The sequence below is a fragment of the Pleurodeles waltl genome, chromosome 3_1 (genome assembly GCF_031143425.1).
Source record: "Pleurodeles waltl isolate 20211129_DDA chromosome 3_1, aPleWal1.hap1.20221129, whole genome shotgun sequence".
NCBI lineage: Eukaryota > Metazoa > Chordata > Amphibia > Caudata > Salamandridae > Pleurodeles > Pleurodeles waltl.
In genome coordinates, this window is record NC_090440.1 from 1,403,805,020 (window position 1) to 1,404,381,735 (window position 576,716).

Here is a 576,716-nt window from a genome sequence, read left to right on the forward strand (position 1 = left end):
ACCGCTCCGCTGTGCCCTTCATCTCAAGCACCGCTCCGTTGGGCCCTTCATCTCAAGCACCGCTCCGCTGGGCCCTTCATCTCAAGCACCGCTCCACTGGGCCCTTCATCTCAAGCACCGCTCCACTGGGCCCTTCATCTCAAGCACTGCTCCGCTGGGCCCTTCCTGTCAAGCACTGCTCCGCTGGGCCCTTCATCTCAAGCACCGCTCCGCTGGGCCCCGCCGTCTCAAGCACCGCTCCGCTGGGCCCTTCCTCTCAAGCACCGCTCCGCTGGGCCCTTCCTGTCAAGCACTGCTCCGCTGGGCCCTTCATCTCAAGCACCGCTCCGCTGGGCCCCGCCGTCTCAAGCACCGCTGGCTCAATGACAGTACCGGTTATGTATACGAAGACTAATGAAAGTTATTAATGATGCATAAATCATGTACTAACGTTCTGAATTTGTATTAGCATATCTTAATTAGAATCATGTATTAGGGGTTTGTTAACTTAAATCACTGGGCCTTAGTTAGCGAGGGTCTGGGCCTAGCTGCCTGGTCTCATATTAAACTGTGTTTTTCTAACGTGCAATGTGCTACTTTGCTGAAGGACACAAAGCTGTACTTTTCCAGAAGCTAGAGATATGTGTGTAGCCATAGTTAAAATCTTTCTCATGGGACCCAACTTGCTAAAGGAGACATTCTTGCCGAATGCAACAGTGTAATTGGTAACATGTACAAGGCTGTCTAGGCTAGGAGAAGACAATGGGACTACTGACTGGAGCGTAAAGTGTAACTTTTCTTACCTGACATTCCTACCGATGAAGACGTCAACAACATGGGCCAATCAACTGCATGAGAACTGTGATTTGTGGAAAATTCTAGTGAGGTGCGTGGAGAATTATTGGACAGAGATAATGATGCACCAAATTTGATCCAATAGGGAATTAAGGGCTAGTTCGACTGTTTTGATATAACCGGTTGACCAGAAGAGAAATCGGCTATTACTGGACATTCCACAGAGCCATATCCTGCCATTATTCTTTGAGACTTTACTGTTTGTTCTGCTGATACTTTAACCATCCTCAATCGAACTCTTACCTGATACTTACTTCTCCTCCTTATGAAGGAAGAGTCTTATTCTTTGCTATGCCATACTGAGACTTTGCCCCGTCCTGTCTTTGCTGATGCCGAATCGACTGATGTCCTGAGGACGAAGACTGACTCTGTTTGCTGATTCGTTGGAGGGGTAACTATCTGATGAAGATTGTAATTGTCTGTTTGCCCTTTCTTTCTAGGTACCAACTGCTCTTTTGATAGGGCCATAGTTAGATGTTTTCCAAATTTGTATTTGAGCAATTGTTTTGCATGAAGCCCAACATGATGATGCTAATTCGAGGTTAGTTAAGGTGTTCACTAAAATCTGACGCAAATAGACAAATGGCTGGGGTTCTTGCTTTGTTGAATCTTGCACAACTGAGACTTTGCTAAACTGCTTCTTATTAATGATGTGATAATGCTGAATAAGTGTTCTCTATGAATTGATTAAGTGTGTTCTAATTACAAGTTTGAAGAGTTACTAATGAGATTGATTGCTAATTAGATTATTGGAAATTACTATTAGGTTGTAACAAATAGGGAAATAAATATCCTAACACTTGGTTAGATCTGTGTGGTTATTCATCGGCCGAAAGGTCATGGTGTGTTCACTTCTACTTGTTGATTCGGTATTGTGAATATTGATTGACTTATTGTCATATTGATTGTGATGTCAAAAAGATATCTTGTTCTGGGAAGTCTCCGAACGTGGTCAAAAGGTTCATCGGCCTAGGCGTGTCTCCTTGTAAGTTTACTTATTAAGGTTCTGACGCGCTAACACTGGCAGCTATTGAAACCTAGCTTACCTGCACATTTATTAAAATTACACACCTAGGGGTATCCAGAGTGGACTGACTTGTGTGGCTCACACCACGTTTTCTTTACCCAGAATCCCCTGCAAACCTCAAACTTTCACTACAGAACACACTTTCCTCATATTTCTGTGATGGATAGTCCTGGAATCTGCAGGGAGCCACAACCTTCATTCCACTAGGCATTCCCACATTCTTCTGATAACAATGCTACCTTACTTGTGTGGGTAGGCCAAGTCCCTGCGACAGGAAATTGCCTAAACCGCAACATGGACATACCTAATTTTTCCACTGAAAACTCACCTTTTTTTCCCAAAGTCAGTAGCTCGAGATTTTGGACCCTAGCCCAGCCGGCACCTAGGAAACCTAGCCAACCTGTTATTCTTTTAAAAACTAGACACCTAGGGGTATCCATGGTGGGCTGACTTGCATGGCTCACACCACGTTTCATTACCCAGAATCCCTTGCATACCTCACAATTTCACTACAAAAACAACTTTTACTTACATTTCTTTGATGGAAAGTCCTGGAATCTGCAAGGAGCCGCAAACTTCCTTCCACCCTGAATTCCCCCAGGACTCTCAATAAAAATGGTACCTCACTTCTGTGGGCAGGCCAAGTGCCTGAGATAGGAAATGGCCCAAAATGCAACATGGTCACAGTGTATTTTTCCACCAAAAACAGACCCTTTTTTTCCATTGCGGGTAGCTTGAGATTTTGGACCCTAGCTCAGCCGGCACCTAGGGAAAACTAGCCACCGATAGATTTTTAAAAACTAGATACCTAAGTGTATCCAGAGTGGACTGACTTACATGGCTCACTTCCCGATTTTTTTTTTTAACCCAGAATCCCTTGCCAATCTTAAACTTTGATTAAAAAAACACTTTTTTCTCACATTTCTGTGATGGAAAGTTCTGGAATCTGTGGGAAGCCGAAAACTTCTTTCCACGCTGCATTCCCCCAAGTTTCCCAATAAAAATTACACCTCACTTGTGTGGGTAGACCTAGTGCCTGTGACAGGAAATGACCCTGTTTTTCCAGTGTGAGTAGCTCGAGATTTTGGACCCTAGCTCAGCTGGCTCCTATGGAAACCTAGCCAACTTGAACATTTTTGAAAACTAGACACCTACGAGTATCGAGGGTGGGCTGTCTTGCATGGCTCACACCACATTTTTTACCCAGAATCCCTTGCAAACCTCAAACATTCATTAAAAAAAACACGCTTTCCTAAAATTTCTGTGATGGAAAGTCCTGGAAACTGTGGGGAGCCACAAACTTCCTTCTACCTGGCACTCCCCCAGTTCTCCTCATAAAAATGGTACCTCACTTGTGTGGGTAGGGCAAGTGTCTGCAACAGAAAATGGCCCAAAACGCAACGTGGACACAGTGTATTTTTCCACCAAAAACTGACCCTTTTTCCCCAATGTGGGTAGCTCAAGGTTTTGGGCCCTAGCTTAGCCGGCACCTCGAAAACTTAGCCAGCCTATACATTTTCAAAAGCTAGACACCTAACGGCATCCGGGGTGGGCTGACTTGCGTGACTCACACCATACTGTTTACCCAGAATCCCTTGCAAACCTCAAATGTGGATTTAAAAAAAACACATTGTCCTTACATTTCTGTGATGGAAAGTTCTGGAATCTGAAGGGAGCAACTTCCTTCCACCCTGCATTTCCCCAGGTCTCCCGATAAAAGTGGTACCTCACTTGTGTGGGTAGACCTGTCTCAAAATGCAACATGGATGCATTGCTTTTTTCTACTTAAAACGTTTTTACCACAGTGAGTAGCTTGAGATTTTGGACTCTAGCTCAGCCTGCACCTAGGGAAACCTAGCCACCCTGCACATTTTTGAAAACTAGACACCTGTGGATATTCAGGGTAGGTTGATGTGCGTGACTCACACCACTTTTGTTTTTACCCAGAATCCTTGGCAAACTTCAAACTTTGATTAAAAAACACATTTTCCTTATAGTTCTGTGATGGAAAGTTCTGGAATCTATGGGGAGCCACAAACTTCCTGCCACCCTGTATTTCCCCAAGTCTCTGGATAAAAATGGCATTTGACTTGTGTGAGTAGACCTGGTGCCTGCAACAGGAAACGTCCCATAACTCAACACAAATGCATCACATATTTCTAACGAAAACTGGCTGTATTTTCCCAAAGTGGGTAGCTCGAGATTTCGGACCGTAGCTCAGCCAGCACCTTTGGAAACCTAGCCAACCGGCACATTATTTAAAAATAGACACCTAGAGGTATCCATGGTGGGCTGACTTGTGTGGTTCACTCCACTTTTTTACCCCAAATTCCTTGCAAACCTCAAACTTTGGCTAAAAAACACGTTCTTCTCACAGTTCTGTGATGGAAAGTTCTGGATTCTGCAGGCAGTCACAAATTTCCTACCACCCAGCATTCCCCCAAGTCTCCCCAAGAAAAAGGTGCCTCACTTGTGTGGGTGGGTCAAGTGCCCACATCGGGGAAAGGCCCAAAACATATTAGAGTGATAATGATAACAATGGTGGTGTACTGATAAGTCCTGGGATCGGCATCCATATAGGGAAACCTATCAAACCTAGATATTTTGGAAAAGAAGACATCAAGGGGAGTCCAGGGAAATATCATTTGTGTGGCTCTCCAACGTTTTCTTACCCAGAATACCCTGCAAAGGTGAACCATTAAATAAAAACACTATCTTTCATTTCTGTGATATAAACCACAGGAATGTACAGAGATATACAAACTTCCTACCACCCAGCGTTCCCACACTTCTCCTCATAAAAATGCTACCCCACAGGTGTGCCTGGGCCTAGTGCTCACAACAGGAATGGATCACACAGGGGTCAAGAGTAACCCTTGCATGAGGACTACTACTGACCCTCGGGTGATCCAGTCCTGGGTTTGGTGGGCTTCTCTGGATGGCTGTTGAGCCTGGGAATAAAAACACAAGTGCCACCCTTGCAAAACGAGGTTGTTCTGTGATAGATAATTTTGATGTGCCATAATGTGTTTTGGACCCTTCCTCATCATGGGCACTTGTCCTACCCACACAAGTGAGGCACCGTTTTTTTTGGGAGTCTTGGGTGAACGCAAGTTTGGTTTCTGCACTGACCCCATTTTGGGTGTAAGGCCCTAAAATATCTTCAGCTCCTCTAGCAAAAGGAGAGCCCACTGAAATGCCCTAAATCAGGGCCCTAGAGTGCCTCCTTGCTCCCTCAGAAAGTGTTTGGCATTCAAATTTGTTTGCTGCACAAGTTGTTCAAGGACGTCAACATCCAAAAAGAGCTGAACGTAGTCAATTGACAAAACGTTAACCCTATTGGCTTTACATCCAGCGTCACCAGTGAAAGACTGATTTTGAGGTTGAACTAAGGGGCATATTTACAAGAAAGATGTGCATTAGTTCTAATGCGCCACCTTTCTTGCATGGCCCTGCACCCCCCTAACGTCACCATGGTAGCATTGTATTTACTATACAGAACATCATGGCGCACATTAGCACAATAGCACAGGTATGATGTGGTGCAAGGGGTTATAAAGTGGCACAATGCATGCATTGCACCACTTTGTAAATATGGTGCACAGTGGGGGCCTCCTTAACGTCTCCTTAGCATAAAAAGAATGATGCCAGAGTGGCAGAAAGAGGTGCAAGAGGCTTGTAAATATGGCCCATAATTGGGGTACTGCCAAGAGAGCACACCGTCTCTGTTTGCTGCCGCACATGACTGCTCTCTGAGTTGGTCTAACCTGCTACTGTTGTCCTGCTACAAAGACTGTGCTTGCAAATGGCACAGCGTGACTTTCATCAACGTCTCCCTCAGAATTGCTGGAAAAGGAGTCGTCGGATGGGGCTGAGTCAACTGAAAAATCAATTCCAGATTCTGCTCTATTGTCCTCTCCCTCCGATGCTGTCTCAGTATCTGCTATCTCAGTCTCTGATCCTGTCTCAGAACTGTCCTCTATAAACCAAGCAGTCATTCAATGAGACGCCATCTCTGCTACTTACTAAAACCATCCTTCTAAAATGCTATCCTACATTGAAGGCAGCTATGTTGCTCGCAAACTGTTTGGGTGTGTGTATGTGAGTGATGTGTACTACAGTAAATAATATAGCTCATCTTATCTTGTCTTCTTCCCTCAATCAACAGGTTCTCCAATAACACCAAAAAGGCACAGTATTACTTCCCCTTGCAACATGAACATCATCACAGCCTTTAGTACTGGTGGAACCCACTGTGACAATCAATGTGGGCACCACCCCTCCCATAACCTCCTCCTTGGATTCCCACACTAGCCAGCAAAAGTGTTCTTAATCTCTCCATAGCCCTATAACTCATTGAACAAAGTTACCTTCTGGCACCAGTTGTAGTTTCTTCAGATAAGTATAACTATAAGTGCTGAATTTCTATGGTTTTGTATGGTCAAACGTCAACCTAACTATAATGTCCCTGTAACCTTTGTTTTTTTTCAGTGATGTTCTATGTTTTTTTGTAACACACATGTTAATATTTCTGTTAGGTTGCGAGTAGACAATCAGGACCTTGCTTTTCCCCTGGATTCGCGGAGGATTAAAGGAGGATTTGAAGATCCACGCATCGGTCAAAAAAAACAAAAAAGGCCAATTTTTTGCCCATGACGAGTCCCCAAGGGACCCTTCCATGTGTCCTCCGAGGTCCGGATACCTGTATCCTAACCCCTCATATGTTTTTGCACTGTTTTTCCCACTTCCCAGGCAATGCGAGAAACAAAATGGTGGCTGCAACTTTTCTGTCAGGTTGTGGCCAGCCAATCAGGGCCTTGCTTTTTCCCCCAGATCCATGGAGGATCCAAGGAGGATCCGTGCCTCTAGAGATACAAATTTGGTTTTCCTTTAATGTCTACCAAAGTACTGAAGGGATTTACAGCAAACAACAAAACGCGTAATCTATGTAACAAAAGCTATCTTTCTGCCAGATTTGGTGTCAATCTTTTCAGCAGTTTGGGCTGTAGTACTGTTCAAAGCTCCTATTGAAATTAACATGGAAAATGCACATTTTACCTCCCCTTTTTCTCAGCCCCCGCTTGATGGATGACCCCGAAGCTTCCCATACACAACACGATTCTACGGTACACTTTTTGTTTGGTAAATTTCATGAAGATTCGTCAAACAGCGCCAAATTCAAAAACACTTTTTTTCTGTGGACACTAGAGCCCTCATTACGGCTTTGGTGGTCTTTTGTCAAGACCGCTGCGCTCGTGACTGTCAAAAGACTGCCAGTGATGGCGGTACAGCGACCGCCATGTTAGATATTACCAACAGATTTCCACCCATAAACAAGTGGAAATCTGACACTGTCGGTCTGACTGATGGCAGGTGAGAGACGGTTCCAACTCCAGCACCGCCACACCAGAAGTACTCCATCCTCCATATTACACGCAGTAATATGGCAAGACGGTCCTTGCATAGCGGTGCGGTATTGGTGGTGGAACCTCCGACGACCACCCCCTCCTGGATTACCACCTCGACGTGGGCTGTTGTGCAGCCCAGGCAGGTAGGTGGACTGACCACAAGGGGAGGTGTGTGTGTGTGGTAGGTGCATGTGTGTGCGTGTATGTGTGTGAGGATGTGTGTGTTGGAAAGGGTGTGCATGTGTGACTGTATGCGTGCATGGTGGTGTGTGTGTGAATGTATGCGGAGTGGGTGTGTGTGTGTGAATTATATGGAGGGGGTTTGTGTGTGAATGTATGCAAAGGGGGTGTGTGAGTGAATGTATGCAGAAAGTGTGTGTGTGAATGTATGTGGAGGTGGTGTGTGTGAATGTATGGGAAGCGGGGCGTGATTGAATGTATGTGAAAGGGGTGTGTGTGTAAAAGTATGCTGAGGGGGATGTGTGTGAATGTATGAGGAGGGGGTGTGTGTGAATATATGCGGAAGGGCTGTTTGTGCGTGAGAGAGTGTATGTGGAGTGTGGGTGTGTGTGAATGTATGCGGAGGGGGGTGTATATGCATGCAAGTGAGTGGGGGTGCATGTCTGTTGGTGTTCCATTGGGTGGGGGTATCTTGTCTGTATGTATGCATGTGGTTGAGTGGGGGTGTCTATATGTATGCGTTTGGAGGTGTGTGTCTGCAAGTGTGTGGACGTATTGGAGGTGTGTGCCTGCAAGTGGGTTGATGTGTGGGGAAACGTGTGCCGGCCGCAGGAATGGGGATTTGTGCTGCCGGGTACGTTACCACCAGGATTGTCGTGGTGGGGGACTGCCACGAAAAGCCTGGCAATTTGATGCCTCGTAATATGGCTGGTGGTTTTAGGCATGCCACCAGCCTGGAGGAGCTCGCTGCCAGCCAATGTGGTCTGACCGCACCGGCAGGACCAGTGGCACTGTGGCGGTTTGGCTTTGGCCAAACCGCCGAACTCGTAATGCGGCCGCCACACACGTAATGAGGGCCTAGGTGCTAACTATAACTCCCTACTGCCAGTCTGTCTCTCTTGATGTATATATATATATATATATATATATATGTATATATATATATGTAAAAAGATCATTGTTATATATATGTGTGCGATCAGATCATGTTTTTTATAGATGTGTCGTTTCCCTGGGGGCGTGATCAGAGCCCGCAGGGAAACCACACATCTATAAGAAAAAAAATGTTGCCCCCACAGGGGGTCAGCCCTGCTCACGAGCGAACCCCAATCAATTTTGCTATTGACTTATTCTTTTTTTTCTTTACTTGTAACCCTTGCGGGGGCGATCACGCTCCCCAGGGAAAAATAACAGATTTATTTAAAAAAATAATGCCCCTGGGAGGGCGGCCCACTTCCACGAGGGCCAACCCCCCCAGATGAAATACCTAGCATCTAGTGGGGTTTCCTGCCCATGGATCGATCCACAGCCAGGAAACTCTTTCAGGAAGGACTTGTTTGAAAGGGGAGACTCTCCCCTTTCACTTTCAAACAAGGCCTCCCTGAAAGCTGGGAAGGCCGTTATGGCCTTTTTTTCCCCTCTGGAGTAGAGAGCGTCCTTACCTACAGTATCAGCTCTGCTGGGGAAAACAAATGGGATGTCAGCATGCCTCGCGGTGTGCTGACGCCACAGTTGGGTGGGGGGGTGGTGAAAAAGGAATTTCCTATGGAAACATGATTCTAGCTATAACTACCCAGTGGTGATGGTCACTGGGTAATTAAAACTGGGTTATTTGAGATGCCATCAGTGAGAACATAAAATATGTCATAGAACATGTCATGAGTGATGTAATATGTGAGGTCATAAGCAGTGCCTGGTGGGAGCGCAAGTTATAGTTAGTTACCTAGTGAAGTTCTAGTAAGGACCGAGATTCCACAGAAAAAAGTATTTTTTTACTTGCATATATCTTGGGCGTCGGTTGAGGAATCTTCACACAATTTTCCCAAAAAGTTCACCAGTCACTTCAGGTGCTGTCTGGAAAGTTTTGGGTGATCCGTCAAGTGGGGGCTGAGAAAAGAGGGGTGTTTCTGCAACTTGTTTTCCCCATTTATTTTTCCACAGGGATTTTGAACAGTGATAGCGCCAAAATCACTGGAAGGAATTACACCAAATTTGGCAGAAAGGTAGCTCTTGTTCCAGAGGATTTGGTGTAAATCCACCCAGTAGTTTTGGAGAAATTAAACAAATTCCAAATTTGTATATATCAGGCGAGAAGGATTTGCAACCCCTCCCGATCTCCTGCTGAGATCTGATTGGCTGCCAACACTTCACCAACTACGTTTTGGCAACCATCTTGGAACTCTGCTTCAGCCGAGTCGCACAAAAAAGGTTACAAATAAAGAAAAGGGGCCAGAGTAGAGTCACCCTGACCATTTAGCTCTGGTGGGGGCGTCCCACTAGGGCTAAAAAGTATTTTGTTTTTATATTTGCCACAAATTCCCAACCCTGGCAAAAAAAAATGAAAAAAACAAAGGACGGGCTCCCGCGCTTCGTTATTGAGAAGCCCCTGGGTAGGCCAAAGACCACCACCTCCCCAGGGCATTGAAGAAAAACAATGCAGCGGCTGCACAGCCCACCCACAGCTCTGGGGACCACCACCTCCCAAGGGCTTTGCACAAATATTATGCAGGAGGGAGCGTGCTGATCCCACAGCAGCCCTGAGGACCACTGCTTTCCTGAGACATACAATTGATATTATGTGGGTGGCATGCATCCCCCTGCTGTCCCAGGGACCACCACCTTCCTGTGCTATTGAAGAAAAACAATGCGGGGCAACGGCCGCACTGCAGCCCAGGGGACCACCACCTCCCCAGGGCTTTACACAAATATTATGTGAGGGGCTGAACTGTCCCCCTCCCCCACAACCCTGGGGACAGCCACCTCCCTAGGGCTATAAAAAAGGAATGAAGGGGGACCACTACCTCCCCAGGGCTATGCACCCTTAAGAGGGGCCGCATGGACCCCCTCGTGGAACCACAGAACGTTAGCATTTACCTAACATTCCCATTTTAGTTGTTTTTCTTTTCCTCTTATCCTGTTATAGTGTTTTCACATTATTATCTAGATGGACTTGCTGCTATTTCGTCTACAGTCTAGGTAGGTTTTTAACGTTGGGTGCTTGTTTTGGTTCACAAATTATGTTTATTTCACATTTCATAGACTATACACCTGTTACCATCCGATTTCACTCTTGCGGTGCCTTTTTCAAGCAGTTTGGTGATATTTGATATAACTTCTAGACCTGTCTGAGATTGTCCTTTGTCTTTTTAATACATTTTTCGATATATTTTTTTTTTAATTTCAAAAATATCTTTCCGTGGATACCTTTCCATTACTATTTGCTTAAACACTATTGTCATGTCTGAGTTCCTTTTCACTATGAATAATGTATCTATGTTTATATTTATGCTCTTCATCTGATGTTCACTACTGTGTACTAGTAGATATTATCTTTAAATATCACTTATGTGTACCATGTCTCGTACAGCCTTGAAAAAGTCACTGTGTGACGAAACACGTGTTGGCTGTACATGAACACATTTATATTTTAAGTATTTGCTGATCCAATTAAATTACTTTCTGGAATACCAAGAAGACTACTGCATTATACACTTTGGACTTTCTGCATCAGAGTTGACTTTCATATTTACAAATTATTTGTGATGTGAGTGCTGTGGTCTTAGCTATCTTTATGATAATTAGGAATGTGATGAGTACATGATGGATGGTGAGGGAACTGAAAGTGTGCTAGAAGACCAAGAGGAAAGCAGGCAGTGTAGTGAAGGTGTATCCAGAGGTAGGACCGGTGAGAACCGTGAAAGGAGAGAAATGCCTGGCTGTAGGAATGAATTGCAGCACAGTGAAAGAGAAAACAAAGTTCCATCTTATCTGGAAAGTTATGTAATTGGCTGAGAATCCAAAGAATTATTTCATTTCAGTGGAATCATTTAATTTCAGTAGTCTAAGACGTACGTAGCATTATACTCGCCAGATGAATTATAAAGATGTTATTGTCACATTAGTGTTGAAGGAATTAGAATAAATCTTCTGAGGGATTCTAATAGGTATGTTACAAGACATTATTGTATGTATATGTAGTGTTGGGGAAATTAAGGGGGGAAGATGTGTGGTAAGTGTCTTGTAAAATGTAGAATGAGGTAAGGGTAAGAATGTAGAATGTAGTAGGAGGAGGCTTCTAGGAGGACTGTAAGTGACTGAGTTTCCTAGCATTGAAGCGTTGCTCTTTGTGCTTTACAATTATTGAATAAAAAACTCGGTATTTCACCCACATGGTCAAAGTCCTCGTTTATTTCAACAGTATCATATTTTAATTCTGTTTACATTAAACTGATTCCAATATCCTTTTTGAAGAAATTACTAAGCGCTTTTTTGTGTGCCTAATATTGCAGTACTTATTCTGCTTTTATTTTTAATGTCTGCAATGAACAAGAAAAAGCAAGACCCCATCAATGTAAGCAGATTGTGGAATGGGTGATATTGTAAGGATAAAATACCGCCTGACATACATTAAAGAATATTGCAATTCACACAAGAGTTTCATGATCTTATAAAGGAATACATCATGCTACCTTTTTCATCTATATAATCATGGAACTCTTTGGTGGCTTGCAATATCTTTGCAATGTACAGCAGAGGGATGTTTATTCCATAAAGAATGCCTCTCTAACTCACAAGCCGTCATTTCATCATGGATGCCTGCCCAGTGATTTGTGACAATAAACCCACACCATGTTTGACCAAAAGTAGTTGTTGTGGTGCTTGTAGTTCTATATTCCCCTCCTCGGGAAAGCCCACTTCCTGCTCATGCTGGTTGTGCCTGAAACAATGTGCCTGCCTGCTCACTCCATCTTGGTCACTTGGGTTCACAAGAGTTTGAATTTACATCTCAAAGTTTATCCAATTAGGAATCAAAATCTGAAACCAAGAGCAAGTCTCACAACAGGCAACAGTTGCCCTAGTTCTGTGACTCTCGGGCAGTTCTAATGTTGCACTGGTCGATGCAGGCGGTCGGCACCAACACTCCTTCTAGGGACCGGATTTCATTTTCATCATCAGGCTGTGTCACAGAGCAAGACAGACAACGGAAAGAACAAAATGGTAAAAAGAGGAAGACAGCAAATCAGTTACAGATGGAGAAAGTAAGGATGAAGTTTGAGGCGGAATCAAGACTAGGAAGCCTTCTACTTGGCAAGGCTGACATTCGACAGTGCCAACGCTAAGCACCGAAGAGAAGTTCGCCTCTCTCCCCTGCAATTATTCTTTTTTTTAACAAAATAAGCAGTCTTTTACTTCTGCGTCGCTGCTTTGGGCCACTCTTGTCCCACTACCCTCCTCTGCTTCATGCTGCTGTGTCAGACGGTGGTGAGAGATGTTGCCTTCTTAACTCAACTCCACCTGGGACCCTTTACAATAGGAAGCTCCAATTACTTGAAAGCGTGACTGTCTGAGCTCGGGCCTAACTGCAGCCCTAGACAGGCGGCGATTGATTCCCTTGGAGTCTGGTAGCGTCAGACCTCTTTAAATATGAATAATGCCTGATTGCTGTTTGTTAAGCCTGCAGAATCGAAGCACAGTTCCATAAAGACTTTATGTCAAACGTTCAGTCGGACCTGTGCATTGTTATTTAAAGAGTTCAAACACAGGTTTATAAAATAGGCTTGACCGTTCGCAATTAACAAGTTATATCATTCTGCAAACTTATTCTGTTGACTGTGTAGGACTCAGGCTACCTCGAGGCAAATATGGCTTAAATGAGTTGAGAAATTTCTGTTATCCACTCTTCGTTAAGGTGTCCAGTTGAAAGTCCCCTTACTCTGGTCTAATCTTGCATAATTTTGATAATTTTGCTTATCACGTGAAATGCCCGAAATTACACTTCTACAACATGTTGCTTAGTTCTAATAAAAAAAATTACTCTGAGTGCACAGACACAACCCCAACGACCAGAATGCCAGCAGATGCTGTTTGCCGCACTAGTGTTTTTGAGGTCCTTTTTTAGGGTGACCAGATTTACAGGAGCAAAAACCGGGACAGGTCAAGCATAAAAGAAGGACTAACGACTTTACACTCACTTTTACATCTGGCCTGTCACATTTTTTTGCGTAGCTTTGGGAATGTGTGCCTATACATGTGTGTTAATTATTATTATATATATATATATATATATATATATATATATATATATATATATATATATATATATACACACACATATTTACACACATTTACAAGACTACATATATAAAATTAGCTATGGCTTGACATCCCCCCTCACCCCCAACCCGCCTCCACCAACCTCTCTCTGCTCCCCACCCCACTCTGTCTCTCTTCCGAGAGCAGACAGGGGACTGTGCTGCCTGACAGTAACAGATACATTACTTTAATTATTTCATACTTTGTAGGCGACTTTAATTTATGCTTACCTAGATAATCTGACCTTTGTCCCAAAACCTGGGACATTTATTTAATAAACTGATCATTTATTTCAAATTAAGAAAAGCGTCGGGACACCGAGACAATCCTCTAAAAACCGGGACTGTCCGGGGAAATCCGGGACGTCTGGTCACACTATCTTTTTTAGTAAAAAAAAATGGTCCTGACATCCAAAACGACATTTTTGCGGTAAAATGTACTGCCAAATGCGTTTTGCGTTATTCGGTGCAGAGCTTGAAATGGAAAAATAGAAGTGCAGGTACTCTGTGTCCCGAGTACCTGCTTGCTTCTGAGAAGTGCCGGTACTCTCCAATTAAAACTGAGGACAGTACCGGCCCATTTAAATCACTGACTAGGTGTAATTTTGTGCACTTTTCCTGAAATACTACAAATTACTCAAATGCTAATTCCACAAATTGCACATACCGCTAGCCTCTATCCGCAGTCGAGTTTGAAAACGCAATTTATCCCGGTGGGGAAGATGGGGGGGTGGGGGGGGCAGTGGGGGGGGAGCTGCCATGAGCAACCTTTAGTTTAGTCATACTGTGGTGGCCAAATTAATCCTGTCGTCGTCAGTGATTCTAGTAAACAGAGGGCCTGATTCTTAAAGCTAAACTTAGACCTTTGAGTAAGTTTACTCTTTTCGATATTCACAAACAACTTGAAAGAAACTTTACAACTGTAGGGACTCCTCAGTCAGGGACAGAGAACTGCACACGTGAAAAGATAGGCATGTATCTTTTTTCATGTGTTGATTTATCCGCGCAGTCGTAAAGTGACTATTAAATCGTTTGAGATTATCGAAAAAGATTACAGGAAAAGAGTAAATTTAAACATCAGAGTAAATTTACCTTTGGACATCAGACTCAGATTGCCCTAGACTCTAATGACCTGCTGCCCCAACGACTCCAAACTATATAGGAAAGCCTTAGTAAGACCATAGCAGTATCTGTATTTTGCCGTAATTTCTCTGCATCTTCCTCCCTCCAGGGGAGATGAAGGAAAGTTAACTTTTTGCAAAGCTTTCCGTGTACTTCGCGTCAGGACGCCTGTCCTCTCAACCGACACGACAAAGGCGTGTTTGGATTGGTTTATAAACTCTGAAAGACATTCCTCGTTCTGCACTAATCATCATTGACAAAGACTCCGTTTTAGAGCAGTTTATCTTCACATGTTGTATAATTCAGATGCCATTAAAAATTTAAGGAACTCGGCGCGCGACGCCTCGAGGGACCCTTCTGCCGCACTGGAAGGAATTTCGCCCGTGCCTTCCCTTGTTGAGGAAGATCGGTTCTGCCAGGATGTGGGAGCGTCAGGCAAACGAGACGTGGCAGGAGCCAGCAAGTCGCCATCCTGGCAATCCACTTGAATGACGGCCGTAGCATCCACGCTTCAATTGCCTTCCCGTCAAACCCCTCTGCGTCCTCAGCCAATGAACAGACAACTAATTCTCGGTGCCTTGTTATTTCTTCAACATTCAATTTTCCGTTGAGATATTACTAAGTGTTAGGGGGCATGTTTCACTCAAGGTAAGATGTTGAGACGCGGTGTGATTAGTAGCCGTCGGCTGCCTCCCTCAGTTTATTAATATGTATGGGCTGGCGGATGCAATATAACAAGTGATATGTCTTCCATTTGAGCCGTTTCCGGGGAGTGCTGAAATTGTCTAATTTGGAGTGTGTGTGTTAGGGGGTGATGTCCAGCCTAAAGTGGTCCTGCTTTGACCGCCTTTGTGTGTTACTAGGATCCTTTAGGTGGCCAATCAAGCTGGTGTGTGTGTGTGTGTGGGGGCGGGGGGGGGTGATGACATCACAGCCTTTTGGATGATTCCGATGTGATGTATTGTCTCAAACCCACTGGACCTCGCCTTTCCAGCTCATTCCATTGGTTCCCACTGTCTGCCTCTGAAGGCAGCCCTCTCTGGCAAAGGACCGCCCCCGCAGGGGGCATCAGGGGCCGGCGCATTAACCGCTGCCGGGGACCGGGAAATTATATTTCAAAGCCGCCTCAGCGGCAAACCAACAAAGGACATCCGGCATTCCCCCTCAAGGGAGAGGGAGGAGCCCCCGAGAGCGTCTGGCCAATGGGGGTACAGCAAGAACAAGGAAAAGTGCAAACCCACCAATGAGATGGGGAGACACCGCCCGCCCTCAGTTCGGAGGGCAGACTAAAAGGATTCTGCTGCCCAGGCAGAAATCACTTTGTGGGCCACGAGGGACAGCGCGCGGCATCGCAAAACCCACCCACCCACACCGGAATAACAGTATTGTCGCAGGGCTAAGTGGACAAGCGGACGGCGGTAAAAGGGGCACATTGATTGGTAAAGGAGGCACACCGGTGGGCGGTGTGCCAGAGAAAGACTACTTACCTTGGGATGCCTTACGGCAGGGTAAGGAGGCCGATGGGGGAGTAAGTGGAACACGGCACTCGTGGCCCAGACCCGCCGGTTGGCAGGGCACAAAATGGACAGACAAGGTAGCGAGTTGAGCCTAACAGCACTAAGAGGCTACCCCCCTCACGATCAGAGAAAAGAACCAACAAAAATGGATGACCCCAAAAAGCAGCATGAAGGACGACCTCAACAACAATAGGTGTCAGAATTATGACAAGCAAATGCCAAGGACTTGATTGATTTATAGCAGAGATGATGTCACGCAGCAAAGTTATGATCTTGGAGAAATGATTTATGTATGGCATATCAACTGTGATTTATGACCTGTCTCCAAATTACGATTTACAATCATAGCAAAAGCAATGTGTGGCACTTAAAATGATTTATGACATTATAATAATTTATGGCCTTGTCATTGTGATTGATGGCTGAACCTAATGAGTGATGAGGTCAAAGATTGTCGCAAGAGTCTATGCTTGTAATAAAACTGCAGCCCAGTATTCCCACAAGAGATTGCAAACACACTTGTTTGTTGTGAATTTGTTTTTAAATGTTTATGGGGAATTACATGAATTGGAGTGGGCCAAGTGCGGGGGTTATTCGCCTAACCGAAGAGGTAGTCTGGATGTATGCATCATTATCCCACAGCCGTGCAGAGATCTACTGATGGCGAGAGTACTCCTTTGTAGACTCAATTTTTTAATTGTCAAATCTAACTGCTCTTTTCAGCAGACACACTGGCCAGCTCTGTCTTGCTTGGTCCTAAAGCTAGTCTTTCTAGGAGAGCCACGAGGACGTTAAGGAGGAGCGTCAGTTTCAGCATCTTCATTGTCAGCACAGCTCACTGAAGTGATTGTGCATTCACAGTGTATAGGGCTGGTGGCGCCAGTAGGCAGATATTAAGAAATGGTGCGGAAATCAGACCCAGAACTACCAATTCCCTCAACAATTCCTCATTACTAAGGAAACCCAAAGGTTCCAGTTTATAATGGACTCGATTTTCTACTCCCTTGTAGATACCGAGACTTCGGAGATTGGTAACTCCTGTGTTGAGGAAAACCTAGGCCATTTTCTGGGCCTCTCCCAGTGAGGGTTTAGGTGTGAAATACATCCAGTTTGTTCAGTTTTTAGTATATAATACAAAACAATTCAAAATAAGTATTTTTTTTATTTATTTTTTTAGATAATTATATTCGTGGACAATGTTCTCTTTGCTGCATTACCAAAATGTTTAATCATCTAATAACTACCAACGTAAGTTGTATAAATATTTCCAAATGGTTTCACAGCCCTTTTTGTCCTATGTTGCCCTGTGCAAATAATTTCTGTAATTTAGATTTTAAAAAGTCTGTTTAGTACACCCCTTATTGGCATCCAAAACGGTTAAATTTACGAGTGTCGAGAATCCAAAAAACAATACCTGGCAGGCATAAATATTTGTACTACTACATAGCTGTACTCCACACCACAACTGTGTACCTTTGCTCATTGGCAAACGCCACGAAAGGGATGAAGAATGTGAAGGACAAGGCATATTTTGCCTTTGAGAGTATATGAACACGCTCAAACTTGCTCCCTTTGCTTCTCTGGAAATGGTCAAAGTGGAAATCACTCAAGCACAGGCCCAAAAAGAATTAGAGAATAAACTCTAGTAAGCCGAGAGTGTTAAAAGAGTTTTAAAGGGCTAACTGCAGCCAGAAATTAGTCATAGGTATGACTTAGTGTTAATTATTTAAGGATATTCCCTGAATTTTATTTTTAGCAACTAACATCCAGCTTTAATACGGGAGTAAGAAAATCCCAATTAAGAACAAGGTTGAAATTAGCAGAACAGGTTTTAGTTATGTATAATTTAACATCATGATATGATTCAGTTTCAACTAAGCAAATTATGTTTTCAAGAGCTTCTATTTTATCTAGTGAGTATGTTAAGTATTTTGTATTGGATGTATGCTTGAATTGTGATGGTTTTAATTAACCCTGTCAATAAACTTCTTATTCTTCTACTCAAGCAAAGAGCTGGAGTAACTTCTCTTACAAGGTGGAAAAGGGCATGGATCACCCTCAAACTTTATGAGGGTGTAGAAAAAGGAGCTTTGCATGGAAAAAATGCTTCCCCATTGATAAAAAAAAGACAAAAATGTGCATTTTTACAGTGACTGCGTTTTCCCAAAGATAATTTGTGCCCTGTATGTAACTCTGTCCTGAGAAAATGGGAAATGTCCCTCGACATACACAGTCGTACCCCTGGAAAGCAGGTACTGGCACACCTTTCCTAGTGTACTGCTTGGAATATTTGTGAAGTCCCAAAAGTTGAACATTTATAAACATACATAAGAGCATGTCTGTTTGTGTAAACTCATTATTTTTCTTTGTGAATTGGGCTTCAGGTCCTACCCATTTTTCTCTGCTTCATATACACTCAACATTGCCAACTGTTGCACCGTGAATAATGTAATGAATCAATCAGAAACCACTTTTGCGTCAGTAGTTGCATCTGTCTCACATGGGACTGCCAGTGGGAGCTGTCTATCGACTCTTGAGGCATTGAACATATTTTGTGGCATTTCAATTAATCAAAAATGGGTTTACAAATGAAAAGTTTGCTGTTTACAGCATTAAGTTAATCTATGGTAATAGATCAAACTCTCACTGGAAGATGCCTTTTTACATCTGGCTGGACAGCACTGGTGTCTCTCCCCTCTCTGACCGCATGCTGTTGGCTGTTTGATGTATCATACCCCCTTCCAGGAAGAGCTTCTATTGGAATGCACAAGGGACTATTTTACGTCTGAAAACTATACTCTATTATCATATTTGTAGTCACGCTCAGTTTTTTTCTCCTCCATGAATTCTATGTAAAAAATCGGTTTTTACTACTTTTCTTTGAGCATTTGAACAGCCAAAGGATTAGCTTGCTGTGTTAAATGGCATTTCTGCTTACAGCGCAGGCAAACAACTTATGGGCATTTCTGTGTTTGTATGACTTACCTCATTAAAGTCAGACCTGGTGGATTTTCCAATGTTTGCTCTCAAATGAGGAGTCTACAAAGACTGAGAACACCACCCAAGACTCACATCGTTCATTTTTCAACAATTTTGAAAAATGCCAATTTGTTCTCTTTAATTTGGTTTGTTTTTTTCCAAACAAGGAGTGCCTTGATACCTGTCTTGATTGGAAACTACTGTTGACATGAATGCATAAATGCAATTTTACAATCATTGCTATTTAATATAATACATTGCATTAAGTTAGCGGGTTCACTCTATCTGTGAGTTTAGTCATTTGTGAGTGAGCCACTTGTTACAAGTTTGTAAGCCCTTACAATTTGCCACCAAGGGCTCAAAATTACACCAATAAGCCATTAAGCGTGCACTCTTTTCTAATCTCTAACAGCATGTACCATCCTTTATCCTTTCCACTTGTGAGTCTGTGAGTTTTAGCATGGAAATTGAATATTTACTGTCTTTTTAGAGGTACGGCCACAGAACGTGCAAAGTTCATAGGACTGGACAAGAGCTTTGAATTAATACCAGGGAGTAGGAATGGCAGACTAGATGCCTTCGCACTCTCTTGGAACATCTACTCTCGGTGATCAGCAGAGGCTAATCCTAGGTCTCATTTTATCGCTACTTACTGAGCCTATTCTGATGCATGAGAGCTACAGCAGCCTGTTCCCCACCCCCAAACTAAGGGCCATATTTAAGAGCCCCTACTGCAATTCTAACGCCACATTAGCATCTTTTTTTATGCTAATGTGGTGTTAAAAGGCCAAAAATGCTGCGCCATATTTACAAAGTGGCGCAATATATGCATTGCTCTACTTTGTAACCCGTTGCAATGCATTTTGCCTGTTCCAGGCATAATGTATGCAAAGGGAGCGTTTCCCCTTTAGGGGGAACGAAAAAACGGCACAAGGAAATCTAACAGATTTCCTTGCGTCATTTTTTTGGCACTTTTAAAGCCTGCTCAGAGCAGGCGTTAAAAGGGGTCATGCCACTGAATACAATGGGCTCCTATGTACTCTGCAGGAGTAACACCACCATTTTGGTGCTACTCCTGCAGAGTACATCATTAGCATACAAAATATATGCTATTTCCCCCTATTCTGCACCACGGTGTGCCGTATTTTAAATACGGCGCACACATGGTGGCGGTAATGGGGGCGCTAAAGAGCGCAAGAAGTGCAGCGCCACTTTTCTTAAATATGCCCCTAAGTATATTCTCTTCCTGCCAAGTCTTGTAGAACTGATTCTATGCACTTAGCTGGAGTGTTTTATGGTCTGTACTTTCCAACTTGCTGCGTACCTATTAATCATACATCAGTGGCAAAGCTTCTCTGATGCACTGATTCCACAATCTTGACCTAAATCCACATACACTTTTTACCTGTATGTCTTGCATACCTATCCTTTCCCAGTGCCCTGAGGCTTTTCCATCCCTTTCTCTAACTTTTTTAAAGTGAGATCTGTGCCAGTGTGCACACTAAACCTGTTTCTAGGCACTGGAGCTACACCATCCTAGCTTCTACCATCTTCTTCAACCACATCTCACCTGTACCAATCATGGCTAACTAACCTCTGCTAGATTAATTGTAGTGGACTCATTGGGACTCAAGCCCTGCACTGGTCCTGCAAGACAGGCCTGCAGGGAACCTTGAGAAAACTGGGCTGAGCTTTCTCTGGTCTGTCAGCATTTGCAAATGACTAGAGGCTACCCCTCAGCGCAGTGGTACTTCCCAAGCTCAAAACGTCAACAATTACATTTGGACCGCACGGCAAGGCAATACTATTGCTGCAGAGGAGCACTTGGCTTCAGTGGCTGCCAAGCTCAGCCTTTCATTCCCGGTCCTCAGGCCATCTCCTTCATATTTCATGCTTGGCTAGGAGCATTGCTTGCTTTCGGTGTTCAGGTGTCCAGCGTCCCTGATGCCCAGAGCTGCCGTTCTGATTTGTTTTGCTGAGCCCTACCAGGAGGACGCAGCCGGCAGCTCGGTTCACCGCCCTTACACTCCTGTGCAAAGGAATGACAAAATGCAAGAACATGTCTCTGGTCCTCCTGGCACATGATATTGCAGTATGTGAGCCTCACCTGTCCTCAGGGGCTTCTCCAACTCTTTCTTCTTCTGCACCTTTGTTTGTGCCAGAACGTTCGATGGAACACAAAGTGAATTTTGAATGACTATTGCCAGTGTTTCTTCCTTTAAAAGCTCAGTTCATAATGATCAAATTACCATTTCTTTAGAGGGTTGTCCAAGGAATGAAACTACCCAATCGCATTTCATGAAGGATTAATGTCTTGGCAACTTTAGCAACACAAAAGAATGATGAACAGAGTGTTGAAACTTTTCAAACACTCACCTCCAGTCACAGATCTGGGTTTAATCCATCATTCTTTTGCTCACCATGCCACCCCAGTTAGGATCTAGCCACATGCAAATCAATCTTGACCCTGCTTCCCATAGGAACAATCCAGCCCGAACTGCCATGCCAGATCGTCCCTGGACAGGAAACAAGCATCCTGGAACCAGTTTTAGGGTATCTCTCTTCATCAGCCAGCTTAGCTTGAATCCAGTGGCACAGTGAGCAAGGGACCCATGTCTGGGGATACCCTTCCCACTTAGGGCAACTTTAACAACACAAAAGGATGATGGACGGAGTGTTGAAACCTTTCAAACATTCACCCACCAGTCACAGATCTGGGTTTAATCCATCATACTTTTTCTCACCATGCCACCCCAGTGTGGATCCAGCCATATGCAAATCAGTCTTGACCCTGCTCCCCATGGGAGCAGTGCAGCCCCTGGCCCCAACTGCCAGGCCAGATTTTCCCTGGACCAAAAACAAGCATCTTGGACCAGTTTCAGGGTATCACCCTTCATCAGCCAGGTTTGCATATGGCTGGGTCCATACTGGGGTGGCATGGTGAGCAAAAGAACGATGGATTAAACCCAGATCTGTGACTGCGGGTGAGTGTTTGCACTGTTCAGCACTCTGTCCATCATCCTTTTTAGTTGCTAAAGTTGCCCTAAGTGGGAAGGGTATGTCCAGACATGGGTCCCGTGCTTACTGTGCCACTGGATTCAAGCTAGCCTGGCTAATGAAGGGTGATACCCTGAAAACAGGTCCCAGGATGCTTGTTTCCCGTCCAGGGAGGACCTGGCCTGGCAGGACTTTTTCCATGAGGAATAGGGTAAAGACTGATTTGCATATGGATGGGACCAAACTGGGGTGGCATGGTGAGTAAAAGAATGATGGATTAAACCCAGATCTATGACTGGGGGTGAGTGTTTGCATTGTTCAGTACTCCGTCCATCATCCTTTTGTGTTGCTAAAGTTGCTCTAAGTGGGTAAGGTAGGCCCAGACGTGGGTCCCATGCTCACTGTGCCACAAGATTCAAGCTAGCCCAGTTGATGAAAGGTGATATCCTGAAACTAGTCCCAAGATTCTTGTTTTTGGTCCAGGGAGGACCTGGCCAGACAGTTCGGGCTGAACTGTTTCCATGAGAAACAGATTCAAGACTCATTTGCATATGGCTGGGTCCAAACTTGGGTGGCATGGTAAGCAAAAGAATGATGGATTAAACCCAGATCTGTGACTGGGGGGTCGGTGTTTGAATTGTTCAGCACTCTTTCCATCATGCTTTTGTGTTGCTAAAGTTGCCCTAAGTGGTAAGGAATATGCCCAGTCATGTGTACTGTGCCACTGAATTCAAGCTAGCCTGGCTGATGAAGGGTAATACCCCAAAACGGGTCCCAGAATTCTTGTTTTCAGTCTGGGAAGGACCTGCCCTGGCAGTTCAGGCTAGACTGTTTCTATGAGGTACAGGGTCAAGACTGATTTGCATATGACTGGGTCCAAGAAGGGGTGGCATGGTGAGCAAAAGAATGATGGATTAAATCCAGATATATGATTGGGGGTGGATGTTTGTATTGTTCAGCACTCCGTCCATCATCCTTTTGCGTTGCTAAAGTTGCCCTAAGTGGGAAGAGTATGCCCGGATGTGGGTCCCTTGCTCAATGTACTACTGGATTCGAGCTAGCCTGGCTGATGAAGGGTGATACCCTGAAACCAGTCCCAGAATGCTTGTTTCCAGTCCATTCCAGTCCAGTCAGTCCAGTCCAGCCCAGTCCAGGGAGGACCTGGCCTGGCAGTTTGGGCTGGACTGTTTCCATGAGGAACAGGGTCAACACTGATTTGCATATGGCTGTGTCCGAACTGGGGTGGCATGGTGAGCAAATAAACCATGAATTAAACCAGATCTGTGACTGCGAGTGAGTGTTTGCATTGTTCAGCACTCCGTCCATCATCCTTTTGTGTTGTTAATGTCTTGGCAACCAATGAGATTGCCTTTCTATACAATTTCAGCCCACTTCCTCTCTGCTCTATCTCTTCTCATCTAAAGTGCTGGAATTAAAAAAACACCACTCTAGAAACCCATAAGTTGGGGGTCAAGGCGAGACAACAAAAGGGGGTGGTCACAAAGGTTGGAGTCATGAAAATGAGCCGGATAGCCAACTTATACATTTATTTCACTACCACAAAGAAATTGGTAAGTAGGAGAAAGGTGACTCCATCTGTCCTGGCTTAATCAGTTGCAAAGGCTGTATTTTTAAAAAGTGCTGCAGAGAGCTTTGCATGCTCATTAAATCTTGGGAAATTATTATTAGACTTTTAATCCTTGGCGTGGCATCCCTTAACCTTTTGCTTCTGTTTCCCAGGTTGTTGATGTGTGCTGGACTCTGTTTTTGTTACTCTGGGCATTTTACCACTGCTAACCAGTGCTAAAGTGCAAGTGCTTCTATACAAAATGGGTATGTAATTGGTTCATCCATGATTGGCATATTTGATTTACTGGTAAGTCCCTAGTACAGTGCACTAGAGGTACCCAGGGCCTGTAAATCAAATGGTACTAGTGGGCCTGCAGCACTGGTTGTGCCACCCACATTAGTAGCTCTGTAAACATGGCTCACACCTGCCACTGCAGTGTCTGGTGTGCAGTTTTAAACTGTAAATACAACTTGGCAAGTGTACCCACTTGCCAGGCCCAAACCTTCTTTTTTGCTACATGTAAGTCACCCCTAAGGTAGGCTCTAGGTAGCCCCCGGAACAGGGTGCAGTGTATTTAAAAAGTAGGCCATGTACTGTTGTGTTTTACATGTCCTGATAGTGAAATACTGTCAAATCAGATTTTCACTATAGCAATGCCTATCTCTCTCATAGATTAACATGGGGATTGCCTTTAAATATATTTTAAGTGCAGTTTCCCATTGGGAGCAAATAGAGATCTGGAGTTTGGGGTGTCTGAACTCACAATTCAAAAAATAAACTTTAGGTAAAGTTGGTTTTTAAATAGTCTGTTTGAAAATGTCACTTTTAGAAAGTGGCCAATTTCTTGCTTAGCCATTCTGTGCCTCTGTCTGGCTGCTGAATACATGTATGGGCCAGACTGACACTTGGGCTGTGTTGGATCTGGTCCCTTTTGCAGGGTCATCTCCAAACTGTTTGCCTCCTTCTTCCTATTTTGTCTGACCAGTTTTTGTGGGTTTTAGTTCTCTGGGAATTTTACCACAGGTAACCAGTGCTAAAGTGCATATGCTCTGTGTCTAAATTGTATTGGTGATTGGTTTATCCATGATTGGCATATTTGATATACTAGTAAGTCCCCAGTAATGTGTACTAGAGGTGCCCAGGGCCTGCAAATCAAATGCTACTAGTGGGCCTGCAGTACTGATTGTGCCACCCACATTAGTAGCCCTGTAAACATATCTCAGACCTGCCACTGGAATGTCTGTGTGTGCAGTCTTGTACTTCCAATTCGACCTGGCATGTGTACCCACTTGCCAGGCTTAAATCTTCCCTTTTTCTACATGTAAGTCACCCCTAAGGTAGGCCGTAGGGCAGGGTGCAGCGTATTTCAAAGGTAGGACATGTACTGATGTCTTTTACATGTCCTGATAGTGAAATACTGCCAAATTCTGTTTTCACGATTGCAAGGCCTATCTCTCTCATAGGTTAACGCAGGGACTGCCTTTAAATATCTTTTAAGTGCAGTTTCACATTGGGAGCAGATGGAGATCTGGAGTTTGGGGTCAAAAATACATCTTTTGGTAAAGTTGGTTTTTAGATTGCCTGTTTGAAAGTGCCGCGTTCAGAAAGTGGGCATTTTCTTGCTTAATCATTCTCTGCCTCTGCCTGCCTGTGGAATCCATGTCTGGGTCAGACTGACAGTCGGGCTGTTTGTGAATTCCCTCTAGGCAGTGGCACAAAGGGAGCTGTGGAGTGTCCTGCATATCCTGATGAGTCTCCTGGGCTAAAGTGGGGAGGGAGGAGCTGACACCTGCACCTGAAAGGGCTGTGCCTGTCCTCGCACAATGTAGTCTCTGACCCCCTGGGGTGCGCTTGGAGCCAGGCCTGGGCAAGGCAGGATCTTGTAAATAACAGAGACTTTCCTTTGAAGTTTGCCTACTTCAAAGGCAGAAATGAGTATAAACAGTGGACCTGAAGCTTCAGATGTTTAGCTCACTTATGGACCAAGAGGAACCTCTGCCAAGGAGAAGAGCTTGATGCTTGAGGAGCTGCCACTCTGCCTGTTGCTTTGTTGTGCTGGCCTGCTGCTTCCACTTCTGCCTGAGAGCGAAAGGAGTGGACTCTGCTTTCTGCAGTCCTGCTGGTGAATTGTCCCCAAGTACTTGGACTGAGCTTCCCTTCTGTTAAGAAGTCTTAGGGACAGCAAATACTTCACTTGTCAGCCTCTGGGTCTACTTGCTGTGGATGCCAGCTCACCAGGTGGTGCCTACTCCAGTTTCTGGTCCCCTGGGAGTGAAATCTGGTTGAAAAACAATAAAAACTAGTTTAATCAACTCCAGACAATGTCCGGACTGATGCCGCTTCTTGAGCCCACGACACTGCCTGCAACCGAAGCCGTGGTCCCCGCTGGAGTATGGCAATGCCACCGACATCACAGGCCTGACTCCGCTGCAGCCCCGCTGACGTTCTGTGACTTCGTGAATCCAGCGGGCGTGTCACTGACGCCACCGCAGCGCCTGCAGCTCTGTGGCGTGACAACAACCCCTTGAGTTCGCCCCACTGTGTCTTGACCCACTGAACATTGACTCCGCCAGAGGGTAGGAAACCGATGCTTCGCACCAACGCTGCATCACCTCCCCTGCTCTGCAGTAAGGAACCAACGCTGCACCGTATCCAGCAACGCCTTACCTCCCCGACCCGTGCTCCACCTTGTTTCTGCGCTACCAAAGGTACTGTACCTGGGGGTCTGCGTCACTCCGTGACCGACCGTATTGGCGCTGGATTGTAGGGAATGACTCCACCTCGACACCATGATAACACCAAATTGAAGCAATTGTGTTTCTATGTGCTACATTGAAGTTTAAGCTTCAATAATTGATAACTTTCTTGTGTATGTTAGATTTTTGTCGTCTTGGTCTTGTTTGGTTTAGATAAATATTGGCTATTTTTATAAATTGGTGTGGAGTCCTTTTGTAGTGTTTTCATTGTGTTACTGTGTGTGTTTGTACAAATACTTTACACATTACCTCTGAGATAAGCCTGACTGCTTGTGGCAAACTACCAAGGGGGTGAGCAGGGGTTATCCTAGTTGTGTAGCTCCCTTACCCTGACTAGAGTGAGGGTCCCTGCTTGGACAGAATGCAAACTGACTGCCAACCAGAGACCCCATTTCTAACAGGCTGTTTGTGAATTCACTCAGTGACACGAAGGGAGCTGAGGTGTGTCCTGCATATCCTGATGAGTCTTCCTTAGCTGGAGTGGGAGGGAGGAGCTGACACCTGTACTTGAAAGGACTGTGCCTCCCCTCACATAATACAGCCTCCAACTCCCTAGTGTGTGTCTGGGGCTGGGGCAGGGCATGGAAGAGGCAGGGTCTTGTGCACTACAAAGATTTCCCTTTGAAGTTTGCCTGCTTCAATGGCAGAAATTAGTTTAAGTAATGGACTCAGAACCCCAGACTTTCAAATTACTTCTGGATTAGGAGGAATCTCTGCCAAGAAGAGCTTGATGTTTGAGGAGGACCTTCCCCTCTGCCTGTTGCTTTGCTGTGCTGGCCTGCTTCTGCTTTTGCCTTAAGAGGGAAAGGACTGGACTTCGCTTTCTGAAATCCTATTTGTGAAGTTTCCCTAAGGGCTTGGACTGAGCTTGCCCCATGTTCTGAAGTCTCAGGGACATCAAAGACTTCATCTGCCTGTGCCTGTGTTCTTCTGCTGAGAGTCCTGACTTACTAAGTGGTGCCCAATCCAGTCCCTGGGCCCTTAGAAGTGGAAGCTGGTAACCTTTGGGAGAAAACCCACACATTGCTGTGAGCACATCAGAAAAATCAACGCAGTGCCTGTCCAGTGGCTGAAAACTTGATACAGCGCCTGCCTCGCAGCTAGAGAAGGGACACTGAGGTGTTTTGGTGAAGATCTGAAAGGAAAAACCCAAAGAATGAAAGGGGGGAGCCGCCTGGCGACGGAAGCCCCTCAGGAGGCGTGGCGGTAAAAGGGGCACATTGGTTGGTAAAGGAGGCACACCGGTGGGCGGTGTGCCGGAGAAAGGCTACTTACCTTGGGATGCCTTACGGCAGGCTAAGGAGGCCGATGGGGGAGTAAGCGGAACACGGCACTCGTGGCCCAGACCCGCCGGTTGGCAGGGCACAAAATGGACAGACAAGGTAGCGAGTTGAGCCTAACAGCACTAAGAGGCTACTCCCCTCACGATCGGAGAAAAGAACCAACAAAAATGGATGACCCCAAAAAGCAGCATGAAGGACGACCTCAACAACAATAGGTGTCAGAATTATGACAAGCAAATGACAAGGACTTGATTGATTTATAGCAAAGATGAAGTCACGCAGCAAAGTTATGATTCTGGAGAAATGATTTATGTATGGCATATCAACTGTGATTTATGACCTGTCTCCAAATTACGATTTACAATCATAGCAAAAGCAATGTGTGGCACTCAAAATGATTTATGACATTATAATAATTGATGGCCTTGTCATTGTGATTGATGGCTGAACCTAATGAGTGATGAGGTCAAAGATTGTCGCAAGAGTCTATGCTTGTAATAAAACTGTGGCCCAGTATTCCCACAAGAGATATGCAAACACACTTGTTTGTTGTGAATTTGTTTTTAAATGTTTATGGGGAATTACATGAATTGGAGTGGGCCAAGTGCGGGGGTTATGGCAAAGGATCGTCCCCGCAGGGGGCATCAGGGGCCGGCGCATTAACCGCTGCCGGGGACCCGGAAATTATATTTCAAAGCCGCCTCAGCGGCAAACCAACAAAGGACATCCGGCATTCCCCCTCAAGGGAGAGGGAGGAGCCACCGAGGACGTCTGGCCAATGGGGGTACAGCAAGAACAAGGAAAAGTGCAAACCCCCCAATGGGATGGGGAGACACCGCCCGCCCTCAGTTTGGAGGGCAGGCTAAAAGGATTCTGCTGCCCAGGATGAAATCACTTTGTGGGCCACGAGGGACAGCGGGCGGCATCGCCAAACCCACCCACCCACACCGGAATAACAGCATTGTCGCAGGGCTAAGTGGACAAGCGGACGGCGGTAAAAAGGGGCACATTGATTGGTAAAGGAGGCACACCGGTGGGCGGTGTCCCGGAGAAAGGCTACTTACCTTGGGATGCCTTACGGCAGGGTAAGGAGGCCGATGGGGGAGTAAGCGGAACACGGCACTCGCGGCCCAGGCCCGCCGGTTGGCAGGGCACAAAATGGACAGACAAGGTAGCGAGTTGAGCCTAACAGCACTAAGAGGCTACCCCCCTCACGATCAGAGAAAAGAACCAACAAAAATGGATGACCCCAAAAAGCAGCATGAAGGACGACCTCAACAACAAGAGGTGTCAGATTTATGACAAGCAAATGCCAAGGACTTGATTGATTTATAGCAGAGATGATGTCACGCAGCAAAGTTATGATCCTGGAGAAATTATTTATGTATGGCATATCAACTGTGATTTATGACCTGTCTCCAAATTACGATTTACAATCATAGCGAAACAATGTGTGACACTCAAAATGATTTATGACATTATAATAATTTATGGCCTTGTCATTGTGATTGATGGCTGAACCTAATGAGTGATGAGGTCAAAGATTGTCGCAAGAGTCTATGCTTGTAATAAAACTGCGGCCCAGTATTCCCACAAGAGATTGCAAACACACTTGTTTGTTGTGAATTTGTTTTTAAATGTTTATGGGGAATTACATGAATTGGAGTGGGCCAAGTGCTGGGGTTATGGCAAAGGACCGCCCCCACAGCGGGCATCAGGGGCCGGCGCATTAACCGCTGCCGGGTACCCGGAAATTATATTTCAAAGCCGCCTCAGCGGCAAACCAACAAAGGACATCCGGCAGTCCCCCTCAAGGGAGAGGGAGGAGCCCCCGAGGACGTCTGGCCAATGGGGGTACAGCAAGAACAAGGAAAAGTGCAAACCCCCAATGGGATGGGAGACACCGCCCCGCCCTCAGTTTGGAGGGCAGACTAAAAGGATTCTGCTGCCCAGGCAGAAATCACTTTGTGGGCCACGAGGGACAGTGCGCGGCATCGCAAAACCCACCCACCCACACCGGAATAACAGTATTGTCGCAGGGCTAAGTGCACAAGCGGACGGCGGTAAAAGGGGCACATTGATTGGTAAAGGAGGCACACCGGTGGGCGGTGTGCCAGAGAAAGACTACTTACCTTGGGATGCCTTACGGCAGGGTAAGGAGGCCGATGGGGGAGTAAGTGGAACACGGCACTCGTGGCCCAGACCCGCCGGTTGGCAGGGCACAAAATGGACAGACAAGGTAGCGAGTTGAGCCTAACAGCACTAAGAGGCTACCCCCCTCACGATCAGAGAAAAGAACCAACAAAAATGGATGACCCCAAAAAGCAGCATGAAGGACGACCTCAACAACAATAGGTGTCAGAATTATGACAAGCAAATGCCAAGGACTTGATTGATTTATAGCAGAGATGATGTCACGCAGCAAAGTTATGATCTTGGAGAAATGATTTATGTATGGCATATCAAGTGTGATTTATGACCTGTCTCCAAATTACGATTTACAATCATAGCAAAAGCAATGTGTGGCACTCAAAATGATTTATGACATTATAATAATTTATGGCCTTGTCATTGTGATTGATGGCTGAACCTAATGAGTGATGAGGTCAAAGATTGTCGCAAGAGTCTATGCTTGTAATAAAACTGCAGCCCAGTATTCCCACAAGAGATTGCAAACACACTTGTTTGTTGTGAATTTGTTTTTAAATGTTTATGGGGAATTACATGAATTGGAGTGGGCCAAGTGCGGGGGTTATTCGCCTAACCGAGGAGGTAGTCTGGATGTATGCATCATTATCCCACAGCCGCGCAGAGATCTACTGATGGCGAGAGTACTCCTTTGTAGACTCAATTTTTTAATTGTCAAATCTAACTGCTCTTTTCAGCAGGCACACTGGCCAGCTCTGTCTTGCTTGGTCCTAAAGCTAGTCTTTCTAGGAGAGCCACGAGGACGTTAAGGAGGAGCGTCAGTTTCAGCATCTTCATTGTCAGCACAGCTCACTGAAGTGATTGTGCATTCACAGTGTATAGGGCTGGTGGCGCCAGTAGGCAGATATTAAGAAATGGTGCGGAAATCAGACCCAGAACTACCAATTCCCTCAACAATTCCTCATTACTAAGGAAACCCAAAGGTTCCAGTTTATAATGGACTCGATTTTCTACTCCCTTGTAGATACCGAGACTTCGGAGATTGGTAACTCCTGTGTTGAGGAAAACCTAGGCCATTTTCTGGGCCTCTCCCAGTGAGGGTTTAGGTGTGAAATACATCCAGTTTGTTCCGTTTTTAGTATATAATACAAAACAATTCAAAATAAGTATTTTTTTTTATTTTTTTTTTAGATAATTTTATTCGTGGACAATGTTCTCTTTGCTGCATTACCAAAATGTTTAATCATCTAATAACTACCAACGTAAGTTGTATAAATATTTCCAAATGGTTTCACAGCCCTTTTTGTCCTATGTTGCCCTGTGCAAATAATTTCTGCAATTTAGATTTTAAAAAGTCTGTTTAGTACACCCCTTATTGGCATCCAAAACGGTTAAATTTACGAGTGTCGAGAATCCACAAAACAATACCTGGCAGGCATAAATATTTGTACTACTACATAGCTGTACTCCACACCACAACTGTGTACCTTTGCTCATTGGCAAACGCCACGAAAGGGATGAAGAATGTGAAGGACAAGGCATATTTTGCCTTTGAGAGTATATGAACACGCTCAAACTTGCTCCCTTTGCTTCTCTGGAAATGGTCAAAGTGGAAATCACTCAAGCACAGGCCCAAAAAGAATTAGAGAATAAACTCTAGTAAGCCGAGAGTGTTAAAAGAGTTTTAAAGGGCTAACTGCAGCGAGAAATTAGTCATAGGTATGACTTAGTGTTAATTATTTAAGGATATTCCCTGAATTTTATTTTTAGCAACTAACATCCAGCTTTAATACGGGAGTAAGAAAATCCCAATTAAGAACAAGGTTGAAATTAGCAGAACAGGTTTTAGTTATGTATAATTTAACATCATGGTATGATTCAGTTTCAACTAAGCAAATTATGTTTTCAAGAGCTTCTATTTTATCTAGTGAGTATGTTAAGTATTTTGTATTGGATGTATGCTTGAATTGTGATGGTTTTAATTAAATCTGTCAATAAACTTCTTATTCTTCTACTCAAGCAAAGAGCTGGAGTAACTTCTCTTACAAGGTGGAAAAGGGCATGGATCACCCTCAAACTTTATGAGGGTGTAGAAAAAGGAGCTTTGCATGGAAAAAATGCTTCCCCATTGATAAAAAAAAGACAAAAATGTGCATTTTTACAGTGACTGCGTTTTCCCAAAGATAATTTGTGCCCTGTATGTAACTCTGTCCTGAGAAAATGGGAAATGTCCCTCGACATACACAGTCGTACCCCTGGAAAGCAGGTACTGGCACACCTTTCCTAGTGTACTGCTTGGAATATTCGGAATTCCCAAAAGTTGAACATTTATAAACATACATAAGAGCATGTCTGTTTGTGTAAACTCATGATTTTTCTTTGTGAATTGGGCTTCAGGTCCTACCCATTTTTCTCTGCTTCATATACACTCAACATTGCCAACTGTTGCACCGTGAATAATGTAATGAATCAATCAGAAACCACTTTTGCGTCAGTAGTTGCATCTGTCTCACATGGGACTGCCAGTGGGAGCTGTCTATCGACTCTTGAGGCATTGAACATATTTTGAGGCATTTCAATTAATCAAAAATGGGTTTACAAATGAAAAGTTTGCTGTTTACAGCATTAAGTTAATCTATGGTAATAGATCAAACTCTCACTGGAAGATGCCTTTTTACATCTGGCTGGACAGCACTGGTGTCTCTCCCCTCTCTGACCGCATGCTGTTGGCTGTTTGATGTATCATACCCCCTTCCAGGAAGAGCTTCTATTGGAATGCACAAGGGACTATTTTACGTCTGAAAACTATACTCTATTATCATATTTGTAGTCACGCTCAGTTTTTTTCTCCTCCATGAATTCTATGTAAAAAATCGGTTTTTACTATTTTTCTTTGAGCATTTGAACAGCCAAAGGATTAGCTTGCTGTGTTAAATGGCATTTCTGCTTACAGCGCAGGCAAACAACTTATGGGCATTTCTGTGTTTGTATGACTTACCTCATTAAAGTCAGACCTGGTGGATTTTCCAATGTTTGCTCTCAAATGAGGAGTCTACAAAGACTGAGAACACCACCCAAGACTCACATCGTTCATTTTTCAACAATTTTGAAAAATGCCAATTTGTTCTCTTTAATTTGGTTTGTTTTTTTCCAAACAAGGAGTGCCTTGATACCTGTCTTGATTGGAAACTACTGTTGACATGAATGCATAAATGCAATTTTACAATCATTGCTATTTAATATAATACATTGCATTAAGTTAGCGGGTTCACTCTATCTGTGAGTTTAGTCATTTGTGAGTGAGCCACTTGTTACAAGTTTGTATGCCCTTACAATTTGCCACCAAGGGCTCAAAATTACACCAATAAGCCATTAAGCGTGCACTCTTTTCTAATCTCTAACAGCATGTACCATCCTTTATCCTTTCCACTTGTGAGTCTGTGAGTTTTAGCATGGAAATTGAATATTTACTGTCTTTTTAGAGGTACGGCCACAGAACGTGCAAAGTTCATAGGACTGGACAAGAGCTTTGAATTAATACCAGGGAGTAGGAATGGCAGACTAGATGCCTTCGCACTCTCTTGGAACATCTACTCTCGGTGATCAGCAGAGGCTAATCCTAGGTCTCATTTTATCGCTACTTACTGAGCCTATTCTGATGCATGGGAGCTACAGCAGCCTGTTCCCCACCCCCAAACTAAGGGCCATATTTAAGAGCCCCTACTGCAATTCTAACGCCACATTAGCATCTTTTTTTATGCTAATGTGGTGTTAAAAGGCCAAAAATGCTGCGCCATATTTACAAAGTGGCGCAATATATGCATTGCTCTACTTTGTAACCCGTTGCAATGCATTTTGCCTGTTCCAGGCATAATGTATGCAAAGGGAGCGTTTCCCCTTTAGGGGGAACGAAAAAACGGCACAAGGAAATCTAACAGATTTCCTTGCGTCATTTTTTTGGCACTTTTAAAGCCTGCTCAGAGCAGGCGTTAAAAGGGGTCATGCCACTGAATACAATGGGCTCTTATGTACTCTGCAGGAGTAACACCACCATTTTGGTGCTACTCCTGCAGAGTACATCATTAGCATACAAAATATATGCTATTTCCCCCTATTCTGCACCACGGTGTGCCGTATTTTAAATACGGCGCACACATGGTGGCGGTAATGGGGGCGCTAAAGAGCGCAAGAAGTGCAGCGCCACTTTTCTTAAATATGCCCCTAAGTATATTCTCTTCCTGCCAAGTCTTGTAGAACTGATTCTATGCACTTAGCTGGAGTGTTTTATGGTCTGTACTTTCCAACTTGCTGCGTACCTATTAATCATACATCAGTGGCAAAGCTTCTCTGATGCACTGATTCCACAATCTTGACCTAAATCCACATACACTTTTTACCTGTATGTCTTGCATACCTATCCTTTCCCAGTGCCCTGAGGCTTTTCCATCCCTTTCTCTAACTTTTTTAAAGTGAGATCTGTGCCAGTGTGCACACTAAACCTGTTTCTAGGCACTGGAGCTACACCATCCTAGCTTCTACCATCTTCTTCAACCACATCTCACCTGTACCAATCATGGCTAACTAACCTCTGCTAGATTAATTGTAGTGGACTCATTGGGACTCAAGCCCTGCCCTGTATCTTGAGAAAACTGGGCTGAGCTTTCTCTGGTCTGTCAGCATTTGCAAATGACTAGAGGCTACCCCTCAGCGCAGTGGTACTTCCCAAGCTCAAAACGTCAACAATTACATTTGGACTGCACGGCATGGCAATACTATTGCTGCAGAGGAGCACTTGGCTTCAGTGGCTGCCAAGCTCAGCCTTTCATTCCCGGTCCTCAGGCCATCTCCTTCATATTTCATGCTTGGCTAGGAGCATTGCTTGCTTTCGGTGTTCAGGTGTCCAGCGTCCCTGATGCCCAGAGCTGCCGTTCAGATTTGTTTTGCTGAGCCCTACCAGGAGGACGCAGCCGGCAGCTCGGTTCACCGCCCTTACACTCCTGTGCAAAGGAATGACGAAATGCAAGAACATGTCTCTGGTCCTCCTGGCACATGATATTGCAGTATGTGAGCCTCACCTGTCCTCAGGGGCTTCTCCAACTCTTTCTTCTTCTGCACCTTTGTTTGTGCCAGAACGTTCGATGGAACACAAAGTGAATTTTGAATGACTATTGCCAGTGTTTCTTCCTTTAAAAGCTCAGTTCATAATGATCAAATTACCATTTCTTTAGAGGGTTGTCCAAGGAATGAAACTACCCAATCGCATTTCATGAAGGATTAATGTCTTGGCAACTTTAGCAACACAAAAGAATGATGAACAGAGTGTTGAAACTTTTCAAACACTCACCTCCAGTCACAGATCTGGGTTTAATCCATCATTCTTTTGCTCACCATGCCACCCCAGTTAGGATCTAGCCACATGCAAATCAATCTTGACCCTGCTTCCCATAGGAACAATCCAGCCCGAACTGCCATGCCAGATCGTCCCTGGACAGGAAACAAGCATCCTGGAACCAGTTTTAGGGTATCTCTCTTCATCAGCCAGCTTAGCTTGAATCCAGTGGCACAGTGAGCAAGGGACCCATGTCTGGGGATACCCTTCCCACTTAGGGCAACTTTAACAACACAAAAGGATGATGGACGGAGTGTTGAAACCTTTCAAACATTCACCCACCAGTCACAGATCTGGGTTTAATCCATCATACTTTTTCTCACCATGCCACCCCAGTGTGGACCCAGCCATATGCAAATCAGTCTTGACCCTGCTCCCCATGGGAGCAGTGCAGCCCCTGGCCCCAACTGCCAGGCCAGATTTTCCCTGGACCAAAAACAAGCATCTTGGACCAGTTTCAGGGTATCACCCTTCATCAGCCAGGTTTGCATATGGCTGGGTCCATACTGGGGTGCCATGGTGAGCAAAAGAACGATGGATTAAACCCAGATCTGTGACTGCGGGTGAGTGTTTGCATTGTTCAGCACTCTGTCCATCATCCTTTTTAGTTGCTAAAGTTGCCCTAAGTCGGAAGGGTATGTCCAGACATGGGTCCCGTGCTTACTGTGCCACTGGATTCAAGCTAGCCTGGCTGATGAAGGGTGATACCCTGAAAACAGGTCCCAGGATGCTTGTTTCCCGTCCAGGGAGGACCTGGCCTGGCAGGACTTTTTCCATGAGGAATAGGGTAAAGACTGATTTGCATATGGATGGGACCAAACTGGGGTGGCATGGTGAGTAAAAGAATGATGGATTAAACCCAGATCTATGACTGGGGGTGAGTGTTTGCATTGTTCAGTACTCCGTCCATCATCCTTTTGTGTTGTTAAAGTTGCTCTAAGTGGGTAAGGTAGGCCCAGACGTGGGTCCCATGCTCACTGTGCCACAAGATTCAAGCTAGCCCAGTTGATGAAAGGTGATATCCTGAAACTAGTCCCAAGATTCTTGTTTTTGGTCCAGGGAGGACCTGGCCAGATAGTTCGGGCTGAACTGTTTCCATGAGAAACAGATTCAAGACTCATTTGCATATGGCTGGGTCCAAACTTGGGTGGCATGGTAAGCAAAAGAATGATGGATTAAACCCAGATCTGTGACTGGGGGGTCGGTGTTTGAATTGTTCAGCACTCTTTCCATCATGCTTTTGTGTTGCTAAAGTTGCCCTAAGTGGTAAGGAATATGCCCAGTCATGTGTACTGTGCTTACTGTGCCACTGGATTCAAGCTAGCCTGGCTGATGAAGGGTAATACCCCAAAACGGGTCCCAGAATTCTTGTTTTCAGTCTGGGAAGGACCTGCCCTGGCAGTTCAGGCTAGACTGTTTCTATGAGGTACAGGGTCAAGACTGATTTGCAGATGACTGGGTCCAAGAAGGGGTGGCATGGTGAGCAAAAGAATGATGGATTAAATCCAGATATATGATTGGGGGTGGATGTTTGTATTGTTCAGCACTCCGTCCATCATCCTTTTGCGTTGCTAAAGTTGCCCTAAGTGGGAAGAGTATGCCCGGATGTGGGTCCCTTGCTCAATGTACCACTGGATTCGAGCTAGCCTGGCTGATGAAGGGTGATACCCTGAAACCAGTCCCAGAATGCTTGTTTCCAGTCCATTCCAGTCCAGTCAGTCCAGTCCAGTCCAGTCCAGTCCAGCCCAGTCCAGGGAGGACCTGGCCTGGCAGTTTGGGCTGGACTGTTTCCATGAGGAACAGGGTCAACACTGATTTGCATATGGCTGTGTCCGAACTGGGGTGGCATGGTGAGCAAATAAACCATGAATTAAACCAGATCTGTGACTGCGAGTGAGTGTTTGCATTGTTCAGCACTCCGTCCATCATCCTTTTGTGTTGTTAATGTCTTGGCAACCAATGAGATTGCCTTTCTATACAATTTCAGCCCACTTCCTCTCTGCTCTATCTCTTCTCATCTAAAGTGCTGGAATTAAAAAAACACCACTCTAGAAACCCATAAGTTGGGGGTCAAGGCGAGACAACAAAAGGGGGTGGTCACAAAGGTTGGAGTCATGAAAATGAGCCGGATAGCCAACTTATACATTTATTTCGCTACCACAAAGAAATTGGTAAGTAGGAGAAAGGTGACTCCATCTGTCCTGGCTTAATCAGTTGCAAAGGCTGTATTTTTAAAAAGTGCTGCAGAGAGCTTTGCATGCTCATTAAATCTTGGGAAATTATTATTAGACTTTTAATCCTTGGCGTGGCATCCCTTAACCTTTTGCTTCTGTTTCCCAGGTTGTTGATGTGTGCTGGACTCTGTTTTTGTTACTCTGGGCATTTTACCACTGCTAACCAGTGCTAAAGTGCAAGTGCTTCTATACAAAATGGGTATGTAATTGGTTCATCCATGATTGGCATATTTGATTTACTGGTAAGTCCCTAGTACAGTGCACTAGAGGTGCCCAGGGCCTGTAAATCAAATGGTACTAGTGGGCCTGCAGCACTGGTTGTGCCACCCACATTAGTAGCTCTGTAAACATGGCTCAGACCTGCCACTGCAGTGTCTGGTGTGCAGTTTTAAACTGTAAATACAACTTGGCAAGTGTACCCACTTGCCAGGCCCAAACCTTCTTTTTTGCTACATGTAAGTCACCCCTAAGGTAGGCTTAGGGTGCAGTGTATTTAAAAAGTAGGCCATGTACTGTTGTGTTTTACATGTCCTGATAGTGAAATACTGTCAAATCTGATTTTCACTATAGCAATGCCTATCTCTCTCATAGATTAACATGGGGATTGCCTTTAAATATATTTTAAGTGCAGTTTCCCATTGGGAGCAAATAGAGATCTGGAGTTTGGGGTGTCTGAACTCACAATTCAAAAAATAAACTTTAGGTAAAGTTGGTTTTTAAATAGTCTGTTTGAAAATGTCACTTTTAGAAAGTGGCCAATTTCTTGCTTAGCCATTCTGTGCCTCTGTCTGGCTGCTGAATACATGTATGAGCCAGACTGACACTTGGGCTGTGTTGGATCTGGTCCCTTTTGCAGGGTCATCTCCAATCTTTTTGCCTCCTTCTTCCTATTTTGTCTGACCAGTTTTTGTGGGTTTTAGTTCTCTGTGAATTTTACCACAGGTAACCAGTGCTAAAGTGCATATGCTCTGTGTCTAAATTGTATTGGTGATTGGTTTATCCATGATTGGCATATTTGATATACTAGTAAGTCCCCAGTAATGTGTACTAGAGGTGCCCAGGGCCTGCAAATCAAATGCTACTAGTGGGCCTGCAGTACTGATTGTGCCACCCACATTAGTAGCCCTGTAAACATATCTCAGACCTGCCACTGGAATGTCTGTGTGTGCAGTCTTGTACTTCCAATTCGACCTGGCATGTGTACCCACTTGCCAGGCTTAAATCTTCCCTTTTTCTACATGTAAGTCACCCCTAAGGTAGGCCCTAGGGCAGGGTGCAGCGTATTTCAAAGGTAGGACATGTACTGATGTGTTTTACATGTCCTGATAGTGAAATACTGCCAAATTCGTTTTTCACGATTGCAAGGCCTCTCTCTCTCATAGGTTAACGCAGGGACTGCCTTTAAATATCTTTTAAGTGCAGTTTCACATTGGGAGCAGATGGAGATCTGGAGTTTGGGGTCAAAAATACATCTTTTGGTAAAGTTGGTTTTTAGATTGCCTGTTTGAAAGTGCCGCGTTCAGAAAGTGGGCATTTTCTTGCTTAATCATTCTCTGCCTCTGCCTGCCTGTGGAATCCATGTCTGGGTCAGACTGACAGTCGGGCTGTTTGTGAATTCCCTCTAGACAGTGGCACAAAGGGAGCTGTGGAGTGTCCTGCATATCCTGATGAGTCTCCTGGGCTAAAGTTGGGAGGGAGGAGCTGACACCTGCACCTGAAAGGGCTGTGCCTGTCCTCGCACAATGTAGTCTCTGACCCCCTGGGGTGCGCTTGGAGCCAGGCCTGGGCAAGGCAGGATCTTGTAAATAACAGAGACTTTCCTTTGAAGTTTGCCTACTTCAAAGGCAGAAATGAGTATAAACAGTGGACCTGAAGCTTCAGATGTTTAGCTCACTTATGGACCAAGAGGAACCTCTGCCAAGGAGAAGAGCTTGATGCTTGAGGAGCTGCCACTCTGCCTGTTGCTTTGTTGTGCTGGCCTGCTGCTTCCACTTCTGCCTGAGAGCGAAAGAAGTGGACTCTGCTTTCTGCAGTCCTGCTGGTGAATTGTCCCCAAGTACTTGGACTGAGCTTCCCTTCTGTTAAGAAGTCTTAGGGACAGCAAATACTTCACTTGTCAGCCTCTGGGTCTACTTGCTGTGGATGCCAGCTCACCAGGTGGTGCCTACTCCAGTTTCTGGTCCCCTGGGAGTGAAATCTGGTTGAAAAACAATAAAAACTAGTTTAATCAACTCCAGACAATGTCCGGACTGATGCCGCTTCTTGAGCCCACGACACTGCCTGCAACCGAAGCCGTGGTCCCCACTGGAGTATGGCAATGCCACCGACATCACAGGCCTGACTCCGCTGCAGCCCCGCTGACGTTCTGTGACTTCGTGAATCCAGCGGGCGTGTCACTGACGCCACCGCAGCGACTGCAGCCCTGTGGCGTGACAACAACCCCTTGAGTTCGCCCCACTGTGTCTTGACCCACTGAACATTGACTCCGCCAGAGGGTAGGAAACCGATGCTTCGCACCAACGCTGCATCACCTCCCCTGCTCTGCAGTAAGGAACCAACGCTGCACCGTATCCAGCAACGCCTTACCTCCCCGACCCGTGCTCCACCTTGTTTCTGCGCTACCAAAGGTACTGTACCTGGGGGTCTGCGTCACTCCGTGACCGACCGTATTGGCGCTGGATTGTAGGGAATAACTCCACCTCGACACCATGATAACACCAAATTGAAGCAATTGTGTTTCTATGTGCTACATTGAAGTTTAAGCTTCAATAATTGATAACTTTCTTGTGTATGTTAGATTTTTGTCGTCTTGGTCTTGTTTGGTTTAGATAAATATTGGCTATTTTTATAAATTGGTGTGGAGTCCTTTTGTAGTGTTTTCATTGTGTTACTGTGTTTGTTTGTACAAATACTTTATACATTACCTCTGAGATAAGCCTGACTGCTTGTGGCAAACTACCAAGGGGGTGAGCAGGGGTTATCCTAGTTGTGTAGCTCCCTTACCCTGACTAGAGTGAGGGTCCCTGCTTGGACAGAATGCAAACTGACTGCCAACCAGAGACCCCATTTCTAACAGGCTGTTTGTGAATTCACTCAGTGACACGAAGGGAGCTGAGGTGTGTCCTGCATATCCTGATGAGTCTTCCTTAGCTGGAGTGGGAGGGAGGAGCTGACACCTGTACTTGAAAGGACTGTGCCTCCCCTCACATAATACAGCCTCCAACTCCCTAGTGTGTGTCTGGGGCTGGGGCAGGGCATGGAAGAGGCAGGGTCTTGTGCACTACAAAGATTTCCCTTTGAAGTTTGCCAGCTTCAATGGCAGAAATTAGTTTAAGTAATGGACTCAGAACCCCAGACTTTCAGATTACTTCTGGATTAGGAGGAATCTCTGCCAAGAAGAGCTTGATGTTTGAGGAGGACCTTCCACTCTGCCTGTTGCTTTGCTGTGCTGGCCTGCTTCTGCTTTTGCCTTAAGAGGGAAAGGACTGGACTTCGCTTTCTGAAATCCTATTTGTGAAGTTTCCCTAAGGGCTTGGACTGAGCTTGCCCCATGTTCTGAAGTCTCAGGGACATCAAAGACTTCATCTGCCTGTGCCTGTGCTCTTCTGCTGAGAGTCCTGACTTACTAAGTGGTGCCCAATCCAGTCCCTGGGCCCTTAGAAGTGGAAGCTGGTAACCTTTGGGAGAAAACCCACACATTGCTGTGAGCACATCAGAAAAATCAACGCAGTGCCTGTCCAGTGGCTGAAAACTTGATACAGCGCCTGCCTCGCAGCTAGAGAAGGGAGACATCGCTTGTTCTCAACGCAGACCCTTCACACAGTGCGTCGGAATTTTCCACGCATCAACCCTAGGCGTCAAAATCTTCAACATCACAGTACAGACCTGAGGCTCCTTGTCCAGAAATAGACGCATTCCTTCCCTGTGAGGAAAGAATCAACACATCACTTGCTTGGCAGAAAAGAAGTCGACGCACGGCTTTACTTGCGAGTAAGGAATCAACACTGCTTGCTTTTCTGATGCACGCTCACCCGTGCAGCTTTATTTTTGACGTATACTAGGTACCTTGTACTAAATAACGCGGCCATTGATTTCCATGCATTAAGACTCTTTTTACTTAAAAAATTCATATCTTTGCTTGTGTACGTTCGATTTTTGTTGTTTTGGTCTTGTTTGATTTAGATAAGCATTGGCTATTTTTCTAAACTGGTATGGAGTCCTTTTGCAGTGTTTTCACTGTGTTACTATGAGTGTTTGTACAAATACTTTCCACATTGCCTCTGAGATAAGCCTGACTGCTTGTGCCAAGCTACCAAGGGGGTGAGCAGGGGTTATGTGAAATGTGTATCTCCCTTATCCCAACTAGAGTGAGGGTCCATACTTGGACAGGCTGTAAACTTACTGGCAACTAGAGACCCCATTTCTAACATTAGGCTAATTATGTGAAATTCCTGAACTGATGCTGTTATACCACTTTGCATATTTCAATTTCCTTGGCATTAAAAGTTTGCCACAAACGCACTATTCGTGCGAAGGCATGAGATCAACAGAACGTGAATGGCAGTTATTTGTATTTCTTTTGTGTTTTGCACTTTTTTTTAGCATAAAATGCACCCTAATATCAAACATTGTCACAAGGACACCTTTCACACTTAAATGTACTGCAAAATGATGGGTTTTAGTTTCACATAATTATGTATAATTTTCAAAAAAAAATCTGATTTTTATTTAAATTACTTGAAAGCAAATAACACAAATTTTGCACATTCCTACTAACAACAAACTCCAACCTCAAACTGGACTTACTGATTTGAAACTTCAACAGTGGTGTGCAGGCATCTCTCCCCGAAGGTCTTGCCCAACAAGCTGTGTACTGGGAACTGACCGACTAGAAAGTGCTATGTGACATCATCATGAAAGTACTTTGTGGTTGAGGCATCACACCCCACCAAAAATTGTTACACCAATCAGTGTAGTTGGAGTGTCCAAACATCTAAATCATTACTGCATTGATATTTGGTCTCGCAATCCAGAAGTTGTTGCCCTTTGTGTTGTGTGGTAGATATGAACACTGAGCAGAATCAGTTTTCATATCTCAAATGTAGTAGGGAGTACAACCCTTAACAACATGTCCAGTCATATGGCATCTTTAGTTTATTGAAATTTGCCACACATTGGATACTGAAAGCATTTAAAAAATAGAACAACGAACATTATTTCAAATCGTGTTTTTATACTGTCACAATTTATGATAATTATTTTGTTTTCATTTAAATTAAATTAAATATTTCATTTTATCACGGAGACCAGCCAGGCATTTTATCCTGCATTTTTTTGTTTCGGAGTTGAAATTAAGGGCCGTATTTTAGATTCTGCGTTTACGTGAAATGAGGTGAGTGAATGCAATTGTGTGCATCTGTGAGTACTGCTGTGTACTGCTGAAAGTCATCACAGAGACCTTCAGGATTTCAGGAAAAACCTCTCCGACTGGCCTTGTCTTTCACATTGACGTAATGTTCAGTTCAGGCACGGCATGAATGAATAGGGGTGATGTACAGATTGTCTCACATCAGGGCACCCTTCTTGATCTCATCATTGGTAGGGAAAAATTAACATTCAAAAGAGGCTATGGCCAGCCCAACTAATTAACTACTCCTTAGCGGTAGCTTTGGGGGACTGTCTTTATAGCAAGTAGATTTTTTTAATTAGGCAGTGGCTGGTGGAGGGGGATGTAATATGACACTTTGTGATGGCCAGCGAAAATACTTCTATAATTGTAGAAGGAGTTCAGGTGCCGACAATAAATAAAATAAAAATAAATTAACAAAAGGAGTTTTTATTTTCGAATTTGCTCGCAGTGCTTCATTTTATTTTGTAAATCTAGGACTATTATGTTTCATGAGAAGGAGAAATCAGGACAGCCCCATATCTGTTAAGATATGTCACTGCTTCTCTCTTCCCTAGCGCTTGGGCACTTTCAGGCTGCATTGTGCAATTACACACCTTTGCACCAATTGGAAAAGGTGCAAGGATTGTGCGTGATATCGAGCATAGGTTTTGTACTAGAGGGGTGTGAACCTTACAATTATTTGCCATCTTGAGTTTATTGAAATTTGCCACACATTGGATACTGAAAGCATTAAAAAAATGAAACTAATATCATTTCAAATTGTGTTTTTATTGTCTGACAATTTATGATAATTATTTTGTTTTCATTTATATTAAATAAAATATTTAATTTTTTAAGGAGTTCAACTAGGCATTTCACTCTGTATTTGTTGTTTTAGAGTTCAAATTAAGGGTCGTATTTTAGATTCTGTGGTTTGCTGCTGGAAGTTATCACAGAGACCTTCAGGATTTGAGGAAAAACTCTTACTGGCTTTGTCTCTTACAGTGACATAGGCGGTCATTTTGAACACAGCGGTAAACACCGCTGACCGCCATGGCAGCGAACAGAAGGCTGCCGTTGGCGGTGAATGGAAACCCGCCATATAAAGAACGAAAATTCCCACCCTGCCAAAAATCACCAGACCACCAGTCCCCGCCATGACCTTGTCGGCAGGAATTCTGGACCTCCCCACCCCGCCACCGCCGAGCACACGCACATCCCGCCCTCCAAATAATGATGCACAAATCACCTTGGCGGACAGTGAGGCCGGATGACTATTGGTGGTGCCGACCACCACGGGCGGCAAGTGGACTTTACAGCAAGAAGTGCACACATTGGATAAGCATGACACCCACACACCTGACACACAGTCATAATCCCATAAAACACTCCTAGACACACCCCTCAATCCTTTCAAATGAAACCAGGCCAAAGACGGAGAGCACCAGAAGCAGACGCCGAACGCCACAATACACGAGACGCACACCGACCCACAGAAGAGCACCCTCACCGCATTTCCAGCCCTGACACCATTCACCACACTCACCATGTCCTCCCCAAACATCCACGCTTCACAGAAAGGGAGTTAAGGACCATGGTGGACGAGATACCACAAATATTCGGGCCGAGGTGCAACACACACCCATCGCAAGGAAGATGGAGCTATGGCAGACCATTATGAACAGGGTCAATACAGTGGGATACCATCCACACACCAGGGACGACATCCGGACGAGATGGAACGACCTGCGGGGGAAAGTCAGGGGCTTGGCATCAAGGCACCATATTGCAGTCCTGAAGATTGGGGGATGACCGCCACCCACACCACCCGAATACACAGACTGGGAGGAAAAGGTACTAGCCATCCTGCACCCTGAGGGACTCACTGGACTCACTGGAGGAATGGACTCGGGTAAGTCATCCACATTTACCCCATATACACCATACCTGTAATGCATGCACCACCCCACCCCACCCACACCCACCAGGACCAATACCCCACCCAGATAACAGCCACTGAATCCACCCCTCCTGAATGACCACAAACCTACTAACAGGCCCACATCCCTCCCCCTGTGCACAGCCACCTACCCCTGCAAGGATCCACAATGGAACTCCCCCCCCATGCAACCCCACACCCGAAGCAAAATGCAGTGCAAACCTCACAAAGGCACCCTGGATGGCCACTGAAAGTAAGACCACCACAAAATAGCCCAGTCATGTGCACCCCAAACGTTCATGCATTTGTAACAGACATGTTTATGTCCCCCAACAGGCACCACCACCCATGCCACCCTCACAGACGGGACAAGGAGTGCCAGTGCCCCCCATGGAGACAGAGGCACCTCACAGGACACTGGTGAAGGATCCCTGGACACTGATGAGCAGGCAGGCCCCTCACACAGTCCTGGACTGTCACCATGCACCAGCCCTACCCAGGATACCACTGACACCCCTACTACTCAGTCAAGAACAGTAGCCCAGGGCAAGCGTCCCCACACCAGTGTATCCAGGCCACAGACTGGTGGAACACAGGTACAGAGGCCACAGTCTCCCACTCCCAACATGCAAGAAGGTGAGGGCCCCAGTACAAGTGATACTGCCAGACCTGTGCAGGGGACACAGGCACAGGGGGCTAGGGCAAGTGCTAGGGCCTCAGTGGGCCAGGGGGTAGGCCACAGGATGGATGCGGCAGCCCAGGACGTGATAATTGAGGTATTGGGGGCCTACCGGCATACCCATGACAGGTTGGCACAGATAGTATCCACCCTGGAGCACAGTCAGAGGATGCAGCAGGAACACCACCAACAGGCCATGGAGCAGTGGAAACAGCACAAAGCCAAAATGGCCAGCGTAGCAGGAGCACTGTGCAGCTGGTACAAACCCAGTCTGAGACCTACACAGGACCGGAGGCCCCCACTACAGCACCGGACACCGACCTGGCAATTACAACATCATCAGAAACATCCCAGGAACTACCCTCACAGGAAACCCAAGGGCCAACCATGTCATCCCCTCAAGCTCAACAGCAGGCGCCCAAAGGGACCCTCTGGCCAAGATATGGCACTGGAACCACAGCAAAGAACAAGGCCCCCTTCAAGAAGTAACTCAGCAACATCTGCACGGCAACCATCCACTCAGTCAGCCGCCACAAATTGCTAAGAGGCAATATGAACTAATGTAAGAAATGATGGACCCATCAATGCTACCAAAAAGGCTGCCACCATGTTGGCATTGAGGACACCCACCCATGACGACTTGCCATCACTGTAAATAGCACTATTCACTCCCTGCCACCAATAAAACAAATATCACACCTGTAAAACTGTCCCTTGTGTTAAAATGTGAACAAAATGAAGTATGGATGCAACTGGCTGTTAACCACTTTTTCGTCAAATCATTGCATGAAAGGACTCCTGTGTGCCTAAATGTGGGCCCAAAGTAAATGCACTAAATTTAACTCTCTACCATGCAGAACTGGACCCTGTCTCACAGATCAGATTCAAACCCCCACAATATGACTAAGCATACTGACAGTATGTGTCACAAACCCCAATGTCAGCCCTAAGCCCCACACAGTTACTGGAAGTAGAGTTGTATCAGTTGAGTCCTAGAATTGACATCTTCCCCTTCCTCATCATCACCATCACTCTCCTCCCCTCCCCGAGGTAGCTGGTCAGGACATACAGCACCCTCAACCTCCAAGAGGGGAATAGAATGTCTCACTGCCACGTTGTTCAGCATGCAGCTGGCCACCACTATTCTACACACCTTTTCCGGCCCATAGGCCAGAGAACCCCCAGAGATATGTAGACAACGAAATCTAGCCTTCAGGAGACCTATTGTGTGCTCTATCACCCTCCTAGTACATCCATGAGCCTCACTGTAATTCCTCTCTGCATCCGTCCTAGGATTCCTCACAGGAGCTAACGCAAGTTTGGATAGCCAGAATCACCTAGAAAAAGGTGCAATACAGAGTAGTCTTTGTTAAGCCCCTTAGTCAGACAGCCTGGCTGTCTGCTATGTGTCATTTAGTGACAGAAATACTTACCTATGATCCACCCTCTGTCCTCTTGGAGTTGTTCCATCTTCTGTGGCACACTACTGTTCCTCAGCACAAAGGAATCATGGACTGAACCTGGGAACATGGCATTCACATGTGAGATGAACTGGTCTGCAGTACAAACCAATTGAATGTTCATGGAATGAAAGTTCTTTCTGTTTCTGTACACCTGTTCACTGACTCTTGGGGGTATGATCGGTATGTGGGTGCCATCGATGGCACCTATCACATGGGGTATGTTGGCAAAGGCATAGAAATCAGACTTGATGGCAGGGAGGTCAGTACTTTGGGGAAATCTCACAGAGGACTGCAGGTGGAGTACAAATGCATTTAGAAATCTTGTCAGTACCATGCTGAACATTGACTGTGAAAATCTAGTACCCATGTCACTTGAAATGATCCTGTGGCCAGAAAATGGAGTGCGGAGAGCGCCTGCACTTCAGTAGGGATGGAATGTTGATTTCGATTTCCCGGAGTTAGTGTAGGATTCAGTAAACCACAAAGTTCCTGAATTGTTGCACGGGTGAGTCTGTAATTGATTATGACGCTCCACCAGGGCCCTCATATCCACAAGTGGTCTGTACACCGATGGTGCCTTTCCTCGCCACAAGGGTCGGTACCTATGAGGGATATCAAAAAGGTGTGATGAACACACATACATAGGCACACATTGTCATCAATTGTGCACTGCATACTTCATTGCTAGCGGTTGACGTAACAGCGTAAGGCAGTGTTTACCCCCGTTTGCACCGTCATTGGTTAACATGGATGCCTATGGGAAATCCTGGCGTATCATGATCGTCACCGGTGGTGACTGTGCACACCGCTGTGGTATGTACGCAAATTCGTCATCTATACTTCACTTGACTCCCTAATCTCGTGCAGACAGGTACTCCACTGTGTGTACTGCTGTGTCCTGCCTCTGGTCATGGATGTGGCTCGTGTTGCAGGGGAAAGGGCCCCGGCTTTTACCCAGGAGGAACTGGAGAGGCTAGTGGATGGGGTCCTGCCCCTGTACGCAAAACTGTACGGACGGCCAGAGGTACAGGTGAGTCTGGGTTTTGGGTGCACTGTTCGGGTGTAATGAATGGTGTTGTAAGGACATATGTGTGCGCCTCTGAGCCTGCATGGGCCATGGTGCTTTTGTCCTGTAAGTCTGACAGTACTGTCCATCCCATAGTGGACGAATAGCCAGCTGTACCTATCTTACAAGTGCCTGACCTCTGTGTTCCATTTCTGTGTCACCCTTTTAGGTCAGTACCCACCAGAAGAGGGCACTTTGGCATGCCTTCGCCAAGGAGGTGCGGACCCTGGGGCTCTACAACCGGCAGATCACCCACTGCAGGAAGAAGTGGGAGGGCCTGCGGCGCTGGGTGCGTAAAATCTGTGAGGCCCAGCTGGGGAAGTCCTCCCACATGGAAGGGATGCCCGTCGGGCACTGACCCCCCTCATGCAACGTATCCTGGCGGTGGCGTACCCAGACCTGGATGGGTGCTTGAAGGCTGCACAGCAGTCACAAGGGGGTGAGTACTCATGTCACAAACTTAAGTCTGGAAGGATGTCCGTGTGTGCATTAGGGTTCATGCTGCTTAGAGGCAGGGACTCTGACTGGACTCCATCTACATGATGGTCCACAAAGGGTGTAGGGGTGTCTTTGTCAGGTCTCCCACACGTCGGCTCCTTAGGTAGTTCAGCGGATGGGTGTAGAGCAGGGTTCTGGTCAGCAGTCAGGGGCATGGCCATGGGCATAGTGAACGGTGCTGCCTGTTGGGGGTATCTTCTGGGTGGGTGTATGTCTGGCCACTATGGGCATAGTGAACAGTGCTGCCTGTTGGGGGTGTCTTCTGGGTGGGTGTATGTCTGGCCACTATGTACCTCCATTCAGCTATTTACAAGTGTCTCTCCTGTTTTCTCTCCTCATCCCTGTTCTCTTGTGTTGGTTTTGTACAGTAGCAACATCTGGCGAGGGAGCTGAGGCACCGGCAAGTGGGGAAGCAGCAGCCCACGGATCCTCGGAGGCAGAGACATCCGATGCCAAGGGGACCAGTGGGTGGGAGGGCGATGGGAGTACCACTGGGGAGGCAACTACCACTGGAGGTAGTGACTCCGATACCTTCTCCCTGGCGGTGGCGGACCCTAGTGGCCACAACACTACAGTGACATTTTCCGCCACCCCCCCTTCCATCACCACCCTCCCTTCTGCACCCCACTGAGTTGCCCGTGCCCACTCACCCAGAAAGGTGGACGTCTCCTTCGCCCCAGGCACCTCCACCCCTGCCCCAGTCAGCCCTGCTGCCCTCACAGAGGAGGCTATTGGCCTCCTGAGAACCATCTCTGTAGGGCAGACAACCATTGTCAATGCCATCCAGGGGCTAGCAGCAGAGGTGCACTACAGAGATCTTTTTAGGCTCTGGCCTCCTCTTGAACGGCAGCCAGTTTCTCTGGCCATTCCGTCCCCCCTCCAACCTCCTCTACCCCTTACAGCACTCCACTCCCTTCACCCATCCAAAGCACACAATCTGACACGCAGTCAAGCACATCAACACACAAGAAGCACACTTCAAAACACAAGCACCACACCTTCCACCACAAGCATTCAGACAGCCAACATACACATGCACACATAACAACATCCACTTCCCCCAGTGTACCCACCTCTTCCGCCTCCCTGTCTGTCCCCTCTACATCCACACCCCCATGCACTGCACCTTCAGTCACTGTTGCTGCTCCTCTGACTGCACTCACCACAATAGCAGACATCCACACATGCACCCCAGACACCACAACTGCACTCACCACAACTACTGTACTTGACACATGCAGCACACTCACCAGACTTGCAGACACCCACACAACATACATCCACACTGGCAGCCTGTCTTCTTCCACTGTGTCCATCCCCCCTCCTCCAAAAACACACAAACTCACCAAGACACCCACCCATCACACATCCACGACACCACAGCATACTGTCCCGTCACCTGCACCCACTAAACGCACCCCTACACCACATACATCCACACCCTCTGCCTCCACTCCTCATCCGGGACCACCCCAATTGCTCTGAAGAAACGTTTCCTCTCCCGTGCTGACCTCTTCCAACCCACTGGCCCACCCCGTCTTGTCCCTAAGCGTGCACACCTTCTTGCCTTTTCCACTCCTTCCACTACACAGCTCACCCCTGTTTGCCCCTCACATTCCTGTGCCCCTTCCCCAGAGAAGAAGAAGCACCGAGCAGAGCCAAGTCCATCTGGCTCCACCCATTCAAAACAACCCCCCATCCATCTAAGGACAAACCCACACCCCCTCCACCTTCCAAGCGCAAGTCCAAGCCCCACCCCATCGCAAGTCCCCACCCCCACCACCCCCTGCCCCCATTCCGTGAGGTGCCTGGATGCCCCTTTGTTGCCCCATTAGGTGGAGTACCGTGCACTTTTGGGAGTCAGGTTGGGTACATTGTGGCCCATGGCACTTTGTAGCACTATGGACTGTCCATTGGCCTTGTTTTAAGTAGTTGGCTCTGTGAGCTTTAATAAATATATCTGTGTGGCCTGTGTTTTGGCGGCACACTGTTGCACTCTGGTCTATTGTTTCATTGTTTGTGGGTGTGGGGCATTTGTAGGTACTATGGCCGAGTTGGATTTGCCTTGTCTGGTAAGTACCTCTTGCTGTGGGGTGTATGACTTGTGCTGCTGGGAAGGGTTGGAGGCGTGCAGGGTGGGTGGAGTGGGTGGGTATGTAACTGTGCCCTTTCCTTCCTTTTTTCGTAGGTTGCGGTACTTACCGTCGTCATCTTCTTCAGTGGTCTCGGTCGTGGAGGTATATGGCAAGCAGCAGGGCTGGCATGATCTGCAGCTCTCTATCCATGTCTGCTTCAGAGTGTTGTGTGGGCCTCTGGTGAGTGATTCATTGGATTTGGTTCATTTCCGTCTGGCTTTGCGTGGCGGTTGTTTCCGCCCCAGAACTGGAAGCGGACTAGTGGTTCATAATTTGATGAGCGGGTTGGGCCTTTCCGTCGGCCTGTGGGCGGCACTCCTCTACTGGCGGTAGGTGGTTTTCTGGATGCCTGTGTTTCGATTGGCTCATTATTTGGCAGTCCGGACCGCTCCTCTATTGGCAGTTTTTACCGCCATCGCCGCGGCACAGTACAGACCACTGTGTTCATAATGAGGGCCATAGAGCCCAGTTCAGGTACTGCATGAATGAATAGGTCTGTTCTTTGCAACTTGCTACTGCTCACTTGATATTGGGTGATGCACAGATTGTCTCACTTCTGGGCACCATTCTTGATGTGATCATCATAGGGAAAAATTATCATTCAAAAAAGGTTATGGCCAGACCAACTAATTAACTACTCCTACGTGATGGGTGTGGGGTGACTGGGCTATCATTATAGCAAGTAGATTTCTAAAATTGGCCGTGACTGGCGGAGGGTAAGCAATATGACACTTTATGATAGCTGGTGAAAATACTAGTATAATCCTTCAAAGTGTTCAGGTGCTGGCAATTAATAAAATAAAAATAAATTAATAAAAGGAGTTCTAATCTTTGGATTTACTCGCAGGGCTTCATTTTATTTTGTAAACTTAGGTCTCTGAGGATAATTATGTGCATGAAGAAGGAGAGAGCAGGACAGCCCCATATCTTTTACGATATGGCACTGCTACTCTTCTACCTAGTGCTTGGGCACTTTAAGGCTGCCTTGTGCAACTTACAAATCTTTGTACCATTTTGCAAAGGTGCAAGGTGTGCATGATATCTAGCATATGTTTTATACTGAAAGGGTATATTTTCTGTAAAACAGACAGTGTAACACACATGCAAACTTGAAAAGTTTGAAGAAAAAAGTTTCCCCTACATTGCACCTGCCTCAAGGAGGTGCAAAGTCATGTTCACCATTGTTATTATATAGAGCTTTGTGTCAAAAGCCATGGGTGGTAGAGTAAAAACACCCATGCATCACCCATGGGAAGTCCCCTGGACACAAAAGACCTGATTTACACTTTGGCGGATTGGTTACTCTGTCACAAAAGTGATAGATATTGCTTCTACCCTATTACAAGTGAATTATATCTTATGGCACTTGCAATAAAGCCCTAAATCAGGGCTAAAGTTCACAAAGTAGTGCAAGCAGAAGGGTGTCTTGTGAATTTATAGGACCTCCTCAAAGGAGCACCTCCAGGGGATCACACTGACTATGTAGCTCCTCTATGTCGTGCACATCTAGAGAGTACCTTGGGCGCTCTTGTGCCTCTGGCCTGGCACCTGAAATAAGGGATGGAAAGAGAGGTAAACTATTTCCTCAATTTAATTTGAGCACGCCCCCAAGAAAAGGATAAAATGCCCCTTTGTGGTCACCAGCATGTGACAAGTGGCTGCACAAATATCTCCAGCCCCTTCTAAAATACCAAAGTGAACCAGAAGCACCAGAAGTGGATGCAAAAGCCTTTGACATGCCCTGGTCTTTTGATCCATGTGAGAGAAGTATCAGGAGCATGCTTTGAAATTATAGGTGTACAGCTATCCTAGATATATAAGTGGCTCCAAATTTCTTCAGATGCACCAAACACTGGGGATAGAAGAAGTATTGCTCTAATACAGTATGTGCAGGTTCACCAAGAGTTTCACGAACACAAATGTTTATTTCTTAACTCAGTGGACATAAAATGAGTGCAAAGCAATGGGCAACACCTTCTTCTACACCAGTGGTTCCCAACCCGTGGTCCGCGAAACCTCCTCAGGGGGTCCGCAAATGCTTAGAGAATTAAATAAGATTAACAGATTAGGTCTCCATCTTTCAGTACTGACTCAGTGGGGGGGTCCCCAGATTCAATAATGATTCAATGGGGGTCCCTGGGATCTAGTAATGATAACGTGGGGATTCACAGAAGTCAAAAGGTTGGGAACCACTGTTCTAGACCATGACCACATTCTAACTTCTCTGTAATCGGTGCAATTCAGCTGCTATATATATATATATATATATATATATATACATATATATATATATATATATACTTTGTTTACCTATAGAAACTTACCTTCATGATTCTTGTGTGCTCAAAGTTCTTGACACAATATTTTGGTCCACAATATTTATGTTTTCAATAATCTGTGTAAATACCATGAGCCTTTAATTTGGAGTTGATATGGAATCGTAGGGCTTGATTACAAGTTTCTATGAACCAGGATTTCCTTGTAAAATTCTGCTGTGAATGAGGATAATTGATGATTTCCATCCAAAAATACTAGCCAGTAAAACATTGCTTGTGAGTTAGGCTAGAATAGCAGCCATGTCTCGGAACACATTCTGCTAGACCTTTTACTCTGGCAATGGTAGAGATAGCAGTGTTCCTTACTGCCAGAAATCTTTATCCTCTTCCCTCCCTTACTCTCCGCATTCTCTTATTACAACCTCACCCCACATAGAATATCCCTCACGTATTTCCTCCCTGCTCCGAGCAGGAACAACAGGTGTGGTTAATCCCCTCACTACCAGTTGGAATACTAAATGACAATGCTGAGTCCATAGAGATGTTAGCCATTCTGAGGTGTTTAACTCACAAACTTGCAAATGCACAGTACTTGTGGTCATAGTAATAGCTAGAAATTGGATTATTGGTTGACCAAGCAGCAACCACAAATCTTATCAGGGTTAGGTACAAGGAAACCACAAAATAACCTCTACTCACCCTCTGATAGTTTGGTTCAGACCTGTCAGGCTTAACTTGAAGGTAATGTGTAAAGTATTTGTGCAACATTTAAATCAGTGAAACACCACACAAAAAGGATCCCACGCCAGGTTAGACATTTAGAACCTAATTTTATAGATAAAACACAACCAAAATGACAAAGTACAATAAGTAGAACTTGTGTTATGAATTTTTTAAGAATAAACTCTAAAATAGTGCTTAGAAGCCAAAAGTGCAGATCGGGGATATCTGGTCGCATCGGGCCAGGACAAAGTCAAAAAGTTCAGGCCAACTGCGTTGGAGTGTGGGCTGGCTACAGAGGCCCCGTTGGACCCGTTGAACAAAAGTACTTTAGATGTGGGTTGTGCAGCGATGCGCTGATTCTGAACCGTGCAGTACAGGAGATGCATTTCTTTTTCCCATGCAACAGCAGTGATGCGTTGGCCCAGAGATGCAGTAAATGTGCAGTGTGAGTTCCTACTGCATCAATGTTGAGGACCTGAGGTGCAGTCAAGGTGATACATCGGTTGCAACAGAGAAAAGCGCTGCAGTGACAGTTCTGAGGGTGATTCGCTGGTGTTGAGGTACAAAATACAGCGGCAATGCAATCCTAGTTGCACCCACTTCGACCTAAGTAGTAGAGGTGATGTGTTAATTTTGTCTGTGTGCCAGCGGTGATGAGTTTTTTCTGTTACAGCAGCAAAGATGTGCCGGTTCTGCTGTATCACGCACCTTAGGCCCACTTCCAAGGGGCCAGGACTGGAGTGACACCACTTGGTGGGAAATACTTACAGATGGCAAAGTCAAGGTGCAGGAGCATGGTTGAAATCTGTTATGTCCCTGAGACTTCAGATCAGAAGGCCAACCAACTAGCCCTTGAAGTCACTCTGGTTTTCAGGTTGGAGGAATTCAGGTTCAGTCCTTCTCACTCTCAGACAAGTGGGCAGCAGGCACAGGTCAGCACAGCAAAGCAAGAGTCCAGCAAACAGCAGTCTAGTAGAGTGGCAGGCCTTCAGTAGCAGCACTCCTTCTTCCTGGAGGAGTATCCAAGGGTCTAGAAGTGTACTGAATTGGTGGCGTCAGAGGTCCAGTACGTATATCCAGTTAGCTCTTTGAAGTGGGAGAGACTTCAAAAACATGCATTTGAAGTGCACAGAGTCTCTGCCCTTCCTACCCTTGCTTCATACTCACTACATGGGGTTATGCAACCCTTTGGGTGTGGACGAGTCACAGCCTATTCAGGTGTAAGTGTGGCTGTGCCCAGCTCCTCACTCCTATCCTGCCCTGGATGACCCACTGAGGCCCATAAGGTCACATCCAAGCTCCAAATATGTGCAGCTGTGTAGGAGGAATACACAAAGCCCACCTGTCATCCCACTCCAGACATGTGATCAGAGACAGCCAGTAGGTACCAAATGGCTAAAGTAAGAAAATGCTAACTTTCTAAAAGTGGCATTTTCAGAATTACAAGTTAAAATCTGACTTCACCATTGTGGTGATTTCTTTTCATAATACGCTTCTTATTGTTCCTGAGGATTTTGATTCAGAGGATGTGGCAGGTCAGTGTTAAGCAATCCTTCTCTGGTCACATACAAAAAGAAAGGTGTACGAGGGCCTTATTTTGATACAGTAGAGCGAAATATTCTGAGGAAGAAACACAGGGAGAAACAGAGTGATTTAATGTGATTGCAAGTGTGTGTGGTTTTCGTCACAAAGCAGGAGGGGAAGGGGTTAAAGCCTTCAGAGCATTCCCCCCACCATTGATTAAGGGGTCGTTGGGTGATGTTTGAAACACCCCATTTGCATGCTGGGAAATTAGAAAAACATGTTACCTCATGATTCAGCAACAGTGATGGAGATTATTCTTGTATTAATATTCTGGTATTTAATGTAAAATGGGATTAAAGTGAAAATGAAGTGAGGATTGTTAATTTCCACTATTTGGCCATCACCATCCTATTCTGACCAATGGAAAAAGGTGGAGTGATGGAATATTGGCAAACACCCTGAACGTGTACCTTTGCCCCTTCCTGTCTTGGCCTTGGCTGCTGGTGTTGGACACAAGGGCTTATGTTTGGGACAGAAATGTGTTTTTCATCATCAAACTTTAACTCACGGCAAAAGAGTGTAAGTAGGAGAAAGGAAGATAGGAAAATGGTAAGACTAGAAGGACACAGGTATATAAAAAAGCCTGCAAGAGTGAAATAAAGGGACAGTAAGAGTAGGGTAGTGGAAGAAAAAGGCATAAGGTACAATGAAGACTGCACAACCTTGGTATTTGTCACCTTATTGTATTCTTGCCAAGGTTCCCTTTTTCAGTTATGTTGATGAATACATGAAATGTATTGAATGTAAAGTTCTAATTTGCTGTTTAATAATTAAATTATTTTGTAGTAGATTCATTATTATTATTATTATTATTATTATTATTATTATTATTGTACATGATAATCACATAATCTAAACTACACCCCATTTTATTTAGAATGTACAGTGTTAAATTAGATTAAACATTTTACGATTTGTTTATTATTAATAATAGTTTCTCAATTTGTTAATTGTTTGATAATTAGAAAAGGTGTATGATTCTTATTATGATTAATATTTCCTATACAACAATTTCATAAAGTGTCATAAAAATATCTCATGGCACATACATTAGTTACTTAACCAAAATAGCAGCCCGAATTTATGATTAATATTGTTTTTACTACTATTGTTGCTATTACTATTTGCATTATGATGATGACAATGATTATTATTAGGGTAATAATAACAACAACATCAACAATAATAATAATAATAACAAAAATAATAACAACATTCATAATCATAATAGTATTTATAATAATACATTGTTGTTATTATTATTATTATTATTATTATTGATATTATTGACATGTTTCTTATTAATACAAAGGTTGTTGTTCTTATTATTCTTATTATTCTTATTAACATAGCAGTAACAATAATTATAATTTTTCACCAACATAATCATAGAATATCTAATAATCATCATTATCATAATCAACATAACAATAATATACACTTTAAATATATAGATTTTTCAGTTAAGTAACTTATGTATGTGCTCTGTGATATGTTTTATTAAATGTCATGATATTGTCGTAAGGGTAATAATAATCACAAAAACTATGGCATCTCACACCTTTCATAATATAAATCATTCAAACAAATTCAAAATTAGAAAACTAACATTAAGAAGAAATAAATAATAATAACAACAACACTAATAATAAGTATTATAACCACAATAATTACAAGCATAATAATATTCATAACAATACATTATTATTATTATCATTATTACTATTATTATTATTATTATTATTAACATTGTGCTTTTTGATAATAATGTTGTTGTTCTTCTTTTTATTATTATTATTATTATTATTATTATTATTATTATTATTAAAACAACAGTAACAATAATTATAATATTTTCACCAACATAATCATAGAATAAAAAATAATCATCATTATTATCATCATCATCATAACAATAATATACACTTTAATATATACTTTTCAGTTAAGTAACTTATGTTTGTGCTGTGTGATATTTTTAATGAAATGTCATGAGATTGTCGAAAAGGTAATAATAATCATAAAAACTATGACATCTCCCACCTTTCGTAACATAAATCATTCAAACAAGTTCAAAATTATAAAACTAATACTAAGAAGAAATAAATAATAATAACAGCAATAATGATAACAATAATAATACATATACTTATAATAATAGCAATTATCATAATCATAATAATATGTATAATAATGTGATATGGTTATTATTATTATGATTGTTATTATTATTATTATTATTATTGCCATTATTATTTTTGACATTTTTCATATTAACCCCCTGGATGCCCTGGACGAGCTGGCACGCGGTCGGCCACGGTGTGCCGAGGATGGGACCAGCTCATCCTGCACCCAGCTAACGGGGGGAGCGCTAGAGCTCCCCCCATGACCGAAGGGCAGGGATGGAAGGGGAATCGCTTCCCCTTCCACACGACCCCCCAGTCACATCTGATGACTTCAGCGTGCAAATAGCACGCTGACCTCATCAGAGGTCACCTCCAATCAGCTTCCAGCACGATCCGGAAGATAAATGCAAAAGCATTTTTCTTCTGACCCGGATGTGGGGCAGGAGAGGCATCAAAGGAAAGAAAAGGCCGTTCCTTTCCTTTGATGACTCTCTCAGCATTTCTGCTGCCCGATCGTGAAGCGATCGGGCAGCAGAAATGACCACTGGACACCAGGGAGTTTCTTTTTTTAAAATTTTATATGAATAAGGGGAGCGACCCCTTGGGCAAGGGTCACTCCCTAGGGGGCAATTTTTTTTAGGTCTTTTCTGCCCCCCAGGGGCCGATCAGCCTACTGCAATTAGGCCGATCTGCTCCAGGTGGGGAAGAAACCATTACATGCCAGGATTGTTTATTTATTTTATTTTTTTTGCAGGAGGGGAGTGATCCCTTAGGCAAGGGTCGCTACCCGGGGGGGGGGCAAATTATTTTTAGGCCATCTGCCTATTTTTATTAGGCCAATGGGGGCAGAAAACACTAGACACCAGGGATTTGTATTTTTCAATTTCACGCAAGGGGACGACCCCTTAGGCAAAGGTCGCTCCTCGGGGGGGGGTTGTTTTAAGTAATTTCTGCCCCCCTTTGGGGCAGATCGACCTATTGTAATTAGACTGATCCGCCCTGGGGGGGGGGGGGCAGAAACCTCTAGGCACTAGGGATTTTTTTGTTTTGTTTTATGTTTTTTAGACGTGGGGAGTAACCCCATAGGCATGGGTCGCACCCCTGGGGGGGGGGGGGAATCTTTTCAGGCCATTTGTGCACAGATTGCCCTTTTTTTATAAGGCCAATCTGTCCCCCTTGGGGGCAGAAACGACTAGGCACCATGGATTGTTTTTTGCACCAATTTCACGCAAGAGGAGCGGACCCTTAGGCAAGGGTCATTCCCCTGGGGGGGGGATTTTTTTAGGCAAGTTCTGCCCCCCTTGAAGGCAGATCGGTCTATTTTTATTAGGGTGATTGGCCCCCAAGGGGGGGCAGAAACCACTAAGCACCAGGGATTGTTTTTGCACCAATTGCACGCAAGGGGAGCGACCCCTTAGGCAAGGGTCGCTCCCCTGAGGGGACAAATTTATTTTAGGCCATTTCTGCCCCCCTTGGGTGCAGATCTGCCTATTTCTATAAGGCCGATCTGCCCCCGGGGGGACAGAAACCACTTAGGAACCAGGCAATGGTGTGTGTGTATATATGTGTGTTTTGTTTGGGAGGGCAGCCCCTTGGGCAAGGGTCCTTTCCCACAGAGGCACATTACTGTTGGGGGCAGATCAGCCTATTTTTAGAAGGCCCATCTGCCTCCAAAGCGGGCAGAAAGACGACTAGAGACCAGGAAAGATTTTTTTTCCAAAAAAGGGTAGGGTATGGCCATACCCCCATGCCAAATAAATGGGGCCAAAGTTGTTCTGCCCACCTGTGGACAGATGGGGCAATTACCTTTGATCCACTCCCCAGGGTGGCAGAAAGCCTACTAGATGCCAGGGAATTAAAACAAAAATAAAAAATAGTGGGGTAATGGCTACCAACCAGTATGGGCATGGTTATGCCCCCACCCCAACTGAAGGGGGTAACAGTCTTTCCCCTCTCCCCCGCACACTAAAACATCTTATCCAATGGAAAGCAAAAGGACATTTGATTATTTTGGGTTTTGGGTTTACACTTGGGCCATGAGAGCATGTCTAACCCTCAAAATCGTCCCACTTGGAATGGTGAGGGCTGCACTTTTTGGACTTAGGGACTCTGCCATGTAGAAAAATCCACAAGACCTAGACAAATCTGAAAACTAAACATCTGGGTGAGTCCAGGGTGGTGTGCTTCACATGCACCCCGCACCATTTTCTTACCCACAACGCTCTGCAAACCTCCAAATTTGCTGGACATTACACATTTTTCCCATATTTTTGTGATGGAACCTTCCGGAATCAGCAAGAATCCACAAAATTCCTACCACCTACGATTGTCACATCTATACTGATAAAAATTCTGCTCCACTTGTCAGCCTAAAGATTTTTTTTTCAAACTACCCTTTTGGACCCGCTTTGGTTCCCCCTCAATTTCGCCATGTTTTTGGCTCTTCCCTGTCACAGGCACTTGGCCCACCTATACAAGTGAGGTATTATTTTTACCAGGAGACTGAGGGGAACATTGGGTGGTAGGAAATTTGTCCCGGTGCGGTGATCCCACACAGAAATGTGGGGAAAAATTTGATTTTTTAAGCAAAATTTGAGGTTTGCAGAGGATTCTGGGTAAGAAAACACTGGAGGATCCACACAAGTCACACCTTTCTGGACTCCCTCGGGTGTCTAGTTTTCAGAAATGTTTGGTTTTGGTAGGTGTCCCTATATGGCTACTGAGCCGAGGACCAAAAACTCAGGTGGCTCCCCTGCAAAAACAGGTAGTTTTGTATTTGATCATTTTGATGTGTCCACATAGTGTTTGGGGCATTTCCTGTTGCGGACACTAGGCCTACCCACACAAGTGAGGAACCATTTTTATCGGGAGACTTGGGGGAACGTTGGGTGGAAAGAAATTTGTAGATCCTCTAAGATTCCAGAACTTTCTGTCACCGAAATGTGAGGAAAAAGTGTTTTTTTGGCCAGAGGTTTGCAAAGGATTCTGGGTAACAGAACCTGGTGAGAGCCCCACAAGGGGAAACATCCCCAACCACGACTCCTGAACAATGAAGTCATGGACAACGAAAGCGGAACAATGCTTTTGTTAACCATGACTTCCTTGTTCTGTGCTTTAACCATGCATGTGCTGAACAACTCAAATATGTGGTTAAGGCATAGAAGAAGGGAGTCAGCTTTATCGGAGGACGCAATCAGGTTAGTGGGGCTGGGGCCGTTTTAGGGGCAGGGGTGGGGTGGGTCGGGGCATTTTTAGTCTTAGGGGCGGGGTGGGGTGTCACTTTAGTTTTATGGGTGGAGTGGGGGGTCGGGGTAGCTTTAATTTTTAGGGACGGGGTGGGGGATGTCGAGGTAGTTAGGTTTTAGGGGGTGGGGAGGTCGTGGTAGTTTTAGGGGCGGGGTTGGGTCGGGTATTTTTAGTTTTTAGTGGCGGGGTGGTGGGGTCGGGGTAGTTTTAGGGGTGAGGTGGGAGAGTCTGGTATTTTTAGTTTTTAGGGGCGGTATAGATTTAGGGGTGGGGGTCGGAGTAGTTTAGGTTTTAGAGGGGGTGGGAGGTCACAGTAGTTTTAGGGGTGGGGTGGGGGGATCAGGGTAGTTTAGGTTTTAGGTGTTAGGGTCACAGTAGTTTTAGGGGCGGAGGTGGGGGGTCGCTGTAGTTTTAGGGGTGGGGTGGGGGTCAGGGGTTGGGGTATTTTTTGTTTTTAGGGGCAGGGTTGGGGGTCGGGTAGCTTAGGTTTTAGGGGGTAGGGGTCACTGTAGTTTTAGGGGTGGGGGTCGGGGTAGTTTAGGTTTTAGGGGATGGTGGTTTGTGGTAGTTTTAGGGGCGGGGTGGGGGGTCGCTGTTGTTTTAGGGGTGGGGTTGTGGGGTCAGGATTAGTTTAGGTTTCAGGGGCGTGGGGGTTTCGGTAGTTTTAGGGGCTGGGGTAGTTTAAGTTTTAGGGGTGGGGTAGTGTTAGAATTGTTTTTAGGGGTGGGTGGTTGGGGTACGATTGTCTTAGGGGTGGGGGGCATCGCATGCAGGAACCACGCATGCTGTTCATGCATGCCTTTACCAGGAATGCCTTTACAACAAAATATCGATGTTAAGGCATTCATGGTAAAGGCATTTGTGGTAACAACGCGGTCATTGTTTCGACCGCATTGTTTAGGCATGCGTGGTTCCAGCATGCGTTGTTCCGACTCCTATTCATATTTGAGAGAACGTGTGTATGTCCAGTATGGAGGAACCTAGAAGAATGATGGGTGAATTACTTCTGCCCAAGCTTCCTTTTGTAGTTCTCTCCAAGCAGTGATATTCATTTTGTTTGTAGTTGTGACTCACGACGGACAATTTTTTCATCCTTCGTATATCCCAGGTACAGTGAACTTCCTGCTGCAACCACATCGGAGCCACAAGACTTGAAATAACTGGGCTCTTAGTTAGGGAACCCGATAGAATACTGAAAGCAAGGTGAAGAACCCCAAGGTCCCAAAAGCGGGAGGCCCCAACAAACATCTGTTGAAATGATAACTCTGGGAGAAATAAACTATAGATAGATAGAAGAATGCAGCAGGACCGGCTGAACTACTACATCAGCCAAGGGAGGTCTGAAATCAACAACTCATAAGAGTGGTCTGTAGACCTCTGGTGTATTGCCAGTTCGCTACCCAAGTTATTACTCAAACTGAAACATGGTTTCATAATTTGATAGAGTGCACATCTTATTTGAATGTTACATCCCACATAAAAAAACATAAAAAAACACCCAATTGACAATTTCTGTGAATTAGCTTGCAGCCCTGGCTTTGTGGATTTCCTCCAAAACAGTAGAATCTCGGGCAGTCTCTTCTTTCATCATTCTGTTACAGTGTGTTACTTTATCCACTATGTGACTTGGTTCATGCTTTTCAGTTTTCTTCAGAATTTTCCACCAGAGGCTAGAAGCGACCAGCGATTAACCTGTACATTTTTCAACTACTGACTAAAGGGCATGATTTAGAATTTGGCTACTCTGACACAACAGGGACGGAAATCCCATCTGCCGAAATATAAATCCCACTGTATCCTATGTGCTAAATATTTAGGCAGGAGGGATATCTGTGATCATTGTTATGCAGTAACCCATTCGCCAAACTCTAAATTAGGACCAAAGTCACCCAACCCTAACCATATGCAAGTGAAAGTCTGAGTATGAGCTAGGCAGGTGGAGTTTCCAGTCCAGCTTGCGCGTCAGTCCCTGTTGTTGGAGGCTCGTAAATAACTCTGAAAATACAGTGAACTTTATTCGACGTCAAGGGATGATTTTAACCACAATGCCTGGCAATGGAAAGCTGTCCCATGTGAATACTTACCAATTCTCTGAATTGTCATAAATGGATCAGAAGCATGATACATGGGATGAGTGACCAGCCATTGAGCAGTACACTATTGCAGGATTCCTGTATCACTTTGGGGCAGATTTGTGGAAAGTGGCACTGCACTTGGTGCAGCGCCACTTTCCCTGCGCCCCTTAGCACCCCCCTACTGCCACCATGTGTGTGCCGTATTTAAAATATGGCGCATCATGGCACATGGTAGGGGGCAGTAGCGACATTTATCATGAATCTATTGATGTACTCTGCAGGAGTAGCACCAAAATATTGGCGCTACTCTTGCAGAGTACATAGGCCCCATTCTAAAGATTGGAAGGCCCCTTTTAATGCCTGATCTTGAGCAGGAGTTAAAAGTGCCCTAAAGAGATTTCCTTACACCATTTTTCCAGCTCCCCTAATGGGGGAACGCACCCTTTGCATACATTATGCCGGGAACAGGCAGAATGTAGCACAAAGGCTTACAGAGTGGTGCAATGCATGCCTTGCCGGCTTTAGCAGTGGTGGTGTCCTGTGTCACATTTTGTTTTAGCACGCCTCACCCCATGACCAGCTCATCGAATTAACTTACTACCCCCCCCTAAAATTTGTCCCTCATCTCTCCATATCCCCTCTCCATACATTAATTTGTTTTAAAACGATTGTAAGGGCTGGCTTTGCTAATTAACTGAGCTGTCCACACTGAATACAGACCTGTTCTTTGCAACAGACATATTAACCCTCTACGCTACTTTATGGCAAGTCAAAGCTGCCTCTAAAAAAAACTCCCATCCCTCTCCCTACCAGGAACTTTATTCACAAAGACAATTGTAATTGTTTCCTGAATGCTGAACGCAGAAGTAACTTTTCAGCATGTGCTTTTAAATCGCAAGTTTTGTAAGTTCTTGCTAAACACAGTGCCCCCCTGAGGTCAGCCCCCCAATCCAGGTCAGCACCCGGTCAGAACCCAGTGCGGCGCACTGCTCGCACCACCCTGAAGCCGGCCCTGAATGCATGCATTGCGCCATCCTGTAAATAAGATGCGGGGATTTCGGCCTCGTTGGGCCACATTAACGTCAAAAACAATTACGTTAATGTGGCGCAAGGTGGCACTAGGGCATTATAAATATGCACCTTTGTCTCACCTTCTGTACATTAATGAACTGAAATTCTAAGCACTAGATAGCATAAGTGTTGCTGATGTAATTCCAACGAGTCAGTAAATGAGCTGCTGACTGGCATGAGAAAATAATCATTCGGCCAGTGTTCAGCACGGTGGTGATGCCCTACCCAGAAGCAGATAAAGTCCTTGGCAGGAGGTGCCCAGTGTATATTCGTTTGGCTTGGGCCTGTAGATTAGAACGAATCCCTTCGCACACAGTTTTTCCAGCAATAGCTGCCCCTTCACCTGCTCCTTCCCGCGCAGTGCTTAAAGGAGCTCAGAGTCTTCCGCGACACAGCCTTGCTCTTAATGAAAATAAACATTGCACAACATGTCTGTTTGCCCACTTGGCTCGCTGGACAGCTGCTCTAGGCAACAGCAATGTGGCTTCTCAGGAATAGAGTAGTGGTAATCCCAGGCACAGGGGTCGTGATAAACTCTTCTACAGCAATCTGAAACCATAACATAGCATTAGCACAGGCTGAGCCCACACCTACCTGACTTCCACAGTTATTATTCAACCTCCTTTATATCTGACCTAGAAATGAGAAAGCTTTAGCTGTAGTAAAAACAATGTTACTTATTGAACTCACTGAGCGCCTCTAGAGAAAACTGGGCTCTAAATCTGGGCATTCGCTGATATTAGACACAAGCACGGAGTAACAAAATGTACCTGATGTTGCTATGTCATAAAGGAATCCCACGCTGATCTGACAGGGTTTTCTGAGAGCCTGTCGGTGTGTTGTTGCCTCTGTGCTTTTTGGGGTGGGAGGCGGGCGGGGAGATGGCACAGCAGGTCGTGGTTTGGAGGACTGGAGGACAGTTATTTATGTATTATGTACATATGGCTCCCTATCCCTCTGTTGAAAGCGGGTGCAGATGAATTTGGAGATCGTACCTAACATAGCATTATACATGGGTAAAATGTGAATAACATAAATGTTTTTCACCTCGAGGTGTGAATGGCACTCTAGAGAACTCAAGCTTCGCTCTCGTATACGTGTTGTCACCAATAACACCCTAATGAAAAACATTCCCATTATTCACTGGTACTTTTCTGTAATTCTTTATGTGATGAGCACTCTCCGCTAGTGTTGAGTCTAAATCTATCTCGGATTAGCAGTAGCTCTATCGGGGTGACCATTTCAGTTATTGCATTATTAAATGCAGCGTATTGGATGACCGAATTCCTAATTGTAAGGCATATTATTGGTAAGTTATTTTCTGTAATGTACTTACTATGGAGGGTATTACAGCAAAACCAAAGTATGTTGCACACGTTTTTTTAGGCACTGGTAAGAGTAAGTGACCTGTTCAGGGCCAGAGGCTGTTGAGCCAAGGCAATGATTCAAACCTGGCTTTTCATATTTTAAAAGTCTGATACTCTAGCTACGAGGCACCGTCTCTGTGTACTATGGATCCGTCTATTCTAAGAATGTTGTAATTATATTCTGCCTTCATGAGAGAAATGCCTGCAATTCAGGTGATCGAAAGACAGTCACCTCAATGCCAGTCTGTCTCTTGTGCAGTCATGCTCATATGTAAATCAAAGGGGGGGGGTTGTGGCAGTACTTTGATATGCAGGAGCCCTTCAATTATTTTCAGAAACTGGTTCACAGTGTAGCTGTTAGACCTGGCATCCTTAGGATGACCTTACCTCAGACTTTTTGCCTTCACATCCTGTTTTGTTGCTGTATCTCTTTGTTGGCCTTAGGACTCTGAGCTCTTTACCACTGCCAAACAGTGCTAAAGTGCAGGTGCTTCTCCCCTAAAACATGGTAACATTGGTGTATCCACAATTGGCATATTCAGTTTACCTATATGTCCCTTGTAGGGTGGTATACGATATACCAAGGACCAGTAAATTAAATACTACGAGTGGGCCTGCACCACTTATTGCGCCACCCAATTAAGCAGCCCTGTAAATGTGTCTCAGGCTTGCCCCTGCGGGGCCTGTGTGTGCTGTCTAAATGCCACCCTGATTTGGCACCTAAAACATCTTGCCAAGTCCAGAACTCCCATTGTCTTACATATAAGTTACCGCTAAGGTAGGCCCTAGGTAGCCCATAGGCCAGGGTACCATCTAAGCAAAAGACAGGACATATACTTTCAATTGTCATGTCCAGGTCATAAAAAACTACCCAAAGTAATTTTTCATTACTGTGAGGTCTGCCCCTCTCATTGGCCAGCATTGGGAATTCCTTATAATACCTTTAAGCTGTAATTCCTGATCTAAGAGGAGTAGCTGCATCATGTTTAGTACCATTGGAATGGTAATAATAACTCCTCTTTACTGAAGAAGTTGGAATCATTATTACTATTTTAGAAATGCCACTTTAAAAATTGGGCATTTCTCTGCACTCACTGCCTTGTGTGCCCTCAGTTTATCTCCAGTACACATCTGGCTTGGGTTAGTGACAGCTACACTTGTGCATTCCCTCACAACACAGGGCACTCAACTGCATGTGTATGCATCTGCATACTGATCGGTCTTCCTGGGGACGAGGTTGGAAAGGGCTCATACTTACACCTCAAATGGTAGTGTCTGGAGTCCACACAAAGGGGCTCATTACCTCCCAGTGATAATCTGGAGCCGAGGCTGAACTGAAAGTGGGATCTGTGCACTTCACAAAAACTCTTTGTAATCACCCCTCACATTAAAGGCACTTTCTGGTATAAGTACTATGTCCCTGACACCCTAAAATCTGTACTCTTATGGACTCATAAAAAGTGAAGCTGGAATAAATAGTGCTGTGTTCCAAGATTGCCACTCTATCAGGATTGACTGCTCTCAGGAACTGCTGCACTGCTGTGCTCTGCTGCCCTGTTGCCTGCTGATCTCTGCCCAGTAATACAAAACTCGTACTTCAAATCCAGAATGATTCTGAGCAGCCCTGTTTTCGTTCACCACTCACCTGTGATCTCACCCTGAGCGTCTTTTGCTCAGCTTCACCACTTACATCTGGGACCTGCCTAGAGCTGCCCGACTTTTCTTTGCCGCTAACCTTCAACTTCACCCCGAGCAGCTTTTGCCCAGCTCTGCAGCTTGCATCTGTGACCTGCCTAGAGTGGCCTGGCTTTCCTTTGCCGCTCACCTTCAACTGAAGTGGCCCCACTTTCCTTTGCTGCTCACCTTCAGCTTCCACTGGAGGAGCCTGCTTTCCCTCGCACTACCAAGGACATTGCACACCCATGCCAAGGAGTCCCCGGGATCACCACTTTTATCTATTACCTTTTGCACATTAATTTTACTATTTTTGAATCTACAAAGCCATTACTTTGATATTTGTGAATTGGATCTTTAGCGTGCTAAATGCAAAAGTAACCAGATAAACAAGCTTTATTTTTCTACATCCGTGTGAAGTCTTCTTCTGTGGTGTATCTCTTGTGATTATGTGTGTGTGTTGCGTAAGTACTTTACACATTACCTTCTAAGTTAGGACTGCCTGCTCTCTGCCAAGCTGACAGAGGGTTAGCGCAGGCTAATACCCAATTTCTAACAGAAACCTCAGTGAAGTCTGGTTTCTAGAGTTTATTTTTTAATTACAATGCAGTCTGTGAATAAAAACATGAGTGATGAATTCCAAGATTCTTCTTCAGACTCCACTGCACTGTTCCATATCGTGCACTGGCATGCTTCCACTGATGGGATTGCCTCCTGTTGGCACGGACACTGCCCAAAACCTTTCATGTTCTCTCTATCCTTCAGACAAAATGTTTTGTTGGAGGAGTGTCAGATCCCACCATGTTTTCAAGTGTCTGCCAGTGCCAGGCACTATCCCACTATCCCACTAGTTTTGAGGTCCAGTAAGTGAAAGGGTGCATAGGGATTGATATTTCAGGTAAGAAGCTAGTAGCTAGTATACAACATGTGCAGGGAGCAGAGTCAGGCTCTAGGAACTGTTAGGAGAGCAGGACGACAAGGTGGGGTTGAGGGGTTATAAAACCTTTGGCTTTTAAAGAACAAGGGGACTGCAGAAACAGGATGAAGACTGATTGAAGTAAAATGAGGCAGAAGAATCAAGAAGAGGTAATAAAAGATGAAGATATGAGGGGATAAAAAATAAAGAAGGACCTGAGGAGTTGATTACATCGGAGCAGATGGAAATAGGAAAATGGGTTAAAGAGTGGAACTGATAGGAGATGGGGGAATTGGAGAAAACAGGGAGAAAAGCAATGAGGAGAAAAGGGACAGAAAAGAGCTGAGGGAAGAAAAAGTATATCAGAAATAAATAACATTTTATATATGTTTTCGTAAAAGAACGAAGATTGGGAAAAGAATTGAAAACTAAATGTAAACACAACTGAAACCATATATTAACCTTCCTCTACCTTCCCTTCTTCTTGTTTTCTTTTTAATGCAGAAAAGCCTTCATGAGTGAAAAAGCAGCTCTCGCTGCAAGCTATCAGATTGGTTGGTTTGGACATACATGGCACTGAACTAGAAGAGGACCTTTAGCGAACCATGAAGTCTGCTCTCCTGTGAGTTTGCTCTGCAGCACCAGTAGTCCTATATCCTGCTGGGGAGTGAGAACATCACTGCTTCTTTGATTTTCATTTTAATTAATGTAAACAAAGGAAGTGCTGCAATAGACAAAAAGTCTGCTGCTCCCGATGTGATTGAAGTACTATTCGTTCTTTCCCTTTCCCACTCTCCCTGCCTGTTGCTTGGTCCGTATCGCTTACATGTGTTTGAAATTGCTGTTCCCACTCTACATTTTTAGGGTTGAGCCTGCCAGAGCATGCGCTAATGGATGCATCCACTTGTGAGACACTGCTGTGAACAAAAAGGACTTGGAGCCCGCCCGTTGTTAATCATTTGTTGGCTTGCCTGGCACTCTTTACAGCCTTCTAATTAATCACTGCAGGCCTGGCATAATTTCCATTCCTCTCTGTGGAGCAGGGACCAAGCACTGATTGATTCAAGTTAATCAGTGCCTGTCCTCTGCTTCCGACTTGATTGAGCTACCAATTTGTTCTTTTTAACTTCTAATGCCCTGAAAACAGAAGTCGTTTGACTAGCAAAACTTACCTAGCACGACAAACAAAATTTCAAAGTTTTGTTTTCTATAGCTAACATCCTTTTATTTTTCCAAGTCTTCTTTTCTAAGTTTGCACTCCTGTTTTGTTATGTTTTTACTTGTGGGTGCTGTTCTCAAAAGATAAGGATTATCTTGTTCTACAAATTGCAAAGCAACATTGTTTCTCTCCTATGTGTATTACGAAAAATGATGCTTTATTACATATACGTCCAGTACACCCCAATCCACCTCACTATAATCCAATCTGCCCCACTTCAATCCACCCCAATCCACTCCACTCAATCCAATCAACCCCAAAATACTCCAATCCACCCAACTCCAATCCAAACTAATCACCCCCGTCCAATCCACCACACTCCAATCCTCCCAACCCACCCCACTCCCATCTGCCCCGCTCCATTCAAAAACAATCTGCCTCACTCCATTCTGTCCCACTCCAAAACAATCTGCTCCACTTTAATTTCAAAACAATACACTTCACTCCAATCCAAAACAATTGTACCCACTCGATCTGCCCCACTCCAACTCAATACAACTGTCCCTGCTCCATTCTGTTAAACTCCATTCTGCTCCACTCCAATCTACCCCATTCCAATTCAAAACAACCTGCCCCACTCCAATCTGCCCCACTCCATCCCAAAACAATCTGCCCCACTTCAATCCAAACAATTTCCCCTACTCGATCTGCCCCACTCCAATCTAATACAATTATTCCCACTCCAATCTGCCCAGCTCCATTCTGCCCCCACTCCATTCTGCCCCACTCCAATTCAAAACAATCTGCCCCACTCCAATCAGCCCCATGACAATCTGCCCCACACCAATCCAAAACAAGCTGCCCCACTCCAATCTGTCTACTCCAAACTGCCCCTTCCCAGTCCAGAACAATCTGTCCCACTCTAATCCAAAACAATCTGCCTCATTCAATCTACCCCACTCCAAACCAAAACAATCTTCCCCGCTCCAATCTGCCCCATTCCAACCCATAACAATCTGCCCCACTTCAATTTGCCCCACTCCAATCCGCTCCACTCTAATCCAAAATAGGCTTCCCCACTCCAATCCAATCAATCTCAACCGAAAACCAACACACCCACTCTATCCTAGTTCACCCCACTCCAATCCAGTCCACTCCACACTTTTCCAATCCATCCATCAATTCGATCCATACCAATACAATCCATCCTACTCCACCCCAACCTATCTCAATTCACCCCAATTCACTCCACTCCAATCCATCACAGTACACTCCATTCTAACCCAAAACAATCTGCCCAACACAAATGCAAAACAAGCTGCCCCACTCCAATCAGCCCCCTCAAATCTGTCCAATCCAAACTGCCCCTCACCAGTCCAGAACAGTCTGCCCCACTCTAAACTAAAACAATCTACCTCACTCCAACCCAAAACAATCTGCCCAATCCAATCCGTCCCACTCCAACCCAAAACAATCTGCCCCACTCCAATTTACCCTCAATTCAACCCACCAGCCCATCCCAATTCACCCCACTCCAATCCAGTCCACTCCACACCATTTCAATCAATCCACAAATTCTATCCACCCCAATACAATCCATCCTACTCCACCCCAGTCCATCTCAATTCACCCCAATCCACTCCACTCCAATCCAATCCACCACATTACACCCAATGCCAACCCAAACAATCTGACCCACTCAAATCTGCCCTACTCCAATGCAAAACAGTCTACCCCACTCCAATCTGCCTCACTCCGATATGCTGCACACTAATCGAAAACAATCTGCCTCACTCCAATCCAAAATGATCTGTCCACTCCAATCTGCCTCACCCCAATCCAAAAGAATCTGCACCACTCCAATCAACAACAATCTGCCCCACGGCAATATAAAACACACTGCCCCACTCCAACCCAAAACAATCTGCACCATGCCAATCTGCCCCACTCCAATCAACCCCACTCTAACTCAAAACAATATGTCCCACTCCAATCTGCCCCCCTCCAGTCCAAAGCAATCTGTCCCACTCCAGGCCAATCCACTTCACCCCAGTCCAATCCCAATCCACCCACCAATTCAATCACGCTAAATTCAACCTGCCTCATACCACCCCACTCCTCCCACACCATTCTGATTCCCCCAAACGATTCCAATCCACCCACCAATTCAATCACTCTCAATTCAACCTGCCTCATACCAACCCAATCCTCCGTAATCCACCTCACTCCGATTCAATCCACCACAATCCATCTCACTCCAGTCCACAACAATCAGCTCCACTCCAATTTGCCCCACTCCCATCCAAAACAGTCTGTCCTACTTCAATCCAAAACAATCTGCTCCACTTAAATGTTAAAAAATCTGCCCCACTCCAATACAATCTGCCCCACTCTAATCCAAAACAATCTGTCTAACTCCACTCTGCCTCACTCCAGTCCAAAACAATCTGTATCACTCCAATCCGACCCACTCCAATTCAATCCACCTCACTCCAATCGAATCCACCCACTCCATCCCAGTTCACTCTACTCCAATCAATCCACCCACACCAACCCAATTAACCTCCAAGTCAAATCACCCAATTCCAGCCCAATCCAATCCATGCCACACCACCCTAATCCACCCCACTTCAATCCCATCCACCACAATCCACCCCACGCCAATCCAAAATCTGACCCACTCGAATCTGCCCCACTCCAATCCAAAACAATCTGCCCACTTCAATTCAAAACAATCGGCCCTCTTCCAATCTGCCACATTTCAATCCAATCTATTCCACTCGAATCCAGCCCAGTCTAATTTACCCCACTGCATTCCAATTCACCCTACTCCAAACCACCACAATCCACCCCACACCAATCCAATCCAATCCACCTCAATCCAGCCCAGTCCAATCTAGCCCACTCTATTCCAATTCACCCTACTCCAAGCCCCCACAATCCACTCCACTCCAATCCAATCCACCACATTACACCCAACTCCAACCCAAAACAATCTGACCCACTTGAATCTGCCTCAATCAAATGTAAAACAGTCTACCCACTCCAATCTGCCTCACTCCGATATGCTGCACACTAATCCAAAAGAATCTGCCCCACTCCAATCCAAAATTATCTGTCCACTCTAATCTGCCCCACCTCAATCCAAAAGAATCTTCTCCACTCCAATCAACAACAATCTGCCCCACTCTAATCTGCCCCACTCCAATCAACAACAATCTGCCCCACTCCAATATAAAACAAGCTGCCCTACTCCAATCCAAAACAATTGGCCCCGCTCTGATGAGTTCACTCCGACCCCAAACAATCTGCTCCAAGACAATCTTCCCCATTTCCCTCTGCCCTACTCCATTTAGCCCCACGCTAACCCAAAACAATACGACCCACTCCAATCTGCCCCACTCCAGTCCAAAGCAATCTGTCCCACTCCAGGCCAATACACTCCACCCCAGTCCCATCCACTCATTCCATCTAAACATACACCACTCTAATCTGATCCCCCCACACAAATCCAAACCACCCACCAATTCAATCCAGCCCAATTCAACCTGCCTCATACCACCCTACTCCTCCCCAATCCACCCTAATCCACCCCTTTCAGATCCAATCCACCATAATCCACCTCACTCCAGTCCACCGCAATCAGCTCCACTCCAATTTGCCCCACTCCCATCCAAAACAGTCTGCCCTACTTCAGTCCAAAACAATCTGCCCACTTTAATTTAAAACAATCTGCCCCACACTAATCCAAAATAATCTGCCCCACTCTAATCCAAAATACTCTGTCCACTCCACCCTGCCCCACTCCAATCCAAAACAATCTGTATCACTCCAATTCGTCCCACTCCAGTCCAATCCACCTCACCCCAATCCAATCCACCTACTCCATCCAAGTTTACTCTACTCCAATCCAATCCACCTACCCCAACCCAATCCACCCAATCCAAATCACCCGAATTCAGACCAATCAATCCATACCACACACCCTAATCCACCCCACTACACAAAATCCACCCCACTTCAATCCCATCCACCACAACCCACCCCACGTCAATAAAAGATCTGACCCACTCCAATCTGCCCCACTCCTATCTAAAACAATCTGCCCACTCCTATTTAGAACAATCTGCCCCATTCCAATCTGCCCCATTTCAATCCAGTCTTGTCTACTCCAATCCAGCCAGTCCAATTTACCCCACTGCATTCCAATTCACCCTACACCAAACCACCACAATCCACCCCACACCAATCCAATCCACCTTAATCCAGCACAGTCCAAACTACCCCTCTCTGATCCAATCAACTTCACCTCAATTCAATCCACCCCAATCCAATTCAATTAAATCCAATCGACTCTAGCCTAGTCCAATCCACACCACTCAAATCCATTCCAACCCATTCCAGTCCAATCCATCCCACACCAACGCAAATCCACCCACCAATTCCATCCACCACAATCCACCCCACTCAAAAAATCTGACCCACTCCAATCTGGTCCACTCTAAACCAAAACAATATATCCCACTCCAATTCAAAACAATCTGCCACATTCCATCCTAATGCACCCCACTCCAATTCCCCACAACCCACCCCACACCAATCCATTCCAATCCACCCTAATCCAGCCCAGTCCAATCTAACCCTCTCTGTTTTAATCCACCTCACCTCAATCCAATCCACCCCAATCCACAAGACTCCACCCCAATCCAATCCAATCTAATCCAGTTCAATCCAATCCACCCCTCTCCAGTCCAATCCACCCCACTACAATCCACTCCACTCCACTCCAGTCTAATCAACCCCACTCCAATCCACCCCACCTCATTCCAATCCAACCCACCCCCTCCAATCCACCCCATTCCAATCCAATCATCCCATGCCAATCCAATTCACCACAACCTAATCCACCCCCTCTGATCCAATCTACCCTCTCCATCCCAGTCCACCCCATACAATCCAATCCACTTTAATTCACCCACTCAGTACAATCCACCCTACTCCAAAACACCCTTAATCCAACCCAGTCATTCCAATTCACCCACACCAACCCACCCCACATCAATCCAATTACCCCACTCCAGTCCAATCCACCATAATCTAACCCACTCAAATGGAATCCTCTCAACTCAAATCTACTCCATTCCAATCCAATCCACCTCAATCCAATCCATCCCACTCCAATCCACTTCAAACCAATCCAACTCACCCCATTTCAATCCACCCTACTCAATCCAATCTACCTCATCCAGTTCACCCACTCAATCCACTACACTACACACATTCCACCCTACTATACCCTAACCCAATCCACTCCATACTACTCCAATCCACCCACTACCTCAATCCACTCAACCCCCTACACCCTATTCCACCCCACTCCACTCCACTCTATGCCACTCTTCTCTCAATGCTACAATATATGCCAGTCTCTTCCACTGAACCACTGAACTCTACTCCCCTCTACTCAACTCTACAACACTCTACTCCCTGTTCTCCACTCTATGACACTACTTCAACAAATTCACTTTACAACACTCTACTCCCCCAATCCACTCTACAGCACTCTATGCCACTAACGTTTAGCCATGCTGAACAACAGACACACTGGTGTACAACATGGCAGAAACACATTACCAAAGCCAATAGCTCTTGCATAGATGAGACTTTTTGGCATTGCCAATGCTTGTTATATTTCTGCAAACAATTGCACAAATATAAGGGCTGCCCGTGAACATGACTGGATTGGGCTTCAGCAGCAATGCTGAAATATGCTAAGTCAGCACAGCAAGATAGTGAAGTTTGCATGTCATATCAGAACTTGAAGCTTGAGCCCTCTCTACCTTGACATGATTGCAATAGTCAAGGGATTGCCCATCATTAATATGATATAGGACACAATGAGTACAACCTTGTGCTTGCTGACCTTTTTATATCCAAGTACAGACTGTCACTGGGAGTGCCCATACTCAGCACTAACAAAGGCTGGCAATCCCCCAAAATAGACATCAGTGGGGACCACAGGCATCCACCAACACAAATTAACCACTTATTGTTTTTCAGTACAGTTCCTTTAGCATTGTCAGTTTGTTTAAGAAGGTATTTGACAAACTGAGTCATTTAACCTGTAGGAAAGTTACTTCTCTTTAGCTTGGTTACTCCCACCTTTGGCCTATTTGTCAGTGTGTTTAACTGTGTCTACTAGGATCCTGCTAATCAGGACCCCAGTAGTTACACTCTCTCCCTTAAATTATGCGTGTTGGATACTATTAACCCTAGGGTGCCTTGGACGAGGTGATCTCGTCCAAGGCACCGGTTCCACTTCCCCTTCCCCTTCCACCCCCGACCCCCTCCACCCCCCCTGTGACGTCAGTGTGCATCGCGCGCTGACAATCACAGAGGGCCTCCTCCCATCGCGCTGGAAGCCCAGCTTCCAGCGCGATGGAAAGAGAAATGCAAAGCATTTCTCTTTCGATCTCGTGGGGGAGGCCCAGAGAGGCTTCAAAGGGAAAGAAAGGAATTCCCTTCCCTTTGAAGTCTCTCTGAGCGTTTCAAAAGCCGGATTGCAGAGCAATCCGGCTTTTGAAACGCCCACTAGACACCAGTGATTTTCTTTATTTTTTTAAATTGGCATAAAGGAGCGCGACCCCTTGGGCAAGGGTCGCTCCCAGGGGGGGGGGAAATTATATTTAGGCCATTCCTGCCCCCCTTGGGGGCAGATTGGCCTATTTTTATGAGGCCAATCTGCCCCCAAGGGTGACAGAAACCACTAGACACCAGGGAGTTTTTTTTTTACGTGAATTTCACGCAAGGGGAGCGACCCCTTAGGCAAGGTTCGCTCCCCTGGGGTGCAAATTTATTTTAGGCCATTTCTGCCCTCCCAATGGCAGATCAGCCTATTGTTATTAGGCCGATCTGCCCCAAGGGGGGGCAGAAACCTGTTGGCACCAGGGCAAATTTATTTTTGTGTGTTTTATTTTTTTTATTTGTTTGTTTTTTTAGAGATGGGGAGCGACCCATTAGGCAAGGGTCGCTCCCCTGGGGGGGAAATTGTATTTAGACCATTTCTGTCCCCCTTGGGGACAGACCGGCCGTTTTTAGGTCAATCTGCACCCAAGGGGGCAGAAACCACTAGGCACTGGGGATTTTTTTTTTGCGTCAATGTCACGCAGGGGGAGCGACACCGTAGGCAAGGGTCGCTCCCGGGGCAGGGGGGTTAGGGGGTGGGGGGGGAATTTATTTTAGCCCATTTCTGCCCCCCCTAGGGGCAGAAACCTCTAGGCGCCAGGGCAATTTTTTTGTGTGTTTTATTTTTTTTATTTTTTATTTTTTTTAGAGATGGGGAGCGACCCATTAGGCAAGGGTCACTCCCCTGGGGGGCAAATTGTATTTAGACCATTTCTGCCCCCCTTGGGGGCAGATCGGCAGATTTTAGGTCAATCTGCCGCCAAGAGGGCAGAAACCACTGGGCAGCGGGGATTTTTTTTTTTGTGCCAATGTCACGCAAGGGAAGCGACCCCGTAGGCAAGGGTCGCTCCCGGGGGTAGGGTTGGGTGGAGTGGGGGTCAAATTTATTTTAGGCCATTTCTGCCCCCCCTGGGGGCAGATCGGTCTATTGTTATTAGGCCGATCTGCCCCCAGGGGGGGCAGAAACCTCTAGGCGCCAGGGCAATTTTATTTTTTGTGTTTTTTTTTTTTCTTAGCGATGGGGAGCGACCCATTAGGCAATGGTCGCTCCCCTGAGGGGAAAATTGTATTTAGAGCATTTCTGCCCCCCCTTGGGGACAGATCGGCTGATTTTAGGTCAATCTGCCCCCAAGGGGGAGAAACCACTAGGCACAAGGGATTTTTTTTTGTGCCAATGTCACGCAAGGGGAGCGACCCCATAGGCAAGGGTCGCTCCCAGGGGGGAATTGGGGGGCAAATTTATTTTGGGCCATTTCTGCCCCCCCCCGGCCAAGGGGGCAGAAACCACTAGGCACCGGGGATTTTTTTTTTGCTCCAATGTCACGCAACGGGAGTGACCCCGTAGACAAGGGTCGCTCCCGGGTAGGGGGTTGAGGGGGCAAATTTATTTAAGGCAATTTTTTTTGTGTGTTTTTTTTTTTTTTTTTTTTTTTTTTTTAACGATGGGGAGCGACCCATTAGGCAAGGGTCGCTCCCCAGGGGGGCAAGTTGTATTTAGACCATTTCTGCTCCCCTTGGGGGCAGATCGGCCGATTTTAGGTCAATCTGCCCCCAAGGGGGAAGAAACCACTATGCACCGGGGATTTTTTTTCTTGCAAAGGATTCTGGGTAACAGAACCTGGTCAGAGCCCCACAAGTCACCCCAACTTGGATTTCCCTAGGTTTCTAGTTTTCAAAAATTGCCTGGTTTGCTAGGTTTCCCCAGGTGCCGGCTGAGCAAGAGGCCAAAATCCACAGGTAGGCACTGTTTTCTGTGAAAAATTGTGATGTGTCCACGTTGTGTTTTGGGGCATTTCCTGTTGCGGGCGCTAGGCCTACCCACACAAGTGAGCTATCATTTTTATCGGGAGACTTTGGGGAGAGCTGGGTGGAAGGAAATTTGTGGCTCCTCTCAGATTCCAGAACTTTCTGTCACCGAAATGTGAGGAAATTTTGTTTTTTTAGCCAAATGTTGAGGTTTGCACAGGATTCTGGGTAACAGAACCTAGTCAGAGCCCCACAAGTCACCACATCTTGGATTACCCTAGGTCCCTAGTTTAAAAAAATGCACAGGTTTGGTAGGTTTCCCTAGGTGCCGGCTGAGCTAGAGGCCAAAATCTACAGGTAGGCACTTTGCAAAAAACACCTCTGTTTTCTGTCAAAAAATTTGATGTGTCCACATTGTGTTTTGGGGCATTTCCTGTCATGGGAGCTAGGCCTACCCACACAAGTGAGGTATCATTTTTATCGGGAGACTTGGAGGAACGCTGGATGGAAGGAAATTTGTGGCTCCTCTCAGATTCCAGAACTTTCTGTCACCGAAATGTGAGGAAAACGTGTTTTTGTAGCCAAATTTTGAGGTTTGCAAAGGATTCTGAGTAACAGAACCTGGTCAGAGCCCCACAAGTCACACCATCGTGGATTCCCCTAGGTCTCTAGTTTTCACAAATGCACAGGTTTGGTAGGTTTCCCTAGGTGGCGGCTGAGCTAGAGGCCAAAATCTACAGGTAGGCACTTTGCAAAACACACCTCTGTTTTCTGTCAAAAATTGTGATGTGTCCACGTTGTGTTTTGGGCCATTTCTTGTTGCGGGCGCTAGGCCTACCCACTCAAGTGAGGTATCATTTTTATCGGGAGACTTGGAGGAACGCTGGGTGGAAGGAAATTTGTGGCTACTCTCAGATTCCAGAACTTTCTGTCACCGAAATGTGAGGAAAACGTGTTTTATTAGCCAAATTTTGAGGTTTGCAAAGGATTCTGGGTAACAGAACCTGGTCAGAGACCCACAAGTCACCCCATCTTGGATTCCCCTAGGTCTCTAGTTTTCACAAATGCACAGGTTTGGTAGGTTTCCCTAGTGCCGGCTGAGCTAGAGGCCAAAATCTACAGGTAGGCACTTTGCAAAAAACACCTCTGTTTTCTGTCAAAAAATGCGATGTGTCCACATTGTGTTTTGGGGCATTTCCTGTCACGGGCGCTAGGCCTACCCACACAAGTGAGGTATCATTTTTATCGGGAGACTTAGGGGAACGCTGGGTGGAAGGAAATTTGTGGCTCCTCTCAGATTCCAGAATTTTCTGTCACCGAAATGTGAGGAAAACGTGTTTTATTAGCCAAATTTTGAGGTTTGCAAAAGATTCTGGGTAACAGAACCTGGTCTGAGCCCCACAAGTCACCCCATCTTGGATTCCCCTAGGTCTCTAGTTTTCAAAAATGCACAGGCTTGGTAGGTTTCCCTAGGAGCCGGCTGAGCTAGAGGCCAAAATCTACAGGTAGGTACTTTGCAAAAAACACCTCTGTTTTCTGTCAAAAATTGAGATGTTTTCCATGTTGTGTTTTGGGGCATTGCCTATTGCGGGCGCTAGGCCTACCCACACAAGTGAGGTATCAATTTTATCGGAAGACTTGGGGGAACCCTGGGAAGAAGGAAATTTGTGGTCCTCTCAGATTCCAGAACTTTCTGTCACCGAAATGTGAGGAAAACGTGTTTTTTTAGCCAAATTTTTAGGTTTGCAAAGGATTCTGGGTAGCAGAACCTGGTCAGAGCCCCACAAGTCACCCCATCTTGGATTTCCCTAGGTCTCTAGTTTTAAAAAATGCACAGGTTTGTTAGGTTTCCCTAGGTGCCAGCTGAGCTGGAGGCCAAAATCCACAGGTAGGCACTTTCCAAAAAACACCTCTGTTTTCTGTCAGAAAATTTGATGTGTCCACCTTGTGTTTTGGGGCATTTCCTGTCGCGGGCGCTAGGCCTACCCACACAAGTAAAGTATCATTTTTATCGGGAGACTTGTGGGAACATAGAATAGCAAAACAAGTGTTATTGCCCCTTGTCTTTCTCTACATTTTTTCCTTCCAAATATAAGAGAGTGTGTAAAAAAGACGTCTATTTGAGAAATGCCCTGTAATTCACATGCTAGTACGATCACCCCGAAATTCAGAGATGTGCAAATAACGACTGCTCCTCAATACCTTATCTTGTGCCCATTTTGGAAATACAAAGGTTTTGTTGATAGCTATTTTTCACTCTTTATATTTCAGCAAATGAATTGCTGTATACCCGGTATAGAATGAAAACGCACTGCAGGGTGCAGCTCATTTATTGGCTTTGGGTACCTAGGGTTCTTGATGAACCTACAAACCCTATATATCCCCGCAACCAGAAGAGTCCAGTATTGCTATAAAAAATCTGACATTGCAGGAAAAAGTTACAGAGTAAAACGTAGAGAAAAATAGCTGTTTTTTTCACCTCAATTTCAATATTCTTCTTTTTCAGTTGTTAATTTCTGTAGGAAACCCTTGTAGGATCTACACAAATTACCCCTTGCTGAATTCAGAATTTTCTCTACTTTTCAGAAATGTTTAGGTTTCCTGGATCCAGCATTGGTTTCATGCCCATTTCTGTCACTGACTGGAAGGAGGCTGAAAGCACAAAAAATCATAAAAATGGGGTATGTCCCAGTAAAATACCAAATATGAGTTGAAAAATTGGGTTTTCTGATTCAAGACTGCCTGTTCCTGCAATCATGGAAGCTGGTGAATTTAGCACCACAAACCCTTTGTTGATGCCATTTTCAGGGAAAAAACCACAAGCCTTCTTCTGCAGCCACTTTTTCCCATTTTTTTGAAAAAAAACTAAATTTTCACTGTATTTTGGGTAATTTCTTGGCCTCCTTCAGGGGAACCCACAAAGTCTGGGTACCTCTAGAATCCCTAGGATGTTGGAAAAAATGGACGCAAATTTGGCTTGGCTAGCTTATGTGGACAAAAAGTTATGAGGGCCTAAGCGCGAACTGCCCCAAATAGCCAAAAAAACGCCTTGCACAGGAGGGGGAAAAGGCCTGGCAGCGAAGGGGTTAACACAGTATTCTAACCACAATTGGCATTCAGGTCCCCCCTTATAAGTCCCTAGTATATGGTACCTAGGTACCCAGAGCATTTGGGTTCCAGGGGATCCCTATGGGCTGCTGCATATATTTTGCCACCCATAGGGAGTCCATGAAAAGGCTTCTGCAGGACTGTCATTGGAGTTTGTGTTAAAAGGTGCCTTGTCCCTTTAACTTGCATTTACACTGCACCAGGTCACTTATAAGTCACCCCTATAGCAGGACCTCCAGCCGTGAGGGCAAGGTGCAAAGAACCTGTGTGTGAGGGCACCTCTGCACTAGCAGAGGTGCCCCCACAACCTCCAGGACCATTTTCCCGGACTTCGTGAGTGCGGGGACACAATTTGACGTGTGTACTGGACATAGGTCACTACCTATGTCCAGCTGCGTAATGGTAACTCCAGACATAGACATGTTTGGAATCAGACATGTAGGAATCATACCCCCATGCTTTTGCAAGCATTGGTTGTATGATCCCATGCACCCTAGGGGCTCTTTAGAGGTCCCCAGTACTGCCATTACAGACTTCTGACGTTTTCGAGGCATCCCCAGCTGCTGCCACCTCATAGACAGGTTTCTGCCCTCCTGTTGCTTGAAAAGCTCAAGCCCAGGAAGGCACAACAAAGGATTTCCTTTGGGAGAGGGGTGTTACATCTCTCCCTTTGGGAATAGGTGTTACAGGCTTGGAGGGGTAGCCTCCCCAAGCCACTGAAAATGCTTTGAAAGGCACATTTGGTGCCCACCCTTGCATAATCTCATCTACACTGGTTCAGGGACCCGCAGGCCCTGCTGTGGTGCACAACTGGACAAAGAAAAGAGGAATGACCACTCCCCTGTCCATCACCACCCTAGGGGTGGTGCTCAGAGGACCTCCAGAGGATCCGTGGGTTTTGCCATCTTGGTTTCTAAGTTGGCAGGGAACTCCTGGAGCATCTGAGTGGCCAGTGCCAGCAGGTGACATCAGAGCCCTCTCCTGATAGGTGCTTACCTGGTTAGCTGACCAATCACCCTTTCAGGCCAATTTAGGGTCTCTCCTTTGGGTGGTTCTTCAGATTCGGATTGCAAGACTCCAGCAGGAATCCTCTGCATCCTCCACTTCAACTTCTCACCGGATAATGAGCATCAGGACTCTCCAGAAACTCTACAAACTGCAACAAAGAAGTAAATAACCTTCTGCAACATTGTATCTTCAACTCCTGCCAGCAACAGCAACTGTTTCCCGGTCGTGCATCCTCTGAGGACAGCCTGTCTTCAGCCTGCACCAGAAGAGCAAAGGAATCTCCCTTGGGGTGAAGGAGTCACTCCACTGCTTCAGCAGGCACCTACTGCAACAACAACTGGCTGGGTGGATCCCCTCTACTGCTGAGCTGCACGAATCCTGCATCATGGGTAGTGGACTGAAGTCGTCCTGATGGTCCTGATGGTCCTGATGTCCTACTGTCCAACTTTGGTGGAGGTAAGAGCTTGCTTCCCCTCGCAAGACAGTACCCCTGTGCACCACGTGTTTTGCAGTTGCCAAGGCTTGTTGGCATTCTTCCATAAAGTTCTTTGTACATCTTGCAGCTTCGCCCCCAGCACTCTATCCTGTGATGCACAGCTTCCTGAGTGGTTCTCTGGCGGCATGGGAGCCTTTGTCGTAGTGCTGCATGGGCCTTTTTTGCCTGGTCATCTGTGGGCTCTCTTGAGTTGGTCAGAGCCCCCTTCCACTCTCCCGCCTGGGTAGAGTCCACCTGGTCCCTCCTGGTCCCGGGCTGCGCCATTTTCTGCTAACCGCGAGCTCTGCTTGTTGAAAGACCCCAGTGACGCAAACCAGACTGCAATCCTCCATCTGGCGTGGGACATCACTTGCACCAACCAGGAACCCGACTCTATCTTCTTGGGTGCAATACTGACTGTTCTTCACCAGTGGTTCTTTTTTGGCATCTTCATCCCAGTTAGCAGGGACTCTTGTTCTCCCTGCACTATTCTGTGCTTGTTGGACTTGGTCCCCTTCTTCCACAGGTCCTCCGGTCTAGAAATCCACTGTTGGTGTCTTACATTCTGCATAATCCTGCTTTTCGTTTCTGTGTGTGTTCTGAGAAAGTTACTGTGTTTTACTCCTGCTTTCCCGGGCACTGGGGTGGGTTCTAGCACATACCTATGGGACTTCTAGTATTCCCAGGTCCCCTCTACACATTACACTTGCCTAGGTGGGAAACCAGCATTAGCATTCCACTCTCTTAGTATATGGTTTGTATTCCCCAGGCCCATTTCTAACTATTGTGATTTTCACTAATTGCACTTTTTTCTAACAGTTTTTACACCCATTTTTGCACACCAGTATATAATTTGTGTATTGCTTACCTCCTAAGGTAGTATAGTCCCTATGGTATTTTTGGGATTTGTGTCACCAAAATAAAGTGCCTTTATGTTTGTAACACTGAGTATTTTCTTTCATGTGTGTGAGTACTGTGTGACTACAGTGGTATTGCATGAGCTTTGATAAGCCTTGGCTGCTCATCCGCAGCTACCTCTAGAGAGCCTGGCTTCTAGACACTGCCTATATTTCACTAATAAGGGATAACTGGACCTGGTACAAGGTGTAAGTCCCATAGGTACCCACTACAAACCAAGCCAGCCTCCTACATAACCCTATTGTGACAACAACAGCATCTTGTACAAAAGAATAGCTTCTTATAGGTGCAAATGCAGATGTCCAGCTGTGCTGACTATTAATTCAAATATATAACCATTGAACTAATCAGCTTGCCAATGAGTCAGTGGATTGAACAATGGCAAAATCAGTTAGCCAATGACTCAATAAGGAGGTTGTTGACTTAAGCGACTGGCCAGTGAAGTAAATAGCTGGTCAATAACTTTATTATTTATCAATGTCTCTAGCACTTAGTCATTGTTGAGTAATGGGGCAAACAGATATCGTTCATCATTGGTAGTCATTGCCTCTTGATAAGCATAACAGATTTGTAGTGTACAACTTAAGTATTCCCAGCCAAGGAACATATGAATAGAAAACGTAAATATGTAAACTTCACATGATTGTTTATGTCATTCATTTATATGTCCAGGCAAACCCAGCGTCGCCACCTTCCAGTGGTCGGTGCATGCATCAGTTCTAGTGATAGGACAGAAAGAAAGTGGCGACAGGGCTGGTCAAAATCAAATATAACTAGGCAGCAGGCCCTTCAGTCCTCTTCAGTTCAAGCATAAAACTAGTCCATGATGAACTAGAAAACCAGCTTCATCCTGCTTTATGTGAAATGGAAAGAACATCTGAAGTCATATGGAACACAGCATTATTTGCACCAAACATAAAGAGTTTATAAAATTCAGTCAGTGCCAAGCGAAGCACGCATATCTTATTGCTCAAAATCCCCTCCTCACCTGTCTTAGAAATAATAATAATGTGCTATTTATAGGTGTGTGGTGTGTTGCTTTGACGAAAACCGTTTCAGCATATGTTATGCCAGCTGATATTACGCAGCTACAATAAACAATTAAAGAGATGTGGATTTTGTAGTTTCTCAGTGTTCCGCCACATGGATATGCTTTTTGCCTGGAGTGGTACAGCCAGCGTTCACAGATTTGTGCTGACTCGTTACCTGAGGCTTCGGCTGGTTTCGTAGCCCCGAAGCCGAGAGTTTGAAGCGGAGTTGTTAAATATGCCAGTTTGATATGTTGGTGAAGACTGTTAGAATGTGAGTCAAAGAACGGAAATCATATATGCTATTTATTTATTTAAATTGCCCACGTATGTGCCCTGGCAAAAATAAACTACAAAACACTAAACAACCCACTTAGATAATTAGTTATCAGTTCATAAGTTCTTTCTGAACTTGGGCAGACTGGTCTTATGTATTAAGTCTAATAGCAATATATTCGAGTCTTTGCCTGTCTGGAAAACAATTATGTGGCCACCCTGATAATTTCGTTTTATCTTGGGGTTCTGTAGGAGGAAAACTGAGGGGGTGGAAATGGTCTTGAGGGAAAGTGTCACGAAAACATTTAGGCCCATATTTATACTTTTTTAGCGCCGCATTTGCGCCGCTTTTTGACGCAAAAACGGCGCAAACTTACAAAATACAATTGTATTTTGTAAGTTTGCGCCGTTTCTGTGTCAAAAAACGACGCAAATGAGGTGCTAAAAAAGTATAAATATAGGCCCTATTGAGTAAAGAAGGGCATAGACAAATAACTTTAAACAAATACGGAGCCTTTTGAAGAGAATATGCTTTTCAAAAGGGAGCCAATGCTGAGTGTGCAAAACTGGGACGTGTTGTCATAGGTGCAGAAGCAGGCGTGCAGCGCTGTTCTGATCCTGTTGGAGTGGTTCGATTGAGTATGCTGGGAGACCAAGATAAAGAGCATTTGAATCATCAAGATGTGCTTCAACTGGATAGTGTGCCTTTTTGGGAAGAAAAATAGGGATTTTTGTAGTATCTTCAGATGATGAAAATTGAATATGAGACTTCATTTTTCTGAAGAAGAAAAGCAAGTGTTTTATCACACTTGACCCCCAGATATTTTGCAGCCCATACTGGGATGGGATAATTCCCAAGGACAAGAAACCACCAGTCCAGAGGACAAAAGGAAGGTTGGTCCCAGTACCACCATCTCAGTTTTGTTAGAACTTACCTTTATTCAGTTAGTTGACATCCATTCTGGCTTAGCCTTGATCCTCTTAAGGAAATTAATAAGAACAGCTTCTCCTTTTACTTCCACTCTAAGAAATACTTGTGTGTCATCCATGTCATACATACATGAAAGCTAAAATCTCTTCATTAAGTCAATCAAAGGTGCCATGTAAAGACTAAATAATGTGGGACTCAAGAAGGACCCTTGTAGGACTCCACCAAGCTGACGATTGGTAGGAACAAAAATCCTCTGACTTCAGCATATAAGAAAAGGCCAAAGCCAATTCAAGGCCAGCTCTTGCACACTTTCTACGGCATGTCTATTCCCCAGTGAGATTTGCTCTTGGTGTCAAGCGATGCAGAGAGGTCAAGGGAGAGAAGGGAAGCTACTACTCGCGCCTTCTCCAGTATCATACACAGTTGACTACGGACTGCAATTAATGGTAAATCTGTGCCACAGAAGACCTGGCCAGGATAAGATGGAAGTAAGCAGTAATGATCTCCGAAGCACCTAATTGACTACTAATTCAGTTACTTTTTCACAGAAGGAAGGCGACGAGATGAGACCATAGTTAAGGGTTGCATGGTCAACAAACATTTTTTTTTAAACAGAGGGATGATATATGTTATTTTTCACTCAGGATGTAAGGAGCCATCCTGAATTGATGAACTGACTATCTTGAACAATGAATGGCCTGGCAGCAGAAGAAATGAGGTAAAAACTTTCCTAAATTGTTTTTCATCTTTCCCGGGAAACAGGTGGTATCTGGAATAAATTGGGGACCACACATCTGAACCAGCTGTTTTACCATGTGGATTCCACGTGGTTTGATCTCTGCCCTATATATAACATATACTTAGATTATTACTAAAGAATTCTGATGTGAGCATAGTCAGGTCACCTGTGACTCACAATTCTGCTTAAAATTATCCATAATACAAGGAATGGCAATTGTTCAAAGGTGCCTTTCACGGGTACAAATATGAATTCTTCTCAACAAGGAAAATGAGTACCTATTGCTTTCCACTTCTGCAAGCAATTTGGACACATCACTGCTTAATTCACTTAACCTGAATGGCGTTAACTGTACTCTTGTCCTCTTCAGACAAATAACTAGGTTCCATTATACATAAAAAAAATCTATAATTCAGCCCATACATAGCGAAATCTGTGAATTTTCAGCTTCATTCCATAAAGGAAAAAAGAAAATCTGACATCTAATCCGCGAGGATTTTCAAAGAACAGTAATGCAAGTACCGTCATCCTAAGGCTGAATTTGTGAAATTATATCCTGACAGGATTCGAACTTTCTCACTTGCCCCTTTCTAAGCCATCCTCCACTCTGCTGCTAGTCCACAAAGCACAACACTTCAATCATATCACACCTGTTAGTGCGTCAGACCTTATTTGGTTTCTTATCGTTAGATTCTAAGGGGACACGTTAGAGGTTTGATAGATCTTTTGACTGCACTTAGAGTAGTTCCCACCATAAGACGCAGTTCCAAAACAAATCAATAGCAATACCAATCAATAACATCAATAATATTGGGAGTCAATAATTTCCATGCACCATGTCCTCTTGGCCACAAATAACCACACCTTTATGTAAAAGTGAGAATGCTTGTTTCCCTATATTAACAATGCTAATACCACGTAATTTAGGGGCATATTTATACCCCATTTGCACCAAAGTTGCATCATTTTGTTCCCTGCAAATTCAGCGCAAAATGAACTCTATATTTATATTTTGATGTTAGACATGTCTAACATCAAAATATTGAAGTTTGCACCATTTTTTAGATGTGTGAACCTACCTTGCGTCAATGAGAGGCCAGGTAGGCATTCCCATCTAAAAAATGGTGCTAACCCCATAGCCCCATATTTATCCCCCGCGTTCTAAAATGACGCACGGGTAGGAGGAGAGGCGAAATAATGGTGCAAAGCTAATCAAAATTAGTGGTTATTACCTAAGGACAAAAGCAAATAGACATAACAATCAGTAACATTGTCTTATACTTTGCCTTAGTACGATTCAGCAAGCGGTAACAGTCTTCGTCAATTGGACATCTTGTTCGGTCAGCAAAGCATCATAATTCAGCATTAAAGTTCAAGATAGGAAATGTCTCTTCAAGCACTTCAGAAAAAATAATCATTATCCTCTCAAGACAGTTAGGAAAAACGGGGAGAGTGGCCTCTCTCCTCTGTGCAGGTTTGGAAAGAATATTGCTATATCCTCTCAGTACAGTCTGGCTAAGTTAGATTCCCTAAAGCTACTTCCCACATTGCTATTGGTCAAAGAATCATAGGTTTAAGTTTAGTCCAATGAAAGTAGAACCTCAAATCTAATAATTTACTAAACCAGTCTTCACGTGTCGATGATTGGCTCCTCTTCTCCTTTTCCCGTCGTTGTGCTCGTCAGGTAGCAAAATTGTATTGCTTATACTTCAGTCAGTGCTTGCATTGTCCGCTTCTGGGAACCTTCCCTTTACACACACTAAGTTATACAAAGTATTTATAGCTAGTACAACATTTTCTTAGCAAGCCTTCTCATGGGAAAGAATTTCAGCTACTAGCATTTGGTCAACACAACGGAAAATCACAATTTAATTCTCTAAGCAGCCATTTTATGATTCGTCTAAGCAGTGCAACTTGACATGAGGCCGTGTAAGTAGGCCCAAGACCTCTCTAAATTAAGGCCTATGAATACTAAAGCAAATACATAATACATAACCATTAATATGACATACTACTACATTAATCCAAATATAAGCTCAACATTTTACATTATTAAGTTGTTATTAAGTAAAGTTTCTGATAATTAGTAGTCACTCAAGTAGGCACATTTTCAAACTTGTGTATTCGTTTTCTACGTTAGCTCATTTCCTACGCAGATTCTACATTCAGAAAACATGAATATTCATTAGTAAAATTTCCGTGTTAACACACCTATCCTCTGAGACATTTTCTGGTTTTGCCCTTCAGCCAGGAACACAAATTATGTATCTTCACTCATAGGGCCTTGTATTAAAAACACTCCCTTTACCTTTCTCAACTCCTAAATAATACAGGAGTTTGTAGAAATCTGAGAAGCGAAGACTCACTTTTACAGGAAGTACCACAATTCAGATCTACAATGACCTGCAAAGAGTCATTCTCAGAGACAGCTCTCTGCAACTGGAACTCATTTCCAGCCAATTTGAGAACATCTGAGCCACTTACTTCTTTCAGGGACCAACGTAAAGCCCATCTGCCTAAACAATTCCTGAATTAAAGTCACACTGCCAAAAGTTAGATACATGACTGACTATTCATTAGTAATTGATGCTGAATTCACAGATGGGAGAATGTATTCAACTCTTATCTTTTAAGCTTTAACCAATGCTTTCCCTTCATGTCCACTGTAACCCTCTGTCTTATTTTTCAGTTAAAGGTTGATGGAATAGTTTCCTTATACCTCTCTGGTCCACCCTGTGCTAGGTAACTGTTAAATAAACAAATAAATAAATAAAGGAGAATGTAATTATACATCAGAAGGCATAAACCATTGAGCTTAGAGTCAGTAATTTGATGGGAATCCTCCAAGCAAAATCCTCATCCATTGTGATAACGGCTCTGGTGCACCTGAGCAACATAGCTCCTCTTAGGATAGTTTTCACCAGCGGTGGTTCTCCCTTTAGGACTCCAAGGCTATGCCCACCTTGTTTTCTGGCCCGTTATAGCAAGAGTGACTACTAATGCTTTATTCACTCTTGGTATAATAAAGAAAAGGCTGTCTTGCAACAGTCTGAGCCCACTAGTGAGAATGTCTGATGACTAGCGCAGGCTGCACAAATCACCAGAGATTATCCAGGCCTGGTGAAACTCCCAGCCCTGGCTCTGGGATTTGGCAGGACTCCGTGCCTTCCAATCTGTAACGAAGTGAAGCATCACAGCTAAAGAGGCCATTGGTGCTGTAGGCTTGATCCCTGAAGTGCCCATGGCTACGTGTCAATTAGCAAGCCACTCCACCCTTTCCCAACTCATAATAGAGTTGGGAAAGGTTGAGTGAAAGAGCAGAGACTAACACCTCGAATCTGCGACTGCACAGGTTTGAGGTTTCAGTTTTAAGCACTGGAAGCAGATAGAAGCAGCAGGAGACCAAACAGGACCTATGCAGGCAGCAAGTCAGAGTAAGAATGAGTGGGCCTGAGTCAGACTGAGTGAGAATGAAAGAGACTGAGTGACAATGATTGAGTCAGAGTATGTCAGTGTGAGATTGAGTCAGAATGAGTGTGGATGAGTGAGTAAGACTGAGCCAGAGTGATATTAAACAAATTAGAATGAGTATGACTGAGTGAATCAGTGGAAATGAGTGAGACTGACTGTAAATGACAGATTGTGGCTGTGAATGAGTGATACTGAGTCAGATTTGATGAGTCAGAATGAGTGGGACTTAGTGAAAATGGGTTAGACAGATTGCATTTGAGTGAGTCGCAATGAGATTGAGTGACTAAGAGTCAGGTGGGCTGAGTAAATCAGGGAGGATAAGTGAGGCATGGAGAGATATAGGCAAACTAGATGAGCATGACTGAGACTAAGCAGTAATAAGTGCGTCAGTTATACTGAGAGTAACTGAGTGGGACGAGTGAGTCAAAGTGAGATTGGGTGATTTAGAAGGTGTGTGAATGAGCAGTACTGAGTGAGGGTAACTGAGAATGAGTGAGACTGACTGGGCCAGAATGAGAATGACTGAAAATGAGTGAGGGAGTAAGAGCAAGTGCAAGTAAGTGCGATCGAACTCGCCAAACCCTCCGAGTAAGTAAGTCAGGCTTGCTCACTAGAATTCAAGCCAAAGATTATGCCCCACCACATTTAATGGTCACCAGACCTCCCTGCTTTTCATCTTCGTGGATTTTCCTGTACAGTACACCTCAGCCAGGAAGTTCCATAAAATATAGCTAATGTGGGTATGTTCCTGTTATACAGTGCTCCAGCCAGGGAGTTGTGCATTGGGTGAGTTCTGCTAGCTGAACTCAAATAATGTAATCTATACATTTTTAAGCATATTTTTAATGTTTTTGTCTATCTTAACTTTGCCTCTAATGTGATGCTATAATGTATCCATTCCCATTTTCTTCTATGTTGAGTTTCTATCTATTGCAATTGTAATTGTGTTTATATAGAGCTAACTATCCCTGACAAGGCGTTGAAGCGCTTTATGCTAGGCAGCACTCTGCTACAAAGCCCAAGGTTAGTGGATATTGATTTGTTACAATTTACAAATATGTTTGGTGTTGGTCTGGAAACTAAGGGGCTGATTTAAGGTTTGGCAGAGAGTGTACCCCCGTCTCAACGGAGTAACCTCTCCACCAAAATGAAGGTTCACCCACTACCTTAAGTATGTCAGTGACATAGATTACTCCATCTTCATTCCTGATGTACTCCTCTGACAGCCCAATGTAGTGAAGGCTGTCGGGGGTTTGGCCATTCAACCAGCCACCCAATGTATAGTAGGTGATCAAATGACCAGGGCCTGTACTTTTAATGTCACAAGTGGTCTGCAGAACCCATTGGCTCTGCAGGTTTTAACTGCATACTGACATGCCTACATCTTCATTTTAAATATTTATTTTGCCCATCACGTATGCCTTACAGCACATAAAGTCATGGCATTTAAAAGTAGGATATACAAAAACTTAATGTTAAATATGTCCTTAAAATGAAAATGCTCTCAAAGCTATTTTCATGGTAGCTGGTTTGGCTGCTACATTGGAAAGGATGTGGATATGATATTAAATATTAAATGATTAAATGTTAATGGCACTGGGAAAATGCACCAGTCCTTAAATCTTTATCCTATTGTGGGAAGTATGCCCTAGCTAAAACATGTGTTTTATGTAGGCCATTTTTTAGATCTTACTAGTGCCTTTGATCTGGTGACCAGGGCTAAATTGTGGCAAATAATGAAAAATATGTGTGTGGATTAGGATCTTTTAGTCTTAATAAAGTGCTTACGTCAAGACTGTTAGACCTGGCATCTTTTGGCATGTTTCCCCTGTCTTTTTGCCTTCTGACCTCCTGTTTTTATGGTATGGTGGACTCTGTTTTGCTGGATTAATGTCTCTGCGCACTTTACCATTGCTGATCAGTGCTAAAGTGCAAGGGCTCCCTAGGTAAATTGTACTGGTGATTGGTTTATCTATGATTGCTATATATGATTTACTGGTAAGTCCATAGTAAAGTGCACTATGTGTGCCCAGGGCCTGTAAATCAAATGCTACTAGCGGGCCTGCAGCACAGATTGTGCAACCCACATGAGTAGCACTGTAACCATGTCTCAGGCCTGCCAATGCTGTGTCTGTGTGTTCAGTCTAGCACTGCCAATTCAACCTGGCAAGTGTACCCACATATGGAGTTTGGGGTCTCCGAACTCACAACTTAAAAATACATCTTTTGGTAGAGTTGTTTTTTAGATTGCCTGTTTGGAAATGCCATTTTTAGATAGTGAGCATTTTCTTGCTTAACCATTCTGTGCCTCTGCCTGCCTGTGGAATCCACGTCTGGGTCAGACTGACAGTTGGGCTGTTTGTGAATTCCATCTATACACAGACACAAAGAGAGTTGGGGTGTAGCTTGCATATCCTGATGAGTCTTCTGGGCTAGAGTGGGGAAGGAGGACCTGACACCTGCACCTGAAAGGGCTGTGCCTGTCTTCACACAGTGCAGTCTCTGGCCCCATGGAGTGTGTCTGGCACCAGGCGTGGGGAAGGCAGGATCTAGTGAACAACAGAGACTCTCTTTTGAAGTTTACCTACTTCAAAGGCCAGAACTGGACCCAAAACCCCAGGCTTTTAGAACACTTCTGGAGCAAGAGGAACCTCTGCCAAGGAGAAGATTTGAAGAACTGGAGGAAGAGTGCTACCCCTTTGCTGTATCTGCTTTGCTGGGTTGGCCTGCAGTTGCTGCTTCTGCGTTAAAGAGGACTAAGACTGGACTTTGCTGTGTATCCTGCTTGTGAAGTTTCTCCAAAGGCTTGAAGTAGAGCTTGCCTCCTGTTGAAAGTCTCAGGGATATCAAATACTTCAGATTCATCTGCCTACAGCACTGGGAACTTGTGCTGCAACAGATGAAAAACCACCACCACGTCGTCAATGATGCCACTGCCTGCTCTGTGTTCTGATGATGTGACATGGAGCCAAACTGCAACCCTGGTCTCACCAAGGCCACCACCTGATGCCATCACCGAGCCGCAGCTTGCACAAAAACCTGTGGGTCCTGCACTCCTCACCACCCTTGCTCACATCGCATCCTTGGCCTACCGACGACAGCACTTCAGTAACAACGCTGCCGCTGACTGCACCGTGACCTGGAGACCCGCACATCTCACTACCCTGCTTCACACCACAGCCCTTGTCCCACTAATGCTACAGGACACCTTCACCGAGCCGCTGCCTGCAACATGACCTGTGGGCACCGCACGTCACACCATCCAGCTACGCACCACAGCCCCGACGCCATCAATGCCAGTGCTCCTGACTTTGTCATCAGCCTGGGGCTCGACCCCGCCACCCACATCCAGAACCAACGCCTGTGCAACCAGCGACACTGCACTCTGGCTTTCATCACAAAGATCACGATGCCCTGCATTTCCAAGGTACTGTTTGTGGGTCTTCCCGACACTGCAGTTGGCCCGTGACCCCGGGGCTGGCCTGAACTTTTGGATTTGTTCTTCATGACGCCGTGATAGCCCCAGAGGGAGCAATTGACTTGAAGAAACTGTATTTTTAAATAATTCTTGCAAAATCCATATGTTTATTACTCTATGTTGTTTTGGTCTTGTTTTAAACAGGCAAATATTGGCTATTTTTCTAAAACTGGTGGGGTGTAATTTTGTAATGTTTTCTGTGTATTACTGTGTGTTATGTTCAAATGCTTTCCACATTGCTTCTGAGATAAGCCTGACTGCTTGTGCCAAGCTACGAAGGGCTATCTGAGCCAGGTATCTCCCTTGCCCTGACTAAAGTGAGGGTCCCTACTTGGACAGGGTGTAAACCAACTGGCAACTAGAGACCCCATTTCTAACAAAGACCTTACAGTCTTGATTCAGTACGGTCAACAAGGAGAGACGACAAACCATATTGGTTCCAAGAGGGGAGTGAGACGAGGTGTATCCTGGACCCTTTTTTATTTCTTTTTTTATATTTACACGGGGTTAACAAACATTTAGGGCCAGATGTAGCAAAGGTTTTGAACGTCGCAAACAGCGAATTTCGCTGTTTGCGACATGCAACACCCACATCGCGATGCCCAATTACCATTCTGCGAGTCAGTAACCTGGTTACCGACTCGCAAAACGGGACTGTGAGTCGCAAATAGGAAGGGGTGTTCCCCTTCCTATTTGCGAGTCGCAGCGCGATGCTGCATAGCTTTGTGACTGCGAACGCAGTCGCAAAGCAATCGCAGTTACCACCAGTGTCACACTGGTGGTAACCCATTCGCAAAAGGGAAGGGGTCCCCATGGGGCCCCTTCCCCTTTGTGAATGGCCTGGAAAACATTTTTATTATTTTGTAATGCATCTCGTTTTCCTATAAGGAAAACGGGCTGCATTACAAAAAAAAAACTGCTTTATTTAAAAGCTGTCACAGACATGGTGGTCTGCTGTCTCCAGCAGGCCACCATCCCTGTGAGAGCTGCCAGTCACAAGGGGGTCACAAATTGCGACCCACCTCATTAATATTAATGAGGTGGGCCTTTGCGACCCCTTTGCGAGTCGCAGATGGTGTCAGGGACACCATCCTGCATCCTGAATTGCGACTTGCAAATTGCGAGTCGCTCTGACTTGCAATTTGCGAGTCACAATTCAGGACATACCTACATCTGGCCCTTAATTGAAACAGGTAGGGATAAGCCTAAGTTGAGGAACACTACATTCCTATTTGGCTTTATGCAGACGATGCAGTCTTAATGGCCCACACTGCAAGTGGTTTACAGACACTAGTGGATTCGTTCCTATTTTTTATGAATTCCTTAGACCTAAAGGTAAACCTGGCAAAACATATACCATGATCTGCGGGAGTTCATGTGCCAAAGTTAAGTACTTTTTTATGGGGAGGGAAACTCTTAGAGAAGGTTAATTCCTTTATATACTTGGGCATTACTTTTAGTGCAATCTTCAGATGTAATAATCTCATCTCAGCAAATACTCAATCAGTGGGAAGGAATACTGAGACAATTTTTAGGTGTGCTAGGAAATTGAAAAGCAGACCTATTGCTGAAGTGCTCAGCTTATACCAAACCAAGGCCCAGATTTGTACTTTTTGATGCAAAATTGCGCTAACACAGTTTTGTGTCAACAAAGTTACCGCTGACTAGTGCCATTTTTTAATGCCACTCGGGCGTCAGATTTATCCTATGATGGTGGGTGGCACTAAAAAATGTTTCAAGTCATTTTTTCCGACGTTAACCATTGTGTCTTGTCGTAAGGCAAAATTACGGTAATGGAGATAAAATGATTCTAATACGGTTTACGACATGTAAACAAGTCGCAAAACGGAAATGCACCACTTCTGCTCGCAATAGCGTCAAAAACAAATGCTAACGGAGAAAACAGTGCAAAGGAACCCCAAAATGGATCCCAGAAGCCATGAGAGCCCCCGGGGAGACCCCATTCGACTAAGAGCCAGCCAGGTGGGCACAGACAACACCCAGGGGAGGGAGAGGAGAAAGTGTTGTTTCAGTGCAGAGGAGCATGAAATACTGGCGAGAGAGGTGATGGAGAATCAAAATCATCTCTTTGTCACCTCTAAATTGCCAATTGACAGGAGAGAGGCAATCTGGCAGCAGAATGTGGATAAGATCAACAGTGTGGCAGAGGTCAGGAGTACCTGGAGTACATGGTGCAAGGATGCCTGCGTTGATGCTGGCAGCTGAATCTTTCACCAGCACGGGGGACAACACAGAGGTGCCCCGTATTCACTTACACACAACTCATCTTTCTGTTACCAAAGTGACGCAACGTGGCACTGATTATTTTTGCACAGCACCACGCTGCACTGCTTTTACATAAATTTGGCCCTAATATGACAATGAGCATAAAATATCAAGTCAGTGAGGTGACTTGTCAACTGCCACAACACAGATAGTCTGATTTTCTGCCATCTCAGGATGATGGCTCTCCTGCGGATCTGCCTGTCCCAGAGTACCCTGATGATCTGGATGACCAGCTGGCAACTATCAGCCAAGAGACCCTCCAAGAAGTCTTTTTAAACCTCCAGACACCACCTCCAGTTGCAAGGAGGAGTATTGATGTAAGAGACATCCCACAGGCCCCACTCAGCACCCCAATAGTACAATCTGCCAGCACCAACACAGCAGAGGACTCTGAGGACCCAGGCACCAGCTTTGAGAGGATGTGGTAGGAGTCCATGAGCAGGCCAAGGAGATGAGGGTGGGGATGCAAACTATGGCAGCCAGCCTTGAGGGGATTTGGACGTGCATGGTCATGGCAACAGAACAGATTGCAGCCAACTGACGCACACACTCCCCAATGCGTGGAGTCCAGGTGTTTCTGATGTACATAGCTGCTGCCATGAGGGAGATGCCACAATAACTGCCCTCCCAAACTGGCATCAGCGTTCTTGAGGACACAATGGACTCCAGGCACCGGTAAATAGTCTCCCTCAAAGCAGACATGGCTGCCTACCTCAGGGATGTTGCAGCTATACTTAAAAATCAGCATCTTCTTGATGCAATGATGCCATATGTAGTGCAACAGATGGCAGCTGCTTGGAATTGGCAGTTCACATCTCCTTAACCAAGTGTGTGTGGCTGCCTCTACCTCCCCACTACCACCATCAAGGTTAGAGGAGGCACCACACACATCGGAGGATGAAGATGTGGAACAGATCATCTTCACCCGTAGGAGTTCCCGGTAGCACCAGCCCATGCCACATAGGCAGTGTTGTCCTTAGTCCTGTGCTTGACATCATGCCAGTGTTAGCACTGTTGCAGATATGCATTCTTCTCGAACACACTGTTGACCTTTCTGCTATGGACTGCAATTGTCTCTAACTTTTCAATTGACAAACTATGTTCCCCTGCACTGAAAGACACTTTACCCAAACATGTCCCATGACATGTCCCTCAACCCTGGGCTTGTGTTGTGTCACAATTGGATGGATTCCACAAATGGGGTTACAGACCTGGTCATTGTAAATATTTCACAATTACACTTGTAATTAAACACCACCTACACAACCAACATGTTTTTGTGTGTTGTGACACATCTACTATGCCTAGGATTTGTAATGTATGTAACATGTCTCAAGTCACAGAGTGTCAGTACAAGAGTGCAGGAATATGCGGGCACATATCTATGCACATGGTACCTACATAATGTGTTCCCCTACAAGCAATTCACTGAGTATATGAAACATGTTGAACAGAGGTATGCTTCGCCCACTACATACGTCAGGAATGGCTGTGAAACAGTTCTTGGGCAATATTGTCAGCTGGGAGTACCAGTAGAACACATTGGTGTGAAACAGAGGGACTCAATCACATCTATAATTGCCACTGGTCAGTTTGGAATGAAATGTAGGCTGTTGTCAAATGTCCCACAGTGCCCAACATTCCGAAACAAAACCCGTACAATGACAGCTGAATTACCACACATACGCATTCTATACATGGTCAACATAGTCACCTTGAGTGGTGGTGTTGGAAATGGCCTTTCTGCAGGGTCACCCCCTAACCTTTTGCCTTCCTCCTCCTCTTTTCCTGACCTCATTTTTGCTAGCTTTATGACCTTTCGCACTGTACCACTGCTAATCAGTGCTAAGGTGCATATGCTCTCTCCTTAAAACATGGTGACATTGGCTCAAACCAAATTGGCATATTTAATTTACATGTAAGTCCCTAGCAAAGTGCACTACATGTGCCCAGGGCCTGTAAATTAAATGCTACTAATGGGCCTGCAGCACTGGTTGTGCCACGAATATAATTAGCCCTTAACCATGTCTCAGGCCTGTCATGCAAGGCCTGTGTGTGCAGTTTCACTGCCAATTTGAATTGGCATTTAAAAGTACTTTCCAAGCTTTAAACTCCCCTTTTTCTACATATACGTCACCCCCAAGGTAGGCCCTAGGGTGCCCATATGGCAGGGTGCTATGTAGGTAAAAGGCAGGACATGAACAGGTGTGTTCTATATGTCCTGGTAGTGTAAAACTCCTAAATTCATTTTACACTGCTGTGAGGCCTGCTCCTTTCAAAGGATAGCATTAGGGCTACCTCATATACTGTGTGAGTGGTAGATTCTGATCTGAAAGGAGTAACCAGGTCATATTTAGTATGACCAGAATGATAGTGAGCATTTCTCTACACTTAAAAGCTCCCTTGTGCCTTCCACTCAGAAAACCCCAAGCACAGGATGCTCAGTCACACCTGCACACATCTGCATACTGAATGGGTCTTCCTGGGCAGGGAGGGGGAGGGCCTGACACTCACATTTGAAAGGACAGTGGCTTGCCCTCACACAATGAACTGCCAAACCCCCTACTGGGACCCTGGCAGACAGGATGGAACTGAAAGGGGACCTTGTGCACGTCTGAGCCACTTTTTGAAGTCTCTCCCACTTCAAAGGCACATTTGGGCATTTAAACCGGGTCTCTGACCCTACCAACTCAGACCCTTCTGAAGAAACTTCTGCAGACACATCTGCAGACACTTCTTGACAAGATACCTACAAGTGAACTCTGAATCAGAACCTGCAACCTGCTAAGAGGAGCTGCCTGGCTACCCAAAGGACTCACCTGACTGCTTTTCTGCCAAGGACTACTGCCTTGCTGTTGCCCTTCTGCCTTGCTGCCCTCTGGCTCTGCTGGGAAGTGCTCTCCAAGGGCTTAGATTGAGCTTGACTCCTGCTTCTGAAGTCTCAGGGCCAAAAAGACTTCATCTCTGCACAGAACTCCTTGTGCGGTGAAAAATCGACACACAGCCTGCCTGAATTGATGCATAGCCTGCACCGCAGTGAGAAAATCACTGCACGCCATACCGGAATGATGCACCCCGGCTCCCCGAGTGGAGATCCACGTAGCACCAGCATTGCGACCGAAACTTAGAAGCACAGCCCACTGGATCGACTTATTGCTGAGCCGGAACGACACAGCCCAACTTCCTGCGAAGAGGAATTGACGCAGCGCCTGCAGGGCAACAGAAATTTCCCTGTATTGCCCGTTGGATCAAAGCAGCTCCTATGATTTCATCCCACATGCCCAGGATTTCTCTGCATCATGCCCAGGATGTCCAAATACCCCGCAACCCGAAGAGGATCCAAGTCCGTGCACCAGAAATCGACGCAATGCCCTTGTTGCGTGAAAAATATCGACGCCTCATCTGTGTGCGCCCGGAGAAACCAACGCACACCTCCATGTTTTCCACGCATCTCCTCCTCTGCAGTCCCCTGTGGAAAATTTGGACGCAAACCAGGTACTTTGTGCTTGCAAGAGACACTTATAGCTTTTAAGAACTTAAGACTCTTTTTATAATTTTCTAAAGTGATATTTCAACGTGTACTTATCAAATCTTGATCATTTTGACCTGCATTTAATTAGATAAATGTTCTATATTTTTCTAAACCTGTGTGATGTATTTTTGCGGTGTTTATACTGTGTTATTGCATGATTTATTGCACAAATACTTTACACATTGCCTTCTAAGTTAAGCCTGACTTCTCAGTGCCAAGCTACCAGAGGGTGGGCACAGGATAATTTGGATTGTGTTTGACTTACCCTGACTAGAGTGAAGGTCCTTGCTTGGACAGGGGGTAACCTGACTGCCAACCAAAGACCCCATTTCTAACAGGTGGGTACACTGGATGGCAGATGCACAGGTGGGATGAAGCTGCCAATGTGACAGCTCAGTCATAAGGAGGTGATGAACATGGAGGGATCTGGATGCAGGATAGAGTCCATAGGACAACACACAGTTTTTACTGTACACCTATGGGAAGACCCTGAGACCCAAGCATATGACACATGAAGTAAGGAAGTACACAAGATTATTTATTTTGATAATAAAAAAACTAAAAATAATTATGAACACCTATACTAACCTAATCTATCATAACTATACATAACCCACAACAGACCCCAACTATTCTATGCTACACTTACCTAACATATGTAACAACTCACTCTAAATATTCGCCCCACCCCCCTTATATCACAGGACACATGCAGGACAACATATTTCTTTTATAAACAAATAAAAGCCCCAATATCGTCCATTCACCCACCCACCCATATAGTAAAACTTAAAAAGTAGAAAACCCTCCCCTCAAATCTACTTATCCTAACTAACACACTAACCTATTCTAACCTACAAGTAAGCCCCTAATACCCACTAAAAACCTAGAAAAAATGAGGAGTGACACCATGCCATTCAGAGGTTGGCCCTTTTGAGTTTTCTCTTAATATACTTGAGTTTCTTTGCGTTCTTAGCCACCTCCTTTTCTATAGAGTTCAACTTTTTGAGGACCTGTGTCACATCCCTCTGTAAGTCTCTGATGGCAGTCATGTCCATGGCAGCAGGTGGGGTTGGCTGTGGGACGGAAAAAGAGGGTGTAGCAGCTGGAGCAGTGGCAACTGAGGGCCCCTGCACAGCTTTGGTGCTTCGTCCACCCTGTGTGAGCAGTGTGGGTCCCCCTTGGCAGAATGGCCGCCACTCACCAGTGGATCGCTCCGAGCGATAGCAGCGTGGCATACTCCTGAACCCAGATTCCACTGCCAATATGTGCCGATAACGCACTGCCTTCTGCTGAAAGGCACAGAGTTGGTCGTTATCCATGTGGGCAGCTGTTAAATGAGACAGGCAACCATCAGTGTCAGCACTGTGTGCAGTATGTACAGAAAATTAGCTTACTATCTACACTGATTTGAACATGCACTCCTACTCACATTCTGGATAATCCAATGGCCTGATGGATGACATGACAACACTGCTTTAGCACTATTTCCTTGACCCCATAGCCACCCACAACAAGATTATGAAACAAACTAAGTTAGATCTGCAGAGATTTTGTGCCATGTGTGACAATGCAAAGGCAGTGTCAACTTCACATAGATCAGGGCCACTATTCCTCATCAACTGAGTCAATTTTTCAAACAGACATCACCAGAAACTTGTATCTGTTATTGGGAGTATGGGATGCAGTTGGTAACCATAAAGTTTCAGTGTTGATAGGATCCAAGTCTGATCAAAATGACTATCACCTACACTGTGAGCATCACATTTTCCTACAACTGTGTTGTTCCCAGCCCCTGTGCCTCAGGGGGTATGGCCATAGATCATCATCTCAATTGTCCAGGTCATCCACCAAGGCATGCCCACTCATACATGGAGTCAGGGAGTGGACCATATGTTAGGTGATGACAAATATGAAGGTGGTATCCATAGGTCTATCACATCTACATTCATGTGTCCAGGTGAAGACACCCATCAATACCTGATCAGCCAATACCATTCCTCACACACCCATAACCTTGCTAGCACACGATTGGACCTGTCCTGCATGCACGACTATTACATTCCATATAAGTGTCACATAAGTGGAGTACAAATTTAGTGGCACAATACTGGGGGACAATTGCCCACCCAGTCCTACATATACATTACAATACAGGGATGCATCGATTTGTCTACAAAATGGTGCATCACTGTGTTAGGAGAATGACGGTGTGTTCCAGTGCCATTATTTCACTACGGTGCACATCTAAGTCACATATGGGCCTACATGTGGCTTGTCATCACCTTCTGTACACAAAGCTGCCCATTGAGCACCACAAGCCTCACAAGATATGACTCTCTGCACGTGCATGGGGAACCACTTAAAAGTGACATAGTGTCACCATCCAGACTACTTTGATTTGTGATTATTTTACAGCTCATCACTTCTAGCAGCACACAAAACACTTAAACACTACACAGGACAGACAACCATTTCATGGGGGTTACAATGCCATGCAAAGGCTGGTGGAGATGTGGAAACAGACCTGGAGGGTAGTATTGAACATATCACTGGTCTGGTGTCACAGGACAGTTGCCATAGCCAGTCTGTAAGCTGCAGGTAACCTGCCATGCCCAGGCCATTGGCACATGGGGCATTCCACCTTGCCAACAGTTGCCACTACCACCTGTGCTGTTAGGGTGGTCAAATACACAACAGCAGTCAGGTGCCTATAGGACTGATGCACATGAAATAAAAACTTGCTTCAGGCCCTGACCTAAGTACAACTCCTGTGAAATGGCTATGTCCATAAACACTTTTACCATCAGGCACTGTCACATACAGAATGATGTACACAGCAGAAATATCATACCTATTCTGCCCATTCCTGGGTTCAACCATGTGCTTGTGTCAAATGAGCTATACTGTCACCATGCTCCACTCATGTATCATAGTGCAAGAAGGGCTGCATTGAGGGGGAACACATAGGCGTTTAGTAAGGCAAACAACCTACACAGACAGGAGTTGAAACTGAACTCTGCCGGGTCCATGAGTGCCATGCAATGTAGCACACAAACACAAACAACAACATGAGGAGCCATCAATGGCAACAAGAGCACAGTGTCCCCGCAATGCCATCCCTGGGGTGGTGCAAGGTCTCAGCACAGCATGGGTGAATGTGAAACATGCAAGACTGTGACAGGTGAAAATTGCCATGTGTGGTGCTGTGGCATGAGCACGGCAACACCCATTGTAAGGCCTCACCATGCAAATGGATGCAAAGGGAGGGTAGAACATGAAAAGACAGCGTCAAGCAACAAAAAGGATAGACAACACACTTAGAAGATATAACGCAGCCAATTGTGCCAACTGGGCTTCCATTAATGTGACATGCAGGTGGGGCATATAGCTGGAGACTGTAGCTATGATGTAATGGAACAATCCTTTGGAAATTAGGGGTGCATCATAGGCCCTTAGCGCCAATGAAGCATCACTTTCAGTGACACTCCTGTGTCACTAAGCACTGCACCCTATTGCAAGGTAGTGTGAAGCCACTTTTTGTGGCTAAATGTCATCTTGTAAACACGGACCCTCCTGATCATCACTGTGCGTGGAAGATGGTGCAATGGGTGTTGCTGTGGGTGTGCCACAGCAAAACCCATTAAATATTGATACTGCCTCAGATCAATGCAGATCCAAAACTCTAACACCAGCCCCACAGGTGGTATTAGCAGGGTGCAACGAGGAGGAACACATTTATACCTACTCCTTTTCTGCTTTTCCAATGTGTGCTGCATTTTGCAGCATGCACAAGAAGAGCAAAATGCCAGAAATGATTGTTTATGTGTGTGAAGGTGTTCCTTCCTGCACATAAACAATCACATGTAAATGACACTTTGGCTCTTTTGTGTGTGCTGCATTCTACATCTCACACAGAAGGGCCTCATTACGACCCTGGCGGCCGGCGGTAAGCTGGCGGTAACACCGCCAACAGGCTGGCGGTGTTACTCCAGCTATTAGACCGTGGCGCAATAGCTACGGCCTTACCGCTGGCCCCTCCACTATACCACCAGCCTTTCACCTGGCGGTCATAATCCCCAGGGCAGCAGTGTAAGCACCACTGCCCTGGGGATTATGAGTCCCCGACCGCCAGCCTGGCCACAGCGGTTAACACTGCCATGGAAAGGCTGGCGGTAAGGGGGACTTGGGTTGCCCCTTTGGGCCCCTGCCCTGCCCATGCACTCAGCATGGCAGTGCAGGGGCCCCCAGGCATAGCACCTTCGCGCATTTCACTGCCCGAATTTCGGGCAGTGAAATGCGCGACGGGTGCTACTGCACCCGCTGCACATCTGCATTGCCGCCAGCACTATTACAAACCAGCGGCAATGTTGATGTGACTTTCCCGCTGGGCCAGCGAACAGTAACACTGTTACCGTCCGCTGGCCCAGTAGAAAAGTCATAATAGGGAGCCAGAAATACCGCTGGCACTGGCGGTATTCCGTCTCCCGCAGCCTCAGTGGTCTTTTTGAAAGACCGCCGAAGTTGTAATGAGGGCCAGAAGTGGAAAAGCACAATTAGTGATTGTTAATGTGCAGGAAGGGACACATTCACGCATAAAACAGTCACACCCCTCAACGCATACATCCTTGCACGATGGTGCAAGGATGCCTGCGTTGATGCTGGCAGCTGAATCTTGCACAAGCACGGGGGACAACACAGGGGTGCCCCGTATTCACTTACATATAGCGCATCCTTGTGTTACCAAAGTGATGCACTGTGGCACTGATTATTTTTGCACATGACCGCGCTGCACCGCTTTTACATAAATATGGCCCTAATATGACAATGAGCCTAAAATATCAAGTCAGTGAGGTGACTTGTCAACTGCCACAACACAGACAGACTGATTTTCCACCATCTCAGGATGATGGCTCTCCTGCGGATCTGCCTGTCCTGGAGTACCCTGATGATCTGGATGACCAGCTGGCAACTATCAACCAAGAGACCCTCCAAAAAGTCCTTGTAAACCTCTAGACACCACCTCCAGTTGCAAGGAGGATTATTGATGTAAGAGACATCCCAGAGGCCACACTCAGCACCCCAATAGTACAATCTACCAGCACCAACACAGCAGAGGACTGTGAGGACCCAGGCACCAGCTTTGAGAGGACCGTGGTAGGAGTCCAGCGGGAGCTGGCCAAGGAGGTGCGGGTGGGGATGCAAACTATGGCAGCCAGCCTTGAGAGGATGCAGATGTGCATGGTCATGGCAACACAACAGACTGCAGCCAACTGACGCACACATTCCCCAATGTGTGGAGTCCAGGTGTGTCTGATGTACATAGCTGCTGCCATGAGGGAGAGGCCACAATAACTGCCCTCCCAAACTGACATCAGCGTTCTTGAGGACAAAATGGACTCCAGGCACCGGTAAATAGTCTGCCTCAACGCAGACCTGGCTGCCTACCTCAGGGATGTTGCAGCTATACTTAAAAATCAGCATCTCCTTCTTGCTGCAATGATGCCATATCTGGTGCGACAGATGGAAGCTGCTGGGAATTGGCAGTCCACATCTCCAACCACTGAAGTGTGTGTGGCTGCCTCTACCTCCCCACTAGCACCATCAAGGGTAGAGGAGGCACCACACACATCAGAGGATGAAGATGTGGAACAGATCATCTTCACCCGTAGGAGTTCCCGGTAGCACCAGCCCATGCCACATAGGCAGTGTTTTCCTTAGTCCTGTGCTTGACATCATGCCAGTGTTAGCACTGTTGCAGATATGCATTCTTCTTGAACACACTGTTGACCTTTCTGCTATGGACTGCAATTGTCTCTAACTTTTCAATTGGCAAATTATGTTCCCCTGCACTGAAAGACACTTTACTCAAACATGTCCCATGATATGTCCCTCAACACTGGGCTTGTGTTGTGTCACAATTGGATGGATTTCACGAATGGGGTCACAGACCTGGACATTGTAAATATTGCACAATTACACTTGTAATTAAACACCACCAAGACAACCAGCATGATTTTGGGTGTTGTGACACATCTACTATGCCTAGGATTTGTAACGTATGTAACATGTCTCAAGTCACAGAGTGTCAGTACAAGAGTGCAGGAATATGCGGCCACATTTCTATGCACATGGTACCTACAAAATGTATGTCAATGCTGGTCTCTTCCCCTACAAGCAATTCACTGACTATATGAAACATGTTGAACAGAGGTATGCTTCACCCACTACGTACGTCAGGAATGGCTGTGAAACAGTTCTTGGGCAATATCATCAGCTGGGAGTACCAGTAGAACACATTGGTATGAAACAGAGAAACTCAACCTCATCTATAATTGCCACTGGTCAGTTTAGCAGGATACGAATGAAATGTAGGCTGTTGTCAAATGTCCCACAGTGCCCAACATTCCGAAACAAAACCCGTACAATGACAGCTGAATTACCACACCTACCCATTCTATACATGGTCAACATAGTCACCTTGAGTGGTGGTGTTGGAAATGGCCTTCCTGTAGGGTCACTCCCTGACCTTGTGCTTTCCTCCTTCTCTTTTTCTGACCTCATTTTTGCTAGCTTTAGGACCCTGCACACTTTACCACTGCTAATCAGTGCTAAGGAGCATATGCTCTCTCCTTAAAACATGGTGACACTGGCTCATACCAAATTGGCATATTTAATTTACTTGTAAGTCCCTAGCAAAGTGCACTACATGTGCCCAGGGCCTGTAAATTAAATGCTACTAATGGGCCTGCAGCACTGGTTGTGCCACGAACATAATTAGCCCTTAACCATGTCTTAGGCCTGTCATGCAAGGCCTGTGTGTGCAGTTTCACTGCCAATTTGAATTGCCACTTAAAAGTGCTTGCCAAGCTTTAAACTCCCCTTTTTCTACATATACATCACCCCCAAGGTAGGCCCTCGGTTGCCCATAGGGCAGGGTGCTATGTAGGTAAAAGGCAGGACATAAACAGGTGTGTTCTATATGTCCTGGTAGTGTAAAACCCCTAAATTCATTTTACGCTGCTGTGAGGCCTGCTCCTTTCATAGGATAGCATTAGCGCTCCCCTCATATACTGTGTGAGTGGTAGATTCTGATCTGAAAGGAGTAACCAGGTCATATTTAGTATGGCCAGAATGGTAATAGAAATTCCTGCTTATTGGTGAAGTTGGATCTAATATTACTATTCTAGAAATGCCACTTCTAGAAAATGAGCATTTCTCTACACTTAAAAGCCCCCTTGAGCTTTCCACTCAGAAACTCCCAAGCACAGGATGCTCAGTCACACTTGCACACATCTGCATACTGAATGGGTCTTCCTGGGCTGGGAGGGTGCATAAGTAGCCCTTAACCATGTCTCAGGCCTGTCACTGCAAGGCCTGTGTGTGCAGTTTCATTGCCAATTCGACTTGGCATTTAAAAGTACTTGCCAAGTCTTAAACTCCCCTTTTTCTACATATACGTCACCCCTAAGGTAGGCCCTAGGTTGCCCATAGGGCAGGGTGCTATGTAGATAAAAGGCAGGACATAAACAGGTGTGTTCTATATGTCCTGGTAGTGTAAAACTCCTAAATTCATTTTACGCTGCTGTGAGGCCTGCTATTTTCATAGGATAGCATTAGGGCTACCCTCATATACTGTGTGAGTGGTAGATTCTGATCTGAAAGGAGTAACCAGGTCATATTTAGTATGGCCAGAATGGTAATAGAAAATCCTGCTTATTGGTGAAGTTGGATCTAATATTACTATTCTAGAAATGCCACTTCTAGAAAGTGAGCATTTCTCTACACTTAAAAGCTCCCTTGTGCGTTCCACTCAGAAACTCCCAAGCACAGGATGCTCAGTCACACCTGCACACATCTGCATACTGAATGGGTCTTCCTGGGCTGGGAGGTTGGAGGGCCTGACACATTTGAAAGGACAGTGGCCTGCCCTCACACAGTGGACTGCCAAACCCCCTACTGCGACCCTGGCAGACAGGATGGAACTGAAAGGGGACCTTGTGCACTTCTGAGCCACTCTTTGAAGTCTCTCCCACTTCAAAGGCACATTTGGGTATTTAAACCGGGTCTCTGACTGTACCAACTCAGACACTTCTGAAGAAACTTCTGCAAACACTTCTGCAGACACTTCTTGACAAGATACCTACAAGGGAACTCTGAACCAGAACCTGCAACTTGCTAAAAGGAGCTGCCTGGCTGCCCAAAGGACTCAACTGACTGCTTTTCTGCCAATGACTACTGCCTTGCTGTTGCCCTGCTGCCTTGCTGCACTCTGGCTCTGCTAGGAAGTGTTCTCCAAGGGCTTGGTTTGAGCTTGCCTCCTGCTTCTGAAGTCTCAGGGCCAAAAAGACCTCATCTCTGCAAATAACTCCTTGCACTGTGAAAAATCGACACACAGCCTGCCGGAATTGACGCATAGCCTGCACCACGGTGAGAAAATCACCACACGCCAAACCGGAATGACGCACCCCAGCTCCTCGAGTGGAGATCCATGTAGCGACAGCATTGCGACCAAAACGTCGTCGCACAGCCCACCGGATCGACTTATTGCTGAGCTGGAATGACATAGCCCAACTTCCTGAGAAGAGGAATCGACGCAGCACCTGCAGGGCAACGGAAATTCCCCTGTATTGCCCACCGGATCAATGCAGCTCCTGTGATTTCATCCCGCAAGCCCAGGATTTCTCTGCATTGTCCCCAGGGCGTCCAGATACACAGCAACCCGAAGAGGATCCAAGTCCGTGCACCGGAAATCGATGCAATGCCCTTGTTGAGTGAAAAATATTGACGCATCATCTGTGTGTGCCAGGAGAAACCAACGCACACCTCCCTATTTTCCACGCATCTCCTCCTCTGCAGTCCCCTGTGGTTAATTTAGATGCAAACCAGGTACTTTGCGCTTGCAAGAGACACTTATTGCTTTTAAGAACTTAAGACTCTTTTAATAATTTTCTAAAGTGATATTTCAACGTGTACTGATCAAATCTTGATCATTTTGACCTGCATTTAATCAGATAAATATTCTATATTTTTCTAAACCTGTGTGGTGTATTTTTGTGGTGTTTATACTGTGTTAATGCATGATTTATTGCACAAATACTTTACACATTGCCTTCTAAGTTAAGCCTAACTTCTCAGTGCCAAGCTACCAGAGGGTGGGCACAGGGTAATTTGGATTGTGTTTGACTCACCCTAACTAGAGTGAAGGTCCTTGCTTGGACAGGGGGTAACCTGACTGCCAACCAAAAACCCCATTTCTAACAGGTGGGTACACTGGATGGCAGATGCACAGTTGGGTTGTAGCTGGCAATGTGACAGCTCAGTCATAAGGAGGTGATGAACATGCCAAGAGAGGGATCTGGATGCAGGATAGAGTCCTTAGGACAACACACAATTTTTACTGTACACCTATGGGAAGACGCTGAGACCCAAGCATATGACACATGAAGTAAGGGAGTACTCAGATTATTTATTTTGATAATAAAAAAACTAAAAATAATTGGGAACACCTATACTAACCTAACCTATCATAACTATACATACCCCACAACAGACCCTAACTACTCTATGCTACACTGACCTAACATATGTAACAACACACTCTAAACATTCGCCCCCGCCCCTTTATATCACAGGACACACGCAGGACAACATAGTCACAGACATAAACTAAACTACACATTTTCTAGCTATTGCTAAACATTTATAAACAAATAAAAGCCCCAACATCGTCCCCCCACCCACCCATATAGTAAAACTTAAAACGTAGAAAACTCACCCCTCAAATCTACTTATCCTAACTAACACACTAACCTATTCTAACCTACAAGTAAGCCCCTAATACCCACTAAAAACCTAAAAAAAATGAGGAGGGAGTGACTACATGCCATTGAGAGGTTGGCCCTTTTGAGTTTTCTCTTAATATACTTGAGTGTCTTCGTGTTCTTAGACACCTCCTTTTCTATAGAGTGCAACTTTTTGAGGACCTGTGTCACATCCCTCTGTAAGTCTCTGATGGCAGTCATGTCCATGGCAGCAGGTGTGGTTGGCTGTGGGACGGAAGTAGAGGGTGTAGCAGCTGGAGCAGTAATGATGTTGGCAACTGTTGACCCCTGCACAGCTGTGGTGCTTGGTCCACCCTGTGTGAGCAGTGTGGGTCCACCTTGGCAGAATGCCCGCCACTCACCAATGGATCGCTCCAAGCAATAGCAGCGTGGCATCCTCCTGAACCCAGATTCCACTGCCAATAGCGCACTGCCTTCTTCTGAAAGGCATGGAGTTAGTCGTTATCCATGTTGGCAGCTGTTAAAATGAGAAAGGCAACCATCAGTGTCAGCACTGTGTGGAGTATGTACAGAAAATTAACTTACTATCTACACTGATTTGAACATGCACTCCTACTCACATTCTGGATAATAAAATGGCCTGATGGATGACATGACAACGCTGCTTTAGCACTATTTCCTTGACCCCATAGCCACCCACAACATGATTATGAAACAAACTAAATTAGATCTGCGTAGATTTTGTACCATGTGTGACAATGCAAAGGCAGTGCCAACTTCACATTGATCAGGGCCACTATTCCTCATCAACTGTGTCAATCTTTCAAACAGACATCACCAGAAACTTGTATCTGTTATTGGGAGTATGGGATGCAGTTGGTAACCATAAGGTTTTAGTGTTGATAGGATCCAAGCCTGATCAAAATGACTGTCACCTACACTCTGAGCATCACATCTTCGTACAAATGTATTGTTCCCAGCCTCTGTGCCTCAGGAGGTATGGCCATAGATCATCATCTCAATTGTTCAGGTCATCCACCAAGGCATGCCCACTCATACATGGAGTCAGGGAGTGGACCATATGTTAGGTGATGACAAATATGAAGGTGATATCCATAGGTCTATCACACCTACATTCATATGTCCAGGTGTAGACACCCATCAATACCTGATCAACCAATACCATTCCTCGCACACCCATAACCATGCTAGGACAAGATTGGACCTGTCCTGCATGCACAACTATTACATTCCATATAAGTGTCACGTAAGTGGAGTACATATTTAGTGGCACAATACTGGGGGACAATTGCCCACCCTGTCCTACATGTAAATTACAATACAGGGATGAATCAATTTGTCTACAAAATGGTGCATCACCGTGTTAGGAGAATGAAGGTGTGTTCCAGTGCCATTATTTTCACTACGGTGCACATCTAAGTCACATATGGGCCTACATGTGGCTTGTCATCACCTTCTTTACACAAAGCTGCACATTTAGCGTCACAAGCCTCACAAGATATGACTCTCTGCATGTGCATGGGGAACCACTTAAATGTGACTAAGTGTCACCATCCAGACTACTTTGATTTCTGATCATTTTACAGCTCATCACTTCTAGCAGCACACAAAACACTTAAACACTACACAGGACAGACAAGATCACACTTACTGAATACATCTGGGTCCTCAAATCTTGCCACTTCACCTATAGTATAGAGGGCAGGTCCACCTGAAATATATGGATGGAAAACCATGGTTAGTTTCATAACACTGTCACTACTAGTGGACAATATATTGCAGTGTGTACTATTTTAGAGGAGTGAGGTAATTATCCAGGTTGTGGACAGTGCAACAGACACACCACTGCAAACTCACATTGAGACTGACACTCAGGTGAGTGAGAGCCACACATCTGCACTCTTACACTGGGCCTGAGACTCATGTAGTGCTATACCCTGCAACAACTGTTTGTGGCCAATCTGTAGAAGATGGAACTCCATGGCATGAGGAGGAGTTGAATGACATATACATGACACTACCCTTGTGCTCTGCAAGACAACTGACTCAGGTATTCTGGCTTGTCCTGCAAAGCACACAGAGGCACTTTGTGGAGGACAAGCGGCTACGTTATTATGCTGCAATTGTCATGCATTGCGTAATCCATGACTGATGTGTTACAGTTGACTGATGGTATCAAATGCCCCATTATCAGTGCCCCCTAAGGTAGGGATGCCCCCTTTGTAAATATAATGGCAAGGATAATGTGTGTGAAAATATGACAATGTTGCGCCATACATGGATTGTCCTACTTTGTTATTACAATCCACTTACAAATGGTATGCTGGCATTGTCTTGGCTTATCATACATGACACAATGCTGGGACACAGATGTTTCCACAGACCCTGAAATGTGTGACTTAGTGATGGTTGTGCGTGACTCACCTAATATCTGACTTGCACTGGTAAAATGGTAGGATATGTGAACCCCATATCTATAATGGCACAGTGACACTTCATTCTGGTTGCATGCAACCTGCCCACAAGCATTGCGTGCAGCACGCACGCCAACACATCTGATACTGCCATTCAAGTGCGGTGAACAGTAATTAGTTTGCCAATAGGAGACTCACCAACTGGGCCACCAATCACCACACCGAGATGGTCCAGATGATACTGCTCCCTGGCCACCAGATCAGCCCAGCGATGCTTGAGCTGATGGTCGTTGCGACTGCTGTGGCACACCCTCTTCAGGTGGCAGAGCACCTTGCCCCACCGCAGCCGGATCTGTCCGGTAGCCCTGTATCACATGGCCACCCATCTCCAACATTAATCGGAAGTAGTGGGCTACCAGCCACACGAAGCATCCTATCTCCTCTTCCCCCATTCTGGTCTGCCTCCCCCTGCCAGACATTGCACTGGGGTAGTGGTTGAAAATGAAAAATAAAGTTGCAATAAAAAGAAGTAAGGAAAAGAAATTTAATACCCAAAAAATAACTAACCCAATTAACCTATATAACTAACCCAGACAGACACCTCACAGCACAGGTACTAGGTAAAATATATTTAACACACAAATTCACAGACACTGGGACAAATAACAATCAAATACAACAGAAAACACAACAGCAGGGACACCACAAGATACAAACAAGAGCAAGAAGACACCACCAACTTCAACACACAACCACACAGTCAAAAGAGGCCCAGACTGTAAAGAGAAAGTGAAAGTACACCCACTGTACCATGCCTATAAACAGGATATCCTATTATATCACTATTACATCACTTCCTGTGCCCTTGCGTCACATTTTCTGTTATGCATGTATTTTTTGACTCATCTGATATTTGCATGAGTATTTCTGACGCATTACTTACATGTGTCTATTTATATTGACGCATTGCCTTTATGCGTCGATTTACCAGTAAATCAGCATTGCGATGAGTGTGAAGGTGGAAATCACACTAAGGGCCCATGAGTCATGTACTTTGCATTTGTGGATGTTTTCAAAGCATTTGCGTAGTTTTTATTACTCTGTTCTTGATTGCGTGATTTTGTCAATTGTTAATGGATGCACCCTTTATCAACATAAAAATTGAATGGGCTGGGCTGCAGTATGGCATTTTGTGTATGGCCACATGTGGTAGTCCATTGAACAATGTGATTTGTGCGTGATTGGTCTGTTACACCAATGTGTGTGTTACAGAATCAACAGCATGCAAATGTATACATGTCATGCATACTTACGTGCGTTGTGTAGTTGTCTTAAAGAGCATCTAATTTCAGACGACATGCACAGCTCAGGCAATGCGGATGATGGCTAATTAATGCAATCTGGCAAATATTACCCGACAAATGTCTCCATATGTTGATCTTGAGTATATGGATGACTTGTGTGTGGACTACACATATGTCTGACATGTGTGCATACTTGGTACATACTGTGATTGACACACTCAGCCTACATTCCAACCATATCATGTATTAAATACAATAGACAGTTGAAAATCATAAGATTTTGTATTGTAATAAAAAAAATGACTGTGATGAGCTATTGTTGTACAAGTTGGCAACATAGATGTAATTAATATGTAACGGTCCACAGACTGTGTCCTTCAGTTATCACATTCAAGTGATGAGGCGAACTGTGATGTGTGTGATGGTAGTATTTCACTCTTACGCTTCACATGTGATGTTGCTACAGTACTCTTCAGATTAGCGTTTGTGACATACTCCCTGGGGTTAAATTCATAATCCTAAATTATATGTTTAAGAGACTGAAGACACCAAAGCCGAATTGCGTGAATAAGTGAGGTGTTTATTGACAAAATCTACAAGGTGAATTTTGTGATTATTGAGTGAAGAAGTTTTCAACAATGTGCAGTCTGCAGGGTATCCCAGCAGCTGTGTTGTGCTGTCCCCCCTCATTTACTTCTCCACCATCCTCCTCCTCTTCCTCAGGCACGTCATCTACCTGCTCATCTAAGGTGACGTTCATCTTCACACGTTTTGTAGGATGGCACATTGTAAGATTATTTTGCAGACGATGTGTGGGGCATATAGGGGGCTGCCTCCTATGATACCCAGGCACCTGAATCTGGATTTCACGAAGCCAAAGGTCCTCTCCACAAAAGTTCATGTCCTCCGATGTCCCTCATTATATGCACGATATGCTGCTGTGTTTGGGCTGGGAAATGGGGTCATTATCCATGGCTGTATGCCATAACCCTGATATGTTGCAAAAGATTAAAGGAGTAATTTGTTGTTAGGGCTTGCAAAAGGTATGTCATGTAGCATGGCAGTTGATATTAAGAGCTGATTGTGCTTGTGTGTATTTGTGGTTTGGTGTGAGTTCCTATCCTTGTGTGATCTTTCCTCAGCACTATGTTGTTGGACATGACAATCTTGTGTTTGGGTCAAGGACCTGGAACATATGATTTGGATTCCACACTGATTATGTATGTACCATGTGTTGTGTAGTGTACCTTTGAATCAGTGTGCTATCACTAGAGGGGACATAACACATCCTCACAACACAATAGGGTCAGATATGGTAGCAACATGGTAGCTCTACAGTGCCTGGACATCCCATCCCTTTTGACATCTGTCTTTGCAAATGAGGTGTGACACTTAAGGCCTTTGAAACTGGTTAGTGAGAATGCACTACGTCTCCAAAATTGGCTGCACTGTCCTGCAACATTTCAACTATGCAAGAATGTCCCATGTGTGACGTGTTACTTGGCAACCCTTTGTTGTCCCCTGCGCCAGTTGCTCATGTGCAGCCGTGCACCAACACTACCTATCCTGCACCAGGGTACTTGGCTACCTTCCTTGTGGAGGTGGATGTATCTGTGCAGAACGGTACACCGCCCTGAATATATGCTTTCTTGATGGCCAATTGGCTCTTTCTGTGTGTGCAGCAGTGTGCAGCATGCATTTGTGCCACATTAATCTGAGTTCATAGCACAGTCGACTTCCTTTTTGCAACCTGCATACAGCACCCCTGGGGTGGTATTTGTTGTTGGCACTTCCTCAGATTTTAGGGGATAGCTACATGTGAGCCTGCATCATCATGCTATGTATCTTGTGGTGACAGACCTACAGCGAGAAACATTGCACATCCCTTCCACACTACAAACAGCATGGGAGGGTGGCCAATTTACAATGTCATGATTAAATGGTCATCTGCCAAGATGTGCATACGGTGCAGGCCAAGACTATGGAACTGTGGGCTATTACAGTGTTCCCTTGGTGTTCCTGAGTGGCAGCTAATGTTTGCGTCACCCATGAGGTGTCTAAGGTTGTGTATACCATTGTCACAGGATGATCAACATAACTACCATTGTCTCTCCTACCTTCCAAAACATTAATGTGCATTTATACTGTTGACATATGCACAGTGCAGGCTATGGGGTGTAGCTCAGGTACATAGCAAATGTGTCCCTTGGCACAGTGCATGAGAGGTCAGTGATGTCCTGTTTTCTCATACTGGGTCCCACTATGACATCCATGTTCTGCACTGCCTGACTGTGTCTCTGCCCCCTGGCCATTTATTGTATCTGGTACAGCCATGATGGTGTTGTGAGTCAGTGAGTGTTGCATGTGAGGTTGCACTACAGTAGGTGTCGTTCCACTTCTCACACATCTGGCACATGGTATGTGATGGGCATTGATCTTGTATTCCTATGTGTGTGAGACAATGGAACAGGCAGATGTCTCTGCACACTACAGGTAAGTTAGGTATGCGTTGATGAGATGCAGTTGATATAGGCACAAGTTTTGTGGTGTTTGATATTTGTTCTGGCAGTGAATTGCACGCATGACTTGAGGCATTTGTACCTATTCAGATGTTACATGGGCATGGTGTATGCCTTTGACATGTCTGTGCTATTGTTTGTTTGGTGTAGTATGTGATGATGTGTATGTAGTGGGCAACCTGAGGGCACTTGTAGTGGTCTGTGTAGTTCTGCTGTTATCAAAGGGTAAATGTCTGTACTTGCTCTTCCTGTGGTGTGTCTGTCACATTGTGGGTGTGTTACGTACATGTGGGTGAATGTATTAGTGTTGTGCACTGATTGTGCTGTACTGCAGCATGTTTCATATGTGTTATAATCTGCACATGTGTGTAACTCCGGCCATATGTTACTGTAGTGGTGTATGTCTTGTGTGTCTGACAGGGTTGGTGTGTTGTGTGTACATTACTAGATTTGTTGACTTACCCATTTCCAAATTGTCCATTCTGGTATTGTTCATTGATCCTGCTGTGCCGGAATATATAGGCGTCATGGACACTCCCAGGATACTTGGCCAAAATGTTTAAGAATATTCCGCTGTGGTTCACTATGCCCTGCACATGAATGGAATGCGTGTGTTTGCGATTCCAGTATAAGTGCTCTGTTGTTACATGTGGTACTAGTGCCGGACATGGGTGCAGTCAAGCACATGCGGAAAGCCATGGATTTGATAGGGAAGCTGATATGGCAGGGTGTCAGGGAGATGATTGCGTCTAACACCTTTGGCAGCAATGCAGAGAACGAGGGCTGTAAGACACCAGCAACCAGTGCACCTATTGTTTGGAAGGAACCACTTGCCAGCATGTACGAGACAGTGATCAGCTTTGTCATAGGTGGTATGTTGTGTGGGGTCTTCAGGCTGGCTGCAATTTGTTTGCCGGTTGTGTCTTTAAGTCCTAATAATGTCCAGGTCCCTGAGGCCAAGGAGGGTTGTCCTGGTTCTGAAGACCCTTTCCTGCCTTCTGCATTGCCTTTGTGGGCTGCGTTGTCGTGGTGCTGTGTGCAGGAGTTGTTTCTGTCCTCTGCGCCGTCTAGCAAGCTGTATCAGTATCACCTCCATCTTCTCCTGTGGATTGTAATGTTGCTTCTGTGTGTTCTCCTTAAGTAGTGGTGTGTTTGCCTCATTTTACCACCTGCCTTGACCCAGGCGTTATATGTTGATGCAAATCGGAGCTAACATCATTTTTTGGGTCCACCTCCCACCCGTGCCTCATTTTTACCCGGGTGGTTAAATATGGCGCAAGGGTATTTGAGTCATTTTTTGGACAGGAACGCCTACCAAGTAGGTTTCATGCATCCGAAAAATTACGTTAACACCAATATTTTGACGCTAGACAGGTCTAGCGTCAAAATAAAGATATGGTGTTGGGTTTGCGCTGAATTAGTGTAAAACAAAATGACACTAATTCAGCGCAAACAAAGTATAAATATGCCCCCAAGTGTGCATACTCTGGGCTCTATGGAGCAGGCATTTGCAGTTAAGGGGCTGCTCATCCCCTCCAACATGCTGAAAACTCCTTTGCTCCTAGAGTATTGGGGTACCCAAATGCACATCCACCATTATTGTTCACAAAGAACTTGGTCTCCCATATATCGAGGATCAAATAAAGCTAGCCCGCTCTTGCTCTGTATTATGTGTTGGGTCAATCCAGAAGCAGCTTTGGTTAGGGCATCCCTCCTTCACTGTTTATCCTTAAATGGAGCCAATGACATCCCATGGATTGCCTCATACGGAAAACATGCAAGGACTTAGACATGGTGGACATTGCCACAAATCCTAAGTTTGTAATGTGAACACCAAAGTGTCGGTTAAGTCAGCGTTTTTAGAGAAACGTAGAAAGTCTAGATTAACAGGCGCATTAGATATGGAAACTGTAACGAATTACGCATTCAGCTCACTAGAACCATACTTAACCTGGATAGAAAACCATTACTATCATCACCTTTTGTCTTTGTTTAGATTGAATAAAATACATTACAAGGTAGCCTTCTCTTCGCAGAATTCATGTTGTGGCATACTTCCCCCATGCAATTGTAATAATAGCTCTAAGCAGAGTTCTAGCCGTCATAATTTATTCTGCCCTCCATTTGTTGTACCAAGACAGTCTCTACTAATCCCAATATAGCACTGCTGTAGGATGAGGGCATATAAACTGGGTCTCGAGTTTTTGCAGAACTGTCAACAAAGGAACTCTGCTTAGCTGTTTACATTTTTTTTTAACGGCCTTGAAATGCAGGAGATACTATGAAGATACATGGTTGTTGTAGCTTTTGAATGCCAGCTAATTCTAACAAACTATGAGCTAGATTTAAAGGCCCTATCGCCACCGGAGTGTCACTCTTAGTGACGCTCCAGTGGCGCTCTGCACTGTGCTGTATTTACAAGGTGGAGTTAAGACACTTTTTGTGGCTTAACACTACCTTCTAAATACGGCTCCTTCACACACAGCACTTTGTGTGGAAGGGGCATGCAATGGGTGTTGCTGTGGGCGTGCCACAGCAGAATCCATTGCATTTTGACACTGACCTAGATTTATTAGTCTCCATAAACCTGAGGTAGCGCCAAAGTCTAACGCCACCCCAGTGGTGGCATTAGCATGGTGCAATGAGGCGAAATGCTTTCATTTCTCCCTGCTTTTTGCTCTTTCTATGTGTGGTGCATTCTGCAAGAGCAAATCGCCATTGAAGACTGGGACACCTTCTGCACAAAAACAATCCCCTCCACAGTGCAGCCATCCTTGCACCATGGCACAAGGGTGGCTGCGTTGGTGCTCTGCAGCAAATTTTGTGCTGGCGCAGGGGGGCAACACAGGGGAGTGCCATATTCTTTTAAATACAGCGCATCCCTGTGTTTTGAAAATGACAGAGCGCAGCGCTGCCAAATTTGGTGCAGCATCACGCTCCGTCATTTTCTTGTAAATCTGGACCTATGTTTTTATCAAACATGTGCAGTTTTTAATATGTTGTTTTATTAATATTTATTTTGTTACCCTTATGGCAATTGCTACCAAATAAAGCATTTGGATGGCGATTAATTATTAATCCTGTAACTCTCAAATGGGGCTAGCTAGAAAAATTGCACCACCAAAAAAACCTCCTCAGAGGTGTTCCTTCTGCCCAACCATCTTCTTTTTTTTACACACAAATCTCTAAACACTTTTATTAATTTCATCATATATATCCTGTATCCACGCAAGATTAACTGTACCCCATCCTGCCTGCATAATATGTCAGTGGAGGTACCAGCACAATATTGTGAACTTTGCAAAACCCGGACATCTCCATGTTCTTGTAATGTGTCCTGTTGGTGGCTGCCAGCTTCATTATACACCTCCATACCCTCCGAGGTGACAGCAGAGTCGAAAACATGTCTGTGGCACCCTTCCTTCAATCGCTCTCAAATCCCTTTTCTAGTCCGTTCGACTGTATGCTTTCAAAATCATGTCCTGCTTGGCTTCCTGACACTCAGCTCCCAGTGGTAAGCAATTGGCCCCAATGCATTCTCTCTGAACTGTGCCATACCATCCGAACACACATCTCGTCCAGGCCCAACTCCTGACTATCTTTGTGTTTTTACTGGCCCACTTTAAAATGGAGCGCTCCCATATCCATATTTATTTCCTCTGCGCCTCCTCAACCCAACTCAGCTGAAAACAAAGACTGTTTACTACTCACAGGCTGCTTTTGGTCCCCTGCGCCATACATAACACGAGCATCAGAAATCATGTCTACCTTCCAAATGACATGATCTGTTCGAAACAATGTTTGCAAACTGTTGAAGTTGTCCAAGGGCCTAATCCAAGTCTGTTGAAAGCTCTGCTCGGAGCAACCACCATTCTTGCCAAGTTCAAAAGAGGACCTAGAACCTATTTCCCCTTCCACAAGTCACACTTCTTCATGATCGCAACCTCACGTGACAGTGCTGTCAATTCATCCAGCTTCTCTGCCAGTAATCGCGACACCATAGCCAATTCCCAGAAGCCCAGAAGTGTAACGAACATTGCTTGACCATTTTCTCTGGGGCTAAACACACTCCAAAGTCCATTGACACCTGTTTCAGGACCTTCATAAATTCTTTGTATTTGCTGTGAACGACCTTTCTACCTACCAGTAAGATGTCATTGGGTAGTCCATATTTGCTCATAAAGCGCTACTTTCTTTGTCACCCACTCGAGGAATTAAATGTGTCTCAAAAGGGCATACACCAGAGAGCTGCCCATCCACATTTTATTGCCAATAAAGTATATTCGTTTCGAAGTGAATCTCTGAAAGAAGTAAATCATGTGGGTGTACCAGAAGCAGTATGAATGCTGAATCTGTGTCTGCTTTTTCCATCCCATCACAACCCCGCCTTTCAGAGTTATTGCTAATAGCCTCATCATCATTAATAGGCTCATCATCACCGAACATTTGCAATTTCCAATCTAGTCATAAATAAATAAATCCAGCATTTGTAAAGTGTGGCAAATCTCCCATAAGTGTCTCGAGACGCTGAATTGTAGGCAATTGTTGCCCAGAATCACAGGATGTTGAGCCAGGCGCCGACGCCAAGACACAAACCTAGTTCCCCCAGCTCTCAAATGGGCAGCTCAGGCTGTTAGGACACCTTCTCTCACTATTCACTTCAACTTCTGCCTGGCACTAATGGTAGATCAGCCTCAAAGAATCTTTCATCTTTTCTGAGAGAACAGAAAGATGTGAAATGATCAGGTCTAGAAGCAGGATGCCTTTAAAGGGACTCAGGACCGTCTAGTCCTTGACTTATTTCAGCAATTTGCTTTGCAAAATAGCTAACATTCCTTTCACCAGTTTTAAATTGCCTGCCCAGTGACTCCACTACAGGTGAACACATGGCATCCCAAAGCCTACTCTAAACGTTTCTCGCAACCTCATTACTGCTTTGCTGTCCAAGTATATCCTCAAACGTGGATTCATTGCCAGGTTTAACTGGAGTACTGGCCCTTACCCACATCCCCTCATCTGTTCCTCTACTATGGAAAACGACTACGCTTTCCTGACGATTGTGACATTGAACTAATGGGTGTTTCCTATAGCATTTCAAGCAATCATGCTTGGACATGTATGATGATCCATAACATGCTCCTAATTTTATATTTAAAATTTTCTAAATATTTCCACATGTTCATGGGCCTATATCTTTTCTTTTGTGCTTGCCAGAATGTTCCTTCCTAGAGCTGCAGCTATTGCCATGTTTAGCGATTTTCATCTTGACTCTGACACTTTTGCGCTAAACTGCTCACCCCTTTTGTTTATTTTCCTTACCCAGTGTCACAACCGGCGTTACTCCCTTTGGCTACTGCTTCCTTCATGGTCGGCGTGCCTTCCAACTCTTCCCTCTCCTTTCCTGCTTCAGTTATTCTACCTGGTTGCTATCTGTTCCTCGGCTTGAAAGCACCATCCTCCTACATGTAGCTGACTTGGCTTGGTACCTTTTTGCTCAAAATCTATCCAATGGCACCATGCCCTCTGAAATGCCTCAAATGAGAAACGTTCAGCCTTATTTCTCCCTTACCTTCCCATTGAACTCTTGCCTCCTTCTATGGTCTCTGTCCTGTCTTGACCCACACGTGCTCCCAGTTTCCTTCAAACTCACGTCCCATACCTAACTTCTAGGCATTGTGTTTTTATCACCAGCTTCTCTCTGGCTGTCCTCCTCACCTGTAAGAGCTGTCTTCCATCCAACGTGTCATCTCAATCCTCTGCAGGCTTTAGTTAACAAACCTTGTCCCTCAACTAACACTCTGGACCTCTTGCATCTCTATATCACCCTCCTGCTTGGATCTCTGAAGCACCACCACAACCATCTATGTCCATCACCTTTACCCTGCTTGAGAGGCGTGACTTCCTCCTTCCCTATCTGGCACGCCTCCTAAAATGACCCTAAAGTCTGCAATCTCCTCATTTCTCCCTGAATTCCTTTCCTAGGCTGACCTATGGCTGGTCTGATATTAACAGGCCCAGGCCTCCTGCTCCTGGTATGTGACCCTTTCAATGGTCTACCACCGCTATTCTCCTCCACATGCCAGTCACACCTCCAGTCCCATCAATGTTTCCTCTAGTCTCTTAATCTAGCTCCACACAGCTGTGTATTACCATGAAAGCCGATCTTCTTAAGGTGAGTTGTGCACTGTCATTCTCTGTCCACTCAGGGCCATATTTACGAACCCCTGGCACTGCCTTTGCGTCACATTTTGTGACTCAGCGCAACACAAACCACCATATCATATCTATGAGGCCAACCAAAGCCACTTTGCTTGGCTTTGAATGGCCTCATAGATATGGACTAAGGCAAGGCAGCACAAATCCGTGTGTTGCCTTACTCTGTGCTAGGGAGACATTCCATGTGTGTTGCAGCGGGTATTCCCATGCAACACCAATGGACTTGCTTCCCCGGGAGAGGCGCAACAAGGAGAAATATCTTTACTTCTCCTTGATTTTTCCTCTTTCTGTGTGTGCTGTATTCTGCAGCACACATACAAAAAGGGAAAATGTCTCCTAGGGTTGTTTTTGTGCAGGAAGGTGTTCCTTCCCGCACAAAAACAATCCTAAATGCAACGCAGATACCCTTGCAACATGGTGCAAGGGTGCCTGTTTTGGCACTAGGATCCCCATTGTGCACCAGCACAGGAGGAAAGGACAGAAATGGGCTGTATGCTATATATACGGGAATTCCTGCCCTTTTATGAAGGGCAGTGCAGCAAGGTGACTTTCTGCCTGCTTGACACCAAAATCCCCAGAAATATGCCCCTCAATCTGATGGCCAGCCACAACATGCAGCCCTCTGTTTCCCTAATGTCCTAAAAACTTGCTCCTCATAAACGGTAGTGTTAATGGAAACTATCAGCTGAAGTGTTTGCTCTAATATCTTGCCCCCTTCCATGGATTGCTGTTCATCAGTATACCTGCTCTGCTTTCTCTCTTCATTTTCCACTTGGCCACCTTGATGGGGTCTCCTGACACTGCCGTCCTTTAGCCCTGGCCTTAGTGGTTTCCGTTGTGTCCCAAATGACACCCCCTTATCCCATATGCCTTCTTGGGACCTGTTCTCTGGCCCTCTTTATTCCTCACTGTCCCAATCTGTGTGATTCCCCCAAGAAATGTAGCTCTGTACAGTAAGGCCCTGGCCAGATGAGGTATCCATCTGCTGGCCATCAGCATGACTATTGAGGCATGTGGTCACTTTGATTTGCCCACCCGAGAAATTACCTCGGATCCCACCTCTAATGCCCTGGGGGCACCATACTACTTCCCCTTCTTTGAGGAGATAAACATGCCAGTGTTGCTACAGGAAACTGTGCAGATGCCACACTCCTGGGCCTACCTGCTCTTTCCTTTACCATGGGGAACCATCTTCTCATTGCAGCCACTCAGTGCTTAATTTTTTTTAAATCTTAAGTGCGGGCCCTAGTCAGGAGGTCACTGAAGCTTGCACCACCCATTGCCCCTGCCAGCGCTGCTAATGACACTACCAACACAATTTCTAGACATCACACTCCCACAAGTGTGACAATGTAGTCTATTCCAGGCCCACAAAGATATAGGAATGGCTTAGGCAGCAGGTATGAGGAATTTTCAATGTATATTGACTTAATAAACAACTGTTATTTTACTAATCTCAAAATAACATAAACAGGCTCCACCATGTGGAAGACTGTAATAAGTGCCAGTGTTGACAACTAAGTGCTGGTGCTGAGTGCCGGAAACACTGTCTCAAAACTGAAGCACTGGAGCCACTGCTCCATAACCTTTCATTGCACCAATGCGGTTAGTATTGCATCTTCAGTAGAACTGGGTCCACCTTTGCGGGAATATGAACAATCACATGAGAATCATGGGTCATATCTTGATGTCAGGATACTTCAATTCGATTTCCTCAGAAGGAGAAGATAACTTCAGTCTCGACCGAGCTACTCACAACAAATTTTAATCCTTCTTGCTGAGTACCCCGGAGGGGGAAAGGGGAATGGGATTGTAGGGAGACTTCAACAGAGATGATGAACGTCAGTACTCAGTCTGCCTCTTCACGTCTAAGATTGGATGCAGCACCTGCAAGAGTCATAGTCGCAATTACTAGGGACATACAACAACAGTTTTACACTTTCTACTCTTAACACTTCATTCTCTTTAATTCTATTATTTCTTCACTCACCCTGAGTTCTCTGTAGCCTTGCTTCTCTCTATGAATGATCAGCTCTTCTTAAAAATGCTTATTACTGATTCTAGAAGAACTTCTCAACCTTTGTTAGAGATTGATTTATGTTGCTCTATATATATATATATATATATATATATTTGGTGATAATGCGTTCTCCAAATCAACTAATGTTAGTTGGTTTCTACTTTACATTAGAGAGTTCAATTACGTTTATTGTATTGGTAATTCTTGCTTGGGAAAGTTTGTTTCTCCTGTCTTATTTTGACTTCTGTCAATACTTGTATTTGTAAATGCTTGTTTATTAAAGTTTGTTTCTTCTTTCTTACTTCGACATCTGTTGATAACTTGTATTTGTAAATGCTTGTTTATTAAAGTTAGTTTCTCCTTTCTTACTTCGACATATGTCGATAACTTGTATTTGTAAAAGCTTGTTTATTAAAGTTCGTTTCTCTTTTAAACTCTACTTTGGTTTATTACCGTTGCATTTGTAAATGCTTACTTGTTAACATTCATTTCTCTGCTAAACTCGGCCTTCGTTTATAACCTTGGTATTTGTAAATACTTGCTTGTTAAAGTTCGTTTTCCTTTTGACTTTGGTATCGTGAACAGGAAGCTTGTAAACATAAGGTTTATTCATACATTAAACTCTGTAGCCTTGCCAAACCTCCACTGGAACGGTCTACTATCAAACTCCTCAAATAAACCTTGACAATATTTATCACGTTTTCTGTAAAATAGGCTTCAAGTGTAATTTTACCTCACAGGAGTTTCTGCTCTGAAGCGCGCTCTCTCACCACCCAGCTGATTCCTGTCCGACCTCAGTTGAAGTGCGAGGCTTCCAGCTGGTGAGCTCGTAACCTAGCAACCAACCGATTGCAAGACTAGAACTGTAACTAACCTTCAGGACTCACGACGGCCATCTTGAATCTTCTCTTCTTGATTCTTCTTTTAAAATAAGCGCAAGATTACTCTGCAAACCTTCTTCCAGTTTGGGCTTTGCTGTCTCCACTGAGGATATCTCTTTGCTTTTCTCAAACATTTCTTTGATTTGATTTGGCAAGTTTGTGTAGTCATGACACTTGATGGGCTGTGCTTGCTCAGTGCAGAGCTGAGAGCTTATTTTTATGAGCCCACAGAAGTGAGTAGTGTGAAATTGTTTAACCACTTTTTTCTCTGTGTTAGTGCATTATTTTGTACAGCACAGCTTAGAAACAGGAAGAGCAAACCCTGGTCCCTATATCTAAACTTTATTGCTTGAAAATCAATCCCTAACACTGTGAAACAGTGGGTTAAATGAATTTACTTTATACACAACAGACACATAAAAACAGGAACTCAGTTCTGCACTGAGGCAGCACAGTCCATCATAACATGACCGAAGAAGTAGAATAAACTATTTTTGGGGTGCATATTGAATTTAATGACGCATGCTATAAAATAAGAAATGTAGTAGCTGATTAAACTACAGGTACATTGAGGGCAAGGTACTTATTAAATGCTGCCTACTCAAATTAACCAGCAGTGGCCGGTCTATAAGAGCAGAGGGTCGCTGCACCCCCCATCTTTTTTCCGACATGAAGTGTGTCTGCCAGACTGAGCAACGGTCAGTCTGACAGATGCCCTTCTTACTCAGTTCAGGCAGCCACATGCTCTACATGAGCTAAATGCACAGGTTCCTGGGTGCCTGAGCTGAACTTTACAGAGCTGAAGATGTCACAGCCTGGTGGGCATCACCTCCTCAGTCTGAAAAACCTCCTTGAGGTACCCCCCTCATGAAGAAGGGGGAGTGTCAGTCATAGCCTCTGACCTAGTGCCCAAGGCTGAGTCCCTATCAGTGACCCCTTGTTACAGAGTTGGGTGGGGTCAGTGGTCTCACTGACCTCATCCCACTCTCTGATGAGTGAGGGACTACTGCATACTCTCATTGGTCCCTATCATATCATATCTGAAAATCATTGGGAGATGAAATAAGTGGTAATAGTGTATAGAGATTTGAGACCTGCAGTCATGGACTACATTAAGGTCCTCCATTTGACCTGCAGTATGTAAAAGACCTCTCCAGTTAATCCATGTATGTTCATTTAGTGATGGCTGCTTTATTGGGTGCTCAGTAGTGGTGATGAACAACCCTTGTTGCAAAAATGCCTTAATTGCATTTAAGAGGTGTACGTTACAGCATTAGTATTAGTGTGGGCCAGAAATCTTATGTATGAACTCATACAATTATATAATGACCTGGCAAAGCATAGGTCAGCACTTCTCAACTTACCTGCTTATGGCAAGTAATGTGCTGGTTGAGTTGTTTCCAAGTTGTGGATTGCTTGCTAAAGATTGAGTTTGAGGGTGCAAATATCTTTCCAGATTCTGTGGCTGAGATGTGGGTGCTGTCGTTGTCTTGGAAATATCCATGTTTTTAACTGTCGTATAGGCTTCTGAATCCTTTGAATGCCTGCTGGTAGTGAGTTCCAGAGCTTGGCAGGTGATACTGAGAAAGCAGTGCCTCCTATGGCTTTCTTATGGTAATGTGGTATTATGAGAAGTGGTGCAAGCCTGGAGTGCAATGTCATGGTTTGTTTGTATTGCTTGAATGTATCCTCTATGTATAGCAGTCCTATTCATTGGAGGCTCTGTTAACAATGCAAGGGGGCTTGAACACTGCCCTTCTTGTTATAAATAGCCAGTGAAGTGATTGCATGACTGGAGTCATTTGTTCACTTGGATGAATCAAATACAACGCAATCTGCACTCTTGTTTATTCAAAACTTCATCCATCCACGTGTTTGGAATGATAAACCAGGTGTAAAAGAAGTAAAGGCAGTGAAGAAGTCTTGCAGCAGACTACTGGATGAGTTGTAGTTTGCTTATGATGAATTCAGGAGTGCCAAGCAATAGGGTGTCGGCATAGTCAAGCTTGGAGATTATGGGTGTAACAATGGCTTGCACTTTCTGCATTTATTCAAGTTATGGGAGGATGTAACATAGTACTTTCATTGTGAAGAAGGCCGTCTGTTTTAAGTTTTCTGCATGTTGTATTAAATATATGTCTGAATCCATGGTTACCACTAGGTTTCTTACTACTGATATTGTTTGAGGGGCCTCATGTTCCTTATGCCATATAGCAGTAGGCTGGTATTTTTGGTCAGCGGGGCATAAGCTCTGCCTTTTTGGTATTTACCTTCAGATGGTTTTTCATCATCTATCTGTTTATGGCCCTTAGGCAGTCATCAAGTTGTAGAGGTCTTCTAGACCATTAATTTTTAAAAAATGATTCAGGTGTCAGATGTATGGTTGTAACAGCTTAGGTTGAATGATTTAATCAGGTTTGCTAAGTGGGTTAGGTAGATGTTGGATACTAGAAAGTATATGATGGACCCCTGTGGCACCTCACAGTGTTGTATGTGAGGAGTTGATATGAAAGGTAGTGAAAACTAGTTTAATGTCACAGCTGAGAGGTCATTGATTCAGTGGGCATTAGCTGAACTCCCGTCTCACCTTTCACATATGGTATGTCAAACAAGAATTTGCTGTGTATAGAAACTGCACAACTGTACAGGACATTGTCATGTTGTTCTTAAGCCAGTAACTTTCATGACATTTCCTATTCCCGATACATAAGTGGATTTCACTACTTACACCTACCAGTTTTTCAGAAGCAGTGTCCAACGAGGAAACTCCAGATTCAAATATGGCATGGTGCTTTGATTAGCTTATTATGCTGGAGCAGAGTTGTCAGAAGTCAGGTTTGACTTACATTTGACCGACATGGCTATAGCCTACAGTGGCTTGTTGTGAATTATAGCTTGGCAAGATTGTTATTTTGTTTGCAGGAAGAAGTAACTAAATAGCTTTTAGGGTAATATGCCTTCCACACAGGGCATCAAATTCTCTAACTAGCAGTAGTGTGAATTTGAACTGATCCAATATAGCCTGCCATGTCAGAAAGGGCTGCTACAATAGGCTGTCTTTCAAAAATTGTTTAATATCTAGATAACCCTGCCAGGCTCAACATGCTCAGAATTCATCTCTTTGAACCAAATATTGTGGAACCCATAATCAAGGTATTTGAGGCTGAAAGTGTTTGTATTATAATTGACCTATCTACACATTTCGGCAGAACATTGACTATGAGTTCTGTATAGTGTAATATTTAAAGTCTGTGCAGTATGAATCTGCTTTTTTAAATCTGACTCCTTTAAAATTCTGCTTTACCTTTATCTAATTTATGGTCATAGCATATTGCTATTGTTAGGCCCTATAGTGTAAAGTACTAAACGCACAATATTTGTTGACCATTTGGGATAGTATTTTTCATGGGAAAAGTGTGGGAATGCTGGGTGATAGGAATTTTGTGGAACCTCACAGATTTCGGAATTTCCCTTCACAAAAACATGAGCAAAATCTACAATTTAGCCAAAGTTTGGTGTTTGCAAGGCATTCCCTATGAGAAAAGGATTTGGTATCCATGCAAGTTACACCTCCCGGGATTAACCTAGGCCCCTTGTTTTCAAGAATGTCTGGGCCTGGCAGGTTTTCGTGGGTGCCAAACGAGCCTTGGCCTAAATACCACAGCTACTCACATCACCAAACTTGGCCACTACGCTAAATCTTGATGTTTCCTTGTGTTCTTAGGGGCCTTTAGGGGCCTCTCCTTTCACAGGTGATAGCTCAGCCACACAAGTGATGTACTGTTGGTATTGGGAGAAGTGTAGGAACGCTGTGTTGTAGGACATTTGTGGATCCCAACAGACTCCATTATAGCGGTCTGCTTTCACTTTTGTTTTGCTGTGTAACATCAGTTCACACACAGCATACTACGAAATACAGCAAAACAAGAAATCAGACTCAGGACTTGTGGGAAGCATTACCCTTGCATGCCAACTTTTTTCTTTTCCAGTACTGTGGATGACCCATTGAAGGCCATTGCACTGTGAAGGTAGTGTGGTGAATGTCATTTGGTCGCCTGCCCTACAGCAGTTCAATCCCACTGAATCCAGGCAGCCTGACGACCTATCTAACAAGAATTCACAATGAGCTGCAGGGATATGATGGCCACAATACACAAACTTCTTTGTTCCATAAATGCAGGGGATTTCTACAGTTCCAGGAGGCCCCCAAAATGGCAGGCTTCTGGGATGAGTAACAGTGAAAAGCACAGTGGTCAAAGAAAGGTGGCAGGTGCTGCTTATGGCCATGCACAGCCAAGAGAAAGTTCTATTTGCCATACATGGTCTGGGGAAAGATGGCTAGAGAGAGAATGACAAATATTGAGAGGTACTAAAAAGATAGAAGAAAAGATGAGGAGAAGAAGTTCTAGAAAAGGAGAGGAGATTAAGAGAAAGGACAGAAAACAGAATAAGCGAGAAGGACAGAAGGAGAGACGTGAATGGGAAGTTAGATGCAGCAGTAAACAGAACGGGATAGTAGGGAAAATGTTGTGAGAGGCAGTGGGGACAGAGATTGGGAGGCTACAACAAAATAGAGAAAGTAAGAAAGATCCTAAAGGAGCAAAATGAGAGCTTGATACACATAGAGAAATTTCAATTTGAAATTGTAAGTGGAATCTTTAGCTTATAATGTTTTGGTCAATACACCTGCCCCGATGTGATTTCAAATCACAATTCTGCATTTTATTTTCTAGAAGGGATCTTGGTGTAAGATCCAAAAATCACCTTGCCTAGTCTTTTTTTAAATCCTAATAAGGTCTACTTATTGCTACTTGAGCCGCATTTCTTTTTGCAAATTGCTTAAAAATGGTACCCCCTTGTTATTTGTTACTGTATGCTCTTGGTAAAAAGTCCTGACACATTCTCTTTTAATGCATTTCAGCCATGTCTACATTTCCTGCGATAGCCGCTGAAAAGTACAACCTACTTGCTGAGAAGTTCAGATTCGCTAAAGGAGGTGATTTAGCTTTCTAGTGTACATTTAAATATGGCAGGCCCTTAACTGTTTCATAACATGAAGCTTGACTTTTATCTGCACCTGTAGAAATGCTGAACAATATTTTTGCAAGTAAATATTTTCCATCATTTGTAGTAGAAATGGCAGGCTTTCATAAGTTCTACATTCACCACTAAGAAAAGTGAATGCTTGTCCAAGCAATGTTAGACACTTACTTGAGGATTCTATGCAAGAAGTCTACTGCATAAGGACGAGTAGTATAGAATGTCCCTAATTATGGAATTGAACAAATCTGTAGCATCCAAATGGGAAGCACCATGCAGACAGCATCAAACAGCCATGTTATTGCAGAGCTGGATCCTAGGTGCAAACCATGAAAGCACTACTCAGAACTTTAGAGGCAGAGTTGTTGCCTGCTCGTCTATGGCCCCTCTAACTGGAGACAGGTCAGCTGCCCGCTGCCAGGCCACAGGCCTCAAATGGACCCATTCTGGACTGTCATAAACTCTTATCATTTACCATGCCTACCTGTCTTGCTGGTCGATGTCTAACAATGGCCCCCTTTTGTGCAATACCTTTTGCATAACCTGCCTGTATTTATAAGCGGTGTATGCCAATGACAGAAACTTATTTAAGTCCATGCCTTTTTGACTAATGCTTTAAATCAATTATGATTTGAACTATGCAGCTTTTTCAAACCTCATAGTGAACTTCATTATGGGACGTTCCCAACATCCCCTGTAAAATTACATTCAAATTCTAGTTAGTTTTCATCATTGTAGCAGCACTAAAATGTGTAAAACATACTGTTTGCCACTAATTTCCCAAAATGTTCTTGTTGAATATGCCTCAAGCTCTCTGCAACGTTTGTTTTAAATTAGTGGCAAGTGAAATTAAACTTAGAAGCTGGTCAGAAGCAGGAAATTCCACACTTCACAAATCAGATGACATTTCCTAGATGTATGCGGGGTAAGGTTTATTCTTTTGAGCCTTCCAGGTCTGATGATTTTCTGGTGTATAATATTCCTGGGAGGACATCGTCCAGCAAAGCAATTTTGAGAATGGGGGCTAGACATGTTCCACAAAGAACAGAGCCAGCTTTTTGAAAAAATAATTTAATAAGCTTTGCATTGCACAAAACTTGAACAGTTTAGGAAATACACAAAGCTGCAAGTTGGTCTACTTTACATCTTTACCCCTACACACTTTAAATCACAACTAATTTATATTATTCAAAGCTGGATTGTGAAAAGTTGATTGAGTGTTCTTTAATATGTATCTTACATATAGCCACATATTCCTTCACAAAGAATCACACAGAGTGCACCTGAATATCAAAGGCACTGAATATTGAGGACAGAACATTGACTTGAAAAAGCCGACCTGTAAGTATTGTTTTTTCTAGACCTTACTCCACATATATGTACCTATGTGATACATATATCTTCAAGGTATGTAGATGTAGAGTTAGAAATAGTAAATCTATACCCCCCTATGTATACTTACTTTTCAATATTCCATCCTCGGGGGGTCAATATTTAGTGGTACAAGCAGTATTTGGTAAATAATCCTATCTATAGAATGCAGCTTGAATGATTGCCATAGCTGAGAGCAAAAAACCTCTAAAATCATACATCTGGCTACAAGCCTATTTGGAGGGTGTGTTGTGTGCTTATGTTGTGTCTTCATGTGTGTTTGAATGCAACAATGTGTTTTCTTTATCAGGTTTAGATGTTTTTTGTTTACAAGACATAAAGAACTCCAGCTCACTATGCCATGGGACACATACTGAACCTCACCGGTGAGCCATAACAAGGCTGACAGTAGCCTGCGTGGGACTCTTGTGGAACCTGGCAGAGGAAACGCATGTTTGGCAGTTTCGGTTGGACTGTTCTTCTTGAGGTCATGGTAAATGCTGCTTTGCATATGGTTGCCTGTCTGTAGTGGCACAATAATAAAGAAGCATGAACTGGAATGAAGCCCAGAATTACTGGTGGCTGAGATTATTTCAACTGTTCTTCCAATTGTTTATTGTTCTTCTCAAGGTAAAAAGCATTGCCAGGGCATGGAAAGTAATGAGTAGTGAAATTCAGCTAACTGAATGAAAATGCTTTTTCTACTTGTAATCTGGACCCTGATTATGAGCCAGGCAGAGTTGAGTTATCACATGGAATTCAACTCGAACTGACCCTGATTGGGACGGTGTGGCCGGACCATTTTTTTCTGGAAGTTAAACATTACCATCCAGTAATTTTGTCTGGAAAAATTACATGAGGCTTTGGCTACAGCAGCAACTAAGTCTTTTCCCCATTTTTTCTGGCAGCAGGGATCGTACAATGCTCAGAGCATATGGTAAATGTATATGTTAAACCTCTCGAAATTTGAAATTTCTTGTGGCTTTATGATCAATAAATCCAATCACACGCAGTTATTTCTTGTATAATGGAGGTTACCCCGTGTTTACATGGTATTAGCACAATGGAACTGCATGGTTACATAAATTCCACATGCAGTGTTTGCACCCTGACAATACTGTGCAACTAGGGGCCAGATGTAGCAAATTCCCAAATTGCGACTTGCAATTTGTGAGTCCCTGCGACTCGCAAATTGCAAGTCGCAATTTGGGATGCAGAAAGGTGTCTCAGACACCTTCTGCGAGTCGCTATGGGGTCGCAAAGACCCACCTCATTAATATTAATGAGGTGGGTCGCAATTTGCGACCCCATAGCGATTCAGGGCACTCACGGGGATGGAGGCCTGCTGTAGTCAGCAGACCTCCATGTCCGTGACTGCTTTTAAATAAAGCAGTTTTTTTTTTTCAAAGTGCAACCCGTTTTCCTTAAAGGAAAACGAGCTGCACTTTGAAAAATAAACCGAAACCTGTTGTTTCGGTATTTTTCAGGGCAGGTAGTGGTCCATTGGACCACTGCCTGCTCTGAAAAATTATTTTTTGGTCCAGACACAAAGGGGAAGGGGTCCCATGGGGACCCCTTCCCGTTTGCGACTGGGTTACCATCCACTTCAAGTGGATGGTAACTGCGCTTTCATTTGCGACAGTGCGACTCGCAAATAGGAAGGGAACACCCCTTCCTATTTGCGACTTGGAAATGCATTTTGCGAGTCAGTTCCGACTCGCAAAATGCATTTCACATAGCAAAGTGTCTTTAGCGACTCGCAAACAGCGATTTTTGCCGTTTGCGAGTTGCTAAAGCTTTGCTACATCTGGGGCCAGATGTAGCAAAGTCCCAAATTGCGACTTGCAATTTGCGAGTCCCTGCGACTCACAAATTGCAAATTGCAATTTGGGATGCAGAAAGTTGTCTCAGACACCTTCTGCGAGTCGCTATGGGGTCGCAAAGACCCACCTCATTAATATAAATGAGGTGGGTCGCAATTTGCGACCCCATAGCAATTCAGGGCACTCACGGGGATGGAGGCCTGCTGGGAACAGCAGACCTCCATGTCCGAGACTGCTTTTAAATAAAGCAGCTTTTTTTTTTCAAAGTGCAACCCGTTTTCCTTAAAGGAAAACGAGCTGCACTTTGAAAAATAAACTGAAACCTTTTGTTATGGTACTTTTCAGGGCAGGTAGTGGTCCATTGGACCACTGCCTGCTCTGAAAAATTATTTTTTAGGCCAGACACAAACGGTCGCAAATGGAATTGCATACCAGTGCGACTCGCAAATAGGAAGGGAACACCCCTTCCTATTTGCGATTCCGAAATGCATTTTGCGAGTCGGTTCCGACTCGCAAAATGCATTTCTACAGAGTCGCTAAAGGTTTCCTACATCTGGCCCCTGGCCCCTAGACCCGTGGAGTCTAGTATGTGTGAGGGAAAGTGCATTTCAGCTGTCTGGAAGTGGATGTGTGTCTGATAGCTTATACTGTTGCTGCCAGTGCTGTCAGTTTGTTTGTGAGTAGGAGATACCCCTAAAATGCAGCTGTCCAAGAAGTATGAGCACTGGCAAAACAAAGGCCCCTGCGATGTAGGCAGGGCGCCGAGCTCCCGGGGGCACCCTCAGCACACCTCCTGGCCTGAGTGAGTCCAGAGGTGTGCCCACTTCATGTTCTTTGCAGGGAGGGGCACTCCAGTTTCGTTACCCCACTGAGTATGAGTGATGCTTGCAATGGTATTGTACTTGCTGTACCTGTTCTAATCAAGGGACACTTGAAGCGTTGTACGTGTTCTAAGGGAGGGGAGCTTGCACAGTTGGTGTGCTGTGTGAGGGAAGGTTGCACTCCTGCTGCCCATGCTGGAGCTGCTAACTGAAGACATTTATGTAATTAGCTTTGTTAAGGTATTCAGCATTACATAATATACGACGCAGTACGTTTCCGACCTTCAAATCTCACCAGTCATTTAATTTCTCAATGAGTAACAGCTAGTAATCATCGCCTATCCGAGGGCCCGTTAGCTGATGTCTCCGTGGCTCCAAGGGTTGTCCTGACGCAGTGGGCCAAGGGACACCCAGATGCAGTGGCCGCAAGGAGTGGCGGCGCAGCTGGCAGGCCCCAAAAGCGTTTCCATACCGTCTTGTGATTAAGTCGCCCTATTTTCCCGCCGCCGACCGCTTCTCCCCTGATGCTATCTCACATTTTTCTCTCGGTTCCTCATCCGCCGTGCCTCTGTCCCGGTGATGTATGAGGTGTGCGCAGCGCAAGCAAACACTGCTTATGCATTATATACAAGTCTTGTCTGGTCCGGTTGATAATGCCATTTTTTAATACGGCTAGAGAAATCGTTCTTCCTTCTCAGCTCACCCCTGCCTCATTGCGGCGTGTGCCAGCGCTTCAGCGCATCGATTGCATCGGATGGGTGCCAGAGACAGCGTCGTGCCACGCGCGCGAAGTTTAGCGGCGCAGGGGGTGGGGTGTTGAAATTAAAGGACAGGAGACAAGGATGGATGACAGAGGTTTGGAAAGGCGTTTCCGCCTCAGCAAAGTCTTTCCAAGTTCTGATTCAATCAGCGGGCTGAAGAAGTTTTGTTGGCTGTGAAAGCCATTACGACCGCTTTGGGAGTCATGGTAGAAGCCGTGCACAGAAAGGAGACATCCCTTGTAGTTATTTAAAGTCCCCGCTCGCCCGCCCCCCTCGTCAGACCGATCACCATTTTTGGCTAGAAGGTGGGCCAATACGAAGACTATTTCCTTAGTAGGCAAAGTGACATTTTGCTGCCCACTTTATTTTAGATTTGTTATGGCTCCGGGCGAGAAATATTTTTGGGGTCCCTGTTGAATTACGTTGAACGTTTTACGTGATGCCGTACTCGTGAATAATAAGGTATATGTTCAGAAACCAAGGAACGAAAAATGATGGAAAGCTCAAGTTCTCCAGCGCGCGCTACTTAAAAAATATATGTAAAAAAGCATGGTCAAGCATTGCTAAAGCCATTTGTTTTTGCACTTTGATTTCCTTGTTTTACGACAAAATGTTAGCTTGAATTCAGTGGCATATTTACAAAAAAGTGGTGCATAAACTCTAATACACCACTTTTCTTGCGTCACTCTGTGCCCCTCTAACGTCACCATGATAACAATGTATTTATTATTTAGCACATCATGGTGCACGTTGGCACAATAGCGTCATAATTTATGACACTATTGTGTCACTTTGCTGGATTTGAATAAACGCCATAGATTATGGTGCTAATCCAGCCAAGCACAAGATGGCCCATTGGTTATTATGGAAGCATCAGTTTAACACCTGCCCTGAGCAGGCGTTAAAAATTACAGAGAAAATGGCACAGTGAAAACTTGCAAATTTCACTGCACCATTTTTTGACCCCCCCTGCGTCGACCGCCCCCCTTGCTTACATTATACCTGGCGCAGGTATAATATGGCGCAAGGGGTTACAAAGTGGCGCAATGCCAGCATTTCGACAATTTGTAAACATGGCGCAGGGTGAGGGCCTCCTTAGCGTAAAAAATATTACACTAGAACGGCTCAAGGAGGCCCAAGGGGCTTGTAAATATGCATCTCAGTGTCAAACCATCCTGTTTCTTGCACTCTAGGTCACAATAGCTAACAGCAACTTGGTGGATAATCCATGGACTAATGCATAGCATTAAAAAAAAGGCCTATACACATAGCACTTGAAATCGCATCTTCACTTGCCAGATATTCTTAATTACACAAAAATCCCATTTGCAACAGTGAAAATGAAAGCACTGATCGAGAATTTTCACTTCTTATCTGGTGAAATCTAATAATTTTCTCCTTAATTCTTTTTGCCTGCCTTTGTTTCTATGCGTACATTTCTCCGGCTAGGCATGCATGCCTACAAAATGACACTGCCTCCATTTTAAATATATAATCTAAGAAAGATCATTAAATAAAAAAAATATGTAAAATAAGTAGCACAAAATAGCTTTTTTGAGGCGGAAGAGCCATTAGCAATTTGTTACCTGGTCCTCCACCCTAAAGAAATAAAAAATGTAAAAACAAGATAGTGGACATAGGACAACAAATGAACAGATCAGAGGAGGGGAAAAGCGTAACACAAGGGAGAGAAATAAAGGGGTTGGGTGAAACCTGAAGCACAGGAGAAGTAGGGTGTTAGGCAAGGAGAAGCATAGAACACAGACTATGCAATACAGGGGAGACAGCTACAAGGAGCGTGAGGGCGGGTACCTGGGGAAGAGCACACAAGGAAGAGACTTGGAAAACACATGCATTCTCAGAGTGCATAAGCAAAAATAAAAACAAGTAGTAACCTAAATGTGAGCTGTGGAAGGATAAAAGCAAGCCTATCAGAAAGATGATGAGGACACAATGATTCATGGTAAGGGACTAACAAGATGGACAACCTGGGTCACGGAAAGCCATAGAATAGAAGGAAGCAAATGATAATGTCAATAAAGCCAACCATGGTTAAACAATAATTGGGCTGAAAGACGCTGCAAGTGCTTGGTAGGCACACAACTATGGCCCTCATTCTGACCCTGGCGGTCCTAAACTGCCAGGGCCGCGGGCAACGGAAGCACCGCCAACAGGCTGGCGGTGCTTCATTGCCCATTCTGACCGTGGCGGTAAAGCCGCGGTCAGAAAAGGGGATCCGGCGGTTTCCCGCCGGAATACCCCTGGCAGGGCTGAACCTCCATGGCGGCGCTGCAAGCAGCGCCGCCATGGGGATTCCGACCCCCTTCCCGCCAGCCTGTTTCTGGCGGTTTTGATGGCATGGGCAGTGCAGGGGCCCCCTAACAGGGCCCCAGCATGATTTTCAATCGCGACGGGTGCAACTGCACCCGTCGCACCCCTGCAACACCGCTGGCTACATTCGGAGCCGGCCTCTGTGTTGCAGGGCCTTTCCCGCTAGGCCGGCGGGCGCTCCTTTGGCGGGTGCCCGCCGGCCCAGCGGGAAAACCAGAATGGCCTCTGCTGTCTTTTGACCGCGGAGCGGCCAAATGGCGGTGACCGCATGGCGGTCAGAATGACCGTCTATGTCTTTTGCAACCAGATCACATGCACTGTCTGGTGGGCTCGACTTGAAAATGAGAGAAGTAGGAAAATATAAATAGAAAAACAGAGGTAGAGAAACAAGTAAGATTTTGGAGCGAGATGAAGAGACCTAGAGATGGAAAGAAGGAAATGTTGAGGGAGAGATAAATCAGTGGCGTACACCGAGGGGTGATTTGGTGAAATTTATGGTAGAAAGAGAAGTAAGTTAGGCAGAGAAATAATTTTTGAGAGAATTAGAGTGAAATACAGGGTAGAAGGATTGGTGAGCTAGAGAAACAAGAAAATTATAAGAGGTTTAGAAAGACAGTTTATGTAAAGGCTGTTGTGAGACAGAGAGATGAGATAAGTCGCAGAGAGGAAAGAGTCAAAGAAGAAAGACAGAGACAGAGAAAGTACATTAATAAAGAGATAGATAAGGACGGTGGAGAGGTGAAGAAACTATCAAATGGTAAGGTATACTGGAGGTTCGATTGAGAGAAACGGATATTGGTTACAGAGATGAGGTAATGGCAGAATTGTGAAGGAGAGAGAGAAAAATGAGGTAGAGCAGTGGTTCCTAACCTGTGGTGCGTGGAATGATGTGTAGGCCTATTTGACTTTTACCCATTACCCATAAACATACACATTTTGAGTTAACTAACTAGATAAGGGTGATTCCGCCTACAAGGATAATAGGTTTATCAAATAATCATATTTAGTTGAAGTCTACTGTATTGCATCTCCAAAGTATTTGATATATGTATTAATGAAATCATTTCTGCTAAGAGGTCTAATTTCATATGATTGCTTATGCATATGTGAATGTTACCTTGGTCCTGGAGCCATGGGTATCCACTCTCAGATGTAAGCATGCATTTGAAGAGAAAAGTAGATGTGCTGAGTTCTTTTCACATGTACTAGTTTGTGTATTTTAGTGTATTCCTGTTGAGGTTCAAACTGTAGTATAGCGTGAGGGGTCCCTCGCTTTCCAGTTGTGATTTATTGGGGTCTGAGGAATTCAAAAGATTAAGAAATGGTGAAGTAGAGAACTAGAAAGAGAGAAATTAGATATAGGCTTCGAGTAGAAAGTGGTGAGGCAAAGTGAGGGCTGAGATAATGGAAAAGCCAGGTGAGGTAAAGTGAGATAGAGAGATTTAAAGAGATCAAGTAGAGAAACAGATAAGCTCAAGAGAGCTGAAACAGATAGAGGATACAGAGACTCAGGGGCACATTCATCATTATTTCATTCAGCGCAGCACAGCAAGTCACCTTGCTGCACTGTGCTGCATAAAAGGGGAAAGGCAGGAATGCACCATATTTAACATAATACAGCACATTCCTGTCTTTCCTTGCACTGGGCCTTTTTGGCAGCCTAGCGCCAACACTGGCACCCTTACGCCATGGAACAAGGGAACCTGCATTGCAGACAGGACGGTTTTTGTGCAGGAAGTGGTATCTTCCTGCACAAAAACAATCCTCTGAGGTATTTTCCTCTTTCTATGTGTGCTGCATAATCTGCACACATAAAAAGAGGAAACACTGAGGAGAAATAAGCATAATTCTCCTTATTACACCTCACCTGGTAAGGTGTAGTGTTTTGACGCATTCCCAGGTCTATCAGTAATGTTAAATCTGGGAATGTGCCAAAATCCATTGGTGGATGCGTGGAAACACTGACACTCCACTCATGGAATGCCTCCTTGGGGCACAGTAACAGAACGCAGCAATTTGCACTACATTAGTCTATATTTATCAAGCCATTCAGGGCCACACAAGGTAGCCATGCATGGCTTGACAAATCTAACTTAATTGCGCGCCTTTGCCCGGTGCAAGTGCAATTATATCAATCAATTAATCAGGTGGTACCTGTACAGCACAGCTTGCCACCAGGGTGGGTATCCAGGTGCTTGCTGCTGGTGTTAGTTGAAGAGCCAGGTCTTAAGCCCCTTCCTGAATTGGGTCAGCGAGGGTGCGGTGTGGAGGTGGAGGGTGTTCCAGGGTTTGGCAGTGTGGTGGGAGAAGGACCATCCTCCAGAGCAGCTGCAGTGTATGTGCAGCATATTTGTGAGGGCCTGGTGTGTGGAGCGGAGATTCCTGGAAGTTTGTTGGAGGGACAGGCAGTGGTTTAGGTAGGTGGCTCGTTGGTCATGGAGTGCTTTGTAGGCATGGATCAGGAGTTTAAAATGGCATCTCTTCTGGATCGAGAGCCAGTGGAGGTCCTTCAGGTGCCGGGTCATGTGGGTTATCTTGGTCAGTTTGAGGATCAGTCTGATGGCTGTGTTCGGGATAGCCTAGAGTCTTTGCCTGAGTTTGATAGTGGTGCCTGCATAGAGTGTGTTGCCGAAGCTGATGATGAGGGCCTGCATCACTGTCTTTCTGGTGCAGATGGGGAGCCACTTAAAAACTTTGTGGAGCATGCAAAGCATGTGGAAGCAAGCTGAAGAAACAGCGTTGACCTAGCATTCCATGGAAAGTTTGCTGTCGAGGATCATGCCGAGTTTGCAGGTGTGATCTTTAAGTGTGGGTCCGATTTCTGATGACCACCAGGAATTATTCCAGAGGGCGGACTCTGCAGAAGATCAGAACTTCAGTCTTGTTTGTGTTGAGCTTCAGGCAGTTATCCCTCCTCCAGGCTGATACGTTCTTCATACAGTTGTAGGAGTTGGTATTCATAATATTGTTCCAAGAGCAGTCGAGGCTCTCGGAATTTGCTGCCCTTGCTCAAGAACAAGCTTCACTTGCCAAGACGACCCTTTGCCTCTCTAACTCCAGACAGAAAGCTCATGCAGTATTCTCAACTTTGGACACTTTGGCTCATTGGATCAAATTGCTTGTAATGCATAAGTGATTTCCTGGTCCTAGTTATTAGAATTAGAGCATTAGTTAATTGAAGTACGTCATGGCAGGCACGGATGTGCCATACATCCAATAGCAAAGCCGAGGAGCATGTGGAACCTTTTGAAAGAGCAGGCTGGAATCATGCATTTGTGGGCCCAGGTGCTATTCTTCTGTCTTCAGAGTCTCTTTCCTTATGGCCAGATGAGGAAGATGCCAGTGTTTAACCAACTTCAACAACTGGTGGCAATTTTCTTTGAGAAAATATAGTGAGCCCAATAAGGATACACTTCACTTTTTGTTGCAAATATAGACAGGAAGCCTTAATATGCATTTTAGGAACACAGAACGATAAACTGTACAATCAATATTTTAGATTACTGGTTATTGCTTTAAGTTTGACCACCACTGCTTCAAAGTACACCAAGCCAGTAAGGTGCGGCCCAGAAAGTCAAAGTGCTCCATGCTTCAGAGACCACCAGTAAAAAAAAAAAAATCATGGATATTTTGAATTAGCCGTTGTCGCTTTCCTGAACTTTAAAAAGTGCACAAATACCTGAAATGATTCTCATTTTAAACAGGTTAAGATAGCTACCAAACATGTCCTCACATTTAAAGTTATCAATATTGGCCTGAGCCAGTGTTGCCTCAATGGCTTTAGAACTTAACAAATGCAGATCATATGTATTAAAGACTCTTCTGGTATACCACACCATCTGCATCGTGCATCAACTTAACCAACCTTGCTACCGTACCTATAGCACCTTAGGGGAATATGGTGAAAGCGCATTTTGATAAGTCTGTACTATGTGTGGTTGGGAAGGGGTGAATTCAAATAATCAGGTAGGGTGTCTGAGGTGTAAAGGTTCATGGCTCAGCTGCCGTGAAATTTAATTTTGAGATCTTTGAAGTCCTGATCCCAGGAAATTATCTTTACTAACTTCATTAGTAGTTGTGCTGTCATTCTCTTCGGTAAGGTGTAATTTATTAGATCTTCTGCACTCAGGTCCTTGATGGAGGTTGCCAGAAGCTGACCCTATAGAGCCGGGCTTTGTAAATTTGTCCTAGAAAAGGTGTTTCATAGAGCCAGCCTCTTGGAATGTTCTTAAAGATATTGGTGAAATTGACAAATGCAGCATTAAGAGGTCGAGTTCTAAGGAGCACTGGTTTGTTAAATAGGCAGGGTAAGGTTAGGAGACTGTCCTTGATGTGACTATGTCTTTGAAAACCAGTCTGAAATGAAACCATGCAATCAGTTTCTTCTCTTTTGCACAGGTTTGCAGCTCTTCGTGCAGTAACCTTGTATAGCACTTTCCTTCCATGTCCAATTGTGCTGTTATTCTATAGTTTGGGGGTGAAGCTCTACTTCCCTTTTTATGGATAGGTACCAAAATTAAGCCCCTTCAGCTTTTGGGGACTGTATCTGTAGAATAACATTCTGAAAAAAGATGGTTAGCAACTTCTAAATACTCAGATCTGATTTTAGAAGGGTCACCGGAAGGCCATTTGAACTTTGTGCCCCACCTGTTCTAGGTCGTCCAAAGATTGGTATTGAGGGGCAACTGTATGATGCTCACCATCCTCACCCCCTATGGACCGTCCATTGCATCAAGCTTATCCAATATTTTAGTTCCCGGCTGGTGCCCCTTGGTGATCTTGGTCAATTGACTATCATGTTCTATGGGCCATAAATCAGTCATGTTATGCCTGTTGTTTGAGCCATTGTTGTACAGTAGAGATGCTTTATATGCTCAGATCATTGTTTCATGAAGGTCTTACAGACCTTTGGGTTCTAGACAACATTTTTAACCAGCCCCAAGAATTTCCTTGAGTCTTTTGTCTTGAGTGTGGCATGAAGTTTGCCCAAGTCAGATCCTCAGCTTTCTGTTTATCCTCCCATACCTGTCTTCTGTATGCATGTCTCAGTGTTTTCAGTCTTTCTTTCATACTCTTTGAAACCTGGATTTTGTACCTGAGGCAGCAGAGGCCTTTTCTTTCTCTCCTTTCTTAAACCTTTTGTTCTGAGGCCCTCAGAGTGCCCTCACCTATCTTGTTCCACCCTTGATCTTTTGGTGCTTTCTGCTAAGTTGTTTTGGAGTGATGTAATCAATATGGCCCAACCTGTTATTACTTCATTTTCCTTCTTTTTGTGCAAACTCTTTCTATTGAGCATAGGTTTTGTTTAATTTTGTTTGTATGCCAATGTATCCTTTTTAATGGGGCAGAATCTCTTTAATGGTCCATCATCTTTGTTGCATGGCGCCTTTCCCAAGGCATATTGATCTTGCATAAAGTTGCTGCTTGTGGTTTTCAGGATTATCTGGAAACCATCTATACTATAGAGATACTCTACTGAAGATCATAGATAGTCCAGGGTTGCTGATTTAAAAGAAGAGATGTGAGCGTTTTCCATCGGAGTGTCTGATGTTACTCTACGATTAACACATCACATCCTTCGAGCCTCTAGGGCATTTTGCCTGGTGTAAACCAAATTTTTCCTGCCTCTGGTCCTGGGCGGTCACTTGCGATATACTCAAGTATTCATCCTCTCTCTCTTTTTATTCCTTGTGGTTGTTGTTTCGGAGAAGGTTTGAATTAAAGTCCCCTTCAATAAGCAAATGTGCTTTGGGATAATCACACCTGAGATTTTCTAGACAATCCAGCAATGACTTCATGCACTAAGGCTTCCGATGATTATTGGATGCAATATTTTCGATGATTAAGGGATGACACATTGTTAATTTGTCTTTTAAGTGGGTTGATTTTTACGATAAAATCCACTTTTCCTGCCTAGATTATGGATGCCTTTACTGCAAGATTGCATTTTTATTGAATTGAGGCTCCACCCCTTCCCTGCCCCTCCTCCTCCTTCCCCACCCCAGAACCATCACTTTGGGATGGGATGGCAGGTGCTGTAAAACTTGCATAATCGCGGAAAAGCTCCAACTTCAAACACCATGTTTACTGCAGGCAAATTATGTAATTCTCAGTTAGTTCCCTGAGCTAAGTTTGTCCTCATGTTTGGAGAGGTCCCTCATGTTTCAGAAACAGATTTTTATCTCCCAGGAAATAAGCCCCACTTTACTTATCTTACATTGATTAGGGGCGTTGATTTAAGCACCTTACCAACCATTCCCAATTTGGGGGGTGCAGAGATCTCCTCCATCTTGTTAACATCGGGCAATGAACATAAATGTACTTCCCCTTTTTCTCATGGGAGTGTTTCTAGCCATGAGTGATTTGATCCCCTTATGGTCTCCCTTATTGATTTTTGGCAATGCATTGTTTATGCAACATCCTAATTTGTCCTAATAGCGTTCCTCAGGACTGATATGGTTTTAATGCTTTGGGTAGCATTCTTAAGGGGCTTGCATGTGTTGGGACAAGGGGGATTCAGTATCGGGGATATCTATCAGACAGGGTGTAGGATAAACTTATTCCGCACCTAGATAGTTGTTTTTGCGTGGTTTATAAATCCTATAATGAACCTCTCCTTCTTAAGCCAATCTCAGTTAACTTGTTTATTTCTCCATAACCAGGGGAATTAAAAGTCACATACACCATGTCCTTTGATGTCAGGTTTTCCAGGCCTGCCATTTGGAAGCTAGTCTTAGGGTGTTCTGTCTATTCAAGATGTCTCATTTACCTTATAAGACATATTACGGGTATAATGTTATACTTTTAGGGCATGTAAATAGCCCCTCTATTATTGCCACATTATCGGGACTCAACGGTTCCTTGTTATGCACCTCTGTCTGATTGCAATTCATTTTTGTTAGACCTGACAGCCTTAGGGTGGTCATCCCCCAATGTTTTGCCTACCTCCCTCCATTTTTCAGACCCTCTGTTTGCTAGTTGTAGGACTCTGCAGACTTTACCACTGCTGACCAGTGCTAAAGTGCATGTGCTCTCTTCCCTAAACACGGTAACATTGGCTACTACCCAGTCGGCATATTTAATTTACTTGTAAGTCCCTAGTAAAGAGCACTAGAGGTGCCCAGGGTATGTAAATTAAATGCTACTAGTGGCCCTGGAGCACTGATTGTGCCATCCACATAAGTTGCCCCTTAACCATGTTTCTGGTCTGCCATTGCAAGGCCTGTGTGTGCAGTTTCACTGCCATTTCGACTTGTCATTTAAAACTACGTGCCAATCCTTAACCTCCCCTTTTTCTTTATGTCACCCCTAAGGTAAGCCCTAGCTAACCCAAAGGGCAGGGTGCTATGTAAGTAAAAGGCAGGACATGTACTCATGTGTTTTACATGTCCTGGTAGTGACAAACTCACAAATTCGTTTCTCACTACTGTGAGGCCTGCTCCTCTCATAGGCCAGCATTAGAACTGCCTTTATATAGTTTTAAGTGGTAAATTCTGATCTGGAAGGAGTAGCCCTGTCATGTTTAGTATGGCCAGAATGGTAATAGAAAATAATGCTTACTTGTGAAGTTGGATTCAGTATTTACTATTTTAAAAATTACACTTTTAGAAAGTGGTAATTTCTCTGCACTGACTGCCATCTATGCCTTACACCTGTCTCCAATTCACGTCTGGTCTGTTCTCGAAGACAGCTCCCCCTGTGCATTCCATCCAGACAGCCATAAACACAGGACACTCGGTCACATCTGCATTCATCTGCATACTGAATGGGTCTCCCTGGGCAGAAAGGGTGGTGGGGCTCTCCCTTACACTTCAAAAGCCAGCGGCCTGCCTACACACAAAGGACTGATAATCCTTCACAGGGATCCAGGCAGACAGGGCTGGGTTTAAAGGGTTTAAAGGGGTTTAAAGGGGAACCTGTACACTTCAAAACCACTCTTTGAAGTTTTCCCCACTTCAAAGACATTTTGAGGTGTATATATACTAGGTCTCTGACCCCACCAAATCAGACACTTCTGGACCTGCAATTGGACTGTGTTAGAGGGACTACCAGGCTGCCCAGAGGACTCATCTGGATTGCTTTACTGAGAAGGACTGCTGCCTGCTGGCCCCTGAATCTACTGGAAGGACTCTGCCTTCCCCACAAGTATTCTTCAAGGGCTTGGATTAAGCTAGCCTCATGTTGTGAAGGTTCAGAGTCTCAAAGACTTCACCCAAGAGAAGAAATCAAAGTGCGCTGGAAAATCAATGAGGCACCTGCAGAAAACAAAGCAGCACCTGCCTCGCTGCTGAAAAATAGCCACATAGCCTACCGGATCGACACAGCACCTGCTCCTTCTCACCAGTGCATCAAGGATTTTCAACGCATCATCTCTGGGTATCACAATATAACCACATCGCAGTGAGGAACCAAGGCTGCGCTCCTGAAAATTGAGGCATCACCTCGCAGCATGGAAAGAAATGTTGCATCGTCTGTGCCGTGCTGGAAGATCCAACACAGTGACATATTTTTCAATGCATCTACTCCTCTGCAGCGCCTGTGCATCGTTATTCTTGATGCATCCCAGGTACTGTGTGCTACAAGGATATAACCACTGATTCTTAAGGATTGAGACTCATTGAAACCTTTAAAAAGTGATATCTCAACTTGGGAATATTGGATCTTTGTTGTTTTGATCTTATTTTATTCAGATACATTTTATCTATTTTCCTAAACTGGTGTAGAGTACTTTCTTTGCGGTGTTTTCACTGTGTTTCTGTATGAGTTATTGCACAAATACTCTACACATTGCCTTCCAAGTTAGGCCTGCCTGCTCTATGTCAAGCTACCAGAGAGTGAGCACAGGATAATTTGGATGATGTTGTGACTTACCCGGACTAGGATTGTGGTCCCTACTTGGACAAGGGTGTATACCTCTGCCAACTAGAGACCCAATTTCTAACAGTTTTTAACTGAGGGGATGGCACCTGTGGCCTTCCCTTGCTCAGTCAGAAGTTGAGCTTGTTGGTTCCTAGGACCATGGAGATATTTAACATGACAAAACATTGTTGTTTCGTTCCCCTTGCCCATTATAGATTTCAATTTTTATTGGGGACATCATTGGATGAGATGATGGCATTGATTATCCTAATGCCATTTCATTGGTGCATGTCTCCATTTGAGGTGGTGAGTTAACTAAGTTGTTGGGGACAGAACCCTGGGCTCACCCATCCACTCTTGCCAATGTTTGCCAATGGCTGATGAAAACTCCTCTAGTGTCATTCTTTTGCCATGTCAACTGCAGCTTTATACTTAGTGGACCAATCTATATTATGTAAATTTTCATTTCATCTTTTGTTTGGGCTTTTGGTAAGTCAAGTGATTCACAATCTTTTCATGGCCAGAGACGTTTTTAGTGAAAATTGGAAAAAGGTTTGTGTTCCTATTTGATTTGATAAGGGCTGGTAATTCCAAGCCATTTGTTGTTCTTATTTAGTTTCTTTACAAGCTTTATTTTTTCTAGGCAGTATGCACCATTCGTTATCTATGTTCCCATTCTCATTTACTTGAGAAAGGCATACCACTTGGTCAGCAGCTATCCCTTTTACTTCTTGATTGCCACTATTAGACCTCAGTTCATTGGGTTTTGCATGTGTGGGGTATGTTCAGTGGAGAATGCTTTGTGGTTCTTTCCCCCTGCATTGCTTGTGGTTTCAAACCTTCCACCAGCTCCACAAGTTCACTCATCAATCTGCCAGATTCTCTTTTCCTCTACCATTACTTGTTGAGCATGTTGGGGCACCTGCCTTCATGTCCTGAATGGATGCTGACACTTCCTCCGGTAGGGTGGGTTGCATTTCCACTGGCAATATACCACTTCATCCATCGCAAAATCATGCACACGCCTTATTAATAGATTAAGGCACTCCAATTTTCCATCAGGTGCCATAGTGAAGGTTGTGAATGTTTACAGAACATTGATTTGCATTTCTAGTTTTCCAGCATGGAGTCTGCTGGCTCTAGTGATAGTTGTTAGTGCTTTTATTAAAGCATAGCCACCTGCCACTCCTAAGCCATCAGGGCTATCTGACATCGAGTTCTCTGGAATTCTGGGGTAGTAGTCGGTCAGCTTGACCTTTTCATCTCCCTCCATCTCCTTCATTAAATAGACCTGTGGATCCTCCTGGACATATTAAGTTGCAGCTGGTGTAAAAGCAAGATCTTCCTCCACCTTCATCTCAGGAGTCGCCCTGCACGGGGGCAGTTTGCCATCTGCTTTGTAATCTGCTTTGGGATGGTTCTACACCGGGGAACTCATGTACTTAATGTGCAGAGATGTGGACTTCGCTATAATCCTGGAAAAAAGGCATGGACCTGGAGATGCTGAACTCCATCTTTGTTACGATTTTGACTCGTCACTGTGCTCACTTTCTTTGTGTACTGCTGCTTTTTCATTTGCATTTTCAATTTCAGTACTTTCAAGGTTTTCAGTTTTTTTAAATTTCTTCTATAGTCTCCTGGAACCCCACTGATGAGACTTCTCCTCGCTGTGATGATGATATTTGATTGAATGGTAGGTGCTCCGGGCCCGCTTGAGCAATGACTGCCTCACAGCTCACATTCACGTGTTTTACGTTTAAACATTCTTCACTCATTGTCCTTATTCTGCTCTCCTCTGGCCTCTCAGGGCCTAATTTACTATGCTTTGGTGCAGGGCAGGGAAGCCTTCTTGCTGCACCCCCTGCGTTAAAACAAAATGGCAGGAATGAGCTGTATCTATAAGATACAACCCATTCTGGTTCTTGAGCATTGTGCTGGTGCACAAATTGCTCCTAGTGCCAATGGATGCTCCCTTGCACCATAGTGCAAGGGTGTCTGCATTGCAGGGCTGAATGTTTATGTGCAGAAAGAGACACCTTCCAGCACATAAACAATAATTAATGGCTTTTTCCTCTTTCTATGTGTGCTGCAAAATGCAGCACATATAGAAAGAGGAAAGAAACAGGGAGAAATAATGGTATTTCTCCCCATTGCACCACTTCATTACCACCCCTGAGGTGACGTAGGAATCTGTTGCATTCCCAGACTTGTAAATCTGGGAATGTGCCATATTCAGTCAGATTCCATGTGTGTTGTGGCAACACCCACAGCAACACCCATGGAACGCCCATTTCATGTAGTGTTATGCGTGGTAAATATGGGCCAGCACACTGCACCATAAAAAATATGATGCTCAGGTGGTGCAGTGTGATGCTAGGGCCTCATAAATGAGGTCCTCAGTTTGTTGTTGATGTCCTGTACTTATGTAGTATCTTCCCAAGCCTGGTACCCACTGAATAAGTAGGCCACATACATAGCTGTTAATCACACATCTTTAGTGCTCCGTGTGTACTTGTGAACTCCCACACTCTAAACCAAGCTTTAATTACATTCTATTCTAGTCATTACGTCACAATGATAACGAGCCCTTAAAAGCCAGAGAGGTTCTGTTACAGATCATTCAAGACACTACATCTCCCCCTCTATTAAATGAAAAATTGAAATTTTTTAGAAATTCATGAGATTGTCAAAAATAGCTACATACATAAAGAAACATCTACAACTATGTCTCATCAATCAATATTCCTGGTGCTTTGATCTGTTGACCCAATCTGGTCATCGGAAGCTGGAAGTGGTCGTCTTCAATGTCGGAGATAGCAATGATGGTAAGGAATCAGCAACAATCACTGAGTTTTTAGAATCAGTGATTCTTTCCACATCTTGAGTTGAAGACCAACGAAACTTAGGTCTGAAATGAGAAGAGTCTCTGGTAAAGGATTTCTCAGGATGTTCTCAGGACGTTGGGCAGACACCATGTGTACTTTCGTAGACACTACTTGAAAAGGTTCACCATATTTATAAAGGGGCGCACTGCATGCATTTTGCCACTTTGTAACTCCTTGCGCCACGTTAGGCCTGCGTCAGGCATGATTTATGCAAAGGAGGGTGTTCCCACGCAGGGAGGCCTTAAAACTGGTGCTGTGAAATTTACACCATTTCACTTCACCATTTTTAGCATCATTTTTAATGCCTGCCTATATGGAAACATTCACAAACCCATACTAGAGCCAAACTTTCTTTTTCAGGCTGTGAGTAACGACGTTCTGTTTGGAACAAACCTCTACTAGCATAGGCCATAATATCTCATCTTGCATTTCGGCATCCACTATGCTGTGCAAGTATAGCACCAAACACAACATGGCGAGCGTCAACCACAATCTCGGTGTGGAGCTTTAGATTGAAGAATGCCATTTCTGTAGCATTTGTGATGGCATGTTTGATTCTCTTGAAACTCTTTTCACATTCTTCTGACCATTTAAAGGAAACATTTTGCTTTGTTAGCTCTTGTAATTGAGCACTGACAGTGACAAAGTATGTATTCTGAGCTATAGCTGGCAATTCAAAGAAAAGAACTTACCATTGAACCATCTTGTGGAGGTTCAGCATTTGGTAAAGCTTGGCCTTTTGCAGGATCAGGCGTCACACCCCCATCAGAAAAGATATGGCCAAAACATTTCTATTTGGTCTTATTGAACTCACACTTGTCTGCATTTGAATTCAAACCTACATCACTGAGTAATTGACTCACTTGTATGAGGGCTCTATCATGCTCCTTCTCTGTAGCTCCAAAAACCAGTATGTTCTGGCTGTAGTTAAAAGCATTCACAACAAATTGTATGATGCATCGTATGACATCATGAAAAGTTCTGCAGCCGATTACATGGGGTTAATCCATCACAAACATGACAGATATTCCGAATCAGTCCGCCGTATTACAATTCCCATAGGATTTAATGGGATTGTTTTTCAGCGGTCTGGACATCTCTCTCACTTGTGATGGATTAACCTTATCCGCCAAACTCTAAATCAGGCCCTTAGGGGGTCATTCTGACCCCGGCGGGCGGCGGGAGCCGCCCGCCTGGAGGGAACCGGCAGAATACCGCTGCGCGGTCAAAAGACCGCCGCGGGTATTCTGGGTTTCCCACTGGGCTGGCGGGCGACCGCCAACAGGCCGCCCGCCAGCCCAGTGGGAAACACCCCTCCATGAGGATGCCGGCTCCGAATGGAGCCGGCGGAGTGGAGGATGTGCGACGGGTGCAGTGGCACCCGTCGCGAATTTCAGTGTCTGCTAAGCAGACACTGAAATTCAGGGTGGGGCCCTCTTACGGGGGCCCCACGACACCCATACCGCCATCCTGTTCCTGGCGGCCGAAGCCGCCAGGAACAGGATGGCGGTATGGGGATCAGAATCCCCATGGCGGCGCAGCAAGCTGCGCCGCCATGGAGGATTCTACAGGGCAGCGGAAAACCGGCGGGAGACCGCCGGTTTTCCCTTTCTGGCCACGGCTGAACCGCCGCGGTCAGAATACCCTGTGGAGCACCGCCAGCCTGTTGGCGGTGCTCCCGCCGACCCCGGCCCCGGCGGTCCTTGACCGCCGGGGTCGGAATCAGGCCCTTAGTCTCTTGTATCTTAACAAATCAATATGTGTATCAAAGGTTATAATATATATGCAGCTTTCATCTAGTTCTAACTGATGATAACCTCTATTCAAAATCAAGTCGAGAGACAATTTTGACACCATTTTAATTGCTTGATCATGTCACTGATGTGCAGCCCTTGATGTCACTCTTTTTCAATCGCTTTGTCCGCCTGGTGCATGACAACAAATATGCGCACAGTTCTTTCATGGTCTTAGGCACTACAACTACGGGAGAAACCGATGGCTTTGGACCAGTGGAACCTTCAATAATGTCATGCTTAAGTAATGATTCAAGTTCTTCAACAACGTTTTGTAAATGAACAGCAACTTGTGTACGTCTCTGAGCAACAGGACGAACATCCTCATTAATATTCAGTTTTACTTTCATAGTCTTTAACTTTCCTAAACCAAGAAACAATTCAGGGAATTGACTTACTATCTCGTGATGAGCATTCATATTGTGATTCACGGAAATCAGTCCCATGTCAGCAGCAGGGTTGAAAATGAACAACCAGGCACTTGCTGCTGTACCTTGAAGCACATGTTTGTATCTTTGTTTTCTTATGTTTTACTGTTGTCATAAACAAACCTTTACCTTGCATGGGTGTTGATGCAGCCCAAGTGAAACTTTGGTCTTTGACAGTTTAAGCCGCAGTAATGGAGACAGTGCATTGTACTTTTCTCAAGGCAATATATTTATTGAGGCACCACTATTGATAATTAAAGGGAGTGAACATCCATTTATTTTCAATGTAATCTTTGGACAGGGTGGACTATCTTTTCTGTTTTCTAGGGAGAGGCCCTTGATGTGTGTTGAGTATGTGTTGTACTTCTCAAGTGTGTGCTCTTATTACAAGGGCTTTCTTTTCCACTTAGGAAGTTGGTGCAAGAGGTGTAGGCCTGCAATGAGGTCAACAGGTTTATCCATTCTGTGCTTGTACTGCAGCATTGTTGCAGCTTCTTTGCAGCCCTTTTGTAGTCCGTAGTATCCTTGGTATGGCTGAGGTGGCTGGGCAAGCATGGGGAGCACACCAGTAGGATGCAACCTGCACCGGAACTAGACCAGCTGCCTTCATGTCCACCTAGCTCAACCTCTCTGACAGAGCCCTAACACCAGCACTGCTACCTATTAAGTGCCTCAGCTGTTGGCGTTCTGAACAACACAATCAGTGTGATCAGTCTGGAGTCAATATAATATATATAATCAGTGATCCATGCAGAAAAGGCCCCGTTTGGGATAGCTGCAAGTGGCAACATGTTCCAATAGTTAGGGGCTAACGTGGGATGCAAAATACAACCAGGTTGTGCCACACAGCAATCGATAAAGCAGCCGGTCAATGCGATTACAGGGTGTGGAGTGTAAAGGGCAATCTGACACACTCTAACCAGTGTTCAGGTATACTGCAAACTCAAGTACACACTTGGTCATGTTTGCTCACTTTTTTTTGTTTAGGTGCTCCCATGCGTGTTGCGGGCATATTGGAAGCAGCCCGCTACCTGGGAGCCTTGTGTGGGCACCTCGAGCAGTGTAGTTGGGTGGTGGGGTAGTTGTATGGCCTCCTGTTGACCTCCTACTGGTCACAAAGGTCACCATGGGCCCCGTTCACACCACTCTGCAATGACTCTCTCCCCTCTGCTCTGCTCAAACCCCTCCCAGCGCTCCTCTCTCAACCTGTGCCTCTCGCATCTCCCACATCTTCAGCGTATCCGACTCCACATCTCCTGGTGCCACCCCGTGCTTCTGCATTTTCCTGTGTCTGCCACAGCAGATATGAGGTACACCTGAACTTCTCATACAAAGATGGGATACTGCAGAGTAGTAAACCACCTTGAATAATGCAAACATTGGCCCACGTGGTGATAACAATCGGGGAGCTGAACTACCCCATGAGAAGTCTCTTGAAAAGCCACTAACCTCTGGTCTTGAGCAGATTTACACCTCCAGGGGAGGGAATCCCCCTCCTCATGTTATCACTGACAGCTCAAAAACCCATTTCAAAGTTACTAGTTCCCACAACAGCCACTATCTCCACTGTGTAGTCCAAGGTCGACATAACACAATACTTGGAAGAATCACAGTATTGCAAGAAAAAACTTCAAAGGGCATAAATTCTTACCACCCAAAAGGCTAGCTGTTTTTAATTCGATAAACTGAGCTCGCCTGGCCTTGACTCAACGCTTAAGTCTGGCCTCTTGTACTTTAAAGCCGAAGGTGGTGACTCAAAGTAGTCCGTAAGTCACAATAAAGGTACACATCTAAAGAGGCCTGCAATCAATTAGCTATGGATAGGAACGTTCAAGAGATGGTGGATAAAAAGTATCTTGACCTCTGATTCTAATCCATGTCAGGGCTGGCCCTTCTCTCTTGTTTTCTGACATGACTGGTACATTTAGGTGCTGCTCTTAACTATGGATCTCACTTTCATACTTTAGGGGATTCGCTAGCCACTGTGAGCACGAATCCTTAGCTACATGATCCCCCACACTCACTTTAGTACACACCCCCAGGCACGCAGCTGCCCCACTTTTACGCCTGCCAAGAATCCATGCAGCCGCATAACGCAGAACCAGTGCCAACCTCTTATAATAGACAGAATCATAATCCCAAACAAAACAGCTGAAAACGGCTAATAGCAAAATACATTTGCCTCTGGCGACATGCATATGTTCGCTTATATGCTTTTTTCAGCTGCAAATTGCCTAATAATTGTGCAGTTTGAAATAACATGCTTGTTGGATAGCAAGCATGATTACAGCACGCATTGATTTTTTTGTACAGAAATACAAAGGCTTTAAAAAGGAAGCCAACCAGTGTGTTAAAGGGAACGCCAATACCGTCCATGAGCTGGAGAACCACTGTTCTGCATGTTGTTGCTTTTGAGTGACGCAAATTTCATAAGTGCATGCATACAATTCTCATTCCAAAGGAGTGTCTACCTCAGATGTGCAGACTCGATGGAACAGGCTTGCGTAATGTCAGGGACATTACAATTATGCCGTTTTGAACAACAAGTGTCACATTCGACTTCCGCTGCCTAATATGCAGATTTCAGAAACGAAGAATGATTCCGAGTCCGTAGCTCCACACGTGGTGTTAATCAGTGTCAGACCCTTTGCAACTGTTAACTGGTCACCTGCCAGTTCGGTGCTATATTCCAATTTACACTGGTAGTAAAGAGTTTAAACTTTTAATTAGAGAGTACAAATGTGTGCAAAATGACAAAACGGCTAAACAACACTGCCTCCGAATATGAAGTACTTTGTAAAATTAGTTGCCTTTTCTTGCCGCATAATTGTCATCCGTACCATTTAGAGGCATATTTAAGAAAAGTGGCGCTGCACGCAGTGCAGCGCCACCTTTCTTGCACCTCTTAGCTTCCCCCTAATGCTACCACGTGTGTGCCATATTTATAATATGTTGCCCCATGGCGGTAGTTAGGGGACTAGCGTCAGAATTTTTTATGCTAGTCATGCCCTTTGCAGGATTAGTGTCAAAAATTCTGACGCTAATCATGCAAAGTACCCAGAGATCCATTAAAACCAATGGAAACCTCTTTTAACACCTGCTCTGAGCAGGCATTAAAAGTGTCAAAAAATGCCACCAGGAAATCTCTTAGATTTTCTTGCACCATTTTTTCACCCCCCCGCCCCCAAACCGGGGAACGCCCCCTTTACAAACATTATACCTGGCACAGGCATAATGTAGAGCAAAGGGTTACAAAGTGGCGCAATGCATGCATTGCACCACTTTGTAAATATGGTCTAGTGTTTTTGGCATTCTAACACCACATTAGCGCCCAAAAATGATCCTAATGTGGTGTTGGATTTTCACTAGGAGCTATTAAATATGCCCCTAAGAGAGTTCCTTGCGCCATTTTTTTCAGCACTTTTAACACCTGCTCAGAGCAGACATAGAGTGCAGTTGCATAGAGTGGAGTGGTTCAGAGTGGAGTAGAGTGCAATGTCCCCCAGTGCAGTGGCATGGAGGGGTGTAAAGTGGAATGGTGCAGTGGTGTGGATTGGTGCAGAATAGAGTGGGGTGAAGTATGCATGGTGTGGTAGGGCACTGCCATTACAGACAACACATTTTTGATTGAAATGACCATTACATTTGCACAAATATACAGTTTTTCTAAGAAAACTATTCAGTGCACAGACGATGTGTGGAAATTGCATCACCTCATGTTATGATTTGTTTTTATCATTTTAAGGTATTTATTTCCAGCCCTGTTCAGAATTAACAAAAATGTGCTTCATTTGTGTTCCTAATTCTGGTATATTCTGAAATCCTTGCACAGTTCATTTAAATGTTCTTTTGCTAGAAAAAAACTCTTTCCTACCCCCAGTAACCAGGAAGATTGTCACATAAATCCTCACACTTTGAAGTCCGAGAAAGAAATGTAAACACCAAGGGCCAGATGTAGCAAAGGTGTTTACCCATTCTGTGTCTATGGAAAAAAGTGTTTGTACATATGGCCCCAAGCTCTCACCAAAGACAGAGCCTGACATTTTCCAATTTCTTTGAATCCACAGCAAATGTGATAAGATAAGAACAAGATTTACAGGCCTGTTTACAGAAAGGGAGCACTCAGAAGGATGCTGTAAATAAGGTTTGGGCCAGGGACAAGCTAGACAGCCTAAACAAATAAAGTCAGCAAATTGAAAGCAACAAAATGTGAATTACAAACCACAAAGACAGTGGCAAGAAATAGGCGGAATGCATTCCAAGGGAAGCTCCAAGAATGTACCTCAAAGTTACAGCCGCATGATACTTTGTGGGGAAAGTCCAGTATTTTAGCCCTGTCCGTATCTTGCAGAGGTTTGGCCACATCAGTCTTCCCAGTAGTATGACAAGAAACCCTGGAGTGGTCCCCATGTTGCAGGAAAGGTCTGTACACCCATCTTATCCGTTTGCCACCAGTCCATTTGGTGGAGAGCTTCTGGCACACCTCATATAGGGCCATTGCTAGGTGGCAGACATGAAGTAGGGCATTTAATGATTGTTTAAGGTGTTTGTTAAGTAAGGTGTTGACCCGGAGGAAGATGGTAGTCTGCCACAAGGGTTTTGAAATCTGGTAGCTCGCCGTCCAGAATCAAATCCCCCACTTTTATGATTCCTGCAGCATACCGCTGGTGGAGTTGTCCTGAGCGCAGCCTTACTTTACAAGTGGGAAGGCCTACAAAAGGTAGTGCAAGGGCATGGGGTTTCTTCGTGTCAGAGAGTTTACAGGTTCTAGCAAACAAAAGAAAGCTGTGCAGGATAAGCCCCAGATGGTGTTCCATAGAATAGTCAGTAGGAAACAATGAGTAGTGCAGTAAGCCCTCCTTAAAGTCTTTACAGATAAACCCCATTTCATGTGGGGGGCAGGCAGACAGCCAGTAAGCCACCCGTTAGGCCTGTGCAGCTAAATAATAGCATTCTAAGTGCAGAAGGCCTAATTTACCAACAGTCACGGGTAGCTTTAGAGTGGAAGGAGCTACCTGATGGAGCACTAGCAACCAAATCTGATGTGTGGCCAGTCTGAAGATGGAATGAGGAATGAGCAGGGGAAGGTTTGCAAAATAATACAATAATCGGGGTAGCACACCATCTTCACTAGTGCTACATGGCTCACTACAGAAAGCAGAAGAGAAGACCAAAAAGCAAACTGGGCTCAATGGGACCGTGTCGCTCTGCCGAGATTTCCATCCTGTAAATCAGTGGGGAAATTATAGATATTAATCCCTATATATCGAAAGGTTCCCAGTTCAATCTGAGGTCTAATTGTATATAAAGGGGAAAACAGTACCGTATGTTACAGAAACACTAATTACATTTTAAATCTTTCTCATGTTCTTACATTTTGTTTATGCAATTTACATCCCAATTTGTTGAAGATTCTTTGTGTACTTTGACACTTAGAGATAAGCCAGATCACTGGTTTGGCTTTTTCTCAATTGCAAAACCATTTTAAGACATGGATAGAATGGGAAATTGCCTTGCACAACCTTTGAATGGGTCTAGCCCCTGTTAGCCTTCACAAGCATGAACAGTGGACCGTTGCATATGAATCATTTGCCAGGGTGGGTTGGTGCTGCTTTTTCAACTACTTGACAGTGCCTCTTCTGTTTCTCTCCTGTTTGCAAAAACAACTCCTCATGTACGCATTACCTTCCGATAGTCTTGGTGGACCCATCTTGTCTGAATTTAGGAATTGTCCCACCTTGTTCTTCTCTTCCTTATTTATCCAGTTCTTAGCAACAACCCTTTGAATCAGTTGCTGTGGGTCTCCCACTTGATCTTGATTTCATCCTCCTCTTTTATTATCTTTATTTTTTTAGGTTGAAAATACATAGGAGGTGGAGGTGAGCCAGATGTTTTTCTTCAACTTGTTTAAACTAGCATGAGGTTACTTACCTTAACGATTCCCAAATTGTTTGCAAGGGTTTTGAAATGTTTCGAAACATAATCAAAATTTTGCTGTTGCTCTCCAAGAAAGATTGGGTAGATTAGGGTAGGGGTGACAGCCTTGACAGTGCTGAAGGGCACTAATTTACTACTGAACAAGAAGGTAATATGAATCCGGAATGTGGCATACCACGAGGCAATCACAAAAAGACCAGAGTGAATAAATAGTGCTTTGTAGATAAGAGTAAATACATGCATTGATAAAGAAATAGGGTGGGGCCTCTCTTGGATGCGTCTGTAGAGGTGACGTTTGTTGTTGAATTTTTGGCCTGAATTTTGACCTTCTGTTCTGAATATTTTAAAGCCCTGTCAAAAATTCGCCTTGATGCCAGTTGGTCACCCTATGAACAGATGGCCAAAAAAGTGTCTGGGACAAGGAGTTGACTAACAGAGGCCGTACTCTCGTGTGTCGGTATTTTAAAGAGAAGACAAGAATTCCATCAGCGGTTAGAAGTGCTACAGAGCTTGCCTTGAGCGATCTGGCGACGGTCCTTTAGACGCACAGTTAAGTTTGCAGGAGGGATTGCAAGGCTGATGACTAGACAGACCTGGCGCAAGTCTTGCAGTTATTATTTAATTTCTTTCTTCATTTGGTATTTGAAACGTGTACTAAGGCCCGTGTAATCTTCCTCTTAATGCTACTGGAGAAATGTGTTCTGATGCACCTGGACATGTCAGCCAAAATTCGTGTGTAGCGCATCATTTTGCGTTACCACTGACCTGGTAGACACTCAAGTACGTCAAGTGAACATTCCAATCATGGCTGTTTGAAACCCTCGCTGTGCACGCCCACAGGATAGAGATAGTATGCTCCATGTGCAGAAGTTGATGGGAGAACAGGGGGCGCATTTAGTGAAGAAGGAGCAGAGCCCGGCGTCCATCACATCATCCAGTTTAAAGGGCGTTTTTATCAAAACACATCAGTGCTCGTTCAATTAGAAATATTTTCAATAATACATGAAGACAGATAAAACAGATCTCATTGGTAATATTTTCTTTTTTTTATAAAATGGGGCTAGCAGGGAGAGGTTTGAAAAAGGGAGAGGATGTGGCCTAAGGACAGAGATACAACTTTGAAGTTGGGGAACCAGGTTCGAGTCTCCGCGTGGCTTCAACATCCTCTGATTCTGAGGATGTCATTTAGGGGCAGATTCAAGACAAGTGTTGCTGCACCCAGTACAGTGCCACTTACCTTGTGCCCTTTAGTGCCCACCCTACAGCCACCATGTGTCCGCCGTATTTAAAATACTGCGCACCATAGCGCAGGGTAGGGAGCAATAGCATCAGAATTTCTGACGCTATTGATGCACTGTCAGGGTTAGCGTCATAATTTTGGTGCTAACCCTGAACAGTGCATAGGAGTCCATCGCAACCAATGGTGTGCTCCCTTTTAGCCCCTGCTCTGAGCAGGCATTAAAAATGCCGAAATAAATGGCGCAAACAACTCTTTTAGATTTCTTTGCTCCATTTCTTTGGCCCCCCTAACGGGGAAACCCCCCCCCCTTGCATACATTATGCCTGGCGCAGGCATAATATGGTGAAAGGGGTTACAAAGTGACGTAATGCATGCATTACGTCACTTTGTAAATCTGGCGCGGTGATTTTGGCCTCGTTGAGTCACATTAGTTTAAAAAAATGATGCAATGTGGCACAAGGAGGCTTTAGGCCCTCTTAAATCTGGTCCTTAGCCTGCATATTGCCTATAAAATTTAATGTGTCAGTAGCGGCTCCTCTGCCAAGGTGGATTAGTATAACCCCACTGCTTTCAGGAAAAGGAAAAAGTAAAGTGATAATAACATATAATTTTTCATCTGGAGCCATGTTAGAGCAGGGCGGGGCTGGAGGAGGAGTGGTATGCGCACCATAAGTGCGCATGTCTGTTTGGACGGCCATGTTGGGCCGGCCAAGCAGACATGCGCTTAGCATTTTTCCACCCAGCTGTATTACACAGCTGGGAGGAGAAAGTGCACAGGGTCCCAATACCTGTGTGAGTGCTGAACGAGACCCCTCTGACCAATCATGAAGCTGCTGTCATACTGGTGACAGCAGCTTTGTGATTGGCTTAGGGGAGTTTTGGAGCCTGTGTGCTGCCCGGAAGTGGACGAGGCTGCTGAGGATGAGGACGGAGGAGAGACGAACCCATCTCCCAATGAAGCAGGTAATTGTTCTTATTTTATTTCACTTTTTTTTATCCCACCCCGCCACCCCCATTCAGTGGCATCCACCACTGGTGTCCATGTAAAGCGCTCAAATACCTTGGGTCGAGTTTGTGCTATATAAAACAAAACAAAAAACAAGCATTTGCAATGGAATAGGTCTCGCATTGTCTTGAGTAAGAGCTATTGGGTTTGTAAATGCATAAGTGGTCTTTTCTTGTCATATAAATTGGTCAGCTCTGCGGCATAATTTGGTCCTCCCTACCACAAAATTCTAGTGGCCCTGCATATAACTAGAACACTTCCATTTACCTTTTTCCTCTATCTGCAGTGAAAAATTAAAATATTGCCATTATTTATTTTGTTTTATATTAATATTTTGGGAATCCCCCCAATATAGTGTGAGACCCAGAGATGACCTAGACAGAAACAGCACGCTGTGCGGTGAGAAAATAGGAAAAATGTTTTGTAAAAGGAATGCCCCGTAAAGAATTATGAGGTGAGGTTCAGAGTGCAGCGAATATTGTAGTGTCTTGACTGTAATGGTCAGAACAGCCCCTAGAGGACACCTTAATAAGAATAGCATTTGCAAGAAACATGATCATGTAACCATATAGTCAGCCCCAGGAGGGCACAACGACATGAAAACAGAATAGCAGAAAGTAATGCAGTGTAGCCATACATGTAGCCCCTAGAGGCTGTAGTGCCTTACACATTTTGAGGCCTGGCAGGCCTACTGCAATATTATTACAAAGAAGGTCCTTAAAATACAAACGGCTTCATTAAGAGTTTGGCGGTCGCACAACGGGGTCACAAAACACATAGGCCCATATTTATACTTTTTTGTGCCACATTTGCGTAATTTTTTTATGCAAAAGCTGAGCAAACTTACAAAATACATTATATTTTTGTAACTTTGCGCTGCTTTTGTGTCACAAAATGACGCAAATGGGGCGTAAAAAAGTATAAATATGGGCCATAGTGAGGACGCCACAGCCATGGCTATGGCATTTCCTAGTGTCCTTCTACAATGTTCCCACCGGTCTGACCAGTTGGAACATTGCAATAAAGCGTTCATGCCGGTCAGACCAGCAGGAATAGTGCTACGCCATAGCATTTGGCTCCCTTAAAGGAGCCAAGTGCTGTCTTGCAGCACAGCGGAGTCCGACCAGCACCCTCGAAATGCGCACTGTCTGCATAGCAGACAGTGCGCATTTGGACGGTGCTGGGCAGGGGTGGGGCTGCACTGGCCATGGGCAGCAATGGCCCTCCTTTGGCTCCCAGCAAACCCTTACCACCAGCCTCTCCATGCCAGTCAGTCTGCTATGGAAAGTCTGGCGGTAAGGGGAGTTGTAATCAGCCACTGGCGCTGAGCTCACCAACACCCCAGCTGAGTACAACTCAGACAGTCATCACGCTGTGAGGAGCCATGTTCCTGACTGGTCTGCCCATCGGGGTCATAATTGGGTGGTCAGACCGCCAGTAGTGCAGCAGTCTGACAATCAAAGCAAGTGTGGCTGCCCTCAGACCCCCACACTTGTCATGAGACCCTAACTGCTCCCAGCTGTAAAACAAAAGTTCCAGCCATGAGCGAGCTTAAAACAGCAATGAATGGTGGGAGAGGTTACTATTTTGGGGTCCCTCAACCTAGTGTGGTGACCCAGAGATGACCTAGACAGTTGTGCTGAACGTTATGAGGGTGGTCCAATTGTCCCTGGACCACCAGATGCTGAGTTATGTCTCATGACCTCACAAAGCATTATTGGGCGAGTTTCCTGGAGTGCAGTGAATATTGTAGTAGTTTGAATGCAATGCTCAGGACAGCCCCTGGAGAACACCATAATAAAAATAGCATTTGTAAGAAACATGGTCATGTAGCCATATACTCAGCCCCTACAGGGCTTAACGATATCAAAACAGATAGGAAATAATCATATATGTATCCCGTAGAGCACCTAGTTCCTTACACATTTTGAGGCCTAGCAGGCCTACTGCAATACTATTATAAGGAAGGTCCTTAACATACAAACTACTCTTGACCCAAGGGTAGGTCGCTCCCCCTGCCGCTGCAGCTCCTCCAAGTTCCCGAGTTCCTGTGTTCCTGAGACCCACCTAACTGTAAGTACCCCCCTCCTCCCAGCCCCTCGCCCTGCCCCGCGCCACTCACCTTCTCTCCTGCTCCTGCTTCTTTTCCTCCTCTCTGTCTCTTCCTCCTCGCCCCCCCTCTGCAATCTTCTTCTGTGTTCTTCTGTTCTTCTCTTCTGTTCTTCTGTTCTTCCCTTCTGTTCTTCTGTGTTCTTCCGGTCTTCTGTGTTCTTCTTCTCTGTTCTTCTCGGTGCTTCTGTGTTCTTCTTCTCGGTTCTTCTGTGTTCTTCTGTGTTCTTCTCTGTTCTTCTCTGTTCTTCTGCTCTTCCGATCTTCTGTGCTTCTGTCTTCTGTTCTTCTGTTCTTCTGTTCTTCTGTCTTCTGCTCTTCCGGTCTTCTGTTCTTCTGTTCTTCTGTCTTCTGCTCTTCCGGTCTTCTGTTCTTCTGTCTTCTGTTCTTCTGTCTTCTTTTCTCCTGTCTTCGGCTCTTCTACCTCCTCCATGTTCTTCCCCCGAGCCTGCCCTCCTGCTCCTTCCTCATCCCCCTCCCTCACTCGCCTCCCCCTCTCTCACCCCTAGCTAACCCGTTCGCTATCTACCTCCCTCACTCCTCCTATCTTCCTATCTCTCTAGCTCCCTATCTCACTATCTAACTCCCCCACTCTCCACCTCCTCCTACCTACCTATCTGTCTATCTATCTATTTCCCTATCTATCGACTTCTCTATCTATTTTCTCTATCTATTTCTCTATCTCTCCCCCCCTCCCGCCACCCCCTCTACTACCTATCTCCCTATCCTCTCACTCTACCTCTCTCCCTCACCCACCTCTACAACCCCCCCTCCCCTATCTTCACAACCCTACTCCTATCTCTCTCCCTAATCTCCAAACCTCCTAACACTCACCCTCCTCCACCCTAAACCCCCTCCCCCAGCTCCTCTCACTCTACCTGTCCCCCCCCTCCCTCGCGCTTTCCCGCCGCGACCTCCTGCACGCCCCCGCCCCCCAGCTCCCATTCGCCCCCAGCTGACCCCTCCCCCCCCCTCCTACCTCTTATGGCGGCCGCTGCGCGACAGTGGTAGCGACCCTTGACCCAAGGGTAGGTCGCTCCCCCTGCCGCTGCAGCTCCTCCAAGTTGCCGAGTTCCTGTGTTCCTGAGACCCACCTAACTGTAAGTACCCCCCTCCTCCCAGCCCCTCGCCCTGCCCCGCGCCACTCACCTTCTCTCCTGCTCCTGCTTCTTTTCCTCCTCTCTGTCTCTTCCTCCTCGCCCCCCCTCTGCAATCTTCTTCTGTGTTCTTCTGTTCTTCTCTTCTGTTCTTCTGTTCTTCCCTTCTGTTCTTCTGTGTTCTTCCGGTCTTCTGTGTTCTTCTTCTCTGTTCTTCTCGGTGCTTCTGTGTTCTTCTTCTCGGTTCTTCTGTGTTCTTCTGTGTTCTTCTCTGTTCTTCTCTGTTCTTCTGCTCTTCCGATCTTCTGTGCTTCTGTCTTCTGTTCTTCTGTTCTTCTGTTCTTCTGTCTTCTGCTCTTCCGGTCTTCTGTTCTTCTGTTCTTCTGTCTTCTGCTCTTCCGGTCTTCTGTTCTTCTGTCTTCTGTTCTTCTGTCTTCTGTTCTCCTGTCTTTGGCTCTTCTACCTCCTCCGTCTTCTTCCCCCGAGCCTGCCCTCCTGCTCCTTCCTCATCCCCCTCCCTCACTCGCCTCCCCCTCTCTCACCCCTAGCTAACCCGTTCGCTATCTACCTCCCTCACTCCTCCTATCTTCCTATCTCTCTAGCTCCCTATCTAACTCCCCCACTCCTCCTACCTACCTATCTGTCTATCTATCTATTTCCCTATCTATCGACTTCTCTATCTATTTTCTCTATCTATTTCTCTATCTCTCCCCCCCTCCCGCCACCCCCTCTACTACCTATCTCCCTATCCTCTCACTCTACCTCTCTCCCTCACCCACCTCTACAACCCCCCCTCCCCTATCTTCACAACCCTACTCCTATCTCTCTCCCTAATCTCCAAACCTCCTAACACTCACCCTCCTCCACCCTAAACCCCCTCCCCCAGCTCCTCTCACTCTACCTGTCCCCCCCCCCTCCCTCGCGCTTTCCCGCCGCGACCTCCTGCACGCCCCCGCCCCCCAGCTCCCATTCGCCCCCAGCTGACCCCTCCCCCCCCCCTACCTCTTATGGCGGCCGCTGCGCGACTGCGCAGCGGGCGCGCGCAGCGGGCAAGCCGCTGGCGCGCCAGAGGCGCGCCAGAGGCAAGCCCGTCTGTGCCCGTCCGCGCCTGGCCCGCGCCTGGCCCGCGCCCAGCGCCACGACCCCTGGTCCCCAGCTCCCCCAAGCCCCGCTGATCCGCTACGACCCCACCACCCTCCACGCCCTCAACCCAGGACGCTCCAAAACCTGCTTCCTAGCTCACCCCAAACGCACCCATGGACCCTTCGCCTGCAACTCCTGCAAACGCACCTTCCACCACGCAACTACCACGACCACAAGCCCACGCGCCATCAACCACCTCAAGTGCATCCTGATCAACGCTCGTTCCGTCCACAAGCACGCCGTTGAACTTTGGGACCTCCTGGACTCCACAGCCCCGGACGTCGCCTTCATCACGGAGACATGGATGAACGCCTCCTCTGCTCCAGACATCGCTACCGCCATCCCCGAAGGCTACAAGATCTCCAGAAAAGACCGCACCAACCAAGTAGGAGGAGGTGTCGCCATCATCTTCAAAGACTCCATCAGCGTCACCACCTCCACCGAAGACCCCCCCCTCGCCGCTGAACACCTGCATTTTCAGATTCGCACCGACCCAAGGACCACCCTCAGAGGATCCCTCGTCTACCGTCCTCCCGGACCTCGCGCCTCTTTCAGCGACGCCATCGCCGACTTCATCTCCCCGCACGCCCTCGCCTCACCGGACTACATCCTCCTAGGCGACCTCAACTTCCATCTGGAACAAAACAACGACCCCAACACCACCACCCTGCTCGACAACCTCGCCAACCTCGGCCTCAAACAACTGGTGAACACCGCCACCCACATCGCCGGACACACGCTCGACCCTATCTTCTCCGCCAGCAAACACGTCTTCTTCAGCCACACCTCTGCCCTACACTGGACCGACCACAGCTGCGTCCACTTCACATTCCGACGCGAGACCTCCCACCTCCGCACTCAACCCATCCCTCATCGACAGTGGAACAAGATCCCTGAAGAGCAACTCTTCTCCGCTCTCGCCGCCAACCAACCCACCCTCACCACCGACCCCAACGACGCAGCTCTCAACCTCACAAACTGGATCTCCAACTGCGCTGACAACCTTGCTCCCCTCAAACGCACGCATCGACAGACCAACACCAAAAAACCTCTCTGGTTCTCTGACACCCTCAAAGAATCAAAGAAAACTTGTCGTGCCCTTGAGAAGGCCTGGCGCAAGGACCACACCGCTGACAACATGACCGCCCTCAAGAACGCTACACGCGAACACCACCACCTGATCCGCACTGCCAAAAGGAACTTTTTCACCGACAGACTAGACAAAAACAGCCACAACAGCAGAGAACTCTTCAGCATCGTCAAAGAGTTCTCCAACCCCAGCGCCAGCGCCAACGCCGTCACGCCCTCACAGGATTTGTGCGAATCCCTCGCCACTTTCTTCCATCGCAAGATTAGCGACCTCCACGACAGCTTCGGACACCAGACCCAACCATACACCACTGAACCCGCTTCCCCGGACATCACCCTCAACAACTGGACCCACATCAACACGGAAGAAACCAAATCCATCATGAACTCTATCCACTCCGGCGCCCCTTCGGACCCCTGCCCGCACTTCATCTTTAACAAAGCCGACGACATCATTGCCCCGCACCTCCAGACCGTCATCAACTCTTCTTTTTCTTCTGCTACCTTCCCCGAATGCTGGAAGCACGCTGAAGTCAACGCCCTACTAAAGAAACCTACGGCTGACCCAAGCGACCTGAAAAACTTCCGCCCCATCTCTCTTCTACCTTTCCCAGCCAAGGTAATAGAAAAGACCGTCAACAAACAGCTGACCACCTTCCTGGAAGACAACAACCTGCTCGACCCTTCACAAACCGGATTCCAAACCAACCACAGCACGGAAACCGCCCTCATCTCAGTCACAGACGACATCAGAACCCTGATGGACAACGGTGAAACAGTCGCCCTCATTCTCCTCGACCTCTCGGCTGCCTTTGACACCGTCTGTCACCGCACCCTAATCACCCGCCTACGCTCCACCGGGATCCAAGGCCAGGCCCTGGACTGGATCGCCTCCTTCCTCGCTAACCGCTCCCAAAGAGTTTACCTCCCTCCGTTTCGCTCAGAACCCACCAAGATCATCTGCGGCGTACCTCAAGGCTCATCGCTCAGCCCGACACTCTTCAATGTCTACATGAGCCCCCTCGCCGACATCGTACGCAAGCACGACATCATCATCACCTCCTACGCCGACGACACCCAACTTGTACTCTCCCTCACCAAGGACCCCGCCAGCGCCAAGACCAACCTACAAGAGGGTGTGAAGGACGTCGCAGATTGGATGAGGCTCAGCCGCCTAAAGCTGAACTCTGAAAAAACGGAAGTCCTCATCCTCGGCAACACCCCGTCTGCCTGGGATGACTCCTGGTGGCCCACGGCCCTCGGCACCGCACCGACCCCCGCAGACCACGCCCGCAACCTCGGCTTCATCTTGGACCCTCTTCTCACCATGACCAAGCAAGTCAACGCCGTGTCCTCCGCCTGCTTCCTCACTCTCCGCATGCTCCGTAAGATCTTCCGCTGGATCCCCGCCGACACCAGAAAAACCGTGACCCACGCCCTCGTCACGAGCCGCATGGACTACGGCAACACCCTCTACGCCGGGACCACAGCCAAACTCCAAAACCGCCTGCAACGCATCCAAAACGCCTCGGCCCGCCTCATCCTCGACGTACCCCGCAACAGCCACATCTCCGCACACCTGAGACACCTGCATTGGCTCCCAGTCAGCAAAAGGATCACCTTCCGTCTTCTCACCCACGCACACAAAGCCCTCCACAACAAGGGACCGGAATACCTCAACAGACGCCTCAGCTTCTACGTCCCCACCCGCCCCCTCTGCTCCGCTGGCCTCGCACTTGCTGCCGTCCCTCGCACCCGCCGCTCCACGGCGGGTGGGAGATCTTTCTCCTTCCTGGCGGCCAAGACCTGGAACTCCCTCCCCACCAGCCTCAGGACCACCCAGGACCACTCCGCTTTCCGGAGACTCCTAAAGACTTGGCTGTTCGAGCAGCGATAACCCCCCCTTTCCCCCCTAGCGCCTTGAGACCCGCACGGGTGAGTAGCGCGCTTTATAAATGTTAATGATTTGATTTGATTTGATTTGATTTGTAAAACAAAAGTTCCATCCATCGGACAGCTTACAAAGACATTGAATGGTGGGAGAGATTACTATTTTGCCCCCCCCAATTTTGTATGGGGACCCAGAGATGACATAGACAGAACGAGCGCATTGTGCTGAACGTTTTGATGGTGGCCCTATTGTCCTCGGACCACCACAGGCTGAGTTATGGGCAAAAATGTTTTAAAAAAGAAATGCCCCGCAAAGCATTATGGGCTGAGTTTCCCCGAATGCAACAAATATTGTATTATCTTGACTGTAATGCTCAGGACAGCCCCTAGAGAACACCATAATAAAAATAACATTTGTAAGAAACATGGTCATGTAACCATATAATCAGTCCCTAGAGGACCTCACAGTATAAAAACAGATAGTCAGAAAATAATGTAATATAATTATATATGTAGACCCTAGAGGGCGTAGTGCCTTAAACATTTTGAGGCCTAGCAGGCCTAATACAATACTATGAAAAAGAAAGCACTTGAAATACAAATTACTCCCAACTGTAAAACAAAAGTTTTAGCCATGAGAGAGCTTACAAAGACATGAAATGGTGGAAGATGTTACTATTTTGGGGTCCCCCAACCCAGTGTGGGGACCCAGAGATGACCTAGACAGAAAGAATGTGTCGTGCTGAACATTTTGATTGTGGTCCTATTGTCCTAGGACCCCGACAGGCTGAGATGTGTGCAAAAATGTTTTGAAAAAGAAATGCCCCCAAAGCATTCTGGGATGAATTTTCCCCTAGTGCAGTGAATATTGTAGTATCGGCTCTTCTGCTGTGCCGGGAGAGTCGCATCGAGGATTTCTGTGTTTTTACTGTTGCAACCACTACAGTTTGTATATTTCCAACTGCTAAACTTGTAAATGGTAGTAATGTAAAGCGCTCCTTAGGTCGAGATTGCATTATATGAAACTTCACTGTTATGTAAAGGGGACCTGCGATCAAGTTTGCGCTATGTGATACTTCATGTACTCATGTAAAGTGCTTCTCCAATTGAGTTCACACTTTTTAATATTTTAAAAAATATATATATATATATGAAATAAATAAAAAAGAAACTGTGGCATGCCCAAAAGAAGGAAGAGGAAAAAACATCATATGGCAAGCAGCAAGGCAAAAAAAATAATAGTGCGCCACAATAAGGTATGTTGGCAATCTTGAAATAATCCATGTAAAAGGTTCAATATCCAAGGTGGTAGCAAAGCAGCCTCAAGGTGGAACAACGTAAAGCACTTACCTACAAAATCACGGAAAGGCAGGCACAGGAATGAATGAACATGATGGATGTGAGATGAGTGTGGTTAAAGCCCACAGAATAGATTGCACCATGTCAAAAAGAGTGGTGCTTGCGAGCGGCTATGCTTGACCCATTAAAAAAAGGAGGTCTCGAAGAGACATGCAGGAGAAGAGGCGGGGAAAAGGAGATGTGAAAAGAAAGGAGACCTAAGGGGGAATATGGGGAAGAATGGAATAAAGAGTGATAAGAGGGAGAAATAATGGTTATCTGTGGTTTGTGGAGGTTAGAGAAAAATCATGGAGAAAATGGGATATGGGAAGGGGAGAATCTTTTTATTTTGTTCAATAAATTTGTATTAGGTATTCTGACAAGTACCACAGAAAAGAAGGATGAAAAAAATTGGGATATGGTGAGAATATATCATGAGACATATATGTATACCTATGTTGCTTGTATACTAACATAACCATTTGTTTATAGGCAGTAGTAATATAGAGATGTGTTTGTGAAATGGGTAGAGGCGATAACTGGAGTGACCTTTTGAGAGATAAGCAAAAGGTGTTACAAAGGTGAGCACTAACAGATATGAAATCACTAGTATTATCAGATTGTTAGCCATCAAGATCACACGGTGAGTTGTGCATGTCTTAGGCCGACAAAGTAATATTCTGTGAAGTGGATAAGAGAAGGGGAAAGGGAAGGCAGGGTTGGAAGTGAGGGGAAAGTGTAAGTCATGCTGTTCTACAATTGGGAGGTAAGAGAAAGGAAGTCCAGTGGCAACTATGTGGAGACAAAAGAAGGAAGGGGTGATAATCATAGGATGAAAAATTCTGGAGGAGTATTTCCCACTAAAGGGGTCATTATACCCCGGCGGTCAGCGTTAATATGGCAGTAAGTACAGCCAACAGGCTGGCGGTACTTACCGCTATATTATTACATTGGTGGGTTGGCTAAAGCCAACCTGCCAATGTACCACTCCAACCACCACGGCGGTAACAACCCCCGTCTCCAGCCCGGCAGCCGTCATTGTTCCGCCTGCTGGATTATGACCCCGCCTACCACAATGGTTTCCGTGGCATTCGTAACGCCACGAAAACCATGGTGGTAGGCCATATCAGTGACAGAGAATTCCTTCCCTGTTACTGATAGAGGTCTCTCCCCCTTCCCTCTCCTGTTACCCCCCCACTGCTCCAAAGCACCCCCACCCTCCCACATTCACAACCCCCTTCACACACACATACGCATACACATACCCATTCCCACATGCTTCCGCGCATGCATGCATCCATTCACACACACATCCGCACACACTTTCAAACATACACGCAGACATTCACATAGCACAACATACACGCACTCACACTTCCATACATGCACACACGCATTCAACACGCAACACACACCCGCATCCACGCACACACAAACATTCACACACCACCACACACACACAACACCCCCCACCCCCTCCCCTGTCGGAGACCCGACTTACCTGTGTTCAGGAGGTCCTCCGGCAGGAGACGGGACGGGGTGCTGCTACCATCAGCAGTGCCCGCCAGCAGAACACCGCAAGGCCGTATTATTGGTCATAATACGGCTGGCAGAAGTCTACTGGAGTGGCGCTGTTGGTGGCAGCAACGCCACCTTACTGCCATCCTCCATCATGGCCACAGCCTGATTTCTGCCATTCTTGTGGCAGAAATCCAGCTGTGGTAAAATACGGCAGACGGCTAGTAGCCGCGGTGACGGTCTTTTGGCGGCTGTCGCCATGGCAGTAGGCGGTTTTTACCATCAATGTCCTAACTAGGAGATCTAGAGCAAAAGCGGTCAAGTGAGTCCCATATACACTGGGAAGGTATGGGACACATTTTGTTGTCAGGTAAGTTTATATGTGTGCTTCTTAAGTAGGTTACCCAGGCCCACCAAGTATGGAAGGAGACCTTGTTAGTAGATTTCCAGTAGAGTAGGATCACTTTAATTGCAATAGTGAGTAACAAGTCAAGTGGGTGGATGTCCTGTTTAAAAAGCCCTAATGGTGGGGTAGCAAAGTGTGGACCCAGTATGATCATAGGAGAGGAGAGTGGTATGGAGGTATTAAAGATTTTATGAAGTTGTGAGGCAATATCCCTCCAATAGGAGTGTATAGGGGAGGCAAGAGAAGAACATGGGGTCTTCGTCACCTGGGAACGAGTCGCAAGACCAGCAAGAGTTCAAATTGGTTAGTTTGAGGGGAGACAGTTTTGCGGGGATCAAATATAGTAGGTGTGCTGCAAAGAACTTGGTTTGCGTGAAAGAAGTAATCAGCTTGTATTTCAATAGGCTTGAGCCTATTTGGGACCAAGATTCCTCAGTGGGCGGGGTGAGGTTTATAGAAGAAAAATAAGAAGCCCATTTCTCTTTCAGTGGTGGGTGCTGGGGTGTTTTCGACAAAAAAACATATGTAGTTTGTGTAGCATGGGAGAGTGGTGAAGTGGACCAAGTTTTCATATCTTGGCCGTGACATGTAAAAAGTAATAGAAGTCAATGTTCAGGAGTCCATGTTTGTGTTGTGAGGTGGCAAACGTAAGCGGTTCAGCTTGGTGAAACAGGTCGGCAATAGTAGAGATTCCCTTTGCTCCCCATATTGGTCCAATTGTTGGAGAGTTTGGGAATCGTAGCTTCTTATTGTTCCAAATGCAAATAAGAAAGGTGGAATGTATTCTGGCATCTAATACGGGGTCTAGGGATTGCATGGCCTAAATGATGTCTTTCAGGATCTTCAGGGACTGAGTGATGGGATGCTATGACATTGTCAGCATGACAATTAGTGAGTAGGGGGAACAGATTGAGGCCATTAAAGGCACCCATATAGGTTTTTTTGTGTCATCTGTAACAAACTAGCGGGCCCCCTGAGTTGCCCGGTATGCAGCTTCATAAATGAACCAGATGGGGAAGTTGCAGACTCCAGCTTTGACAGGAGACCCCAGCTTTTTAAGGCTGAGTCTGGGTTTTTCTTGTTTTCCCCGAGAAAGGTGGAGACTCCATTATCTATTTTTAAGAAAAATGTAGTTGATAATCGAAGGGAGAACATGATGGTTAAAATTAAGAAGTTTATTAGGGGTGAGATCATCATCTTGATGGTTTCAAGTTTGCCCCACCGAGAGATATGTTTGGGACACCACATGTTAAGTAAGTCTTTAATCTTATTTAGGGTTTTAGGGCCAGATTTTGCTGTTTGCGCCATGCAAAACTCACACCGCGATGCTCATTCCCATTTTGCAAGTCGGTAACCTGGTTACCGACTCGCAAAATGGGAATGCAACACGCAAATAGGAAGGGGTATTCCCCTTCCTATTTGCGATTCGCATCACGATGTAGAATTGCTTTGTGACCGCGAACGCGGTCGCAAAGCAATTCGCAGTTAACACCCATTTCAAATGGGTGCTAATCCATTTGCAAAAGGGAAGGGGTCCCCATGGGACCCCTTAACCTTTGTGAATGGCCCTGAAAAAATGAAACACAAACGTTTCATTTTTTTGTTTGTGTTGCAACTCGTTTTCCTTTAAGAAAAACGGGTTGAAATACAAAAAAAAAACCTGCTTTATTAAAAAGCAGTCACAGACATGGTGGTCTTCTGTCTCCAGCAGGTCACCATCCCTGTGAGTGCTGCGAATCGGAAGGGGGTCGCAAATTGCGACCCACCTCATTACTATTAATGAGGTGGGTCTTTGCGACCCCCTTCCGATTCGCAGATGGTGTCAGGGACACCATCCAGCATCCGATTTTGCGACTCTCAAATTACGAGTCGTTCAGACTCGCAATTTGAGAGTCGCAAAATCGGATTTTTCTACATCTAGCCCTTAGTTACAAGACAGATTCAGCAAAATCCCTGGAAAACCAGATTCCAAGGTATTTGATATTGTTTTTCCATTGGAAGTTTGATGACCCGCTTATTGAAGGGTGACAGTTTATGTTCAGGGGAAGAATATTCGTCTTATCTCTATTGAGGGTGTAGCCGGAGAAGTAAGAAAATGATTTAATAATATCTAGCATGGTTTTTATTGCAAGGTCTGGAGAGGTGGGAAAATATCAGGATATCATCCACGTAAGCTGCTCTTTTGTACAGGATATCACTAAACGAAATACCTGGGATGCTTGTTTATTCTTGTATCATTAGGAGAAGAGGATTGATGGCAAGTAGAAAGAAGAGAGGGGGTAGAGGACAACCTTTACATGTCCCTTGTTGGGGGGAAAATGACTGAAATAGAACTGCATTTATCAAAATTTTAGCCATGGGTTCTGAGTACAGAGCCATAGTCATCATGACAAACTAATCTTCCAGGTTATGTCTCGAGAAGAAGGATTTGAGGTAAGGGCACAATACTTTATCAAAAGTCCTTTCCAAGTCAAGAGCAATGGCTGCTGCTGGGGGGGAAAGTGAGTTAGAAGCTTTCTCCATAATGTGGGAGAAAAGACGGATGTTGTCACTAGCTAAGCGGCCTTTGATGAAGCCAGATTGTGTTAGGGAAATCAACATTGGTATTGGGGGGTGAGACGATTGGTAAGGAATTTAGCATATATTTTTGCTTCCATAATAATAAGGGAGATAGGTCTGAAGTTTTTAGGATCGGAATGGTCTTTCCCTTCTTTAGGGATGACTACGATAGTCATTCTGAGGCTGTCCCCGATACTGAGCCTGAGGAGGCAAAATGGAAGAGGGTTGATTCTAAAGTGTCTATAATGGAGGAGGCGAAGGACTTATAGAATTCATTCAGCAAGCCATCTGGACCTAGGGCTTTGCCCGAAGGAATGCTTTCAATTGATTGCAAGATCTCGTATTTCAAGATTGGGTTTACAATGCTATATAATCTTGTTTTAGAGAGAGATAAAACAATAAAATATAATCTTGTTTGTCAATCTATTTAAGTGGGAGAGTGTAGGAGGCTGGCCTGGTTTATAGTGGGTACCTGATGGTACTTACACCTTGTGCCAGGTCCAGTTATCCCTTATTAGTAGATTAGTAGTGTTCTTGCAGCTTAGGCTGATAGAGGTAGCTATAGCAGAGCAGCTTAGGCTGAACTAGGAGACATGCGAAGCTCCTACTATACAATTTATATCATATAGCACTATATCATAAGAATCAAAATACTGAGAGTTACTAAAAATGAAGGTACATTATTTTAGTGACAATGTGCCAAAAATATCTCAGAGGATATACTCCCTTAGGAGGTAAGTAAAATACACAAAATATACACCAACCAAGATCAGGTAAGTAAACAGTTAAAAAAGTAGAATACAATAGGATGAAATAGGCCTTGGGGCAACACAGACCATATACTAAGATGGTGTGATATGAACCACTTAGGGACCCCAGGCCAAGTGTAATGTGTAGAGGGTCGCTGGGAGTGTAAGAAAACACTAAGGGTGTCCAAGATACCCCACCTCAAGACCCTGAAAAGTAGGAGTAAAGTTACCCTACTTCCCCAGAAACACACTAAAGTCGTGATAGGAGATTCTGCAAAGACCACAACAGACTGCAAAGCACTGAAGATGGATTCCTGGACCTGAGGACCTGCAAAGGAAGGGGACCAAGTCCAAGAGTCACAAAAGTGTCCAGGGGTGGCAGGAGCCCACTAAACCCCAGATGAAGGTGCAAAATGGCTGCCTCCGGGTGGAAGAAGCTGAAGATTCTGCAACAACAGAAGATGCCATGAACTACTCCTTTGCACAGAAGATGTCCTACGGCGTGCTGGAGGATGCAGAGTTGTTTCCATGCAGAAAGACCGCAAACAAGCCTTGCTAGCTGCAAAGGTCGCGGTTGAGGAAAATGGGTGCTGTCCGGGTCCAGGAAGGACCAGGAGGTCGCCCTTTGGAGGAGGAGACAGAGGGGCGCACAGCAGCACAGAGAGCCCACGCAGAAGCAGGCGGCACCCGCAGAAGCACTTGAACAGGGGTTCAAGAAATCTGACCACGGCGATTGTCTCAACACTACAAAGGAGAGTCCCACGAAGCCGGTGGTCAACTCAGCGAGTTGAGCAATGCAGGACGGAGTGCTGGGGACCTGGGCTATGCTGTGCATGAAGGATTCCTTTCAAAAGTGCACAGAAGCCCTAGCAGCTGCAGTTCACTCAGTAAACAGGATTACTGTCCGGTGTGGGGAGGCAAGGACTTACCTCCACTAAATTTGGACAGAAGGACCACTGGACTGTCGGGATCACTTGGATCCAGCTCCTGTGTCCAGGGACCACGCTGGTCGAGATGAGAGGGGACCCAGAGGACCGGAGATGCAGACGTTTGGTGCCTGTGTTAGAAGGGGGAAGATTCCGTCAACCCACAGGAGATTTCTTCTTGGCTTCCAGTGCAGGGTGAAGGCAGACAGCCCTCGGAGCATGCACCACCAGGAAACTGTTGAGAAAGCCGGCAGGATTAGGCGCTACAATGTTGCTGGTAGTCTTCTTCCTAGTTTGTAGTGGTTTTGCAGGTGTCCTGGAGCAGTCAGCGGTCGATCCTTGGCAGAAGTTGGAGAGGGAGATGCAGAGGAACTCTGGTGAGCTCTTGCATTCGCTATGTGATGAGAAACCCTCAGGAGAGACCCTAAATATCCAAGAGGAGGATTGGCCACCTAACCAGGTAAGCACCTATCAGGAGGGGTCTCTAACGTCACCTACTGGCAGTGGCCACTCAGAGGCCTCCATTGTGCCCTCACACCTCTGTATTCAAGATGGCAGAGTTTTGGGACACATTGGAGGAGCTCTGGGCACCACCCCTGGGGTGGTGATGGACAGGGGAGTGGTCACTCCACTTTCCTTTGTCCAGTTTCGCGCCAGAGCAGGCACTGGGGGATCCCTGAATCGGTGTAGACTGGTTTATGCAAGGAGGGCACCATCTGTGCCCTTCAAAGCATTCCCAGAGGCCAGGAGAGGCTACTCCTCTCAGGCCCTTAACACCTATTTCCAAAGGGAGAGGGTGTAACAACCTCTCTCAGAGGAAATCCTTTGTTCTGCCTTCCTGGGACTGGGCTGCCCAGACCCCAGGAGGGCAGACACCTGTCTGTGGGTTGGCAGCAGTGGTAGCTGCAGTGAAAACCCCAGAGAGCTAGTTTGGCAGTACCCGGGGTCCATGCTGGAGCCCCGGGATGCATGGGATTGGCACACCAGTACCAGATTTGGCATGGGGGGGCAATTCCATGATCTTAGACATGTTACATGGTCGTATTCGGAGTTACCATTGTGAAGCTACATATAGGTATTGACCTATATGTAGTGCACGTGTGTAATGGTGTCACCGCACTGCTCATATGTTTGTGGCCTATATGTGCTCCCTGTGTGGTGCCTAACTGTATCACTTAGGCTCTGCTAACCAGAACCTCAGTGTTTATGCTCTCTCTGCTTTTACAATTGTCACTGCAGGCTAGTGACTATCTTTACCAATTCTCATTGGCACACTGGAACACCCTTATGATTCCCTTGTATATGGTACCTAGGTACCCAGGGCATTGGGGTTCCAGGAGATCCCTATGGGCTGCAGAATTTCTTTTGCCACCCATAGGGAGCTCAGACAATTCTTACACAGGACTGCCACTGCAGCCTGAGTGAAATAACGTCCACATTATTTCACAGCCATTTTCACTGCACATAAGTAACTTATAAGTCACCTTTATGTCTAACGCTCACTTGGTGAAGGTTAGGTGCCAAGTTACTTAGTGTGTGGGCATCCTGGCACTAGCCAAGGTGCTCCCACATTGTTCAGGGCAAATTCCCCGGACTTTGTGAGTGTGGGGATACCATTACACGTGTGCACTACATGTAGGTCACTACCTATATGTAGCGTCACAATGGTAACTCCGAACATGGCCTTGTAACATGTCTAGGATCATGGAATTGGACAATTCCATGCATCCCCGGGTCTCTAGCACAGAACCCAGGTACTGCCAAACTGCCTTTCCGGGGTCTCCACTGCAGCTGCTGCTGCTGCCAACCCCTCAGACAGGTTTCTGCCCCCCTGGGCCCTGGGCAGCCTGCTCCCAGGAAGGCAGAACAAAGGATTTCCTCTGAGAGAGGGTGTTACACCCTCTCCCTTTGGAAATAGGTGTGAAGGGCTGGGGAGGAGAACCCTCCCCCAGCCTCTGGAAATGCTTTGATGGGCACAGATGGTGCCCATCTCTGCATAAACCAGTCTACACCGGTTCAGGGATCCCCCAGCCCTGCTCTGGCACAAAACTGGACAAAGGAAAGGGGAGTGACCACTCCCCTGACCAGTACCTCCCCAGGGGAGGTGCCAGAGCTCCTCCAGTGTGTCCCAGACCTCTGCCATCTTGGATTCAGAGGTGTTGGGGCACAATGGACAGCTCTGAGTGGCCAGTGCCAGCAGGTGACGTCAGAGACCCCTCCTGATAGGTGCTTACCTCTTTCAGTAGCCAAGCCTCCTTTCTTAGTAGCCAAACCTCCTTTTTTGGCTATTTAGGGTCTCTCCTCTGGGATATTCCTCAGATAACGAATGCAAAAGCTCACCAGAGTTCCTCTGCCCCTCCCTCTTCAACTTGTGCCAAGGAGCGACCACTGACTGCTCCAGAACGCCTGCAAAACCGCAACAAAGTAGCAAGACGACTACCAGCAACATTGTAGCGCCTTATCCTGCCGGCTTTCTCAACGGTTTCCTGGTGGTGCATGCTCTGAGGGCTGTCTGCCTTCACCCTGCACTGGAAGCCAAGAAGAAATCTCCCGTGGGTCGACGGAAACTTCCCACTGCCAACGCAGGCACCAAATGTCTGCATCACCGGTCCTCTGGGTCCCCCCACAATCTGACGCGCATGGTCCCTGGAACACAGGAGCTGGGTCCAAGTGTCTCCCACAGTCCAGTGGCCCTTCTGTCTAAATTTGGTGGAGGTAAGTCCTTGCCTCCCCACGCCACACAGCAAACCTGTGTGCTGCGTGATTTGCAGCTGCTCCGGCTTCTGTGCACTTTTCCAGGACTTCCTTTGTGCACGGCCTAGCCTGGGTCCCCAGCACTCCGTCCTGCATTGCCAAACTCACTGAGTTGGACTCCAACGTCGTGGGACCCTCCTTTGTGACTCTGAGTCGACCGCTGTCCTCAGGTCTTCTAAGTGCCTGTTCCGGTACTTCTGCGGGTGCTACCTGCTTCTGTGGGGGCTCTCTGAGTTGCTGAGTGCCCCCTCTGTTCCTCCTCCAAAGGGTGACATCCTGGTCCTTCCTGATCCCCAGCAGCACCCAAAATCCTCAACCGCGACTCTTGCAGCTAGCAAGGCTTGTTTGCGGCACGATCCGTTGTTGCAGAATCTTCGGCTTCTTCCACCCGGAGGCAGCCATTTTGCACCTTCATCTGGGGTTTAGTGGGCTCCTGCCCCCCCTGGACACTTGTGTGACTCTTGAACTTGGTCCCCTTCTTTTACAGGTCCTCAGGTCCAGGAATCCGTTTTCAGTGCTTTGGTAGCAGCTGTGGTTCTTGCAGAATCCCCTATCATGACTATACTGTCTTTCTGGGGTAGTAGGGTAACTTTACTCCTACTTTTCAGGGTCTTGGGGTATTTTGGACACTCTTACTGTTTTGTCCCAGTCCCAGTGACCTTCTACATCCTCCCATAGGCCTGGGGTCCATTTGTGATTCGCATTCCACTTTTGGAGTATATGGTTTGTGTTGCCCCTAGGCCTATGTCTACCTATTGCATCCTATTGTGATTCTACATTGTTTGCACTACTTTTCTTATTGTTACTTACCTGTTTTGGGTTTGTGTACATATAATTTGTGTATATTACTTACCTCCTAAGTGAGGGTATCCTCTGAGATACTTTTGGCATATTGTCACTAAAATAAAGTACCTTCGTTTTTAGTAACTCTGAGTATTGTGTTTTCTTATGATATGGTGCTATATGATATAAGTGGTATAGTAGGAGCTTTGCATGTCACCTCTATTCTACTAATAAGGGATAAATGGACCTGGCACAAGGTGTAAGTACCACAAGGTACCCACTATAAGCCAGACCAGCCTCCTACAGTAATTATAAATCCAACTTCACCAGTCAGCAGGATTTTGCATTACCATTCTGCCCGTAATAAATATGACCTTGTTACTCCTTTCAGATCAGAATTTACCACTCAAACAGTATATGAGGGTAGCCTTAATGTTAGCCTATGAAAGGAGCAGGCCTCACAGCATTGTACAACAAATCCATGGGTTTTACACGACCAGGACATATAACCTACACAGGTACATGTCCTTCTTTTTGTCTACACAGCAGATATTGTGCTATATGATATAAGTGGTATAGTAGGAGCTTTGCATGTCTCCTAGTTCAGCCTAAGCTGCTTTGCCATAGCTACCTCTAACAGCCTAAACTGCTAGAAACACCTCCATTCTACTGATAAGGGATAACTGGACCTGGCACAAGGTGTAAGTACAACAAGGTACCCACTATAAGCTAGGCCAGCCTCCTAGAGTAATTATAATTCCAACTTCACCAGTTAGCAGGATTTTGTATTACCATTCTGCACGTACTAAATATGACCTTGTTACTCCTTTCAGATCAGAATTTACCACTCAAACAGTATATGAGGGTAGCCTTTAATGTTAGCCTATGAAAGGAGCAGGCCTCATAGCATTGTACAACGAATTCATGGGTTTTACACTACCAGGACATATAAACTACACAGGTACATGTCCTTCTTTTTGTCTGCACAGCACCCTGCCCTATAGATTACCTAGGGCCTACCTTAGGGGTGCCTTGAATGTAGAAAAAGGGAGTTTTAGGCTTGGCAAGTACTTTTAAATGCCAAGTCGAATTGGCAGTGAAAATGCACACACAGGCCTTGCAATGGCAAGCCTGGGACATGGTTAAGGGACACTATGCATGTGTGTGGCACAATCAGTGCTGCAGGCCCACTAGTAGCATTTAATCTACAGGCCCTGGGCACATATAGTGCACTTTACTAGGAACTTTAAAATAAATTAAATAAGCCAATTTTGTATTATCCAAGGCCACTATGTTTTAAGGGAGAGACCATATGCACTTTAGCATTGGTTAGCAGTGGTAAAGTGCACACAGTCCTAAAACCAGCAAAAACAGTGTCAAAAAGTGGAGTGAGGCAGTCAAAAAGTTAGGGGTGACCATCGTAAGGCAGTCCGGTCTAATACCAATGTTTTTGAAATTAGAATGATGACACCATTGCTTTTAGAAATCTTGGATAGGCATGCTATGTCAGCCACCCATACTGTACGGAAAGAGAGGGCTTCTTTGTAGCCATTTTTTTTCTCTCGTAAAAATACCAGATCCCCCTTCAGAGAGTGACAGTAGTCATAGAACTTCTTTCGTTTCATGGGGTGCTTGAGATCTTTGGCCTTAAGGGAAATCACTTTGATTAGTAAAGAGCTCTGATCAGCCATTGGTACGGTGTAAGATTGTGCATTGTGTGGAATTAAGGAAGTGCAAAAACAACAGATGATGGACAGAATGCAGAACAAATCAAAGATTCACCTCCAGTCACAGATCTGGGTTAATCCATCAGTTTTTTGTCTGTCGTGCCATTCCAGTTTGGACCCAGCCATATACGAATCAGTCTTGACCCTGTTACCCATGGGATCAGGCCAGCCCGAACTGCCATGCCAGGTCTTCCCTGGACCACAAACAAGTATCTTGGGACCGGTTTCAGGGTATCACCTTTCATCAGCCGGGCTAGCTTGAATCTGGTGGTATAGCAAGCACAGGACCCACATCTGGGCATACCCTTCCCACTAGGGGCACAAATGCATAAACAAAGGATGATGGACGGGATGCAGAGCAAATCTAACATTCACCTCCTGTCACAGACCTGGGTTTAATCCATCAGTTTTTTTGCCTGCCATGCCATTCCAGTTTGGACCCAGACATATGCAAATCAGTCCTGACCCTGTTCCCCATGGGAACAGTCCAGCCCGAACTGCCAGGACAGGTCCTCCCTGGACCAGAAACAAGCATCCTGAGACCGGTTTCAGGGTATCACCCTTCATCAGCCAGGCTAGCTTGAATCTGGTGACATAGTAACCATGGGACCCACATGTCTAGTGTTGATCCTGTTTACTCTTGACAGGTAGGTCAGGAGATGGAGCATCATGGTTGGACCTTTTTAGGATCAAATCTTTTTATTATATTTTATAGAAAAAACAAAACATACAAAACATCACAAAACACAGGGCTGAAATGATATACATCAGCACAATGACACATACTAGTTTCATATAAAGGGTCCTCTCTTAAATCCCAAGACCATGCTAATATGGACCTCCGGAAGATCCCCTCCTTACTAAGTCGTATATCCAATGGCAATAACCAATAGACCCCAATATTATCAGCCCCGCAAATTAGGAACCGCACAAACATAAATAGAACAACAACAAAAAACCATTACAACAGTACCTCCCAATGAGACCGTGTCATCCATCTGTCCCTCCCCTCCTTGACCCCTCAATATCAATCGCCCTTCCCCACTGGCTCCTCCTCTCACGCTCCAACCCATAATTCAGGTCAACCTCAAAACTCTCAGGTAGGTCGGGCATGTCAACTCAGTAAATTCTTCAGAGAGAAGCCAAATAAAGGGCTTCCACAGTGCACCCAAATCTTCTGCCCGCTGCTGGGCGGCCAGCGTAAGTTTCTCCATTGCAAGAATAAACCAGAGCTTCTGGAGCCATGAGACGTGATTTGGAACCCTATCTGTTCCCCAGAGCGCTAGAATCAATTGCAGCGCTGAATTGAGCACCAACGCTATCTGCCTCCCCTTTAGAGATCGTAACGGAAAAGTAAGGGGGTTGGGTAGCCCCAGTAGGATATACGATGGGAACCTCGGAATCGTGACCTGGAACGCCGTATCTATCTCATCTATAATATTTTCCCAATAACGATGTAACTTGGGGCAATGCCAGAGCAAATGTACCAGTGTGCCCGTAGCTCCACAGCCTCTCCAGCAAAGGTCTGTCCTAGCATGATCCCATGTATGCACTCGCGCCGGAGTATAGTACCAGTAAGAGGCGATCTTATATGCTGTATCTGTCCCTGCCGCACTATAGGCTGTCTGGTGTGTTCTATAGAATATGCTGTCCCATTCCTCGGTTTGGACCTTTTTAGACTAGTTTTGGAGTATTATTCTTTGGTTTGTTTGAGCTCTTTCTGATCAGTCATGTTGAGGTCAGTTTCAAAGATCATGAGAAGGGGCTGTAGAACTGCAGCATCGAAGGTGGGCAGGGTTGCTTGATACACTGCTAGCCATGAATTTTGAAAATCAAAAAGTGCTTATGAGGTAAGTTAAGCCCAAGTGTAGTGTAGGTTATAATACCAAGCTTTGATCGGATCAGCACCAGTTGAGAATCATCTGTAAAGTATAATGCTATTACGAATACTTTGTTGCTGTGCGTGATCTGTCTATGAAGATTGTAGAAGAAATTCAGTCTCCCGAATGTATTTGCGTGGTAGCTGTGCTGGGAGGATTAACAACAGGATGGAGAAGGGGAGAAAGATACCTCGCTGACATGGAGAGAACTGAGATATTAGGGAGAGATGGGTAAAAGAGTTGTACTGAGGAGAGATGTTTAGAAGGGAGACAGCATACAGACATGGGAATAAAGGGGAAATGGTTAAGAGATGTAGCTATCAGGCTGGATGTTAAGGGAGAAACCTATAGGAAGAAGACTAAAATCGGAGAGTGATGGAAAGAAGGGAGATGCTGCATTGAGAAGTAAACTAGGAGAGAAAGGAGACTTTGAGGGGAGAAAGAAGGAATGGGGCTTCTGAGGAGAGATTGTGAGAAGGGATTACCTCCTCGTATGTCTTCCTCATCCAGTCTTTACTGGATGAGCAGGCCTTTGCTCCCACGGAAATTGATTACTTTAACCAGAACTGAACCACATCCTGCTTTGTTTTTTCTGTGAGGTGTTCCCCTATGTGTGTGACCTCGGTTTGATTTTGGAGTTTATGAGAGATGGGTTTTGTTGAGTTTGGCGATTTCCACGTTTTGTATCCAGTGAGGGGTTCTGACATTTTGGCAATTTCACCTCTGACCTTCCGTCTGTTGATAAGTTTTTTTATTTAAGCGGCCTTTCTTATATTCCCCGGTTCCTTCATGCGATCTTCCCCTGATGTTGTATAGTCTTCAGGGTCCTCGCTTTGCTCCTCTCGAATCTTCTTGAAGTTCTTGTCAAGATGAAATTAGACAAGGGAGACATCGATGATTGAAGGGTTATATTGTGAAGTGTATAGTGCAAAGAGATTCAGAGGTTTAGGGCGAGACTAATCAAAGGAAGGCACGGGGGAGAGCTGGGGAGAATGCACACCTATTAACTTGGTTTCTCTAAAACCGCAGGGGAAGGTGTGTAATTATCCGGAGGAGGAGAGGACCGCAAACTCAAAAGGTTGTAAATGTTTGTTTCAGCTTTTTTTTATTTCTGTGCTCCGAATTTCAGCAACAATTTTACCTATGTTCCAGTACACCTTGTCTAATTCAAGGCGACACAATAACATCAACTAGCCTGATCATTAGCACTCTTGCCATTTGTGATACATGCGTACTCAAGAACGCTCCCACACAATTTGCTCTCATGGGAAACTTCAAATTTTTCGCCCCCAACCCAGCAACACATGTCCTGAATGGACTCTGGATTGAGACAGTTTGATAGTCAAAGAGAGTGCAGCACTTCTGAATCCCAGGGGTGAAACCCATGCAGAGGAGACCCCTTGTAAACTCCATCAGCCAATGTTACCCAAAACGCTGAGAGAAGGAGGGCGGGGGAACGGAGGGTGCCATGTTACTCACTGAGTAAGAATTGGCAAAGATAATAGGTTGCACAATTCAATTGTGTTACCCGACCTTTTGACCTTGCTAATGCTGTTTGCCACTGTTCTTCGAAATCAGCAAAAAAAGAAAAATGCCTTTTTGCTGTTTGTAGGAAAGTACCATCTTTCCTGGCATGTTACCCACATTTTTACTGTATGTATGTTTGTTTTTACTTATGTGTCACTGGGATCCTGCTAGTCAGGACCCCAGTGCTCATAAAGTATGCCCTGTATGTGTTCCCTGTGTGGTGCCTAACTGTATCACTGAGGGGGTCATTCTGACCCTGGCGGCCGGTGACCGCCAGGGTCACCGACCACGGGAGCACCGCCAACAGGCTGGCGGTGCTCCCTCGAGCATTCTGACCGCGGCGGTTCAGCCGCAGTCAGAAACGGAAAGTCGGCGGTCTCCCGCCGACTTTCCGCTGCTCGGGGGAATCCTCCATGGCGGCGGAGCGCGCTCCGCCGCCATGGGGATTCTGACACCCCCTACCGCCATCCTGTTCCGCCAGGAACAGGATGGCGGTAGGGGGTGCCGCGGGGCCCCTGGGGGCCCCTGCAGTGCCCATGCCAATGGCATGGGCACTGCAGGGGCCCCCGTAAGAGGGCCCCGCAAAGTATTTCAGTGTCTGCAAAACAGACACTGAAATACACGACGGGTGCAACTGCACCCGTCGCACTTTCCCACTACACCGGCTCCATTCGGAGCCGGCGTCCTCGTGGGAAGGTAGATTTGCCCTGGGCTGGCGGGCGGCCTTTTGGCGGCCGCCCGCCAGCCCAGGGCAAATCTCAAAATACCCTCAGCGGTCTTGTGACCGCGGAGCGGTATTTTGTCGGGGGAACATTGGCGGGCGGCCTCCGCCGCCCGCCAATGTTAGAATCACCCCCTGAGTCTCTGCTAACCAGAACCTCAGTGTTTATGCTCTCTCTGCTTTTAAAATTGTCACTGCAGGCTAGAGACTAATTGTACCAATTCCCATTGGCACCCTGGAACACCCTTATAATTCCCTTGTATATGGTACCTACGTACCCAGGGTATTGGGGTTCCAGGAGATCCCTATGGGCTGCAGCATTTCTTTTGCCACCCATAGGGCGCTCAGACAATTCTTACACAGGACTGCCACTGCAGCCTGAGTGAAAAAACGTCCACGTTATTTCACAGCCATTTTACACTGCACTTAAGTAACTTATAAGTCACCTATATGTCTAACCCTCACTTGGTGAAGGTTAGGTGCAAAGTTACTTAGTGTGTGGCCACCCTGGCACTAGCCAAGGTGCCCCCACATTGTTCAGGGCAAATTCCCCAGACTTTGTGAGTGCGGGGACACCATTACACGCGTGCACTACATATGAGGCCAGTAAAAACCTTCAGGCCAGCCAGGAGCTGCAAAAGCAATTGCATGACCAGAAGGCTGTCCTGACTCAGTACTACCCAGGACAGAAGGTGTGGGTATTGGAGCCTGTGGCCCCAAGAGCACTCCAGGACAAATGGAGTGGGCCCCATCTAATTGTTGAGAAAAAGGGTGAGGTTACCTACTTGGTAGACCTTGGCACTGCCAGGAGTTCCCTTAGGGTACTCCATGTCAACCGCCTGAAACCCTACTATGGCAGGGCTGATCTCACCCTGCTCATGGCAACTGATGAGGGACAGGAAGAAGAAAGTGACCCTCTCTCTGATCTCTTCTCCACCACTGAAGCTGATGGCTTAGTGGAGGGAGTAGTACTTGCAGATTGTCTTACTGCTGAGCAGAAAGATAACTGTATAAATCTTTTAAGTCAGTTTTCTGAACTCTTCTCACTGTTACCAGGTACCACTACTTGGTGTGAGCATACAGTTGATACTGGAGACAGTTTACCTGTCAAAAGTAAGATTTATAGACAGCCTGACCATGTCAGGGACTGCATTAAACAAAAGGTTCAGAAAATGCTAGACTTAGGAGTGATTGAGCCTTCAGAAAGCCCATGGGCTAGCCCAGTGGTGCTTGTCCCTAAACCTCACAGTAAGGATGGAAAAAGAGAGATGAGGTTTTGTGTTGACTATAGCGGGCTCAACCAAGTAACCAAAACAGATGCTCACCCTACACTCAGGGCAGATGAGCTCATAGATACACTGGCTTCTGCCAAGTATCTAAGCACTTTTGATCTAACTGCAAGGTATAGGCAGATTAGGTTATCAGAAGATGCTAAACCAAAGACTGCATTTTCAACTATTGGAGGGCACTATCAATTTACTGTAATGCCCTTTGGTTTGAAAAATGCACCTGCCACTTTTCAAAGGTTGGTGAACAGAGTCCTGCAAGGGTTGGAAGCTTTTAGTGCAGCATATCTGGATGATATAGCTGTCTTTAGCTCCACCTGGGATGATCACCTGGTCCACCTGTGGAAAGTTTTAGAGGCCCTGTAAAAGGCAGGCCTCACTATCAAGGCCTCAAAGTGCCAGATAGGGCAGGGGAAAGTGGTTTATCTGGGCCACCTGGTAGGTGGAGAACAGATTGCACCACTGCAGGGGAAGATCCAGACTATTATGGAATGGGCTCCCCCTACAACTCAAACCCAGGTGAGAGCCGTTTTAGGCCTCACAGGGTACTACAGGAGGGTTATTAGGAATTATAGCTCCATTGCAGCTCCTCTTAATGATCTCACTAGCAAAAAGATGCCTAAAATGTATTGTGGACAGCTATCTGTCAAAAAGCTTTTGAAGAGCTCATACAGGCAATGTGATCTGCACCTGTCCTAAAAAAGCCCTTGCTACTCCAAGAAATTCATAGTCCAGACTGATGCTTCTGAATTAGGGGTTGGGGCGGTGCTATCACAGCTAAATACTGAGGGCCAGGATCAACCTGGTGCTTTTATCAGCAGGAGGTTGACCCCTAGAGAAAAGCGTTGGCCTGCCATAGAGAGGGAGGCCTTTGCTGTGGTCTGGGCAATGAAAAAGTTGAGACCATACCTGTGTTGGTACTCACTTTATTGTTCAGACAGACCACAAACCTCTACTTTGGCTAAAACAAATGAAAGGTGAAAACCCTAAATTGTTGAGGTGGTCCATACCCCTACAGGGAATGGAATATACAGTGGAACATAGACCTGGGAGTACCCACTCCAATGCAGATGGACTTTCCAGATATTTCCACTTAGACAATGAAGACTCATCTGGGCAAGGTTAGTCTTATTGTCCCTCGTTTGGGGGAGGGGGGTTGTAGGAAAGTACCATCTTGCCTGGCATGTTACCCCCATTTTTACTGTATGTATGTTTGTTTTTGCCTATGTGTCACTGGGATCCTGCTAGTCAGGACCCCAGTGCTCATAAAGTATGCCCTGTATGTGTTCCCTGTGTGGTGCCTAACTGTATCACTGAGTATCTGCTAACCAGAATCTCAGTGTTTATGCTCTCTCTGCTTTTAAAATTGTCACTGCAGGCTAGTGCCTAATTTTACCAATTCTCATTGGCACACTGGAACACCCTTATAATTCCCTTGTATATGGTACCTAGGTACCCGGGGTATTGGGGTTCCAGGAGATCCCTATGGGCTGCAGCATTTCTTTTGCCACCCATAGGGAGCTCAGACAATTCTTACACAGGACTGCCACTGCAGCCTGAGTGAAATAACATCCACGTTATTTCACAGCCATTTTACACTGCACTTAAGTAACTTATAAGTCACCTATATGTCTAATCCTCACTCGGTGAAGGTTAGGTGCAAAGTTACTTTGTGTGTGGACACCCTGGAACTAGCCAAGGTGGCCCCACATTGTTTAGGGCAAATTCCCTGGACTTTGTGAGTGCGGGGACACCCTTACACTCGTGCACTACATATAGGTCAATACCTATATGTAGCATCACAATGGTAACTCCGAACATGGCCATGTAACATATCTAGGATCATGGAATTGTCACCCCAATACCATTCTGGTATTGGGGTGACAATTACATGCATCCCGGGTCTCCAGCATAGAGCCCAGGTACTGCCAAACTAACTTTCCGGGGTCTCCACTGCAGGTACCACTGTTCCAACCCCTCAGACAGGTTTCTGCCCCCCTGGGGCCTGGGCAGCCTGGTCCCAGGAAGGCAGAACAAAGGATTTCCTCTGAGAGAGGGTGTTACACCCTCTCCCTTTGGAAATAGGTGTGAAGGGCCTGGGAGTAGTAGCCTCTCCTGGCCTCTGGAAATGCTTTGAAGGGCGCAGATGGTGCCCTCCTTGCATAGGCCAGTCTACACCGGTTCAGGGATCCCCCCAGCCCTGCTCTGGTGCGAAACTGGACAAAGGAAAGGGGAGTGACCACTCCCCTGACCAGCACCTCCCAGGGGAGGTGCCCAGAGCTCCTCCAGTGTGTCCCAGACCTCTGCCATCTTGGATGCAGAGGTGTGACGGCATAATGGACAGCTCTGAGTGGCCAGTGCCAGCAGGAGTCGTCAGAGACCCCTCCCTCCTGATAGGTGCTTACCTTTGTCTGTAGCCAATCCTCCTCTGAGGGCTATTTAGGGTCTCTCCTGTGGGCATCTCACCAGATAACGAATGCAAGAGCTCACCAGAGTTCCTCTGTGCTTCCCTCTTCGACTTCTGCCAAGGATCGACCGCTGACTGCTCCAGGATGCCTGCATAACCGCAACAAAGTAGCAAGAAGACTACCAGCAACATCGTAGCACCTCATCCTGCCAGCTTTCTCGACTGTTTCCTGGTGGTGCATGCTCTGAGGGCTGTCTGCCTTCACCCTGCACTGGAAGCCAAGAAGAAATCTCCCGTGGGTCCACAGAATCTTCCCCCTGCTAACGCAGGCACCAAACTTCTGCATCACCGGTCCTCTGGGTCCCCTCTCATCCTGACGAGCGTGGTCCCTGGAACACAGGAGCTGGGTCCTAGTGTCTTCGACAGTCCAGTGGCACTTCTGTCCAAATTTGGTGGAGGTAAGTCCTTGCCTCCCCACGCCAGACAGTAATCCTGTGTACTACGTGAACTGCAGCTGCTCGGGTTTCTGTACACTTTTGCAAGACTTCCTTTGTGCACAGCCTAGCCCAGGTCCCCAGCACTCCGTCCTGCATTGCCCAACTCGCTGAGTTGGACTCCGACGTCGTGTGACCCTCCTTTGTTGTTCTGAGTTGACCGTCGTCCTCAGATCTTCTAAGTGCCCGTTCAGGTGCTTCTGCAGGTGCTGCCTGCTTTTGCATGGGCTCTCTGTGTTGCTGACCGCCCCCTCTGTCTCCTCCTCCAAGGGGCGACCTCCTGATCCTTCCTGGGCCCTAGCAGCACCCAAAATCCTCAACCGTGACTCTTGCAGCTAGCAAGGCTTGTTTGCGGTCTTTCTGCGTGGAAGCAACTCTGCAACCTCCAGCAAGCTGTGGGACATCTTCTGACCAAAGAAGTTCCTGGCTCCTTCTGTTGTTGCAGAATCATCAGCTTCTTCCCCCGGAGGCAGCCCTTTTGCACCTTCATCCGGGGTTTAGTGGGCTCCTGCCCCCCGGACACTTGTGTGACTCTTGGACTTGGTCCCCTTCTTTTACAGGTCCTCAGGTCCAGGAATCCGTTTTCAGTGCTTTGGTAGCAGTTGTGGTTCTTGCAGAATCCCCTATCACGGCTATACTGTCTTTCCGGGTTAGTAGGGTAACTTTACTCCTACTTTTCCAGGTCTTGGGGTGGGGTATCTTGGACACCCTTAGTGTTTTCTTACACTCCTAGCGACCCTCTACACACTACGCTAGGCCTGGGGTCCATTTGTGGTTCGCATTCCACTTTTGGAGTATATGGTTTGTGTTGCCCCTAGGCCTATTTCTCCCTATTGCATTCTATTGTGATTCTACATTGTTTGCACTACTTTTCTAACTGTTACTTACCTGATTTTGGTTTGTGTGTATATATCTTGTGTATATTACTTACCTCCTAAGGGAGTATATCCTCTGAGATACTTCTGACATATTGTCACTAAAATAAAGTACCTTTATTTTTAGTAACTCTGAGTATTGTGTTTTCTTATGATATAGTGCTAAGTGATATAAGTGGTATAGTAGGAGCTTTTTATGTCTCCTAGTTCAGCCTAAGCTGCTCTGCTATAGCTACCTCTATCAGCCTAAGCTGCTAGAACACCTCTAATCTACTAATAAGGGATAACTGGACCTGGCACAAGGTGTAAGTACCACAAGGTACCCACTATAAGCAAGGCCAGCCTCCTACACTGATGCAGAACAGTATCGACAAAAAAAACTGTGAGGATGAATATGCACGCATGCTTCATCATGCAAGCGCAGGTATGTGTCATGATGTAGGACAGCCCCAATGTCATGATGATTGCATACTGATGCGCCACACGCATACATGTGCATACATGTGCATACGTCATGACTCATCCATTTTTTTAAATCTACAGTTTCAAGATAACAGATGCCAATTTAGAAATAGTAAACTAACACGCATAAAAAAGTAGGCCAAACTGCATTTTGTAGGAAGGAACAGACCAGCAGCAAAGCTACCTGTCCTTCAAAAAATTGAAATGAGTTAAAAAAAAATAGAACAGGCAGGACGCAACTGTGCAACAAAGGAGCACATGGGGATGGTCTGTAAATAATGTAAACACTGACAAGCAGTGGGAGCTGCAGAGGGAGCAGAGCAGTGCGGGAGTGATTGCATTTAAAAAAGGAGGAATAGATAGGGACAGAGGAAACAATGGATAACCTTTGAGGGTGAGGTGGCAGCAGAGCAACATGGAGAGCATGAAAGGTAGCAATATGTGGGGAAAGCAGCACTGTAGGGAGAGACCTAGAAAATACATCCACTCCCATTGAGTGCTGGAAGCAAAATGAAAAAAAAGCAGTTATGTGACGTGACGTCCTTTAATCAAAAGGACAGTAAGAACCTATCCTCTAAAGGAGGGACAAACACAAGAAGAGGCAGGGAAGCCATTGATTAAGATGCAAGCAGATGCGAATGACTATAAAGAGAACCAAAGATAAGTAGTGGGCTGACTCAAATCCCAATATAAATATTAGTGATGGCTATAAAGGCTTTTGGACAACAGACATCTAAAAGCTATGTACGGGCAAGGCCTTTCCCATTCGCACTCCTTCTCTGAAGAAGTCTGAATTGTAAAGTCTACTGACAGAGCACTTTCTGCCAAACATTTACCTGCCTGGCTGTGTGTCATCACAGCACCTGGACCATGCTGAGAGAAAGATAAGCATACCAACACTCAGCCACTACTCCTTTACCCCTCTACCCTTAAGACTGTGCGGATGGCAGCAGGTTCACACTGCCCCCACAGGGACATTGAATGGCACAAACACTTTTAACATTACATTGAGGATAGGATGGTAGCCTACTGGCAAGGACTGAACATATAAACCAAAGCCAATCTACAATAAACTAAAGAACCCCACAATGATGAGAACAGCTTGAACAGGCCCAGGTGTATTTCTAGACTTTTAGAGCTGAGTGCCAGGGTTGGTCTAAACTTGAAGTTCTGCCAGAGTCTCTGTACTGTCTCCCATCTGCCTAAAGTTCTACTACCATTGTCGAAACCACTCAGCCAACTACAGAAGATCTGATGAGCTGATCCACAGCACCCTGAAGCCCTCACGACACCACTCACCAGACAGTGAGAAGCCAAAGCAATCTTTCTTTGTGTGCAGTGGAACTACCACCAGGAGTGGTCACACTACCTAGTAAGCATTATCACCCTCCCCTTAGATTCCCTTAGGCTCTATTTAGCATATTGTGAGCACAGGCCTATCACCATCATTTGGCCTGGGTAACAGGAGAATGTCTACAGCCGTATTTTCAAAGCACCTGTCCCCGGGTGAGGTATCCAGTGGTCCACTTCTTGACTGACGTCTGCTACCCTTTATCCTGTGCTTTAGGATGGCCTGCAAAGTCCTTATATGTGCATTTGGACTTTTGGCAACTTGACTTTGTGGAAGCAGTTCATCGTAGCCCAAATATCAATTATCGCTGTTTATCCCAGCCTGCCAACGATGACTTCTTTCCATCCTTTAAATACAACCCTTCAAAGTTGCAGTGAGCCCCTGCCATACCCAACTGGGGAACAGACAGGCTGGGAACTGCCAAACAAGGACCTTGTCTAAAAGTTTATGTTAACCACTGAACGTGTGGACAAAGTGAGCAGACGGTAGCCAGTGTGCAAGTTCGATAGAGGGACAGAGGAAGTGTGAGAAAGGGAAAGACAGAGCAGAAAAGAGGGGTGAAGTGAGAAAGTAAGAGAATGGAGCAAGGAGTAGAGGGGCAAAGTGAGCACACGAGAGACAATGTGAGTGGAAGAGAGCCAACGACTGGAAAAGGACAAAGAAAGCCAAAAGAGGGGGGAACACGACAAAGAACAGCAGAGAAAAAAAATAATGGATGCATTAAGGAGCTGTGCACTCAGGAAACAGGTGGAAGTGAATCAGAAGTAGCGCAGATAGGACAAGAGGGAACTCAAGAGGAAGAGAAGACAAGAAGTGTTTAGAAGGAATACAGTCAAACAGGCAGAGTTCCACTCTACCTCTCCCTCCCCTCAAAAGTATAGTTCAATTTCACCCAACTCCTTCAACTTTTCTTCCCCTCCTTTCCCTGCAGATGTCCCCGTCACTCCTGTGGTTTTATGAAACCACTGCAGCACTCTTGCTCCAAAGATTTGCAGGAGCTGTGAGCTAGGAAATTGCTCTTTCCTCACCTGTAAAAGTTTTCTGGTATTCTGTCAATCTGTGGTCTCTCTTGATAGCTTACCAGGGAGAAAAACATGTGTCCAGGCAACACATTCTTTATAACAGAGAAACGCAGATCTAGTTCAGCTCTTTTCTTCTTCAGGCAAGACTCATCCTATGCTCTTGTCAGCAACACACCATCAACTATATCGATTCCTGATAACCCGATAGGTAAAGTGAGGGGATCGCACTCCCGGCATGATCACGTATAGCAACATGCAGCCTGGGTACCTAGGAGCCGCTGCCACGTAGATTACGCACACCGAGCCAATAGTGTAACGCAAAATGATGGGGCCCTTTGCAGAATGTGAGGAGAGGCCCTCGAGTCTCCCATATCTCGCAAAATGTAAATTGGTTTGGGCTTAGTGGGGGACCCTTAAGGGTGGGGCCCACAGAAACGTTGGTCTCTCCTTCTTCACAGGGCGGGCTGCAGGGGCTTGCGTTGCACTCGTGCAGACAGTATAAGGCCCATATTTATGGGGGGTTTTATCGCCGCATTTGCGTCATTTTTTTATGCAAAAGCAGCGCAACTGTATTTTGTAAGTGTGCGCCGATTTTGCGTCAAAAAACGACGAAAATGCGGCGCTTAAAAAGTATAAACATGGGCCTAAGTGGGCCCTTTCTGCAGACGCGGGTCTCGGCTTGTTTCTTGCAAGGCTGTCGTCAAGGTGTTTAGTCGTGAAAAGCAAATTGGCCGTAATAAAGGTAATAAAGACTGTAAATGTGATTGTAAAACGTATACACCAGCATCAGAGTCCCTTTCTTCAATGAGGAGATTCAGTTTAATACAAAACAGGGGTTAGCTGTTTCCCCATGACAGGCTCTGGTGGCAAACTGCACCGCAGACAGGGAGCACCAGAGCATAAACTATGAGGTTTTTCATCATAATGACAGCCCCAAACCACTCCATAGACCTTTACCATTGTCAGAGACGTAGCTATAAGAATTATGCAGCACAGAGGACCAAATTATGTGGCAACGTTATCTACATTAAGTGACAAAGAGCATACTCCATGGCAGCATCAGTTTCATCTGAGCTAGTAACATCATTTTTTATGAATTGTGCAAATTCTGGAACAAATTGTATGGCCAGTGCCCAACTGGTGAACCAGAGATGCCTGTCAAAATACTTAAACCTGCCCTGCTTCTTTCTCTTCCTTCCAATACTTCTCTCTTTCCGTCCATCCAGTCTCTCTCTCTCCTTCTCCCTCTTTCTCTCTTCTCCTTTTCTGCTCACTTACTTTTATGTTCTCTCTTTCCAGTGCTTAATTTGTAAATAAGAACATGCTGGTGCCCAAAGCCCTCCTCTTAAACTCGTGGCTGCTGCAATTAAATGTGCGAATAATGGAATACTGAGGCAGGGTAATCCTCAAACCATCTCGGCCTCTCTAATCCATTTAAAGACACTCCCTGCCCCTTCAGCTCACTCTCGCAGCTTTCCGCTGTCTCCCAATGTGACGCTTTTCTGTTGTCTCTTCCTCAGTCTTTCCCATATGTGTCTTTTGCTTGCAGTAAGTGCTTGAGGCAGAAAAATAAGTGCCGGCCCTCAAAAATAAGTGCCGCTGCTCCGCACCGGAAACAACAAGCACAAATTAAGCACCGCCTCTCCCTCCATCTCTCTTTTAGTCTACAGTACCTACTGCTATTAACCTAACAGAGCAGGGGAAAAAGACAGAGGCGCCAGGAAAGGCCCTGAGCTTTCAACCAGCTTCCGAGTTATCCAGCGCACTGGGCAACTTCCCACTGTAATAAAAGTCCTGTCTGTCCCTTTCTATGGCACATTTATTTAAACCAGAACTATGCTGCAAACTCATAAAATCACATTAAACCACCACTGTCTTAACAAGAATTTATTCGAGTTGTCGTTTGAGAAGCTAATCATTAGTGGAATTATAAAGATGTATTCTTCAGACCATAACTCGCACACCAAAATGCATCATAGCATCACAAATGACATGCGTGATCTCACCAGTGACATGACATATTATTTTAAACTGCACAATGTGATCAATTCACAAACTAGAATCAGAAAGTAGAAAAAAAGATAATTATTATTCCTGATAGGGACACTTCCATCAACTCCATATATATTTTCCTCATCACAGTGGGGTAACGAAGGCCTCTGCAGCCCCTGTGGTGCAGGCCCGCCCTCCGATCTCCAGGGGGCCCCCTCAGCACAGTATTGAGGCCTGATAGCTCCTGAGTGAGTCCGTAGGTTAGGGGGCTCCATATACTTTGCAGGGGGTGGGGGCGCTCAACTTTGGTTACACCAGTGTCTCATCAGTACGTAAGGGGTCATTCTAACCATGAGAAAGGGCATCTCAGAAGCATGCAGAAATGCAAGTCTGCCCACTTTGCTCTGCATCATATCCGAGCTAGCATTCACAGCATTCTTCCGTTTTTCCAATTTTTCCAGATATTAACCTGAGACAAGTTCTCTGGAGTCCTCCAGGGATCTGTACTGGGCTTAGACCCCCATCATAGCAGCCCATGGAGACTCTGTGTGCTGGGCACTGGAAGCCAGGTCATGCTTCATGGAAGCTGACTAAAGGGAAAAGCAGAACAAATCTCCAGTCTTCGGAGAATGGAAAGATTTGCGAAGATCATGCCTCTGGGTGTCCTCCTTGTCCAAACCTCCAGACTTTTCAGGTAAGCTGTGCACAACACCTATATTCTGGGGCAGGAGCTGTCACTGGTTGTCTAGGGGCTTCTTCTGGGCTCTGGTTGAGTCTCCCTGATGCCTAGTAGTTAACTGGTAGTGCCTCACAGTGGGAGCAGGCTCTCAGGGCTAGTTGTTGGTTTGGCCCGTGCACATGCATGGCCTTTTTTTAGAAACCTTAGCTGTGAGCAGATATGGAGCTGTAGATAAGGACTGTGGCCAGCGAAGGCAAGCGACTGTCCTGGTGCACTGTCTCCTTGTTAAACTACTATGGTGTGTGCCTCTACCCCTGTGTCTAAAGATGGAGTAAGACTCTCAGAAAAAGAGACACGTGAAAGAGCAATCCTCTTCTTGCCTGCAGTTCACCACCTCACCTTGAGAACGTGGAAGGTGGTCTCGGGGGATGAAGGATGTGGATTTGGCTCTCGTTGGAAGCAGATGGTTGCTATGGTGGCTCTCTAGCTTCCCAAGCCACTTCTTTTTTTACAGGGCTGCATCTTCTGAGCAGTGTTGTTCCTCTGGGGCCTGTCTGTCGCAGGTGAGGTAAAAAGGTTGCCCCTCATTACCTGAAGGACAAGTATAAAAGCAAGGATCTACTTCCTGGAGTCATGCCCAGGATTCAAGAGGGCAGAGAAATTTGGAGTTACAGTTACCAATGCTCTGGGCTATTGTTTTGATGCAGTTCTTTGTCATTGAGAGAACATACAGAAGGTGGCGTTGCCTCTTCATCATGACGTCAACCTACAGGATAGTAAGGAGCCTGACCACTTTGATTTATCCGGATTCTTTGCCTGGATGAATCATTTTTTCTTTTGCAACGTTTCTTTTATCAGTCATTTTGATGACGACAGATGCCACCACAATATGTTTTCAGGCATACACACAATAAGGCGTTCTCGGAATAACTAACTTTTCCGTGAAAAATAAACATAGCGAAACCAGTCTTGATCGATGCCATAGAAACGGGAGGAGCAGAAGTGTGGGAGAGGGAAGACTGTGGAGAGGGGTAGCATAGAGGTAAAGGCTGGAAGATGGGGGCAGGAAAAGAGTAGATACAGAAAAGCAAAATAAAGAGATATACGCAGATCCAGTTCCCCAACATCTGATACATTATATAACACAATATATTGCATTATAATAAACAGCAGCCCAAAAATGCAGTAAAAAAACATTGACCCTCAGTAGGTAGGTGCATTCGAATGTACACATAGTTGAACCGGGATGGCCAATAAACCGGAAGGCCATGCTGTGCGAGAGTGGAGTCATTGTGTACGGGAGGTGCAGCACTGAGCAACTTATACTCCGTGTGCCGTGCATCAATTATCGCAAAGACAACAGGTTTCTCCGAAATGAAATGGATGGCAGTTGTTCGATAAACTGGAAGGTAGAGGTTGGTACAACACAGAATGTACCGTTCAAATGGGTGCCACATTGGGGCCTATCTTCTATTACATGGGTACGAGTACAACTGAGCAATATGGAAAGCCGGACTGTATGACCTTGCATGTGGTAGGAGCAGGGCCCCGCCGTACTGTCTGCCATAGCCTAGCCATCCGTAGCTTCGATTTTTGGCTGCTCCATGAATATGACTGTAATCAGTCTCAATTCCAAAGAGCAGGAGTGGGTGATCCGTAAAAGGAGCCTATCCTAAGGAAATAGTTAAACCTAGGAGCAACCGTCATTTTACCAGTCTGGAACCTGCCCCAGAGAGACAGATCTTAATGTTTCCACTTCAAAAAATCCACTTGGAGTGCACCAAAAGCAGCCGTTTGCAACACTAGTGTTAATATGGATGCCCAGCTAGCAGAGTTCCTTAGGCACCCATTTCATAGCATAGTCCTTTATACAGGTTGTAGTGGTTACCCGAGAGAGTGGTAGGGCTTCACTCTTGGACCAGTTGATCTTAAGCCAGACAGGATTGTTAAGTCCTCTATGATGGAAATAAGACCTGTTATGGATGATTACAGGTGAGACAGGAGGAGCAGAATATCATCTGCATAAAGTAATGTGTAACAGATTGTGTTTTCTACCAGTAAGCCCTCTACTGCTACTGGAAGGCATGTTGCTGTGGAGAGAGGCTCCAGGGACAGGAGGAGTAAGAGAGAGGGCAATGGATAACCTTGTCTAGTGCCCGATGAATCACAAACATGCAGGAAAAAAAGCCTCTGCATTTGACCTAATCTGTCGGCAAATAATACAGGAGGCAGAACCTGGCTATAAAACCATCACTTAATCCCATAGTAGACATCACCCTGAATAAGTAAGGCCACCTCACCAAATCAAATGCCTTTTCAGCATCCAATGAGAGGGCTAGTTTCTTCTCTGAGTCGTCCATCATGTACCACAGTATGTAGGCCAGTTTCCAAAGATGGTAACAGGAGCAGTGGCCCAGTACAAAGTCCACCTGCGATTCACAAGTAGCTTACAAGGTCACCCGTTGGGTAGCAAGTTTTTTGGCAATGATTTTTTAGTCAACATTGATCAACAAAAAAGGGCAGTAGCCGGCATATTCTGAAGGATCTTTGTTTGCTCTTAAAATAAGAGTGATGGGTGTTTTTTTGTAGAAATGTCCCCTAGGGTCCAAATGTCACTGATTCCCCATCATGCATTCATTAGGAAGGGCACCAGCAGAGCCCTACCCGTCTTACGAAATTTGCCCAGAAAGCAAGCCCCTCCTAGTAATTTGCATGTGAGGGGGGCAGAAATAGCCTCAGACATTTCCTCTTCAGTAAAATCCTCTTCCAAATAAGCTCTCCTCATTGGGAGTTGTTATGATGTAAAACGGCTAAAAAGGTGGTAATGTGTTCCAGTGTTGCCTGAGTCTCCGAGTTACAAAACGACGAATAGAAAGTGGCAAAATGATCTGTACTGGCAATGAGGTAGGTGAGTAGGGTCTCCTGTTCACAAATTGCAGGGATGGCTTGCTAGGATTCCTGCTGCCACAGTTGTGCAGCAAGAAGGTTGACCACTTTTTCACCATGATCATACCTCCTTTATTTCAGCTTAACTAACGCCTTCTCCACTGTCTCAACAAAGAGCAATCAGGCATTGCTTGGCTCCTCCTAGCTCTCTTTGAAGAGTCAAGGATGGCCTGGTTTTGTTGCGAGCATTGAGACTGGTGATAGTTACCTCCAGGCACCACTGGTCATCCAGCAACTTCAGTTTTGCTAAAGCGGTGTCTCTCATCATTAGACCCCTCAAGGTTGCCTTCTTTTCTGCCCATAAAGTCCTCTGTTAGCTCACTGACCACTCATTATTTAAAACGTAAGACTGGATATGCTGCTGAAGTTGTGTTTTTTGCTTGGACTACCTGTATGCAAGCTCCTTCGTCTGCCATCTACTTCGTAAGGCTCCAATATATCAACGTTCAGATCTAACTGGACTAGGCTATGATCCAAAGGGCTATCCTTTAGGATCTTACAGCTGTTCATGCTGAACAGCATCTTTCCCTGGAGAAACAAACAGTCAATATGTGACTTAATTTTTGTGATAGCATAAGTGAAAGGTAATGTCTTTGTTAGTAAGGTATAAACAGATGACATACATCCAAGAGATTGTGGTCTGTTAAAAAACCCTAAAGAAGGGCCCTATCTGTGCAATAGTTCTGTCCAGGTCAGGATCCAGTGCCAGGAACCAGGGCCAGCTTTAGGGCAGTGCGAGTGGTGCAGCTGCACCAGCTGCTGATCTGGATTTGGGGGTGCTGATCTCAGAAGTGCGCTGTGTTCAGCAATGACTTAAGAAACTTGCGATTTAAAAGCACCGGCTGAAAAGTTACTTGTGCGTCTAGCCTTCAGTAAACAATTAAAATGTCAAGATCCCTCTTGTGATGAATGTTCCTGCTAGGGAGAGAGATGGGAGCTTTGTCTAGCAGCAGCTTTGACTCACCATAAAGTAGCTTTGAGAGTTAACGTGCCTGCTGCAAAGAACAGAACTATATTTTATGTGTATAACTGAGTGGATTAGTAAAGCCAGCCTTTACAAGTGCTTTAAAGCAAATTAATGTATGTGAAATAGGGGCTATGGAGGGACGAGGGACTAATTTGCCGAGTGGTCATGGAATGGGGGGTGCCAAAAAAGGCTATCCCACAGGGTGCCACCAGCGCTAAAGCTGGCCCTGCCATGAACCTGTCCCCTCCCCCAAGAGAAGGGGTATACATCCTAAAGCAGTGATAAGCCTGTATAGACGAGCCAGGAAGTGGGTCTTATCTGCGTTCAGGCCACAAATCAAGCCTGTGACCACACTTTTATCTAGTATCTGTACCTTAGCTAAGACCTCTGTGCCTTAGTCATCAGTCCAGATATTAAGGAGTCAGTAAGGGAGTCTATGGCTGATCAAGGAGCCTACTACTCACTTCATGCATGCGCTGCAAGAAGAGAACAGCTCATCATTAAGGGCCCAAAAAAAGATAGTGCATGTGTAATTACAGTAGGGACCTAATTCCGCCTCAATGGTTAGCATGGAAAAATCCATTGCAGTGGGTGGAAGAAATGTAAGGGGCTGCTCATAAATGAAGAAATATGTGCTTTCTCACACTTATGGCCTTGTGTCCTGCTGTGCCTGTCCTAGGGGCTATAGAGATGTATCAAGCCCTGCATGCAAACAATGCGGACGTAAATAGCAAAAATTAGAAGGAAAAAGTACCTAGTCCCAACACAGGAGCCCTGCAGGATTTTACATGGCAGGTAAGAGATCAGTTCCCCCTACCAGGAGGGAAGGGAACAAGTGCTGCACTTTAAAACATTGTGGAAAACAGTACTTATGGTACAGATTAAAACTTGCTTAGTAGTTTCTTCCACTGTTCTCTCAATGAAAGGCTTTTAAGGGGTGAACACTACTTATCTCTCTCTCTCTGTTTTTGGATAGCACCTTCACAATGCGGTGAAGGTTCTGTTGGTCCAATTGTCTGCACATCATGCCCCCAACCAGCTGATGCTTCGACTGATGTTGAGGTTGTCTCCAAGTGACAGAGATGGTTGCCACTGGAGAGGACTCATGAGATCCTCGCAAAGCTATGGTTTCCATGTTGGAATTATCTAGTCCTTTCAAGAAGCCTTCAAGCTCCCCATGGTCTGAAAAGTTTTTGGCCTTATCGTCTATAGTGACTATCATGCAAGCAGCATCTTGAAAGCTATATTTGAAGTCCCAGAGTTTCGACTTGGGCCTAAGGGCTTAATATTTATTTTGCTTGATGCTAGTATCGGAAGAATAATCTAAAAGTAAGGCAGTGTCCTTCAAAGCGTACTGGGACTTTGGTGTGGTTCCTAGCTTGTAAGATGGATCTGGCATGTTGATGCTTGAGGTCACTTCCTATGATCAGACATTTGAATGCTGTTGTGTAGCCATTCATATCCAGATGTGCTGGGCCCTTTGGAATCCCAGTGGTTCCTTGAAGTATAGGCCAGTAGGTGTCAGAATCAGAATCAGATTTTGTAAGAATCTCAGCACATCTCTTTTCTCTGCTTCCTCAGGTGTCCAGCAGATGTAGAAATTATCCCACCGAGCCCCATCCTCCATGTCTGTAGTCTTGTGTCACAAGCATATAATATTCCTGCCCAGTCCAGTATGGATTCCTAGATAGTCTCTACTCAGTAGAGTCTCTGATCTACTTTGTTTACCCATGTCTGCAAGTTGAAGATTCCCTGTCTGATCATTTTCACTTCCCAGTAGATGATAGGCATCAAGCAGCAGCCACATAGATCCAGTGACACAGAGTGGGCTGACCATCTGGCTCATTTCCTGAAAGGGCAGTATTGTCATCGTCACATAGGCTTCATTTGTTGGTAGACTGGGGTACTGTAGATAGGCAACAGATTTTTGGGAAGCCGCCATCACTGGTACTCCAATGAATCACAAACACCTTGGCAAGGAAAAAAGGCGAAGAACCATAGGAGCATCAAGCATCCACTGGGACACTGGGATTTTACACGCCACTCCAATCATCATACTCCCCCAAGGACCTAGGTCGGATGAATGAAGGAATCTAGACCACCCCGGGTTATACTGTCCACCCCACCTTCAGTCTCCAATGAAACCTGGTAGAAGTCACTCACTGGTAGTCTCTGCTGGGTTACAAGCAAGGCGGGCAGCTAAATAGGGTCTCTTAGGCCTATTCTCTCAAACAGCAGTCTTTATGGTCGGGCTGCTATAGGAGGGCCAAGTTTGCCGCAGAGAGTGCAGCTATTACTCATTCACTGGGTTGGGCTCCAATAGAGGGAGACGCTGGGCTCAATCACTTGTAGGGCTCTTTGAGGGTCGTAGGTCAAGTATGAATGAAGGGTCATCACTGTAGGAGGCTGGACTGGCTTGTAGTGAGTACCTAGGGGTACTTACACCTTGCACCAGGCCCAGTTATCCCTTATTAGTGTATAGGGTGTCTAGCAGCATAGGCTGATAGATAATGGTAGCTTAGCAGAGCAGCTTAGGCTGAACTAGGAGACGTGTGAAGCTGATACAGTACCACTAGTGTCATATGCACAATATCATAAGAAAACACAATACACAGATATACTAAAAATAAAGGTACTTTATTTTTATGACAATATGCCAAAAGTATCTCAGTGAGTACCCTCAGTATGAGGATAGCAAATATACACAAGATATATGTACACAATACCAAAAATTTGCAGTATAGTATTAGAAAACAGTGCAAACAATGTATAGTTACAATAGGATGCAATGGGGACACATAGGGATAGGGGCAACACAAACCATATACTCTAAAAGTGGAATGCGAACCACAAATGGACCCCAAACCTATGTGACCTTGTAGAGGGTCGCTGGGACTGTAAGAAAACAGTGAGGGTTAGAAAAATAGCCCAACCCAAGACCCTGAAAAGTGAGTGCAAAGTGCACTAAAGTTCCCCAAAGGACATAGAAGTCATGATAGGGGAATTCTGCAGGAAAGACACAAACCAGCAATGCAACAACAATGGATTTCCAGTCGAGGGTACCTGTGGAACAAGGGGACAGAGTCCAAAAGTCACAAGCAAGTCGGAGATGGGCAGATGCCCAGGAAATGCCAGCTGTGGGTGCAAAGAAGCTGCTACTGGACAGTAGAAGCTGAGGATTCTGCAGGAACGACAAGGGCTAGAGACTTCCCCTTTGGAGGATGGATCCCCCACGCCGTGGAGAGTTGTACAGAAGTGTTTTCCTGAAGAAAGACCACCAACAAGCCTTCCTAGCTGCAAGTCATGCGGTTAGCATTTTTGGATGCTGCTGTGGCCCAGGAGGGATCAGGATGTCGCCAATTGCGTCTGGGGAAAGAGGGGGCATCGAGCAAGACAAGGAGCCCTATCAGAAGCAGGCAGCACCTGCAGAAGTGCCGGAACAGGCACTACAATGAGGAGTGAAACGGTGCTCACCCGAAGTTGCACAAAGGAGTCCCACGTCGCCGGAGGGCCACTTAGAAAGTCGTGCAATGCAGGTTAGAGTAACGTGGACCCAGGCTTGGCTGTGCACAAAGGATTTCCGCCGGAAGTGCACAGAGGCCGGAGTAGCTGCAAAAGTTGTGGTTCCCAGCAATGCAGTCTGGCGTGGGGAGGCAAGGACTTACCTCCACCAAACTTGGACTGAAGAGTCACTAGACTGTGGGAGTCACTTGAACAGAGTTGCTGGATTCAAGGGACCTCGCTCGTTGTGCTGAGAGGAGACCCAGGGTACGGGTGATGCAGTTCTTTGATGCCTGCGGTAGCAGGGGGACGATTCCGTCGACCCACGGGAGATTTCTTCGGAGCTTCTAGTGCAGAGAGGAGGCAGACTACCCCCACAGCATGCACCACCAGGAAAGCAGTCGAGAAGGCGGCAGGATCAGCGTTACAGAGTTGCAGTAGTCGTCTTCGCTACTTTGTTGCAGTTTTGCAGGCTTCCAGCGCGGTCAGCAGTCGATTCCTTGGCAGAAGGTGAAGAGAGAGATGCAGAGGAACTCGGATGAGCTCTTGCATTCGTTATCTAAGGAAATCCCCAAAGCAGAGACCCTAAATAGCCAGAAAAGAGGGTTTGGCTACTTAGGAGAGAAGATAGGCTAGCAACACCTGAAGGAGCCTATCAGAAGGAGTCTCTGACGTCACCTGCTGGCCCTGGCCACTCAGAGCAGTCCAGTGTGCCAGCAGCACCTCTGTTTCCAAGATGACAGAGGTCTGGAGCACACTGGAGGAGCTCTGGGCACCTCCCAGGGGAGGTGCAGGTCAGGGGAGTGGTCACTCCCCTTCCCTTTGTCCAGTTTCGCGTCAGAGCAGGGCTGAGGGGTCCCTGAACTGGTGTAGACTGGCTTATGCAGAAATGGGCACCATGTGTGCCCATGAAAGCATTTCCAGAGGCTGGGGGAGGCTACTCCTCCCCTGCCTTCACACCATTTTCCAAAGGGAGAGGGTGTTACACCCTCTCTCAAAGGAAGTCCTTTGTTCTGCCATCCTGGGCCAAGCCTGGCTGGACCCCAGGAGGGCAGAAACCTGTCTGAGGGGTTGGCAGCAGCTGCAGTGAAACCCCGGGAAAGGCAGTTTGGCAGTGCCAGGGTCTGTGCTAGAGACCCGTGGGATCATGGGATTGCACCAACAATGCCAGGATGGCATAGAGGGGGCAATTCCATGATCTTAGACATGTTACATGGCCATATTCGGAGTTACCATTGTGAAGCTACACATAGGTAGTGACCTATATGTAGTGCACGCGTGTAAAGGTGTCCCCGTAGTCACAAAGTCCGGGGAATTGGCCCTGAACAATGTGGGGGCACCTTGGCTAGTGCCAGGGTGCCCACACACTAAGTAACTTAGCACCCAACCTTTACCAGGTAAAGGTTAGACATATAGGTGACTTATAAGTTACTTAAGTGCAGTGTAAATTGGCTGTGAAATAACGTGGACGTTATTTCACTCAGGCTGCAGTGGCAGGCCTGTGTAAGAATTGTCAGAGCTCCCTATGGGTGGCAAAAGAAATGCTGCAGCCCATAGGGACCTCCTGGAACCTCAATACCATATACTAGGGAATTATAAGGGTGTTCCAGTAAGCCAATGTAAATTGGTAAAATTGGTCACTAGCCTGTTAGTGACAATTTGAAAGAAATGAGAGAGCATAACCACTGAGGTTCTGATTAGCAGAGCCTCAGTGAGACAGTCAGTCATAACACAGGTAACACATTCAGGCACACTTATGAGCACTGGGGCCCTGGCTGGCAGGATCCCAGTGACACATACAACTAAAACAACATATATACAGTGAAAAATGGGGGTAACATGCCAGGCAAGATGGTACGTTCCTACAATCACACACTGTGAGGCCTTGCACTAAGTATGCGGCTCCACAAGCTCAGCTCCTCATGTGCCAGAGAGTCCTCCAAAATCATTCTGCTCCAGTGCTCTGCCAGCTTCCAGGTGTCAGAGCCCACCAGCTGCCATAAATAGAAGCGGACAGCCCATATTAGTATGGAAAGGGGCTATGGCATGTGGTCCTGTGCCAGAGCATTTGCAAAGAGCGCCATCTTGGTCAACCTCAAGTTCCACCCCAGCATGGCTGTATCTCACTGAGGATAATGAAAGGCCTCTCCCTGATTCTATACCTATGTACACTATAGTGGAAGCCTGGTTGGGGCAACATCCATAGCTAAGAATGCATTTCCTAAAAATCATGTAGATGAGATGGTAGATTTGTTTCTGGAGAAGGTGAACAATAAATTCCCGCCTGACATGTGTGGCAAAATGTATGGGGGGTACACTTCACAGTTATTGATTTCAGACTTACATGAACTTGTTAAAACCGTGGAAAAGGAGGATGAACGTTCTGCTCTTTTAGAGTTCACGAATAATCAAGTCACATTCTTGCCTTAAATTTCTTTCAGTGGCATCCATTCCGATACCTTGGTGTAGGGTGCTGTTGAAAGACTGTACTGTAGTGCTTTGCAAAAGTCACCTGCCCTGCAGCTTCCCTTTGTCAATACTGCATGATTTGAGGTTTAGTTGAAAGACAAGGGACACATTTTCTGTATGTGGAATTTTCATCTGGGTGTGCCTATCTAAGCCCATTCACCAGCTGTACACTATATCTGTTTTGCATGAGTCTTCTTACTTAGACTAACTCAACCACTGTCTTTTCCTTTACTCCCCTTTTAGATTTCTCAGGCCACACCATGTACCAAGAGAAGTAACACTGAATAGGAAATGAATGGGTGAATCAGCTGGATGTGTGTTTTGTGCACTGGGGATCAAGTGTGTTGGGGGTTGGGGGATGCCCATGTAGCACCTCTATTGAAAAGTTCCTTAATTAGGCGGCCTACAAATTTAAATACTTCTGGGTATTCCTTGTGCTCCATGAAGACGGGATGTTGTCTGTTTTTTTGCAATTTGGGTTTGACAGTCCTATTTGGAGCAGGGAAATGGACATGACTGGATAGCATATGGTCCGTAACTGTCTGTACTGGCATAATGAGTAAAAACAATTTCACTGGAATATAGCTCACAGAAAGGTCTATTATTCACCCACCATATTTTTGTTTTTTCTCAGTATGGTTCTTTATGGACAATCAGGTGAAGAAGGTTATTAAAATATGTTTTGAACAGTATTTTGTTCTTGATACCCTGATGTAAAAACGAAGGGCCCCATTACAAGTTTGGCAGAAGGGATTACTCCATCACAAATGTGACGGATATCCCGTCCACTGTATTACAAGTTCCATAGGCTATAATAAAACTTGTAATCCGGCCAACAGGATATCTGTCACATTTGCGATGGAGTAATCCCCTCCACCAAAATCATAATGAGGCCCTAAATGTGGGTACTGGACCCTTCTTGTCATGAGACAATTCATTAACCAAGCCTGGTCTTCACTGCTCTTTAAGCTCACAATGGATTGATCCAAACTCACAGTGGATTGAGCCAAATATGTGGACCAAGTAACCTATTTCCTAAAAGGTTGTGACGTAATTTGTGAACAATGCACTATCTGTCTTTTTTTCTCTAACAACACATTCTGATCATATTTTCATAAGGCGCCAATGGTTCCTTTCACATCCCCAAACCAAATCTCATTCTGTATTGAAAATATAAAAGAGCCTAGGAGAGGTCAACATAAAACCAATTACGCTGCAAATAACTCGCTGCCTCCATGAAGGAAATCCTGCAGCGTGATTTGACAGCAGGAGATTAACTACCAGAATTCTGTTCATATAAGGAAAGAGTTTTGTGTGGTGCATCAAAGATGATGTAGGATTCAGAGCAAATACTTCCCAAAATTCCTCTAAACAAATTCATGTGGCCTATCCACAGAACACTTTACTGCAAAGTTAGTCGTGCCCTGTACTGTGTAAATATTTATTTATTTATTTCATTATTTAAATTGTCATAGTTTATTATTAATAGCTAAGATTAGCTAGGGGTAACATGGATGCCTAAATAATGCATTGGTTATGTAGGAAACAGTTTCCTCCTTACATGTCCAGGAAGATCTACAGATGGTGTATTACATAAAAGAATCTCGGACTCGTTTTGATTTGTGTTGTAAACCACATATCAAGGTAAATTCATTAATTGCAGGAGAGGCCCTTTGAATATTAATTTCCTCTGCTGACAAATAAAGTATATTACCATCCGCAAAAGGTTTTGATTTAGACATACCGGAAAGGGGAGCTAAAATAAAATTCTAATCACATTTGCCAGAGGTTCCATGAAAAGTGTAAATAACGTAGGGGACACTGGACATCCTTGACGAGTTCCCCAACATTTTTTAACTTGCATCGCCTGAATTTATTTATCACAATTCTGGCAAAAGCATTGGATATAGGTTTTTAGGAATTTCTATAAATGGCTCATGAAAATCGAAAGCTCTAAAAATATAAAACAAGGCTTACCAATTAACTAAATCAAAGGCTTTCTGTGTGCCAATCATAATGACCTTATCTATTGCATTGATAACTGAAAAATAACCAGTGGCCTCAATAAGATAATTTGTGTTTATAGTGATTGACCTCTTCGACCAAAAAACGTTTGGTACCTATGCATCAATTCTATGGCAATAGGTGTGACGGTACAAGCCAGTAGTTTTGTAAATAACTAATAATCGGCATTTATTAAACTAATAGGCCTGCAAGAATGATGATTATTTGGTGGCTTGCTCTAGTTTTAAAAACTACTATTGCCTTCGAAAACGAAGCTGAAATGGGGGTCCCTTGAATAATCTGATGAAAGAAATGCTATGGAAATACTGAAGTTGAGGAAAGAACTCCTTATACACCACAATAGGAAGGTCATCACTTCTATTGGCTTTTGAATTTGCCACTGTAGCCAAACGTTGCTTAATCTATTGTGGCGTAACATGGATCACCAGGCTTTCTTTTTGATCAATAAACAGTTTAGAAAGAAAAACTGCAACGCAGTAATCTTCCGTTTGCATAGCTTGTTTAGCAGTAGACTTATAAGCAATTACTTGTCCCCTAAAACACGATTTGTAAGTCTCCCAGACTATAAAACATTAGGCAGTATCAAGATTACATTGAAAAACTCCTCAACAAAAATCGGAATTTATTTATTTCAAGTTTGATCTAAAACGAAGGCCCTGTCAAAAGTCCATCTAGGACATGCAGTCTGACTATACTCGACCTGTGTGTCCACTATGGCTATGGAATGGTCTGAAAATTCATTTGCCACCACTGAAGTGCTTTTTCTTGTTAACAAATAAGTAAGGAACAAAACATTGAGCTTGGAGGCTGAACTAAACCGCCTAAAAAAAGTGTTTATTGTTTGATAAGGGGGAGGGAGTATCAGAGCACCAAGGATCTATGAGACCATAATCCTGTTCTAAACCAGAGATGTATCTAATTGTTGATTTAGGCTTTGATTGCTTTTTCTCACTGCATTGGGCATGCAGCTCTGGAATTGAAACAAAATTAAAATCGCCAACCATTATGTTTGAACTCTCAGAATTCAATGCTATTTTTACATTATTTGGAATTGTAAACATGAGCTACAGTAGGTCCATAATAGGTACAAAAAACTAAATTATTTTGTAATATGAGTGGCAGTAACCCAGAGCAACTTTCCTAGACTATCTCTGTTGACTTCCACCAACTTCTAGTTTAAAGGTCAAGAAAAAAATGCAGCTCCTTTATGAGCCACGCATGCAGATGCAAAATGTGCATGTGAAAGATACATAGGAACACATAATTTTGGATTATTTGACTGGAGATGCATCTTTGATATTAACCTACACTGGGAATACAGGTGTTAGCAATTTAGGGGTGCAAAATATTTGTGCTTATTAGACAGACCATTCATATTACAATATATATTCTTTAAACCCTCAGACATACATACGGACAAATCTGTTAATCATGAATACCAACCACCTAGATCAAGTATTATACAAGATGATACCCTTTTTCACATTGCCAACCAATACTCCCTCTACAAACCCTAGTTGAAACATCCCATATATGGCTCATAATAGGGCATTACCGATTAATACTGTAAAACTACAATTCAGACCAAAAGTAGTGGATGCTATGAAGTTGGACCCTTAGTTCTGTCTAAATGAGTTCCTCTCGCCTAAGACCTGCCACCTAACACCACTGAGGAACTTGAAGAATAACAAGGTAAGAGAAAGGGAAAGAAAGGGTGTTAGGATTTGGGTGTAGTCAAGTCAATTCTTTCTTCGGTACAAGAACATTGACCATCAAAGAACAATCAATACATTAATCAATAAATATAGCAGTTAATAACCAGCAAAAAAACATTTACAATCAGCAAGTCAATCGCTTTAAACAAAATAAAACACCCTAAAACTACATTTGAGATGAAAATGACTTCATACCATCAAATAATACAATGCTCTTCCTAATGTTCACCACTTCACATATAAATGGAGAAACGGAAAAGCAGAGGGATAAATCTGCCAGCGGGCATAAATATTTTAAGGCAGTTTTATAATCTCTTATTTTATTCTAAATAAAGGTTTCAAGTAAAATTGTCTCGCCCCTTCATAAAATCCACGAAAATGATAAAGTACTAAGGGCCAGATGTACCAAAGGATTTTACCCATTCTGTGTCTATGGGAAAATGCTTTAGTACATATGGCCCTAAGTGCTCTGTTTAGAGGTTCCATCACATGTACAAGGAATCAATCATCTAGTCTTTGTTTCGAAGTGGGAAGGGCCTCTGAATAATGGGCACGTAACCATAGATAGGTGTGGTTGGAAACCTTCACTATATGAAAAATCATATATGAACAACTTGTTGTTTTCTCCCCTTCCACAAGTGCCTGAATGTCACATATATGGCTTAGCAAAAGAGCTTACAACTCAGTTTTTGTAATTTTAGTACACCATCAGATTGAAAAGCCAATTTGACAGGACCACAAAGATTTTTTGAAATTATTATTAATATAAAATGGCAATGGTCTACAGGAAAAAATGTCACGGGCACGACATTCCTTTAGAGTGGTTTTGGTGAAACTCGTTTCAGGCTTAGACCAAATTGATAGCCATAGCAAAATTGGTTGTAACAATAATCAATCTTCCGTTAGTTGGGCCCAACCTCCTTATGGATGACTTATGTTGAAAACGAGGTTGGGATATTCAACAACCACTTGGGAAAGGTATTCTCCTCTTCCTTTTGGAGGACCATTTTTCACGTAGCTCCCAAATAACTTCTCCATGTATGTCGCTAATCAGTGCTTTTGCTTGATAGATTTTAATAATTTCTTTAATGGGACAACTACCCAATTTATGCGAGATTCTGAAAATATCTTCATGGTCCCTACTCAATTTAAGCCTAGCACCTTGAATACTTGCACCACAGAATCTATCACTAGTAAACAATGCTCCCAAATAATTGAAAGATTTAACCCTCGTAATTGAGGTTTTTTTGATAAACAATAGTATGATTCTTCTGGGGCTTCTTTCCACATACCGTGACAAAAGTCTTAGTGGGATTCATTGCTAATTTCCTTCCATCCCTAAAATCTGTAAAAAGGTTCATCAGCCTCTGCAGGCCGACGGCTGTCCTAAACACTGCAACAGCATTGTCAGCATAGTGTACTATGGGGACAGAGTGGCTGACGACAGTTGGCGTGTAAGCCTGCAGGGCCCTAAGTGCATCATCAACGAGGTTAATATAGAGGGGAAAAAGTATCAGGGCCAAGACACAGCCCTGTGTTATTCCCTTCTTAACTCTAAAAGGGGTAGTGCATTCCCCACTGGGTCCAAGACAAACTTTTGCAGTCAATTGCCTGTATAAACTATCAAAAAAACTAGTAATATTCACTGGCACTCCTAGTGAAACTAAAGTTTGCCATAGGATTGAATGGTCCACCAGATCAAAAGCGCTACTAAGATAAGCGAAAATAGATATAATGTGCTCTACAGTTCTCAGCCCTTCCTCAAGCCCATATTGAACTTTTGCCAGTATAGAACTGTCAGCAACCCACTGCTCCAGTCTTTGTAAATGTATGCTCCCCAACAATTTGGCCAGAGTCCAGTAACGAAACTGGACGATAGCACGTAGGGTCCGATCTATCTCCATTCTAAACAAGCATTTGCAATGCAACGGGTCTTGCGTTTGCATCGTTGTAAACTCCTAACCCGACTTTTCACTGGTAATGAAACCTATTGGCAAAAGTGCATTTATGTACTAAACTGAAAAGTGCAATTAACTGTGTCACAGGGTTGATATTATGGAAAGCGCTCAACTTCTGCCAAGCGAGATGGCGCTGGGAAAAGAGAGAAAAAGGAGTCCACGGGCCGGACGGAAAACAGCGAGCCTCGCATGTTTTCTGTACTTGGTCGATGCGCTCGAGGAGGGCTATCCACCGAAAAAGGCATGACGAATCCATGCCTTCCACTAATGAAATCAAGCAGATTCTAACAGGCAAGCCCATGAACCAATGACGTGAGGTGGACGGGGCTCCGAGCCCTTTTTAGTAACTAAAGCGTCTCGCTTAGCGAAACGCATGCGCAAACGCATGCGATGCAGACTCGACCCTAAAAATGGGACAATAGTTGAATCAGCCCTACTAACTGGGGTCGTATGCTCCACAGCTGCGTTAAATACCCAGGTCAATACAGGACCCCAGAGTTTTCTTGCCACATTAAAGGCATCAACCAGAAAGCCATCTGGCCAGGAGCTTTACCCCCTGAACTACTGTCTATGGCAGAAAGGACTTCCTCCAAAGTTATCTTTAGGGGTTCTCTTAATTTAAACGTGTGAAACTCTTTTATATCATTCATTGAGGCCCCAAAAATATTGGAATAGTGCTCATCCCATACATTAGTTGGAACAAATGAGGTGAACATTGGTGCAGAGTCTTTTTTCAAAAAAAGGGGCATTAACGGTATTCCAAAACAGTGTGACATCATTAGTTGCCATAGCTTGTGTCAAATTAGCCCAGGCTTCTTCTTTAAGCACTTTTTCCTTTTTTTAAGGCCGTTTGATAGTTCTTCCTAAGTTGTTTAATAACATTATAGTTCAATGGAGTTTTATGCAGTTCTACACGCAACTTATTTGCAGATTGTGTGCATGAATGATCAAACCAGCCACATTTTTTACCTGACCGGGGCTTAGGCTCCCTAGTCAAAAGCTTATTAATTGACCCAATTATTGTTCCAAACATACGTAACAATTCTATATTATCAACATAATCGCCTAAACAATACTCAAATTCTGTTACATGTGTCTTTAGCAACTTCTGTAATATTACCGCTGGATTTACTCCCGCCCATTTAACTCTAACACCATTTGGTCTAACAGAAACTATATTATCGACCTTGTATCCAATCTTCTGCTCTCCTGATTTGATTAGTATTGTAGCAACTAATGGATTATGATTACTTACGGCAGTTTCCACTATACTGTAGCCTGTAACAGCATTGTGTACAGTACTGTAGACAAAACAAAAAAATTGTCAATTGTTGGACTGGCTCCTCTACCAATGAATGAGGGAGTCCGATATTTCCCAGCCCCCTCTTCAGTCTCTAATAATAATAAATCATATTTGTAAATAAGAGCATTCAGTAAACCCCCGTATCCATTATGTGGAAAAAGAGAAACTCCGTCAACTGCATTATCAACTTCATCACATACTAATTCTGCATCACAGGTACATTTCTGTATGTTTAAGTCCACAGAGCATACAAGGAAGCTATTTGTGGGACAAGCCTTAAAAAATATATCTAGGTCTTCCTCGAAGGAACCGTATTATGTGTGGTGTCAAAAATATTGTTATAATAGTTAATTAGGACCAAATCTGGCCCTCCCAAATAGAACATCCACAAATTGGGAATAAGGTGAGACACAAAACGTTCTCTTAATGGTCACATTTATAAGGTTGGAAATAAAAATTTGAAGCCCACCCTTCGGTCGACCTATAGACGTAGAATCTGCAGGGGAAAAGATGGTAAAAAAAGCATTCAACATGTGAAAGATTTCCATCCCAGGTTTCTTGCAAAAATATGTATGCTATTTTAGTATTTTGGACCCACTCAGTGGCATCTAATTTGTTTTTAAAACCATATTCCAGGATGTAAAAATATGTGCCCTTTTTTCTTCCCCTGATACCAGCATTGTCTGACGCTGTTCCCACAGTTTCTATAACCAATGGCTCTATATTAGTATCACTAGATATTTCAACAAATTTAACAATTAGCCCCTTATTTGTAAAATAAAAGCCACGTAATAGATCACCTTCTTCAGCCCCACCACATAGCTCCCCGGTCCCAATCTGTCAATCAGCATCCTGTAATTCACTTAAAGTCAGGAATGTCTTGGATGTTGGGATGCCAAATCGGTAGTCTTCCAACAGGGGTTATTAGGCGGAGCAATTACTGGCGTCCTGTGAAGTGGATGCAGGTTTCGGTAAGATTAACCGAGGAGAAGAACAGTTATACTCCTGGGGTTAGGACTTGGCGCTGGGGATTTAAGTAGAATTTCCTCAGCAACCCTGGGATGTTTGGCGTTTATATTGACACAATCCCCTTAGAGGTCTTCCTAGTTGGTCTAATCCAACTAATCCTTATTGGCATAATTATTAGGTCATCTCGTGCTATCGGAAAAAACGATTTCGATTGTAGCCAGTGCAAGACCTTATTCCTTAACTGTCCTGTGAACTCGACCTCAGCTGGTGGCAAAGGTGGGGGGGGCATTAGTCCTAACAGCCACATAAGAGCAACATGCAGGTGGAAAATCAATGGTCATATTGCCATTTGGATTTCTCTTTTGTCTCTCCCTCTGTGGCTTGTACCGTGTGACACCCCTCCTATGGAGGGTATGGTAGGCTAGCAACACACATAGGACAAGAAATCAAAGTAGAGACCCTACCCCAACAGGGTGGGCTCTACCAACTAAAGACACAGCAGGGTGGGCTCTACCAACTAAAGACACAGCAGTTTATTAGAAAAACTGCCCTTTCCCACTAATCCAACATGCTTCATCATAGGGATATGCTAACACATTCCCACACTGGGAAGGGGAACAAAAAACACAAAAAGACAAACGGGTATCAAACATACAGAACACTACTCAAGATTACTAAAACTATCTCATGTGAAGCCATTACTAATCTTTATTCCAGGATTCAACGGATGGGATTGAAAAAGATTGGAAAATTGGTAGTGACATTGGTATATAATCACCCATTCACCCGAAATCTATATTCTAGGGTCAATAGGTTTTGGCTGTTTCCATTGCCCATCTGGGTTGCTCGGCCTTCATCAGGACCATCGATCCCCTCTAAATTGAGTTCCATAGCTGACGTCAACCAAATTCAGATCAACAGATGAGCTTGGGATCAGTTGTCCCCTATTAGTACACACACCCAGGATTACCAAGTGTTCAATATTTACCTCCCAACCTGGAGGTCGATGGGAGCACCTCCCTGTAGTCACACACTCTTCAAGGGACCGGCGCCACACACCTTTGCCACATGTGACTCCGGAGTCTAATGACTGGGAGGTTGGACAAGGACATTTTCCTCTCATCCCTTTATTAAGTGTGTTGATGGGTATGGTAGGCTGTCATTCTATAGCTGAATACATATTTGAGTTATCATTTCAATCCATTCTATCACTAACCATCTGGGTAGGCCCCGAAACAGCATTAATGGATCCAAGATAAACACCTAGAGAGCCTACGGTGTCCAAAGTGCTACCTTGATTTCTATTTCGGCCCCTGATCAACTAAGCGAAATGTACACTAGGGTTGGCCACAACAGTAGGGGCAATACACCCCAATCTGCCCTGTTTGTTGTTATCTGGCAATAGGGCATATTTCAGATCCTTCAAAACTCCTTCCAATTTCCCTAAACAGGTCAAAATTGGTTCTAAAATACTTGTAAAGTGAATGGTCAATCCTTTACATATCTCATCACTCATATTATACATTGATTCTATGGGTTTACTGCTAATACTTGAAATCAAACAAGAGTTTGTATTGCATAATGACTCTGGAGGGCCTTGCCACTGCCTTTTTGAGTTGTTCACTGTTTCTACCATCTTTCTTTTCCCTCCATTTTTGTTTAATGAGTTTGCCCCTACAATACTTTGTGCCCTCACAAGGGTATCCTCATGAGTTCCTGGGTTAGCCGCATTCCCCACAATTGTAACTGGCCCATCCCCTCCGGACCTACTAACCCCTCCTAATTCTATCACCTCAGGTGGACCTAGGGTGCCATCCAGATTTCCAGATGAAACCACTTGTTGTGTTAGAACTATTTCAGTGTTAGCTACAGATGTCCCCAATAAATTCTGTAAGGGCTTGGATCCTGCAAAATGGGCAGTGATAAGTGACATTCTACAGTTTCAATCTCTTTTTTGATTGCGCAACTGTCTATTGTAGATAGTCATTTATAGTAGTAGTTCCTGATGTGGGCTTTGAAGTAACAGTTCTGTGTTTCCCCATGGCAAGGTGGTGGGTCTGACTTACGTTGGCAAATAACCTCTCCCTCCCTTGCACAGTTAGAACAAAATTATTATATTCCCTTTATATCAGTGACCCTAATGATCAACAGCCACAGTACCTTAAAAACTACTGCTGGGGGGGGGGAGGGGCAGCCTATTCTGGGCAATGACAGGCGAAGACAGGACCATCTTGGCCAGGTCTTTGCCCGTGCACAGACTCATGTGCGTCCCACCCAGTGGGGCCACCAAGTTTCTCTGATGTGCCTCTGGGCTCAGCAGGTGATGATGAGTAGCCTCCTCCCACCACGTAACCCCTGGTAGATGAAGTGCAGCCGTCCAAGATACACTGTATCATTTAGAATTGGACCCAGCAGCAGGGTCGGGAATAACGGGAAGTGTGCCAATCCTTGAAACAATGTAGCACTTGGAGTGCACCGTCCTCAAAAAGTGCCTCTGCAACAGTGTTTCAGTTCAAAACTATCCCACACAGCAGGGCCACCAAGTTTCTCTTATGTGCCTCTGGGTGCAGCAGGTGATGATGTGTGGCCTCCTCCCACTGCGTAAGCCCCTGGAAGATTAAGTGCACCTGCCCATGACACAATGTATCACTTAGAATTGCCCCGAGCAGCAGGACCGGGACTGAGGTGAAGTGCGCCCATCCTTGAAACAATGTAGCACTTGGAGCACATCTGTCCTCAAGCCAGTGACTCTGCAACAATGTTTCAGTTCAAAACTATCTGGGTGTACTATGTGATATGGTCCTGTCAGTTCATATGACTTTCCTTTGCGGCTTTTTGGAAGTTAACTCTGTTAGAGGTGCCACTAAGGTACCATATCCTTTTACAAACCTCTTTTAGTACCCACTCATGCCTAGGAAGTCTCAACCTTTGGAGCTTCCCCTTCTGGATCTTGGGCTGGAGAGGTTTTACATGGCCTCCACCTGCTTGTTGGCCAAGAAACATTATGACCCTTGACCTATCTGGCCCATACTTGCCTTTATAGTCAGCCCTGTCTGTTGAGGGGTTTGAAGCACTTCATTGAGGTGGACTAAGTGATCCTCCCAGATGGAACTAAAGACAGCAAAATCATCTTGATATGCTGCACTGCAACTTTCCAGACCTGAAAGTATTCTATTCACCAACATGTGAAAGGTGGAAGGTGCATTTTTCAACTCTGGGGACATCCCTATAAACTGAGATGGCCTTCTGGGGTTAAAAAAGCAGACCTCTCCTTGGCTCTTGGTGCGGGGCCTATCTGCCAATAACCTGAAGTCAGGTCAAAGGTACTCAGATATTTTGCAGCCCCCAACCTGTCTATGAGCTTTGAAGCTCCAGGTATGGGGCAACGATCAATCCAGATGACTGCATTCAGACCTCTCTTGTCTACACAAAATATCATTTCTGTTTTTCCCCCTTTTGTTTTGGGTTTGGGCACAAGAACCACTGGGCTGGGCTGGCCCATGGAATATTAGAGGTTTTAGTCACTCCCACCTCTAGGATCTTAGCAAACTCAGCGTTTATGCTAGCCTTGACTTGGTCTGACAATCTGTACGTTTTACTCTTGACAGGTACACCATGTTGTCAGACCTGGAGTCACGGAAAATAGTCCACCAAACTGCCTAAGCAATTTTTAGCAGGCTTTCTGTTGTTGGCTTGTCAAAGCGAAAGACATCTACTTCCTCCGAAAAGACCATTATTGACATTGGCTGACATCAGGTCTGGGAGAGGTTCACTTTCTTCCTCTTTGCCACCATCTGTCACCATGAGCATTGTAATATCTGCTCTGTCATGATACAACTTGAACCTATTCACATGCATCACACTATGAGGGTTCCCTGGGGTACCTAAGTCCACCAAGTATGTGACCCCCCCCTTCCTTTCCAAGATAAGGTAAGGCCCAGGCCATTGCTCCTGGAGGGCTCTGGGTGCCACAGGCTCTAACACCTACACTAATTCTCCAGGTCGGTACTCAACCATAGTAGACCTCGGTTCATTCCAGTGCTTGACAACCTCCTTGCTGGCCTCCATGTTTTTTTGCCTTCTTCACGCATTCTATCATCCTGAGGCAGAGGCCTAATACATCATTTAGAATGTCCTCGAGAGGTCTCTCCCAACCTTTACTAACAAAACTTAAGGCACCTCGGAGGGTGTCCCAAAAGCAGTTCAAAAGGGTTGAAATCTACTCCATTCCGAGGAACCTTCCTGTAGGCAAACAGTAGACACAGGAGAGCAGCATCCCATCTTATCTTAAGTTTTTTAGGTACCCCAAAAATTATACATTTAATGGTCTTGTTAAACCTTTCAACAAGGCCATTTCCTAGTTGATGGTATTGTGTGGTGACCTTATAAGTCACCAACACTCATCCCACATTGCTTTCAGATAGGCAGACATGAAGTTTGTGTCCCTTTCTGAAATGACCATTCTAGGGAAACCCACTTTGATGAAAATACCTAGTAGGGCTTACTGCAGGAACAGTAACTGCCCTAAGGGGAATTGCTTCAGGAAACCTGTTGAAATGGTCTACAGCCACCAGGATTAACCTATGCCCAGAGGCAGTACGTAGGTTTATGGGACCAACAATGTCAATCCCCACCCTTTCAAAGGGAGTCCACACCACAGAAAGTGGTATCAGGGGAGCGTTTGGCTTCCTACCCACCTTGCCACTGGCTTGGCAGGAGACCAGGAGACACAGGAGCGATAAAACCCCTTCAGCTTCTCGGGGATTTGGGAACAATAAAAATGGTTTACCAACCTGTCCCAAGTTTTGTTCTGCTCCAAATGTGCATCTATGGAGATATCAAGGGTCGGGTTAAGGAGGACGTCTCTGTACTGTTGTGGGGCCACCACTCTTCTGGTTGCCCTTGGTTTAAGGTCCCTTGTCTCACTGTACAGGATTCCCTCCTCCCAGCATACCCTATGAGTACCACTGACATAATTTCCCTCCTGTTTGTCTTCTGTCCTCGGCTCAAGTATTTTCTGGAAAGACTACCTGCTCTTTGAAGTTCTGCCAATTCAGACAAGTCTCTCAAGACAGCACCTTCATCTTCATAGACCAGGCCATCCCCCTGAGGGTTATTCTGGCTCAGTGGACATTTTGCAGAAACCTTCCCAGGCATCCTGCCCTTCCTCTGGGTACTAGGGATAATGTCCAGTATTTCAGGATCCACAATCTCTTGCCTTTCCTAAAGGCCTTCTGTGCTCTAGTGGAGGTATAAAGTGGGAGACCCAGCATTGCTACAATTGTCCTTCTCTCCACCTCTGCCTAGGCAGAAGTTTCAAGAGCATTGCCCATTAGACACTCCACTGGGATGACAGGGGACACAGCTACCTTCTTAGGGCCAGTAACCTCTCCCCACTCAAAGTCAGACACAACAGTGGAATGGGAATGTGTTCCATTGTCTGGGTTGACTATCTCATGCACCTCATCTGGTAAGATTTGGAATGGGGAAACCAGCTTGGCCATCAACAAGGTTATGCTATTCTGGCACCTGTATACCTCAAGGCCTGAACGTCCAGGCCTTTTGATATTTGACCACAGTCTGTACTTTAGTATACTGTCAGGCCAGTGGGCCAAAGGTTCAACTTCCTCACTACGCAGGGAAACTAATATGGATTCAGTGTAACCCTTGCAATCCTCAGGGGCAACTTCTACCTCAATCCCTACACTGGGTATCCCCATTGGGAGTGTTACCAGTGGGTAATTGTTTGGTACATGCAGAGTCACCCCACCTGTGTCCTGATAACCTACAATCAAAGCACACTCCAGCCTTTGAAGGGTCAAAGTTCTTTCCCTAATACCCTCTCCCCTTTCATTGGGATGTGGCTCTGCCCTCCCCCCAGGCTTCTTTTGGGGACTATTTGGGCTTCTTTAACTTTCTTTTCTTGCCCCCATCTTTCACCTGAAGGGAGCCTTGTCCTCCCTTTTTGTGTTCACTTTCTGAGGACTTTTTGGATACACTAGTGCATACCCACTCATCAGTTTTCCCAGTTCTCTAGGGCTAAATAACTTGAAATCTACCAGATGCTGCTGTAACTCCTATGAGGAACAATTGGTAAGTATGTGTTCTTTAACCTTAAAATTGTACAAGCACTCATAGGTATCCACATTGTTACCCTTAATCCAGTAAACCAGAGACGTTACAGCGGCATCTACAAAATCAACCTATTTCTGTATTGTTCCATTTTGTGTGCTTCTAACCATTTGTCTGCATTCTTCTGAGATGAGATAAAAGAGCTCAATGAGTGCATCCTTCACTTGAGTGTAAGACTCTGCCACCTCATCCTCATGTTTCTTTAGCCTATTTCTCCCTACTGTTGGAATGTGTTCCCACAGTAAGGACACTCAATTGTGTTGACCCACGCTTCTCATCTTAACAATTCCCTCACAGGATGGCAGCCACTTATCAATGTTTTAGGCACAATCCCCTTGGCCACCCTGGGATCATACACACCCGCTGCATTTACCTGTGCCTCGTGCCTGCTACCACTATGTCTCTGGCATTTGATCCCCAACGTGACCCTCTTCTCCTCCAGGGCCAATCTTCTCTCCTCCAGGGCCAGCTTCCTCTTCTGGATCGCCAAGAGATTAAGTTGGACCTCTAGATTTCTTGGTCTCCTCACCACTCTGCAGCTACTTTCATGCCCAGACAGGGAGTTATTTCTTGATCTCCCTACGGCGTCCACACTCTCAGAGTCCATCTCTGTTTCAGAATGGATATTGCCCTCTTCTAATCCCCACTCTTAGGGGTGATCACTTCCTCCAGCTGAGCCTGGTTCCTTCTGGCTTCCACTCGGCTCTTACATCTTTCTCCAGCTACTCTTTCTTGGCAAAAAGACCAGGAAAATGTTCTCACTTTGGATAGTGCTCTCAGCTCATTGATCCTTAATGTGGGAATGGAAGCAAGGTTGACTCAGTGGTTCTCCATCTTTGAAGACTTTGAACAAAAAACTTTTTGCAAATTTTGAAACTTTTCTTCTTGGAAAGCAGGTACCTTGTCACAGATCTGGGCAGCCTCAGAAAAAACAATTTCTCAATGTCAACTTGTATATTTTCTTTCAGTGGTCACTGGCTTATTAATTGTATGGTGCCACTAAAAACCCTTGAGGTGTGGCTACCAGAGGGCTACACGTCCATGGTAGAACCGGCTTGAGTTTTCCCTCTTTGACACTGTCTCCACTTTGTTTGAAGAAAGAAAAGGCATCCTGCTCAGGGGTGTTGGCACTTGGTCCCTCACAAATGCGGTTTCACCTTTAAAACTCACTTTTTGGACTTTGTCACACACAGGGTGGCACACACGGCACTGCAGCCCTGAGTAGACACTCTGCTTATATGCCTTATATGCAATGGGTACCATATACCTGGGACTAATAAGTAAGTTAGTCATTGCCAATTTGGTGTAAATAGTTTGACAAGAAATTTGTATAGGTCCAGGACACTGGCACTGAGGTATGGGTAGGTGCCTCAGTGCACTCTTAGAGTTGAAAAACCAGCAGCATCAGCCCATAAATGTCAGGGTGAACATGCAAAAAGAGAAAAAGAGGCATTTCCTTACAAAGGGCCTAAAAGGACAAAAGGCATATAGTAGTAAATATACAGTGCAGCATATGGAAAGTGATGCTTTAGTTGCCCCTCAAATTTTTAGCCTCATGTTATTACCTTTGCTAATGAACATTAACGTGCATTCCCAGGTTTCAACTTGATAGCATAAAATAAAACACACTGCATGTTATTATGATAATATGATATCAACAACTTTGCATTACTATATGAAGTCCAATCCTTTTACATTTTTCTAGACTTCCTTTAGAAAATAATATGCCTTTAGTGCTGATGAAACAGTCGAAATATGACCTTTGTAAATCACTTAAAGTTTGACTGTTGAAAAAAGGATGCTTGTGCATAAGCTACTTTGAAAGGAATGATCATCCCCTTCATTTCTTTCCTGTAATGGGTTAAAATTAATGTCATATCAGAGTACACCTGGAACTTAAAATCAACAGGCGCCCCAAGTGATTTTAAATGACTAGCGGTAAAATATGTGTTCTTTCAGCTACTAATCACAAAGTTCACTAGAAGGGTTATTTAGAATGGAGTTCTTTGGCATATGTGGCCAAATTATCAATCGATCAGCTGAAAAGTCTAGAAGAAAATATGTTTTTTTTCAAATTGCTAATGAGCTGAATTATTTGTCCTGAATTCTCTTTCTTCTCCAATATGCCCAAGAAGCAGAAATTTGATTGACAAAAGTGATTTTCTAACTCCTCAAGATTGTTATAAAGAAAAAAAAGTATTCTTCTTCACATTGACTGAGACATTCTGCTGTAGGCTTAAGCTGTCCTCTATATCTGAAACACTTATGTTCCAACGTGTCAGATCTAAGTGAGATAACTTATTTTTGGAGGCGGCACGGTCTGGTTGGCTGAGGCAAGACCTTAATAAGGCAGAACGTACCCTTCCCATCAGATGAGGGTGATTACACTCACTGTATAACCTACGCTCACCCTTGGGTAGCTTTGCACTGAACAGTTAGGCTTATCACAGGGTCTGTGTCTAAAGCATAGGCACAGCACTTTCACACAACAAATGCACGGAGCATCACAAAAGAGACTTCACACAAAAGGTGTATGTAAATAAGGTTTGTATTCAATACACATTAGTTAACACAACACGAACATCATGTATCAAATTTGGAAATATTAGCAGCAGTAATAGGCCCAATCGAGTTAAAATGACATCAGTAACATGCACACTTTGAGAAAGATCTTACTTTACCTCCAGCATCCTCATGCAGTAAAACAAATTGTCAGCACAAGACCCACCCGAACAATTATTTTAATTAAATCCCACACAGTTATAGGGTGCACCCCGGTTCACAATGATAGTAGTAATGTGTACACATAGGTAATTATAACACTTTCAAATAGCTTTGTGGGCTAAAGGGCACACGGGTGTGTACAGCAACACCACAGTGCAGTGTTGTTAATCACAGGCAGTCACTCCCATGCACTCACTCAGCACTGATACCCGGTGCTACGGATATCAGGCAGGTTCATATATGGCATGCACTCGCACACACATGCACATACAGCACCCTAATGCAGTGCACTGATATCCAGCAGATCAATAGATATTTTACTCGCAGACCCCGTGGGCCAAACCCTCCTCCACCCGTCAGCCAACCTTGACTAGCCCACACCTCATGGACTGGAGTTGAAGAAAACCTTTCCCCTACCCAGACACTAGACTGATCCAGGCCAGAGTCACACTTATTCAGAGGCCTGGGGAAAAAGGTGGGAGGATAGATAACAGGAAGTTTCAGGTGGCAAACGACAAATGGATGTTTGGCCACTCCTCGAGAGGCTCAATAAAAGGTTGCTCCACTGTGCTGCCAGGCACTTGCCTAATTCTGTGAGGCACAAGGAAGTATGGGGGTCACCACCCCTTGGGACCTGCTTCCGATTGCTCACAGAAGCATTCTATAGCCAACTCACTTACTTTCACCACCCAGGCCCGTTCCATCAATACAACCTGGCAATAAGGAGTTGTCAGGGCTGGGTAAAAAGATGGCCGTTGGTCTGCTGCACTGAGGGAAGCAACGGGGGCAATCGATGAGTGAGAGATGAAGCAGGGGAGCCTCTTGGAAGGAGGAGATGCTCTGTGGGAGACACGTTGAAGAATGTTGCACTGAGGTAATCTGGGCACTCCGGTACTCAAATTTGCCCCCAGCGCCTCCCTGGAAATGAGGCACAACACCTGATGTGCGATGACTTGAATCGCACCAGACAATTCTGAGCATACACGCTGCAGAGCAGCAAATTTAGCACCTCCTTGGTAATGAGGCACAACGTCTGGTGTGCAATGACTTGAGTCATACCAGACAGTTCTGGTCACACAAACGAAGAGTTACCAATTCTGTACCACCCTGGAAATGAGGCACAATCAATCAAACAATCAATCATAGCATTTGTAAAGCACAGCACTATCACCCAATAGGGTATCTAGGTCCCAAGGGAGCAGTGTCTCCATTGAAAAGCCACGTCTTCAGTCTCCTTCTAAAGTCCACCCGTGAGGGAGCTGTTCGGAGGTGGAGGGCCAGGCTGTTCCAGGACTTGGCTGCTGTGTAGGAGAAGGAGCGGCCTTTGCTGCTGCTGCAATGGATGCAGCAAGGTTTAGCAAGGCAGAATGTAGTTATCTTGCTGGGAAATAGAAGCTCAGTAGATGGTTGATGTAGGATGGCCCTACATTGTGGAGAGCCTTGTATTAGAGTGTGAGGATTTTAAATTGGTATTTCTTCTGGACGGGGAGCCAGTGGAGGTTCCTGAAGTGTGGGGTAAAGAGGTTGAAGAGGTTTAGGATGAGTCTGGCTGTTGTGTTCTGTAGAGTCTGGAGTCTTTTAAGTAACTGGGAGGACACTCCAGTGTAGAGAGTGTTGCCATATGTGAGGAGGTTGTGACCAGGGCGTGCGTGACTGTCTTTCTGGTGTCTGTAGGAATTCATTTGAAGATTTGGCAGAGCGTACAGAGGATGTTGAAGTAGGAGGAGGCGACTGAGTTTACTTGTTGATTCATGTCTAGTTGGCAGTCGTGGATGATGTTTTGTGCGATATCTGATGGAGAGGACATTGGTCTGAGTTATGCTGGCCACCAGCTGTGGTCCCATACGGAGGTGTTCTTCTCGAATATCAGGACTTCCGTTTTGCCGGTGTTTAGTTTGAGGCAACTGTTTTTCATGCACATTGCTATGTTGGTCATGGCATTGCGGAAGTTGGCTTTAATGTTATTGGGGTCTTCGGTGAGTGAGAGGATTAGTTGAGTGTCATCAGTGTAGGAGACTATATTGAGTCCATAGGATCTGACGATGTCTGTGATGGGGGTCATGTAGATGTTGAACGGGGTTGGGCTGAGGGAGGATCCTCTGGGTGTGCCGCAGGTGATGTTCTTGGGTGTATAAGTGAAGGGAGGAAGGTGGATGCTCTGTGTGCAGCCTGAGAGGAAAGAGGCGACCCACTTAAGGGCATTTTGTTGAATGCCTATGTTGTGGAGTCTGTTGAGGAGAGTGTGGTGGGAGACTGTATTGAATGCTGCAGAGAGGTCCAGAAGCATCAGAGCTGCCGACTCTCCTCAGTCGAAGAGGGTCCTGATGTCATCCGTGGCGGTGATCAGTGCAGTCTCTGTGCTGTAGTTGGCCCAGAATCCTGATTGTGAAGTGTTGAGAACGTGGTTTTGTTCGAAGAAGTCGGTGAGCTATTGGTTGATGGCTTTCTTGAGCACTTTGGCCAGGAATGGCAGCAGGGAGATTGGTCTGCAGTTTTTGTGGTTGCTGGGGTTAGTGAAGGGTTTCTTTAGGAGAGGCCTGACCTCTGCATGTTTCCATTCATCCGGGGAAGATTGTTGTGGAGATGGAGGTGTTGAGGATGTGGATTAGTTCCTACCACTCCATATTAGTGTTGTCTCTGAGGTTGAAAAGCTGGTGGGTGTAGGGGTTGTGGGTGCCCCGGAGTGGATGGATGACTCAATTGCTACGGTGGGCTGTGTGGTAATCTGGGACCAGGAGGCTGTTGTGTGGCTGGTGTTTTCTGCTTAAGAGATGTTGCCTGGGCTGGATGTGGAGGATTGGGGGTCGAACTTGTTGTATGTGGTGGTGATCTTGCTGTGGAAATAGTCTGAGAGGGTGTCACAGAGTTCCTTGGATGGCTGGATGGTGGTCTCTGTGGTTATCGGGATAGAGAATTCCTTGATGATTCTAAAGAGTTCTTTTGTTTGGTTGGCTGTTGTGTCAATGCAGGCAATGATTGTGTTTTTTTTTGCTGTCTTGATGTGGTAGTATTTGTTGAGGGCTGCCTTGTAGAGGGCTCTGTCGGACGGGTCTATGGCCATGCTTCTGGTTTCTCGAGTCGGTGGCAGTCATATTTGGAGTTTCTGAGCTCTGGAGTGTACCATCTCGCTTGCTTGGAGGTGTTGCTGGTTTTAGCTGGTTTCAACATGGCAACTCTGTCAGCAGATCTGGTGATCCATGTGGTGATGTTTGGATGGCCTGGTTGAAGTCAAGGTCTGCCATGGGCTCAGGTTGTGCAGTATCTAGGGCCAGTGCCCATAGGGTCTCGGTTACCTTGCCCCAGCTTCGGTGGGGTCCTGAGGTGCCGGGATTTGGAGATGGTAAAGTGGACGATGACATGGTCGGTCCAGTTGAATTCAGCTATGTCGGTGAAACTGATTCTGTCACTAGAAGCGAAGATGGCATCCAGTGTCTGTCCAGCTTTACGCATGGGTTTAGTGACAAGTTGGGTGAGGCCAATGTTGCTCAGGTTCTCTATAAGGGAAATGGAGTTGGTGTTGTTTGGGTCCTTAATGTGGAAATTGAGATCACTGAGTAGGACGTAGTGGGTGGAGGGAGTCGCAGGCACAACGCCTGGTGCACGAAAACTTGAGTCGCACGAGACAACTCTGGTCCCACAAACAAAGAGTTACCAATTCCGCTCCTCCCTGGAAATTAGGCATAAGTCTGATGCACAATTACCTGAGTCCCACCAGATAATCCCAGTCACACACACAGGCGCAAGTTCAGCGGTGCCACATGAGACAGAATGTTGCACTACTACGGGTACACTCCCACCTCTGAGGGTCACAACCTTTGAATCGGACACCAACTGCAATCAGCATGCAGTCGGTGTGTTGCATCAGAGAAATGTGGCACGATCGATGAAGCTGGCCAAACGGGGTTCCACAACCGGTGAATCCGCTCACCACCAACATGACACTTATGCGTGTGGAGGCCCCACGATGCAGGGCCACACTCCTTAATGCAGGCAGTTCCTTTAGGGCTCCACACCAGGCAGTTTGTCTCCAGGCACTATACATGGTTCCATGCTCACACCGCTGCTACCAGTTGGGATCAGGCAGACAATGTGGGCACTTAAGAGGGCACCGCTCTCCAGGTGTCACAGGTAGAAGATGTAGGTCCTTTGCAGGAGGTCTTTGATGTCCTTCATACCTCCACCAGAGAACAGACAAGCCAACAAGCTCTTGGACAGCAGGAAGTCAGTCTGGGCCAGCCACTATCCAGGAAGGGTGCAGATTCTCTTCCAAGGGCAGTAATTACTCCTTGTGCACAACAGATTTCTCTGGCATGTGCACCATGCAGTCCAGTATCTCCAGTTCTGCATCCCTACAAGTGTATCTCTAGTTTGATGCAGTGTGACATCAGTAGTTATACTGTGGTGTGCCTTTGAAGTTGGGGAAGGTTCAGATAGTTCCCCTTTGAACCACGGATGTCTCCCCTAAATTTCTATAATGTCTGCCATTGGGTCATGGAATGCAGGCCTTAATCTTTAGTGGAGCCATGATCTGGCTCTGAGAGGCCAAGTGTCAAAACCTCTCCCTCCAATCAATCCAGCCAAGCCCTCAAATGGCAGAGATATGTCTTTCCAGTTGTGTGCCCAAGATATATAGGTGTTGCTGGGGATTGCACAGATTTGTTCCCACAGCCTGTAGATTAGGAGCAAATTTAAATGGCACACAAAAGAACTTTAGGGAAAATAAATGCCCACTTTCTAGAAGTGGCATTTCTAATTTATTATTGACAAAACCACATCTACCACAGTCAGGGGCTTGTCAGGATAAATCCAATGATAGTAATCATTATGAGGCTGCTCCTCTGCAATCCACTATTGAAGCTAGGAGCAATTGTAAACTTCCACCATGTTAACCTATGGGCAGAGCAGCTCTCATAGGTAGTGTAGTGGAAACACCTAGGTATTTTTCACTCCGTAGCATATGTGTCCTGGCGCACACACAAGCCTGCATTGGCAGGCTGGACATATGTTTAAGAACACCATAGGTGCCAGTGCACAGATATGGGCCTGCTCTGACAGACTGGACTCACGTTTAAGAACACCATAGGTGCACGTGTGCACACACAGGCCTGCTGTGACAGGATGAACTCATGTATAAGAACACCATAGGTGCAAGGGTGCACACACAGGTAAGCACCACTTCCTAACATATGTAAAGAATGCGCCCACACTTTCACACTGTACTTACAGTGGAAAGTGCCCAGAGCACTTAGGCCACTGAGAGAGAATCAGCAACACCTACAGGAAGAAGCAAAAAAAGTTTCTGGAAACACTACATGAGCATGTCAGGAATAACACTACTCATTAATCTTATTAAGATGATCATGCAGGAAGGAAATTGCTTGAACTTGTGATGCCTTCATAGCTCTGATTTCATGCAAGATTGCTCAAATAGTTGTTTTGGAACATTAGGAACACTCAATCAATCAACCAAGTCTTTTTCGAGTGTAGCTTCTCACCTGCAAGGGTATCCAGGCGTTTGAAAATAGGTCTCATTCAAAAAGACAGGTATTGAGCCCTTTCCTGAATTCAGTCAGTGAAGTGACGGAACGGAGGTGGAGGGGCAGGGTGTTCCAGGCCTTGGTGACGAGATGGGAGAAGGAGGGTCCTCTGGTGTGGCAGCAGCATGTGTGAGGGATCAGTGCCAGGGAAAGGTGTGCGGGCAAAGGTTCCTGCTGGAGTGGTGGAAGTGCAGGTGCTGGTTCAGGTAGGCAGGTCTTTGGCCATGGAGGCCTGTATATACATGGGTGAGGACCTTAAAGTGGCATCTCTTCTGGACACTATGGGTTGTTGGTGGTTTGTGGACTATAAATGGCCCACAGACCTGAGCAGATGGAAGTGAAGAAACAAAGGGAGATTCTTCAACTAGCATAATGAAATTCCTGTTCCTGAGCAGTTAACCCAGTCAAGAGTCTTACCTGGTCCACCGTACCTCAGCCCTAACAATAACAGTCTCATTGCCCACCAGCTGTTTGGAAGTTGGCTCATGACACTGTATAGTATTAAACAATGGCTACCTTTAATGAACGGCGGGATTGGCCCCTGGATGGGGAATGGTAGATTGTGAGACTGAGCATGTCAATTGTGTAACTATAACATTTGACAGTGATCGATGCTCAATAAAAATTCTTTAGCCAAAGTGCTAAAATTGATTCCCATAAAATATTGGTCTGTATTGCTCTGCTTATTACTGTTTGTAGCATTCCCAAGAGCCTGGGAGGTATTTCCAATTGGTTTACCCATTTTATCAAAGGAAAACATTCCTGTTCCTTGATTCTGAGTAGGTGGCAGAGACTTCTCAATAGTTGCTTTCTACTATTTGACTTATACCTGGAGACTGCATCATTTCCTTTTAGCATCCTGAGAGGTGGTTTTGTCTTTTTGAGGAGAACTCCGTAGATTATAAGGCTTCATTAGCAGAAAAAGGAGTGGTAAACCAAATCCAGGACGGTTTAGGCTTGAAAGAGCAGTCTTTTTAGTCGAAGAGAGGCACAGTAAAGAACCAGTAAACCACACAATTTGGTACTAAGTACCATCCCCCCAGCAAGCTGCACCCAATCTACGAGGTCAAGAAGAAATTAAACCAGTCAAGCACCAAGCTCATATCCCAACTCCTTTCTGCGGGGTTTAAGCACAAATCAGGGCTCCCAGTCCAAATCAGCATCCCCTTCAGGCCAATTCCACTGAGCTCTGGAAGAAAGAAACAAAGAAAGAAAGAAAGAAAGAAAGAAAGAAAGAAAGAAAGAAAGAAAGAAAGACACGGTTAAATGTAAACCTCTGCTGCTGTGGAGTGCAACCTCGAATTTGTGGACTCCACTCTTTAGAAAACCCTGCTGTCAGCCTGAGTCTTGTTGTGCACTTTCTAGGGCTTTTGCCAATACAGTTTTGCCACAAACCTGACAAGAACGCACCAATGGCGTCCCCGCTTCTGTTCTATCAGAGCCACTCTTTTGAGTCACAGTCAAACCATGATAATGATGGGCAGCCACATCAAGTGTCGCGCTCCTTTCAGTGGAAAACAAAAGGAATCCTCCGGGAAGCAGAGCTCAGCAATGGAGCATGGTGAGAGCTCTGCTCAACCTACAAAATGTTTCTTAGCAAATCTCCTATTCGATTGGACCTAATTCTTCAATTAAAACTAGCAGATAATCTACTTCCCATCATGATAGTCATCCTGTAATGGATGGTATTGGGGGCTCGTGTTTTAGAACTTGGGGGTTGATTTAATTTTCTGCAGACAAAGTAATTATGGTTGACATGGCTGGGTACTATTCTCCCACCATTGTGGGAGCAATCTCCCTGGCTTATTTAGAGCTGTCCTCTACCCCTGCAGTCATTCCTGGTATTTCCAGGAACTGCCAACATGACTTAACCAAACATCAACTTTACAAAAAAAAAATTCATTTTCAAAAAGAAAATCCTAAAGTGCGATTTCCTTTTTGAAAATAAAAAGAACAATGACTATGGAAACATTCTCCTATCATTTAAAACTTTTCACTGCCCATTACCACCACTTTTTTCATGATGGTGATGCACAGTGAAAACGTACGATGTATCAGCCCAATGTAAATACAGCAGGCAGACACATGGCCAAACCTCTGGCGGCCCTTATTCTTTTTTGGCTGTTAGGGGTGTGTGTGTGTAAGGCAGTCACAGTGCTCTGTCCAGCATACAGAGGTCATTTCAAGGTCACCACCAGCACACCCACCAGTACACCTACATGCAAAGCCACCACCAGCACACACTACAGACACCACACCCATATGCACAAACACTAACTCACCCACATGCACCACCACATCCACATCCACAAGCACCACAACCACACCCAGCACATCAACAGCACACCCATCCATACACACACATAAATTAGATACAACACCCACTGAACACAAACGCCCATACTCACCCAAAAAACATACACCCAGAAAAAACACACATCCAAATGTAAACCACATACACCAGACCAACAGGCAACTGCACCCTCGCCAGACACATGCATATATCACCCACTACCAATCTCTCTGCATCCCAAACCCAACTTCATGCTAACCATCCAACCCATTTTCCCAAAGGAGATCTTTTTTTTGCCCTGGCTTTGATTTCTTCTGCATCCCAAACCACACCTCCCAAATCAAACCCACCCCTCCACCTCTCCTGAACCCCTCCTCCCAAGTAAGATCATTGAAGAGCCAGCTCTGTACCCAATATATGCCCCTTCCTGAGAAGGCTGTACTTGGCAGTGCAATTAGGAGGTAAGTTCAGGGCCTGAAGCCCACATGTCCACTCCTGGAATCTTTGGACGGTTTATTCATTTTTATTTTTATTTCATGGAGAGAAGTATCTCATTGTTACATTAAAGGTTCATTCATTTTCAATACATTTGTCCTAGCATTAATTCTAGATTATTAGAACTTCTTTGCTGATAATGTTATTTATGCAAATGTGTGTGACAGGTTTTATTTTTGGCATATTTATTTAATGCATACATTAGTATTGTACATTTGAAATGGACACATTAATTTTAGTGCAAGCATTCATCATGTTGCTGGACAGTTACCCCGAAATTATAAATGTTTCTATTTTTGTGACTTCAAAATGCATGTGAGTTTGTGATATAAAAAAATATGCATTGCACAGGTAAAATGACACTTTGGAGTTAAATGACATCTAATGTTTAACAAAAATTGCACAAAACCAAGTGGACTTGTGGCCTTAATGCATCTATGACACGTATGAAATTTAGCTGTAACACTGGTTGTACATTCTGTCTAAACCCACTTGCTGCACTGTGTATTGCAATTACTACATTATATTGGCTTTATGTAGTTACAATGATGTGTACTGTTTATGCATATGATGTGGTAGTTTACGGAAAATGATTACACACACTACTGAATGGACACATTTCAATATAGGAGGATGGGACTTTTCTATAGGTGTCAATTGACATGAAGGCAGTTAGTACCAGATTAATTGGTGAGTGTTAATGATATATTGAGGTGTGTTTTATAAGTTTTTCTAACTACCACATCACACACACATGCATTGCACATCATTGTGCTATTGCTTGCAAGTATATTTTAAACATGCATGAGTCCAGTGCTAATGTACACCAACAATTCTGAGAATAACTGTTAAAACAGTCACTTACCTTTGGTTCCAGCACTGATGGGTTTGATTTTCATCTTGGTGCAGTAGCAGCAGCAAAGGCAGGACTTGTACAATCGGGATCATGGTGGCAGGAACTGTGAAAACTCGAAGAAAGGTATGTTTTGAGCTTACATCCCTTTCAATCTGCCAACTCAGGTGTGGAGGGTTAGCCACCACAGTTACGTCGGTGGGAAAGCACATTGTGATTGGCCCGGCATGGGCTGGAGTCCCGCCGTCAGCTGCTGTTGCCTATGGTGCCGTCGACGCAGGTGTACAGTCCTAGTGGTGATGGCAGTTCGTTGGCGGACTTTTGCCAATGAACCTGCCAACATCTAAATAGAGCTGGCAAACCGCCAAATCAGCAGGCGGGAAATCAAATGGAAAATTGACTGCTGGGCAGATTCCGCTAAGATCTAAATTAGGCCCTAACACTGGAAGTCCTTGTCAAGCAAAGTAAAAAATATCAAGAGGTACATAACATTTTAATGAGAGATGAAAACCTGGCTGTTCTCAAGGTAATCTCCATCTATTGGTCCTGACAACCAGGCCAGAACTACAACTTAACAGCAAACAAACAGCCTATGGAAATCAGTGCCATTGGCCAGCTTCCAACAATGTGGTGACAGAAATATCTTGCCCATCAGATGCAAAGGCACCTTTGTCACACTTCCAACTAACGTGTAACTTTAACGGTCTGCTGTTTCCGACTACGCAGTCATGCAATTGTCCATATAGGTAGTATACAATCAACCAGTCAACTATAACCATTCACATGGTATTAATTGGACAAGCAAGTAATGTGTAAGTGGTCTCCTGAACACTGTTGGCCACCGGATGCCTGTAAGAGAGTCCACACCTGCAGGTCCTGACTACATATGTATTTATTCTTGACATTACCTAACTCTTTGTAGTTAAGAGCCTATAACAATAATCGTGTAGTGAATGCCTATAACTCAGCTCAGCTCATCCTACCCGTATCTTCCCTCTTTATTTTGCAGCTTCCCCGCCAAATCCATAAGCTCTCACAATAGGCAGCCTTCTGCTACAGCCACCATATCATTTTGGAGCCAGAATACGAAACAACATGAAAACAGTTCCCACCACGGGTTAAAACAAAGACAATACACTTCCAACTACAAAGTCCGCCTGGTGTAAATTACTATCCATGTGGATGAGCGGTGAGCACCCCACGCAGGGAAAGTAAGCGCAATAGAAATGTTATAGTAAAATATAACATAATAGATGAATTGTACTAGTCTATGTAATGAAGAATCTAATTTCCTAATATAGGTTGTTATTGTAACATTAAGGGTACTAGTGGCTGAAAAATCCTGTGCCAGCAGCCCAAACCGACTCGCTATGTCCAGGATGGTGAAATAATATTTGTTTCTATTAATGCAGCTTTTCTTTACTTGGTCATGTTTCCACATATCACTGGGGCTAATGAGGCCATTATGAGTCGTGCACAGGTGGTGAGGTGCTGCCTTCCCTTCCTGTAATCAGGATGTCAACCTTGACTGCAGCAGCTGGCTCCCGTTGCCTGATTTGCAGAGGACCACTTACGCTGAACAGCATGTGACCTTTCAGGAGTTTGTGGCTTTTACATTGCCTGATTGACAGAGGACTGCTTATGTGGAGCAGTGAATGACCTTTCAGGTGAGGTCTAGCTTGACAATAAGCTGTCTCCAGACATCATGTGATCACCAGAAAAAAAATATTTAAGAAATAGTACTGATAGAGGGATTTGGGATCCACCTATATGTTGATGTTCCTCTATGCTAGCATATAGGGAACCAGATAGGGAACCCGTTGAGTTAACTCAATTTAGAAATAGTTCTATTTACGTGCACAGACTGTGTAGTGTCCATGAACAGTAGTGAAGGCGCATGGATATCACTTTGTGGTCCACCCCTTAACATAACTAATTAATGTTTGTGTGAGGAAGCTGCTAATAGTTAATCATGGTCTGCACACTGCCCTGTCTGTATAACATATAATCAAAAAACAGTAAAAGAAACTGGATCAAGGGGATATGGTATTGAGCAGTGGTTCTTTACCTTTTGACTTCTGCCTCATTACTGAAAGTAAGGGACCCCACTGAATCATTATTGTCAAGTCAAGTCAGTATTGTTTATTTCGGAAATAACATTCCTTAAAAAACACACATTTATAAACAGTTTCTCCAATCATTGCAGTATAATAAAATCATCCAAGGAAACAAAAACTGTAATCATAAAAATAAAGAGATAATACATTGCAAGAGACAATTTTTCATAATGTGATCCTAAGTCCTATTAAAAAGGTAAATGCTACAGCGGACTTGGGATCGACGCTACACAGATTTAAAGTGTCAGTGCAGATTAAAAGGGATTCGTACAGGGTTGCATAAATCAGTTGACATTGGTAGCAGCTGGACCACCAAAAAAAGCTACACAGACTTAGAAGCCCTTTCAGTAAAAAAGTATTAACCACAAGATGTCAGGAGGACAATACTCAGGGGCTCTGCTCATAGATTTAATGCTATTTTGACCCAACTTACAAGGCCTCCCGAAGCCTTGTCACATGCGGAAGGAATGGCATGAACATAAAAAAAGTTTTATAAGCAGATTTAAAATTTAAAAGGTTGATGTATTAACCCTATTTCCTGGAACATACAAAAATTAAATTGGTCAATATATTCCAACCAGATAAGGACAATCAATTTAGTCTTTAGTCCTGCAATGTTCCACAAAAGTATACTCAGAGTCCCGGGGAATGAATTCCAGCTTGCTTCTGGGATGGGTTCCCAATGTTTTAATGCATATGATCTACTACAGGGATTTCATTAGGAGCGTGAGTTGCTATGTTTACTGCCTTATCAGTAAAAGGGCTTAGAGGTGAAGTTGGATGAAAGCGGAAAGAGTCCTGCTAGATTTCATGATGGGCTAGCTTCCCAGGGAGGATGCCCACAATGTCCTGAAACTGGCAGCCTTGGCAATCCAAAGCTGACAAGGGTCAAAGCTTTTTGTGGTAGGAATATTGAAAAGAAGCTGGCCTGCGTTAATAGATGTACATGCCCTAGAGTTCTTGAGGTTAATTATCACGCAATCCCTAGGAGAATCTTTAGTGTGAATGCCCAACCATGTTGTCCTTCTTACAAACACAACTTCCCGCTCTGGATTCTGTGACCAACCAGTGTTGGTCTTCGGCCAAAAAATGGATCCTATTTCTCAGGGATGTATGATCTTCTCTGCTTTGAGGTGGTAACACAGAGACTTCCTGAGAATTTTGGGGGTAGTTGGGAATAAATAAAATTAGATTTACCTGAACATCTAGAAGGTTTATTGCCATCAAGGTTTTCTGTTGTTGGTGCCCTCTTAAGCTGCAAAGTTCACCCTGCTAAATTACTCTCAGCTTTCCGGTTGTGTCAGAGTTGAAGTGCTTGGGGTGACTGGGATGCATTTGCTGCCTCGGGCTGCCGCAACTGCGTAACTGTTGAACAGGCACCTGAGAAGGCTCTTGGACTTGGGAGGTGTGATCTATTGATAGGGACTAGGGTGAACCTTTTAGAGTTGAAATTTGGAAATCTCCAGTCAAGATGAGCAAGAAAGAGAGAAAACTCAGTGACTAGCAATTGTTTGAATTTCTCAAGACAGCAGGAGATGTGCTGATATGGGCTGATATGGACAGAAGAGGCAGGGGTGAGGGAGAGAGCTAGGGGGCTCTGAACTGATAGCTACAGCCCCGGATCAGCCAGCAACAAGGGCAAGTCCAAAGAGACAGAGTCTTGGCCTTCTCTTAACAAGTGCTATTTCTGTGCTGACAACCCCATATCTCTTTCCAGCTTGCGGTCAATAGGAGTGAACTTAGCAGGTATGGTCAAAGCGGGATTTCCCCCTGCTAATTTCCTTTTGCTAATCATATCATGAAACGAGAAAGGAAAAGGAAGAGCCCCTCACAAACAGATTGGGAGTCAAAGAGGCATAAACAACATGCTTCCCTAATGGACCTAAAGCAAGCTCAAAAAAAGTAAGCTAAAGGACCACGGTACCTTTGCTCCAAAAAACGAAGGGACAGATTTAAGAGCATCTAGCACCTCCTGGGGCCAGAACTTGGGGCACATTAGCATAATTTTTCTTTATGCTGTGGCCCAACGAGGCCAGAATCGCGGTGCCAAATTTACAAGCTGAGCAATGCAGGCAGTGCGTCACTTTGTAATTCTTTCCGCTACATTATGCCTGCACCAAAAAAATGGCGCAAGAAATCTAAAAGATTTCTTTGCCTAATTTTTTTGGGCACTTTTAATGCCTGCTCAGAACACATTTAAAATGAGGCACACTATTGTTTACAATGGGCCTCAATGGGCTTTGCAGGATTAGCGTCAACATTTGTTGACGCTAATAATACAAAGCTCTGACCTTGCCTCAAAAATGTTGATGCTAGTTCCCCTAACTACAGCAATAGTGTGCCATATCTTAGATATGGCACACACATTGTGGCGTTAGGGGGGTGCTAAGGGGTGCAAGAAAAGTGGTGCTGCACTTGGTGCAGCGCCACTTTTCTTAATTCAGGCCCTATGATGGATGGCCCGGCCCAGCCCCACCTCTTCTGGCTTTGACAGGCTGAGGCATGGCCCAGTCATTGCCGGGCACATCCACACGTGTCCTGCACTGTGGGAGGTTGCTGGGGCATATAAAGTGCTTCAAGATTCCAGGCCTTTCCAACTTAGGGGATGCTGGGGAAAGAAGTCACACCCCAGCCAGGCCCTCTGTGACCTGTGGGCAACGGGGGCAAAGAAACTGGCTTGCAATAGACAAGTGAATACAACAGTCTAAAGCCCATCCTACAGGAGTTGTAGGTGGTTCTTTTGGTTTATCTTCAGTTCCGGGTCTTCACTGTCAGGTAGGAATGGCGCATGGTGAGATAGTGGCAGAATACCTTCAAAAGGAAACTGAAAATGATCTTGTTACTTGGGCTAGTTTGTACATAACATTGGTGCTACCACTACCGAAAGGGTGCGTTTTTACCATTCACCACTTATTTCCTAGGAATTCCCCCAGTATTTATTACCTCACCCAGACTCTTCCCTTCACCAAATCTGTCCACAAAATGTATGTGCCACTCCTCAAACTCTTTTACCAGTCTCACAGCCTGTTTTATGTCCTTTAGCAAGCCTAAACCAGACATCTCCTTAGCATGTAGAACCAACAGATCAGGGTACTTTCCGCCACCTATACGTTCAGTTAATGAAAGAAGCAACTGATGCCAGTGCATCCCTTCTGTATCCCACAAAGGCACCTCAGTCGTTTTGCTTTCTTGTCCCAGCTGTCCTCCAAATGGCCTTTTTATGTCTACTTTGCTGACCATTTTTTTATGAAATCGATACTTGTATTCCTGTCTCCTCTATCCAAACCCAACTCCATCTTTTCATATTTAATCATCTTCCACATCCATCACGTGCCCTACTCTTCCTCAAGTGTAACCACTCTCCTTAAACTGGACTCATAACCTTGTACCCTTTTGTCATTCTGAACTCAAACGCAATTTCCACTTTTTATATCCCCTGCCAGGATTCCCAACCCCCAACCATTTCATTGCTGTGCTGCCTTTCCAACTAACTGCTTATGCTCCTTAGGGGAAGATTTAAGAAAAGTGGTGGTGCACCCAGTGCAGCGCCTGTTTCCTTGCGCCCTTGAGCTCCCCCTACCGCCACCATGTGTACGCTGTATTTAAAATATGGCACACCATGGCACAGGGTAGGGGGCAGTAGCATCAGAATGTTTGATGCTATTAATGTACTGTTCAGGGTGAGCGCCAACATTTTGGCGCTCACCCTGAACAGTACATAGGGGCCCATTGTAACCAATTGTGTTAAAAATGCAAAACACATGGTGCAAAGAAATCTTTTAGATTTGCAGCACAAGCTTACTTATATTTAAAATAATGGGATTTCGTGCATGCAGCTTTGAATACACCTTCCTACCTACAGTCTCAGTCGTGTACCCACAAACAGCTCTGTTCATGCACTTACATCCCTATCTGCAACACCCCCTCTATTCCAGTAAATGCTTCACATAATAGTCTGCTAATGTGCACCGGTCCTGATCCAGTGTTCCCTCTTATACCTCACCTAGGACATGCAAGGATACAGTCTGAGATGTACTCCTGGTCTGAACCATCTGACGTTGTTACTGGGGCACCACGCATGGGGCTACAAATGCAGGCTGGCATTCTAGTCATGTGCCTCAAATAGCTCTGACATTGCACCTTAATGACCCACAGTACTCTCGCACTTGATGGACTGAAATTAATCTCTGCAGATGCACCTCCAATACTATTGGAACCCTCTTGTTATTCAAGGCAGGTCTATGTTTATCTATCTCCATCCTGACTGCTGCTGGTGACGTGACTTGGGTGGTCAATGTAACGTATGGACCACATGTTTGGCCCATCCTTTCCAGCTGCTTGGTAATGTCAGTCAAAAAATACAAGGCCCAATCTTGTTTTGGGAAGTGGGTAGATGAATTAGAGAACTGAGTATGAATCAAATTGTTGTGCTGCCTCAGATCTGTATTTGCAATGAAGCAATGAGGTTTCTTAACTAAACATGTTATTATGAACATAGTATGATCGTATATTATGTGAAAAAATGTATTAAACAATTGAAATAAAAAATAGAACAGCAATACTATGGCTTAGACATAGGCACCTTCTTCGAGGTGGGCTGCACAGCCCTTTCAGGCTAGTTAAACAAGGTACATACTCTGGATTACCAATCCATTTCAGAGGAACATGGGTGTGGAGCCAAAGTCAATGAGGTGCTGCATTTCTAAATACACAGTTTTCAGCCAACCAGTGCTCACCACGTTTCTGGGCTCGTCGAAGTGTGAGGGGAGAGTGAAAGCAGCAGATGGTCAATGGATTGTGAATTGCAGGAGAGACAGTCCAGAAGTCTTGAACAAAGTCTAACCTTTATCATGATAGCACACAGCACAGAACGAAAGAAGAGGTAAGGGATGGCTAAGGCCATGTGCCTTCAAGGAGATACACCGTACACATTCCAGGCAGGGGTAAGGCATTGATGAGCTGTTGTGGGCACAGATCTGCCTAGGCAGTCAACTCAATTTCAGCAACTTCTTAGTATTGAGCAAGTCTCTTGTCTGGATGAATATTACAGCCTAAATCTAGAAAGTGAGAAACTTCTATTGGGTCACCAACGCACGCATCATAGGGCCCAATCCAAAGACAAGGAATCCAGACCGGTATTACCACAGTTGCAGGAAACCACCATTGTATGCTGCATGTAATGAGTCCTTGCATGGTGACATGAGGGGTCTTAGTTTTGGGAAATTCTGTCATCTGTAAATACACTGTTACAAATAGCCCACATACAACTGTCTGCTGATGAACAGTAGTCACCTTGCACTGTGTTTGAAGATAGACGTTTCGTGCAACCTAGTTCAGTGAAAATCCATCAAAATACAGATGGATAAATAACATCTTTCTGAAGCACTTGTCAGAGGCCAAGAATAAAAGCGCCTTTGGGCTTACAGAAGCTGGGATCTGTGCAGTTGGGCTCCCAACTCGTCTTCACCCACTGAAGTAATGACAACTGACGCATCTTTATAGAGGTCTGCACCAGTTACGTTTATTAAGATTTCAAGCATATGATACGATAAAATAGTCAAACCACCAAATAACTCTTAAAAACAAGCAACTAATAAAATTTAAAACATCAAACAATAAATCACCCTTGTCCAGATACTTAAAAAAGCGCTAGGCCGTTATTCCACCTCAAAATATCTGGATAAAACTACATGGCTACGCAGCATTAAGGGACGATCGCAACCCACTACCCAACCTGGTGTAAGTACTTGTACCATCCCACATAATCCAGAGAATAAGGGGTCCTAGGTCCAGTAGTGAAATCAGGACTTAAATCCCCATGCCCTGCACGGTTATGATTTCTACCCATGGTGTCCTCGCACCCTTGAGGAAGGATTTGACATGGAATGAAGAATGCACAATAGTAAACTTCAGTTATATTGATCCTTGGTCACACATCCGTTTTCTATTAACCACTCGGGTGCCTTGGACGAGGTCACCTCACACACAGTGCTAGCGCTCCCCCCATGTGCACCCCCCCAACCCCCCCAAGGCAGGGATGGAAGGGGAAGCCCTTGCCTTCCATCCCCCCCCCCACCCCCCCTGTGACGTCAGCGCGCATCGCGCGCTGACAAACACAGAGGGCCTCCTCCCATCGCGCTGGAAGCTCTGCATGCTTTGCATTTCTCTTTCGATCACGTGAGGGAGGCCCGGAGAGGCTTCAAAGGGAAGGAAAGGAATTTCCTTCCCTTTGAAGTCTCTCTGAGCGTTTCAAAAGCCGGATTGCTTGCAATCCGGCTTTTGAAACCCACTAGACACCAGGGATTTTTGTCTTTTTTCCTGAAATTGGCATCAGGGAGCGACCCCTTGGGCAAGGGTCGCTCCCAGGGGGGGCATTTTTTTGGAAGGCCTTTTCTGTCCACCCTGGGGGCAGATTGGCCTATTATTAGGCCGAACCTCTAGGCACCAGGGATAATTTTTTATTTTTTTTGTTTTGTTTTGTTTTTTTGCAGGTGGGGAGCGACCCCTTAGGCAAGGGTCGCTCCCCTGGGAGGAAAATTTATTTTAGGCCATTTCTGCCCCCCTGGGGGGCAGATCAGCCTATTTTGATTAGGCCGATGAAACCACTAGGCACCGGGGATTTTTTGTTTGTTTTTGGTTTACAGATGGGGAGCGACCCCTTGGGCAAGGGTCGCTCCCCTGTAGGGGAAAATTGTATTTGGGCCATTTCTGCCCCCTTTGGGGGCAGATCGGCCGATTTTTGCTACGCCAATCTGCCCCCAAGGGGGGCAGAAACCACTAGGCACCAGGGATTTTTTTTTTGCACCAATGTCACGCAGGGGGAGCGACCCCGTATGCAAGGGTCCCAGGGGGGGCATTTTTTTGGAAGGCCTTTTCTGTCCACCCTGGGGGCAGATTGGCCTATTATTAGGCCGAACCTCTAGGCACCAGGGATAATTTTTTATTTTTTTTGTTTTGTTTTGTTTTTTTGCAGGTGGGGAGCGACCCCTTAGGCAAGGGTCGCTCCCCTGGGAGGAAAATTTATTTTAGGCCATTTCTGCCCCCCTGGGGGGCAGATCAGCCTATTTTGATTAGGCCGATGAAACCACTAGGCACCGGGGATTTTTTGTTTGTTTTTGGTTTACAGATGGGGAGCGACCCCTTGGGCAAGGGTCGCTCCCCTGTAGGGGAAAATTGTATTTGGGCCATTTCTGCCCCCTTTGGGGGCCGATCGGCCGATTTTTGCTACGCCAATCTGCCCCCAAGGGGGGCAGAAACCACTAGGCACCAGGGATTTTTTTTTTGCACCAATGTCACGCAGGGGGAGCGACCCCGTATGCAAGGGTCGCTACCAGGGGGGATTGGGTGGGCAAATTTATTTTAGGTCATTTCTGCCCCCCCCTGGGAGCAGATCGGCCTATTGTTATTAGGCCCCCCGGGTGGGCAGAAACCTCTAGGTGCCAGGGCAAATTTTTGTTGTGTTTTTTTTTTTGTGTTTTTTTTTTTTTTAGAGATTTGGAGTGACCCATTAGGCAAGGGTCGCTCCCCTGGGGGGCAAATTGTATTTAGACCATTTCTGCCCCCCTTGGGGGCAGATCGTCTGATTTTAGATCAATCTGCCCACAAGGGGGCAGAAACCACTAGACACAGGGGATTTTTTTTTTGCGCCAATGCCACGCAGGAGGAGCGACCCCGTAGGCAAGGGTCGCTCCCGGGGGGCATTGGGGGGGCAAATTTATTTTAGGCCATTTTTGCCCCCCCCGGGGGCAGATCGGCCTATTGTTATTAGGCCGATCGCCCCTTAGGCGCCAGGGCAAATTTTTTTGTGTGTTTTTTTTTTTTTGTTTGTTTTTTTAGAGATGGGGAGCGACCCATTAGGCAAGGGTCGCTCCCCTGGGGGGCAAATTGTATTTAGACCATTTCTGCCCCCCTTGGGGGCAGATCGGCCGATTTTAGGTCAATCTGCCCCCAAGGGGGGGGGCAGAAACCACTAGGCACCGGGGATTTTTTTTTGCACCAATGTCACGCAGGGGGAGCGACCCCGTAGGCAAGGGTCGCTCCCGGTGGGGATTGGGGGGGTTGGGGGGGCAAATTTATTTTAGGCCATTTCTGCCCCCCCTGGGGCCGGCTGAGGTAGAGGCTAAAATCCACAGGTGGGCACTTTGCAAAAAAACACCTCTGTTTTCTGTGAAAAAATGTGATGTGTCCACGTTGTGTTTTGGGGCATTTCCTTTCGTGGGCGCTAGGCCTACCCACACAAGTGAGGTACCATTTTTATTGGGAGACCTGGGGGAATGCTGGGTGGAAGGAAATTGGTGGCTCCCCTCAGATTCCAGAACTTTCTGTCACCGAAATGAGAGGAAAAAGTGTTTTTTTGGCCAAATATTGAGGTTTGCAAAGGATTCTGGGTAACAGAACTTGGTCAGAGCCCCACAAGTCACCCCATCTTGGATTCCCCTAGGTTTCTAGTTTTCAAAAATGCGCTAGTTTGCTAGGTTTCCCCAGGTGCCGGCTGAGCTAGAGGCCAAAATCGACAGGTAGGCAGTGTTTTCTGTGAAAAAATGTGATAGGTCCACGTTGTGTTTTGGCCCATTTCCTTTCATGGGCGCTAGGCCTATCCACACAAGTGAGGTACTATTTTTATCGGGAGACTTGGGGGAACGCTGGGTGGAAGGAAATTTGTGGCTCCTCTCAGATTCTAGACTTTTCTGTCACCGAAATGAGTGGGAAACGTGTTTATTTAGCCAAATTTTGAGGTTTGCAAAGAATTCTGGGTAACAGAACCTGGTCAGAGCCCCACAAGTCACCCCATCTTGGATTCCCCTAGGTCTCTAGTTTTCAAAAATGCACAGGTTTTACAGTTTACAGTTTACTTTGCAAAAAACACCTCTGTTTTCTGTCATAAAATGTGATGTGTCCACGTTGTGTTTTGGGGCATTTCCTGTCACGGGCGCTATGCCTACCCACACAAGTGAGGTATCATTTTTATCGGGAGACTTGGGGGAACGCTGGGTGGAAGGAAATTAGTGGTTCCTCTGAGATTCCGAGACTTTCTGTCACTGAAATGTGAGTAAAATGTGTTTTTTTAGCCATATTTTGAGGTTTGCAAAGGATTCTGGGTAACAGAACCTGGTCAGAGCCCCACAAGTCACCCCATCTTGGATTCTCCTAGGTCTCTAGTTTTCAAAAATGCACAGGTTTGGTAGGTTTCCCTAGGTGCCGGCTGAGCTAGAGGCCAAAATCTACAGGTAGGCACTTTGCAAAAAACACCTCTGTTTTTTGTCAAAAATTGTGATGTGTCCACTTTGTGTTTTGGGGCATTTTCTGTTGGGGGCGCTAGGCCTACCCACACAAGTGAGGTATTATTTTTATCAGGAGACTTGGGGGAACGATGGGTGGAAGGAAATTTGTGGCTCCTCTCAGATTCCAGAATTTTCTGTCACCGAAATGAGTGGGAAACGTGTTTATTTAGCCAAATTTTGAGGTTTGCAAAGAATTCTGGGTAACAGAACCTGGTCAGAGCCCCACAAGTCACCCCATCTTGGATTCCCCTAGGTCTCTAGTTTTCAAAAATGCACAGGTTTGGTAGGTTTCCCTAGGTGCCGGTTGAGCTAGAGGCCAAAATCTACAGGTAGGCACTTTGCAAAAAACACCTCTGTTTTCTTTAAAAAAATGTGATGTGTCCACGTTGTATTTTGGAGCATTTCCTGTCGTGGGCGCTAGGCCTACCCACACAAGTGAGGTATCATTTTTATCGGGAGACTTGGGGAAACGCTGGGTGGCAGGAAATTTGTGGCTCCTCTCAGATTCCAGAACTTTCTGTCACCGAAATGTGAGGAAAATGTGTTTTCTTAGCCAAATTTTGAGGTTTGCAAAGGATTCTGGGTAACAGAACCTAGTCAGAGCCCCACAAGTCACCCCATCTTGGATTCCCTTAGGTCTCTAGTTTTCAAAAATTCACAGGTTTCGTAGGTTTCCCCAGGTGCCGGCTGAGCTAGAGGCCAGAATCTACAGGTAGGCACTTTGCAAGAAACACCTCTGTTTTTTGTCAAAAATTGTGATGTGTCCACGTTGTGTTTTGGGGCATTTTCTGTTGGGGGCGCTAGGCCTACCCACACAAGTGAGGTATTATTTTTATCGGGAGACTTGGGGGAACGATGGGTGGAAAGAAATTTGTGGCTCCTCTCAGATTCCAGAACTTTCTGTCACCGATATGTGAGGAAAATGCGTTATTTAGCAAAATTTTGAGGTTTCCAAAGGATTCTGGGTAACAGAACCTGGTCAGAGCCCAACAAGTCACCCCATCTTGGATTCCCCTAGGTCTCTAGTTTTCAAAAATGCACAGGTCTGGTAGGTTTCCCTAGGTGCCGGTTGAGCTAGAGACCAAAATCTACAGGTAGGCACTTTGCAAAAAACACCTCTGTTTTCTTTCAAAAATTGTGATGTGTCCACGTTGTGTTTTGGGGCATTTCCTGTCACGGGCGCTAGGCCTACCCACACAAGTGAGGTATCATTTTTATCGGGAGACTTGGGGGAACGCTTTGTGGAAGGAAATGTGTGGCTCCTCTCAGATTCCAGAACTTTCTGTCACTGAAATGTGAGGAAAATGTGTTTTTTTAGCCAACTTTTGAGGTTTGCAAAATATTCTGGGTAACAGAACCTGGTCAGAGCCCCACAAGTCACGCCATCTTGGATTCCCCTAGGTTTCTAGTTTTCAAAAATTTGCTGGTTTGCTAGGTTTCCCCAGGTGCCGGCTGAGCTAGAGGCCAAAATCGACAGGTAGGCACTGTTTTCTGTGAAAAAATGTGATGTGTCCACATTGTGTTTTGGCCCATTTCCTTTTGTGGGCGCTAGGCCTATCCACACAAGTGAGGTACTATTTTTATCGGGAGACTTGGGGGAACGCTGGGTGGAAGGAAATTTGTGGCTCCTCTCAGATTCCAGAATTTTCTGTCACCAAAATGAGTGGAAAACGTGTTTTTTTAGCCAAATTTTGAGGTTTGCAAAGAATTCTGGGTAACAGAACCTGGTCAAAGCCCCACAAGTCACCCCATCTTGGATTCCCCTAGGTCTCTAGTTTTCAAAAATGCACAGGTTTGGTAGGTTTCTCTAGGTGCCGGCTGAGCTAGAGGCCACAATCTACAAGTAAGCACTTTGCAAAAAACACCGCTGTTTTCTTTAAAAAAATTTGATGTGTCCACGTTGTGTTTTGGGGCATTTCCTGTCGTGGGCGCTAGGCCTACCCACACAAGTGAGGTATCATTTTTATCGGGAGACTTTGGGGAACGCTGAGTGGAAGGAAATTTGTAGCTCCTCTCAGATTCTAGAACTTTCTGTCACCGAAATGTGAGGAAAATTTGTTTTCTTAGCCAAATTGTGAGGTTTGCAAAGGATTTTGGGTAACAGCACCTGGTCAGAGCCCCACAAGTCACCCCATCTTGGATTCCCCTAGGTCTCTAGTTTTAAAAAATGCACAGGTTTGGTAGGTTTCCCTAGGTGCCGGCTGAGCTAGAGGCCAAAATCTACAGGTAGGCACTTTGCAAAAAACACCTCTGTTTTCTTTCAAAAATTGTGATGTGTTAACGTTGTGTTTTGGGGCATTTCCTGTTGCGGGCGCTAGGCCTACCCACACAAGTGAGGTATCATTTTTATCGGGAGACTTGTGGGAACGCCGGGTGGAAGGAAATTTGTGTCTCCTCTCAGATTCCAGAACTTTCTGTCACCGAAATGTGAGGAAAATGTGTTTTTTTAGCCAAATTTTGAGGTTTGCAAAGGATTCTGGGTAACAGAACCTGGTCAGAGCCCCACAAGTCACCCCATCTTGGATTCCCCTAGGTCTCTAGTTTTCAAAAATGCACAGGTTTGGTAGGTTTCCCTAGGTGCCGGCTGAGGTAGAGGCCAAAATCTACAGGTAGGAACTTTGCAAAAAACACCTCTGTTTTCTGTCAAAAATTGTGATGTGTCCATGTTGTGTTTTGGGGCATTTCCTGTCGCGGGCGCAAGGCCTACCCACACAAGTGAGGTATCATTTTTATCGGGATACTTGGGGGAACGCTGGGTGGAAGGAAATTTGTGGCTCCTCTCAGATTCCAAAACTTTCTGTCACCGAAATTTGAGGAAAATGTGTTTTTTAGCCACATTTTGAGGTTTGCAAAGGATTCTGGGTAACAGAACCTGGTCAGAGCCTCACAAGTCACCCCATCTTGGATTCCCCTAGGTCTCTAGTTTTCAAAAATGCACAGGTTTGGTAGGTTTCCCTAGGTGCCGGCTGAGTTAGAGGCCAAAATCTACAGGTAGGCACTTTGCAAAAAACACCTCTGTTTTCTTTCAAAAAATGTGATGTGTCCATGTTGTGTTTTGGGGCACTTCCTGTCGCGGGCGCTAGGCCTACCCACACAAGTGAGGTATCATTTTTATCGGGAGACTTGGGGAAACGCTGGATGGAATGAAATTTGTGGCTCCTCTCAGATTCCAGAACTTTCTGTCACTGAAATGTGAGGAAAATGTGTTTTTTTTGGCCAACTTTTGAGGTTTGCAAAGGATTCTGTGTAACAGAACCTGGTCAGAGCCCCACAAGTCACTACATCTTGGATTCCCCTATGTCTCTAGTTTTCAAAAATTCACGGGATTGGTAGGTTTCCCTAGGTGCCGGCTGAGCTAGAGGCGAAAATCTACAGGTAGGCACTTTGCAAAAACCACCTCTGTTTTCTTTAAAAAAATGTGATGTGTCCACGTTGTGTTTTGGGGCATTTCCTGTCACGGGTGCTAGGCCTACCCACACAAGTGAGGTATCATTTTTATCGGGAGACTTGGGGGAACATAGAATAGCACAACAAGTGTTATTGCCCCTTGTCTTTCCCTACATTTTTTCCTTCCAAATATAAGAGAGTGTGTAAAAAAGACGTCTATTTGAGAAATGCCCTGTAATTCACATGCTAGTATGGTCACCCCGGAATTCAGAGATGTGCAAATAACCACTGCTCCTCAACACCTTATCTTGTGCCCATTTTGGAAATACAAAGGTTTTCTTGATAGCTATTTTTCACTCTTTATATTTCAGCAAATGAATTGCTGTATACCCGGTATAGAATGAAAACGCACTGCAGGGTGCAGCTCATTTATTGGCTCTGGGTATCTAGTGTTCTTGATGAACCTACTAGCCCTATATATCCCCGCAACCAGCAGACGTAATGGTATTTTGCTTTAAAAAATTTGACATTGCATGAAAAAGTTACAGAGTAAAACGTAGAGAAAAATTGCTGTTTTTTTCACCTCAATTTCAATATTTTTCTTTTTCAGTTGTTATTTTCTGTAGGAAACCCTTGTGGGATCTACACAAATGACCCCTTGCTGAATTCAGAATTTTGTCTACTTTTTAGAAATGTTTAGGTTTCTGGGATCCAGCATTGGTTTCATGCCCATTTCTGTCACTGACTGGAAGGAGGCTGAAAGCACAAAAAATCGTAAAAATGGGGTATGTCCCAGTAAAATGCCAAATTTGTGTTGAACAATTGGGTTTTCTGATTCAAGTCTGCCTGTTCCTGAAAGCTGGGAAGCTGGTCATTTTAGCACCGCAAACCCTTTGTTGATGCCATTTTCAGGGAAAAACCACAAGCCTTCTTCTGCAGCCACTTTTTCCAATTCTTTTGAAAAAAATGAACTTTTCACTGTATTTTGGCTAATTTCTTGGCCTCCTTCAGGGGAACTCACAAAGTCTGGGTACCTCTAGAATCCCTAGGATGTTGGAAAAAAAGGACGCAAATTTGGCTTGGCTAGCCTATGTGGACAAAAAGTTATGAGGTCCTAAGCGCGAACTGCCCCAAATAGCCAAAAAAAGGCCTGGCACAGGAGGGGGAAAAGGCCTGGCAGCGAAGGGGTTAATAGTTAGTCATATGGTTCTATGTGCGCCACAAGGGTGACCAGGACCATTGGGTCCTAATTGTCCCCTTTCAAGTTGAAAAGATGACATGAAGGACCAAACATTATTAATAAACAGAACTCTGCCTTATCAGATAGGTGAACCCTGTAATAGTGAAACAGTTCTGGGTCTCTAAATAGCTTATGTGAGATGTGCGTAAGCGGTCTGTATCGACACTTGATTTTGCTAGCTCAGCATTCAAACTCCTGACGGCACGTCCAAGGCACTAGTTGAATTCCAGGCTTCCACTTCTTCAGAGGATTCCTGTGAGACATGACGATCACAGTTGCAGAACCTAGGCAACCACAAAAACTCTTCCAAGACGTGTTCCCACTGCCCTTTGCGATCAAGTGTAAAACAAATCGTGCCGCCCAGATGCAGTATGGGATGCTACATGAGCACCTCACATCACCTTGCACTAGCAACCAATTCATGGAACTGTGGTGAGTGCATTTGATGCTTCCTTGCCAAGGCCCTCGGTTTCGCTTTTAGGGCAAGCTTAAAGAGCTTTGACCTGTTGTAAGTATTATGAGCCTTTAACCACATCCACTGCAGGCCAATCACTTTTACTCGTTTGTGGGCTTGCCTTTCAAAAATCCTTTATCGTCATTGGTAAAGGGTTTACGTTTGTCCCTCCTTGGGGTGGTCTTGTTATTTCCTTGCAGACTGCCCCTGCCCCAAAAATTTTGACTGAGACGAACGTAATTTTCTTTTTGTGTCTCTTCTTCACGCTCATTGCCACCAGGGTACTTTGAATTGGCTTGCTTATGTCAACTGTTTTACATTTTCAATTCATGTGGCAAGAAAAGTTCAGTTAGGATTTTACAACATTAGTAGCTCTAACTCAAGCAAATGTGAGACCCATTGCATTGCAAATTCCTGTTTTGAATTGTGCACTTGATGTCGCCTTTCGAATAAAAGAACGGCAGATGACCCGCACATATATGCGTCCTATGGATTGCTATGAAAAAACGTGAGAGTAAAATGTGAGAATAGGCTTTGAGGTTGCAACAGTTAGGGGAGCGCATGGGAGGGTCCTGTCGGAATCTAGTCACAGAATCGTTTTCCCCCAGGAAGATTCGTGGGATGGAGGGAGGGGGGACAGGATTGGAGCTCAAGGGGGTCACATGGGGGGGTCAGGGTTATTTAGAGGGCCGGGAGAGGAAGTGACATCCTCTCCCTGAGAAAAGCAGTAAAGGAAAGGAGAGTTTAGAGCTCCTTTTATATACTTAGGCCCTCATCCTGACCTTGGCGGGCGGCGGAGGCCGCCCGCCAAAGTCCCGCCGTCAGGTTACCGTTCTGCGGTCGAAAGACCGCGGCGGTAATTCTGACATTCCCGCTGGGCTGGCGGGCGGCCGCCTTCAGGCCGCCCGCCAGCCCAGCGGGAAAGAGGCTTCCACGATGAAGCCGGCTCGGAATCGAGCCGGCGGAGTGGAAGCTGTGCGACGGGTGCAGTTGCACCCGTCGCGTATTTCACTGTCTGCGCAGCAGACAGTGAAATACATTTAGGGGCCCTCTTACCGGGGCCCCTCCAGTGCCCATGCCAGTGGCATGGGCACTGCAGGGGCCCCCAGGGGCCCCGTGACCCCCCCTACCGCCATCCGGTTCCCGGCGGGCGGACCGCCGGGAACTGGATGGCGGTAGGGGGGGTCGGAATCCCCTCGGCGGCGCAGCAAGCTGCGCCGCCTTGGAGGATTCCAAGGGGCAGCGGAAAACCGGCGGGAGACCGCCGGTTTTCCTGCACTGACCGCGGCCAAAGCGCCGCGGTCAGAATGCCCTGCGGGGCACCGCCGGTCTGTCGGCGGTGCTCCCGCCGACCCTGGCCCCGGCGGTCTAAGACCGCCGGGGTTACAATCACCCCCTTAGTGAGTTTAGGGCATTTGTTTCTAAGCAGCGCGATGGCTGCTCAACATGATACGGAAGCAGTGCTCCGCATCCTTGGTGAGGCTGGACGCGAAGGTTTACTGTGGGCTGGAGTGCTGGGGAGGCCTGGGTCAGTCTGGAGAGACCAACACGGGCTGCTGTGAAGGGCGTGCAGCTCACCACACAAGGCATGGCAAAAACAGGGGGAGGGGGGTAGGGAGGAGTATTTCCCCTAAGCCAGGGAGCAGAAAAGCTCCAGTGAGGCATAGGAGCTTCACTGGACCATGGGGGACAGGGGCCCTGGGGACCCAGAGCGAGGGCGGGCAGGGAAGCAAGGAGAGGGACTCCTTCATGGGGTCTGCAGGGGAGGCCCAAGGGGTTGGTGGGAAGGATGAGGGGATAGGGAAGAACATGGGGTTTGTGGGCCCTGTGGACTTAAGTGTGGCCAAAGCAAGCTGTAGCGCACAGGAGATTGGTGCCCATTGGCAGAATGTGGGCACAAAGAGGAAGTAGGTAGGGGGAGACACCAGTAGGCCCAGAGGTGAGGCAGTTTCACAGGGGAAAGGCTGGGGGGGGCGGAGGTACGAGGCACAGTGGGAGTGGGGTTGCGGGGATGGTTTGGATAGTGAGGTCGGAGTATCGCAAAGGGGTCCAGAGGCAGGCCTACGTAGTGAGGGGGTGATGGAGTTGGAAGCCAGGATCAGAGAGAAGCGCAGTGGAGGAGACTGAGGCCCTTTAAGAAAGGTTGTCCAGGGACAGAGGGCAGGAGACAGAGCAAGTGCGGAAAGTCAAGAGGTCAAAAGAGACACTGATGAAAGGGAGAGACAGGTGGATGCCAGAAATTACAGGTCCCAGGGGCCACTGTTTGTGGGTGCCTGAAGAGCCAGGAGACAGAGATCAGGCAGAGGGAGCTGATGCAGCTCGTGGGTCCAGTTGCATAGAGCACACGCCAGGTTGCAGCCACCCGGCAGGTGGTGGCGCGAGGCCAGCAAACAAGGCTGGCAGAAAGTTGGTGACACCAGCAGGGAGCATGACAGCCCCTGGACATTGGTTTGAAGAACTAAGGGGGTTATCAATGGCCCTCCCTACCACGAGGGACCACGTGCTCAGTGTGACACCCAAAGAGCAGATGACCCGGGAATGGTCTAGGCGCACCTCCAAAGTCGAGCGAGTGAAGGAGCGGGTTTGGATGATGCGTTTGATGGTGACGTTGTGCTGGAGCTGGATTATGAGGATGCAAGCGATGAGTGGGAAGAAGGTGAGGTTTTGGATGAAGGTGTGGGTAGTCGGGATTTGCAGGCCGGTGGCAGTGGGGACTCACAAGCAGCAGAGGTTGGTGTCTTACAGGAGTCACGTACGGACACCAGAGGCAGGCGAGAGTGGCAGAAGCCAGCAGGCCCGGCGGCCAGGCACCCAAGGAGGAGTGAAACGGGTTTACTGTCAGGTAAGAAGGATTGGTTAACGCTCTGAGAGGGCTGAAGGGGAGTGGTTCGGGAGAAGAAAGAATGCAAATCGATAGGAGTGGGGGATGGGGTGATTGGTAAGGATGGCAAGGTCCACAGGAGCCTGAGGGGAAGGACGGAGTAGGTGTTTCAGGAACACAGGAGGATTCTGATACAACAGGGAAGGCAGTAAATGAGGAAGGTAAGGAGGATGCAGGTCACAGGAAACGCCTGCCACACATGGGCTTAGCCATGCCTTTAGGGGCCCATTTGTCAGACAATATGAAGGGTAGAATCTGGCAGCATGAGTATGTTGATGTGTTCAAACTCCTTTAAAGGGACTACAGGTGAAGGAGGGGCCGTAAGAAGAAGAGTGGGAGCTGGCTAGGAGACCCAGGGATCCCATTTCTATGGAGAACTGGACATCTGCGTTCCTGATACGCTAGCGTATATTGTGATAAATTCCCAGACAGGGCCACTGCTTAATTTATATACATGGGCATCATAAGAAAAAGCCCAGATGCATTTTGGGGGGTTTGCCTGGCTCAGCTATGATGATGAATTAAAAGAGAGGGTTAGCGTAAATCCTAAGAAGCCATGGGGGGTTGTGAACTCGGAATTATGGATGCAGTGGATGTCGTCCACAGAATCTACTACCTCAACACATACAGTGAGTGGCTTACCTATTACATACAAGTTCTTTCAGCCATGTCCCGCCCTGCAAGGGGCAGGTGCCACACCTAGCGATGCAGGCAGAGGTTCCCACACAGGAATTACAGCGAGGGCCTGTTGGAATTTCAATAAGAGATTTTGCAGCAGGAACCCTTGTAGGTTCAAGCATGAATGCTCCAAGTGCAGGGGCAGACATCCCATCACACAATAATTTACACTGGCCAGCCCAGCAAAATGATGGAAGATGGGGAAGGGCAGAGGAAAGCAGAGCCCTGCTGGTCCAAAGAGCTACCACACCAATTAAGTTAGAAGAGCTCTTGCCATGGTCGGCGCAGTATCCAGAGATGGATGCGGCATTGCGACTGGAGTCGGGGTTCAAGGAAGGTTTTCGGGTGGGCTATCAAGGACCAAGAAGGCAGAGGTGGGCTGACAATTTGCGGTTGGGCCCCTTATCGGAATGGCTGTTACCTGATCTGATGATATCTTATTTGGGGGTGGTGCCTAAAAAACTGGAAGGGGATTGCCGGTTGATTCATCATTTATCCTGGCCTGAAGGGCCATCTGTCAGTGATTTTATAGCCACAGAGGATACTAAGGTGGTATACGTGTCAGTTGATGATGCCTTTTGCCTGATCAGGCAGTGTGGACAGGGAGCGGGGTGGGTGAAGTGCGACATTAAATCGGCATTTTGGGGGTCATTTCAACATTGGCGGTAAAAGCCGCTTACCGCTGTGCAGAAGACCGCCAACACACCGCCAGGGCCGCAGGATTCTGCCACGGTCATTATGACCCACAGCTCGGAATCTGCCAAAATCCAGACACCCACACAAGTCTGCCACACCAAAGGTCAGTGATAAACTGGCAATAACAAAACCGTCACTGTCACGCCAACAGGAATACCCCCACACTATCACGACCCATGAATCCACCACCATCTACAAACTAGCATCCACAGGCACTCAACACCATCACTCACACAACATCCAAGCACCTCACACAACACACCTCTAAATATCACCTCACACATCACAACACACACCACCCCACACATCACCCACACCACCCCATGGCACCGCAAAGACACCCCAGGTTCTCTGAGGAGGAGCTCAGGGTCATGGTGGAGGAAATCATCTGGGTAGAACCACAGCTATTCGGATCACAGGTGCAGCACACCACCATAGCTAGGAAGATGGAGCTATGGTGAAGAATCGTGGACAGGGTCAACGCAGTGGGACAGCACCCAAGAACTAGGGATGACATCAGGAAGAGGTGGTACAACCTACAGGGGAAGGTGCGTTCCGTGGTCTCAAGACACTACCTTGCGGTTCAGAAGACTGGCGGCGGACCCCTATCTCCTCCCCCACAACTAACAACATGGGAGGAGCAGGTCTTGGCTATGCTGCATCATGAGGGCCTCGCAAGAGTAGCAGGAGGCATGGACTCTGGTAAGTCAAACCTTTAACTACTTCACCCCCCACCCATCTGCATGCTATCACATACCCACATCCTCGCCCTCCCCCCCATCACTCCAACTCCTGATGTATGTCCCAATATCACAAACCACACATCCCAAACCCAAGCCCTGCATGTAACACCAAAGCATGGACACCCATCACCAAAGCATGGCCACTGCACATACCCATACACCCCCCTAAACCATTATCACACAAGGTCATACACAGGAATGCAAGCACTTGGGTACAGGGTCACCCACCCATTGCACACCTTAGCATACACAGATGCAATAATCATGCCTTTACACCCCTACAGGACCCCTACCCAACGTCACCGGACAGGAGGGTCCAGATATGTCCACTCCACCCACAGAAGAGGCCCACAGTGATCACAGCAGCTCTGTCCAACTGGATCAAGATGACCAGTCCGGCCCATCTGGAACCTCAGGACAGTCGGTTCCCCTCACACTGGCAGAGGCCACTACAGAGCTTCCCCCCTCTGGAAACACCAGCACAGCACCCAACCAACGGGCCCATACCTCTGTCCCCAGGACACGTCAATCAGCAGTGTGTCCACCACTACAGGGAACCCAGGCTAACCCACCACCCCAACAACACCAGGGACCTGGGGGCAGTGGTAGTGGGCACACGGTTCAAGGGACAGAGGCCCAGGAACACAGGGGAACTGGAAGGGCTGCTGTGCGACAGGGGGAGGACAGGCCAAGGGAACCCACTCTCCACGAGGCCCTCTCCAACATCATGGGAGCCTACCACCATTCCCAGGAGACAATGGCAACGGTACTGGCCAAGTTTCAGGAGACCCAGCGGCTGCAGGAGGAACAGTATTTTGGCTTCAGGGAGGAACTCAAATCCATCAATTCCACCCTGGGCACCATTGTAGGGGTGCTGAAGGAACTTGTGAACACCAGGAGGGACACTGTGGCACAACAAGGGGCCCCTGACACTAGCCTGGACAATGAACTGCCCACCACCTCCGCCGGCGCTAGTGGACAGGAGGCACCGCCACAGGACCACCACACCAGCACCCCACCCCCTGCAGATGGAGAACCACCCCTGAGCGGTCCCTGAGATCCAGGACAAAGACAGAGAACAATGCCAAGACCCCCGCCAAGAAATGAGACCACCCTGATTGTCATCTTTCTGTCCCACTTTGTCACCTTGTCCATCCTTAAACTGCCCCAGCTCCACTACCTATGCCCCTTTGGACAATGCACCTTTGAGACTAATAGACTGGACTCTGCCATGGACATTCCTCCACCATCACTCCTGACCATTTTACAACCCCATCCACTATTTAGCACTTAAATAAACACCCTTAAATTACAAAACAATCTGGGGTCACTCTGTGCTTTCACAATTGTGTATTTGCAATAACTGAGGGAAATAGCACTGTCCACTGTATTGTCAACATACCTATGTCACACAGCTCTAGTCCATGCGGAAACAAAGCAGATGTCACATAGTGAGACCCACATCTGTGAAATCGTAAGGGAAAGTGACAACTCAGTGACCATACACTGGGTGAAAATGACAGACAGACGAGAGGTAGTAGAATTAATTCAGAGGTAGCAGCCAGTGTTGTCTTCTTAACTGTGTCTCACTGGAAGTTTTGCAGGATCACTGTGCTCATGTTGTTTATGTCCTTTTCTTCTGCTTCCTCGTCTTCACTGTCCACAGGCTCCACAGCTGCCACATCACCTCCATCTGGACCATCCTCCTGCAGAAAAGGCACCTGTTGTCGCAAAGCCAAGTTGTGAAGCATACAGCAGGCCACAATGATCTGGCACACCTTCTTTGGTGAGTAGAATAGGGAACCACCTGTCATATGGAGGCACCGGAACCTGGTCTTCAGGAGGCCAAAGGTCCGCTCTATAATCCTCCTAGTTTGCCCATGGGCCTCACCGTAGCGTTCCTCTGCCCTTGTCCTGGGATTCCTCTCTGGGGTCAGTAGCCATGACAGGTTGGGGTAACCAGAGTCACTTGCAAATGTTGAGGGACAACTGTTAGACACACACTAACTCATAGGGACATCCCCAGACCCAGGCACATAGTCACACTGTATTGGGTCCAGGTCCTCACCTAATAGCCACACACTGTGCCTCTGGAGTTGCCCCATCACATAAGGGATGCTGCTATTCCGTAGAATATAAGCGTCATGCACTGAGCCAGGAAATTTGGCATTCACATGGGAGATGTACTGGTCTGCCAAACACACCATCTGCACATTCATCAAATGGTAACTCTTCCGGTTTCAGAACACCTGTTCAGTCCTGCGCGGGGGGACCAAGGCCACAACTGTCCCATCAATGGCACCTATGATGTTGGGGATATGTCCCAGGGCATAGAAATCACCTTTCAATGTAGGCAAATCCTCCACCTGAGGGAAAACGATGTAGCTCCGCATTTGTTTCAGCAGGGCAGACAACACTCTGGACAACATGTTGGAAAACATAGGCTGGGACATCCCTGATGCTATGACCACTGTAGTTTGAAAAGACCCACTTGCTAGGAAATGGAGTACTGACAGCGCCTGCACTTGAGGGGTGATTCCTGTGGGATGGCGGATAGCTGACATCAGGTCTGGCTCCAACTGGGCACACAGTTCCAGGATTGTGGTACGATCAAGTCTATAGGTGATGTTCACATGTCGCTCCTCCATTGTCGACAGGTCCACCAGCGGTCTGTACACATGAGGATGCCGCCATCTCTTCACATGCCCCAGTGGAAGGTGCTTATGGAGGAGAACAGCGAGCACAGAGTCAACGAACTCTGAGGTACGTAAACACAGCTTAATTGGAAAATATTAGCAAATCGACATATGCCTGTATTAGTGTTTAAGCAAGGCCTAGATATGTGTGACACAGTCCAAAATAATGCAATGTGGCCCCCTGAAATGGCGGCTGCCTGACCTGTAAAGTGGGACAAGGGGATATGAGGTAACTGCGCTGGCTTTGTACACCGTCGCGGTAGGCGGTCGAAGACCGCTGCACAATCCTGCATTGGTTAACATTGGACCCTATGGGTCCCATGAGCCAATGACGATGTACGCCGGCGGTGATGGTACGCACTGCCGCGGACGTGACCGCCATTTTCTCTCTGTTCAATCACTTGATACCTGATCTTCAACAGGAGAGGACCTACACTGCAAGTGATGCTGTGACCTCAGTCTTGAATAGACAATGACTCGTGTGTCTGGGGAAAGGGCCCTTGCCTTCAGCACGGAGGAGTTGGAGAAACTAGTGGATGGGGTCCTCCCCCAGTACACACTACTCTACGGTCCTCTAGACAAACAGGTAAGTACACTGTGAGCATGCTGTATGGGCAATGCCTTTGTGGAGTGGTTTGGATGAAAGATAGGGGGGTGAGAATGAGGAGTGCATGAAATGATGGTGAGTGCATGTGTGTCATGGCAAGGGTAGGGATGCGGGCCAATGATTGTGACGGTGTGGACGGTAATATCTTCTAATTTTTCCCTGTACTATTCCTGTAGGTCAGCGCCCACCAGAAGAAGGACATTTGGCGTGCCATCGCCAAGGAAGTCCTGACCCTAGGGTTCTACCACAGACAGAGCACCCACTGCCGGAAAAGATGGAAGGACATTCGCCGCCTGAGCAAGAAGACGGCGGAGGCCCAGCTGGCGATGGCCTCCCAACGTGGGAGGGGTGCCTGTCGCACCATGACCCCCCTGATGTTCAGGATCCTGGCGGTGGCGTACCCGGAGTTGGATGAGTGCTTGAGGGCATCACAGCAGCCACAAGGGGGTGAATACACTCTCATTCTGCTGATTCAGCGCGCAGTGTAGGTGTCTGGGTGGAGGAGGTGGGCTGTGGGTTCCCCTAGACCAGGGCGAGTTTAGTAGGCAATGTCCCTTCTTAAGGCAGGCCCTGTGGCACCCCACCCCACATGTGTACAGTTCCAACTACACCAAGCAAGCTCCTGTGACATCCATGTGTGCAGCAATCTGGCATAGCCTTGTAACCCATGTCCCTGGGATTGATTAGGGAACTCCAAGTGCACGGCGTAGTGCAGGGGGCTTCAGTGTCTGTAGTGTCCGCCAACGGTTCCGGTATTGCATGCACTCAACATGTCTTTCTTCTGTCTCCCCCCCCTTTTTGTGGTCTCCCTGTTCTTGTGTGCATTAGCATCATCAGACGGAGGAGCAGTGGCACCGTAGCAGGAGGGAGCTGCATCCCACATGGCCCTGCAGGGTGACACAACGGAGTCTGAATTCACCAGTGGGACGGAGTGCGAGGGGAGCTCCACGGCGGGGACAGGAGCTGAGACCAGCGATACGGACTCCTCCTCTGATGGGAGCTCCCTTGCGGTGGTGGGCCCATCGGTGCCCCCCGCATCTACAGGTACAGCTGCCACCCGCCCTACCAGCACCGCCCTCCCAGCAGCCCCTTAGCGTGTGTCCCGTGACCGCTCACCCAGGAGGGTGGGCATCTCCTTCGCCCCAGGCACCTCAGCCCCTGTCCCTGTCACCCCTGCTGCCCTCAGTGAGGAGGCCATTGACCTCCTCAGGTCCCTCACTGTTGGGCAGTCTACCATTTTCAATGCCATTCAGGATGTGGAGAGGCAGTTGCAACAAACCAATGCATACCTGAAGGGCATTCATTCTGGTCAGGCAGCCAATCAGCAAGCTTTTCAGACTCTGGCCTCAGCACTGATGGCAGCCATTGTCCCTGTCTCTAGCCTGGCCCTCCAACTTCCTCCATCCAGACCCAAACCCCTGTACCTCAGCCTATCCCAAGCACACCATCAGACCAGCATGCACACACCTCAACACACAAGGGAAGCTCTGGCAAACATAAGCACCACACATCCCACAGGTACTCACGCAAGCATCATACACATGCAGACACACCAACATCCACTGCCTCCACTGTGTCCCCCTCCTCCACGTCTCCCTCCTCCCTCCCTGTCTCGTCTCCACTCACACCTGCATGCACTACATCCTCAGCCACTACGTCCATCACCAGCACACCCACCACCACACCCCACTCATGTGCACTCACCACCCCCACTACTATTCACACATCCCCTGTGTCCTCTAGCAGTGTGTCTGTGAGCCCTCCTCCCAAACTGCACAAACAGCCACACACCCACCCAACAGCCATCCACCTCATGACAGCCTCCAGCCTATGCACCTTCACCCAAAGTCAGCAAACGTACACCTCCTACAACCACTACCTCTTCCTCCACTCCCAAACCCCCTCCATCTACCCGTCCCAGTGTTCCCAAAAAACGTTTCCTGTCCAACCTTGACCTCTTCCCCTCACCTCTCCCACCTCCCCCGCCCCTTCAGTCTCCTAGGGCACGCCTCTCTAGGTCCCAACCCAGCACCTTAGCCACAGAATCTGCGGGACCAGTGTTGCCAGTAGTAACCAGCTTCTGGAGTGCACCAGGCAGCAGGGCAGCCAGTGTGGCAAGGAGCCAGAGCACGGACAGCCTCCCACCTGTAAAGCACAAAAAGTTAGCCAGTGCCCGGCGGGAGAGAAGAAAGAAATCAGCCACCAAAGCCGCTCCCAGGGGTGCAGTTGGGAGTGTGGAGACATCTGAGCCACCATCCAAGGTGTGGAAGGGGCACAGTAAAACCGGCAAGTCTGGGAAAATCTAGACGGCGGACAAGACTGCCACCAGCACCGCTGCCCAGGACACCACCGCCACCAGCACCGCTGCCCAGGACACCGCCGCCACCAGCACCGCAGGCCAGTGAGCGCCAAAGATTCCGACGCTACTGAGGCCGCCAAGAGCTGGATGAAGCACTCTAGGCACAAAGCCCCCTCCAGAACCAGTGGAGAAAGACATCCACTACCTCAGTCCTTGGCAGGATGAAGCACTCTTGGCACAAAGCCCCCTCCAGAACCAGTGGAGAAAGACATCCACTACCTGAGTCCTTGGCAGGATGAAGAACTCTGGGCACAAAGCCCCCTCCAGAACCAGTGGAGTATCACATCCACTCACACAGTCCTTGGCAGGCTGAAGCACTCTGGGCACAAAGCCCCCTCCAGAAACCAGTGGAGATTGTTATCCACTTGAGAGACTGTGGCTTTGCACTCCCCGGGATTGAACAGTGGGCAAACCACCCACTGTAGAGACTTGAGAGACTGCGGCTTTGCACTCCCCAGGATTGAACAGTGGGCAAACCACCCACTGTAGAGACTTGAGAGACTGTGGCTTTGCACTCCCCAGGATTGAACAGTGGGCAAACCACCCACTGGGGAGACTTGAGAGACTGTGGCTTTGCACTCCCCAGGCTTGAACAGTGGGCATGGAGCCCCCTCGTGGATCTGGCGTTTTGCAATCATCCGGCTGATGTGCCCCCCATCTCTTCCCCCTGAGGTGCCTGTTTCATTTCTATCTGATGCCCCAGCAGTGTTCTCTCCGTCTTGTTCTTGCCCATGCCTTTTGGGCCTAGTGGTCCACGGACTATGACAGTGGAATACCTTGGACTTGTATTCTTGGTGTATATATTTGCTTATAGTGTGAATATCTTTATATATGTATATATTTTTGATTACTGTCTTTGGATATATTACAATCATTCGTCTCATTTCCTTTTCTCCTTGCATTCTTCCAGGGGGTGTTGGGGGGTGTAACTGTAATGTATCATGATGTATTAGTGTGTGTGTTGTCGTGGGCGAGGGTGGGAGTGTTGCGTGTCGCGTGGGTGTGTCACTGTTTTTTCCCTCCCCCTCCCCTGTGTCGTAGGTGCAGTACTCACTGTGGTCTTCCCCGCCGGCATTCGTGCTCCTGATAGAGGAGCAGGAAGATAAAGGCTGGAAGAATCTGAAGTTCCGGTTCCATGGCGTCCTGGTTGCTCGTGGGATGTGTAGAGGTGAGCGTTTCCCCTTCCAAGTCCTGGTTCCGCCGTATTTTTGTTCGCAGTGAATCCGCCCCGGAAAAGGTGGCGGATTGGCCTGTTCTAATTCTGTGGGCGGTACATTGTCCTTCACCTGTCTGTTGCCGGTTACCGCCGCGGTGTTTGTTTGTACCGCCTTGGCGGTCGGAGTGTTAAAGTGGCTGTCTATGTTGGCGGTTTCCACCAAGGTCGTAATTCCATTTTTTTTTCCGTCGGCCTGTTGAAGGTTTTACCGCCGCCTTAACGCGACCGCCAGGGTTGTAATGACCACCTTTGTTTGTTACCCATTCATCCTGGGGATTTTTCTTTGCTGCGGATGCACTTTGAGGGAGCCATTTATGTGGGCAGGGTCCTGCCTAAGGGGTGTGCTATTTCTTGCACTCTTTATGAGGCTTTCAGATCCTTTTTGCAGTGGGTTTTCATGAGAGGGAGGGGGCTCAAGGAGGTCACGCACTATCTGGATGACTTCTTGTTTGTGGGACAACCGGCTTCTGGTTCTTGTGGGCGGGCACTGCAGAATTTTGAGGACAACACAGTTTGGGGTTACTTTGGCCCCTGAAAAGATGGAAGGCCCCCAGAACAAACTTGGTATTTCTGGGGATTGAGCTGGATATGCCCATGATGGTAGCAAGATTGCCAGGGCAGAAAGTACAGGAAATTCAGACCTTTTTGGAGATGGTGATTGGTGAGGGTCGCCTGGAGCTTCGGAGGGTGCAGAAACTGTTCGGTTTTCTCAACTTTGCTTGCAGAGTGGTGAGGGGGGGTGTACATTCTGCAGACGACTGGGCCTGGCCATGTCCGGTGGCACACTGCCGCACCACAGGATTCACCTTTCCTTGGCGATAAGGGTGGATTTGAGGGTGAAATCTCCTTTCTGGGAGACTTCAATGGTGTGTCTCTGGTGTTTCAGGAGGAAAAAGTAGTGTGGCAGGTCCAAATTTCTTCAGATGCATCTGGAGCTAATGCTTTTGGATTGTTCTGGGATGGCAGGTGGTGTGCGGAGTGCTGGCCACAGCAGTGGCTGCGGCAGGGGCACGGCATCACATTCCTGGAGTTTTTTCAATTGCTTGTGGCATTGGCTGTATGGGGTGACGAATTGCAGAACAGGACGGTGATGTTTCATGTGGATAAAATGACTGTGGTGGAGCAGATGAACCGGCAGAGGGCCCGGGACATTACGGTTCTGAGACTGTTGAGGAGATTCACATTGTTGTGTTTGCGAAAGAATATCATTTTCAAGGCAACTTATGTGCCCGGTGTGAACAATGTTATTGCTGATTTGTTTGTCTCGTTCGCTTTTGCAGTATGGCACTGGGAGCGGAGGCAGTCAAGATGTCGGTCCCTACAGAAGTCTGGGAGCGGGAGATTGAGAGTTCGTAGGCTGGTGTAAATGTCTTTAACTGAGCCTACCAGAAAATGCTATCAGCTAGCGTGGAAGGATTTTCAGGCTTTCCAGGAGGGAGCAGGGAAGACCACAAGCAGGGATCGCCAGGAGAGGGAAGCATTGGTCATGCTTTATGTTTTAGAACTAATGGACAGAGGTTTATCCCTGACAACCATTGCAGGCCAACTGGCTGGTTTGTCCTTTTATGGGAATCTCTTGTGCGGTTTCGATCCAGTGGGTGACAAAATGTTAGGCAAGGAACTGAAAGGGTGGGGAAAGGTGAAAGTGGGCGCTGCAAGAAGATTGAGAGAAGCCATTACATTTGACTTGTTGGGGGAGATTTTGGGATGCCTGGATGCCTGGTTGGATGCTGCAATGACACGTTTGAGGAGGTGTTGTTCCGTTTGTGCATGATTTGGGTGCTTTTTGGGGCATTCTGGGTGTGTGAAGTCCTAGGATTGGGGAGTGAGGATGGTGTGCGATATGAAAAGGTGAGGATGGAATCTGGTCTCCTGGGGTTATGTTTGGGGAAGTCTAAGACGAATCAGGTAGGGAGGGGGAAGTGGGATTGGCTGAATGAAGGGGGGATGTGAGATAGTGTGCCCTATGCTGTGAGGGGGTGGTGGTTGTTTCAGGCGTGGCAGGAGGGGCAAGCAAGGGGTGTTTTTTTGTCGGCAGGATGGCAGCACGGTCACGGCTTTACAGCTTTTGAGGGGTTTGCGCAGACCACTGGTGGCACTAGGCCGAGATCAGGTTGCATTTGGGACCCACTCATTTAGGATTGGGGAGGCTATATCTGTGGTGGGGTGGGAAATGATGAAGGTTCGCAAGATTGGGAGATGGCGGCCCAAGTGAAATGAGCGTTATGTTCAAAAGTGAAGGGGTGTTGGGGGAGGGTTGTGGCTTCCGTGGATGGCGGCTAACATGTTTTCTTTTTCCATAGGGTGTGTGAGAAGCCCTACAAGTAACAAGGCAGTGACTTGGATAGTGGGCCACTCGTTCATCCACTGGGTGGCTAAGTATGCTGAGCGGCAGATATACGGACGCAACCTGGGACTGCCGAGCAGACAGCATGAAGTGCTCTGGTGGGGAAAGGGTGGCATGCGATGGGGTAATTTACTGCTTTGGCTAGCAACTATAGTGCCTAGGAAAGGATGTCCGGACATGTTGGTCTTGCACCTGGGGGAAACGATTTGGTACTGTTATCGGGACTAACACTGCTGCAACATGTACAGAGGGATTCACGAGATTCTCAAGCCCAGACTTTCTGGGGCATGTTTGGTGGGTATAGAATTTATTGCACGTAGGATATGGAGTGGAGCACTTAAACATGTAGCAATCGACAAAGCACAGGAAAAAATGAACAGGGCAATAAGGTTTTTTTGTGCAGAAAGGGGCATTAATGTGATGTCCCATGGGGATCTCAAAGAAGAGGAAGGGGGCTTTTTCGAGCAGGTGGTGTGCACTTATCGGATCTGGGCTACGCCTATTACATGTTGGAACTGAAGGAGGTTTTGAGGCGGTTTTGAAATGAATCAGTGCGGTGCGAGTGAAGTGCCAGGGGATGATTGTGTTGCAGCAGGGAACGGGGAGTGTGGTGGGGCAGAAAAACACTCGCTAGGGTTCTTCTGGGTGGCGATACATGGGGGAGTGCAGAGTCAGATGCAGACGGGTCCACCCCTTGAGAGGAGGAATAAGGTTTTCAGGTGATAGAATGTCTGGGGGTAGGTTGGCTGGAACAGGTGAATGAAGAATCTACATGGCACCGCTCGTCAACATCGTCCAATCCCACAACCTCAACATCATCTCCTACACCAACGACACCCAGCTGATCCTCTCACTTACCAAGGACCCTTCCACCACCAAATCCAACCTCCACGATGGAATTAAGGCCATCGCCAGCTGGATGGAGAGGAGCCGCCAAAAACTAAGCTCAGACAAGAAGGAGATCCTCTTCCTCGGCTCCAACCGCTCCGCATGGGATGACTCCTGGTGGCCAGCCGCCCTTGGAACTGCACCAGTGCCCACCAACCACGCATGCAACTTAGGTTTCATCCTAGACTCAGCACTCACCATGACCCAGCAAGTCAACGCCGTCTCATCTTCCTGCTTTAACACCCTCTGCATGCTCCGCAAGATCTTCAGATGGATCCCCACCGAAACAAGGATGATCACCCACGCCCTCGTCAACAGAAGACTGGACTACGGCAACACACTCTACGCGGGAACCACAACCAAGCTCCAGAAGAAACTGCAGCGTATATAGACCGCCTCCGCACGACTCATCTTCCACTTTCCATGCCACAAACAACTTTCAGCCCACCTGGGAGACCTACACTGGCTCCCCGTCAACAAGAGGATCACCTTTAAACTCCGCATCCACGCTCACAAAGCACTACACAACGCCGGCCCGGCATACCTCAATGAACGACTCTTCTTCCACACTCCCAACTGTCAACTCTGCTCTGCCAACCTCCTCTTGCCACCGTCCGTCGCATCCACCGAACTACAGTCGGCGGCAGATCTTCCTCGTACCTCGCCGCCAAGACATGGAACTCCCTCCCCGTCCACCTACGACACACCAAGGACCTGCTGACCTTCAGGAAACACCTCAAGACCTGGCTGTTCGAGCAGTAGCACATCTCTCCCCCTCCTCTCAGCGCCTTGAGACCCTAGCGGGTGAGTAGCGTACTTTACAAGTGATTGATTGATTGATTGATTGGTTGGAGGATGTTTTGAAAAAGAAGCGAGGAAGATGATGATGGGAGAGAGTGAAGGGGTGAAAGGCGGAAGGAAGGTGTGAGAAATTATGGTGAGATATTGGGGACGGGGGAAAAGAAGAAAACAGTTATTATGTTAAGGATTTAATATGTTGTGTTGTGACATGTTATAATGTTTATGGCAATCCTGTCCTAATAAATGGCCTTTTGCACTATACTCGAGTCAGGATGATGTCCCACAAAGCGTTTGTAGGATGCTGAAGGGCTGAGCTCCACTTAAAACCGCCTGCGCTGCCATGGTTGCTACACCAGACAGGAAGGAATGCGAGGAAAATTAACAGGATTAATACTCACAGCTGACAAAGCAGAAGTGAACACTGCAGAATGTTGATAATGAGATAAAGCTCTCAAATCTTCATGAACCAAAATCACTGCTGAGCCAGATCTGAATATTGCTTTAAACTCCTCACAGGGCAGGTGGCTATAGCAAGTGCTTCCTGCAGAGATGACGCCACCTCTTAGTAATGGTTCAGCTTAGACCTCGTAAGTTTAATAGTGACACAGTCTGGCACTGGTTTTGTATATTCAAAAGCTTCCTCGTGATTACACGTGGAGGTTCCGAAGTCATCAGTGCAAAATCTCCCACAAAGACAATCACAAATGACACTGTGAGGAGCTTGCCTCATACTGCAAGCTATATATTTTATGGAGCTGAGCCAGCATGCTGTGGAGTTGCTTTATATCTAGGGGGTGCCTGGAATGGTTCTAGACTCTGTTACTTCTAGACCACCCAGTGAGTGTTTTTTTTAAAAAAGAGAATGTGCAGACTGCTGATATCCTGAAATGCTTTGAAAAACCAAAATACAATTTTTTGCTGTAGTATGGTCAGGGTATGCTGCAGTGTGGTCCACTTTGGCTGGTGGTTTAAATTGTCTTAACTGGTTGCGAGTCGGGGGCTCTGTGCCATTCTCTTTTGCCTGCTTGGATGACTGCATGATGCTGAGTAGACCCAATGTTACCTCAATGTGCTATCACTTAATATCCACGCCAACAACTTTGAGCCTTTTATTCCCCACATAATAACTACTTGCTTTTAGAATCTTGTTTGTGTTACACACAAGCACCATAGATTGTTCAGGTTCGTTCTCTGGAAAAACTCTCTGATAAACATGGAACCCCGAAGCCAGAGCCTGAAGCTTCCTGAGACTGCTGCTCTTACCTTACTCACCCTCTTGTTCTGCTTCCCCTTCTGAGTCATGCTTGGCAGGGCCAGCTTTAGCCCTGGTGGTGCCTGGTGCAATAATTTTTTGGTCCGCCCCCTTAAGTGACCTCTTCCTAGGATTCCCTCACTACCACCTAGCAAAAGTGTCCCTCATCTCTCCATAGCCCCTCTCTCACATACATTTAATTTGTTTTAAAGCACTGGTAAAGGTTGGCTTTACTAATCCAGTAAGCTATCCACAAAAAATACATATTTGTTCTTTGCAACAGGCACATTAACCTTTTGCACTACTTTATGGCGAGCCAAAACTGCCACTAGACAAAACTTGATGTTCTCTCTCTAACAACAACATTAAACACAAGAGTTAGTGTGTGTGACGTTTTTATTGCTGCCTGAAAGCAGGACGCACAAGGAACTCTGCAGTAGGTGCTTTTAAATCTTAAGTTATTGCTAAACACAGCACCTGGTGAGGTCAGTGCCCCCTCCAGGTCAGCACCCAGTACGGCCGCACCAGTTGTACTGCCCTAAAGCCGGCCCTGGTTTGGGGGGATTTGAAGGGGGTTTCCAAGACTAAGGGAGAGTGCACTGGGTAGTTGGTGCTTCATTTAAGGAGCACCTGCTACTTGCTTCAGGAGTTCCACAACTATACTGAGTGCTGCCGAGGCAGACCACATGGGGCCACTCAGTTTTTCAGTAACAACTGTTGTGCATAATCTCCACTGCAATATTTTTCTGGCACTTAAACTGCTGGTGGATGTGAACATACTCTGTCAGCTCTGCCCATTACTGTTGGCAACCGCTACTTTGTGGCCAACTTATCGATGCGTTTGTAAGGCTGCACTAATCAGTGTAGAAACCTGCAAAGTCTCGTTGAGACATGACCTGAGCTGCCAGGGACCATTTGACTTGCTGGACAACACCCTCTAGAGACGTTCTATTATTCCTAAGGATCCTTAATGCGCTGTTGTTATCATGTGGTTGAGGTTGAGTGTGCTCAGTACTTCAATCCACATTGGGCTCACCGCAAGGCCTGCCCCCACTCATAGCATATCTGGGTTCCTCAGCTGTGGGGATAAGATGACTTGTGTTAAATCCTCCAGAGCTGATCCCTTCCAAGGGGTCAGATGAACTTGATGACCCATGTGCATCCTTAGTAGGCCTCTTGGCAGGCCTGGTCCACCACACCTGGCCTACTTACGTGCTCTGTTTGTGACTAGGGAGAAAAGTGGATCTTGGTGAGAGGGGTGCCTTGGTTCCTCAGCTGTGGGGATAAGATGACTTGTGTTAAATCCTCCAGAGCTGATCCCTTCCAAGGGGTCAGATGAACTTGATGACCCATGTGCATCCTTAGTAGGCCTCTTGGCAGGCCTGGTCCACCACACCTGGCCTACTTACGTGCTCTGTTTGTGACTAGGGAGAAAAGTGGATCTTGGTGAGAGGGGTGCCTTGGCTTCTCAATTACCTCAGGTTCATTTCCAGAGATCTACACTGACAGCGCACTTCCCTCATCACATCCAAGAGTTGCCAATACTAATTTTGGGAGCTTGGAGGACCTACTCTTCAGCTTCCCATCTGCCTTTGACATCACTGTTGCGACCTTCAAGGTAACGCTTGCCCAACGCACCCATTCGCCCGGGGAACACATTATTTTACCGTGTTCCATTGACATCATAAAGTGCCCTGGCTGCTAGCCGTTCAAGGCTAGGTGTCAAAGCACCAAGGTGTGGCCAGGCAGGAGACGTAGGGAACTGGCCCATGAGGCAGCATGAAGGAGCAACACAGCTTTCACAGCGGTGGTAAATGACTGTTTGTAGTATCAAAGAAAACGGGAACCCTCCTTTAGCTATAGGCTCTTGAATAGCGAGCCCGTTTTATTCAAAATGTCCAACTGACTCATAAACTGAAAACATTAAATAATTTGCGTATTACTTTTCTTTATTCCAAAATTCAAAAACTATTTTGGTATATATTGCTCAATAATAAAGGATATACAAACAGAGAACCCTCCCTCCCAGAAGATTAAAATATATTGCACTCATAAGTATCAAACACACCATTCATACCTAACACATTATTAAACTGTGCATCTCGAATCAGAAATAAATAGTCAAAAAAATCGCAATTGATATCAGGAAAGGAAATTTGCATTCATAGCTGTTCTGAGCCCTAGACAGAATATTGGACCTATTCCTCATCAATAGGTACTTTCCTCAAAATGAGACAAAAAATGCAATGCATTTGAACAAACCAATACAATACATAGGATTATCTGCTATAGTCTTAGTCAATATTGTTGCAGTCCAAACCAGGGGGACTGTTGCGCAGGTGCCAATGCACGTTTTGGTGCAAAGCCACCGTCCGTCGCATCCACCGAACTACAGTCGGCGGCAGATCTTTCTCGTACCTCGCCGCCAAGACCTGGAACTCCCTCTCCGTCCACCTACGACACACCCAGGATCTGCTGACCTTCAGGAAACACCTCAAGACCTGGCTGTTCGAGCAGTAGCACATCTCTCCCCCTCCTCTCAGCGCCTTGAGACCCTAGCGGGTGAGTAGCGTACTTTACAAGTGATTGATTGACTGATTGATTGACCACGCACCTTAGTCAGGGCACATACAAATAAGCTAACATAGGGATAAAATCCAAAAAGGAAACAGAGAAGGGTCTCCATCCCACCAGTTCTATGGCCGATAATCACATCATGATTCATGCTGATCACAATGTCTTTAAACAGCTGAGTCCAGGTGTGTTGCAAAGGTTTCTAAACGGTTCTATAAGCAATGACCACAGAGTCAGCTAATAGCCTATTAGTCCAAGGAAATAGTTCTCCATACAGGCAGGTTTAGACTGATCAAAGAGCAACAGACCAGAAAGGGCAGTCCTAAAATATGAAGGGCCTCATTCACAAGCCATTTGCGCCGCTAGCAGTGCACTACACTGCTCCATATTTACAAACTGACACATTGGGCTCAAGCCATGTGTCACATTTTAGGTGCGCCAGGTATGATGTATGCCAGGTAGGCGTTCCCTCAGAAAAAGCCACATAGAACTGATGCAGTGAAATTTACAACTTTTCACTGCGTCATTCTATTACTTCACTGCAACAACATTTTAATCCTTGGCACAAGTAGAAGTCATGTAAAGCATAAGTGGCGCTGCCGGGGACCAGCAAGGTCCAGGAACACTCAACCCATGGGGTAAGTGCTAGGGGGACAATCAGCAAGGCAGAGAGTCCACAGAAGAAGAAGCAGCCCCCACAGGAGACTCACTGGAAGAGGAACCAGGAGTCTCAAAAAAGCCCATGCAGCCAACTGGAGAAGGGTCCCACGCCGCAGAAGAAGCACGCAGAGGGATGTGCATTGCAGAAAGAGGTACCGGGGGCAGAGGCTACACAGAGTGTGAAAATCCCTTGGAGGAGATGCAAACAAGCCTTAGTAGCTGCAAGAAGCACAATGCACAGGGTACTGTCCTGCGTGGCAAGGCAATGGCTTACCTCCACCAAAGTTAGACAGCTGGCAGAGAGGACCAAAATGACTACTCCGGGCCACCACCCATGATGCAGGATCCATGCAGCTCAGGATGAGAGGAGATCCATGCAGTCGGTTGTTGTTGCAGTTGGTGCCTGATGATGTAGGGGAGTGACTCCTTCATTCCAAGGGAATTGTTCCTTCTCATACAGACTGAAGACTTGTCACCCTCACAAGATGCACAGCCGGGGAAATGTTGCAGAAGCTGGAAGGAGCTGTGAAAACAATGTTGCAAGCAGAGTCTTCATCGTGGATGCAGATTGTTGGTTCCTGGAGGTTCCCGTCACGGTTCCAGTGGCTAGAAGTCAAAGCAGAGGTTGCAGAGGAGTCATTCTGGAATCTTGCAAGCCTAATCTGAGGACCCACCCAAGAGAGAAATCCTAAATAGCCCTGAAAGGGGGATTGGTTACCTAGCTAGGTGACCACCTATCAGGAGGAGACTCTGATGTCACCTGCCTCACCTGGCCACTCAGATGCTCCCAGAGGTCCTTGTCAACCTTGGATTCAAGATGGCAGAACCCAGGGATCCTCTGGAGGAGCTCTGGGCACTATCCCCGGGGTGGTGAGGGACAGGGGAGTGGTCACTCCCCTTTCCACTGTCACGTTTCGCTCCAGAGCAGGGCCTGGAGGTCCCTGAACCTGTGTAGACTGGTTTATGAATGGAGGGCACCAAATGTGCTCTTCAAAGCACACGAGTAGCTTGGAGAGGCTACCCCTCCCAAGCCTTGTAAACACCTATTTACAAAGGGAGAGGGTGCTACCCCCCAAAGGAAATCCTTTGTTCTGCCTTCCTGTGCTTGAGCTGTTCAAGCAGCAGGAGGGCAGAAACCTGTCGGAGGGGTGGCAGTAGCTTGGGATGCCTGGAAAACCCCAGAAGACTGGTAGGAGCAATGTTGGGGGTCCTCTAAGGAGCCCCCAGAGTGCATGGAATCATACTTCCAATACCGGCAACAGTGTTGGGGTATGATTCCAACATGTTTGATGCCAAACATGCCTAAGTTCGTAGTTACCATTATGTAGCTGGACATAGGTATTGACCTATGTCCAGTACACACATAAAATAGCATCCCCACACTCAGGAAGTCCAGAAAAATGAAACTAGAGTTCGTGGTGCCCTCTGCTCGTGCAGGGGTGCCCTCACACACAGGTACTTGCACCCTGCCCTCTGGGCTAGGAGGGCCTCCCATAGGGATGACTTACAGTGACCTGGTGCAGTGACCTGTAGTGAAAAGAGTGCATGCACCCTTTCACGCAGGCTGCATGGCAGGCCTGAAGATACACTTTGCATGGGCTCCCCATGGTGGCATAATACATGCTGCAGCCCATTGGGATCCCCTGGTACTCCAATGCCCTGGGTACCTAGGAACCACAAACTAGGGACTTACATGGGGGCACCAGTATGCCAAATGTGCGGTGTAAGTGGCTCAAGTAACCAAGTTTGAAGGGAGAGAGCATAATCACTGGGGTCCTGGTTAGCAGAATCCCAGTGAACACAGTCAAACACACTGACAACAAGCAGAAAATTGAGGTACCCATGCCAAGAAAGAGGGTACTTTCCTGCAGTCACCCAGAACCGGAATTGGCAACAATGGAGGCTGCAAACTTGTATTAAAAACTCTTCTCGGTGAGATGGTATCCCACTTGATTTCTGCTGAATGGAGAGAAAGCATGGACAACTTGAAGGAGTATAAGGAACCCTGCGTAACACCTCCCTACGTTTTGCAGCTCACCAATACAGGATGCTCTTCAACTTCTCCAAAGTCACAGAACATGCTAAACCATAACATAGGGGATAAGATGCCCGTCAGTCGACTGCTCTTACAGGTTTTTCATCACAACATGGAGCACGATGTCTAGGCCGATGTTAAGCAATGGGAGTCAATGCAAAGGAAGGCGGCAAGCGGTTAATTTCCCCGTCAGCTATTTTCTCAAGCTGCAATAAGCATGTCACCTTACTGCGGAAAAGCGAAAAGGGCCTTATTCCCACCGCGCCTGGCCCGTCGCTCTTAATATTTGAATCAGCTCTTGCAAAGTGCATTTGACCTTGCTTAAAAAGAGATGTCAAACAAATCTCGGGCCAGTCACACATGGTTTGACAAAAATCCCCCGCGAGCTCCATTTCTTTCATTGACCCGAGATCCTGATCTGCCTCATTCTGCCAAGATAAGTCCGCGCTGTGTTTAGATATCTCGCATCTGCAGTTATTCCTGTACACGTCTCACGCATGCTTGGCGGAGAGTCGATTCGATGCCTAATCCTTGCTGGAGAGCCTTTTCACTCTGGGAGGCCCAGTAATATGTCAATTTGTAGGTTTGACCCGCAAATGCAGAGTATAGGGGAGTATCAGAAAGTGAGAACATTTATGTTAAAATTAAATATATTTGCCATTTTGGTCTAATTGTCTGTACTACCGCCCACATTCTGCATACTTTTTCTAGGTTGGCTATGTTTATTGAATGTTTAAATAATTCTGCGATTAAGTGAAAATATCACAATGCACACAACACCTTTCCATGGGTTAAAGGCCAAAGTAAACAGGGAATTTCCCACGATTATGATAAAACGATAATTGGGAACTACACAAATCTTTGCAGCCCCCCAAAACACCTTTGCATGCCACTAGTTAAAAGAATTGTGCAGCATCACGAAACCTCATTATCTACAGATTCTTCATAGGATACATATAGCTAGCTATTAATATGTCTATTCAACTGAGCAATATAAGCAACCCAGAACAGAAGTCATTCACTGTTCCAGGATGTGACATTTTTCAACAAGTGGTTTAGTTTCATTTCTAATTCTTTCACATTTTCCAATCTGAAAGATGACCTCAGTGCATTCACCTCCCTTCTCTGTGAACGTCTAACAAATGCCTAATCAATTTTGCTTCTGGAGCAGTACTAGTGTTAAATACATTTAAAGCAACAGTGAGTGAATTATTTAGAATTCTCCCAAATTGTTTTCCTGATTTTTTTCCACAAGAATGCATCCAGAAACAATTTATCTAACTGAATTTATTTTTAAATTTGGAAAAATATGGAAAATAGCTCTCCTTTAGCATGGTCCTTTATTTTCCCATTTATTAATTTTAGTCCAATACATTTATAGACTGGCACATTGAGGTGTCAAAAAAGTGTATGTTTTCCTAATGAAGCTTCAAACAGTGACACCAAAACCCATGAAGAATCCAATTTCAAGTTAACCATGATCGGTTACATAATTGTGGAAATATATATGGTGTAAAGTACCCCTGCCATACATTATAAGGACAATACAGGTCACCGAGGAGTTCCATGACTATATAGAGGAGTGAAGCCACAGGTTGATTTCCTTTCTATGGTTATGGAACTTTGCGCTTTACAAATCCTTGACTGATTGATCAGTATGACTTGCAATATCCTTATATACAGCAGGGAGTGCTTTATTCCTTATAATACATAGTCATACATCACCTTTGCCACAGATCATTTAAATCCTTGGTGTGTAGCTCTTCCATATAAAAGAGAGAGCATGCTTGTAAACATGACTCATAAAAGTATATTCTCTAGTGCAAAATTGAACACATCAAAAAAGCTATTAGAATTTTGTTAGAAAAAGATATTAGAATAAGTTTAATGCAAGTATTTTTTTGTGCAGGTACTCCAAGAGTGTAGAAACATGCAGACAAATTAAAACGTTTCTATAATTAACTATGGAGTGCAAAAAATAAACATATTGCCATAGGTATCCCCCTTTTGCTTGTGTTTCGTTCTTTAAACAGCTGCTTTAATTATGCTACATTACCGGACCTGCCTTTTCACTGGGCTGCTAGCTCTTGCAGCAGGCATTGCGATGTCAGAGCGCAACTGTAATAAGTCACTACAGTTGAGTTCTGTTGTTATTTCTTTATAATAGGCGACTAGGTGCACCAAAAGTCATAAATTATAGAGAAATTAGAGATTGTTTTTTAATACAGGGATTGCAGAGTTCCTTGTATTATAATAGATTCAGGTTACTTTTTTTTCAAAAAGGACAAAACTAACATGGATAAATACAGCCAAAAGAGCAAAACATATAAATGGATAATTACAGACTAAAGTATCTAAACATAAATACCATGAACCCTAAAGTTCTAATCATTTATATATTTATTAAGGAGTGCTGCATGATACCTTTTGGTTTCTTGGGAGCCCTTCTGAGTTTCTTCACTTTGCTTGTCCAGCAAATCTACTTGCATATAATGTATATCTATAAATATATTTATAATAATGTATGCCTACACTAGACTTTATGCCTAAATGGAAGAATGAGACACAAAGCATGTATCAGGAATGCCGTTTATGCCATCAGGCAGTAGAAACATTAGAGTACATGGTTTGCATTTGCCCAGCACTAGCGATTCAAAGGAAAAAAGTGCTGAAGACGAATTTAATAACCCAAGGATCAGAACATGCAGACACACCTTAATTGAAGTGCTTGATCCCAGAATTGAAATACTGAATATCAGGCTGGCTCAATTTCTGGAAATTTTTACTTCATTCACTGCACCTTCCAGAACCTAGAGACGGCATAGAGAATATGTCTCGGCATCATTTTAATCACGTTTTACATGCCCATAAACGCCCCAGGGGAGGTTTGTGGGCTTGAATCACGTAATTTTGTGCTTTTCATTGATTCCAACCATGTCTTACATTCATAGATAATCATATGAGGGGGTATGCATTTATGGTGCAGATTGGGTTCCTATGTCATTTAAACATGATTTTAACCATGCATTACATTTGCACATAGTTATATGAGGGGTTATTGCGTCCATTGCACAGATAATGTTTCTATGTTATTTAATCATGATTTTAACAATGTTTTACATTTGTTACTAGTCATATGGTGGGCTTATGCGTCTTTTGTACAGATTATGTTCTTATGTAATTAAAGGTATCAATGCCCTGGTCCATCCAAAGGAGATGGAATGTTTTATGGTTTTTATTAACTAATAAACTAATATATATCATACTTGCATATAATGTATTATCAATAGTGCTCATGAGCTAATTTGACAGTTGATATCACTAGGTACTCCAAGACTGAGAGGTCTCGCTATGACTTGTAGATCACACACAAGGTGAAGTAGCAAACTTAAAGGCTATCCTTTTGTGCTGCGCTTTGGAGGGTGACAGATTCAACCACACTTCACACAGCTTAATAGATACCAAGATTAAGTCTTACTTAACTGATTTAAGCAACAAAAAGCCATTGCTTAAGTTTTTGATTGCTCTGCAAGGGCGATGATGTGATTCCAGAGATGAAATGGTAGTCATGAGAAGAACTTTTGAGAGATGTAAAGCAAAATCATTATAAAAAAAATATTTCTGTGAATCATAATATAAGTTGCAGCCAAATTAAGTTTATATTTTTGTTGTACCTTTTAGAGTTGTTACATAGAGGAAAATACAACTTCAATCTTCTAAACTTTATTTTCAATGTTTATGTTTTGATTGTATGCAGTAGATAAAATTATGTCAACAGTGCACTACAAGGTTTTGGACGCACTAAGCCCCAATTGACATCTGTGTGAAGGGGCGTAGTTTGTTTTGGCGATTATTTTGCAAACTGTCCTCCCTTATTACATATTAGGGCACTTTTCCACCACCATAATGTTACCTATAACATCAAGACAACAGTTGCTGTTTTCGAATGTACAGCAGAATACCATCACTGGTTCATCAGAAGAAGGTGTTTGTAGCAGGCTCCACAGAAGTGGGAGCATCACACAGAGAGTTCTGTGGCAAGCGGCCTAGTGCAAAAAAGGATAACAGACCTATGCACCACTGGTCAGGGTGGTAAAATATTGTAAGAGTCAAGGTTCAGTCGGACCCTCAGGCCTCTGGGCCTCAGTTCCACTGCACCTGATGCAACATTGATAGCTACTCCCCCACGCACAATCTATACTCCATTCTACACTGTCACTGTTAGTTACCAGACAGGCGCTGGGCTTCAGCAAAATCTTGGTAATAGGTGACTGCCCTATCATAATTAGTGAACTAGCTTATTGCTTATCACACTAAGTTAACTAGGGCAACAAATTTGAGGAAAGATTCACATTTTAAGGAGTGAAAAAGGAAATGAAATGTGAACATTGGACAACATTTGTGCCGCTCCCCCCGCGCAGCACCACCTGTTGCTGCCCTGCATGTGAGAGACTGCTCGGCTCCCAGTTGGAGGCCCTCCTTCAACTGCAGACACCCCCCTGCGCCTCATCTCTGGTGGTCTAGTGGTGGCTTTCTGTCAGTCTCTGCTGCCCTTTCTCTCTGCTTTTTGTTCTGCTTTTTTACCTCAACCACCACATGTCTTTCTATACGCCTGCCAGTCAGCTCTGATCTTCTCAACTTGCCCTCACCGCCACCCCTAGAATCAGAAAGAGCACAGTGGGAGGCAGTTCCTTCTCCTACCTCACAGTGCAGAACTGGAATACGCTACCAATCCAACTCAGTCAGGCCACCTCGCTGAATCACATAAAGAAAGACCTCAAGACCTGGCTCTTCTACTGACCGGCTCCCCCTCAACAGCACCTTGAGACCCCATAGGTGATATGCAGCACTATAAAAATTACTGATTGATTGAGTTGATTGTATTGTCCAGCTACTGCACCCGTTGTTGGAAGCTAGTACGGAGTGCGTCTGGCTACAACAGGCTGACTCCACTCCAGTCCTACCAGCTGTTCAGAGTCTGTTAGTCATTCTTCACATTTCCTGGTAGGCCAGTCTGCATTGGTTGGTCATCCGTAATTGACTTGGTGGTCATGGAGATAACCAAGTGCATCCTAGTTCAGCTTTAGCGCTGATGGCACCCGGGCAACAATCTTTTTTCAAGCCCCCTCTCTCCATCATAACATCCCCTGATTCCTTCACTACCACCTGGCAAAAGTGCCCCTCTTCTCTCCATAACCCCTCTCTCACATACATTTAATGTGTTTTACTGCACTGGTAAAGGTTGACTTTACTAATCCACTTAGCCATCCACATAAAATACAGATCTGCTCTTGTAGCAGGCATATTAACCCTCTGCTCTACTTTATGGCAAATCGAAACTGCCACTAGAAAAAAAAACCAATCTTTCTAGCAGGAACATTAAATCACAAGAGTTATCTTTACATTGTTATTGTTGCCTCTAAGCCTGCTGCACAAGGAACTCTGCAGCAGGTGCTTTTAAATCAGTGGCCTTCAAACTGGGGGGGGGGGGGGTGGGGGCTAGGGGCCTCAAGTGATCTCAGGGGGGCGCCAGACTCTGGCCAAAAGAAGCATTACACAGATAACAGTGTTTAGTTTTAAGCAGAAACGTGTTATTGCACTTTTAAAAAGGTAACAGTACTTAACTGCAATGTTTAAATACGTCTAGACATATTTAAACATTGCCATCTTTATAAAATAACTGTGAAAAAATCTGAAGGGGGGGGCAGTGATTTTTATTTGCCAACGGGGGGGGGGCGCAGCATAAAAACGTATGGAGACCACTGTTTTAAATCATTCACCCTGAGGTCAGTGCCCCCTCTCTAGGTCGACCCACCCTAAAGCCGCCCCTGAGTGCACTTGTTCCTGGGAAAGAACAACACCAATACGCAAATAGCACAGAGATACAAAGACAGATGGAAGGTCCTTATTTTGGATTTCGGATAGTCTGAGTGCATAAAGATAGCTGAAATTCACGCCATTCGTGCGCAGCGTCCCAGTGGACCGAGAAGTTGCTCGGTGTCACATCAGACACCAGTTTCTTAGACCTTTCTGTAGAGTGTGAGAAAACACATCGGAATCACGAACAGTGTGCACGCGCCGAAGACAGGGAAGAAGACAACGAGCCTGCCAGCCCCCTCCAGGGTATTGTGACACGGCGAAAAGCCAATCTATGTGGACGACTGAAACCATGAAAAAGCGTCTCGCAGTGGGGAGGGCAAAAAAAAAAACCTGGAAAACTAAGCATCGCAAGAAACGTCTGCTGCCAAGGTGTCAGGCGCCATGTCAAAAGTTGACAAGCGTGAATTGAAAATTCAGCTTTCCAGTCAATATTGTGCGCGATTCTTTGCACCTCCTGCCAATTCCCCACGCGCCGGGGTGTAAGTGTCATTGCTGGCCGCGCTTGTGGACCTCAGCGCGACTCACTTGCACGACCGTGGCACGTGAGGGCTTGAAACCCCAGGCAAGTTACCGGAACAGAGATTTTTCATCTGCTCGCACCCAATTAATGCTGAGAGTACAAAATCTATTCTTGAGATCCGTACTAGAGGTGCAAGGAAGAGGCTTTAAGTTAATACCAACTTTTGCCTCATGGACAGGCATGCACCAATTCTTGAATTGCAGGCTGATTTGCCAGACGTGCTCGACGAAGTTGAAAAAAATCTACCCACCCAGTTCAAACTGGAAAGAAGCAAGAAAACAAGTCGTAACAGCGAGATTTTAGAAAAGGTGTTAAACACCTATGTCCTAAAAGCTTTTGTGTCACAGAGCAGTGGCGGTTAGTGTGTGCAAACAGAGGTGCTGAGCAAGTTCATACACAATATTTGATTCTTCAAGCAAGCATAGCATGCAAGCCCAGTCCATTCAGACCTCAATGCTTTTGCCCTCTGGGGCACAGGTTTTTATCGCAGTAGGTGTAATTTGTTTGTCATCTCTCAAAGATCAATAAAACTGTTGCATCTACTGGGAGGCAAGAGACTGCGACTGTCCAGAGGCCCTTCAACCTTTCATCAAGTTTACCAGCCTTGTGCCCACCAACTCAATTGCTTTTACCTATCCATTTACGTTCACGCTAGCACACTTATTCACCCACGTTCAAAATTCACTCTCCTTCACCCGAATGAATTCCTTTACCTACTGACTCACATTCATGCACCCACATTAGGCTTCCCACTGCTATTCACCCAAATCAAATACCCATTCACTCATATTTAGCCACTCACTCAGTACACATCTGCAGTAAGCAGAGCTGGACTGTCCTGCACACTGCCACTGCTTGAAAGTGCCAATGTGAGCCGTTTTTGGTCCTGTCACGGGACCAAACACAAATAGTCCACACACTGGCTCTTTCAAGCCAGCTCACCTGGCAGTGCCTTAGGGGCTAGTTTAACACTGACAAAAGTGACTAACTCACGATTCCCCACCCAAAAACAAAAGGTTATACTTAGGGGCATATTTATACTCCGTTTGCGCCGGAATTGCGTCGTTTTTTTTTACGCAATCCCGACGCAAAACTAACTCCATATTTATACTTTGGCGTTAGACGCGTCTAGCGCCAAAGTCCATGGAGTTTGCGTCATTTTTTAGTGTGGACACCTACTTTGCGTTAATGAGATGCAAGGTAGGTGTTCCCGTCTAAAAAATTGACTCCGAGGCATGTGTGCCGTATTTACACTCCCGGGCAAAATTCACACCCGGGAGTGGGCGGGTCCAAAAAAATGACGTACGGCCGCTTTTGCGCCGTTTTTTAGCGCCTGAAAAAGGCAGGCGTTAAGGGACCTGTGGGCTCGGAAGGAGCCCAGAGGTGCCCTCCCATGCCCCCAGGGACACCCCCTGTCACCCTTGCCCACCCCAGGAGAACACCCAAGGCTGGAGGGACCCATCCCAGGAACATTAAGGTAAGTTCAGGTAAGTATTTTTTTTTTTTTTTTTTTGGGTGGCATAGGGCGGCTTGATTTGTGCCCCCCTACATGCCACTATGCCCAATGACCATGCCCAGGGGACAGAAGTCCCCTGGGCATGGCCATTGGGCAAGGGGGCATGACTCCTGTCTTTGCTAAGACAGGAGTCATTTCAATGGCGGTTGGGAGTCGAAAAAAATGGCGCAAATCGGGTTGAGGCGAAAAATTTGCCTCAGCCTGACTTGCCCCATTTTTTGGCGCCCAAGCTCCGTATCCCCCTACGCCGGCGCTGCCTGGTGTACGTGGTTTTTTTTTACGCACACCAGACAGCGCCGGCGGCTAACGCCGGCTAACGTCATTGATTAAATACGGCGCCCGCATGGCGCTTCAGAATGGCGTTAGCCGCGCTAATTTTTTTGACGCAAAACTGCGTTAGCGCAGTTTTGCGTCAAAAAGTATAAATATGGCCCTGAGTACCTTTGCCAATGCTTGTTTTTACTACCCGTACAAATTAAATTTGTTTACTGTGACAGCAAACTATCTAGAAGTTCCTCTGTCTCATGAAAGAAATATAATATCCAGGGTAAATAAAACTAGCATGCAGTTATAACTAAGAAGCAGCCAACACCGACCCCGTTGCAGCTGGGAAGTGACCAACAGTTAGATAGGGAAGTGGAGAGGGTAGAGAAAATATTTTTAGTTTTTTTCTACCTGTACATGTAGCTGCTCTGAGGTTCCATCTTACTTTAATATTTTCAGGCAGAGCGCTTATAATTGGATGCAGCAAACCATTTATCAGATGAAATTCCAAATGGGTTTGTCTTCTGCTGTCTCATGTTGCACTGTGTAGCAAGTATGTGGCCCTAATGGCACTCTTCCCCATCTTATCACAAAGTGGGAAGTGGTCAAGTCATCCTGCTGATTCCAACCCATCCTCTAATAAGATGGGAAAGGGTAGAGTTAAGGATTGTGTGACATGCAGTTGAGTGACTGTGCAAACCTGTACGGACTGGGCTTAAAGTAAAAAGCCCAATGCTGTTCATCATTGGCGCTCCAGGAGGAGGATTAGATATGCAAAGGACGTCACCACTACTCCATGGAACTACAAGGCCTGGGGGGTAAGCTCTGTCAATGCTGCCGCTTCAGAATCCACCACATGATTGCACGTGCAAAGTTTCCAGAGGTCCTGACTCTTGCTCGCAGCCTGGCTGGCTTTAGTCATCTGCACACTTTACCACTGCTAACCAGTGCTAAAGTGCGTGCACCCTCTACTTAAAACATAGTGGAACTGGCTTATTGTCATTTGGCATATTTAATTTACTTATAACTTCATAGTAAAGTGGCACTATATGTGCCCAGAGGCTGTAAATTAAATTCTATTAGTGGGTCTGCAGCACTGATTGTGCCACCCATTTAAGTAGCCGTTTAAACATGTCTCAGGCCTACCATTGCAGAGCCTGTGTGTGCGGTTTTAAACTGCCAACTTGACCTGGCTTAGTAACCCTTTTGCTAGGCCAAACATTTCCTTTTTAATACACAGGAGTCACCCCAAGGTAGGCCCTGGGCAGTCAAGAGGGCAGGGTGCAATGTATTTAAAAAGAAAGACATGCACTTTTACATGTCCTGGTAGTTCAAAACACACATATTAGTTTTCACTACTGTAAGGCCTACTTCTCCCAAAGAATAACATTGGAGTCACCTTATTACATGTTATGAGTGTAATTTCCAAATGGGAAAATATAAGCAGTTTATGTTTGGTGTCTCTGGAATCACAATATAATATGCTAACTTATGGTGAAGCCAGATTTTAAACTGCAATTCTGAAAATGCTGCTTTTAGAAAGTTGACTTTTTTGCCTTAGCCATTTGATTCCTATAGCCTATCTCTGGGTCACATGGCAGGTCCTGGACAGTACAGTGGGCAGGGTGCAGTGGATTTAAAAAAGTAAGACATATACTTTTACATGTCCTGGTAGTTTAAAATACTTAAATTCGTTTTCCACTACTGCAAGGCCTATCTCTCCCATAGGATAACATTGGAGCCACCTTATTACATTATATAAGTGTCGTTTTAAACTGGGAATTGCAATTCTGAAAATGCCACTTTTAAAAAATTGACTTTTTTGTCTTAGGCATTTGGTGCCTGCAGCCTGTCTCTGGGTCACATGCTTTGTGTATTCCTCCTAGAAAGCCACATACAATGGTGAGCTTATTTGTGACTGGATGGGCCACTACTTGCAGGATGGGTAGGAGAAGCTGGACCATCCCCACTTACACCTGAATAGGCCATGTCTGCCTCCAAACAAAAGACTGCATACCCCCAGTGATCAGTCAGGAGCCACGGCCAGGTGGTCAGGGCATCTGTCTACATCATATGCATGCGTCTAGTAGCCTCCCCCTACTTCAAAGGCACACCTTTGTATAAAAGTAGGACCTCAGGCACCAACTTTGAGTATACTTCTGGACTTGTGAATACACTTCCAGGGAGGAGGACTGCTGTGCTGCTACAAGGCCTGCCACTCTACTGGATTGCGTCTCTAAAGAATCTGCAGCCCTGCTGTGCTGACCTCCTGCCTGCTACTCTCCTGCCTGGAGAAGAAAAACTGAACCTGTAACTTAACCTTGAACCCACTCTAAGGGCTTGTCTGATGGCCTTTTGATCTGAGCCTCAGGGACATTAAGGGCTCTTCAACCAGCTCCTGGACCCACCTTCAGTGAGTTTCTGACCCTTAAGTGGTACATGGAGCAATATGTTAATTTGGGGGTTGCTTGCGCCTTAACCTGACAAGGATGGTGGTTGCTGTTTGACCAGGGCTCACATCCCAGTCAACCAGTAATCACATTTCTAACAGATGCTCTCTACGTTCTACCACTGCACTTCTTTCTGAATATTGTCAGTAAAAACCACTAGATGGCCTCAACTTCTAGTTGCCTGTGACCATTATTGCAACTGTAGCAACTCTTGTAATGGTGTCATGAGTAACCTTGCATGTTTTAATAAGGGAATACAGGAATACATCTTCTCCATCATTTTCCCCACTGTCCTCACTGTCAGATGTTTGACCCTTCTTGTAGATGCTTCTCCAAACTATCATTCTGGTAACGCAAAATTTTGGTTGTGCCATTATGTGTCATAACAGTGACATGACAATGTAATTGACAATACAAGTATTGTGTGTTTAAATGTTACTAATATAAAGTGGAACACCGAAATCATATTCATGAAGGTGCATTCACAGTAGAGAATTATAAGTTCATGCATATGTGTGTTCTAATGTGTGATTTTAACATGACGAAATTTAGTACCCATACTCTTTTTATACTTATGTATTCTGATTATAGTATTATGGTGCAATTGCATATAATCACATTTCAGTTTTGATTATTGTTTTATATATAATTGCAAGGCACAATTACAATCATGTATTCGAAATGTGCATTCAGTGTTGTATTGTTAGCATAACCAAAGGCCTGAAATGTTGGTTACATGTCACTAATCTTCAACAAGGAGTTTTGCTTGCGTTCCAATATTCGTTATTTGCAGGTCCATCTGTCTGAGTCTACAGGTATTGAAAGACATTTTGTGTATCTGAGATAGCGGGATATGGGAAGATACTTTGGCAAGGACAAAGGAGCGCTAACAAACTCAGAAGGAAAGATTCCTGTTTGTTTAACCAGCACCAAGAGACATTCAAGGCCATCGTGATGTCCAAATCGTGGGATGTGAGGTTGATGGAAGTTGCCAATTTCAACTTTGAAAGGAAGGTAGAAAACTACTGGTGTTGATTACATGGATTTCCTAAAGGTTCTGTAAGTCTAATTGCTATTTACCTAGCTAGACAAGAGCAGATTCTCTTTAGCCTTTGATGAGGGCAGATTCCCTTGAGACTCAGAGGAGTACAGACCTCACTACTCTTTAATCCTTTGTGTGGCTTTATGCTAAGCAACACCTCTCTATCAGAACTTCTACTGAAGTTTCTTCTATGCTGACAATTTGCTGTATTTCCAATATTTCCTATATTTCCTGAGAGATATTAGGATTTTCTATAGCTTATTTTAGGATACTTAGATTAACTTAGTTTCTCAAATGATTAGGCAAGAGGACTGCAATTTATATACAGACCATCAAATCTTGTTCCTCATCTTTTGGATTGTTGCAACTGAAATTCTTGTATGCCTTATGCTCATACGATTTGATTTCATTCAATGCTTTACTTCACCTTTGGTAAATCTGTACGTATATAGCATGCTTCTGAGATTCATTCACATAAGTTTGGTTTTTAATTTATAATAAACTTTTGAACTTTACTCTTCATTTCCGGGATATAATGTGACCAAATAGGTTACACTGTTAATTGATTTGAAGTGTTGATTTTAACTGCCCTTTATCACTTGAGACTCGCACAAACGTCTGTCGGAAGAAGAAAAGCAAGAACATAGGCTGCAAGAGTTATCAAATGCCTTTACCCTCTTGTCCACTGAGAGGGCTTTTTTGGTTAGTAAATTATGGAAAGTTTCCTTCCTTTCTGATAATGGTAATGATTTTTCGCAGTTGGAGTACCCCAGTTTGTGCAATGACCCTTTGACCACGTTGATGTTTTTGCATTATTTGAACATACCATACTTGCCTTTATCAGCCAGTCATCCAGATATGGGTTCATGTGTATTCTCCTTTGTCTGAGGTATGCTAACACCACAGCTATGCTTTTTCTAAATACATGTGGAGCTGATTTTATCCCGAATGATAACAGAACAAGTTACCCACTCACCTTTGGTAATGGCTCACCTGGTAGAGACTCTTCGTCTTTCAAAATACTTTAGAAATGTGACCTTCATACTCTTTTTGTGGCATTCAGTGGCATATGCAGCTAGCAGTTCACCCCACACACCCAACATGTACACGTCCCACTACTCTGTCACATGTGGACATCAGTCAGTGTTCTACTTGGTACTGTTTCTGCTTTGTTTGTACAATAAAGACTCATTGGTAGCACTACATTTTAGCTGCAATCATGAGACTCAGCAAAAGGGCCAAGGATCACATGGACATAGCATTTTGACTACCTTCTCACCCTGCAGAGTAAGTCAGTTGCACACTGGTGGGAAGTCTCTTCTGATCTCTGTCAACAGCTCCCTTGGCATACATCTAAGGCCTAAACTCAGTGCTTAATTTGTAAATAAAAAGGTGCCGGTGCCCAAAGCCCTCCTCTTAAACCTGCGGCTGCTGCAATTACATGTGTGAACATGGAATACTGAGGCGATGTAATCCTGAAGCCATCTCGGGCCTCTTCAATCCATATAAAGCCACTCCCTGCACCTTCATCTCACACTTGCAGCTTTCTACTTTCTCCCTTTGTGACTCTTTTTCGATTTTCCCTTTCTCCGTATTTCCCATATGTGTCTTTTGCTCGCAACAAGTGCTTGAAGCTGAAGAATAAGCGCCGGCCCGCAAAAATAATTGCCAGTGCTCAGCACCGGAAACAACAAGCACAAATTAAGCACTGCCTAAACTCTATCAAACAACTAGAAGAGATTCCACAGACTGCTACTCTAAAGGGTTTGCTGAGCTGACTGGGCGGAAGGGCTCTTCAGTGTACAAGGTTGCAACTCCTGAGGAGTTTTTCATGTAAATAGAAAAAGACCGTTTTTCTCAAGTATAATCAGGTTACTGGTGAGAAAGCACAATTGCTCAATTGTCATCTTATTTATTGCACCGAATCCAATAAGTTAAAAACATATTGATGGAGTATGAAGGTATCATTCGGTATGTGCTTCCATTACAAAAGAATAAATAAATGAAATTAAAGAAGGAACGTATATCAGAAGCAGCAGAGGAAATTTGTGTGGGGAATAAATGCAATGAACTCCAAAGGTTAACGATGAAGCAAGAAGGGTGAGGTGGCCATGATAGACAGGATTGAGAAGGAAAACAGTGCTATGCTGTGTTTGAAGAAAACACGAATCTAGGCACAGAGTCATGGTGAGTTGTGTACAGGGGAAAAGGGATTGGCCACTGGTCAATGAAAGGGCACTGGTGTAAGCCAGGACAATGACCAGTACATTCAATGCAGAGGGGGATTTGGGCAGGGGGAGGTTAAATGAACAGAACACAATGTAAACACGAAGGGCAGAACATGGAGGTGGCTGAATGGATTCATAAAATAAATGTCCGCAGGTGACAAGATGGCGACAAGTAATACAAATAAGCCGGCTGGTGTAGTCTTCAGTCTTTTGCTTTAAACTGTCAAGGCAGCCTAAACAAAGAACAGCCACAGAATGCACAGGGTCATGCTCGGCTAGAGGGCATTTCAGTTTTGAAGGTTTTGGACTATTCAGCTTCTTTAAACCTCTCAAAGAAGTCGCGGTAATAGAAATGTCACAAACTTTTCCCTGTTCGGTGATGGGCTCCTATTGTTCCCATGTATCCCCTTGCTGTGACAGCCCCCACGTTTCTGTCGCTGGGAACAAGATGAAGGCATGTGGCAGGCTCCGAGACAAGAGCGCCTGCCACCACTGCGATATTCAGAGACCACTATTCATCACGATGGCGACAAAGAGATCACAAATTCACAACAACACATCGGCCGGTGTCTGGGACATGCAGAGCGGTGCACTGACTGCACTTACCTCCGTCATGTCGACAGCGGCTAATGAAGCGCTGGTGGGAATGATCCCACGGACAGCGGCGCTTGTCTCACAGGCTCAGAACACCTTTGATCTGGCTCATTGTATTCGATTCTCGGCTTCATGAGCTCCGGATAGCGGGAGCTATGTTAACAATGAGGTCAGGAGAGGCGAGGTAGGCAGCACCTCAGTCGGCGTTGCTATGGAAGTGGTACAATCTGACAGGGGAGAGAAATCTCCTGGTAAAATGAGATAACCCCATGCACTGCCCTCTCAAACACAGGGCTTGACAGGAAACAATTGTCACGTGACAGTTTTTGGAGCAACCTGTGATAGAGCGTTCCGTACTAATAATTTACCTGTATTTTGGACGCTCTTTAGGCCGATGAATCTTTTGGCTAAGTGGGACTCTCCGTACTCTATATCGATCAATTTAATCAAATCAATAACGAACATAAGCAATGCCCTGATTAACATAACACTTAACAATTAATCCAGAATACATTTCGGCGAACCCTGACCTTTCAGTCAGGAATAACCACACCAGTTTATTCAAAGTTAGTGAATTTATTTCCGTATATTAACAAAGCTAGCACAATATAGATGTGTCTCAACACCAAATGATAAACATAAATGAACATTAATAGCTGTCCATGACGGCGAAACAGATGCAATCTATGCAGCATTTGAATAACAAGGCATTCGATGATAGCAATGCAAATCACTAATAGTATTATCTGTAATGAGCTAATTGCATACATTTAGTCAGCATAACAAGGTCTCAAATTGCATCGTGCAACAAAAGGAATCCTTATCTAACCTCAAATTAGCATCAGCATGTGGGACTTCATGCAAAAACAATTTAGCAACATTAATTTAGAAAAACTCCTAACTAGGGCTCTTATCAAAATCAGCAGTTGGTCACCTAAAAGAAACACAATGCAATTGTACAATTTCCTTTCATATTTACCAATATCAATCAGCATTCAAGGAAGTCTTCGTCTCACAGGTACCGTTTCTCGATCAGCATGGGACGGGGCAAAGGGGCAGGGGTGGACGGGGCAATTGCCTCACGGCGGCAAAATAAAACTACTACTTCATGCAAAGGGATCAAAGTTAAAGTCTCTACGGTAAGAATCATTAAGTCTCTTTCTCTCGATTAGAGAAAGCATCAAAGTCTCTTTCAAAATGGCGTCGCAGCAAAGTGGGCCATAATAGCTGCAAAATGGCGGGTATCGAGCTGGTAATAGCTGCAATGGCTGCAAAAGGCTATTTTCTTCTCGTGCACCTGGTTTAAATAGACAACAGTTCAAATCCAGTAGGGTCTTCCATTGGAGGGTTCATAGGTTAGCTTCAAATTGTCCAATCAAAAACGACAGTTCTCAAGCTTTTACTTAAGCATACATTATCCTTGGAGACGGGTACGCAAGTTGCAACATTTTATACCAATTAACTCACTTTCAGAGCTTCCATTGTCCGCACCTGCAGATCGGCCTTGGAGCAAAGAGAAAATATGCCAGGCTGGCAAGAAACCTTAAGATAAGCATGTGAACGATCTCAGTGGAAAAGTACAGCTTCAAGCAAAAATACACGTTTATTAGCACATTGGAAAAATACGAGCATCTAAATCGTGAGACCGGGCAACTAGGCCGAAGCCTGCACTAAAGTAATGCTAAGCTAAAACATTTCAGACAAGCAAATCATAGCACGCGTTTACGATTATGTCGGATTAGTGCAATTCTAATACATCACGTTATATAAAGCACGCTTATAAATGTTGGCAAACTACTCTGAGGGTACATTTTGTCCCCGTACAATCTTTATTAGTTCGGTTAAAGTCACACATGATTATTGCTACACTACGTTTAAGCGCTAATAAATGTAAAACCTTCATTTCAGCTTCATCAATCCCTCCTCTGATGACTACTTGTCATCACACAAAACTATTCCCACAAATTTTATTCCATTAAAATTCTGTCAGTTCTCTTTTCCTTTTAATTCCCCTTGTTTTCGCTTTGTATTCTTCTGCCATTCTTTTCATCATTTTCTCTTCCTTTCTTCTCTTAATTCTTTCCATAATCATTATTATTCCCCTTTTTATTCCCCAAATTCCAAATATGCAAATCAGTACAATTAATATTCCCTGTATTATTTTTAGTAATATTCCATTCCAAATTCCCCCAATCCAATTTCCCACTGAAGCAAGTCCTTTTCCAACCTTCTCCCACACTCCTGGTTCTTTCAATTCCTTCAAATCTACACTCTCCTTTGTTAAATTAGCAAGCATAGTTTTAATTTTCATACTATTATCCGGAATATACGTGCAACAGTGTCGTGCACCAAGCATTTTGCAAACACCGCCATCCTTTGCTAAAAGAATGTCTAAAGCAAGCCTATTTTGAAGAGTCATAGCTCTTTCCGCTGCAAGTTCAGCATCTATCAGGATTATAGCACCTGAAAACTTTGTCAACATGTTATCCACTATAGTAGACAACTTTCTTATTTTGATGGAATTCAACACAACTCCCAACGAAGGAATCATGGCTCCAAATATATCTCCTACCACAGCAGCTGCGGTCTCTCTTTTCTGGATACGATGGGATCCAGATGTCTTTTGAATCATCGATAGGTCATCCAGTTGATAAACCTTTGGGAACACTATACCCAAATAACATCTCCCCCACCATCCCTTTGGAAGACGATAATAGGCATTATACCCACAAATGTAATATACACCTGGAATGAAAGGGTCAAGTCCGTTCATCATGAATGTCCATTTGGCCTTAAAGATAAACGTATGTTTACACTCACTCGCTCCTACGAAAATGTTATCATAATAAGATTCACCTCGATATATACAAAATTTCCCTACATGCCAAGCATCTAAAGCTATTCTCCCTTGTGTCTTTATTGCAGCAAAATCATAATTATCTACTGAAGTCCTCTTATGTAGCTCTTTTTCTAATTTCGCATTCATTTGTGCCCTTCTATCATCTGTGCGATCTAAAAAGCTTATTTCTACTGCAGAGAGCGAGCAGGTAAGGTTTTCCCTATGAGCGTGAGCCGTTTCAAAAGGTAGCATTGGCTCGAAAAATTCCCTCATTATCTTAGCATCCCAATCTTTAGCAATCTGGCTTAGCTGCGCTATTATAGGAACATATGCAAAGGTAACATCATAATTCGAGTAAAAATACTGTATGTTAGTTTGACCATAAAACCTAGACATTACTATACTACATGTAATCCCGTATGTAAGAGGCATGTGGTGATAAGTCACCCCTTCCTTTACTGATGTCGGTATCTGTGTACATACATAACAATCTTTCGCATCCATAGTCTCAACATATTCTGTTAGCAAGCGATAGAAAACGTTATACGAAAGTTCCTTTTTATCATGCAAGTGTCTCTCATCTAATTCTAGTCTTTTCAGTGCGGTTAGTTCAGTGACAGTAACAGGAGCAAGAGTAGAAGCATCAATTTTCTCATCTTCACCCTTTCCATGCATTGCAAGCACTATTGCCATTATTATTATTACACATGCAATTACCAAGCCTATACACACATATTTACAATATTTCTTTCTACTGTTTTGCGTCATGATCTGTATAGAATCAGAGAGCTAGAAGCACCTATAAAGAAACTATTTAGCAATGCAGTTACAAGCTGAACGAGCGCGATGTTCACACAGTCTTCTTCAAGAGGCCAGTCACTTATCGGTTAGCAGCATTTGTCTCTATTCGGCAATTACTTAGTCTTTATCAGTTCAGCAAGTGTCTCATCCGGTTTAGCAATGTCTCAGCTGGTTGTTTGTATCACGTTAGATTGTAGCAAGCAATGTCATTTATCACCCTTTCAATCAACAGTGTCCATAAAACTTTTCTTTTCTATTGGTATCTCTTCTTCTTCGTTCTCGAGGCTTAGAGATACAAATTCGTCAGTCCAATCGTCATTGACTACATATGCCCATTCTGGACCGGAATATCTCCTGTTTGGTATCCTTTTCCTTTTCAATTTTGCCTCTCTTTTCGATTCTGCCTCACTGGTACTTTCCTCTTTGGCCAAGTCTTTTCCTTCACTTGAGGTTGGTACCACGACAGTCACTTCCTTTCTTTTCTCTTTCACCTTTGGCCTTTCTCCGTCATTCAAACTTTCTCTAGTTCTCTGTTTTACTGGTGATATACTTAGTCTCCTCTTTGCACCGTGTCCATTTGATGGACCTGCGATCTTTTCTGTGGAAGCTTGAACTTTTTCGTTCTGTTCTGCCTTGTCCCCTCCTTCTGGGGAATCAATCACGTTCTCTTTTTCTTTTTCTGTATCGTCTGCTTCTGGGAAAGCCCTCCTCTGATCAGGCTCTCCTGCTTTTTCACCCCTTTCGAGCCCTTCGTCACCGTTACTTTCGTCAGGCTCTTTATCACTTTCAGCTGCTTCAGGCTCCTTGTCACCTTCAGCTGCTTCAGGCTCTTTGCTACCCTCAGCTGCTTCAGGTTCTTTGTCACCTTCAGCTGCTTCGTCGCTGTCTGAGCTTTCTCCTTGGTCTTCCCCAAGTGAGTCTGTTGCTTCGTCCTCAGAGAATATCTCTCTCTCTCCCGTTTCTGCCTGTTCGTTTTCAGTTCGGTTTTGCTCTGTCTCAGTACTCAGCACTGTTTTATCAGGCACTGGCAATTTCAGCGCTTCAACTTCCTCATCTGTGGGACACAACACTTTCTTTGTGTGACTGGTGTGAATCCAGTTGGGAACTCCCGCACACTTCACAGCGGTAGTTGTCGTCAGGATCACTTGGAAAGGGCCTTTCCAACGGGGTTCTAGACACGACTTCCTCACGTGCTTCTTTACCACGACCCAGTCACCTGCTTTCAGTGCGTGTCCTGGACCTTGGATCGGTGGCAAGGTGGTCGCTTCCACCTGGTGAGAGAAAGAGCGGACCACGTCAGCCAGACCTTTGCAGTAGTCTAAAACCATATCATCTGTAATATTCAAAAGCGCGTTTGCGGGAACTGCAGGAAGTCTCATAGCCCTGCCCATGAGAATTTCGTGCGGAGACAATCCAGTCTTTCTATCAGGGGTGTTTCTCATTGACATTAGCACCAAGGGCAATGCGTCAGGCCATTTCAAATTTGTCGATGCACATATTTTCGCCATTCTTGATTTCAGTGTACCATTCATCTGCTCCACCAGTCCTGATGCTTCAGGGCGATAGCTACAATGCAGTTTTTGCTCAATGTTCAGCGCTTCGCAAAGTAACTTTATCACCTCGTTATTGAAGTGACTTCCTCTACCTGATTCTAAAGAGATCGGGAATCCGAAACGTGGTATCAGCTCCCTCAACAATAGCTTTGCAACTGTAAGGCTGTCATTTCTACGTGTGGGGTATGCTTCAATCCAGTGACTAAAAATGCACACAATCACCAACACATACTTTAGACCTCCATGCACAGGCATCTCAATGAAGTCTATCTGCATCCTACTAAACGGGCCACTGGCTCTGCCAATGTGGCTCGCGTTCACAACCGTTCCCTTCCCTGGGTTCATCTGCTGGCAAGTGACACATCGATGGCAAACTGCTTCTGCAGCTTGGCGAAATCTGGGGTTAAACCAATCAGTTTTGAACAATCTTATCATGGCATCTCTCCCTAGGTGAGCCTGCCCATGATAGAACCGCGCAAGCTGTGATAAGAGACTGTTTGGCAAAACGAATTTTCCTTCATTTGAAACCCATAACTCATCTGGTCTCTTTATACATTGTGATTTAATCCAGGAATCTCTTTCATCCTCCCTGACGTTATTCTGTAATGCTTTTAATTCATCTATTGTATCTACAACTTTCAAGGCAAATGCTTCAGCTGGTTCGAGTTCTGGTTCACTTATTGAATTCCATTCATCCCTGAGTAATATACAGTTCAAGGCACAAAATCTTGCGACTTGATCCGCATATGCATTTCCCAGAGAGACATAATCCTGTCCTTTTGTATGAGCACTACACTTTACCACTGCAACTTCGGCTGGCATCTGAATGGCGTGTAACAATTCCCTTATCCTCTCCCCGTTTTTCACTGGGGATCCTGAAGAAGTCAGGAAACCTCTCTGTGACCATAGTTGTCCAAAGTCGTGCACAATCCCAAACCCGTACTGACTATCAGTGTAAATGGTGACTTTCATCAATGCAGACAGTTGACATGCTCTTGTAAGGGCTACAAGTTCCGCTACTTGTGCAGAATAGATTCCTTGGAGCCAGGATGCTTCCAAGACACCTGTTACGGTACATACAGCATATCCTGCTTTCAAAATTCCCATTCCATCTCTTATACATGAACCATCAACGAAAACAATTTGGTCATTTTCATCAAGCTTAGTATCCTTAATGTCAGGTCGAGGTTTTGTGCAAAATGCAGTCACCTGAAGGCAGTCATGCTCGACGTCTTCAGCGTTCTCAATTTCAGCATTTTCACCAGGAAGCAAGGTTGCTGGATTCAACGTAGTGCACCTTTTCAGCTGCACATTCGGTGAGCCCAGAATTACCGTTTCATACCTTGTGAGTCTTGCTCCAGTCATGTGTTGCGTTCGGGAGCGGGTCAAAAGTATCTCAACTGAGTGAGGGACCATGACTGTTACTGGGTGTCCCATCACTATTCCTTCACTCTGAGTGAGGCTGATACCAACTGCTGCTACGGCGCGCAAACACCCTGGGAGTGCTGCTGCAACCGGATCCAAAGTAGCTGAAAAATACGCTACTGGTCTGTTTATGCCACCATGGGCTTGAGTCAAGACAGACAAAGAACATGCATCACGTTCATGACAAAACAATGTGAAAGGCTTTGTGTAATCAGGCATACCTAAAGCTGGAGCCCTACACATGCATTCCTTTAATTCAATAAAAGCATCCATCTCATCTCCTTTCAGCTCAATTTGATCCAAGGCATCCTTCTGGGTCAGTTTCAGTAAAGGCTTTGCTAGAGTTGAGAAGTTGGGAATCCACTGGCGACAGTAGCCCACCATTCCCAAAAACTTCCTCACCTCCCTCCTTGTCTTTGGTGGACTCATTTGAAGTACACTTGTAATTCTTTCCTTCATTATTCTCCGTGACCCTTTCTCAATTTGGTGACCCAAGTATTTCACTTTCTTCTGACAGAACTGCAACTTGGAAGGAGACACCTTGTGTCCATTCCTTCCCAAATGGTTCAGTAGAGCAATGGTATCGGCTGTGCAGCCACTTTCTGTCTTAGATGCAATCAATAAGTCATTGATGTACTGTACTAGGGTTGACTCGAATGGCAATTCTAATGCTTCCAAGTCTTTCTTTAGAATCTGGTTGAAAATTGACGGTGACTCAGAGAACCCTTGAGGAATTCGACACCAACTGTACACTCTGTCTAGGAATTTGAAACAAAAGAGAAATTGGCTGTCCTCATGAAGAGGCACCGAGAAGAATGCTTGTGACAAGTCGATGACTGAGAACCACTCAGCATCGCAAGGGACTTGAAACATTATCACAGCTGGATTTGGTACGACAGGGCAACATTTAATTACGATGTCATTTACTTTTCTCAAGTCCTGCACTAGTCGGACCTTTCCACTTGGCTTTATTAGTCCCATTATTGGTGAATTACACGGACTGCTTAACACTTCTTTCAGAACTCCCTGCTTTACAAATTCGTCAATGAGTTGGGCAACTTTCATGAGGGTGTCTTGTGCCATGTGGTATTGTGGGGTCTGGGGAAAGATTGCATTGGGTTTTACAGTCACTTTCACTGGTTCCACTCCTTTCATCAATCCCACCTCTTTCCCTGTCATATCCCACACTTCCTTTCCGACTGTTTCCCGTAATTCAGCTGGAATATCTTCTTCAGTTATCATCGGGAAGAGACAAATCAGAGGATACTCTTCATCGACGGTTTCCATCTCGTCCCCCTCTACACTGTCCTCTTCTTCCCCATCACTGCTCGTCTGAATTTTAATTCCCTCGTTCAAACACATAATCGAACATCCCAACTTGCACAATAGGTCTCTCCCTAACAGTGCTATCGGGCTTGAGTCACATACCACAAATTCATGTAACCCTTGATAGTTGCCAATGCTGACTGGTACCGGATCTGTGATTGGGTTCGTTAGGTGCCTGTTTGCTACTCCCACCACTTGAACTGTTCTCCCTGAGAGTGGCAAATTTGGTACTTCACTGCTCTTAACGGTTGAACGTGTGGCTCCTGTGTCAACCAAGAATGAGACACGATGACCCATTACTCTTCCCTCTACGTACGGACCCTTTTGATCAACTTCCAAGGATGCTGCAAGCACACAATCTCCTTCCTCTCCTGAACTTTCACTCTCCCATACATTGTTTATTCCACTCTCACTGTGTAATGGGAACTGTTGTACTGTGCCATTTGTACTCATTACCTGACCCGAGACCTGTGGAGGAACCATCACTTGCTGCTGACTCATTGGTGCCAAAGGTATTTGCATTTGCTGATTAGGTACCATGGGTAACTGCTGTTGCATTGGCTGCATTTGCGTCATCTGCATACGGGGCATCTGCATCTGCTGCGGCTGCATAGGTTGTAATCCCTGCAACTGATTTATGGTCTGAAAATTTGGGTTTGGACCTCTCATTTTCGGTCCCCTCATTGTCTGGAATGCATTGACAGCATTGTTTTGCTGACCAACACCTGCACCTGCACCTTCCTGCACCACCATCGGGCACTCGCGTTTCCAATGACCGACAATTCCGCACACGTGACACGGCATCACCTTTTTCAATGCCTGCACACCATTCGAAGTCACAACAGTGTTCAAATCCGGACCATTATTCACAAAACCTCCTCTGCCTCTGCCTCTCGCCTGTGGCTGAAACATCATATTTCCCTGCACCTGCGGCTGCGGTTGCGGTACCTGCTGTTGGAACCCTTGCAACCCTTGCAAACCTTGCAGACCTGTCTGGGCTGCTTTAAGTTGCATCATCATCACCTTCTCTTTCAACCTTTTCTGTTTCACTTCAATTTCGTCGCTACAGTATTTCGCATAATTTAACACCTCATCAATCGGTTTCGACTGCCAACAAATCAAATGCGACTTTATCATCTGACTTATCTCTGGTCTCAGCCCTTCCACAAATCTGAACACAAAATGAAGCATGTCCTTCGCCTCTATTGTCTCCGTGCCACGGTAGTTCTTGATCGCCTTCAACAACCTCTCATAGTAGCTATGAATCGACTCTTTAGCCTCTTGGGCAGTCCGATCGATCTTCTGCCAATCCACATTTTTCGCGGCAACCTTCGTCTTCAAATGCTCAATCACCTTATAGTACAAGCTCATCACCATAGGTGATGGCGCACCCGTATCCCTGTCTCTCTCCCGTTCACTTGTCGGCCAACCTACAGCTCGTTTGCAATCCTCCCACAAATCTGCTGGAACCACAATCTCAAAGAGAGTGTTCAGGTCTTCCCAGAGACATTTTGCAAGCTTCACAAACCTATCAGTCTGTTGATACCATTCAATCGGTTTCTCTCTTAGTTTGGGAAAATCATCCGTAAAAGACTGAGGCCCTCATTCTGACCTTGGCGGTCTTTTCGCAAGACCGCTGAGTTACCGCCGCGGTGAAGACCGCCGACCGCGGCGGTGTGCCGCTGTGCGCATTCTGACCGCTGGGAGCGTTCCGCCGGAAAACCGCCAGCAGCCACACTGGCGGTCGGCGGGAAAGTGGAGACTGGTCAACCTCCACCGCCACGCCAGCAGAACACCGCCCACAGAATTACGACCCACATTTCTGTGTGGCGGTCTTCTGTTGGCGGTCTTCTGTTGGCGGTCACGTCCCTATGGCTCCCGTCGCCTCCCGGAGGACCAACGCACAAGGTAAGTTGATCGTCCGTGAGGGGAGGGGGTGGGGGGGTGTTGTGTGATGTGGGCGTGCATGGGGGTGTGCGTGTGAGTGTGTAGAGGGGTGCTGCTGTGTCTATGGGTAATGTGTGCTGTTCGGCAGGTGCGCATGTCGGCATGTATGTGTGCGGGTATGTGTCCCCGTTGTGTATGTGTGTGTAGGGGGTGTGTATATGTGCATGTTGGGGGTGTGTGCATGTCGGGGTACATGTATGTACATGTCGGGGTGGGGGTGGGGAGGGGGTTCGTACCACCTCTGGGGGGTGGCAGGGGGGTGGAGGGTGTGGGGGGAGGACTCGGGTGGGTAGTGGGGGGTGGGGGAGACCCCTATCAGTGCCAGGGAAGGAATTCCCTGGCCCCGATAGTGCTTACCGCCATGGTTCGCACGGCGGTTCCCGCCCGCAAGAAACCGCGGCGGTAGGCAGGGTCATAATACCCTTGGCGGTCTTGGGACGACCGCGGGGCCGGAGTGCGCAAACTCCAGCCCCGCGGTCATGACCGCCGCGGCGGTCGGAGTGGAGAAGTAGCGGTCGGTCGCGGCGGGGACCGCCGCGGTCAGAATGCCATTTTTAATACCGCCGGTCTGTTCGCGGTCCGACCGCCGTCTCTCCGCCGACCGCCAGGGTCAGAATGAGGGCCTGAATGTCACTTCTGTGCCATGGTACATGTATTAATTTTCCCCCTGCTGTCTCCCTCATTGGTAACATGGTTACTGCATCACTACTCTGTGGTCTTTTCTCGTTCATTTCTGTAGCACTGTCCCTCCTCTTCTCCTTTCTCTTTACCCACCTGCTTTCCCACTTGTCTAAGCACCTCCACACTTGTGCACTCTGCAGCAATTCTCTAAGGTGCGCCTTCATGCCTGCTGACCTCATATGTTCAAAGTCTGTGGTCCCGAAATCCAACCTATAGCTCCTGCTCAAGTGTTTTGTCTTGTCTATATCAACCCCGTTCTTGTCAGCTATTTCCTGCAAGCTTTTATGTACCTTGTTCACTTCTCTCGTAATCCTGGGACATAGATACCTCAGCTCTTCTTCCGAGTAGGACTCTAACCTATTCACACCCATAGTCCCTTCCACCAACTCTTGTGCTTCCATGTTCAACCTCATCCTATTCATATAATCTTCTCCCTTCCCACTGGCTGAGCTTTGAGTGGAATTCAGACTGTTAAACCACTGTGTCAGCTGTTGCGCATTCAACCCCATCAGTGTAGCATTCACATCGACTGCCATTGATGGTTGCGGCAACTTTTCAGTGTTCGATGATAGCGGTATCACCAGTGGGGGACTCGACCTCACCAGTGTTGACTGAGCACATATGGGACTAAACTCCATCAAGGACCCAGATCCATTTGGCTGAGCCGCTATCGGAGTTATCCCTGGAGTGTTTTCTATGCACCTCCTTTCTGTTCCATTCTGCAGCATTGATCCTTGACTGCTCATACCCAAGTTAGGCTGACTGTACAAAGGTACCGGTGGACCTACAGTAATGGGTAGTGATTTCGCATCTGGGTTCTGTCCATTTCCCATGTTCTGAGACATGTTCATTCCCAAACTATGGGTCATCATTGCCAGCATGCCCATCTGACTCCCCGTCATCTGAGCATGTGCGTTTCCCCCCTGCATCTGCTTTTGAGGCATCAAAAACTGAGATGCTTCAGCTTGTGCCAGTGTTGGGTTGTGACCATTCTGTACTCCCCTTACGGTTGGATCTAGAATCATTCCCGTACTGTTGTCGCTGCTGTAGTACCTTGGGACCTGCGGCTGATAACTTTCTGCTGGTTTCAACATGGGCACATCTGGATATATTCTCCTAACCTGCGGTATCTGCGGGGTGAACAGTAAACTCGGGTCCTTAGATCCCGATGATGCTCCTGAACTCTGAGTTTCACCGTTCTGTACCGATGCCGGAGGGGCAGAGCTGGTACTTGGACCTTGTCCACTCTCTGCATAAGGTGGTGGACGGTCGTTCAGCAATTGCATGATTAACTCCTCATCCTCTAACTCCTCTTCTCTTCTCAACTTTTCCTCGTCCACTCTATCCTTGGAACACCTCCTGTTTGTCTTACAGGTAGCTTTCTTACCTGTCTCCTCTTCTTCCTTAGTAATTGCGGGAAACAATTTTATCCCCTGCAATACATCTGACCTCCACACCTTCTGTGCATTATCCCACCTAGCGTCCGCTAGTGTCTTTTCTACTTTCCTTATCCTTGTCTCGAACTTATTCTGCTGTTGCTGTCTAGCCATCAGTTCCCAAATCGCTAGAGCCTCAAACTGTGCTGGCCTTGGAGGTACCTTCATGTCGTACATCGCGAATCTCAAATTCTCTAGGATCCTTATATTGAATGTCCCATGGATCGGGAACGCTACGCTCCCATGTTTCTCTGTCAATTTGTGCCATTGCTTTAGCCAAAGGCACAGAGCTACCCCTTTTTCCTTCATTACAATGTAAGCTGGTGTGCCTTCGGGTGGCGTTTCCTCTCCTACGCTCGCTTTAATGAAAGACTCCCCCTTCATCGCACTCCTCAATGCTTTAAAAAACTTCATTTTCTCGTCTTTTATTTCACAAAGTTTGCAATCAATAGGTGACTTTAATTCCCGGGATACTCTTCGCTTGCCTTTCCCCTTCCAATCGAGCCCCACGGACTGCGTCCAATCCGTGCGCGACCCTTCTCTGCAACCAACCTATCCCAGCGCGGCTCCTAGTGACGTCACACACCGCGGCTGACAGAGCCTCGCGGTTTGTCCTCCTTCACTCAGCTCCTCTCGTAACAACTTCTTGCATGTATCGCGAGCTACCAAAAATAAAACAGATCTGTCGGTTTACTACAGGAAGGGTAACACAATCGCTTCAGGACCTTAGGGATTTTTCACTAGCCTCGGCAGTTATTCCATCTTTCTCGGTCCCCACGTTCGCAAGCAAATCTGACCCGCAGACCTACTCTCAACTTGTCAATGATCTATTCTAGTGCACTTAGGGCCATATTTATACTCTGGTTGCGCCGAATTTGCGTCGTTTTTTTCGACGCAAATTCGACGCAGAACTAACGCCAACTAACGCCATATTTATACTCTGGCGTTAGACGCTTCGGGCGCCAAAGTGCCCGGAGTGTGCGTCATTTTTTAGCGTGAACCCCTTCCTTGCGTTAATGATATGCAAGGGAGGCGTTCCCGTCTTAAAAAATGACTCCCAGGCCTTTACGTGGTATTTATACTCCCGGGCAAAAGAGACGCCCGGGAGTGGGCGTGGCCAAAAACGGCGCATTTGCGCCGCTTTTTAACGCCTGGGTCAGGGATGGCGTTAAGGGACAAGTGGGCTCAAAATGAGCCCAGAGTGCCCTCCCCTGCCCCCAGGGACCCCCCCTGCCACCCTTGCCCACCCCAGGAGGACACCCAAGGACGGAGGGACCCATCCCATGGACATTAAGGTAAGTTCAGGTAAGTATTTTATTTTTTATTTTTTGTGGCATAGGGGGGCCTGATTTGTGCCCCCCTACATGCCACTATGCCCAATGACCATGCCCAGGGGACAGAAGTCCCCTGGGCATGGCCATTGGGCAAGGGGGCATGACTCCTATCTTTACAATGATAGGAGTCATGTTGATGGGGGATGGGCGTCGAAAAAAAATGGCGCAAGTCGGGTTACGACGATTTTTTCGACGTAACCTGACTTGCCCCATTTTAAGACGCCCATACGCCATTTTCCCCCTACGCCGGCGCTGTCTGGTGTACGTGGTTTTTTTCCACGCAAACCAGGCAGCGCCGGTCTGCTTGCGCCGGCTAACGCCATTCCATAAATACGGCGCCCGCATGGCGCTTCAGAATGGCGTTAGACGGCGCTAAATTTTTTGACGCTAAACTGCGTTAGCGCAGTTTAGCGTCAAAAAGTATAAATATGGGCCTAAGAATCTTGTCAAAGCCCGAAGTCGAAGTTCCTTTCACTCCCTTAACACACGTACCGACTCGTTGACCACGCCCGATCAACCTACTAAACCGCCCAGACCACAACATAAAACAACATACTCCGGAGTCTCTTGACCTCGCAGGGCCCGTCTCAACAACAACAACCACGTGGACCTTTTTATGCACAAAGCGCCACACGCACATGAAGTTCGACGACTTCCCTACTCTCACACTCGGAGTCGCACCTCCGCTATTTCTATGAAGTTCGACGACTTCCCTACTTCTACACTCGGAGTCGCACCTCCGCTATCCTCTAAAAAGAAAAAAAAATCCTCGCAACCTTTTCACACAATCTGCGGCAATAAGCTGTGCAAGCGCAAAACCCTAACTTCACTCATACCATCACTAGTACCGCCAACGCTGATTCCACACCTCCATTCTTTCCATTCGCAAGCTCCGAGATCCCGGGAAAGTCGCGGTGGACCTAGCCCATCATCATTTTCTCAATCAGTTTTATCCAAGAAAAAATCTAATTCAACTTTTCGAGTGGGGTCTCAAAAGGCGTAACCGTTAATTCAACACCATGTACTTTAAGAGTACAGGGTCCCAAAAGGCGAAACCGTCCTCTGCCACCATCTACTGATAGAGCGTTCCGTACTAATAATTTACCTGTATTTTGGACGCTCTTTAGGCCGATGAATCTTTTGGTTAAGTGGGACTCTCCGTACTCTATATCGATCAATTTTATCAAATCAATAATCAATAACGAACATAAGCAATGCCCTGATTAACATAACACTTAACAATTAATCCAGAATACATTTCGGCGAACCCTGACCTTTCAGTCAGGAATAACCACACCAGTTTATTCAAAGTTAGTGAATTTATTTCCCTATATTAACAAAGCTAGCACAATATAGATGCGTCTCAACACCAAATGATAAACATAAATGAACATTAATAGCTGTCCATGACGGCGAAACAGATGCAATCTATGCAGCATTTGAATAACAAGGCATTCGATGATAGCAATGCAAATCACTAATAGTATTATCTGTAATGAGCTAATTGCATACATTTAGTCAGCATAACAAGGTCTCAAATTGCATCGTGCAACAAAAGGAATCCTCATCTAACCTCAAATTAGCATCAGCATGTGGGACTTCATGCAAAAACAATTTAGCAACATTAATTTAGAAAAACTCCTAACTAGGGCTCTTATCAAAATCAGCAGTTGGTCACCTAAAAGAAACACAATGCAATTGAGCAATTTCCTTACATATTTACCAATATCAATCAGCATTCAAGGAAGTCTTCGTCTCACAGGTACCGTTTCTCGATCAGCATGGGACGGGGCAAAGGGGCAGGGGTGGACGGGGCAATTGCCTCACGGCAGCAAAATAAAACTACTACTTCATGCAAAGGGATCAAAGTTAAAGTCTCTAGGGTAAGAATCATTAAGTCTCTTTCTCTCGATTAGAGAAAGCATCAAAGTCTCTTTCAAAATGGCGTCGCAGCAAAGTGGGCCATAATAGCTGCAAAATGGCGGGTATCGAGCTGGTAATAGCTGCAATGGCTGCAAAAGGCTATTTTCTTCTCGTGCACCTGGTTTAAATAGACAACAGTTAAAATCCAGTAGGGTCTTCCATTGGAGGGTTCATAGGTTAGCTTCAAATTGTCCAATCAAAAACGACAGTTCTCAAGCTTTTACTTAAGCATACATTATCCTTGGAGACGGGTACGCAAGTTGCAACATTTTATACCAATTAACTCACTTTCAGAGCTTCCATTGTCCGCACCTGCAGATCGGCCTTGGAGCAAAGAGAAAATATGCCAGGCTGGCAAGAAACCTTAAGATAAGCATGTGAACGATCTCAGTGAAAAAGTACAGCTTCAAGCAAAAATACACGTTTATTAGCACATTGGAAAAATACGAGCATCTAAATCGTGAGACCGGGCAACTAGGCCGAAGCCTGCACTAAAGTAATGCTAAGCTAAAACATTTCAGACAAGCAAATCATAGCACGCGTTTACGATTATGTCGGATTAGTGCAATTCTAATACATCACGTTATATAAAGCACGCTTATAAATGTTGGCAAACAACTCTGAGGGCACATTTTGTCCCCGTACAATCTTTATTAGTTCGGTTAAAGTCACACATGATTATTGCTACACTACGTTTAAGCGCTAATAAATGTAAAACCTTAATTTCAGCTTCATCACCTGCTTCTTCTAGAAGATACATTTTTGGGCCCTTCGTCAGAGACTGACAGGTCAACTTGAGTGCTCCATGCTGAACTTGGACTGCAGGCTACCTGCGGGCAGTGCTTCAATCTTTCTGTCCTCCTAGCACACAGGGCAAGGCAACAAACGGCCGGCTGTCTGTTTTTGTGCTGAATTTGTTGAGAATGGGCCTCTTGAAAATTCGGTGGTTTCCAGGGCCGGACTGGCCATTTATTTTCCGTAGGCTTGAAGCCATTTGAGCCCGGGTTTGAAATCCCAGGGTTACTGCTGTCGTTGCTGTCACTTTCCCCAGCACCAAGAGATTGACTGTAGAAGGCACAGCAGAGGCTTTAGGGGAGAGAGAGTGGAGAGAGATCAGAGAGGGAGAAGGGCGAGGGGAGAGAGTGAGAAAATATATGGACGGAAAGGAAGAAATTGAGCAACGATACGAAGGGAGCGAGCAGACTGTGACCATTTTTTTCAGGGCTGCTTCTAGTTTCTGGTCCATCTCGCTGATATCTTACAAACTTGGCACCAGCCACGCAGGAGCTTGAAAAGAATATCCAAGGGGCTTAACAAGCAAGATAGATGTGATTAGAATCAGATAATGAAAATAAGCTTATCTTCACAATAGCAAATGTATTTATGAATTTCTAGATATTTGTAGTCTGCCGATGGCAATGTTAGACACATAGAGGGCAAGTGACCTCCAATGTGAAACAGATAATGAAAGATGTGTTAGGACGAAGATCTCACAGACTTCCCATTCCACGTCTCAGGGACCCCCTTTCCATTTTTCCCCATTTTTTAAAATGAAATCCATAACTGTTACATCTAGTATATTAAACACACAAAAGGTGATGGAAGGAAAGTTTGCAAATAGACTAACCACTGGCAATCGCTCAGGTAGCTTTCCAACCCATAATTCTTTTGCCCACCATACCACCTCAGTTTGGACTCAGCCATGTGCAAATGAGTCTTTACCTTGATTCATTAAAAACAGTCCAGATCTGCCAAACCCGGTCTCAAGACCTGTTTCGCCTTGAATAGAGCTCATGAGTTGTGTTTAGTTTGGTTCTAGTGGCATAGCATGCATAGGACCCACATCTGGGCTAACCTGTCACACAGGGAGTCACAGTTAAGTATACACAAAAGTGACAGAACCTTGCTAACCCAATTAAAGAGCCACAATGAAGATGAAACAAGTCTTGGGTTGCTTGTGTTTGGGTTCAGAGATGACCTGGCCTGGAAGTTCAAGCTGGATTATTACTATTTGAGAAGGGTCAGGTCTAATTTGCATATGACCGAGTTCAAACTGAGGTGATGTGGTCGGTAAAAGAAAAATGGTTTGGAATGCAATCCCAGCCGATTGTCAGTGGTTAGACAAACTGCAAACATTCTTCCTATCACCTTCTGTGTGTCTTGTCACAGTTAGTATGATATTTTTATTTTTACTGTGCGTAGGTATGTATGTCTGTTAAAGTGCTGGGATGGTTGATGATGAAACACTGGCATGCATGCCTAATACGAGTTTTAGAAGTGATAAGCACCTGTGACAGAGTTTCTTATACAAGCTTACTTCTCATTAATAATTATGGGGTCCTCTATTTTATTGCTGGGCTACCTTGTTTCAGGTCTGGAAGGAAAATCATTTAGGTGACCTCACCTCCCCTACCTATGAAGCACTCAATTATTTTCCTGCCATTGTCCCTAAATCCTGCTTGCGGGAAACTTGGACCTGCATTTAGCATCCAGCTTCAATTAAAACTAGCTCGAGTGACTCAACTGAAAAATCACCTACAAATTAGTACTTCCTGCTTTTCGGAACCCCTTTCAAAGGGCCACAGTGACACAGGGGTTACTGAGCCCAGCTTTGGGGGTGGAGGCCATTGACTCCTGATGTCCTGGGGCAGACTTACTATGGATTCTGAGCAACTGGGTCAAGTACCCTTTCTGCACTGGACTCTTAGTGGTAGCAATAGTCAAGCAGTCAAAGGCTCTTCTGGCATACTGGTTGCAGTGGTACTCGCAAACAATGCACCAGTCTCTCCTGCATGATACCCTCTACTAAACTGGCTCCTCCTGTCATACAAGGTCACTGCAGAGAGCTGCACACGTCTTGGCAATTGTTGGCAGCAATAACATCCACAGCGTCCCTCCTGGCACACTGGGTCGCTGCAACAATGCAGTACAGGTTTCACTCTCCTCACTCGGCATTGTGTTCATGGTTATCTTCATGGCAGCCCTCTCCTGGCATATGGGGATCGCAGAACTGACTCTGCACATAGGCAACAACGCATTCAGTGCAGCAGCCATCTCCTCAAACCTCACAGAGGGAGTCCTCTCATCAGGGCTCCCCACTGGACCTCGCACAATGCAAATCTCTCCTATTCCTCACAGGACACAATGGTCTTGGCAAGCAAGCAAGCATTGGTGCTCCTGGCTCCAGAGCAGGTGGTCTTGGTTTCCCTGGGTAATGTCTCCTTACTTAGCAGGTAATCTAGGAAGGCTTGGTCCCCAGTCCTAGTCACAGACAGAAGTCTTGCAGAGCTCCCCTCCTCATGCAGCCCATCTGGCTGCTTAACAAATGACAAATTTTGGGGATCTCAACCTCCTCTTCTTATACTCCATTTCCAGACACTAAGGGGCTCATTATGTGTTTGGCGGTCAGACCGTGGGACCGCTAAAACTGTGGGGGTTAGGCTGCTGTCTTACCGCGGCCTCACTCCCATCATATTACAATGTTTCCAACAGGCTGTCCAGAAACATTGTATTACGACATTGCTGCTGGTCAGCACAGCGGAAACAGTGCCACAGCATTGGACTTGGCTCCCTTAAGCGAGCCAGCACTGGCTTTCCACCAGCCTTTCCATGCCGGTGAACCCACCATGGAGAGGCTGGCAGAAAGTGGACTCGTGATCAGCACTGTGATGCTACCTGGGCACCACTGAGGCTGACCATGAGTCCAACCGCTACCACCTTGTCGGGATCCCTGGGCCGGCAGTGGTGGCAGTCCCCTCGTGGTCTGACCGCCAGGTTTGTAATCTGACAATTAGACCACCAGAAGTGCTGAGGTCCGACTGCCACCACGAGTTTGGCAGTCTCAAGACCGCCAAACTTGTAAATGTGGTTTAGGGTCATCTTTGAAGTCTTATGTTGGGGTTCTGCTTTTTTTGACATGACATGTCCACATTTTCTTTCCCTCTTCCTCTTGCAAAGGCTGTCTGTCACAGCAGGAGAGACCTCAATTCTAACAGTCCAACAACACAGGCAATGGGAGTAACTAGAGTTCACATTCTTATGTTTGCCACATGGATATGTGCTTCAAAAGGTTAATCCCGGGCTCCCACTACCACCCTTTATTATTCCTTTTCCTTGTGATCTTTGACTGTATCAAAGAGGATCCTTCGAAGTGTACTGGGGGAGTCTTTCTCCCTTCTCCTGTATGTCCCACCCAGCTAATAGGAATGCAGCAATACACAAACCTGTCTGGGCGGAGTTCTCTACTCCTCATGTCTTCACCATGCAGGTCTGGGTTTTCCAAAATGGAATCTAGTGTCCTCCATATAATGTACCATTGCAGGCACACTCATACCCAGAATACATATGTAGCGCACACACTGTCCAGTACTGTTACATCCATGTATTGTGCCACTCTAGCCACACATACATTCAGCATACACATTCACTCTGCGTGCGCTGCTCAGTACTGTAGCCTTTCTGTATTGTGCCATGGTGAGCTACTTGCAAACATACCCACTGCTAGCACACACATTCACCATGTACTGTACTTCTCACAAGCACATGTACACCCAGCACATGCTTTTGCTGAGCACGCACTGCACAGCACTACATCACTCATGAGATGTATTCTTCTCTGGTATACATACACCCAGTACACAGACTCACCATGCATGTACTACACAGCACTACTCTGTCCATGTACTGTACCCTTCCCAGGCACACATATATCCAGTGAGGAATCACCACTCCTCTGCTGTGTAGCACTTTTCATCTAACTGATGCCAAGGGTGGGTTAATAACAACTTTATAAATGTGAGTGAGCCTTTGGGCCTGCCTCACTCCAGTTACATAGGTAAAAACAAACCTGTTCACTGCTACTGATCACTGCATGGTATGCTGCCACCACTGCACTCATGCTGCTTAAATCTTGATGAAGGCAGTAGCCTTCCACCTCTATAAGGCTAGCGCTTTGGGTGCCCCTCCTGGTCCAACAAGACCCTGGTACATGAGACAGGCCTATGTCAAGGTGCACACACATGATCTGTGTTTGCCTATGAGCATTCTAGATCCAACCAGCATTACAGTTGGACACTCAGGCCAGGGGTACATATCCATCACCATGCAGAGGACTCTTCTTTTCCAATAGTCCTGATAGGCTAGCTGCCAATATTTCAAAGAAAGCAGAAACATGTTTGGCTCTTCCAATATCTGATTACTTTCCAAAGCTTGTGCAATAGCTTGTGTTCCTGTTTCTAAATTCTTTCTGTCCACAACTGTAGCCTACATACTTCATGCTTTCAGGTAGAAAGTCTGAAGACCAGTTACAGGCCAGACAGACCCCACCTAGCATGAAATGCCAGTGATCAGTACAAGACCGGTTGCTGCTCTGCTGGAGAAGTGGTACATCAAGGCTGCATTATTGAAGGGCGGGCCACAAGGAGTACCTGGTCAAAGAAAAACAAATACAAGCTATAAAATGTAGGTTAGCTGCCATTGAACTGGAAGTCTGCCAGGTGAGTTTACTCTTGAATTGTTAAAACCTCTCTTATTAACCCCACGACTATCCTAAAACCTGAGCTGAAGATGGTGTGAGTTCAATCTGCTGTTCTTTGGGCCTGAAACCACAATACCCCTGCTGGGCCATGAGAGTGTTTCAGAACATCCTGGGGTCCAACAATCTCCTTCCGCTAGGGCACTGAAAGCTCAATTGTCTTGGTCTTACTGGTCCTTGATCTAGAAATGTTATTGATCCAGTTGGTATCTCCAAGTTTCTCTTCTCTGAGGGTGCTTTTGGCATCTGAATAGTGATTAGCAAGATAATATTTTTACTGTATCTGAAGGCACATGAATATCAACCTTTGAAATTTCAACAATAGTTCAATTTTTGTGCTCCCAGAACCACTACATGCTCATGGCACCGTCTTTAATAGTTGGGTCTAGGCTTGGAAGATTGATTCTGCCAAATGGATGGTCCAGCAAGTGATGTAGCATGTCTTGAATGAAATACAACCGCTACAGGCAGCCATTTAAGCACTTGACAGGCGGAAATGATGTGTTCAAGAGTATGTCAATTTAGAGATATAGTGGCGGTATTATTCTGGATTCCTTAAAGCTTGTGGAATATATAGAGTGGAATACGAATGTAAAGATCACTCCAATAATGTAGGCACAAAAGAACCAAGGTGATGATGGCGTGCACTCTAGGAGGGAACCCGACAAGCAGAAAAGGGTTTGTATAGAATAAAAGGGTAAACTGATGACTTAATTGGATTACTGACATAAAATCAATCCAAAAATATCACAACACATAAGTATTGAAAATTAAATATTGATAAAAAAAATATATTGTCTCCCTATACTTGACTTTAAAAAACACAAATATCAAGAACATAAATATTGTTGTTAAAATATTGATTTTTACATATATCGAAATCAAAAATATTGGTAACAAAAATATTGTAACCTTTAAATAAACATACAATATTTTATCAATATTGATTCACACAATATTGACTACAATATTATCACCAAAATATTTAAATATTCATTCATAAAAAGATTTTTTTTAACTTTCCTGTAAAACAGTACTTCAAATAACAAAACCTATTATGCACATATTTAAATTAAATAACAATATATTACATCAAAAAAATATTTACAATTCACCACAAAAAATATATACCTAAAATATAAATATTAAAACCCCTCAAAAATGTGCATTAACTACAAATATTTAAACACCAACCTGAATATTAATAAATATATGTAGATACATACATTTGTGTCCAAAATATCAAACTAAATATGATACATCACAAATGAAACTTAAATTATCATTTACCATAGAAGGACTCCACTGATAAAACATTCAAACTATACTAAACCAAATGATTAAAATAAAACTATAAACAACTTTAACCAATACAATCAAACACATGATTAACTCAGCAATATAGAAAGGTACGCTAATTTAAACAACTAAATACTTCAAAATGGCAAAAGCTGTCTCGCCAAACCTTTAAAGAAGAAATATATACATCTCAACAAAAAGCATAACCAAGAAAGTAATACTTATATTTAAACAAAAACATAAGTGATATTAATTTAAAAGGGTAACCTGGCAAATAAATATGAACACACTCTCCTATCTTTTTCTATAGACTTCCTAAAAGAACCAATAAATCACCCAGAAAATAACAACTATCACAAACTAGCAACAAGATATAAGAAAGTATATATACATGAATAACAAATAATAAAGTAACCCAAAGGGCAAGGAAAAATAAACTTAACAACCTCGTCTTCTACAAACTTCCAACAAAGTACCATTTAAAATAAAACGTACATTTGTTTTTTTTTAACAGAAAAGAAAGCACCTGCTCCACATTAGATCACCTTCAACTGAAAAGCTGCAGAACCATGCAAGCATCTCAAGAGAACTTTCATGAAATTATGCAAAATAGAAGAAGTTGCATTTCGTAATGTGTTAAAAACAAATGTAAACATTATGATATATATTTATACTATTACACTACTTATAGATACAATTATAGAGACAGCCAAAGTTAACACTTTACAGAAAGAAACACAGTTACTAGATCACATAGGCTACACATACAGCCACGAAAGTGCATCATCAGAAAATATAAACTGGAAATGTACTAAATATTATTCTAATTCATACTATAGAGTGCAACTACAAAAGATGATATTGTACTTCATGTAAGAGAGCATAGACCCCCAAATGTGACAGAAATAGAAGTAGGAGCAATATTGCAGGCTATAAGAGAGGCAAACACCAGCTCCCAGGAACTTACAGGCAAAATCCTGAAGGATATACTAACTAGAGTTCCCAAACGCACAACAAGACAACTACCACCTAGCCACACTTTAAAATGTTTAAATGCATGAACTAAAAAAGACACCAGCAATACCCTACCTGACCCTAGAAGATACAAGGGCATACACATATCTGAACAGTTAACAATTGCACACAATGACAAACCTTTCCTTTTACATGACAATCTAAATAATGGGAAATAAATCCTAATAATTTCTACAGCAAACAACTTAATGAAACTTAGCTAATGTCAAACCTGGATGATGGATGGGACCTTCAAAATGTATACCAAAGAATTCACTCAGATATATACCATGCATGGTGAATATCAAAATACAAATATTCATTTTAATATAAGCCCTACTACCAAAAAGAAAAACAAAGCAGCACTTACTACAACCACTTAAACCATATAAAACATCACATTTCCCGCCAAAATAAATTAAAGAAATAACATTTACTGTTCTGTACCTGCAAATATTTGTCTCCATGTAATAAAAAATTGTAATCCGCCACAAATGAGGTAAATGATTCAAAAAATGCCCCAAGAATTACTAAGCTGTAAAGCAAATTTGAAAAGTTCACACGCAAAATACATTACATTCACAAAAATAAATATACATAACAATTAAACATCAAAATAAAACTAACATTATAACATCACACAATTTAGCACACTATAGTAATACATTAATAAAACAATGTACAAAAATGCAAACTGACAAACACTAACTATGTTACATCTTAATATACAAAAAATACACAATCAATACGAGTTTGGCAGTCTGACGGTAAGAGTGCCTCGGTGGCAGCCGCCAAAAGACCTCCATGTTGGCGGTAATCTAACTGCCGTATTACGACTCACATTGTGAAGACCACCAAAAAACAGCCAAAAATGTGAAACCGCTGGGACACTGGAGGACGGATAAGAGGGGGTCCCACAATGGCACCGCGAGCCTGACAAAATACCACCCATCAGATTATGAGCCACAAATAACCACAGCGTTTTTTCTATGGTGGAAAACCATTGGCAGTCCGACCCGCCACGGTCAGAACTCACATCATTCCGAACACCACATCACATTGGATGGTTTGAATACCCCATACCTGACACATATACACACACTAGACACACCTACTCACTGTACTATATAACACACCCCTACACAACCCACAATCTTTTGCAAACAGAACGCCATACACATACTCAGAGAAGCCAATAAGATATAGCACTTTTACACCATAGGCACACATACACATCTCACTTAGCACCCCCCACACATCAGCACAATTTACACATTACACACAGCACTAGCACACACAATCTGCGACAACTGCCACCCACTCACAACACAGCACCCACACCACACCAATTACCCAACACTGTATCCTTACACTCACAACACCCGCACACACACCGTCTACACAACCACAACTATGTTCCCATAAGAACACCCACGCTTCACTGATGACAAGTTGAGGGTCATGGTGGATGAAATTGTCTGGGTAGAGCCACAACTGTTTGGAGCACAGATCCAACAAACATTGACTTCCGGGAAAATTGAGTTGTTGCAAAGGATAGTTGACAGGGTCAATTCTGTGGGCAGTCATCCACACTCAAGGGATGACATCAGAAAAAGGTTGAACGACCTAGGGGGAAGATGCGTTCCATGGCATTCAGGCACCAGATAGCCGCGCAGAAGACTGGCATTGGGCCCCCATCTCCTCCCCCTTAGTTCACATCATAGGGGGAGAAAGTCTTGGACATACTGCATCTGGGGGGGGGGCTGACTGGAATATATGGGGGACTGGAGTGTGGTAAGTACCCACAACAATCATGTCACACAATTGACTAGTCCTGCATGCTGCCTCACCACCCAAATCATCTCTATTTAACTATATGTGCCACTACACCTCTCACCTAATCACCTAATGATCTTCTCTTGCATGCCACTCCCCCACTCAGCCCAACTACCCTCACAGCCCTTGGAAATGGCACGTTAACCACAGGCTGGTCAGATCACTCCCAGAACGTACTAACCCATAACGGTGAAAACCTGGATTATGCACATCACACCACATTTCATGCATGTATGACTAATGTACTAACTACACCAAATAGACTGTTCCACTGAGGACCAGTAGGTGGCAATGACAGAAATGCAATGGCATTCACACAACACCAATCCAAGCAAAACATTGCTACAGCCCAGTGACCATTTCCAATGGCTACAGATCAAAGATCCCAAACCAGAAAAATATATTCTAGGGTTGGAAAGTAAGATGGCAGACTCCATGCACATGCACAACATCTAGGTACAGGACAATTTTCCCTGTATACTCACATACTGTGTACCCACTAGGACACCATGGTGCTTTGTACAGCTCCAATGTGAGACATTTAGCAAGCCTGAACATTCACTAGGTGACAGAGGTGAACAGTAATGTCAATCATCAGACAATATCAGATCCCATCAGCATAAAAACCTGTATCCATTAGTATGACAGCATGCAACATGGAGTAAGGAAAACAAGTCACTGAGGCGTATGTACAGTTAAGGTATGCTGTGCAGGATCTGTCATTGCAGGGAATCATGTAAAGCCACTGTCTGCATCTCACAACGAGCTAACCAAACGCACATTCTAACCTGAACTCTTTGTCTCACACCCTCCACAGGTAACCCTGCCATTGCCACCATGGAGAGGATACCTGGGACTACCAGTCCCACTCAGGATGAAGGCCCCAGTGAGGACAACATGCCTTGATGTCTGGACACTGATAAACAACCTGGCCCATCTGGGACACCTGGTCAGTCAATGACTCCCAGCCACACCCTGCCCACATCAGCCCCTCCCACCCCTGATGCATCCACATCCCAGGCAACCCCAAACCTGCGTCCCAAGGACTGTTCAATCAATAGTGTGCCCCACAGTACAGGGAACAGAGTTGAACCTCAACACCCCTGACAATGATGGACCTGCAACCACTGGCAGTGGGCACACTGTGCCAGGGGCACAGGCACTTGGGGGCAGGATGCATGGGAGGGATGCTGTGGGCCAGAGGATTGGGCCTCAAAGGGACTCCACTGACCAAGAAACCATCTTCCATGTCTTGAAAGCATACCAAGGTTCCCAGGACAGAATGGGACAAATAATCACCAGTTGGGGGAAATCAAATGCTGCAGAAGAAACACCATCAGGAAGTCATGCAGCAAAGGCAGGCACAAAATGCCCACATGGCTACCATTGCAGGGGTGCAGAGGAACATCAATACCACTGTGATGACCTTCTCACATCATCAGGCCCCTTCCACTAGCAACTTTACATCTGCCCCATCCACATCTGAAGCAGCTAGTGGAATGGAGGCCCTGCCAGGGGATCCACATGCCTCAGACACCACTCCCTCTGTAGCTGAAGAACGCCCCAGCAAAAGTGGATGTGTACCCTGACATCCAGCTGGAGCAGATGCCAAGACCAAACCCTTTGCCCGGAAGTGAACCTCTTCTGATTTGTCACCCTTGTGTGCCACTGAGACACCCTGTTGACTGTACTGAATCATAACTCCCTTTCCCATGGTACAAGGACAGAGGACCTGTGTAACCAACCGGTGTAGCAGCTACTCTGATGAATCCATCTACCATGGCTTCACTCATCACCTTCATTTTCATTTATGCTCTTTAATTTTAACTTTCAGTTTTTTGGAATGCACAATAAATCACATGTAAACAGCTACTGTATATGTGTCTTTTATAATACATCAACAATAGTCATTCTTGCCAACTGTGGTCTGGTCATGCCCCCTGAATCGGACATCCAGTATAATGGTAATCAGACAAAGGCTCCCTCAGCAGGAGACACATTACAACAGAAATGTCACAGGACAGATGTCATTGAGGTAGAAATCCAGGTCTACACAACAGTATAGTCAGTATTCTAATCTGCAAATAGAGCATGACAGAGAGTACCATCAGGATGTCAGTCATAGAGGGTCATTCTGACCCTGGCGGCCACCCGACCACGGGAGCACCGCCAACAGGCTGGCGGTGCTCCAATGAGCATTCTGACCGCGGCGGTTCAGCCGCGGTCAGAAGCGGAAAGTCAGCGGTCTCCCGCTGACTTTCCGCTGCTCTTTGGAATCCTCCATGGCTGCGGAGCGCGCTCCGCAGCCATGAGGATTCTGACCCCCCCTACCGCCATCCAGTTCATGGCGGGAAAGCCGCCATGAACAGGATGGCGGTAGGGGGGGTCGCAGGGCCCCTGGGGGCCCCTGCCGTGCCCATGCCAATGGCATGGGCACGGCAGGGGCCCCCGTAAGAGGGCCCCGAAAAGTATTTCAGTGTCTGCCTTGCAGACACTGAAATACGCGACGGGTGCCACTGCACCCGTCGCACCTTCCCACTCCGCCGGCTCGATTACGAGCCGGCATCCTCGTGGGAAGGTCGTTTTCCCCTGGGCTGGCGGGCGGTTTTACTGGAACCGCCCGCCAGCCCAGGGGAAAACTCGTAATACCCGCCGCGGTCTTTTGACCGCGGCGCGGTAATTTGGAGGGCGGGATCCTGGCGGGCGGCCTCCGCCGCCCGCCAGGGTCATAATGAGGCCCATAGTGTCATACAATGCACATCTACAGGTAATAGACGTCAGGCTCATGGTATACTACCGACAAAGAAGGGGCACCAAGATTGGACCTATATATCACCAGGTACAGCCTCTTCACATACCCATACCATAGCTACATATTTGCATATCCCATGGAACACACAAAGAACATCACAGAGAAACCCAAAGCTTCAACCATACACTAACAAGGCCCCATACTTGTAGGATTGTCCCTTACCTATGTCAGTATACAGTTATCTCCACCCAGAACACAAACACAGCTATGTTCCATGGCCATCACAAAGTACTCCACCCATTGTTAAGCCAGAGGTCATTATCCAGTCATCAAACATTGGCCACAAACACCACCAGACACCTAATACACCATTTTCCTTCCCCCCAGCTCCACCGGTAATAGAAAAGGACTAAGCCGTTACAACCCCACGTGTATGAAGGATGTACTAACAAGGTCCCATCCCACTGAAACTAAATCCATATAACCAGGTATCTGTCAGGTACACCTCTTCTGACAATGAATACCTCAGACCTAGGTTGCAGAGCCAAACAGGAAAAATCAAATTCAGTGAGTGGGATAAAAAGAGGACATGAGATTGCAGGAAATATGCCTCAATTCTGAGAAGTCCATAACTGAAGGGTATGTGAGTATCTGAAGTAACAGTACATGAAATAGCAGAAGATACTGTACACATCACAACCTATCAGCCTGAAAACACAATTCACACATATGCATTGGAGCTCATGCCCCCCCCCCCCCCACTGATGAAGCAAGTAAGGAGGTGTAATGGCAGCCATCTACTTCAAGTTGTGCACATTCATCAAATCAAAAGGTATACTTCCTATACCTGTATGTCAGTTGAAGTACTGATTGATGAGATCTGTCCTAAAGTCACCTGCTCGTTCATCCTCTGGCTCTTCATCACTTGGCATTTCAGCATTTCCAGCCTTTGGTCCAGCTGCCTGCCTCTCATCTGCTATCAATGGTATATGATGTCTAAGGGCTAGATTGTAGAGCATGCAGCAGGCAACGATTATTTGGCATACCTTGTGGGGCGAGTAGAGAAGGGCTCCTCCAGATAAATCTGGGTACCTGAATCTTGCCTTCAGGAGCCCAAATGTTCTCTCTGTTACATGCCTCGTCCTCCCGTGGGCCTCATTGTAACAGAGATCCCCTGATCTGGCTGGGTACCTCACTGATGTCAACAACCAAGGACGATTAGGATAGCCTGACTCACCTGTGAACACAATGGCTGAACATCTAAAATTTTGTATCTGGGACAGGCTAGATTGTGATGACACAAGACATAACACACAAACACACACTATAATGGAAACTTACCAATGAGCCATGTTCACTCCCTTTGTAGTTGTGGCATTAGATGTGGGACATTGCTGTTTCGCATGATGTAGGAATTATGCACAGATCCTGGATACTTCAATCAATCAATCAGGTTTTTTAAAGCGCAGCTACTCACCTGTGAGGGTCTGAAGGCGCTGGGGGGGAGGAGAGGGACCTCATCCAAAGAGCCACGTCTTGAGGTTCTTCCTGAAGATGGTGAGTGATGGGCTTTGTTTGAAGTGCAGGGGGAGGTTGTTCCAGCTCTTTGCTGCAGTGTAGGTGAACAATTGTCCTCCGGAGGTGGTATGCAGATGTGAGGGATGGTGGCCAGGGCCATCTAGGTGGAGCGGAGGGCTCTGATGGAGGTGTGGAAGGAGACGCGGTGGTTCAGGTAGGCTGGTGTATGGCCTTGTACGTGTAGGTGAGTAGTTTGAAAGTGATTCACTTCTCGCCCGGTAGCCAGTGGAGGGTTCTCAGGTGTTCGGAGATGTGTTCTCAGTGTGGCAGGTCCAGAATGAGTCTGGCGGGGGCGTTCTGGATGAGTTGATTTGTGATGTTTCTAGTTGAGGTTCCGGCATTAATGACGTTGCCGTAGTCAAGCTTGCTTGTGACTAAGGCGTGGGTGACTGTCCTGCGACAGTCTTCTGGGATCCATCTGAAGATGTCTGTGGCTTGTGAGATGTACTGGTCTGCCAGACACACAATCTGTACATTGATTGAGTGGTAGTTCTTCCTGTTCGTATAAACCTGTTCATTGGTACTGGGAGGAACCAGGGCTACCGGGGTGCCATCAATGGCTCCTACTAAATGAGGAATGTGTTCCATCTCCTAAAAAAAAAGTCTGCCTTCAAATAGGCCAAATATGCTCATTGGGGAAACCTGATGTAGCTGTCCAGGTGTTAAAACAATGCACACAGTATATCCTTCAAAACCAGACTGAACATGGGCTGAGACTTCCCTGCTGTTAAGGGGACTGTTTTCTGAAAGGAGCCTGTGGCCAGGAAGTGTAGCACTGCCAAAACCTGAACGATGGAAGGTATGCCATAGGGATTGCGAATTGCAGGCATCAGATCTGGCTCCACCTGAGTACAAAGATCTATGATGGTCTGACGACTCAGACAATATGTCTGGATGACATGCCTTTCCTCCATAGTATCCAGGTCTACTAGTGGACATTACAATGGTGGTAGTCTCACTCTTCTCATGGCAGGATAAACATGCTGATAGAAGTGAAAAAACAATTAGGTTTGCAGTATGTACATATCACGTACACTTTGTATATTACTTCACACCTAACATCTATAGTATGCCTAGCACTTCAGACATATACAATACAGCCCATAGATACGTTCCAAATTCACCCTCATTGCTGCACATTGGCAACCATGTAAATGGGATTCGACATATGAAACTAATGTTAGATTATATGTGTGTAAGACTTTGCTGCCCTGCACCATTCACACGTTTTGTAATTGAACAAAATCTACCTGTGTGCTCACAGTAGCATTACATAGTTCTCACCATATATACTCCATCAACACATCACTTTGAAATGTTTTGTACAATATGTTGCACAAACATGATGGCACTACATAAGGATATGCAGCATTTTGGGGGAGAAAGTGAATGAAGCAGATTAGTAAACACATCTTTCGATGAAATGTGCCCAAAATGTCAGGCACCTGACCTATTGTAGTGGACAGTTGGAAGGGACTTATGTCTGCTGGCGGAAGTCGACATGGCAGTAAGCTGTCACAGCTGCCCTGCAACTTGCCATTGGTTAACACTGCTGCCTTTGACAGGCTTGGGCCAGTGGCAATTACCACCGGCGGTGACGGTCTTATATGTGGCAGCTGTGACCGTCATTTTCTGAAGTATTGCTCATTTGACTCCTGACACTGTTGTCAGCAAGACCTCCACGACATGAGCTGCTGTGTACTGCCTCTAGGAGCCATCATGCCACGTCCTGCAGATGATAGGGCCCATTCCTTCACCCCAGAAGATCTTGAAAGCTGGTGGAGGGGTCCTCCCCCTGGATGGACAGCTATATGGGGCACCAGAGGAGCAGGTGAGCTCAACGGCCTAGCCATGTGTGATAGTTGTTGTGTGTGACGTTGTCTCGGGCATGTGAACTTGTGAAGGTGTTGATGCATGCAGATGGCTTATTGTGAAGCTGATCATATTAAACATGTGGTAATTACATTACAATGGTAGCCCAGCAAGATTTTTTCATAGTTGATATTTCAGGAATTTATAAAAGGTCCATCAGAACACTCATTTTGTGGTCACACATTATACCCTGGAAGGAGTAGAGGCTTGACTCTCCTTCTCAGGGTCCCTAAGAGTCAGCAAGGCTTCTACACTCAACTTCAAGGTTTTTTCAATATTTCTATTCTTAGGAGTGTGCAGCATGGTTTCTTGTAAGACAACATTCACTTCCACACGGATGGCACTCACCTGTCAATCCAAGGCAAGAAGTTGTTTGTGGAGTCTTTATCAGGCTTTGGGGTTTGAAAAATTGCAGCAACATGAAAGTGGGCTAGGCTACCTTGCTATGGGGTAGGTTATGGACATTCAGTTAAAAATCCATGCCTATGGTGGGGTAGACTTGTGATTGACCACAAAGCAGGTATAGAACTTGACATCAGACATCTGAAATGAGAAATACTTTGGATCTGGTTCCAATTCTACACCAACCAAGGATAGCGGCAGTGCAGTGTTCGTGGTGGGTCTGAGACAGGGTGATACAGTGACTGGCCTTAGGCACTTCTCAAGAACGTCATCCCGTAGAGAAGATGGTGTCTAAGCCAAGTTACCAAGTCATGGCCTGGGTGCCCAGGATCAACTCCCCGAGAATGCCAGTAGGATCACTTCCAGAGTTGGCTCTAACATGGTTTGGGCTCAGTTTGGCCTCGATTCACAAGTGAGTTTGCAGAGTGGGGGAAAGAGCAGGTGGGCCTACGAATGATGGCAGGACTCCAACTAAATTTGAAGGATGCTGAAGGGCCAATAGAGTGGTCAACATTTACTCTGAGGGGGGAATAATAATAAGACATGCACAAATATTAATGTGATGTTTTTCCAGTTGCAATGATATGTTAATGATGAATCTGTTGTTCCATGTAAATAAATACAGCTAGGAATTCTGATCTCCAAATCCAAGCCTGAGGGTCTCGAAAAATCTATATGTGCCACAGCTGCGTGCACTTTGCTGGTAATGATGACAATTTCACTTATAGAAACTAGATTGACCTACCTTGGTACAAGTACCCTCCAAGGGGCATATTTAAGAAAAGTGGTGCTGCACACTTTTCTCGCTCCCCTTAGTGCGCCACTAACGACACTGTGTGTGCACTGTATTTAAAATATGGCACACCATGATGGTAGTTATGGGACTAGTGTCAACATTTTTTATGGCAGTCTGGAGCTTTGTAGGAATATTGTCAAAAATGTTGACGCTAATCCTGGTAAGCCCATTGGGGCTCATTGTAATCAATGGTGTGACTGCTTTTAATTCCTGCTCTGAGCAGGCGTTAAAAGTGTCGAAAAATAATGCAAAGAAATCTCTTTGATTTCTTTGCGCCATTGTTTCAAACAGCCTAAAGGGGGAATGCCCCCTTTGCATAGGTTATGCCTGCTTGCATGCATTGCACCACTTTGTAAATATGGCTCGGCGATTTTGGCCTCGTTGGGCTACATTAGCGTAAAAAAAATGGTGCTAATGTGGTTCAAGGAGGCACTAGGTGCTTTTAAATATGCCTCTTAGTCTTTTGAATGCTAGTACATAGATTGCATACATCTGTCTCTCAACTGAGCGGACTGTGGGCATTCATGAGAGGAAAGCTACTTGAGTTCATTTATATTCATGAACAGTTAATAAAAATGGAGATCTCTTGATAAAAGCATCTTTAATTCCCTATTTTCATGCAGGTGCCTGCCCTCACAAAGCACACTTAAACTAGTTCTTGCAGGGAATATTTACGATTTACAGTGTGTGACTTAGCCTGCCTATTCCTAGTCGGAGACAGTGAGGAAACCAATAGTAACAAACCCTAATACTGCCTAGTACTCCCCACCTACCACACTGCGGGAGGACAGAAGACAGTCCCAACACCTTTTTTGGTCTTCATGCTGTTTAGCTTCACTTTTTTCTGATATAGTTGTCCTGGTCAGCAGTGAACACCACTGGCTTTCACTTCTCAGTGGTTGACAATCAGAAGATGGCAGGGGGACAGCGACTCAGCACTGTGGCTAGCAGTGAGCACCATGATGTATTCAGAACTCAATGGTTCAGTCGTTGCTGACATCACCAATGCGAGTCAGCACTATGGACAGCAGAGGGGCCCACCATGTGTTTGCTCAGTGAAACACAGTTGCTTAGCAGTCAAAAAAATGTAGCAAACAATGAACACCAGAGTGTTTTCTGTTCTGAGTAGCTAACAATCAGACACTGACGTACTAATGCTAAGCAGCATCATGCCCCACAATAACCACCAGTAAGACCACTAAATCCCAGTTTCTCCATAACAATGTCATCAGCCCTTTTAGAATTTGAGAGGGTCAAGGAGTTACCACAGACTTCTCATGTTTTTCATGGAGGGGCAAATTGCAGGGGAAATTAAAGGATTCCTGGGAGAGTCTGACCTGGAATTAAGGCAATAATTGCCTTTTAAGGACTTCAGAAGATGGCATTGATGCTTTGTAAGGGCCTACAATAGACAACAGCAATGTCTTCTGAGCACCTACTAGGAAAAGCTGTGATAAGAAAAGGCAAATAGACTGCTTTTGAGGTGGGTATAAACTATTTGCCCTTGAATCCAAGCGTTACTGAGCATAGTACAAGATAGTCACCAATGCAACAGGGGAATGACAATATTGCTTAATAAGTGAATGTTCAGAATAAACTAATGATCAAATGGACGCATCCGTTTAAAAGTATCTGTCAGACATAGAAAGTTGACCCTTACTAATCCAGGAGTGCTATCTGTATGCTAAGTATTTTATTCTCATCTGGTTTATCCAGAGCTGAATTTATCACTAGGGCTTGATGCCTGTATTCCACATGCCATGTTGTGCAAGCTTGCCAGTGCTCATGAGCTCTGTCCTACTCCTAGTGTAACTGAGGTCAAGGAATGCATCTTGAATTCATTCATCCCATAGGGACACCACAAACATGCCAATGAGGCAGTGTTGGGTGAACGGCTTGAACTTTATAAACAAGGAAATAGTGACCTGGGTGGAACTTGTGGAGTATTCCTATGAATAATTTGGCACAGTTAAAAAAAAAATCTGTGAGTTTCCAAGTAACTCCATTAAGGGGTGGAAAAACATGCAGCAGAATTTGTGTGGTGTCTTTTTCAAGCCGATACCACATTTCACACTGAGGATCAGCAAGAATGGCACAACAAGGTGCGAATAGGCATGGCAATTTTGTTTTTGCTTTCTCTGCTGTTTTGTGTAATGGCTCTGTGCCTATTTTCTAATGTTTTCAATTTGTTCCAATCCTCCCACATCCCACTCACCCACCCCTCATTTAGTTATAGTTTTATCAGTGTGCGTCTTTCTACATGTGTATTTTAAATTTTTATCATTTTTTGTTTGCTTTTTCATTACTTTTTTACTTTTTTCCCTTTACTTGCTTTCCACTTCCTTTGTTTCTTCCTTTCTGCTTTGTGTTGTCCTTTTTTTTCACCCCATCCCATGGCAAAGCAGTAAGCAGCAAATGGTGGCACCAGTGACACCAGTAGTCACACATGCTATGGGCACTGCTGCTGCTCAGGGGTGCAGCCCTGTCCCATTTCTACAGAGACATAGGTGGCTGCACTGGTTTTTTAGGTTCAGCACCACCTCTCTTCCATGCTGGTACTAGGCAGTAGGCCCTGGAGAGTGTATGCCCTGCAGGAGCATTTGATGCTGTGGGAGAGAGTCCGTCGGTACAAGCCCTACAGCTGAGGGGTCCAGAGACATCACTGATAGTAACAGGACCTGCTCAATCTGCTGGGTGTCGAAGTTGTGGGGCTCGGTGAATCACTAATCATTTTTTTTGTTTACTAAAAATGCTAATTTTGTTTTCAAATACCATGCTGCTAATGCTCAGACATAAGTTAAGTTTACGTTCCGATTATGAAAAATATCTGATCCAGCTTGAGTTAGCCAGGTGCTTGGCGCTACCTACTCGGCCCTCACTCGGGATAATTATTCAAGAAGATATGGAGTTTTCCCTGTCTTGTCACTAAGATAGCAGTATATCAGGGAGGTAGCATTCTCTGTGCCTTTCTTTATGTAGCTCATAGAGTCCCAATCTCCCAGTGATGTGTAGTATGCATCAAAATGGAAGATTGAGTGGGCCCATTAAAGAGGTGGAGAAGAAAAGATCAACTATTGCAATGCATTAATAGTTCAAAATGTAGTTTAGGTTTAGGAAATTAGGAATAGGGTTTAGTTTTAGGAAATTAGGAATTTGGCAATATGCTACCTGATTTAGAAATGTACAATGCTACTGCATCTGCCTGTCAAAATATCTTTTTTAGAGATGAACTGTAGCACTAATCCTGCTTTTATTTTCTTCATTTCCTACATCAGCAGCCAAGGGCAAGGGGGCATCACTGGAGCAGGGCGAAGAGGCTACCACCACCGGAGCCGTGGCGGGTGGAACCAGCAACAGCACCACAGAAGATGGTTCTGCTGACCCACTAAGTCCTGTTATTATTATTTGTCTAACTTTTACCTCTCCCCACTAGTAAAATAATTTAGCCTTGTGTATTTAACTTTTTATACTGTCTATTTTATTCAACTGCTTTATCTAATATTAGTTAAATTCTTGTTATTCCTGCATTATCCTTTTTTATTGTACCTGACTTCCTACTGTCTGTAGCTTGCTTTGGCTTTCTTAGTAAATTTCTTCTCTTCCCTTATATGCTTTGTGGTACTGTAGGACTATGAAAACATATTTTTGGTACTATGAAGATTGGAGGTCCTAGTTGTCTACTATTCACCACACGTTTGTTGAGGAGGCTTTCTTTCTCATGCTCAAACAGTCAAAATGTGAGTGTGGCCATGGTCATGGAGCCTCTCAATGTTCTGTTGTCATTCACTTATACAGTATACCAGCAATTTCCATGACAGTGCAGCATGGCAGGAAAGTAATGACTGAGATCTCAATCCATTTGCCAACCAAGACCTTATGCCCCTCACTGGCCATTCCACTCCTTCATTGCGCTTTAATGACCCATTATATTTCTGTCGCTCTATCCATTACGAGAAAAAAGTTTTTGGTTTGCTTGACTACCCGGATTTTCTAACATATCAACCAACCAACCTCTCAAAGTGCTAGCTTCGATAGAAGAGATACTGCTAACCGAACTGTAATAAGGTACAGCCCTTGTACTTTGTTCAAAATAATAATAATTAATTAGGAGGGGAATCTGGGATCTAAAATGGGCATTTTATTTCTAGCCGCACAGACCACCAGTGCCAGGGCAAGAGGCAACACCAGTGTAATGGAGGAGGCCCAGGAGGTAGGAGCGGGTGAAGGCCCAGCGGTGGCAGGGATGAATGGTGGTAAGTTACATTCCTTGCTTATTGACAATTTAAGTATACTATATTGGTTAAGGGAGGCAGATATCCCACCCATCAGATGTAGAAGGGGCTGATGTTAAATACCCGATGGAAAGGGTCTGCTGTTGTGGAAATGACCTACTCAGGGTGGTATTAATGTCTTTCAGCACCCCTGTTAAGGAAGCCATGCTGGCATTGTGAGCCTTCTACCTTTGCATGACTTCCTCGTGGTTTTCCCTCTGCAGCTGCTTTACCTCCCCCATCATGGCAAGTACCTGGCCCATCAAGCCTTGGGACTAGTGGTAGGCTCCCAAGTCTTGGGAGATGGTGTCCAGGTCAGTTGTATCCCTAGGACCCTCTATACACTGGCTCACATCATCCCTCCCATGCACCCTAGCCCCACGTGGCTGTGCCCTTGGCTCAATTTGCCCACTTTCACTGGTACCAGGTCCTTCATTGCAGGGTTTTCTAGTGGTGTCTCCGATACCTGTACTGGGAGGCACATGATAGCTGTAACTGTCCTAGTAACACAGGTTTGGGGTGACTGGTTGCTTGGGATGTAGGTGCAACAGTGCTGGGAAGAGTCAATGTAGGCAGGGTGAGGCTGACAGTTGTAAACTGACCAGATGTCACAGATGGGCCAGAGTTGTCCTCAATGTCCTCACATTCAGAGGTCTTCTCCTCACTGAGGGCTTCATTCAGGGAGGAAGTGGCAGTCTCAGGTGGGCTCTCGATGGTCACAATGGGTAGGTGATCTGTTGATGAAGTAGAAAAGACAGTTATAGATTGCAATGCAACATGTGGTATCAAACTTTGACAGGTATATATGCTTTGAGCCATGTACTTATATGACAATGACACCTGCTTTTGAATCTGTGGTACAGCTATATTGGATACAGACATTTCCTATAACATACACCTTGCTACAAGATATCAGATTAGTTTGGCAGTTGGATGTCTGTTGATAAACACATATCTTGTCTTCTGTGTAGCTTTATTTTGTTCATGTTACCTCCCAGTTAGCAGTAGCTCAGTATTGAGTCACCAGACAGCTGTGGGATGTGAAGTGGAAACTGACCTGCCCATCAGCTTAGGAGTGACTCTTGTACCTGGCCATATTTACCAGGTTACACCTAGTACAGCACACTGCAGATACGTGAATTCCCCCCCCCCCCCCCAGGTGAGTATATTTCAATGGGTGATGGGAGGTTAAATGGGACATTTTAGCAGAGGACACAGCTGTAGCTGTGTGTTGGTGACATTGTACTGGCAGATACCCATTGCATTGCTGTCATTTCCCTTGACTGTAAAATTGGGGATCATTCAGGTGGGTCTAGTTGATTGTTTAGTTGACATACAAGGCTATTTACATCATGGTACACTGATCTGGTTTTCTTATTGCTAGAACAGTGCCTGCAGGGACTTGTAGTGCAGTCAGTCCCTGTACTACCCATACCGTTCACAGACACTGTGCCCCCAGGTGAGTTTACTTTACATGCTGAATGCCAGAGAGGGGTTTCTGGACAGTTTGACACAGGGGTGGTGAGTGTGTTGGCTGTTGAGATGTCAAAAGGTGATCAGTGAGCATGCAACACAGTTCTTTATGGTGACAATCTCAGTGTTGTGACTTACCCGATTCCACTTCCCCAGGTATTCCTGTCAAGCCATCAGGATGCAGAATGTCCAAGAAGTTCTCCTCCCACGATTTGAAAGTTGGGAGAAGTGGTGGGGGCCCACCACCAGTCTTGAGGGGTGCCATCTTGTGCATGGTGGCCATGGAACCTACCTTCCCCCTGAGGCTATTTCACCTCTTCTTGATGTCCTTCTTTGTGCATGCATAGTTGCCTACAGAATTCACCCTATTGACTATTGTTTGCCACATCTCTATTTTCCTGGCAATATAGATTTGTTGGACTTGGGCTCCAAATAGGTGTGGCTCTACTCTGAAGATTTCATCCACCATGAACCTCAACTCATTGTCTGTGAAGCAGGGATGTTTTTGTGTGGACATGGTGTTATGCCGCGGGCTACCACTGCGCCTCTTTCTCTGACAGCAGTCGGGCTGGCAGTCCACATTACGGAACGCTGGAACCGCCACAGCCTGTTTTTTGTGCTCGTTTGGCATTTTTTGCTGCGGTGCGGCCCAGGAGGCACATTTCGTGCTCCGGGTTGCGGCATAGCCCCTGGCAGCCTCCTTGACTTTCCCTTCCTACTTATCTAGTTTGATCCTCTCTCTTTTTTCTTCCTTTTTTCTCCTTTTTCTTCTATCTTTATATCTTCTTTCTTCTTGGTCTTCCATATTGTCTTCTTCGTTGATGTTTGTCTTCCCAGCATGCCTTTTTCCTTTCCTTTTCCTTTTCTACTTGGTCTTGTTTTTCATTCATTTCTATGTGGTCTTTCCCAATCCCAATCCAAGATGGTGTCGTACGATCTTCCTGTTTTGTCACTTCTTGTTTCATGGTATATAAGCACTGCAGTTCCCTCCTTCCTTACCTTGGTGATTATCCTCACTCCTGTTTCAAGTTTTCTCCTCACTCCTGCTTTTTCCCTGCAGAATTGACTTCCACTTTTTGTTTTTTTTAGATTGTTTTTTTCCTTTTTTTCAGCAGTTCTTGTGATAGAGTTTTTTTCCCATTACTTGGGTTTTTCCTCTGGGACTCCTACCGTAGGGTAAGGTCTGCCTCTGCGTTCTTTCCAGTTGGCAGCCCCATGGATACTAGAAGGAGTCACTCTTATCTTGGCCATTCCAGAACCAGTAAGAAACCAGGCATCCCTGCAAGTACTGCAGCCTACGGCAGTAAGAGACGTGCAGACTGTGATACATGGTAGTGGCAGACGACATAAAAAAGTTTTAAAAATGGGGGATGAGCTGTGGGTGATGTGTTGTTAGTGGGTGGCGAATAGTGTCAGATGTGTGGATAAAAATGTGCTTGATGTGTATGATGTGTGGGATGAGTGGTATCTTAAATGTGGAGGGGTGCCTATTCTATAGTAATATACTTTTAAATGGAGCTCTGTCTTCTGTGTGTGGCGTTCTGGTTGCAAAGGGTTGTGGTATGGGAAGGGGTGTGATTTATAGTACAGTATGTAGGTGTATTGGGTGTGTGGATGTGTGTCAGGTGTGTGGAATTCAACTATCCAATATGGTGTAGTGTTTTACTGTGGTGACCACCGACTGCCATGGAAAAAACACTATTGTGATTTGTGGGTCATAATTGGTTTGGAGGATCTTTGGTAGGCTGGCAGAGCTGGGGATGGAACTGCCTCTTTCCCGCCATCCTGAGTCCTGGTGGTGTTGGGATTTTCGCTGGGTTTTGGCAGTCATGGCTGTGTGACTCGTAACACGGCAGTCTGTATGACAATCAACATGGTGGTCTTTTGGCGGCGGCCACCACGGTGGTCTTGCCAGTAGACCGCCAAAGTTGTAATGATCTCCTTAGAGTTTGGCATATGGGATAATCTGTGACAAATGGACTAAATAAACTATATATCCTGGTCCCTTCCACATACTACAGTGCATCATTTTTTCACTGTCAACTTACTGCAGCCAGGATATCCGTGTTATGCTTGATATGTGTGACATAGTATTATTATTATTCATCTGCCTCTTTGGAGTCAATGTCAAGTTGAAAGACAGTCAGAGAAGAGGAGGGCCACTGAAATTAATGTAAATTAATATACTTTCCATTACAGTTGCCCCCACAAATTGCTGCAGACTGCAGAGAGTAGCAGCCCAATGCTAGCATGCCTCCATTAATGTTCCACAACAGGAATACTATGAATTGTGCTGCACATATGCCTTACTCGTTTTAATGAGTGGTAGTTATTTTTCTTTTTTACACACAAAGTATCTGTTTCATTTTTACTATGAAATTCTGTAAATGGCATTCAAGCTTACTTCCATGCAGACAGCACTATTTGATGCATGTGTGGGGAAAACTTGGCCCTGTGACTAATCACATCAAAAAATCCAATGGCCCTAGGGGATCAACAATGTTCTGCTACTGTGCCTATATATAAACAAGTGTATCAACAAATATGATTTACAATTTGTCTTTTTTTCTTTCTTGATATAGCTACTCCTGCTTGTCTACCATCATGGGAGGGGATACCTGTCTGGCTGCGGTGCTACTGGTTGGACCCTATCTAGGCCATCTATCACCTGCTTGTGGCTTTGGAGGAGGAGAAGGTGGAGGCATGTGTAACTGCCCCAGTCTTTTTGGCCAACCGCCAGAACCTCCATCCTGGACACACCTATACCAGAGCAGCTGGCAGCCAGGATTCACCACTGCTGCCTCCCCTACTCCTCATCATTATAATTCACAGATCCCCTTTTCCGCCATGCCCACAGGAGCTGGCGCTGCTCCACTAAAAGGTGGTGTGCCTTCACACACAGCTAAATGCCCTTTTAGCCATTTTTTAAATATATTTTCTTTTGGTAGAAGGAACTTTTGTTGTGGGTAGAGTGGGTGTGAATTGAGAAGGACAGTTGGGGAAAGGACTTTGAAACTATTTTGTTTTGTTACTTTGGACACTGGAGATAGTTATTTGTTTTGGGAGAGGGGTGGGCCAGTGGCTGCGGGGTCAAATTTACTTTTTCCACTCCACTGGGGGCGTCCCTCAGGGCACGTTCTGGACAGTGGCTGGGGTTCAAATACATTTTATACAATCTGCTGGGGGCGCCCCTCAGGGCAGGTGTTCGACAGTGGCTGGAGGTCAAATTTACTATTCCCACTTTGTTGGGGGTGTCCCTCAGGGCAGGTGTTGGACAGTGGCTGGGATTTAAATAAATCATTCCCACTCCACTGGGGATGTCCCTCGGGCCAGGTGCTAGACAGGGGCGGAGGGTCAAATGAACTATTCTCAGTCTGCTTGGGTCATCCCTCAGGGCAAGTGCTGTACATTGGCTGGGAGTTACATTTACTATTCCCACTCTGTAGCAGGTGTCCCTCACAGCAGGAGCTGGACATGTGGTAGGGAGTGTCAAATTTGCTATTCCAACTTTGCTGAGGGCATCTCTCAGGGCAGGTGCTGGACAGTGGTTTGGGGGCCAAATTTAATATTCCTATTCCACTGGGGGTGTCCCTGAGGGCACATGCTGGACAGTGGCTGGGGGCCAAATTTACTAGTCCCACTCCGCTGGGGGCATATGTCAGGGCTGGTGCTAGACAGTGACTGGGGGTCAAATTTACTATTACCACTCTGCTTGGGGCATCCCTCAGGGCAGGTGTTGGATGTGGAAGGTGGTCAAATGTACTATTCCCACCCTGTATGGGGTGTCACTCCTGGCAGGAGCGGGACAGTGGCTGGGGGGGGGGGGAATTTACTTTTCCAACTCTGCAGAGGGGTTCCTTGGGGCAGGTACTAGATAGTGGCTGGGATCAAATTTACTATTCCCATTCTGCTGGGGGCGTCCCTCAGGGCAGGTGCTGGACAGCGGCTAAGGGTTAATTTTACTATTCCCACTCCGCTGGGGGCATCCCTCAGGGAGGTGCTGGACAGTGGTAGGGGGTAAAATGTACTATTACCACTGTGTATGGGGTGTCCCTCCCAGCAGGAGCTGGACAGTGACGGAGGTATCAAAAGTACTATCCCACTCCACTGGGACCATCCCTCAGGACAGGTGCTGGACCGTGGCTCGGGGGCAAATTTAATATTCCCACTCCGCTGGGGGCATTCCTCAGGGCATATGTTAGACAGTGGCTGGGGGTCAAAGTTAATATTCCCACTCCGCTGGAGGTATCCCTCCGTGCAGGTGCTGGACAACAGATGTGGGTCAAATTTAGTATTCCAACTCTGCTGTGGGCATTCCTCAAGGCAGGTACTGGACAGTGGGTGGGATTCAAATGTACTATTCTAACTCTGCTAGGGGCATCCCTACGGGCAAGTGCTGGACAGTGGCTGGTGTTCAAATTTACTATTTACACTCAGCAGGGGGTATCCCTTGAGGGCAAGTGCTGGACATTGGCTGCAATTTAAATTTAATACTCTCACTTTGCCAGGTATTAAATTTCAGTTAAGATTTGAATGTACACTGTCATTTATTAGGATGTCTCAAAAACAAATCCCTAAGTAAACTCATTGTTTAATTGTGCTCTTTTTCTTATTGAAGGATCACGACCAACTTGAGAAAGAGCAATCTAAGGACCACCATTTTACTACTGAGAAGGCACATATCTAAGCCCATTAATCCATGAAACAACTACCTCACCCAAGACAAATTAACTCTAAGGTAAACTCAAGAGTAAAGTTAGTTTTATTGAGCACAAAATCTAAAAGTAATCTCCTCCCTCAAAACCTCAAGTAGATTTGGAACTTTTAGCACATTGTCTTTCAAATGTTAATTTCCTTTGTCTATTTTTCATCTTTTGCAAGACGTTATAGCATGTTCATTTCTCCATCCAACCTACAAAAAAAGAAAAGATATTTAGTTTCAGACAAAAAAAAATGTATGTAATGTGCCTTTTCTTTTTTCGTTTTGTTTTTGCAAGCCTGAGCAAGACAGCATCTTCCCGACAAGCTTTGTATGTTGAATCTGCAAGGGGAAACCAACTTTTAAAGTACAACAGCTATATTTACAGGAAGGAGAAGATAACTGAGCCCAGAGATTATTGAGGTGTGTGCAGTATCGCTCATCCCATTCCAGAGGCTGAGTGGTTTCTCTGGAGCAGATTGTCCTTTGTACAATTCAACATAACCGCTGTGCCTCTGCAATGGAGACAGAAGTTAGAGAACAAGTGCAGCACACAAAAATGCTTGCATCCACCTCCAATGATTCCTGTGGGTCAGTTTTGCAGGAGGTATCACAAAATATTCCAATGCATGTTGCTAGCAGTATGCCCTCTAATACCAACCTCTGTAGAATGGTATAAAGAAGAAAACAAGAAAGTAATCCACGTGTTGCCCTCAAACATACTCTGATATTGTTATACCACCTGAACTTACCTTAACCTTTAGTGGTGAACATTTCCTCCTCAATGTCAACCAAAACCCTAAAAAAATACTACAAATTTTAACCCAGCACATAACATGATAACTCTTGAGAATTTTGAAAGCTGGTTGATGGATGGGACCTATAAATTCACTCACAATCCATTCTCAAAAATGTACACAATTAGTGCAATTCACAGATAACTACCCGATAAGCAATCCTCAATATATGCAGAATATTTATCTGTAGTAGAAGCTAAAAAAATGAGTAAAAGTATGAGAAAGGTAATATTTAATTTTGAATTATCAATGATTAATACGGTAAATAAATTGCACTACGAATGTCAAAAACAAGGATTTATTTTTTCACCTTTCTCAGGCGTTTTGGTGTAAAATATAAAAAACATCCTTAGTTTAGGAATATTTTTCAAATAGTAAACTACAGTTTGAATTACGTATATTAACTGTGTAAACTTTTGTGCCTCCTGGGGGTTTGGCCTGGAGCTACTAGATGGTGGATGGCTCTTAAGAGTGCTCCATTGCTGGACCCACGATCTGGAGACCACCATTGTTGTCTGGGCTCATAGTGGCAGGCGACAGCCGGATCAATACTTCTAACACTGTTGGGTGCTTGGAGAGCTGTTTTTTCATCCATCATAGGCCACACAGTATCTGTTGTTTGCTAAGAGGCAGAAGGGCCTACAGGGGATGGCAGGTGCGGGCAGCCCAAAGCAGGGCGTATCTGGCTCCTGAAGCAGTTCAACGGGTGGAGGGATGTGATAGGATTCATGCAATGCCCCCGTCTCCTTTGCTCAAGCCCTGAATACATGAGGGCAGCCCCTCATGAGAGACTGCACAAAGACACACTTTGGCATGTGGGCCATGGCTGTAAAGAGCCGACCCAGTGTTGGAACATGCAGCGGTAGACCATGGTGTGTGATTTTTAGCTTGTGATTGATGGAACGTCCCATTCATAGTCCTATAATAGCTCCCACCACACAGCATATTTGTACTGGCCTCCAGCATATTGTGGATTATGTGGTGTGATAAGTGACTGTGTCTCACACTGCCTGTTTCCTAACAACAATCGTTATTACATCTGGCCAACTGAGAAAGAATGATATGATTGGGAAACCTGACCTTTGGGGTGTAGACTAGTCACAAACCATCACTCTATCCTAAATGATCTCAGCTCGCCTCCTCAACACATTGTCACTGTCTAGAGGGCTTTGCTTAGTACTGCACAGGTGAGGCGAGGGCCCTAACTAGGACAATTCCGGCCTGGAATGACTGACACACAGGCCCATATTTATACTTTTTTAGCGCTGCATTTGCGTCATTTGTTGATGCAAACTCAGCACAAACTTACAAAATACAGTTGTATTTTGTAGGTTTGCGCCGCTTTCGTGTAAAAAAATGAAGCAAATGCAGCGCTAAAAAAGTATAAATATGGGCCACAGTGTCCATTCCCCTGCCTTCTAGAATGACATGCTCTTGGGGTAGATCCTGGGCTGCTTGTGGCCCCCTTGGCTCCTGGACTGCATTGACTAAGGGGAGATGCAGGCCCAAGAGAGGGGGTACCTTGCTCAACTAAACAACAAAGTCCAAACATACACTGAAAGAAACAGATCCACTAGAGGATGTGCTATGGCAGTGACTTCTCATGCTGCCCTATCACTCACTCCCCAGAGGTGGCAAGGGGGTCTGGCAGGTCAGCAGAGTACACTGAAGAACTGAGTGACACAGATCATTGGTCATCCCACGTTTATCTAACCATCCACTGCTCACACAAACCTCAACATGGGGAGGAAAGTAGGCACAGGCCCTCCGCGACTGAAATGACTTCCTCCTGCCAGCGATGTCACTGTCCATTGATACAAGATTTCCTCCCTCCCTGACATGAAATTGGACCAGATCCTAGATGCCATTGACGATACCAGACAGGACTTACGCAACCGCATAGATGCTGTAGTTATAGAATTGGGACTTCTAAGAGACGACCAAAAGAAGCTCCCTGTTCAAGTTGTGTGCAAGGAGAGTTAACTCAACAATACCCACCCAGCACTATCAGATATAAAAGGGGAGGTCAAGAACCTCACTGCAAAAGTTAGAGAACTGGAGAACAGAGCTGAGGACCCAGATGGTCACACCCGGCCGCAATAATCTCTACATCATGGGATTCCTTGAGACGGTGGAAGGAGCAGACCGAGTCTGCTTTTTTTCAACTTGGCTAACACAAGTGGTGGGCTCAAATAACTCCTTTTCACATTACGTGGAGGAACAAGCACACCGAGTACCAACAAAAAAGCCTCCTGTAGGAGCACCTCCATGACCAGTAGTTGCTCAGCTCCTTAACTATAGGGACAAGGATGCCCTACTGCGAGCAACTGAGCCACTAATGTATGACAATGCCCATACCTTCCTATTCTCAGACTACACCCTAACAGGACAGCTCCTCAGAGTTCTTTCTGGGGGTTAAGAAGCACCTGAAGCCTCAAACGTGCACTGCTCTTTCAGGCCAAGCTAAAAGCCATGGTCAACAAAAACAGTTATTTCTTCACAAAACCAGCAGGCGCATGGGACTGGGTAGAGCAATGCAGGCATGAAGTCTACACCCCCCTACCCCATGACCGTCTTTACCCTCTCATCCAGTCAAGAAGAAGCGACATGGAAGAAGTGCTAACCGAGGTGCCAAAACTACCAAAATATCAGGAGTTCCTTCTCTGGCGCATACCAGAAAAGAACAGGGGCATGCGTTATCAACCACTTCCAGGCTGTGGATAGAAAAGGGCTCTCCACCCACTCTAGCCATTAATGACCAGCCTTCAGACTCTGAATCTGACACATCAAATAGTACGACCCCATCCGAGATTCTGCCAGAGTTGACCTTGCAGATGGGCGACTCAATAATATAACTTGTTAAGACAGCTACTATCATTTCTTAGTCCCATACATATTATAAATAAACACTATCTCCCAAGGCCACCATTTGCCACTGCCCCTGGGCCTGGATCGACATTAATCTACCAGTGATATAGAAATTATGGTTCAGAAAGCAAGCACTGTATACGTGGCCTGCCTAATGCCAGTACAACCAGTTAAACCTCAATATAGTGACCTCCCCAGTCCTGCTCCTGGGCGACCACAGTCTATCCTGTACACTACATAGGAGCACCCCACCACTGGGATTGTTTGTTAATTGTTTGGGCACTTTTGAACTTAGAGATCGCCCTGGGATGGGAGTTGCGGGTTGTTACTGTTGTTGTGTTTTGCAAGTTAGGAATTCTTTCAGTATACTCTTCACTTCGCTTCTACTATGCCTCCCCCATACTTAATCACCCCACTCCACATGGACCGCTGCCTTAGAAACACATGGGGGGAATGAGGACCTTGACGTATAATGTCTGAGGCTTTGACACCACTGGTAAGTGACATGCAGTACAACAATACATTAGGTGCAGGAGCGCACAAATAGTATTTCTAGAGGACACCCATATAGCAGGTGGGGAAGATGTCAAACTGCAGTGACGCTGGCAAGGTCAATGCTACTGAACTACATACTCTGGCTTTGCAAGAGGAGCCCTTATCTTGATCCAACCCAGAGTTCCTTTTAGACACACCAATGTAGTAATTGACCCAGAGGTGTTTGCAGAAGGGTCACTCAATGGTATGCCCATTCTCCTAGGCAGCATATATGCTCCTAATATAGCACAACTAGCCTATTTCACACTTTTGCCAGTGGTCCTGACCAAGTGGGGACACATCCCTTGGGTTTTTGGAAGAGGCTTTAATAGTGTAATTGATTTACAATTGGACTGCTCGCACCCCCTACAGATCTCCCACGTCACAACGACAGCAGCACATTTTGCGTAATAGTTGACACACTGGGCACTACAGGATTGCTGGTGCATATTGCATCCAGACATCAGGGAATACTCATGCCCATTGCCCCGCATGATTTACATGTTAGATTGGACTATATATTTTTCCATACCTCCCTCCAACTGCAGGTCACCTCAGCTGAGTATCTAAGTAAAACTTCCTTGGATCATAACTCACTCTTAATACAACTTGACTGGGGGCAGTTTGATCACCAGCCTCTACCTGTCAACTACAGCCTGTAGCTCTAGAGGACCAAGAATTCAGGGAGTCCACACAAACTGTATTAGCACAATTTTTGGAAGAAAAATGGAGCACTGCACCCTCCCATGCAGTGGACTGGGAAGCACTAAAGGTAGTGTTGCGGGCTCACTGCATCCGTATGATGGTGGGGGTAAGAGCGGATATACACAGAGACCTGCTCTGACAAGAGCATAAACTCAGGCAGTTAGAAGTGGATCCTCACGCTGACTCCGTGGGACGCCATCAGCTAACTAAAGCCACAGAGACACACAACCGTATTTATACTTTTTTTGCGACGCATTTGCGTCGTTTTTTGACGCAAAAACGGCGCAAACTTGCAAAATACCATTGTATTTTGTGGGTTTGCGCCGTTTTGCATCAAAAAGGGGCGCAAATGCGGCGCTAAAAAAAGTATAAATACGGGCCACACTCTGTCCTAGTGTAGCAACTGCGATGTCTGTATTTCAGAGCATATCAGGCCAGGATGCACGTGAACGGCAACAAAGTTGGCCCCCTGTTGGCATGGCTCCTTACTTCCACTACCACAGCGTTTAGAAGCTCCCCCACATGCATACTCACAACACAAAAGGACATATTGATGCAATCTATATAACCCACCCAAAGAGACTAGAACACAGAATACACAAGCCTTCCTAGAAGGGGCCTAGTTGCCTTTTTTGGAACCCTTTGCCTGGGAAGAACTCAATATTCCTGTCACAATACAAGAGATACGCAGTGCAATCAAAGATGCAGCCACTTGTAAAATCCACGGGCTCAATGCGTTCCCCATAAAATTTTACAAGGCCTACATACCCTTACTAGTCCCTGAACTTCTCAAACGTTTCCAAACAGCCCTAGAGGGAGGCGGCTTCCCCCCTCATTTTGAGAATCTTTAATGGTTTCACTCTTAAAACCCGGAAAAGACCCAGTGTAATTAACTTCTTATCACCCACTCTCTATGCTCGGATCCGATTATAAAATACTGAGCAAACTTATAGGCTCTCGTCTCTTAGAACACATGCCCATACTGGTTCACACCGACCAAACCGGCTTCATCCCGGGCAGATCTACCACACTAAACATCTGATGATTAAACAAAATTATGGAACGCTCCCCTGCACAGTGGCCCAAAGCTCCTTGTATGGTTTTAGATTTTTTTTTAAAGCATTTGACACACTAGATTAGGAATACATCTTCTTCCCCCTCACATAGGTGGGAATCATGGATTGCTTACGAAGCCTTGTACGCCTCTTATATGAGGACCCCATGGCTCTTGTGAAGATCAAGCAAATCATCTCTCCTCCTTTTCCAGGGAGCAGAGGAAGACGTCAGGGGTGCCCTCTATCCCACTACTCTTTGCCTTTACCATGGAACCCTTAACAAAGAGACTATGCCAGCAAGCCAGAGAATGGGCCATGCGGTTAGATGGGGTGCAATATGCAGCCTCTCTACATGCCGATGATGCTTTCATATACATAGAGAACATTAGGCAGGGCATTGGTGATATATTAACAATCCTCTTGAATTTTGTGCGGCCTCCGGTCTTGGAATCAACTGGGCGAAATCATGCCTGTTCCCACTACACCCCAACTGCCTGCCATAGCACTTCCTAATAGACATGCACACACTAAACTGGGAACCTCACACCTTTAGATACTTAGGCATACAAATCTATCATGCCATCCAACACCTCACCGACGATAACCTTACCAAAGCCATCACCCCTCTCCATCCCCAGAAGGCCTTTTGGAGTACGCTCCGACTTACGGTACAGCATAGGATTTATCCAAAATGGCTATGCTCTCTCACCTAATACACTATGGGCCTCATTATGACCCTGGCGGGCGGCGGCCCTGCACCCGTCGCGTATTTTACTGTCTGCTACGCAGACAGTGAAATACTAGCGGGGCCCTCTTACGGGGGCCCCTGCAGTGCCCATGCCATTGGCATGGGCACTGCAGGGGCCCCCAGGGGCCCCACGACAATCCCTACCGCCATCCTGTTCCTGGCGGGCGAGCCGCCAGGAACAGGATGGCGGTAGGGATTGTCAGAATCCCCTCGGCGGCGCAGCGAGCTGCGCCGCCTTGGAGGATTCTTACGGGCAGTGGAAAACCGGCGGGAGACCGCCGGTTTTCCCGTTCTGACCGCGGCCAAAGCGCCGCGGTCAGAATGCCCAAGGGAGCACCGCCGGCCTGTCGGCGGTGCTCCCGCCCCCGTTGGCCCTGGCGGTTCTCTACCGCCAGGGTCATAATGAGGCCCTATTTCCACAATCTCCCTGCACACATCCCTAGATCTGTCTTCTGTAAACTCCATGCTGCACTAAAAAGTTTTATTTGGGGCAAGGGTAGATATCATGTAGTGCTAAGTAAGCTACAATTGGCAGTTGAACAAGGGGGATTAGGAGCCCCTGATTTCGAACACTATTATTTGGCCGCCCAACTTCAGTGACCTTCATGTTGGCTGGTGGGTCGATTACTAGAAGAGGTGGGACACATCTCGCTCAACCAATGCCCAACAAGTAGTACTAGAATCATTTCTTTCCTGAGCTGCACTACCCAACACTTCAGCCCTTTCTTCAAACTTTCACATGATATCTATATGCGTGAACTTAGACTTATGCCTTCCACCCCACAATATTCTTCCGAAATTAGACACACCACCATCAGCCCATGCCAAGATATGCTTGGACAACCTGGCCTTCAACAATGGGAAGCAGCAGGACGGAATACCCTGGGGTCGCTGATTAGGTGGCTGGTGGTCTTGAGACCACCGGCCTTGTGGTGTTGGTCAGGACAGACGCTCCTGTGGCAGGCCAACTGCCACATTATGACAGGTAATGCCATCTCCGCCGGGATCAGTGATCCTGACGGGCTTTTGGTGGCAGGGGCTGGAATCAGCAGGGCGGCGCTGCATGCTGCACCACCCTGCTGATTGCCACCTGGTTCTCTGCCAGCCTTTTCATGGCAGTACCAATGATACGAAAAGGCTGGCGGAGAACAGGTGCAGGGGCCCCAGTACTGCCCTTGCACCATTGCAATGCTCACTGTCTGCTGGTGACCCCTTGCGACTGCAGCACTGCACCTCGATTATGAGCTGGTGACAATGCTGTCATCTCTTTGCCACTGGCCTGACGAGCAGAAACCTTGGTTTCGGTCAGTCAGTACAGCAGGAAAACCATCAAATGAGGCCCATAATGTCATGGGCATTAGTCGTTGACTGATCACCTGGATTACACAAGCACTAGCACACACAGCCCCTGACCCTTTACTTTCAACTCATAGGAGCTGGTAACATTGCTTTTGAAGACCTAACTGAACAGTGTGACATATGTACCATCACAGGTGTTCTGCTTGGCCTCTTTAAATACTCAAAATTAGCAACGGCAACCAACCGCTTTATAGATGTAGGACTAATAATAGGTCACAGGACTATCTCCAAGCACTGAAAAGCCCCTTCCCTCCCAGGACTACAATACTGGTGTGTAACACTACTATAATGGAGCATGGCCGAAATTGTGTGGCACTGAAGCATCAAGAAGCACAGGGACTATGCAGAATTACCATCACAGCTGGCTGGGAAATTTATATGCAGGAACTAAAGTCGTACAAGGAAGAACTCCTGACTTAGCCCCCCCCTTCCACTTCCCCCACCCCTCAGCACTAGTGCACCCATTCCAACCTGCACAACTCTGGAGCCTTCAAAAGCCTTCTCATAAAATGAAGAACTACCCACTAGACAGCCCTACTCATAATTAATGTCCACAGTCATCATCCGACAGCCCACAGTAAAAGGGGATGCAAGACTATGGGGGAATGTAAGAAAAATACTGCTTAGAATGTCAATGATTATACAACACTTTCTATTCTATCTATATTGACTTCCGAGTTCCGTCACTGTTCCTAAGACTTAAACGAAAAGATGACTCCTGCTTCGCACATCTGATGTATAATTGCATATAATCCAACTGTCTTGCTTATGTCAGCTATGTAACTCATTAATCTGGAAGCAATGTACGTCATATTATTTGAATTGTACACTTTGAGCCTGATTACGAGTCTGACGGTCTCAAAACAGCCAGACTGGTGGTGGTGGTCTGACTGCCACATTACTGACCACCATCTCCACAAGGTTCTCTGATCCCTACAGGATGACTTCAGTCATGATTGTGGTCAGCCAGGGTGGTACTGAAGTCAGCGCAGCTGTGCTGATTATGGTGGTTTGACCATGAAAAGGCTGATGGAGAACAAGTGCAGGGAGCAGTGCAGGGGTCCCCGTGCCCAGCACCCTTGAAATGTACACTGTCTGCTGTGCAGACAGTGCGCATTTTAACAGTGCCGCTGCACCCTGAGTGTGGCAGCATTGTTGCCGGCCCCATTATGAGCCAGGAACAATGATGCCACTCCTTTCGCACTGGGCTGACCAGCGGAAACCTTGGCCGGTCAGCAGAGGGAAAGTTGTAATGGGGCCAGTGGGGAGACTGCCAGCACTGTGGTGGTCTCCTCATCGGGAGTTCGGTGGTTGGATGGTTCCAACCGCCAAACTCGTAATGACTACTTTTATAAAAACTGGTTAAAAAAAAACTTTTGTACCTCCCGACAATGTAGAAATGTTTTACATTTCTGAATCTGATTACTTTCTCCAAAATTATGAAAAATTGGCACCCTTACTAAATTACTTTCAGAACACCTAGATTGGCCATCTAAGCAGGTCAGGTCGCAGGAAAAGAGTCAAAGGGTTCAAATGAATGGTGGAACTGCTACTCAACCTGTTTAGAGGGAGGCACAAAATCTAACAATGCCATTGAGGTATGATATAATTCCTTCAGCAATGGAATTGACAAAAATCATCCCAACCTGTATCATTTCTTGGAAATTTTGAAGAAGGAACAACGTTTTCAAGAAAGAGAATTGCCAAATCGCTGTCAGGTAGTCTGAACCCAGATGTTTAAAAAAAGAGTAAGGAAATGTCTGAAAGACTTTTGGATACATTGCAACAGTTTTGTTGATGGTGTCTTCAGACTACCTTGACAGTATTTAATATATACTGCACTACTAACAATACTTACCAACCTTGTTCATTACCTGCCTGTTTTCATGTTAAACCTCAGCTAAATTGGCTTTTGTTACTATTTTTATACTAAATTAGCTTTTTTGTGTCCCTTGCATTTAACATCTCCTCTGTATTTATTGAAAATATTTGTGACTTTTAGTTTGATTTTTCCAAATACTCTGTAATGTGGGCAAACTGCTGCAACATGCATGGTAAAAAAATTAGGGGATAAGACCTATGTAACATATTTTTCATTTGCCATTAAATTTTGTACCTCCCCACTTCTAACTTACAGTAAAGATAACCACCAATATACTAAAATTATGAATCCAAAATAATTCTTATGCTATCATAACCAATTCTGCAAGTAAATCTAGCTAGGTGTGAAAGGGAAAATTACCTTCAGGCAAAATCATCCATCAGCCTCCAAAACATTGCAAATTATTGAAATCAAGTTTACAAATTAGTTGAACACCCTCACTGTCTGCCACCACATGAATAATCATCACTCACACCCACTCAATAATATGTCACTCATTGCTGCAATAGTTACCTGTTCCAATCCCACCACAGAGGTATACAATTGTTATACTGTATCTCCTTTTCTGCCATGGAAGCAACACATTGGCAGTCTTCTAAATCAATGATCTTTACTGGGACACCCCTGCTAGGGAATGTAAAAAAGAAGTATAATCATGGGACAGAGGCAGCCATTGTCTCCAATATCCTTGAAGGGAATGGGGAGGCGTATTCACTGCACACTGGTTCAACTCCAACCCAGTCATACATGTGAAAAAATGATTGGGCTGCATAAGTCAGACACAAAATATGTAATATTCCATTAGTTATATCCATTTGTTTTGGCAAAGCAATTTGATGCGATAATCTGAAAGTTCTATGGTGGCCTACTCAGTCAAGGAAAGTAAAGTTTGTCCACAGACTTAGGGGATTTACTCAGACGTTGGTCAGCTAACACATGAGTCTGACCAGTTGCCCTCATCCTCCTCGTGCGGTGTTTGAGGAACAGTGTAATTGAGTGGTATGGAGTGTTGGTTCATTTTAATCATGGTCAATCTCTCCACGTATTCAGGAGAGAGAATGGTCCTTCTAACTGTGTGCCTTGGTGCAGCTGTAGGAGGCTGGCCTGGCTTGTAGTGGGCACCAAGGGGTACTTACACTCTGTACCAGGTCTAGTTATCCCTTATTAGTGTAGAAGATGTGTTTCTAGCAGCTTAGACTGATAGAAGGTAGCTATAGCAGAGCAGCATTGGCTGAACTAGGAGACATGCAAAGCTCCTACTATACCACTGGTGTCATATGCACAATATCACAAGAAAACACAATACACAGATATACTAAAAATAAAGGTACTTTATTTTTATGACAATATGCCAAAAGTATCTCAGTGAGTACCCACAGTATGAGGATGCCAAATATACACAAGATATATGTACACAATACCAAAAATATGCAGTAATAGCAAAAGGAAGTAATGCAAGCAATGTAAAGTTACAGTACATTGCAATAGGAGCACATAGGTATAGGGGCAACACAAACCATATACTCCAAAAGTGGAATGCAAACCACGAATGGACCCCAAACCTATGTGAGCTTGTAGAGGGTCGCTGGGACTGTAAGAAAACAGTGAGGGTTAGAAAAATAGCCCACCCCAAGACCCTGAAAAGTAGGTGTAAAGTGCACCTATAACCCCCAGAGAGCACAGAAGTCGTGATAGGGAGTTTCTGCAAGGAAGACCAACACCAGCAAATCAACAACAGTGGATTTCCGGACCTGAGTACCTGTGAAACAAGGGAACCAAGTCCGAGAGTCGCGACAATGTCGAGAGTGGGCAGATGACCAGGAAATGCCAGCTGAGGGTTCAAAGAAGCTGCCACCGGATGGTAGAAGCTGTGGATTCTGCAAGAACGAAGAGGGCTAGAAACTACCCCTTTGGAGGATGGATGTCCCACGTCGTGAAGAAGCACGCAGAAAGACCGCAAACAAGCCTTGCTAGCTGCAAGGATCGTGGTTAGGGTTTTTGGATGCTGCTGTGGCCCAGGAGGGACCAGGATGTCGCCACTTGGATGAGGAGACAGAGGGGGCGCCCAGCAAGTCAGGGAGCCCTCACAGAAGCAGGCAGCACCCGCAAAAGTACCGGAACAGGCACTTGGAGGAGGAGTGAACCGGAGTCCACCCGAAGACACAAAAGGGAGTCCCACGACGCCGGAGGACAACTCAGAAGGTTATGCTCTGCAGGTTAGAGTGCCGGGGACCCAGGCTTGGCTGTGCACGAAGGAAACCCTGGAAGAGTGCACAGGTGCCGGAGCAGCTGCAAATCACGTGGTACCCAGCAATGCAGTCTAGCGTGGGGAGGCAAGGACTTACCTCCACCAAACTTGGACTGATGAGTCACTGGACTGTGGGAGTCACTTGGACAGAGTTGCTGAGTTCCAGGGACCATGCTCGTCGTGCTGAGAGGGGACCCAGAGGACCGGTGATGCAGTCTTTTGTTGCCTGCGGTTGCAGGGGGAGGATTCCATCGTCTCACTGGAGATTTCTTCAGAGCTCCTGGTGCAGAGCGGAGGCAGGCTACCCCCAGAGCATGCACCACCAGGAAACAGTCTAGAAGGCAGCAGGATAAGCGATACAAGATTGCAGTAGTCGTCTTTGCTACTTTGTTGCGGTTTTGCAGGTGTCCTGAGCAGTCAGCGGTCGATCCTTTGGCAGAAGGTGAAGAGAGAAGTGCAGAGGAACTCTGGTGAGCTCTTGCATTCGGTATCTGAAGAATTCCCCAAAGCAGAGACCCTAAATAGCCAAAAAAGGAGGTTTGGCTACCAAGGAAGGAGGATAGGCTAGTAACACAGGTAAGAGCCTATCAGAAGGAGTCTCTGACGTCACCTGCTGGCCCTGGCCACTCAGAGCAGTCCAGTGTGCCAGCACACCTCTGAATCCAAGATGGCAGAGGTCTGGGGCACGGTGGAAGAGCTCTGGGCACCTCCCCTGGGAGGTGCAGGTCAGGGGAGTGGTCACTCCCCTTTCTTTTGACCAGTTTTGCGCCAGAGCAGGGCTTGGGGATCCCTGAACCGGTGTAGACTGGCTTATGCAGAGATGGGCACCATCTGTGCCCATCAAAGCATTTCCAGAGGCTGGGGGAGGCTACTCCTCCCCAGCCCTGACACCTTTTTCCAAAGGTAGAGGGTGTAACACCCTCTCTCTGAGGAAGTCCTTTGTTCTGCCCTCCTGGGCCAGGCCTGGCTGGACCCCAGGAGGGCAGAAACCTGTCTGAGGGGTTGGCAGCAGCAGCAGCTGCAGTGAAACCCCGGGAAAGGCAGTTTGGCAGTACCCGGGTCTGTGCTAGAGACTCGGGGGATCATGGAATTGTCTCCCCAATGCCAGAATGGCATTGGGGTGACAATTCCATGATCTTAGACATGTTACATGGCCATGTTCGGAGTTACCATTGTGACGCTGTACATAGGTAGTGACCTATGTATAGTGCACACGTGAAATGGTGTCCCCGCACTCACAAAGTCCGGGGAATTTGCCCTGAACGATGTGGGGGCACCTTGGCTAGTGCCAGGGTGCCCACACACTAAGCAACTTTGCACCCAACCTTCACCAGGTGAAGGTTAGACATATAGGTGACATATAAGTTACTTAAGTGCAGTGGTAAATGGCTGTGAAATAACGTGGGCATTATTTCACTCAGGCTGAAGTGGCAGGCCTGTGTAAGAATTGTCAGAGCTACTTATGGGTGGCAAAAGAAATGCTGCAGCCCATAGGGATCTCCTGAAACCCCAATACCCTGGGTGCCTCAGTACCATATACTAGGGAATTATAAGGGTGTTCCAGTATGCCAATGTGAATTGGTAAAATTGGTCACTAGCCTGTTATTGACAATTTGTAAAGTAGAGAGAGCATAACCACTGAGGTTCTGGTTAGCAGAGCCTCAGTGAGACAGTTAGGCATCACACAGGGAACACATACATATATGTCACAAACTTATGAGCACTGGGGTCCTGGCTAGCAGGGTCCCAGTGACACATAACGAACATACTGAAAACATAGGGTTTTCACTATGAGCACTGGGCCCTGGCTAGCAGGATCCCAGTGAGACAGTGAAAACACCCTGACATATACTCACAAACAGGCCAAATGTGGGGGTAACAAGGCTAGAAAGAGGCTACTTTCTCATAGCAGCTAAAAGTGAAAACATGACATGGCACACAGTCTGCATGCCCTGTCCCATAACACTATGTGCAATATATGTAAGTCACCGCTACAGCATGCCTTACAACCCTAGGTCATGGTGCATTATAATACATGTGAGGGTATAACTGCAACAGCCCCCTCCAGGTCATTGTCTATTCTTAGACATAGTGAGTGAGCAGGGAAACAATTTTAAGTACATGTACTCTACATTGGTCAATACAAGTTCCCCAGCGACATGTTGGTTTCACTGAAAATAGGTATGTTTTGCATCAAACATTTTGTATTACTAAAATCTCACTGATGCCAATGATGGATTTATTATTACATGCACCCAGAGGGCACCTTAGAGGTGCCCCCTGAAAACTTACCAACTACCTGTGTGGGGATTGAGCAGTTTTAGGCAGCCTGCCACCACCATATAAGATTCTGGCCCTCTAGGATGACAGCCTTTGCTCTTGTATGGTCTGAGACAAAGCCTGCTCTTTGTCAGGTGGTTACACAGCCCACTCAACAGGTTGACCTGCTAATCTGCATTACCGCCCTTGGTATGCAGATCTGGCTTCATTCAAAGGAAAGTGGCCACCCCACCTGCTCCAGAACCCACCTGTTGGTTCTCCTCGACTGGACTCCCTGTCCAAACCTGCAGCCTCTTTTCAACTGGACAGATCTCCATTAACTAACATTGGGCACCCGACGCCGTACTACACCTCTGCACTCTGTTGCCCCAGTGCTGCCCAGTGTGACATGTTGGTATGGTCCTGACCCTTATCCAATACTGACCTTAAGTCCAGGAGATTGGTCCCGTAAGTTGCTGTACTATACCTGAATATGTAGGATAACATTGAGGCTTTCAAAAATTGCACTGTCGACTTTTCAAAACTGTAAAGATTTTTGTTGCAAAATGTACTTATCTGATTGTATTGAATCTGGTACCTTAACAAATGTAAAGATACTTGCTATTTTTGTAAATTGGTGTGGATCTCCTTAATGAGTCATGTATCTCATTTATTGACGGTCTGTGTATTTGTGTAGGTCTAACACTCCTCTCTGATAAGCCTAAGGCTGCTCGACCACACTGCCCCCTAAAAGTGCACCTTGGAATTGCTAGATTAATTTCCTGTCCACTAGTAAGGGAAACTCCGGATTCTTTGCATGGTATATCTAATTTTGATATACCATATAAAGATCCACCTTCCTACACTCACCACAAGCAAAATCACATGTAAAATTGATTAAAAGTAGAGATAAAAATAGGGGTGCATGTCCTCTATCAAACAACGCCATCATCCAAATATTTGTGAAATTACTTGTTGTGATGTCCCAAAAACAAAGTCCTTAAAATCCAATAGTATGTATGCATCAGAAACTGCAGACAAAGAGAGTGATCCTTTAACCTTGAAATTCAAATGTAAAGTGACCAGGAGAAGGATAAAGCACTGGGAGGAGCCTTCTGGACAGGGAGAGGAAGTTGGAGTCTCTGGGGCACTTCTTTCCTGTCAAAAAAAGTTAAATAAAAAAAAAAAGAAATTTGCACATGAAGTGTCTGTTTGAGTAGAATATCTATAGAGTTGATTTGGCTGCTTCTTGAGAAGAAAGTCTACCCGAGAAGCAGTTGTGCGATCACTAACATCAGAAAATGGTGCCGGAAGGCTCCATCGTTGGCCATAAATTGCACTAGCAGATGCCAAATCTCATTCACGCTCGTGAGCGTGCGTAAACCGAGCCTCGCAAACATGAAAGGGAATACAATTCCACCATGCATTGGCTGGCAGAATTTGACAGGAACTCTACATTACACGTGTTATGTGGATTTACCCAAATTCGGCCAACTCAGCAAGCAGAATTATATTTCTGCCTGTGCTTAATTATATGCAACAGAGAGGGTAACATAAACAGTTTGTATGATGAAAAAATAGGGTTCATATTTTTTTAATTATAATACCAATAATACTACCCACTTATAAGTAGCAAAAGCAATATTAAACAAATGATGACAATAATATCATAATAGTAACACAAATACAGGGCCAGATGTAGCAAACCATTTGCAACTCGCAAACAGCGAAAATCGCAGTTTGCGAGTCGCAAACGTGGGTTTGCTATGCAGAAATGCATATTGCGTGTCGTTACCGACTCGCAATATGCATTTCCGACTCGCAAATAGGAAGGGGTGTTCCCTTCCTATTTGCGAGTCGCAGTGGGATGCAATACCATGGCATCGCAGTTAACATCCACTTCAAGTGGATGGTAACCCACTCGCAAATTGGAAGGGGTCAAAATTGGAAGGGGTCCCCATGGGACCCCTTCCAGTTTGTGACTGGACCCAAAAATATTTTTTCAGGGCAGGGAGTGGTCCAAGGGACCACTCCCTGCCCTGAAAAAATACCGAAACTAAAGGTTTCGTTTTTTTTTTAAGTGCAGCTCGTTTTCCTGTAAGGAAAACGGGCTACACTTAAAAAAAAAAAAACTGCTTTATTTAAAAGCAGGTCACGAACATGGAGGTCTGCTGACGTCAGCAGGCCTCCATGTTAGCGAGTGCCTATACTCGCTATGGGGCCGCAATTTGCGACCCACCTCATGAATATTCATGAGGTGGGTCATTGCGACCCCATAGCGAGTTGCAGTCGGTGTCTGAGACACCGTACTGCATACGAATTTGCGAGTTGCAAATTGCGAGTCGCATGGACTCGCACTTTGCAACTCGCAAATTCGTCAGTTGCTACATCTGGCCCACAATGTACTACAACAATAACAGAACTGCAATTTCAGATACACCAAAATAACCATTATTATTATTATTATTATTATTATTAACAATAATATGATCATTATTAATAGTAGCAGCAGTAGTAGTAGTAGTAGTAGGTCATATTATCCAAATCCAGTGCTACTAATCCTATCATCCTCCAAAGGGTGAAAGTCTGAGTCAATGTACCTGGGAACCGAACCTCAGGTATGCAAAAGGAGCACACATTTCTGCACCAGGCCGTTCACCTTATACATAAAGACATTTGATAGACATTGCAGATGTGACTGAACTTGTCAGTGGGATTAATTACACATAGGTAACACAATACAAAACAGATGCCACTTTAAAGCGGTCATGGAAACTATTTCAATTTACTGGAGTGTTTTTCGTTTGGTTCCATAACGCCCAAATTTATGCTCCATGCTGATTTCAACTCCAATAGGTATGTTGGTGTTTGTTCGGATAGACTGCAACATTTTAATGCCCTTAGTGCCCTCTTATAACATATGGTCAAACAAAATTCAGAGTGTGCTATCAAAAATGGCAGGCCAATGTATTCAACCCACTCACCTGACTCCTGCATCTAAAGGAAGACCCTCAGAGCCGAATGTAGAGTTGGGTAGTAACGGGCATTGCTCCAATTTTTGAAGAAACTTGTGCAGACAGCTCAAGCTTCTCCATCATTCTATCCACATGAGAGAGGAAATTTCACTAGTGGACTCTTCCCTGGATTTAGCAGTTCAACAAAAATTGGTGGATTCACAGTTACCACCAAGTACTAAATCAGGTACCCATCGTCCACATTTTCTTTCCCATTTTACGGTAACCAAGCCAATTTCAAATCATGATTATGGGAAAACTAAGCAAGATTCCTGTTGGAATTCCAATCTCTTTTCCGTGAAGTAGGACCAAAGGATTCTTTAGCTTGTTCTGTGCTGCAGATGTAATGGTTCCGTCTCACGGCACAGTGGTCCTGTGCCGAGGACATAACCATTACGTCCTGCACCAGAGCTCGGAGGGAGTGGGCTCCCACCCCCATATAATGACGTCAGCGGGCAATCGGGAGTTGACATCATTAGAGGGTGGGGGTCGCACTGGAAGCCATTTGCTTCCAGTGCGGTGTTAGGAGAAGAGGTGAGTTTCTTCTCAGCGGGGGAGGAGGGATTGCACACAAAGAGGCATCGGGGAAAAGGAAAGGGTTTTCCTTTCCCTCAATGTCTCTTGGAGCATTCCTGCTGCCCGATGCCCACTAGACACCAGGGATTTTATTTACAAATGTTATTTTTGCTTTATATGTGTCGGGGAGCGGACCCTTAGGCAAGGGTTGCCCCCCCCCCTTAGGAGGGCATTTTATTTATCGGCCGACTGTTTAACAAAGGTTACAATTTGTATGTAGGTAACTTCTACACTGTAGTGCAAATGGTCAAGGAATTGTTTAGAGTGGACACTGTTGCTTGTGGCACAATTTGTTGTAACCGGAAAGTTTGTTGTAACTGGCAAGTGAGCGGTAGAGTATTTCAGTACATAACTCTTTGTGATAAAGCAACACTTTGTTTAGTACTTATCTTACACAGTGCTGGTTGTTGGTGGTGCATTTGTCCAGTTAATGTTCGTCTGAAGGATCATGGCTAGCCGCATAATGATCACTCAGCAGGTTGTTTAGATTATAATAAGCACATAGGAGGTGTAGATAGAGTTTATCAGAGGTTGGAACCTTATACTGCTGTTCGTAAGTCTTATGTTTGGTATAAGAAGTTAGCAATTCACCTGTTCCACTTGGCAAGTTTTAATGCTTTTATTGTGTTCAAGGACAGATCTCCAGAGTCAAAGATGACATTTGTGAAATATCAGGAGTCAGTGATAGAGAGCCTTATTGTGGTGGAAAAGGCAAGAGTTCCTAGAGAAGCAGTGGTGGAGGAGGTGGCTAGATTGAAAGATCACCACTTTTCTAAGCACATTTCTCCCATGCCCAAAAAAGACTTTCCAGCTAAGAAATGTAGAGTCTGTGCTCCAAGAGGTATCCGGAGGGAGACTCGAATGTACTGTCCAGATTGTCCTTCAAAGCCTGGGCTGTGTGTGGGTGGCTGTTTCAGGAATTACCACACTCAGAGGAATTACTGGGAACTACTGTGAGCGTAAACTGCCCGTTTTATATTTTCATGTGTTGAGTTTCATGGTTGGCATTTCTGTTATGTATTTAGCTAGAGCTTTTGTGTTTGTAGTTTTGTACTTATTTCTAATTAGTTAGTGGTTTCTTTACTTAAAAAAAAGTGATTCCATTGTGCGTAGAGTGGAGCTTGGCTGGCATTGTAAATATTGACTTGCTATTGGTTACAGCAACACACTGCCAGCCAAACGCCAGTCCACACACTCCCATCAGCTGGTGTGATTGCTGTATCAGGAAAGAAATTTGTGGCTCCTCTCAGATTCCAGAACTTTCTGTCACCGAAATGTGAAGAAAGAGTGTTTTATGAGCCATATATTAAGGTTGCAAAGGATTCTGGTTAATAGAACCTGGTGAGAGCCCCACAAGTCACCCCATCCTGGACTCCCCTACGTGTCTAGTTTTAATAAATGCACCAGTTCGGTAGGTTTCCCTAGGTGCCGGCTGAGCTAGAGGCCAAAATCCACAGTTAGGCACTTTGCAAAAAAACAGGTCTGTTTTTTTGGGGAAAATGTGATGTGTCCACGTTGTGGTTTGGGGCATTTGCTGTCAGGGGCACTAGGCCTACCCACACAAGTGAGGTACCATTTATATCGGGAGACTTGGGGGAACACTGGTTGGAAGGAAATTTGTGGCTCCTCTCAGATTCCAGAACTTTCTGTCACGGAAATGTGAGGAAAAAGGGTTTTTTTAGCCAAATTGTGAGGTTTGCAAAGGATTATGGGTAACAAAACCTGGTGAGAGCCCCACAAGTTACCCCATCTTGGATTCCCCTAGGTGTCTAGTTTTCAAAAATGCACAGGTTTGGTAGGTTTTCCTAGTTGCCAGCTGAGCTAGAGATCAAACTCCACAGCTAGGCACTTTCCAAAAAACACGTCAGTTTTCAATGTAAAAATGTGATGTGTCCATGTTGCGTGTCCTGCGCAGGCATTAGGCATAACCAGCAAAGTGAGGTGCCATTTGTAATAGGAGACTTGGGGAAACACAGAATAGCAGAACAAGTGTTATTGCCCCTTGTCTTTCTCTACACTTTTTTCCTTCCAAATGTGAGACAGTGTGTAAAAAAGAAGACTATTTGAGAAATGCCCTGTAATTCACATATTAGTATGTGCACCCCAACATTCAGAGATGTGCAAATAGCCACTGCTTCTGAACACCTTATCTTCTGTCCATTTTGGAAATACAAAGGTTTTTTTTTTATACCTTTTTTCCACTCTTTATATTTCAGCAAATGAATTGCTGTATACCCAGTATAGAATGAAAACCAATTGCAAGGTGCAGCTTCTTTATTTGCTCTGGGTACCTAGGGTTCTTGATGAACCTACAAGCCTTATATATCCCCGCAACCAGAATAGTCCAGCAGACGTAACTAGATATTACATTCAAAAATCTGATATCGCAGGAAAAAGTTACAGGGTAAAACGTGGAGAAAAATGGCTGTCTTTTTTACCTCAATTTTGATATTTTCTTTTATTTCAGCTGTTATTTTATGTAGGAAAACCTTTTAGGATCTACACAAATGACCCCTTGCTGAATTCAGAATGTTGTCTATTTTTCAGAAATGTTTAGATTTTTGGAATCCAGCATTGGTTTCACAACCATTTCGGTCACTAACCGGAAGGAGGCTGAAAGCAGAAAAAATTGTAAAAATGGGGTATGTCCCAGTAAAATGCCAAAATTGTGTTGAAAAATGTGGTTTTCTGATTCAAGCCTGTCGGTTCCTGAAAGCTGGGAAGATGGTGATTCTAGCACAGCAAACCCTTTGTTGCTGCAATTGTCAGCGAAAAAAACACAAGCCTTCTTCTGCAGCCCTTTTTTCAAATTTTTTCGAAATAAATGAAATGTTTGCTGTATTTTGGCTAATTTCTTGGTCTCCTTCGGGGGATCCCACAAACTCTGTGTACTTCTAGAATCCCTAGCATGTTGGAAAAAAAGGACGCAAATTTGTTGTGGATAGCTTATGTGGACAAAAAGTTATGAGGGCCTAAGCGTGAACCTCCCCAAATAGCCAAAAAATGGCTTGGCACAGGCGGGGATAAGGCCTGGCAGCGTAGGGGTTAAACACCCAAAATAGTGGAATACTGGAATGCTTAAATTGCACTCTGCTGCTAGTCAAGTCCACCTCCCAGTCCATGGACGTTTTTGGACCCTGTGAATTTTCATATGAGGGTCAGCCATATGCAAATCAGCCTGTGTCCTGCCCACTAGTAGGAATCCAGTCCTACCTGAGAAGCCACGCCCTTCAGAACAGGAATAAAAGCATCCCACTCGGTTTCAAACTTATGGGGGTTCGTCATTGAGATAATACTTGAGTCATATGACAGGCACCATGAGCTACAAGACCTTCAACTGGGGCTTAACTCTGGCACCTAGAGCATGTCAATGGAAAAAAATGCGATGGGTGGAATGATAAAATAAATTTCAGGCACTTAAAATTACTTTCTGTCATATTCCAGGTCTGTTTTATTTTGCTCACTGTGCTACTATAGAAATGTATAAACCTGTAGAGAGCCACCCGGGCTCTCCCCTACAATGTTGCCTGGTCCGTGGCACCATACGGTGTCCGGGGCTGAGGTATAAATAAAAGAGGTGCCTGGCCCGCGCAGTCTTGGAACACCAGTTAAGCACAAAACAGGCTGCAGCATTGCAGGTAATTGCTTCTTGTTAGGCTGTGCAGCCCGCGGTCTATGCAACACACCCTGCCGTGCTACATTGATGACGAGGCGGTGCACTACCCACGCCGGAGAGCGCCACTCTCACCTGGGGGGCCCGACTACCAACTGCGGACCCCACGGAGGGGCGGCACCACGCCCATCGGCCACCGCGAAGGTGCGGCTTCATCGGAGGCCTGCAGGTACCAATCGGTGTGGTTTTCCCCAGCACAGGGAAACGTTAAGGGATGTCTAGGTCGAGTGCCTCGACCTGCAGTGGGCGGTCATGCACGTGTCTCCCAGCGGCATCGGAGATCTCCTCTGAGGCACACTGGAGCAAGAGGACCCCGGGGCTGCCCAGGCCCATGCCTAACTGGAATAGGCAGCAGCAGTGCCATGCCTTTAGCCTGACCATTACTAAGGAGAAAATGCTTTTGTGGAGTGCACTCGTGACACCAGGCAAACAAAAGCACAACATTGTGAAAGGTTACGCGAGCAGACTACATTCCAGGTGCTAAGGGTCTGGTACAGATGCACAGTGGCTGGTGGTGTTATCTTCACCTCTTCCTCAAGCCTGACATTTATATTGCTAAACCCACGCACCAAACCAAGGTTCACCAACAAAAGGATTCTTGAGTGAACAAGGTGGGCTGCTAGCCAATCATGGGTGCAACAATGAGTTTACCACCGGATACTGATCATCCACCCCCAGCACGCAATCTGGGAACACATTCGTCGGTCACTGCACTGCCTCCGTTCAGCCAGCTGGCGGATCCGGCCACGGCTGCGCCCCGATGGCGCCATTGGCTCGGCAGATTGAGATACTATTTCAGAGCCACAAGAGAAACGGATGGAGCGATGCAAATATCCCTAATGCTGCATTTAGGGAGCGACAAGCTCTATTAATTTTTTGAGACACTGCCAAACACTGGCAAAGATGACGACTTCGACCTGGCAGTGGACGCCCCCCACAGGTACTTTGACACACAGCTTAACCCCGACTATGAAAGGTTCAAGCTGCGGCAAGCCCAGCAAACTGACACGGAGTCGGTAGACATGTTCTACGCGCGTCTGCACAAACTGGCGAGCACCTGCACTGGCATCAACCACTATGAAGAGATCGGAGCACAGATAATACAGGGATGCCATTCTAAGGTTCGGTGCAAGCTGATTCTGCAGCAGCCAGGCATATCGCTGGATGACATACTTATCCTTGCAAGGTCAAACAAACTGTCCAATAATCACGCAGAGGACATGGAGGCTGCCCTAGCATGATCTGCTACGGCACCAGGCCACATCAAATTGGGCCCTGTAAAGGAAGAACGGGTTGACGCCGTCCAAGGAAGCTACAATCAGGCGTGTGTGGCTCGGCCGCTAAGACTGGAAGAAAAGGGGTGCAGGAGCTGCAGCTTAGAGCACAGGACACCAGGTGTATGTCCCGCCATGGGCAAGAACTGCTCCAAGCCCAACCATTTTGCCAACATTTGTTAAAGGGGTAGCCCAGATCCCGCCAGGAAGGCGGCAATAGAGCAAGTGACACCAGACGATGGCGCCGAGATGGCGCTGGTGGATGCGTACTTAGGCAACAACCCCTATGAGGATGATGAAGACGAGGAGATATTTGTAGTCTTGTTTGCTGACAGGTTGAATCAGAGGCAGAGGCAGAGGCAACCACCCATGTGTACCATAACGGTAAATGGCACGCCAGTGACTGCGCTCATAGACACTGGAGTGCCGGTAAACATTATGGACGTGGAACAATACAGCAAGATATCTCCCCACCAGAGCTTCCACCATGCCGGACCAAGATATATGCCTATGGGGGCGTGGACCCGTTAACCCTGCGAGGGGTGATAGAGATTACCGCTGGCAGTGACCACCATTCGACACGTGCCAGATTCCATGTGGTGGAAGGCAAGAAAGGAACCCCTCTGGGATGCTACACGGCAGAAGACCTGGAGCTTGTCAGGAATAAGGCTACGCGCGGTCCAGGATCCGCCCTGACCTCCACTTCGCGCATTTGCAGCGCTTCATGCATGCCGCTATTCATCCCCTCTTGCTCCAGGAATAGCCATCCACGTCGTCTGCCCTGTGGTAAAGCTCATGTAGCTGCAGGGTCAGGGCATTGGTGGACACGATGCACCTATCAGTGGCACTCCATGAAGGGACTACAACTCCCAAGATTTTAGGGGCAGCAGCCATCTTGAGGTGTGGCAGGCCTCTAAAGCCCAGCCACACCCAAGCACAGTGCTCACTATTTTGGAGACTTCGGTTTCAGCCTGACCTCTTGGAGTTTCCTTTTCAGGAAAAGAGCTGAGTTGCAGCAAGGCAGAGGGGCGTTTCTATTTCCAAGTAGAAAAGCGCTTCAGGCACAAAGAGAAAAGTGCTTTAGGCACAAAGAGAAAAGTGCTTCAGGCACAAAGAGAAAAGCTCTTCAGGCACAAAGAGAAAAGCGCTTCAGGCATGAAGAGAAAAGTGCTTCAGGCACAAAGAGAAAAGCGCTTCAGGCATAAAGAGAAAAGCGCTTCAGGCACAAAGAGAAAAGCTCGACATGCAGCTGGGAAAAAAGGTCGTTTTGGTTATAAAATGAGAAAAGCACATCATAATTTCATTTCTTTAGGAAGTGCGATATGTGAGATACGCATTTAAGTCCTTGTGAAATTTCTATGCCGAGCTCTGATATTCATTGAGTGAAAAGTATAATTGTTACTCAGTTATTATTCTGAGTGTTATCATTGCTTAAGACTCACGCCATCCTCATGTTTCGTGTTTACAGGCTGTTCTTGTTGCATGATTCAAAGAAGGGCCACATACAGTTCATAAGGGTCTCAACTCTGTTATTATTCTGAATATGATCATTGTCTAAGGTGCACACCATTCTCATGTGTCGGGATTACAGGTTCTTCTTGTTCCATGATTCAAAGAAGGGCCACGCCCAGATCATAAGGGTCTCAACTTGGTTATTATTCTGAATATGATCATTATCTAAGGTTCACGCCATTCTCATGTGTCTTGATTACAGGTTGTTCTAGATCCATGATTCAAAGAAGGGCTGCGCCTAGTTCATAAGGGTCTCAATTTGCTATCGGAGACGCCTTTGTCCAAGAGCATATTTGTGAGTTAATACTGTTTATGAATGAGTATATGCATATATGTTTTAACCATTTCCTTTTCAGATCTCTCTCCCTGCAGATCCCAATCCTAATTTCCCTTCCCCCCCCCACGTGGCTTCATCAATACTCAGTGCTCTAATAGCTTTCTGAGTTGGTGACGCCGGGAGTTGGGCCTTTTGCTCAGCAGCGTGCAGATCCTGAGGAAAGGGCACTGTCACAGAGCTAATGTTTTTCACCCGCCAAGTTCACGATCCCCACACTGAGGCGATGCTGGCCCATTTCCCTGTTTGTTTTGGGGGCTAGGAAAACTAAAAGGTAAGCAGTTCCAGCTACATGTCGATCTGGCAGTCCAACCCACCGCCCTAAGGCACTAGCGGGTGCCTTTCCACTTACGACCCCAGGTGCAGCGTGAACTACAGAGCCTTGAGGAGCAGGAGGTAATGGAGAAAGTGACTGGCCCAACTCCTCGCCTCTCATCACCCCAAAGCCTGAGCAGCCTGGCGCCATTTGCCTGTGTGGACATGCCCATTCCCAACAGAGCCATAAAGTGGGAGCACCACATCACGCCCACCATGGATGATATTGTTGCGGATCTTAATGGGACCCAGTGGTTCTCTAAGTTGGACTTAAACTCGGGGTACCATCAGCTGGAGTTAACCCTCAAAAGACGGACTATCACCACCTTCTCAACCCATGTAGGGCTGTGATGTTACAAGCGCCTTAGCTTTGGGGTCTCTTTTGCTGCAGAGATTTTCCAAAATGCCATAAGAGAGACACTATACGGTTTGGCCGGTGTCATTAACCTAAGTGACGATATCTTAATCTTCTCCAACATGTTAGAGGAACACCACAAACACCTGAGAGCCACTCTCCAGAGGTTATCGGAAGCAGGGATAACTTTGCACTGGAAAAAGTGTGCCTTCTACTGCAACTCCATTGACTCCTTTGGTTACATCTTTTCAAGGGAAGGTCTGAAGATTGACCCCAAGAAAGTAGAGGCCATCTGAGGAGCAGCCATACCTAGCAACGCCAATGAGGTCAGAAGCTTCCTCAGTATGACAATGTACTGTGGGAGGTTCATTCCCAATCCGGCCATGCTTGCCGAACCTCTTTGACAGCTCACGAAGGCCAACACTCCCTGGGAGTGGGGCATAGAAGTGGACAAGGCGTTCCAGGCAGTCAAGAGTGCGCTGTTGGATTCTGTGTTCATGGCATACTTCCACCCCAACAAGAAAACGGAGATAGTGGTGGACGCCAGCCCTGCTGGGCTAGGAGCCGTGTTGCTGCAGGAACAGATACCAGCCGTGGATGCCGGTGGCCTGTGCCAGCAGGGCCCTCTCAGCAATGGAGGCCCGATATGCGCAAATTGGGAAACATCCTTTTTTACGACTTTTTTTTTACGAAGGTCGTGGTTAACGAAAGCGCAACAACGCTTTTTTTAACCACGACTTTGGTTTTTTGTGCCTTAACTACGTATGTTCTGAACAACGAACATGCGTGGTTAAGGTACAAAGAAGGGACTTGGCGAAGGTAAGTGGTGGGTTTAGGTTTTGGGGAGGGGGTGGGGGGTCAGGGGGTTTTAGGTTTTAGGGTGGGGTTGGGGGGGGTGGGGCGTTTTTGGTTTTGGGGAGTGGGTGAGGGGTCAGGGGGTTTTAGGTTTTGGGGTGGGGTTGGGGGGGTGGGGCGTTTTTGGTTTTGGGGAGTGGGTGGGGGGTCAGGGGGTTTTAGGTTTTGGGGTGGGGTTGGGGCGTTTTTGGTTTTGGGGAGTGGGTGGGGGGTCAGGGGGTTTTAGGTTTTAGGGTGGGGTTGGGGGGTGGGGCGTTTTTGGTTTTGGGGAGTGGGTGGGGGGTCAGGGGGTTTTAGGTTTTGGGGTGGGGTTGGGGGGGTGGGGCGTTTTTGATTTTGGGGAGTGGGTGGGGGGTCAAGGGGTTTTAGGTTTTGGGGTGGGGTTGGGGGGGTGGGGCGTTTTTGGTTTTGGGGAGTAGGTGGGGTGTCAGGGGGTTTTAGGTTTTGGGGTGGGGTTGGGGGGGTGGGGTGAGGGATGTAGGGTGAATGGTGCCTATTGCTAATGATTTTATCAGGAATGCCTTAACAATGAAATATCGTTGTTAAGGCATTCGTGGTAAAATCATTAGTAGTAGCAACGAGGTCGGTGTTCCGACCTCGTTGTTAAGGCAGTAGTTTTTTTTGCAGTCGTTGTTTCGTCGTATATACGCGCAAATTGAGTGGGAGGTGCTGGCCATACGATGGGCCTACCAGCCTTTCCACCTGTACTTGTGTGAGCACGAATTTAGAATGATTACCGCACACAAACCACTGGTAACCCTCTTTGCAGGCACTGCTCGACTTGCCCCGCCAAGGATTGAACGGTGGGCGGTGCTCCTCCAGCCCTACAGGTTTGACAGGAATCAACAATCCTGCGGATTACTTATCGCACAATCCATTGCGGCCACGTTCGCAGGGAGAAGAAGAGTAGTAGGATGGACAGACAGAGAGTTTTGTAAGCATGGTAGTGAACCTAGCATGTCCCACAACGCTGACAGTGGCCGAGATCGCTGACATCTCAAGCCGAGATGCAGTCATCGGCCGAGCCAAGGAGGGTCTGGTTAATCGGTCATGGAAACGCTTCCTTGACAAGATTCACGATTTTGACTCTGAGGAGCACAGGGCAATGCAGTGGATCTGGAAAGTGAGGCTGGAGATCTCTGTGAGTCCGGAAGGTCTTCTTCTCTGGGGTCAGCGCTTAGTAATATCCCACAGTCTACACCACAGAGTAGCAGAATTAGCACACCAGGGTCATCAGGGGATAGCGAAGACTAAAGCGCGTTTGATTGAGAAGGTGTGGTTCCCCGGGATGGACGCCATGGTAAACGACCTGATACAAAGATGTCATCCCTGTGCGATCACCGCTTAAGATCCAATCCCCGCTCCAGTGATGACCGAATCGCCCAGCACTTGACCATCGTCCCGGGTAAGCCTAGATTTTGGAAGTTTTCCTGATGGCTGGCTAAAGGCTGTCATGATTGACTTGTGCACCTGGTTCCCGATGGTGGAACAGGTGACGTCCACGGCATTTGAGCATGTCCATCCTATCTTGGAGAAGGTTTTTGCTCTTCTGGGTCAGCCTGAAGAGATAAGAACGGAGAATGGTCGTCCATTTCACGGCCAGGAGTTTCAGGACTACCTTCGCTCATTAGCCATATCACACAGGCGAATCTCCCCTCAATGGCCCCAGGCAAACAGGGATGTTGAGTGATTCATGCAGACTCTGAACCGTGCTTTACAAATTGGAGTAAGTCAACAAAAGCGCGCCAAGATATGCTTGCATGCATTCCTGAGGGCATAACGGTAGACACCCCATAGCACGACAGGGTGTGCCCCGGAGGTATTTATGTTTTGTTCGCTGCCACAAGACTGCATACCCGCTGATGAGCAGTGGCAAACCCCTGAGTTGGATGTACTCAAGACACAGGAGAAGCGAACACAGACCAATGTCCAGGCCAGTGAGAGTAGACAGGCGAAACATTCCAACCTAAAAGTGGAGGAATGCGTCATTCAGAAGGATAGCCATTCAGAGTGGAAGTTCCGTCCCCTGACGTCTGGATAGTGGAGAAGATCATCGGTACCATGATTGCTGCCAGGAAAGGCGGGCGTCAGGTGACCTGGAACCTGTTGTGGTTACGGATGGTGGCGCCTCGGGACGGCGATTTAGGATCTGGCCTGGTGGATGAGAGTGGCGAAGAGCTTGAAGGAGGCTATGTTTCGCAGCCAAGCTCTCCAGATGAATGCCAACCAGGGAGTGACGAAGGTCTCAGCAGAGATCTCGAGAGGTCCTGCTCCACAGATCGGGGACGCGCGTGAGGGCTGAAGCAGAGCGGGAGAAGTGAAAGGTACCACCTGAGGCCCAACTGTCAACCCAGCCAAAAGCTGAGACTTCATGTGTTAACAAAAGAAAAAAAAAAGTGATAGATGTCCGTGTACAGCCAAGAACTCCTGTTATTATTATTATTTCTCTTTCTCTCTTTCTCTCTCTCTCTCCCTTGTGTATCCCTGTTTGTTACCGTTATTCATATGCCTGGTTTGAGGGTGTTGGTTCTTGTAGTAGTTCACTAAAACATGGGGGTGGACGTAGAAACCACACAGGCTCTCCCCTACAATGTTGCCTGCTCCGTGACGCCATACAGTGTCTAGAGCGGAGGTAATAAAAAAAGAGGCGACTGGCCCCCGCGGTCTTGGTGCTCCAGTTAAGCACACAGCAGGCTGCAGTGTGGTTATTGCTTCTTGTTAGGCCACGCAGCCCGCGGTCTACGCAACGCATCCTGCCACGCTACAAAACCCACGTTTCACCTTTTTAAAACAACTCTGGTATAAATGTAGTTTAATGTTGTGCAATGAAACTTTTCCTTGCCACCCAACGTTCCAAATGAATATATTCCATAAACGTTGACAAATAATCTATGTCACCCAGTGCCCTTAATTCAAAGTCATTCTCTTGTTTGCACTGTGGCAGTCGACCTTTTCACCCCCAGACCTGTGACGTCACTACATATAATTTCGCGTCCCGAACAAAAAATTCGCCTGCTGAATATTTCTACAGAGGCTGAGTGGGCTCTAAGTTCCATCTGAGACCTAAAATCAGACCTGTAAAAATTCAAGAAGTGCCAGCATATGGGATCACAAATTCTGTCTTGAGTTGACGCATGGAGATTGTCCATATTTCTGCGTCCGGTGTCAATTTCATTGCGGCGACGACCTTTAATTTGTAAACATTAATAGCCATTATTATTATTAAAAAGGAAAGTAAGTGCCCACCTCGGTAACTAATTACTCTAAAGTGTTTACGGCGAGCTGGAGAGCAGGCCTTTTATGAAGTTGCCTGCTGCGTAGACCAGATTGTCATTATCAGCGGCGCCTTCCGCGGCCCTATTAATTTTACGTAGAATAACAGCAGAACAGATGCAGGAAGAAGGCTAGTCTGATTAACATAACTCTTTTCAAAGATCGTTTATTCCCCTGGGCCACCGTACAGACTCTTCTATCGTCTCTCAGATCTAATTACATTCAGGAGGACTCGAGCCCTGATGGCCGATTTCAGCAGATGTCGCCGCTCAGATTGGATACGACTCGGCAGGATATGAAGGTTTATCAGAAAATCGATTGAAACTCATTTATCTGTACATCTATAAATACGGTTTATTTACGGGCGCCACGCAGATAAATAATACGCGGCCATCTTTATGAGGCGTGTAGAAACGTGTGGATAGAGAGGCTGTTAATCCCAGGCCGATCTGTTGTTTTTTCTACGTCCGTTGTGAAAACGGACCTCAACTAGAAAAAAAATGAGAAAAAATAAAACAAATCCTCAGTGTCGAGTGCGATTTCTCCGACTTTGGTCGGAATCCTAGTAGTATATGAGGGAGCTTGGTAGCTAGATGTCATCGATCTGCAGGAATGTAGCTTCAGGAGGCGTGTGTGGGGTGCTAAATGAATTTTCTGATAAATAGTTGGGTATAGATGCTTACAGTCGGGTATGACGAGATGTCTTTTGGATTTCACCAGGATTTTTTACATACATCAAGACAAAAACGCGCACACTCTCTCTCAGTTTTTAAATTCGTCAAAAATATTGGTAATTTTACAAAAGATCGTGTTTTCCCTCACTCAGGGGCATATTTATACTTTTTGATGCAAAACTGTGCAAGCACAGTTTTGCGCCAAAAAGTATACTGCTGGCTTGTGTCATTCCTGAGCGCTAGCTTGGTGTCATATTTATGGAATAGCTCAAGGTGGCGCTAAAGATCAGCTAGCATCAAAAGAAAAGATGCCAGCTGGGCGGGGAGTTCCCTGGGCATGGCCATTAGACCCAATGTCATGCAGGGGGTCCATGTAAGCCGCCTCCAATGGCACAGAAAAAAAAAATAATACTTACCTTTACTTACATATACTTACCCAGGATGGGGTCCCCATCCTCTTGTGTGGATGGCGGTGTTCCTATGATGTGGGTTGGGCACCTGTTGGCCCATTCCATGGTGTTTGGCCATGGAAATGGGACCACAGGTACCTTAATGCCTGGTCTGACCAAGGCGTTAAATAATGGCGCTAAGCAGGCTTAGCGCCATTATTTAGGTCTGCCTCCCACCCATGCTCCATTTTTGCTCGGGGGAATAAATATGGCGTACGGCCTTAGAGTAATTTTTTGGACAGGAACGCCTACCTTGCATCTCATTGACGTAAGGTGGGTTCACGCATCCAGAAAATGGCATTATGGGGGTCATTACAACATTGGCGGTAAAAGCCGCTTACCACCGTGCAGAAGACCACCAATACGCGGCAGCGGAATTCCGCCACAGCTATTATGACCCACATCTTGGAATCCGCCGAAAGTCAGTCACCCACACAAGTCCGCCACACCAAAGGTCAGTGTTAAACTGGCGAAAACAAAACCTCCACCTTCACGCCAACAGAAACACGCCCATGCTATTACGACCCACGAATCCACGCAGCAGTCTTTCAACCGCGATATTCCATTGGCGGTACACACCGCCGTGCTCAAAATACACACACATCTCCAAAACACCGCCACACTGGACAATTCCAAATACACACACCTGATACACATACAAACACCACTCCCACACACCCAACACAATATAAAACACACACCCACATCACCCACAAACCCCTACGACCAACAATTAGTCACGAAGACGACAGAGAGATAGCACAGAATAGACAATCCCACCACACAGAGGCACACAACACCATCACCCACACAACATCCACGCACAAAACACCACACACCACTAGACATCACCACACAAATCAACACTCACACCGCCCCACACACACCACCCCATGGCACGCCAAAAACACCCCCGCTTTTCCGAGGAGGAGCTCCGGGTCATGGTGGAGGAAATCCTACGGGTAGAGCCACAGCTACCTGGCTCACAGGTGCAGCACACATCCAAAGCCAGGAAGATGGAGCTATGGCGCAGAATAGTCAACAGGGTCAACGCTGTGGGACAGCATCCAAGAAATCGGGAGGACATCAGGAAGAGGTGGAACGACCTACGGGGGAAGGTGCGTTCAGCGGTCTCCAGGCACAACATCGCGGTTCAGCGGACTGGCGGCGGACCCCCACCTCCTCCCCCACAACTTACACCATGGGAGGAGCAAGTCTTGACCATCATGCATCCTGAGGGCCTCGGAGGAGTCGGTGGAGGAATGGACACTGGTTAGTCAAATCTTAACTATCAGATACCCCACCCTACCTGCATGCTATCACACACCCCCACCCTCGCCCCATCCCCTATCACCCAAACTCCTCACTAATGTACTAAGAACACAAACCACACATCCCAACAACAAGCCCTGCATGACACAACTAAGCATGGACACCCATCACAAAAGCATGCTCACTGCACATACCCATAACAACCCCTAACCATCATCACACAAGCCCCCACACAGGAATGCTTGCACTGGGGTACACGCACACCCACCCATTGCACACCATGACACACACACATGCAATAATCATGCTCTTATGCCCCCGCAGGATCACAAAGGAACGTCACCACACAGGAGGGTCCAGACAACTCCACTCCACCCACAGAAGAGGCCCACAGTGACGATAGCAGCTCTGCCCTACTGGATCCTGATGACCAGCCCGGACCATCGTGGGCCTCGGGACAGTCGGTTCCCCTTGCACAGGCACAGCCCAACGCTGACCTTCCACCCTCTGGTAACACCAGCACAGCACCCACCCAGCGGGCCCAAACCTCTCTACCCAGGACAGGTCAATCAGCTGTGTGTCCACCACTACAGGGAGCCCAGGATAACCCACCACCCCAACAACAACAGGGACCTGGGGGCAGTGGTAGTGGGCACACGGTCCAGGGGACGGAGGCACAGGAACACAGGGGAACTGGGAGGGCTGCTGTGCGACAGGGGGCGGACAGGTCAAGGGAACCCACTCTCCACGAGGCCCTATCCTCCATCATGGGAGCATACCACCACTCCCAGGAGACGATGGCGACAGTCCTGGTCAAGTTTCAGGAGACCCAGCGCCTGCAGGAGGACCAGTATTTGGGCTTCAGGGAGGAGCTCAGGACCATCAGCTCCGCCTTGGGCACCATCGTAGGGGTGCTGAAGGACATACAGCAGACCATGAGGGACACTGTGGCACTCCAAGGGGCCCCTGACACTAGCATGGACGATGAACTGCCCACCACCTCCGCTGGCGCTAGTGGACAGGATGCCCCGCCACAGGACCACCACACCAGCACCCCACCCCCTGCAGACGGACAACCACCACCCAAGCGGTCCCTGAGATCCAGGAACAGGACAGAGCAAGATGGCAAGACCCCCGCCAGGAAATGAGACCACCCTGATGTTACCCCACTGTCCCACTTTGGTTCCCTGTCCATACTTACACTGCCCCAGCTCCACTTCCTATGCCCATATGGGCAGTGCACCTGTGAGACTAATAGACTGGACTCTGCCATGGACATTCCTCCACCATCACCCATCACCATTTTACAACCCCCCTCCATTTTTGAGCACTTAAATAAACACCCTTGAACCACAAAACAATGTTGAGTCAGTCTATGATTTGGTAAAATGTATTATCAATGACAGTGTCAAAATGCGTTTCTAGTTGTAAAGGCGACATACCTATATCACACATCACAAGTCCTTGAAGGATGCATGCAGATGACTGTCATGACCACACAAACTTGCCAAGTCAAATCAAAGAAGTGCATGAGAAAAGCAAAGAGATATCCTCAGTGGAGACAGCAAAGCCCAAACTGGAAGAAGGTTTGCAGAGTAATCTTGCGCTATTTTCAAAGGAAGAATCAAGAAGAGAAGATCCAAGATGGCCGCTGTGAGTCCTGAAGGTTAGTTACAGTTCTAGTCTTGCAATCGGTTGGTTGCTAGGTTACGAGCTCTCCAGCTGGAAGCCTTGCACTTCAACTGAGGTCTGACAGGAATCAGCTGTGTGGAGAGAGAGCGCGCTTCAGAACAGAAACTCCTGTGAGGTAAAATTACAATTGAAGATTATATTACAGAAAACGGATAAATATTGTCAAGGTTTATTCGAAGAGTTTGATAGTAGACCGTTCCTGTGGAAGTCGGCAAGGCTACAGAGTTAATGTATGAATTAACCTTATGTTTACAAGGTTCTTGTTTAAGATATTAAAGTCAAAGAAAAAACAAACTTAAAAGAGCAAGTATCTACAAATGTCAAGGTTATAAACGAAGGCCAAGTTTAAAGGAGAAACGAACTGTTAACAAATAAGCATTTACAAATTCAATGGTAATAAACCAAAATAGAGTTTAAAAGAGAAACGAACCTTAATAAACAAGCATTTACAACTACAAGTTATCGACAGATGTCGAAGTAAGGAAGGAGAAACTAACTGTAATAAACAAGCATTTACAAATACAAGTGATCAACAAATGTCGAAGTAAGAAAAGAAAAAATAACTTTAATAAACAAGCATTTACAAATACAAGTATTGACAGAAGTCAGAATAAGACAGGAGAAATTAAATAACATCAGCTGATTTGAAGAACGCATTATCACCAACTATATATATATATATAGCAACATAAAACCAATCTCTAACAAAGGTTGGGAAGTTCTTCCAGAATCAGTAATAAGCATTTTTTTAAGAAGAGCTATCATTTATAGAGAGAAGCAAGGCTACAGAGAACTCAGGGTGAGTGAAGAAATAATAGAATTAAAGAGAATTAAGTGTTGAGAGTAGAAAGTGAAAAACTGATGTTGTATGTCCCTAGTAATTGCGACTGTGACTCTTGCAGGTGCTGTATCCAATCTTAGATGTGAAGAGGCAGACTGAGTACTGGCGTTCATCATCTCTGTGGCAGTCTCTCTACCATCCCATTCCCCTTTCCCCCTCCGGGGTACTCAGCACGAAGGATTAATATTCGTTGTGAGTAGCTCGGGTCGGGACTGAGGAGTTATCTTCTGCTTCTGAGGAAATCGAATTGAAGTATCCTGACAATGACACACGTTGGTAAGCACACCTGTGAAACCGTAATGTAAAGCAACAAATCAGTTACCAAATAATCCTATGAAATTACACACAGGATAGAGGAAGACGTGTGACAGTGAATGTAATGGTAAAAATGAAAATGTTCTCACCTGTGTGTCACTGGAAATATTGCTGTATGACTGACTCCCTGTTGTTGTTGTCTTCTTCCTCACCTTCCTCCTCATCACTGTCCACAGGCTCCACAGGCTCCACAGCTGCCATAACACCGTCATCTGCACCATCCTCCTGCAGAAAAGGCACCTGGTGTCGCAAAGCAAGATTGTGAAGCATCGAGCAGGCGATGATGATCTGGCACACCTTCTTCGGTGAGTAGAATAGGGAACCACCTGTCATATGGAGGCACCTGAACCTGGCCTTCAGGAGGCCGAAGGTGCGTTCGATCACCCTCCTAGTCCGCCCATGGGCCTCATTGTAGCGTTCCTCTGCCCTGGTCCTGGGATTCCTCACTGGGGTCAATAGCCAGGACAGGTTGGGGTAACCAGAGTCTCCTAATAGCCACACACGGTGCCTCTGGAGTTGACCCATCATATCAGGGATGCTGCTATTCCGCAGGATGTAGGCATCATGCACTGAGCCAGGGAACATAGCATTAACCTGGGAGATGTACTGGTCTGCCAAACATACCATCTGTACATTCATGGAATGATAACTCTTCCGGTTCCTGTACACCTGTTCACTCCTTTGGGGGGGGGACCAGAGCTACATGGGTGCCATCATTAGCACCTATTATGTTGGGGATATGTCCAAGGGCATAGAAGTCACCTTTCACTGTAGCCAAATCTTCCACCTCAGGGAAAATGATGTATCTCCTTACGTGTTTCAGCAGGGCAGACAACACTCTGGACAGCACGTTGGAAAACATGGGCTGGGACATCCCTGATGCCATGGCTACTGTTGTCTGAAAAGAGCCACTTGAAAGGAAATGGAGCACTGACAGCACCTGCACGTCAGGGGGATTCCAGTGGGATGGCGGATTGGCGACATCAGGTCTGGCTCCAACGGGGTACATAGTTCCTGGATAGTGGCACGGTCAAACCTGTAGGTGACGATTAAATGTCGCTCCTTCATTGTCAACAGGTCCACCAACGGTCGGTACACCGGAGGATTCCGCCATCTTCTCAATTGTCCCAAATGACGGTGCCTAGGAAGGACAACAGCGACCACAGAGTCAACTTCTTTCCAGGTATGTACCCACAGTCACACAGAACACGACACCAAACACAAAACCCTTCCTCTATGTGTGTTGAGTGTAGGCCTAGCTATGTGTGACGCAGAAGTAAATGAAGCCATGTGGGCCCCTGAAATGGCAGCTGCCTGACCTCTAAACTGGGACAATGTGATTGTGGGGTAACTGCGTAGCCGTTGCACACCGTCGCAGTAGGTGGTCATAGACCGCGGCGCAATGCTGCATTGGTTAACATTGGACCCTTCGGGGCCCAGGAGCCAATGAACAAGTGCGCCGGCGGTGATGATACGCACCGCCGCGGATGTCACCGCCGCAGACGTCACCGCCATTTTCTATCTGTTCAATCACTCGATACCTGATCTTCGTCAGGAGAGGGCCTACACTGCAAGTGCTGCTGTGACCTCGGTCTGGAAGCGACGATGGCTGCTGCGTCTGGGTAAAGGGCCCCTGCCTTCACTGCTCAGGAATTGGAGAAACTAGTAGACGGGGTCCTCCCCCAGTACACGCTACTCTATGGTCCTCCAGACCAACAGGTTAGTACACAGGTAGCACGTTGTATGGGCTAGGCCTGGGTGGAGAGGGCTGGTTGTAAGAGGGAAGGGGGCAGAGTTCAGGGAATATTAATGCATGTGAATGAATGTGCCAGATGGCTAGGGTAGGGAGGGGGGACACTCACATCGACGGTGCAGTTGGTAATGACTTCTCTTCTTCCCTTGTGCATGTCATGTAGGTCAGCGCCCACCAGAAGAAGGACATTTGGCGTGCCATCGCAAAGGACGTCCGGACCCTGGCTGTCCACCAGAGACGGGGCACCCACTGCCGTAAAAGATGGGAGGACATTCGCCGCTGGAGCAAGAAGACAGTGGAGGCTCAGCTGGGGATGGCCTCCCAACGTGGGAGGGGTGCCCGTCGCACCATGACCCCCCTGATGTTCCGGATCCTGGCGGTGGCCTACCCTGAGTTGGATGGGCGCTTGAGGGCATCACAGCAGACACAAGGGGGTGAGTACACTCTCATTCTGCAGACTTTGCGCGCAGTGGAGGGGTCTGGGTGGGGGAGGAGGCCTGTGGGTGTAACTAGGCCAGGCAGAAATACGTAGGCTAGGCCCCTCCATGCAGGCCATGTGGCACTCTACCCCACCGCAGTAGAGTGCCAAGTACAGGTATACATGCCCCTGTGGCATCCATGTGTGCAGAAGTCCACCATAGCCATGTAGGCCAGATCCCAGAAATTGCATCTGTAGAGGCCAGGAGCACGGCATAGTGCAGGGGGCTGCTGTGTCTGTATTGTCTGCCAACGGTAGCGGTATGCCATGCACTCAACCTGTCTTTCTTCTGTCTTCCCTCCCCCCTTTTTGTGGTCTCCCTGTCCTTTTGTGCATCAGCATCATCAGGAGGAGGTACAGTGGCACCGGAGCACGAGGGAGCTGCATCCCACATGGCCATGGAGGGCCACACCACGGATTCAGAATGCACCAGTGGGGCGGAGGGTGAGGGGAGCTTCACGTCGGCCACCGGATCACCAGTCAGCGACATGGACTCGTCCGCCGATGGAAGCTCCCTTGTGGTGGCGGCACCATCTGTGCGCCCTACTTCTACAGGTACAGCTGCCACCTCCCCTACCAGCACCGCCCTCCCAGCAGACCCTCAGTGTTCGCCCCGTGCCCGCTCACCCAGGAGGGTGGGCATCACCTTCGCCCTAGGCACCTCAGGCCCTGCCCCAGTCAACCCTGCTGCCCTCAGTGAGGAGGCCATTGACCTCCTCAGGTCACTCACTGTTGGGCAGTCTACCATTGTGAATGCCATTCAGGGTATAGAAAGGGAGTTGCATCACGGTAATGCATTCCTGGAGGGCATTCATTCTGGTCAGGCTGTCCTTCAGCGAACCCTGCAATCTCTGGCCTCTGCACTGATGGCAGCCATTGTCCCTGTGTCTAGCCTCCCCCCTCCAACCTCCTCCACCCAGACCCAATCTCCTGTACCCCAGCCTATCCCAAGCACACCATCAGACCAGCATGCACACACCTCAACACACAAAAGTAGCTCAGGCAAACATAGGCACCACACAACCCACAGGCACACACACAAGCATCACCCACATGCAGACACAGCAACATCCACTGCCTCCACTGTGTCCCCCTCGTCGTTGTCTCCCTCCTCCCTCCCAGTCTCGTCTACACTCTCACCTGCATGCACTACATCTACAGGCACTAGGACTCGCACCAGAACACCCAGCACCACACCCCGCTCACCTGCACTCACCACCTCCACTCCCATTTACACGTCCCCTGTGTCCTCTCCCAGTGTGTCTGTGACACCCCCTCCCAAAGTACACAAACGCGGGCACCCACACACCCAACATCCATCCACTTCACGACAGCACCTGCACCCAAAACACCTAAAGTGACACCTCCTACAACCACCTCCTCTTCCTCCACTCCCAGACCCCCTCCAGCTACCCATCCCAGTGTTCATCAGAAACTGTCCCTCTGTAAAGTTGACCTTTTTGCCCCCACCCCCCCTCCACTTCATCAGTCCCGTCGTAGCGCCTCAGCCAAAAAGCCTCCAGTACCAGTGGTGCGTGTTCAAGGTGTGTGGAGTGCACTGGCCACCAGGGCAGGCAGTGTGACCCGGAGCCAAGGCACTGGCAGTCCAGACCCTGTAAAGGCTCTGAAGTTGGACAGTGGCCGACGGGACTGTGTGAAAACTCCTGGAGGCAAAACAACTCACGGGGGTCCCAGGGGGATTGCAGAGTCAGCTGTGACTCCTCCCAAGGTGGGGAAGGGCCAGAAGAAGTCTGCACAGCCTGGTGTGAGGATCACGGTGGAGAAGGGCGGCATCCTTCCTGGCGGCCGGGATGCCACCGCCAGCACCGTCGTCACTGGTCCGGAGACCACCACCAGAGTCATTGCCCAGGAGGGCCCAAGTATCGTCACTGGTCCGGAGACCACCGCCAGAGTCATTGCCCAGGAGGGCCCAAGTATCGTCACTGGTCAGGAGACCACCGCCAGAGTCATTTCCCAGGAGGGCCAAAGTATCGTCACTGGTCAGGAGACCGCCGCCACCGCCAGAGTCATTGCCCAGGAGGGCCCAAGTATCGTCACTGGTCAGGAGACCACCGCCGGAGTCAGTGCCCAGGAGGGCCCAAGTATCGTCACTGGTCAGGAGACCACTGCCACCGCTGGAGTCAGTGCCCAGGAGGGCCCAAGTATTGTCACTGGTCAGGAGACCACTGCCAGAGTCATTGCCCAGGAGGGCCCCGGCAGCCATAGCCCCACTGGGCAATGAGGGACCATCATGCCACACACCAATGTCCAGTCCAGAGAACGTCATGCCACACACCAATGCCCAGTCCAGAGACTGCCATGGCTAAGCACCGCTGAACAGTCCAGAGACCGCCATGGCAAAGCACTGCTGAACAGTCCAGAACCGCCATGGCTAAGCACCGCTGAACAGTCCAGACACCGCCATGCCAAAGCACCGCTGAACAGTCCAGAACCGCCATGGCTAAGCACCGCTGAACAGTCCAGACACCGCCAAGGCAAAGCACCGCTGAACAGTCCAGACACCGCCATGGCAAAGCACAGCTGAACAGGGCATGCACTGCTGAAGAAGGAAAAGACCGCCACATCAAGCATCGTTATCCCATGTGCAGCTGGGACAGTGACGGGACAGGAACTGTCACGGGGAGACTAATCCAGTCTGGGCACCAGTCCCCCTCCAGAACCAGTGGTGGCTGTTATCTACTTGAGAGACTGTGGCTTTGCACTCCCCAGAATGGTACAGTGGGCAAACCACCCACTGTAGAGACTTGAGAGACTGTGGCTTTGCTCTCCCCAGGATGGAACAGTGGGCAACCCACCCACTGTAGAGACTTGAGAGACTGTGGCTTTCCACTCCCCAGGATGGTACAGTGGACATACCACCCACTGTAGAGACTTGAGAAACTGTGGCTTTGCACTCCCCAGGATGGTACAGTGGGCCAACCACCCACTGTACAGACTTGAGAGACTGTGGCTTTGCACTCCCCAGGATGGTACAGTGGGCAAACCACCCACTGTAGAGACTTGAGAGACTGTGGCTTTGCACTCCCCAGGATACATCAATGGGCATGGAGCCCCGTCGTGGATCTAGCTTTGCACTCATCCGGCTGAGGTGCCCCCCCTTCCCTTCCCCCTGAGGTGCCTGTTGTATTTCTCTCTGATGCCGCGGCAGTGTTCTTTCCGTTTGTGAACACGTATCTTGTGTGGGCCTCGCCCATGCATTTTTGGACTAGTGGTGCACGGACATTGATATGTGCGTATCTGCACTACTTCTCGTAATGTATACACTTTGAAATTATTTTATAATATATCTGTATATATTTGAGACATGTATATTGCAACATTACAATGTTTGAACTGATTTCGTTTTGCATTCTTCCGGGGGGGGTTGTGGGTTGTTGCTGTGATGTTTGTGAATGCATTGGTGTGTGTGTTGTAATATGCGAGGGTGGGGGTGGAGGTGTTGCGTGTGTGTGTCCCTGACTTTTGCCTCCCCCTCCCCTATGTCATAGGTGCAGTACTCACCGTTGTCTTTGCCGCGCCGGCGTTGCTCTTCGTAGATGAGTAGGAATACAAGGGCCGGTAGGATTTGTAATTCCGGATCCATGGAGTCCTCCTTCCTCGTGGGATGTGTTCAGGTGAGCGTTTTCCCATTGCAGAAACTGTTTCTGCTGTGTTTTTATCCACGGTGATTCCGCCCCGGAAAAGGTAGCGGATTGGCGGGTTGTGATACTATGGGCGGTATATTGTCTTCCGCCTGTCTGTTGGCGGTGACCGCCGCGCTGCTTGTCTGTACCGCCGTGGCGGGTGGTGTGTTAAAGTGGCTGTCTTTGTTGGCGGTTTCCGCCAGGGTCATGATTCCCTTTTTTTGTCCGCCTGCCTGTTTGCGGTATTACCGCACCTTTAACAATGTCCGCCAGGGTTGTAATGACCACCTAAGTCCAATATTTTGATGGTACACATGTCTAGCGTCAAAATATAAATATGGAGTTGAGTTTCCGCTGTTTTAGCATAAAGAATGATGCTAAGATGGCACAAACAGAGTATAAATATGCCCCTTAGTACCTATACCACGCCACATTCCTTTTGTTTTTCACTGCCCCTTAGGCCCCACACATGCACCATGCCTGTTGTATAATGTATTAAAACATTATGGCCCTCATTACGACTTCAGACGGGCGACGCCACTGGAGCCAACATACCGCCAGTGCTGGCGGTATGCTTGGCCACCTATTATGATTTTCCGCTGAGCCAATAATAGAGCCGGCAGCAATTTTGCGGTGCAGCGGATGCCGCAGCACCCGTCGCGCATTTTACTGCCCATAATTCAGGCAGTGAAATGCGCGTTGGGGCTGTGCCTGGGGGCCCCTTACCGCCAGCCTTTCCATGGGACAGGGTGGGGGTTGGGGATTATGACCGCCCGGCGGAAGACTGGTGGTATAGTGGAGGCACCGGCAGTATGACTGTGGAGAATGCGCCACGGACATAATACGCTGGCGGAACACCGCCAGCCTGTTGGCGGTGTTATCGCCAGTGTTCCACCCACTGCCAGGGTTGTAATGAGGGCCTATATGCCAGCCTGATTCTCGGCAAATCTCAAGCTCACACCCCCTCAATCTTACTGACCAAGCTATGCCCCTACCAACCTGAATATATGCAAAGGTATGAACTGTTTATTTAGAGAGCTAAAATCCCCTACATGGTTGAATCAACCAGATGGGGGGGTACTTGGGACCTGCCAACTTTCCCAAAAACCTCACAGTGGGAGGAGGGGCAGGACTTGGAGGGGGTGTGGCCTCGTGACAAAAAGCACCTAAGAGACACTTTTGCCCCCATCCCAGCACCAAACCCCCACCTCAAGAATAATAAAACAAAGGTTTGCAGAGGCTGCTGCTGAAGTCCTGGGGTGTTTTCCCACCCACTACTAGACATCAGCAGTTGAAAGCATCTGAAAACAAGCTGAAAACCCTGTTTACAGTGGTTTTCAGCTTCTTTCCCTGCCACCGTGGGAAATTGGCTCCTCACCGGGAGACCGTGTGAGGGGTGCCAATATCGTGTACCACACGGTGGCACCAACTGAGTTGCAGGTCTGGTACTTCTCAACATTGTCCATGGCTCCTGGTGTACAGGAAAGATGGTGTGACCTGTCACCTAGCCTAGGCTGAGTGTGAGTGCACATGTGAGTGAGGGCATATGCTGAGTGTGCGTGCACATGTGAGCGCCGGCATATACAAGTGAGTACATGTGTATGTGTGTGTACTTGCACGTGAGCGCAGCTGGTCAATTTCTGAGCATTTCTGAAGCAGCCACCAAACCAGAACTCAGCTGATGTCGGTGGAAAGCAGCTCTCATTTGTTTGCTCCTTCTCTCATCATGAAGGTAGTATTTGTCACTTTCTGAGAAATACCAGCTCACTCCCCATTCAATTTAAATGATTTAAACAATTTAGTTAAGTGTCTTCCATTCTTCCTCCTGGAATGCTCCTTCCCTGAAGAAAGGCAATTATCCTGATTTATAAAAAAAAAAACCTGTTAAAGAAACAATATGTGGCTTCAAAGCAAAACACAAGAATTAAAGTATTCAAGGGCTTAGGTGTAAAAAACGTCAGTAATATTCTTGCAATCACCCCCCTGGCCCGGCATTCACAGTGCCACATTAAGGCTCTATGTTTGCAGTCACTGTTTTCCAAATTCTTAAACCGTACCCCAGCAGATCACTGACTGTAAAAAAGTGTGGATTGGCGTAAGGGATCTCTTGGAGTGTGCATGGAAGGGGAGCTACTCTAGTATATCGGCAATACCCAGGCTTGAAACCAGGGGTCGGATCGGAACCCAAATTTGTGGTTTGTCAATAACAAAAAGTAGTAACCTTACACAAAAGTGCAATTTTACATTTGTGAATCAGGCCCAAAGTATCACCAAAAAGTAAATTCGATCAGTGCTTCTTTAAAAAGGCAATGTACTCTATTGAACACACAATCAAATGCTGCACACAAAATGATACATATTTTCAAGATTTCAAGAGTATTTGAAAAAATCGAAACCCTTCATCAAGGGGCATTGCAAAATCACATCACAGGGTGCAAAATCTGTTCCCCTAAAGTCAGGGGGTAACTTTCCCATTAAATCTAATCTGTTTGAATTATCTTTGTAATTGCATGTGACAAATTTCACAAAAGTAGGCTCCATCCCTAACAACTAAAAATACCATTAAATGGGCTTATTGCAACACATAACGCTTTTGACAATCAGCAATGTTAGGCCTACAGTCTTTGTCAAGTCATTCATAATTTAAAAGGAGAGGCCTACTGCCATTGTCACCATATTTAAAACTATTAAATTAATCTTACTGACATTATGTTATGTTATGTTATTTGGACTTGGAAAGCACCTGACTACCTGAAGCCTCGCAGCGCTAACGGACCACAACAGGAACCAGAGCCGGGAACTAGAGTTTAAAAAGCCAGATTTTAATTGCTTTTTGCAAGTTTAGTTTATGGCTAATTAGCCTAATATTAAAGGGAAGGGAGTTTCATAGTTTGGCTCCCCGATATTCCATCATAGCACCACCCCATCTAGCTTTTTTATTTTTTGGAAGCACAGCTAAGGCTGTAGATGCGTATCTAAGAACTCTGACGGGTTTGTAAAAGGTAGCTAAAGTTTTTAACACATGAGGTTCTCTATTATGCAATGATCTGTGAATGATGCAGAGGGTTTTGAAATTTATACGCTGTTCCACCGGAAGCCAGTGGAGTGTGGACAAGGCCCATTTAACTGAGGTATGCCTTGGAATGTCGAGCAGAAGATGCGCTGCCTCATTCTGAACCACCTGCAATTTACTGACCACATATTTGGGGGAGCCAAGAAATAAACTATTGCCATAGTCGAGTCGAGACAAAATGATTGCTTGTACAATAAGGGCCTGATTCTAACTTTGGAGGACGGTGTTAAACCGTCCCAAAAGTGGCGGATATACCACCTACCGTATTACGAGTTCCATAGGATATAATGGACTCGTAATACGGTAGGTGGTATATCTGCCACTTTTGGGACGGTTTAACACCGTCCTCCAAAGTTAGAATCAGGCCCTAAGTCTTTTTGCCAAAGGGGGAAGTATTACCAATACCTTTCTCAAAAGTCTCAATGACCCAAAACAGCCAGCAGAAATTTTCTTGCCGTGATGTTCCAGGGTAAGATGGGAGTATAACCAAATTCCCAGGCTTTTAATATAATTCTTAGGAGGCGGCAGATACTCCAGAGGGGAAGTAGCAAAGGTTTATTGCCAGGGTTAGAATGGTGGCTGAGGATCATTATTTCTGTTTTGTCCCCATTAAGTTGGAGCCTACTATTGGTCACCCAACTAGATATTGCCTGTAAACACACAGGCAATACAGATCCATCTGACCCTTCCATCGTGGAAAAAGAAACCACCAGCTGAGTATCATCTGCATAGGAGACCAATGACAATCCAAAGGACTCCACTAGCTCTGCCAAGGGGGCCATATATATATTGAATAAGGTGGGGCTAAGCCATGAGCCCTGTGGATCCCCACAGCTCAACATAAACTGATCAGAGAAGTGAGAACGGTCGAAGACCTGAAATGATCTATCCTCAAGAAATGAGGTGAGCCAGTTGAGTGCGAGACCTTTGATTCCCGTTGCCTTTATCCTTTGAATCAGAAGATGATGATCTACTGTATTAAAGGCAGCACTCGGGTCAAGAAGTATAACAGCTGTCATATGGCGCTGATCCATTAGCTTTCTGGCCTATTCCATTACCGCTATCAGTGCCGATTTTGTACTGTGAAGAGGCCTAAAGCCCATCTGAGTAGGATGTAAAATATTATTCTCTTTCAGAAATATGGATATTTGAGAGTTAATATATTTGTCCAAGATATGAAAGGAAGTAGAGATATGGGCCTGTAATGTTTGAGATCCATATCATCTAGATTTTTTTTTTTTTTAGCAGGGGCTTGACTATCGCATGTTTCCACTGATCCGGAGCACAACCTCTCAGAAGGGAGGAGTTCAACAATTCAGTTAGAACCGGGACAGTGGCTGGAGCCCTAAAAGCTAATACATAAGGAGGAGCTGGATCCAAAGGTGAGCCTGACTTTAATGCGGTGGGGAAGGAAGCTGTCTGTTCCTGAGATAGCGGGGAAAAATGTGATAGAGTGGCTATACTTTTTTGAGGGATTGTAGCTTGGCTTGCCCGCTTGGCCTTGTCCTTTGGAAAGTTTGAATAAATAGCATTGATCTTCTGTTGAAAGAACCTGGCTAAATTATCGCTATGTTCTTCTGAGGCTTCAATTAGATCTACCACTATGGGGGAATGAAGAATTTCTTTAAGCACCTGGAAAACCTCTTTAGATGAGCCTGCGGCCTGTTCGATTCTACCGGAATAATATGAACCTTGTGCTAGTCTTATTTCTGTATGGTATAGTCTTATAGATTATAGATTGCCTATATTCCTCCCTTGCAACCGGGTTTAGAGATTTCCTCAACCTTCTCTCCAGGCATCTACACTTCCTTTTAAGTACTGACAGATGAGGAGTAAACCACTGGGCATCGATTCTCCGAGGGATCCCAGTTATTGCCTTGTCAAGAAGAAGAGTGTCAAGACAGTCGGTGATCCAGTCATTGAAAGGTTGAGTTTCTATCTGATTGGCTTTAAAATATCTCAGTTTCCGGCTGTCTAGAAGCCTGATCTATTCATCAGGATTAAGACTATGCCACCGCCTACATAGCCGAGCTGTGGGCTGGATGGGGCCTTTTCCAAAGGAGATACCTAATTTTAATGGGATTAATAAATGATCAGGCCATGCCAGGGGAAATGCGGGCGTGGAGCAAAGCACTGTCAAATTACTAAAGACTAGGTCAATAGTATGCCCCTTGTCATGCGTCGGGCCTTTAACTAGTTGTCTTAGGCCGAGATATTCCATGTCCGCCAAAAGGCCAGTCGCTATCAGGACCAAATCATCTATTTGAATATTGAAGTCACCTAGGATCATTAGATTAGGCTCATTACATATTAAATCGGCCAGTTGGTCAGGGAGAGTATTAAAAAAATTATCGGAAGAACCCGGAGAACGATAGAGCAGCACTCCTGTGAGAGTTAAAGTAGTGTTAAGAATCAAAGAAAAGTACATACTTTTGCAGTCCGTTAAATGTAGGGGGCAAGAACTAAGCTTAAATTCCTGCTTGTATATGATTGCAATTCCTCCTCCTCTTGAAGTGGTTCTACCGGTCCTTGCTATCAGGTACCCAGGGAGTAAAGCCAAAGCTATATCAGGTCCAGACCCCTCATGCAGCCATGTCTCAGTCAGGAACAGTCCAGGGAAGACCTGGCCTAGCAGTTTGGGCTGGACTGTTCCCATGGGGACCAGGGTCAAGACTGATTTGCATATGGCTGGGTCCAAGCTGGAATGGCATGTGCAGCAAAAAAACGATGGATTTAGGCCCAGATCACTGTACTGAGGGTGAATGTTTGACAATGTTCAGCATTCCGTCCATCACTTGTTGTTTTTGCTCAGTCAGGAACAGGGCAGCAGTATCACTTAACAAAAGATTAATGTCCAACTTATGTGCTGGTAATGAGCAGCAGTTTACTAGCAAGAGAGTCATATGAGACTTAACATCGGTGGGAGCCATGGATCCTAAGTACTGAGGGGCCCATTTGCAGTAGGGGCACGACCACGTATTGTCCTTCAAATTAGGGCACACCTGGCAAGTACCAGGCAAACATGGTGTAAAGTTCTTGAGAGTCTCCGAGGTATAGGTACAACCCATACTCCTAGGCGACCTGGCCCCTGGGACGGTTCTGGCGCGTACTGGCGCAGATGGGCTTGCCTTAGGTGCTCCTTCGGCACGCCAGCGGCACACCCGCTGCGCACGTCTGCTGCGCGACTGCAGCATCAGGTGTTTTATCAGGGTCTAGTTTGGAAAACTAGACCGCTGACTCTCCAAAGATGGCGGGCGTAAAATGTGCCCCTGCCTCTGGAGAAAAAATGGCAGCCGCGTCTGAGGCAGCGGGCAAAAAATGCCCCAAAGGAATGCTACAGAGCACCCCAGGTAAGTAGGAAGGGGGGAGCAAGAGGGGAGGGATGAGAGTGAGGGGGAGAACCCAAAGTAGTATAATAATACCCCCTGAGCTGAGCTGACTGAACACGGGCCAAGTCAGCTATAAAGATCTCCACCGACAGCTGACCATCAAATAAGCACACAGACTAAAACATAAGTCCCATCCAATCTAAAATAAGTATAAAGTCTTAAAATTAGGCGAATTAAAAAATTAGCCAAACCTGGTCCTGTAAAATCCGCTGCGCGACCGCAGCATCAGGCGTTTTATCAGGGTCTAGTTTGGAAAACTAGACCGCTGACTCTCCAAAGATGGCGGACGCAAAACATGCCTCCGCCTCTGGAGAAAAATTGGCGGCCGCGTCTGAGGTGGCGGCCAAAACATGCCCCAAAGGAATGCTACAGAGCACCCCAGGTTAGTAGGAATGGGAGGAGTAAAAGGGGAGGGATGATGGTGAGGGGGAGAACCCCAAGTAGTAAATTAATACCCCACGAGCTGAGCTGACTGGCCACTGAATACAGGCCAAGTCAGCTATAAAGAACTAAGATCTCCACAGACAGCTTACCATCAAATAAGCACACAGACTAAAACATAAGTCCCACCCAATCTAAAATAAGTATAAAGTCTTAAAATTAGCCGAATTAAAAAATTAGCTGATCCTGGTACTGTAAAATCCGCTGCACGACTGCAGCATCAGGCATTTTTATCAGGGTCTAATTTGGAAAACTAGACCGCTGACTCTCCAAAGATGGCGGCCGTAAAATGTGCCTCCGCCTCTGGAGAAAAAATGGCAGCAGAGTCTGAGGCCGTGGCCGAAAAATGCTCCAAAGGAATGCTATAGAGCACCCCAGGTAAGTAGGAAGGGGGGGGAGTAAGATGGGAGGGAGGATGGGGAGAACCCCAAGTAGTAAATTAATACCCCCGAGCTGAGCTGACGGGCCACTGAACACGGGCCAAGTCAGCTATAGAGAACTAAGATCTCCACCGACAGCTTTAAAATGAACATAAACATGATAATGTAGTATCTGCCTAGATAGATCCATCAAACATTCTAGGGAGAGTCAAAATGTTATATGACACGAACAATACATCTGGATTGAAAGATAAAAAGCATTTACTTTTGCCAGACCTAAAAAGGGTCTCTGCACTATACCTTTTCCAATCACATTTGTCTCAGAGTTCATAGTGCTAAACCAATTCCTATTGCATTTGTCAAATAGTTCCTACTGTAAAGCTCCTTCATGTGGTGTTTATCATGGTTTTCACATTTGTAAACACCTTTACACATATTTCTTGTAATATATTTGACAGATGATTTGAAATGTAAAACCCCTTTCTGTTGTATATATCAGAGAGTTTAGAATGTCAAATCCCTTTCTCTTGCATTCACAATGTATAGCCCTTGACTATCCTCTTGTTGTGTTGGTTACTTGCTGACAAAGTCCCATTCTAACCACCTAAAGGCCTTTCTGTAATTGATCTGTGGTCTACAATAACAATGCCCCTATCAGTCATAACCAATATAGCTACTTATTAGGTGGATTAAGACAACTGTTCTTTCCAGTGAAATGCTGATAAAGAAGATCAACATGTGGATGGAGGTATAGCTCCTTTCCTGGTATAACAATCGTACAGCTTTTTTTCTGGTGATCATCTTAGCCCTCGAAGGCAGATGAACCATCAAGTGAGGGCTAAAGACAATTAATCGGAAAATTTGGTTTGCCAGATGGGTTAGCCAAAACCCTTGCCTAGTAAGGTAATCTTTGGTAATCTGTGTTAGAAAATAATTGTCTTTAGCTTTTAACACATTGTACTAAAAGCAATCCACCCATTCACTAAGGTCATCATAACACTTATTTTTAAGAAGGGATCCAGTAGGGATCCTGCTTGTATTCAACCAGTGGTTCCCAATCTGTGGTCGAGGGACCCCTGGGGGTCTGCAAAGCCTCCTCAGGGGGTCCATAGCTGCTTAGAAAATTCAAAAATATTAACAGATTAGGCCCCCAGCATTCAGTAATGACTCAGTGGGGGGTCCCCAGATGCCAATAATGATTCAGTGGGGGTCCCCGGGTACCAGTAGTGATAAAGTGGGGTTCCACTGAAGAGAAAAGGTTGGGAACCACTGTTATAGACCAGTCTCTCTACTGGATTTCACGGTTAAATTCTTGGGCAGAAGTCTGCTTGAGAGACTACAGACGTGGACTGAGGAGAATAGTATACTATTGAATGTTCAGTATGGATTCCGGAATGAGGTGGGCACATTTGAGCAACTCCTACATCTGTACTTGCTAATCAGTATATACACAGTTGCGAAGATGTCCCCCATTCATCTAGCTTTTATGGTTGTCAGCTCTGCATTTGATAATGTAAATCGGTCTAAGCTGTAGACAGTGATGACAAAGTTGGGGGAAGAGAACCTGCTGATCAGCCTATTAAGGGAAATGCACAGGGACATGACCACATGGGTGGTCGAAGCGGGAAGCTCACAGACCTATTTAACATAAATAGGGGCGTACACCAAGGGTGTTTTTTTTCAGAGTTCCTCCTCATGTTATATATGAATCGTTTAAAGAACTCCCATCTATCACTAGGTATGACATCCCTCAAATTGGTAAAAGACCCAACCCCAAGCTGCTTTACGCAGATGATGCAGTCCTATTGGCCAGGACCACAAATGGCTTGCAAAAGCTGTTGGGCTTTTTAATCTTTTAGGATGAGTAGTGGCCCAAAAATATATAAATCTAGGGTACATCACATTTTTGGCATTTGAGTGGCCTCAGTTACTATTTTTAATTATTTGGGGCTAAGTCTACAGCATGGCATAATACAATAAGGGTCCTAAACCAATAGATTGCTAGAGAAATGAAAGCATCGTTCAGATTCACAACCAGGTTTGGCCAGAAACCAATCTCACAGATGATGTCAATAAGTAAGTCAAAATATATATCTGTGACAACATACAGGGTGAATGTATGGGGCAATGCTGATTGCAAATTAATTTAGAAGATGGAAATCAACTTCTTGAGGAGACATTTAGCAGTCTCACTGAGCTGCTCTGTTTTAACCTGTCATGAAGAGTTGGGCCCCCTTTAAGTTGAGAACACAATAAAGATAAAGTCCTTATTGTTATGTGATAGCATTTCGGTGAACCCTGAGGCAGGACTAACTAAAGCCATACTGAAGGATTGCAGGTCACTTGATAACAATGGAGTTAAATATTTCAGGTTTCTTAAACACACATTTCATAAAATAGGGATGGGAGAGTACTTTGACAGATCAGAATATTTAAATACATCAGAAACACAAAAGAATGATGGACGGAGTGCTGACAATGCAAACACTCACCCCCAGTCACAGATCTGGGTTTAATCCATCGTTCTTTTGCTCACCATGCCACCCCACTTCAGACCCAGCGATATGCAAATCAGTCTTGATTCTGTTCCTCATGGGAACAGTCCAGCCCGAACTGCCAGGCCAGGTCCTCCCTGGACCAGAAACAAACATCCTGGGACCGGTTTCAGGGTATCACCCTTCTTCAGCCAGGCTAGCTTGATTCCAGTGGCACAGTGAGCAAGGGACCCACGTCTGGGCATACCCTTCCCACTTAGGGCAACATTAGAAACACAAAAGGATGATGGACGGAGTGCTGACAATGCAAACACTCACAGATCTGGGTTTAATCCATCGTTCTTTTGCTCACCATGGCACCCCAGTTCAGATCCAACCATATGCAAATCAGTCTTGATCCTGTTCCTCATGGGAACAGTCCAGCCCGAACTGCCAGGCCAGGTCCTCCCTGGACCGGAAACAAGCATCCTGGGACCGGTTTCAGGGTATCACCCTTCTTCAGCCAGGCTAGCATGATTCCAGTGGCACAGTGAGCAAGGGACCCACGTCTGGGCATACCCTTCCCACTTAGGGCAACAAAGCAAAAACAACAAGTGATGGACAGTATGCTGAACATTGTCAAACATTCACCCCCAGTACAGTGATCTGGGCCTAAATCCATCGTTTTTTTGCTGCCCATGCCATTCCAGTTTGGAACCAGCCATATGCAAATCAGTCTTGACCCTGTTCCCTATGGGAACAGTCCAGCCCGAACTGCTAGGCCAGGTCTTCCCTGGACTGGAAACAAGCATCCTGGGACTGGTTTTGGGGTTTCACCCCTCATCAGCCAGGCTAGCTTGAATCCAGTGGCATGGGAAGCACGGGACCCACGTCTGGGCATACCCTTCCCACTTAGGGTGACAAAGCAAAAACAACAAGTGATGGACGGAATGCTGAACATTGTCAAATATTCACCCCCAGTAGAGTGATCTGGGCCTAAATCCATCGTTTTTTTGCTGCCCATGCCATTCCAGTTTGGACCCAGCCATATGTAAATCAGTCTTGACCCTGTTCCCTATGGGAACAGTCCAGCCCGAACTGGTAGGCCAGGTCTTCTCTGGACTAGAAACAAGCATCCTGGGACCGGTTTCAGGGTTTCACCCCTCATCCGCCAGGCTAGCTTGAATCCAGTGGCATGGGAAGCATGGGACCCACGTCTGGGCATACCCTTCCCACTTAGGGCGACAAAGCAAAAACAACAAGTGATGGACGGAATGCTGAACATTGTCAAACATTCACCCCCAGTACAGTGATCTGGGCCTAAATCCATCGTTTTTTTGCTGCCCATGCCATTCCAGTTTGGACCCAGACATATGCAAATCAGTCTTGACTCTGTTCCCTATGGAAACAGTCCAGCCGGAACTGCTAGGCCAGGTCTTCCCTGGAACAGGATCAAGACTGATTTATGAGGCTGGCAGTCACGGGACCTCCAGCCTCCCGGTGGTGGTCGGACCACCATAGATGGGGCGATCTGACCACCATATTGCAAGTTTTTCGGTCGGACCGTCATCCGACAGCCGTCTCTGCCAGGATCCTAGATCTCGATGGGGTGACCGCTGTCTTGTTTGCAATCAGCCAGGGCGGTGCTGAACTCAGTGCTGCCCTGCTGACTGCAACCATGTTCTCCGCCAGCCTTTTCATGGTGTTTTCCCCACCATGAAGGGTCTGGTGGAGAACAAGTGCAGGGGGCCCTAGGGGCCCCTGCACTACCCATCAGAATGCGCAATGAATATTTGCAGACAATGTCCATTCAGAGGGCACTCGTTGGCCCCCTCTGTGCTATGAGATAGCACTGAGCTCCTTTAAGGGAGCCAGGTGCTATCTCGTAGCATTGTTCCCACCAGGCAGACCAGTGGGAACACTCTGTTTCAATGTTTCCAGTGGTCAGCCAGGTCAGGCTAGCAGAAACTTTGTAATAGGGTGGGGGGGCACCCCCATGGCGGTGGCTTCCTACCCACGAATCTGGCGGCCCGCATTGGGACGGCCAAAGTCATAAGCCCCTATACAAAGTGACTTTTTGAGGAATATGCAGTGAACTCTCGAATATCATTTGAGTTGCGTAAATCAACGGTGTTGTCACACATTATTAGAACCACTCCATCAGTTGAATTGAGCCTATATTCTGCTTATGGTGAGTTCCCAGGCAAAGGTGTACTTGACTCATTTTAGGCTCAACTTGGTACATTACCTGGTATCATGTCCTTCAGGAGGGGGTTGACATACTGATTTCGTAAAATGCCCTTGTGGCAGTGTTGCATATTAGCACCTTGCACTTTATCCTGCCTTGCACGTTTTACTTAACCCAAAGGAAATGATATTTGATGCCAATACCTCTTGCTGTGAATCTGACTTAGTATCACCCCCACCTTGATCTTCTTGCAGACTCTTCCCTCCCACTTAATGCACTAGCGCTTGTAAATTTTATTCAGGCTCCTATTAATATTAAGAAAAATGCTTAAATCCAGTGTATTGTGATTACTGAATTAATTTTATAGACCTGTGTTTTACTGTTTCTTAATATTATATACTACAATTTTATGTATCTCCTAATTTATTGAGCATGCCATTTTCTATATTCGTTTATGGTTGAAATCAACCGAATAAAGAATGATTCATGTGAACAATTCACCCATAAAGGCCTATTAGCTTCAACATATCCCTTTCACAATAAATAATTCAGGCCTGCTTTCTTTGTCATGACTTTTTTCAATAATAAACATACAGATAGGCACTATTGCATCTGAAATAACTTTTTTCCAAACAACCAGTAAGGCCTTCAGCCCTGATCATTGGCTTGTCACCATAACTAACTCAGGCCTACTATCTTGAGCTTAATCCTTGAATGCAACCACTCTTTTTTGCATAGCAAGCACCCAACTTCTGTCAAGTCAGATTATGAGCTGAAGATAATAAACATTCGGAGACAACAAAGTTGATTTTTCAATAGTGCTTCCTAAAGCTCTTTTTCTGTTGAACACATAGGGTCAAGCAACAGCTGCATTGTTGTCAAGGGAGACTTTAAAAAATGTAAGCTGTGGTAGTCCTTATTGTCTGATATAAATGGGATGATTTTGCAAAATCCAGTCTAGTTATATGACACAATTTCAACTATCACAATTTATTGGCAAAAAATATTGTTGACATAAATACCTCCACCCTGTACTTAAACAATAAATTCACAAATATTGATAAAAATATAACTGTAAAAAATAAAATACACAATATTGAACACACACTATCAAGAAACAAAATATCATCAAGCCATTGAACATATGGAAAATAACAAGAATATCAAGCTCAACTTTATCGACTACAGTAAAATTGCTAAAAAAATCAATAAAAATTATATCATTTATAAATACATTTAGAAATCCACAAATTCAATAAACAATAATAAAATATATTAGCATTGTTTATGTAACATGCAAACCAATAATTGAAAATATAACTTAAGGAAAACACTTACCTACGCACAACACATCTAGATTAATTATACAGCAAATTTAACCAACTACAAACATTATAATATTATAAAATATTAATATAAGACAGATTCAAAAACTATTAGCCACTAAACTAATATTACAATTAGAATACACGAGGAAGAATAATTATCAACAAATAATATATATAACACACAAACATTAATTAGTGTCCACCAAATTTGGATAAATTTGAAAACAAAAATTGAACTACATAAAAACTAACCAAAACACTTTACTGTGAACTAAAGAACCAAATGAAACACTTTAACTAACACTATAAAAAGAGAACAAAGTAGGTAAAACCTACCAGCTACCTGGAAAGGTAAGTAGCATAATTCCACCAACTTAAATGTTCCCTAAAATAATGATCTCATTGCTTAACTTAAAATAAAGAACTAAAATCTATATTTATATGTATATCTCCAAACATTAGGAACAATTTGAAAATGAAAAAGAGAACACAATTCTGCTGTCCAACAACCACAACTTCCTAAATGTCAAACTCAAAAAAGACCTATTTGAAACTTGGCTAAGACACTTTAAAAGTAATTGCATGTTATAAAATGTTAACCAAACAAACAAAAACACCTAAACGTTAAAATGAAAAGTCGCACACAAACACCGCCAAATTAGGTAAAACTGTATTTTAAATATATAACTAAAACAAATATTTTATACTCAACAGGGAAAGATCCTCCACCTGACCCACATCGCTAGTAAATCTAATAGAACCCAAAGAAAAAAGCTTCCCTTTAAAAGGACAGCAAATATGTAAGTATAAAATATAAAAAGTAAACATGTATTCAAAAACTATAGCTATAATTTATTTTTTATTTTGAACACAAAGTAATAAATGTATGCTCCTAACATTGTCATATAAAATGGCACAAAGAGGCACTTACATCACCTCCCCAAAGGCAAATAATTGCTTTTGCACATGGGATACATATACAACAGGAAAAGCACAAGTTCTGAGAAAATAAATAGAAAATGTACTAAGGCCCATATTTATACTTTTTTAGCGCCGCATTTGCGCCGCTTTTTGATGCAAAAACGGTGCAAACCTCCAAAATACAATTGTATTTTGCAAATTTGCGCCGCCTTTGCATCAAAAAATGACGCAAATGCGGCGCTAAAAAAGTATAAATATGGGCCTAAATGTTATTTTCAATCTTGTTATGGGAGGGCTACAACTAAAGATGATATTGCTATTAGCGATACAGAACACAATCACTTCTCTAATGTAACAGATATAGTTGTAAGGCATGTTTCAGGGAAGCAAACACTAGCACCCAGGAAGTCATAGGAGCAATTAAAAAAAATAAACCATCTCAAGTTGCTGAGTACATAGCAGGCTAGCAGCCTGCAATCCCTAATTAAAAAAAAAAAACAATTGCAGACACAGGAAAAGCCACAATACGAACCCTTGCTGCTCTTAGAATATACAGAGACATACACATTTCAGAAAACCTAACCACAAAAAACGTAATGAAAATCCTTTACGCTTGCACGATTATAACAATAACAACAGTAGAATAATAATATATGCAACACTGAATAACCTGCTTGGACTATTCCAGTGCACAAATCGATGATAAATTGCTCTTTTATATTGTGCCCTCAACATTTCACACAGATATACATTATATAAGGTGAATACCATAACAGTAACATACACTAAATTTACATAGTCCTTCCTAACAAGCAAAGTGATATACCATGAACTACTAAGCCAATTCAAATTAAAAACTAACAACTACTATCCCCAAAAAAGAATTATAAAAGTTGAGCAGGCAATAATACAATTTTAAAAATCTTCCCACACACAGCCAAACAAGATTGCTATTACTATCTTAACCAAAACATTTGCAGACTCCATCAGAAATCTGCATTATGTGTAGAATATGCAATAAACACCCAGTTTGCCTTTTAAATAAAAACATTAACAGCCCTACCATAGGTACCTGTTACAGACGTAGCTAACTACTACAACATCCTAATAGAATTCCCCTACTACCAAAGACCCTCATGGACTATATTGAGGACACTAGGGTTAGAAAACTGCACAGTTCCGGTCACAGATGCCAACTCAGTTCCAAATACTGTTGCAGTGTATACAATAGCAGCATTGCTCAACAAGCAAAACTAACAATGCAGTGGAAAAATGGCACAATATCTTACAAGTCACATTAGGCCGAAGCTATTCTACTATAAGCAGATTCCTAGAAATCCTCTACATGAACAAAGCTACCAAGAACTATGAATAGAACAATTTATTAACCACATTAAACTTAAAATATATTAAAAGACCAGAGAAATGCACAAAATGCTATAAATCAAAATAAAACTCTTTATAAGTAACATAGGACTACAGTACCTCGAAACCATACCAAAATCAATACTACTAGCCACCTAACTATGCAAATAACAGAACCAACAAACACAAGAAAACAAATATTTTTAGTTATTTCTTAAATTATTATCTTTGTAAATCAGTCCATATATATATAATAGATATGATAAAAAAAAAATACCCATTAAGAATGATAAAAATAATCTAACCTAAGAGCTATATATAAAAACATGTAAACTAAAATATAAATACACTTGAAACTGACAAGCATTTTACAACACATATATACAAATACAACATTTCATTAATATACACATAATAACCACCTAAATTTAATAAATACACTCAACTTACAGTTTTGTAGCTGATGTCCATCATCCTCCTCTACTTCGGAAAAAACAAATCCACAACTGTTGGAAAAAAGAACACCCCCCCAAAAAAAATACAAACATCAAATATCCAAACATGTAACCCAGAGAAATAATCCATAATTATGAAGAAACAGAAAAAATTAGAAAAATCTAAATAAAAAAATGTCCAAGAAAACTAAGAAATAAAAAGAAATAAAATAATTATATTGGTTAAAAGATTATCAAAATAATTTCATTAAAAAGCACATCCAAAAAAATCAAGAAAACACTTAGACTGAGTAACATACCATCAAAATGCATAACATACTCACCCTCACAAAACATACACTAAGTGCAATGCAAACAATAGAAGAATGTGTTACAAACATTATTCACATAACTACACTACACTACACAAACTGCAGTAATGCCTACTTCAATACACTACATAACACCATAACACAAGCAAACATTAAAGCACACACCCAATATAAACTGACATCCTACAGTGCATTTACTACATCTGCCCACATTCCTCTACCCCAAAAGCTTTAAATAGGATTTTAAAATTCAAATTAAGGTATCTATGGAGCACCAGCAGGAAAATGTGACCACCAGGAACCTACATCCCCTAAAAATGATGCAGATAAAACAAAAATATAGCTAATAATATAGTGAGGATTGCCAAACATGTCCTAAAAATGATGCAGATAGAAAAAAATATAGCTAATAATATAGCAAGGACTGCCAAACTCAGGATGGCAGTTGGACCGCTGCATTCCTGGTGGTCTGACCGCCAGATTATTATCCTGGCAGTCAGACCGCCAGGGGACCGCAGCCTCTGCTGGGATCAGGGAGCCTGACGGTTGGCGGCAGTCAGAGTCATGGTCAGCCAAGATGGTGCACAGTTCAGCCATGCTAATCATGACTCTCTTTTTGACCAGCCATTACATGGTGGTTGCACTGCCATAGAACGGTTGGTGGAAAGGCAGTGCTGGGGGCCATATCGTGGGCAGTACAGGGACTCCCCTGCCAGCACACTCAGAATGCGCACTGTCTGTCTGCTATTCCAAGGGCGCTTGTGTGTGACAGTATTGGCCTAGAGCCCAGGGTTCTGCAAAGTCGGTCCTGGAGAGCCAGGTCCATGCCAGGTTCTTAGCATAGCCACATTTAGAAAAATGTAGATTTCTGAAACATCTTTTTTCTAAATGAGGATATGCTAAAAACCTGGCATGGACCCGGTTCTCCAGAACCAACTTTGTAGAACCCTTGGCTTACGCTCCCTACGGGAGCCAAGGCCAATGCCACTGCACTGTTTCTACTGGTCAGCCCAGTGGAAACATGATAATATGATGGGGGTGAGGTCACCACATTCACAGCAGTCTCACCCTCACTGAATTGGCAGTATCGGCTGCAATACCGCAGAAATCATAATCTGGACCTAAGTTTATATAGAAATCAATAGGACATGATAATAATTAGAAAAAATATTAAACTAATGTGTTTAAAAAGTGTTTAAAATGTGTATTAAATTGAAAAATGTAGTAACCAAATAAAAAATAATTGATAAATATATATTGATAAGTACTCTAAAATATTATGAATCAATGGAACTGATTAGTATATATTATTAAATATATGTATTGTTCACAAAATGTTGATATATAATTTACTTTGAAAAAATGTTTATGGGAAAACTATGATGTAAAATGTATAAAACTACATACAAATGGATACATATGTATTGTTAAAAATTACTATACAATATATTTAGAACTTTTAAAACAAATATATCAATGCATGTCAATCCCCCCAAAAAGTCAAAATATATATTAACCCTTAAATCGGTAAAATAAAAAAATGTACATTGATAATACAGCTCTAAAATCTATCTGCTGCAATTATTAAAACACATATCAACAAAGTATATGTCAAACTATTGAAATCTATAGTTTATTTCTGGAATGACAAACATTACTCAGTACGTAAAACTACAAATGATAAAGCAATGTAATACTTTGGGCCTCATTATGCTGCAGAGCTGGTGGTCTACCCGAAACCCATTATAAGGTTTCTACTGGGCTGACCAGTGGATACCTAAAAAAAACAGAGGTTTCTGCCGGTCAGCCCAGTGGAAATCGTGAGGTGGCATTGGCCTCGGCTCCTAATAGAGCCGAGGCCAATGCTGTTGCACAGAAGCCCTTGGAATACACACTGTCCGCTGCAGCTGACAGTGTATATTCTGAGGGTGCCTTGCAGGGAGGCCCTTTCACTGCCAAAGCCCCTGGCATGGGCATCGCATGGGCGCCCCTGAGGCCCCCAGCACTATGTTTCTGCCTGCCTTTCCATGGTGGGGTCCCCATCACGGAAAGGCTGGTGGAAACAGGAGTCATGATCAGCACAGTGGCGCTGAGTTCAGCACCGCTGTGGCTAACAAAATGTCCGCCCACCGTCAACCCATCGGGAACCTCGCTCCCAGTGGTGATGGCGGTCTGACCACCACGGTTGTAAAATGGCTGTTGGACCACCTGAAATGTGACGGTCAAACTGTCACCTCAAAGACTCATTTCCACTGAGGTTGTCATTAAAATAATAATAGAAACTATACAGACTCCAATATAAGATAAATATATAAAGACTTGCCATCTGTGGCGTGGTCTCCCCTAACTTCCTGCCTCTGTTTCCCTGGTTGTTTTAAAATATTTTTTATCAACATTTTGCTGTTATATAAATACAGTATAATTTATGATGGCAGCTGGTTCTCAATTCTGTATCTCAAGATGTTACATGATCTGAGGGGGTACCATATAATGCGTTATACCATTACATCAATTTCAAATACTCTTTATCCAGTTCTTTGGGACCTTGTGGGTGTACCTTAAAGCTATATGAGAGCCATGCCACCAGTCTGATTTCTATAGTCCTAAAACAGTCTTTAACTAAAATTGAACAAACTAGCAATGCGATGGTGCCTGTATGGGTAGGTGGTTCCACTTTCTGGGATTAACCTCTTTTCCTTTTCCCCCCAGAGCGGGGTCAGTTCCCTTCATGCTCCCCGACAGTTTAATCCTAAATCGGTATCTCCTTCATGCAGTGTCCGTTTCCCCCTATCCCTCTCCGGTCATTTCTGTGTCCTTAAACATTGTATCCCATGTCTACATCCGTTTCCCCTCTACTGTCCATTAGGAGCTAGACCCCGGGTTCGCCCTCCCTCGCCGTAGGTATTGCGTCACTGCTTTCATCTAGTTCTGTCCCTCAATCTGTTTTTATGTCAGTCCCTCTGTTGGCATTTTCTCTCCCTTCAACATCTCCTCCCATTTCGTCAGTATCTCCTCCCACTCTGGGGCAATGGGGGTCTGGTGGAGTCCACGCTCCGGCTCTTTCCTCAGTATCTGTAGTTCTGCTCTGGACCACTTCTCTACATCCCGTCTCCATTCCATTAATGAGGGGCATCTGGGGGATTTCCATCCCAATGTGATCAGTCTCCGGTATAAAACCATGGCCAGGTCCAAAAAACGACCCATCACCTTCCCACGTGGAAGTCCCGTTCTAAGACCCAGAAGACACACAGTAGGGGATAAGGTCAGTTCTGTTTCGAGCAGTCCAGTCAGGTCTGCTAACACATTGCCCCAGCCCCACTGTAGTTCAGGGCAGTTCGACACCATGTGGTCAAAATCTGCGTTCACATCATTGCACCTGGGACATGTCTTGGGATCCCCTCCGTACATTAAGAATAAGCGGTGTGGTGTAAGGTACGTCCTGTGGGTGTAATTATACTGGGTATATCTCAGTCTTGTATTTCTCGATACCCCCCTTGAATACGCTAGTACCCTACTCCACTCTGAGTCTGTTATGTCACCTTCCAAAGATCTCTCCCATCTCTCCCTTAAGGGTTGTAGTGGGTCAAGGGCCTCCTCCTGTTGGGCTCGGTACAATCTTGTGATACGGTGGGCATCATCCCCTAGTGTTAAGAGGAGGTGTAATATTTGGTGAGTGGTAGGTTCTGCATTCACTGTTTCCCAGTGTTCTCGTAGAATATGTGTTAACTTCTGGTATAGAAGAAATTGCCCCGGCGGAACTCCACCACTATTCACCAGGTCAGTGAAGGGCCTCATCACCCCGTCCCGGAATAGATCACCCACCGTCTCTATTCCCGCTCTTTTCCAAATCCCAAGTCCTGTACCCACCAAGCCTTCCTACCCCAGATCTAGTATTAGCGCAGACAACTGCAGAGCCGGAGAGTAGGGAGACCCCACCCGTCTTGTGCATCTCTTCCAGCACGATGTGGCTACTCTCGTCATCATACTGTCCGCTTGGCGAGCCACCCTTTTATTAATCATCTGCTCTATGACCCGGTCCGTGCCCTTATCGCCAGTGGTAATCCATCTGTCCAGATATCCCTTCCCAGTGAACCAGCTGGCGACCCATATCAGTTGACATGACAGGTAATAGGTTTCAAAATCTGGGACCCCCAGGCCTCCCGCTAGCGTTGGTTTACAGAGGGTTGGGATTGCTGTGCGTCTGCGGCCATCATCCCAGATAAGTTCCCTAAGTAGTGAATTCAATTCATGGAAGCATGCCGAGGAGATCAGTAACGGTAGATTAGCAAAGTAATAGAGGAGGCGGGGCAACATGATAATTTTGGATAAGGATATTCTAGCCATTATGGATAATTTTAACGAGCACCAGAACCCGACCGAGGCCCTCAAGGAGCGGAGTGCCTTACCAATGATTCCGTCCCGCAAATCCCCGACCTCGTGGTATATTTGTATACCCAGATACTTAAAGGTGCGTGGAGCCCAAACCACATCCTCTGGACCCCTCAGGGCTCGCTCACAATTCTGCGTCAGGTGGAAAACAAATTGTAGTGTGGTTAGTTTTACGTATTCATTGCGCTTTAGCTTCAGGCTTTAGGCCTTTGTGCACTTTGCCCTGAATATATTTTATTCATTTGCTGACAGCTTAGAGCCTCAGTGCACTTTGCTCTACATGCTTTTTATTAGGCTTCGTACTGTTATTTTTCAAACAGCCAGTTCTACGGTGTTGCTTTTTATTCATATCACACTGTTTTGCCTACTTCAGCACTGGAGTTCTCCATAACATATTTACTCTGTGCTTCAGTCAAGGATACAGTCTGGTACATTGCCGATAGATGTGGTAGGAGTTTAGACTTGGCATTCCTGCGTAGGGACATTTTGTGATCACGATGACATGTTAGTTATAAAATCACTTCCTTGTCCCAATACACGCAAGAGGGAGATTCCGACCAGGGAACCACAACTAGACGCTGACTGCTTCGTTGCAGATGCTGAACCAAGATCACAGGTCTTTACTCAGGTATGAGGGCTGATGTCTCCACAGTGATTCTAATAGGCAAGCTAGAAGCTTAACATGCTGTGCTCTAAATAGAACAAGCAGAGGGAGAGTAGAAACTGTTAGACAATATGATAGCTTTGTTCTTATGTTTTACTCTCCTGGTGACTATTTCAATCCTACTGTGTTATATCGTTCTGGTTATTGCGGCTCACGCCTTAATATCTAAAATACAGTCGTTTTATTAAAAATATTATATAAAACTTATACTGTCTTTGTCATTTGTATATGAGATCATATTGGAAATAAGAGAGTTGGTTTGGATCTGAGTAACCACAACTTCCCTGAGAAGTTCCAAAGATGTCATGCGCTCGGCTGCCAAATAATTTCTTCCACATGGGAGAAATGAGGCACTGCTAGTTAGCCGGAGCAAAAACCGGATTTAGGGTGACAGAGTTCTTTACACGTGGGTCAGACTCAGTCCCCCACACCGTTATAGATCCTGCTACCTAGAAATCCAGTAGTCTCATTTAGAATGATGAGAGCCCACGCGACATGGCGCCCAACGTTTGGTCTGGCTCTAATGTTTAGGTCCGACTGACTCTCTTGGTCTCATATATATTTTGACTCCTCGGTTCCGTATACGGAGACGTCCGTGGGGCTGAGGGTTTCCGCCGCCACGGGATAGGTGCTTCCTATTGCTTAGTGGTTGGTTGTTCAAGCTTGAACTTTGAAAGGAAAAACCCCGATATTGGTGTGCCTTCTCTGACCTGAAGCTATTTTTTATAAAAATGGCGAATCCTAATGTAGTGAATATAGCAATTAATATGCGTCACCCGCTCACGGGACATCTATTGACACATGGACTGACTGTCCAGGGGGGTCCAGTCACTTTTGTGGTGGACGCCCATGCAGCCTATAGAACGGAACTTTTTTATTCTTGGGTCGCATTTCCAGCAGTGGATGGGGGAACAAATACTTTTCACGAATACACTGTTGCGAATGTCCCTGGACAATACAGGGCTTACGCTTATTTAGAAATACCTCTATCTTATCAAGAATACCATAATTGGCTTGATGGCGCCCTCCCACACACAGTAGCACAAGTTAGGTTAGGTCCACTGAGTAATGATGGTCCTACCTGGCCTTTATTGGCTACATATACACCACATCCTGCGGTTGCTCAATTGGCAGTGGTTAAAGTTCGTCGTTTATATACAGAATTAACGGCTACATATAGACGATTAGTTCAGTTTGTAATGCAGACACTAAATACGAATGCAGCGCGTGCTGCTCCAGCGCACCCACAGGCAGTGGTTCCGGGTATTAATCCGGCCACTGTACACTCAGTTATGGGTAAAGTACCGGCTAAACGAGAGGAGACTCCATTTTGGCTGGCGCAAAAAATTAATACGCTGGCAGCAGTATTTCCCCATACGGGACCTCAGGATAAACATAGGATTTTGACGATGTGTTTGCCGTATGGGATGGTTCCTCTGGTGGACCTTTGTAATACCTGGGGCACGGTGTTTGCCGCGCTCTACACTACGGCACACGGTACACCGACATTAGCTAATTTACCGGACGTGCTTAAACAGATTTAGGATGAATATGGGGCTGCCCCTGCCTTAGATTTGGGCATGCAGTTGCTAGGCAATTTTGCCACTGTTTCTTCTATTATTTTGAGTAATCTCAAAGGAGAGGCAGTAGCACTGGCAGTGCGAATGCGTCTTCGGGATGTTCTGCTGCTTGATCAGGAGCGGGAACTTCCGAGAATAATAGCGGAAACGTATTCTAGTATTGGTCGTGATAGCCTGGGGGCTAGACCACAAAAACCCCAGTTACAGGGGAAGAATAATAAAGACAATGCTAAACAGCAACAACCTGAGGGTTCGAAAAAGCGCTGGGAAAAGAAACAGCAAACACCTAAGAAAGATGGTGGGCAGTCTCCGCAACCGGAGACCCCACAGAATAAGTATAATCTCAGGAATAGGGATACTTTGAAGACGCCTGATAGATATCAATATACTGATACACGCCAATCTCGTTCCTTTCAGGACTCCTCGGAAAAGAGAAGTGAGAGAGATGGGCGGTCAGAGTGGAGGACGGAGTACGTGAAACCGAGACAGGATTCACAACGCTCAGCGGAGGTTTCTATTAAACAAGAAGAGAAACCGCTGCAACAAAAACTGCAATTTAAAAAGAAGAAAGTGGCAGCTGTCTCAGTGAGACATGCCGCTCAAGAAGAGAGTTCTCTTGACGAACAAGACATGGGCGTTAGCACTGTTAGACAGCGCGGCAGAGGTCACAATAGTTCGCCGGAGTCTTCTAGAGCATCTGGAGGTGAAAGCAACTGATGACTTCATACAAGTCGAGACGGCGGATATGCGAGTCTCTGATCCTGATAGAGTATATGAAGTGACTCTACGATTGGAAGGGGACATTGACCGTATTATAAACGCCATTTTTTGGAACCATGTGGTGAAATCATATGATGTTGTGCTGGCCGAACAAGATTGGCCACCTGACTTTGTTCGCGACTGTCAGGTTGGGGAGGAGGTTATTGCTCCTTCCTTCTCACCACTTGTTCCGAGAGAACTAGCGGAGTCCTATAGTAAATCATGGGCTCTAGCACAGGCTCCCGCCTTGTATAGAAATAACGTGGGGTGGGACAGACAATCACCTTATCATGTAATTCCGATAAAGGGCGACCCTCAGCCACAACCGCAGTATCCTATCAAATTTGAAGCTAGGGCATCGGTTCGGAAAATTCTTACACAATTGGAGTACCAGGGTGTCATTGAGCCCTGCGTCTCGCCGATGAATAATCCCTTGTTTCCGGTTGCTAAACCGGACCATTCATATAGGATAGTGGTGGATTACCGACATTTGAATAGTCATACACACACATATGCAATACAGAATTCACACAGCGCAGCGCTTATGAATAATATAGTGCGTAAAAAATACAAGACAACATTAGATATCTCGAATGGATTTTTCTGCCGGAATATAGCGCCCGAGAGTCGGGACTATACCTGTTTCAGTGCGTTTGGCTCTCAGAATTTTTTTTGTCATTTGCCTCAGGGGTATAAGAATAGCCCAGGACTGTTTTCGGCTCGTGTGACTGAAATGCTGCATGAGTTCGACCCTGAAGCATTATCATATGTTGATGACATATATCTGACAGATGATGAGATTCTGCAACATCTAAGGCGTGTATCGCGCATTATTGTGGGGTTTAAGTTTAATTTTAAGAAATCAAAGATTGCCTTCCTCAGCGTCATTTTCCTGGGATATGAGTTGTCGAGTGAGGGCAAGAGCCTAGCTCCACATTTTTTGGAGAAATGTGCTTTGTTGTAGCCTCCTAATACGGTTCGGAAGCTCCAGTCATTGTTGGGGTTTCTGAATTTTGGCAGAACTTACATTCCTGAATATGCGACGCGTATAAAACCCTTATACGAGTTGATTCGCCCGAATTTTTCGAGTAGATTTTGGACGATTGAACATACACACATACTGCGAGAGTTACAGACTGATCTCTTAGCAGTTAAACACTTACACACACGGGACAATAAGACACATTTAGTCATCAGGGTGATACCTGGGGCTGTTGGGTTTACGTATGTCACCTTTAATGAGGGTGAGACAGTCCCGATTGCATACAAGTCCCACTTGTATTCTGCTGCAGAACAACGATTTGCACAGACTGAGAAAATACTCACTGCAGTACAGATGGCTGTTATTAAAGAAAGACCGCTGGCCCAGGGTCAACGCATCGTTGTCATTTCCCCGATTCCGGCCTTAGAGGCAGTTACAAAAGCGAGTGTTCCAAATTCGAAAGCTTTACACCCGCGATGGATACAATGGGCTACGTCTTTGACAGCCACCGATGTAGATTATGTATTTGACCCTAAACTGCAGACTCAAGAATTTCTTCAATATGAGATGGAATACCCTGTTCCTGCTGGTACGTTGCCTATTGACCAATATCAAGTGGTCATGTATACCGATGGCTCTGCGCAACCAGCGGTTGGGACTAAACAACAGTATTCTGCTGCATGTGCGGTGGTGAACGCCACTATGGAGGGGGAAGTGTTCTGCCCCCGACATACTTATACTAAAACCTTGGGAGATTGCACGGCACAGCTGGTTGAGCTCAAAGCTCTATTGTTAGCGTTGGAGCACGCGGATCCAGCGACTTTAACCTTGCTGGTCTGTGACTCCTACTACTGTGTTCAGTCTTTCAATGAATATCTACACTATTGGAAGATGAATGGGTTCAGAGATTCTAAAGGCAACACCATTAAACATAAAATGTTGTGGGTAAGGTTGCGGATCTGAAGGAAATGCTTCCTAACGTCCATGTTGTGAATACACTTGGACACCAGCGCGTTGGAATACACATTGCTGGGAATACTTTGGCTGATTAATTTCTGCAGCACATGAGGGGGTGGCTTCTGCACATGCTGGTGTGGCTGCCACGATTTCACTTTTACAGGCTCGTTACTGGTGGCCTGGTCTCTATAAAGAGACGAAGCAATATGTCCTTTGTTGTGACGTTTGTCAACAGATTAAAGCGTCGTCGGCTAGACTCCCGCAGCAGACGCCCCTTCTGATTTCAAATAAACCATTACAGTGTATGTACTTGGATCATTGTGGTCCGCTGACACCAGATAGTGCATACAAATATATATTGGTGGCTGTAGATTCGTGCTCGAGATTTGTATGGGTATGGCCACAACGCTCGGCTGACGCTCGCACTGTTATTAAAGATTTGTGCATCTTTGTCGATATATTTGCAGTTGCGGCTTTTCATTCGGACCAGGGCCCTGCTTTTGCCTCTAAGGCATTCAGGGACACCATGGCTTTGTTGGGGGTCCAACTCCAATTCTCGTCTCCATTTCATCCCGAGGGAAATTCTGTCGTGGAGCGTTTAAATCGTGATTTAAAGCAGTCCTTAACGGCCAGAGTTATAGGTACGGGTCGTGGTTGGCTAGCCCACCTATATGGAGTAATAATAACTTGCCTAGAAGGTCACTGGGAGGTCGTACTTCATATGAGTGCCTGTTTGGTACACAAATGTATGTTCCTGATCTAGATGGTCCTGGTGTGGAGGCGGCAGATACGCCCTTTGACATAAATGATCGTGTCACTGTTTTGCAGGATTTACAACAATTCCGTGAAGATAACTCTTCTGCCAGTGCTGCCTCCTCAGGAATTAAGGATGAGCCAGTAACACCTACTGGTTGGATACCCAGGATTGGGGATCTAGTGCGTGTAAGGTCGCAGTTAAAAAAGAATTTGGTCCTTCTTATTGAGAACCTGTCCCTGTGTTAGGGGTGAGCGGCACGAGAACTGTGATTTTACCGCCGCTGCGAGGGGCCAAAGGAAATCGCTTTGTTTCCATTGATAATGTCAAGTTACAACATGTGGCCGATTCTGCACAGCAGACCAAGAGGGACACCCAGTAGTTCCGGAATCCCTCTCACTACTGGGGAAGAAGTCCCGCTGCAGGTGATTTTCACCGACACTGTTTCCTCTCCGAGCTTGGGGAGGGTGGATAATGATCTTGCGATTGTTCCACCGACGGCGATTAATATGGAATCTTGTGATCAAATTGCTGTACGTTCTACTGACGTTTCTGAACATGTGGTTTATAGCGTGCCACGGCGAGAGCCTCCATCTGCTTCTTCGTTCACAGTTGCACCTTTTGCTAGAACTGCTTCTGGCTGCTTCAACGATGCTGATAATGATGGGTCCGGCTCCTCGTCCTCGATGTCTTCTGTCCACGGTCCACGACGGCTGCTGGGATGGCTTAAACGAACATATTTTGTTTTTCCTTGGAACTATTTTTGGCTGTTTTTGGCCGTGATGACTATTTTATTATGGTTGGGATTTGTGGTTACTTTTTTTCTGATAATACATGGTAATTTTCTTCCTGATCGATCTGACATTGAGCACGTAGAGACTGTGTTAAAACCGCATTTTTCGTCTCATATGGTTCGAAGAGACTTGTCCACAGTGAACATTTCTGCTATACCAGTTCCGGATGGAATTGTGTGGGATAAAGTAATGTTTGATATATATGGTCCCACTGAATTGATTCAAATACCGTATGTCCTCAAATTATCAATGAATGATATTGTTATACCTGGCATTGTTTCTGATGATTGGGATGTGAAGACAGTAGATTCTATGCTAACGGATTTGCAATACTAGATTCCGTCAGCTGAATGGTTGATTCATGGGGTTATTAATTTGCCTATCTCTACTTTGCAATTTACTTCGTGTTTGAAGCACATTCCGGTGGGTAGATATGAACTATTGGGAGACAGTTACATACACGAGGTGTGGGACCTTCCCTTTCAGTACAGATGTGTTAATTGTTTGAAGGAGGATTTTCTTAGCGGCAGCGAATGCGAAGCTTCTGTCAGCCATTCAATGGTTTGTAAACAGCTGTCCTTGCACGGGGCGTGTAACGCTTCGATTGCTAACTTAGCTTGTTATCTGAAGGGAGTTCCAGCCCCGGTTATTAAGAACACTTTCCAGGTGCTTTCTAACGGCAGTTACATTGTTCTTAACAGCGAACGCTGCTGTGGCATGCGTGCCGGAATAGTTTACATCGTCGTTGTCAACAAGGCCGTTACGTGCTGCGGGAATGTGTTGTTTCCCCCCACTCAGTTTAGGGAGGTAGCGGACATCTGGCCTCATATTGCTACTTCCAAGGTTGATTTCGACAAGTTGAGTTGGCTAAAAGCTTTATTGTTTCAAAAGCATGTGGCCCTTACATCTGCTAGCGAGACCTACGCACTTCAGGTGGCAAGGTCATCGGCGGAGATACAGTCCCTTTTGAATACTAACTTTCCGAATCACTTCGGTGAACTTGTGGGACGTATATTTAATGCATCCAGCACTGCTGGTATTGCAAATTTTTTCAAAGTCGTTGGTGTTGGTTTTGCTCATACCTTCTCTTCCATATTCGGTTTGATACCTTCGGCTATACATTCTATTTTCGGAAGCATTTTTGGGGGTTTCCCGATTACTTTGGCTTTATTGGCTGGAGTCTTGCTGTTGTTGCTATTTTTTCGCAATGGCTGTCCCGTCACGACGAGATCCTGTATTGCTGCTCCCGTCAGCGCAGCTGTGTCGTGAATGCATGATGCAGCATTTTGGAGCGTCACTCCTGGGACATTTGGAGTGTGACTGGTCTCTGTCAGTCAGACCGGTTTTGGATTGTGTGCAACCCGTGTTTCGATGCCTTTGGTGCTCGTTTGAACATGCACTGGCTCTCTGTCTCTCACTGCTGTGCCCTCCAATGGTCGATACTGATCTGTTGATGTTCCCGATTAGGGCTCATTCCCAGACTTGTGTACTACGGATGCGCTTGCTTCGTGAGGCAGTTTATGAGATTCCCTTCCTGGAGGAAGATGGTATTGTCTCTTTCATAGGCCCTGCACGGGGTGCCGCCCTGAATGGTTTTGGGGCTTTGGATCACACCTGCTCCATGGTACTTTGTGGCGTGGATCTTCCGATATTGACATATATCGAAGTGGAGGAACTACTGCGTTCTATTGCTTCTATCTGACGATTGGGTTTTTACGAAATTGACACTATATTGAATTTGGCTTTATGGTCACATGTTACCTAAATTTATGACTTTGTTGTCTTCTCACCTTGTCGAAATGATTGTTTTAGGTATTGTTTATATTTGGGGCATCCTTTTATATTATTGGAACCACTTGCTACCGACAAGGGGAGGGTGTAGTGTGGTTAGTTTTACGTATTCATTGCGCTTTAGCTTCAGGCTTTAGGCCTTTGTGCACTTTGCCCTGAATATATTTTATTCATTTGCTGACAGCTTAGAGCCTTTGTGCACTTTGCTCTACATGCTTTTTATTAGGCTTCGTACTGTTATTTTTCAAATAGCCAGTTCTACGGTGTTGTTTTTTATTCACATCACACTGTTTTGCCTACTTCAGCACTGGAGTTCTCCATAACATATTTACTCTGTGCTTCAGTCAAGGATACAGTCTGGTACATTGCCGATAGACGTGGTAGGAGTTTAGACTTGGCATTCCTGCGTAGCGACATTTTGTGATCACGATGACATGTTAGTTATAAAATCACTTCCTTGTCCCAATACACGCAAGAGGGAGATTCCGACCAGGGAACCACAACTAGACGCTGACTGCTTCGTTGCAGATGCTGAACCAAGATCACAGGTCTTTACTCAGGTATGAGGGCTGATGTCTCCACAGTGATTCTAATAGGCAAGCTAGAAGCTTAACATGCTGTGCTCTAAAAAGAACAAGCAGAGGGAGAGTAGAAACTGTTAGACAATATGATAGCTTTGTTCTTATGTTTTACTCTCCTGGTGACTATTTCAATCCTACTGTGTTATATCGTTCTGGTTATTGCGGCTCACGCCTTAATATCTAAAATACAGTCGTTTTATTAAAAATATTATATAAAACTTATACTGTCTTTGTCATTTGTATATGAGATCATATTGGAAATAAGAGAGTTGGTTTGGATCTGAGTAACCACGACTTCCCTGAGAAGTTCCAAAGATGTCATGCGCTCGGCTGCCAAATCATTTCTTCCACATGGGAGAAATGAGGCACTGCTAGTTAGCCGGAGCAAAAACCGGATTTAGGGTGACAGAGTTCTTTACACGTGGGTCAGACTCAGTCCCCCACACCGTTATAGATCCTGCTACCTAGAAATCCAGTAGTCTCATTTAGAATGATGAGAGCCCACGCGTCTTACTCCTATTGAGGCAATAATCCTGACAGTGTACCGAAATGGTCCAGCATCAGCAAGGCCCAAGGTAGGCCTCACTCCCCGTCCCTGAGGTAGATGAGAATGTTGTCGGCATACAGTGATATGATATGTTCTGATTGACCCCATTCCATTCCCTTACCCACACCCCCGCTCCGCATCCCGGCCGCCAGCGGTTCAATGGCCAGGGTGAACAATAGTGGTGATAGCGGGCAACCTTGTCGCATCCCTCGGTATATAGGTTAAGTATCCAATATTATTCTGCCCATCCTCACCCTTGCTAACGGGGTCATATACAGTAAGGCCACCCATTTTATCCAGCCCTCTCCCATACCCATCCACCGCATCACTGTTCTTAGGTAGTCCCATCTAATTGAATCAAAAGCTTTCTCGAAATCTACTGCAAGCAGCACTCCTGCCATGGGTTCTCCTCTTCAGGCATATGCAAAATAGCGAATAGGCGCCTCAAGTTCAGGGAAGTGCTGCGGTTCGGAACAAAGCCATTCTGACCCACATGCACTAATCCAGTAATGTGGAGTAGCAGTCTATTGGCCAGGGTCTTGCTAAGAATTTTAAAATCGTTTTTCAGCATCAATAAAGGCCGAAAGTCAGTTACCGAGGCTTCCCTTGACTTCGACTTGGGCAGGGTGACTACCAATGCTTCCCTGAGTGAATCTGGTAACACACCATGTTACAGTGCTTCCGTATACATCTCCACCAACTGAGGGGCTAACAGTTCAGAATATCTTTTGTAAAACTACATTGGAAGTCCGTCTGTCCCTGGAGTCTGTACCTCATCCACCGTCAGTGGGCCACCTAGACTATCCCGTTCCTTGAGTGTCAGCGTGGTCAGAGGGAGTGGACGTAAGAAATTATCTAGGTCATCTGCCCTAAGCTCACCCGGAGCCCTATAGAGGTAAGAGTAATAATCCTTGAAGTCGTCATTTATGGGACCTGGCCTACATAGACGTTGCCCCCTCTGCTATATACTCTCGTAATGGGTTCACTGTCCCCTTCTGCCCTCACTAGCCATGCCAACATTCTACCTGAGCGGCCTTCCTCCGCTTGAAGTGAGGCTAGATATTCCCGATGGTTGTGACAGCGAAGCTGTTCTTCCACTTGGGCATAGGACTTCCGTGCTTGGACATACTCTTCCTGATCCGCATCCCCATTCCCCCTTCTATGCTCCCCCTCATGCATTATCGTCTCCAGATTATTCAGTTCCCGTTCTAGGGTGCGCCTCACTCTGGCCGTCTGACCAAGACAAAAACCTCTAGTTCCCCTTTTGAGGGCCTCCCATTCCAAGGATCTGGAAGAGGCAGATCCTTTGTTAATTTTAATATGGTCAGATAAGTATAGGCAGCGGGATTCTCTATATGCTTGATCCTCTAATGAAGCAGGGGTCAGTCTCCACGTCAGGACGGGGGGTCTATCCATTGTCGCCCTCCAAGTAACCAGTAGGGGGTTATGGTCTGATAATGTGCGAGCAAGGTATTCTGAGTGGGTCATTCCCTGTGCAAGATCTGCTGTGCACACTACTCTATCTATTCTGGTGTGTACTCTGTGTAGCCCAGAGTAGAATGAGTAGTCTCTTTCGGTGGGGTGTTGTTCTCGCCATACATCCATTAAGCCCCACGCATTCATCCATTCTCTTAGTTTTCTCGCCACCCTGTGTGTCGCTGCCCCTGTAATCGGTGGAGAAGAACGGTCCAAATCCACATCTAATACTCTGTTGAAATCTCCACCTACTAGCATTCCCCCGACTTGTTGGTGTGTGAGGTCGCTCGATAGTTGCATTATAAAGGGGACCTGATCTTGGTTGGGGGCGTAAACACTGCCCAGGACAATTGGGGTTCCATTAAGTCTCCCCTCCACTATCACAAACCTTCCTTCCCGGTCTATGTCCTTGGATATTATTTCAAAGGGAACCCCCGCTCGCATCCAGATCAGAGCGCCCCTCGCATACGCTGAGTAACCAGTGGAAAACACTTGCCCTCTCCACCTACGTCTTAGCTTCTCTACCTCTCCTGTGGTTAAGTGGGTCTCTTGTAACATCACCACTCGTACACACCTTCTTTTAAAAAAGGACAGTATTCTATGACGTTTGGCTGGAGACCCCATACCCTGTATATTCCATGTTAGTATGTTATATTCTGCCATGGAGTTGTCTTATTAGCGTTACAGTCTGCCCGTCCCTGTGTGCGGTCCCCCCTTGATTCTGAATGAATACCTGAGATCATCTCTCCAACCTGCCCAGTGCACCATCAAAATTTGTAACTTTAAAACCCAACTCCTTCTCCCCAGGGCGCCTCGCAAACAGTAGGTTGCCCAGAAAACTGTGCAACAGTGCAACATGTTGAACAAAGTGTCTAAGATTCTTGCCAGTCTGACTGATTGGACGAAAATTCAGGTTGGGGGGCCATGTCCGGAGGGGCCTCTTATTAATACAATTCCCCTCACCCCAGGACCGTAGTACAGCCTCTGCTATCCAAGCTCGTCCGATGTCTGTGGGGTCACCTTTCGGAGCCCTCGTTGAAGATTCCGAACATCCGATGGAGGACACGGCCTTGCCGTCTGACTCCACCCCGCAGCCTCCCGGGGGAGACGCCTCTCTGCTCATGGATGCCATCGCTTCCAGGGCCGCCCTCCTTCCAAGTTCTTTCTGTGTCTGTGTTGGGATCCCACGAGAGCGGCCCCTCTTCCTCTGTCTCCCCGGGCATCTGCGTTTTCCATTCTCCCCTGAGTTGTATCTCATACGCTGGGCCGACTGGCCCCATGGGCCTCAAGCCATTCCCATGCCTCCTCGGGGGTCTGGAAAAACAAGGATTTGCCCTCCTGCATCACTCTCAAGCGATCCGGGAAGAGGAGCGAGTACTGGATTCCCTAAGCTCTAAGGGCCTTCTTGACTGCCATATATGAGGTTCACCTGACCTGGACCTCAAATGTAAAATCCGGGAATAACGTCACCTCCATTCGCAACTCTTAAGGGGCCCGCCTCTCTAGCCATCTGGAGTGGGGCATCTCTGTCTCTGTAATGCAGTACTCTGGCAATCACAGCTCTGGATGGTCTACCCGGGGCAAGCGGTCTTGAGGGTACTCGGTGCACTCGTTCTAGCGTGAAGAACGGGGTCAAATTATCTGGTGCCACAACCGTGCACAACCAGCTTTCCAGAAATGCCACCATATTCGTCCCTTTTGCTCACTCTGGCAGACCTACCACCCGCACATTATTCCTTCGGTTTCTCCCTTCCGCGTCCTCCGCTCTCTGTTCCAACCGCTTCACTCTGTCGTTGAGATTCTCTACCGTGACTGTTAGGTCTCTTTGTTTGGGCATGAGGTCCGCCAGTGTAGTCTCTGCCTCTTTGACACTGTCTGAGTTTTTGGTGGTCTGCCCTCAAGAGTCCTACCTCTACAGCAACTTGATTGATGTTGTACTGTAATGTAGCTTTGGTGTCCTCAATTGCCCCTAGGATTTTGTCTAAGGTATCCTGCACTCTAGCCTGCGAGAGGTTCGGGGGGTCTCCCTCTTTGAAGTCAGCAGGTTTCGGACGATCCATAGCTTTGGTCTTGTGCCGGTTTTTGGATGACATCGGGCTTGCAGTGCTTTACCTCGGCATTGATCAGAAAGTGAACAGACTGCTACAGTTTTCTCATCCACGCAGGCAGAGAAGTCCATCCCAAGCCAGACACTCACGTCTAGTATTTCAGATCAGCCCATCCACTCAGCAATACCTTGGCTTCCTTGGTGCACCCCCCTATTCACCGGGTTCTCTCCTTGGGGTTGCACAGTCTTTCTCGCTGTCACCTTCAGCACCAGACCCCGGTCTCTGCCGCCATCTGCGTCCAGCGTTACCCCATTCGGCTGCAGTATAACTCCCGGAGTAGTATCTGCGGTCACAAGCCCTTCTTGCCTCCTCCTTCACGCTGGTCTCAGTGCGCTCCCTCCTCTTGTGATAGTGGGGTGTATCCCACCCCACCGCTTCACCCTAGTGACTTTAGAGGGGATGGGGCTCGTGTCGAGGCCTTGCAGAGCGTAGGCGATATGGCATCGCCCTGAATGCCCAGGGTGCCTAACTTACTCTGCTGGGGCGCTGCCCCACTCCTTGATTGCCGGTGTCGCTGCCTACGTAGGGGCCAGGCCCACACCCCCATGGCGGTCAGCCTGCGCGCCTCGCTGCTCTTCACCACGCAGGAGCGCCCTAGAGTGCAGACGCTGCTAGGTCACCCTGGTGGGCTGGGGCGCATCCACTAATCCGCCGGGGCCTTGCCCCGATCCTCGATCGCCGGCGTCACTTCCCGCCGGGGAGCCGGGCCCACACCACCACGGCGGGCAGCCCGTGCACCTCGCCGCTCCTCCAGCAGGGCCGGGACGGGCCCAATCCTCGGCGTCTTCTCCAGGCGGCCGCAGGAGCAGCCGGCAGGTGCGCGTCACCACGCTCGTCCCCGGTCTCAGCGCCGGCCGCAGGCCCTAGGAGACCCGGCCCCAGGGCCGCACCCAACGCTCTGCGGTTGGGCCCCCCCGCACTCCTCTAGGTTCCCACTACCTCGGGCGCCGATTACCAGCGCTGACGGTCCCAGGGGCTGGTCTGTATCCAAGGATTTGTTACTGGCCCCTCCGGAGCCCAGCGATTAAGCGTGCGCCATCTTGGCTGCCTGGCCACGCCCCTCCGGTTTCCCTGGTTTTTGAGGTGTATTGGACTCTGCTTTTGCTGATACTCTGGGCAGTTTACCACTGCTATCCAGTGCTAAAGTGCAAGTGCAAGTGCTCCAATGTAAAATGTATGTATTATTGTCTTTCTGTGATTGGCATATTTTATTTACTAGTAGGTCCCTAGTACAGTGCACTAGAGGTGCCTAGGACATGTAGATCAAATGCTAATTGTGGGCCTCCAGCACTGGTTGTGCCACCCACATTAGTAGCCCTATAAACATGTCTCATACCTGCCACTGCAGTGTCTGTTATGTGCAGTTTTAAACTCCCAATTCTACTTGTCAAGTGTACCCACTTGCCAGGCCTAAACCTTTCCTTTTCCTACAGGTAAGGCACCCCTAAGATAGGCCCTAGGGCAGGGTGCAGTGTATGTTTAAGCTAGGACATATACTGATGTGTTTTATGTGCCCTTACAGTGAAATACTGCCAAATTAGTTTTTCACTGTGCAAGGCCTATCTCTTTCACAGGTTAACATGGGGGCTGCCATTAAATATTATTAAAGTGCAGATTCCCTTTATGAGTAGATAGAAATATGGGGCCAGACGTATCAAACAATTTTGCGATCGCAACAATGCATTATGGTATGTAACAAGTCCAATTTGCGATTCAGTAACTTGTTACCGAATCGCAAATTGGATTTGCATCTACATGCCAATTTGGTATTCGGAAGGGCCATGTCAAGGGCGTCCCTTCCTAATACCGAATCGCAGAGGTATGTATGATTGTTTTGTGACCATGAACATGGACGCAAAACAATCGCAGTTACCACCTACTTTAAGTAGGTGGTAACCCATTCGCAAAGGGACCCCTTCCCCTTGGTGAATGCTTGCGAAAATGTTTTTAAGAGCAGACAGTGGTCCCACGGACCCCTGCCTATTCTTACAAAATGAAAAGAAAACTTTTCATTTTTCAATTTTAAACGTATCCTGTTTTCCTTTAAGGAAAATAGGCTGCATTTAAAAAAAGAAAAGACTGCTTTATTGAAAAGCAATCACAGACATAGTGGTCTGCTATGCCCAGCAGGCGACCATCCCTGTGATTGTAGCCATTCGCAAAGGCTTGCAAATTGCGACCTACCTCATGAATATTAATGAGGTAGATTGATTTGCGAGCCCTTGCGAATCGCAGTATGCAGTCTCCAACCCCCTAGTGTGTGTCTGGGACCTGGCCTGGGCAAGGCAGGATCTTACAAACAAGAGAGACTTTCCTTTGAAGTTTGCCTACTTCAAAGGCAGACAGGAGTATAAGTAGTGGACTCAAAACCCCTGAAAATTATATCACTTCTGGAATCAAGAGGAACCTCTGCCAAGGAGAAGTGCTGCCCCTGCCTGTGATTGTGCTTTGCTGCGCCATCCTGCAGTTGCTGCTTTCGGCTGTGGAAGGTTACAAAGACTGGACTTTGTTGTGCATTCCTGCTTGAGAAGAATCTCCAAGGTCTTGAACTGAGATTGCCTCCTGTTCTTGAAGACTCAGGACCATCAAAGATTTCCCTGCCAGCACCTGGAGTCTCTGCTGAGACTCCTGCCCTTACCAAGTGGTGCTCTATCGAGTCCCTGGGCCTTGGAGAGGTGAAGCTGGCAGCTAAGAACTGAGGCCCATATTTATACTTTTTGACGCACAACTGCGCCAATGCATTTGTGCGTCAAAAATTTTACCGCTGGCTAACGCCATTCCAACACACCATGCGGGCGCCTTATTAATGGAATGACGTTAGCCGGCGCTGCGGACTGGTGTGCGTAAAAAAAAAAGACTCACACCAGGCAGCACCGGCGTATGGGAAAATGTGGCTTGTGCGTCAAAAAACGGTGCAAGTCAGGACTGAGGCAAAATTCAGGCCTCAAACCGGATTTGCGCAATTTGTTTTGATGCCCAACCTCCATTGACATAACTCCTGTCTTAGCAAAGACAGGAGTCATGCCCCCTTGCCCAATGGCCATGCCCAGGGAACTTATGGTCATTGGGCATAGTGGCATGTAGGGGGGCCCAAATCAGGCCCCCCAATGCCACAAACAATATTGAAAAAAAATACTTACCCGAACTTCCCTTTACTTCCCTGGGATGGGTCCCTCCATCCTTGGGTGTCCTCCTGGGGTGAGCAAGGGTGGCAGGGGGTGTCCCTGGGGGCATGGGAGGGCACCTCTGGGCTCCTTCCGAGCCCACAGGTCCCTTAACGCCTGCCCATCAGGCTGTGCGCCGTTTTTTAAGGCCAGCCCCCTCCTGTGCGTCAAAACGACGTCAGAGTATAAATAAGGGGCACAGGCCTTAAAGTAATTTTTTGGAAGGGAACACCTACCTTGCATATAATTAACGCAAGGCTGGTTCCCCCTTCCAAAAAATTACGCACATGGTGGAATTTTGACGCCCGCAGGGTCGGACGTCAAAGTATAAGTATGGGGCAGGGTTTGCGCCGATTGTGCGTCAAAAATTTTGATGCACATTCGCCGCAAACAGAGTATAAATATGCCCCTGAATATCCACGCAAAGACCGCCGTGCAGGGAATTTGTCGACGCACCTTCTGTGATGAAGCTGACAAATGACGCGCTGCCAGCTTCGCGGTTGAAATCAAGGCTCCACCTGCATCGCGCCTGGAAAATCGACGCAACGTGGCTAGAGAAACGACGTGCAACACCCTTTAACAGAGGCTGATAACGACGCAAACCCCATGCTGCTTTGTTATCTGAAACCGTGTGACCGGATTTTACATGCATCGTCCCTAGCATCAAAGTCAACCGACTCTGTGCGGATCCATGGTGCCCCATCTGGAAATTGAAGCATCGCTCTCTTGCGAGGGAGAAAATGATGCATCTCCGACCCGACCAGAGGAGGAAACAACACACGGCCTCACTTGCGAGTAAGGAATTGATGCATCGCTGACTTTTCCGATGCACGCTCGCCTGTGCTGCTTTATTTTTTACGCTAACCAGGTACTTTGTGTAACAACAGCATTCTCTCTGTTTTCTAAGGACTAAGACACTTAGGCCCTCATGAAAGTGGTGGTAAAATACACCTACCGCAACGGTGACGGCCACCAAAAGACTTTCGCTGTGGCTACCCGCCAACCACCATATTATGACCGTAGCCGGAATTCTGCCAAAAGGCTGGCAGAATTCCGGCTACGGTCATGGCGGCGGACGGCGGTAAGGTGGCGCTGCTGCCAGCAGCAGCTCCATGCCAGTAGACCGCCGCAGACAGTATCATGATCCATGATATGGCCTGGCAGTGTTCTGCTGGTGAATGCTGCTGCTGGCAGCAGTGCCCTATCCCGTCTCCTGCCGGAGGACCCCCTGCAAGCAGGTAAGTCGGGTCCTCCAACAGGGAAGGGTGGTGGTGGGTGTTGTGTGTGTGTGGGGGGTGTGGGAATATGTGTCTGTGTGCGTGCATGCAGGTGTGTGGCATGTGGAATGCGTGTGTGCATGAATGGGTGTGAGTGTGCATGTATGTTGTGTTGTTTGAATGCGTGAGTGTTTATATGTATGTCAGTGTGTGTGGATGTGTGTGTGAATAGATGTATGCATGTGTGGGTGAATGTGGGTATGAGTGTGTGTATGCGTGTGTATGTTGGTGCGTGTACGTGGGGGTCAGGAGGGGGAGGGTGGGGAGAACTCTGGGAGGGGAAGGGGGCAGTTGAGACCCCTATCAGTGTCAGGGAAGGAATTCCCTGGCACTGATAGTGCATACTGCCATGGTTTTCGTGGCATTAAGGAAGCCACAAAAACCATGGCAGTAGGCGGGTCATAATCCCATGGGTGAGACAGTGACGGCCGCCTGGCTGCAGACTGAAGTCTCCAGCCCAGCAGCTGTTACTGCCCTGGCAGACGGAGTGGTAGCTTGGCGGTTTGGCTTGAGCCAAACCGCCAATATCATATTTTGGGGAAAGGTACCGCCAGCCTGTTGGCAGTACCTTTCTCCAAAATACCACTGTCTGCCAGGCTTGTAATGAGGGCCTTATTCTTTTAAAAATTCATATCTTCACTTGTGTATATTGAATTTTTGTCATTTTGGTCTCATTTTTATATATTTGACCTATTTTTCAAATCTGTGTTGTGTGATTTTCTAGTGTTTTCACTGTATTACTGTGTGTATTGGTACAAATACTTTACACATTGCTTCTGAAGTTAGGCCTGCCTGCTCATGCCAAGCTACCAAGGGGGTAAGTGGGGGTTAACTGAGGGTGATTCTCCTTTACCCTGACTATAGTGAGGGTCCTTGCTTGGACAGGGGGTAACCTGACTGCCAACCAAAGACCCCATTTCTACTATATATGTGTGTGTGTGTGTATATATATATATATATATATCTATATATATATATATATTTATCCAACTGTCGGTCCTAGCAACGATGTGCCTTTCTGCCGGTGCTGAGTTGGGGCAAAGGACCAAGCCCCTAAAATATGAATAAGAAAAGGACGCTGCACTCCCGGAATTTGACGAGGTGAAACATTTATTTCTGTTGTTGGTAAACCATTTTTCACACCACGACGCGTTTCGACATCCGTCTTTATCAAGTGGTTGCAAAAAATGTACGCCATCAAGAGCAACAGGCAGCATACTGGTATTTGTAGTTCGTGAAAATTACTGCAGCTGAAAAAACTTACATAGGGACTGTTGATAGACGTTGTATAACCATTCACACCTGATTCAAGTCAAATGAGTGATTGAAGTAAAAGTAGGGTCCCGGGATAGCACTACGTTTGAATTGTGCCAAAATCAATAAGTAATTTTCCTCAGAGTTTGAAACCAACTCCGTGGAATTCTGCAGAGTAGAACTCCATGAGCTCCACCCACCCCTAGTTTTAACAACTACAATAATACATTAAAATAAATAATAAAAATAAAATAAACATTTCAGAAAATGTTCCAATAAAAAGTAATAAATACACATAATGTGAAATCTAAATTAAAAACCAACTATTTTATTTTATGTTTAAAAAAAATCCACAAATGTTACCTCATCTTGACAAGTTAATAAACAAACCCACAATAAATTTTCAGTAGTAAAGAAAATTACAACATAATTTAAGCTTTAAGAAGCACTACTGGGAGAGGGGTTTTGGCACCACTAAAATGTTGATTCTCGTGAGGACATATTTTGACTGAGCAGAAGTTGTGTGCTTTCACTGAAAAAGAGCGATTGTATTGCTGTTTTTCCTCTGTGGGTAGACTTATGCCCAACACAGCAGGACTGAATTAGTTATAGTGACAAGCCACTGGTCAAGGATCAAACAAAGATTATGACAACGGCAGTAGACCTAACTTATACATTGGGTTAAAGACAGTAGGTATTTGAGAATAGATTGTCATTACACTTAGTACAAGTTTGTAGACAGGAATTTTGCTAGAGTAAATCTCACAGATGAATGTAGCAGGCAAGGTTTTTTTTTGTTGGTTACCCCAGTGACAAACCATTGGGTAGAAGATTTGCACTTTTAGGATCCTTAATATGATATGTCAGGAAGGGTTGTATATTGTTGCCATGTCTGGTGGCTTAGTGGACTAATGCGCCCACTGTAGGGGACTGTGTTTGACATCATGGTCACAAGTTCCAATCCTGACAGGTCCACTCAGGCTTCCTTCCAAGTTCTGAGGTCAATAAAATGAGTAGTATTGAGTTGGATAACAGTAAACATCTGTTAATCAGCACCACAATGCCTACGGGTGAACGTGCGCTTTACAAATACATTTTATGTTATTGCTGTGTCAAATGTCATTTTGTACATATTTGAAATTTTATGACTGTATATTACTAAATGCCTTCTAGGAAAGCTGATGTGGAATAGAGTAGGCCTATGTTGGTTATGGTGCCAGTCAGTGATAAATGCTACAGGCTTGTTTGGTTAATTTGAAAAAGTGTTACATGTACAATAAAATATTAAGTACAATATGGTGGAGCGACTTTGGCCCCACAGGTTGATGCCCCTTAAAGTCCAGTTGAAGTCCAGCCAAAAAGCAGTTGTCTCCGGTTACACAGGGAAACCAACAGTTCCCTTTAACTGAGGCTTGTGTCCATCTTACACTCCAATGACTGCGCTGCCTGTTCAGCAGACTCAGGTACAATTTTTGAGGGTGAAGAATCAGTCTCCCAGGCTGCACTTCAGTGGTCAGCTGCGATCAGGCATTCTTGGCTGTTATAATGCAAAGTTAGGCTTCTTCACCATTTCTGGCCCTTTAAGTGTAACAGGAATTAAGTCAACTGGCCTTTGAAGTCACTTTTCTGTCATGGGATCAGGGATGACTTTTCATCAAGCAGTGCTCCACATACACAGTCCTCTCTTTGCAGGATCAGCAGGTCTAGCCCAGTCTTCAGTCCAGCTCTCTTTGCTAGTTGCAGGGAAAACAGGGCAGTTCTTCTTTGGTCATCTCTCCAGGGCAGACATGATCTGAGGTATGGGTATCAGGAATGCCACTTGTATGACCTCAGGTGATATGATGATTACTAGCTAATGGGCTTTCAGCTCCCTCTCATCTGATGATGGCTTCCTGCATAGTGTGCCATCTACCTATCTCAGAGTGCAATATTCTGCCCACTCCCCAGACTGCAAAACCCCTGTCTGAAAATGCCCTTTCTGCAGGGTTTTCCCTGTATTGTTCACTTTTTACCTCCTGTTTTTGATCCTGTGCTGAATTTCATTTTTGCAGGTTTTAATACTCTGTGCACTTTACCACTGCGGACCAGTAATAAACAGCAATTGCTCGCTGTCTAAATGGTATTAGTGATTGGTTTATTCATGATAGGCATATTTGATTTACTAGTAAGTCTATAATATAGTGCACCATGTGTACCCAGGGCCTGTAAATCAAATGCTACTAGTGGGCCAGGAGCATGGATTGACCCACCTGCAGGAGTAGCCCTGTGAACATGTCCCGGACCTGTGACTGCAGTGTTGGTGTGGGCAGTTTTAAACTGCTGTTTCGACCTGGCAAGCGCACCCACGTGTCAAGCCCAAACCCTCTCTTTTACTAGATGTATGCCACCCCTAAAGTGGCCCAATGCAATTACAGGGTGCAGTGTATTTAAAAGGTAGGACATGTACTGGTGTGTTTTACCAGATAATGAAATACTGCTAAATTTGTTTTTCACAATTGCAAGGACCAACTCTCTGATAGGGTAATATGGAGATTGCCTTGAAATATCTTTTAAGGGTAATTTCCCATTGTGAGCAGATATGGAGCTTGGGGTCTCTGAACTCACATGTTAAAAATACATATTTTTGGTTAAGTTGGTTTTGAAATTGTAAGTTTGAAAATGCCACTTCTAGAAAGTTGGCATTTTCTTGCATAACCATTCTCTGCCTGGCTGTGGAATACACGCCCGGGTCAGGATGACAGTTGGGCTGTTTGGGAATTCGCTCTAGACAGCCACACAAAGGGAGCAGAGGTGTGCTCTACATATCCTGATGGGCCTTCCTGGCATACAGTGGTTGGAGGAGCTGAGACTTGCACCTGGATAGGGTTGTGCCTGTCCTTACACAAAGCAGTCTCCAACCTCCTGGAGTGTGTCTGGGGCCAGTGCAGGAAAGGCAGGGCCATGTGGACTACAAAGATTTTCCTTTGAAGTTTGCCTACTTCTAAGGCAGAAATGAGTATACGTACTGGACCTCTGAGGCCACAACTTTAGAATGCATGTGGACTGAGGACATTCTGCCAGGAAGAAGAGCTGGTTACTTTAGGATGGACTGCCACTCTGCCTGTTGCTTTGCTGTGCTGGCCTGCTACTTGCCGCTCTATCTGTGATTGAAAAGACTGGACTTTGCTTTCTACATAAGGATCTCCAAGGGCTTGGACTGAGCTTGCTTCCTGTTAGGAAGTCTCACGGACATCTAATGTTGAGAGTCCTGACTCACCAAGTGGTACCAAATAAAGTTCCTGGGCCCTTGGCACTGAATTCAGGTGCAACCCAGAAGAAACCAAGTACACCGACTCCAGAGCAACTTCAGAACTGGTGCCCCTGTCTCACTCCATGCCACTGCCTGCACCAAAGTTATGGTCCCAGCTGAGTGTAAGGAGTGCGATTGACGTCGCAGGCCTGATGCTGCTGCAGCAACTCCAAAGACCCACCACAGCGTGAGTCCGGAATGCCATGTCACTGATGTATATGTCACCCAACTCCGACTCTGCCACAGCACCTGTGGCCCTGTGGTGTGATCGCAACATCGCAAAGTCGATGCCTTGTGTCTTGACCTGCTGGATTCATTGACCCTGTCAGATCGTAAGGAACTGACACCTCACCACCAATGCTGCAACACCTCCCTACAATCATAAGGAATCAATGCCTCACCTCCCCTGCCTCGCAGTAAGGAACCGACACCTCCGCTTCTCATTACCAGTAAGGAACCAAAGCTGCACTGGCTCCAGCGATGCCTCACCTCCCCAACTACATTCAACACCTCTGTTTCCTCATTAAAGGTAATGTACCTGGGGTCTGTGTGACTCTGTGACCGTCCCTCACTCCCTCGCGAATGGCATGGACTATTGGACACAATTCCGTCAAGAGGTCATGATAGCCCCAGCGCTTTACTGACATTTATTCTTTTAAAATGTGTATCTTTGCTTGTGTATGTCAGATTTTTTTCATTTTGGTCTTGTTTTACTCAGATAAATATTAGTTATTTTTCTAAACTGGTGTGGAGTACTTTTGTGGTATTTTTACTGTGTTAATGTGTGTGTGTATAAATACTTTACACATTGCCTCTGAGATAAACCTGACTGCTTGTGCCAAGTTACCTAGGTAGTGAGCAGGAGTTATCTTAGCTGTGTGACTCCCTTACCCTGACTAGAGTGAGGTTCCCTACTTGGATAGGGTAAAAACCACTGCCAAGCAAAGGACCTATAAGGGTGTACCGAGCATGGAGCTTGGTAGTCCATGCTAGAGTTGTGGCTACCTGTGTGCTACACTCTCACAGGAAAAGTAGTTTGGCGACTATTTGTCCCTCTTTGTCCCCAATGCTTTTTTATCAGAACAAAAGAGCAGCCCCTCTTGTTTATGTCCACCATTTGCCCTTCAAATGCGACTTCACTTTGAAGCTCTCCTATTGGGCTTATTCGGTTTGACATTCTTGCCAATTAGAGGAAACACCTCTTCCAATGACAGGCCTTTTGTGTTTCTTCCTGAGAGTCATTCAAGGCTGTTTTGTGGCCAACAACTGTAAACATTCACTTGAAAACTTGGGCAACAGAGTGGCAACTTTCTAAAATTTGACTTGCGCATCAAGTCAAGTTGAATGTAATGATTCTTTTGATACCTTGAAATACTTTAGTAGTCCCATTCAGACCTTAACACAGCTGAGCTGTCTGTGTATCACCCTGCACCTGCCAATGGGGCTACTAGACTTTCTATAGTCAAAAAACTGCAATTTGAGGTTCATACTGTTAGGATAAATAAAGACATATGTCCTTCTTTTTAATATCCAGCACCCTGCCTTAGTACTCAATAGGCTTACCTTATGGATGACATAAATAATAAAAAGAAAAGTCTGGACTTTATCAGTAGTTTTAATGGGAAAGTTGCGTTAGCAGCTAACAAACTACTTTGCCAATCGGTACTGTCAAGCTGGGAGTCTTTCCTTGCTTTGTGACACTCTTGGGGCACAATAAGTGCTTCAGTCCATGAGGGGCACTTAACTAACAGGACCTAGGTTCCCCTGGCACCATATACTACTTATAAGTAAGTCACCTTATGCCAATTGGGTGTGAGCCAATCAGACATACATGTTTTAAAGTTCAGAGCACTGGCACAGGGCCTGTTTGACAGGGCTCAGTGCACTCTCAGAGTTGAAACATCAGCATCATCAGTCCCAAATTTTGGAGGTGATCTTGCAAACAAGGCATTTCCTTGCATGTTTATTAAGACAAAATTATGACAAATCAGTAAGTCTTACTGATTTACCGTGAAAAGTGTTTGTCAAAGCCAATACACGTTTATGAGTGGATTGTAATTACACTGTACGAAAGGATGTACCCTGGCATTTTGTTACATGGGCTCACACATATTAATTTACTAAACAGGGGTCTAGATGTTGGTTATTCCCCAGGCCACACCTTTAGGGTAGAAGATATGTACTGTGATAGTCCTTGTTAGAGCTTCTTAAGAGAGGTGTATATTGTTTTGCCAACTATCATTTTTACATATATTTGGTATTGTTTCCTGTTGCCTGATTGCTGTCTTGTCAGAAAGCTTATGTTATATTTAATAGAACAGAGTTGATGATGGTGGCAATCTAACAATATAGTTTTTAGGCCTGATTGGTACATTTGCGAAAGTTATGTCAGAGGCCACATGACTGATCTTTACATTATGGAAAGTTAAGACAAAGACAGTAGGCTTGATGTATTCACTGTAGAAAACATATTTTATTTAGTTACTGGTAAAAGTGTCTGTTAAAGTCATTATGCGTTTAATGGTGGATTGTTATTAAAATGAGTTGAAAACTGTAGAAAGGCACAATGTTACATGGAATTTCAGAGACTTCACAAATAGACTATGCCTTTGGTGCTGGGTATGGCCGGGATAAACTCTGGGGTGGATCTGAGGTTTGGGAATCCTTATGCCATTTTAGGAGGGGTTGTATATTTTTTTACCAGCTGTAATTTTTTTGATGTTCAGAATTTTATGACTGGATACCAGTGGTTAGTTTGTGGCAAAACCTCTGCTCAATGGAGTATGCTTGTTTTTTATTGTGATAATCCAATGTTAAAGACTGCAGGTCTGAATATTTTAGTGGTAAATGTTATAGCAGATTTCTTCAGTCAGATCTGATAATTATGAAAAGTTATGAAAAAATCTGTAGACCTGACTTATTTGTTGTAAAATGCATATGTTATATAAGTTAAAGGCAATATGTATTTTAGGATGGGTTATCATTATACTCCATTAAAGGATGTTGACAAGTTTTGTGTTACATGGATTGACATAGACTACTATAACCAGCAAACAGGTGTTTCTTAGTTCTTGGGGAGAAGCTTTGTAATGCAAAAATACCTATAAGGCCCTTCCAAGAGGGGTTACATATTGTTTTTATAGCTCTAATTGTATATATATTTCCAATTTTCTGACATTCAATAATTACCATAGGTCCAATCAGTTTTTACGGAAAATAACACTAGACAGTAGGGATCGTCCTTTTTATTGTGAAAAGCATATCTTAAAGCCAGTAGATCTTTTTTGCTAGATGATATTATACGGTATTAATGCATGTAGACAAGCGTTTTGTCACATGGAATCTCACAGATTACTATAGAATGCAAGATGATGTTGGTTACTTTCTTTGACAAATCCTAAGGGTAGAAGATTTGAACTTTGATACACCTTGCTGATTTGCTTTTAGAAGGGCCTGGAAGGTTCCTAGTCTGCCATGCCACTGTAATAGGGAAACATAGAAATACTCCACATACATTTATACACATAGAGAGTCTTTGGATTGGCTTTTTTCTGTGTGTTTAAGTGTCATTCACATTCTGCATCGCAAAACAGCATAACTCATTGGGAAAGGGTTTAGCCCATTTCTGTCATTGGAGAAATTGCATTTTACTATGTCACACGGACACATCTGCCTCTAAAGGAGTGTTCTTCAATGTCTGGTGGCCAGGCTGTAGTTTTACATTTTTCCTTTCATAGGTTTCTTCTGCTCTTTTTTTCTTTTTCCTCTATGGTCATTTTTGATCGGTCCTGTAGACCCAGAGACAATCTTCCCAGGCCTCTCGCTTGCCACTCATTTCATCTGCAGTGTGCTGCATCCCGTACAGCCCCTATTTCTAAACTGGGTGGCCATCAATTAATGGTATTGTCAATATGCTATCACTGATTTATTGTTTCAAAATATGCCCCATATTTAAAAGAATTATGATGGCCAACTTCAATCTCTATATCCATATACACAATACACTTATTAATCCAAGATGGATGCCCAGTGCAATGTTTACTGAGAGGCCATGGACTGGTAATGTGAATAGTGTATAATGGACTTTGGCACCAAGATGGTCAACCCTCCTGAATGTGGCAGCTTTGGTGGAAATTTGAAGGGATGATACATTATGCAAAAACTATCTAGCTCTTAGTTGCTAAGTTTAATTTTATTTTTGTATTTCACACATATGTTCACCATGATTTTGAGACCAAATGTTTTATTTTCCACTTCTATATTATTTCATTTATCCTCTATATGGATATTGAGTTTATGTGTTTGTTTTTATTGTGCAAGAGTGTAAGAAATTAAATTCATGATTACCCTCCTCAAGGAATAATCACAGTCCTTGTCAGGGTGAACCCTCAAAGTCAGTAAAGTATCCTGAGGTCAAACCCTTGGTAGCTATGGCACAAAGGAGGCAGGCTTAACTTAGGGCAATGTGTAAAATATTTATGAAGTACCAAAAACTGTAAAAATAATGTAAAATATAGTGCACAAAATTACACCAAACTATCAAAAATCGAATCAGGAGGACTGGAGACATGACCTTTTAACTTTTTAACTATAAATAGTGCAAAGAAGTGATTGGCAACTATAACAGTCTATGGTCACTGTAGACCAGAACCTAAGTGCAATTGCAGGTTGTCTGCGATGGAGCACAAGTCATATACATCGGCAAGGCTCACCGTGGTCAAAGATGGCAATCTCTTCCATCCCTTTCAAGAGTTACATGTAGCTTAAGCACTACATGTGACCCTCCTTCAAATTATAAATTAGTAAATTATCAATATATAATACAATATGAAGGAAAACATATTCAAATTGTTTCCACATGAGGTTCCTCCTGTAAAGACCCACATGGGCGTGATAAATTGGTTTACATAGAAAGGTCACATCATCAGAGGTGTGTTCAATTCCAGAACCCATATCTACTATTCTACGTGCAGTGTTCATGGATGCATCCGGAGTAAAGTGTCCAGTTCTGGAGACCATACATCAGGTAATGTGTCCAGTTCTAAAGGCCACATTTGGAATAATGTGCCCATTTTGCGATGCCACAGCTAGAGTAGATCATTCTGGAGGCAGTGTATTTGTTAAACCTGTCAGCATTAGGGGGGTCTTCCTCCACACTTATTATACTATGTTTGTGCCAAGGTTGCGCCATTTTTTTGTAATGCAAATTAGAGTAAACTTAACTCCATATTTATATTTTGACGCTAGACAAGTCTATCATCAAAATGTTTGAGTTAGCACCATTTTTTGATGCGTACACCTACCTTGCGTCAATAAGGTGCAAAGTAGGTGTTCCCATCTAATAAATAGTGCTAACCCCATAGCCCTATATTTATCCCCCTTGCTAAAATGATGCACGGGTGGGACGAGGGGCTACATAATGGCACAAAGCTTACTTTGCACCATTATTTAACCCCTTGGTCAGACCAGGCGTTAGGGGACCTGTGGACCCATTTCCATGGTTAAACACCATGGAATGGCCCCACAGGTGCCCACCCCAAGCTCCAGTAACACCCCCACTCACACCAGAGGGACACCAAAGGATGGGAGACACCATCCTAGGTAAGTAGGGTTAGTAGAGATAAGTATTTAAAAAAAGAAAATGTAAGTGCCATTGAGGGCCCAGAAATGGCCGCCCTGCATGGCACTGGGTGCAGTGCCCATGCCCAGGGAACCTGGTCCCCTGTGCTGGCCATTGGGGTGGTGGGCATGACTTCTGTCTTTTATAAGACAGGAGTCATGTGGTATGGATGGTTTTGTGTGAGTAAATTACACTGTGCTGGTTAACAGCGTCATTTTTTTGAGGCAAAACCCCATTCACCCATACCGCCCCCCCCCACCCGGCTATCGTAATTCTTTCTGATGCTACCCCAGCTTAGCACTGGCTTGCGGCATTCCATAAATTAGGCGCCCGGCTGGCTCTTTGGAATGACAAAAGCCAGCTCTATACTTTTTGCCACAAAACTGCGTTTGCGCAGTTTTGTGGCAAAAAGTATAAACATGGGCCTAGTTGTCTTACTTCTCCATTTTTGCTCATCTTGTTTTGTTGGCCTTAAAACTCTGTGCACTGTACCACTGCTAACCAGGGCAAAAGTGCATGTGCTCAATTCCTAAAACATGGTGCCATTGGCTTACAACTAATGGACACAGTTAATTTACTTGTAAGACCCTTGTAAATTAGTACTGCATATACTTAGGGTCTGTAAATTAAATGTAATAAGTGGACCTGAGGCACTCATTGGGCTACTCACTAATATAGCTGTTTAAACATGTTTCTTGTCTGCCATTGCAGCCTGTGTGTGCAGTTTGAAACTGCTCTTTTGACTTAGCAAAATAAACCATTTGCCAAGCATAAACCTTTTTTAATACATAAACACCACCCATAGGGTAGGCCCTAAAAAGCCCACATAGCAGGGTACAGTGTATTTAAAAATTTGGACAGGCACTTTTAACTTATGCATGTCCTGGTAGTAAAACATTCTTAAATTCGTTTTTCAGTACTGCAAGGCCTACTTCTCCCACAGGATAACATTAGTTTACCTTATTACATGTTTACAATTACAATTATTTTTTTCCCGATAAAATTCTAACTATTCAGGATTCTTTCTCTCAGTCTCCTCCTACCTCTTTGGGTCTTCCTTCCATTCCTTTATCCGTCTCTTTGTTGTCTTGTTTTGCCCCCATTTCCCTTGAAGCATCATCTATGGATCTTGCTAAATGCAAGTCAGGTTCACCACTTGACCCCTGTTCTCCGACCATTCTCAAATTGGCGACTGCAGTGGTTAACCGCAGTGTGAATGCCCTTAGGAATGATTCTTTGGATCAGGTGACTGTTCTTTCGGAATGGCAGCAGGCCCTCCTACTCCCTTTATTAAAGAAACCAATGGCTGATTCTAAGATTTTGAGTAATTTCAGGCCCATTTCACTTCTCCCTATTATGTTGAAACTGGTGGAAAAGAATGTTAACAGGCACCTTTCAGCCTTTTTGGATGAAAACCATATACTGCATGACTCCCAATCAGGCTTCAGACCACGGTATAGTACCAAAACCGCTCTTCTTGAAGTCTCAGAATTTAGTTAAACTTGATTGTAATTCCCTTGTTATGCTGGTACTTTTAGACCTCTCTGCAGCCTTCAATACAGTCTTGCACACTGTACTTCTTCAATGGCTGTAAAGGATTGACATTATGGGTCGTGCCCTGCTATGGTTTAAATATTTTATGGCAAATCAAACTCAGGTAGCTTTTCTTCTGCCTTTCACCACAGCTGCTAAACTTCTAGACTGCAGAGTTCTCTCAGCTGTACTCTTTTTTAATGTATATATATGGCACCTTTCGCCAGAATTGTTGAGTCTTTGGAAGTGAAGTTAGTTTCATGGGCAGATGGTACTCAACTTTTTCTGGCCTTTCAGATAAATTCCCCGTCAACCATGGGTTCTTTTAAGATTTGTCTGAAATCCGTTGTGGACTGGATGAACTCAAGCTTTTTAAAACTGAACTGAGATTCTTTTTTTAGCACCAAATCCAATACAGATCCCAGACTTTGGTGGCCTCCAGAAATGGAACCTCCTCCCTGCCCTTCCCCGGTAGTTAGGAATCTCTGAGTCAAATTTGATTCTGAGCTCACTTTTGAGCTTCAGATTAAAGCTCTGTCTAGTTCTTGTTTCTTGACTCTGACCCTGTACATCTCAGGCCCCTTGTCAATGGTATCTGATGATGTAGGACTCAGCACCACAGCCCTGCAGCTCTATTTGAACTAAACTGCTGCTGCATGATGCATCCTGGGCACAGGATCTCGCATGCTCCGTGACCAGGATTTAAGGTACTTTATTCAGCAGGCCTCACTTGGTCCTGGTATCCGGCTCATGGTCCATCACAATTGGCCTGAACTTGTGAGTTGTCCCGGTCTGACATGACCAGATAATCACAGTTGGCAATTTGTGCTTTTATGCACTACTTCTGCCTAAATCTTTCAAATTTCCTATTTCCGGTTCCACTGATTGGATTGTTGTACTTTTGGCCTCAAATAAGTTATTACATTTAACTCTATTTTTCTAAAGTGGTTTGGGATTTTTTTGGTGTTGTGTTTTAACTTTGATACTGTTTGAAGTGCTGCATAAATATTTTACACATTGCCTCTAGGGTAAGTTGACTGGTTTGTGCCAAGATACCAAATAGTTAAGAACAGGTTATATATGGGGTTGACTTGTGTTTCAGCATGACAGATATGGTTGCTGCTTTAGCAGGGTTTCACACCCTAAACCAGTAACACAATTTTCTACAGTAGCGTTATGCTATTTTGACTTTTGTGAATACCAGCCTTTCCACCTATGTGGTCTCTTAGATATTTGTGTCCAGTTTTAGTGGCCACATCTAGAGTGCAATGTCAACTGTTGAAAAAAAAAAGAAAAACAGAAGACATTTAAAATGGAGGGCATTTGAAACAGAACCAGGTTGAAACCGCAGCTGAAACAAAGAAAATTAAAATTGAAAATTGAGCAAAGGGTGAAGTGGAGGGGTGTGATTTAAACTTTTATGTCTCTATGTCAATCCATGCATCATAAGAGGCTGCAGTGTTTAGAGACGATAGACATTACAGTACAGTATTACATGGAACCTCTAACATACAAAATTAGAAAATAAATGTTCTAAAATAGCAAGGCTCTATGAATGCATGCAACACTTCCCACCCACACTGAGTTGAAACAATCACAACAAATGTTTTGTTAGCCATGTTTATATAGCACATTGGCTATCAGAATAGCCCTGTAGCTCTGTCATTTATTCCTTTTCCTAAGATGGTTTATTCTCTGTCACTTTAGAACTGAAAGAGTCTCAGGGCTTTTCTGAAAATTTGGCAGAGGGGGGCTCTGCTGTAAATGGGAAGTGAACTGTGGTCAGATTTACCCCGACAGGGCACCAACTGGCTGTACTGGTGTAAACCTCTCATCTGGGCTCCCATCTGTCAAGGTTTCCTCAGGTCAAAGTGACAGTCATCCCACCTTATTTAGGGTAGGTGACTGTTTGAGATTTCAAGCCTTCGTCTGCTATGGAGATTTCATAATGGACCTTGCGTTCAGAGAGTAAAGTCCAAACACATTAAGGCTATTTCTTTTTTTGTCCAGAGAAAGTGAATTCCACTTACAAATGTATTTTCTCATGCTCAGTACACCTTCAGTGGAACCACTGCCACAGTGGCTTCTTTCACAACACAGAGATCCTTGCCAGTCAGGAAGGGAACTACAAGAGAGAGGGGCTGTTCTCTACCAGCATTGGGTAGGCCATTGCCTCTGCCCCCCAGTAGACCTATGACTCACTCTCCAGGGTCTAAATGATCCTATAACACTATGGAATAAAAGTATGAAAAGCTAGATACAATGTAGGACCTTGTAGGACCTTACTCTTTGAGAATAAGTAGGGAAAAGATTGGCTGGATAGAACTGGCTGGCCATGTTTGCCTCAAAATAATGTGCCACTGTTTTTTATTAATTATTGTTCTGAACCCATTGTCAGCAAACAGAAAACAAGACTCTTGAGTTGTGGAAGTTGATAGAAGTGTGAAAAACTAGCTGACATTGCTCTGTTTTTGTCTGCCTGTCTGCTTATGAAAGAATTACTGTCTGTAAAACAGCTGTCAACCAGAAATATATACATTCCTCCAGGTCAACTCAAGATAAGTGTATTCATCAAAAATAGCAGGAAGGCACAATGAATGTAGAGTCAGGCAGCAATAAACAAAGAGTCAGTCCATTGTCAACACAGTAGTCATGGATCAATATTGCTGAGTGAAAATGTTGTTGCAGAAGTAACTTTGTAAGAGTTGCTCAGGAAAATACAGACTCCTATGGCAGTCCAGGGATGAATACCTTATCCGTGTAATAATGAGTAAATGAGGGTTAGGTAGGAGTCAGCACCTACTGCATGAGTGTGCCTGAATGAAACTCACACAATGGACAGTGGGTAGCAAAAAAAGTCTTAGTATGGCCACCTGTCTATTGAAGAATGTTACTTTTGTGGTGCAAAGGCTTTAACCTACTGGACAAGAACTTTATCGAAATACTGTTCACAATGCTGACAATCAGGATAAGAGGTGGGAAGACAGACAATATTGTCAGTCTATAATGTCCAATGATTTGATGCTTGCTGTGGAGACAGCCATATTACTGACCATAGTGAATACAATAGCGATTATGGTAATATTAGTTAACACAATAGTAATTGGGGTAGTGTTATAAGATAAATGTAATGTGTAAGTGTTGTGAATATGATAGTGTAGGAAAGTGGATTCTTGGTTGAGGGGGAGTGAAACCCTATTCAGGTAGCAGCCACAATTTCTGTCAGGGTGAAACAGAAGTAATCCCAAATTAACCTGTGTACAGCCCACTGGTAGCTTGGCATAAGGCAGTCAGGCTTAACTTAGAGGCAATGTGTAAAGTATTTGTACAGCACACCAAACAGTAATAAAGTCAAAACATGACACAAAATATGTCCACACCAATTTAGAAAAATAGAGTAAAATGTAATAAATTATTTCAGTCTAAAATTACAAAAATCCAATCAGAAGAACCACAGATATGCTATTTTAAAGATTTAAGTGAAAATAGTACCTATAGCACAAAGCAGCACCAACTGTTGCCATCTAAGTGTGCTAGACTGGGACGAAGTCACAAGTTCAGGCCAACTGTGATGGATTGCTGGCTGTTACAAGGATCAAGTTAGGCCCTCTGAACAAAGCACCTTAGATCCTGATTTGCGGAGCAGTGTGAGACACTTTGCAGAAGATTCATCGCACAAGGGTGGTTCCAAGGAGATGTGGGGCTTCAATGTGGAGTCCTGCTCATCATCGAGGATGCCATCAACAATGGGATTGCAATATGAAGTCTAGTGTTAAGGATGCATCATGTAGTGGAGGTTCTGAAGAATCTGCAGGGTTGCTATGCAAAGTCCTGCATTATCGTCAAGATTGCAGTCAATGCGGGGCTTGCATTGTAAAGACCTGCATCAAGGATGCATTGCATAGCAGTGATTCATAGCAAGCTGCTAGTTGTGATGCAAGGTTCTTCTTTGGAGATGCATTGTGCTGCAATAAGATTTGTTGTGCTTCATCGGTACTGCTCAGAGGACCACAGCTGGGCTGGTAGTGCACCTTCAGACCAATTTCCAAGGGGTCAGGACTGGGGTGGCATCATTTGGGGGGCAGGACCCACAGCAAACAGAGTCTAGGTGTTAGGTTCAAGGTGGTTGGAGCCTTTTGTGTCCCTGAGGCTCTGGTCAGGAGGCTAGCCAACTAACCTTGAAATCAATCTGGCGGTCCTGGGATCAAGATGCAGGTTCAGTTCTTTTCACTTAGCAGAGGAGCAGGGCAGAAAAGTAGCAGTCCTTCTTACAGAACACAATAGCACACCTTCCGAGTCTTCCGCAGGTCCAGAGGTGTACTGAAGAATTGGGTCTGAGGTTCTGATATTTAAACCTGGTACCCTTTTTGAAGCAGGAGATGGTTTAGAAAGTTTCCTCCCTGGCCCATTCTTGTCTGGGGTCACAAAAGACTCCTGTCAAAACCCCTTGTAAGTGTGCTGGTCCAAGCCTTTTTGATGTGCAAGGGTGGTAGGTGACATCTTCTCCCCTTCATCAAGTCAGACATGGCCCATCCTGGCACACCTATTCCCCTTTTTGTCTCCTTGTCTGGGAACAATACACAAAGATCAACTGCCAGCTACACCTAGTCACGTGACCCAGGATACAGGCTTTAGGCACTAAATGGTTGGGAGAATGAAATGACAATTCTCTAAAATGTGCAATTTCCAGAATTGTGACTTAAAATCTGACTTAACCATTAAAGGGGGTTTTAAATTACAACTTTTTAGAAACCAAACTCAAAATTCCTACCTGGTCCTGATTGAAAGTTATCACTTATTAAATATGTCATCCCAATGTATCCTATGAGTGAGGCAGGCCTTGCAGTAGTGAAAATGAATTTAAGAGTTTTTCACAAACCAGGACATGTAAAAGTTAAAAGTACATGTCCAACTTTTTAAATACACTATACCCTGCCATGTGGGCTGTTTAGGGCCTACCCGAGGGGTGATTTATAGACATTAAAAAGGAAGTTTAGACCTGGCAAAAGGTTTATTTGACCAGGTCAAAGTGACAGATGAAACTACACAAATAGGCTGCAGTGGCAGAACTGATGCATGTTTAAAAGGGCTACTTAAGTGGGTGGCAGAACTAGTGTTCCAGGCCCCTAGTAGTATTTAACTTATGGGTACACGTGGTACCACTTTACTTGGGTCTTACAAGTAAACTAAATATGACAATTTGGTGTGAGCCAATTTCACCTTGTTTAGAGGAGAGAGCACACACACTTTAGCACTGGTTAACAATGATAAAGTCCAAAGAGTCCTAAGTCCAACAAAAAGGACATCAGCAAATCTGGAGATATGGGGTAATGAGGCAAAGAGTTTGTAGGAGAATCACCTTAAGGCTGATAGGTCTAACAGATAGAGATTGTTATATCATTGGTGACTACAATGCTTCTTGACATGATATTGATAAATATGACATGGATTGGGGTAGTACTGTAAATACAGTGATGAGCCGTACAATATTGGTGAGTAGGAGGGCGACTTACTGGAATAGCAATGCTTTTTGGTATAGCATTGGTGTCGAAAACAGAGAATGATGCATCTCTTGTGAACATGAATAGTCCCTATATTTTTGAGCCAGAGACGCTAAGACCTTTTTATGGACTCAGATTCAGCAGTTCACAAAATTGCAATATTTGTGACATCAAATGGCTTTATACAAACTAAAAAAGTATCGTTTACGATTTGGATAAGACATTTCTGAATTGTGACTAGAAGGTTACCGGAAGGTGGTATGAAAGAGGTGTGTCCCTCTTATTTCTGCTTGAGTAAAGGATGTATCAGTGCTTTTCGTGACCAAAATCACAGTCTCAAACATTTGATTAGTTACTTATTTGCAAAGGGGAAACATATTGGCAGACTCAGGGAGACCAGTAAGTCCATGGAATCACTGCCCCCGTCATTGTCTTCCAAAACGTGAAAGCATTTCTTTTAAAAGCAGCCCTTGTGACTTTAATGGATACAGGCTGCACAAACAAGTTGCCATTAACAGCCATTCATACGGGTGCACAAATTGAGCTCTCGCTTATTTATATGTATTAGGCAGGTCGTTGTGTGACTGCCAGCAAGTGTACCATGTGCAACCCAGTCGATGTGCAAATTACAAATTTCTAGTTTATGAATGGAAAGAGTACATCTGACTCTTAGTGAATAAGATACTGGGTGAGATAGTACCAGTGATTCAGATAATGTTGATAAATATTATTGTATATGATAGTGAAGAAATAGTATTGAAGAGCACAATTCAGATTTGGATTACTGGGAAATTAAGGTTCATGAGATGCTACAGCTGGATATGATGCAATATTAGAGCAGCCTGAGGAATAGGATGGTTATTTGGAGGGTATGGCTAATACAATAATATAAAAATAACTAGGTCAGTATTGGTGAGTAAATAGGTGATTGGGGTAATATTGGTGGAAACAAGGGTTTTAGGAACACTTTTGATCATTTGCAATATGAATTGTATGGTACTGTGGAACAGAAGGTGATTGAAATTATATTGGTGAATTAGGTGGTTTGAGGTCACTACTGAAGAATGCAAAGAGATTTGGCTAGCACTGGCAACTATGGCATGGAGTGGCGTATTGTAGGTGAATATGATATTTGTGGGCTACCATTGCTGAATTAATTATTAAATTCCTATGTGCCTTTCCACGGAGATGCAGTTGTTTTGATAGGGTGAGTTTCCTGGCAATTTCAGGATTTATAAGTGTCCGCCTAGTCCTCCGAGCAGGACGTTCCATCATACAGGACATTTTTACTGGAAACTAAACTACAAAGAGAGGGGGGAATTAAAATTAGGCACTCAAGAAACACGTTTACTGATTTGAGCAAATCTGTAAGCATCATGGTGTCCATTACAGAGACACTGGCTAGTGCAAGTCCACATGTCAATCAGGCAACAAAAAGAAACTAGGGGGAAGGTAAAAAAAGGCAAGTGGAAGGAAAAGGAAACAAGACTCCTAGTCAGTGCTCAATCAAATTCCTTCAGTCAAGCTTTTAAGGTTGTGGTGGCCAGCTGATGGCAGCATCCATTGGTTTAAATTCAGAAATATAATGTAGGAAGACATACATGTCTTACATTTCTCCAGAGAGACCACATCAAAACAGGCTTCCAAGCTGTTTTACGCATGGTGTGTTGAACCATACATTTTGTCCTGCCGGGTTTCACACATGATTTGATTTCTGCAAATTATGGCGATTTGGTAGGTGTGGTTGAGGAATGGCTAGTGTGATCCTTCTTTCTCCTCTTTTTGAAGGTTCTGCGATAAAGGTAACACATTCCTAAAGTTGCACTGATTGTTCTAATTATAATTCAGGCTACAGAAGGATGCTGCCAGGAAACAAGTGCCAGACTGCCCCTGATGAAACATGTCAAAGTAACACTGAATATGTAAGATTGTGATTGAAGAACTCAACATGACAGAACTGGAATAAAGAACTTGATGGCTCAATTAGCCGCCCAGAAAAATGTGGCATATGGTGTCACTACTTGAGGCGTATTTATATGTGCTGAAAATATTACAAAAATGACTAGAAGGAGTTAAGTGATTAGAAAGCGATGATAGAGTGGTATGAGCTTGCAACCTTCTTTGACTATTAGCCATCTTGGTGCTGCTAGCTAATGCTTTCAGTTGAGTGAACTCTTTTATTTTCTATGTCTCCTTAGAGTACTAACCCTTGAAAATTTGGAGTGGACATGCATTTGTCTGGCAAATAATTGTGGACATATTCTAGTAGAAACGTCGTTCTTTTCTAAATAAATATGGATAAATACAAATAAAATGAGAATAATAATAGACAAATACAGACATAAGTGTTAAAAAAATAAAATAAATTAAGGAGCCTTAGCTGTAACCTGCTTTTTTAAGAACTAGGATTTCACAATTTGTTTTAAACAAGGCTGGAGGTAGAAACAAGCCAATTGACTTGAATATGGTTATTCACATACTTTACATAGTGCCAAAGTGTCCTATTGCAAAGTAATTAGAGCTACTCTAGACATACACAGATAGCAAAACACATACACAAAAAAATAGAAGAACTTTAAAAATACAGACAGTCTTTGTAGGTGCATCGGGTTTGGGGGGGGGTGGGGGGGCGGACCTTGATGTGAAAGTGTTGGGGGGTTGACTCTGGGCACTGGAATTATCATCTTATGGTCATCATTTTAGTATGTGTAAAGCATGACTCTTGTCCTAAGAGGTTCTGACACAAGACAGAGAATGAAATGCCTCTAAATTGTGAAAATGTAAAAGAAAATAATAGTAAGAGTTAAAACTACAATAAAAATAGATTGCAAATGTCATATAATTAAAACAATTGTTAAGCAATGAAGGAATTCTATTACGAGATAATCCTAGGACGATTTATATAAATCGGCACTCACTTGTTTATTTCATTGAAGTTTATCCATGCACTCAGGAAATGTTTATTTTTAGGAGATGTGCATGTTTTTAGTTTTTATTTCCTTTTTTATTTCTATAAGATTTGTGTCCTGAACGTGACAATAGTAATTATATTTTTATAGGGCAAAGGCTTTTTTTAGTTTTAACTTTTTGGTGCCATACCGGCTTTAGATATAGCGCTTTTGGTTTTAGCTTATAATGCTCCAGTGCTGGGTAAGGATTACTGCAAAATGTTCCCCCAGGTTCCCAAAAAACACAGTTGAGCTGCAACTGAGAGCGTTCGCTGGTCCCCCACCAGAGCTGGTAAGGCTGTGGTAAGCACCAGTTTCAGAAGGTCAGTAGGAAGCTCTGGTGCTCCATCCCATTAACCTGTTCCAGCCCAGCATTCCTTCCTGCCACTCTTGGTAATTCTACAGGCCTAGAAACTAAATCTGATTGTATTGTAATTGCATTTATATAGCAGTAACTACCCTGTTGAGGTGTTCAACCACTTTTCGCAGGGCAGCACGCTGTTTGGATACTCAGGGTGGAGGTTAATCTAGAGGTTATTTGTTACTGTTGGTTACTGGGATTCGCTTGGTGCGCTTAAGAAACTGTATTAGCACTCTTCATCAAGGGTGTAATAATTTTAATGGGGGAGTGCCTGCGCTTCAGGTCAAACTAGTACTCCATCAGTGTTTACCTGCACTTCTGAGTGTCAAATAGGTATTCGAATAGTGAGCACCTGCACTTGTGGTCAACCTGGTACTCGGCTAGTGAGTGCCTGCCCTTCTGGTCAAACTGGCACTCCATCAGTTTTTACCTGCACTTCCAGGCACCAAACTGGTACTCTGTCAGTGTTTACCTGCACTTCTGAGTATCAAGCAAGTACTTGTACAGTGTTTACCTGCACATCTGAGTATCAAACTGTCTGCAAGATGTGTTGTATTCAATATGGGCTTCAAACCACACCCACTCTTGCCAGTCGTTCTTTGTTGTGCTTGACTTAAAAGACTCCTTTTCATTGGTGCATTTTGCTAAACATCCCTGCTTTTGTGTGGTAAGTTCCCACCTGGGGGTTTTCACTAACAGAACATTATTGTTGGCCATCACACAATGTCACGACTCCTCCTGTTACAGCGTGATGGCCCCTCCTCCCACCTGGTTTCGGTTTTGCCTTTATTCCCAGCCGTGATCTATGCTCCTCGCAGCTCAGCGCCATGCTTCATGTACGAATGTGTGTTTTTTTCACAGTTGAGCCTTATTTCAATTTATGTTCCAAAAAAAATCCAGTTATGAATTTACAATGTCAATAGCTCTTACTTATGCAAATGTGAGACCTATTGCATTGGAAATGCTTGTTCTTTTTCCACCCAAAATGTATCTCTGCAAGATCATCTTCTCCAGCATATGCAATTACTTGTGCACCAGTGAAATGGAAGGTGTTCTGATGTACCTTCTTAGTTTGAAAGATGACAAAAAATGAGTTTCTAAACTGAAAACATTGTTTTCATACTCAAGTGTGTTGGCTTGCTCAGTGAAGACACTATTCATATATAGATGTTCTTTAGTGTGACACAGGGTTATATTTACATTCAATCACGTCTGTCTTGCAACCTTACACAAGGTGGTGCTGGCACAGTTTTCACAGTGGGGGTGCTGCCATCAATGTCACATCACTGAAGTCATGGGAATTGTGAAAAATCCAAGTGTCACACAAGTAGCAAGTTCAGCAAATAAGCAACGCTCTTTCAACAGAAAAATGGTAAGGGAGTGTAGCCGGTGGTCAATTTTGGAGAACACTGTCACAAATATACAACTACAGTAAAGCATGCTATAGTAGCACTCTAATATACTGCCAATACATTACGTTGAAATGGCCACAAAATGCAGATTTTCTGAAAAATTTTATAGCACCCAAATAATGTGTGGACATCTGGTTTCACCAGATATTTAGCATTGGCATATCATCAAGTAAAGTTTCTGGATTTGTGTTTATCCAAATAAAATATTGGTTTCCACTACATTCAGGAATTAGAAAAAAATTCCCACATTTGTGCTTTTCAACTGCTGATATATTTTACAATATTTGTACAGTTCATTTACAGGTATTTAAATGTTGCTGCATGTTAGAAAAAATCTAACATCCTAAAGCTTTCTCTTTCACACTCCCTGTAACCCAACAAGATTGTCTGTTTACTTTACAAAAACTTTGCAGAGAAAGAAACATAAATACCAATTTCAATGATAAAGTAATAGCTATTTGTGAGAAGACATAGCCTAACATTTGATTCCTGTCTTTGAATGCACAGCAAGTGTGACAAAATAAAAACAAATTTCAAGACATCATTACTACTCATTCACTTTCTGAACTCCAGCGTGAGTATTTTGAGAATGCCAGAGCAACTTCCACACCCCTATTTCCGGCAACTACACTTACAAATGACATGTATTATTAGCACACGAAAGCCCTTCACAAATGACAGGAAGAAAGCTGTCACATTGATAATTCTACTAAAGGCCACCAGGTACACATATACGAGGAAAAGAAGAACCACGTCCTGCAACAAGATTTGCTACACGCCTATTTGCCGACTGACAAGACTCGGAACACGTGTAAGCTCTTCTGTAGCACTCACCCACAGAACCACCTGCATCTTCCACCCACATCAAACATCTGACAATCAGGGGTGATGGTGAAAGGGCTAATGTGATTGAGATGGTGGTTAGATGGGTGGGATTTTGATTGATAATGAATTAGGCAACCTTTTTGATCGTGATGACTAGAATTGGGCTGATGGTGATGAAGACAGAAACAGGGTTTGCGCTAATGAAAATGGTGATCAGGTTGGTATTGACCAGGACTGGGTTGGTGCTGAAGAAGCTGTGGACAAGTCATTGCTGATGATGGTAAACAAGTTAATGATAATTAGGGTGGTGATTATTTTGATGAGGCCGGTGCTTATGTTGATAGTGATGAGGATGTGTTGTTATTGTCAAGATGTTGTTGGTGCTAATGAGAGTGACCTAGCTGCTGTCAATACGGGTGGTACTTGCTTGGGTACTAGAAGGCATGGTTAAAAATACCATAAGGTTTTAAAATAGGCTTACTCTTTTAAAATTCTAAATATATATATTATACTCCTCTCAAGCTATATCGGTGGGGCCTGAGGGAGACAGCGGGCTATTTTTGGTGTGAGGCACCTGAGGATGACACTGTACATATTTTCTCAACCTGTGGTCCGTCATACAGTTTTGGCATAAAGTGGTTTTACTGATAAATCAACTTTGAAGGATCAATATTACCCCAGGCCAAAAAAAGCTTTGTTTGAACTTTCTCCTGACGTCCCTGTGGAACTTGCTGGTGTCTTTTATTTTTAAGTAACTTCTGTTCCATTAATGATTGCCCATTCCTGGCTGCAAAAAGAAATCCCGGTTCCCCTATCCTGGTGGCGGGAGTTTATATTTCTCTGTGGGCTAGAGCTCATAATTGTTGAAGTCATCTTAGCAACTATGGGTTAAGGATAGTGTGGGAACCAGTCAAATTGAGCTTTCTGGATCTCTTACCTGGTTGCGATCTGATTATGTGAAACAATTTTATGGGTTTTTAAGGTATTCTTTTTTTACGAAATGAGAACAAAATTCTACTTGTCAGTGTATCTGTTTCTAAATTATTGAACCTCTATATGTCTAATGGTTCGCTATGGCTTATTACTTATCTGTTGAATAGTCGATATTCTACCATTTGCACATGTCACTTTGTGGTGAGATTCAAATGGATAATAACTCCTCAATAAAAAAAGAAAAGAAACCATAAGGTTGGATTAGAAGAGGATGTTGATTGATGTGATGGGGATGTAGGTATAAGGTCGGTGCTGATGAGGCTGCATATAGTCGGTAAGTGATAAAGCTGACGATTTTGCTTGTCACAAAGATGTCACTCTTACATCAAACGTTGTCATTGAAATATGCAAAATTTGAACAAAAGTACTATCTTAAAGCAATATGAACCACATATGAACACAGTCATCCAAGGGCTCTGCAGTATGATTGAGATGTCATTCAAAGTTGGCAGAGGCAGATCTCAGCAAGTGCTGCTTGCATAAGCTCACCTATCACTCCCAGGCATAGGTTCTCTTTGTGTGAAGGTAAGGATTATAATTTTGCATAATTTTGACTTTTTTTAAAAACTAAATGATATTTCCGTTTGCTTAGTCCAATTCATTTCATGTCAAAATGTGTACCACATACTGCAAGTGCAATCTTTGTGCTATGAGTGATCTAATAGTGCAAATTCAATTTATCGTACTGTTTGTTATCCTGTGGAGGATTTATAGGACGGCACCCCAGGGTCTGATTAAATGTGACAGTTTACAGGGCCGTCAAATAATTCGAAATTCCAGCTCCCCTGTTTTTCCTGCATTTCTGCGACCAATCTGCAAAGGAAACGGGCAGCCCAGGTCGAAAATTAACTGTTATCACACACGGCTCAGAAAAAAAAGCTTTGTTCGGGGCTTTCATGTTTGAACAGAAATCCTGCAAAGTGAGATTCCCGCCAGGACTGATTCTGAAAGACAGATATATAACCACGTCCTGCAGATTACAACAATAGAGAAAAAAATCCATTTGAAATTTGATGAGAGCTCTGCTGTTAAGGCTTCTCTCCGCTTTCCACCGCCCCGAAAGAAATATCTCGTTGTCTTGCATTGAAATTGGTAGCAATACACCTTTCAAGTGTTGATAAAAAATATTTTTTTCGGGCAAATAAAAAAGAAAATGATTATTTCTCTGAAAATGGCTGTCCTCCTAGAAAGATAATATGTTTCAGCCCATCCAGGCATGAAAGCTGGTCCTTCAAAGAGCATGAATTCTGCAGCAAAGTATAGTCATTGTTATAAAAAATACTGCTAGGTTAATAGGTTGCTCGAAACACTGTATTTTAAGTAATAAAGTTTCGAATTATAGTCTTTAGATGAATGTGTCGTGCATTGTGCATACACAGCCCGACTGTGGAACCCACGTCAATGATGCGCCCGACGATGGTGGATTTTCATGCAGTGCGCCTTTATCAATTGGCAGATTATCAGAGTAGTGAGGAGGTAAAGCTGTGGATCTATCCTAGAACTCAACAACATCGTGTTACATGGATGGCCTATATGGTGTACTGTACCATTCCATGTATCAGTTTGCATTTTCATTGTATCCTGATTTTGTTATATCCCATATTTTACCTAACCAGACATGGAAGTTAACAAATTCTAGTGTACCAAAGGGAAAACTCAATAAAACTGGGGCCACATCATCAGAAAATGCTCAATTGTAGAGCAAAAAATGGTGGGAGTATCTGTTGGCATTCAGGTAGGTTTATGTTGAATGTTTTAGGTGCACAAACGGCAAGGTCAGTCACCAACAAACCTACCCACATATAGGACCTTATTACCACACTTGCGCTGACAGTCTGGACCGCCACCAATGCGGCAGTCTGACCGCCACATTTCAACCCTGGCAGTCAGACCCCCAGGGAACTGCTAGCTCTGCCAGGATCTTGGATTCCGGCAGTCTGGTAGCGGCGGAGGTCCTAATCCACAAGGGCAGTGATGGCCGCGCTGTCCTGGGGATTACAACCTTGCAAAAACAACAAGTGATGGACGGAATGCTGAACATTGTCAGACACTCACCCCCAGTCACAGATCTGGGTTTAATCCATCGTTTTTTTGCTCACCATGCCACCCCAGTTTGGACTTAGCCATATGCAAATCAGTCTTGACCCTGTTCCTCATGGGAACAGTCCAGCCCGAACTGCCACGCCAGGTCCTCACTGGACCGGAAACAAGTATCCTGGGACCGGTTTCAGGGTTTCACCCCTCATCAGCCAGGCTAGCTTGAATCCAGTGGCATGGGAAGCACGGGACCCACGTCTGGGTATACCCTTCCCACTTAGGGCGACAAAGCAAAAACAACAAGTGATGGACGGAATGCTGAACATTGTCAGACACTCACCCCCAGTCACAGATCTGGGTTTAATCCATCGTTTTTTTGCTCACCATGCCACCCCAGTTTGGACTTAGCCATATGCAAATCAGTCTTGACCCTGTTCCTCATGGGAACAGTCCAGCCCGAACTGCCACGCCAGGTCCTCACTGGACCGGAAACAAGTATCCTGGGACCGGTTTCAGGGTTTCACCCCTCATCAGCCAGGCTAGCTTGAATCCAGTGGCATGGGAAGCACGGGACCCACGTCTGGGTATACCAAGTGATGGACGGAATGCTGAACATTGTCAGACACTCACCCCCAGTCACAGATCTGGGTTTAATCCATCGTTTTTTTGCTCACCATGCCACCCCAGTTTGGACTTAGCCATATGCAAATCAGTCTTGACCCTGTTCCTCATGGGAACAGTCCAGCCCGAACTGCCACGCCAGGTCCTCACTGGACCGGAAACAAGTATCCTGGGACCGGTTTCAGGGTTTCACCCCTCATCAGCCAGGCTAGCTTGAATCCAGTGGCATGGGATGCACGGGACCCACGTCTGGGTATACCCTTCCCACTTAGGGCGACAAAGCAAAAACAACAAGTGATGGACGGAATGCTGAACATTGTCAGACACTCACCCCCAGTCACAGATCTGGGTTTAATCCATCGTTTTTTTGCTCACCATGCCACCCCAGTTTGGACTTAGCCATATGCAAATCAGTCTTGACCCTGTTCCTCATGGGAACAGTCCAGCCCGAACTGCCACGCCAGGTCCTCACTGGACCGGAAACAAGTATCCTGGGACCGGTTTCAGGGTTTCACCCCCTCATCAGCCAGGCTAGCTTGAATCCAGTGGCATGGGAAGCACGGGACCCACGTCTGGGTATACCCTTCCCACTTAGGGTGACAAAGCAAAAACAACAAGTGATGGACGGAATGCTGAACATTGTCAGACACTCACCCCCAGTCACAGATCTGGGTTTAATCCATCATTACAACCTTGTTCTCCGCTAGCGGTTTCATGGTAGTAGCACCTCCATGAAACGGCTGGCAGAAAACAGGTGCAGGGGGCCACAGAGGGGCCCTTTCACTGCCCATGCACTTGGCATGGGTAGTGCAGGGTCCCCCCGCCTAGCACTTTCGCAATGTTTACTGTCTGCTTTGCAGACAGTGAACATCACAAGGGGGCTGGTGCGCCTTGCGTGCTACAGCATTGCTGCTGGTTCGATTGTGAGCTGGAGACAATGCAGTAGCCTGTTTCCCGCTAGGCCAGCAGGCGGAAACTTAGTTTTCCACTTGCGGACCTAGCAGGAAACCCATATTAGCGACTGAGGTTTTCAATCTGCCAAACTCATAATGCGGCCCATAGTGTCAGCCCTGTGCTTATGTTGTATGTACTTTCAGCATTCAATGTAAAGATCCAAAATCAGGCCAGGCCAGTCACAATTGTTTCATCACACTGATTGAAAACAGTAGAGACATGCAAGGAATTAATATTAGCTGCAATTGTAATTAAAGTCCCAAGATAGGTGATGTCACCTATTTCAGTCCCCACTAGGAAGGCCAAAAGAGTGATACTTTTCACACTGGGTGGGGCTGAACACTAGTTACAAAGACCAAAACCATGTGGGCCTTAGTGGAAAATTCATTCATTTAATAGTGTATTCAACATGTACACATTTTTTTGTCAGCCTGGATGGAGTGGGCGTTGTCGCACTATGTGGAACTCCACAAAGTAGCAAAAAAGCTCTGCCATACTACACAGAGTTCTGTGGGCAGGCAGAGTTCCCTGTCATGCACGTTAGTGTTGCGTTTTATATCAAATGCAATGTGATGCGATGCAAACTGCCAGGCCAGGTTCTCCCTGGACCGGAAACAAACATCCTAGGACCAGTTTCAGGGTATCATCCTTCATTAGCCAGGCTAGCTTGAATCCAGTGGCACAGTGAGCCAGAGACCCACGTCTGGGCATACCCTTCCCACTTAGGGCAACTTTAGCAACACAAAAGGATGATGGATGGAGTGTTGAAACTTTTCAAACACTCACCCCCAGATCTGGGTTTAATCCCTTGCTCCCCATGCCACTGGAGTCAAGCCAGCCTGGCTGATGAAGGGTGATACCCTGATACCGGTCCTAGGATGCTTGTTTCCAGTTCAGGAAGGACCTGGCTTGGCAGTTCGGGCTGGACTGTTCCCGTGGGGAACAGGGTCAAGACTGATTTGCATATGGCTAGGTCCAAACTGGAATGGCATGGGTGGCAAAAAAACAATGGATTTAGGCCCAGATCTCTGTATTGGGGGCGAATGTTTGATATTGCTTAGCATTCCGTCCATCACTTGTTCTTTTTGATTTTTTTAGAAGCCATTGCAATGTATACTCCTCTGTCCTCTGATCACCATAGTGAATTAGTGATATCAGTGAGTTAGTGTTCTCTGTGACTTTCTTTATCTAGCTTGTACAGTCCCATGCAACTTAATTGTGGAGTAGTACTAGTATGCATCTATGCATTGGAAAAACGGGAGGCTGTGTTGGTCCGTTAAGACGGTGAAATGAGAATAGAATCAAAGATCATTTATTGCAATGCAGTAGTTCCAAATGTAGTTTTTGTTAAGGAAATTTGGAAGAGGGATTTTTGAAGTACAGCCAACTTAAGATAGTCTCATTTAGGTAAGTACAATGTTACTACATTTTCCTGTTATAATAATTTTGTGGACCACTAATCCATTTTTTCATCTTCTTTATTTCTTACATCGGCACCCAAGCGCAAGAAGAGTGGCACCACAGAGGTGAGTCAAGCAGGAGCTGGGGAGGCGCCTACCACCAGCACCACGACCACCAGCATCAATGCTACGGGCTCTGCTTATCTCAGTAAGTTATTCTATTTCATATTATTATTATTTTCTTACTTTTACCTCTGTTCACTATTATACTACTTTTCATTTTGCCTTGTTTACTTTTTTTATACTGTTTCCTTTTTTCCAATTTCCCGATCCAATTTGTTTAAAAATTCCTACTGTCCCTGCATTATCTTTTTTTCTGTCTTTCATTGACAATTTTTATTTCACCCCTTCTTTGCGCTTCAATTATTCCAATTCAACATCATCATAGGCTGTAGCTCTGCTTTTTCATTTGGTTGGCTTGACTATCTGACTTTTCAAACATTGTGAACCAACAGAATACCCAGAGTGATACTTTTGATAAACGATACTGCAGTGCTAACAGAACTTTAACAATGTATTGCAGTTGCATTTTTTTATTTAAAAAATGAAGGGTAAGTCTTCCTGGCATCTAAAAACCGTATAATGTTTTTTTCTAGCCACACCGACCACCTGTGGAGCAGATCTGTTGTTCCGCTGCAGGACCAGATGGAGTAGGAGGAGAAGTGGCAGCAAGAATGGGCAGTGGTAAGTCACATTGCTTCCTTATTGATAATTACTATTACTCATTAGCTACAAGGGCGTCGTCATGATCGTTAATCCCCCTGTTACAGCTACAGGAGGTTGGGTTATTTACGGCCTCTTCTATCTTCAGCTCAGCAAAATCACACATAATTCACCCTAAAAGTGATGGCTTGATGGAAACCGGAAAGAAAAGAAGGTTAAAAGAAAGGTTGGGTGAAATGAGCAAAAGGAAAGGATGTGTGGGTGGGTGGGTGAAAGGATGCGTGGGTGTGCATTGGGCAAATGAATGAATGAGTGAAAGAATGATTGGAAGAAATGGCAGATAGTGGATTCAGAATGGATGGATAATGGATTGTGAATTTTGGTAAAAGACTGCCTGAAGGAAAGTAAACCTTAAATCATGGTGGCTATGTGTGAATATAGTAGGAAGAATGAAAGGCTGAACTAGTAATTGCTTGGATGAATAAACAAGGGAGCTCTTCTATATAGGGGCATGCTGCTCACCTACATCGTTTACTTTATGTTTTATGGTTATCAAAGGTCTGGTTCAAAGTGCGGGGTATTTTAATTTGTGTTCTATCCCTTGACTCACTGTATTTATTAAACAAGGCAAATATGTATCCCACTCATCAATCCCCTTCCTGCTCATGGCATTTCGCCATCCATGACTGAAGAAGTGAAGTAAGGTTTAATTTGTGCCTGCAGTGTTCACTGTGCAATATGCGTCTGCTTCAGGTAATGCAGCATTTACAAAGTTTTCAATGCATTGCAAACTAAACACAAAAGGTGTGTTGTTTTCTCTTCGCACACTCAGTCACCTTTTAGTAGTTCACTCCTTTATTCTTTCCTAAGTTCTTCCATTACAGCCTACCAAACAAATTAAAATACCCATTCTTGGCATATGCCACATGTTCATGGCTATGCAAAGTGTTTTCAAAATATATTTCATGTTTTCCCATAACAGATTTTGTTATGCCTGTTCAGATTATTCCCTTTAAACGTTCATTTACGAAGTGACTGAATAAGCTAAAGCTTAGGCACATGATGAATCAGTGATCATTGACACCACTCCATTCTATAGCAAAAGCTCTACCTACCGCCTAATCCCTCTGCCTTACTCGGCATTAGAATAAGTCAAATTTCCTTTTCTTACCGCCCAGTGAATTCATTTGTTGGAAAGAGTTAGTAGTAGTGAGAGAGTCCAGTGAGTAAAGTGGGACTAGTAAGGGATACTCTGTGACAAAGGTGCCATATTCAATTTATATAGCCTGTTCCTTGCCTTGTAGTGCAGTGCATCATTTTCTCCACCATCTACGTAGAGGAGATAGGTTCCATAATATATATGCATTTTATACATGACATGTGTGATTTAGCTTATTTATTCATCTGCCTTTTTTGGAGTCCGGGTAGAAACTAAGTGAAAGGAATTTGGGGAAGAGCAGGGTCATTGGAATTAAAGATAGATATTAATCTACTACAGCTGCCCTAGCTGCAGACCATAGCAAAGTCCTCAAAGCATTGGCCCCTATTAATTTGGCACAAAATGTTTACTTAATACTAATTATAATGCCTTACTCATGAATGAGAGGTAATTCATTTTTATTTTTCCTCTAAAAGTGTTTGTTCAGTTACTAGAAAATCACTGTTTTATTAATCTGGTGTTGTTCCGCCTCAAATCTTTTCTATCAGTCAGTGCTTTTTAAGTGAGAATGTGTGAGTAAACAAATACAATTACCCCTGTGACTATCCTAATCATAATCACATCAAATTCCCATGTCCCTAAGGCACCAGCAATGTAGTGCGATTGTGCCACCCAATACCTACTTTTGAAGAAGTGTTTGTTCAAAACATTGTTTACAATTTGTCTTTTTTTTTTTGTTTTTCTCTATATAGCTACTCCTGCTGGATTACCACCAACCAGACAGGAGTCAGTGGCCAGTCTGCAGCAGCAGAGGCTGGAGAACGTCCAGGCCAAATACTGGTGGCTGATGGTCCTGGAGAAGGAAGAGGCCGAAATAGATGCCTCAGACCCAGGACCCAGCCCAGCATCACTCCAGTGCCAGCCTTCAGCCTCCCGGCCACTACATCACTGGCACCTCCTCCAGGTGTTAGGGTTCCTGATTGTCACTACTGCCATCCCCCGCTCAGACAGGCTATTCCAGTTTTGGGTTCTGCAGTGACTCAACTGCATTGAATGCCGGCTAGAGAGCATAGACCAGATCGAGGACCAGCTCCAGACCCGTATAGACAATGCCCTCTCCTAAGCCCTTTTTAAATTTTGTTGAGAGGGACTTATTGTGGGTGGAGAGGGTAGGGAGGGAGTTGGGACTGGGCTTCACCTTGAACTTTAGTTGGACTTTTGGGAATGGGGCTATTTGTTTGGGAAGAGGGGTGGGCCTGTTCTAGGTGGAAATGGGGTGTTTTTGTATTTGTTAAAAATAAAAAGGATATTGTTTATTTTACTTGATTTATGCCTCAAGTGATTATTTTGGTTCTTACATTTGCACTGCTATCCTTTAGTGTAGCCTATTTTCTAAATTTCCTAAAACAAAGTGTATGTCACTTACTTATACCCTTGCACTACTACCCTCTGCAACTATATTGAATAACTAGGGGATGATTGCCATTGTCCGTTTTGCCTACAAAAATCTAGAAACAGACAGACATCTTCTTCAGTAGGAGTTAATTACTAACTATTCAGGTGAACTTCATACCATAATTCTTCTCTTACCTGAATAGATGAAGTGAGGGAATCCTCTTACTGCAGGGTTTTTCACAAGGTGGCACCCTAGGGGGGTGGTAGGTAGTAGTTTTAGCAAGCTAGCACGCTAAAAGCGAACATTGAAGGTGCCATAATATTATATCATAACTTTCAGAAGATTGAAATCAGATAACCACAGTGACAGTATTTGACACATAGCAAAGAAGACCTAATATGATAATAGAAACTAGCAATATCAACTTCTTCTGAGCAATGGTTGTTAGCTAGTATTCAAAAACTAAACTTAGGATCGAAATCATGGAGTCAGGAGAACTGGCTCAGAGTCAAGAGTGCATGGACAAGGTTAAGCGTTTACGCAACAGGCCTTAATGATGATGTTGATGGGGCTGGTGTGGAATATTGCTCAGGTAATAGGTCATGCTGTGAGTTGGTGTTGCTTTCACCACATCCATCTCAGCAAGTGTGTGATACATTTGTATTGTAAAATTAAGACACACCTGAATAAATCACACACCCGGGAGGAAGAGGGTTATGGGGCTTAATGAATGGATGTGAAAGGGGACTTGACAAAGACAAACACTACACAACAGAAACCATGACAATATTCATCTGTGCGCTGAGCAGCACATCATCATGAATCGGATGTGGAAGGAAATGATGAAGGGATCATTATGACACTGTAGGAAACTGACCTGGTGTGTGGTGATCACCTATGGTGTTATCAACCTATACCAGGTCCATGTATCCCCTATTAGTGAGGCGTAGTCAGGGTATAGGATGCCAGGCTCTCTAAAGGTAGCTGTGGGTGAGCAGCCAAGGATTATCAAGGAGACATGCAAGACTCATGCAATGCCACTTATAGTCACACAGCACTTACACACATGAAAGAACCACAGTGTTACAAAAATAAAGATACTTTATTTTAGTGACACAAATACTAAAATACAATATATAGCCAATACTCTAGTAGCAGGTGAATAAACACATTATTATATACACCTTAGTTGTCAGCAAAGAAAGCAATAGAAAATAGTGCAATAACAATAGACAATAGTGACAATAGGGGAGCCCAAACCATATACTAAAAAAATGGAATGCGAATGATGGACCGTCCTCCCAGGTAAGTGGAATCTGTAGTGGGGAGTTGAAGGAACTATGAACCCCAAAAGGTAAGTGCCAGAGTGCCCCCCAACGACCAGGAGAGAAAAGGTAAGTACCTGTTTTTTTCCAAACCCAGAGAGAAACTTTGTGAAAGTACTTTGCAAGACCCAAGCAAGACTGCAAGAAACAGAAGATAGATCCAGACAGAAGAGGATCTGCAAATGAAGGGGACCAAGTCCAATTCCAGTTGGAGTGTCTGGTTGGGGCAGGAGCCAGTACCCACCCTTCTGGAGATGCATTACCAGGTCGATGGTGTAGACCAGGAGTCGGCTATGCAGCACAGGCGCAGAGGAAGAGTTCCAGAAGTGATGCACTTGATGTCCCATGTCATAAAAAGAGTTGCAGTTCATTAGCAGTATAGAAAAACTACCAACAAGCCTTGGCAAAGGCAAGAGATGCAGAAGAAGATTTGCAGAGCTGCAGGGGAACAGGAAGGTCCGAGGGGACTCAACCCAGGGAAGAGAGTCCCGGGAATCCCCCAGCAGTCAGGAGAGCAAGACGTTGTGGATGCAGCCCCCACAGACAACTTACAGGCAGCAGGCACAGGAGTTGCAGTTAGGCCTACTCAGCACACCTGGAAAGGTGTCCCACGTCGCCGGAACAGCAGACAGAAGCCCCCGTGTTGCACGAAAGAGTGCTGGAGGCTGGGGTTACATGGAGCCTGAAGATTCCTCGGAAGAAGAGCCAACAAGCCTTGGTAGTTGCAAGAGTCGCGGTGCACAGGGATACTGTCCTGCAAGTAAAGGCAAAGACTCACCAACTACAAAGTTGTACAGCTGGTAGAGGTGCCAAGGGGACCACTCAAGACCATCACCTGTGTTGCAGGATCCATGCAGAGTTGCAAGAGAGAGGACCCACACAGCCGGTCATTGTTGCAGTTGGTGCCTGCGGATGCAGGGGAATGACTCCTTCACTCCAAGGGAGATTCCTTCTTGCTTCTTGGTGAAAACTGCAGACTTGCTGCCCTCAGAGGATGCACAGCTGGGGAAATGTTGCAGTTGTTGGAAGAAACAGGAGAAACAATGTTGCAGAGTGAAGTCGTTGCTGGGGCTGCAGATTGTAGGTTCCTATGAAGTCCAGTTGTAGTTCCAGTGGCCAGAAGTTGAAGTAAATGTTGCAGAGGAGTCTTGCTGGAATCTTGCACATTGAATCTGAGGACCCATCCAAGAGGGAGACTCTAAATAGCCCTGGAAAGAGGATTGGTCACCTAACAAGGTGACCACCTATCAGGAGGAGGCTGTAACATCACCTGCCTGACCCAGCCACTCAGATGCTCCCAGGGCCTCTGCCCACCTTGGATTCAAGATGGCAAAACCAAGTGGCCACCTGGAGGAGCTCTGGGCACCATGCCTGGGGTGCTGATGGACAGGGGATTGGTAACTCCCCTTTCCATTGCCCAGTTTTGTGCCAGAGCAGGGACTGGAGATCCCTGAACTGGTGCAGACTGGTTTATGCAAGGAGGGCACCAATGTGCCCTTTAATGCACACCACTTGCTTGGGGAGGCTACCTTTCCCAAGCCATGTAACACCTATTTCCAAAGGGAGAGGGTGTTGCTTCCCTCTCCCAGAGGAAATCCTTTGTTCTGCCTTCCTGGGCTTGAGCTGTTTAAGCAGCAGGAGGACAGAAACCCGTCTGTAGGATGGCAGCAGTGCGGGCTGCCCGGGAAAACCCTGCAAACTGGTAGGAACAAAGCTGAGGGTCCTCTAAGGAGCCCCTTGAGTGCATGGAATCATACAACCCATACAGGCAACAGTACCGGGGTATGATTCCAACATGTTTGATACCAAACATGCCTAGGTTCGGAGTTACCATTATGTAGCTGGAAATAAGTAATTACCTATGTCCAGTACACGGCTAAAATGGCTTCCCCACACTCATGAAGTCCAGGAAAATGGAGCTGGAGTTTCTGGAGGCACCTCTGCTCATGCAGGGGTGCCCTCACACACAGGTAGTTGCACCCTGTCCTCTGGGCTAGGAGGGCCTGCCATGGGGTGAATTACAGTGACCTGGTGCAGTGACTTGTAGTATAAAGGGTGCATGCACCCTTTCACACAAACTGCAATGGCAGGCCTGCAGGCACAGTTTGCATCGGCTCACATGGGTGGCATAATATATTCTGCAGCTCATGGGGAACCACTGGTGCTGCAATGCTCTGGGTACCTAGGTATGATATACTAGGAACTTATATGGGGGCACTAGTATGCCAATTGTGGGGTGTAAAAAGTTAGCTACAACCAAATCCAGAGGGAGACAGCACAGTTACTGGGGTCCTGGGTCAAACTACACTGACGTCAGGCAAAAAGTGGGGGTAACCATGCCAAAAATAGGGTACTTTCCTACAGACACAGTTCAGTTAAATGCATTGCAAACCATTCTTCTGACCCAGAGAGACCAAAGATAGTATATATCTAAATGTTATGTCTTCTAGGTTTGAAAAATACAAATTATGGAGGACTGAAATTAACTCTCCCGGTTCTAAAAATTATGTTGTAGAAGGAAATGATGAAGGGATAAGTAGGACACAGTTCAATTAAATGCATTGCAACCCGTCCTTCGGCCCCAGAGAGACCAGCACTAGTATATCTCTAAATGTTATGTTTTCTAGGTTTGAAAAATACAAATTATGGAGGACTGAAGTTAACCCACCCAGTTCTAAAAATTATGATTGTTAAGAGGAAAATGATAAGGGATTGCCAAATTGAGTGCTGCATCTCCATTCTTCTTGGAATGTCCGTCACTCTTGGGTGTCTGGCTGAACCTGTCCTGTAGATAAGCTGAAGCCTTGAGCTTTCAATAAGTTTTACCGCACGCAGGAGAGGACTAGAAGGCCTCTGTATTGAAAAAACAGAAACTGTATAATAGAGTAAAGGAGAAGGATAAAAGGTGGCAGGAGGAGTTAGGAGTTTACCAAAAAGACTAAGAGGCAGAGCAAGAACATAAGAGGAGTTTGACGTTTCTTTGTGCCAGCAATGCAGCACAAACATACTCAGCAGCATATCCCAACAATGAACCTCTCTCCAGTCCACAGAGCTGACTGAGTACTAGGCCTCAGCATCTTCACCATCATCATGGTTTCTCTTTGAAATCGATAACTTTCTAGCTGTTGAGCTAGTCTGGCCCTGAGTCCTTCCATCCTCCTTCTCCTGATTCTAAGGAACTCTGTCCCAGTCACAAACCAAGCGAGCTAGACCTGTGTAGTCAAGTGCAGTGCTGTTGAAAAACAAATAGAGAAACAGAACTGGAGTATGCTGTATAGATTTGTGTTTAGTAACCTAAATGACTGGTATGGTCTGAGGAACCAGAAAATAGTTGTGGACCCTGGAGGTATATTTAACTAAGTTTGGAAGACAAACCACTTTAAAGCAAAAATGATCACCTATCAGCCCTCAAACATTCAAATCATCAGAATCAAGTTTACAAAATTGTAGAACTCCCCAGTCACTGTCAGCCACCTCATACATCATCAATCATCACTCACGATCACTCAATATATCAGCACTCATTGGTGCAATAGTTAATAGTTCCCTCTTCCAATCCAAGCACGGTGGATGAACAAAATATTATCTCCTCTTTGATGGTAGCAACACATTGGAATTTGGCATTGGCACTGGCAGTCTCCTAATCAGTGATCTTCTGGGGCAACACTGCTAGGTGATTTAAAAAAGGATAGGCAATGGCATATAAGGGAGGCAGGCATCCTCTCCAGTGTCCAGAAGGCAATGTGGGGGCTTCTTCACTGCACAGAGGTCCAACTCCAATTCGGCTATATGACAATATGTAACTAAAATGGTGGGGCAGCATAAATGTGACACAAACGTAATGTTAAACTAGCACTTTTTTTGCAAAGAAAGAAAAAGTTCAATGAGAAATACCTTAAAAGTTCTTTGGTGGCACTGGCAGCTTAGTCCAGGAAGTAGAGTTCATCCTCAGTCTCAAGTGGTTCACCTAGATGTTGGTCAGCAAACACCCTAGATTCTGACCAAACATCCTCTTCCTCCTCCTGTGGTTTTTTGGGAACTGTGTAATCAGGTGTTGTACAATGCTGGTTCAGTTTGATCATGGTTAATCTCTCCATGTTTTGAGGTGAGAGACTGGTCCTTCTCACTGTAACAACTGCACCAGATGCACTTAACACACGTTCAGTGGATATGCTGGCTAGAGAACAAGCCAGATACTTTATTGCCAGTTACTGAGCTCTGGCTATTGGCGTGTCTTCATATATCATTAAACAAATAGGTTTTGATACATATACACCTCTTTTGGGTCATTCAGATACTCCTGGAACATCCTCTGAAGTGCCATTGGTATTGCCACTTGCTTGACCTCTTTTGACTTCACCTGTGCACTGGACTTAAGACCTGCACTTGAAACCAAGCCAATGCAGAGGTTGGGTGCAATTGTTCTGATGCTTTTGTTTTCGGAGTTCTTGTTGCTGGTGTTGGCTACTGTGAGACAAGACTGCCCTCTCTGGAAGTTGAAGGTGGCACCCCAGAACTGCGTAGTGGGCCTTTAAGTTCCAGCCGTTCTTCTTCCAGTTCTCCGACTTGGTCAACAATCCACATCTTGTATTTTGAAACATCCTCTTCAGAAAAAGAAATGAAAGAGGAACTTTTTTTGCGTGGATCAAGTAGGGTTGCACAGATATCCTCTTTGGACTTGATAATTCCATTTTGCAAACTTGCATTACAAGTCAAGTGATAGCTAAGGCTTTCAGCCAAGGCATGCGCTTCTGGGTTTTCGTTCACACCTCGGAGTGCAAAACTTTCAGACACCTTCTTTAGCTGGTTCTGTAGCAGATGCAAAAATGGTATAGCTTGGCCCATTATATTGTCCTCCTTGCTAACTTCCTGCATGAATACCTCAAAAGGGAGCAGAGTTTGTGTCAGGCAATTTACTAGGACCCATTTGTCTGCATCCATGGTCATAGCTTTCCCTATTGAATCAGCTCCTCTTTGAATTACATAGTCATCGATCTGCCTGTACAGCTCCAACAGACGTTGCAACATATAATAGGTTGAGTTCCAGCGTGATAGCACCTCCTGTGTCAGGGCTTTAACTGTAACTCCATTACCATGCTGAATAATCCACAACAGTTTCTGGGCTTTAAAAGAATGGCTGAAATGAGTGCAGATTCGTCTGTAGGTGGTCCGTATGTTGCTGACTATGTCTTCTTTTTTTTAGAAAGTATTGCACAACCAGGTTGAATCAGTGCATCAAACACAGGACCATGAAATAGCCACCATCTGGCATGGCCTCGTCTATGTTACTGCTATTGTCCGAGGCAACAAATCTAGTTTGGAAACTTCTGGGTCGCAGCCATTCATACACCTTGCTCTTAAATTCCACCAAGACATTTGCAGCTGTGTGTGACTTCTCCATGCCGAACATGGCTAAAATTACATGCTACCAGACTTGTAGATAGCTTTTGCTTTACCCTCACAAAAAAGATTCAGTGTGCAGTGATGCACATTTAATTTGTCACATGACAACTGGTCCACATGTCTTTCGTCAGGTGTATAGTATGGACAACCCTTTGCTGTGAAGCTTCTCCAACAAATTGCAGCACATTGTGATGCAGCGCTGGAACTGCAACTATGTCAAAATAGGTCTGACTTGGAACCTTCCATTTTGGGCAGATGGCTGCCACATACTCTAAGAATCCCATTCCTTCTACAAATGGAAAAGGGAGGAGGTCCAGCTCTAACATTTTTGCCAGCATCCCATTGTACAAATATACCATTGGGTGGCTGCGGTCATAGGGCCCCTCCTGCCTAAACATGCCCATAATTGTAGCCTGGATTTTCTTCTTTTGTGGGGCCACTGACGCAGCCGACTTTTGAGATGTAGGTGGTGGTAGACTCAATGTGCATTGTGGTGCAGTCACTGTATGCAGTGGTGTCACCACCTGACTCTGAGTCTTCCTGTTCCATTGTGGGGTTGCTGAGGCGGGTGTTTCTGATGCACTGCTTGGGCTGCTTTGTGTAAGGATGTCACCCTTTTCTTACTTACCTTCCACTCTAATTTGACCAGTTGTAACTGATGTTTCCCAGCTCTCCTCACCTTCACCACTGCAACCACGTTCAGCCATTTTTTAAAGGTGCTCCTCTGTAGGAGGCTGGCCTGGCTTGTAGTGGGTACCAAGGGGTACTTACACTCTGTACCAGGTCCAGTTATCCCTTATTAGTGTAGAAGAGGTGTTTCTGATGGATATAACCACCTGTGGATTCCTCACCTAATGAATACTCCCATGGCGCCAGCATTCGACGGAAATCTTCTTCCTCGTCTCTGCACGTCGACGAGGACGTCACTCTAGCCCACGCGACGCCGTCTGACGTCATACAGGCAATAAGAGCTCCTCGCCGACGTGCCAACGTCAGTTCCCTTTTTTCTGTGCATTCGAAACGGTTATCTTCGAGGGAGCTACTGTTGCTTTCGAAGTTACAGTGTGTTTTTCTGCTGCGTGATTTTTATCTGAGAGTTACTATGTCTCAGAGGAAGTCTGGTTTCAAGCCCTGTCGGGAGTGTGGGGGCAAGATGTCCGTTACGGACCCACACTCGGACTGTTTATGGTGCTTAAGCTCCAACCACGACGTCGCAACATGTGATTCATGCCAACACATGAATCCCAAGGCCCTAAAAGAGCGAGAGGCTAAACTCTTCATGGCGAAGTCGAAGAGGAAGGAGAAGAAGCATCATAGGAAGTCCTCCTCGCCGAAGACTCATCGGCGTCATCGAGATTCCCGGCGCCGTAGGGATTCACGGCGCCATTCCAGCCAGAGGTCTCGATCGAGGTCGCCTTCGGCTCAGCGTCGTAAGACTTGGGAGGTCAGTCCCACAGTCACTCCACATCCATCGACGGCGTTGCCTTCTCCGGCTTCGCCGACTTCGCCTGGGCAGACATCTTCAGTGATTGAAGTGACGCAGCCTCAGGTGTTCTCTCCGGCGTCGCAGACGTCGAGGCTGGCGTCGGGGTCGCCTTCGATCCAGGCACCCCAGTATCCGGCTTTTCCTGCCCCTGGAGCCGATAATACCGCATTTTTGAATGCGATGTATACCATCTTTCAGCAGAAGGCTCCAGGAGGTGCTCCAACTGGTCTTTCGGGGCTGTTGGCTTTCACCTTGGGTGCTCCGGCGCCGCTACGGCCAGCACCCTTCATGCCCTTTCTCCCCTTAGGGAATGTGGGCTCGGCGCCGGTGTCGACTCCGGTGTCCGCTCCGGTGGCCCCAGAGGTTTCGGCCCCGGAGGTTTCCATCCCGTCGACTTCGGGGTTTCGACCAGTGACTCCGACAGGACCATCGGAGGCTCCGAGACGCGCCTCTCTGCATCCGGCTCCTACCTCGGCGTCGAAGCTGCCTGTGGCGCCGGACATGGCGTCGGATGGATCCGGCGATCGGCATCGTTCCTCGAATTCGGCGGATGCCATGTCGACGCCGCGTATTGAAGAGAGGCTACATTCTAGGAGGCGTGCTCTCCGTCTCTTAGAGGAGCAGGAATACCAACGGGTCTTGGAGGAAGGAGAGATAGAGGATTCTGGCGAGGGTCTTCATGGACTGGATACAGCTAGTGGGCTGGATACTTCCCCTGAGTGGGACTTGTCATCTCCAGGGGAGTATACTGAGGAGGCAGCCACTTTTCACGCTGTGGTAAGAAAGGCAGCTAACTTTCTTGAATTGCCTTTGCCGGTAGTGGAGGCGAAGCAGAATTTGTTGACTGAGATCCTGCATCCGGCCTCTACTGCAGCGGAGCCTCTTTTACCATTCAATGAGGCTTTGCTTGATCCGGTGTTGGAGGTGTGGAAGAAGTCGGTATCTTCCTCGGCTGTTCATAGGGCTGTGGCCAGGAGGTATCGGGCTGCACCATCTGACCCTGGCTTTCTGTCCAGACACCCTACGCCGGATAGCTTGGTGGTCCAGGCCTCCTGTTCTTCTAGATCTGCGCCTGGATCTTTTCCAACGGTGCCGGGGGATAGAGACTCCAAGAAGTTGGACTCACAGTCCAAGAAAATATTCTCATCCTGCAGCATGGCGTTGAAGTCCACCAACGCGTCATGTATCTTGGGGAGGTACATCTATGCTCTTATGGACGAAATAACATCTTCACATACGGAGCTTCCCCAAGGGCTTTTGAATATCGTCTCCGATGCCCAGGCTGCTGCAACCCAGGTTATCCAATCTGGGTTGGATACAACTGACTCAGTGGCTAGGGCGATGGGCACGGCTGTGGTTGCGAGGAGACAGGCTTGGCTTCGCAACTCAGGGTTCTCTGCGGACGTGCAGTCGACCCTGTTGGACCTCCCGTTTGATGGGGACAAACTGTTTGGGGCCAAGGCGGATTCGGCCCTGGAGAGGTTCAAAGAAAGCAGGGCCACAGCCAAATCATTAGGACTACAAGCCCCTTCTTCTACCTCCTCCAGATTTTTCAGGAGGTTTTGTGGATTTGGACGTGGCTCTTCCTCCTCTTCCTTTCGGGGGAAATTCCAGCAACCCGCCTCTTCTCACCCCTATAGATCATTTAGAGGGAGAGGTAGGGCCCGCACCAGAGGAGCCTCTCAGCAGCACTCTGCCTCTTCCTCGTCCTCTGGAGGGGTGCAGCAGGGAAAGCAGCCTTAGGCTTCCACCATTTCCCACTCACTCCTCTCCTGTAGGGGGAAGATTACGGCATTTTCTCCACAAGTGGGAGACTATTACAACGGACACTTGGGTTATCAGTATTGTGGAGAAAGGCTACACCCTTCCCTTTCGGGAGTTTCCGCCCCCCCTCCCGCCCCGCCCATCTTATTGTTCAGAAGAACACCTCCTGTTGCTAGAACAGGAGGTTCAAGTCCTCCTTTCAAAGGGTGGAGTAGGTTCCAGAGCAGGAAAGGGGTCGAGGTTGTTACTCAAGGTACTTCCTGATTCCCAAGAAAGATGGTCGGTTGAGACCGATCCTGGATCTGAGGATCTTGAATTGGTTCCTCAATCAGGAAAAGTTCAAGATGCTGACCCTAGCACAGGTGCTTTTGGCGTTGAACAAAGAAGATTGGATGGTGTCTGTCGACTTGCAGGATGCTTATTTTCATATCCCAATACTCAAGTCGCACAGGAAGTATCTCCGGTTTGTGGTAGGGTCGCAGCACTATCAGTTTGCGGTCCTCCCGTTTGGTCTTACTTCAGCACCTCGAGTCTTCACGAAGGTGATGTCAGTGGTTGCGGCAGAGCTCAGAAGGAAGGGGATAGCAGTATTCCCTTACTTGGACGACTGGTTGATCAAAGCCAAGTCCCCGGAGCTTGTGTCATATCATCTGCAGTCAACAACCCAGTTGTTGTTCGACCTGGGCTTTTCGGTGAACGTGCCCAAATCTCACCTGGAGCCCTCTCAGTGCCTCCTGTTCATAGGGGCAGTACTGGATACAACATTGAATCGAGCCTTTCCTCCGCCTCAGCGGGTTCAAGATATTCAGGAATTGGTTCCAATGTTTCGAAATGGAGTGGTAGTTCCAGTCCTCAAGGTCCTTCGTCTGCTCGGTCTGTTTGCCTCCTGCATACTGTTGGTCACGCATGCTCGCTGGCACATGAGGGCTCTTCAGTGGTGCCTCCGAAGGCAGTGGTCTCAACACAAGGTTAATCTAGAAGGTGCGGTCAAGATCTCCAGAGATGCTGCTGTGGACTTGAAGTGGTGGATTGCGAGCAACAATCTTTTGCAAGGAAAGCCGTTCGCGCAGTCGCCACCAGTGGCCACGGTCATAACGGATGCTTCCACTCTAGGGTGGGGAGCTCATCTGGGGGATCTGGAGATCAAAGGACTTTGGTCTCCAGAGGAACAGATGTTTCATATCAATCTGTTAGAGTTACGGGCTGTACGTCTGGCTCTCAAGGCCTTCCTCCCTTCCCTTCGTGGTCAGTCGGTACAGGTCCTGACGGACAATACTACCACGATGTGGTACATAAACAAACAGGGAGGAGTAGGGTCGTACCTTCTCTGCAGAGAAGCTCTTCGACTATGGTCCTGGGCAAAGGACCATCAGATTTGCTTGGTAGCAAATCATTTGGCCGGGGTCTTGAATGTACGTGTGGACAGTCTCAGTCGCCAATTCTCGGCCGACCACGAGTGCCGTCTCCATCCAGATCAAGTCCGTTTAATCTTCCAGATGTGGGGGTTTCCTCGGATAGATCTGTTTGCCACTCGGGAGAACGCGCATTGTCCGTTATTCTGCAGCCTCCAGTATCCGGTGCAGGGAGCATTGGGGGACGCGTTTCAGATAACATGGTGCGACCAGTTGCTTTACACGTTTCCCCCCATACCCTTGATTCCTCGAGTGTTGAGGAAGATTCGCCAAGACCAGGCCCAAGTCATCTTAATAGCTCCGGATTGGCCAAGGAGGGTGTGGTACTCCGACCTTCTCCAACTCTCGCTGTGCCCTCCGCTCCGTCTCCCCCTTCTCAGGGAAGACCTCCTCTCGCAGTCGCAGGGGCAGGTTTTACACCCCAACCTCCAGAGTCTACACCTACATGCCTGGAGATTGAACGGGGCAACCTGAGTTCCTTCTCTCTCCCGCCTGATGTAGTGGATGTTATATTAGCGGCCAGGCGACACTCCACTAAATCTATCTACGCTAATAGGTGGTCTAAATTTGTTATGTGGTGTGGAGAGAGACAGATTGATCCCTTACATGCTCATCTGTCAGATGTTTTGTCTTTTGCTCTGTCTCTAGCGCAGAAAGGTTGTGCAGTGGCTACCATTAAAGGTTATTTGTCTGCCGTGTCAGCCTTCATTTGTCTTCCAGATCAACCATCGTTGTTTAAATCCCCTATTGTTCTCAGATTCTTGAAAGGTCTTCTAAATAAATATCCTCCAAAACCATTTGTTATGCCTCAATGGGATTTGTCCTTGGTCCTCACTTTCCTTATGGAATCCCCTTTTGAGCCTATGCATTCTTGCCCCTTTATGTATTTGGTTATTAAAACATTCTTCCTGGTGGCTATAACAACTTGAGTTGCAAGCCTTATCGGTAAAACCCCCTTATACAACTTTTTATGGGGATAAGGTGGTGTTGAGGACCAAGGCTGCTTTCCTCCCGAAGGTTGTTTCACCCTTCCATTTGGCCCAGACAATTACTTTGTCCACGTTCTATCCTCCGCCTCATCCTTCAAAGGAGGAAGAGAGACTACATCGATTGGACCCAAAGAGGGCGTTAAGCTTCTACATTGATAGAACGAAGGACTTCAGGCTGGAGGATCAGCTGTTCATCGGATACGTGTGCAAGAGGAGAGGAAAGGCAGTCCACAAGATGGGACTCCAGGTGGGTTGTTCTTTTGCATTAAAATCTGTTACTCTTTGGCAAAGAAGGATCCTCCTAATGGCATTAGAGCTCATTCCACCAGAGCTAAGTCGGCCACTACGGCCTTGGCCAGGGGTGTTCCTGTGGTCGACATCTGCAAGGCCGCAACTTGGTCGTCCCTTCACACTTTTGCGAAACATTACTGTTTGGACTCTGAGGTCAGAAGGGACGGCCATTTTGCACGGTCAGTGCTGCAGGATTTCTTGGTTTGACCATTTCGGCACCCACCACCGGGAGTGGTACTGCTTTGGGACTCTATTCATTAGGTGAGGAATCCACAGGTAGTTGTATCCATCAGAAGAACGAGTTACTTACCTTCGGTAACGACTTTTCTGGTGGATACATTAGCTACCTGTGGATTCCTCACGGTCCCACCCGCCTCCCCGTTGCCTTTCTGGTATAACCAAGTAATCCTTGAGTGCGCTCCTCTTGGTCTTCAAGGTTGCAATAGATGTTGTATATATGGATACTTGTATATATTTATATGTTTATATATATGTATGTATCTTTGTGTATATACATGATTTGCATATATTTGTTGGTTTAAAAAAAAAAAAAGAGAGTTACATTAAATTTACAGCCATTTTATTGCAATGTTGTGAATTTTACAATGTTATGGGATGTTGCCTTGCTCTTTCATTGCATTGGGTTGTTGTTCTCATGCACGTAAAAAATGTTGGTACTGACGTCGGCACGTCGGCGAGGACCTCTTATTGCCTGTATGACGTCAGACGGCGTCGCGTGGGCTACAGTGACGTCCTCGTCGACGTGCAGAGACTAGGAAGAAGATTTCCGTCGAATGCTGGCGCCATGGGAGTATTCATTAGGTGAGGAATCCACAGGTAGCTAATGTATCCACCAGAAAAGTTGTTACCGAAGGTAAGTAACTCGTTCTTCTAGCAGCTTAGACTGAGAGATGGTAGCTATAGCAGAGCAGCTTAGGCTGAACTAGGAGACATGCAAAGCTCCTACTATACCACTGGTGTCATATGCACAATATCATAAGAAAACACAATACACAGATATACTAAAAATAAAGGTACTTTATTTTTATGACAATATGCCAAAAGTATCTCAGTGAGTACCCTCAGTATGAGGATGCCAAATATACACAAGATAGATGTACACAATACCAAAAATATGCAGTAATAGCAAAAGGAAGTAATGCAAGCAATGTAAAATTACAATAGATTGCAATAGGAGCACATATGTATAGGGGCAACACAAACCATATACTCCAAAAGTGGAATGCGAACCACGAATGGACCCCAAACCTATGTGAGCTTGTAGAGGGTGCTGGGACTGTAAGAAAACAGTGAGGGTTAGAAAAATAGCCCACCCCAAGACCCTGAAAAGTAGATGTAAAGTGCACCTATATTCCCCAGAAAACACAGAAGTCGTGATAGGGGAATTCTGCAAGGAAGGCCAACACCAACAATGCAACCAAAGTGGATTTCTGGACTAGAGTATCTGTGGAACAAGGGGACCAAGTCCAAGAGTCGCGACAAAGTCGAGAGTGGGCAGATGCCCAGGAAATGACAGCTGAGGGTGTAAAGAAGCTGCCACCGGATGGTAGAAGCTGTGGATTCTGCAAGAACGAAGAGGGCTAGAAACTTCCCCTTTGGAGGATGGATGTCCCATGTCGTGAAGAAGCTTGCAGACGTGTTCCCACACAGAAAGACTGCAAACAAGCCTTGCTAGCTGCAAGGGTCGCGGTTAGGGTTTTTGGATGCTGCTGTGGCCCAGGAGGGACCAGGATGTCGCCACTTGGATGAGGAGACAGAGGGGGTGCCCAGCAAGTCAGGGAGCCCTCACAGAAGCAGGCAGCACCCGCAGAAGTACCGGAACAGGCACTTAGAAGAGGAGTGAGCTGGATTCCACCCGAAGACACAAAAGGGAGTCCCATGACGCCAGAGGACAACTCAGAAGGTTGTGCACTGCAGGTTAGAGTGTCGGGGACCCAGGCTTGGCTGTGCACGAAGGAAATCCTGGAAGAGTGCACAGGAGCCGGAGCAGATGCAAATCACGCGGTACCCAGCAATGCAGTCTAGCGTGAGGAGGCAAGGACTTACCTCCACCAAACTTGGACTGAAGAGTTACTGGACTGTGGGAGTCACTTGGACAGAGTTGCTGAGTTCCAGGGACCAACCTCGTCATGCTGAGAGGGGACCAAGAGGACCGGTGATGCAGTCTTTTGTTGCCTGCGGTTGCAGGGGGAAGATTCCGTCGACCCACAGGAGATTTCTTCAGAGCTCCTGGTGCAAGAAGGAGGCAGACTACCTCCAGAGCATGCACCACCAGGAAACAGTCGAGAAAGCCGGCAGGATGAAGCAGTATAAGGTTGCAGTAGTCGATTTTGCTACTTTGTTGCGGTTTTGCAGGCCTCCTGAGCAGTCAGCAGTCGATCCTTTGGCAGAAGGTGAAGAGAGAGATGCAGAGGAACTCGGATGAGCACTTGCATTCGTTATCTGAAGAATTCCCCAAAGCAGAGACCCTAAATAGCCAGAAAAGGAGGTTTGGCTACCTAGGAAGGAGGATAGGCTAGCAACACAGGTAAGAGCCTATCAGAAAGAGTCTCTGACGTCACCTGCTGGCCCTGGCCACTCAGAGCAGTCCAGTGTGCCAGCAGCACCTCTGTTTCCAAGATGGCAGAGGTCTGGAGCACACTGGAGGAGCTTTGGGCACCTCCCCTGGGAGGTGCAGGTCAGGGGAGTGGTCAGTCCCCTTTCCTTTGTCCAGTTTGGCGCCAGAGCAGGGCTGGGGGATCCCTGAACCGGTGTAGACTGGCTTATGCAGAGATGGGCACCATCTGTGCCCATCAAAGCATTTCCAGAGGCTGGGGGTGGCTACTCCTCCCCAGCCCTGACACCTTTTTCCAAAGGGAGAGGGTGTAACACCCTCTCTCTGAGGAAGTCCTTTGTTCTGCCTTCCTGGGCCAGGCCTGGCTGGACCCCAGGAGGGCAGAAACCTGTCTGAGGGGTTGGCAGCAGCAGCAGCTGCAGTGAAACCCCGGGAAAGGCAGTTTGGCAGTACCCGGGTCTGTGCTAGAGACTCTGGGGATCATGGAATTGTCTCCCCAATGCCAGAATGGCATTGGGGTGACAATTCCATGATCTTAGACATGTTACATGGCCATGTTCGGAGTTACCATTGTGACACTATACATAGGTAGTGACCTATGTATAGTGCACGCGTGACATGGTGTCCCCGCACTCACAAAGTCCGGGGAATTTGCCCTGAACGATGTGGGGGCATCTTGGCTAGTGCCAGGGTGCCCACACACTAAGTAACTTAGCACCCAATCTTCACCAGGTGAAGGTTAGACATATAGGTGACTTATAAGTTACTTAAGTGTAGTGGTAAATGGCAGTGAAATAACGTGGACGTTATTTCACTCAGGCTGCAGTGGCAGGCCTGTGTAAGAATTGTCAGAGCTCCCTATGGGTGGCAAAAGAAATGCTGCAGCCCATAGGGATCTCCTGGAACCCCAATACCCTGGGTACCTCAGTAGCATATACTAGGGAATTATAAGGGTGTTCCAGTATGCCAATGTGAATTGGTGAAATTGGTCACTAGCCTGTTAGTGACAATTTAGAAAGCAGAGAGAGAGCATAACCACTGAGGTTCTGATTAGCAGAGCCTCAGTGAGACAGTTAGTCATCACACAGGGAACACATACAGGGCACACTTATGAGCACTGGGGCCCTGGCTGGCAGGGTCCCAGTGACACATACACTAAAACAACATATATACAGGGAAATATGGGGGTAACATGCCAGGCAAGATGGTACTTTCCTACATCCTCCCACCAGATTGCTTGATGTTTTTTCATATGGGTCATCTGGCCTCCAGTACCATAATGTGAACCAGGATTACCTTGACAAACACTTGCTTGGCAAGCAAAGAACACATGCATGCCTATGGTAAAGGAACACTGGTTGGATGGACAATATGGCTGCTAGCCACATAGTCAAACAACAACAAGGAGGAAGGGGACATGTCAAAGAAAGAACACCTGCAAGCCTAATGCAAAAGGGCACTGGCTGGATGGACAAAATGGTCACCAGCCACATAGCCAAACAATAGCAACAAGAAGCAAGGAGGTATGGGGAACAAAGAAAGAACACATGCAAGCCTATGGCAAAGGAACACTGGCTGCATGCACAAAATGGCTGCCAGCCACACTGTCAAACCACAACAAAACAAGGAGCAAGGAGGATTGGGGAACAAAGAAAGAACACATGCAAGCCTATGGCAAAGGAACACTGGCTGCATGCACAAAATGGCTACCAGCTATATGGTCAAACAACAACAACAGGAAGCAAGGAGAAAAAAGAAGAACACATGGAAGCCTATAGCAAAGACACACTGGCTAGATGCAGAAAATGGCCACTAGCCACTATGGACATAGGCTACACAAAATAGCCACTGGCCACACAGCATGGAGAATAATGGTGATAATGACAAACATGCACACACACACATCAATACACACACACACATACACTGGCCATAAGGAGGCATGGTGGTAACACTGAAGAAAACATTAATATTAACAACAATGCAAAACACAAAAATTAACTTAGGTATAAACATTTCACAGCAACAGTACAAACATCCTGCTATGCCATCATATATTATCACATAAGATATACACTTATTGCAAAAAACTGAAATGCAAAAACAACCAACATTTCTAATTTAATCTAATGCCATCCGTGCCCTAAAAGAAGTTTTAAAAACATATATCAGTGAAACGTTTTTTGCAGTGATGACTACTAGTACTAGGCCTGCTGGCTAGATGGCCCTTTGGATACCTAGGCCAAATAGTAAAATAATATTGCAAATGTTACAAATATGTAGAAAAGGTACTAAGATGTGCAACAATTTTCCTTTACAAAAGATGTAAAAGAAATTAAATGCATAATAAATAACTAGGCCCATAATTAAACTATTGGCCACCCACCACTATAAAAATTGTAAAATCACATTGAAGTACAAAGAAATACTGGTGCATGCACAGGCAAACAAACAACACCCTTATTCAATGTGTTTTTAACTTACTTGTGTGATTTCACAAAAACAAAATCCTTAAATCTAAAGGTAGATCCAGGAGACAAAGAGAGTGAGGGTGATTCTTCCACCTTGAAACCCAAGTGAAAAGTGACCAGGAGATCGACAAAGTACTGGGAGGAGCCTGCTGGACAGGACAATAATAGGAAATTGGAGTCTCTAGAGCACTTCCTTCCTGCTTGATAAAAAAAAGGTTTCTCAGTCTAAAAAACAACTTGAAGGGTCCATTGGGGAAGAACATCCACTCAAAAAACACTTTTTAACTACATTTAGATGTATCTGGAGTGGACAATCTACTCCTGGTGCATTTGGGCTCGTAAGCAGGACTGTTTTTGCTTCTGTTGCAACTGGAAGCAGCATGAGTGAACACAAAGGCTCATACTCATGGACGGAAACTGTGAAATCAAGCACAAAGTCTCATGTGCTAGCAGTCCAGGAGTATTGTGGCACTCGCAAAAGATTGCAAAACCCAATAGCGTGTTAACAAACTCTGCCCTGCACCATAATGCAGAATTCAGGAACTCCGATCTACCCCACGAAGTGCTCAAATTCTGCAAACTCCACCGGTGTATTTTCAGAACACTGAATTAAAATTGCAAGTAGCCAAAGTGAGTCCCAAATGCCAAGGAAAAAGGAATAAAAAAGCATAATGCCCAACCATTGTTGTTGGAATTTTGGACACTCCATATTACTTTTTAATGCAAAGTTCTGGCCAAATTCCGCCAATCTCTGTATGCCAGAATTTTTCTCCTGTGAGGCTCCTGAACATGCAAGCTACCGAGCGAAATTTGGCGCACCCTAATGTGATTTTCCATCATGAGCAGTTGTTGGTGTTCGTTATTAGAGGGCTGCCGTTTCAAGTAGGTTTGCTGCTGCTCAAGCAAATTTTTTACAGTTGCGGCAAGAAAATCGACTTGAATGGCAGCACACTCTTGCACAATGCATGGTGCAGGTCTCACTGATTTTCAACACTGCTCGCTCTACTAATGCTAAATTGCAGCATGAGCAGTGAGCATGAGCAGTGTGAGCTGCATATTTTCTGTCCATTGGCAGAACTTCACAGAATCTTCTGGACTTTTTCTATAATCTTTATTGTATACTCTTCTTTGTCCTATAGTCTGAAAAACCTTGAGATTTTTCTCCTTAGTGATTGGTCAAATTTCTGAATGAGTTAAAAGTAGAGAAATAATAAGACTGTGAAGATGATGGGGTGCTGTAGTATAATGCGATGTACAGCAAAGTAGGGGATAGAACTTTCTCTAGTAGAATGTAGGCACTTAAGGGGCAAAGGAATGAGGGGATGACAGTTGATGAGGAGCAGTTGGAGGTGAGAAGAGGAGAGACAGTCATCTATCTCAGTGTCCTGCTGCATGTTAGAATATAGTTGTTAAACTCACTGGAGTCTGGACCTTTATACAGTTGACGAGTTGTCACAGCAGGCCACCTTTCTGTTCATCCACACGTGAACCAGAGACCTTGTCCCTTTAAAAAATCCAGCCAGATGTGGTCTGTGTAGAATACACTTCTTTTTCCCAGTTCTGAAGTAAAAAGATACTGTAATTGCTGCCGCTCTAAGCAGAGCTGTTGGTTTCAGAATTTTCCATGTCCTGCTGTGCCCCAGCACGCTGCTTGGAAAGTTGAGCCTGCATTGCTTGTGCATGAGCATGACTCTCCTCATGGCCGTCCTCATGCTGGTAATATGTACAGAACATATCACATCACATGGCAGCCATTTTCTGGGAGTATGGAAGCAGGAGGAGTGTGCAGCAACATTCAGCTGCTCATTACATAGCAGCCATTTTTTGAACATGAAAACAGGAGCAGTGTGCATTGGTGATGTACACACCTTTGTTGAAATAAAAAAAAAGTCTTGTAATTTACACTACCCTACTTTGCAGCCATTTTGGAATTGGCTGTCAACACACCAGTTGTCACAAAGTGTGCTTCTTTCAGTGATATACACACTTGATACATCTCTCACTTCATGGTTGGTAGTAATCCTTTGGTGACATACATGCCCCTCTCACATTTTACCTTTGAGCAGCCATTTTGGATAAGGTTGCCAAAACTTAATCTAGGTTGTCAGAAATTCAACATTTATTAGTGTAAGTAAATTGGTGATACATAAATAAATTTTTACATTGTTCATTTCCATCAATGATACGCACACTCCACATCTATTATTACAGTGAAGAAGCATTCCTTTGTGATACATTTCACACAAGACAAACATCTGTCTAATGTTGTCATCTCTGTGCTCTACGACACATTGTGCAAGGCAATGTGTTGAGCTATATGTCATCACATTTCACTTGCCGATGTGTACACCGTCATAGGATCCAAACGGACTCCTAAATAGTACAGTAGTAATCTTTTGCATTGTATTATACTTCTTCCTAAATTGCAAATTGCCTCCTCCAACATTTTCAACTAATCTATACTCACTTGAAACCAATTGGGATCAATAGAAAGAAGGGTTTGAAGCATACTTAGATGACGGAGAGTCATTTATGCACAAGAAAAAATGAGCCATTTTAAAACACTATTTGGGTACAGAGAGGCAGAACATTTTAAAACATGTTCCCAAAGGACATCCTATCTTGGTAATGCTAGTGTGTGTACAGCTGTTGAGAAATTGTGTGCCAAATGTAGGAAGAAATGACATTCTAGGGTGTGAAGGTCAATAGGCAAGACATATAATGAAGTATACTACTGAACCAAATATAATGAGGGTGTCACCTCTTCTCATGAGGAAAGTGAAATACTTGCTATTAAAGATGTAAATTTGGATTAATATAGAAGGGGTGTCTGGAACACAGCATTGTGTGAAAAAGGAGACCGTTTTGTGAGTTAGCCATAAATGGTGTGGAAGTGAAAGTCATGGCAGATTCTTGATCACCTTTCACACTATTGAGTGAGAAAAAATAGAAGGAAATTTTCAGTGGGTGAGTTATACAATTGAAGAATTATGTCATCCGACCCGTAGGTTATAGAGGAAAACTCATTGAAGTGGTGGGAGAATTTGGGGCAGAGTATGTTTTAAAAATAACAAGTGTCAATGAATTGTATATGTAGCCAAGGATGATGCATGTTTGTTGGATTGATATGACCAAGGGAATTTAGGCATTTTGCTAGATCCTAATAATCCTGATCAACTGATACGCAAGAAGAATTCTGCACAAGTATTGACAGAGGTAAGAAATATATGGGAGGAACTTTATCCTGAGGTCTTCCAAAAGGAGTTAGGATTATTCAACATTTACATGCCTAAAATAAGAATTAAGGATGGTGCCAACCTGCTGTGCATAAGGTTTGCAGAGTGCCTTTAACATTGTCAGAAGAAATGAGCAAAGAATTAGACAAACTATGCAAACAAGAGGTAATAAACCTATTGATTCTTCTGACTGGGTTGCACCTAATGTTTTGGCTCACAAGGCTAATGGCTCTATACGTATGTGTGTAGATTTGCATGATTTGAATGATCAAATATGGGTGTATTGCTACCCATTAATTATATCACACAAATGCTATCCACACTTAAAGGGTATAAGATCGTTACTTGATATGACATCTCCATATCATCAAATTAATTTACATCCAGACTCTAGGCACTATACATCGTTCATCACTCCAGAGGGATTGTACCAATTTAAACGCATGGCTTTTGAACTTGTTTCAGCTTCGGCTCTTTTCCAGAGATCTGTACAAAGTTTTTTCAAGGATATGATTGGTATTTAAGCATTTCAGAACAATGTGTTAGAATATGAGGAGGACAAGACACAACGTGATGAAAGGTTATATCTGGTGTTGACAACACTAAAGAGCAAGGTAATAATTCTCACTCCGGAAACATTTTAAACTGAACACATCCACCATAGAAAAATCTAGGGTACAAGCTGCCTGCCTAATGTGTTGAGCCAAAAACCAGTTTGGTCCCAATTAAGATCAATTAAGGTTATTTATGGGTTTGATTGAATTTTATACCAGGTTTGCCCGAAAATGTGCAGAAAAGGTGTCTCTTGAAAAACAATTTGTACATTTATATGGAATAGCAAATGTGACTGAGAATTCAATCAGATTAAAAAATAAATAGCACATGCCATTGCATTAAAATCCTTCAACACAAGAGATCGGACTATATTTATGACTGGTGCCAGTCAAATAGGATTGGTGGCAGTTCTAATGCAACATAGGGATAGAAAAGACAAAGTAGTTGCCTTTGCATCCAGAAGTTTGAGGGTTACAGAATCACCTTATTCAGTGCAGTGATGGAGCACAAAGTCCTGGCATGTTGGTGGGGTATTGTCCACTTTAAACCATATTTGTGGGGCTCACAGTTGATAGTAAGTGTAGATCAGAAATCTTTGGTTCAGTCATTCACAACCAAAGGTGGAGGGTGTGCTACCCTGGGGATTGCTAAATGGCAATACAGGCTTCAGCAGTATATTTTAAGGTGGGGTATGTGCCAGGGAAGAGAAATATGGTAGCGGATTGTATGTCCCAATTGTGAAGTAGTGAGCATGACCTAGAAAGTGATAAATTAGAAGGTAAAGATGATGGGGAAATTGTGTGGAAAATAGAAAATTATTCTGAAGGAGCCATTACGAAACAAGAGTGGATAGATGCTAGTGAATTGAATCAGGAGATGAAAGAGGTGAAAGTAAGCATTTGTCAAGGATTGTCAAGATGGAATCCTGATAAGGATTGTGGGAGAAGGTACTAACATGTTTTTGAGGAACTATCAATTGCCAATGTTCTTCTGTTCCGCATTAATCTTTTTAAGGTACTGAAAGGTATAAGAAACAAGGTGCCCATGTTAACACATAAAGGACATATACAAGGAGGTATGAGGGCCATGAAGAGGAAAATCAGAGAAACTTTTTGATGGCCATAATTAGATAGGAGTGTGGAGCATTATTTAAGAGAGTGCGTGAATTGTGCTATCAGCGATAAAGTACAAGTAACTGTGCCTAGTCCTGTGGAAGAAGATGAGGTCCCAAGTAAAGCATGGAGCAAATTAGCTATTAGTATTACTGGACAAATGGTGTTATCAGGAGGGATCCCAGAATATGTTATAGTTATCATTGACTATTAGAGTTGTTGGTCAGAAGTGACATTTGTTAAGGTCCCTAGTAGAATAAGCACTATAAAATGTCTAGTGTCCATCTTTGCCAAGGAAGTCATACCAGATAAAATCCTGACGGACAACGGGAGTCAATTTACATCCATTCCGTTTGAAGAATATTTGAAATTTTTAGGGATCAGACATACCAAAACATCCTTTTATCCTCCAAGAAGCAATGGTCTTGTGGAGAGTTGTAATAGGTTTATCAAGGAGAATGTGCAATTGGCTAAAGTCAATCAGTTGGATTGCAGATTAGAACTGAGAAAATTGTTGTGGGCTATTCGCATACAACAAACGCTGATATTGGAGTTTCACTTTTTGCACTATTGAGAGGAAGTGAGTCAGTGTCCAAAATGTTGAGAGAATGGATGGGAAAGTTTGTGATATCAAAATCTAAAACTGCAAATGTAGCTACGAAAAGAGCACAAAACAAGTATGTAGATAATAAAAAGAAGGAATATACAGTGTCTGTAGGAGATTATGTAACTGAAAAATTCAAGTATCATTACAAAAGGTGAATCACATTTTTTAGAATCCAAAAAAGTCTTCGAAGTAAGGAAAAGTGTAGTGACATCTGAAGATGGTAAATGGTGGAACAAGAATAAAATTGCAGTAATTCGTTGCGGAGGAAAGGAGGTAAGAACAGATGTTAACGAGGAGAAATTTGGAGAAAGATAAAGAGGAAGAGAATACCCTTTAAGGAAGACAAAATTGCATGACAAGCTTCATGATTATATTCTATGGTAACAGCGTCAACGTCATGTGTTATGCTGTAGGATCAATGGGAACCTATTGATAAGTATTCAACTTAATATATTTTTTATCTATTTTCTTTGTACTTTGTCTTGAGTTTTAGGCATAACAGTAACATTACATGTAATTGGCTTATCTGTGACTATGTATAGAAAATGCATTGCAAGTAATGGTTGAACTGTCATCATACCAATGTTAATTTTAATATGTTTATTGCTGTTGTAAAGGAGGAAGATGTGTTGGGATGCTGTAGTGACATGGGATATACAGAATGTAGGAGATGGAGCATTCTCTAGTAGAATGTAGAATCTTGAAGGGCAAACGAATCTTGAAGGGTAGCTGATGAGGAGCGGTTGGAGGTGAGAGGAGGAAAGACGGTTGCAGTGTCCTGCTGTATGTCGGAATAAAGTTGTTAAACTCACGGGAGTTCAGATCTTTATAGAAGGTGGCCAACTTCCACTACTAAAAGGCATTAGGCACACACAGGGCTCTGAAAAAAGATAACAGTTGACCACCATCCTTGCTAAATCCAAACAAATGAAATGAAAGAGATACATGGCTGCAGACAGCGATTTACTGCCTGCTTCATCTTCCATTTTAGATGGTAAGATTCTAACACTGAGATAAAATCATGAAATGTGGACATCCACCAGTAGTGGTTGAGCCATATTAGCCAGCTCTTTGGATTAATGACTAGTTGCAGAGATACTACTTGACAACCACGTTATGGATATGTACAAAAACAACCCCAAACACTCCATGGACACAAAAAATCAGCAGCAAAATGTGCGGCTCTAAAAAGACGTTAGGAATTTGAGCTGGATGAAGCTCTGTGAAAGAGGTTAAACAATGAACAAGAGCACAGCTGTAAGAGGTTAGACATTAAAGCTGTGTGCAGATTTGCAAAATAGGCATTGTAGCTGTGCACAGCTGTATGAAAAGCTAGGGGCTGGTGCTGTGCACAACTCTAAGAAAGAGGTTAAGCACTCAAGATATATGCATATCTTTGAATGATGTTAGGTATTTTGCTGTGCACTCGTCAAAGAAAACAAGGTTCGGTAATACTGCTTCCTGTCACTTTAAGAAAAGAAATTAAGCTTTGGGGCTGGACTTCACTCTAAAAAAAGGGGTAATTGGCAATGTGGCTCTAAAAAAAGAGGTTATGTATTGGAGCTGTGTGCAGGTGTTTGGTAAGATATGGAGTTGTGCACAGCTCTAAGAAAGAGGTTAAGCTTTGGAGCAGTGGACAGCTCTAGGAAAGAGTTTAGGGATTGGTTCTGAACATCACTCTGTGAAATAGGTTAAGCACTGGTGCAGCCATCTCTGTAACAGGTTAGGCATTGGCGCTGGTCGTCTTGCTATGGAAGAGGTTAGATCAAAAGCGACTAGATAACAGGTTCAGTAAACATGCCCTGCCAAGCAGGCTAGTCAATGATAAAGTAACTCAGTATACACCTCACCACAGACCTCTCAGGAGGGCTGAAGGCTAACCTGCCTAAACTTAAAGCTGATATTTGGAAGATTTTAGAAGCTGGCACCATTATGTTGTCAAGGCTGAGTAGAATCGACATAGTCAAAATGAATATCATTTAAAGGTTATTGTATATATTTTTCTGTATCCCACCTTCATACTGATTAAAAAAATGAAAAGACATACAAAAGAAAATAGTAAGTGTGGGTGCAGAGGCCAAGGAGCTGGTTACAAGTTTGCCATGGTGGCAGTGGCAGTCATACCGCCAACTGGCTGCCTGAGTGGACCACCACATTATGAGTTTGGCAGTTGAACAAATAGAAGACCACCAGTGGTCGGCCACCACCGCCAGGCAGCACAGACTGCTGCAGGCTTCTGGAAGGAGGCCAGCAGAGACCATGTTTCCACCAGGTCTATTAGGAGGTTGCACACTTTTCCATATTCAACATGGTGCCCGTTTAGAACGCCGTGACTTCGAATTTAGGATTATACCCAGGACTCCTGCACCATGAATCAGCCTCAAAAAAGCCCCAGGTGAACACACCACAAGAGGCGAAACACGTGTTGGCTGTCTCTCCTTGTGACTTTCCGAATAATCTTCATGTTTGGAATTAATAAATGCACTTGAACTAAATACGTGGATTTGGTGTATCATTGTCTGCACGCAATCTGCAATTCCACTACAACTCTTAAAATGATTTAAGTGGGTTCTCAGCTCTTGGGCATTCTTACGTTTGTTTTGGGGCAAACTGGTCCAAACCCCTACTTGATTACCCCCCGTTCAAATGAACAAACCTGGGCAGTCTTGAGGAAGGGGGAATTGGACCTTGGTTACTTGTGTTTGCACACTGCCAATGTAACCGCCGCGGTCTAATGTCCACGTATCAGAGGCAGAAATGGACAGTGTAAAGGAGACACTCAACTGCAGACAATTATACACATCCAAAGCTGCTATGAAGTAATTCCCAAATGTCATGCCGCTGCACCCGCTTGCCGAAAGACAACATTTTCAACACTAACGCGATGACAGCAACCGCAAGAACAAACACCTACCTGTATCATTGATATTAGAACAAAACTTGTACCGCTAGCAAAAACATCAGGGGGGAATGCCAGGGGCAGCCGCTACACTTGACATTGAACAAACATACTCACATACTGCAATACAGACACCCACACAGTCTCAACATACACACTTCAGCAATCACAGGCACACTACACGGCAACACTACACATGTATACACAGCTATACAGTACAGGCTCAGAGACACGGAAGGCCACACATTCACCCACACCGCAACAACAACACAACTACTGCACGTATACATATACATTCCACTCACTCACACCCAACAGTGGCCAGGGACCGGCTACACACACAACACACCTATACATACATGTGCCACAGCACACACACAATACCACTACCAAACAACGCTGCTATCGACACATACACCACACACACACATCGCACAACGGAAACACAATGCCATGCACAATACACAAAGAGACTAACAGATAAAAGACACAAAGCTCACCACAACAATACCAGCGTAACTGGGATATGAGCTTCAGGATCATATATGGAAGGAGGCTGCACTGGGACACATATTACATTGAACAGGACCACAGACAACATGCGCACATGGTCTTCTTCTTGACGGGGAGGGGCATTGGGTGCTTGCAGGGGGGCAGGGGAAGCCTTGGAGGTAGAAGGGAGGGACTTTGGGAGGGAAACTATCCTTTTGGGGGTCGCATGGGGGTCAAACAGGGGTAAGGGCAAGGCCACAAAAAAAACTTTTTTATACACACAAGGATGGTCATCAGAAGGCGGTTGGGATTTGGAAGTTGAGGGAGTCGTTGTCTGACGTGTAGTTGTGGATGGCTTGATTGCACGTTTGTGGGAGTTGTGCTTGTGTGTGTGTGGTAGGTGTCTGTTGGGTAGGTGAGGGAGGGTGTTTATGTGTCTTGGCCTGAGGGGGGTGGTGGTGTACGGGGATGCCTTGGTTGGGGTGATGACTGCAGGTATAGTGGATGTGCTGCATGCAGATTTGTCTGTGGTTGTGGTGTTTGCAGGTTTGGTGACTAGGGTGGATGTCTGAGGGTCTGTTGGGATGGTGTCTGCGGTTTGGATGGGTGTGGTGGCTTTATAGGTGGCTGTTGATGTGATGTCTGTAGGTGTGCCAGATGTCGTGTGTGATGCTGGGGATGGATGGGTGTCAGCCAAGTCGTAACCATTGCTGTGTCTGAGGGTGGATGTTGTCTGTGTGTGTGCTGGTGTGTCTTGTGGTGCTTGTGTTTGTGTCCACTACCCTTGTCTGTTGAAGTGGATGCATGAAAGTCTGTCTGTGTGCTTTGTGTGGGTCAGGGAAGGGGAGATTTGGACTGGGAGGATGAAGGTGGAGGCGGGATGGAAGACAAGGGGATGACTGGCTGAAGTCAATGTGGAGGCCAGAGCCTGGAAGCATCTCTGTAGGCCAGCCATTGCACAATGAATGCCCTCCAGGAATGCATTGCTCTGTTGGATTCGGGCTGCCAGTCTCTGGATGGCATTCACGAAGGCGGACTGACCCACGGAGATCAACCTCAGTAGATCAATAACCTCCTCACTATGGGCCACAGGGGCAACAGGGGCTAAGGCAGAGGAGCTTCTGGCAAAGGAGATGCCCACCCTTTTAGGTGAATGGGCATGGACAACTGGGTGGGGAGCAACAGGGAGGGAGGCAGACAAAGATGGTACTGGGGTAGTCCCTGATGGGTCCAACACCACTAGGGAGTGGCCACTGGAGGAGGAATCCGATGCTGATGAAGAATGTTCGGTCTACCTCGTGGCACTGCCCTTGCCCTCTGGGCCACTGGGTCCCTCTTTGTCAGTGGTATCATGACCAGAAGTCGCATGGCCAGGTGCTTCCCCACTCAGAGCAACTCCGTTTCCTTCTCCTGCTGGTGCTGATGCTGCCAAAAGAAAGTGAAGTATGGACATGACATGGACATGAAACACTTCAATCAAAGCTCTGAGACACACAATATACCATCATGTCAATGGCCCCCTGCATGAAGTGCCAGCAAAGTGGCACCATCATATGCCAAAACCAAACCATGCATGCCATCTGGAATTACAAAGGTAACACATGAGAAAATCTTGGTCTCAGACAAGTACAATAGCATGGATGAAGTCTAGGTACCACACTAATCATAACACAACTAGGTGACCACTACACCACAAACCTGTGCAGCATACAGCACTCCTCAGTAGCCAACAACTGGATCTCATTATAAGGTACCAATTACACAGACACAAGCCTATGCACACATCCAACCTGCACTGATGCAATGTATCAACAATAACAGATGTTGCTAAGGAAGTGCAGACAGCACTGGTACAAACATGCCATACCTGGATTAGGAGACATGGAAACATCCATGTCACTATGAACACATCCCAACAATGTACAGTCCTGGGAGTGACACTTGCCCAAAATTACTCCAGGAGGTACTAGCAAGTTCACTCAGATGTCCCACCCATGTGGTGTTTCAAGGGACACCAATGAAGTCAGGTCCTAAACATCACAGAGAGATGTCTCCTGAATACACACAAGAATGATCTTGTAAGGCCCAGGTCAGCCCCCACCAAGGTCTCACACCCATATCCATGTTTACTTCTGAGACTGTTTGTAGTAGACAACTTTAAAACCAACCAAAAGGTTGAGCACATCAGTTGGAAACACATGGCCCCTTTACGCCAGCCTAAATACTGAGCCATTGTGCTTGGACAACAATTAAGGGAGTGACATTTGAGCACACAAAGAGTCTAGCTTAGCCATGTGTGAAAATGTGCAGATACAGATGCAGGCGCATGCTACTTCAGGGAACTGGGGTCTGTGTCAACATAACAATGCACACCTTAACACAAGTGTGTACACGAAACATAGAGTACCTTGAGTGAAACATGGCCATGCATTGTACATGTCTAGCTTTATACCCAAACCACAGAGTCTGATATCAAGGCAAATAAGTTCACAACACACCGTTTGGAGATGTGCAATGTCTAAAGTGCAAGGAGCATACACAGGATACATCAGAGCTGGATGAACGAGAAAGCCGAGCTGTGGGATCAAGGGACCCGTCAAGGCTATGTGACACACATTGTCATAGCTGAAAAGAGCACGTCATTCACAGATCACCTGCCTGCCCCAATGCAATTCCCATATTAATTAGCGGACATGATTTAGCAACATCACATGCTGTGCAGGGGTACAGGGTGTGAGCAAAGTGTCACACTTGCATTGCAAAAGGGAATAGATACCAGACCAGATTGTGACTTTGAATAACGATGAACAGGCCTTGGTCTCTGCAGGCTGAGCAGACAGACCTACACAAAACCCCATGTCTGACAAATCACATGCATAACAGTACATCTTGTAGCCTACAGTCAATTGCCATTGGTTGTGTATGTGCAGAGCTGAAGGGCATTGTGAGTCATTACCTGGCTGCAGAAGAACAGTACAGCACAACAAGGACAGATGTGGTCAGAGATCACTGTGCAAACACAGAAAGAGCTCAAATCGTGATCAACTGACACGTACAATATGCATTCACACATAAACCATGCATTTACACCTTCTGCTGTCCACAATGTGACACACATGATACACATTTTATGGCAAGGGTTGCCTGGGGATGGCTGATATGGCACCTCACCTAGTCATGCGCATCAAACTCAATATAGGTTAGGGAACACCCAATACAAGCACACCACATTGTCTCAGGACACCAAACCTATCACTTAAGATAGATACATGCCCATTGACTCCACAATTATTGCACACTGTCAGCCCCTACAGGGCTTTGATGACACCATCTGACAAACCTGGCATGAGCCTAGGCTGACTAAAGCTAAGATGAGTAGACTTATTGAGAAAAGTGTACAAATGGGGCACATACCTGCTCCTCTGGTGCACCATAGAACTGTTCATACAGGGGTAGGACCTCATCCAACAGCTTCTCAAGTTCTTCTGACGAGAATGTGGGGGTCCTATCACCTGCTGGTTGAGGCATGATTGCTCTCAGAGGTGTTACACAGCAGCTCAGGCAGTAGAGGTCTTGCTGGCAGCAGTGTTAGGAGTCAAGCAAGGGATTCAGCTAAAGATGGTTGTTGCGTCTGTCATGTATGCGACCGTCACCACCGGCGGACACTGCTATTGGCCCAATACTGACACAGGCAGCTATGTTATCCAATGGCAAGTTCCGCTACAGTAGCATCCGCTTACCGCTATGATGACTTCCACCAGCAGTTGCAGGTGGTTCCTAATTTCCAGTGGAGTAGGTCAGGCTGCCACCATTTTAGAGGCATACAAAGTTATGTAATGCAATTGTGGGTGTGTCACAAGTTTGAAAAGTTTTATCCTGGTGAATCTTGAGTGCTGGCCTTGTCCTGTCTTGTAGGTCAATCCTTTCTGTGTACATATTGGTACGTGGTCCAGCACATATTACAACATTATTGTGGTAAGATCCACCATCTCCCCATGGACATTTCAGGATTTTGTGCATTGAATCACAGTCAGACTTGCAAGTTGGATGCACATATTGTTGCTGTCCAGATAGATGCTGTGCAGACATATATTTAAAAGCAAGGGGATAACATGTTATAAAAATGAGACAATGTCAGTCTTGATGAGTGCTGCGTATCATGTTTTCAGTGACTCACATGACATGTCACAGTTTGAATCTGACATGTATAATGTAATATGAAAGGTACAGAATGAGAGATGGTCACAACTTCCTTTTTTCCCACATTATTACCCTGGGAGGAGAAGGATCAGACAACTTCCTGTGTACCATCCACTAGGAGAATTGCAGGCCATTGAGGACAGACATGTCATCCAGATTTACCGGCTAGATGCCAGCCGTCCATCATCCAAATAGCATACCACCCATTGCACAGTGGTGCACTTCCTGGCCACAGGGTCCTGCCAAAATAAAATGGCCCTATTTGGTGGGATGTCCCAGCCTTGTTCATTCTGGTCTTGAACGATGTTCTCTCAGCAGTGTTGAAACACCTGGACAGCTCCATCCGCTTTCCCCAATGTGAGGATTTTGGGCATGTGAAGGCAGAGATCTATGGTTTGGCACACATCCCACATGTTGTGGGAGCCATTGAAGGAACCCATGTAGCCTTAGTTCCACTGAATGGCAATGAACAGGTCTGTCATAACAGGAAAAACTACCATTCAATCAATGTTCAAGTAATTTGTCTGTCGGACCTCTACATTTCCCAAGTCTGTGAACTGTACCCAATTTCAAATCATGATGCCTTCATCATGCGGAACAATGCAATTCCACAGAGGATGACATGACTGTACACAGAGAGGGCCTGGCTGGTTGGTAAGTAACATTTGTCATGTGTGTTTGTATGCTATGTCTGCTGTTAGTGAGATGATGCTTTGGACTCATGGTAGCACAAATGTCACCTTCTCTTACAGGGGACTCTGCATACCCAAGCCGTCTGTTTTTGTTGACACCATTGAGAAACCCAATTACTCCAGGGGAAGTACGCTTCAATGAGACACATGGAATGTCGTGGAGTGGGTATTTGGGCTCCTGAAGGCAAGGTTCCGGGCCATTGACAAGACTTGTGGAGCCCTCCTCTACTCACCCCCAAAAGTGTGTAAGATCATTGTGGCTCCTGCATGCTTCACAACTTTTCCCAGAGGATAACCATCTCATGCATCCCTGATGAGGGGGAGCTAGCAGTGCCACCGGGTGAGCCTCCTGAAATGTCAAGTCAGGATAACAGTGATGAGGATGAAGATGGAGACAGGCAGGCAGATCTCATCAATTAGTACTTCACTTGAGTGTAAGTATGTAATGTTCTGTGATTAGTGTGACAGCATGGGGTACTGTAGGGGTCACTATTTGTTGAGAAGGGTATCTCTGTCACCATGAGATCGGGCATTTAATGCTGTGCATCATTCAGCTCTTGTTTGCTGGCTACATCGGGCTTGAAGATGTGACTCTATTGAAGATCTCCTTTATTTGTCAGTGAAACAACTATAGTTTGAATTGAGATTTGTGCCTTATGTATGCCTTTACCTTCCTAAACTCCCGTATGTCACTGATTCCTTTCAGGTGTCTTCACCGTGCCATCCTCGTGGGCATTTCAGAGTTGTGTCATTGGCAGGTGGCTGTTGCTGGTCTGACGTGTGAAGTAGACATTGATTGATCCAGGTACTGTTGATCGCAGATTTAGAGTAAATGAGTCCTATGGCTAGGCTGCCTGGACAGTGGGAGGGCAGGAATCTGAGCTGCACAGTAGACCTGTTAGCCGAGGTGTGTTGGTTCAATGGTCGCATGTTTGTGATTATGTGGCCTTGTAACACATCATTCTGTGCAATCCATTCCTTCTACCTTCTCATTATGATGACATTGATCCTTCATGATCTGTTAGTGGCTGTTAATGTGTTTCCTCATTGCAAGCCAGTGTGCCTGTGCCACAACAATGAATCAGGTTTGTGACGTTCCGCCAGGTGCTTGCTCATTGTTATGGGAAGGACCTGAGCTCAGGCTCTGATGTACTACCCTCTGTCTGTGCCACTGCGCATGTTAAGTTGGCAGGCCTGGTTTTGGTGTATGATAAGGATCAAACTGGAGACAATATCCCAAATTCTCTCTGCCTAATCTACGGGACAAGGTCTTACAGGCCCTTTCTTGTGTGGTCTGGTGCACATTGGTAATTGGACATCTGGCCTGACTCCATATGGCTGGGACGTTCTTAGCTATGATTGTGCAGACATTCCTCACAGCTTATGTGCAATACAGTACAATAAAACATGTGATGTGACCAGACACCTGTGACATTGTGTTGTTAGTGATCCTCAATATGACACTACCTAAGACATCTCCCTCCATCCATTGTCTCCTAATGTCTAAAGCAAGTATGATACATGTGATTAGCATTCAACATTCCAGGCAGATAACAAAGAGAGGCAGTAGGCAGTTTTTTAGTGATGTTTATTTACATTTGAATAAAAATAAATAGTGACCCTGGAAAAAAAACTATACTTCAGGTGAAGGGATCAGTCATGGTGGATGCAATCAATAGAGTAGAGGCCCAAACATTTGGGGTCCAGAGACAAGTGTCCTACTAGCATGGAGTATGAAAAGTTGTTAAGGAACAGTCAACAGAGTGAGTCCATGGCACACGAAGGAGTGACATCGAGAAGTGGTCAGTTGCTGGCAATGGTTAGTGTCTTGCCACCAGCACCTCCTGGATACCTGGCTGGACGTCCCCACTTGCGGGGGGCTCAGTAACTACAGAGGTGGGGTGTCTCAGGTGGGGCCTTCCCCTGGCAGTGCTTCCTTTCCAGTGTCTGGCACTGACGAAGATCCTGGTGTGGATGCGCCAAAGGAAGGGGGTGTGATGTTGTTGCCTACCGCTGCTCATGGTACTACTAATGACCCTCTGCACCCCTGTTGGGGAGGCCATGTTGGAATTGTGGGCCTACCAATGTTCCCACATCTCATGATGTAAAGCCCCCTGTAGCTCCTTGAGTTCCCAGAGTTCGTTCAGTACCTGGCCCATCACGCCTTAGGAATGTTGGTAGGCAGCTAAGACCTGGCTGATGGTATCCTGGGCAGGGGCATCACCAGCAGCCTCTTGCAGCTGGGCCATACCATCCCTCCTTTACAACCTGCCCCCAGGTTCCTGCGCCCTTGGTGCAGCCGGCCCTCTTCCATTGGTTCCAGTGCCATCATTGTCATGGTTGGCAGTGTTGAGACTCAGGCAAATGGACTAGGGGCATAAGATGTAGGAGACTGTTGTAGGGATGCAGGACTGGTGACGACTGGCTGCCTGCGATATTGAGGCCACAGGGATGGGAGGAGTCAATGTAGTCAGGCTGAGGCTGACCGGTGTCATCTCCCCAGATTGGCCAGATGGTCCAGAACTGTACTCCATATCCAGCAGTCCAGAAGTGTTCGTTTTACCGAGGGCTTCATCCATTAGGGTAGTGACAGTCTCCTCTGTGGTGTTGGTGATAGCATTCCCAGTTGAAGCACAACCTGTTGATGTGGGGAGAATATGTTAGAGGTTGTATTGTGACATCTACCTCCAGTAGTTGACGGTGACATTGGGATAGGGCCATGTTCACATTGTAATTGGTGATTTCCCTCAAGTGACGGTACACATTTTGTCTTCAGTAATGAGCTGACATTGTAGCCACATACCAATTCCTTTTCAGTTTACCTGCCCTCAGACTGTCTGGGATACTTAGCAATTGGAGGGATGATAATAGACTCATGTGTTGCCAGCAGTGCAGCCAGGACATTGGCTGGTCAGGATGTTGTTTGAGTCATCTTAAAAGCTATGTGTTTGTCATGCAGGCATTGTCAGGAACTTGGATGATGTATGGTAGCTGTCATCCTGTGGTCAGTGCATTGTAGAAGTGAGTGCTGCCAATGGCATACAGCATACACATTTTAGGGCCTTTGATCTGTGTAGGAAGTTCCTACCAGACATTTTGAGCTGTCCTTCCTGTCTACACTATTGTCATCTTGGCATGTCAGCGCTAGATGGATCTGGGTGAATTGCCACATCAGAGTGTACCATGAACTGTATCCTTGTCCCTCTCCTATGTATCATGTTCATTGTGGGTTCAAGGACTGTGGCACAATATCATCTGGACAGGTGTCTGGTGTTTGAGGTTGCATGTCCTGGTCTTCCTTGAATTTATTCTGACATTGCTCACAGTTCACATTGTCCATCCTCTGAGGTGTGTGGACTTACATGACAAGTATACCAACAGGGATCATTGATCATATGCTGAGTGGTTTGGGTAATTGCATTTGGTAGACAGAGCCTCCTGGCCTCATCAGTCATGTGACTCCCTGTACTACATGCAGTGTTTCAGTTAGACTCTCCCAGGTGTGTACACATCATGAGTGTTTTCAGGTAAAGGTATTACTTACAGTTGTACGATGTACTGTTGCTTGAATTGTGAGTAAGGGATCCTCCTTTAAGTAATACCCATTTCAAACCCTGTATTACATACACTGTAGAGTTATTCTCCTGTCAGGTGGGTACAGTTGTATGGCTGACTAGATGGAGAATGGTCATAGCAGCAGAGCACACAGTTGTGGCAGAGTGTAGTGATAGTGCCAGTGCCTCCTGGCCTTATCAGTCCTGTCCTTGCCTGTCTTACCCACACGATATACAGTTGTGACCCCCTCAGATGAGTACAGTTGTATGGCTGACTAGATGGAGAATGGCCAGAGTAGCAGAACATACAGTTGTGGCAGAGTGTAGTGAGAGTCCCAGTGCCTCCTGGCCTTAACAGTCCTGTCATTGCCTATACTACACACATACTGATGTCATTCTCTCAGGTAAGTATACTCCGTTGGGGATTTGACAAACAAGGTCATTTTGATTATGCTACACTGTTCTGGCTTTAGTGATGTGGACCAGTGCCTGTTGGGACTTGTAGTGCAGTCAAACCCCGTACCTCACCCGCTATACAAAGATGTTGTTTCTCCAGGTAAGTCTACTTGATATGTTGGAGACCAGACGAGGATCTATAGAGAGGGGGACACTGGACTGTTGAATGGGGTGACATTGTAGGTGGCAAGAGGTGATCAGTGAGCATGCATGCCAATACATGTTGGTGCCATTTTTGTTGTTGTGACTTACCCAACTATACTCCCCAGGTATTCCTGTCTAGCCCTCTGGATGCAGGATGACCAGGACCTTCTCCTCCCATGATGCCAGTTGTAATTTCAAGCTGGTGCTTGGACGCCATGGTATGAATCTTCCCCCTGAGGTCATTCCATCTCTTCCTGATGTCGTCCGTTGAGCGCAGGTAGCTGCCTACAGAGTTCACTCTCTTGCCTATCCTTTGCCACAGTTCTATTTTCCTAGTGATACTAGTTTGCTGGCCTTGGGCTCCAAATAGTTGTGGTTCTACTCTGATGATTTCTTCCATATGACTCTTAACCCGTCATCTGTGAAACAGGGATGTTTCTGTGGTGACATGGTGGTGGAAATGAACTTGGAAAATAGACATACTGGTTAGGTGCTGTGTAACAAGGAGGTGACAGGCAATAAATGTAGTGTAGAGGTGCAAATATGTGCTTAGTGCAATTTAGAGGTGTGCCTAATCTATGATTGTTGAAGTTTTAGGGTAGTGCTCTGCCTTGTGTTCGCCGTGGAGATGCAAAGAATTGTCGTGTGTGGAGATGTGTGTTTTATAGTGTGGTTTGTAGGTGTGTCGAGTGGGTGGATGTGTGTGTCAGCTGTGTTGTTTTCAAATGCAGCCAATGTGATGTAGTCTATTACTGTGGTGACAGCCAACAGCTGCTATTCCCACCGCCACTGGAAGAAGGACATGGTGGGAACACCATGGTGGTTTTCGAGTTGTAATATGGTGGGTGGTTGGTTGACGGGCTGGCTGTGCCCTTTGTCAACCCGCCTATTTCCCACCCTGCAGAGTCCTTTTGGGGTCAGATTTGTGGCTGGCTTTTGGCAGTCCTGCAAGTGTGACTCGTAATACTGTGGTCTGTATGACCGTAAACATGGTGGTGTTTTGCCAGCCGCCAACATGGCAGTCTGGCAGTCCGACCGCCAAACTTGTAATTAGACCCTTGGTTGTAAAAGCAAAATTCAATAATCCTCATGGCCCCAAGGGAAAAGAGAGGGTTAATTTGCCTAGATAGCATCAGATATTACCATGATATAGACACTTGAATCATTGTTGAGTGGACAGCAAGAGAGAATGACAAGAAGTGGGTATTCATGGACAAAACAATAACAAGCAGACCCCTTTGGGCCTATGAACTTGTGCCTAACCACACCCACTAAGAAAGTTCATGAGATCTGTGATTGATTGACTAGGAGGAAGGGTCTGACTGCCTTCCCCTGCGCTCTCCAAATACCACTCTTCGGAAAACTATTCAGTGGCTGCAGGCGGGAAAATTTAGGAGATGGATGGAAGGACAGCAAAACACTGTATGATATTTTCCATCTACAGCAGATAAACCCTCTGAGCAGTGCAGAAGAAAATGTAATCTTCATAAAAAAAGACAGGTTGAAATATCTCTTACTGAGACATTGGGTCTAACGTCCCACAAGCAGATTTCCAGATACAAGATATCTTACACCTGTGGAGAAATAGTTTAGAATGCATTAGGGGTTGAACGGTCTGATCTCAGTCTTATATATAATCTTGAGTGACTAAACTACTAAATAGATTACCAAGTCAAATAGTAAAGAGCCCTGCAAAACCCTGACAGAGAGTCAGAAAGGTTGTGGTGGTATATCTCTAAACATGGTATTGCTGTACTGTATAAGGAAACTGTGTACAAAGTTCTTCTGCACTGGTATATGACACTAGAGATACCAAAACCCATATACCCTGAAATAAGTGATAAATACTGGACATGTAATGTAAAGGTGGAGTCAATGAGACAAATTTGGTGGGACTACTCTAAACTGAAAATCTACCAGGAAGAAATCCTTAGCCACATGACAGAAATTCTCAGGTTTCAAATGTCTGAGGATCATGGGTTGGTCTAGTTGGATCTGAGGGGAGAAGCTGAGAATGACACTTAAATTACACAAATTTGTTTTAACTAACAGGGACATCAGAAAGCCTAGCAGCACTACATTGGCAGTATAGCAGCCCTCTTTCTCTAATATAATGGCTCCACAAACTATGGCAATTGATGGCTCATGAAAAACTATCTTTTGCTCTAAGGCAGAAAGAAAGGCTTATTAAAAATGATAGAAACTGCTAATTGCATCCTTACATCAAATTAAAAATCTACACTCCTCGTCAGCTAGATTAAGTGATCTGCAATTATTTTAATATCAACACTATGTTAGTGGATATAAAATTCAATTGAATAAGGACATTTATTTGAGAATATATTGACTTTTCACTCAAGTCTGTCTATTTGGGCAGGGGGTTGAATTAGCAGGGGACAGTGCAATGTTTGGTGTCTTCATGGTATTTGCAGAGAGTTGGATTCTGCAAATGATTTATAAATGATGTCTGAGGCAAGTCAAAAGAAACTGCTCCTACCACTATACCCTAAATCAGTGGGATTCAAATGTTTTAATGCTCCCTCTCCCTCCCCAGTGAAAAAAATATTTGGTCCCCCTACAGATTTTTCTCAAGTATTCTGTAAATTTTGAAATGTTTAAATATGTGTAGACTTATTTAAACATTGAAGTTCAGTTCAGTTACTGTTTTAAAAATGCAATCTAATACATGATGCCAAATATACTATTCGGGTTGGGCAGACCTTACTAGTTATGTACGTTTTCACAGTGTGGTTATTGGAAGTGAGGGTTTGGGTTTGAAAAGTATTTGGAGGCCCACTCCCTATTGAAACTTACTCCCAGCTTGGGTATAAATGACAAAAAATGTTAGTGAGTGCCCATTACAGAGCAGTTTACTGCGGCTCATTTTTTTAGCTTCAAACAAAGCCCTGATATCAGCATAATGCTTCTTTTGGCCAGAGCCTGGTGGCCCAGCCCTCCCGGGATCATTTCAGGCCCCTTGACCCTAAATAGTAAACAATTCTCAGATCAAATCTGGATTTTGAAACAGATGCAAAACCATAAGTCCTCAGTCAGAAAAAAATACTGACTCAAAATAGAATAAACTATCACTCAGCACTGTGAAGGCACAATAGTGTATGATAAAGATATTATAATCACATAGTGAAGATCATGTCCGTGCAATATGATTGTCAATAAGAAGGAAAGGGAAATCCAAAATGCGAATGATGAGCAAAGCTTTATTATTTCATGCTTCACATGGGGAATCCATTCGATGGTGGCCAAATTAGAAAGCCAACACGTTCATCCTCTTGGGACTTGTATTGAGATCAACTCTACGAAAGAGGCTAGGCATTGGAGCTGAGAACAACTCTAAGAGATTTGGCGTTGGAGCAGAGCACAGCTCTAAGAAAAAGGTTAAGCGTGGTTCTATGTGCTGTAAGAAAGAATGTAGGCATTGGAGGTGAGCACAGCTCGAAGAATGAGGTTAGTAATTCATTCTGTGAGCCACTATATGAAAGAAGTTCGGAAAGGGGGCTGTGTGCCCCTCTCAAAAGGAGAATAATTGGAGACATGCATGACTCTAAAAAATGGTTCAGAGCTACTAAACAGCTCAAGTATTAGAGCTGTAAGCATCAGTTTGATTACGGCATTTGTCCAGGAGTTTCTGAAATACCTTATGTCCTGGTTTTTCCACCAAGTGTTTACAACTTAAGGGCCATATTCATCAAGATGTTGTGTCGCTCTTGCACCACACATTTGGTGCAAGAGTGACACAACTAACTCTTAAGGCAGATTTGTCATGCCAGACAAGGCCACCTTTCATGGCTTGATAAATCTAGAGACACACAATACAGCGCAAATCGCTCCATTGCATTACTCTTCTCTAGCAAAGTGCTCCATGGGTGGAGCGTAGGTGTTCCTGCACATCCACCTATGGATTTTGGCACATTCCCAGGTTTATCATTACTAATAGACCTGGGAATTTGTCAACAAACTATGTTTCACCCGCTGAGGTGTGAGGAGGAGAAAAATCTTTGTTTCTTCCAGTTGCTTCCTCTTTCTATGTGTGCTGCATTCTGAAGCACACATAGAAAGAGGACTATGCCACAGAGGAATATGCACCATAGTGCAAGGGTGCCTGCATTGGCGCAAGGCAGCACATTGTATACCAGCGTTGGGAAATGACAGGAATGTGCCATACAGTGTTAAGTGTAGCACATTCCTGCCCTTTCCGTATCACGCAGCACAGCACAGCGACTTGCTGCACTGCATGACATACTGTTAAATATGCCCTAATGATGCAAAATGCCATCGGAAACCGAGCTGTTTTTTCCTTTTCCTTATCCAACTGTGCCCTAAAGGCAACATATAACATAACAGAAAGGTTAAGACAATGGTGTTGCGCGTTGGCTCTGCCTGTCGCTCTCCGCCCTTGGCACCGGTGCTCTGCGTCACTCTGAGAGGTGAGGCAGTCGAGCGGCGCCTCACTCGCAAGTGAAGCAATTAACGTCTCTCTGCTGGGACTTCATGTCTCATTGGGCTCAGACACTCGTGGGTTTACCATCCGTGGCCTGAAGAATAACGCTCTCCAGCAACTTTAAATTACATTTTACGTTTTCACAGGAGAGCCCCTGGTTAGCTGCGAATCTCTGTGATGTCTTAAATGCTAATCCCGGCCATGCGGTCCCGAAATGAGCCCCCGAGTGTTCATTCCGCACAAATCAATAGTTATCTTCAGAGCCTTACTGTCTCTTTTTCAAGAATGAATTGTTCGCCGGGGAGAAGCGACAGGTCAGCCTGTGAGGGGCAACGCACGGACTTCAGTCCTACAGGACGGCAAATTGACCGCTTCTCAAGACGCACAGCTGGAGAGCTCCGTTTTATATTTTATTTTATTTTTAATTGCAAACTTAATACCAAGGTGATGCAGCTGAATACAGATGTACAGAACAGGTATGGTGTGGAGAAACAGTAGCGCAGGCATCGCCTGCACATGATGACAGGTACTGTACAGGCAACAACGGTACACAATTCCACAATTCCCTAACACACAGGATAGGAAGGAACCGAAACCTTCACACACACACACACACACACACACACACACACACACACGCACACACACACGCACGCGCACGCGCACCCTTACAACAAGTGAAGTGCAGGCTGCAGCAGTGCAAGCTTCCCTAACACAATGAAAACGATCAGCGTGTGAAGCAGCCTGGACAGATCCTTACAAAACTTCCTACCAACGACAATGCATTGTTCCACACAGGAACAGTGCATACTTTCCTCACACGAAGCACAGGAGCATCACAGACCATACAAGCTCCGCCCACATAAAGAACAGGTACGACAGAGCCAACAACGGATTCACGCTTCCTTCACAAAAAATAAGGCTTGGCAACAGTGATAATTGTTTTGAGGCTGTAACAGTGCAAGCTGTGCTGAAACGCAGATCAGGTGCATTTCAAGCAGTGGCAATGTACGAAGCAGCAGCACAAGCGTCACTTACGAAAGGTAAAGTAGGGACAGCATCAGTGCAAGAGTTCTCCGCTCGCAGAACAGGTGCAGCTTCTCTCACACTCATGCTATATGCAGTGGAGGCAGAAGAGAACGTTTCCTTCAGACTTGGGCCCATATTTATACTTTTTAGCGCCGCATTTGCGCCGTTTTTTGACGCAAAAGCGGCGCAAACTTGCAAAATACAATTGTATTTTGTAAGTGTACGCCGTTTTTGGGTCAAAAAGCGGCTCAAATGCGGCGCTAAAAAAGTATAAATATGGACCTTAGGGACCAATGAGAGACGTAGCAACAGCACTGCAATCTTTCTTTGCAAACATAGAACTGAGAGCGCACACCACGCACACACATACACAACACCTATAGCACACTTTTTATGTGTAAGCTTTTCCACTCCCGCAGACTATAATTCTATAGCTGTTAGTTCCTTCACTTAAAGTACATTGCCATATATTAGGTCAGTAATTCTTCCAAGCGGGTAGGTCTATCTTTCCCAGAGTGATTTATTTATCCATTCGAGACAGAGGGACACAGCCAAGGCTAAACTGAGGTCAGAAGCCATTCCTAGACTGGAGATCAGTAATCTTCCTCAGTTAGAAGGTGGGCCCCCAATCCTCTAGAGGTTGTAATCTCCCAATCATTTTAAGGTAACAGTTATAGTCAAACCGAGCTAAATCGACCAACGAAAGAACCAGTAAGTGATCCCTGGATCAGAACTTGACTACAATTTTACAGAAGGACTTCATGTTATGAACCTAGATTTAAAGGCATAAGTAATCACAGCTAATAGCACGGAGCAGACATTTCTGCAAAACATATGGAACTTCTGCTGTAACCAATTACTTTTTAAAAACGAGGACATTCTAATTTAGTAAAACCAAAGTGTGTCTGCAGAAAGCGTAGAAACGTGCATATTCATCTCAACAATTACTTTGAATAAGAAACGATATCACTGTTAGAACTGGAATGTATCCTGAGTGGCTCTGGACATTGAGCTTCTGGCCTTTGGTTTTCTCAGTGAGGTGCTCAAAATATGATGGGCGGGCCTCGCCTTGGAACTCATGCTCACTTTCCCATAGGACTCGAAGTGCAACTTCCTGATGTAGCCAGGGTGTCTTCTGTTCTCTCTTGGGGTTGTTTGTGATCCTGCCTGAAGGGAAGCTAGCCTGAAAATTAGGGGTCGACTATTACTATTGAAACAGGAGGAAGACTCATTTGCTTCTGGCTGGTCCATGTCCATAGTGGCATGGCGGACAAAAACATGGAGTAAAATACACACTGAGTAGTTGATGGTGGCTGAGGTTATTTTTAGTATTCCATCCATAGCTCTTTTGTTCTTTAAAGTGCAACACGTAAGCCAAATTGTGAGCCTCATATTCACTGTGCCACAGGAGGCAAGCACCATCTTGCTAATGATTTCCAAAAAGGCTTCCAACAGTCGGATTCCTTCTGTTCCCATGTGCAGAAGGAACATGCCCGGCAATTTGAGCTGCGCTTTGGGACATGACTCATACTGCTTTGCCAAGGCCTGGTCTTTGTCTAGAGTGGGATTATGGGAAAATACATGAACGACTGTAGTTGCTGAAATTACTTCAAGCATTCCATCCATCATCTTTTACTTTTTTAAGTCAGATTTTCAAATTGAGGATGGCAGCCGTTTCCAGTATGAATTATGCAATTTTTCCATGACAGAATCTCAAAATCACTGGAATGTTACCCCCCCAGTATAGGCAAAAAACACCAGTGGAAGAACCAACAGAGAACAACTTGATCAGATTTTGGCCAAAACTCTACATTAAAAGGTCATGCTGCAAAGCCAAAATCAAGGGCTGAGAGTTAAAATATTTTGCAGCACAGAACACAAATGTCTCTTTAAAACACAGTGAACCTCCACTTGGACATAAAGGATCTTATGGGCAGACTTAACTTTTAACTGACCAAAAGCAGAGTATGCCTGCAGCAATGAAATCAAGAACAACTGCAGAGATAAAGCTCAACAAATGGCTTTGACCACCATGACACAACAGCACTGTTGTGATAGAAATATCCCCAGTATGGATCTAGAGAGAATGCTCTCCAGCACAATATTAGATTGCTGACAAAATCATAGACTCTTAAGCAACCATTTGATTTTTTCCTTTGTGAGTACATCACTTGTTCCTTTAAGGCCTTCCATTCACTTGGAATAAGACCCAGGGCATGGCATTGTGCTCTGGAAGAACACCAGGGGCCTTATTATACACAGTACCCTAGGAATGCAACAGGTGTGCGCCCTGCTTTGTGCACCCCTGGGGCACTACAGTAATATAGAAGGGACTGCAGACACTTGTTTGGTGCCTTCAGTACTACTGATAACGCTGGTACACATGTGGCTCCAGCACTATCTTTTGAGGGCTGTGGCCCCATGAAAATGAGGGGATCACTTTGCCTCTGCACCTATGTCATGTTATGGATGCAGGTCCAGAGGCAAACAGGCCAGTAGGAGGGGTACTAACAGTGCACCACAAAAAGGTGGTGCCCTGTCAGTGTACTCCCTGAGGGCAGTCCTCTGAAGGGGACTGAGGGTGGGTTCCATGCACCCCAGATATCTCTCTGCAGGTGGCTGCAGTCACTCACTGAATCTGTCTGCAGGGGGCTCTCTGGACCCTCTTAGCAGTGCCCAGGGACACATGGAATGTGAAACAACTGTTCCATATTTCACTGAATGCATTGCCATCAGGGCAGCATGAGTTTGTGACTGTCCTGTGTACAGCACATTCATCATAATGGGGTCCAATGTCCTTGTTTGCACCCAGCGCATTGTTTTAAAGGTGTTCCATGGCGCGAACAGGGACATTTTAGGCTGTATGTAATACAGGCCCAAACGTGCATCCCTCATTGGGAGATTGTCTTCTTTCTTCTCATTTGACTTAGAGAGGCTAGCAGTTGTGATAGAATTAGCACATATTGGAAACCACTGTGCTCCTACCTTTCTCATTCAGTGGAGAGATGCCTACTGCTTTCTCATAGTAAAATGTCTGCTAGTGTCACTCAACTGATTTTTTTATGACATCAAAGTGGGACAATTGAGAAAAGCGCAAGTACACTTTGGGATGGTGAGTGTGGAAACTCAACATATGTATGTTTCACTGATAAGGTACAGGAATATGTCCTGAGATTCCTTTGTGTGGACAGCTACCCAAAATGGAAGAGTGAGTTTAGACCCATTTTTTTAAATGAGAGCAAACCTTTAAACTTTATCTAATATATTTCCAGTGGTGTCAATGTATTAGGGCACTAGCAGCTGGTGGGTGGAATGATATAATCTCTTGCTTGCATCTTTAGAACACACATTCCTTCTTCATTCCCTAGGAATGTCTCTGTGGTCAGGTATCAGAAGCTGGTGGATGGATGGAAATGTAGTCTTCTGTTACTGGTCAGGTAGCTCTCAGATCCTCCCTTTTTACCTGATGTAGTTACAAAGACTGTGGCAAAAGCAAACTAAGCCTAATAAAGGAACTAAGGGCCTGATTACAACTTTGGAGGAGGTGTTAATCCGTCCCAAAAGTGACGGTAAAGTGATGGATATACCACCAGCCGTATTACGAGTCCATTATATCCTATGGAACTCGTAATACGGCTGGTGGTATATCCGTCTCATTTGGGACGGATTAACACCTCCTCCAAAGTTGTAATCAGGCCCTAAGTGTCTAATTTCCTAGCGGCTTGTGCTGCTGGTGCATTACTTTTTTTGACGCACCAGCAGTGCAGGCTACAGGTCAATATCTACAAGGCCAAGCAAGGCCACTTTGCATGGCTATACATGGCCTTGTAAATATGGCCCCCTTTCACACATTTCTCTGCATGAAAGAGGCGTTCCATGGGTGTTGCTGTGGGTGTTCCCACGCAACACCCATAGAATCTGACGCATTCTCAGATTTACAAGATTTCCTAAACCTGGTAATGTGTCAGTTTCCTATGCTACCCAAGAGGAGGCATAAGGGTGGCGCAAATGTTTTTCCTCTTTCTATGTGTGCTACATTGTGCAGCAAACATAGGAGGAGGAAAACCCCTCTTGTGATTGTTTTTGTGTAGGAAGGTGTCTCTTCCTGCACAAAAACAGTCACCCCCGAATGCAGGCGTCCTTGTACCATGGTGCAAGGGTGCCTGCATTGGCACATGGCATCAAGTTGTGGCCAGCGTAGGGCACAAGGACAGGGATGCACTGTATCTTGTAGATTTGGCACAATCCTTCCCATTTGTTGGGACGCAGGGTAGAGCAGCAAAAAGGCTTATACTGCTGCCCTGCGCCAAAACTTTGTAAATGAGTCCCTAGACCTAATAAAGAAAAGGAAACCAGCTTTGGTGAATGCTCTTTGCAGCCTAGGATCACGCATCCACACTCAGGGGCATGTAGGATCTTAGTAAGGGGGTCTCCAAAATGTGATGATTGCACAAGGATTACTGGATAGCATGAGAATAATGAAGATACTCTGCTATTGATGCTCAGACGGAATAGGAGACCCACACTCATGTTTGTAAAAAAACAAAAAAACTACTGTATACAAGAGCCAGGATCAGTATAATTGATTGTTGTCTTTCCTTCACATTGATCCAAATCATGATATCAAGATCCCTGCAAGAAGAGCTATAGACTACCTGGAGAATGGAGTGGTCCCTCCGAAGACAAGGGATTGCTTAACTGCATAACCCAGAGGGCAGCCTTGCTTTGAGCAGTCATCAGACCAGCTGTCTAGTCACTGAGGATCTAAACAAGAGAACGTGAGCCCTGAAACCTACTGTAAGTACTGCTTGGATCTGCCTTGATGGAAAAGCAAGTGTGCTATTGAGTTGGCATTGGAAAGGTGTCCATAAAGAAGGAAGCCTTCTAGAAGAGGATACCAGAGATAAGAAGAAAGTTCAAAGGATCAACCATCTTATGAGTGCTGAATGTGATCCATGGGGATGATTAGCTGTGCAAGATTCACTGTAGTTAGCCCTCTCTGTCCTTAAACCCCAGATACCCCCAGTGACCCAGTACAAGAAGTTGTGATTACTCAGTTCGCCCTCCTAGCCTAGAGATGAGTGATGTGCTTACTAATAAAAGTGACATTGAAGAATATACTATAAACACATACAAGTTTTGGAAGCTGCTTGTAATGGTATGCTATGTTAAATCTCTAAATCTAAAAATATTTTTTGAGTCCTGCGACATTTCCCCCAGCTCTGCGGTTGTCACTGGCATTGGAAAAGCTAACCATGTTCGTTTTAGCCATAATTGGTTGTTTCACAATATTATCTTTTCAAGTTATTGCTACCTTATCTTCAGTCCCATGGCACTGCACACCATCGCTAGTTCTCCATCTGGACTCCCACAGACCCCACCACAGTGGCTACTCCTGCATTGCTGATGATCAGCGATGTGTCACGGGGTTGGCTTCTCTATCCTATTTGGTTGGGTGAGTTTTGCTTTTCACCAGGGGAACTGCTAACAGAGCGTACAAGAGTGACACTGTACAAGGGCCAGACAGGGGCAACTTTAGAAAGAGAGCGTAATCCCTTCCGTGGTGCGGATCACCTTCAGAGAGCCTCCTTACTTTGACCATGTCAATCAGGCAAGCTACCAGGAGTTCAGGTCTGTGTTTTTGCCCAACCGCAGGTGGAAAATGCGGCCAAGGAGGCAAAGCCGTTTTGCTGATTTGTAACAATCACAAACACCAGATCCATTAACCTTGATTATGCCAAACCAAATGAAAGTTGGCAGAGATTTGTTCACATCAAACACCCAGTGTCAGCCCCATAGGCAGGAGTTAACATCTGTAGGCCCAGGAACATAATGGAAACTGCCTGGCAAGCGTGACACACTGGTTTGTTCAGTGTAAAGACTCCGTGATAAGCTCAATGTGCAGGAATTGATACATAGCGACAATCCTTAATGTTAAATGCAGTGAGCAGCCTCTGCATATTGTGAAAACCCTAAGTCAAAGACAATAGGTAGTAACCACTGTATTGTAAAAAGCCTGTTTCGCTTTGCTTGTCTCCTTATCTGCATATGTATTTTTATAAGTACTATTTATCTTTAAATATAATTTATATTTTTTTATTTTTAAGCAAACAAACTGGCTGGACATTGGCTCATTAATAGTTATTTAACATTTTGCTGTTTCCTGAGTCAATTCTACTTGCAGGAGGAAGACTTAGACTTCTCTGCTTTACTACGCTTGTTGCTTAGTTTTATTTTAAGTGGTAAGACAACACGAGGCACAGGAGACAAAAGAGCCTTCTGACCACCCATTTGCAACGCGATCACCTGATCCAGCTGTCATAAGCAGTCAGCAGGGACCAAAAGATGTTTCCTCGTAAGCTGAGCTGGGATTGCCACTGCAGACCCCCTCTGTAGAGGTGAAATTATCGCCACTGAGGCAAAAGGTCTTCATCGAGTCAGAGATGCCCATTGGGACAGCAGAGATCCTGTCTGAGTAATTCATCCACTACAGACCAGGGATTTTGTGATCAAAACCAAAGTAAGGGATTTCATGAATGAAGCAAGTTAAGCGAATGTGACTCAGCTAATGCAATGTAATTGAGCTGGTGAATATGTAGTACAGCTGCAGTAATCACATATCACTTCAATAGAAAGGGGCTACTTACTATTATATGGTCTAAACCAAACACAACTTTGGACACTTGATTTTGTTTTTACTAATATATAGAGAACCAAATATGGACTGATCCATGCGTGTATCTGTGCAGTTATGTATGCGTGCAGTATTCTAGAATATAGGAAAAAGACAGCAGAGTGTTGTACAGGGCCAAAGACATGCACAAAAGTCAAGAAGTGATAGGGGAGGCTGCTGGTTTGTAGACTGTTACTACAATGAGAATTGGTCTTCCTTAAAGAGGTGAGTCTTCAACTCTTTCTCAAGTTGAAGCAGTCCTAATAAATACTGGTATGTGTTTCCAGATTCTGAGTACATAGATGGAAGAGAACTGCTGCCTCGTTTTTTTCTTTTCTGCATTTCTTAGTCTGAAGTCTGACTATACCCTGGCTGCAGCTGTTCTGATAACAACCAGAGGTGGTGAGCTTGTCTACAAGAGATGCGGTGATGCTAGTCGTAACTGCTTTGTAAATAGTGAAGCTGGTTTTGGGGATAGCGTGGCCGGCAAGGGGAGTCAATGGACTTCCACTAGGAAGGTGATGATTTTTCTGACATTCGAGTGGGTTGTGGAACCTGCACAACTCATTGTATGTCCATGTTAAGCATATGGCCGCACACACTATGTCGGTGTGGAGAAACAGTCATCGGAGTATGTGGGCAGTAATTTGACAACACAGCTGTATGTAAGAATATTGATATATTGTTCACAAAAATAAGGCTCTACTGTGTGAAAATGATCTATTATCAACTGTAAAAGAGTGATATTTATATAAGTGATACTGAGAACAAAATACTTTTGATAGGCAATATTGAGGCCACAATATTCTGGTATCATAACAGCTCACTATTTCAGAACGGGGTCCCAAGGAGGAGATAACTACGTGTACTGTGTGTGTGTGTGTCTGGAGAAGCTGGCAGCACTGTGTGTAGGAGAGAGACTTGTCAGATCCGTTTATTAGTGAGTGAGCTGGTCTCTGGCCTCCTATTTTAGAGGCCAACACTCCTCAAGAGACAGGTTAGAGGGAATACAGAATAGACCACTAGTAATATGACTATGCCAAAACAAACATTTATATACTTCCCCAATATCTTATTTTCAATCTTAAATTATGGCTATTCTATCCTCATGTGTAGCTTTGGGTTAAAACCTTTTACCGACCATGAATCAATAGTTAATAATCAACCATAGTTTATAACAAATCATTTTAATTCAAGTACAAAATTGCAGTTTTAAAAATGTACATATCCAAAATCCCACCTCCATTACTGAAAACAATACAACCACCCATATAGACATACTCCATCAATTTCACACCTCTCTCCATCATACCATGCACCTCCCAACTAGCATCCAAATATCTATTATGATACCAGTGTTGATAATACGGTCATTAAAAAAAAGGTTGATTTACTGTTTTGGTGTAATAGTTTTTTTTCAAAACCACCTTCTTCCTCACATGTAAAGTTTAACTAATCTTCTTACAATGCAAGTAAAGTGCAACAAAAGGGTGAATCAACAATATCTTCTGGAACCCATTGTAGGAAAGTACCAACTTTCTTGGCATGTTACCCCCGATTTCTGCCTGATTGTCAGTGTGTTTTGACTGTGTCACTGGGATCCTGCTAGTCAGGACCCCAGTGCTTATGGTTTGTGGCCTGCTTGCTAGTGTGCTTGCACTGTTTTCTAAATTGTCACTGGAGTTCTGCTAATCAGAACTTCAGTGCCCATGCTCTCTGTTTCTAAATTTGTCACTATAGTCTAGTGACTCCATATTCTACTCCAAATTGGCAAACTGGACCCCCTTATAAGTCCCTAGTATATGGTACTTGGGTACCCAGGGCATTGGGGTTCCAGGAGATCCTTATGGGCTGCGGCATTTCTTTTGCCACCCATAAGGAGCTCATACAAACACTTCTTCAGGACTGCCATTGCAGCCTGAGTGAGATAGTGTAAGCACTATTTCACAGCCATTTTCACTGCACCAGGTCACTTATAAGTCACCTATGTATCTAACCTTTAGACTCTGAAGGCTAGGTGCATAGTACCTGTGTGTGAGGGCACCCCTGCACTAGCAGAGGTGCCCTCACGTCATCCAGGCCCATTTTCCCGGACTTCGTGAGCGCGGGGACACCATTATAAGCAGGCACTACATATAGGCCAATACATATATGTAGCTTCATAATGGTAACCCCGAATATGACCATGTGAGGTGTCTAGGAACTGGAAATTGTACCCCCAATCTGATTCTGGTATTGGGGGGGGGGCAATTCCATGCACCCTGGGGGCCCCAACATGGCCCTCCAGTCCTGCCAAACCAGCTTTCTGAGGTTTCCACTGCAGCCCCAGCTGCTGCCACCTCACAGACAGGTTTTCTGCTTGAGCAGCTCAATTCTAGGAAGGGAGAACAATGTATTTCCTTTAGGAACAATGTATTTCCGTTACACCCGCTCCCTCTGGAAATAGGTGATACAGACATGGGGCGGGTATCCTCCCAGAGCCTCTGGAAATGCTTTGAAGGGCACAAATGATGCCCTCCTTGCATAATCCAGTCTACACTAGTTCAGGGACCCCCAGTACCTGCTCTGGTGCGAAACTGGACAAAGGAAAAGGGAGTGACCAATCCCCTGTCCATCACCACCCCAGGGGTGGTGCCCAGAGCTCCTCCAGAGTGTACCTGGGTTCAGTGATGTTGATTTCAGGATGGTCAGGGAACTCTGGGCGCATCTGAGTGGCTAGTGCCAGCAGGTGATGTCAGAGACCTTTCCTGATAGGTGCTTACCTGGTTAGGTGACCAATCCCCCTCTCAGGGCTATTTAGGGTCGCTCTTCTGGGTCTTTCATCAGATTTGGTTTGCAAGACTCCAGCAGGACTCCTCTATAATCTTTGCTTCACCGTCTACCATCGGATCAACTGCAGAACAGCTCCAGGGAATCCAAAACTGCAACACAGTGTCCAAGACAGCTACTGCAACTCTGTAACTCTAGCTCCTGCCAGCAACTGCAACAGTCTCCAGGTCCTGCATGCTCCGAGGACTTCCTGACTTCATCCTGCAACAGAAGGACTAAAGGAATCTCCTGTCGAGTAACAGAGTCACTTCCCTGCTTCCCCTCTCTGCAGCGATGACCGGTACTCTGGGTCCCTTCTCCTGATGACGAGCATGGATCCTGGAACACAGGTGGTGGACTGAAGTGACCCTGACTGTCCACAGGTCCAGCTGTCCAAATTTGGTAGAGGTAAGAGCTTGCATCCCCGTGCCAGACAGTACCCCTGTGCACTGCATGTTTTGCAGCTCCAAAGGGCTTCTGTGCGCTTCTCCAATTAATTCTTCACAAACAGCCTAGTCCCGGCCCCTAGCACTCTATCCTGCAACGCTCAGCTCCCTGAGTTGTTCTTTGATGACATGGGATACATCTGTGTAGTGCTGCGACGACTGCGATTTGCAACTCATTTGTCCCCATGTCCTGGGATGCCTGTGGGTGCTTCCTGGTCTTCTGAAGGCCCTCTATCTACTCAGTCTGAGTTGAGACCCCCAGGTCCTTCCCGGGTCCAGGTAGCACCTTTTCTCACAAAAAGCGTCTCTTGTGTGAGCCAAGGCTTGTTGGTGGAATCCAATGATGAACACCAGCCTGCATTCATCTCTTCGACATGGGACATCAATTGCACCAAGCAGGAACCCGAAGCTGTCTTTTTTGGTGCATCTCTGACTTTTTCTTCCAACCAGAGGTTCCACTTTTGCACCTATATCCGGGTTAGCAGGGGCTCCTGTTCTTCCTGGACTCTTCAGATGTTCTTGGACTTGGTCTCCTCTCTCCACAGATCTTCAGGCCTGGGAATCCATTGCTGGTGACTTGCAGTCTTGCTTGGTTTTTGCATAATTCTTTATCATGACTTCTACTGTTTTCTGAGGAAACTTGCTGTACTTTACTCCTGTCATCTTGATCTCTGGGTGGGGTACTTTACTTATCTTTGGTGTTTTGTTACACTTCTAGCACCCCTCTACACACTACTCTTGCCTGGGGGGAATCGACGTTCGCATTCCACTATTTTAGTATATGATTTGTGTTCCCCGCAGGCCCATTGTAATCTATGGTGTTTTGCACTATTTGCACTATTTTATGACTGATTACTTACCTGATTTTGGTTACTAGTGCATATTTCATGTATAATACCTACTTCCTAAGGGAGTATAGCCTCTAAGATATATTTGGCCTTGTGTCACTAAAATAAAGTACCTTTATTTTTGGTAACACTGAGTATTGTGGTTCTTGTGTGTAAGTACTGTGTGACTAGAGTGGTATTGCAAGAGCTCTGCATGTCTCCTAGTTCAGCCTTGGCTGCTCTGCCTACAGCGACCTCTAGCAAAAAAACACAAATGATGGACCGAATGTGGAACCAATCAAACATTCACCCCCAGTCACAGATCTGGGTTTAATCCATCAATTCATTTCCTCACCATGCCACCCCAGTTTGAACCCAGCCATATGCAAATCAGTCTTGACCCTGCTCCCAATAGGAACAGTCCAGCCCGAACTGCCAGGCCAGGTCTTCTCTGGACCAGAAACACGCATCCTGGGACCGGTTTCAGGGTATCACCCTTCATCAGCCAGGCTAGCTCAAATCTAATGGCCTGGCAGTTGGGCTGGACTGTCCCATGGGGAACAGGGTCAATACTGATTTGCATATGGCTGGGTCCAAACTGGAATGGCATGGCAAGCAAAACAACTGCTGGATTAAACCCAGATCTGTGATTGGGGGTAAATGATTGATTTGCTCTGCAACCCGTCCATCATCTGTTGTTTTTGCATTTACAGCTACCTCTAGACAGCCTGGCTTCTAGACACTGTCTACATTTCACTTATAGGGGATAACTGGACCTGGTATAAGGTGTACGTAACTTAGGTACCCACTACAAGCCAGGCCAGCCTCCTACACATGTTGCCTATTTTGTTTCTCATTTTGCAAAGTATCCACCAGAGGTTAATTTAAATTCAATGAACATCACCATGTTCTTAATTATCATTTTCAAGTTTGTTCTATTCATCTGTAATGACATTTTTCTTGAATATTATTTGTTCAAAATCAACTCTGGAGTTTATAACTTGTCTAAGATCATACTTGTTACCTATGTGAATTCTTTCCAAGATTGTAACCTTCTAATTTGAGCCCTCCAACATCTCCGATTCGTAAGAACGCCACTCGCACAATGTCAGCTGGAAGCACGTATATAGGGGGACTGGCACACCAGTGCCTATAAGGGACAGCTGGTAGCTCACTGTGCATTGCTCGGCCGCCCCTAACTGAAAATTCAGGAGATACAGGGTACACTCAGCTGCTGTATTTTCATTGCCCAACAACAGGCAGACAGGAGGATTAGATCCGTCTTGAACACCCTTTTAATGTCTCCTCATGCTGAATCAATCTGCAGACGTTGCTCAGAGAGTTTATCCTCAGGACATCAACAACAATCTTGTGTCAAGAGACAGAATGCAGCAACTCTCCACAACTATCCACCCCATTTTTTGAGTAGCAAACAAGTGAGAGTGACAAGCACGCTGGGGACAGCAACAAGCACCTGTGAGACATAGCAAACATACAGAAGAGAGTAACAGGCATGAAGGCAACTGCAATAAACATACTGGAGAAGGCAACAAGTGCATAGGGGAAGGAAACTACCACATGGAGGACAGAACAAAATTACAGGGCACAGGAACAAGCATGTAGGTATGGGACAGGGGGGCGTGGCCTGAGGCTGATGGAGCAGCATGCTTAAAGCGGAGCTCCCGGCGGCCTCCGTCTATCCGATGTTATCCTGTGTCCCCGGGCAATAGTACCCCGCAACGGGACATCGCTACATGAGGAGCACCTGGCGCATGAAAGAATACAGTGATCCAGAGACCCGAGGACCTCTGGTGTGCCAATGGAAGTGTTCCGAGATGGACGCCCGCGATCCAAAATGGCGTCCGCACCGTGCAGAAGTGAGTATCTCCTGCGATGGAGCCGAGACAAGGGGGCACTGACAGGAACTCCTGGTGCGGCACAGAGGACTGACCGTGGGGAGACCCTATGTGCCAGAGGTAGTCGGCAGCAGAGCGGAGTTCGCCCTCCGGCCGGCGATCCCAAGGAAACCAGCAGTCGGGGTGAGTGGCTGCTGGTGACAGCGTTTTGGCGGTGGACGACCGATCGTGGGCGGCATAGGCGTGGCTCCACTGCTACCGCGCCAGGACTCATAAAGTACCACCGCCCCCTCCCTTTTTCTCCTGCCCCCCCTTGGAACAGGTGTGGCTGTGGGGTGGGAGGATAGTAATAGCTTGCTCTCTGCGGCGGGGGCCTTTCGTTACCGCCACTTACTCGGGCTGGGGGGCCTGTGCTGATTGCTCCTGGCATTCCACGTGGCCCATGGGAGTGTGCTCCAGACCTGGGCCTGAGTGGCGAAGTTCTCGAGGGAGCGCTGTCATGCGGCCTGCATCTGGGATACATTGCTGGCATTGACGAGGATCGCCTGCTGGCCCGCCCATTGCCAGAAACGGTGCTGGATTGTGGAGCCTGTGCTAATCTTCGCAGAGGATCCCGGTGGTCCTTGGGAACAGACCCACTCTTTGAGGGGCGGAACGCAGATCTGAGAGCCTCTGGCCTGGGCGGCGGAGTCCTGGGGCAAGCGCAAATACATAGCACATAACTGAAGAGTGTGGCTTCCTTTTGGGGGGGTCCGCGAGCCGCCCTCCTTTTGCCAACCAGTACAAAGACTGGATTTCAGACAACACATCCCATTCCCCACGAACTGTGCCTGTAACAAAAGTAAGGGCAGAAAATATAACGATGGGCAAGATGAAAGAAAGGGATGGCCCAGAGAGGGGTGCGTCGGTGGGACCCCTGCTGGAGGTGGATAACGCCGGAAGTGCAGCGCTGAACCGAGATCTGCCGAGAAGCCCTGGAATAGAAGATTAACACATTAACCGTGGGCCTACCCCTTCTCAGAGATGACCATCGCCGACTGATGAACAGAGTTGTTACGAATGAAAAATCCCTCAAACATCTTGCCCCGAACTGTCAAAAGTTAACAAAAAATGTATCAGAATTAACATTATGCATTAAAACCTTAGAGACTCGAGCAGAAGATGCAGAAAATGGAGTTTGCAGAAGCAATCTGAGAGTAGTGGGTCTTCCAGAAAGAGCGGAACAGGGAGCGAAAAATATGGAAATTTTCTTGAAACAGTGGATACGTGAAGAAGTGGCCCCTGAGGGCCTGTTGCCTTATTTTGCAATCTAGCGTGTCCACAGAGCGCCGGTGAGGCTCCCACCACTGGAGGCAAGACCGAGACCAATAATTGCTAAGCTGCTTCACTTCAAAGACAGAGACCATATTCTTACCCAGGCAAGGTTGAAGGGGGAGCTTTAAATGGGGGACCAACAGATAATGATCTTTCTGGACTTCACCAAAGACACATAGAAGCAAAGGGTGTCTTTTACTGAAGCAAAGAAAAAACTCCAGGAGCGGGGAATCCAATACGCCATGCTGTTCCCAGCTGAACTAAGAGTAGTCACTAACAATGAAGTTCTTTTCTTCATGACACCACAGCAGGCTAGAGACAATAGACCCTGCCACAGTTGAGACCACAGCAAACACAAATCGGCCACACACCAGGGCGCAAAGAAGAACCGGGAAACTGTTAAGGACTGCAGCACCATCACGTAAACAAGCTCTACAGGAAATGCAGGATGCAGTGGATTTCGAGGCATATTTGAACAGAAGGGGTCCGGGATCATTAAACCCTTCCGAGGCTCTCTCGGACCCATAAGCCACATCTGGAAGTGCATCCCTTTCATCTCATGATGCCTCAGACATCCTGCCGAAAGTGACTCCGGGGACTTCAGATAAAATTCTATAATGTGCACCAGCCTGGAAACATCTGCACCGACCCTCCCTAGTCAAGGAGACTTACTGGGCATACACAGACGCAATGGATGACAATTGGTAAACCTTGATCTTATGCCATTGACCAGACGGAAGTCATGTGGAACCTGCAGAGCGTACCAAGATGGCATGACAAGCAGTACCTTATTAGTACATGTCCCACCACGGACATGCATTAGAACTGTCTATACCACAGCCGGGACACAGAGGATTAATCTGTGCTACTGGATGGTGGGAGGCACGCCAGCGGGCCTGCTCCTGGCCCTTTGCACCTCACCCCAAGAAAAATTTTAACAAAGTTATTGATTGGATGGTGATAGTTTTGATGCCGGTCCTGGGGAGAGGGAGTTGGGAAATTGGGGACACTGTTTTGTTTACTATTGTTATGACAACTATAGAGGTATCGGCTCAACAACATTCATCAATACATAAGGGCACATCCTCACTGGTTTGCACGGACAGATAGTTATACCTTGCTTAACAACAAATTATGGACCACCCCTAACCTAGAAGTTTCTAACCTGGAATGTCAGGGGATTGAACAGCATGAACAAAAGATAGAGAGTTTACAGCTAACTTAAAAGAAGGTGGGTACATATAGCTGTTATCCAGGAAACACATCTAACAGATCCGGAGGTTAAGGTTATAGCCAAAAGATGGCCCGGTCAAGTCTATGCCACAACCTACCTACCTCGGCACACGCCAGAGGGTCCTTGTTTTGATTCGACTGTGTGTCCTGTTCCAAAACCTGAAGGAAGTTATAGATAAGGAGGGCTGCTTTGTCCTGGTATCTGGGAGATTGGAGGGTAGAGACATTACACTAGGGGGAATTTACGCACTGAATCAAAAACAGGGCGCTTTCCTGACATCGCTGTCACACACATTGGGGTCGCACCTCCCTCAAGCAACCATCATGCAGTGATTTTAACTGCATTGCTGAAACATTGCTTGATAGATCCCAACCCCACTACAACAGTCCCCCACACACAGATTGGCCAAGACTTTTACTAATTGGCAACAACACTGGGGCTTCACCAACTGTTGGAGACACCTCCACCCCACAGAGCAAGACTACTCCTTTTACTCTCACTTACTTTACCTACATGTCTGACTAGATGTCTTTTTAGCATCCCCAAAGTCAGTAGTACAGTACTAGCAGCTGAGTACCTATGTCAGACCATAATCCCCTATTACTAATGCTGGCCTGGAGAAGGGACCGCCCTCGCATACCGGATTGGTGACTCAAAGTGGAATCGCTTGAAGATAGCGCCTTCCGACAATCCATTAAAGACGCAATCCAAGATTACTTTGTACACAACCATGGAACTGCATCTTCCAGCGTGCTGGAATGGGAGGCCTTTAAAACGGTCATTAGGGGCCAGTGTACGGCGGAGGTAGTGGGGGTCTGGAAGTCATTAGAGATAGAGATTGATAAAAATGAGGGGGAACTTAGAGAGTTGGAACGAAGGAGGCCTGGTACCCCGGACGTGTCCCCTCTACTTACAGAGACCATAGAAAAAGTTGCAATGGCGATTCAAAAGTTACAATGCTTTGACTATAAAAAATATACAACAAGACAGCATGAGGAGGGGGATAGGGCTGGGGCATTTCTGGCTTGGCTCTCCACCCCGCCATGGCAGCACACTCTGGTGATGGAGATAGGGGATCAGGCGGGAAAGCAGCTTTACCGACAGGGGGAAATCAATTACAGGTTTACAAGCTACTATTCCCTGTTATATGCCCCCCCCCAAAGGAGTCTATACCCCCTGCCCAATTGCAGGACCTGGATGACCTTCACCTCCCAGGACTGGGGGAAGCGGCTCTGCAAGCTCTGGAGAAATCAATTTCCTCCACGGATATAGCCGAGGCAGTAGGAGCGATGGCTAGAGGGAAAGTACCCGGCTCAGACGGACTCCCCTTAGAGTTTTAAGCACATACATAGACCTATTGGCTCCTCAACTTGGCGCAATCTATTCAGAGGCACTGCAAAATGGAGTACTGCCCCCGTCCACGAACGAAGCTATAGTGATACCACTCTTATAACCAGACCGCCTGCAACAGATGTGCTCTCCTACCGTCCTTTGTCCATGCTTAATATGGACTATAAGATACTCAGCAGAATCCTGGCCACAAGACTTCTGCGTCATATGCCAACACTGATTCACCCAGTCCAGACAGGGTTGATCCCTCATCGTAGCACCGCTACTAATATCAGATGACTGGCCTCAATTTAAAGTCTAAGTCCCCAAATCTACATGGGGCAGTGGTCACAGCAGTAGACATTGAAAAAGCCTTTGATAGTCTTCAATGGGATTTCCTGGAACATGTAATGGTGCGGATGGGCTTGGGCCAGGGCTTCATTAAATGTACAAAACTACTATACAAAAAAAAACACAGCGCGTGTCCTCACAGGCCGCATAATATCGGAGCCATATGTGGTTGGCAGGGGCACCAGACAAGGCCGTCCTGTATCGCCACTGTTATTTGCCATAGCTATGTAACCATTGGCGCAGGTGGCGAGAACAGGCACCTACTACAAGGGGTTAAGCATTGGGGGACACACTCACCAAATCGCGCTATACGCAGATGATATGACACTCTTCTTAGGCGATGCAGAAAATGAACTGCCAGGAGCAATGGCTCTCCTCTAGAAGTTTGGAGAAATGTCTGGGCTACAGATCAGCTGGCAGAAGTCTCACATTTTCCCCCTGAGGGATGCGACACCAAAGGTGGAAAATACACAAGGGTTTGAATGGACCTCGTCCACCTTCTGATACCTGGGAGTGAATATATATCACAAACCTGAGGACCTACTAGAGGGGAATGTGGGCCTGCAGTCCGGAAGTTATGGACAGATGTCCTGTTCTGGAAAACACTTGCATTGTCAGTGGCAGGGAGAATAGCGCTTACAAAAATGGTAGCCCTACCTTGATTGATGTACTATTTCTCGACTCTGCCATTGCTCGTCCCTCGTCCATTATTTTGAGATATAAACTCCATCCTGACCAGTTTCATTTGGGAAGCGGGCAGACACAGGTTACCACTACATAAGTTCCAAAGACCCACACTAGAAGGGGGATTGCAGCACCAGATGTTGAAACCTACTATATGGTGTGCCAGCTACAGTGATTAGCAATGGCAATACACGCCACACTGTCGGAATCAGCCTTGGACTATCACACAGAGCACACAGTTAAAGACCTTGTAGGGATACTAATGAACCCCAAAGGGCAACACACATTGACAGCTCCAGAATTACATGCGCTGCGCAGCCTACAGCGTGCAAGAACCAACTCCCCGTATGCACTGGACATACCACTATGCGGACTGACCACACTCCCGGGATGGCTAGCCGTGATGGGCATTACAAAACTAGCTGCATACAACATAACTATACTGGGGGATCTGTTCAGTAATGGTGAATTACTGTCCTTCAACGCACTAATAGAAAAATGCTATGTCCCCCCAGGGCTATTTTTGTTACACACATCACTAGTAGCACTTATAAAACGATGATGGAAACAAGGGCTGTACGAACCGCCCACCCACATGGGATGTCAAGCTATCTGCACGGTCGGTGGGGAGGGGAAATTTGTTTCTACCCTTTACAAAGCATTGCAAAATGACACTATACTCCTTTTTGATAAGCTACGAGTGGTATGGCAGGAGGACATTCGGGCACCTACAGATGAACAACAATGGGCAAGAATCACAGCACATATATAACAACTATCTAGAAATGCCTTGTTTCAAACTGATCAATCTCTACATATTCCACAGAGCATACATCACTCCCCATAAGTTGGCAAAGATGTTTAAAACCAGGGGTGGTGAATGCCCCCGCTGCTCTGAACCGGACACAGACCTCGTCTATATGCTATGGAGCTGCAATGCGATTGGGCACTACTGTGAAGGGGTGTTCCAGAACATAAATGCGGTGACAGAATAAAACTGCAGGCCTCACCACTGGCAGCCTTACTAGGGGAATTCCCCTGCCCCAACACCAAAAAAATTGCAAATAATTATATTGATTTAGCATTAATTATGGCCAAAAGGGAAATCACACTGCTCTGGCAGGACCCAAGGGGTCCACATCTACAGAGTTAGAAAAACACATTAATACGATGGGCCGAGGCAGAAGGGAGGGCACTACACCAAGAAGTGGCGAGGGGCTACAGCCCCGAAGAAACAGCACGGAAATTGGACTATTAGTTAGATTGCCTTAATGAACCAAACGCGGAAACGGGGGATCAGTCCTCAATATCTGATGAACTACACAGCGACGAAGAACTTAGCCAGCAAAACGCTGTTTGACCCCCTGACTGATTCAAACCGGGTACATGAGAAGAAAACCTGATTGAACAATCTAGAAGCCACAATGAGAGGAGCTGATACAGGGGGGAAGGAAATGTGGAGGGACAGTTAAATCAAGTTGTTGATTGTGTCAGTATTTGTTGTCCACAAAAAAACAATACAAATATTGTTTTTAAAAATGTAGGTGGGGTACAGCAACAGACGTACTGGGGAAGGTCCCAAGCGCAACGGGGTGGCAAGCATACTGGGAATAGCAACACATGGGATAAAAGTAAGCACGGGGGCTAGCAAACAACCGGGCTGTAGCCAAACACACTGGGATAATCAACAAGCAAACAGGAGCTGGCAACAGGCAGACGTAGCATTGACCTTGTATATGTCATGGCAATAGTTAGGCAGGGAAAATAAATTAAAGTAGAGTGGTACAATGTTATTGTGGTACAGCCTCTCTTTTCACATTTGGAGAGAAAACATGCAGTGTTCCACCCATCGAGCCTTCGAATAAAACACAGTATTTGCCCTTCTCCCTGCTTTTGTTTCCTGAAATGGCTAAAATTGAATTCCTGCTTCACTCAAAACTTTCACGGCCAGGCACTAATTAAAGTCAAAATGACAGATGAATGTCAGTACAGTCAAATCAGATTTAGGGGCGCCCCAACATTAGCTATCTGACTCTCACTTTGCTATGAGGGAGAGGAGAATAGTCATTCCTTTACTGCTTCAGCGCCCATCTCAGAGTCACGGCCCCATGGACCATTTTGTTAAGTATCAGTCCTACAGAAAAAGCTTAATCTTAAAGGTAAGGTCCTGTCACACACCATCTCCTCAGGTAAAAATATACACATTTCCAGTGGCTCACAAAAATCTCACTTGCGGATTTTGGCAGCTAGAAGATGGATGACAGACCCTGCACTCTCAAAGATCATTTTCCATGCCTCCTAATTGATATATTTTTCATGATGTACAAAAATATCATTCCTTGCTCGCTTGCTTCCCAGGAGCGGAAATTCACTTCTCTTTCTGAAAATGACTCAATGGCAAAAATAAGCCATTGACGATCTAATTTCAAAGATATCTCAATTGAATCACAGATTATTTTTTGGCAGGAAAATAGTTTTTAACTTAGTAACAGGGTCCATCGGAAGCCAGAGGTTATTAGCAGAAACTATGCACTAGTGCAAAAAAAGGCAAGTACACATTTTTTTGCTGTTTTCATAAAAGGGAATGGAGCAAACAGCAATTGCACCAGGGCAAAATGAGGACCAAACTGATTTCCTGCTATTTTTGATTTGTTCACATAATAAGACGTGAGGGAGAAATGTCTTCCTCTTCCCACGTTTGAAAGATGGGATTAAGCACTGAGCAAAATCAGTTCGTTCAGTTTTATCATATAGGTCGAAAATATGGCGGACCCAAAAGGGAAATTCAGGGGCCCCTCATCCCATTCTGCAGGGGGCTCCCTAATTTATAGTTACGTCACTATCCGTTGCACAAGTAGAATAGTTCCACATTCCAATTTCTTCATTTTCAGCCTAGTGAAAAAAGCTAAAATGTTAAAGAATTAACTCGTTGTGACACTTTAGTTGGTTTAAAATGGAAAGGCTGCCCTTCCTCCCTGTGGCATACGTTCCAGTCCTGCAGAAGATTAGGACTGTAAAAGAAAATGGACTTGCAAGTGTCAAAAAGCGTTAGGTGCTTCGAGTAGTAATATTTTTTAATTGGTTTTAGGCGCACAACTTGACCTGGAAAGAGCAGCAGAGCCAACTTGACCTCAACCTGATGCCCCCTCTGTGTCAGTGTCTGAGACTGCCTTGTCACAATCGATTTTGGCACCTTGTTTAGGAGGACTTTCAAGTGTCTGAAATGTTTGCCACTTCTTCGCAACTTGATGCCAACCAAAAACAATGTGCTAACTAGAGCTGGAGAAGCCAGGGGCACCCTGAGAACTCACAAAGTGTAATTGTGTTCAAGAGGCAAACTTGTCAAGGTTTTAACGAGGAGAAAGAATTCTAATCTTAGTTCCTTAGCTTTCCAACCCATGGGTTTCTTTCTGTGCCCCATAACTAAGTGGAAATACTGGGTGCATACAAAGGGAGCAATTGCTACGCATAAATTAGCCTGGCTTTCCAAAAGTGGTGAGGAGATACCACTAGTTATCAGGAAATTACTGACACAGAAAGATAACTGTGAGAAATGTATGCTTTTAGGAACATTTGAAAAAACTTCCCTGATGGACATGATTATTCTTGAGTATGTCTCAATGATCAGGCTATGAAAAAATGTAACTTGTGCTAACAGATAAAACTCAACCTGGTCGGGTAGAACTTAAAGACATTTCTATGTCACATTAAAAAATAATGGCAAACGAGAGTTAGAGTTGACTAGCATATGCAGTGGCTTTATCAATACCATTAGTTCTCACTTATGAGAGCTATTAGCTTTGGCATCATTTTGTAGACATGCTGTAGAGCAGCACAGATGTTTTGCAGAGTGGCTAACACTAGTTTAAAAAAGCACTACAAAGCTGCCAGGGCTAATGTGCTTTTTTAAAGTGCATTAGCAATTGATGCATCATAGTCCTTGTGTTTTTATTATTTATAGCCATGCTTGCTGTACAACAGCCACACTGCTATACAGCATGGCTACAAATCATTGCCAAAGGCACAAATTCCCATGCTGTACAACAGTAACAAAAAGCAATGGCAGAACCAATAGTCTCAAAGGTGAAACCTATTGGCTTTGCCAATGCTTGTTAGGTCTCAGCATAACACTCCTGTGATTCTGAGCTATACATTTCATATCTCATTCATGAAAAAGGACAAAGAAAATGATATTTGATAAAACAAATCGTATCGAAAAAGCAATTGTGCCCATTCCCATGTCTTAGTTAAAATACATTTGGAACCTATGTTGTAAGCATAAAAGCCAATATCTGTTGTCACAATAAGCTTCAAATTCAAAGGAGATAAGGGCTTCTTTGAAGTGTGTGTGGCAGAGTAAAAAATAGGTACAAATGGCAAGAGGTTCAAAAAGTATGACAGAAAAAAAAAAGTGATACCTAAATCACGGAGCGATCAGTGGAAGGACAGCAATCAAGCTAAAGCAATCAGTACTTGGTCCATGCTCCAATCAGAGGAAGAAGAAGTGAAGCCACTTTGTGCTGGCCAATTAGAAGACAGCAACAAAAAGTGACAATGAAGTCAACAAATGATAAGCAATAGGTGGAAGACATGGAAGAGTTAAATTATGGTCTCACTCTCATCTTTCAAGGACTACTTTCAGTGTAAAATTAGAGAGAACATTTTAGTAGTTGTTTATAACTAATAGACGTTTAAAGTTAGCCATATTTAACATTCGTATTATAAAAGGTGTAGGATGGCATTATTATTATCTTTATGATTATGATTATTATTATTATTATTATTATTATTTTTACCATCATTATTATTATCATTATAAAGTATAAAAGCAGGATCAATAATTATACTCACAATCATAAAGAAAATATTCATAATAATCATAAAAATAATGTAGTTAACATGGTTACATATTTCAACTACCACCCATTTTATATAGTACTTTACATGTTAAACTAGATTCTACATATTCTGATTTATTTCTTCTTAATATAAGCTTTATAATTTCGAACTTGTTTCAATAATAAATTTTATGAAATGTGCGAGATGTCATAAGTTTGAAGATTATTATTACCTTATGACAATATCATGACATTTCATAAAAAAATACCACATAGAACATACATAAGTTACTTAACTCTAAAATCTATACTAAGAGGGCTATATTATTGTTATGATGATGATAATGATTATTTTTAAAGATTCTAGGATTATGTTGGTCAAAATATTATAATTATTGCTACTGCTATGTTAATAATAATAATAATAATAATAATAATATGAAGAAGAAGAAGAACTACAACAACATTTAAATCAACCCCTTCGCTGCCAGGCCTTTTCCCCCTCAGGTGGCAGGCCTTTTTTTGGCTATTTGGGGCAGTTCGCACTTAGGCCGTCATAACATTTTGCCCACATAATCTACCTAGGCCAAATTTGTGTCCTCTTTTCCCAACATCCTAGAGATTCTAGAGGTACCAAGAATTTGCGGGTTCCCCTGGAGGAGAGAAAGAAATTAGCCAAAACACAGTTAAAAGTTTTTTGTTTTTTTGAAAAATCTGAAAAAAGTGCTGCAGAAGAAGGCTTGTGTTTTTTCCCCTGAAAATGGCATCAACAAAGCATTTGCGGTGCTAAAATCGCCATCTTCCCAGCTTTCATAAGCAAGCAGACTTGAATCAGAAAACCACATTTTTCAACACAATTTTCCATTTTACTGAGAAATACCTCATTTTTACTATTGCTTGTGCTTTTAGCCTCCTTCCAGTTAGTGACAGAAATAGGTGTAAAACCGATGCTGGATCCTGGAAAGCTAAACATTTCTGAAAAGTACACAAAATTCTGAATTCGCCAAGGGGTCATTTTCCTACAGAAATAACAGCTGAAATAAAAAATATTGAAATCGAGGTGAAAAAAGGACATTTTCTTCATTTTTTAATCTTTACCTTTTTACTGCGATGTCAGATTTTCAAAAGTAATATACCGTTATGTCTGCTGGACTCTTCCGGTTGTGGGGAATATATTGGGGTTGTAGGTTCATCAAGAACCCTAGGTTCCTAGACCCAATAAAAGAGCTGCACCTCGCAATGGGTTTTCCTTGTATACCTTGTGTACAGCAATTCATTTGGTGAAATGTAAAGAGTGAAAAATAGGTATCAAGGAAACCTTTGTATTTCCAAAATGGACACAAGATAAGATGTTGAGACGCAGTGGTTATTTCCACATCTCTGGACTCTGAGGTGCCCATACTAGCATGTGAATTACAGATCATTTCTCAAATAGACGTCTTTTTTATACACTGTCTTACATTTGGAAGTAAAAAATGTAGAGATAGACAAGGGGCAAAAACACTAGTTCTCCTATTCTGTGTTCCCCCAAGTCTGCCAATACAATTGGTACCTCACTTGCATGGGTGGGCCTAATGCCTGCGGCAGGAAACTCAACATGGCCACATCACATTTTTACATTGAAAACTGGCGTGTTTTTTGGAAAGTGCCTAGCTGTGGATTTTGACCTCTAACTCAGCCGGCACCTAGGGAAACCTACCAAACCTGTGCATTTTTTAAATCTAGACACCTAAGGAAATCCAAGATGGGGTGACTTGTGGCGCTCTTACAAGGTTCTGTTACCCAGGATACTTTGTAAACCACAAAATTTGGCAGAAAAAACACATTTTCCTCACATTTCGGTGACAGAAAGTTCTAGAATCTGGGAGCCTCAAATTACCTCCCACCCAGCATTCCCCCAAGTCTCCCGATAAAAATTATACCTCACTTGTGAGGGTAGGCCTAGTGCCTGAGACAGGAAATGCCCCAAAACACAATGTGGACACATCACATTTTCCCAAAGAAAACAGAGCTGTTTTTTGCAAAGTGCATAGCTGTGGATTTTGGCCCCTAGCTCAGCCGGCACCTGGGGAAACCTACCAAACCTGTGCATTTTTTTAAATTAGACACATAGGGGAATCCCAGATGGGGTGACTTGTGGGGGAATAGGAGTCGGAACAACACATGCTGGAACCACGCATGCTTGAACAATGCGGTCGAAACAACGACCGAGTTGTTGCCACGAACACCTTTACCGCGAATGCCTTAACCACGATTTTTTGTGGGAAAGGCATTCCTGGTAAAGGCATGCGTGAACGGCATGTGTGGTTCCAGCATGTGACTCTCCCACTCCAACCCTCCCCACCCCTAAGACAATCATACCCCAACTACCCACTCCCACCCCTAAAAACAATTCTAACACTACCCCAAACCACCACCCCTAAAACATAAACTACCCCCCTAAAACTACCCCAACCCCCTCCCCGCCCCTAAAACCTAAAAATACCCCGCCCCTAAAACTACAGAGACCCCCTAAAACCTAAACTACCCGATCCCCCCACCCCCACCCCTAAAAACAAAAAATACCCGACCCCGCCCCTAAACTACCTGGACCCCCCAAACCCCCAAGAACTAAAAATACCCTGACCCCCCACCCCAAAACTAAAGTGACCACTACCCACCACTGAAACTAAAAATGCCGGACCCCCCCACCCCGCCCCTGAAACAGCTCCAGCCCTACTTACCTGATCGAGTTCTCTGACAAAGCCAACTCCCTTCTTCTGAGCCTTAACCATGCATGTGCGTTGTTCAGCACATGCGTGGTTAAGGCACTGAGCTTTCGTTGTCCATGACTTCGTTGTTCAGGAGTCATGGTTGGGGATGTTTCCCGTCAAATATAACTAACACTTCTAAATTATTTATTTATCTGGATTTCTATGGTGCTTGGCTAGCCAAATGCTTTAGAACATTTAATACACATCCCATGAAACAGCATGAACATAACTGCAGTAGAAAAAAAAAAATACCACAAGAAATATCAGGATAACAAGGAGAAAGGAAAATTGGCATAAATAAATGGTGCGTGAAGAAGATATATAAGTGAAAGCATTAATGGGTAAAAGTAGATAAAAAGTAGATAAAGTCAAAATTCACTGTCGCAAACACCCTCCTGCCATTTAGAAAGAATGAAGGGCCCCAGGGGAAGCCTAGTCTTTCCAAAGCAGGCTTTGTGAGGAGGAATGACATAGACAGGACAGGATAAGTGGATTTCTGGCCGGGGTTGGGGTTAAATGTTACCAATATAAAGAATCAGGAGAGGAGGTCCAGACTCTTCCTGACCCCTCTCTCGCATTATCAAGGGTGCAAAAGTTTGGCAGAGAATTTAGCAGTATGTGTAGGCCTTCTCGAACGCTGCAGGAACAGTACGTGGTCGAGCACCAGTATTGTGATGTCAGGAGAGGAGTAGACAGAAGCAGTGCAGAATGCCCTGCACTCCCTAGGTGCAGGTGGGTGTGCCTATTTACTCAGACCTGGCGTTCTGGACCAGGCCTGGTTAAGCATGTGCCATTGTAGTCACTGCATGTGCATCAATCACCTCGTGGGGCTGGGTGGGACCGTAGTGCGTCCCCTGAGGCGGCTAAGGTAAAGAATGTCGGGAGGCAGCAGAGCCTTCCTGCATCACTTAGGCAAGTGGATTAGGGAAGCAGCTTGCCAGTGCAACTCTTGTCTGGGGGGCAGGGCCTAATAATGAAAATTGCATGTCTGGGGTCAGAGAGGATGCAGGGGCCCCTAGTGAGAGCGGACCCATTTTGCAGGAAATGCCTATGGATTTATCCATTAAGGCTGCCCCTGGGGGCATGAAGGGTGTTACAGAGCCAGCTCAGGGTCTGCCTGGGAAGAGGAAACTGCAGGGAGAAGAGACTGCAGGGGCCTTGCCAGAAGTGGGGGTAGGGGTGCAGTGAAGGCAGCATGTCAGTCAGATAGGGCAAGGGACAAGGGGAAGATGACTGAGCTGAGCCAGGCTCCTGCCACTATGGTTTCAGGAGCTATGCAAGGGACGGAGGGGCTTGGGGGAAGTCAGGTTAGCAGATGGCAAGATGTTGACCTGGAGGCTCGTATAATGGAACAGCACAGAATGATAGAAGAGGAGTGCTGGGAGCAACTTTTCAGGGGCAGAGAGGTAACGGCAGAACAGATGAGACAGATGACTAAAGTAAGAGGCAAGGCTTGTGTTAGGGACTCTAGGACAGCCCTGGAACACCATAGTGGAGGTTGATGATGGCAGTGGGTGCAAGACAGGGATCAAGAGGGTGTTGAGGTTAGGGGGCTAGGTCAGCTCGTGGGCTTGGTAGTGTGGGAGACCCCCCCTGGTTGATACAGCCAGGAGATTGTCGGACTGGCAATGCCAGTGGGAGAGGCTGGCAGACTGCTGGGGGCACATGACAGCTTTAGGATATTGGTCAGAAGAGCTAGCAGGTTCACAACAGCTTTCCCCACAAAAAGGCGGCATCCACGCTACACCACAGCTGCAATACCCACCTCATTGAATATGGTGGTGCCTGGTGGGAAGAGTGATGATGCATCAGGTTGATTGGTGGCTGAAGTGAATGCTGATGAATTGGAGTTGGATTATGATGAGGGCAGTGATGAGTGGGAGGAAGGTGAAGTATGTGAGGAAGCTGTGGTGAGGCAGCCGGTGGAGCAGGTTAATAGGAGAGGTGGTGCAATGGACCCAAGAGTTGGTGTTTTGCAGAAGTCAAGTGCGGACGACAGAAACACCTCTGGGCATCCGAATGAGGCTTGCAATGGAAGTCGAATGATAAAAATGGGAAGCAGAAGGCCTATCTTCAGGTAAGAAGGGCTGGTGATTGGTGTGGAGTGCACAGGATGGTGGAAATGGTGCAGAATCGAGTAAATCAATTGGTGTGGGTGACGGGGTAATAGAAGGTGCAAGTGAGCAAAGAAAGGAGCCTGAGGGGGGAAGGGTAGATGCAGGAATCAAAGGACAGTAAGTGGATTGAAGGAGCTGACTCCACCATAGAAGCCACAAAGGTGGCAGTGGAGGTAGGTGATTTTGACAAGGAAGGGGAGGGCCATAAGAAATGGGTCGCCTACATGGGCCTGGTGATGGCCCTTGGGTCACATGTATCCGTCAAGACAAATAAAAGGATATGGAATTACAAATACGTTGACATTTTCAAACTCCTACATAGGGACATTCAGGCCAAGGAAAGGTCAAAGGAAGAGGAGTGGGAGTTAGCCCAGTGGCCCAGGGTTGCCATGACCATGGAGAAGTTGGCACCGCTTTCTTGATTTATGCAAGCGTATACTGTGAGAAATATCTACTGCCTCAACCCATACGGCGAGCAGCCTTCCTATTACATATAAGCCATTTCAACCCTGTCTCACCCATAATGGGGTTGGTAGCCTGTCAAAACCCTCAGGAACTGATTTCTGCTGCAGACACCCTTGCAAATCTAAACACAAGTGTCAAATTGTGAAGGTAGACATCCCGTCACTCAGTGTTTCACGTTGGCCAGCTCCTCTGAACAGTGGAAGGTGACGAAAGGTAGAGGACCTCAGGGTCCTGCTGGGCTGAAAGGCTCCTATGCCAATTGTGTTGGGAGGTCTACTGCCAAGGCTTGAACAATACCCTGACAAAGAGACAGCTTTGAGGTTGGACTAGGGATTTAGGCAGGGTTTACAGGTTGGTAATGAAGATCCCAGGGGAAGGAGGTGGGCTGACACTTTGTGGTCCGCCATAGCTGCACCAGAGGTGCAAAATTGCAGCAAGAGGTTGATGAATGGGGGATTGTGGGCCCGATCTGTGACTGGCCTCTGTCTGACTTGATCATATCCTCTTTGGGTGTTTTACCTAAGAAGCTGTCAGGAGAATTCAAGTTGATACAACATTTCTCCTGGCCTGAGGGAACATCTGTGAATGACTTCATTGCTACAGAGGACACAAGAGTTCTGTACGCTTCAGTTGATGATGCCATCAGGTTGGTCAGACGTTGTGGTCGGGGTGGGGGAAATGTAACTGGCAAAGTATCAAGTCAGCTTTTTGGCTATAGCCCCTAACCCCTGAGGATTTTTCACTGCTGGGCATGCAATTGGATGGTGTCATGTATATTAACAGAATGTTAACCATGGGGTGCACCATTTCTTGTGCATTGTTACAGCACCTTTCTGCTGTGGGTTTTTACTGGGCAAAGTGGGCGCTGGGAGGTGTCACACTACCTGGGTGATTTTTTCTTTGTTGGACTGGCCTGGCGTGTCGTGTGCCGCAGGGCACTGAGGTGTTTTGAGTCTCTGGCGGTGGAATTGGGAGTTCTTTTGGCTCCTAAGAAAACAGAAGGCCCTAGCATGGTGTTCACCTTTTTGAGCATCGAACTGGACTCAGACATCACAATAGCAGAATTGCCTGGAGTGAAAGTTCAGAAGATGCAAAGCTTCTTAGAGGAGATAATCCGTAAACGGAGATTGGAGTTCAGGAGAGTACAAAAGTTGTTGGGGTTCTTGAATTTTGCTTACAGACTGGTGTGGGGAGGATGCACAGGAGACTGGGCATGGCCATGTCAGGTACAAATTTGCCACATCATAGGATCTGCATCTCCATGGAAGTGAGCGGACATTTGCATGTGGAAGTCTTTTCTGGATGACTTCAAAGGTTGTCTATGATGTTTCAGGAGAAGAACACTGTGTGGCAGGTACAAATATTTTGTGATCCAGCGGGCCCACATAGTGTGGGCCTTTTCTCGGATGGGCAGTGGTGTGCAGAAGGGTGACCACAGCAATGGTTGCAGCAAGGTCAGAGCATAGCTGTTTTAGACTTTTTCCTGCTGCTCGTGGCTTTAAAGATGTGGGGCAGTGAGTTGGCAAACAGGGTAGTGATGTTTAACATGAATAACATGACAGTGGTGGAGACCAAGCAGAAGGCACGGAACGTGAGGGTTTCACAACTGTTGCAACGCTTCATGCTGTTATGTTTGCAGTGGAATATTGTGTTCACGGCTAAACATGTGCCTGGTGTTAACAACACTATAGGTGATTCATTGTCTTGTTCAAAGTGGCATCATTTTCACAGTCTGGTACAAGCAGTGAAAGATACCAAGATGCCCTCTCTGCCAGAGATTTGGGAATGGGGGCTTGAGGGTGATTAGACTGGTGGAGATGTTTTAGCAGGTCCTACCAGGTGGAGCTATTGGATGGCTTGGAATGAATTTGTATCCTTTGGGGGGCACATAGGAAAGCCATTGAGTCAGAACACAGTGACAGGGAAGATCGGGATATCCGATTTGTTATGTTTTTAATTGATAAAGGTTTATCGCCCACAACAATTGCAGGAAAGTTTGTTGTTTTACGGCAAATTGCATTGGGCATTTGACCCAGCAATGGATGACATTCTGGGGAGGATTTTGAAGGAATGGGCTAAGGAGATTAGTGCAGGGAGGAGCGAGTTGCAGGAAGCTGTCACATTTTGCTTACTGCTGGAAATTTTCAAACATTTGCCGGAGTGTTGTTATGATAAGTTTGAGATGGCTTTGTTTCAGTTATGCAGGATATGGAATGTTCTTTGGAGCTTTCAGAGTGTCCAAATTGTTGTGGCAGACTGTGAAACAGGGGTGCTGCATGGTGAAATACTTTTGGAATGGGGTCAACTGGGCATTTGGTTGTGAAAATTTCAATAGGGAGTGAATAGGCATGTCAGAGTAAATAAATGGGGGAGTTTTCAGATTGTAGACAGGAGGCAATATTCTGACATGAAGGAGGCACTAGGGTCACAGCATCCAGTTGTTGGCAGTATTATGCATGGCTTTGAAAATGTTGGGTCAGAATCCTGCCAATTTTGGGACACATTGTCTCATTCTTTCCAGATCAGGGCAACAACTGGAGCTGCACGATTGAGATGGAGTTGGCCTCAAATTCGCAGGATCAGTAGGTGGAGGTCCAGGTTTTGTGAGAGATATGTGCAGACCTGAAGGGTGAGGTGGTACTTTGGGGGAGGGGAGGGAGGCACAAGATGCACGCTAATTTCTTCTTTTTCCTATATCATGTGTGAGCAACCCTGGGAGCCATAAAATGGTGATGTGGATGGGTGGACATTCGTCAATTCACTGGGCATCTAAATATGTGGAATGGCAGATATATGGACAAAACCTGGATTTGTCCAGCAGCAGGCATGAGGTGTTCTGGTTGGGGGGGAAGAGCGGGAAGAGATGGGGCAATCTGATACCATTTTTAGGGACCATGGAACCAAAATGGGGTTATCTGGACATGCTTGTTATACATCTTCGAGAAAATGATTTGGTAAAACTATTGGGGGCTAACTCTACTGCAACACATGCAAGGGACTTGGTTTCGATGCAAAAGAAATTGGCAGGGACATGCCTGGTTTGGACTGAGTTTGTGAGACGTAGGAAGTGGATGGGGGCAATCAAGCATGCAACCATCGATAAAGCCAGGATGAAACTTAATCGTGCAATTAAGTTTTTTTTATGTGCAAAAGACATTAAGGGGGTGGCACATGGTGGAATCAAGGAGGAGGAAACGGGCCTTTTTTGTTCTAATGGGGTGCATCTCTCTGAGCTGGGCAATACTTACTATATGTTGAAATTAAGGGACTTACTTGGGGCGCTATGGAGGGGAAAGGTTTGGTGCGAAAAATGGGATGACTGAGTTAATGTGTTGTGGTAGGTTGGGTGGGGCAGTAGAACATCCTCTGGGGAGTTTTTTTGTGTGGCAGTAGTTGGGGAGTGGAGAGTCAGATGTGGGCATATCCACACCTCGGTGGGGGAGGAAGGGAGCATAGGCGAAAGAAGATGGGGTGCGGGATGCCTGGGACAGGACAAGGAAGCTCCTTGGAGGATGCTTGGGTTAAAGAAGTGAGAAGGTACTGGGAATGGAAAGAGGTTATTGAGAGAAAGTTGAAAGGTAGAATGAAGCAAGATGGCCTGCTGGGTTGAAAACTTGGGTTGAAGAAAGAATGGTGGGGGGATTAAAGGGTTTTTACATTATAGATGTTTAATGTTATGAATAATGTTGAAGCATTTTAATGGTTTGAAATCCTGTCCTAATAAATGTCTTTTTACACATAATGGGGTGCTGTGTGTGATTACCTCATGAGGGAAATATCCAATCCGAAGGCATCCAGATGTCTCAGGGTGGAAGAAATCACTCGCAAAGAAACCAGTGAAGCCACTGAAGACAACAAGTGAGCCACAGGGAAATACCATATTCTCCACTTCATTGACTGGCTTGCACCTAAATTGTGATAGCATGTATTTAAATATATCCTTGTCCATTGATTATCCTTTCTATGCAACTTAGCCTCTCCATTTGCTGTTGGCATTTTGTCATTAACTGGTCATATTAAGTTGGAAAGTGAGTTATTAATTTGGGAAGAAGGTACCATAACCAAGCTAATAAACACATCCTTGTTTGGTTGCAATGTGGTTCCAAGAGAAACTCTGGTCAGTCTCTGGAAGGAATGACACAAGCTGCAGGCAATTTCCCCAAGAAATGAAGAAAATCCTTAACACCATAAATGTCACAAACCAATTTAAAAAATAGATTATTAGGCAAAAGGAGACAAAATGGTTAAAGTGAAGAAGAGGAGAAAGAGCACTAGCTTTTTTAATTTGTTTGCAAAATTGTCAAAAATGCCTCCAGAAACGACAAAAATCTAAAGATAACTTTCAGTCATGATGCATTATCCAAAAACAGCCAGCAGAGTCAGTTCTTTCTCCAGAAACAAAAGCAAGGTAAGGTTACCATCAAATTGAGCTACTCATAAAGGCCTGGAGGTCAGAGGCAGAGTCAACAATCTTCTATATTGGTACATTGCAGTGCGTACAGTATTCTTGGTTCTCTTCTGGATGAGATCAGTCACAGCTCCAAGAGCAGACTTCCCTCTCTACCTCTACTTCCTGCTACAGCAAAGAGTTGCAAACATTTCTTGATGTCTGGGAAGTCAACCCTTGCTTCTCTACTACGGACCCCATGTCATCAGAGCAGGCTTTCAGACGCAGGGTCTCTCACCAGCCAGAGTTGTTCTAGGGTTTATTCCATGTGGTCAGCTGGGCCTGTTTTCAGAGGGGTGAGTCCATTTGCCTTTTTTGTCCCTGCAACACAAGCAAGCAAACCTATCAAATTAACCAATGGAGAGCAGTTCCAGTCCCTAGGTGCCAGCACTAACTAAGAGTCATCCAGTCTTCTTTCTCCAATGGTAAAAAAAAAAACATTTTATTCTTCCACATATTTCTTCCCTGGTCCAGGAAACTTCTGATGAGGTGGAGATGCAGCTGTAGCACTAGCCAATGGATGTACAGTCCTCTAGACCCTGTCCTGACACATTCTCCCAATAGCCCCAGGTAACTTTCAGAACCTCTTTTTTTTGGTTTACTACAGCCTTTCCAGTAGTAGCTGCAAAACAAGATAGATCCTGTCGTCCTCCACCTGGAGAAGCATTAGTCCTTCCCCAAGTCACTTCCCAATGGAGACTGGTATCCTCCTTCTATGAGGGCCAGAACTGGTTATCCCTCCTATTGGGAATGGAAACTTCAAGTTTAGGGTGGTAATTGAAACGCATGGTAGCACCCCGCCTTAGAACACCACCATACAAGAAAAAGACTATAGGTGGTACATCCTTCTCCGGTCAAGCACCTAAACCATGGAATTCATTACCCCCAAATATAAGATCCACGGATAACTATTTTGCCTTCAGAAGTGTACTCAACATTTGTCTCTTTCCTTCATAGAAACCATATTCAAACAGCAGTGGGCTGCGTATGCCTGTGTTGATAAATATTTTTAATCTGAATGTGTATATTCTAGATATCTATAGTACTTTAGGAAATATGTATCGCTGCTATGTCATAACAATAAATTACACACTAGGGGCCAGATGTAGCAAACCTTTGCGAGTCGCAAATGGCCCGAATCGCTATTTGCGACTCCGCAAAATCGGAAATGGGATGCAAAAATCCCATTTCCGACTCACAAAATGCGAGGCGAGCCGTTACTGACTCGCACAATTTGCAACCCCATTTTGCGACCCACTAATAGGAAGTCGCAATTTGCGAGTCGCAAACCATATGCAATAGCAACTCGCAAATTGCGACTAGTCGCAAAAAGCCCAGTTTGCATATCCAATTTACCACTAACTCAGAGCAGGTGGTAACCATTACCAAAGTATAAAAGGAGACCCAGAAGGCATCTGGGTTACTCAAGATGGCGGAGGTATACCTGATAGCAGTGAGGAGGAGAGCCCACGCAGCCCAGCAGAGGAGGAGGAGGAGCCAGAGACAGGAGAAGATTTACAGAACAAGGCAGACTTTTTTCCAGCAAACTGAGGAGGAAATCTATGATAAATATAGACTTAGCAGTGCAGCTATACTAGATTTAATAGACTTACTCAAACCACAGCTAGAACGCCAGACTGTGCGCGGCTGCGCCATCCCTACGCATGTGCAAGTGCTATGCTCACTGCACCTCTTGGCCTCGGGGAGCTATCAGGGGGTCATTGCTGTGGCAGGTGGGGTATCCCAAAGTGCACTATCAAGGTTCTTCAGGGCATTCCTAGATGCCATACCACACACAAGTCCCGATACATATACCTACCCAGGAATGAGGCAGCACCAAGTTGGACTTTTACCAGATTGCCAACTTTCCCCATGTCATAGGGTGTGTAGATGGGACCCATATTCAAATATGTCCTCCTGCAAACCTGGAATATCTGTTCCGCAATAGAAAGTGTACCCACTCACTCAATATTCAGGTGGTATGTGACGCCCATTATGTCATCACTGACATGGTTGCTAAATTTCCAGGCAGTACTCATGACTCCTACATTTTTAGGCACAGTGGGATACACCAACGCCTGGAATGTGGGGAGTTTGGAGACGGATACCTCCTAGGTAGAGCTGCATACACCTTGTAGACATGCACACAGACCAATGTGCAAACCAACCATGACTTGCTAACAGTGTACGTTTTGTGCCCAAAAGGTGACAGTGCATATGCACTACGGCCATGGATACTGACTCCTTACTTAACACCCAGCAAAGAATGTGAGAGGCGATACAACAGTGCACATAAGAGGAACAGGAACTTGATTGAAAGAACCTTCAGATTGCTGAAAGCACGGTTCAGATGCCTCCACCGAAGTGGGGGTGCCCTCCAGTATACCCCCATAATGGAATTCAAAATAGTTGTGGCATGCGCTATCCTGCACAACATTGCCACTCGACGTGGGCTACCTCTCACCCCTGCAGACCCAGATTCTGAGGAAGAAGAGCAAGAGCAACCACATCGCCATCATGGGGATAGGAGCATCGCAAATCAAGGCAGACTGAGACGGGAACACATTGCAACCCAATACTTTGGAAGGTACGTGCCAACTTCTACCATACTCACCAATTGAACAAACACTCCATGTGTTAAGTGTAACAAACTAATTATTTAATATGTGCAAAAACCAAACTATATACAAGGAAAAACTGTTCAGGGACTTCAAAAAGTCCACCTGGGATGAGACACATTGCCATCATGTGCCCCAACATCAGGGACAGTGGTTAGTTCACAGCCTACGGCGGGCTCAGCCAGCCTGGCTGGTACCAGGTTGCTCAGCAGTGCTCTGCCTTGTACTCCCACTCCGTAGCACCCTGGTGTCACCAGCAGAGACACTGCAGACAGTGGAGCCCTCCTCACTGTCTTGTCGGGTGTCCCCTGTACCCCTGGACACCGGCCGTGCCTCCATGAGGTCTATTGCATGGGTGATCCGGCCCAGACCCCGTGCCACATCACCCGCAAAGTGGCCCATGTCAACCTGGAGGCTGACTGTTCTCCTTGACAGCCCAGTTGTGTTCACTGCCAGTCTGACAATAGAGGAGGCCATCCTGCCCAGCCTTTGGAGCAGCAGGCAGTCCCTGCGCCGCGCACCCTCACTCTGCGTTAGCAGTCCAGCCACCAGTACGCGCATTGACAGGGCTAGGTCACCTGTGTTGTTCCCAATGACCTCTAGTTGTGCATGAACCTGCTGCATGCTGTTGGCATGGTTCCTCTCAAAGCGCTGCAGAACCCCACTAATACGCCCTAACTGTTGATTTTGCAGGCGCTGACCCCATAGCAGTTGGGCATCCGTCGGTGTTGTGGATGGAAGCCCTGACTCTGCCTGCTGCCCTGCTCTCCTCATCCTGCGTCGCCTGCGCAGCGGTGGAGGCCCTGTGATGTCTGAGGTGGCACTCCGGCTTGTAACTGCTGCAGGCTCCAAGACCACTGTTGCAACGGGTGTTGCCAGAGAGGGGATGGTGTTGGTGGTGTATGTGGGAGTGGTGGCTGCTCCTGTTGTCTCCTCTTGGGGCTGGCTGACCATTGGCACCTGGCTGCTTTGGCTGGTGTGGGTGTCTTGTGGGAGACCTGTGGGACATAGGGAACACACTGTCAGTGTCTTCTATCAGTTAAAAACGTCCTAATAAACAATTGCCTATTAACTGCCTACTTTACTACATTGCCCATAATGCATCATGCGGGTGTTTGCTACTCTGAAATGGAGCTATCTTGGTTGTGCATGCCCCTGTGTACATGGTGGGTGGGGGTATGGCATTGATGGGGGTACAGGCATATCACATGGTACTCACCGGTTGATGGTCCAGGCTCAGAGGTGTCCAGTTCTCCAAATCCAGTTACAGACTCCGGCTCCAGGGTCTCCTCCACCCTTTCCTCCAGGGGTGTGAGTGGTGGTATGGTAGATGGTCCCCCTCCTGTGCCTCTCATCTCCTGGAGCCTTTCTGCCACCCTCTCCTTGGTCCGGGAGCGGAGGTCGTACCACCTCTTCTTTAGTTCATCCACACTCCTGTGGCTGACCCCCAGGGAGTTTACCTTCTCCTGGATTTCCTGCCAAATTCGTTTTTTGGCAGAGTCTGGCACATTGAGGACTGCCTTCCCAAAAAGCTCATCATGGTGCTGACAGCACTCATCTGTGAGCACCTCCAGCTCCTTCTCTGCAAACTTGAGCTTTCTCTTCCTGGGAGTGTCAGCCATGGTTGCTGGTGCTCTGTTTGCTGTGCTGCAGTTAAAAAGGGTGTGGTCCTCCCTCCTCCCAGGTGTATTTGTAAACTTCCTGGCTGTGATGTCATCATCATGTGCCAGGAAGTGTTTTCCTGAGTGTTCTGGAGTGGTTTCTGGAGTGTTCTGCAGCACCTGCTTTCAATTTTCAGCACAGTCGCAATTTGCGACACCCACTCGCAAATTGCGAGTCCGTTTTTTGCACGGGGGCAAAAAGCGACCTTGCAAACAGCGGACTCGCTATCTGCGGTGCGACTCCGGGTGCGAGTCGAAATTTGTCCGCGCAATTTCTACCTGCATTCCAGTTAGCGACACGCAAATTGCGAGTCACACATGCTTGCAAATTGCGAGTCGCTATTTTTTTGTACCTACATCTGGCCCATACTCTTTAAAACTGTTTAACAAATGTATATTTACTCACGATTAAATATGTATATGTTTACAAATATATATGTGTGTATATATATATATATATATATATATATATATATATATATATATACATATATATATTTATACATATATATATGTGTGTGTGTGTATGTGTGTAAATAAAATCAAATCTATAAATAAAACGCAAATTATAAATAAGTAAATTAAAGTTAAAAAAAATAATAATAATGAATAAATAAATGAAAGTAAAAAGATAATGATTAAAAAAGTATATATATAAAATTATGAATAAACATAATGTAAATGTACTCTCTAGTAAGCTTTACTGTGGCTACCCATCGCCATATGTCATGTCTCTTATCAGTCTATCCTCCATCCCCACTCTGACTCATCCCAAACCCATTCTACTACTTTCATCTCCTAAATAACCATGCCTAAGCTCTTCCATCCTCTTCCACATGTAACTCACCCAAACTTCAGTTTACTACCATGATCTCCCAAACAGCCCTAATAAATTCTCCCTCTTTTATCTCACCTTTGACTCATGCGAAACCGCTCCTGCTATTATGATCTCCCTAACCCTTTCCACAGACTCCTCTCTCCTCCATCCCCCTTTTACTCATTCCCAATTAACACTTCTGGATTCTTTCCTCCTCTACCCCTCCATTACTCCAGTTACTCCAACTAACAAACTCACATATCTTCGGCTCAAATTAACTCATAATAATACTAAAGCTGTACTCATATTTCCCTATACTAATCCACCACTAATTCCTTTTGGGTTCCGGAGTAGCGTGCTACTCGCCAAAAAGCGCTTCGACGTCTCATCAGGGGTAGAAAGTGCTATATAAATACTAATACAATATAATACAATACAATTATCCTGTGCTCAAATTAACTTATAAACATACTTAAACTGAACTCATATTTCCCTATACTAATCCACCACTAATTCCTCTAGGGCAGAGCTGAGAGGCAAAACAGTTCTAAACTGGTTTACCCTCATGCAACACAAATAACTCTTTATTACAGTAATATTTTCATTAAAGGTATCAAAATTCTACTTTCGCCATTGTATTAGATTTTTTAAATTAAATTTAAAAAGACATGTCAATCATCTCTCTGGCATTTTCCCATGCTTAGACCAGAAATAATGCTTCTATTCATACCTAGACCTGTTCGTAGACAATGCTGCTTTACGTAAACAGTAAAAACAGCTTTTGGATAACTGTGCCTTACAGACGCCATACTGTTTCCAATGTGCAGTATGCCACATTCTAAACTTTAAGCACACAGGCCAGTGGGTTTACAAGCACTTTAGATGTGACAGCTATTATAGAAAAATATTTTTCGACATGAAAATACTTTTTTCCATAGCATTTGTCACTGCAGTGCTTTCGAACTACAGCCCATTGAGAGCACAATTGTGCTCTCAGAAGCCATCTTAGATTCATCTAAATGTGGTTAGTGTAAATATGCTCTATCGCCAACATATTTTATATAACTTCCACGTCATTGGTGCAATTTATAATGATCTTACTGGAAAGTTGAAAATACCAATTTGGTGAAACAAATTTTACAGAGCAGTTTTAGGGACAGAGCGCCGACCTTGTGGCGCTAATCAGCAGGGTCACAGACACAGATCCATAATTCTACTAAAATATGGGGTGCATAAAAAGCAGTGCTTAATTTGTGCTTGTTGTTTCCGGTGCTGAGCACCAGCACTTATTGTTGAGGGCCAGCGCTTATTCTTCACCCCCAAGCATTTGCTGCGGGCAAAAGACACATATGGGAAAGAAGGAGGAAGAGAAAAACAAAAAAGCGTCACAATCGGAGAAAGCAGAAAGCTGCAAAAGTGAGCTGAAGTTGCAGGGAGCGTTTTAAATAAAATGAAGTGGCCAGAGATGGCTTCAGGATTACGCTACCTCAATATTCCGTGTTCCCACATTTAATTGCAGCAGCCACATGTTCAAGAAGAGAGCTTTGAGCACCAGCACCTTGTTATTTACAAATTAAGCACTGATAAAAAGGCAAAACATCTCAGGTGACATGTAGAAACGGTACTTATCTCAACAATCCTTTGTTCAGAATCTGGCTTCTAGACACTATCCATTATAGCCTTAGAACCCGCCGTAGCGGGCTACACCGCTATTAAAGGCCCGCTCCCGCGTTAAATGCCCGAGCCGAAGGCGAGGGCATTTAACAAGGGAAAGGGCCTTTAATAGCCGGTAGAGCCAGCTACGGCGGGTTCTAAGGCTATTAGAACATTCTGCCACTAAGGGCAGAATGTTCTATGAAATAAAACAAATTGCTCACGGAGCCTGAGGGGATTAAAATCCCCTCGGGCTCCGTGAGGCTTTGTTCACAGCTGTTGCTGTGAACAAAGTGAACATTGGAATGTTGGCGCTGTGGGCTTTTACCGGCCAGTAAAAGCCCGCAGCACTCCATTGTCTTCAATGGACATGCCAACATTCCAATGTTCTAATTCAAGTTGGACACTTGTCACTTTCCTTTCCTTTCCTTAAGAAATCAAATTGGCAAGTTTTGAGTTGAGTGTGAATCCAAAGATGTTCATATGTGCAGTGACTTACTTAAACAACAATCTTGGAAATCCCTCGAGGTCCAATCAGTGGGTAATTTAAGTAATATTGTTTCAATATTTTGTAGCTTGGGATGAAGCTGTATTCTCAGTTAGTGTTTTGGGTGAGGTTACAATGATCTAATAACTCAAACAACAGCACAGTTAAAAGAGTAAAGGATATGCGGTCCAAGCTACGTTCATAAGAAGGAAATGTACTTGCATCTACCACAAAATTAGCAATAATGCAAATCTTGATACATATATACTTTGAAAAGGTAATACCCCCTTACTAATCATAGGCGAAGATGGCTAGTTTCTTTTCTCAAATAGCTCACATATTTTTCCCGAGAACTACGTGTTTTACTTGTGCTACATGAGTGGAGCCGGCGATAGTAACATTAGCAAATCTGCAAAACTTTTTTTTAATGACTTTCCTATTTTCATTACTGTCCACAATTATCTATAATCTTGTGTACATTCCCCTGTTATCTGTCCATTGTCGCTACCTGATAGGCATTTGTAAGTAACCCAACAGAGGGATGTATGTATTTGGTTTAAGCATAAGACAACTAAATGTGCACAAACTTACCCTTAATCTCCTTCTCTACTGGTATTTGTGATACCAGTTCCCTAAAGGCTTGCCAGGAAGCTTTGAATGGAAATATAGAAAAACTCAGTAGTAGTTCACTGGAGGTCCTCAGGTGTTTTTCCTGAGGCTGACCACCCTTGACTCTGGTGATGTGGCAATCAATCAAAGTGTGTGCTGTCTCTTCAGGTAAGGGTGAGGCTTAAATGTTTCCTACCCTCCGGCTTTAGTGGGTCAATATTGAGTAGGTGGATTTGGCAAAGTGTTTAAACACCAGGCTTGATTTTTTTAGGCTGCTTGCCAACTAGCCAGTCCTGCATCTCACCACTGGTCCAATGGGTGCCACTCAGGTCTTTTTCATTCCTGATCCACATTGTGTAGGAAAGTACCCTCTTTCTTGGCATGGTTACCCCCTTTTTCTGCCTGATGTCAGTGTGCTTGACTGTGTCTACTGGGACCCTGCTAATTAGGACCTCAGTAGTTATGCTCTCTCCCTTAAGATTTGGTTGTTGGTTGTTGGTTACTGTTAACAGAGTATTTCACCCACAATTGGCATACTGGTGCCCCCTTATAAGTCCTTAGTATATGGTACCTAGGAACCCAGGGCATTGGGGCTCCAGCGGATCCCTATTGGCTGCAGCATATATTTTGCCACCCATAGGGGGTCCATGAAAAGGCTTCTTCAGGACTGCCATTGCAGCCTGTGTAAAAAGGTGCAAGCACCCTTTCACTGCCATTTACACTACACCAGGTCACTTATAAGTCACCCCTATAGGAGGCCTTTCAGCCCTTATGGCAGGGTGCAAAATACCTGTGTCTGAGGGCACCCCTGCACTAGCACCTACGACCTCCAGGACCATTTTCCCAGACTTCGTGAGTGTGGGGACCCCATTTTACGCGTCTACTGGATATAGGTCACTACCTATGTCCAGCTACATAATGGTAACTCCGAACATAGGCATGTTTGGTATCAAACATGTTGGAATCATAACCCAAGGCTTTTGCAAGCATTGGTTGTACGATTCCATGCACTCTGAGTGTTCCTTATAGGTCCCCCAATATTGCTATTTCAGCCTTCTGAGGTTTTCCATGCAGCCCCTGCTGCTGCCACCTCACAGACAGGTTTCTGCCCTCTTGCTGCTTGAAAAGCTTGAGCCCAGGAAGACAGAACAAAGGATTTCCTTTGGAAGAGAGGTGGTACACCCTCTCACTTTGGAAATAGGTGTTAAAGGCTTAGGGTTTGGAAGGGGTGTTCTCCTCAAGCCACTGAAAATGCTTTGAAGGGCACATTAGGGAAACTGGACAAAGGAAAGGGGAGAGACCACTCCCCTGTCCATCACCATCCCAGGGGTGGTGCTGTGAGCTACTCCAGAGGGTCCCTGGATTTTTCCATCTTGGATTCTAGGTTGGCAGGGAACTCTGGGAGCATCTGAGTGGCCAGCGCCAGCAGGTGATGTCACAGCCCTCCCATGTTAGGTGCTTACCTGATTAAGTGATCAATCCCGCTTTCAGGTCTATTTAGACTCCAGCAGGAATCCTCTGCATCCTCCACTTCAACTACTCACTGAAGAAACTGCATCTGGACCCTCCAGGAACTCTACAAGCTGCAGCAAAGAAGCAAGATGCCTTCTGCAACATTGCATCTCCTGCTACTGCCAGCAACTGCAGCTGTTTCCCTGTTGCGCATCCTCTGAGGACTCCCTGTCTTCAGCCTGCACCAGAAGTGCAAAGGAATTGCCCTTGGGGTGAAAGAGTCTCTCCCCTGCTTCTGCATGCAACAACTGCAATGATGACCAGCTGTGTGGATCCCCTCTCCTGCTGAGCTGCATGGATCCTGCATCGCAGGTGGTAGACTGAAGTGGTCCTGACAGTCCTCTCTTCAAATTGTCCAACTTTGGTGGAAGTAAGATCTTGCCTCCCCACGCAAGACAGTCCTCTGTGCACTGCACGTTTTGCAGCTGCCAAAGCTTGTTCACATCCTTCCTCCAAGTCCTTTGTGCGTCTTGTAGCTCCAGCCCCCAGCGCTCTATCCTGTGACACACAGCTTCCTCAGTGGTTCTCCAGTGGCGTGGGAGCCTTTGTCGTAGTGCTGCATGGGCCTCTTTTGCAACTTCCTTGTCCCCGTGCTGTGGGACTCCTGCGTACGCTGTCTTTTCTTCTGTTGGCTCTCTGAGTTGATGAGGGCCACCTCTGACTTCCCCTCCTGAGTAGAGCCCACGTGTTCCTTCCTGGTCTCGGACAGCGCCATTTTCCGCTAACCGTGACCTTTGCATGAGCCAAGGCTTGTTGGTGGATTCTGATGATGCAAACTCGACTGCACTCCTACATCCGGCGGGGGACATCACTTGCACCCTCCAGGAATCTGACTTTGTCTTCTTGAGTGTAGTACTGACTTCCCGTCTTCACCGGTGGTTCTTCTTTTGCACCTTCATCTGGGATAGCAGGGGCTCCTGTCCTTCCTGGTCTCTTCTGTGCTTCTTGGCCTTGGTCCTCTTCTTCCACAGGTCTTCTTGTCCAGGAATCCACAGTTGGTGTCTTGTAGTCTCTTCTGGGTTTTTTCGTTTCTGTGTGTGTTTTAGGAAACTTACTGTGATTTACTCCTGCTTTCCTGGTCACTGGGGTGGGTTCTAGTTCTTACCTTTGGGGTTTTCTAGTACTCCCAGCTCCCCTCTACACACTACACTTGCCTATGTGGAAGACCAACTTTCACATTCCACTTTCTTAAGAATATGGTTTGTACTACCCCTAGGCCTATTTTTAACTATTGTGATTTTCACTAATTGCACTGTTTTCTAACTGTTTTTATGCCTATTTCTGCATACTAGTGTATATAATTTGTGTATTACTTACCTCTTAAGGGAGTATAGTCTGTATGGTAGTTTTGGCATTTGTGTCACCAATATAAAGTACCTTTATTTTTTAACACTGAGTATTTTCTTTCATGTGTATGAGTACTGTGTGACTACAGTGGTATTGTATGAGCTTTGCATGTCTCCTAGATAAGCCATGGCTGCTTATCCACAGCTACCTCTAGAGAGCCTGGCTTCTACACACTGCCTACATTTCACTAATAAGTGATAACTGGACCAGGCATAAGGTGTAAGTACCATAGCTACCCACTACAACCCAGGCCAGCCTCCTACACACAGCCAGGCACAGAGTAAAAATATCTGGGCTCTCCAGCTTACAGGAGTGGTCATGTTCAGGTTCCGAGGCCTGGTGGGTCCCAGATGCCTGAGTCTAGCTTAGCTGCTTTGGACTATCACAGCATGCACGTAGCACATGGAGCAACCCACTGGTTCTTCTGTATCGTGGGAAACAATCTGGGATAACTCTAATAGACGCCTTTAGCCCAAAGGGAAGCTTGACATGGGAGAAAAATCACTTCCTCCTCTCTCCAGACCAAGAAGGTTTTATGTGCTTGTAGTGATCTAGTACTCCGTCTTTCTTCTCAAATTGACTTTATTCCATATACAAAGACACATGCAGCACCAGTTTACCACAGTAAAGCACCTTTACAGAATGACCTGAAACACTCTTCATCCCCTTTATGTACTATAGAACGTTACCTTATTCCACATTGTCCATGCCCACATTCTGATAACTTACTCATCACTATACAGTGCGTCAACTCCTCACCTTAGTTGCTTTTGCTGCGCGATACCGCTAATCAAGGAAAACCTTAGGAGACCGAAAGCCTGAACATCAACTTGAGGCCAGAAATAGATTTGGAAGAGCACTTTTCACCTTAAGCCAGCCAGAGTGCATAGAAGGACATTTTTAACAGGATGAAGGGTTGAGTGGCAAATGAAATGGCAAAGCAGTTGAATGCCATGTTGCTCAACTCACTGGGATGGAATAGTAACTGGCGCAGGAATGTTGATAGCAATGTAACCCGCGTAGTGATTGCAATGGGCAACTTTACTGGGACGGTAAATTGGTTAAAAAATAAAATTACACAGTAAATTGAAGAACAAATTAACGATCACTGACCGTGACACTGCACAATTAAACGACATCAGCAGCCTGAGGGGCCTTGCAGTAGGCTTACTGTTTCTGATGAGCAATTCGGCTAGCCCTGCAACACGACTGGCAAGGGGAATGGCATAATATTTCTGATGGGCATGTCCCCCTGAAGCAATACTTCTTACAGCGTTTTTTATGTCACCTGATTGTGTTCGGCTTAATTTACCCGTTGTACAGTCTTGGACATGTTTATGAGTGGACAGAATGGTGATGGTTATGTCCTTCTAAGAGAGTCAGTCTAGTTTTTAAAACTCTCTTAGCGTTCACTAATGCAATAACTCTAACAGCATACCCCTCTGGGCAGTAATTCTGATACGAAATGCTTCAGACCGTATTCCCCGATTGCCATATATTTATTTGCAGGAGACAGGCGTAATCGTTTTTACAACGGCACAGTATTTTCGTGGCAAAATATCGCAGCGCACTTTATTTTTGTGGCATTCTTTATCACATTTTAGCACTTTATTATTCAATAAATCTCTTATCACAAACATGCCGAAAATCGTGCTCTTGAAAAAAACCTCCGTATACAAACAGTACCGATTGCCATCTGCTCATTTTTTCTCCTACTGCATCACCTTTAAGGGACAGTATTTTTCTTTAAGGCATATTTAAAAGGACATTTTTCTCCCTCCGTAGCACTGTATATTCTCATGGCACAACATATTTGATGGTCAGAATTCACCCCTCTTTATTAGTGCAAGGGGCAGCGTTTCTTGTAACATAAATATTCCATTGGCTATTATACCTTCCACTGTACCACTGTGCTGAACATCATTTCTCATGATACAATATTTCAGATAGTCATTATTTATCCCACCATAGCACTTTAAGGAACAATAGTTATCTCCACTAGGCACATTTTTCTAAAAGACACATTGATATATATATCTGTGATATCGCACATAGCTGAATGCCTTGTGACCAGGGCCAGCTTTAGTGCTCATGGCGCCGGTGCGACAATCTTTTTAGGACCCCCCACCACTCTCCATGACCTCCTCCTCAGAATCCCTCACTACCACCCCGCAAAAGTGCCCCTCATCTCTCCATAGCCCCTCCCACATGCATTTCAATTGTTTTAAAGCTCTGGCACAGGCTGACTTTACCAATCCACCCAGCTATCCACATAAAATATAGATCTGTTCTTTGCAGCAGGCATATTAACCCTCTTCACTGCTTTATGGCTAGTATACCACTGGACAACACGTCATACCTCTCTAGCAGGAACATTAATTACAAGAGTTAACTTGACATTTTAATTGCTTCCTGAATGCTGGACGTACAAGGAACTTTTCAGCAGGTGCTTTTAAATCACAAGTTTCGTAAGTTATTGCTAAACACAGCGCCCCCCCCCCTGGAGGTCAGCACCCCCCCCATCCAGTTCACCACCTGGTGCGGCCACACCAGTCGCACCGCCCTATAGTCGGTCCTGGTTGTGACCACATAAGTGATATGTGTGGGTGCATTCATGCCTATAGCACATTTCTACTATTAGTATGTACTCATGTCACTTGCAAGTCCTAAGTAGACACAGGAATGGATTCTGGAGTAAGATGAACATTTTTGGGGTTCTAGGACTTTGAATGGTCCCCTATGGAAAGTCACCAAGTTCTCGCATTTATTTGGCTACTATGGGCATCATTACGAGTTTGGTAGTCTCAGGACAGCCATGTTGGCAGTGGCAGTTGTACCGCCAATAGGCTGGCAGAAATATCACCAAATTATGACACTGGCGGCATTCAGTACAGAACACAGCCAAAGCACCACCACTGCAGTCTGGCTGCCATGGACGACGGGAGCCACCTGCAGGCCAGCGGCGACCATGTTCCTGCTGGACAGATTACATGGTTATACACCACCAAGGTTTCTGCCGCGGTCGCACCACCACGGAAACCCAGGCAGAAACCAACTGCATAAAAGGAGACACTCACCTTCAGGAAGCCATGCTCACCCGGAGTCGCCATGGAACCAGAACTAGATGTCTTCCCGCTCCTCCTGCTTGCCCAGTGACTTTGGAATCTGTGATGACGATGACAAAAGCAACCGTAAGTACACACACACTTACCTGGTACTGTTATAAATTGACAGTTTTGTACACTCACACAGCAAGCATTTGGGAAGCGGTTGCAAGACTCACAAGTAACAACACAAGAACACACACACTCACATACAGCCAGCCACACAGACACTCGCATATACACAACAACCACGCTACAGCCAACACACACACATACACTTGTCACAAACACACACAGGTATGCATAGAAACACTGCACAGGCCCAAACTCACACAATTCTACTTTCCGATAGACTTACACAGAACATCGTATCTAACATACCATACACAAAACACGCACACGCACAAAGTCAAAGCACACAAAGCCACACAACGCACCACAAAACACAGCTCAACACAACACTCAATCCCAACACTACAAAAATATCTTGAACACACAATTGTTCATCACACACACACACCCTACCACTTTCAGATAAAAACACTACAGACAGCCTTATATACTGGCTAAACAACACAGGTAGCCCAAACAGCACACATACAGACACAACTAATGTCAGCCAGGAACACAATACTAGGGAAAGAAAAGCATGACAAAGATATAGGCAGAAATCCAACAACAGATGGGCTCTAATGATTATTGAATCCAATAATTCTGAAAAACAAAGGCCATAGTTCAGTCCATAAATAACAGTGCCAATGCACACAGTGCACACATGTAACCTCCACAGGTAGAGGCATCTATGGGGGAGGCAGGCACCTCAGGGTTATCAGGATAGCTCCCAGGGGCAGTACACAGCAGCTCAGGCAGTTGAGGTATTGCTAGCAGCAGTGTTGGGAGTCAAGTGAGCAATACTGCAGAAAATGGCGGTCACATCTGTCACATGTAGGATCGTCACTACCGGCAGACCGCCATTGGCTCAAGTCCGCCAAAGGCAGAAATGTGTTCCAATGGCAATGTCCACCACGGTTGTAACCACCTACCACCATGACGACATCCGCTGGCGGAGTGAAGTCGCTTCCTCATGTCCAGTACAGTAAGTCAGGCAGCTGCCTTTTTGATGCAATAATATGTATGGAACAGTATGGGAATCTGCATCATTAATGATTCCCTATATTGTGCGAAATATCAATGAGTTCTGCCTTCATGTTTAGTAGTCTTATTGTGCATGTGAGTAGTAAAAGCTGTGTGATGGGTGAATGTTGGAAATGGAAATGTACACCTATTCTCAACATCCTATGTGCGTCCGTAATGTAGCATAGGTGCTACAAATATGTTTAACATGTACACTAAGTTGGACTATCAAACACTTCCAATCACAGATAAGTATGCATATATAGCACATTAGAGGATTCACGGAATGTGAACCAAGGGGAATGTCATAGGATGCATAGCAAGATGCTGTACTTCAGATGACATATGTTTTCTCTGACGTTGACAGCAGATAGGTCAGACTTGTATATGAACATATTCAACGTTACACAGAGAGGGCCTGGCTGGTTCATAAGTCACATTTGAAATGTATGTCTGCTAAGTTTCTCTCTTGCTATCACAAAAGTGCATGTACCAGATATATGTTTGTGTTGTACTTATTCCTTACAGGGGACTCAGGCTATCCAAACTGTCCTTGCTTGTTGACACTTGGTTGTTGGTGAGGTACCCAATCATGCCAGGGAAAGTCAGCTACAATGAGGCCCACGGAAGGACAAGCATGTAGTTGAGCTGACATTTGGACTCCTGAAGGCAAGATTTTTCTGCCTAGATATATCTGGAGGAGCCCTCCTCTACTCACTAAGCAAGGTATATCAAATAATTGTTGCCTGCTGCATGCTCCACTACCTTGACCCGAAATGTCAGATACTGTTCATACAAGAAAAGGGGGAGGCAGCAGAACCTGTGGGTGGAAATGCAGATTTGCTAAGTGATGATGAGCCAGATGAAGATAAGACTCCAGGGCAGATCTCGTCATTAAGTATTTCAACTGACTCAAGGTATGTGATGTCTTCTTAATGGTGAGATTTCATTTTGTAACCTAGAATTGATGGCTGGCATGTCACCTCCTATTTACCATCATCCATGAGGCCTTAGGTAGCTCCAATGCCAATGAGTCAGATGTGCATGGAGTTTGTAATTTGATATTGTGTACAGAACAGAGTGGTTTACAGTGTCTTGATTTGTTACTGCACATGCGAAGTCACACTTGTGAAAATGACTTGTCAGAATTGATGTAGTTTTCAGCTATGTCCTATCCCTCCTCTCTGTCAATCACAGATTTTCTGAGTTTCGTTTTGGCTTTTCATTATTGGCAAGTCATGGACAGTGTCAGAGGCAGATTGGAATAGCAGGCAGACATGAGAAGTGGACAAGGATGAAACTAGGTACTGATTGGAATTAGTATGTGGAGTGTAACTAATAGGGCCATACTGTCAGGACACTGTGGCGAAAGTGTGTTTTCCCACCAAGAAGACCTGTTTGGTACTGGAGGTGGTCGAATGGTGTCATATGTGTGTCCATATGTGTCTGATATGTGAAAATCGTGAACCAGAGCCTCTCTCATCATAATAGTTTCTGTTGCATGTGATCTACCTGTAACATAGACATCAGTGTGTTCCTACTTTGCAGCCCAATGTGCTTGTCTCAGTGGACTGAAATAGGTGAGTGGCAAGCCTACAGGTACATGACCAATGTAAGTGAAAGGCCCCTGGACTGGGGACATCAGTACTGATTTCTGTCTGTATCGTGGGGTATGATTATTAGGAAGCTAAGATATGGGTATGTGATGAGACTTTAAATGGTGTTACAAAGGACCAATCGGTATGCCTCCTGTCTTGTAAGAAGACTGACATGTCCCTAACATCTCTATCCTGTGGGTTAGTAGTGTACGAAACCAAGGCTGACAATCATAAGTCACTAGCAGTGCTATTCTATCTCCTGTTTGCAAATTTAGGAATAAATGTATGGAGATTTAGAATACAGCTGTATTGGCTTCTGTCTATGTTACAATCCCAAAGTAATGAGTCGCCTGGTGATAGAGTACACATGTGGTGTCTATAACAAAGGTCGTACAATAGAGAGGGATATTTACACTATAGTTGACATACAAGACAGTTGTACCTGGTTGATTAATGACACTTACACAGGACTTGTGTTAAAGTGTTATTTATTGAGGAGTGCACAACAATATGTGTGAATAGAAACCAAAAAAACACAAAGTAAACAGTGAAGGGTTCAGTCATGGCGGCTAAAATCATCAGGGTAGCCGCTGCACCATTAGGAGACACAAGTTCAGTCTCCTTGCACCATAGGAAAATGGAGTTAGGTTTCAAAACAGTCAACAGGGTGTATCTGTGGAACACAAGGGAAACAAGTCAGGAGAGGTTTACTTCCTGGCAGTAGGTTTGGTGGTGGCATCTGCTCCTCCTGGATGTCTGGGTGGATGGCCACATTTGAGGGGGGGTTCCTCTGCTACAAAGGGTGTGGTGTCTGAGGCATGTCTTTCCCCTGGCAGGGCCTCCATTCCACTTGCAGCCACAGATGTTGAAGGGCCTGAAGAGTCATTATTAGTGGAAGTGTAGTGTTAATGCCTCTCAGCCTCCCAGCAATGGAAGCTGTTGGATCTCCCCCATCATGGTGACTACCTGGCCCATCATGCCTTGGGAATTTTGGTAGGGTCCCAAGACTTTGGAGATGGCTTCCTGGTCAGTATTGTCCCTTGGAGCCCCCATGCTCTGACCCATACATTCCCTCCCACCCACCTGACCCCCACTTGCCTGTGCCACGGCACAGTGTGCCCACTCCAAGTGGTGGAAGGACCATCATTGTCAGGGGTGACATGGTGAGACTCAGGTATCTGTATTGGGGGGCACACAGTGGATGAAACAGTCCCTGGGACACAGGTTTGGGGCGGATGGTTGCCTATGATGTTGAGGCTACAGGGCTAGGAAGAGTTGCTGTGGGCAGGGTGATGCTGACAGTTGTTGACAGACCTGATGGGCCAGCTTCATCCTCAGTGTCCACATATCCAGGGGTGTTGTCCTCATTGGGGCCTTCATCCAGAGGGGTAGTGGCAGTCTCTGGTATGCTATCCATGGTGGCAATGGCAAGGTTACCTTTGGTAGAAGTGGAACACAGAGTTGCAGTAAGTGATACAAGTGATGTTTCATTTTGAGTATTAGTGTTGTAGTGTGAGATGCACAGAGTGCCTTAACATGATCCCCAGAAATGGCAATGACATCTGTTGCAACAACTTGCTTAGAACAACAGGGGACTTTGTAATTTCAATACCATACACCATGCTTAAAGATGTTAAACTATGTTGGTAGTCATTAGACTGCTGATGCCATCTTATGTTGTCTGACTATTGACATGAGTGTTCACCATTGTTGCTTAGAGAAGTGTCTGGCATGATACATGGCACAATAAAAGCTGGAAACTGCACAATAGTGTCAGAGTAGGGACACAGTATGGGAGTGAGAATTAGACATTGACCTCTATCTGGAAGTACTGCATGTGCATCCACTTTGGCGTCTAGCTTTCTAGCCCACGTCAGTATATTTCAATCTTAGGTATATTTGTTCTAAGGACAATTTGATGGGGCACTCAGCTGTAGCTGTGCTTTGCTTGTATTGATAGTGGGAGTGAGCCGTTGCATTGCTGTCATTGCCATGATCTGTTTCACAGTTGGACATTCATGATGTGTTAGATTGGTACTTAGTTTCACATGCATGACAACTCAATTTTGGTGAACTGTTCAGGTTTTCATAATAGTGGGATATTGCCTTCTGGGAGTTGCAATACTATCAGTTCCCAGTACATCACATGCCATTCCCAAGGGCTTTGGTGCCAGATGCGTTTAGTGGACATGTGACATGCCAGTGAGGGGTATTAGGACATTTGGACTGACGGGTGGTGGGAAGGTTGTTAATTGAGGTGGGGTAAGGTGGTGAGGGAGCATGCAGGATGAAACAATTGGGTGACATGAATGTTGTGGGGACTTACCAGAATCCACTCCCCTAGGTATTCATGTCACGCCCTCAGGATGCAGTATGTCCAAGACCTTCACCTCCCAAGATGTGAAAGTAGGGTAAGGAGGTGGGTGCCCGCCGCCAGTCTTCAGTACCACCAGCTGGTGCCTGGATGCCATGGAACGCACCTTCCCCCGGAGGTCATTCCACCTCTTCCTGATGTCCTCTCTTGTGCATGGATTGGTGCCTACAGCACTGACCCTGTCAACTATCCTTTGCCACAACACCATTTTCTTGGCTATTGATGTTTACCGGACTTGTGATCCGAACAGGTGTGGCTCAACCCTGACAATTTTGTCCACCATGCCCCTCAACTCATCATCAGTGAAACATGGGTGTTTTTGTGGGGACATGGTAGTGGTGGTAAAGACAGTGTGGTAGTGTCAAAGGAAAAAGGCTGAAAAAATGTGAGTGATGTGGAGGAGGTGCTGTGATTTGAGTGGGTGACGGTTGTTGTGTATTGTGTGTGATTGTAAATTGTGTGTTGTGTACGTTGTGCAGGTATGGGATGTATGCGTGATGGATTGTGTCTGGGTGTCAAAAGTGTTTATTGAGAAACCTGTAATTGTTGTTCCTCCTCTGTGGTTGTGAGTGACATTCTGTTTGCAATAGATTGCGGGTTGTCTAGGGGTGTGTTATATAGTGGAGTGTGTAGGTGTTTTGAGTGTGTGGATGTGTGTCAGGTGTGGGGTATTCAAACTATCCAATGTGGTGTTGTGTTCAGTGTGATGTGAGTTGAGACTGCCACGGTTTGCAAAGCCAATGGTTTTCCGCCGTAGAAGTACCAATGTTGTTATTTGTGGGAGAATTTTTGCCGGGCTGGCGGTGCTGGTGGTGGAACCGCCTCTTTTCTGTCCTCCAGTGTCCTGGCGCTTTCGGAAAAATTTCTGTTTTTGGGGGGACTTCACTGTATAACTCTTAATATGGCAGTCAGATTACCGCCAACATGGTGGTCTTTTGGAGGTCGCCACTGCGGCAGTCTTCCCAAAAGACCGCCAAACTCGTAATGACGCTCTGTGTGTCACATGGGGGCCATATGTACAAAAATGCAGTTTTGCATTTCTTAAATAGCTACTTTTTCGACATCACTATTTAAGAAATGCAAAATGTTATGTACAAAGATACCGATATCATAATAGTGATTTCTACAAAGTAGGAATCACTATTAGGAAATTGGTATTAAGAAATTCCATTGCATTTTCGTCAATGGGCCTGTTTTGGTGAAAAGATTGATTGCCCAATTTGTTTTCACCATTTAGTCTCCGTCCAGAATGGAAGCTGTCCTAACCAATCATTCTGTATCCTAGATGATGGTTTTAGTCAGTCCATGGCTGAGTGCTATTAAATCTGGCTGGGCTTGTAGTGTTGCATTTCTAAATTACATGAAATGATAAGGAGTGGGCCCAATCTTTATCTGAGGTTTCTCTTTTGGCTGCACATTCAGAGTTTAAATTGTTGTAAGGTTAGTTCCGCCTCATTGACCACTCGAAGTGCAATGCAGAGGCCATTACATTGTATTCTTCAAGTGATTGGTATGCAGTCTAGAGCCTTGAGTGCAGGAATAATGTGGTCCTAGCTGCTGACATTTAAAACTTGCATGCAATCTTTGCAGATGTTTCATAATTTTTTGGAGAGTCTGATGTAGAGATAATTGGCATAATCTAGGTCTAACACCACTCATGCTAATGATAACTGTATCTTATTAGAAAGCTTCAATAAGATCATATGTTTCAAACTATCCTCATTGTGTAAACACTCTTTCATCACTGCCTTGGTTTAGAGTTAGAGGTTCGAATGCCAGATCATGCTGATGATTTTTATCTTGGTGGTTGCACTTAGATGGTGTTATTGCCAGGAGCTAATAGCATATATGTTCATGAATTATCCAGTCCCCACATACAACTATTTTAGTTTTAGAGATTATTTTAAATGATTGTGTAGAATCCACAGATCCACTGGCTATATACATTTACAGAGTCTTAATACCCTGACCTCTGATAGTCTATCCAGTTTCAGGATAATATGTGTGTTCTCAGCATATTTGCAGCAGCTGATTGAGTACACTAGGGTATGAATTGTGAATAGGTACTCTGTGTGTGATTTGTATTGGGACACCTACCCAACAAATGATAGATGAAGAGTTAAACAGATAAAATGTGGCGATTTGGGATGTAAAGACTTAAGGTAGGAGTTTATGCATTTAATGGTTATGCTTTGGATGCCTTTAAGTTGTAGCTGGTGATCTAAAGTGACAAACACCAATGACAGATTAAAGAGGAGTAGGGTGGTGACTCTTTTAGCAACAAATTAGTACTTGAGGCAATACCAGATGGAGATTAGTGTTGATTCAGTGCATCTTCCAAGCCTGAATCCTTTCTATCTGTGTAATAGAAAATTGTTTTGTTTGATGAAGCTTGGCATCTGGGAGAAGATCACATTTTCTCCAAATATAGCTATCTTTCTACAGCTATTAAATGTTCTGGCAGAGTTCAACTATTAAAATACTTTCTCTCTGATAGATCAGTACCTTATGTAATCTGTCTGAATACTGGTTGAATTGACCCAATTTATCTTGGACCACAACTACTTGTTCATAGAATATGTTTTTTATTTACAATAAAGAGCTGCTGCCTTGACACATAACATGCCAATCTACTGATTGGCTTATTTGGGGATAATTTGCTTTGGGCACAGATCTACATAGATATTACATAGATATTAGGCTAATGTTGAAATCTGGATTAGGTACAGCAGTGATTTGTTAATTGATTAGGTGATCCTGAAGAATCTGCGGTTAAATAGAACAATGTTCTTTAATCATAATCCTTGGGATATACAGTTTACCAATAATGGGGTGTGATAAATTATTGAATACCTGGATTTACAAATTTCAGATAAGGATCGCAAGCTAAAACCTTCATTCTTTTGCAAAGATAATGTTTCTAGTTGTATCGTAAGAGTCGGCAGTTGCCATGCTCGAAATACAATCAATGCAGGTCCTTAGGGTGAAACATACTGTGCTTTTGCGTGAATCTTGTTAGTTCAATTGCAATTTGTTGGATGACAGTTAATATTCATTTTCTATATCTGGTTAAGTGCAAACAAACCTTGTTCATGTGTTTTTGGCAAAGCTCAGTGATGTGGGTGTAATTTTGACTGCAGTGGGGTTGCAACCCACTTTTTATTTTTTGCACTGGAATAAATAAACATTGTATTTTTTTTTTATTTCCAGAGAAAGTTTAATCTTTTGCAGTATATGGTAGTATATGCTATTATTAGCACCACCTTGGATCTTCTGATTGCTTTTGTCAGCTTACTTTGCCCTCTTCTTTAGGTTTGGTCACATGTAAGATGTTCTTTGTCAAATGTAAACTTCACAGGAGATAAGGAGGAGCTGATGTTTGCTCTCATCAATGTTGCAGCAGAGGAATATAGAACATGCTTTTGAAAAGGAAAACAAGCGTGTGCTTGATAACCCTTCAAGTTTACACAGGTTGGGAAAAAAGATGTTACTATAATTTAAATGATAGTACATTAAATAACATTTAGAAGATGAATATATTAACAAAGTATAGTCTTTTAATAAAATTAAAATATTCACATTTTGGTTGATGCAATAAACAATTCTATTATAAGATAATATGTAAAACCCCTATAAATTGTCTCTTAATGGGTCAAAAGAAGGGAAGAAGGGAAAAAGAAAGAAAGATGAGAAATGATTTATATAAAGATAGAAGGAAAGAGAAAGAAAGAAGAACGTTCTAAATTGTTTCTTATTCTAAAAATACCAGAACAAATGATTATTCAAGTGCTTATGATGCAATTTATAATAATAAACATTAATGGTTATAACCAGAATAAAAGATAATAATGTTGCGATTTGACATTGTGTGGATAATGCAAACATGAGATCATTATTTGAAATACATCATATATATTTTACAGTTGTTTGTCAAACTGATTAATTTCCTTTCATGTAGAGTTGGGTACTTCATTCACACATTATTGATTAAGTCTATTTTCTCTATAGCTGTTACTTGGGAAAAATGCAATAGGAGATCATAAGGATTCTCTCTTAATTGCAAGTGACATATTCTTGATCAGGTCTACAATTATAACAGATACTGTACCACCATGCTTTCAAAGAATTAAGTGTAACATAAAAAAAGTAAAATTGTTGGTCTGTGACTGCTAACAGAAGATCCAAAATACACAGGTGAAATTAATAAAAGGTCCAGTCATCTGAAACCGATTCCAAATAAATTTTTTAAGGTAAAATGGATTTTGGAATAAAAGGTTAGGTTTATTTGATTCCATACTTTTTTCCAAAAACCATAAGGATGTGGACATATAAATGCCAACAATAGATCTGCAGAATTTTAGATCTGCCGAGCTTACTTTACATTTCAACAAATAACATGGTGCATTGTATTTATTTTAACTTGTGGCTGAGTAGTGAACAGTAATTTATTGTAAATAACAAACACATGTGGAATTGCACTAGCAGTACACAATAATTTATGGATTTGTATCGATAATTTTTTCCACAATGTCACTGACCAACATGACTTTAAATCCTATTCCTAGAGCAATTCAATTATAATATTGGTCTGTCAGTAATACAAATTCTAGAAATCTTATGTATATATGAGATGCTTTAGGTTGTGATATCAAACTATTTGCAGAGCTTGGAGTAAGCCATGTAACTTTGTGTAGCGTTGTCATGCAAAATTATCACAAAATTATGCACACATACTCATAATTACATGAAATGCATTTTGCATTAAAAACTTACCCAAACAGTTAATTTGGGTACAAAGTCAACTACAGAAAAAAAATCAAGTTGATTTTCATTTAGTTATGTTCAAAATGCTTTCATTTATGTTAGAATTTAAAGTTTTACACAAAAAATTACCCAAATGTTCCACTCAGGTAATAAATGGTGGGCCGAACTGCCATATAATGAACAGGCTGACGGCCGCCAGCGGCACCCGTCACCCACCGCCGGGCTCCCACCGTTAGGCAGCCTGGCGGCGGGATGAAACACCACCCGCCAGGGTAGCGGCGCTACCCTGCGGATAACGTTTCATTTGCCGCCAGCCTTTTCCTGGCGGGATATCCCGCCAGGAAAAGGCTGGCGGAGGGGGTGCCCCTGCACTGCCCATGTGTAGGAAGGTAGCCTCTTTCTAGCCTTGTTACCCCCACTTTTGGCCTGTTTGTGAGTATATGTCAGGGTGTTTTCACTGTCTCACTGGGATCCTGCTAGCCAGGGCCCAGTGCTCATAGTGAAAACCCTATGTTGTCAGTGTGTTTGTTATGTGTCACTGGGATCCTGCTAGCCAGGACCCCAGTGTTCATAAGTTTGTGGCCTATATGGTTTCCCTGTGTGGTGCCTGTCTCACCGAGGCTCTGCTAACCAGAACCTCAGTGGTTATGCTCTCTCTGCTTTCCAAATTTGTCAATAACAGGCTAGTGACTAAATTTACCAATTCACATTGGCATACTGGTACACCCATATAATTCCCTTCTATATGGTACTGAGGTACCCAGGGTATTGGGGTTCCAGGAGATCCCTATGAGCTGCAGCATTTCTTTTGCCACCCATAGGGAGCTCTGACAATTCTTACACAGGCCTGCCACTGCAGCCTGAGTGAAATAACGTCCACGTTATTTCACAGCCATTTACCACTGCACATAAGTAACTTATAAGTCACCTATATGTCTAACCTTCACTTAGTCAAGGTTTGGTGGCAAGTTAATTAGTGTGTGGGCACCCTGGCACTAGCCAAGGTGCCCCCACATCGTTCAGGGCAAATTCCCTGGACTTTGTGAGTGCGTGGACACCATTACACGTGTGCACTATACATAGGTCACAATGGTAACTCCGAACATGGCCATGTAACATGTCTAAGATCATGGAATTGTCACCCCAATACCATTCTGGTACTGGGGGGACAATTCCATGATCCCCCGGGTCTCTACCACAGAACCCGGGTACTGCCAAACTGCCTTTTTGGGGTTTCCACTGCAGCTGCTGCTGCTGCTGCTGCCAACCCCTCAGACAGGTTTCTGCCCCCCTGGGGTCCAGGCAGCCCTGGCCCAGGAAGGCAGAACGAAGGATTTCCTCTGAGAGAGGGTGTTACACCCTCTACCTTTGGAAATAGGTATGAAGGGATGGGGAGGAGTAGTCTCCCCCAGCCTCTGGAAATGCTTTGATGGGCACAGATGGTGCCCATTTCTGCATAAGCCAGTCTACACCGGTTCAGGGATCCCCCAGCCCTGCTCTGGCGTGAAACTGGACAAAGGAAAGGGGAGTGACCACTCCCCTGACCAGTACCTCCCAGGGGAGGTGCCCAGAGCTCCTCCAGTGTGTCCCAGACCTCTGCCATCTTGGAAACAGAGGTGTTGGGGGCACACTGGACTGCTCTGAGTGGCCAGTGCCAGCAGGTGACGTCAGAGACTCCTTCTGATAGGCTCTTACCTGTCTTGGTAGCCAAACCTCCTTTCTTGGTAGCCAAACCTCCTTTTCTGGCTATTTAGGGTCTCTGCTTTGGGGAATTCTTCAGATAACGAATGCAAGAGCTCACCAGAGTTCCTCTGCATCTCCCTCTTCACCTTCTACCAAGGATCGACCGCTGACTGCTCCAGGATGCCTGCAAAACCGCAACAAAGTAGCAAGACGACTACCAGGAGCATTGTAGCACCTAATCCTGCTGGCTTTCTCAACTGTTTCCAGGTGGTGCATTCTCTGGGGTAGCCTGCCTTCACCTTGCACCAGAAGCTCTGAAGAAATCTTCTGTGGGTCGACGGAATCTTCCCCCTGCTAACGCAGGCACCAAAAGACTGCATCATCAGTCCACTGGGCCCCCTCTCATCCTGACGAGCGTGGTCCCTGGAACACAGCAACTCTGTCCAAGTGACTCCCACAGTCCAGTGACTCTTCAGTCCAAGTTTGGTGGAGGTAAGTCCTTGCCTCCCCACGCTAGACTGCAAAGCTGTGTACTGCGCGATTTGCCGCTGCTCCGGCTCCTGTGCACTCTTCCAGGATTTCCTTCATGCACAGCCTAGCCTGGGTCCCCAGCACTCCGTCCTGCAGTGCACAACCCTCTGAGTTGGCCTCCGACGTCGTGGGACCCTCTTTTGTAACTTTGCATGGACTCCGGTTCACTCTTCTTCTAAGTGCCTGTTGGGGTACTTCTGCGGATGCTGCTTGCTTCTGTGAGGGCACTCTGAGTTGCTGAGCACCCCCTTTGTCTCCTTCTCCAAAAGGCGACATCCTGGTCCTTCCTGGTCCTCAGCAGAACCCAAAAACCTCTACCGCGGCCCTTGCAGCTAGCAAGGCTTGTTTGCAGAGTTTCTGTGTGGGAACACCTCTGCAAGCTTCATCGCGGCGTGGGACATCTGTCTTCCAAAGGAGAAGTTCCTAGTCCTCTTCTTTCTTGCAGAACTCCAAGCTTCTTCATCCGGAGGCAGCTTACTTGCACCTTCATCCGGGTTTCCTGGGCTCCTGCGCCCCCTGGACACTGTCGCGACTATTGGACTTGGTCCGCTTACCTTGCAGGTCCTCAGGTCCGAAAATCCTTTGTCAGGGCACTGCTGGTGTTTGTTGTTCTTGCAGAATCCCCCTATCACGACTATTGTGCTCTCTTGGGGTAGTAGGTGTACTTTACTCCTACTTTTCATGGTCTTGGGGTGGGGTATCTTGGAAACCCTGACTGTTTTCTTACAGTCCCAGTGACTCTCTACAAGCTCACATAGGTCTGGGGTCCATTTGTGGTTCGCATTCCACTTTTGGAGTATATGGTTTGTGTTGCCCCTATACCTATGCTTGCCTATTGCAACCTATTGTAATTCTACACTGTTTGCATTACTTTTCTTGCTCTTACTTACCTGATTTTGGTTTGTGTACATATAACTTGTGTATATTAGTTACCTTCTTACTGAGGGTACTCACTGAGATACTTCTGGCATATTGTCATAAAAATAAAGTACCTTTATTTTTAGTAACTCTGTGTATTGTGTTTTCTTATGATATTGTGCATATGATATAAGTGGTATAGTAGGAGCTTTGCATGTCTCCTAGTTCAGCCTAAGCTGCTTTGCCATAGCTACCTTCTATCAGCCTAAGCTGCTAGAAACACCTCTTCTCTACTAATAGGGGATAAGTTGACCTGGCACAAGGTGTAAGTACCTTTGGTACCCACTACAAGCCAGGCCAGCCTCCTACACCATGCACTTTGCACTTTGCATGGGCAGTGCAGGGGCCCCGGTGCAGTGCCCCGTCGCGCAGGTCGATCTGTGCGACGGGTGCAACTGCACCTGCCGCACAGAGGCATTGATGGCAGCTCCATGTGGAGCCGCCGTCTATGTCCCGGCTGAGCCTTTCTGAGAGTCGGAGGGCGGAAACAAGGTTTCCACCCGTCGGCTCTCAGAAATGTTCATAATCTGGCCGGCGGGGTTCCGGGGTCGCTGGCGGTCAGTGTTTTGACCGCCAGCATGAACAAGGCGGTTGTTTCCGCTGTGTTCATAATGACCCCCATAATCTGAAATCATGCAATTAAGCATTATTTCACATAAATTTTAAATTGCATTACACAAAATTACCAAAATTACACAATTACAGTGGCGTAATTAAAATTTCATCCAGCCGTAAAATTTATTGAGTCATCTCATTATGCACTGGAGGATTCAGATCACTCAATTATATGAAAAATAATTTGAAATAATTTGGTATAGTTATTGATTGTGGTAAATTAAATTTAGCTTGAAGTTCTGAAAAAGGGGTGATGGCCTCATTTGATTTAACTTGATGAATCCATGTATTCCAAAAAACATTCTATTATCTATCTTGGTTTATTTATTGAGCTAAATTATGGGTCAGATGTTTGATATCTTCTTGTGCGACTTGCAATTTGCGATTATTTGAGAATCACAAATTGCGAGTCACAAAACAAAATGTGCAACAGTGTCAAGCACACTGCCTGCAATTCCCAATAGGTTTGCAAATTACCTAACTCATTACTATTCATGAGGTAGGCCTCAATTTCCCACCCCATTGGGAATGTCTGCACTCACAGGGATGGATGGTGGCCTGCTGGGGACAGCAGACCACCATGTCTGTGACTGTTTTTTAAATAGTGTTTTTTTTTGTTGGAATGCAACCAGTTTTCCTGAAAGGAAAACTGGTTGCATTACAAACAAAATGAAAAGTTTCCTTTTCATTTTTTGAGAGTAGGCAGTGGTCCGTGGGCAGTTTAACCTGCACACACAGGCTCTATGGCATATTTGAAAGGCTACTGTAGTGGGTGGCACAACCAGTGCTGCAGGCCCACAAATAGCATTTGACTGACAGGCCCAGGGCACAGATAGTGCACTTTACTAGGGACTTACTATTAAATCAAATATACCAATCATGGAGAAGCCAATGTTGCCATGTTTTAGACACAAAGCACATGCACTTTAGCAGTGGTAAAGTGTGCAGAGTTGTAAAGCCAACAAAAACAGGATCAGAAAACGAGGAGAAGGAAGGCAAAGAGTCTCAGGATGACCCTGCAGAATGGACCATTTCCAACATGTAATTACTTAGTGCTTGTGCTAAAATGTAATCTGGAAGCATGAATGACCAGAGTGCAAACAGATGTTATTGTTTTCCACAATTTTTGTAGAGTGAAATGTTTTCTCATGTTCACCAAGGCTGAATGCCAGATTTGAAGTTTTCATAATTTTCATAATTTTGCATTGTTCTTAAAACAATTTTTGTGTATTTACGAAAAGCACAGTTCTTGTTTTTCACCTAGCCCTTTGGTAAGGCACATAACATTGCATACAGTGGTCTCTTGATTTTGACAATGGAAGCTCCATTGTTTCATTACTATAATTAAATCAATTTTGTAACATTAATGCTGTATATCAACCACAAATAACAGCTGCTCATTTCTGTTTTTCCTGTACATTAGCAGTAAATTCGAAAATGATACATTTGCTGTAAAGTTTTACAGTGAATGGCATAAAATTATGCAATGTGGCATAATCCCTCAATTACTTAATAGTAATCACATTATTCTAAGTCCTTCCTCGCTTTCCTTAAATACTGTATGAGGCAGTCCTGCCTCTCAAGACAGACAATTCTCAATGCCCAAAATAAAATTGGTTCTCCCCGAACAATCCTCTTGTCAGTTTCAATTAGCTCACATGTCTATGTTGGCCTGGAAACCGCGAAGGACAGAGGGACTTAAGCAAGAAAAGTGAGGATGAACTTTGAATAATTTGATTATCGGTAAGTAATTGAGGCATTACCTCCACGTTTCCTTGCTTTACTTACTAACTGGTATGAGATGTACCGGGTCGAGGGAAATAATCCAGGACAACTGTAGTAAGAATGGAGTCTCACACAAACGAAAAAACATTGCTATAACCTAATATCAACCAAAACTTTAAACCCAAGATCATTGCCCACATCTAGCTTCTATGAAATTCAGTAATGATTATGAGAAGTAAACAAGAGATCTCCAAGTTGCCGCCCTGTGAAATTATTGATTTCTTGAATCTGTGCTACAAAGGTGTAATAGTGGTAGTAGATCTGTCCTGAATGACCCCAGAGGAGAATGACCACCTGCTACATTGGCCATGGCAATCTGATTGTTAATTTAGCTACTTCAGAAAGCCACAGCAGGTTTACATCCTTTTAATGCGGCACCAAAATGAACTAATATTTACTCAGCAATTCCAAAGGAAGAAATTATGTGAGCTCTCCTAACCTCCAACTTGCAACGTTTTCCTATTCCTCAAAATTTTGAGAAGGAAACCACTGCAGATGACTGCCTCTCGTTCCCAATGAAAGAATGAATTGATCTTTGCGCAAAAGGAAAAAAGAGGGTGCAAAACAAATCTGTCCTCAAATGTTTTACAAACATCTTGCAAAAAGGATGCCTGTTTGACAGAGATCTTATTTCCCCAGCATACTTGTCGAAGTAATTGCCACCAGAAAAATCAACTTTCAGTGTTAAACGTTTAAGTTCAATCTGTTCCAACTGCCCCTATGGAGGGAATTTTAGAGTGCTCCTAACACCAATAGGGCATCCCAAGATGGAAACTGATGCAGGAGATCAGTATGAAGACTGAGTAACCCCTTAAAAAACGAGGAGTTAAACCAGAAGTATCTAGCAGTTCTGAAAGCCTTAATAATGGTCCACTGAAGTTTAGGTCTGGAAATTATTAAATTCAGAAAAGATAACCTGGAACAGATCTGCAGTTGAGGAGTCCATATGTTGTAACATACACCAGATGCCACAGTGTGTCAACCCCAACCTCTCAGTTTCCAGACCTCTAACCTTAGCCTCATGAGAACCTCTCGCTATAGGACCAGAGGTGACATTAGAAAGAGACTAGAGGAAAGCCTCCATTCCTTCTGTCTTCAAAGATGTCAAGAGAGGATTCTAACTTGAATAAGCCCTTGTTGGTGCAACCAGAAGAACTATAACCCTCTCCCGTCTGACTCTGAGAAGAAACCTTAGAAGGAAAGCAAAGGGGGAGATAGCAAATAGAAGACCGGAAGGCCATATGCAGGTCAACACATTCACTGCCCAAGCCCAATTCTCCCTCATCCTGGAACAATATCTGCCCACCAATTCATTGGCCCTGGACGCAAATAGGTCTATAATTCATACTCCCCATCTGGTGACAACCTGTTTGGGAGAAGGTTCTGGATATAGTCGGAAGTTCACCAATAAAGGAATCCTAATTCTCAAGTAGTCTGCAATGATGATGGAGGACCTTGCAATGTGAATAGCTGGTACTGAAATGAGATTCCTCTCTGCCAACAGGAAAGGTTGGTCTGCAATCTTTCCTATAGAAGCAGAACGTTTTCCCCTGCTTGTTCACAAAGGCCCTGGTAGTAATGTTGTCTGTGCAAATTCAAACAATCTGGACTGTTATCAGAGAGGAAAACACCTTAAGATCCTGATGCACAGCTTCTAATTCCCTCCAGGTGTATGAATTCCTGCTCTGCGCAAGTGACATAGTCCTCAGTATCTGGGGATGCCCCAGCCGAGGCCTCCACCCTGAGTGAGTGGCATCCATTGTGATGACAGATGGGGGAGGAGTGATTAAAATTCCCCTCAGCATATTTGAAGAAACAAGCCACCACTGTAACTGAGGCCAGACCTCCAGCGATAATGTTTGATCTAGATTCAGTGAGAGAGGGTTTCAACATTCCATAAGAAATCTCAGAAACTGCTGCAGGTGGAACCTTGCCCAAGGAACTAGTGATATGGTTGCTGCTAAATCTCATTGAACCTGAAGGCAAGAAAACATTTTGAAATGGTCTTATGCAGGATTTCCTAGCTTGTCCAACCGACCCTGAGAAATGGTCACCATTCCATGGTCCACGGAAATCTGAACTCTATGAATAGCTGATCTTGAGAACAAATGATCTCTGACTTTTTTCAGTTTATTAGAAATCCATTCTCCTGCAACAATTCAAGGACCGCCATGATGTGGAATGCGACAAATCCTTTGATGGAGAGTGAATGAGAAGGTTGTCCAAATAGGGATGTGTAAAGATTTCTTGCTGATGCAATAGAATGATCAAAGGAGCACATAATTTTGTACACACCCTTGGAGTGGATTTCAACCCAAAGGGAAGGACCGTAAATGAAAAGTCGTCCTGTCCTACCAAAACATTCAAAAAATTTTGGTTGGCCGGAGCTATAGGAATATGGAGGAATGCATCTACCATATCAACTGCGAGAAAGTCTCCTTCCCTGACCATTGGAATACCTGTGTATAAGGTCACCAATCTGAAATGCACTGTGTGAATCCCGGTATTTACTCATTTTAAACTCAGCACTGGTTCATATGCTATTGATGACTTCTGAACCAGGAACAGAAGAAAATATGGTCCCAGCTTATGCTCTGCAAGAGGTACACTCACAATTGCCTTCTTTCTGAGGGTATCTTGAATTCAAGAGAGGAGAGCTTTTTGTTTGTTCTAGTTCCTCAGAACTGGGGTACAAACAAATTTTGACTGCAGTGGAATGTCCAAGAAATTTATATGATAGCCATTGCAGACTACATGTAGGACCCACTTATTTTTGACATCCAGATCTCAGTGATCCACAAAAAGATGAAGTCGGCCACCAGTGGGCACTGGTAGTTCTGAAATATCAGATTAGTCAGGGCTTCTTCTTGGATGGTCAGAAACATTAGTCCTTATACTATTTCTTTTGTTGCAACTTTTAAGAGGATTTGTAATGTATTTTGGGAAAAGAATGACCCCATGACTTCTGAGAAAAAATGGATGAAGAAACTTTATCTTTTTAAGGTAGGGTGTGTTTTCTGTCCTTAAACACCTTTGTAATTATCTCATCCATTCTTTTTCCAAATAGTCTTTTACCATCAAAGGTTATTTTCAATAAAGAAGACTTTTCTGCTGGATACGTCTTCCAGTCACCCATCTAGATACTCCATCTAACCACCACAAGAACTCCTATAACTATAGATGATGCTCTCAGGATGTATGAATAGATATTGACTATGTACTTTGCCTGTTGATCCATTGCCACAGAAGATCAGAACAGGCTGAGCCATTGTGACTGCCAAGTGAACAAAACCACCTACCAATGATTGCACTGAATAGGCTGAACGTGTGGAGTAGTGAAGAAATAGGTTCTGTGCCAAAAAAAGCCCTCGTCAAGACAGTCTCCACATTTTTTAGCAGTAGCATTCATGGTAGAACAGTCTTCAGTATTTAAAGAGGTCCATCCAATAAAGCTAGCTGAGATGGCATAATTCTAGAGGAAATTCAGCAAAGACTCATTGTTTTCCTGAAGCATGTGAAGCTTTTGAAGGAACCAAGGAATAGAGACACAATCTGGTGCCTTCCATTCTCCAAACACCAGCTCTCGAATCTTCAAATGAGAGAAGCATAGAAATACTTGGTAGTCTTGCATATTGAGGGAATAACACATCCTCGTTATTTTGTCCTGGGAAGAGCTGGAACTCCAAGCTATGCCTGAAATGTCCTGAAATTACAGGCACCTCTTCTCTCCATACATATTTCCTTGAGGAGGTGGAAGGCAATTCCTCCTCCAAGGAAGACAGATCATGAGCTTCCCCTCATTTAACACATTTATGCCTAACTCTTTCTTTGAGCGCAGCAGCCACTGCAGCATTAATCTGCATTAATCATGCTTTGCACCTCCTTCGCTGTCATAAGTACTTGTTCCTCTGCTGGAGGTGGAGGCAACTAAGGAGACCTAATTGCCTTGGCTGGACTCTGCCCCTTCTCATCAAAGCAGGAGATAGAGTTAAACTTTCTCTTACAAGAGCGTTTTCCCACCTTAGTGTAAAACACACTGACAAAAAAAGAATACCAGTCAAACCCCAAGAAAATAGGTGCACTAAACAACACGAATGCTAAAACACCATATACGTTCTAATTCAAAATGGGACAACTGATGTCCCTCAAAAATATATATAGAGGAAAGGGTGTGGCCCCTCTGTGCGACCTCCCTTCCCGGCTCACCAAAAGAGGGAGCCAATCTCCATCTGCATCCAGTGTTTCCCCTTTGCTCCCAGAAACACAGCCTAAGCAACATTGAGCTGGCCAGACGATAACACAGCAGAAGCGAGATGAGCTCTAAAAGACAGCCTCGCTTCCCTTCTGGATGGAATTCCTTGACAGGATGAGAAAGTATCCAGGCGTTTCCCTGGTAGCTCCAGGTCGCTCCAGAAACGTCTGCTTTTTTAATTAAAAAAATAAGTCAAAAGACACGCCACTCTGCAATCAGCTGACAGCTTTCTATACAAAGACAGACACAAAACAGGAGGATTGTTGGGGGAAAGACCCTTTTATTTTGAGCGCCGACAAATGGCTGTCTATAGAGTCAGGACTACTTCATACCAGTGAATATGGAAAGCAAGGGACGTGGATGTAATGCATAATTTCACTAATTTTGCATTGCAAGCGTAATGCTAAATTCCCATAATTATGCAAAATATGCTGCCATAATTTAAATTTCACCCATGGGTAATTTTAAGGAGGACCTCTATGTCAAAGCTCTTCTGTGCCATTGTCAGAACTGGTTTATGGATGTCTCTAGGTCTAAGGGGAGAAAAACTGTGAGTTTAGCCTCAAATAATTTTAAGCTGAGATTCTTCCAGTTTTTAGAATACAAGGTGGAATTGTATTGGTACTTGGATTGTCCAGTCGAGGCGGAAGAGAATGAGGCGGTGATCTCTCTATGTAATGGATTGTTTACTGTGCCTGTCATTAGCCCTGACATTAGACCTAGTGCAGCGTCACCTCCTACCGCCACCATGTGTGCGCCGTATCTAAGATACGGTGCACCATGGAGCAGGATAGAGGGCAATAGCTTCATTTTTCTTGACACTATTGATGTACTCTGCAGGAGTGCCAAAATATTGTTGCTACTCCTGCAGAGTACATAGGGGCCCATTATAAATAATGGAAGCCCACTCTTAACACTTGCTCTGAGCAGGTGTTAAAAGTGCAGTAAAAAATGACATAAGAAAATCTGTTAGATTTCCTTGCGCCATGTTTTCAGCCCCCCTAGCAGGGGAATGCCTCCTTTCCAAACATCATGCCTGGCACAGGCATAATGTAGTCCAAAGGGTTACAAATGCATTCATTGTGCCACTTTGTAAATATGGCGCAAGGATTTTGGCCTCGTTGGGCCACATTAGCATACCAAAATTTCGCTAATGTTGCACAAGGTGGAGTTAGGGGCTCATAAATATGCCCCTAGGTGTTGAAACCTCCAAGACACAAAATGCAGGATGCTTCATTGTACTGATGTTGAGTCCGGAAGGTCATTGTGAAAGCTAAATTGCTTGAGTAAGGTCAAGAAACAAGAAAGGAGAAGGCAGAAAATGTTGATGGTGATGAGCAACATAAATGTGTAATTTGTTTAACTAATCTATATTCTTTCATGGTGGACGCAAATAGTTTTTTTTTAGGCTAAGGTGGAATTTCAATTACTCCAAAGTAATTGTAGTGATTTTGGTAATTTTGTGTTACTCTTTGAGACGGAATTACCAATAAAAATGCAATTACTCCTGTTTGTGTAGTTAACACTAATTTGGGGGTAAAATACTATGGTGAGAGCAAGTGACTGCTTGCACTAGTTGTTCATGTTCTAAAGCACTTAACGCAATTTTTAGCACAAAATGCATCCCTACATTCATTTCGGGTTTGCAGGCAGGCACGGCTCCTCCCTTAGGGCGGAGGAGCGTTGCCCCTCCACCAGCAGCAGCCGCTGCAAATCACCTTAACAAACAAAAAGATAATAAACCATTATTATAATATTTTCGATTTGTTAAAGGGGCGGGGCATTGGGGATGACGGGATGTGGGGAGTTCACTGTGCACTCCCCTCACTGCGAAAGCATGTTTGGCCGGTTGTCTCGGGCCCAGTCTGCCTGGGAGCGCCCAGCCAGGGCAGCTTCAGGATTGGCCACAGAGCAGGCTGGGAGCCTGTGTCTGCCTGCAGCGATGGGAGAGGAGCAGCGTGGGAGCGAAGCAGGTAAAAATAGTTTTTTTATCAGTTTGGTCCGTGCCCTCTCCACCCCACCCTAACAGAGCCCCGCGAGCCGCTCCTGTGTGCAGGTGCATTTTGTGCTAAGTAATTAAGTGCTGGGAGTAAATTGGGGAACATCTTACCCCAGTAGCACACTTAGGGAGCGAAAGTGGCTGTGCCTTCTTGCTATTCGTGTTTTGCTGCACTTAGTGTTATTTCATAGCGTAAAATCAATTTTCGCTCCCATTTTAGATACAAGAGGGCATATTTTGCACTTAGAAATAGTGCTACATGCAGAATCAGTCTTCTTGCATAATTAGGTGTAACCTCACGGAATTCCTAGGTATTTCAAAGTGATTATTCTACAGTGAATTACTCAAGTTACACCCATCCTGCATTTTTTTGGGAGCCACCACTGTCTTTCCTTAGCAATTCTTTTTCTGAAGATTTCTGCTCAGCTTGGTAATCTGCCAAATTTCTCATAAAGTATGAGAGAAACGTCATCATATAGCCAGCTTCTCTGATGAAGAAAAACACAGAGTCAGAGATGTGATTTTCTGTTTTTTTCGTTGTAATCTAGCATTGTTTAGTATGTAGGGTAGAGGACTGTTGTAATGCTCAGCAAGGATTGTACTATTTACTTAGTTAAGTCATACTAAAGGTTGCTGTTGGTGCTCAGCAGTAGTTAGCCCAGTGGTCTTGGTGTGCTCGACTCTCGATCTCTAAAATTTAGTAGGTAGATTTACAAATATTTGGCACACTGCACCTAGACAACTTGCTGCAATGCATCAAATAGAGAGGACAGGAATGTGCCATATCAATCAAGGTATAGCGTATTACTTCTCTTCCTGTATTCTAGCGGACTTATGGCTGCCAAGGGCCAATGCAGGCACACTTGCACCATGGTGCAAGGGTGCTTGCTTTACAGGCAGGATTTTTTTTATGCATCAAGGGACATCTTCCTGCACAAAAATAATTCTCCAAGGCTTTTTTCTCTTTCTATGTGTAATACAAAATGCAGCACAAGTAGAAAGAGGAATAAACAAGGAGAAATAAGCATATTTCACCTTGCTCCTTCTCCCCTGGGAAGACGTCCATTATGATACATTTTTATGTTTGCCAGTGTTAGTAAATCTGGGAATGTGCCAGAAACCATGAGTGGTTGCATGGGAACACCATGCTCCACCCATAGAACAACTCCCCCGGGCAGAGTAACATGAGACAGAGAGTTGTACTGCCTTGTGTTACTCCAGATTTACTATGCCACTCAGAGCCATGCAGGGTGGCTCTGTGTAGGATAGTAAATCTCCCTTAAAGGCTTGCGTTGTTGATGGATCACCTTGTATGGCACAAGGGTAATGCAAGCCCTAGGTAAATCAGGCCTGAGTGGAGTGGGATTATTTTATCTGACTTTCAGGTATATAATGTGAATTGATCGAGAAAAAAGTAGTAGTAACAAATGTGTCACTTTGAAGTTAACTAGTTTGAAATGCTTAGTGAAAAAAGGAGGTTTTAAGGATGTGAAAAATGTGTATTTTTTCGTGATAACTTAGAAATGTATTCTAAAGTTGGCACTATGGCCCTCATTACAACCCTGGCAGTCAGTGATAAAGCGGCGGTAATACATCCAACAGACCGGCAGTAAGAAAAATTGAATTATGACCACGCGGAAACTGCCAACACATACAGCCACTTTAACACTCTGACCACCACGCCGGTAGCAACAAACACTGCAGCGGTAACCGCCAACAGCCAGACGGAAGACACTGTACCGCCCACTCTATTATGACACACCAATCTGCCACCTTTTCTGGGGCGGTACCAACGCTATCAAAAGCACTGCGGAAACAGTACACAGAAGGGAAACAACTCACCTCTCGACACACAAGGAAGAACCACGACACCATGCAGCCCGAACTGCACATATTTCCAATGCTGGTCTACCTCCTCCTACAGCAGGAACACGAACGGTGGCGAAGACGACCACGGTGAGTACTGCACCTAGCACCCAAGGGAGGGGGGGAGGAAAAAGAGAGTGACACACACGCAACACCCCCATCCCCAACACCATACACACAAACAAATACAACAACATCACATATACACCCCGTAACCCTCAGGAATAATGCAAGGACAAAAGGAATTGATTAAAGTGAGTGTAATATTACAAATTTAGATAAATACATACTTAAAGCAATCAACAGTATTTACAATATATTCAGATGGAGGGACAATGCTCACTCCAAAATGTCCGTGGCCCACAGTGCCATAACACATAGTCCAAGACTACACAACTTCTGCCTCAATACGGAGAGAACACTGCAGGGGCATCAGGTCGAAAACACACAGACACCTCAGGGGGACGGAGAATAGGGGGGCACGTCAGCCGGATGATGGTACAGCACCACTGCTCCTGGAGGGGGCTACATGCCCTCTGCGATGTCCTAGGGAGTGCAATGCCACAGTCTCTCAAGTGGGTGGTTTGCCCACTGCTTGGTCCTGGGGAGTGCAAACCCACAGTCCCTCAAGTGGGTGGTTTGCCCACTGCTTGCTCCTGGGGAGTGCAAAGCAACAGTCTCTTAAGTGGGTGGTTTGCCCACTGCTTGCTCCTGGGGAGTGCAAAGCCACAGTCTCTCAAGTGGGTGGCTTCTCCACTGGTTCTGGAGGGGGCTTTGTGCCCAGTGTGCTTCATCCTGCCCAGGAGGGGGTGAGTGAATGCCTTCTTCCACTTATTCTGGAGGGGGCTTTGTGCCCGGTGTGCTTCATCCTGCCAAGGAGGGGGTGAGTGGATGCCTTCTTCCACTGGTTCTGGAAGGGGCCTCGTGCCCATGGTGATGCTGATCCTGGATGGTGCAAGATCACAGTCTCTCACCTGGGTGTCACACCAGTAGGTGTTGCAGGGGCCAGGACGCACTACAGCCCATGTAGTCATGACTACACACTGCTCGCCGGCAGTGACGGCTGCTCAGTGGATGGCAGTTGCGCTGCAGGTGGCCGTGCTGTCAGTGGTGGGGGAAGGCTCCAGCCCTTCCTCTGCAGCCTCAAACGGCTGCCCACTGGGGCTGCTGCTGCTGGCAGTGGTGCTGTTGGCGGTTCTGGCGGCGGTGCAGGTGGCAGTGCTGTCCGTGATGGGGGGAGGCTCCAGCCCTTCCCTTGCAGCCTCGGACGGCTGCCCACTGGGGCTGCTGCTGCTGGCAGTGGTGCTGCTGGCGGTGCAGGTGGCGGTGCAGGTGGCGGTGCTGTCAGTGGTGGGGAGAGGCTCCAGCCTTTCCCCTGCAGCCTCGGATGGCTGAAGTTCCATGGCTGGTGTTGTTTGCCCAGATGCTGCACCGGCCCTAGGCACAAGATCCATCCTGCCTGCGGCATCAGTTCCCTTTACATTGACCTTGGCAGCTGTTGTCCCCTTCCTGCCCTTGGCAGATGGAGGTGCCTCCTTGCTTCTGCCAGCTGGTGTTCCCTTCCTGTCCTTGCTGGCTGGTGTTCCCTCCTTCCCCTTGCTGGCTGGTGGTGCCTCCTCCCCTTTGCTGGTTGGCGGTGCCTTCTTCCCATTGCTCCTGGTGGTGCCTCCTTCCCCTTGCTGGCTGGTGGACCCTTCTTGCCCTTGGTAGGTGATGCAGGCACACTGGCTGTGCTGATGGGCGCCTCCTTGGAGCCTCTCACACCTGCAGTAGCTACAGAAACTACAGTGGCCGTGGACTGGGTGGCTGAGGTCCTGGCCTGGGTTCTGCCCACCCTGACTCGAAGTGAAGGATTGGGGGGGGAGGAAATAGGTCAAGGATGGAGAGGAAAAGCCTTTTACGGACACTGGGGCTAGAAGAGGGTGAAGGTTTGGGAGTGGAGGAAGAGGGAATGGCGGTAGGAGGTGTCAGTCTGGTGTGTTTTAGTGCAGGTGCATGGGCTGGATGCTGTTGTGAGGTGGTTGGCTGTTGGGTGTCTGAGTGCTTGCATTTGTGTACTTTGGGAGGAGGGGGCACAGACACAGTGGGAGAGGACACAGGGGATGTGTGCATGTATGTGGGGGTGGTGACTGCCAGTGAAGGGCGTGTTGTGATAGGCGTACTGGTGATAGAGGTAGTGGATGAGGATGTAGTGCATGCAGTTGTGAGTGGAGATGCAACTGGGAGGGAGGTGGACGAGGAGGAGGAGGGGGACACAGTGGAGGCAGTGGATGTTGGTGTGTCTGCATCTGTATGGTGCTTGTGTGAGTGACTGAGGGATGAAGTGTGGTGCTTGTGTTTGCCTGAGCCACTTCTGTGTGTTGATTTGGGTGCCTGCAGGCCTGAAGGTGTGCTTGGGATAGGCTGGGGTTGAGGGGAATGGGACTGGGTAGAGGAAGTTGGAGGGGGGAGGCTAGAGGCAGGGATAATGGCTGACATCAGTGAGTTGGCCAGAACTTGGAATGCTCTCTGTTGGCCTGCTACGCCAGAGTGAATGCACTCCGGTATGCATTTGTTTGTTGCAAATGCCCTGCTAGACCCTGGATGGCATTCAGTATGGTTGACTGCCCAACAGAGGGGGATCTCAGGAGGTCAATAGCCTCCTCACTGAGGGAATCAGGGCTGACTGTGGCAGGGCCTGAGGTGCCTGGTGCGAAGGAGATGCCCACCCTTCTGGGTGAGGGGGCACAGGAAACTCGCTGAGGGGCTGCTGGTAGGGCGGTGCTAGTACGGGGTATGGCAGCTGTACCTGTAGTTGGGATGGGCACAGAGGTGCCTGCACCGCAAGGTAGCTTCCACCGGAGGAGGTATCACTATCAGAACTGTCCCCTCCTGTCTCTGTCGGTGTGCTCCCCTCTCCCTCTGTCCCACTGGTGCCCTCACCGTCGGTGGATTCGGCCTCCAGGCCCATGTGGGATGCAGCTCCCTCCGTCGCCGGTGCCTCTGCTCCTCCGCCAGATGATGCTAATGCACACAAGGACAGGGTGACAAAACAAAAAGGGGGACAGAGACAGAGGATACACTTGGTCAATGCCAGCAACAACACTACCGTTGACGTACACAACTCACAGGGAACAGCCCTATGCACTAGGCCATGCACTACCAGTTAAAATGCTAGTCGCCAGGCCATGGGGTACAATGCCTAACACCATTAGCTGCACACCTGAAACCCACAGGATCCTGCCCAGTAGTAGATGCCCACTAGCATTATTGGGGTTGGAGTGCATCTGAGCTTGCCCATCATGGAACCTACTCTGCCATGTTCGCCCTGGCCTAGGGGCACCCACAGACCCACATCTCCCTTAACGCGTGCAAAGTCATGATTATGAATCTGTTTTCACCCCCTTGTGGCTGCTGTGATGCCTAAAAGTGCCCATCCAACTCCGGATAGGCCACCGCCAGGATGCGGAACATCAGGGGGGGGTCAGGGTATGACGGAACCCCTTCCTCATTGGGAGGCCAGCCCCAGCCGGGCATCTGCCTTCTTCCTTGCCCAGCGGCGCAGTTCCTCCCACCGTTTGCGATAGTGGGTGCTCCGCCTATCAAAGACCCCCAGGGTCCGCACCCTCTTGGCGATGGCACGCCAAATACCCTTTTTCTGATGGGTGCTGACCTGCATTGAAAGATACAGAAGAAGAGGTTTTATTCATACCGTCCAGACTGTTATACTCATGGCCCACCATATCCCTCCCATCCCCTTACACACAGACATTGCCCACCAAACATGCAGCACTCTGTCCAGGACCCCTGAGCCCCCTCCTACACAGGGCTTACACACACAACACTCCATACATTCATGCCCCATGCATCGTCCTCACAGTGTACCCACCTGTTTGTCTGGAGGACCATAAGGTGAAGGGTACTGGGGTAGGACCCATCCATCAGTCTCCCCAACTCTTCTGAAGTGAAGGCAGGGGCCCTTTCCCCAGACACTTGAGCCATGGTCGCTTCCAGACACAGGTTGCAGTAGCACTTGCAGTGTAGGTCCTCTCCTGTTGAAGGTCAGGTAGCAAGTGAGTGAACAGATAGAAAATGGTGGTCACGTCCACGGCGGTGCGTTCCGTCGCCGCCGGCATACATCACCATTGGCTCCTGGAACCCGTAAGCCCCAATGATAACCAATGATGTGCTGCACGGCGGTCATCGACCGCCTCCCGCAACGGCGAACAACGCTAGTGGAATTACCTCATTTCCACTTGTCCCTCCTCACAGGTCAGACGGTCGCCATTTCAGGGCGGCACAGTCCCTGCCACCGAACTGCGTCACAGCAGACATAGGCACATCAACGGACCTACACATTCACATACTGTTTCTGTAAAAAAAGCAAGGCATATTAATCTGAGTATATGTTTGAATAGGGCCATCTGCTCACCGTTTTTCACCCTACAGTTCAACCGCTGAGGATGAATAGGAGATGGAGACATACCCCTGTGTACAGACCCCTGGTGGACCTGACGACAATGGAGGACAGGCACATTATCCTAACCTACAGTCTTGATAGGGCCACAATCCAAGAGCTGTGTGCCCAAATGGAGCCAGACCTGATTTCAGCTATCCGCCATCTCACAGGTATCCCCCCTCTAGTGCAGGTCCTGTCAGTGCTCCATTTCTTGGCAAGTGGTTCCTTCCAAGCGACAGTGGCCATGGCATCAGGCATGTCACAGCCTACATTCTCAAACGTGCTGAACAGAGTGTTGTCTGCCCTGATGACATGTGCAGCTACATCGTATTCCCCAGGTAGATGATTTGGCCACAGTGAAGGCTGACTTCTATCCAAAGGGACATATCCCCAACAACATTGGTGATATTGATGGTACACATATTTCCTTTGCCCCACCCCTGAGAAATGAACAGGTCTTCAGAAATGGAATGAGCTTTCACTCTCTGAATGTGCAGATGGTGTGTTTGGCTGACCAGTACATCTCCCATGTCAATGCAAACTATCCTGGCTCTGTGCATGCCGCCTTTATCTTGACGAATAGCAGCATCCCATTTGTGATGTCTCAACTCCAGAGGCACAGGGTGTGGCTTATAGGTGAGCCCATGGTCCCCACCCAGTTGATGTAGGTCTATGGGTGTAGGGTTGGCCCTAAGGGTGAGTGTCTGGCTAACAGGTATCCCTCGATATTTACAGGTGACTTTGGTTACCCCAACCTCTCATGGCTACTGACCCCAGTGTGGAATGCCATGACAAGGGCAGAGGAACGTTACAATGAGGCACATGGGCGAACAAGGAGGATCATTGAGCACACGTTTGGCCTTATGAAGGCCAGATTCCAGTGCCTCTATCTGACAGGTGGATTCCTGTACTACTCACCCAAGAAGGTGTGCCATATCATTGTTGCATGTTGCATGTTGCATAACCTGGCCTTGAGACATCAGGTGCCTTTTCTGCAGGAGGATGAGGCTGGAGATGGGTGTGTGGCAGCGGTGGAGCCTGTGGACAGTGACGAAGAGGAGGCAGAGGAAGAGGATGTGGACAACAGAACTACTATAATTCAACAGTATTTCCAATGAAACACATGTAAGACACTGTAACTTCACCTTTCATTGCAGTTTTGTGTTGGACATTGTACATGGTAGCCTGATTTTCCTATTTCTATGGCCACTTACTGTGCCCCACTCTGGCTCCTGGTGTGGTTACTGCTGCCCACTACAGGTCATACTTATGTATATATAACTGTACATTTGAATTGCAATGTTTGCAGTGTGTTAAACTAATTCATATTTTAATCAATTGACAGACTCCATACTTGTATTAGTTCCAAGGGTGTTTATTTCTGTGATAATAAGTGTAGGGGGCATTGCAATGGGCTGGGTTGATGATGGAGGAATGTCCAGGATAGAGTACAGTCTATTGGTATCACAGATGCATTGTGCAAGGGGGCATAGGGAGGGGGACAATGGCAGTTCAAGTTGGACAGGGTGACAGAGTGGGACACAACTGTGACATTCAGGGGAGTCTTATTTCCTGGTGGGGGTCTTGGCAATGTTCTCTGGCTTCTGCCTGGATCGCAGGGACCTTTTGTGTGGTGGTTCTTCTTCTGCAGGGGGAGGGGTGCTGGTGGCCTGTTGTTCCTGTGGCGGGGCCTCTTGTCCACTGGCGTCAGCAGAGGTGGAGGGCTGTTCATCGCTGTGGCTAGTGTCAGGGGCCCGGTGATGTGCCACAGGCTCCACTCATGGTGTTGGCCATGTCTGCCAGCACCCCTGCAATGGTGACTAGGGTGGTGTGGATGTCTCTCAGGTCCTCCCTGATCCCCAGGTACTGTCCCTCCTGCAGCCGCTGGGTCTCCTGCACCTTGGCCAGTATCTGGCCCATGGTCTCCTGGGAATGGTGGTATGCTCCCAGGATGTTGGTGAGTGCCTTGTGGAGAGTCGGTTCCCTTGGCCTGTCCTACCCTTGTCGCACAGCAGTCCTCCCTGTTGACCTGTGCCTCTGTCCCCTGAACCATGTGCCCACTGCCACTGACCCCAGGCCCCTGATCGTCCTGTGTTTGTGGGGTTGCCTCCGTTTCCCGTAGTGGTGGACACACTGCTGATTGACATGTCCTGGGGACAGAGGGATGTGCCCGCTGGGTGGGTGCTGTGGCGGTGTTTCCAGAGGGGGGAGGCTCTGTGGTGGTTTGGGACTGTAGCTGGGTCACCGACTGTCCAGAGGTCCCTGATGGGCCAGGTTGGTCTTCCTGATCCAGGCATGCAGAGCTGCTGTCATTACTGTGGGCCTCTTCTGGGGGGGGACTGGATGTTGCTGGCACCACCTCTCCGGTGACGTTGTGTGGGGGTCCTGTGGGGATGTAAATGCAGTGTTATTGTTTCTGCGTGTGACATCTTGTGCATGGGTATGTTTCCCTCTATGGTTGTTATTACCAAGGCAGCTTTGGCTTGTGTGAGTTGTGATTTGGTTGGCTAAGTGATTGTCACTAATGTGCATGCTGTGGTGATGGGTGTCCATGCAGGTCTGTGATGGGGGTCTATGCATTGGTGCTGGATGCAGGGTTTGGTATTGGGATGGGTGGGTTGTGATGGTGGAGTATAGGTGAGGTAGTGGAGTGATGGGGGTGATGGGGGTGAGGGTAGGTGTAGGAGTTTGTGATGGCATGCAGGTGGGGGGGTGAAAGTAGTAAAGATTTGACTTACCAGAGTCCAGTCCTCCTGCTACTCCTGCCAGGCCCTCAGGATGTATGATCACCAAGACTTGCTTCTCCCATGTTGTTAGTTGTGGGAGAGGAGGTGTGGGTCCACCGCCAGTCCTCTGTACATCTATCTGGTATCTTGCAACCACAAAACGCACCTTCCCCCGTAGGTCGTTCCACCTCTTCCTGATGTCATCCCTTGTTCTGGGGTGCTATCCCACGGTGTTGACCCTGTCCATGACTCTCCGCCATTGCTCCATCTTCCTGGCAATGGACGTCCGCTGCTCCTGTGATCCAAATAGCTGTGGCTGTACCCGGATGATTTCCTCCACCATGACCCTTAGCTCCTCCTCTAAGAACCTGGAGTCTCGTTGTGGTGCCATGGGTGTAGTGTGAGTAGTGGGTGAGTGAGGGTGTGTGAGGTGATGTGTTGGGGTGTGTGCTGTGAGGTGCGTGGATGGTGTATGGGTGATGGTGTTCCGTGGCTTTGATTCAGTGGGTGCTCCTGGCCTGTCTCTCTCTCAGTTGTCAATTTTTTTTTGGTAAAGTGTTGTGGGTAGTGTAGGTGTGTGTTTTATAGTGGTGTGGGTGTGGTGTGTGTATGTGTGTCAGGTGTGTGTAGTTTGAATTGTCCAATGTGGTGTTGTATTGTTAGGTTGTGTGTATTTTGAGTGCGGCGGTATGTACCGTCAATGGTTTACCACGGTTGAATGTCTGCCTCGCTGATTCGTGGGTCATAATGCTGTGGGCGTATTTCTGTTGACGTAACAGGTGTGGGTTTTGGTACCACCACTTTATCACTCACCTTTGGGCTGGTGGACTTGTGTGTGTCTCTGTATAGTGGCGGATTTCGATGTGTGGGTCAAAATACGCATAGTGGTATACCGCTGTGGTCGTGGTAGGTTGGCGGCAGTCAGCATGGGGGTAAGCGGCACTTACCGCCAATGTCATAATGAGGGCCTATATATTTTACAAAAGTGCAATAAGAAAATGTAAATGTAATAATGATATGATATGGTTATAAGTACTTTCTGATACTAGGTGACGTACGAGGTTTAAAGAGAAGACAGGATGTGCATAGACTCCATGCCTTGTAGATGGTACATGCTGACCTTATAGTTCAGTAAAACCTGTAGTGGGAGCCATCTGAATGTAATTAGCAGAGGGCAAATATGATACCATGTCCTAGGGTTAATGATTAATTTTGCATCTCCATTGATAATTGCTTTTAGTGGGGCTTAGTGATTTGAAAGGAGACCGGTGCATCTAGATGTCCAATATTTCTTTTTAAGGAGGCAAATGCTTGCACAAATTATTTTAGCTCATCAGCGGATTTACGTTTTTTGACAGATTTTAAAGGCTTTATTCAGGAGTAAGCACACCTCATCAGAACATTATTCCGATAAGCTAAGTAAAGTGTGTTTTTAATTGTGAAAACAAGTGATTTAGCGTGAGCAGGAGCGGCTTGCATAGCTTGAAGGATGGCGTGCGGGTGGTACGCGCAAGAAATTAACATTAAAATAAAATAACAAATAAAAACACTTACCTCGTTCCTTGCCGTGCCCGCGTTGCTCCTCTCCCGTCTTGCTGCTGCAGGCACAGGCTCCCAGCCTGCCCTGCAGCCAATCCTGATGCTGCTGAAAGCAGCATCAGGATTGGCTTGGAGAGCCCAGCCAGGGCGCTCCGAGGCAGACTGGGAGCCTGTGCATGCTCTCTCCAGCGCGGCAATACAGTTGCCGGGCTGGAGGCAGCCTTCTGCGCATGTATGTTCGGCCAGCCTCAGATGGCCGGCCAAATATATATGCACTGTGAAGGGGAGTGCTGATCACTCCCCTTGTTTCCTCTCAACCCTGTGGCCCTACCCCTTCAAAAGAAAAGGATAATAAACAAAGTTTATTATCCTTTTCTATAAAAGATTTGCAGCTGCCGCTACTGGTGGGGGAGCAACACCCTAGAGGAGGAGCCACCCCTGAGCGTGAATTAATTTTTTGTGCATTTTTTGTTGTTTATTTTGCTTTATTCACTTAAACACTGTACAATATTGTATGTACTATGCAGTCATTGATATAGTTTAATGAATTAATCTGTTTTTTACACATAACTATGTATCATCTGCATATCTGAGGCATAATATCCCCAGGGAATTTATGAACGGCCCTAGTAGTTCAAAGTATATTTTAAATAGGATGATTGTCATTATAGAAGCTTCTTTCCACCTTGTGCAGTATATGAAAGGAAACATCACTGCTGTGTCCCAGGGATGAATCCTCCTCAATGGCGAAGGAGCTTTGCCCCACTGGCTAAGGCCAGCAGCTGAAAAATAAAATGATATTTTACTATTGTTTTATTTTTCAGCTGTTGCCTCAGCCACCATGTGCAGGGAGGGGCGGGCTGGGCCATGGGAGGTGGAAGGAGGCGTCAAGTGAGTGCATTAAGTGCCCATGTTAGTTTGGTTGGCTGTCTTAGGCCGGCCAAACTGACATGCGCACTTAGATTTCTCTAACCCGGCTGTGTTGAACAAGCAGGCTGGAGAAACATCACAGACTCCACTGCCCTGTCTGAATGGCAGACCAAGCTACTTAGATCAATGCTGACGCTGCTCTCATGCTAGGTATCGCATGAGAGCAGCACCAGGATTGCGTGGGGATCCTGTGCTGGTGTCCCAGGGACTGCTGGGACGCCAGCGCAATCACTAGAGGGCAGTCCTTCATTTTCATGTAGGTCTGGCTCCATGAAAATGAGGGGACCTCTTCGTCTTAACAGATGCACCATATTACCTACATGGGCGCAGAGGCAAACATTCCTTGAATAGGCACACTGTAAGTGCACCACAAAAAGACGATGCACTTCCACTGCACCTTCTAAAGGCAGCCCTCTGTAGGGATGAAAGGTGGTTCCATGGATGCCGCCAGACATCTCCTTGCATGTAGGTGTAGTGACTCACTGGACTGGCCTGCAAGGGGATCTCTAATCCTTTTTGTTTTTTGCTTTTAAACAGCTTCTCCATATTTCTCTTCCCTGAGGGCAGCGCATTCAACATAATAGGGTGCACTTTCCCTGTTCTCACCCGGCACACCTGCTTAAAAGAGCACTTTGGCGCAAATAAGAAAAGTGTGCCCTATCTGTAATAGGGCCACAGGTTGCCATCTATCTGCGTCTGAAATGATAAAAAAAAATCATTTATTTACAGTGACAACTTTCACTGCAAGCGGTTTGAGTGCTTTACTGTAGAGGCAGAAACCTAATAAACAGAAATAGAAAGCTATTACAAATGTTGAAAATTCATGAAGAAATAAAACTGCATTTCATAATACCTATCAAAACAAGTGAAGCTTGGAGCTACACGCTTTTACAATGCAGACACGTTCAGCATGTTAGCCTAAAAAAGCTTCAGTTTTAAAATTAAATGATTGGGGGTTGGAATCTGGAGTTCAAAAGAGACAATCAATGATGTTTCTTTTCAGAAGGCTTGTTTGAAAAGGTTATGTGAACACTAACAGCCTTTTTAGGCCTGGTGTTAGCCAAGGCCTTTTGATGTCACTACAATTATCTGTATATCTACTTAAAGGGACTTTCAGACAACTTTCTTTATCCATTTGTCTGTTGTAGTGTCATTCACATTTTGCCTCCACCCACTACAGCATACAGCCTACCTCAGCCACGGGCTACCTGCACTATGAGTGACTGCATCTAGCCCTTTGACGAGGAACAGACCTGCATACAAGGTACGTATCTTCAGTGCCAGTGTTTTAATTTTTACTTTATTATTATTTTAGTGTTGCTTTTGCTTGTAGAGCCTGATGTGATAGCAGGAGATTTCGACCACATGTAAGCGCAGGGCACAGTTCAGCTTTATCAGATCCTGTGCCCTGCCAGTGCTGTTATAAGTTGTTTTTGAAGTGGCCTTTGTTTATTTGATAGCTGCTTTTTCATACCATACCAGCAGCTCACATAAACTCTGAATATAAGCTCATGAGGATGCTCTATCTTTGTCTCCCTGTCTGTATCTATCTTTTTCTTTCTTTCCATTCTCTTTCTTTGTTTCTTTGTTTCTTACTTTTTCCGTTCTTTCTCAAAGGCTAGAAGTGGCAGCCAATATCCAACTGTTTGGCTTTTTAAAATCTGTATTAGCCAAGACCTTTTGATTTTGCTAAAATGATGTGTATAACATAGTTACCTATAGGGTTTTTTAGCCAGACGCCATTCATTAGTCTGTGGTGCATCATTCACATTTTCTTCCACCCACTCCTGCATTTATCTGCATTTATCAAGGTCCATTGGCTGAAATTACAACTCGCTGCCTTTTCAGAGAGAACACATCCACACACAAAGTAGCTCCCTTCAGTGTTAAGAAGAACTCTGGAAATGAGTGTTTTTTTAGACCAAAACAACATTTTTCTTTTAACCAATGTTCTTTTTCAATTTCAAAGGGCCTGGCATCTTCCTAAACAATACAGTTTGACAAAACAAAACAGGAATTGCCCAAAGGCTGGCTGCCAAGGTCAAACCAATGGACTTTGCAAGTGCTTGTTTTCTTGTTGTAGACTAAGAGATAAGAGCTACCCATTTTCAATAATTAGTAACACGCTGTCATAGGACTTAGAGATTTATTTATATTTTTTATTTCAGTACAATGGCTCCGTGAGTTAAACTCGCACCACAGCAACATGCAATAATCTACCGTTTACATGTTTTGATTCCCAGCAAGATAGAATTTGCTTTCCATTAGTCCGAGATCAGTAAACTGAGCATCATTTTGTGGGTAATAGTAATACCTATTATTTTAAGTGGCTTATAATGGCAGAAGTGGGGCGTGAAGCACTACATAAAAAATGTATTTCTGTTTGTACCTTTTTCATAGAACTGGCGGTTATGCAGATGAGTAGTAATCAGGTTGCAGGGTATTTCTCCAGCCAGCAGCGGCAGCTGCAAAACCTTTACAAGAAAACAATAATAAACAGTGTTTATTATTGTTTTCTTGTAAAGGGGCGAGGCCAAAGGGGTGACGAGCAGGGAGGGGGAGTGCAGAGCACTCCCCCTCAGAGCACATGTGTTTTGACGGCCGGCCATCTGGGTCTAGGTCACATGCGCAGTGGGCTCTCTCCAGCTCAGCAGTGGGTTGCCAAGCTGGAGAGGGCATGCATAGGCTCCCTGTCTGCCTGGGAGCACCCCAACTGGGCTCTCCCATCCAATCTTGACGCTGCTCTGAGCAGCGTCAGGATTAGCTGTAGGGCAGGCTAGGAGCCTGTGCTTGCGGCAGAGAAGCAGATGGAGCGGTGTGGCAGCGGCGAGCAAGGTAAGTGTTTATTTTTTTTATTAATTAAAAAAATGTTCCCCTCCGCGTGCCGCTCTGCCTCTTCCATGCACCACGAGCCACGACTGTAGAAATGCCACATATAAAAATTGCAGGTAATTACCATGACAGCGTTTTCCACCTAAGATTGCCCAGCAGATAGTCTGGTGGAAAATTGTCAACTTTTAAGTACTGAGATAATGCCACACTTTCATAGTATTATTGCTGCAGGTCTATTCAAACAGAGTTTATGAATGAACTCTCCCGGTGGGTAATGCGTTCACTCTTCTTGAAGAGGTAAAACACAAAGCCGAGAGCTTCATCTGTAGTATCAATGAATAGACGTTAGGGGCAGATAAGAGTCTAGGTGGTAATTACTTGGGGTGTTTGGCTCTATGGTGGTCATGAAGGGCCCCACATGTCACTTAGAGTGGGTAGTTGTGTCCAGGACTGGACTGGAATTTTGGTCAGTCTGGCAGAACCCACTGCCTCTTAGATGTTTGCTGTAACATAATGAATAGCTTCAGGGACTGCCATGGTGCCCGTGTAAACTTGACTTAACAGGGTGAGTAACTTCCATACTTGCTCAATGTCATGGGATGGAAGCACTGTTTGAATGCAGTGTGCACCTGGAGGTGTTGTTGTTGTGTAGCCATTTTAGTTATAGCTTCATGCAGGTTATTTAAGCACACTAGGCCTGTGGCTGTGCACTTTAACCTAGATAGATCTTATGCAGCTTCGTTTGTTATTTTAACAGTAGTCGCTTTTGCGGTCTTGTTTTATTTTCTCTCTATCTAGCTGTTCTTGCTTAGGCCAGCACTATGTTCTTAAACAAGACATTCTTGTTCACTCTGTGCTGCTTTTTAGGCTGCAGTAAGATAGGTTGCCGGTGAACGAGGTACAAGTTTTGTCTCTGACATTCATAGAAAACACACATCCTTATGTAGGGACATTTTCTCAGAACATCAGCTGTTTCATTATAGAAATACTTCCCTGTCCCTTAGAGTTAGAGGGAGATTCCAGCCAGAGAACCACAACTGTATGTTGATTGCTGAATGCTTCGCCACAGCTGCTTATGCAAACTTCAGGCCTTTGCTCAAGTATGGGGGATGATGTCTTCCCAGGGGAACCTGAAGGGCAGAATTAGAACTTAACATGCTGCGCTCTATTATAGCCTATGTAGGAATTCATCTATTGACTCTAGTGACAATATGGTAGCGTTATTTCTCTGCTTTACTCTCCTAGTCACAATTTTTATCTTGTCATGCTGTATCATCCTGGTTATTGCAGTACATGCTTTGCTATCTAAGATGCAGTTGCTTCATTAAAACCTTATTGAAACATATACTGCCTCTGTTTGTCATTGTGTATGTGAGGCTAGTGTAACTGAGAGAAACGAATGAGACCTGAGTGACCACGGTTTCCCCGAGAAATCAATTATGTCATGCGCTCTGCTGCCCAATCATCCTTGCCCTTGGGTAGAGATGAGGCACTTCTAGTTAGCCAGAGCAAAACCCAAATTGGGGCGACAGGTGTCACCTGTAGTGGGTCATACTCAGTCTCCCACACCGCAGGCGATTTTGCCGCTCAAAATCCAGTAGTCTCATTAGAAAAATGAGACCCTACGCGACATTATGTCACTGTCTATGCAAGGTATCTTTGAATGCGGTGAATAGGGTTGGGACTTGGCTTGTTGTCCACAAAAGGTTTGTTTGATTGTAGTGAGAAGTGAGGGATTCTCCAACAAAATAATGCAATTTAACCCTGTAAAAATAATACTCATGAGGAATAAAAATTTCAATTTTTCATTCGAAAAAGTCAATCAGGCTTTTTGAATCAGGTTTTGATGGAAACATCATGGATAAGTGGTATAGTACATAACAGTGAGGTAACTATTGTTCTACATGTTAAGGCATTATTTCTATTATGACACTTGACAATATACTGTGGTAGGAACCTATGTACAGCCCCATATAAATGTCTCAAACCAACCTGCAATGGCCGCTTTGGCAATTCTATGGTGTGATGACCTCAGTGGAAACTTGCCCTGAATGGCACTTTGGAAGATGGCTTTGCATTTATTATAAATGTAGATTTCTGTCCTAGACCATCAGCAAGCTCTCAGCCAATTTCTAAGAGATTATTTGTAAGGGTATTGGTGACAACTTTGCAGGATGTCAGTACTTATGTATTTTGTGATTTCGTTGAATGCTGAGTGTCTCTGCTCAGTTATTTCAGAGTGGTGTAAATTGTGACAAAAAAACAAGCTTCGAGCAGTGCTTTGTCCGATCCACCCATTAGGCTTGTTCCTTGTCCAATAGTCAGCAGTCATGTCCACTTTTTTAACTGAGATCAACTGAAATCAAGTTTTAATATCACAGTTTTTGTTTCTTTCATAAATCTTTTGCACTTTGGTTGGGTCCCAGTTACCACTCAGCTGGGAGCATGAAACATCATAGGACCCACCTCCTTGTGTCAGGAGCTTGAAGTTTCATTGATTAAGAGGGCAGGCATTGAACATGGCTTCCTACTTTGGTCATAGTTTCTAGAGCCAATGTCTGAGAATATCTGCCCCAATAGGATTTGTAAACAACCTTAACAATTGCCAGGGACTTCAAACACATTATTTAACAATACTTATCAGATGAAGACGCTCATTTCTTCACAGCTGTCACACCCAGCAAACGCAAACATCATTACTGGATCCTTGTGGGGGAGACCCAGTAGCTGATGAAACTCAGTAGAGTAGTATATAATGTGCAATACGCGTCTTTGCACAAATTTAATACTTTAAGCATCACTTGGGGTTACTTTCAAACAGTAGGTTAAGTCTCAAAGAAGACATGCACTTCTTCAGTGTCTGAAGTCTGAAGATGTAGGTGAATGGATGATACTTCTAACACATGAATACTACAGTTGCTTGGATGCCTTAAGAGGTCCAGAAAAAGATATAATCTCTCTTTCAGGAAATGGCTATACGAGTATGTTCTGTCAAATTTCCGATCTGCTACTGGTCCAAAAAATGTATAAATTTTGGTGACATTGTAGATGAAAACAAAGTAGACTTGTGAATACCAGATGCTTTGAGTAAAACTTTGTGATTTTGCACCATGGAGGGTATGGACGTTCTCTCTGGGTTGGAGCTTGTTTCTCTGTAGGCTTTGAACTTCTGTCCCTGGCACAGACATCAAATGTCAAATTGTTGCTAACCTCACCCTGCGGAGGAAAGCAGAGATCTGCAACACAGTGCAATATAAGGATGGCACAGAGTTGCGGCAGGATGATGGCATCGACGCTACAGTGTTCTGGATCTCTTGATGGATAATGATATGGACTCTTGAGGACTCCATTTAGGTTCAGAAGGAAAATCAGGTACTGGGTTTTCTAGGATGCCATTTTTGGAGGAAAATATAGTGCATAATAGCTTTGGTACATTTGTGCTTTGAGTGCTATGGTTGGAGATGAAGATCCTGCATTGCTGCAGACCCTGGCCCACAGTTTGGATCAAAATGTAATGGGCTACCATTCAAGCAGCAGAGAGAAGCTGTCATTCTTAAAATATTAGATGTAGTAATCCAAACTTGACAATCTTGTGTCAGTAAAGTCAACAGTCAACAGTATTAGTGTTACTGGGGGAAGTTGTTAGTAAGTTGGTCAAATGAAAATGCTCATGATAAGACGTGTTGATATCAAACTATCGGAAGGAGTTTGGAGTTCTGGAAGGTGATGGTAACTTGACCACTGTGGTGGAGTCCACCTTAAGTTGCCCACATGTTTATCTTAAAGAGAGGAAGGGAGGAAATCTTCACCTATCTATCTAAGTTGTTAGTTGGGGCACCAATTGGATCATCAGCTAACAAAATGAAAAGAGCCTGGAAGGATAGGATGAAGGTGTCCCCATTTCTGCCTGGCCTAATTTGCTAAGTTTGCTAAGCATGGATGCTTTGGAAATCATGCCACAGTGTTGGATCACAGGAATGGAACACTCATCCTTTTGAATCATGTGTTTCTGATGGATAGTTCTAACCAAAGATCCTTCACAGTTAGAATATCAGCTAGTCCCTGACTGGTTCCAGAAGATTTTCCTACATAGCCCCTGCGCACCGGCTAGTGGCATTGTGCAACTCTGCATTGTTTCAGCTTCTCCCCAGAAGAGACAGCTGGAGGCGCATTGGTTGATAAGATTTTTCCAAAACCAATTTTACCAGGGTACACGGGAACATGTCTCCTCCTAAAACTACAGGGTTTAAGCCTAGTATGGACTGTAACAAGCAGTTGTCTGTGACATGCCCCACAAGATTTGTCTCTGTTGTTTGGGTCGGGTCATGACGTCAAGTCATGTGAGGAGTGTGCTCTGATGCACCTGATGGAGATTTCGAATCCAAGCTCTATATCGCCAAACAAAACAACAAATAACACAGCAGTCACTTAAGCCCCATTACCCTTTCCGTAGAGGCTTCCAGTCAGGCAACCGCCTCCAAATACATTCTCAGGTTTGTCTGTGCCTCCTGAACCTGATTTGGGTGCGGGTCCAACTCTAGAGCTCCATGTACGACAATATAATCAATGTCAGCTCGTTCATCATCTAGGAAGACATAGACATTGTCAATATCAGAGGAGGACAAAGATTCCATTGTCCTGTCTGACTATGAACCAAATCCATTTTGACCAAGGTCCCTTCCTGGATTAGTTCAGACGTGCCCTCGGTCGATGTGCACTCTGACCCATACAAAACAGGACCTATGCCTAGGAGCCATCCTCTTGCATCCCACCAACTTTCCAGTTAGGATTCTGACCAAAGCCAGCCTTTGGAGATGATGGAGAAGATGGGATTACACTTCTGCCACAATAGCATGCTTACAATTTTGATCTGGGCCTACAAGAGTCTAGTGGACTAGACCCTTCCCCTGACATCGAAATGGGTTCTCTGTGATGATCAGTTGGGCAGCTGGAGTCCTAAACTTACAATTGCCACCTGTTGAGGTGAAAACTGATGAGCTCACTTACGTTTTGCAACCTGAACAGACCTTATCCTAGCCCTTGTTGCCATTTAAGATAGCACAGACCTGCTCTGTAAAACTTGTCTTTTTGATGCAACATTCGGTTCCAGAGAGACTCGCAGTTCAGGCATCCACTAGCAGGATCAATCCAAACTAATTTCCTATGACACCCCTCCTGATAAAGAGTCAAATAGAAATGAGGCATTCTGCAAACAAATGTTTTCTTCAGCTAGGCTAATGTTTTAGCCAATCAATGGCAGATGTTTTTTGAGTAAGTACTCTCATGCATAGATCTTGCCAGCAAACTTAGAGGAATTCTGTTCTAGCTTGGTGCGAACCATTTAGGACAATCGGGATGTGGCAAAATATGCCATACAGTCAAACCTGAACATGGCCGACTAGGGTGGAGCTCATTACCAAACATATATGAGATCCACAGGCTTCTCAGGTGATGATCAGGCATCACTCATGGATATGCCTTTTAATGGGTCTCGCTTATTTAGGCAGCAGGTCAACTTCACCATCAAGAGTTAAAGAAAGGAGAACCATTGAACGCTCCCTCTATCTCTCCATGCCCCCAAGGCAGTTTTCCCAACAATTTTCTCCCATTCGAGTCATCAATCTTGGTTTCACTTCCAGGCAGGCCTTCCTTCCAAATCAGAGAACCCAGGACACATTTGGGCTATGATCGCAATGCTTCTTGGACTATAAATCCTGCTAGGTGGCAGATGAAGGCTTTGCAGTGGGCAGTCTCAGTGGGCGCAGCACCTAGGGTACCTGTAAGATTCCATCCAGGGTTTGGGAGGAGACTGCAAAAATTCATAAGTGGCTTCCAGCCCACAAAAGGACTAGTGCAAACCCTTCCCCCAAACCCACCCAGATCTGACAGTGGTGACAGATGCATCACTGCTCAGTTGGGTTGTGGGGAGGTGGGGTTATCCGTGAGAGGCAAAGATCAGACAGCTCTAGTCTCCAGTTGAGACCCATGGCCACATCAACTTGATGGAGTTCTGGGTCATTCACTTGACATTGAAAGAGTTTCTTCCGATCATAGAGGGGAAGCTGGTTCAGGTCCTCAGGGACAACACTACTGCCATGTGGCATTTCAAGAAGGAGGGCAGATTGGGATCTTGGGATGTGCCCTAGGAGGCCCTGAACCTCTAGAAATGGCTAAATTGTTGGAGCATTTCCATGAATGTACACTACCTGGCAGGATTTTAAATGCCAGGCTAAACAAGCTCAGAGCCTGATCTAGAGTTTGGCGGATGGGGTTACTCTGTCAGAAATGTGACGGATATCCGGTCCGCTGTATTACGATCCGATTATATTCTATGGGAATCGTAATATGGCGGACAGGATATCCGTCATGTTTGTGACAGAGTAACCTGTCTGCCAAGCTTGAAATCAGAACTAGTGGAGCACAAATGAAGGTTACACCTAGAGGTGGCAAAATGTATCTTACTTCAATGGGGAAAACCCTGGCTCAGTCTCTTTGTCACCGCTGTGAATATGCAATGTCAGTTTTTTTGCTCACTGAAGTTCCCAAGATGGCTCTCTCTGGGACACTGTTTTCCCCTAGAGCAGAGTTCTGAAGAAGATCCATAGTGATTGGGGCCAAATCCTCTTTGTGACTTGAGATTGGGCTAGAGTGTGGTACCCGGGACTTTTGTGCATAAGCATCTGTCTCCTGATTAGGCTGCCACTTCGGAAGAATCTTCTGTTGCAGAAGCAGGACAGAGTCTTGCACTCCAAGTGTGTATGTTATCTCTGTGTTCAGGTGTCCTTCTACAAAGTCAGTTTACACTAGCTGCTGGGGCAGATTTGTGATGTGGTGTTGCATCCATAATAGAGAACCTTTATTGTCCAAGCTCCTGATGTTTTGTTGATTGTTTTATCTTTGGTCCAGCAAGAACTTGCAGTGGGCATTGTTAAAGGTTATCTGTTAGCCTTTCAGCCTTTTTGTGTTTACCCAGTCAACCGTCCTTGTTCAAATGACCTGTTGTTATGTGATTTTTGAAGGTGTAATCTGTGTTTCCTCTGAAACCCTTTGTGATAGTTCTGCTTTGTTTTTACTTTTCTCATGTGAATCCTTTTGGAGCTATTGCACGTCTGTCCTCTACATCTCTCTACGTCTCCTGACCATGAAGAGCAGGCTTTCACGTTGAGACAGCTTCAGCTTATTGCAGGAGTGATCTTCAACATGTCAGTTCAACCACCCATAACTGCCTTCTTTAGAGACAAACTGGTGCTAACGTCCTTAATAGTGTTTCTTCCAAATGTTGTGGCGCTCTTTCATGTTAGACTATCCATCACACATCTGACATACTTTGCTCCACCTCTGGAAAGAGGAGGAGAGACTCCATTGTTTGGTCTCCAATGAAGCACTGAGCTTTTACATCAATCATACCGAAGACCATCGGGTGGATGATCGGCTCTTTGTGGTGTTCTCAGGGATAAAAAGTGACAAAAATGCAGATAACGACATTACCCCGGTAGATAATCCTCAGCATGATGATCTGTTATGCACTAGTAAGGAAGCAGCCACCAGAAGGACTAAGGGCCCATATTACCACAGTCAAGGCTGCTCCCACTGTGTTGGCATGCAGAGTGCCTGTCCTGGATATTTCTCAGGCCACAGTGTGGACATCAGTGCACATGGTAATGAGACATTACTTCCTTGATAGCCATGTCCGATGGAAAGGACATTTTGGCAGTTCAGTCCCACAGGAGTTTTTTATCTGAGCCACTCCATAGGATCATCACTTGGGAAGGTACTGCTTTGGTATCTCTTTTAAAGGTGAGAAATCTATGACTGTCAATATCCATCGGAAGAACAGGTTTTGGACCTTTGGTAACGCTCTTTCTGATGGATACTCTATCTAACTGCAGATTCCTCACTGCTTTCTACTTCCCTGTTCTGTGGAATGACCAATTTTCCATCTAAAAAGGTCCGACTTATAGATCTGCATACTAGCACAAACAATTGTATTTCAAGCTCCTTGTCTGTGGACATGAACAGTGTCAAGAAAGAAAATAACAGCAGTGTGCTTGAGTAGTGCTTAGATGTGGCTCAACCTATAATTTCTGGGGGCAGTGAAATCGGCGCAGAGTTGCCTAATGTCACATTCCCGCATTAATGGTCAATGCTGAATAATCTTCTTGATACAATCCGGTGCCTGGGGAAATTCTAAAGATGATGAATCACGTGTTCATTTGAGTGGGAAATGCATCAGGAGATTGTTTAAGTACAGATTTACTGCTTTTAAAGTATTCAATTTTAAAGGTGAGTATAAGAGGGGTGCAGATGATGACTCTCTTTATCTTATGCATATTCAACCACTTGGGAAGGTGAAGTTAGCGGCAAACACTACTGGTGTGAATAGTCTTTAATGACTCAGACTTAGTTTGGATCCACTATGTGAGGTAAATAAGGTTACTAATGTATCCCTGTCCAGGAATCTGATCATTTTGTAATCCAGGTGCTTGAGATGGATATCACACAAAACATGAAATTAACCCCTTTGCTGCGAGGCCTTTTCCCTCTCAGATGCAGGCCTTTTTTTGCCTATTTGGGGCAGTTCTCACTTAGGCCCTCATAACTTTTTGTCCACATAAGCTACCCATGCCAAATTTGCATCCTTTTTTTCCAACATCCTAGGGATTCTAGAGGTACACAGAGATGGTGGGTTCCCCTGGAGGAGACCAAAAGATTAGCCAAAATACAGATTTATTTTTATTTATTTTTTAAATGGGGATAAAGGGCTGCAGAAGAAAGCTTGTCGTTTCTTCCCTGAAAATGGCATAAACAAAGGGTTTGCAGTGCCAGAATCACCATCTTCCCAGTTCTCGGGAATAGGCAGACTTGAATCAGAAAACCAAATTTTCCAACACAAATATGGTATTTTACTGGAACATATCCCATTGTTCTATTTTTTGTGCTTTCAGCCTCCTTCCAGTTAGTGACAGACATAGGTCTAAAACCAGTGCTGAATCCTAGACAGCTGAACATTTCTGAAAAGTAGCCAAAATTCTGAATTCAACAAGGGGTCATTTGTGTAGATCCTACAAGATTTGCATACAGAAAATAACAGTAAAAATAAAAAATATTCAAATTGAGGTAATTAAACAGTCATTTATCTCCACATTTTACTCTCCAAAAGTTTCCTGCCATGTCACATTTTCAAAAGCAATATACCGTTACCTCTGCTGGACTCTTCTTGTTGTGGGGGTATATGGGCTTGTAGGTTCAAGAACCCTAGGTACCCAGAGGCAATAAACGAGCTGCACCTGGCAATGGGTTTTCATTGTATACCGAGTATACAGCAATTCATTTGGGGAAATATAAAGAGTGAAAAATAGGTATCAAGGAAACCTTTATATTTCCAAAATGGACACAAGATAAGGTGTTGAGAAGCAGTGGTTATTTGCACATCTCTGAATTTCGGGGTCCCCATACTAGCATGTGAATTACAGGGCATTTCTCAAACAGGTGTCTTTTTTACACACTGTCTTACATTTGGAAGGAAAAAATGTAGAGAAAGACAAGGGGCAATAACACTTGTTCTACTATTGTGTGTTCCCCAAATTCTCCCGATAAAAATGGTACCTCACTTGTGTGGGTAGGCCTAGAGCCTGCAACAGGAAACGCAACATGGACACGTCATATTTTTACATTGAAATCAGACGTGTTTTTTGGAAAGTGCCCACCTAGGAAAACCTAGCAAACCTGGACATTTCTGAAAACTAGACACCTAGGGGAACACAGGATGGTAATTTGTGGTGCTCTCACCAGGTTCTGTTACCCAGAATCCTTAGCAAACCTCAAAATGTTGCAAAAAAACACTTTTCCCTCACATTTCGGTGCTGCAAAGTTCTGGATTCTGAAGGGAGCCACAAACTTCCTTCCGCCCAGCATTCCCCCAGGCCTCCCGATAAAAATGATACCTCACTTGTGTGGGTAGGCCTAGTGCCAGTGACAGTAAATGCCCCAAAACTCTACATGGACACATCACAATTATCAAATTCAAAACTACCTGTTTTTGCAGGGGATGGGGTGCACCTGCGTTTTTGGTCCTGGGCTCAGAATCCATCTAGGGAAACGCACCAAACTCAGATATTTCTGAAAACTAGACATGCAAGGGAGTCCAGGAAGGTGTGACTTGCGTTGATCCCCCAGTGTTTTCTTACCCAGAATCCTCAGCAAACCTCAAATTTAGCTAAACAAATCAAATTTTTCCGACATTTCTGTGTGGCCTCACCACACCGGCATGAATTTCCTACCACCCAACGTTCCCCTCAGTCTCCCGATACAAATGATAGCTCACTTGTGTAGGTGGGCCAAGTGCCTGTGACAGGGAAAAGCCAAAAACATGTTGAAGTTGAGGGGGATCCGAAAGGGCAGTTTGAAAAAATACACTTTTAGTCTGACAAGTGGGGCAGAATTTTTATCGGTATTGATGTGACAATGCTGGGTGGTAGGAATTTTGTGTATTCCTGCAGATTCCGGAAGGTTCCATCACAAAAATGTGGGGAAAGTGTTATTTCAAACAAAGTTGGAGGTTTGCAAGGCATTGTGGGTAGGAAAATGGAACTGGGTGCATGTGAAGCACCCCACCTGGACTCACCCAGATGTTTAGTTTTCAGATGTGTCTAGGTCTCGTAGATTTTTCTTCATGGCAGCGTCACAAAATCCAAAAAATGCAGCCCTCACCATTGCAAGTGGGACAATTTTGAGAGTTAGACAACCTCTAATGGCCCATATGTAATACCGAAACCCAAAATAGTCAAATGTCCTCTTGCTTGCCGTGGGATAAGATGTTTTATCGTGCGGGGAGAGCTGAAAGACTTACCCTCTTCAGTTGGGCTGGGGGCAGAACCATGCCCATACTGGTTGGTAGCCACCACCCCACTATTGTTTTTAATTCCCTGGCATCTAGTAGGCATTCTGCTCCTCCTGGGGAGTAGATCTGGGATAATTGCCCCATCTGCCCACCGGTGGGCAGAACAACTTTGTCCCTATTTATTTGGGGTGGAGGTAAGGCCATATCCCTACACTCTTTTTTTAAAAAGAATTCTTCCCTGGTGTCTGGTGGGGTGGGCCATACAAAAAGTAGGCCGATCGGCCCTCAAGGGGGGCAGAAATGGCCAACAGTATTGTGCCCCCATCTAGAGTGACCCTTGCCCAAGGGGCTGCCCCCAAACAAAACACACACACAAGCACACACAGCAATCCCTGGTGCCTATGTGGTTTCCTAATAGAAATAGGGCGATCTGCCCCCAAGGCTGGCAGAAATGGCCTAAAATAAATTTGCCCCCCCTCCGGAGTGACCCTTGCCTAAGAGGTTGTTCCCCATCTGTAAAAAAATGTTTTTTTAAATCCCTAGCGCTTAGTGGTTTCTGCCTCCCTTGGGGCATATCGTCCTAATTAAAATAGGCGGATCTGCCCCCAAAGGGGGCCTAAAATAAATTTCACCCCCTGGGGAGTGACTCTTGCCTAAGGGTCGTTCCCCTTGCATGAAATTGGTGCAAAAAAAATCCCTGGTGTCTAGTGGTTTCTGCCCCCTTTGGAGGCAGATTGGTCTAAATGGTCTAAAATAAAATTGTCCCCCCAGGGAGCGACTCTTGCCTAAGGGTCGGTTCCCATCTGTAAAAAAAACAATTAAAAAAATCCCTGGTGCCTAGTAGTTTCTGCCCCCTTATTAAAATAGGCTGATCTGCCCTCAAGAGGGGCAGAAATGGCCTAAAATAAATTTGCCCCCAGGGGAATCAACCCTTGCCTAAGGGGTCGCTCCCCTTGTATGTAACTGACATTAAAAAACATCCCTGGCGTCCAGTGGTTTCTGCACCCCTTGGGGGCAGATTGGCTTAATAATAATAGGATATATGCTAAAAAATTATTACTCTCTCTTCTTTCAATTCCAAAATGTATACACACTTAAAAATCTGAAAAGCTTGTGTATCATAGAAATTAGAAAATTATTTTTATTATTGATAATCATAAAGAATCAAAACTTATCTAATATAAACTCAACATAAGACATGGAAAGACAACCACACTAAGACCACACATAAAGACACAAGACAAATCACTTCACACCACGGATAAGACAAAATTGCAAAGCACAAATATTTCCAGCATATATCAAAATATAATCCTTATAAAATCATACACATCTTCTCGAATTCAAGAGGATAATTTTACAAATAATCTATCAACCCTTGTGCAGTCTGTATCTGGACATTACTTTGTTCGTAATATCAAAATGCTTTGCTTTTCATAGTCTATTAAATTGTCCTTTGTACATCAATATCTTTTGTCCTCATGTGTTTCCATACAATTCCAATTCGATATATGTAGAGGAAATTTTTTTCTGGAATTTCAGCTTGAGCGTTATTGGCCACTTAGTGTTGTTGGCCACTGAGCTTTGATGAAAACCTTCTAAGCCAGCTTTAGTATTCCTTGCCGACACGCATTTCGGTGGATCCCATCAAATGTTGATATTTTCAGCCACCTTACTCAGGGCTGCACATAATCGTGCACCAATAGGCTGGAATTATATCTATAACAAATACATATAGTCCCATCAACCCTATTTCATTTCCATGTTATTCTTGACCATGTCTTACTCATATTTCCAACCACCAATGTACCTGCCACCAAGTGGTCAGAGCTGTGAATGTGCTGGAGGTGTCTCTCAAATAATTTTTTTTTTCAAAAAAATTAAAATAAAAAACTACACCCAACTGAAAAAACGTTAATTATGAACAACCAAGCGTCTTATAAGACCCTTGACCAAAGACCAACACAAGTGCCTCACATGCATGCCAAAAAATAAAAATTCACCTGTGACTGACAATTGATTGATAAAACTACAAATAGGTGACACTCAGAGCAGAATAAGAATACCTCTATTTCAAACATTCTACATCTTTCCTCAATAACGGGTTACAATTACAATCCAAACTGCTTCATTGGAACATCCTCGGCTAAAAACAAAGAGTTCAAAATTACAAAAAAAATGTTTTGCCGTTATGGTCAATTGTCAACCTATAACACCAAAAACCATGAAAGAAATTTTCAATGAACCCATTTATAAACAATTACACCACACGAAAAAAAAAGGACCCCATAAACTTGAATATCAAACATTTACAGCGGACCTAAAATAGCCTCCCATTGTTCCAGATCTTAGCTACTTACTGCCAATGTTGCCAAAAGTCTCTTAGTACGCCGATATCTGCAACTGCTCCGTGTCTCTCTGATGTGCCGACTTACCGAGTGTTACTCAGTGCGGCACTTTTAGCCAATCCTATGTCAGGACCGGAGGCTCAGATTATGCTTCTCTTTCCATGCTCTTTATTGAACAGCAGCCAATGAAAACCATGGAAAACAAAAAACTACATATCCCAACATTGAAGATATGTCACATGATAACCATAGAGGAGGAGGCCTATAAAGAGATGCTTCACACCCAACCACTCCTCTTTCTTTGCTGCTTCGCAGGCAGTTAAGTGATTCATTGATGTTTTTATGAATGATATTGTTTTGCTTATAATCTAATTTGGGAGCGGTGTTTTCCCTCCCCAAAGTGGCTGCTCGGCTCGCTTTCATTGTGTGGAGTGGGAGCTGGGGAGCGAGGACTTGCGCGCATCGACACAGTCCTCTTTTTTATTGCCGGTGTCTAACATGTTTATTTGCCGACCAGAGTCTGCGCTGATTATCCAGCGGTCGCGCATCTCTGTGCCGGCTCCAGGGATTTGTTTTTATTAGCCCCAGGGGCGTATTTGTTCTACTGTTCCTGCCCGGAGCCTGAATTTCTTTTTCCCTGCCCCGGGGGGCCTAATTATTTAAGCGCTCGTCTCCGTGCGTCATCCTAGAGCACACGCTCTATTCCTCTGCCCCGAGGGGCCTAATTATTTAAACGCTCGTCTCCGAGCGTCTTCCTAGAGCACATGCTCTATTCCTCTGCCCGGGGGGGCCTAATTATTTAAGCGCTCGTCTTCGAGCGTCTTCCTAGAGCACACTCTCTATTCCTCTGCCCCGAGGGGCCTAATTATTTAAACGCTCGTCTCCGAGCGTCTTCCTAGAGCACACACTCTATTCCTCTGCCCGAGGGCCTAATTAGTTAAGCGCTCGTCTCCGAGTGTCTTCCTAGAGCACATGCTCTATTCCTCTGCCCCGGGGGACCTAATTATTTGAGCGCTCGTCTCCGAGCGTCTTCCTAGAGCACACGCTCTATTCCTCTGCCCCGAGGGGCCTAATTAGTTAAGCGCTCGTCTCCGAGCGTCTTCCTAGAGCACACGCTCTATTCACCTGCCCCGGGGGGCCTCATCATTACTAAGCGCTCGTGTCCTGAGCGTCTTTACAAAGTCAATCGTTGGTTGGCAATATTATTTCCTTTTCACGCTCGTTATCTAGAGCGTTTATTTATTTATTTCAGAAATTCAAAGAGTTTTATATACTGACACGCCGTTGTCTTGGAGTGTTTATTGATTTAAGCACAGGGTGCTTCTAAATAAATGTACACCGGCTTAGCTCCCCATCTACACCCCAGGGCCTGGACTCTGGGGTTGCAAATAATTATTACTCAGGCTGGGCCTGAACTAAAGGTGCTTCTGCACACAGGGCAGCTCCCTCCACGTCCTAAATCAAAACATTTTTTGCGTGCCCTATTTTATTCTTATTATTCTTATTATTACTACGACTCCTCTGGGGTTCTTTCTTTCTGCTGTTTTACAGTATGGCTGGTTCTGAAGACCAAGCTGATGATGGGTATTATCTGGAGGAAACAGTGGGTTCTTTTGTACTGGAATTGGTACATGCTCTTGATGCAGGAGTGCGTCATTCTGTTAATTCAATCCTTAGCTCAAGCTATTAAGCCCATTAAGCACCACCTTTTGGGGTTGTGGAACAACAAGGCTGGATAGCCCTGTCAAGCATATCCCCCCTTTTTGGAACCTTCCCTTCCACAAATACCCAAACCTCTAAGTAGAGTTCTATCCACATTCCGTGGACTTTGAAGGCCTTATTAGGAAAATGGCAAGGGAACATGGTTATGGTTCTTGTGACTCAAGTTCTTCTTCTTCTGAACACTTTCCCGAGCAGGGAAATGATTCCCCTCGCAAGCGCAAATTGAAGGCTCAGCATCAGGAAGCTCCTACTCCTAGGGTCCTGACGGTTGAGCCGGAAGATATTGTACAGTATTGATCTCGTCCGACGTAGAGGTCAGGACAAGTTGTTGGATGTCTCAGGTCTGTTATCAAAGTTTTTAGAACTGATTTTTCAGGCAAGGAGTCAGGCGAGCCCTTCAACCCTGACGTCTTTGTGGGTTGGGCTCAACGAGCGCTTTGTTTTTCCTGGGCAATGCCAACTGCGCCATATCTTTGGAGCGTCGCCGCTCAGTGTTGATGTAGCTAGACCCAACTTGGCAATCTTCGCTACTTCTGAATCAGGTCCGGTGGTCCTGGATTTGCTGTTGGGTTCCCCCCTCATTCAGAAACGTTCAATATTTGTTTCTACCTACGCCAGTTTGGACAAGGCCCAAGGTTTCTATCAGAAAGGTGCTACCTCCACCTTTTAGAGGGACTGGACCCTTCTGAGGGCGTACCTTTGGCCGTTTCGACCAACAGGGCCCTCAATGTGATTACTACCATCATGGAAGAGGCGGTTATCAGGAGTATGACTCCTCCTCTTCTACCACCTATCCATCAAGACCAAGGTCTGGTTGGGAGATTGATTCAAGTTCAGGGGGGCAGAACTCAGAGGTTCTGCAAACATGGGGTCTGAGTACTTCTGATGCTTGGGTCACAGATGCTGTGCAGGAGTTCAAGCTAGAATTTTTTACGAGACCCAGTGTCAGAGGTGGCCTCCTTGGCCAGTATACTTTCCCTTCAAGAGCACAGCCTCATTCCCGCAGTTATCTCTGCGCTGAGATCATAAGGTACCGTCGTCTAGGTACTCTGGCACCCTTCAGGTTTTGTCAGTCCAGTGTTTTTAAACTTAAGAGGCTTCAACGGTTTTTACTGTATCGACATTTCTAGTGGAGGGCATCCATTTGTTGAGAGACATTCTCCAAGAGGGATACTGGATGGTGCGCTTAGATTTCAAGGACGCTTACATAGCCATTCATATCTTTCCTCCGCATCGGAGATTTTCTTCAGTTCCAGTGGGAGCAAGAATATTACGGGTACAAAGTCCTCCCATTCGGCCTTTTTTTTCCTGCACCATGGTGCTTCACGGACGTGATGCGCCCAGTTGTTGAGTTCCTTTGTTCTCAAGTGGTCTGTAAAAAAATGTATCTAGTCGATATCCTGATTATGGCCTGGTGTGCCCCGTGTTTTACGTCAGAGCCTGGGTTTTTATACTCAATGCCCAGAAGTCCAGGCTGACCCCCTCTCAGTGGAGGGACTTTCTGGTTTTCCAGTTAGACTCAGTCTGATCCCTTTTGGTACTCCGATCCCTTTTGGTTCTTCCCTCTGAGAAGATTCATTCGATCTAGAGAGAGTTGAGATCTCTATTATCCAATCAGTCTGTATCATTGAGGGCGATTGCCCGGATGGGGAGCCTGCTTCTTCTTCGATTCAAGCGATTTTCCAGCCCCCCCTTTTCAGTACAGAGTCCTTCAACGTTTTAAGATCTCCCATCTTTATAAGGGTCTCAGTTATGCGGACCAAGTGCTCCTATCCGAGGAATCTCGTTCTGAGATGAGTTGGGAGATAGAACATATGGCGACTTGGAACAGCAGAGCTATTTCAGCTCGTACCCGGATGTAGTGATAGAGTCCGATGCCAGCCGTTGGGGCTGGGTTGCCCTTTGCAGATCAATGTCCTCAGGAGGCAGTTGGTCCAACACGGTGTTGACCCTGCACATTTTGTTTGCAGCTCCTAGCCGACTCTCTTGCCATCAAGAGTTTCTTCCATTTCAAGGCGATCTGTGGTGTTCTGCTACACATGGGCAATATCTTGGCGTTGAGATATGTCAACCAGTTGGGGGCACTCGTTCTCGCATTTTAGCGGAAATAGCAAAGGAATTTGGCTCTTTTGCATCCAGGAAAGAATTTCAGTAGTCGTGGACTATCTTCCGTGGACCAGCAATCTGGTGGCAGACTGGTATTCGCGACACCTGAGGGTTTTCAGCGGTTGGAGTCTATATCCAAGAGTTTCCGTGTCCTTTCTGCTCGGTTGGGTCCCCTCTCGATAGAAACTTTTGTCAGTTGGAGGTCGGATCCGAAAGCATCTTTTTCGGATGCCTTCCTTCTGAACTGGTTTCAAGAACAGGGGTATGTTTTTGCCTCCCTTCCTAATGATACTCAGGGTTTCGGCACAGATCAGACGTCAGCAAGCGGATCTGATTTGGTGACTCCTCTTTGGAGGTCTCAGGCATGGTTCCGTTGGCGATGGAGTTGAGTTGTGATCTTCCGAATCCCCCCCTCCCCCTTTCAGGGAGAAACTTCTCCAGGACCCTCTGGGCCTTCTTCATCCATTTTCTATCTTCCTTAGCAACGTCAGGTCTAGCTTTGATCTATTTATATACCTTGGTCTGCTTTTTCGGCAGGTCATTTACCTATTGAGGGCAAACCTTTGGACAGTTCCCATTGTTTGTAAATTTATGAGAGGTTTAAGACTGGCTATCCCCCTCGCCCTCGCTTTTCCTCCTTTGAGATGTGAGCTTTGTTCTTCGTTTTTAGAATCCTGGCCTATCAATGGCTATTTATCTAGGAATCATCTTTCAGCATAATACCCCATGTTGTTATATTTATTTTCATGTAAGAGAGTATCAG